The 504,600-nt window shown below is 43.0% G+C and overlaps 1 long non-coding RNA gene across 1 annotated transcript; it reads left to right on the top strand.

Moving 5' to 3' along the window:
• Positions 1 to 35,085: 35,085 nt before the first annotated feature.
• LOC120908942 lies at positions 35,086 to 290,829 on the top strand. The gene is made up of 7 exons (XR_005741193.1): positions 35,086 to 35,148; positions 260,324 to 260,475; positions 261,276 to 261,337; positions 262,941 to 263,818; positions 287,497 to 287,646; positions 288,825 to 288,877; positions 290,547 to 290,829. It is a non-coding gene; the product is annotated as an uncharacterized LOC120908942 (long non-coding RNA).
• Positions 290,830 to 504,600: the final 213,771 nt, after the last annotated feature.

The following is a 504,600-nucleotide window of genomic DNA, read 5'->3' as shown; positions in this document are numbered from 1 at the left end:
CGCCCACAAGATCTACTTGTCATACACAATTTATATATCAAAACGTAGGTATGCTTGTCTGGTTTCAGGCAATGTGATCGGTTTTGCGATAGGCATTTGACTTTTAGTTCCAGGAGCTTCTAAAGGACAAGTGCCTTAAACGCCCTCCCATTGACCGTCATGTTAAAAAGCCTAAAAAAAATTCCTGCAAAACACACAAAGACGCTCTTTTCTAAATCGCTGGCATGGCCACATTTTTAAGTTTATCAACATAAATTTCATATCGATGCGTTCACAAGGGCCGTGTCTTTCAAACGGTGAAGTCGCTGTATCGATCGCATGTACGGTTGTGGATTTATTACGTTTTGTTTGAAGGCGTAATTCATGTATTGGTCTGTGAATTAAAAGGCGTTTGTAATGGAATTTCTTTCCATAAATAGCTTTCTACCTCAGTGCAATATTCCTCCTCACTGACCTGGGGGGAGGGGAAACCTCCTGAGGGGGGAGGGGCGACCAGGAAGTCAGCATACTCTCTACTTTGCAGATAGAGAAAGGAGCTGTGTGTCCTAAAGATAGTGTAGTGGTTATGGTGAATGGCTTTGGTGCGGGCTCAGCTATTCAGCATTCCCACTCGCATTTTCCTCAGGGAATGCATTTTCTAGTTATTAGTGGGAATGCTTTAATAAGCATTCCCAGTATTGATATTCGTTTTTTATTATTAGTGGGAATGCTTTAATAAGCATTCCCAGTATTGATATTCGTTTTTTATTATTCTTCTTCTTAATTTTAATTTTAATTTTAATTTTAATTTTATTCCGTACGTTTTTTGGCTCTGCGTAACTTCTGCATACTTTCAGCTATTGAGACCATTTAACTTTTAAAATGTTCGTCTCATTCAGCTAACGATGGGACTTCTTCAAGTTTTTTTGTACTATTTATACTTTTTAAAATATTAAGCTTTTAGACACTTTTTTTTAACATTGAAGTCAATGAGAACATCCTTTTTCCTGCTTCAAAACACACGTTCTGCCAAAAGTTTCAGCTCCTTCATACTTTCACTTACAGACACCAAACAAACTTTAAAGCGGTCACAAAATATTCAGCTATCCAAACATGACTTTTTAGATTGATATCTTATACGGTTTTTGTGAAAACGCAATTTACGTTTAGTGATTTTTTTATCGGTTATAATGTAATCCTATGGAGCAGTTTTAGAGTGTGTCATGTGACCTTTAGAGTGGAGATCTTTGAAAACCAAAATTATCTTTAAAAAAAGGGCGAACAAATTGCTCTCACGCCCACAAGATCTACTTGTCATACACAATTTATATATCAAAACGTAGGTATGCTTGTCTGGTTTCAGGCAATGTGATCAGTTTTGCGATAGGCATTTGACTTTTAGTTCCAGGAGCTTCTAAAGGACAAGTGCCTCAAACGCCCTCCCATTGACCGTCATGTTAAAAAGTCTAAAAAAAAATCCTGCAAAACACACAAAGACGCTCTTTTCTAAATCGCTGACATGGCCACATTTTTAAGTTTATCAACATAAATTTCATATCGATGCGTTCACAAGGGCCGTGTCTTTCAAACGGTGAAGTCGCTGTATCGATCGCATGTACGGTTGTGGATTTATTACATTTTGTTTGAAGGCGTAATTCATGTATTGGTCTGTGAATTAAAAAGCGTTTGTAATGGAATTTCTTTCCATAAATAGCTTTCCTTACCTCAGTGCAATATTCCTCCTCACTGACCTGGGGGGGAGGGGGGGAAACCTCTTGAGGGGGGAGGGGCGACCAGGAAGTCAGCATACTCTCTACTTTGCAGATAGAGAAAGGAGCTGTGTGTCCTAAAGATAGTGTAGTGGTTATGGTGAATGGCATTGGTGCGGGCTCAGCAATTCAGCATTCCCACTCGCATTTTCCTCAGGAAATGCATTTTCTAGTTCTTAATTTTAATTTTAATTTTATTATTCCGTACGTTTTTTGGCTCTGCGTAACTTCTGCATACTTTCAGCTATTGAGACCATTCAACTTTTAAAATGTTCATCTCGTTCAGCTAACGATGGGACTTCTTCAAGTTTTTTTGTACTATTTATACTTTTTAAAATATTAAGCTTTTAGACACTTTTTTTTAACATTGAAGTCAATGAGAACATCCTTTTTCCTGCTTCAAAACACACGTTCTGCCAAAAGTTTCAGCTCCTTCATACTTTCACTTACAGACACCAAACAAACTTTAAAGCGGTCACAAAATATTCAGCTATCCAAACATGACTTTTTAGATTGATATCTTATACGGTTTTTGTGAAAACGCAATTTACGTTTAGTGATTTTTTTATCGGTTATAATGTAATCCTATGGAGCAGGTTTAGAGTGTGTCATGTGACCTTTAGAGTGCAGATCATCCACAAAAAATATTATCTTTAAAAAAAGGGGGAACAAATTGCTCTCACGCCCACAAGATCTACTTGTCATACACAATTTATATATCAAAACGTAGGTATGCTTGTCTGGTTTCAGGCAATGTGATCAGTTTTGTGATACGTATTTTAGTTTTAGTTCCAGGAGCTTCTAAAGGACAAGAGTCATGTTAAAAAGTCTAAAAAATGTTTCTGCAAAACACACAAAGACGCTCTTTTCTAAATCGCTGGCATGGCCACAATTTTAAGTTTATCAACATAAATTTCATATCGATGCGTTCACAAGGGCCGTGTCTTTCAAACGGTGAAGTTGCTGTATCGATCGCATGTACGGTTGTGGATTTATTACGTTTTGTTTGAAGGCGTAATTCATGTATTGGTCTGTGAATTAAAAGGCGTTTGTAATGGAATTTCTTTCCATAAATAGCTTTCCTTACCTCAGTGCAATATTCCTCCTCACTGACCTGGGGGGAGGGGAAACCTCTTGAGGGGGGAGGGGCGACCAGGAAGTCGGCATACTCTCTACTTTGCAGATAGAGAAAGGAGCTGTGTGTCCTAAAGATAGTGTAGTGGTTATGGTGAATGGCTTTGGCGCGGGCTCAGCAATTCAGCATTCCCACTCCCATTTTCCTCAGGGAATGCATTTTCTAGTTCTTCTTTTTAATTTTAATTTTAATTTTATTCCGTACGTTTTTTGGCTCTGCGTAACTTCTGCATACTTTCAGCTATTGAGACCATTTAACTTTTAAAATGTTCGTCTCATTCAGCTAACGATGGGACTTCTTCAAGTTTTTTTGTACTATTTATACTTTTTAAAATATTAAGCTTTTAGACACTTTTTTTTAACATTGAAGTCAATGAGAACATCCTTTTTCCTGCTTCAAAACACACGTTCTGCCAAAAGTTTCAGCTCCTTCATACTTTCACTTACAGACACCAAACAAACTTTAAAGCGGTCACAAAATATTCAGCTATCCAAACATGACTTTTTAGATTGATATCTTATATGGTTTTTGTGAAAACGCAATTTACGTTTAGTGATTTTTTTATCGGTTATAATGTAATCCTATGGAGCAGGTTTAGAGTGTGTCATGTGACCTTTAGAGTGGAGATCTTTGAAAACAAAAATTATCTTTAAAAAAAGGGCGAACAAATTGCTCTCACGCCCACAAGATCTACTTGTCATACACAATTTATATATCAAAACGTAGGTATGCTTGTCTGGTTTCAGGCAATGTGATCAGTTTTGCGATAGGCATTTGACTTTTAGTTCCAGGAGCTTCTAAAGGACAAGTGCCTCAAACGCCCTCCCATTGACCGTCATGTTAAAAAGTCTAAAAAAAATTCCTGCAAACACACAAAGACGCTCTTTTCTAAATCGCTGGCATGGCCACAATTTTAAGTTTATCAACATAAATTTCATATCGATGCGTTCACAAGGGCCGTGTCTTTCAAACGGTGAAGTCGCTGTATCGATCGCATGTACGGTTGTGGATTTATTACGTTTTGTTTGGAGGCGTAATTAATGTATTGGTCTGTGAATTAAAAGGCGTTTGTAATGGAATTTCTTTCCATAAATAGCTTTCTACCTCAGTGCAATATTCCTCCACACTGACCTGGGGGGAGGAGAAACCTCTTGAGGGGGGAGGGGCGACCAGGAAGTCAGGATACTCTCTACTTTGCAGATAGAGAAAGGAGCTGTGTGTCCTAAAGATAGTGTAGTGGTTATGGTGAATGGCTTTGGTGCGGGCTCAGCAATTCAGCATTCCCACTCGCATTTTCCTCAGGGAATGCATTTTCTAGTTAGTGGGAATGCTTTAATAAGCATTCCCAGTATTGATATTCGTTTTTTATTATTAGTGGGAATGCTTTAATAAGCATTCCCAGTATTGATATTCGTTTTTTATTATTCTTCTTAATTTTAATTTTAATTTTATTCCGTACGTTTTTTGGCTCTGCGTAACTTCTGCATACTTTCAGCTATTGAGACCATTTAACTTTTAAAATGTTCGTCTCATTCAGCTAACGATGGGACTTCTTCAAGTTTTTTTGTACTATTTATACTTTTTAAAATATTAAGCTTTTAGACACTTTTTTTTAACATTGAAGTCAATGAGAACATCCTTTTTCCTGCTTCAAAACACACGTTCTGCCAAAAGTTTCAGCTCCTTCATACTTTCACTTACAGACACCAAACAAACTTTAAAGCGGTCACAAAATATTCAGCTATCCAAACATGACTTTTCAGATTGATATCTTTTACGGTTTTTGTGAAAACGCAATTTACGTTTAGCGATTTTTTCAGAAAATGGAATCGGTTATAATGTAACCCTATGGAGCAGGTTTAGAGTGTGTCATGTGACCTTTACAGTGGAGATCTTTGAAAACAAAAATTATCTTTAAAAAAAGGGCGAACAAATTGCTCTCACGCCCACAAGATCTACTTGTCATACACAATTTATATATCAAAACGTAGGTATGCTTGTCTGGTTTCAGGCAATGTGATCAGTTTTGCGATAGGCATTTGACTTTTAGTTCCAGGAGCTTCTAAAGGACAAGTGCCTCAAACGCCCTCCCATTGACCGTCATGTTAAAAAGTCTAAAAAAAAATCCTGCAAACACACAAAGACGCTCTTTTCTAAATCGCTGGCATGGCCACAATTTTAAGTTTATCAACATAAATTTCATATCGATGCGTTCACAAGGGCCGTGTCTTTCAAACGGTGAAGTCGCTGTATCGATCGCATGTACGGTTGTGGATTTATTACGTTTTGTTTGGAGGTGTAATTAATGTATTGGTCTGTGAATTAAAAGGCGTTTGTAATGGAATTTCTTTCCATAAATAGCTTTCTACCTCAGTGCAATATTCCTCCTCACTGACCTGGGGGGAGGAGAAACCTCTTGAGGGGGGAGGGGCGACCAGGAAGTCAGGATATTCTCTACTTTGCAGATAGAGAAAGGAGCTGTGTGTCCTAAAGATAGTGTAGTGGTTATGGTGAATGGCTTTGGTGCGGGCTCAGCAATTCAGCATTCCCACTCGCATTTTCCTCAGGGAATGCATTTTCTAGTTCTTAATTTTAATTTTAATTTTATTATTCCGTACGTTTTTTGGCTCTGCGTAACTTCTGCATACTTTCAGCTATTGAGACCATTCAACTTTTAAAATGTTCATCTCGTTCAGCTAACGATGGGACTTCTTCAAGTTTTTTTGTACTATTTATACTTTTTAAAATATTAAGCTTTTAGACACTTTTTTTTAACATTGAAGTCAATGAGAACATCCTTTTTCCTGCTTCAAAACACACGTTCTGCCAAAAGTTTCAGCTCCTTCATACTTTCACTTACAGACACCAAACAAACTTTAAAGCGGTCACAAAATATTCAGCTATCCAAACATGACTTTTTAGATTGATATCTCATACGGTTTTTGTGAAAACGCAATTTACGTTTAGTGATTTTTTTATCGGTTATAATGTAATCCTATGGAGCAGGTTTAGAGTGTGTCATGTGACCTTTAGAGTGGAGATCTTTGAAAACAAAAATTATCTTTAAAAAAAGGGGGAACAAATTGCTCTCACGCCCACAAGATCTACTTGTCATACACAATTTATATATCAAAACGTAGGTATGCTTGTCTGGTTTCAGGCAATGTGATCAGTTTTGCGATAGGCATTTGACTTTTAGTTCCAGGAGCTTCTAAAGGACAAGTGCCTCAAACGCCCTCCCATTGACCGTCATGTTAAAAAGTCTAAAAAAAATTCCTGCAAAACACACAAAGACGCTCTTTTCTAAATCGCTGACATGGCCACATTTTTAAGTTTATCAACATAAATTTCATATCGATGCGTTCACAAAAGCCTTGTGTTTCAAATGGTGTAGTCGCTGTATCGATCGCATGTACGGTTGTGGATTTATTACGTTTTGTTTGAAGGCGTAATTCATGTATTGGTCTGTGAATTAAAAGGCGTTTGTAATGGAATTTCTTTCCATAAATAGCTTTCTACCTCAGTGCAATATTCCTCCTCACTGACCTGGGGGGGAGGGGAAACCTCTTGAGGGGGGAGGGGCGACCAGGAAGTCAGCATACTCTCTACTTTGCAGATAGAGAAAGGAGCTGTGTGTCCTAAAGATAGTGTAGTGGTTATGGTGAATGGCTTTGGTGCGGGCTCAGCTATTCAGCATTCCCACTCGCATTTTCCTCAGGAAATGCATTTTCTAGTTAGTGGGAATGCTTTAATAAGCATTCCCAGTATTGATATTCGTTTTTTATTATTCTTCTTCTTAATTTTATTCCGTACGTTTTTTGGCTCTGCGTAACTTCTGCATACTTTCAGCTATTGAGACCATTTAACTTTTAAAATGTTCGTCTCATTCAGCTAACGATGGGACTTCTTCAAGTTTTTTTGTACTATTTATACTTTTTAAAATATTAAGCTTTTAGACACTTTTTTTTAACATTGAAGTCAATGAGAACATCCTTTTTCCTGCTTCAAAACACACGTTCTGCCAAAAGTTTCAGCTCCTTCATACTTTCACTTACAGACACCAAACAAACTTTAAAGCGGTCACAAAATATTCAGCTATCCAAACATGACTTTTTAGATTGATATCTTATACGGTTTTTGTGAAAACGCAATTTACGTTTAGTGATTTTTTTATCGGTTATAATGTAATCCTATGGAGCAGGTTTAGAGTGTGTCATGTGACCTTTAGAGTGGAGATCTTTGAAAACAAAAATTATCTTTAAAAAAAGGGCGAACAAATTGCTCTCACGCCCACAAGATCTACTTGTCATACACAATTTATATATCAAAACGTAGGTATGCTTGTCTGGTTTCAGGCAATGTGATCAGTTTTGTGATACGTATTTTAGTTTTAGTTCCAGGAGCTTCTAAAGGACAAGAGTGACAAAACCACTCTCATTGACCGTCCATGTTAAAAATTTTAAAAATTTTCCTGCAAAACACACAAAGACGCTCTTTTCTAAATCGCTGGCATGGCCACAATTTTAAGTTTATCAACATAAATTTCATATCGATGCGTTCACAAGGGCCGCGTCTTTCAAACGGTGAAGTCGCTGTATCGATCGCATGTACGGTTGTGGATTTATTACGTTTTGTTTGGAGGCGTAATTAATGTATTGGTCTGTGAATTAAAAGGCGTTTGTAATGGAATTTCTTTCCATAAATAGCTTTCTACCTCAGTGCAATATTCCTCCTCACTGACCTGGGGGAGGGGAAACCTCTTGAGGGGGGAGGGGCGACCAGGAAGTCAGCATACTCTCTACTTTGCAGATAGAGAAAGGAGCTGTGTGTCCTAAAGATAGTGTAGTGGTTATGGTGAATGGCTTTGGCGCGGGCTCAGCAATTCAGCATTCCCACTCGCATTTTCCTCAGGGAATGCATTTTCTAGTTCTTAATTTTAATTTTAATTTTATTCCGTACGTTTTTTGGCTCTGCGTAACTTCTGCATACTTTCAGCTATTGAGACCATTTAACTTTTAAAATGTTCGTCTCATTCAGCTAACGATGGGACTTCTTCAAGTTTTTTTGTACCATTTATACTTTTTAAAATATTAAGCTTTTAGACACTTTTTTTTAACATTGAAGTCAATGAGAAACCCTTTTTCCTGCTTCAAAACACACGTTCTGCCAAAAGTTTCAGCTCCTTCATACTTTCACTTACAGACACCAAACAAACTTTAAAGCGGTCACAAAATATTCAGCTATCCAAACATGACTTTTCAGATTGATATCTTTTACGGTTTTTGTGAAAACGCAATTTACGTTTAGTGATATTTTATCGGTTATAATGTAATCCTATGGAGCAGGTTTAGAGTGTGTCATGTGACCTTTAGAGTGCAGATCATCCACAAAAAATATTATCTTTAAAAAAAGGGGGAACAAATTGCTCTCACGCCCACAAGATCTACTTGTCATACACAATTTATATATCAAAACGTAGGTATGCTTGTCTGGTTTCAGGCAATGTGATCAGTTTTGTGATACGTATTTTAGTTTTAGTTCCAGGAGCTTCTAAAGGACAAGAGTCATGTTAAAAAGTCTAAAAAATGTTTCTGCAAAACACACAAAGACGCTCTTTTCTAAATCGCTGACATGGCCACATTTTTAAGTTTATCAACATAAATTTCATATCGATGCGTTCACAAGGGCCGTGTCTTTCAAACGGTGAAGTCGCTGTATCGATCGCATGTACGGTTGTGGATTTATTACGTTTTGTTTGAAGGCTTCGATAACTGATTTTGTGTGTGATTGAAAGCGTTTCTAATGGTATTTTGATTCCCTAAATAGCTTTCCTTACCTCAGTGCAGTCCTCCTCCCCCACCTCATGTGGAGAAAGCCTCTTGAGGGGGGAGGGGCGACCAGTCAAGTCAGGACACTCTCTATATTGCAGATAGAGAAAGGAGCTGTGTTATATTAGGCTTTATAAGTACTGAAGGAACACTGCTTGTATGTCCTAAAGATAGTGTAGTGGTTATGGTGAATGGCTTTTGTGCGGGCTCAGCAATTCAGCTATTCAGCATTCCCACTCGCATTTTCCTCAGGAAATGCATTGTCTAGTTATAATACAACACGCCCACTACCAGCCTACTTTGAATTACGCGGGCTGACGCCGGCCCATTTACGCTACGCCGCCGTAACTTAGGGAGCAAGTGCTTTGTGAATACTGTACTTGTCTCTCTATGTTACGTTGGCGTAGCGCATATGAGATGCGCTACGCCCGCACAGAGATACGCCGATCTCTATGAATCTGGCCCATAATATATATATATATATATATATATATATATATATATATATATATATAAAAAACTTCACCTTTAAATAGTCACACACATTAAAATGTTTGTTACACCAGCATTTCAAATTCCTGATATGTGTCTGCTGCATTATGTACTTGTATCCTGTTCTCTTTTTTTTTGCCTCTTTTGTGTGAAATCCCTGTTGATCCTGCCAGTCCCTCTGCTTTCCTTTTAAAAACTGATCACACTAAGCATTGATCAGTTCCCTAGCTGGGCTGCTCTCCTCCAATGATCAGACTTGTTCTGACACGTCCCCTGAACAACCTTTCACTTGGAAGATCAGTGTGCTGTTGCTTCTCCTCCCCCCAGCTCTTATGCAGCTGAGAACAGAGGGAACCGAGGGAATACGATTACTTCTAACAAGGGAAAAAAAGTTATTTATAATGTTTATTTTCTATATCTCTACACAAATGTGTTTCATTTAAATTTTAAACTGGATGGGTTGTTTTACAAGGTGATCGTTTACAATTACTTTAAATTAGCGTGATAAAGATTTGGCAGTACAACAAAATATGTAGTTTTTGGCTTTTTCTCATGTATTAATGTATTATGCTCCATAGCAACCACATTGTATTTGTCCTACATGAGGAAGTTTTTATGTCCAGACCAGTTTTGTTGCTTATACATACTCTGATAAGAGTCTAAATACAATAACTGGTCATTATCCACAAGGAAACACCTGTTTTTATCATCAGCTCCCAATACTAGTGTTATTGCAGTGAAAAACAAATCATAGGTATATTTGTGTCACTGGATTTTGGAAATCAGCTCAATTTCTGTAAATGTGTCTTTTAATGAATACATTGAAACACTGTACAGTGTTGAAGTAAAGACCCGTGTTGGAAATGTCTGCATTTAATTCTAGTATTTCTGGTGACTTAATGTTGCTCCTAATTTATTTATACTGTGTAGCACCTGTGTACTTTATGTAATGGTGCTAGTTAAATTTAGAGGTAGATCAGAGTGTAGTTAAACTCTGATCCAGATTGTTAAGTACAAAACAGGGTCTCTGTCTCAGCTGCACTGGGGTGTTCTTCCAACCCCGGTGCTGCAGGTGGCGGCAGTGGAGTCAAGGTTTGGGTGCTCTTTCCCAGCAGCCAATCAGGAGGGTTTGACCTCGCTGTGCATGCTGGGGAGGGGTATTTATGAGACAGACGCCATTGGTTCTGGGTCTTCTTCTTCGAGTGTGGCGCCCACCTTTAGGGTGACCACATCACGGCGCCCCGGCGTTATGGCCTACCTGGCTGGGGCATGCGTGCCATGTGGTGTTCCTGGTTCTGGGACCATGTTGGTCCGGAGCATCTGAACAGCGACGGGGACCCAATGAGTGACTGGGTTCTCACCTTTGAGGATCCCAAGCTGTATTGCTGTTTGGTGGGGAGTCCGTCTGAGGAGCCCCATTGAGAGGCTGGCTATCCAAAAGGGCCTCGACAAACCACGGGGGATCGAGGTAGCCGGACACTGAGGGATTGATCACCTGTGAGTCGGTACCTGGCGACAAGTTGAAGGAGATCCAATGAGGGATAACTCCGTTAATACAATCCAGAGAGGGCCTGTGGCAGAGTATCCTTTCTGAGGCTCACCAAGGGGGGTCGGTGGCAGAGACTTTTCCTCAAGTTCAAGTTCACCAAGGAGGGTCTGTGGCAGGGACTTATCCTACAATTGTCCGAGTGATACTCCGGCTGCCAGGTCAGTGAGAGAGGCCTGTCTGGGTACACTAGACCCAATCAGGCAGGAGTGGCGCAGAGAAAGTGTTACGCTTGGGAGCAAGACTGTTTCCCTATCAGCACGCCTGAATCTTCTCTTCTTCAACTTGACTTTCCTCACCACAAGTTTATTGTTTTGACCCGGCTGGGTAATAAAGAGCACAGCAAAGAACACCTGTTGCGGACATTCCTTTACTTCTACCAAATGCAATACCCATCATTCACCCCTAGGAATTCGGGGGAGCCATGAGGTAAATGTGCCACCCAAACAACCAGCAGCTCCTTCGGGGGTAATGCTAAACTGTGATGGGGTGGGTATTACAGCGCTTACCACAAGAGTGGGGGGGAAGGGAAAAGGAAGGGGTACAGCTGCTGCACTAAATAGTGTATCAAACCAGGAACAAATGAAGACCAAAGGGGTAGTGCTGCGCTGTGAATAGGGAGTAGGATAACGTGCAGAGGAAGTGTAGCTGCTATGTTTATAGTTATCTGCTGCATGGACATTTAACCTAGTTTTACAGTCACTGGTGTGCTTTGCACGCTGTACACCTTATTGTGTATCAGTACGTTTGTTATTATTTATTTCACTATATGAAACCAGCACTGTCACTCTGTATTATTTCACAATTTTTCAGCTAGCTTTGGCTGCATTGTAGCACGTTTAATTTTATTTTGATGATATTTATTTGTATGGTATACCAGTATCATTTTTCATTATTGCCACTCATGATTAGTAGCCAGACTATATTTTCCATATTTTTCCATATATAAGGATTGGCTACACTTCCTCTGCACGTTATCCTACTCCCTATTCACAGCGCAGCACTACCCCTTTATTCTTAATGCTAAACTGTATTGTGCTATATCGTAACTTTAATGTTACCTTGTGTGCCAGGAGTGGTGAAACGCATCAAGAAAGGTTGGGAGACACTGTTATAAGCAGTCAGCTTATTGACTATTTATAAATATGGTAAGAAGAGTGGAGTGTGTCTACTACTACTACTATAGGACAACCAGTCAGCAGGAGATCGACACTCTCAAAAGTGTTGGTTTTTCAGCAGATCTTGAGTTCCCATGACAGAGTGGTGTATGGAGGTGCTGAAACTGGGATGGGAGAGTGTGTACACTGTCAGGTGCCAGCTTGGATCAATGTAACTCTGCATATACCATATCTGACCTTAGCTCCCAATTGTCCCTGATTTTGAGGGACTGTCTCTGATTTGGAACAAAGTCCCCCTGTACTTCGCATTTGTTCCTCATTTTGGTCTGATCTATATAGTTCTATATAAAAAGTGTTTCTCAGTGCTTAACCCTTCATTCAATTTCTAAATTGCTGCGTTTGTAAATTTCAAAAGCTGGTAGAAGGGAATAGTTGTGGTTAAAAAAAGCACTTGTGGGTTTAACTAATATTGTTTTGATATAATTCTCCTTTAAAGGTGTTGTAAACCCTTGTTTAAAAAAAAAACATGTCATACTTGCCTTCACTTTGAATTTTGTTTTGCACAGAGTCACCCCGATCCACCTCTTCTAGGGTCCCCCGGCGGCGCTATCAGTGGCCACCAGGAAGGCAACCAGAAACCAGGGTGGAACTGTATACTGCAGGAAGGACTCCACAAGCACTGTGGGGGGGGGGACTTGTGGTGGGGCACAGCATAATGTTGGGGGGGTCAGGGCCCCCTCTACCCCCCCCTAGGGACGCCATTGTTCATACCCCAGTGTGTTTCAGCTGACCTAACTGTAAACTATGTGTGCCGACCACTTGCATTACACTGCTTTAGTAACTTCAGTCAAGGCTAATGCAAAGTTTTAAAAGCTTAACTGAAATAACTTAAGTAAGACAGTCAAAGAAAGGCAACAGTCTTTCCCTAAAATAATCCCTAACTCGGGCTTGTGGCTGCTCCAGCATACCTGCACAGGCAAGAGTCCATACAAGGCAGATCTCCAGTACCGGTGTCTTCAGGGAGGACTGCAGGTCCCAGCAATCCCCCTACAATGGTGGATGTGACCGCAGGCAGGCTTGCTCTTCATGGTGGAAATGCTCCCCCTTCTCTCTGTAAGCAGCTGGAGATTACATGCTGTGGCTTGTCTGTTTCTTCTTTCCCATGCAGCAGACTGTCTGTCGAGGGCACAGCCCTCCCCCCTTTTATTTCCATCACAAAGTGCAGGAAACCAGGTTAACCGTTTCCCTCCCGGCTGGGGCAGAAGATCTCAAACTATCCAGAATTTTAACCTTCTCAAGTCTGAACCACGGAGGCCCTACTTTGCAACCTAAAGGACCTGCTACTGATGGCATAGTGCCAGATACCAAAGCATACCTTCAGAGTTGTAGTAGTGTCAATGCCTCAACCAATCAGAGCTGTTTTAGGGTGCAAAAGTGTGACCTATTCTGTGTTATGTGGGTGATCATAAAGATATGACTGATTGGTCTACAGAAAGTGCAAGAGGCTGATAGTAGGTCAAATTTAGAGACTAACACCACTTTTATTAAAAAAAATTTTTTTTTATTGAATAATGTAATAAAGTTGAAGTTTAATCTGCTTATATTTTGCCCTCCCCAGTCCCTCCTTTTCCCCCAATCTCCCAAAATATTTCCATCTTCATTATAGGCCTTTTTTTAGAAGCAGTGATGCCCCCATTTGGTCTCTGTGCTTCACTATGCAATGCAGAAAGATCATGGCTGATGGGAGGGGTGGAGAGGGTGCTGTATATTGCTTGCTGTAAACATGACAGCTTAAATGATGCTTTTCAGATCTAATGTCACCACAGGCTAAAAAGATATATTGTAGCAAACTAGCTTTCTGAAACCGCCTCACTATCGCCACCTGCTGACTGCAATTGTTTTCCTAATAAATGGTAACTATAATGAATGGTAAATAAGCTGGCTAATGGTAAATAAGAATATTAGAGAGAAAAACGGTTTCATTACTTTCACATTTTCAAAGGAAAGGATAGATACAATGTTTGCACAAGATACTAATTTACCAAACAATACAGCAAAACAACAGACATTTTTTTGCGCCATATAAACTCTAATAACATATCTAGCCTAAAGTGTATAAACAACTACTTTAACAGAGAAAGACTACACACTAAGCAAGCATCATTGGTGACGGCATACAGATCTCTGCCAATAATAAATACATACACAACTATACTAAAATGCAAGGGAGATGCAGTGATGCAATACTACTAAAAAAATCACAGCAACATAACATACAGGAAAACTAATAATAAATTAACTATTAAGCAAGATCACCCAGCTGCTGCTGCTGCTGCTGCTGCTGCTGCGAAGATACTCCAATTTGATCCCAAGTGTCATTTATTAGTTGAAGGTTGCGTTGCATTTTCTGAGACGGAGAAATTATGGTAACATTGAGATGTGGTTAATATTGTATTACTCATCTACAAGCTGATAACATAATTTCCATTCTCGTTGGATATACTGTATTTACTGTATATGAAAAAGACTGCCACCTCATCCCTTTGAGCCCTGTCTCTTGCACTGCAGCTGGAAGTACTGATTACATAAGTAGAATAGCTTCCAGGCGGCAGTTTTTTTTTTTTTTTTTTACATTAACCTCAAGCTATATTTCAGTTGCACCATTTAAAAATGCATTTAAAGGACCCAAAAATAAATTTTGCTTGTGTTTTCCATGCAGCCATTGATCCTTTCCAAAATCCAATAACGTTGCCCAACTTTGCTCACTGGGATTCCCACAGCAATTTCAAGTTTCAAATCAGTTTGTAGACCTGATAGACACAAACACCAACAGGGTGATAATTATTACTATCTATTATTAAATAATGCAGGAATACGAAAGAAGGTTTGGACAGCCGCACTCCAAAAAATGTTCTTTTTATTGTAAAACTAGCTGAATACCCTGCGTTGCCCGGTCTTCCTATCTTAACCTTTTGGGGAGGAAAATCATAGTAATATAAATATACCCATCTTTTATATAAGGGTGTAGGTAAGGGTTAATTTAACTGTCATATATTTTTATTTGGCATATAAGTAATATGTGTACCAGGTATTATTGAAATATCTCCAGGCGTACAGAAGTTATGTGGGAACATACATTTCCCATAGATTTGCATGGGACTTTAAACAAAAACCCCGACCCTCACAAATGGGGGTAGTTAAGGGATAAATTAACTATCCTATAGTTTAAGTGGACATATAAGTAACATGTGACCAAGTGTTATCGAAATATCTACAGCCGTTTGGAAGTTATGAAGTAACATGTATTTCCCATAGAGTTGAATGGGACTTTAAAGAAAAACCCAGACCATGGCAAATGGGGGTGGGTAAGGGTTAAACCACCTATCCTATGTTTGTTGCTGACATATAAGTAACATGTGTGCCAAGTTTCATGTTAATATCTTTAGCCGTTTGGACGTGATGCTGGAACATACATACATACACACATTGAGTTTTATATATATAGATCAAATCACAAAAATACATGCCACAGCAAAAAAAAAAACAGATAAACGCTGACGCGTTTCACACTGCAACTCAGTGCTTAATCTTTGATTAAGCACTGAGTTACAGTGTGAAACGCGTCAGCTTGTATCAGGCTTTTTTTTGCTGTGGCATGTATTTTTGTAATTCGATTTTACAATAAAAGGAACATTTTTTTGAGTGCGGCTGTCCAAACCCTCTTTCGTATTCCTGCATTATCATTTGCATTGCCAGCACTCGTGGTTTCGGATCCAGTGAGGAGGTTCATCTACTACACCCGAGCGGTTACTCCCTTCTCCTATTATTACACATGTTGACCACACAGTAATCAGAATTATTTTTCTTTGTCCTAGTATTTTAATATTAGCTAAAGCATTACATTTTAGGAACCTGGTTAATGGTTAATCTAAAACGGTTTGCTAAAGGGACGTTTAAGTTCCAATGTTAGGGTGCAAGTTGAAATGGAACTTAAAGCGATTCTAAAAGTTGTCATTTAAAAAAAAAAATAACAAACATGTTATACTTACTTGCTCTGTGCAATGGTTTCGCACAGAGCAAACCGAATCCTCTTTTTTTGTGTCCGCCGCCAGAAGCCCTTGCTCCTCCACCCTGATGATTGCATCAAAATTCAAGCTTGCTATGGAGGCACTTGAGTAGGCTCGCTCCCGAGCCATGCTCCTGTGAATAGACATTGTCCATTTACACACATAGAGTGTGGCTCAGCCCCACCCCCTGCTCTCTCCTCATTGACAGCAGCAGGAACCAATGGCTCCTGCTGCTGTGTGACCCAATGAGGAGAAAGAAATCCAGGAGAGCTTCTGCTCTCATGCACATCACTGGATTGAGATGGGGCTTGGGTAAGTATAATGTGGGCTGAGGAGGAGCCCCTCCTCCCCTCCTCCAGATGAAAGAAAAAAATGCAATGAAAACTCCTGGGAAGTGTGACATAATTTTGGCTTAGGATCAAAATAGTTAAAGTGTTTGTTCACCCATATATAAAAAACACTGCCAGCCCCTCTATTAGAGCTAGGCATAACACACTGTACATTTATAAAAACGAGACATGTAAATACTTTTTAGAGCGATCTTCATGCCGGTCACGTGATATGGGGGCCGCTTTACATCTCCCATACATGGCTTATGTAGGAGGGGGAGACCTCCCTCAGACGTCAGCCGGAGAGGTCACATGGCCATTCAGCCCCTCCTGAAGTAGCCCTGGAAACCGGCAGAGAGTCACGTGACCGGCCCAAAGATCGCTCTAAAAAGATATTTACTTGTTTTTATAAAAGACTAGTACAGTGTGGTATGCCTGACTATAATAGGGGGGCTAACAGTAACCATATATCATTTTTTATTTGTAATAATGGCGGTGGGGGTAGGGGGGTGGAGACAGAGACACAGAACACAGAGCTGACAGGCGGGGGGGGGGGTTGGGTGAGGGGGATAATGGAGAGTAGGGAGCAGGGCTGCGGATGACGAAGGGACGCATGCTGACTACAGTGGTCAGGGCTCAGCAGCCCTGATTATCACAGTCAGCGCAGACAGGGGGATACAGGAAGTGGCAGGATCAGCCAGGTTTTTTACAGTTTAGAAAGGGGCAGATTACACAGCAGAAGCTATGTGCTGTTTAATCTACTTTAAGGGACCAGGATCTCTATTTTTTGGGGGGTTAACAAACACTTTAATGTTGATTGAGAGTTTAGTTACACTTTAATTATGCTTTTTAGAGATATTGGGATGGATTTACTGAAGGCAAATAGACTGAGCACTTTTCAAGAGCAGTTGCTCCAGAGCCTAGTAAATGAGCAGAAGCTCTGCTGTCTTCCATCATCCAATCTTGTGCAAGCAAAAATACTGTTTTTTTTCCTTGCATGTGATTGGGTATTCTTTGCAAAGTGAACCTTTGCCTCATTTACTAAGCTCTGGAGCAACTGCACTTACAAAGTGCAACTTCACTTTGCAAACTGCACAGTCTATTTGCCTTTAGAAAATCAACCCCAAATGCCTCGTACACACGTACGGGATTTCCGACGGGAAAAGTCCCCATCGGAAATCCAGAGGGGAAAGCCGAGAACCTGCTCGGTTCAGTCTTTCCCCTACACACGGCCAGTTTCCCCAACAGGAAAACTGTGATGGAATTTCAACCGTGTGTATGCTCCATCGCAGTTTTTCCCATAGGAAAACTGCCAAAAACCACCGGTCAAAAGACCGCCGGCAGGAAAAAAAAATGGTTCTCTTTTTTTGTCCGGCGGTTTTTGGGCAGTTTTCCCGTCGGAAAAACAGCGATGGAGCATACACACGGCCGGGATTGCGGGCCAAAAGCTCTCCTTACATTTTTTCACTTTAGAGCACATCTTTTGAAAAAAAAAATGCACATATATTTGCAGAAAAAAGTTGCACCTTTATTTTTTGCAAATAAGCCTGCAAAGCATTGCGACTGCAATCCGTGGATCACAGGTGCTGTTCCAGGCTCCTGCAGACTCTTCATCCAGCACTATTCCATATCAAGGTACACTATTGACTTTCAGTTAGGTTACATTCACACGGGTGTTTTTCCACAGTGTAACTGGCAGTGGCAAGAATCTACTGACTCTACTGACTGTGTTTGACAGATGTGCACATCCAGCTGAAATCACCGCAGACAATTCATGGCTTTGGAAGCCACAAATAACAGCGGCTGTCGACAACCTGTCACTCAAGTGTACAGGCTCAGCAGTTGCAGCTAGCAAGCCACTTACACCTGTCAAACACAGTAGCAGGAATCAATGCATCCCTGCTGTTGCCATTCACACCAGATGGTACAATGCCCATGTGAATGTAGCCTCAGAGAGCTAGAAGAAGTGTCAATGGATTTTGAGTGCCACTAGGGACATCTTTATAAGAGAGAAGTTTCCTTACTTCTGACAGATTTCCTCTCACTTCCTGTTGTGTCTACTTGACAGAAAGTGAAGAAAAATCTCACACTGCAAATGCCAAGCAAATAGCGATCGGGAGCTTTTCGTTAGCCGCTGGTAACTGTGCCCTGCACGCTCTTGGCACAGCTGTATTGACACAATGAATGCAAATATGCGGCCGCTTGACTGAAGCGAAGGCCCACCAGTCGAGAGGTTGCATGTTTGCATGTGGCTGGTGTTCTGTCGAAATAGCCAACTTGTCAAAATCTCCATGTCACTTCCGGTGACTCGCCAGCAGCAGATTTTGACAAGTCTTGAAATGTCGAAATCTCCAACTACATCACTTCCTGTGTACTCGAGTTTACTCTACTGACCATGCTCACGCGTGCAACTGACAGAATAACGGAAACTCCCCTCAGCTGTTGGAAGACTTGACAAGTTTTTAAAAAAGGTCAGTGACGTACGTTGCGTATGGGCACTGCAGCGATTAGTAGATCCAAAGTAAACACGTTGAGTTCTCCAACAGTTGTTGGGGGTTTCTGTTATTCTGTCGGGTGCATGGCCAGTAGAGCAAACTCGTCGAAATCTGCTGCTGAAGAGTCACAGGAAGTGATGTAGTTGGAGATTTCGACATTTCGAGATTTTGACAGAACACTGGCCCCAAGGGGTTAAATTCAAATAAAAATAAACTAACATGTAGTATTCAATGTCTAAATCCTGGAGAAGCTAAAAGCTGCAAGCAAATAAATGGTCGTGTAGAGTTGCTGGGAAAAATGCAACATATGGTTTCAAAGAAAGGAATATTACTCAATTTTATGTATCAATTTTGTTACAGGGTTGTTATTACTGCATTATTGTCAATTTGTGCACAAGAAAATAATGTGGCTTCCTATACATTTTACTATATTGTAACTAACCCAAAACATTTGGTTTTGTCTTCTTATGGTGATATTGTCCATAATCATGTCAACAATATCTCAGTTGTTTTGTGACAAGTTGACAACTACAAAGGTAACTACATTTTCTTCACACTAAATTACGAAGCACAAACTGTTTGACACTTATCTTCTCCAAAGGTTAGCAAAACTTATTTTACATTTCGGAAGACTCTTTTGCACATTCAACAGCTCCAGTCACAGCTGTGTCGTTTGCCGTCATCCACTTTAGCGTCCAACAGACAAGGAAGCCCTTTTTTCCCTTAATGACAAAATTATTACTGTGCCTTCCTATTTCTCATGGGCTCATAGCCCGATGTGTGTTTAATGTTTTAATTCTTTCAACAGCCCTTCATTTAAAACCAAGCTGCTTAGGATCTGGCTTTTCCCCAGCGTAAAGAATATATATTCAATAGGCACTTCACCATGTTTTCTAAGGAATATAAATTATGCCACTTAGCTGAATGATGTTTCCTGTAGCTGCTAGCTCATGCTCATGAAAGGTAAAATGTATTAAATGTGCCTAAATTAATTTTGCACGCATGGAACAAAAAAATAAAAAAAACTATATATTTTTTTCATTGCACATTTAAAATGCTCGGGCATTTAATGTAATAAAAACAGTCCCGGTGCATGCATGTTTGTTGTAATCTATCTATTTATCTATCTACAGTGCCTTGAAAAAGTATTCATACCCCTTGAAATTGTCCACATTGTCATGTTACAATCAAAAACGTAATTGTGTTTTATTGGGATTTTATGTGATAGACCAACACAAAGTGGCACATAATTGTGAAGAGGAAGGAAAATAATAGATGATTTTCAATTTTGTTTACAAATAAATATCTGAAAAGTGTGGCGTGCATTTTTGTATTCAGCCCCCTTGAAGCCTCTCAGGTCTCGTACACACAACCGAGGAACTCGTCGTAAATGAAACATCGTTTTCCTCGATGAGTTCCTTGTTAGGCTTGTTGAGAATCTTGACAAGCTTTCTTTGCGTACACACTGTCAAGACAAAATCTTGTCGTTCTCAAACGCGGTGGCGTAAAACACATACGACGGCACTATAAAGGGGAAGTTTGATTCCACTGGCGCCACCCTTCTGAGCATGTGCGGGTTTCTAAGCATACACACGAACGTGTTTCTTGTCGAAAACCAGCCCGACGAGGAACACGACCAGGAAATTGAGACTCCCGACGAGGAAAAAGAGAACTTGTTCTCTTTTTTTCTCATCGAGTTCCATAACAGTTTTCTCAATGAAAAACATACAAACGACCATTTTCCTTGGCAAAAAAGCTCTGCCACCAAGTTTCTTGATGGATTCTGTCGAGGAAAACGGTTGTGTGTATGAGACCATACACATGACCAGTTTTCCCGGCAGGAAAACTGCCACTAGAGCTTTTGGCCGGGAATCTCGGCCGTGTGTATGCTCCCTAGCTCCCTTTCCCGTCAGGAAAACAGACCGGAACCCTGCTCTCTATTTTCTCGTCGGGTTTCCCGGGAGAGTGTTTCCTGCCGAGAAAAACAGTCATCTGTATGCTGTGAAAAAACGTGCATGTTCGATAACACTTCAACGAATGCGCGGTAGCATACAGGGTTAGTGTGGGGTGTAGCAAGATGGCGGCGACAGCATCGAATGTGAAAGGGCCTAAAGCCTAGTACGCACTAGCCGAATGTTGGGTGACATCAGCTGGTTCAATAGAAACTGGCTGACATTTGGCCCATGTGTACTGCAGCCGGGCCAACGGAAGCCGGCTTCTGTCGAAGGGGCATGACCAAAAAAGGTCTGCCGATCGGCTCCAGATCCGCACTCTCAGCCATTGACTGAGAGCGCTGACCAGAGTGTTCTGGCCGGGGGGGGGGGGGGCGACCCCCCTGTCAAAGCACAATAGCACAGCAGAGGAGATCGCTGTCCTGACATTGGATAGTTAGTACAGAAGCTCCACCCTGCTGGGTTGAATGAAAAAAATTATAATAGTGTCTTTCAATTGTGACACATTGATCAAGGCATATTTTGTGAACAAAAGAACTGTGGTATATGTGTGGACTGCATGCAGAAAGGTAACAGCTTGTATAATTATGCTGATTATATAGAACATGTAATGTTAACATTTCTGCATAAACCTAATCGTGAATAATTCTTGAAAGATATAGCTAGTAGTTTTAAAATGATCCCAGAAGTTAAATATGTTTTTTTATTTTTTTCGCTATAAAGAAAAAAAGACTGAAGATTTTGTAAAAAAAAAATTGTTTCTGTTATAAACTTTTGCAAATTAGTAATTTTTCTTCATACATTTTGCCCAAAATTTATACTGCTACATATCTTTGGTAAAAATAACCCAAATTGGTGTATATTATTTGGTCCTTGTGAAAGTTAAAGCGTCCACAAGCTATGGTGCCAATCTCTGAAAATTGATCACACCTGAAGTACTGACGGCCTATCTAATTTCTTGAGACCCTAACATGCCAGGACAGTACAAAAACCCCACAAAAGGACCCCTTTTTGGAAATTAGACATGCCAAGGTATTTAGAAAGAGGCATGGTGAGGTTTTTTAAGTTATCATTTTTTCCCACAATTCTTTGCAAAATCAAGATTTTTTTTCTTTTTTCTTTTCACAAAATTGTCATATTAGCAGGTTATTTCTCTCACACTGCATATACATACCACAAATTACACCCTCATGAAAACACATGCTGCTGTTCCTCCCAAGTATGGAGATACCACATGTGTAAAGCCTCGTACACACGACCAGTTTCTCGACAAAAACCAGCAAGAAAACTGCTTCTTGCCGAGATTCCCGTTCGTGTGTACTCAGGTTTCTCGTCTGGAAATCTGGCCAGAATCTCGACGAGAAAAAAAGAGAACCTGCTCTCTTTTTTCTCGTCGAGATTCTTGTCGGTCTGTTTCCTGACGAGAAACCCAAGAGTGTGTATACTTACCTGTCGCTGTGGAAACCCGCGCATGCTTGAAATGACTTTGACGCATGTGCAGTAGCTTCTGCGGCATAGGTAGGGTGAAGCAAGATGGCGGCGACGGCATCGGATGTGACGAGCGCATGCTCATCATACACGATGACGTCACTGCGTTCTTTACTTTCAAGAGAACCGCGGTTCTTTTGAAATGAAAGTCTGTACACTCGGGCGGCAAGAGTTTCTTGCCAAGAGTCTCATCAGGGAAAATGTGTACGAGGCCTGAGACTTTTACACAGCGTGACCACATACAGAGGCCCAACATGCAGGGAGCATCTTCAGGCGTTCTGGAGCATAAATTACACATCTAATTTCCTGACTACTTCTTACACTTTTGAAGGCCCCGGAGCACCAGGACACTGCAAACCCCCTATTTTGGAAAGAAAATACCCCAATGTATAATCTATGAGGCATATTGAGTCTTTTGAACATGTTATTTTTTTCTACACATTTTTGGAAAATGTGGAAAGAAAATGAAAACGCATCTTTTAACACAAAGTTGTCCATTTATACAACATTTCTAACACAGCATACCAAAAATTGCACCCCAAAATAGATTCTCCTACTCCTCCTGAGTATGGCGATACCACATGTGGGAGACTTTTCCACAGCCTGGCCACATACTTGGCCGAATACGGCCAAGTATGGCTGAGCATGGCTGATTATAGCTGGGTATGGCTGAGTATGGCTGGGTATGGCTGAGCTTGGCTGGGTATGGCTCGGTATGGCAGAGTATGGCTGGGATACGGCTGAGTATGGCTGGGTGCGGCTGGGTACGTCTGAGTATGGCTGGGTACGACTGAGTATGGCTGGGTACGGCTGAGTATGGCTGGGTATCGCCGAATATGGCTGAGCATGGCTGGGTGCGGCTCGGTATGGCTGAGTATGGTTGGGTACGGCTGAGTATGGCTGGGTGCAGCTGAGTATGGCTGGGTATCGCAGAGTATGGCTGGGTACGGTTGAGTATGGCTGGGGGTGGATGGGATGGCTGAGCATGGATGGATGGATGAATATTGCTGAGTATGGATGGCTGAGCATGGATGGGTGGATAAGTATGACAGAGGGATGGCTGAGAATGGATGGGTGAGAATGGATGGATGAGTAAGGATGGCGGGATGGCTGAGTGTGGATGGCGGGATAACTGAGTGTGGATGGCGGGATGGCTGAGCATGGATGGTGGGATGGCTGAGCTCTGAGCTTTGATGGTGGGATGGCTGAGCGTGGATGGCTGAGCGTGGATGGCGGGATGGCTGAGCGTGGATGGCGGGATGGATGAGTGTGGATGGCTAATACAGAGGGATGGATGGGATGAGTGCTGCACTACACATCCAGCCCACATCGCTGCTGCATCCGATCTTTCCCCTCTCCTCTTACACTGTACGGAGAGGGGAGAGAGGAACCGGACATGACGCAGGTTTGTTTACATGTGATCGCTCTGTCATTTGACGGAACGATAATGTGGTAAATGGCCGCTGTCAGCGGCCGTTTACTGTGATCCGTGATGCGCCGGGTCCTCTGGATACTCCCGTGTGCACACCCCAGCGGGTGCGCAGGAGTGCGATTCTGGGAGGATGTAAATGTACACCCTCCCAAAGTTATCAAGCCGTCTGTAGCCGTCATTCGCTATAGTGCGGTCGGCAAGTGGTTAAATATCAATTCTCTTAGTTTATATTAGGTGTTTCTGTCATGTCTCAGGTTGTCAGTAAAACATGTGCTCTGTCAGTAAATTGTTCATGGTTTGTAAAAAAAAAAGTCATGGAGGGTTGTAACCCTGCAGGCAGCCAATATATAGACAGTAGAAGACCAAATGTTCCCCAAGTGTACAATACGTTGTTACGGGACATGGGGGAAGGGGATAAGAAGTACACAAGTTAGGTGTTGGTAGGAGATATGATAGCAGATCAAGGGTCACTGACCCTCCTGTTCTAATCTGTTTCAAATGTTCACTGGCCTAGGGCTAAAGACTGTTGTCTGAAGGAAATAAACATACTTGTTCTGACTAGCTAGAAAGTAATTGAATTACATGTACAGTAAACCATTTATGCTGACTGAAATGGAGAACAACACACTACAGAAGCATAACAGTCATGGCGTTAGGTTGAAAGTTTGTCAATTGCCAAGAGCAAAAAAGACTATCTGAAATAGTAGAAATTATGGGGTAGATTCAGATAGAAGATACAACGGCGTATCTCCAGATACGCCGTCGTATCTCTGAGTCCGGCCGGTCGTATCTATGCGCCTGATTCATAGAATCATTTACGCATAGATTTCCCTAAGTTTCGACTGGCGTAAGTGTTTTACACCGTCATATCTTAGGCTGCATATTTACGCTGGCCGCTAGGTAGCGCTTCCATATTTTTATGTGAGGAATATGCAAATGAGCTAGATACGCCGATTCAGAAACGTACGTCCGGCCGGCGCATTTTTTTACGTTGTTTGCGTTAGGCTTTTTTCGGTGTATAGTTACCCCTGCTATAAGAGGCGTATCTTATATTATGTATGGCCGCCGTTCCCACGTGGAGTTTTGAAAATTTTACGTCGTTTGCGTAAGTCATTCGCGAATAGGGCTGGACATAATTTACGTTCACGTCGAAAGTAATGCCGATTTGCCAGCGGAATTTCGAGTATGCGCACTGGGATTTTTTCACAAACGGCGCATGCGCCGTTCGTAAAAAAACTTCAAATACGCGGGGTCACAGTTAATATACATAAAACACGCCCACATCATCCACATTTGAATTAGGCGGGCTTACGCCGACACAGATACGTTACGCCGCCGTAACTAAGGGCGCAAGTTGTTTCTGAATACAGAACTTGCACCCTAAATTACAGCGGCGTAACGTATCTGAGATACGTTACCCCGGGCGGACAGATAGATCATTCTATCTGAATCTACCCCTATGTCTCCCCCCAACTCAATGGACAACTGAAAAGTGATGCAGATTATACATCATCTTCAAACTCTCACATCATCTTCAAACTCCTGGTCCTATCATACGATAGGACCAGGATAGGACCAGAACCATAGGAATCAGGTTACACAAAATAGTAACTCGCCTGCCCTCCTTCACTTTATGTACCACAGAATCTAAGACCTGTTGGAGATGCGAGCAGGGGGAACCAATTTACTGCACATATTCTAGTCCTATCCATCTCTTAATAATTTTTGGACATAGGTTCACGAAATTACCCCAAAAACTTCCCAATCTGGAACTCCCTAAAACACCCAAATTTTTCCTCCTGCAATACAACTCGATTCTGACATCATCCTACAAACATCCTTTTGAGGCTACTGCTGCTGCTGTCAGTCAAATCCCATGAGGAGGTAGCAGGGGGCATGGGCGAGTTACGCTGTGTGTGTCTATTAGACATGTGTGGTTTGTTTCCTTCCGGATTAAAATTCGGACATATGCAAATTTCTCAATTAGAAAAGTACCGAATTTAAACTAATCCGAAATAACGAAATTCTAATTCTAAATTTATTTGAGAACTTTTCGAATCGATTCGAAAATGAATAAACTAAATGAATCCCAAAAACGAATTATGCAAATTAAACAAATTTATCGAAACAACTTTATGTAAATAACGAATCGAAATGAAACAAAACAATATTTTTTTCATTAGGCACATGATAGAAGCACACATCCCAGCTTAGAAGCTCTCTCAGCACACAGCTTGCTGAAGGGGCATTCAGAGAAGAGGACAACCATAGAGCGTCGATGGGAGACTCAAGGAGAGGAGGTAAAAGACCTCTCTGTGCAATACCATTTTTATTTTATTTTTTAACCACTTCCGTACTGTAGGACGTCATATGACGTCCTGTACTTTAGTCGGGGATATCTGAATAATGCCTTCAGCTACAAGCATCATTCAGATATCCTTCTCTTCAGGCGGCGATTCTGCGCACCATAAGAATGATCATATTGGCACTTCCCCCCCTCCCGCCGCCATCCCGGGCTTCTCCAGGCTCTCCCGTGCCATCGGAGGCTCGGAGAACAAATCAGCCGCCACCGAATGATGACGATATGATGATCTCTATGACGATAGAGATGACCGGTGACCAGATGGCCTCATGCCATGGTACCCGGAAGTAAACAAAGCCGCAATCGCGGCTGAAAGCATGAGATCAGTGAATTTTTTTCCCGATCTCATGCTTTGTAGCCTGGAGGAAAGATGTGGTGTCTTATTGACCCCGCATCTCTCCATAAAGAGGACCTGACACACACTATTCCAATTACAAGGGATGTTTACATTCCTTGTAATAGGATTACAAGGGATGTTTACATTCATTGTAATAGGAATAAAAGTGATCAAAAAATAAATTAAAAATAAATAATATTAAAAAAAATTAAAATGCCCCTGTCCCCAGTAGCTCGCGCTCAGAAGCGAATGCGTACATAAGTCCCACCCACATATGTAAAGTAAATGCCCTTCAAATCACACATGTGAGGTATCACCGTGTGCGTTAGAGCAAGAGCAACAATTCTAGCACTAGACCTCCTCTGTAACTCTAAACTGGTAACCTGTAAAAAAAATTAAAGCGTCGCCTATGGAGATTTTTAAGTACCGAAGTTTGGCACCATTCCATGAGTTAGGTATCTATTTACTCTACGTAAAAAATAATCTTTCATATTATACAAAAAAATTGGGCTAACTTTACTGTTTTGTTATTTTTTAATGAATGAAACCGTTCTCTTTCCAAAGAGGCATTTGAAAAATTATTGCGCAAATACCGTGCATGATAAAAAGTTGCAATGACTGCCAATTTATTCCCTAGGGTGTCTGCTAAAAAAAAATTGGGGGTTCTGAGTAATTTTCTAGCAAAAAAATTATGATTTTTACATGAAGGAGAGAAGTGCCAGAATAGGCCGGGTATGGAAGTGATTAAATTGACTCTACAACCATCTTAACCACTTTACAACCAGAGGCCGTCTTTTTACATCCTCGGCTTTGTCCGGCCTTGTGCGGTGATATCTGAATGATGCCTGCAGCTACAGGCATCATTCAGATATCACCGTCTTCAGCCGCCTATTATGTGCACTATAAGAATGATCAAAGCAGCAGTTCCGCCGCTTGATCGTTCACATAGGCGGCGGGCAGGGACGTCCCCCCCTCCCGCCGCCATCCGGTGCTTCCCCGGGCTCTCCTGTGCCATCGGGGGCCCGGAGAGCGAATCAGCTGGCGCTGTCTGGGAAGCATAGAGATGACTGGTGACCAGATGGTCACCTGAAGGAGACTGAAGTAAGCCTGAAGGAGACATGTGGGGTCTTATTGACCCCACATCTCTCCATAAAGAGGACCTGTCACACTGATTCCTATTACAAGGTATGTTTACATTTCTTGTAATAGGAATAAAAGTGATCAAAAAAAAAAAAAGTATAAAAAAGGGTAAAAATAAAAAAATTAAGTAAAATAAAAATATATATATATATTTTAAACGCCACTGTCCCCAGTAGCTCTCGCGCAGAAGCGAACACGCATGTAAGTCCCGCCCACATATGTAAACGCTGTTCAAACCCCACATGTGAGGTATTGTCCCGTGCGTTAGAGCGTGTGCAACAGTTCTAGCACTAGACCTCCTCTGTAACTCGAAAATAGTAACCTGTAAAAAAATTGAAAGCGTCGCCTATGGAGATTTTTAAGTACCGAAGTTTGGCGCCATTCCATGAGTGTGCGCAATTTTGAAGTGTGACATGTTAGGTATCTATTTACTCGGCGTAACATCATCTTTCACATTATACAAAAAAATTGGGCTAAATTTACTGTTTTATTATTTTTTAATTCATGAAACAGTTTTTTCCCTAAAAAACGGCGTTTGAAAAATGATTGCTCAAATACCGTGTGAGAAAAAAAGTTGCAATGACCGCCATTTTATTCCCTAGGGTGTCTGCTAAAAAAATATATATATATAATGTTTGGGGGTTCTGATTCATTTTCTAGCAAAAAAATTGTGATTTTTTACATGAAGGAGAGTGCCAAAGGAAGTGCCAAAATAGGCCCGGTTGTCAAGTGGTTAAGGTGGTCTAAAAGGACCTATTAAGATTTTTCCACTCAGCTGCTAGGAGACTGATAGTCTGCTTTCATCAAGTACAGAAGTCTGGATCTCTGAACTAAATCTCATCATGAGAATGGAAGAACAGACAGCTAGACTACACAATAGGTATACCAACTTTACTAACACCTGGAACCCCTGGATTGCATTCACTACCTCTGCTTTTGTTATTGAAACTGACTAAAGGAAGTCTAACTGCTTCCCGACTGGCTCACGCAGATATACTGCGGTAGAATGGCTCCCCTGGGTGAAATCCCGTATGGGTACGTCCTTCCCTTTTTTGGCCACAAGAGGGTGCGCCTGCTGCACGGTGGGGGACCCGATGCGAGTGGCCAGCGGGCACGATCGTCGCCGACTACGCGCGATCGCCAGAACGGGAATTTGTACGTTTAAACACACAAATCCCCGTGCTGTCAGGGAAGAGGAGCCATATCGTTTGTTCCTACTAAGTAGGAAAAACGATATGTCTCCTCTCCTAGTCACTCCCATCCCCATACAATTAGAGCACACTGAGGGAACACACAATTAACCCCTTAATCCCCCCCTAGTGTTAATCCCTTCCCTGCCAGTGACATTTACACAGTAGTCAGTGCATTTTCATAGCACTTATTGCAGTATACAGTGAGGAAAATAAGTATTTGAACACCCTGCTATTTTGAAAGTTCTCCCACTTGGAAATCATGGAGGGGTCTGAAATTGTTATCGTAGGTGCATGTCCACTGTGAGAGACATAATCAAAAAAAAAATCCAGAAATCACAATGTATGATTTTTTTTTAACTATTTATTTGTATGATACAGCTGCAAATAAGTATTTGAACACCTGAGAAAATCAATGTTAATATTTGGTACAGTAGGCTTTCTTTGCAATTACAGCGGTCAAACGTTTCTTGTAGTTTTTCACCAGGTTTGCACACACTGGAGGAGGGATTTTGGCCCACTCCTCCACACAGATCTTCTCTAGATCAGTCAGGTTTCTGGGCTGTCGCTGAGAAACAAGGAGTTTGAGCTCCCTCCAAAGATTCTCTATTGGGTTTAGGTCTGGAGACTGGCTAGGCCTCGCCAGAACCTTGATATGCTTCTTACAGACTCCTTGGTTATCCTGGCTGTGTGCTTCGGGTCATTGTCATGTTGGAAGACCCAGCCTCGACCCATCTTCAAAGCTCTAACTCAGGGAAGGAGGTTGTTGCCCAAAATCTTGCAATACATGGCCCCGGTCATCCTCTCCTTAATACAGTGCAGTCGCCCTGTCCCATGTGCATAAAAACACCCCGAAAAGCATGATGCTACCACCCCCATGCTTCACAGTAGGGATGGTGTTCTTGGGATGGTACTCATCATTCTTCTTCCTCCGGTTAGTGGAATTATGACCAAAAAGTTCTATTTTGGTCTCATCTGACCACATGACTTTCTCCCATGACTCCTCTGGATCATCCAAATGGTCATTGGCAAACTTAAGACGGGCCTTGACATGTGCTGGTTTAAGCAGGGGAACCTTCCGTGCCATGCATGATTTCAAACCATGACGTCTTAGTGTATTACCAACAGTAACCTTGGAAATGGTGGTCCCAGCTCTTTTCAGGTCATTGACCAGCTCCTCCCGTGTAGTCCTGGGCTGATTTCTCACCTTTCTTAGGATCATTGAGACCCCACAAGGTGAGATTTTGCATGGAGCCCCAGTCCGAGGGAGATTGACAGTCATGTTTAGCTTCTTCCATTTTCTAATGATTGCTCCAACAGTGGACCTTTTTTCACCAAGCTGCTTGGCAATTTCCCCGTAGCCCTTTCCAGCCTTGTGGAGGTGTACAATTTTGTCTCTAGTGTCTTTGGACAGCTCTTTGGTCTTGGCCATGTTAGTAGTTCGATTCTTACTGATTGTATGGGGTGGACAGGTGTCTTTATGCAGCTAATGACCTCAAACAGGTGCATCTAATTTAGGATAATAAATGGAGTGGAGGTGGACATTTTAAAGGCAGACTAACAGGTCTTTGAGGGTCAGAATTCTAGCTGATAGACAGGTGTTCAAATACTTATTTGCAGCTGTATCATACAAATAAATAGTTAAAAAATCATAAATTGTGATTTCTGGAATTATTTTTTTTTGATTATGTCTCTCACAGTGGACATGCACCTACGATTACAATTTCAGACCCCTCCATGATTTCCAAGTGGGAGAACTTGCAAAATAGCAGGGTGTTCAAATACTTATTTTCCTCACTGTAAATGCCAAAGATCTCAAAAAAGTGACAAAAGTCTCCGATCTGTACGTCGTAATGTTGCAGTGCCGCTAAAAAACGCAGCTTACCGTCATTACTAGTAATTTTTTTTTAATAAAAATGGCAGAAATCTTTCCCATAGTTTGGCCCGGATTCACATACATTGGCGCATATTTATCCCGCTGTGGCGTATCTCTTTTACACTACGCCGGCGCAGCGCACAGAGGCAAGCACTGGATTCACAAAGCACTCGCCCCCATATTGCTCTTAAAGATACGCTGGGTTTCCTCTGCGTAAGCCAGCGTAGGTGTAAGTGGGCGTGAGCCATGCTAATGAGGCGTGAACCCATGTAAATGATGGATTGAGCGTCATAAAGATACAAATAACGTACGGCGCATGCGCCGTCCCGTGGACGCATCCCAGTGCGTGTGCACAGAAGAATCACGTTGGAAATACTCCCACTTACTCTATCAAAAATGTTGCCTATAGTTCTACTTTAAGTACAAATTTCTGATAATTTGATTGAGAGGACTAAGAAGATATAACCATGCCAATGGAGCAGCAGAAAACATTTAACATAGTGAGGAAGGTTTGTGGTCCAGGATGATAGGACGGTCAAAATTAGAAGCAGCGCCCCCCCCCCCCCCCCCAGTTGCGGAATGGCGGCCACCCGCATACCGTAAGCAGTGCGGCCGCTTTATGGGGGCCCTAGACTAATTTGCTTCCCAGCCCAGTCTGCCCCATAAGACTGGAACTACACTAACAGTGTAGCTCAAGCCGGCGGGGACACTTTCTGTGCTGCCCCCCTGCAAAGTGTTGCCCTAGGCCTGGGCCTTGTTGACCTAGGCCAGGATACAGCGTTGAATATAAATGCCATATACATATAATGCATGTGCACAGTAGAAAGAAAAGCATACCAGCTGAATCTTTTTGTATAGGATGCATGCATAACCAGTGGCCGCTACAGCTCAAGATTTCCTAATGACTTCCTGTTGAAGAGCTTAAGCATTCTGAGAGCCTTAAGTACCACATTCCACAAAAAGTAGTGTTGGTCAGTACAATTCTTCTCTACTAAGAGGAGGACAACAAGAAAATCCTGGGAACTCATAATTCAGGTAGTTTGCTTCTATTGCAGCCCTGTTATCTAAGTAATATGTACGCAAGTCAGGAGCCACTAGCACCTGACATTGTAGGACCCTACATTTTTTTAAACAATGAAACACATATAGATATTAAAGGATTTTGCCATTTTCTTATGTTGATTCGACCTATACATCTATATATATATCTTTCTATTTTTATATTTTTACTTTATATCTACTTTCATTATTATTGTATCACTACTCTCATTTCATTTTTTTTTCAAAAAGTCTTTATTGGGTGAATAATAAAGCATAATACATTGTATATTTACAGAAGCACAATAACAGTGAAGGATTGTATACATAAAAAAAAATGAACAATCATAAAGAGGTTGCAAATAGTAAGTTTCATATAGGCATACATGTAGCAACACTGCCTTCATTTTAGAACTAAGATGAGAGAATGTATGTGCTTGGTCAAGCAAATTTGTGAAGAGGGGGGGGGGAGTGGGGAAAGGAGGGGGAGGGGGAGGGAAAGAAGAAAATAAATAAATAAAATAAATAAAAAATAAATCAGAAGTCCTGAAATATTTCAATATCTAGTCCACTCTATAGCTCTATTTTCTAATAGATTTGTAGTGTTGAGAGGCCTTGAAGGATGACCAGTTAGACCAGGTTGCATAGAATCTAGTAATTCTTTCTTGGGAAATACTAATGAGTTCCTCAACTTTTTCCATGCTATTTATTCTCCTAAACCATTCAGCTTTCGTTGAAGTATTAGAAGACCGCCAATGAGAAGGGATACAGTGCCGTGCTGCATTGATCATGAACATGGGGAGTGATTTCAAATACTGATTTTTAGGCAAACAACCGAAATGTAATAGGTATTGGGCCGGGGTAAAACTTAAGTTTGACGATGTAACTAATTTAACTGTTTCATGTACCGATACCCAGAAGGACTGGAATAGAGGACATGACCACCAGGCGTGTAGCATAGAGATATAAAAAAGAAGGATGAGCAAAGACTCCTCTACCACACTGTGTTAAGGTTATAAGTGTCCCAGTTTTTTACACGTTATCACTTCCTCTAGTTAGGGGAACACCGCCGTAGCCAATAACAGGCATATACAAAAGAAAGGTTGTTGCCCCGACAGGGAGACCAAGAGGTGGTGACCCCTGGGACAACCGAGAGGCTACTAAGGCAGTGACGGACAGTCTGTGTAGTAAAAATATTTAGTTTAATAAATAGTAACAGGTTACATGGTATAATTAATACACCTGGGACAGTAGTACAAGTATAACACTATAGGAGCTAGAATAGCTTTAGTGACAACCTGTAATAATTGGCCGGCCAAAAAAAATGCACGTATGAAACTAGTTCATATAACGTGCAACAAACAGCACATAAAGGACACAGACAATGACAAACATACAGGACAAAAAATGACTGTGGCAGTCCGGACGCCAGATGGATAGCTTTTGCTGTCAATTCTAGTCGGAAATCCGATATAATATGTATGGTGGTTAGCCTAGTATGAAGATGGAGAGAATTGGCAGCAAGAGTACCCCTGCAGTGGTTAACTGAGGTTAACGGATCTGAATTTAATAAGAGTCTTGGTCTTGCATATATGAACCTGATGGCAAGATCAAGTAAGGTTCATATATTTTTAGGCTTGGGCATGCACTTTGAATAAATTACAAAATGAAAAAAAGTTTTGAAAAAAATAACTTGTGTGGGCTGCCCTGCCTGCAAGGAGGGTATATAGTGCCGTTCCTATTAGGACTCCAGAGATTCCGATGTGTGAAGCGGTTAGATGCAAGATTTGGTGAGAGCATAGAGCCCTCCTCTCTTTTACATCTCCAACATCTGTCAGATACAAGGGGTGAAATTTTATGAAGAGTTGTAGGGGTTCTATACCATCTGGTGATGATCTTGAAGCCACTTTCTTGTGTGGCCACATTTAGTGATCCTTTGTGTGCGTAAAGATAAATTGTCTCCCAGTCATCTTCAGTCAATTCTATGTCTAGATCTCTTTCCCATGCTTTACAGGATGAGCTGGAGAAGTCAGTGTCGTCTTCAAATAGCGAGTTGTAAACCGTCGAGATCAAGGGCCAGATCCACAAAGAGCCGGCGTAACGTAAAAATTCGCATTTAAGTTACACTGCCTTAAAATTTCTACCTAAGTGCCCGATCCACAAAGCACTTACCTAGAAATTTTCGGCTGTGTAACTTAAATTCCGCCGGCGCAAGGCGTTTCTCTTCAAATGGGGGCGATTCCCATTTAAATTAGGCGCGCTCCCGCGCCGGCTGTACTGCGCATGCTCGTGACGTCATTTTCCTGACGTGCATAGCGCGAAATTACGTTACGCCGAGCTTTGTGGATCGCGCCGGGTCAATAAAGTTGCGTCGGGAAAAAAAAAAGATACGGCGAAAAAAAAAAAATTTAAAACAAAAAAAAAAAAACGCGTCGCTGGACAGAAGGGTCTGCTTTTACAAGGTGTAAACAGTTTACACTTTGTAAAAGCAGCCCTAATTTTACGATTGCAAACTAAAACTTACGGAGAAAAAACGAAGCTGAAAAGCTTTGTGGATCTCCGTAAGTGCTAATTTGCATACCCGAGGCGGCATTTTGACGCGAAATGCCCCCAGCGGCGGATGCGGTACTGCATCCTAAGATCCGGCATTGTAAGTCCCTTACACATGTCGGATCTTCTGTCTATCTCTTGGAAACTGATTCTGTGGATCAGTTCCAAAGATAGAAACAGGGATACGACGGCGTATCAGTAGATACGCCGGCGTATCCCTTTTGAGGATCTGGCCCAATATGTCTGTGTGGGGATGTTTTAGTGCAAAGAATTTCTAGCGATGCGAGGGGCCTTTTCCAGTGATGGGCGTTATCATTATTGGTTAAAAAGTGTCTAATTTGGGTATAGTTCCATTGAGATAGGAGGGACGGCTTGATGTCTTTTAATATGTCCTCTCTAGAGACGAATTTCCCATTTTTAACAAAGTGTTTTGCCAGGAGCTCTTTATATGGCCACTGATGTGTTGGAAACAATTTTTCCATGCCTGGGGGAAAGTCAGGGTTATGTTGTAGCGGTGTAAGAGGGCTGAGCCATGGAGACTGATTTTTTACTTTAAAAGTATTACGGAAGCTTTCGAGTGTAGGTCCAATAAGGGGGTGTGTTTTTATGAAGTTTGGGTGATACTTAGGATTGATCCATGGTAGAGTTTTTAACTTATGAGGGTCATTTCATTTTATTGTATCTCATTCATCCTAGTTCTCTGTTTTGTACATATATGTATGGACTCCTTTACAATTTTTTTTGCCAAATGCAAGCACCCTATTATTGTTTCGGCTAAACAGATTTGTGCACGATTCACATTTTGGAACTAGCGCTGGCCTGCTGCACTTTGCAATTCCTGGCACTGCCCCTTCCCCTCCCCTTTCTCTGCATACATTGTGCCGATGATGGCCGAATCACATGCCTGACGAAAGGGCACGCATGCTCCGGAGCGGCCGGGGAGTGATCCATCACTGCCGCCCAGCTGGAGCTGAGGTAACATCCCAGACAGCTGACAGAACATGCCTGATTCCCACTGCTCAAATGTGAGTGTATTTAAAAAAAAAAAAAAAAAGCTTTTTTATTAGGCTTGGAGCGGCACTGCTCTCCCTTCCTTTCTCTCAAAGCAGTTCTGCCACACCTGTTTTTGTTGCACCTGAAGGTCACATGGAATTTAGACAGTTTCTAGTATAAAGCTAGTGTTTTTCTTCTGCATCCGTAAGGAGAATACGGCTACAATCATGCTGTCATTTGATGTTTTTTTGAAGTGCTGAAACTTTGATTTGCTTTGCGGATGTAATAGTTGTCAGTGCTGATTATGAGCACTACACAAAATACAAGATACTGAAGAGGCTGAGCATCACTGCTTACAAGGTATATATATATATATATATATATATATATATATATATATACAACTAAGCTAGCCATACACAAGTAGAATTTTGTTTAAAAATGTTTGTTTTTAAAATGTTCTGTTGATTTTCTATTGGTTACTGCGCACAAATCAACAATCGTTTTTGACAGTATTGAGGTGAACATTCAAAGGAGGAAGATGGACTTTTAATTCTTGTATGAATTAAATTCTAACTGTGAATGTGGTTTGACAGTGCGGTGACCTGTTACAGTGTGGGAAGGGTTAAATGTCACACAGGGTTTTCATGCAGAGGAGTTGAGGGGCTCCAGGGTGCCTGTGTCATACAGAGGAAACTGGATTTTCTTTGGTGAAAATTGGGCCTGGAGGCTTCCAGAGACCTGGGAGGGATGACATCTCTAACCCTGGGTCCAGGTTTTGCATACAACCAACCAGAACACTGATTGTGCAGGTGTGCACAGCCATTTTAGTATAGAGGCTACATATGGTTCAGGGCTCCTCCTGGAAACAAACTGCTGCAGAAGCAGGGTGTCTGTTCTGGCCTCAAGGAGAGGCAATCTGACCAGGCCCTCACCTGAGAGAGAGAGACAGTGTTTGATTACGCAGAAACCTGTACAGCCTCAAGTTGGGGAGTCTGGTAACCACAAGGCAGAGCAATGAGTCGGGATCTGGGACTACACAGTCCAGATAGTCAAGAGGCTGGAAAATGTATATTTGTTTAATTGTGATGCTGAAAATCCCTGCCATTCTAACCTGCAGGGCCGGCCCTACCATGGGACCCGATGGTACCATTGTACCAGGCAGCACTTTCAGGGGGGCAGCAAATTTCCTGCCTGCATGCCATCCCATTCCACCAGCTCCACTCCCCACTCCACTGTGGGGCTAATTGCCGCCCGACCGCTCCTCCCGTTCCGCTCTCCGCTCCACTGTGGGGTTAATTGCATGAATAGAGCCATAGCAGGTCCTGTTTATACTCCTATATACATGTATAGAGCCATGATAGGTTCCCTTTAGTAATCATGATATAAAATAATGGCTGTGGGGGCATTTCGGTGGGCGAATTTTTTTTTTGGGGGGGACAGCATTTCATTCTTGGTACCAGGCAGCACAATGTATTGGGCCGGCACTGCTAACCTGTCATCTGATTGTGACATTTTCTGTTGAATAAAAGTGGGGAAAAGAAAGCCCTTAAAGTGATTCTAAAGGCTAAAGGTTTTTTACCTTCATGCATGATGGTAAAAAAAACTTCAGTATGCAGCTCTCCCCCTCCAGCCCCACTAATACTTGCCTGATCCAGCAATGTGTAACGAAAGCAGCTGCTCTTCTGGCTCTTTCCCTCCTAATTCAAAGACAGAAGCGGGAGCCAGTGTCCCCGTAGCAGGTATCTTGCTTGCTCAGCAGAGGGGAGGGGCCAGGAACGGGACACAAGAATAAGAGTATCGGGACTGCTCTGTGCAAAACCATTGCACAGAGCAGGTAAGTATGACATGTTTGGGTTTTGTTTGTTTTTTTATTTACCTTTAGTATCACTTTAAGCGAAAATTGGCAAGTAGACTGTGTCCTTGAAAGCACTACACTTGAGCTGAACCCCAACAGTAGTTTTCATTCTGGAAAAAGCATACATATTGTAATAAAAAAAAAAAAAGAGGAATTCCCAGCTCAACTTACCAACCAGCATGCAACCAACTGAAAAACAGGGATATATTGTAACATGCATGTTCTAGGCACATAAGAAACCTTTTTAATATGTCTGGGATTCTATTCAAGTAGCAGGTCTGGACATATTTTTTCAGGACTTTTAGTTGACTCCATGATGGCAAGATCTAATGCTCTGATGAACATCTTTTCGGCTTTAGCTTTGTGCTTCACTTTACTGATATGTCTTGTTTCTTTATTAGCAGCGTAGAATCAAGTAAGTAGCTGCAAAGCAGTGTAGCGCTACCCCCTCAGGAGCCGCTGGTTGATTTGGGATCGGCGTATTAAGTTACCTCTAATCATCTAGGGGTGATAGTAGTGAGTAGAGCAGTAAACGAATGTCCAATCAGTGAAATATGTTTTCTGAATGCTTTATTTTTCGGCCCAACACGACCAACATCAACATGAGGTAGGACAGGAAAGGTTGATGAAGTAGAGAACTTTGCGGTATCAGGCTTGGATGAAGAAGAAAGCAATCCTGCTTTCAGTAATAGTAGTACAGTTCGTCGCCACTCCAGCTGGAGTGGGTGAAGTGCCCTCGGACAGACCCCTGCCACAGGCCTGGCAGCCGAAGTGTCACTTTAAGGATGCTGGGAGGAGCAGGTCTCTGCCACAGACCTGGCTCTGATGAGGCCTCTGCCACAGGCCTAGAACTTGGATGAGCTAAATAGTTGAGCTTATCCTCCCAATAAATGTGCGCTAGGGTCACCGGTTGACAGTGGAAGTGTACCTGTCAATGTCCCGGTCACGAGATCCCCGATGGTTCATTCAAGTCCTTTTGGAAAACATGCCTCCGGGTTCTCCTCAAGCCGACCCCCCACACAACGGCATACAGCCTGGGATCTCCTCAGTAGAAGGGGGACCCAGTCAGTCACTGGGGACCCTTTGTGGCATCAGTTACTCTAGGCCAGGAGGGCCCAGAGTCCGGAACTCTGCGTTGCGCACGACCCCAGGCCAGGTAGGCCATAGTAGTGGGGCCCGCGATGTGCATACACCCTAAAGGTGGGTGCCGCACCTGGAACCAGGAACCTGTGAAGAACCAAGAACAACCGCTTCCACCACAGAAATACTCTTCCCCGGCATGCCCCGCGAGGGAAAGCTCCTCCGATTGGCTGCTAGGGAAAAGCGGCTCCGCCTGGACCTCTCTGGCGCCACCTGCCGCCCAGGGACGGCACCACATCCCTAGAACGCAGTCTGACCCACAGAACAATCCATAATACATAATTCGAAATGAGAGCAAATTATCTCTCTCATTCCCCACCAACTCTAGCGTAGTGCCTTTACTGAAAGCAAGGGGGTGCTACAGCAGTTTTGCCAAAGTACTTGCAATGTATATAAATGGAAAGGCAATGATGGTCTTTGTTTACTGAAAACTCTCATTATACTGGGGCATACATTTTAAGAAAGAGCTATATTTTAAAAGTAGTCATGATGTGAATTTTCCAAACCTGTGCAATTATATTACAATTAATAACTGCTCACAGTAATGCTAATAATATTGTACTATATATTGTAAAAGGAGCTGTTATTTTTAACTAATTATCATAATTAAATAGAGGTGTCAAAAAGACACAAATAAAATCCTTGCAAGCAGTTATTCCAGTTGTGTAATGACAGTTTAGGTAAATTATGTATAATGATAAGTTCGGGAGTTGGACTTCAGCCATGAGACAAAAGCCACAGGGACAAATTGATGTACAGCTATAGTCAATTATCAAACAAACATGATAATGGAAGAGGATCCATTACATGGGTGAGTGCTTTTTCTTTTGTGAAGCTAAACTTCAATTATACTTTGAAAAAAGCAAACTGAAGACTGAGCTTGTCACTTGTAATACAGCAAATGGGTTTGAAAAGCTTTAATTATCCCAGATTTGGCAGTTAGAGTGAAACATTCCACACAGACAGAGCTGAAAAACTATTTCTTACTTTCTATCCAGGCCTTTAATGATAAAAAAAGATGATTGCACATTAATTTTATTTTTAAGCCTTTATATCGCAATATTTTCTAGCCTTTATATTGTATCAACATTTTTAATGGTTCTGCACAATAATAAAATCACAGAAGTATTCTGGCCTCTATTGCAATAGATAGTACAGATTAAAGGGGAGTTCCAGCCAATTTGTATGTTTATTAAAAGTCAGCAGCTACAAAAAGTGTAGCTGCTGGCTTTTAATAAACAGACACTTACCTGCTCCAGCGTTCCAGCGACGTGCCGGCCGGGGCTCCGCTCCTCTCCCCCCCTCCCCGGCCGGCGTCTTCATTCTCAGTGTGGGCACCCGGCCGTGACGGCTTTCGGCTTCACGGCCGGGCACCCACTGCGCATGCGCGAGCGGCACTGCGCATGCGCGAGCGGCGTGGCGCGGCCCGGCGCTGCCCCGTGTAATTGGCCAGGAGATCGCCTAGGACCTGTGACGTGTCCTAGGCGATCGCCTACAGCAGCCCCTTCCTGTAGGCGATTAAGCTTAGTCGCCTACAGGAAGGAGGAAGTGGGACAGGAAGTCCCACTCTTCCTGAAGCCCCCACTCCCCCCCCAAAAAAATGACATGCCAAATGTGGCATGTAAGGGGGAGAGGAGTGGGTTAAGAGGAAGTTCCAAATTTGGGTGGAACTCCTCTTTAACCACTTAAGCCCCGGACCAATATGCAGCCTAAAGACCCAAGGGGTTTTTACAGTTCGGGACTGCGTCGCTTTAACAGACAATTGCGCGGTCGTGCGACGTGGCTCCCAAACAAAATTGGCGTCCTTTTTTCCCCACAAATAGAGCTTTCTTTTGGTGGTATTTGATCACATCTGCGGTTTTTAGTTTTTGCGCTATAAACAAAAATAGAGCAACAATTTTGAAAAAAAAGCAATATTTTTTACTTTTTGCTGTAATAAATATCCCCCAAAAACATATATAAAAACATTTTTTTTCCTCAGTTTAGGCCGATACGTATTCTTCTACCTATTTTTAGTAAAAAAAATCGCAATAAGCGTTTATCGATTGGTTTGCGCAAAATTTATAGTGTTTACAAAATAGGGGATAGTTTTATTGCATTTTTATTTTTTTTTATTTTTTTACTACTAATGGCGGCGATCAGCAATTTTTTTCGTGACTGCGACATTATGGCGGACACTTCGGACAATTTTGACACATTTTTGGGACCATTGTCATTTTCACAGCAAAAAATGCATTTAAATTGCATTCTTTATTGTGAAAATGACAGTTGCAGTTTGGGAGTTAACCACAGGCGGCGCTGTAGGAGTTAGGGATCACTGTGTATGTGTTTACAACTGTTTGGGGGTGTGGCTGTAGGAATGACGTCATCGATCGTGTCTTCCCTATAAAGGGAATGACGCGATCGATGCGCCGCCATAGTGAAGGACGGGGAAGCCGTGTTTACACACGGCTCTCCTCGTTCTTCAGCTCCGGGGAGCGATCGCGACGGAGCGGCTATAAACAAATAGCCGCGCCGTGGTCCCGGATCGCTCCCCGAGCGGACCCGACCTCCGCATGTAGCGGGGGGGGTCCCGATCGGACCCCCCACCCGCTAATAGGGGAGGACGTACCCATACGCCCATGTGCCTGTACGTGCCATATTGTGGACGTATATGTACATGGGCTGGTCCTTAAGTGGTTAATTTGCCGTTTCCAGGCATAGCAAAGCTGGCCATAGATATTTATTCACAAATGATCAACAAAATATACACCACTCCCCTAATTGACTCACATACTGGAAAAAGCTCTAACCCTTTGTCTCTCTGCAAGAAATGAGAACTTATCTATGGCTGCTAAGCTGGAGAGTGCTTTTTCGTTCTGTCAGGTTAGCAATCAGGGCCGGTGCTACCACTAGGCAAACTAGGCAGCCACCTAGGGTGCACTGCTGCCTAGGGCACCCGGCCACTGGTGTTCCTACTCTCTGCAGCAAGCAACTAAGAATCAGCAGGCAGCCGCCACTCTATTCGCACAGTGTCTGAGGCACAGCGGCAGCGGAGGACTGTGTCTGTGTTCTGACTACAGAATGAATGAAAACATTCATTGATGAGCACTGGTAGGCAGGATTGATGGGTGCTGGTGAGGCTGCATTGATGAGCGTTGGTAAGGCTGCATTGATGGGCGCTGGTAGGCTGTATTTGATGGGCGCTGGTGAGGCTGCATTTGATGGGCGCTGGTGATGCTGCATTTGATGGGCACTGTTGGGCTGCATTTGATGGGCACTACATTAAAAAGGTGGGGTATACATGGGCAAGGCAAAGGGGGTGGAGCCAGGGTGGCAACAAAATTAGGTTTTGCCTAGGGTGTCAAAAATCCTTGCACCAACCCTGTTAGCAATGTAGAGGAGGTCACTTACATACTTTCTTAGTTGGGAAGTAAATTAAGCAGTAAGTAGACTTATGTTGTTTACATTTGCTCCTAGGTAGGGATGAGCCAAAATCAGGTTTCTGAGAGGACTGAATGTATAGTGAGGTTGGAGATCCCAGCTGATGTAGGTCAGGTAGGTCACTGGTCAGTGTATGTAGCTCAGGCAGGTCAGTGGTCAGTGTGTGTTGGTCAGGCAGGTCACTGGTCAGTGTGTGTAGGTCAGGCAGGTCAGTGGTCAGTGTGTGTAGGTCAGGCAGGTCAGTGGTCAGTGTATGTATGTCAGGCAGGTCAGTGGCCAGTGTATGTAGGTCAGGCAGGTTAGTCTATGTAGGTCAGGCAGGTCAGTGGCTGTGTATGTAGGTCAGTGTGTGTAGGTCAGGCAGGTCACTGATCAGTGTATGTAGGGCAGGTAGGTCACTGGTCAGTGTATGTAAGTCAAGCAGATCACTGGTCAGTATATGTAGGTCAGGCAGGTCAGTGGTTAGTGTATGTAGGTCAGGCAGGTCAGTGGTCAGTGTGTGTAGGTCAGGTAGGTCAGTGGTCAGTGTGTGTTGGTCAGGCAGGTCACTGGTCAGTGTATGTATGTCAGGCAGGTCAGTGGCTGTGTATGTAGGTCAGTATGTGTAGGTCAGGCAGGTCAGTGGCCAGTGTATGTAGGTCAGGCAGGTCAGTGGCTGTGTATGTAGGTCAGTGTGTGTAGGTCAGGCAGGTCACTGGTCAGTGTATGTAGGTCAGGTAGGTCACTGGTCAGTGTATGTAGGTCAGGCAGATCACTGGTCAGTATATGTAGGTCAGGCAGGTCAGTGGTTAGTGTATGTAGGTCAGGCAGGTCAGTGGCCAGTGTATTACGGTCAGGGAGGTCAGTGGCTGTGTATGTAGGTCAGTGTGTGTTGGTCAGGCAGGTCACGGGTCAGTGTATGTATGTCAGGCAGGTCAGTGGCTGTGTATGTAGGTCAGTGTGTGTAGGTCAGGCAGGTCACTGGTCAGTGTATGTAGGTCAGGTAGGTCAGTGTGTGTAGGTCAGACAGGTCAGTGGTCAGTTTATGTAGGTCAGGCAGGTCAGTGTGTAGGTCAGGCAGGTCAGTGTGTGTAGGCCAGGCAGGTCAGTGTGTGTAGGTCAGGCAGGTCAGTGGTCAGTTTATGTAGGTCAGGCAGGTCAGTGTAATGGTCAGTGTCAGGCAGGTGTGTCTACTGGTCATTGATGGGCAGACAACCCCACGCCTAGCCCAAAAAAAAACCCCTGAAGCCCCAGGTCTTTTTGCCACCTAGCAACGCCCCTGGTTGCAGTAGTGTTTTTTATGTAGCTAGAGCTAATGCTTGCACCTTACATTTTAGTAAAATTAGTAAATTTGTATCTTCGTACAATAGCCTATATATCACAGGATTGCCTCACATATTGTTACTGTCATTTATTACATAGTGTTTAGAAACAAGCTATGAATAGAATAATGAGCAGATATATAAAACATATTTTTACTCACCGTGGACATACTTGTTTCATTTTTGTGCCCTAGTGCATATCCAGAAATAATCACTTGTAAACTGTGTTGCAATGTGGCTTTCCCACAGTTCAAAAAATATATTTCAGTTATCTACAAAGAAACACTTCAATGTAGTGTATTGTTCAGCTTTACAAGCCTTCTACTTGTTTAGTTTTATTCATTAGCAGAAGAAGGGAAAATCCACCTTTCTTTGTTACATTTCAGGAAATGAGGACCCCCCCATATTTAATTGCCTTTGCCCAAATTTGAAAGCAACCAACATTTCAGGCCATTGAAAACATATAACCTAAAACCTCTTCGAAACTAAGTTGATTATACATAGGCAGAACATCTGGAAAGGTTTTTTTTTTTTTTGAAGACACAATACAATACAAGGTTCTCCATGTACAAAGTTGTGTGACAGGTCTGAGAGGGGATTTTTCAAGCCCAGACAACAGCAGCACTAATTATGGGATCTTTTCAACTGCCTGTTCTAAGACATTTTTTCCCCTAAAAAAAAATATTTTAAACAGAAGTTTAAGTAGTTATTCTTTTTTTTCATTGATTCTGGAAAAAACTATATATATATTGGTTCTGAAATAAAAATAAGGGCAAAGAAGCTCCAATATTATTTAATTAGATAAAGTGAAAACAAATGTGTATGTATAAAAATGTAAAATAAATACACATATTTCTCAAATTATTTCTAGTTTTTAGACTAAGTAAGTCTAAAGATATTAGATTAAAATGCTAGAGCGGTCAAACGCATCTCCTCAGAGCAACTAAACCAAAAAAAATTCTCGTAAGACTCTGGTGTGTGCCTGTCATTTAGCGGTAAGTAAAGTAAGCAATCCTTCACAGTATCCAGTGTTTGTAACAAGTCACATTGTTATAAAGAATGACATCTTCAAGGCATAAAGTATAAATCTGCCTAGTAACAAAACAAGGCACATAAATGTCTTGAACTTGTGATATAGTCCATACTTAGCAGAAACTTTGCTACATACGATATTTCATGTATCAGGTCCAGGTTTCTGCTAAGATGTATCTCTATAGCCCTAGACCTATAATATTTAATATGTTTCTACATCAGGACTAACCAGAACAATGGTAGTCTCAAAGTGACAGGCTGATTCAAGTATAGAGCTTTCAACATACACTATATTACCAAAAGTATTGGGACACCTGCCTTTACACGCATGTGAACTTTAAAGTGGGAGTTCCCCCCCAAAAAAACATTTTAACCTTAGATTGGGCCTAATTACGGGAAGCAGAATCGGGTGTTTTGGTTAAAATCAATGCAGTACTTACCATTTTTGAGATAGATGTTCCCCCTCCGCTTCCGGGTATGGTCTTTGGGACTGGGCGTTCCTATTTGATTGACAGCCTTCCGACGGTTGCATACAGAGCGTCACGAGTTGCCGAACGTCGGTGCGGCTATATACGGTGCCTGCACACCGACGTTCGGCTACTTTCGGAAACTGGTGACGCGCTGTATGCGACGGTCGGAAGGCTGTCAATCAAGTAGGAACGCCCAGTCCCGCAGCCCATACCCGGAAGCGGCAGGAGAACATCTATCTCAAAAAAGGTAAGTACTGCATTGATTTTAACCAAAACACCCGATTCTGCTTCCCGTAATTAGGCCCAATCTAAGGTTAAAAATTGAGTTTTTGGGTGAACCTCCACTTTAATGGAATACCAGTCTTAGTCTGTAGGATTCAATATTGAGTTGGCCCACCCTTTTCAGCTATTACAGCTTCAACTCTTCTGGGAAAGCTGTCCACAAGGTTTAGGAGTGTGTCTATGGGAATGTTTGACCATTCTTCCAGAAACACATTTGTGAGGTCAGGCACTGATGTGGACATAAGGCCTGGATTGCAGTCTCCGCTCTAATTCATCCCAAAGGTGTTCTATTGGGTTGAGGTCAGGACTGTGTGCAGGCCAGTCAAGTTCCTCCACCCCAAACTCTCTCCTCGATGTCTTTATGGACCTATTATTATTGTGGGAGTGTCACTGAGTAAAGGATAAGTAGGGGGAGTAGGGGAAAAGAGAACAAGTAAGAGGGATATAGAGAGTATTGAAAGCAGGGAGTATGAATAAGATGTTCCGTCTGGGTTCATTCCAGGGCTTTTTTTCAGGGGGAACTTGGTGGAACTCAGTTCCACCACCTCTGGCTCAGACCCTTTGATGCCCGCTCACCACAATCACTTGTAAACACAGAAGTCTGGTTTCTGTGTTTACAAGTGACAGCTCTGAACTCTGTATGTAATGCAATCCTGGTATTTAATGCCCCTTTAAGACCCTCCTACTGTTTTCGTGAAATTTGACTGACTACACCCACTATTTGATGTGATTTGGAGGGTGTGTATAGGGGAGGGGTTTCTGGGGCCGTGGTTAAGTTCCAGCACCTATTTTTTGAGAAAAAAAGCCCTGGTTCATTCTATGGGTGCATAGGGGACGTCTCTGGGGTTTGGGAGAAAAAAGAGACAGAATAATTTCTGATGGATCTTCCTGAAGATGCCACTGCTTCCAGACTTTTGTGCAAAAGTCTTATGAAGGCAATAAGGTTCTCCATAAGTTTACCATCTTTAATTCTAGCATATAGTTTTGTAAGAGAAAGTGATGCTACTATTTTCCAATTAAGGGCTATCAAGCATCTACCTGCAGTAGATATATGTAAAAGGATTATTTTTGGCTAGTTTGGAAACATTTGGCAGGGGGTATGCCCGAAAGCTTTGTTTTGAGATCGAAGGGAATAGGCGTGTTCAAAATTTGCTGGATTAAATAATGAACAGATACATTTCCCAGAATATTATGCGTACCACAAATCTATGCATTTGTGTGGGCAACATGAAATCTTTCTTGTGACACACTTCTTGAAGATAAATTCACTCCACCTTTTAGCTTACTGCAGTAATAGGGTCATGTACAATTCTGCAGATAAAGGAAAATAGGCTTTGCAAGGGAAACTCATCCACTTCTGTGTTCTACACACTCTTTTAACCGGTTAGGTAGCCCATTATATTGTTGGGACAATCAGAACGTATGGGGGCAAAAGGGAACAAGTATGTTCTAACACTACCAGGAGTTACTTAAAGGGGTTGTAAAGGATTTTTTTCCCCCCAAATAGCTCCCTTAAAGAGGAGTTCCACCCAAATTTGGAACTTCCTCTTATCCCACTCCTCTCCCCCTTACATGCCACATTTGGCATGTAATTTTTTTGGGGGGGGAGTGGGGGCTTCAGCACGAGTGGGACTTCCTGTCCCACTTCCTCCTTCCTGTAGGCGACTAAGCTTAATCGCCTTCAGGAAGTGGCTGCTGTAGGCGATCGCCTAGGACACGTCACAGGTCCTAGGCGATCTCCTGGCCAATTACACGGCGCGGCGCCGGGCTGCGCCGCTCGCGCATGCGCAGTGCCGCGCCGCTCGCGCTCGCGCATGCGCAGTGGGTGCCCGGCCGTGAAGCCGAAAGCTGTCACGGCCGGGTGCCCACACTGAAGATGAAGACGCCGGCCGGGGAGGGGGGGAGAGGAGCGGAGCCCCGGCCGGCGCGTCGCTGGAGCAGGTAAGTGCCTGTTTATTAAAAGCCAGCAGCTACACTTTTTGTTGCTGCTGACTTTTAATAAACATACAAATGGCTGGAACTCCCCTTTAACCTTAGTGCAGTCCTCCTTCACTTACCTCATCCTTCCATTTTGCTTTTAAATGTCCTTCTGAGAAATCCTTACTTCCTATTCTTCTGTCTGTAATTACACGCAGTAATGCAAGGCTTTCTCCCTGGTGTGGAGAAAGGCTCTTGAGGAGGGAGGGGGCAAGCAGGCAAGTCAGGATACTCTCTACTTTGCAGATAGAGAAAGGATCTGTGTGTTAGTGGGTGTTCTGACACTCCTGCTCGCCCCCTCCCCCCTCAAGAGGCATTCTCCACACCAGGAAGAAAGTCTTGCATTACGGTGGTGAGTTACAGACAGAAGAACAGAAAGTGAGCATTTCTCAGAAGAAATAAGGACATTTAAAAGCAAAATGGAAGGATGAGGTAAGTGAAGGAGGACTGCACTAAGGTAAAGGAAGCTATTTAGGGGAAAAAAAAATTCCTTTACAACTCCTTTAACCACTTGCCGACCGCGCACCGTCGTTATACGTCCACAAGGTGGCTCTGCTGGGCGAGAGCACGTAATATGACGTCCTCTCTCCCGCTCGCCCCCGACTCCCGTGCGTGTGCCCGGCGGGCGCGATCGCCGCCGGGCACATGCAATCGCTCGTTACAGAGCGGGGACCGGGAGCTGTGTGTGTAAACACACAGCTCCCGGTCCTGTCAGCAGGGGAAATGCTGATCTTCGGTTCATACAATGTATGAACCGAGGATCAGTGTTTCCCCTAGTGAGGCCACCCCCCCCACAGTAAGAACACACCCAGGCATACTTAACCCCTTCCCCGCCCCCTAGTGTTAACCCCTTCACTGCCAGTGGCATTTTTATAGTAATCCAATGCATTTTTATAGCACTGATCGCTATAAAAATGCCAATGGTCCCAAAAATGTGTCAAAAGTGTCCGAAGTGTCCGCCATAATGTCGCAATACCGAAAAAAAAATCGCTGATCGCCGCCATTACTAGTAAAAAAAATATAATAAAAATGACATAAAAATACCCCCTATTTTGTAAACGCTATAACTTTTGCGCAAACCAATCAATAAACGCTTATTGCAATTTTTTTTTACGAAAAATATGTAGAAGAAAACGTATCGGCCTAAACTGAGGAAAAAAAATGTTTTTTTTATATATTTTTGGGGGATATTTATTATAGCAAAATGTAAAAAATATTCATTTTTTTCAAAATTGGCTCTCTATTTTTGTTTATAGCGCAAAAACTAAAAACCGCAGAGGTGATCAAATACCACCAAAAGTAAGCTCTATTTGTGGGAAAAAAAGGACGCCAATTTTGTTTGGGAGCCACGTCGCACGACCGCGCAATTGTCTGTTAAAGCGACGCAGTCCCGAATCGCAAAAAGTACTCTGGTCTTTGGGCAGCAATATGGTCCGGGGGGTAAGTGGTTAAGTTTGTCTGATCAGAAAGGCCAAGTATTTGGGTGGAGCAAGGGACTGAAAGCTACTGCAGGTAGCTTTCTATTAAATTATCTAACGATATATATTCAATTAAACTACACAGACAAGAAAAGATTGAAGTAAACCTGCATACATTGCTCAACACTATAGTTGGAGACACAGCATTTTCATTCAAACACATTTACAGCCTACAATCTTTAAATAAAATTGTAGTCAACGACTTGCAAGATGAATTCGACTGCAGAGCAAATGTAAAGATAACCATATTTAAATAAATAACTGTGATTATTACTAGAAATGCATACCAAAAGTATTTTTTGCATTTACAGACCTCATACCAGAAGAGAAAATAACAAATCCATAAAAATAAAATATACAATATAATATATATTTTTTTAAATTGTTGTGGTTTTGATCATGCACAAATGCACCAAGTGCATTTTACTGTGGCTCTGTAGGACTAACTGATGATCAAACAGATTTCTAGGATCATACATAACAACAAGATCAATATTGTTAAACTGTTTTAGTAGATGTGAAGGGTAATGAGGACAGATCATAATTTGTTAACAGCGGCAAAAAAAGCAACTACCTGCTAACAAGAAGTTTTCTAAAATGCTTTACAAGTTTGCGGAATTAACTTGTTTCAAGAAGTACTTGTATCACCTCGAATGCGGCAGTTGCTATATAAGCATCTGCATCTGTATTAAATAAATTTACCAGCTCACTTACCAGCCGGTTTGCAACAAATTTAATTGACCCTGTGTAACAGTTCACTTTAAAAACAAAGAGTTTAATTTGCAAATATATGCGTAAGCTGCAGTGGCCATGTCACGGCACCCCAGTGTACTGCAGTCCTAACTCTGTCATTTTCAGAGTCTCCCAACTTGGTGCACATATATAATAATGGATTGATTGAGGGAAGGTATGTCTGGACGGTTCATTCCTCCTTAACAGGGCCCGGCCCCATCAGCTGTGCAGTGGGGCCCAGGCAGCATTATAGATCATTGCTGTATTAAATAAAAAAAATCAAGCTTGGTAGACTTCTCCCCCGCTCCTACTTGTTTATGGTGCGGGGCTATACTATTTTCCTGGGCCCCATCAGGTCAACAGAGGGGCCCAGGTGCGCACAGAGAAAGGAATATTTCTTCATTTTGTACTTAATGCTGTCCTGCTACTCAATTAGTCCCAGCCGGCGGAGTGATACTATGATTTTCAGCCTGGCGACCGCTTACAGTCCATACTACTACTACTAGGCTATACTATTTTCCTGGGCCCCATCAGGTCAACAGAGGGGCCCAGGTACGCACAGAGAAAGGAATATTTCTTCATTTTGTACTTAATGCTGTCCTGCTACTCAATTAGTCCCAGCCGGCTAGGTGATACTATGATTTTCAGCCTGGCGACCGCTTACAGTCCTCGGGTGCTGAAATGAGGGGAGGCTGACAGGGAACAGGAAGGACAGTGTGGCTGTAATGGACACAGTGAGTAAATAATAGAGCATAGAATCCTCACTGTGTCCTTTTATATAACTCCCAGCACTAAAGTTAGCCCAATTTTTTTGTATAATGTGAAAGATGATGTTACGCCGTAAGAATCCTGAGAAAATTGCCATTCTCATTTTATCCAGAATCGTGCAGCTATAATATAAACCAAAAATATGACTCAAGTGGTTAAGAGGATGTGAAGAACTGATGTAAAGAACTGATGTAAAAATTGATGAAGACCTGATGAAGACCTGATGAAGACCTGATGAAAAACTGATGAAAAAACTGATGAAAAACTGACGAAAAACGGATCCACTTTTTCTTTGAAAACACATGACTGAGCTAATGAAACAAACTGAAGGCATGCGTGAAAGGGACCTTAACGTAAACCTGTCAGTATGCTGTCAGTAGTACTAAAGGTACTGAATAGATAGGATAAGTTCCACTGTCTTCATCACAGCTGTGGGGGCTCATTTTCTGCAGCTGCTAAAAGGCGGTCAGCTTGCTCCTGTTCTTGAAAACAGCATTGGCCTACTGTATCTGTAGGTCTCAACAAATCTAATGGCAGAACAAATTTCAGTTATAATGACAGAGGAAAAAAATTGAGCATGGTTTCCAAATTTGACAGACAGAAAGTTTTCACAGGTTTAAAGGGCAAGCAAAATAATACTCCCTCAATTCAGCCATTGTAATTTTGTCATCTAACACAACAATCCAAAACACTATTTTTATTTTGACACAGTGGACACAAAATAGTACATGGATATAGTGCTAAAATCCCTTTCTGGCATATGCTTAAATCTCCACTCTGATGGCCATATTTGTTTAGGTAATGTTGGCCCACTACAACATTTTGTTCTCAATGGTGGGTCCTTACACACTTTCAGCCTATTCTGTTGAAATCATGAATGTAGGCAACAATTTCGTTCTTCATGTAAGTTTCCTGTACATGACTTATGAACTGTGTATAATAGTCTTTTCCATCTGTGGAAATATAGCCTGCAGGAAAAAGATGACATTTTACAATATGATAATTAATGACCTATGTGGGATTATGTCACTGGATGGTTGCACATTCTCCAGGCACACTTAAGAGTGTTAATAGCTGTGAGTTACTGAGCTCTACCCAAGCATTAATAATCATTTACTTAGTTGTCCTTAGTTTTCCTTGGTTAACCATTAAATGAATACAGCACACACAAACACTAGACTGACTTATCAGTGCCAGCTACATCTAGAGTTAATGGTGATATTTGGAGGGGTTCCATAAAACAACAGCTAAGGCCCCATGTACACGGGACGCTGCTAAACGTACATTCAGAGACAGTTGGATGCTTTTTTCAACTGCCCCTGAACTCATTCAATGTTATCCTATGTGACCATGTACACAGTCTCGTTTATTGTCATTTTTAGGCAGTTGCGTTTAACAGCGTTTCTTTGAAAGAAAAAAAATGGAGAAGATTTCCACATTTCAGACACCAAACACGACTAAATGGCGCTAAACATGGTGACCCGCGTTTAAGAGCGTTTCGTTTATACATTTTAAACGCTTCTAAACGCAAACGCAGCAAAATGCAGCTAAAAGCGGCATGTAAACGCAGGAAAACGGACGTTTTAAATTTGGGTTACTATATGTCAAGTTTAATCATTTAGGAGCAGTTGTAAAAGCGTCCTGTGTACATGGAGCCTAAATTATTTGTTTGAGTCTTGACAACATATAAATTGAAAAAATATACAATTCTTACACAAACTACAAAATGATAATTATTAACACTTCTACCAAAACCAACAAGCAAACATGCAGGGTGAATGATAGACCGTTGGAATCACACCATTCAAAGGATGCGCAAAAGCTCAATACTTAATGTGGCTTTAAAGGCATAAAGTTTTCACCTTAATGCATTTTCTGCATTAACCGCTTGCCACCCGCCGCACGCAGATATACGTCTGCAGCATGGCACGGGCAGGCAAATGGGCGTACCTGTACGTTGCCTTTAAGAAGCGGTTGTTGCGTCTGTGCGGGTCCCGTGGACTCGATTGCCGTGGGCATACCCGCGATCGTCTTACAGAGACATAGAACGGGGAGATGTTAGTGTAAACACAACATCTCCCCGTTCTGCCTAGCTGACACTGACACTGTCATCGGGAACACGATCAGTGACGTGTCACAGCCAGCCACACCCCCTTATGTAAGAATCACACCTTAGGGAACACTTAACCCCTACAGCGCCACCTAGTGGTTAACCCCTTCACTGACAGTGTCATTTTCACAGTAACCAGTGCTTTTCTTTTAGCACTGAACGCTGTAAAAATCACAACGGTCCCAAAAATGTGTCAAAAGTGTCCGACGTGTCCGCCATAATGTCGCAGTCATAATAAAAATCGCAGATTGCCGCCATTACTAGTAAAAAAAAAATATTTTTAATAAAAATGCTATAAAACTATCCCATATTTTGTAGATGCTATAACTTTTGCGCAAACCGATCAATAAACGTTTATTGCGATTTTTTTTTTACAAAATATGTAGAAGAATACTTATCGGCCTAACCTGAGGAAAAAAATGTTTTTTATATATTTTTGGGGGATATTTATTATAGCAAAAAGTTAAAAATATAGCATTTGTTTCAAAATTGACACTCTATTTTTGTTTATAGCGCAAAAAATAAAAACCACAGAGGCGATCAAATACCATCAAAAGAAAGCTCTATTTGTGGTAAAAAAAGGACGCCAATTGTCAGTTAAATTGACGCAGTGCCGAATCGCAAAAAGTGGCCTTTAGCTACAAAATGGTCCGGGGCTTAAAGCGGTGGTTCCCCTAAAAATAAAGTTTTGACATTGCATTTGCTATAATAATTACAGTTAGAATCGGCTGGTTTTATGTAAAAAATACCTCCGTACATAGCGTTTGTATTATTCGTTCCCACCGCCACTTCCGGGTACGATGCTGGCGGTGGGCGTTCCTTATTGATGGACAGGCATCCGACCGACGCATCCATCGCGTCACGAGATGCCGAAAGAAGCCGAACGTCGGTGCGGCTCTATACGGCGCATGCGCAACGACGTTCGGCTTCTTTCGGCATCTCGTGACGCGATGGATGCGTCGGTCGGATGCCTGTCCATCAATAAGGAACGCCCACCGCCAGCATCGTACCCGGAAGTGGCGGTGGGAACGAATAATACAAACGCTACGTACGGAGGTATTTTTTACATAAAACCAGCCGATTCTAACTGTAATTATTATAGCAAATGCAATGTCAAAACTTTATTTTTAGGGGAACCACCCCTTTAAGTGGTTAAGATAAACAACCTACTGTGTTCATCTCCCCTTCAGTCCCCCTTATACTTAGCTGAGCCCGATCTATATCCAACACTGTGCCCAAGAGCAGCGGCACTCTCCTCTTCTTACTGACCATGGAGGCAGCAGCAAGAATCATTGGCTCCTGCTGCTGTCAATCACAGCCAGGGAGAAAGGATCGGGGGGCTGGGCAAAGCCAGGCTCTGTTTGTCAATGGATACGCAGAGCTCGGGTTGGGATCAAGTGCCCTGATAGCAAGCTGCATGCTTTGGGGACACTTGAAAGCGAGAAGGAGCCAGGAGCACTGACAGGGGACACCAGAAGAGAAGGATCATGGCTGCTCTATGCAAAACCATTGCACAGAGCAGGTAAGTATAACATGTTTGTTATTTTAATTTAAAAAAAATCCCTTTATGATCACTTTAAACTTTGAACCACAAACATCAATAATTCAACACAATGAGGTTGAATTCTGAAAGGCAAAAAGGCTTACCAAGGGAACTTAGCTTAGTGAATGTTTGCCAAGAATAACCAATCACGTGCAAGGGAAATAAAAAAAGCACATGATTGGATGATAGACGTCAGAAGATTTTCACCTTATTCACTAAGCTAAGAAAAAATACCTTGCAAGTTAAAAATTCTGTTGCAAAGTGAAAAACCTATTTGCCTATTCAAAAGTATACTTTTTTACTATATGTGATATGAGAGAAAAAATACCTGCCAGACTCCAGTAATATTTAATAAATCAAAATATAAAAGCAAATGAAGAAATTAGAGTCAGAAAAACTTTAAAATGTCCATCATCTTTAAATTTCTACTACTTTAACTCTGAAAGATAACTTTATTGTTACATATCATAAGCAATATTAAAACAGCATGGATAATGTTTGGTTTTTATTATAGCAATTAGCAATTTTGCAATTCTCTACAGAGCACCATTTTAATGTTTATCAAAATTGGTCCCTCTTAAATTGTCACTACTAAATTCATGTAGCTCATTATTTAACCAGCAGGAAAGGAGCAATTGCTGTCTAACTAGGAGTTTTACACAGGCACAGCCCTAAAAACTAAAGTTACTGTGGAACTGTTAAGCCGTGTACACACGATCAGTTTGTCCAAAGAAAAAAGTCAGATGGGCTTTTTTCATCGAACAAACCGATCGTGTGTGGGCCTGATCGGTCTTTTTTCCATCGATGTAAAAAAATAGAACGTTTTAAAATTTTCCTATGGATAAAAGAAAAACGATAGGAAATTCTGATTGTCTGTGTGGAACTTCATTTTTCTCGGCTTGTAGTAGTGTTTACGTCACCGTGGTTTGGCACGGTCGGAATTTATTCTGATAGTGTGTATGCAAAACTGATGAAAGTCAGCTTCATCGGATTTCTGATGAAAAAATCCATCAGATTTTATTCCATCAGAAATCCGATTGTGTGTATGCAGCATAACAGTCATCAACTAGAGGATGCCCAGGGGATATAGATTAAAAGAGAGAGTCTGGGAATATTTGGGATTGTGGTAAGTATAGTTTGAGCTATACAACAGGCCGGCTGGAAAACTACACTTCCCAAGACAGAGAGATTAAAGGGGAGGAACAGTAGTGATTTTTCCCTGTGGATGGAGGAAAAAAGGCTCTTTTTCTGCAGGGAGACCAGCGCTGATATAGACCATAACCCATCTGTGTACAGTCAGGCCTCGTACACACGACCGAGGAACTCGTCGTAAATGAAACATCGTTTTCCTCGACGAGTTCCTTGTTAGGCTTGTCGAGAAACTTGACAAGCTTTCTTTGCGTACACACTGTCAAGACCAAATCTCGTCGTTCTCAAACGCGGTGACGTTCAACACGTACGACGGCACTATAAAGTATATAAGTACGATTCCATTGGCGTCACCCTTGGGGCTGCTTTTGCTAATCTCGTGTTGACACGTGTTAGTAAAAGTTTGGTGAGTGACGATTCGCACTTTTCAGTCTTCGTGCTTTCAGATAGTTTTCTGCCGTTCAGTTTGTGCTTGTGGGTTTGTATCTTGTCTTTCAGGGCGTGTGGTCAGGTCGTATTTGTTTTACAGTGCGTTCCTGTCCACTCGTTTCTGGTTTTCAGGTCGTTCTTCATAGGACTTGCTGTTCTTCAGTGCTTTCTGTTTAGTGCGTTCATCTGATTAGTCGTTCATTTCTAGCCATGTTGCAGGCACCTGCTCGTCATCGAGTTCGTATTATGCAGTCGGTGTGTGTTGGTCTTATTGTTTTAGACCTAGACGAGTCCATGAACAGGGTGAGGCGTTCATGGACCAAGAATTGGTTGCTCGGTAGGAACCAATTTTCCCATATGCCTCTGCTGCGGGAGATCCAGGAGAATAATCCTGATGATTACAGGAATTTCCTTAGGATGTCTGATCCCGTATTCCAGCACCTCTTGGCTTTGGTGTCACCATATATCACCAGGCAGGACACCATTATGCGGGAAGCCATCAGTGTTGACCAGAGGCTAGTTGCCACGTTACGCTATCTGGCAACTGGGAGAAGCCTTCAGGACTTGAAGTTCACGACGGGCATCTCCCCCCTCTGGGCCTCATCATTCCAGATACCTGTTCTGCTATAATACAGGTTCTACAGGAGGGTAAGTTTTCTCCTTTAATATCACATTTAATGTATTTAATGTATGCTAATGTATTGTATTTATTTCCTCCTTCCATAATTACCATGTTTGTAATATTCTGTGAATGTCCCCTTTGTCCCCATGCATGATGTAAGCTGTTAATGCCCCTTTTTTGGCCTACATGCATATTTCCCTTCACTTACCTCCCCAGCATTCTAACCTGGGCCCAAACACACCTAGCCTAGTCACTTCCCAATGTATTTTTTAAGATCCATTGTAGTGCTTTTATCCCCCCCCCCTAAAATGTGTTGTAAAGTATAGCTTCACCCTTTTTTTTTTTTTTAGAGGTCCCAAACTTATCTAGCCCCCCCCTAAAATGTTTACAATCAGAGGGGTGAGGAATGTGATAATTGGGTCTTATATTTTGGTGTAAAATGCTCCTTAAAATAAATGTTTGAATGATATTGGCCAATAATGTTTTTGTATAACCTGCTTGCAATGTTATGTGCAAAAGTACATTTTTTTTGGTTTGATTCCACAGCTTCCATCCACGCCACAGGAATGGCAGACTGTGGCATCGGAGTTTGCTACGCGGTGGAACTTCCCCAACCGCATCGTGCCACCGCCCCGTTCTGGTTCCCAATTCTACAACTACAAGGGGTTTAATAGCATTGTGCTGATGGTGGTGGTGTCAGCACAGTACGAATTCCTACAATGTGGATGTGGGGAAGAACGGCTGGATGTCGGATGGGGGAGCCTTCAGGCAGACAGAGTTTGCTCTTCATCTCCAGAGTGATGACCTTGCTTCAAGGTGGTCTGACAGAAGGCAGCCTGCTGTAGTACCACAACCTTGGGACATATATCTGACCTGCTGCTGTTCCTGACCTCTGGGAGTCCAGGACCAGATTGGGCTCCCTCCTGTATGTGCCTCTCAATGTCCCAATTTTAGTGTCCACACACAAGTGCACAAATGGCAGCAGGTTCTTCAGTGCTGCCTTGTATTTATTTTATTTATAGACTTTACCAGAATAAAAGGTAATTTTTTTGTTTACAGTTCATACATGTCTATGTGTTTTTAATCAAACCAAAAATGTAGCTTAAAAAAAAACTACAAAAGGTCTAATTATAAAGGGACAGATCAGATAAGACCAAACACTAATGTTAAAAAAAAAACATGGAGATTACTAGAAATTATATAATAATTAAATAAGAATAACAAATAAAGATCTGTATTTGAAAATCTAAATATTTTCGGGGGTATATAAATTATTCCAAAATATTCATGAGATCAGCATGAAAATTTTTAGAAAAAGATAGTCAGAGCTCTGTGTGAATATCAGCTGCAAAAGAAGATCATTATTTTTCATTTTTGTCCCATTCTAAAGATGATTTGAATGCGCAGCATTTAAATGATGCCATAATTTTTGCAGCGTGATGAATGTGCTATCTCCATTACGAATGCTACTGTAGCGCCCCCTTACTTTCAGTATGGGCACTACGCTAAAGTTAGTGGGGAATGGGAGAGTAACTTTGCTCCCATTCACAATTTATTTAAATTGGGACTTCTGTCATTCCAGAAATGTCCACGGGGTCAATCTGTACTCCAGGGATGCAGTACCATCCCTGGCTGGCAGTTGGCGCTGGTGGGGTTCTGGCAGAGCAAGTTTTCCTCAGCAGCCAATTAGAGGAGTTTTTCCCTCGCAAGGCATGCTGGGGAAGGGTATATCTGTGACAGGTGTCATGTGTTCTAAAATCTTTACGGGGCCCCGTTCCAGGTGCGGCATCCACCTTCAGAGTGCGCGCATCCATGGACCCCCCCAGCACGGCCCATCTGGCCGAAATTGCAGGCTACACAAACCCTCATCCGGAGGTAAAAGGGGACCCCAGTGACTTACTGGGTTCCCAGTTCTATTGAGAGGATCCCAGGCTGGGTGGCGTTCGATTGGGGGGTCGGCTGAGGTGAACCCGGAGATCTGGTGACCGGAATGCTGACAGGTACGCTTTGCTGTCATCCGGTGACCTATGTTAAAAATCTACTGGGAGGATTCGCTCTGCTCATTCATTAGTTCATTAAAAGTAATTGGCCTGTGGCAGAGGCCCTAGAGCCAGGTCTGTGAGAGAGACCTGTTCCTCCCAGAAAATCCTAAGTGACACTTCGGCTGCCAGGCCTGTGAGAGGAGTCTGTCCGGGGGCACTTTACCCACTTCAGCTAAGAGTGGTGACAAGTAATATTTTGGTACTCTATTGAGCAAGGACTGCTCAATTAATATCCAGGCCTGATACCGCAAGGTTCTTCCTTTCTCTTCATCAGCCTTTCTTTTCCTAATTGATGTTGGCCGTGTTGGCCTGGAAATAAAGCATTGGAAAATCCTTTATTCACTGTCTAAACATTCGCTCACTGTTTTGGCATCATTCAGATATCCCTGCACAAAGTCAAGGACATCAAATGACGGCCGGTGGGCAGGAAGTGGTTAAAACACATTTTTTTTTTCAGAGTATTTTCCGGGCATTGCAGAGTATTGGCCGGGTATTGCAGAGTATTGGCTCGAGTATTGCAGAGTATTGTGCGGGGGTATTGCAGAGTATTCTGCAGGGGTATTGCAGAGTATTGTGCGGGGGTATTGCAGAGTATTGCGCGGGGGTATTGCAGAGTATTGTGTGGGGGTATTGCAGAGTACTGGCAGGGGTATTGCAGAGTATTGTGCGGGGGTATTGCAGAGTATTGTGCGGGGGTATTGCAGAGTATTGTGCGGGGGTATTGCAGAGTATTGTCCGGGGTATTGCAGAGTACTGGCAGGGGTATTGCAGAGTATTGCACAGGGGGTATTGCAGAGTATTGCACAGGGGGTATTGCAGAGTATTGCACAGGGGGTATTGCAGAGTATTGCGCAGGGGTATTGCAGAGTACTGGCTGGGGTATTGCAGAGTATTGGCTCGAGTATTGCAGAGTATTGTGCGGGGGTATTGCAGAGTATTCTGCAGGGGTATTGCAGAGTATTGTGCGGGGGTATTGCAGAGTATTGCGCGGGGGTATTGCAGAGTATTGTGTGGGGGTATTGCAGAGTACTGGCAGGGGTATTGCAGAGTATTGTGCGGGGGTATTGCAGAGTATTGTGCGGGGGTATTGCAGAGTATTGTGCGGGGGTATTGCAGAGTATTGTCCGGGGTATTGCAGAGTACTGGCAGGGGTATTGCAGAGTATTGCGCAGGGGGTATTGCAGAGTATTGCACAGGGGGTATTGCAGAGTATTGCACAGGGGGTATTGCAGAGTATTGCACAGGGGGTATTGCAGAGTATTGCGCAGGGGTATTGCAGAGTACTGGCTGGGGTATTGCAGAGTATTGCGCAGGGGTATTGCAGAGCATTGCGCGGGGGTATTGCAGAGTATTGCACAGGGGTATTGCAGAGTATTGCGCAGGGGTATTGCAGAGTATTGCGCAGGGGTATTGCAGAGTATTGCGCAGGGGGTATTGCAGAGTATTGCGCAGAGGTATTGCAGAGTATTGCGCAGGGGTATTGCAGAGTATTGCGCAAGGGGTATTGCAGAGTATTGCGCAGGGGGTATTGCAGAGTATTGCGCAGGGGGTATTGCAGAGTATTGCGCGGGGGTATTGCAGAGTATTGCGCAGGGGTATTGCAGAGTATTGCGCAGGGGTATTGCAGAGTATTGCACAGGGGGTATTGCAGAGTATTGCACAGGGGGTATTGCAGAGTATTGCGCGGGGGTATTGCAGAGTACTGGCTGGGGTATTGCAGAGTATTGCGCAGGGGTATTGCAGAGCATTGCGCGGGGGTATTGCAGAGTATTGCACAGGGGTATTGCAGAGTATTGCGCAGGGGTATTGCAGAGTATTGCGCAGGGGTATTGCAGAGTATTGCGCAGGGGGTATTGCAGAGTATTGCGCAGAGGTATTGCAGAGTATTGCGCAGGGGTATTGCAGAGTATTGCGCAAGGGGTATTGCAGAGTATTGCGCAGGGGGTATTGCAGAGTATTGCGCAGGGGGTATTGCAGAGTATTGCGCAGGGGGTATTGCAGAGTATTGCGTGGGGGTATTGCAGAGTATTGCGCAGGGGTATTGCAGAGTATTGTGCAGGGTATTGCAGGGATAGCTGAGCAGGGATGGCTGGATCCGTGACTGCAATAGTCACAGATCCAGCCCACAGCACTGCTGACACCCGCTCTCTCCTCTCACACTGTACCGATCGGTACAGTGTGGAGCGCGATTCTGGGAGGACATCAATGTACGCCCTCCCAGAGTTAACAAACCGCCCTGTAGACGTATTTTGTCTATGAGCGGGTCGTTAAGTGGCTCATGCAAAGTGGTACTTTGGATTGCATCCTCTCCTGATGCGACCTTTTTCTTTATAGTTGTCTCTTCATGCCACAGAGCCCCATTTATATATCAGGTGAGTGGATAAGCTATGAATGGTATTTAGATACCTATATTGATCTCATGTTCCAATACATCAATTATATGGTTTACCCCTTCTCTGGGTAATAAGATGTGCACATCCTCTGTTTTCTCTACCATGAGTCATGGGCGTCCGCAGAACCTTTTTCAGGGGGAGGGGGCTTCGGCAGTGGCTATACACAGTCGCATTTAACCCTTTCTTCGACCACTAGCGTGGGCTAAAAGCGCCCCACTAGCGGCCGAATAGCGCTGCTAAAACGATGATAAAGCACCGCTAAAACTAGTGGCACTTTACCGATAACACGGCCAGATGGCAGTGTGAAATAGCTCTTGAGATAATTCAGCTTCACTTTGTATTGGAAGTTATTCAGGCCAGGCATACCAGTCCATGCACATATGAATATAGCCTAGAGAATGTACGTCTTTCTATATTGCAATACAGTATAGGTTGTTTTCATCAAGATCAAAATATGGCCACAACAGATGTATTGCAACATAGAAATATGTACATTCTCTAGGCCAGTGATGGAGAACCTTGGCACCCAAGATGTTTTAAAAAACTAAATTTCCCACGATGCTCATGCACTCTGCAGTGTAGTTGAGCATCATGGGAAATGTAGTTCTAAAACATTTGGGGTGCCATCATTGCTCAAGGCTATATTTATATGGGCATGGTATACCTGAGACTGAGTAACTTCCATACAAAGTTAAGAAGATTATATAACACACAAATATCTTTTCCAGCAAAAGCTCAGCTGTCCAACTTTCCAAGCAATATACATATCTAAATTCTCCTCCTAACTGGCACTGCTGTTACCTGTGGTTCTTCAGGATTTCCTCCTGTGATGCGATAGGCCCAGGCACTGTCAGCGTATTCTCAGCCACTTACTGATTTCAGGCACCTGTGGGAGGAGCCGGCACCACGCCAGGCGGATCTTCATAGCGACATACATACACAGGCAGGCAGCCAACCACGAAACACCAAAATGTCAAGCAGAGGCCCAAGCGGCAGAGCCAATCCGATGATTGGGCTGGGGGTGAGGGAGAGAGGGAGGGATGTCTGTATCTGTGATAAGTCGGAAAAGAGAGCAGCCCCAGGCCAGCAGACTCAGAAAAAAGTCCATAGCGGCCGCGACAGCCATTGCAACACAGGGCAACTGTCTTGAACACCTTCTTACGATTCCAGGGGGGGGGCAATTTCCCCCCTTGCCCTATGCTGCGGACACCCATGCCATGAGTGCCTCAGATTTGAAGCATATGCACTCACAAAAATAGCAGATAATTAATCAACTACCCAATATCAACATTAAAAATAGGTTTTGAGTTTTCCTTTACTATATTCTATGTAGTTTGTCTTTTCTATTACTCGCACTGAAAGTGGAAAGAGGCTTGAGTTGATATTAACCAAGTAATTGCAGCTTTCTGGCCACATGCACACAATTTTTACACATACTGTAGAAGAAATGTTTATTTTGGGATAATAATGTTCAATTATCAAGATGAGACATTTCAGGATTTTTTATTGCCTGGATTTTTCAAAGGAGAAGATTTTTGGGGGTTATTTAGGAAAAAAAACACTGCATGCAAATGATGAGTAGGGGGCAAATTGGTATGTAATGAGATGTAATAAATGCATTAATCACATGGAATTGCTTCTGTGATGCATTTTCCTATATGTCTCAGTTTAATGCTCCCTGCTAGCCATGTCTGTAGAGGTAGAAAGGGATTTCATGTGTGATTCATTCCTCTAACAGGTTATTGAAGTGCTAATGTCCCCTCACTATTCTAAACGTTAATTGATCTATTGTGTTGTGTGAAGAAGATCTGTGTTTACCCTTAAAAGATGTGTATTGTATCATCAGGCTAAATGATTAGAGAAGTGGTATGTTAATTATTCTGATTGCTTCAGTGTGGTAATTAACTCCACTGATGTCTTTATCTAAAGAAATGTGTCTGCATGGTCGGCTCCGACTTGTCTCCTATAATCTGTATGGGAAACCCCACTGTGTGAGGGGGGGGCGTTCCTAACAGGTTATAACCACATATAAGCTGAGTTTTTGTGTCATTAAAGTCTCTTGTTCCAGCATTAAGCCTTGGCATGTGTGGCTTATTATGGCGATTCCAGGAGGGGATGTTCTTGTATGGGGAGAAGGGAATGCTTGACGCGGATATCATTTTAATACCGTCACAAATGGTTGGCAGCAGTGGGATTTTCCCTTCTATTCCCCTTTACATCCGGATTCCAAGCAGACACTGGAAGAACTACTGGAAGTTCGTGGAAGGATTGCTAGCAACAAAACCAAGCGGGTCATCATAGCAGAATTAATGGAGATGGACCAGGAGAACGGGATTGCAGCAACGCCAGCAGTACAAGAGATGGAGACACCAGTGATTCAGGAAGAGGAATCACCAGCCAACAAGCTAATGAGAGAGAAGCTAGCATGGTTCGGGCCGAACCCAACGCCGGATATGGTGCTGAAAGTGATGGACCTGTTAGCGAAGGAGGCTAAACAAATAAGAGACGCAGAGCTACAGTTAAAACTGGCAGCAGTCCAACAAGCAGCCGCACATTCTCCGAACAGTGAGTACAGCACAGCAGACGCAAGGAAGATTCCGTTTAGCGCTTTTAGAACTTTTGATGAAAAGGACTGTGAGATTGATAACTACCTGGCAGATTTTGAGCGACAATGTAACCTGCACCGAATAGCTAGAGTAGAGTGGGTTGCAATATTGTCAGGCAAACTGTCAGGCAAAGCTTCTGATGCTTTCCGGACCGTGCCAGATCAGGATATCCATAGCTACGCCCGGGTTAAAGAAGCGCTCCTGGCTCGTTATGCAGTAACCCCAGAGTCCCACCGACAGAAGTTCAGGGACTCACGCAAAACCACGAAAGACTCTTATGCGGAATGGGCATGCCAGTTGTCCCGGTCGGCCTCTAACTGGGCTAACAGCAGCCAGGCCACCACCGCAGAGGACATTTTGCAACTAATGCTCCTGGAGCAATTTTACAATCACATCCAGACGGACGTCAAAGACTGGGTGAGAGCCCATGACTCTACCAGAGGCCGCTAAGTTGGCGGATGAATATGCAGATACTCACAAGACGAACCAGGTCACACCACAGGAACAACCTCCACCACAAACGGTGCCCTCACACCCACCAACCGCTAGATACCAACCTCCTAACAGACCTGTGACATCTAGCCCTCGCTATCCACCCCAGGAGGGCAACGAACAACGCTGCTTCCGGTGCAAACAGCTGGGTCACTTCAAGCAGAATTGCCCCATGAATGACAACACCAGGTCAAATTGGTCTCAACCTGGGTACCGCCCACCAGCAGCAGCCCATTGTGTAGACTCGGCTTGGGATCCCCAGGAGCTGGGTCGGGAAGAACCATTGGGCACCCCTTACGAAGCCCTCATGGTACAATCTGTTATTACGGACAACAGGGAACACCATTGTCAGCTGGTCATGGGCGCCAGCCCTGAGCCGGAGGGGCCCTGGAGGGAGCTGGGCAGAAAGAGGCACCGCCGGCTACCCCCCAAGAAGAAGAGGTCCTGGAAGCCGTATAACAAGCTGACCTGGGAGGAGAAGAAGCGACTGGAGGAGAGGGAGTCGCAGCGGGCGTCCCAGATGCAGGCCGAGATGTTCGCCAAGGGCCCACCGGTGGCCCCTTACACCACCACCCAGTTCCTGATGATGAAGGACCACGTGGAGAGCCTGCAGGACATGAGCAAGCAGGAGCTGATCTGTGAGTACATGGAGCTGGAGGAGTGCATAAGCCGCATGGAGGAGGAAAACAACCACCTGAGGTCACAGCAGGCTGACCCCCCCAGGCTCCATGAACTGGAGATGGAGCTGGAGAAGCTCAAAGAGGAGAACCGGCGGCTGCGGAGGGAGCAGAGGGTGGCTGACCCTATGGGGCACTGATCCCCCCCCCCCGGACTCTGAGCACCAGTGCTACAGCATTTCAACAAATGTAACTTTTTCTTTTTATGAATCTCCTGTGATTGTCACTTCAGAGCCATAACCTGCCCCCTCCCATAGCGGGACACCTAGATGGCGGCGCACAGACCCATTCGCCGTCTTCACACTGACTTCTGGTGACTCTGCAGATCGCACAAAGACTTGGGGACTGACCGGCGTGTGATCTGACGACCCGGTGGCATACCTGAGTCGGAAGCAGTTGCCAAGGGAGGTCAGTCACGCCAAACGGAGTTAACCTCGGACTGAAAGCTCTGAACCCGTCAACCCTACTGGACCAGGAGAGGTCCAACCGGGTTTGCCGGAGCAGGGAGAAAAAGGGGGGCCATTGTGATGCATTTGCCTATATGTCTCAGTTTAATGCTCCCTGCTAGCCATGTCTGTAGAGGTAGAAAGGAATTTCATGTGTGATTCATTCCTCTAACAGGTTATTGAAGTGCTAATGTCCCCTCACTATTCTAAACGTTAATTGATCTATTGTGTTGTGTGAAGAAGATCTCTGTTTACCCTTAAAAGATGTGTATTGTATCATCAGGCTAAATGATTAGAGAAGTGGTATGTTAATTATTCTGATTGCTTCAGTGTGGTAATTAACTCCACTGATGTCTTTATCTAAAGAAATGTGTCTGCATGGTCGGCTCCGACTTGTCTCCTATAATCTGTATGGGAAACCCCACTGTGTGAGGGGGGGCGTTCCTAACAGGTTGTAACCACATATAAGCTGAGTTTTTGTATCATTAAAGTCTCTTGTTCCAGCATTAAGCCTTGGCATGTGTGGCTTATTATGGCGATTCCAGGAGGGGATGTTCTTGTATGGGGAGAAGGGAATGCTTGACGGGGATATCATTTTAATACCGTCACAGCTTCCTTTTTTGAGTTCTGATATATTATTTCCAAGGTTTTGCAATTTGAAGCTCTGTATTTCAACCGTAGCACTGTGAAGAGGAGTTCACACATGCAGTATAGAATACTTTGTCCACTCCTAAAGTCCTATTTTTCTTACTCATTTAAACTTTATTGTTAAAATGCTACAAGACAATTTTGGTAACTGAGCAGTAGTATTCAGAAAGTTTCCTAGTTATCTTTCACTTTGGTACTTCTCTGGAATACAAATCTTATGGTTGGAATTTTGAGTTTCCATGTAAAGTCCCTTGAAGCCATTTCGAGCAAAGGTTTATGTCTGGTTATTGAAAGTGCTGAGAAATGCTCTGAGAAACTCATAAACTATCACTGCTGGACAACAGTACTGTCATTTAGCCAGTCCCATCATAAGTTGATATATGGGAAGTGGATGTGCAGAACAGAAGGAGGGTGTAGAGTATGACAGCAGTCACTGGAACACACATGTATGGGAACCTTTTGGGTTTACCATAGAGGGCCATTACTTGATCTCCAGGGAAAATACTTTTCCCTTACTGGTTTAGTTATGCCTAGACTACTTACTGTTAAATGATCTGCCTCTAATATCTTCTAACATCACAGGAAAAACTGTAGACTCCAGATGTGTCAATGTTTTCCATAATACAGTAATTCCTAGTCTGGATCTATGTTCAAGAGACAGGATTTATTTTCCTAGTACACAAAAATAAAAATAAATAATGATTCTTTCTAGGTCTTTACAGTTGTTTGCTGTATATTCACACTTAAAGCGGAGTTCCTCCCCCCAGTAGAAAATTAAAAGTCAGCAGCTACACATACTGTAGCTGCTGACTTTTAATATAGGACACTTATCTGTCCTGGAATCCAGGACAGATATCGGCACACCAACTGATGTTTCCATCGGCTCTCGAGTGCTGCTGCCACCATTGTCTGTAAGAGAAACTCGGCAGTGAAGCCTTGTGGTCTTGAGATCTCTCAGAAGTGGGTACCCGCTCCACCCGAAAGATGCCTAATGTGGCATCGGAGGGGGGGAGGAGGCAGATAAGTGGAGCTTCCACTTTGGGTGGAACTCCGCTTTAACATACATTTCTCTCAGTTCTCTGCATTTGTTTATGTAGCACCCTCCTAGATAGGTGCTAGAATGTAGTTAGTGTATATAGTGTGGTCTCCTGCTTAACAGCTCCTTGCTAGGTAAGTCATAGCAGCTTTTCTACTTAACAGGAAAGTTACAATTGCTTAGTGAAGGTATCCTGTGTGACTCACAGGGCTGCTGTGATTGGCTTCTCTTGGAAGGTTTTGGGTGGACAGGAGTGACCCATGCAGAGCAGTAGCATGAAGATGAATGCCTTGTCAGCCAATTACAGGGAGTGGTGCCCCTGAGCATGCTGTGTGCTGGTATTTATATTTAGTGAACACATGGGTCTGGGTCTTCCTCCATAGAGGAGAGGTCCAGTTGGGGAGGGGTCTGTTTGGGGGGAGGCCTCACGCAATTTTTTTTTTCTTGGGGTTCCCCCTTCAAGATTCTCAGCACATTATTCGCACCACAAGTCAGATCATCTTGATCCAACTTCTGGTGCAACTTCTATTCAAATCATTGGGCTCCCATAGGGAATCATTGATTTTGAATAGAGACAGAGAAGCGTGGCTGAGCCAGCGTGGCTAAATGTGCATTGAATTCAATGCAAAATGTGGATAAAATAGAGTTTTTAACGCCGCGTTTTCCTGGCATCTGTACTAGCTTTACAGCCCGTTTTTTTTTTCTTTTTTTTTTAAAAGTGTATTTTGTGCGTGTACTCGAGAGAGGAGCCGGACTGCAGGAGTTGGGAGTAGGCAGACCTCCCCCAGAGGCAATCTGCCACCTTTCTCCATGCCCCGGGTGGCAATGGCGGGTGTGTGAGGGGGTCCTCCTACACAGCCCGCCCTACCTGCTCCGCTTTGAAGCCCAACGGGGCAGAGGGACTCCCTATAAGGGAGTGAGAGGATTAGCCCGCTCAACCAGCCCCGTTAGTCCTTCGCCTCTCTTTTTAGAGACCGCGTGGTCAAAGTGCGTGATGTTAACCCAATTTCGAGTGCGTGTAAGTGTGGTGGTTTTTGTGGGAGGGGGGTGGACGTACTAAGCGCAGGCTTACCTCGCATAGCACACCCACCGGGAGCCGGGCTGAGACCACCAAACTCAATTCACATGTAGCCGAGACCGGGATCCGAACCCCTAGCTGCAGAGGTGAATGGCTTGTCAGCGCAGTGCCAATCGCGTTGAGCCACCGCAGCTCCTACAGCCCGTTTTTTTTAAATGTCCGTGGGCATGAGGCTGTTAATCCATTGCCTAAAAAAAGAAAATTAATGCAGACACTATCTTTAAATGTAACATTTGTGGTGTTATGTTTTACTTTCAAGGTAATTTATTTTCAAGAAATAAGAAATAATATAAAGACAATAAATCACAATACATCTAAGGCCTCGTACACACGGACGGACTGTCCGATGAAAACGGCCCGCCGGACCGTTTTCATCGGACATGTCCGCTCGGAGATTTCTGTCTGATGGTTGTACACACCATCAAACAGAAATCCGCGCAGACACGATAACATCGGAGATACAAGAATATTGGTTAGGGTAGCTTAAGCATTAAATAAGAGGCTAGACTATGCCTAAGAGGCCCCTGAAATACTAGCAATATGAGGAACGGATATCCCTATCTCTCCGCGGCACCCCTATAGGGATCAAGCTGTGCCAGAAAAGAGAGGACCTCCAATCCCCCACATGAACTTAAATTATAGTCTTTCTAGACTCTATTAACCTGCCTGGCGGTGTTCCCGAGTCTGACTCGGGGTTAGATTTTCCTGCTGCGAGCGGTAACTCCGAGTCAGACTCGGGCTTGCCTCGCTAGATCCACAGGCAAAGTTACTTACCTTGTCCCTGGATCCAGCGATGCCACCGCGCTGTGTGAGCGAGCAGGACCTCGCTCGATTCACACAGTGCCTCCGCGTGACGCCGATCTCCGTTCCCTGCGACGTTACGACGCACGGGGACGGAGAACGGCGCCAAATTCAAAAAAGTAAACAAACACTATACATACAGTATACTGTAATCTTATAGATTACAGTACTGTATGTAAAAAAAACACACCCCCCTTGTCCCTAGTGGTCTGTCCTGTGTCATGCATGTCATTTTATATAATAAAAACGTTTCTTTCTCCCTGCAAACTGTAGATTGTCCATAGCAACCAAAAGTGTCCCTTTATGTCAAAAATAGTTTTAGATCAGCTAAAAAACAGCGATAATAAATTATAATCACTTGCAGAATTGTGCGATAGCGATTTGTGGGGAAATTCGTCATAAAAAAAAAAAAATAATGACAGCAACAATTCTGCAACTTAGCAAATTTCAGTGATTTTGATTTGATTACATTATTGAATAATTTTTATTATAATTATATTATTATTTGTTATAATTATTTATAATTATTTATTATATTATAATTTATAATTTTGTTTTTAAAAAAATGTCATACCCGGGATGCCTATTAGAAGCTTGTTTGGTCAGATTTAAGTGAGTTATTTCTAAAAATGACAGACCTACAATATAAAACGCCAAATTTCCTTGCAAATAATGGTACCGCTTTCAGCATGTTTTTTCTGAAAGAATCATACCGCCAGGGAGGTTAAGTAACAGAAAAATATCCAATATAACTAATCTGTAATTCTCCAAAAATATTGCTTATAAATATAATAAAACTAAAGGATAAACCTGTAAATAGGATCCTTAAACACGTCCCTGGGAGACTTATAAAAGAGTACTAATAGAAAAAAGGTAAAGAAAAGCAAGAAGGGAAAGAGAGAAATAGGAAGAGCAGAGAGTACATGCCTCGCTCTATAAAGATGAGTCTAGAGAGAATTTAGATACGTCTCAACTAAGTGATATTCCAATATAATTAGCCCATGGTTCCCATATTTTTCCAAATTTTGCGGTGGTGTTATTTAGAATACTGGCCAGTTTCTCTTGAGTCATTATCCATGAGACTTTCCGAATGACATCAGAAAGGAAGGGTTTTGTTTTTTTCTATGCCTTGGCAACAGTTATTTTGGCCCCTATAAGGATAAAACGAATAAGGATTTGGGTAAACTTAGGTATATGGGGTATATGGGCGTTTAGGAGAGCAACACACAGAGATCTGGGAGCCTGGCACCCAGTTACCCTGAAGATCAAGCTAAAGACTTTTTTCCAAAAGGAACGGATCCTCGGTCATTCTCACCAGATGTGGGCCATCAAACCTGAAAGATGGCACCCTCTAAAGCAAGAAGGAAGGGTATATGGCGGCCAGTTTAGTGGGAGTAAGATACCATCTAGTTACTACCTTGATATTAGTTTCCGATAAATATATGTTTATAATACCTTTGAAGGATTTAGAGCATACTCCTTGCCAGGCTTCCAGGCCTCAGCTGAACTGAAAATCTGTTTCCCAAGCTGTCATAAAGGAGGATTTCGTCATAGAGTGAGTAAGGGACGAATAAATTATAGAAATGCCTCCCCTTGGCTCCGTATTTTGACCACACCACAGTTCATATTTAGTAAATTGGAGAGGTAGAGATTTGTTCTTCCATAGAGAATTTCGGAGTCTGGGAGTTTTTTGGTGCAGTAATTGAAAGTTATAGGACTCTCAGAAACAGCGGAGTTTCCAATGTGGTATAAACCTCTGTCTGTCCACCATTTGAATTCTTCCACATTTAATCCCGGAGGAAAATCCGGGTTATTAAATAAAGAAATTAGAGGATAGCCTGTGGAAATAAGAGCCTGATGACACCTGAATCTGTCCCATGGAGCAAAGGATTGTGACAGGATAAGAGACATTATGGGTGGTCGTTTCTTGGGTGACCTCCATAGAAGATAATCAAGGGAGTAGTAGGGTACTGCTTGATTCTCCATCTTGATCCAATCCAGTTTCTCAGACCTTGAGTATATCGAGGAGAGTTGTGCTAGTCTTGCTGCTATAAAATATTTGTGTAAGTCTGGAAGACTCAGACCTCAGACCTCCATCACATCTATGACGATAAAGTGTGTTCTGTGATATAAGAAACCCTGAAGTACCCCAGATATATTTGAGGATTTTGCTCTGAAGAGATTTTAAGTGACATTTTTTTTCTTGGAATGGGGAGTGATCTGAAATAGTAGAGAATTCTCGGGATTAAGGTAATTCATATTGAGTTTATTCTTCCTAACCAGGATAATTCATGCTTAGACCAGTTTTTAAGATCATCTTCCAATTTCTTATATAGTAATGGGTAGTTGTGATCATAAAGAGTGTTTCTATATGGGCTGTCAGTGTGATGCCTGAATAACTGATAGAGGAGTCTTGCCATTCAAAGTTAAATGCTTGTTTTAGAGAAGAGACACTAGAGGGGGGAGCGAGACGTTCAGGGCCTGCGATTTAGAATAGTTAACTTTCAAATCAGATATCTTAGAGAATTTGTTCAAGACCTTGCAAATGTTTGGTAATGAAATCAAAGGGGATGTGACAAATTAGAGAATGGTCAAACAAACCACATTTATGTATTTGATCTCCACAGGAGACCCCTTGAATGTTTGGGTTTTGGCGTATAGCAATAGCTAAAGTTTCAATGGCTATCGCAAAGATTATAGGGGAAAGGGGGCACCCTTGTCTAGTTCTTCTAGCTATGTTGAATGGTTTGAAATAATCCCCCTGTAGGCGAATTTGCACTTTGGGATAAGAGTAAAGGGAGCATAAAAGACCCAAGAAACGATCCCCAAAGGCCTATCGTTCCATAAGGGTGAATAAATAAGGCCAGGAAACCGAGTCGAAAGAGATCCAAGGCATAAAGAAGCCCCTTTTGTCTTGTACCCCCCTCTCAGTTAGACTGGAGTATAGAGATTACATCTATGGCTCTTCTAATTTGGTCAGGGCCTTGCCTACCTGGGATAAAGCCCACTTGGTCCCTATGTATATATGTTTTGATAAAAGAAGCTAAGCGGTTGGCCATAATTTTTGTCATGATCTTGATATCATTATTTATTAAAGAGATTGGACGATAATTGGGATTTTCTTCAGGATTTTTATCAGGTTTAGGAATAATTGTTATATACACTGTATTGAGGTGTATATCCAATGGTTCTCCCGATGTTTTAGCGTTAAAAAATGTTGTTAGTTGTGGAGCCAAAATATCAGCAAAGGCCTTGTAATACGGGATGGACAAACCATCAGGACCCGGTGCTGAACCTGATTTGAGATTCTTAATGATTTCCGTGACCTCCTCCACGATGAAAGCTGTTTCTAGTAGATCTCTGTGTGAGGTGTGAAGTGTCGGGATGGGAAGATCATCTAGAAACCTAGAAATTGAGTCCTTATCAAATTGAATGGGAGAATTGTAAAGATTAGAAAAGAAGTCATGGAAAGCTTCAAGAATTTTCACTGGGTTCGCTGTGGGGGGTTGGCCCAAAATTCTTATTTTGGGTATAGAATTGACCCTTATTCGGGGAGAGAGTTTAATGGCTAGCAGCGGCCCTATTTTATTAGCTTGTAAATAAAATGTGTTACTTGACCATCGGATTGCTTTTTCCGCTTGTGTGGTAAGGATCAGGTTAAGCTCTAATTTAGTTTTATCTATAAGGGTGATAGATACCTTGGAGGGATCTTTTTTGTGTATGGCTCTGAGGTAAGCGTATTCCTTCTCCAAACGTTCAATGTTAGCCTTGCGTTCCCTTTTAATTTGCGTTGCTAACTGAATAAATTTACTTCAAATGAATGCTTTGTGAGCAGCCCAAAGCTTTTCAACTGAAGTGTATTCATTGTTAAGAGAGAAATAATCTTGTAGGGCTTCATTAATCGCCTCAACTTTAAATGGGTCAAAAAAGGATTGTGGTGTTATGTTTTAATACTGATTTAAATAGGTTCGAAATGCACAAGGTTTTTTATCTTAATGTATTCTAAGCATTAAGATAAAAAACCTTCTCTGTGCAGCAGCTCCTCTAATACTTACCTGAGCCCATCTCGATCCAGCTATGTTGCACAAGAGCCTTGGCTGTCCAGGACTCTCCCTCCTCATTGGCTAAGATAGCAGTAGGCGCCATTGGCTCCCACTGCTGTCAATCAAAGTCAGTGAACCAATGAGGAGAGAGGGGGCAAAGCCATAATTCCATGTCTGAATGGTCACACAGAGCGAGGGCTCGGCTCGGGTGCCCCCTATAGCAAGCTGCTTTCTGTGAGGGCACTCAGCAGGAAGGAGGGCAATGAGTGCTGGCGTGGAACCTGGGATGAAGAGGATTAGGCCCGCTCTGTGCAATACTACTACACAGAGCAGGTAAGTATAACATGTTTGTTATTTTTAAACAAAAAACTTCATCCCTTTAAACCCGAACACTTGAATTACACATGTTCTGAGGATAATTTAATGCAGATAAGGCACCAAGTGAGTTTAATTACCACCTTAATCAGCCACAGAACATGTGTAATTAATATGTTTTCAGTTTTAATCACTTCAGCTTAAGAAGGTTTTACCCACTTCCTTACCAGGCCATTTCAATAAAGGGCTTTTATACGCCCTTCCTTACCAGACCAATTTTTAGCTCTCAGCGCTCTCACACTTTGAATGACAATTACTCAGTCATACTCCACTGTACCCAAACCAAATTTTCTACAGAGTCTACAAGCTATGGTGCAAATCATTGAAAAATGATCACATCTGATCAAACCTGAAGTACTGAAGGCCTATCTCATTTCTTGAGACCCTAACAAGCCAGGAAAGTACAAATACCCCCCAAATTACCCCTTTTTGGGAAGCAGAAATTCCAAGGTATTTAGTAAGAGGCATGGTGAGTTTTTTGAAGTTGTAATTTTTACCACAATTTTGGGGATTTTTTCCCACAATTTTTTTCCACAATTCTTTTTTTTTATTTTGCACAGACTTGTCATAATAACAAGTTATTTCTCTCACATAGCACATGCATACTTGCAATGACACCCCAAAATACATTCTGCTACTCCTCCTGAGTAAAGTGATACCACATGTGTGAGACTTTTACACATTATAGTGGTCTAACTTCCAAGTAGCACCGTCATGCATTCTACGAGCATAAATTGCATATTGAGGATGAGGTGACAACACTACTTTAGGGATGCCATCTGGCTGGCTGAACATCGCATGAACTTCTTTGTGGCATTAAATTTGTTGGCTCAATAAGTGGCTCAGCCCCCTGTTTTTACCAACCCAAACCACAAGAGTAAACAAACCCTAAGGGTGACAATTCTGCAGTGATTTCCTTATAGAAGGGAGAGGGTTGTCACCATTTTAAAGCAATGCCTATCCAATGGTTCTACGGCTAGGATCATGAGTTACAAAATGTAGATATATTGCAATTTCAATACAGTATCTCTAATTTAAACGATAGCTATAAATGGGTGCAAATATCTGTGTTTCCTGGACAGATAGGGCCAAATTCAGAAAGGAGTTACGTCGGCGTATCTCCAGATATGCCGTTGTAACTCCGAAAGAGGGCCGTCGCATCTCGGCGCCTGATTCATAGAATCAGATACGCCTCACTGTTGCCTAGATACGAGTGGCGTAAGTCTCCTACGCCGTTGTATCTTAGGGTGCATATTTACGCTGGCCACTAGGGGCGCTTCCGTAGATTTACGCGTAGAATATGCAAATGAGCTAGATACGCCGATTTAGAAACGTACGTCCGCCCGGCGCATTGATTTACGTTGTTTACGTAAGGCTTTTTCCGGCGTAAAGTAACCCCTGCTATATGAGGCGTAGCCAATGTTAAGTATGGACATCGGGCCAGCGTCGAATTTTGCGTTGTTTACGTAATTTGCGTAAGTCGTACGCGAATCGGGCTGTGCGTAAGTTACGTTCACGTCTAAAGCATTGACTATTTGCGGCGTAATTTGGAGCATGCGCACTAGGATACTTTCACGGACGGCGCATGCGCTGTTCATTAGTAGCGTCAATTACATGGGGCCACGATTAATTAGCATACAACACGCCCCCTACCAGCCTATTTTGAATTATACCCATATACGCTACACCGCCGTAACTTCGGGTGCAAGTTCTTTCTGAATACGGGACTTGCCTCTCAAAGTTACGGCGGCGTAGCGTATATGAGATACGCTACGCCCGCCTAAAGATAGGCATTTGTTTCTGAATCTGGAGCATAGTGTATGTTTGAATTTTAAATACCCGCCCCATTTGAATTGAGCGGGCTTGCGCCGGACGTGTTTACGATACACCGCCGCAAGTTTACAGGTAAGTGCTTTGTGGATCGGGCACTAACACTGAAAACTTGCGGTGGTGTAACGTAAACGGGTTAGGTTACACGGCCGCAATTCTATGTGAATCTGGCCCATTGTCACTAGTTTCTTGCTAAATACACCATATTAAAAAAGTATGCAACTGTTAATAAACCCTTCCAGTTGACCAATAGGTCTATTTCTGTAAAGCTTCAGAGATCACTCACTATTCCTTAACCCAAATCAGGTTAAAACAATTCCAGAGCTTGATCATTTATTTGACCCTTTGTAACTTTTCTGTCGCTAACAATGTAAGGCATGGCTACATATAATCACAATACTTGCTGTCTAAAATCTCCACGATTCAGAATTGTATTAGGAGATGGAAGTTAAAGAAATTTTAAGGTCAAGACAAGATCTAGAAGATCAAGAAAATGCTTAACAGAGCTAATAATAGTACAAAGCAAACCCCTAGATAACTGCAAAGGACCTGCAGGAAAGTTTAGCTTGCAAGGAGGTCCTAATGTCCCAGTCTATGGTGGAGTGTGGCCTGCACTAACATGATCTATATGGAAGAGTCATCACATGGCCACGTTAACTGCAATGTCATCACATATGTCAACATATGAAGAAAGAAACTCAACACAGACAAAATTCAGAGGCTTTTTGGAGCCAAGTACTGTGGTCTGGTGAAAACAATACTGGACTGTTTGACTACAATTACCAATAGTACATCTAAGGAAAAAAATGTTTGAAGAAAAAAAACACACCTTCCCAAGTGTTATTACTAGGGTTGAATGCACTGCACAGCTAGGTTGTATGACAACCAATAGCACAAGTAAAAAAATAAAAAATAGAATAATGGATTCTATTTAGGATCAAAACTCTTGTAAGTTAACCACTTCATGTTTGGACACTTTCAGTCTTATCCAGTCCAGGTAAATTTTCAGCTTTCAGCTCTGTCACACTTTTGCCGCGTACACACGATCGGTAATTCCGATCGTGTGTAGGCTCCATCGGACATTTTCTTTCGAAATTTCCGACAACAAAAATTTGAGAGCTGGTTCTCAAATTTTCCGACAACAAGTTTTGTTGTCGAAAATTCCGGTCGTGTGTACAAAATTCCGACGCACAAAATGTTACGCATGCTCGGAATCAAGCAGCTGCACTGCCTATTGAACTTCATTTTTCGCGACTCGTCATACATTTTGTGCGTCACCGCGTTCTTGACGTTCGGAATTTCCGACAACATTGGTGTGACCGTGTGTTTGCAAGACAAGTTTAAGCCAACATCCATCAGAAAAAAAAATCCACAGTTTTGTTGTCGGAACGTCCGATCGTCTGTAAGCGGCATTAGACTGACAATTACTCAGGCATGCAGCACTGTACCCACATAAAATTTTATAATTTTTTTGACAATTTTTTTTAGACAAAGAGAGATTTCTTTATTTAATTGCCACTGGGTTTTTCATTTTTTGCTATATAAACAAAAAAATACTGTAAAAAGAAAAAAAAAAACACTTTTGCTATAAAATTTTGCAAATAAATAATCTTTATAAGTGGTGCAAAATTCCAAGCGCAGTTTGATTATCATGAAAATGAGAAGCATTATAATTTGGTGAGTGTGTACTCCTGCGAAGAGTGGCATTCACAAAATCACGAGCTGGAGTGTGAAGAAGAATTTAATGCATGAAGAGTTGCTTTAATTCAGTTATTTTTGGACATCATTGATTACCATACAGTAAATAACGTGTGGACATTGGGTGTCATTATTTCTCTTTTTGCATGATATTTGTTTGAACATTAATGTTCTAGAATTACCTTACCTAAAAGTGCAATTGTTTTTGAGTTTATTCTTTATGATTTCATACTATTTATGGTAGCAGCAATAACTTAAATATTTAAACACTTTGGGCCAGATTCACGTACAAGAGCGCCGGTGTAACGTAACCTGTTTACGATACACCGCCGCAAGTTTCCAGTTTTAGTGCCCGATCCACAAAGCACTTACCTGGAAACTTGCGGCGGTGTATCGTAAAGACGTCCGGCGCAAGGCGGGCCAATTCAAATGGGCGTGTGCCATTTAAATTAGGCGCGCTCCCGCGCCGGACCTACTGCGCATGCTCCGTTTCTTAACTCCTGCCGTGCTTTGCGCGAAGTGACGTAATTTTTTCGAACGGCGACGCGCGTAGCGTACTTCCGTATTCCCGGACGTGTTACGCAAATGACGTTAAATTTTACATTTCGACGCAGGAACGACGGCCATACTTTAGACAGCAATACGATTGCTGACTAAAGTTAAGGCACCCAAAACGACGACTAACTTTGCGACGGAAACTAGACTAGCAGCGACGTAGCGAACGCGAAAATCCGTCGTGGATCGCCGTAACTCCTTATTTGCATACCCGACGCTGGTTTACGACGCAAACTCCCCCCAGCGGCGGCCGCGGTACTGCATCCTAAGATCCGACAGTGTAAAACAATTACACCTGTCGGATCTTAGGGATATCTATGCGTAACTGATTCTATGAATCAGTCGCATAGATAGAAACAGAAATACGACGGCGTATCTGGAGATACGCCGTCGTATCTCTTTTGTGAATCTGGCCCTTTAATATTGATTATTGGATAATCCTGGTATTCTCCAGGGTGTGGAGTTAAAATGTGTTGGGTATAAGTTGTATACCTTTTTAAAACTCTTTCTACTCTTTCAGTAGGTCTTTATACTTATTTTTATGGCTTTTTGTTGTTCATTTAAACTTCATTTAATGGCTTTTTGTACAATCTTCATGACTAAATTTAGTCTTTTCGCAAACACCTTTGTGTGCCTTTAGGTATTGACAGCCACTGTTTGATCTTTGTGATTTCTCTAGTGCTAGAGGAAGACAGAATGTCAGACCAAGCCACAGACCCTCAGGCTGCTACTATCAAGGAAACAGGTATCAAATGTAAGTTCTCCACAACCATAGAAGACAGAAGTGGCACATGGTAGGTCTTTCTGACATTTAGACACTTTCATGTTTTTTAATATAGACGTGTGTCTTATTGAAAAAAATATATATATTTCAGCAGTAATTATGAAACATCTAGCCTCCTATATACAGTAGACCGATATCTAAGCTTAAAGTGACATTAATCTCTCCATTTTTAGGCACTTTCAGCAACTTATTTAACTACTTACTGAGTATGCAAATTCATTACCTTTTAATTCTTGCCTATGTTTGAGTTTAAGCTGGTGCTATGATTACTGCCTCAGGGTTTTTTTTCAGGATGGCTTCTTTGACTGTTGCAAGTCCTATGAAGCCACTTTTGTATGCAGGGATTAGAGCTGTGTCTCCCTACACTGCGTGCTTCAATAGAAACATACAGCCTAGGATGCAGTGGCGGCTGGTGCTCAAATTTTTTTGGGGGGGCACAAACGGAAAAAAAAATTGCAGCCTCACTGTGCCCATCAATTGTCACCACTCTGACATGCCATCAAACGCAGCCACTGTGCCATCAATTGTCACCACTGTTCCATGCCATCAAACGCAGCCACTGTGCCATCAATTTGCACCACTGTGCCATGCCATCAAATGCAGTCACTATGCCATGCCATCAAACGCAGCCACTGTGCCATGAATTGTCACCACTGTTCCATGCCATCAAATGCAGTAACTATGCCATGCCATCAAACGCAGCCACTGTGCCATGAATTGTCACCACTGTTCCATGCCATCAAATGCAGTCACTAGGCCATGCCATCAAACGCAGCCACTGTGCCATCAATTGTCACCACGGTGCCATGCCATTAAACGCAGCCACTGTGCCATGCCATCAAACGCAGCCACTGTGCCATGCCATCCATCAAACACAGCCACTGTGCCATCAATTGTTGCCACTGTGCCAATTGTCACCACTGTGCCCTTTAATTGTCGCCACTGTGCCCATTGATGTCACTGTGCCCTTTAATTGTCGCCACTGTGCCCATTCATGCCGCTGTGCCAATTGTCCCCAGTGTGCCTATTGTCGTCCTACTCGTCACTGTGCCCTTTAATTGTTTGCCGCTGTGCCTGCCAATTGTCCCCATTGATGTCACTGTGCCCTTCATCGCCTCAATGTCTTCTCCCGTCCTCGATGACGCTTCAGCCAATCAGAACTGGCCAACCTGATTGGCTAAGACGCCTGTCAGCCTTATCCAAGGAGCGCACATACCGTGCGTTCCGAGGATAAGCTTCAGGGGACCTGAGGGCTGTACTCGGAAAGTCTATCAGAGCCGCTGGCTCTGATAGTTACTTCTGTACAGCCAACCAGCTGCCGTTATTCAGCTGGCTGGCGCTCAACATCCGGCCAGCTGAATAGTGGGCAGCGGCGGGACAATAACATAGATTCGTGCAATGCATGAATCTATGTTATTAGACTCAGTGGCGGTGGGAGCCAGAGGGGGCGGCACTCCAGCACCCTCTATGGATGAACTGCCATTGCTAGGATGGCTGTAGACTGCGTTGCCTCCTGTAAACTCATTCCTGTGAAGACCAGGAGTTCAGGGAAGCAGCATTCAGAGAGCAGGAGCAAGGAACTTATAAAGTTGTAAGTACTTGGGTAAGAATTTTAGCAAATAATTTACTGTAAAACTTTTATTTTATTGCGCTCAATAAGTTAAGTTAAAAAATAAAAAAAACCTCACAGGGATTACTACTTTAAGTTTAACTGCTTCTGGACCGCCCACCGCACATTTACTGTGGCAGGGCGGCACGGCTGCACAAACAACTTACCTGTACGTTGACGTTGTCTCTTCTTCATCTCCTGCTGTGATTGGACCAACCGTTCTGTCAGAGAAGAAACACATATCTGTTTACCTCCAGTCAAGCCATCCCCCACACAGTTAGAAATCACTCCCTAGAAGCACACTTAACCCTTTGATCGCCCCTGATTTTATCCCCTTCCCTGCCAGTGTCATTAGTACAATGAGAGTGATTTTTTTAGCACTGATCACTGTATTAGGCTACTTTCACACTGAGGCGCTTTGCAGGCTCTATAGCGCTAAAAATAGCGCCTGCAAAGCGCCTTGAAAGAGCCTCTCCTCTCACTCCAATGTGAAAGCCCACTGGAGTAGTGCGCTGGCAGGACAGTAAAAAAAGTCCTGCTAGATGCATCTTTGTGTGCCCTGCACATTGAAATCAATGGGGAGTGCCGCCGCCGACCCGGCCAAACCACCGGCAAGGCGCTGCTGCAATGGCTGAATAGCACTGCAAAAATGAGGGTAAAGAGCAGCTAAAAATATTTTTTTGTGGCACTTTACCGTCGATGCCCCCAGCGCCCCAATGTGAAAGTAGCCTTAGTGTCACTGGTCCCCAAAAGGTGTCACTTAGTGTCCGATTTGTCCGGCACAATGTCGCAGTCCTGCTAAAAATTGCTGATCGCCGCCATTACTAGTAAAAATAAAGACAGATAGGTAGATTCAGGTAGAGTTAGGCCGACTTATCAGTAGATAAGTTGACCTAACTCAGAATCTAAGCCGACTTATGTTTAAGCGTATGCTCAAACAGAGATACGCTTAAAAATATCTAAGATACGACGGCTTGCGCCGTCCTATCTTAGATTGCAATATTTTGGATGGCCGCTAGGTGGCGCTTCCATTGCGGTCGGCGTAGAATATGTAAATGAGTTGATACGCCGATTCACGAACGTACGCCCGGCTGCCGCAGTCGATTTACACCGTTTCCGTAAGGTATTAGCAGGCCTAAAGTTATTCCACCTATTAGATGGAATAACAATGTTAAAGTATGGCCGCCGTTCCCGCCACGAGATTCAAATTTTTTACGTCGTTTGCGTAAGTCGTCCGCGAATCGGTATTTACGTCATTTACGTCCACGTCGAAATCAATAGGCCCGTGCGGCGTACGTAGCCACAATGCACACTGGGAGATGTAGGCGCCTGGCGCATGCACAGTTAAAAAAAACGTAGAAAACGTAAGGTCAAGCCTTATTGGCATTAAACATGCCCCCCTTCCACACATTTGAATTAGGCACCCTTACGCCCGCCCGCTTTAGGCTACGCCGCCGTATATTAGCAGGCAAGTATATTGAGAATCATTACTAGCCTAGCTAATTTATGGCGGCGTAGCCTAAACATGCTAAGCTACGCCGCCATAACTTTAATCCAATGTACCTGAATCTACCTAAGAAATGCCATCAAAATATCCCATAGTTTGTAGACACGATAACTTTTGCGTAAACCAATCAATATAGGCTTATTGGGATTTTTTTTTTACCAAAAAAATGTATCAGAATACATACAGTGCCTTGCAAAAGTATTCACCCCCTTGGCTTTTTACCTATTTTGTTACATTACAGCCTTTAGTTCAATGTTTTTTTAATCTGAATTATATGTGATGGATCAGAACACAATAGTTGGTGAAGTAAAATTAGAAAAATATATACCGTATTTATCGGGGTATTGCGCGCTCCGGCGTATAGCGCACACCCCTAAAGTAGACCCGAAATTCCTGTAAAAAAATGTTTTATTACTTACAGTTTTGGTGTCTTGCCCGGTGTCCATCGGCAGCCTTGTCCGGTCCGGCGTCCATCTGCGGCCTCGGTGGTGTCCTCCCAGCTTCTCCCGCGATGTCTCCGAGTCGAATCCCTGCTTCCTGCGCTCAGTTTGAACGCCTCCGCTGACACATACAGAGCGCAGTACACTCTGGCACGTTCGGCCATGCTCGGCTTCTCACGCATAAACGTCACAGAGCGTGACCACGAGCGAAGCCGAGCCTGGCCGAATGTACCCGAGTGTATGTTGGCGGAGGCGTTCAAACTGAGCGCGAGAAGCGGGTATATCGTGCACCCACGATTTTCCCCTTATTTTAAGGGGAAAAAAGTGCGCGGTACATAAAACTATTTTTCATGAATAAAAAAATGAAAATTGGCATGTGCGTATGTATTCACCCCCTTTGTTATAAAGCCCATAAAAAGCTCTGGTGCAACCAATTACCTTCAGAAGTCACATAATTAGTGAAATGATGTCTACCTGTGTGCAATCTAAGTGTCACATGATCTGTCATTACATATACACACACCTTTTTGAAAGGCCCCAGAGGCTGCAACACCTAAGCAAAAGGCAACACTAACCAAACACTGCCATGAAGACCAAGGAACTCTCCAAACAAGTAAGGGACAATGTTGTTGAGAAGTACAAGTCAGGGTTAGGTTATAAAAAAATATTCAAATCTTTGATGATTCCTAGGAGCACCATCAAATCTATCATAACCAAATGGAAAGAACATGACACAACAGTAAACCTGCCATGAGATGGCCACACACCAAAACTTATGGACTGGGCAAGGAGGGTATTAATCAGAGAGGCAACACAGAGACCTAAGGTAACCCTGGAGGAGCTGCAGAGTTCCACAGCAGAGACTGGAGTATCTGTACATAGGACGACAATAAGCTGTACGCTCCATAGAGTTGGGATTTATGGCAGAGTGGCCAGAAGAAAGCCATTACTTTCAGCAAAAAAACAAAATGGACCTTTTGTTCATCAAGGAAAATGCTATGTCTGGCGCAAACCCCACACATCACCCAAAGAACACCCAACGCTGTTTTTCAGCAGCCGGGACTGGGAAACTGGTCAGAATTGAGGGAAAGATGGATGGTGCTAAATCCAGGGATATTCTTAAGCAATAATCTGTACAACTCTGTTTGTGATTTAAGGCTAGGATGGACGTTCACCTTCCAGCAGGTGAAAGCAACACTTGAGTGGTTTAAGGGGAAACATGCAAATGTATTGGAATGGCCTAGTCAAAGCCCAGACCTCAATCCAATAGAAAATCTGTGGTCAGACTTAAAGATTGCTGTTCACAATCGCAAACCATCCAACTTGAAGGACCTGGAGCATTTTTTTTAGGAGGAATGGGCAAAGAAAAAGAAAATCATGTGGTCTCAATACTTCTCTAAAGAGCCCTCAGTCCTGATGCCAGCACTGGGCTGGCTCTTGGGAGAAGTTATGCAAATGTCAGTTATGGGGAGTGGACATTCCTAGGTACGCTGCATTTTCACACAGACTGCCCTTGATAATGCCCACATGTGATGCTGAGCCCCCATGACTGAACAAACTGAAAACCAATTAATGAAGTTGAAGAACCAGTGTGCTTCCCCAATGGGGCATAACATTTATATATAGTTTCTCTGAACCATTTTGTATAGACGTTGGGGCAGATCCTCAAAGAAATTATGCCGGCGTATCTCTTGATACGCTGCGTAATTTCAAATTTTATGCGTCTTATCTTTGTTTTGGTATCCAAAAAACAAGATACGACGGCATCTGTGTTAGATCCGACAGGCGTACGTCTTCGTAGGCCGTCGGATCTTAGATACAATTTTTCAGCTTCCGCTAGGTGGCGTTCCCATCGTAATCCGCGTCGAGTATGCAAATTAGCAATTTTCCGACGATCCACGAACGTACGACCGCCCGTCGCATTTTTTTACGCCGTTTCCGTTCGGCTTTTTCCGGCGTATAGTTAGCCCTGCTATATGGTGGCGTACTCAATGTTAAGTATGGCCGTCGTTCCCGCGTCTAATTTTAAAAATTTTATGTCATTTGCGTAAGTCGTCCGTGAATGGGGCTGGACGCCATTTACGTTCACGTTGAAAACAATGACGTCCTTGCGACGTCATTTGGAGCAATGCACCCTGGGAGTTTTTACGGACGGCGCATGCGCAGTTCGTTCGGCGCAGGGACGCGCTTCATTTAAATGAAACACGCCCCCTACCCGCCCAATTTGAATTCCGTGCCCTTACGCCGCGAGAGATACACTACGCCGCCGTAACTTACGGCGCAAATTCGTTGAGGATTCAAACCAAAGCCACGTAAGTTACAGCGGCGTAGCGTATCTTACATCTGCGCCGGGCGCAGCGTATGTATGTGGATCTGCCCTGTTATGTTTAGTTCACATTCTGCCATCTAGTGACCTTTTGTGGTAATGCACCTATTTTCCATGTTTCTTTTGTCTGATTTATGACACACTTCCTTTCTATGTAATGCTCCACCCTTCTTCCTGAGTTTTGTACTTCCTGTGTAATGGAGACAGCTAACAGGCCACATTTAACATGGGCACATGTAATCTGCATAGTAAGCTACACACAATATCATCTTTTGACCGCATAAGTACCACAACCTATTCATCTGTTTTATCCTGTCATCTGCAGTAACCCTGATGTTTCTGATTAGAGCACCTCTGAGAATAGAATCAGTACTTGGTGAGTTCAAGCTATCTGATGGGGATTGTCCTCAGTGATTATATCTGCTTATACAGACCAGGCATAGAGGTCTCACAAGGGATAGATCGCTTCACAACAATCAGAGTCAGAATAACCAGGAACAGTAAGACTGGGGAGGAAAGATCTAGATGATGCAGGAAGCATACCTCCAAACTTTCTGAGATGGGAATGAGGGACACCTATCACCAAAAGTATGCAGGCATAGGACACACCCCTTGCCACGCCCCCTTAAAGAAGAAGGAGAAGATTGGTTAAACCCACAAGTACTTTTTTACCACTACTATTTCTTTATATTGGCTTTTGGAATTTACAAATGCAGCAATTTAGAAATCAGATGAAAGGTTTAGCACTGGGAAACACTTTTTGATAGATAAAAAGTGCATTTTATTTACAACTATATAGATCAGACCAAAATGAGGGACAAATGAGGAGAATGAGGGACAGAGGGACATTGCTCCAAATCAGGGACAGTCCCTCGAAATCAGGGACAGTTGGGTGGTATGAGGAAGTCCTCCATTCAGGAAAATAGGTGGGATTTATCTGACTTGCTAAAGCTTCTAATGAACACTGAGAAGCTCACAGTGTGTTGTTTAGTAACTAACAACAATCAAACTTTTTATAGATAATATATAACTGAACTTATGGAAATGTACTGAACATTGCTGCTAAGCATAAATTCTTTTTCATTTTGTTTTTCCTCAATTGTGACTCGCTGCCTGGAAAAAATGGATACTGGTTTCCTAGAAGCACACGTTACAGATGTTCTTACATTGTGCTTTGCAGCAAAGACTCTTGCCTACACATAATTCCACTTTCTAACCCATTCTTTCCAATGATTCAAATTTCAGCAGCTAGGATGTTGGAGATGGGAAATGTGGGTAAAGTGGAAATGTAATCATTTTTATGTCCACCTGCAAAAAGAAAAATAACTTCCAAGTTGCAATTCTATAACCATGTAACTGACATTAGGAAGAGGGACAGCTTTGCTGTCTATATTAAGAGGTAATTTACAAGATAGATTTTTCCCATCTGGGTTCAGACATAAAAGAAAATGTAGGAACTGCAGAACTACATATGTTTTACAGTATACAGGCAGGTCAGTTGGGAACAGACCACAAATCATAATGATAAATATTTTCGCACTGGGTAGGTTTTCTCCTTCATTGCTAGACAAGTGAATCGGGCTCAAGGTGTCTGCATTCTGAACACATTTATACAGTATATGGATAATGATACTGCCTGGTGCACCTGATTAATATTTGTCAGGAATATAATGATATAAGGCTAACAAAAGCACTGAATGCAACACTTTGCTGCATAAAGATGGTGAAAACAACAGATAATAATGGTAGCTTGCAAATCCCAAAATTACATTCCTTATATGAACCAACATTATATTAACTACTTCAGGTCCGACCGGGGAGCAGTTTTACTGCTACAAGACAGCACCTGTGTGCCGGATCACGTACAGTGCCTTGCAGTCGTGCATTTAGGATTTGTGCTGCCCTAAGCCTCACTAAACTCATGCACCACCTAATTTAAATATGACCCGCCCATTTCTGTCAAGGCCACACCCCTTTATGTTTAAGACCCACCCGTCATCTCTCAACCACACCCCTTTTTCTTTAGGCTCTACCTTTTCCTCTTAGAGCTCCACCTTTTCCTTTCTGTACATTAAAAGTTGGAACCAAGTGCCTACTTGTAAGCTCCTTGAGGGCAAGGACCGATATGAATGTACAATGCAGGCCACAAAATTAAAATTTATGAGCCACTAGACAGGCCTTAAAAGTTTCTCACCACCGCTTGCCCCATCCAACCCCTACCCTGCACCTAAACATGCTCTTGTAAATTATCTTATGAGACGACACTGTAAGGCCCCTTTCACATGGGGTCGATCCATTTTGACAGACTCCGCTATCTCAGCGGGGCTCGTACCATTGATCTCCACTGAGCAGGCGAATGACAGGTCCGCCTCTGCTCACTGTGCAGAGACTGACCTGTCAGAGCCCCGCTCTCCTTTATGGGGAGATTGGATGTCACCTGGTGTGGTAAAACATGGTGTCACCCCCCAGTCCCTGGGATCAGTAATGCATAATGGCCAACAAGCCCTCTTACCAGACCCAGCGAAACAGCAGCAGTGATTCCTCCGGCTGGATGTTCGCTCACCCTGTGTTGTGTAGCGCTCCCTCTGGTGGTAATGGGCAGTGTGGTGCTCTCTCTGGTGGTTCTGGGCAATGTGGCGCTCTCTCTGGTGGTTCTGGGCAGTGTGGCGCTCTCTCTGCTGTTGATGGGCAGCATGGTGCTGTCTCTGCTGGTGATGGGCAGCATGGCGTTCTCTCTGCTGTTGATGGGCAGCGTGGTGTTCTCTCTGATGGTGATGGGCAGTGTGGCATTATCTGCTGGTGCTGGGCAGAGTAGCACTCTCTGTGCTGGTGCTGGGCAGCGTGGCGCTCTCTCTGCTGGTGCTGGGCGGTGTATCGCTCTCTCTGCTGGTGTTGAGCAGCGTGGCATTCTCTGCTGGTGCTAGGCAGCGTGGCTCTCTCTCTGTTGGTGATGGGCAGCATGACACTCTCTCTGCTGGTGATGGGCAGCGAGGCGTTCACTGGTGGTGATGGGCAGCGTGGCATTCTCTCTGGCTTCTCCCAGCACAGTCCTTTTGTTTTCCTGTCTCCTGTAACTGGCTGCTCTCACTTTCTCAGCTTGTTCCTGAGAAAGTGCATGCTGGGGGGTGTAGACGGCTCCCTCTGGAGAACAACAGGGCTGCCAATTTTCTGAGACTACATGTCCCATGATGCTCCCCTAGTCTCTTTTGCTATGGCCAAAGAGGAGGGGGAAAAAACTAGCTGGAAGCTAGGTGGGGAATCTGAAAAGAGCCCTCTCTCTTATCCTGTGCGGCTGACAGGAAAAGAGGGGGTAGGGTGAGCAGGGGAAACCCAACAGCCCGCCACTCCCCACAGTCACAGTGCCAGTACCTGTCTTTAGCTGAGAAGCAGAGCGCTATCACCACTTCACAGCTGGGGTGCTCGACAGCACCCGCCACTACAGCTGCTTCCTGGAGGGTGTCACCGGGTGCCTTCCGCCCTACACCCCCACGTCCTCCTCACGCTCCTCCTCTGGATACAGACACACCCTGCCCCCCTGTTAGGAGTTCGAAACGTGAAAGAATGCCAGTGGAGGGTAGGCTGACAATTAACCTCTGCCTCTGCCAGTTGCATAGCAGTCACCTCCCCCCCACCTGGCCAAGTACGCTCCATACACGCATACTGCCCATAACAAGTGCCAAGATACAGCTAAGCTGGGGATTGTATATGGGCGGGAGGCAGTATTTACTAATCAATCTTGTAAAAGCCCTTTAAAAAGAACACTTTTAGGCCGTGTACACATGGTCGTTCCAAACCGATGACAATGGTCTGACGGGCCATTTCCATTGGTTCACCGCTGAAGTGGCCTGATGGTCTGATGTGCGTACACACCATCGTTCCAAAAACCAATCTGGTTAGAACGCGGTGACGTCAAACACACGACGTGCTGGATAAAACTATATTTAATGCTTCCAAGCATGCATCGACTTGATTCTGAGCATGCACGGGTTTTGAACCGATGCTTTCTGTACTAACCATCGGTTTGGACCAATCGGGCAGCGGGCCATCGGTTCGATTTAAAACATGTTTTAAAACTTTGGACCGAAGGACAACAGACCGATGGGCTATACACACGAACCTCGGTCCATTCTCATCGGTTTTGTCCGACCATGTGTACGCGGCCTAAAAAGGAAGTAAACCCTCATTCAGTTTAAAAAAAAAAAAAACCCTGCAAGAGAAAGTCATAATAAGCTAGTATGCATAGCATACTAGCTCATTATGATTGACTTACCTGAAATCGAAGCCCCCAAAGTTTTCCTCCGTGCCCTCCGCCGCCGCCACCATGTCTCCTGCGATCTTCTTCCTTGCGCTGTGACTGGCCGGAGCGGCGATGACGTCACTCCTGCGCATGCAAGCGGGACCGGCAGATCACCGCACATGCGCGGGATTATGGCATTAACCTCGCATTAGCCCAATCGCAAAAACAGCACGCTCAGTGCGCCTGCGCCATAGACAATGGTGCAGTCCTTACTGCAAATATCTCCTTAACCGTGTAAGTTAAGGAGATATTTCTTGCACCTACAGGTAAGCCTTAATCTAGGCTTACCTCTAGGTGCAAGTTGTAATGAGGGGTTTACAACCACTTTATGAAAGCCAGAGACTGATACAAAATCTGCAGCAGGTTTTTGCACGTCCAGCTATGCCAGGATGCTGGTCCATTCTCAGAAGTGCTGAAACTCACCTGCCCCATCTTGTACATTCTTGTTGGCCAGTGAGGCAGACCATCAAAATGATGGGCCCCAAAAAAATAAAGGGCATAATATCTTACCGTATACAGTTGCTAAACAAAAATTGTTTGTGATTTTTTATTTTTTTTTGCAAAGTTTCTTATCTGAAGATCCTTCAAGTTCTAACCGACTGTCTAGCAAATAATGTTGGTCTAGAAGTGCAGAAAGTATAAGTGCAGACTTGAAGAGGTAGAAAAAAGAAAATTCCGCTATATTATAGCAGGATAGAAATATTTGTGTGGGACTGTTAGCACGGCAGATCTCCTTCCTCATTGTGGTTATAAAAATACAACTTTACTATTTTCTTTATCTGGTGACAAAAATATTTAAAAGGGTCATTGCTGTAGATGAAAAAGTAAAAAAAAAAAAGTCCACACCTCTTGTCTTTCCACAACCTGAGGTCCTAGGGACACATGCTACTAAATTTATATAGAAAAAAGTAAATGTAGTCGAAACAGTATTGCCTTCCTCCAATGCCGGGACAAGGTCATCCAGCGCCCAGGGCAAAGATGCTAAACTGCGCCCCTCCTTTCCCTTAGGGTTAGGGTCAGGGTGCCCCCCATTCCTGCAATAAACCATTGCACCAGGGGCAGCCGCTCCTCCTGCCCACCCCTTGTCCCAGCCCTGCCTTCTTCCAATCCTGAGGTCCTAGGGACACATGCTACTTCTTAATGGACTAATGCAGATTAATTAAAGCAGATCACAGTCAAGGCTTCATGTTATTTTGTTTATCTCGGTCTTAGGCCATATTCACTATGAAGAATTTTGTACTTTCTCTGGGGATGGTTGATATGGTTCCCACTTTATGCAACTTGTTAATTTGGTTGTTCTGAATAAAATGCCTAAATATAAGAATTTACAAAAATTCAAGAACTCCCACTACCATGCGCCACTCTTTGATTCTATGAATGACAATCCACATTTTCTCAACCTTTTTACCCAAGAGGAACCCCTTGCAATAATTTTCAGGTCTCAGAGAACCTCTGCCAAAAACAATACATTGAGGTCAGCACAAAAAATGCCCAATTTTGGACAGTGGGGAAAAAAACACTTCCCTTCAAGTTGTGGTCAGAATGCCCCACTTCCAGACAACTAAAAAGATCATTGATGAACTTTTTTCATCGGACAAACCGATCGTGTGTGGGCCCCATCAGTCTTTTTTTCATCTGTGTAAATTTTTTTCTATGGATATAAAACCGATAGTGAATTCCGATCATCTGTGTGAAACTCCATCAGAGAAAAATCCATGCATTCTCAGAATCAAGTCAACGCATGCTCGGAAGCATTGAACTCGTAGTGTTTTACGTCACCGCGTTTTGGCACGGTCGAAATTTAGTCTGATAGTGTGTATGCAAGACTGATGAAAGTCAGCTTCATCAGATTTCCGACGAAAAAATCCATCGGCTTTTATTCCATCAGAAATCCGATCGTGTGTAGACGGCGTTAGGGTTCCACAGAACACTGGTTGAGAATGACTGACTGATTCAGAGCAAAAATATTAGATCAAATTATAAATGTGTTAAGATGCTGTTTTTGTATCCCGTTAAAACAATGACATTAAAGTTAAATAATACACAACTAGTTATATAACGATATGCAGTTGTATTGATGCATGACTTCTCCTTTAGCTTCCGCTACTGTTCCCAAGCTTGGCTCATGGTATGATAAACAGCTTTCATTTTGGTCAGGCTAGCAGCTGAGCAGGTGTTATTGGCATCAGCCATCATTATATTTCCAAGTGTATTTAGTTCACATCAAGTTCAGCCTTTTAGATTTTTATTCTTGCTGGCAGAAACTCCTATATCTGAAAGACAGCATGTGACCAAATTTGTAGAGAAAGTTAAAAAAAGCCACACAAAAAATGTCTTAGTACTGTGTGAAAAAGCATGACTTACAGCTAGCTTGTGTATATGAGATGTTTAAAATAGTAGTCTTAAGATTGTCTTTTCTGGAGAAGAATAAGCAGACTATAAAGCATGCTGATTGTGTTCAGTGCTTACGAGTAGGTGATTGTAAGTGTTTCCCAGAGCTTTTTTTGTAGATAAAGGTCAAAAATAAACTATCTAGTGCAGTGTCCTCAGGGCCCACTAACAGGCCAGGTTTGCAAGATAACTGAAATGCATCACAGGTGATATAATTTGCTGCTCAGTGATTGTGGTATTCTAGTCTGCATCTCCCCAAGGTAATACATAAAATCTGGCCTGTTAGTGGACCCCAAGGACAGGGTTGATGACCACTGATCTGGTGTACACATAACTAATTATTTTCTTTCATTGCTTCATCTCATTCTTCAATAACAGGGGGTTATTGACTATGTTATTTAAGAATTAACTGGTCTTCACCATAGCTCCTGATGGTGGATATGGGTTTTGCTGCATGCTAGTGCTAGGTCGTGGCCCTTAGCATTGCCCCACCAGGAGGTGAGCAAACCAGCGGCCAGTGGCAAATGGAGCCGGTAGAAATCAAGCAGCAGAGTAGTCAGTAAACAAGCCAAAGGTCAGTAAAAAACGGATGTGAAGTTACGGTTGGCAGCAGGAGTGAAAGGAGTAATATATTGGCTGGAGAGGAACACAAAAATCTGGCAAACAGGAAGTATAAACAGATGGCTTAAATCAGGAAGTTCATGGGAGTAAAAGGTTCAAGTATAGGTGTGTGCACAGGGTGTGCATGGAAACACCCTAATAGCTCCATACATCATGGCCGGATCTAGGGGGTGCTGGGAGGGCTGCACTCCCCCAAAGACCCCACCACCCCTGATTCTGTGACATCTGTCTCCGTTTCCTGCATGGTACACAGCCTACACAGCACACACTGAGGCTAAAATCCAATTCTATTAAGCCCATCATAGATGGATTGAATCTCGGCCAGGCTGATTGTACCAAAGTCGATCCATCAATCGACTTGTGTACAACCAGCATGTTGGACTTCTAGCATCCGATTATTGCGTTCTCCCGATAGCTCTCCACACACCTTCTGCTAGGAGGACAAAATAGGGAGGGATTCCTCCAATGTTCTTGAGGAAATCAAGTGATTTTTTTTTCTAAAACAATGGTCGGGGGGGGGGCTGGCAACTAGGGATGAGCTTTGAGTTCGAGTCAAACTCATGTTTGACTCGAACATTGCCTGTTTGCCGAACAGCAAACTATTTGGGGTGTTTGCGGCTAATTTGAAAAGCCGCAGAACACCCTGGAAAAGTCTATGGGAGAAATCTAAAGTGCTCATTTTAATGGCTTATATGCAAGTCATTGTCATGCCCCAGGGACATGTATCAATGCAAAAAAAGTTTTAAAACAAACGGACGTTTTTTCGGGAGCAGTGATTTTAATAATGCTTAAAGTGAAACAATAAAAGTGAAATATTCCTTTAAATGTCGTACCTAGGGTGTGTGTAAAGTATGCCTGTAAAGCAGCGCTTGTTTCCCGTGCTTAGAACTGTCCCTGCACAAAGTGTCATTTCTGAAGGATAAAAAGTCATTTAAAATCACTTTCTTTTGCATTGATACATGTCCCCAGGGGCAGGACCCGGGTCCCCAAATCCTTTTTAGGACAATAACTTGCATATTACCCTTTAAAATTAGCACTTTAGATTTCAAACGTTCGAGTCCCATAGATTTTAATGGGGTTCTAAAGTTAACACAAACTTTTGGTCTGCTCGCAGGTTCTGGTGCGAACCGAACAGGGGGGTGTTAGGCTCATCCCTACTGGCAACATCTACCTGCTGAAAATACCAGTCTCTGGAAATGTAAAACTGCTGAACTGCATACTTGCTCCAGCTTAGCTTGATACCTGTGCTAAACGTGGATCCTTTATCCATTTTAAAATAACAAGATTTCAGTGTACAAAGATTCATAAGCACCCATGAGACTTTAGGATCCAATACAAAGAGAAAAGTTCAAGAGCATTTTAGACTTCCGCTTACAAAGAAAAAGTTAATTCCATTTCATTAAAACTACCTGGAAAACACGGGGCGCTTTCACTCCTATGGTTGCATAATGAGCATTCCAAACGTTATTTTATAAAGCAGCGAGAATTGTTGCGAAGCGGCTGAGATTCTGTAGGCACTGGGACATTATGAAAAGAAAAGCCGTATATCAAAAATATTTCACTGGCTGCCACCTTAATGAGGAAAGCCTCCTCTGTGCTTGAATAATTAAAGGCAATTCTAACAACAATTAGAACTTTTTTAAATATGGGTCACAAGGTCAAAGAAATTAGGTCTCCCTAATTATAGCATATTTTCAGCATGCAAAATGTCTTGTTGAATGGACTGGCCTCTATAATAATGATTAACATTGAGACTTTTAAAGACAGTCATATTTTCCTCTCCGTGGTTTATTCAGACTCTGGGATGCACAAACACAAGCTAAGAGCTTTGTAAACACTGTCTACATTCTCATGCAATCATTCTGTGCATATTCGGTGAGAATTTCTAGTGTCTGCTCTGAGAAAAGAAAAATCACAATGCCATCATTAAACTGACATTAAAACAGAATATTAAGTAAACAATATATAACGTCTGTCATCTCCATTATTTACCTTAATTTTGCTACCTAATTTTTACTCACCACGTGACGTTACAATAGTTTATTGTCACGTTTTAGGGATTTTTCAATTTGTTTCTGTTGTTCTTACTATAGTGAGATAACAAACAGCCTGAAACTACAAAAATCTTAGTGCAAATTATTAACATAACTATAACGGTCTTTATTTTCTGCTTTGTGAAGCTTTGTTTATATCTAATTATCCTTTTTGTCCCGGCGAGCTAGCCTTTTTTGAATTGAGCCCAATGGAAGCATGTTTGTGATCAGATAATAATATTTTTAATATTGCTTGTGTAGCACCCCCCGTGTACATCGTGTTGGAAAATGTAGTTTGGCTCTACTGTAGTCAGTGGAGCCAGGGTTAATTGTTTGTTGTTAGTTGCTGTCAGGCTTTGAGGGTTGAGTCTCTGTCACCTCCTCCTGGCTTCTGGAAGCTTCCAGAATATTCCAGTAGGGGCAGAGGAATGGAGACAGAAGCCTAAATATTTATGGGAGCTCTACCAATCCCTGGGGGAGGACAACCCAGAAGGTGGGGATCTGGCCCATAAATGCTCAGGAGCCTGGCCATGTGGAGAAAAAGTCCAGGATCCAGAGGCTTGGAGGGGACACCTGTGCTTGGGGGCTCTGCCCCTAGGCAGAAGGTGCCAGTGAGACAGTGTGCTGGGGGAGAGAAGAGAGAAAGGAAGTTGAGAGAGGGCACCTCAACCACTTTATTCTTAGCCAGGCTTGGCCAAGACACCGTGGAAACAATTGGGACCAGATCAGCAGGAAGTCTGGACAGAAGTGTCACCTATTAAAGGGACTGAGTGAGTAAGTCTACCTATCCACCCCAAAGGTTATAGGGGAGAGGCAGCCAGGTGCAATACCAAGTTAGCCATCTAGGAGGGATAGCTACAGCCAAACGTCACCTGTGCTTGGAAAGATTCTGTGTTAAAGTCTGAAATCAATGATGGAAATGTTTGCTAGTCTGTCAGAAGTAGTTTTGGTTTGTGCTTAGAAGACAGAATAAGTTACAGTTGTCCTCCAAGTTATATTTTGACTTAGTTCTGGGTATCCCATACCACCCTAACCCCGTCCAAGTTGTTTCCATCAATAAACAACAAAAACAAAGGCCTTTAGACTAGTTTTCTGACTACTGTGTGTCTGCTGATAATGCTTGTTGCCTGGCTGTGCAGAAGAAGAGGGGACCCAAAATCCAGCAGCTCCTTAGGGGGTAGCACTCCACTTGTATGGTATTGAACCTGCAGTACTCCACCATTTACTGCTTTTTCTCCCCAAATATAGCTCTACCAATCCCTGGGGGAGGACAACCCAGAAGATGGGGATCTGGCCCATAAATGCTCAGGAGCCTGGCCATGTGGAGAAAAAGTCCAGGAACCAGAGGCTTGGAGGGGACACCTGTGCTTGGGGGCTCTGCCCCTAGGCAGAAGGTGCCAGTGAGACAGTGTGCTGGGGGAGAGAAGAGAGAAAGGAAGTTGAGAGAGGGCACCTCAACCACTTTATTCTTAGCCAGGCTTGGCCAAGACACCCTGGAAACTATTGGGACCTGGTCAGCAGGAAGTCTGGACAGAAGTGTCACCTATTAAAGGGACTGAGTGAGTAAGTCTACCTATCCACCCCAAAGGTTATAGGGGAGAGGCAGCCAGGTGCAATACCAAGTTAGCCATCTAGGAGGGATAGCTACAGCCAAACGTCACCTGTGCTTGGAAAGATTCTGTGTTAAAGTCTGAGATCAATGATGGAAATGTTTGCTAGTCTGTCAGAAGTAGTTTTGGTTTGTGCTTAGAAGACAGAATAAGTTACAGTTGTCCTCCAAGTTATATTTTGACTTAGTTCTGGGTATCCCATACCACCCTAACCCCATCCAAGTTGTTTCCATCAATAAACAACAAAAACAAAGGCCTTTAGACTAGTTTTCTGACTACTGTGTGTCTGCTGATAATGCTTGTTGCCTGGCTGTGCAGAAGAAGGGGGGACCCAAAATCCAGCAGCTCCTTAGGGGGTAGCGCTCCACTTGTATGGTATTGAATCTGCAGTACTCCACCATTTACTGCTTTTTCTCCCCAAATGTACCCTGGGGATGATCAGTCCAATAGAAGATGAAAAATTATATAATGAACTGGTGCAGCGAATAAATGTGGAATGCTAAGCACTCCACTAAAAATAATGGGCGTTGCTGCATTATGCAAAATATTGATGAGGCTTAGAGGAGTTGTCATGGTCCTTGATAAGAAAAGGCATGTAACTCCGGTCGTTGCTCTTAAAAATTAGTAGTGTTTATTAACAAGCCACAGTGGACAAACGCAAATAGGAATGGTTGACTCATTTCAGCCTATAAGGCCTTAGTCATAACCACATTACAGACATGAAACTTTGAAATAAATAGTAGATCTAAAGATCACTGACTCCATCCATTAATTGTCTAAATTGACTTCAGGCAATTATCCCAAAAAGGAAATCAGCTGCAGTGCATATTGGGGGATCCATGTGTTTGTCACTATTTTTCACACACATTGTAGTGATAATATGTACATGTGTGCACACATTTGTGCATGCATCCATACACATATACATGATTAAGACACCTCATGAAATACAAAAAACAAGATAAAAATGATAATCCAGGTATGTGAAAAAAAGACACCAGAGGAGGAAAAGAAAGAAAGAGAGGGGAGGCTATGGGAAGAGGCATTCTTAATGTAAGTGCAAGTCCAGATCCCACCTCAGGTTTAACCCCTGAGGCGATCTAGTTTTTAATCTAAAAATCCACCATGCTTCTCTCCCCAATAGTCTTCTCTCCCTATCACCATAACACCCTCTAAAAGGAAAAGCGAGAGATCGCCCTGATGACATTCCCTAAAGTGGCGTGTTGCATTCAAAATATTTCTAGCGTTTGAATTATTTGTGTCACAATAGTGTTCCCCTATAAGGGCTCTCAAAGGATGTGTGGTACAGCCTACATATTGGAGGCTGCATGAAATGCAGGTGATTAGGTAAATTACATAGTTTGTGCCACAGTTGATATATTGCTGTATAGTGAACTTTTCATCTGTAGCTGTGGCAACAAATGTTTTACCCAGACCACACAAATTACAGTACCTACAGGTTTTTATATTACAGGGGGTAACTTCCAACATAGGAGAGCCAGGTGGGGTGGCATTGTTTGGATGAGAATAGACTAGGTGATAGTTTAGTCCCTATTGTGGGTGCACGTCGGCTAGAAAAAAAGGCAGCATGCTTGCAAAATCTCATTTAAATCTTTATCTGTATGCAATATTGGCGGATTCTTTTTTATTATTCTGATGACATGACCGTGACGAATACGTGTCGAGACACCAGAGGCACTGGAGGTGACATGTGTGAGCATGCTGCTTGTTTTATGCTGATTTTTATGCACTTTATTGTGAGTACACTGATTTGTGTTTTTTATCAATAAATATTTTAAACTACTACACCATGTGAGGATCACTGCTGATATATCAGACGGGCCCCCACAGGGAGACTCTGTTTAGAGACCTAGGTTAAACAGTATCAAGAGACGCTTCACCAGGAAACGGCTGGAGCCTATGCCGCTCGTACCTAGAAAGATCTTTATATGCTCTTACTTTACAGCACTACTCACAAGGGGAAAATGAGCACTTTCCTATTTGATATCCACGTTGGCAACTTGACAACAGCACTGGCACTTTATGTTGTTGCTGTTTGCACATGAATACTGAAGTTTATACATTGTTGCAATATTGAAGATTTTTGAATACAACATTCTATTTGAGGACTTTTTTCGTTATGCATGTTTTTTGCACAATTGCACTTTATCTTTTTAAGGTTCATTTATTTTGGCTTTATATTTGTTTGAGTGTTACATATGTTTCATTTCTTTTAACATATGTCTTACATGTTTTACATTTGATTGACTGATCACTATTTCTTAATACTAGTTATATTCACTTAGTCCCTTTCCCACTCACCCTATACAGCACAGCATTACCGCCTTTTTTTTACTATTTTTGGTTTGATACACTTTCAGTGCTGCAGCCATATCCCCCTCCCCCTTTCCCACACCTTGGTAGCGTTGGCATACTCCATTTATCCATGTAGAGATTCACCATGGACGGTGAGAATCTAGCACCCATCGATGCCCCACAGCGCTGGACATAATATACGCCATCAAATAAAAAATAATTATGCTTTAATAAAAGCTCAGCGCTTAACAAAATAAACTCCTGTATCTCCTGAGAATAGGAACTATAGCGTTGAAGATGATATTGGATGGCCTGCAATCCAGCGCTGAATTAAGTGCCCTCACGTCCAGTGTAGCCCACACATAGGTGGATGTCCATTTGACAGATGTGATATGGGATAGGACTGTGTTCATATCTCTGATGTAGCCGGGCAATCTGTGTACCAAAGGCTGTAGGTGCCGGTCTACCCATTCTCCCAAACGATCCAATAAGAAGCCAATTCCAGCCATGATTGGTCGTCCCTGTATGGGACAATCAAATTTATGAATTTTAGGGAGATGATGGAAGACCGGCACCACATATTTATCCACATAGAGATACTCAGCAGTTTTGGATGACAGAACTCTCATACTGAAGCCCAGCTGTAAATGTTTTAAGATAGTTGATTGAAAAACAGTAGTGGGATTATTAGACAGGGGTCGATTTGTATCATTGTCACTGAACTGTCTAATAGCTTCAGATCTATATTGTATGAAGGCATGTACAATAGAGAAGGGTTATTACCCCTTTAACTGTGACCCCCTTCCAGTGAGAGGGATGATGAGGTAACAGAAAGAGACTTGAGTGTGCTCTCCCCTTTGGGGGAGTGAGCTAAGACCAAGACAGGAATAGAGAATATGGGCTAAGAGGTTTTAATGTGGGTATTGCAATGTTCCCTTTCTCCACTGCAAAATGTGAACTTGTTTTATTATCTCCTATTATTTGGAATACTTTACACCAGTTGAAATTAATGTTCTTTTACCTTTAACAAGTAAAGAAGTTATGTTCACAGCTAGTAGCCTCTATGTGTTCTACTACTTGAAGAATAGAAGCACAGTATATTTCAATGCATATGGCCAATGCCTGGGAAGAAGAAGTATGGCCCCGTACACACGTCCGAGGAACTCGACGTGCCAAACACATCGAGTTCCTCGTCGAGTTCAGTGTTGAAGCCGCCGAGGATCTCAGGGGGCCGACTTTCCTCATTGAACAATGAGGAAATAGAGAACATGTTCTCTATTTGGCCCGACAAGTTCCTCGTCGGCTTCCTCGCTGAAAAGTGTACACACGACCGAGTTTCTCGGCAGAGTCCAGCTCCGATCGAGTTTCTGGCTGAATTCTGCCGAGAAACTCGGTCGTGTGTACGGGGCCTAAATGTGCAAATCTGGTTGACTCAGGAGTGAATGGTTATTAGGGGAAAGGTGTCACCCTCCTGACGGTAACGAAGACTCCCTCATAGAAGACATGACAGGTGACTCGGGTTCCCATGTACCATGGGACCCAGGTGTTCAGTTGAACTCCTGGAGCCCTAGTCAGGACCATGAGAAGAGAAGGAATTCTCCAGGCATTGAGGCATTAGGGTCTACATCTGTGCACATGAACAGGGCGTGGGCATAGAATGCTGTGAGCAGCCCTGAAGGCTCTGTATACAGATGGGGCCCAGCTGCACATGTTGGCCACATGTAAGGATGATGGGCAGCCTGCTTATAGGCAGATAGGCCTTGGCATCAGTGGTTAGTGGTTGGAAGAATCACTGGGGAGAGGTCAATTGGAGGAAAACTGCACCTGTGTTGGTGATTCTCAAAATTAAACCTTAAGATGCATACAGGGAACATGACCTACCTGCTTAGTAGTTCAATTTCCCATCCAGGTATTGCTCTATTACAACAATCCACCTCTCAGTGCTGGGCTCAGCCCTCCCTTCTCTGTGTTCAGCTGTCGGTCGCACTTATCGTTCCACAGTGCCTCACCTGGTGATCATTTCCTGCAAGCCCCTTCTGGCTATTTAAACGGCCTGGTTCATTTCTCCCATGCCTTTGCCTTGGTCAACATAGCTGAAGATTCTCTGCTGTGTTCCTGTTAAAGACTTGCCTGGCTGACATCCCTTCTGGTTACTGATCCTGTTTTCTGTCTCCGACTACGCTGCTCTCTGGCTTCCTGATTTACTGGCTTACACTGACTACCTGCTTTGATTACTGAACCCGGGCTATTTTTTTACTACGTTTATTATTTGTACCATTATATTAAAAGATGTGATTTTTACTGCATTTTTTTTGTCTCTGTCTGATTCATGGTTCCTGACACCACCCCAGTTACTTTTGTTTTAAATCTTATGGTCCTGGAACACACATGCTGGTAATGCTGTAAGATCCCCCCATACAAGCTGCCCCATACAAGCAAGTCTGAAGCCAATACTAAGAAATGTATCACAGCCACTATTTTGCTGACTGGTTATAAAGGAAGCAGAGAGAGAGAACTCTGTATTGCACCATTTCAGGATGTACCATCCTGTTATACTCCTACTGATACTATATGTGCTATGTGTATTCTGCAGGGAATTACACTGAACTCAGTTTAAAGTACACCAAATATAATTCTGACTTTAGTGCTGTTATTTTTACCAGGAATCATTAGTAGCACATGGGATGATTTCACTTGTTTTTTTTTTACTTGTCCTTGTCCAATAGGAAATGATCTTCCTTAGAACTAATTTTCTTATTAGCTGCAAAGGTTTGCTACACAACATGTCAGATCACGGCACAAGATAAGTCTGTCATCTGAAGTAACATGAACTACAAATCTGTGACTTGTAAATATTTGCAAAGTTACACTGAATTATTATTGTAACTGGCTATGACCATTTAATCAGGAGTTGCTTTGATTGGTTCCTGTCCATCAGACTGAAGACTTAGCTGCCCAGTGGCAAACAATACCAGCAAGAGCACGCTTGGAAATGTGCGCGAAATATCTCATTATAGCCAGGTGCTTGGCTAAGAATAGAGAGGAAGAAAAACACTGGCTGAAGCTGGTTAACAACTATATCAGCTATATCAGCGGTGCTGAGCTGGCTAACAGATATATCTGAAAAAGGAGGGAGCTACAAAACCTCTTTTGTTCTCAGAAAGAGTTCAATGGACTGAGTCAGGCAGCACTGTTTGCACCATTACTGCTGCATATTGGTGGCCTGAGTGGGATCCAGAACGCTTAGTATGGGAGTGCTGAAAGCCATAGTCACCTGGGTGCAGAGCAGAGCAGAGAGTGGACTAATCCCTGCGTGTGACTGGAAGGTGAGCTGCAGTATCACTGGGACTGATGAGCCTTGCTGTTGGGATTTACTGTCTGCTGCTAGAAAGACTTAGCCCTTTAGGAACCGACCATGCAGCCATCTAGTAGCATTATTGCTGCCTGCGAGCTTAACTGGGACTATTCTTGTATGCACCAATGGTAGAACTGGGCCCCAATGCTAGCCATCTGAAGAATTAGGAATAAAGACTGTCCCTTTACAGATGCTACACAGAGACCTGTATTTATTGCTTATAACAAAATGTGCTTCTTAGGGGACATTGCACTATATCCTAGCCATTATTCTAGAGTGCACTTTAAGCTAGTTTTAGTACTATTATTTACATTGCAGTTAAGGATTATATGCACTGTTTATTGCTGACTTTGCTAATTCATAAGTTAATTTCACTATAGTGGTACAAAACTCTATTCTAAATTACCTTGGCATAAAGATTATACTATCTAGTGGCCTGTGTCTGAACATACCTTCTGTGTGCTCATTTATGTTCAATTCATTATGTTCTTATAAGTGCTTGCAGTAAATTTCATTCAACCAGGTGTGTCAGAGGGGCTGACGGTATTCATGGAGTCAAGGCACAGAACAGAGAACCAAAATTACCAAGCGGTTCCTCAAGGGGTAGCAATACCTCATATAGATGTCCCGGATAAGGGACACTGGGATGTTTAAACACATAAATACTGTAGTAAATAAAAGATGAATGTGCCTAGAACAGCATTTACTGTACATTCAGCTCTGCTGTAGAGGCTAGTTCAGACACTTCAGCTTGAATGACAGCTCATCATTCAGTAGGCTAATGTGTTCTTCTGTGGCAGCCAACGCCTGTGTTCTGAAATATTTCCTAATCAACAGGGATTTCATAAACCTGATAATAAATCTAATGTTGAATAGTAAATGAAAAAAAAAAAAACTTTACCCCAGAACCCCAACCTATTGTGGCATGGAGTAGGTTGGGGTTCAGCCATTGATAGGAACTGGACTTCCTGCTGACAAAAGAATGATCCATCAGTAAACCTATAGCCTGACCTATTGTGTTTCTAACATTTGCTGGTCTTTACATCAGTTGATTATATGCCTTAATTTCCACATAATACTTCTTAAAAAGATACTGGTGTCTATAGCAAAAATACAATATATCCATCTAATCAGAACAAGAGAGGTTCTGTAGCTAGAAGCAGGGCTGGATTGAGACACACATTTGGCCCTGGACTTTATGTAGACCGGCCCACTTTAATTTTGCAAATACGCCCAAAAACACACACAAACATATATAAAAACATTCCACTGAAAGTATAAACTGCTTTTTTTTTACTTTTTTTTTTAGAGAAAAAGATGCATTCCAACATTACAGACGCCTTTAAAATGACATGTGTAAGTTGTATAAAATGTATTGGGCATAGGACAGAACATATATCTGTCCTACAAGTTTTACAGCATTTATTTTTCTGAATGAAAATATGTTAACTGAAAATATGCTCTAACTCCGTCCTCACTCAACTCTTTTATTATAAAGGCATCCATCTACACAAGTCCCCTATGCTTGAAAAAGGAGCGCACCTAGTTACCTACGGCGCATGCTCCGAAACGTCGCCTCTCTGTCGCTGCCCGTGACGTAATCGCGCTTCCATGCTGTTTGTGTCTGTGTCTCAAGCCTCATTCTTGGTGTACACATCGCCCGGACTTCCTGGTTTTCCAGCTGACGAAGATCCAGAGGATGGCGTAACATCACAGCCTACATCTGCAGAGGATGATCGCCACCTATGGGCCAGCAAGGACTTGTATGCCAAATTCTCCCATTTTAAATGTAAGTGGATAATGCACCTATTGTAAAATTAAAATTACATTGTTCCTGACCTGGTGGCGCCTTCTTTCTTTTGTTTTTCTTTCATTATTTCACTTATTCTCCTCTGTATTTTTCTCCACCTTCCTTCTCACATCACTGCGTGAAGTGGAAGGGCTAACGTAATGCATGAACATTGCTATAGCCTCATTGGCTGGAATTTCATAAACTGGAATTGCTGCACAGCCATTGGCTGCCTTTCAGCAATGCAGCGGCACTGAGGCTGAGCCGGGTTGCACACTATGAAGTGAGGTGATGGGCAGTCCAGATAACAGGTCTCTCCTATACCTGCTGGCAGGACAAATCCATCAATCTAGAGCCCCTCAGTCTGTGCCCATCAATGCTGACTCTGAGCCCCTCAGTCTGTGCCCAATGCAGCCTCACCAGTGCCTGGTTCACACAGTGGGTATCTCCTGCTGTGTCATGGAGCTTATGTCTGAATTCTTCTGTGGCGCTGTAGCAGGGTCCCGCCTCCTACACCAGCTAGACAGAACTTCCGTGTATCACAGGAGGAGCCGTGTAGGAGGAGGGACTCTGTTACAGTGCCACCGAAGAATTCAAATGCAAGCTCTGTGACATGTCTGTGTCATACACAAGAGAAGGAGGAGGGAGTGGACTCAGGGAGGACTCTGCAATCTGCACTTGGATCGACTGCGGATACTGCAAGGACCACTTACGGACACCAGTGTCCGTGTACGGACACCTTGCCGATCCCTGGTGGTGCTCAAATTAATGGCTGCATGAGCCGTGCAGCCATTACTTTGACAGGCTATCACTAAAACCGGTCCACTGAGCCATCGGCCCACTGGGAAACTCCTGATATTCTAGATGGCCAGTACATTGCTGTAGAAGTATGAACACTGTGAACAGGAAGAAAACCCAAAGGAAGACAACATGCAAGTGTGAGGAAATGAAAACTGCAAGCCCTGCAGTAAGGCACCATAAAAAACTGAGGGCAAAATAAATCATGTGTCTCCTAATTAAATAAGGTACTTCTCTGTACTCTTCCAAATGAACAATTATGACCTGGAGATAATACATTTTGTTAATGATCAGATACATAAAACAGTTGAAAACAAGAAAACCTTTCATATGCCAATAGTCACACAACCCAAGGTCTTCATAGACTTTCTCCACTAATTATCTTGCAGGCGTCTGTTTTTTGGATTCTTAACATCTGTGTCTTTCCTTACAGAAAGGTAGTCTGGTTATTTTAAAATGCTGCCAGAATAGACACTGAGATGCCAGGCCTGTTCCCAGCATTCCCTGCAGAACTGAAAAAAACATGTAGCATTAGCTGTCACTTACATTGTTATGTATTCTTAGTATATACAGTATTTAGTTGGGGTTGTATTTAGATTGCAAGCATTTTTGCATCAATAGGTTCAGCACAATTTTACATTTATTTCACAAAAAAGAAAATAGAATTACCCTGACATCGGTATGTAGGGTCATGCTGAACTGCCCATATTTTGAAGTTGAAGAATACAAAAGCAAGGAATGTTTGGTCAAGGAATGGGTCATGTGATCTTTAATCAGAAAAACCTTCAAATTAATCAGAAAAATGTTAAATACGAATCAATAGTGATGGGCGAATCTGCCTGGGGTTGGTTCACTGCGGGTTCGGTGAATCCCAGTCTATGGGAGGGAGTTCTGCTATTAAATTCTGGCAATTTTTGGGGTTAATAGGGAAATCATTGTCATAAAGAGAATGGGGAGTTGAACACTGCTATGTAGGACATATAACAAACCACAAAGATTGTTTTTAAAATACCACACAGGGAGAAGGTCCTTTTAGAGTGGTTTTCTAGAGCAACATGGAAAAAGCACCAGTTATGTTTGGGAGATGCCTTCAAGTTGTATGTGATGTTTCAGAGTAGTATGATTTTCACAGACAGCATCAGCGACATTGCTTATTTTGAATTTATGAATATTTTTTACTGTACATTTAGCTTGGTGTGAATACAGTAGCAGCACCCCAGTTTGATTCATTTCAACTATAAAAAGAAAGGCTTCTTTAAGGTACCGTAGTTTCGGTTGCATCATCTGTTTTTTTTTTTTACCAAGCTGTAATAGGTATAGATTGACAGGTGGAAGTAACCCCCACAACAAATTTAAGCTAAAGAAAAGTTTCCTAATAATAAGGCTTTCAGTTTTGTTCAAAATAGCCAGTGGGACAACAGTATAATAGTGTAGTTTGTGAACTTCCTTTTTCATTGTAACACAATGCATTGTTTAAAAAATGTATAAATTGTCAAAACAGAGTGCAAAAAAAGCATTTTAAAACCATATACCCAATTATTCCAAAATGTTCTAAATCAGGCAGGTACTTATTATTGGCCTGCTGCTGCAGAGGCAGCCTTTGCAGCATGACCAGCGTTGAATTCCATATTGTAGGGGTGTCACCGATGAGGCTTTTGGCAGATGAATGGTGTTGGTTCTGCATTTCTGCTAGGTGAGCCATAGCTGGGTATGACCACCTAAAGTGAACACAAACCCTTCCACCTGATGCCCCCTGTCTGCCGTGGTCTGAGCCCTCCTCTTTCTCTATTATCATGTTGTTATCTTACTCATTCTTAGTATCTTAAAGGAGGAGTGTTTGTATGACCAAGATAATCCTCCTACAGCAACTCAGTGATAAGTCTTTAAATGATTTGGCTGACTCCTCATATCCAATTTATGGGCTATGGCAAGTATAGCAGATGTGAAGTCATAATAGGGGGCGCTGTGGTCGGATGGATGCCGCGGTATGTCCAGCTCGTGCTGGGAATCGGCGTGTGTTCTACCGCGAAACCGGAAGCTGGGACCCTGGAAGTGACGTGACCAGAAGGTGCCTCGACATACGTTTCATATCGCTACGTCATCAGAAAGTGTTCCATGTATATTTAAACTGCTTGACTACCATATACTGTAAATATTCTGTGGCAAGGCGGCTCTCCTGCACATATGCCACCAGCGAACTGCTCCCGCTGTGATTAGATACAGTGGGAGCTGATTGGCGGGTACAGCAGACTCGATGTATGCCGGCACCCGCCGATGCTTCTGTACACTCTCAATGTCATCGAGGAAGATCGCCGTTCTGTCACTACAGAAGACATGGATCCTGTGTTTCTGCTAATCAGGGGCACCGATCCTGTGTTTTGCTAATCAGGGGCACCGATCCTGTGTTTCTGCTATTCAGGGGCACCGATCCATGCCTTCTTGTAGTACAAGCACCTCTACCAAAGCACTGGTCAGGCACACATTTAACCCTTTGATCACCCCTAATGTTAATCTCTTCCCTGCCAGTGTCATTAGTACAGTGACAGTGCATATTTTTTTAGCACTGATCACTATATTAATGTCACTGGTCCTCAAAGTGTCAAAAGTGTCAGTTAGTGTCAGAATGTCTGCCGCAATATCACAGTCCCACTATAAGTTGCTGATCGCCACCATTACTAGTAAAGAAAATTAAACATATGTATAAATATCAATATAAATACAGTTTGTAGACACTATGAGCTAGATTCAGCATAGGTTTACGTTGGCGTATCTATAGATACGCCGCGTAAGTAGAAAGATGCGCCATCGTATCTAGGCGTGCCTTTCTGGTAGCTAGATTCGCCTGAATTATTGCTTCCTCCGACCGACGTAAGTGTTAGTACGCCCTCGTATCTAGGGTGCATATTTACGCTGGCCGCTAGGGGCGCTTCCGTAGATTTAAGCGTAGAATATGTAAATGACCTAGATACGCAGATTCACGAATGTACTTGCGCCCGCTACGCCGTTTACGTAAGGCTTACGTCCGGCATAACATTACCCCTGCTATATGAGGCGCAGCCAATGTTAAAGTATGGACGTCGGAACAGCCGTCGAATTTTACGTTGTTTACGTAAGTGGTACGTGAATGGGGCTGTGCGTAGGTTACGTTCACGTCGAAAGCATTGAGCCAACGTATCTTAGGGAGTATATGCGATGTGACTCTGAGCATGCACGCACGTGCGCCGGTCGTTCGTGAAAAAATGTACATGGGGTCATGGCTACTTTGTATACAACACGCCCACTACCTTACACATTTAAATTAGGTGGACTTACGCCTGCCTATTTACCCTACGCCGGTGCAACGTACGGCGCCAGATCTTGCTGAATACCGTTCTGGGCTCCCAGATTTACGCGGGCGTAGCGCATATGAGATGTGCTACGCTGGACAAAAGGTACGCCGAGCTACGTGAATCTAGCTCTATAATTTATGCATAAACCAAACCATATATGCTTATTTTGTTACCAAAAATATGTAGCAAAATACATATTGGCCTAAACTGATAAAGAAATTGGATTTTTTTTTTACAAATATTGGATATGTTTTATAACAGAAAATAAAAAATATTGACAGTCTTTTAATAAAATAAAACTCTCAGGCCCCGTACACACGAGAGGATTTATCCGCAGATACGGTCCAGCGGACCGTTTCCACGGATAAATCCTCTCAAAGATTTCCGCTGATTTCGATGGGATGGAGTGTACACACCATCGCATTGAAATCCGCGCGGAAATCCTCTGCCGATGACGTGTCGCGCCGTCGCCGCGATTATGACGCGGCGACGGGCGCGACGCTGTCATATAAGGAATTCCACGCATGCGTCAATTCATTACGACGCGTGCGGGGAATCCCTTTGGACGAATGGATCCGGTAAGTCTGTACAGACGAGCGGATCCATCCGTTGGAATGGATTCCAGCAGATGGATTTGTTGTGCAGCACAGCAAATATCCGATCTGCTGGAATCCATCCCAGAGGAGATTTCTCCGCGGAAACAGATCCGCTGGCGTGTACACACCATAGGATCTATCCGCAGAAACCCATTTGCTGGGATTTATCTGCGGATGGATTCTATCGTGTGTACGGGGCCTCAGAGGAGATCAAATACCATCAAAAGAAAGCTCTATTTGTGTGAAAAAAGGACATACATTTTGTTTAGGTACAGCGTTGCACAGTTAATGTAACGCAGTGCCGTATCGCAAAAAATGGCATGGTCATGAAGGGGGTAAACCTTCTGGAGCTGAAGTGGTTAAAAAAGGCTAGCCATGAATGAAAGTACTATTAAAAAGAGATATAATTCTTGTTTAAAACTATAGCTCCAACTGTGGGCTAATAACCTTGAATGTCAACACCAGGTTTACTCAAAGGGCCAGCATGTCAATCAGTAAAATGTTATTCTAACCATTGAATGATTTTGACCCATCTGCTCACTCTTGAGATTTACAAGCACTTGGGGAGACACTTGAAAGCTACAAAAGTCGTATGGTTCATCATTACAAAATAAAGAGAAAAGAACAGCTAAAAAGATACACTCTTTGGCAGTGTCAAAAACATCACTGACAATGCTGAAGTGTAAGCCAGATGCTGTAACATCAGTCATTCATAATCTAAACATCACAAAGAAAACATTTGATACTAGAAGTCAGAACAAATTCTGCACTAATTTACTTCCTTCATTAGTGCTTAGCTCTCACTTAAGCCTAAAGGGGAACAATGACTGGATTCAGATTTTTCCTGCAGCAGCTGAAATTAAACTTAGATGTGGCTTTCTCTTACCGCTCATTTGTACCGCTTTTAATCAGACTTCCTTATTGGATAATAGCCAAGTTAGTTTTTACATGTCTTTAACTTGAGGTTAAAGTTTCATGTTTTATGACTGCTGATAACCAAATGAACTGTGCAATTCAACAATGGACAACTTGCTGCTATTATTTGACATTGTCCAGCATACTTCTTGGAGGTAGAAGACAGAAAGTGCTCTATTTAGCTGTTTATTTGGTAACGTGACCTTGTTTCCTCCTGCTGCATGGGTGGCACTTTCGCAGGATAAGTGGGATTACTTTTCTATAGAATTAGACTAACAGGACCCAGAGTAGAGAAATCCTGCCACTATTAACTATACATTTCTGTAGAGGTTTCCTCTGCACCCCAGGCTATGCAGCATTTAAGAAATTAATTAAAAAAAATATGTATAGAAAGTGTCTATATTTATTTAAATATACATCCATAAGGTCTGGTACCTAGAAAGAAATCAGACATCAGAACATAAGTTGCACTGATACTTGTCTGCATCTGTACATCTTATTTTTGTCAATATAAAGCGACTCAAGATTACATACACAAATTGAGTGCTTATCGATGGTCATACACAAAAGAGTCTTACTATCAATTTCTAAACAATCAGGCTTAAGGGAACAGGGTTCCTTAATACAGTAGGCTGTGGCACAGGCCTGCTAGGGGTAGAATACAGCTACACGCCATACTGCAGGGGATGCAGTCAAGGTAGGAGTCTCTCCTGCCTCTACAATAGCATTGTGCAAGTCTGAAAAGAATTAGCCTGACACATCTCACCTTGCTGCACAGTTCTTCTCACACCTTATCCTGCTCCTCCACTCTGCCCTGGTACCACTCATCCCCATTCAGACTCTCAAGTGACTGGGAGTTAGAGGTTGGGAAATGGCTAGGGAAAAATGGTGGTAGTGAGTAGTGTTGATCGCTGGTCCCCATCATATGACTGTACTGAGGGCCCTTGTAGTGCTTTGCACTATGGGTCCCCATATCTCATCATTTTATGGGTTCCCATACCCTCTAACTATACGGTGAGGCCCTTGTACTGTTTTGGACTATGAATCCCTAAATCATCCGACTCCACTGTGGGGCTTCTGTACTGATTTGTACTACGGGTCCTCATATTATCGGTCTCCATTTCACCTGACAATACAGTGAGGCCCCTGTACTGCTTTGCACCTTGGATCCCCAAATTATTGATATACTATGAATTTCCTCATCATCTGATTGTATTGTGGGATTCATGTTTGCCATCTTTCCTATATGGCTACTCTTGTCTGCATTATGGGGCACCTGTATTGCTGTCAGAACAACATGTTTCCTTTCACCTTGCACCTTCTTCTCTTAACATGTGTCTAAATCACTAGCACCCCCATATTTCAATGCTTTCCCTCTACAGATCACCCTCTTTTGCAATATTGTCCCCTCTCCTGTCATCCCCATCATTCCCTTCCAACTGTACCCAATTATTTCCTACGATTCTGCAACCTTTCTCTCAGCCCACTATCCTCTTAGCCTGTCCCCCATCACCCTGCACTGTCTCAAACTGAAGATGTTTATAAGAGTGGGTAAGTGACTGACACCTTTAATGCAATGCGTGGGTTAGGTTGCAGTTAAAATTGGAATTCTAGTTAACCCATTCTGTATCTATATTTTTATCTGTTTGAATACAAATCTTGAAATATATATTTTTTTTGGTTATTTATAGTGCTTCATTAATAAGGTGGGGTGGATCATTGTCTTAGGTGCCAGTGGACCTTGTAGTGGCACTGGAAGCAGGAAACAGGAAATCTGGATAACAATGTAACTGCATAAGGAGGGTGTGAGGTAATACACATTTAAAGTGATCATGTCGAGTTACATAGTTCAAAAGCATAGGAAGTGAAATGAGATGTAATTTTCAGTGTACATAGATACCAAAGGAAGTATTTCTGGCCCTGTTTTGAGGAAGTTGTTAGTGTGGCTTGGGGTAATCTTCAAGAGAATGTATGGTTAAGTAGAGAAAGGGGAGGATGAGAGTAAGTAAGGAAAGAAAGGGAAAGATGCAGACAGATAAATAGGATAGACAAATGTAAAGCCCATATGTAATCATCCAAAGATAAAAGTCTGGGACAGCTGCACTCATATGCCTTTATTGAAGAAAATGCACTGGACACATTACATCACGGGGAGAAAAGCAAGAGATATCTCTTGCTTTTCTTGCTCAGTGATGTAATGTGTCCAGTGCATTTTCTTCAATTATTATTATTGTTATACAGGATTTATATAGCACCAACAGTTTACGCAGTGCTTTACAACTTGTGGGTAGACAGTACAAATACCATATAGCAAAAATAAAAGGACGAAAGCTGGACAGCCGCACTCCAAAATTTCTTAAAAAAGAGATGTCTTTTATTTTCAACTGTGCGTACAGTCACTGCAAACCCACAACAAACAGTATGTCCAACGCGTTTCGCACTGGCAGTCAGTGCTAAGCCATGACTAAGCACTGACTGCCAGTGCGAAACGCGTTGGCCATACTGTTTGTTGTGGGTTTGCAGTGACTATATGCACAGTTGAAAATAAAAGACATCTCTTTTTTAAGAAATTTTGGAGTGCGGCTGTCCAGCTTTCGTCCTTTTATTTTTGCTATCATCAGCATTGCCAGCACCCTGGTGGTTCAACAGCCCTTGATTGTCTACGAGGCTCACCTGGAGCGGTGAGAATTTTGTCTGTACAAATACCATATACTTTAATACGGTAGGAATCAGAGGGCCCTGCTCCTTAGAGTTTACAATCTAAGATAAAAGCACATGAGGAGTGCAGTTGTCCCAGCCTTTTCTATTTGGATGATTAACAGCTGATGAGTTGAGTGGGCACCCTCAGATTGGATTAACAGAGCAGTAGACAGAGAACATGGGAAATTCACCTGGAGCGGTATGTGTTTTGTTAGTTTAAAACCCATCTAATGTAGGCTTTATTCAGGAGGCTAAAAGATCCTAGAGCAGAGCAAATCTCAGAAGATGACTTAGGTACTCCATGTGGCTAGGTAAATTGAGTATCTGTCATAGAGGGATGCCGAGGCATAGGATTATGGTCCATACTGCTCATAAGAAAAAACTGTGGAGACTTTCTATGGCTTTGGAAATAGGTCCTGGAATTATGGAGAAATCTCTAGGAAAATGTCAGAGCTCAAGTTAAGATAAAAATAATAATGATTCATCATATATATGCTGTAGAGACTCTATGGTTGAAGATCTTAATACAAAGTGCTGCAGTGCAGGCGGCCCAAAGGAGTATGGCCTGTCCCAGAGGACCTGGGAGCCTTTCACACAGAAAAGAGCACCAATAATGGTCTAATTGAAAAAAAGGGAATCCAATCAGAAAAGATGTCTTGCCAGAATTGTTAATAACAAGGTAATAGATAACAACAACAAGCATGCATACCAAAATCTTGGCTGGATCACGGGGACTCGAAAATCCCAGTAAAGTAATTCTTTATAAGATTTTTGAGAATCTGTAGAGAAGTATACATGGGTAAATGGATATCTAGCTAATCCATGCATCTAAATACACAGTTCGTAATTTTAAAAGATGGGGAAGTGAGCCCCTATATGCTGCATCTTATGCCGTAAGTAGTTTGCATCAATACGTACACACATACTGTAAGCGTATGCTGTGTGCAAACGTTTTTGAGAGATATGTCTAAAACCAAGAAAAAGGGGGAAACAAATATATGTATATTGATGAGTTTTCAATGCTTTATTCCAAGGCCCAACATGGCCAACATCAACATGGCACACAATAGAGAAAGGTTGATGAGCATAGAGGAACTTTGGTATCAGGCCTTGGATATAGAAACAGAGCAAGTGTAACTCAGTTCGTCGCTAACTCCAATCAGGGTGGGTAAAGTGCCCCCGGACAGGTGGCTATCACAGGCCTGGCAGCCGGATGGGGCCAATTAAAGATCACTGGGAGGAACAGACCTCTACTACCGGCCTGACTCAGAGCCTCTGATACAGGCTTTGTCAATTTGAGGTATGTGAGATCAGGATGAGTGAATACTCCCAGTAAATTCAGATTTGTGTCACCAACTGACAGCTTAAGCATACCTGTCATGCAGTGTGGTGACCGGATCCCCGATGGTTCGTTCAGGCCTCCCGGGCAACCTCTAGTTCTAGGTTCCCCCCGAGCCTATCCCCCATCGCACAGCTCCCAGCTTAGGATCCTCTCAGCAGAAGGTTGGGACCCAGCCAGTCGCTGGGGCCCCTCTCAATGTTAGGTTGAGGCTCCGCATGGTGAGCAACCTCATTGAAGCAGGCCACGGTGGCGGGGCCCATGGATGCGCGTACCCTGAAGGTGAATACTGCACCTGGAACTCGGGCCCCGCACAGAACAGAGACCAATGGCAGTTGCCACAGATATATCCCCCCCAGCATGCCCAACGAGGGCAGAACTCCTCTGGTTGGCTGCTGGGGAAAGTGGGTCTGTCAGAACCCCTCTAGCGCCAACTGCCGCCCAGGGGTGATAACGCACCCCTGGAGCGCAGACTGACCTACAGGACAAATTCTGAAATTGGCAACAACCCAAATTTCCACAAATTGTAAATGGGAGTAAACTAACCCTCCCATTCCCCATTAACTTTGGCAAGGCGCCCATACTGAAAGTAAGACTAGTATAGGAAGAGATGTCTAGACTAGTATAGGAAGAGATGTCTTACCTTCCAAAAGGCTAAAAATTGGTGCTGTATAAATGGGATGTGAAGGAGATGTACGATTACATTAATACGTGTTAATATGAGCAAAAGGTGACCCCCTACAATAAAATAAAGGTTGAGAGATCCATGAGGCCTTCCATAGAAAAGTTAAGGTACATGAGTCAGGTATAATAGCAAAAAACTGCGTCTGACTTCACCGGGCCCGGACCCAGAGTGCGCATGCGTCAGATCGGCGCATGCGCAATGCCAAAAAACGTCTCTCACACACTGCAGATGGAGTCTGCAAGTGTGGAGCCATACATGCAGTGAGACAGGAAACACGTGTTCCCGCCCCCTCCAGGGCCACAAACACGCTGGGAAAAGCCTGGCTGCCCCACAGAACACGTCATGATGGATAAGGGCAGGCCTCTGGACAGATGTCAGCCAATGAAGGCCCCCTAGTGGATCAAGATGGAACTGCGCTCCATTTGCGCTCCAATAGATCCTAAAGAGGAGGAAATCCACACTCACATAAGGTCTCCACAGCAGACAATAATAATTAAACCATCAATCAAAACAGCAGTAACATACATCAAATTGAGTACATGAAATACATATCATAAATAACTGCTCAATAGTGTCTATATAGTTACTAGCTTATATCTAGATTCTCCACATCATTAATGAAACAAAATAAAATAAGAGGAAAGATAGAAAAGTGAGAAACAGAGACAGACATAGGAAAAAGTAAAGAAATAGAACCACCGAGGATTACAGCTTGCATAGAACAGCCGAAAGATTCCTTAAATATTATAAGAAAGGTTTATATGGGTTGACCTCATTGAGACCAGGGGGAGTCATAGCATTAAGACACTCTATCCAGAGAGTCTCACGTTGGAGGATACGTTTATCCCAATTACCCCCCCTGGGGTTCACTGGAACAACTTCAAGGACAAAAAACAATATCATATCAGTCTCATACTTGTGATATAAGCCAATATGTCTTGTGAGGGGAGTGATAATCTTGCCTCCGTCTGAGTAATAGACATGATCACCAATTCTCTGCCCAAATTTGCGTTTAGTTACTGATGTAGAATGCTCCACACTGGCAGTACATAATATAAATGACTCCCTGTGTGGAGCAATCCACAAAGGTTTTAGATTTGTGCTATTGGCCATTGGGTAGTTGAACGCTCGGGCCTTCCTTGACCCAGGGACATCGTGGACAATTTCCACAACAGTACGTGCCTTGTAATGTTGGCTTAGCCTCTTTGTGTGGCATGTAGTGACTAGCAGTAAGTTTTCTCTTAAAGTAGTGGCTCGTCTAAAGATCAATTGGCGTGTCTCTTACATATTTATAGACCGTATAGTCCTTATTAAGGAAATGCCAGTTTTTTGCAATCAACAAACTTAGTTGTGGTTCATTTGCAGAGAACTTGGTGACTAAGCCCACAGATTGGAGACTGTTTTTTGATGGAATGTTATAAAGTAAGGACCTCCTCATCTTTATCCAGGCCCTATTATAAGAGTGTCTCAAAAGTGTACATGAATATCCTCTTGCTAGCAACCTCTGGTGTAATGTGTCTGCCTGTTTTTTTAAATCTATCTCAGAAGTGCAATTCCTCTGCAAGCGGAGGTACTAGGCATAGGGAAATCTCCATATACACTTATTTATCTGAATGTCAACTGAAGCAGAAATTGCTGTTAATGTTGAACATATGTTCTGTTTCTGCATATGTGGTGTGACCGACAGCCCCTGTAAGTAATAGATGGAGTGTATCTGCCACACAGGATCTTGAGGTTCTTAAGATAAATGAGTGACAGTGAGAGGTCTGTAGGCAGTAAGGTGTTAAGCACTGGCCACAACTTGCTCCCCCACCTGCGGTATCATTTTGACTTACCTAAGTGTAATCAGTGGTGGTTCTGAGAGAGGAGATTCAGTCTGTGAGGGAACATGCCTGCAGGATTGAAGCAGACTCAGTCAGGTCTATCTGTTAGCCAGGAGTCTTATATTAATTTAATGGACTTTTATTTTAGAACTATGTTTTTCCACCCCTGCGAGGGAAGCCTTTCTGTTTTCTTTATTTGCTGACCAAATAAACATGGGCAGGAAGTCCTTAACCTTGCATATGGCTGGATTATTTGTCTGAAAACATTTCACTTGGAGCTAATCGCCCACAGTTGGTAGAAGGGTTAAAAGCAGATACTTTTTTTGTTTAGGAAAGGTAACCTATAAAGTATTGGTAACAAAACTGAGAATGGCATGACAGGTTTAACCAGGTAAGGCCCTTGGTTGTACAAGTTATGCCCTAAAAATCGTCTTTAGGAATGAGCTTAGTATTTGGTACAAACTGGGGTCTCCCAATTTTCTAAACAAAGAGCCAGTTTACTGTCCTTCAAATTTAGCCTGTAGCCACTGGGAGTTAAAAAGGTCCCAACGTCAGTGGAATCATAGAAAGCCCTATTTTTGGTGTCAGTGGGAGGAATAATTCCCCATCGCTGGTGTCATTAGAAGGAACTGTGCCTCATCTTTGGTGTCATTGGGAGAAATTGTGCCCCATCATTGGTGTCTTTGGGAGGCAATGTGCCCCATTGTTGGAGTCATTGGGACGAATTCTGCCCCTTCATTGATGTCAGTAGGGGGAATTATGCCTGATTGTTGTTATTAGTGGATGAAAATAATGCCTCCAAGGGCCAGATAAAAGCAATATGGCTCCCGGCCGCAGTTTGGAGACTACTGGTTCAGACCAAACACTGGCTGTCCAGATGTTCATCTGAAAGCCAAATGTTTAGGGTGTTTGAAATGGACAAACATGATAGTTTCGGGCTGTCACTGGTTGCCAAGGAAGCACCTGCTGTGTCCTTACCAACTGCTGATGTCACCCTGCCCTTTTATTTACATGAGCTGGGAATCCCTGGCCATGTAAGCAAATGGGCAAGGAATGGAGCAAGTTACATCATTGTCTAAATATGGCCACATGATGGTCAATGGTTGTTAAGGAAGTTGACATCACTGACATCACCTGACCCATTCACTTACATGGCCAAGTGGCCAGTGACAGGGTATGGAGCCTTACATTATTGACTAAATTTGACCACATGGCTATATTTGGGCAATTATGTCACCACTAACCCCGCCCCTTGCTTTATATAGGTTGGGGAGCTATAATTTGGCTAGTGTTACCATCGGGATTGGTCATGTGTGGTGGGTCATCTTTTTTTTCCAACAAGTTAACAATGTAAGGCAAGGATTGTGATAGATGATGAATTAACAAATAAGGGACTTTTTGGGGGATTTTAAAAAAAATCTGAAAAGATTTGTTAAACATATCTTTATTTCTAGATGCCAAGATGCCATTTTGTTTTGTGGATGAGTATGGGGTAATATGTACCCCAACTCATTCACAAGGGGGAGAGGCTGATATCTGGGGCATTTTTATTTGCCAGCACACCACAGATCTTCAGAAGTTTTTTATTTAAAAACAATCACATCACAAACAGAAGAGTGCAACATTTCGGAGCAGCACACATGGTCTGGTATAGATTTTCTGGGGGACCTCACAATTTATTTATTTTTGCAAGAGGTACCCCCTAAAATAGCAAACACAAAATAATATAGCATATACAACTGGTACACAATTTTATGTTAAGAAAAATCACTTTTGATACTTTTAGTTCTTTTTTTTTTTTATATGTAGCCACTATAATTATCTGGAAAATTCAATGCAATATGGCAACTTGGCAACTTGAGGACATTCTTTACATCGTTGGTGTACGGAACACCCACATAATCAGTCTGCAAAGAACATGCACAGGAGTAAAAGCTTCATCCCTCCCAAAGCTCTTTGAAGCCTCTGGACTCCAGAGCCAGTACAGGAAGTCCCCGAGTTACGAACATCCAACTTGCAAACGACTCCTACTTACGAACGGGAGGCTGCGCCGCCACTTTTCAGCTATGGGCGCATTCGACGGAACCTTTTCAACAGTGGGCACATTCGATGGGACCTTTTCGACAGTGGGCACATTTGACTGAACCTTTTCGACGACGGGAACATTCGACGGAACATCAGAAAACAACGTATCTGCCGTTCTGCGCATGATGTTCCGAACATATTCGACTTGAGAACAAACCTACAGTCCCTAACGTTCGTAACTCGGGGGCTGCCCGTACTGGGAATACTCAGAGAAAACTGAAAACCTAGTTGTTTCTGTTCAGAAACAATACTCTGGGGCCCCTTACACTACATACATGAGAATCTTGTGTTGTCTTCAGTCTTCAGAGCCTCACACTGTTCAACCTTAATTTTTAAATAACCTTACCATGCTTTGTACCAGAAATGTTGTTTTAATATCATTATAAATGGTAACATTTATAGTATAACATTTTACCACAGAAAACAACCAACAATTAAACAAAAAAATAAATGTTTTTTTTCTTTTTTTTTTTTGTCTGTAGATGACACAACTAATCAACTAATGTTTTAATGCTTACAAGCCAATATTACAAAAAATATATGTATTACAGTATTATAGGTAACGACTAGGTCTGGAAATGTAAAAATGACTCTCGTTCATGAGGGGTGTGACGATGCAGGCACTGAAAAGGACATTTCTGGCATGTGGCATTGTACCAAGAAAACTTTACCAAAGATTATAGGTATGGTAAAAGCAGAAAAGCACTGCAGTCAAAAGTCTTTATCCACACAAGGTCTTGAAATAGAAGTATCAGAAAACTCCCTTATGGCAAGTATTTACTAAATGTCATGGGCTTGTCAGCTAAGACAGTTTTATCAGGTACATAGTAATTTCTCCATTTCCTAGCCTTGGTTGAGGAGATATATTCACCACAAACCATTCCTCATATCCCTTACCACAAAACATAAATATAAATGAATACCACATACAGTACGTCTTTATCCATCAGGTGGCTTACCCTTTGAAAAAAAAAAAAACAAGATGAAAGGGAGGCCCGGAATAAAAGCCAAAAATAAATGATGGAGGGCTAGGCATGACAGGGAAGAGAGGAGACAGGAAGGTAAGGGTTAACAGCTGGGGAAGCTGGAAGAAGGGAGGAGGCAGGAGTTTGGAGGGAAGAGGGGAGGAGCCCTTTATATAGTGGAGGGGGCAGGAACGGAGGAGCACATTTTACAAGCTGAGTGCAGTGAGAGGAAGTTTTTCCCACCCACCCTCCCTGTGTTTATGTTATGCAGTGAGTGAGTGAGTGAGTGAAAAACTTATATAGCGCAACACATGCAAACTGAATCGCCTCTGCAGTGCGGTTTGTGTGTTTTTGTCGTTGTTTTTTCTTCTATTGCAGGACACATGGACCTGGTCGTCATAGCAGCTGTGGAATGGGGGTGTCTTTGGTCATTGACGGTGGCAAAACAGAGGTGATGGAATTGGTGGGGGGCTCATCGGTGGTATGGGCCCCTATGGTGTATTTTCAGTGGAACGGTGTCCGCGGGAATACGGTAATGGTTACACTGCAGGAAGGGGTTGTTTCCGAGCTGGTTACGGCTGGAGGCCTGCTATGAGAAATTATGGCCCCGCAGTGTAAGGTAAAAGTGGAAAAAGTTTGGGGTGCTGTCAGAGACCAACAGACTGGGTGATATATAAAACGGTTGTTAAAATGGTTTAGAGGTTAATGGAAATGTTATTTTATTAAAAGTATTTAATATTTGGAGTTATTTATTTATTTGTTAATAAAGAAGGCTGTTATGGCCAGTTATACTCCAACTCTGGTGTGGTCTATTAATATTTAATAAAGGGAAAGGTATCGAGGTGGTTAAGGTATGGGACTTGGTGGTAAGGGTTGGTATGTATAGTTGGGGGATTTTCTCACTGGTCATGTTTTGAAGGTATTGTGAAACACGAGTGATGGGTTTGTAGAAGGTCAGCCAAAGGATATTAGACATCTTTCTATAATTATAAGTTAGATACAAGCAAACAGTAAACAGGATGACTATTGAGAATCACTGTTGGCCTGTGTGAAATTAATAGGATGAAATTCATTTTTACATATGACATTTAATGTAAGATTCTAACTTTTGGAAACAGCACAAGGCAAATAAAAAAAAACAGAATCTTTCTTTAACAGAAGCTCAGGTCTCTCTATTTACTGCTGGTGGAAACCTAGTTTTTCTTGGCACACTACAAGTTAATGTAAAAGCCAGTTCAGAAGCAAATGGAGTGTAGTCAGGTTTAATTAATGTCAGACAACCTGAAATGATGCTTAAGACCACAAAAGAAGAGACAAAGTTCCTCTTTGGTAGTTGGCCAAATCAAACATGATCACAGGGACAAAGAAAGCATTAAGACTTTTAATGCAGGGACAGTTTTACCGGCAATTATTTTATTTACACAGTATGTTATTTGTAGTGTCTTTGATCACCCCTGGCAAAACAATGATTTACTTTACATCTGACAATACGCTAGACTGTTTATCTGAAACTAAGAGTACAGTACAGACTCTTAAAACTAACTACATCATCATCAAAATTTGGAAAAAGACCTTAGTTTTTGGCAGGATTACAGCATTGAAAACATATGTAGCAAGATACAAAAATAGAATACATACAATGGATGAGTAAAATTAAGTTTTAACCTTGCCTGTTAAATTAGGGTGGTTATTAGGAGTGCAAAGGGTTAGGGAAGTTTTACAAACCTGGACTTTTTCGTAGGCCAAAAAAATTGCTCCTCGTTATCAATATGATATTATGTTTTAACAGGATACTACCTTCTTTATGAAAAGTATTTCTTTCTAGGTGCACATCTAAAGAAATACATTGGCAGCTGTAATTGACCTGGCTTTGCTCTTCAGCAAAGTGAGCGCTGACATGAACTAAGCCATTGCCTAAGGGGACGCGCTACAGGTGAGTCTCTTAAACAATAGAATTGGTTTAGGTAGAATAACCATAAAGTCTGCAGACAGAGGCAAAAATTCTAAAGTATCCATGCTAAAACTTGTTAACCAATCAGACTTCTGTTTACTATTAGTTACGACATATGCTACCACATCGTATATCACATTGTAGGTTAAAAGACCTGCTTGTGCTTCAGGAAATTCCCTTTACTTGCTCCTAAAAAAGAGGCTCTAATACTTTTTTTTAAGATATATGTTTGAATGAGATCGGTATGTATTATTGTGACATGAGGCAAAGTTTGCAGTACTCGCTGAGTCAGGCCTTGTACTGACGAGCAGACATGTCCAATGAAAACGGTCCGCGGACCGTTTTCATCGGACATGTCTGCTGGGAGGTTTTGGTCTGATGGTGTGTACACACTAAAATCAGACCAAAATCCCCGCGGACAGAGAACGCGGTGACGTAGACGACACAGACGTTCTCTGACACGGAAGGTCAATGCTTCCACGCATGCGCTAGGCCGGGAAACTGTCCGGTAGGCCCTACACACGGTCGGACATGTCCGCGGAAACTGGTCCGACGGACCAGTTTCAGCGGACATGTTCGGTCGTGTGTACAAGGCCTCATAATACACTGCATACTGTGATGAGTGAGTCACTGCATATAACAGAGAGGCATGCAGCACTGCAGTAGTAGAGAGCTGTGAGCATAGCTCCCAACTCTCCTTGATTTCAAGGGGCTATCCCTGATTTCAAACAAAGTCCCTCTGTCCCTCTTTCTTTTCAATTATTTTTATTTATTTTCGATATAAGAAAAATTTACAATAGTAGCATTGCAAAGTATAATAGACAAAATTGATATAACACAGGAATAAATTACATACCTGTCTTTCTATCAGTTGGAGGGACCATGCATCCTACTTCACAGTGTGGATGCCAAGGATCCCTGAAGAGGTTATGTACAGGTGGGGGTTATATATTTTATCAGAATAAAGTAAACATATTACTCGTCTATTGTAGGCAAGCCACTATATAGTGAACTCTGTCCCTCTTCCATCCTCATTTGTCCCTCATTTGTGTCTGATCTATATAGTTGTATAGAAAATTCACAATTTTTATATTTCAAAAAGTGTTTCCCAGTGCTAAACCTTTCATCCAATTTCTAAATTGCTGCATTTGTATATTGCTGCATTTCACATATAAAGTAAAAAACATACTTTAAAGTGGAACTTTACCCATAACAACTCTTATATAGCTAGGGCCAGTCTGAAGTGCTTGAAGTGAACTTAATTTTCAGACTAAAGTTCCACTTTATGGTCCTGCCTGTAAGTAGTATCGCTACCAAGGACAGCAATCTATCTCTAATGAAGATCGTGGGTCCCACATGTGGCGTATTCAGCCACATGCTCCCTACATTTTATCAAATTTATGTTGGCAGCCCATTTTGATTTTCAAGTTAGTTTCTCTTAACGCAGATTGGAGTTAACTTCCTTGTGCCATTGTTCCATTGTAGGAGGTGTGGGGGGGCAACCATTTAATAGCTATTAGTTTCTTCACTATGAAGAAGAGGCAACTAATAGACATGGTGAAGGACAGCGTATTCCTTTAAATTCTCTAACCAACCCAATACACATGTTAAAAGATTAGGGGAGATGCGTAAGTCAAATAACAAGCTAACTACCGGTACTTCTACCACCTCTTTCCAATATCTAAATAGTTTGTGGGAGAGCCAAAGATATGCATCAAATCCCCGGTATTCTTGGGACACCTAGGACATAAGGAGGACTCTTTGCACCCATACTTGTATAACCACTCTGTTGTCCTGAACGACCTGTGTATGAGATAAAGTTGTGACAAACATTTGGAGAGAGTGGGCACTGGTTGCAATCTATAGTGCCATTGTTACTCTGAAGTTGCACCCAAGTCCCTAACCCATTTGCCATTGCTTATGGGTTATTAGAATTTTTTTGTACAGGTATCTTGGAAATGAGGAGACCTAAATAAACATATAAAACATTGCCCATTTTAACCGTTTGAAGCACCATGTTCAGAAAAATCAACTTGAACAGATTATAACGTTTTAAAGGAATTTTCTCAAGATATATTAATGTACATTTTCTATCACAATGCTGTGAAATAAAAACTCTTCACGTGTTAATGTCATCTTAGCAGGATAACAATACTTGGGTAATGCAGGTAATTCAACTGCAATCTCCACTGGAATTAACTTCTGTGCTAGATTAATGTCTGTTTTTTACATATATGACATATTGCACTAGCAGTGTTTGTTAATATCCCACAATTAGGATTTCTGAACTTAGACTTGAAGCAGTTTTGCAAAATAATAAATTTGATTCCAGAACAATGACGTGTCACTGCATTCAGTGTGCTCTGCTGGGTACAATACTTAAGACAAAGTAGATGGTAATGAGTAATGAAAAAACAGTGGGCCAGATTCACAGAATAAGTACGCCAGAGTATCTGCTGATACTCCGGCGTACTTTCAAATTTGCCGCGTCGTATCTTTATTTTGAATTCACAAACAAAGATACGACGGCATTTGGCTAAGATCCGACAGGCGTACGGCTTCGTACGCCTTCGGATCTTAGGATGCAATACTTCGGCGCCCGCTGGGTGGAGATCGCATCGTTTTCCACGTCGGGTATGCTAATTAGCTGTTTACGGCAATCCACGAAGGTACGCGCGTTCGTCGCATTCTCTTACGTCGTCGCTAGTCAGCTTTTCCCGTCGCAAAGTTACGGCTGCTATTTAGGTGGTGTAAAAATAGACAGCCCATGTTAAAGTATGGCCGTCGTTCCCGCGTCGAATTTCAATTTTTTTTTTGCGTAAGTCGTCCGGGAATACGAAAGGACGTAACGCACGTCGCCGTTCAAAACATTACGTCGGGGCGACGTCATTTCGCGCAAAGCACGGCGGGAAATTTCAAAACGGAGCATGCGCAGTACGTTCGGCGCGGGAACGTGCCTAATTTAAATGGTCCCCGCCCCATTTGCATTTGCACCGAACGGCTTTATGCTACGCCGCCACAAGTTTACAGGCAAGTGCTTTGTGAATCAAGCACTTACGCTGAAAACTTGCGGCGGTGTAACGTAAATGGGATACGTTACGCCGCCGTAATTGTTCATGAATCTGGCCCTCTGTACCTGTGGTGACTTGGAGAGCTACACTCAAGTTAGCATTTATAATCACTAAGCTTTGTACAGTTTCCAAAAATGTTAATCTACTTTCAATTAAACATAGTGGTTCCCGATTATTAAAAGTAATGTATGTGTTTGTTAACTTTTATACTGAGGACTTTTTATGGCAAACATTTTATATACCGGTATTACGTGTTTTTGGTTTCATTGATGCAGCTTATAGGAAAAAAGAACAGATGCCTGATTTTTTTCTATATAAATCCATGCCATATGGTAAAGTTTTATTTTTATATGTATACCACATTTATGTAATACACTAAGAGAATCTGATTTGTCTTCATATACAGTAATATACTAAAATGTGGAACTCCTTGTCTTGAGTGCTTATGCTTAGGAAGAGAGTTTTAGAGATTTTCTTTTAGGCAATTTGGAGTACAATAGTATAACATCTATGGAACAGATGCAATTGCAGTATTGAATCAATGAGAGAGTAAGCTATCTGATATGGAATGGCTACTATACAGTATATTTAACATTGCATACTAAAAAGCTTGCAGTTGGATAAAAATTTCAGCCAAAGGAAGGCATTAGTGCTAGACTGGTGAAAATAATGAGATATCAAAATAGGTGTAAGAAGAGGAGGTAAAAGAAGGTAACCTAATATAGCATTGCAGGGTGCATATACAGTTTTAACACTTGCACATGTACTTGTCATAAAATGATAAAAAAAAAAAAGCAATATATTTTTTTCCAGGAATTATTTCCTTGCTGCACAGCTTTTAGCATAAGACATGTGTTTCAATAACTGTGTGGGTTTATAAGTCTAGAATGTTAAGCATTTTGGGCAATTATATTTCATAACTTCCAGGTCCAATCAGTGCAGGAAATGGTTTGCAATATAAATAACCTGACCAGGTTTGTAGGTGCAAATGGAGTGCAAGACACTTATGAAAATGTAATAACTGAGATGATGAAAAAAAAGAGTTAGTAAATTAAAACCTGTTGAGACCACATAAGCGATAACAAAAAGAGAGTACTATAAAACAAACAAAAAAAAATTATAAAGATGCATAGGAGGATGGAGATGGTGTAAGTGTGTAAGTGATTCGACTAGGGAATCTTGTAAAAAAAATGTATGAACACAACTGAAGCCTTATACCGCGTACACACGATCATTTTTCGGGTTGTAAAAAATGTAGTTTTTTAAAAATGTAATTTAAAATGATCGTGTGTGGGCTTCAGAGCATTTTTTCGACAACATTTTTTTTCTCGAACATGCTCTATTTTTTAACAACGTTTTATACTATGTAGTTATTCGGGTTGTAAAAATGATCATGTGTGCGCTTTAACGACGTGAAAAACCCGCACATGCTCAGAAGCATGTTATGAGACTGGAGCGCTCGTTCTGGTAAAACTACCGTTCGTAATGGAGTAAGCACATTCATCACGCTGTAACAGACAGAAAAGCGCGACTCGTCTTTTACAAACACAAAATCAGCAAAAGCAGCCCCAAGGGTGGCGTCATCCGCATTTAACTTCCCTTTTATAGTGCCGTCGTACGTGTTGTACGTCACCACGCTTTGCTAGAGCATTTTTTTTCACGATCGTATGTGGGCAACGTCGTTTTAATGATGAAGTTGAAAAAACTTTGTTTTTTCTAGAGGCTGAAAAACGTTGTGTTTTCTAGAGGCTGAAAAACTTAGTTTTTTCACCCATTTTTCTACCCCTCCCTTCCGAAGCCTAATTTTGGGTTGGGTTCAAGCAGGGTTTAAGATCCTGAACACCATTAAAAACAATGGGAGCTGAATCTGTCAAAGAAATAATGCTTATGCTCTAAGGGAATTGGGGGGGGGGGGGTAACTGCTCTGGGAAACCAACATGTACCAATGCAAATAAATGTTTTAACCACTTGAAAACCAGGCCTTTTCTGACACTTCTTTTCTCCATGTAAAATCAGTACAAAATACATACCAGACCTTTTGAGTTTGGTAGGGGTTTTAAGGGGGATACCATACAAAAAATAAGACAAAAGAAAAAAATTGTGAGGCTCCCATAAAAATCAACACCAGGCCTATATTCTGAATGTGCAGCATGGCTGGCCAGGAAAGGGGGCAAGGGTGAGCATGCACACCCCTTCTTAACCATACCAGGTCACATGACCTCAATATGGGGGGTGCTATACAATAGACATGTGCATTCATTTTTGTTAGAATGCATTTTCGTTATCGTTTTAACAAACGATAACGAAAGTGCAAGAAACGAAAACCGAAAGATCCGACATAAAAAATGCTTTATTTTCGTTTTTGTTGCGGTAAAAATTCGATATAGAAAGATTCGACATTATAGGGAAAAGATTCGACATCATAGAGAAAAGATTCGACATTATAGAGAAAAGATTCAACGCTATAGAAATAATAGATTAGACATTACAGAGAATAGATTTCGATTTATGAGAAAATAGATTCGACATTATAGAGAATAGATTCGACATTATTACTAGTCATACAACATTAGAATTCTTGTAGGCGGAATATTCGAACGGAAATGTACGATTTGACGTACAGATTCGACATTCCGTCGAATATTTTTTTGACCATTGGACAGAAACAAACAAAGATTTGACGTTCCGACGAATATTCTTTTGACCATTCGACAGAAACCAAGTATTATTGGATTTTCGGACGAAAGCTATTCCCCAACGAAAAACGAAATAAATCAAAACGATTTTCGGGAGTAACTAAATACATTTATTTTCCAAACGAAAACGAAAAAACGAAACGAAATATTCCAGTCTGCACATGTCTACTATCCAATGGGGCACACACAACTGATCCCAATGGTACCCATAGCCAAATGACAGCTCCCCAAACTGTCATCAGCTATATAAAGGAAAGGGGGTTCTGGGGATATCATTGACCAAATATGGCCATAGTTATCCCCACCCCTTTGTTGACTGGCTGGTATCCCAGTGATGTCAGTGGTTCCTAGGGACATACACCCACTACTTCTTTAGGAAGTTCCACTTTTACTGTACATATGATTTTTGTCTCCCTCTGAACAGGGGGCCAAACAGGCAAAAGTTTGGCCATTCGTTTGAATACCCTGAACAGCCAAATAGTGTTTCCTTTTACTACCTATTAATGCAGAGTAGCAGCAAGTGGCAAGCAGGGATGAGCTGATGCTTACTTCTGAATCTAGGTTTAGACTGAACCATTAGCTCATCCCCACTTAACACCTGCTGCTACTACTGTATGCATTAATAAGCAGGAAAATTAAATGCTATGTATGTTGCAGCTGTTTACTGTACATGCTGCATCAATGGGCAGGCTTTCCAGGTGACGTCATCGGATGGTCACGCCCCATGGCAGCCACAGAAGAAGAGCATCTTTTTTTTTTTGCAGGTAACTGGCGGCGAGGAAGAAGACAGCAGTGGCAAAAGACAGCACCTGGAGAAGACATGAGAGGGAGAAGACGGCACTGGGAGAAGACGGCACAGAAAGAAGACAGCTTGGAGCTGTTTTTTTAAATAAAGGGTCATGTCAAAAACTGTTTCTTGTTTTTTTAACATTTCACTGCTTTTTGGGGTGAATGGGTAGGTGTATGATGTACTCAATACCCATTCACTTAGGGGGTGGAATCTTCCAGATTCTGATAAGCCCCAGCCCGCAGACCCCAACAACCACCGGCCAGAGTTGTCAGGAAGAGGCCCTTGTCCCCATCAACATGGGGGCAAGGTGCACCTAACCCCCATGTTGAGAGCATGCAGCCTGGTATGGTTCAGGAGGGGAGCCGACCGATAGAGCCAGAACTAAATCCGACTGCAGGAGACCTAGAGTATCTAAAACTTCTAGATCACCACATGATCTGTCAGCAGCAGACATGTATTGAACAACTTTGACCATATTCTCCTGTCAACTTTGTCTGTGTTCATTCTTCTAGTATTCAAGAGAGCAGAGATGACTCTGGAAGAATAGCCAAGGACCTCCAATCTCAAGAACCAGACTGTCAGACACAACCGTGCCAGACATGGATGTAGAATTGTACTCAGTAACAGAAGGCCTGGCCTGGGGAGAAGGTGAACTGGGTTTCAGAAGCTGACCTGTGCTGGCAAGGGGAACTATGACCTAATTGCCCGATAAGGCATCACTGCCACTAACAACACAACCCCTGTTCGGAGTCTTCGTAGAAAACCTGAGGTTGACCAGGACTGGAAGAAATGCATAGGTCCTACTGCATTTCCAATGATCCATCAGGGCATCTGCACCTGAAAACCTCCACATGTAGAGACCATTCATTGTGGACTCTGGAACATACGCAGCTGAGCTGACGGCTCACATTTTCTGAGCCCAAGACATAATTGGCTCCGCTTCCTGTAATAGAAAACAGGCCCAAGTCTGTCTTTTAATGTAGGAGAACACACCTTAGTGGGAGAACACACCGCAATGGCTGTTGAACTTGGTGTGTGGCTTGTATTCCACTCTTTAAGGTATTTTTGCACCATGTACCTCACTAGGGATTCCATTTGCTGGAAAACACCAACTGGGCTTAGCAAGGCTCACACAGAGACACCCTCGGAGTCCCGCATCCCCAGCTGGCTCCCTCCTTGGAGCTGCTGACATAGCAATGGGTGCATTCAGGAGGATTCATAGCTTCTGCTATGAAGGCTGGACCTTGATGGTGACCTATGCCAAATACATTTGTGTATTGTCAATCTGACCTAGAAAGACCCACAAAAGCAAAATAGGATAGAAAGGAAATTGTTAAAGAACCCAAAAAGTGTACCCAGGTCAGCAAGGAAAGTAAAGGGTTAAGCCCACCCTCTCATACCTTCTACACAAGGGCTGGCCACACAGGGGAGCAGTGATACATCCACAAGGTGAACTGCACAGACAGACAGACAACCTGCACAGGTGATAAAAATCATAGCAGAAACACACAGAGGCAGCATACTAGGGTGTTAATGCAGAGCATATACCTTTGATGATTGCACACAGCATTTAGGAAAACTGCTGCAAGCTGCCCATAGATAAATCTCATTATCAACAGTACTGGCCGCTGATTGAATTTCTCCACTGAAATGGCACCCAGTAACCCAGGGACTCCTGGCCGGAAGAGAAAGCAGTGGCTTGGAACGCAAATGCGCTCCAGCTGCCATAGACTGGAAGAGATTAGAGCCAGAGAAGAAACAGACAAATAGAAACACACAAACTGCTGCTATGGACAATGTAATATAAAAGTATACATCACCGCACACGCAACTTCAATCCTACTTCCACGATCAGACCGGGCCAGGTAGATTGATCACAACCAACTTGGGGCACATAGGGCCACACGATAACAGCTGGGCTATCTGGCCACTCCATACCCTGCTAACAGCCAATGCTTATCTCCTGTTTAGCTTGCTCCATACCCTGCTAATAGCCAGGGCTTATTGGAATATCGTGACCGGTCTTCCCAGTGCTCACCGCTGGCCGGTCTTGATCGTGGAGAGAAAAAATTTCAGGTAGACGAATAACCAAACCGGTCCTTAGGAGGAGGACAAAATACGAACACGGCCGCTGGCTTGGAGCAAAGATTTATGGGAGAGAGGTCCTATAGGGGAGGAGTGGAGGCGGGGTTAACCCACACGTATGCTGCCATGGAGTCTGTCAGGTAAATACTATTTTGTGTGTGTGCAAATTAACTATTCTTGGTCGCAATCAATGGCCCGTATTCGTGGGAGTATTTTGTAGTATTGTGTCCCATAGAAAATGTTGATTCTTAAAGGACAAATCTGTTGGGGTGTACTCATTTATGCTAAGCACTGTAATACCTACTATAGTCATTTCCAGATTCCACAGGGATCCCACAGGTATAGTACATATATAACTACATTGATTCAAACATTAGTCTATCTATCATATGTCATAATTAAATAAGCCAATAATAATATTATATAAATATACTGTTAATATAATTAGCAGCTCTAACAGATGTTATATATGCAACTCTATTATGTGAGACATTGAAGCCTCTCAATATCCATGTGCATGGGGCTTTATTGTGTTTACACAAATTTACCGCTGCAGTTCCTTGTATCTCTTTCTTGAAAACAATTCTAATTCTTTCCATTTTTCACACAGCTCAGTAAATTAAAAATTAAAGCTGATTGTCTGTGCTCCAGTTGCAAAAACGTTTGTCTCAGGCACTTATTAATAATACCCCCCACACTCCTTAAAGGGGTTGTAAACCTTTGTGTTTTTTCACCTTAATGCAACCTATGCATTAAGGTAACAAAACACCTTGCTGTGTCGAGCCCCCCCGTTTTACTCATCTGAGCCCCGAATTTCCATGGGTGCGATCCTGCGTCACTCTCCCCACGGCTTCTCGGTTCTTCATTGGATAGATTAATAGCAGAGCAGCCATTGGCTCCCGCTGCCGTAAATCAAATCCAATGACGCGGGCGCCGGGGGGGGGGGGGGCGGGGCCGGGTCATATACTCGTTCGGCTCCTCTTTCACGTCCGTGGCGCTGCAGTGACGTTAGACGCTGCCGCGTCAGTTCAGGACTTAAACAGCAATGCTCGCCGCTACTCTCTGTCAGAAACATGAAGGAGAGGGATGAGACCATATGGCATAATAAAACCTTTTTTATAGACGGTATTACACTATGGGAGTATTTTTCTTCTATATGTGGGAGGCATGAAGGATCGCACACTAGGAATATAAGCAAGCCGTGGATCTTCATACTGCTGCACAGTGGCAAATACTGTGAATGGGCAATACCCCTGTGAGGAGTGAAGATTTCCGGTGAATGCATTTCCTATAGGGGCACTGTAAGGAGCACTAGCATAAATGACTGAAGAGCACTTGTCTCTTTTTGGAACATTGTGATATATGGATAAAGAGCCCCTGTCACTTTTTGGATTGTTTTAACACATTGGAGGACTGCATATATATATGAATATTTTCAAGGACTGAATTTTTCTGTTAAGTATATACAGTATTTATTTTAAGTATTGAAGTAACATATGAATGAAGAGCACTTGTCACCTTGATTTTTATATTATTATATTTTTTTGTTGAGTAACAATTACCTTCAGCACTAGTCACTTTTCCATGCGAGTAATGTATGCACACGTAGCTGTCAGAAACCATGAATCAGACCGAGACAGAAGTACAGTTAAATCACACTTGTTTAATAATAATAAAAAAGGTAAGCAGAGTAAGCGTAGTCAAAACATAGCCAGAGTTCAGTAACCAGATCGGGTAGTCGGCCAAGCCAATGTCAGAGGGCCAGAGATAAACTTTGTAGTACAACAAGCAGGATCAGTAGCCAGAAGGAACGCCAGCCGAGCAAGTCCACAACAGGAGCGCAGGAGAAAGTCTCTGTGATGTTGACAAAGGCGAAGGCAGAGATTAAGTGAGCTGGAAGGCTTTAAGTAGACAGGACTGACAAGCAGATCATCAACAGGTGAGTCACTGTGGAGAGAAAGGAGCTGGCAATTAGCTGACAGCTGAGTGGCCAGCTCAGAGAAGGGAGGGTTGAGCCCAGCCCTGACAGTAGCATTGTAAATGCACTCAAGTTTGTTCACATATTTCAAGCAGTGACTAGCAGGTGAGTTGGGAGCGCACACACACTTTAGAACAGCGCCACACCAATACCTCTTGGAACCACAAAATCATATAACAGCACTTTCAGATGATCTCAGTGCTATCAGTAAATATGTCTTTACCAACATGAAGGCATAAAAAAATGAGTACGCCGGGTCTGCTGTAATTATAAGACACATCAGCAAACAGGACTAAGACCTATGGTAATCAACATGCCAGCTCTTCTAGAAGCTTTATAATAAAGAGGCAGACAACAAGCTAATAAGCATAAAACATTTGTACCTCAAGATAGAAACCCAATCTGTGTATTGAGAAGTCAGTGCTAGATTAGTGAACACAGGATTAGTGTTTTTATTACCGATTGGAGAAAAAGGGGTGCAAAAAAAAAAGGCTTCCTTCCATCCCATCTCTGTGTAGGCTATCAGAAGCATTATAATCTTTCAAACACCCATGCCTACCTAAAACAAAAGTGCCTAATATACATTAGATGATAGCTAAGTCAACTACCACTATGATCAGCGGTTCTTTAGGCTGCTTTTCATTAAAAAAGTAAATAAATACATAAATAAAATAATCCTTTTAAAATAACAGGAAACATGTACTGTTTTTTTTATCCATGCAGAAATATTCATTCTTAGATTGAAATACACCCTTAACACATTGATAGAATTCATGCTAGTTTACAATCTGGCTTGGATTATTTTATAAGCAAGTGATCCATAAGGAATAAGAATATCTCCACCTTTCCCGTATCATGACCTCTCAGCTATTCAAGAGCATTTGGTAAAATTGATATGATCTGGAGGAACATTTAAATAAAAAATCTTGTGTGTAGAGGCAGCCAAATAGCTTACATAATGATAAAGAAACCCTATTGTGTCCTTTGCAAAAGGAATGTGTGAATGGAAGCGGATATTCATTGATGTCTCAGCGGTTTACATTTTCACATTATATAAGAAATCATGGATCACAGAACTACAAATAAAAAGTAAAATAAAAATATGGTTAAGAATGAAAAGGTTAGTTTATAATGTCAGATTTTCTGGCTGCGACCTACTCATTTTTTCCAGGGAACTCGATGTAGTCGGCCATAATTTATTTAAAAATAAATATATTGGGCCAAATTCTCAAAACCATGTGTAAATTTAGGATTATCTAACTTATGTCATTTAAGTTACGGCGCCCTAAGTTGGTGTCGTAACTACCGTATTCTCAGTGCATTTGCGCTCAAAACTGCGCCATCCTTAACTTAAGTTTCAATGCGTAAGGCGTGGTTATGGCAAGTGGGAATGAAGTGGGCGTGCTTCATTGTAATGAGCCGTGACCCCATGCAAATGAAGTGCCGGCCGTACTGCGCATGCGCGCACGAATCTGGACCTCAATGCGCATGTGCAGAACTTTGGTCAGCGCAATCAGTGAGATAGGTAAAAGGCCAAGCGTACTTAGTTTGAAGATCGCCCTGTGTTTAAATAGCCCCAGTCAAACAGACTTCAATTGCAAAAGTATTTCCCTGTGTTCCCTTCCTAAAGCAAGTTGCTTCTGCTTTGAACGTTTGTCAGTGTTTGTTGGTAAGATTGTTTTGTGAGAAAAGTGTTTGTGGAGTTGGAGGGTATAGTTGGTGTTTGTTTTTGCTAATTTGTTTTTTGTTTTGATTGTTTGCCTGTTTGTTTTTCATAATATTTTTTTTGGGGTTTTGTTTATATTTTTTGTTTTCCTTTTTTGCCTGTTTGTTTTCGAATTAATAGTAGCTGTCTGTCTATTTTTTATTTTGGCTTGTTTGTATTTTCTTTGGTGTGTGTGTGTATTGTTGTTTGTTTTTTGGGTGAGTTCCCTGTTGCTGGGTGTTGTCTGTCATGGCTCCCAAGCGCAGGAAGCTAAATTTTACACCGGCAGAGAAGCATATACTTGCTCAGGGCGTCATTAAATTTGGGCGATTTCTCCATGGCCCTGAGAGCCACACCACCACCCCGGCCAGGAGGAAGGAGATCCTTCAAAAGATCACCGATCGGATCAATGCGGCGGGGGGGGGGGGAGACCAGGACCATCGCTGGAGTTCAAAAAAAAATAAATGACTTGAGGAGCGTGTCCCGGAACAAGCTGGCAACGCTGCATGCCCATACCAGGGGCACTGGAGGAGGGGGACCCTGCCCAGTCAGGATGAGTGAGGAGGAATGGGCAGTGGCCCAGTGTTTCCACCCACAGCAGGTGGTGGGCCTGCCTGGCTTTGACAATGATCCTCTTATGAGGACAGGTAATTTTTTGTAATTTCTATCTGGTGATTAGCATGTGTGGGTGGGGGAAGGGAAGATGTGCCAAGTGTATGGATCCAACAACCTGTGATTGTTTTGTGTCCTCCCCAGATGGCCAGGAGGTTGCAGCCCCATCAGCCCAGGAGGTGGCAGCCCCATCAGCCCAGGAGGTGGCAGCCCCATCAGCCCAGGAGGTGGCAGCCCCATCAGCCCAGGAGGTGGCAGCCCCATCAGGTCAGGAGGTTGCTGGCCCATCAGGTCAGGAGGTTGCAGGCCCATCAGGGCAGGCTGCTGCACCACCCCCAAGACAGGCTCATGCAGAGTCCCAAGAAGGGCAGGATTCGCCATGGGAGGGGAGTGCCCACAACTCCCCTAATTTGGATGTTGAGTGGGAGGAGGATGAGGGGGAGGAAGATGACAATATTTTGATTGGGCAGGAAATAATGATGGGCCAAGATATGACCTTTGAATCATCCCCTGAGGGAACCCCACAGGCGCCCAGAAGTCAGGCCACCATCATGGGTCGCCCCTTCCAACCCTCCTCCAACATGCAGCAGCACCCATGGCTCACTCCAACTCCTCCTCCAAGGCCACAAGCCTCAGGGGCAAGTAGGATGCCGACCCCTGAAAACAGGGGGGGGTTGGTGCGTCTGCCGGTCAGTCTGTTGAGGGACAATGTCCGGCAGACCCGCAGTCTGTCTGCAATGCAAAAAACTATGAGCAAGGTGGAGCGCAGCCTGGGTGCAATGAGGGAGTCACTGGGTGACGTGGCCACCAACTCCGTGGGGGTCATCACCTGTTTGTGGGACCTGAGGAACGCCACAACAGGTGTGGCCCAGGAGGTGACTGCCCTCACCCAGGCTGTGCAGGCCAATACCCGGGCTGTGCAGGCCAATACGGCTGACATAACTTCCTGTCTGACAAGGATAGCCGTTGCCTTGGAGGGAAGGCCAGCAGGAGGACAGACACCAGGGGAGGCTGCTTCCTCCCCTGTACAGTCCCCCCGCCCTGAAAATACTCCCTCCCCTGCACAGTCCCCCCCCCTGAAAATACTCCCTCCCCTGCACAGACCCCCCCCCCGTGAAGATCCCCCAGTCGGCCGTGGCCGTCCCCGTGGCCATCCCCGTGCCCGTCCCCGTGCCCGTGCCCGTGGGCAGCCCAGAAGGAGCACTCGGCAACATCCCTAATTTGCAGGGGTACTTTTTTTTTTTTTTTTTTACACTGTACTTATGATTTGGTATATGTGTGTGAATGATGTGTGAATGTGGGGGGATGGCATTCCTGAAAACATAAGGGTGTCACCCTCAGTTTTGGTGGAGTAGGGATCCCCAGGACCAGGGAGAAGTCATCCTAGGTTCCTGAATGGTGTATGAATGCACAGTGACATAATTGGAGCCGTGGCGGGGCGTTACTGCTCCCAAGTACCAAAGGGGGGGGGGTACTTGGATCTAATCCAATTCGATGTGCATGTGATGTGTCTGTGCTAGGGACCACAGTGACGTGCATTCATGCATTCTCATTGTGAGATAATTAATGTGCGTTTTGTAAATAAAAATAAACATTCTCTTTGGCATATAAGTAATGTGCATTTATTTAGCAAAATAAAGATTTAAAGGTCACATAATCTCTGTGATTTGGTCTTGGCAAATCAAAAACAAAAATATAATTAGGATGCATTTACTGGGCAAAGATGCCTTCAGCAAGTTGTCTCCTGATTGCCTGGCCCTCAGCAGACCGGGTAGAGGGGTTTGGGGGGGGGGGGATTGCCTGGGTGGGGGGTTAGGTCAGGAGATATCTCCACATGCATGCCCCTTCTTAATGCAAAATTGTGCAGTATGCAACATGCCCCAATAATTTTGCATACAAAGTCTGGGGAATACAATAGTGTACCCCCAGTCTTGTCCAGGCATCTGAATCTTGACTTTAGCATGCCAAAAGTCCGCTCTACTATAGCCCGGGTCTGGCTGTGCACCTCATTGAATTTTCGTTCTCCGGGTGTTTGGGGGTTCCTAAAGGGGGTCATCAGGTGGGGTCCCAATGCATATCCTGAGTCACCTGTAAGGGAAAAGACAGGAGGATATTAGTCATGCATGTGCCCCTTGTGATGTCTGCATCATGGGGGGGGCATACCTGACGCCAATGTCACTCACCAATCAGCCAGCTGTCTCCATACACGTTCATCTCAAAGTCTCTGTAGATCTTGGTCTGCCTTAGGATGAAACTATCATGGCACGAGCCGGGAAACTTGGCACAAACGTGCCAGATGAGGCCATGTGCATCTACGATCATCTGGACATTGATCGAATGCCAGCCTTTCCTGTTTCTGAACAGGTGTTCAGTATCATGGGGGGGCTGGAGTGCCACATGGGTGCAGTCAATCGCCCCGATGATCTTAGGAAAGCCAGCAATATTGTAAAAGTCTGTCATTGCTTGCACACGCTGGTCCTCCTGGGTGGGCATGACAAACTGGTGGCTCATGCGCCGCAGTATGGCAGGGACCACCTGATGTAGACATTTACTCATGGTTGACTGCACCATCCCAGCCACACCTCCAGATGCTCGCTGGAATGAGCCACTCGATAAAAAATGGAGGGTTGCCATAACTTTTTCAAGAGGTGTCAGGGCATGGGAACGTAGGGTTGGGGCGATTAGATCCTCATGAAGGAGTTGGGTGATCTCCAGGATGGCCTCCCTATCAAATCGGTAGTTGCCGATGACCTCATAAGCTGGCATTTGCCAAATATCACGGCGTGGCCGATAAACACGCGCCTGTGCCCTCATCCTCCTCCTCTGTGCCCTCCTCCTCCTTTGTGCCTGTAAGGCAGCAAGTGCCGTCAAAATCATTGCTGGTCCTGGCATTTTTAAACAACAACCTTCACAACTAGAGCTGTAACCTCTAGTCACTTCCTTCTGCAAACCCTTCCACAGCATGTGTAAAATTAGGGCTGGTTTTATAATGTGGAAATTTAGTCAGAAAAACTAACAGGTGCGCACAGGGCGGAAAATACGGCACACACACTTAATTCTGAGAATCGCCCTAACTCCCTCATTTGCATCTTTGCCTATCAAAAACAGCGGCGAGCCTAGCGTAATTTGCGCCCGGGAATGCGCAGGTGTAACTAATTTAAGTACGGCTGAAAATACGGAAATCTTTGCTTAAGTCGTTTTGACGATCGCGCGCAAATATACGCGCCGTGTAAAATTAGAAAAATGGAGTTAAGTCTGCGTATCTCTTTTGAGAATTTGGCCCATAGTGTACTTTTATTTTAGTAGGAAAGAAATTATATTTTTTTTTATGGAAGTTTTGTAAAAGGTTAATACAAACTCAATTCAAGTGGTTCAACATATACACATGAGGCCTGATTTTATCTGCTGCAGTTAAATAACATCTTGTCCCTCCCCCCCAGCTTGAGACCCGACTGGACAGTGAAAGTGGAGCAGCAGATTGATTAGCTCATCCCCCCATCACTTTGCTTACCCCTTTTATTAGCATGTCAGCACTTGAACACTGCACAATGGGCATAATATGCACATGGGCACAAAAAGGTTGACACTACCTAGCAATGGGCATCTTAGTGTGGTGATTTTACTTCTTCCTTAGTTTTTTATCTTTTAATTATTAAGGGACACACCTGCACTCAAGAACCAGCCATTTATATTGTCACCTGCAGGAGAGGAAAGCCAAGTGCAACACAAAAGCAACCTAAAGGCCTGGCACCACCTAGTGGTTATACCCCACCGCTGGAAGGAAGCTCAGTTTTATCCTAGCTACCTAGTGTTCATTCTTCATCACTGGGATTTTCTGGTATGCATCAATTCCATGTACCGTTCTTCTACTTCGGTTTGCAGCGGGGGAAAGTAAATTTGTGGTCCTATCATTTCTACTGGCTTTGTCCCCCCTGAGTGTTCACCAAAGTGTTCTTGCTGGCTCTGGCTCTCTTATATTTGACTGGCCCTGGGGAGTGTGATATGTAGACTTAGTTTGTCTAATAGCATATGCACGTTTTGTCTAATAGCATACGCACTTTTTACAATAAAGGGTAAATCAAGGCCTACCATTATGTAATATCTATGGATAGTGTGACGGTATCGGTATGATATCCCCGCCAAGCATTCCCTCCTCTCCATACAAGAACATCACAGGATTCCCCACACATGAGTCAAGACTGGATGCTGGAACCAAGACACTTTATTGACACAAAAACTCAGCTTATATGTGGTTACAGCCTGTTAGGAACGCCCCCCTCACACAGTGGGGTTTCCCATACAGATTATAGGAGACAAGTCGGAGCCGACCATGCAGACACGTTTCTTTAGATAAAGACATCAGTGGAGTTAATTACTACACTGAAGCAATCAGAATAATTAACATACTACTTCTCTAATCATTTAGCCTGATGATACAATACACATCTTTTAAGGGTAAACACAGATCTCCTTCACACAACACAATAGATCAATTAACCTTTAGAATAGTGAGGGGACATTAGCACGTCAATAACCTGTCAGAGCAATGAATCACACATGAAATTCCTTTCTACCTCTAACCCATATGGCTAGCAGGGAGCAGTACACTGAGACATATAGGCAAATGTATCACAGATAGGATAGCCAAAAAATCTATAATGCTCTACAGCTCGAGTTCATCTTTAGGAGATTGCATTTATTGTTTGCATGTGGTCAGTTCCTTTACAATTTATCTGAATGCTACCTCTTTCTTTTGGAAGAATAATTCTCAGTTTATCATCACAGAAGGTCTCCAGAATAGTATGGCAGGTTTGGAATCCACTATTTACAGACTAATGCATCAGGTTATTTACTAGGTCTAGTTGTTCAAACAAAAAGAGCTGTGTTTTTCTGTGACTGTCCATTCTATTGAAGCAGTTGGTGCATCTGGCCTTATCTTCATTAACCATCCGTGTCTCAGGTGGCAACCTGGTCATCCATGCATATATTTACCAAATTTTATAAGATTGATATAGCTGCTTTGGTTGGCATAGGTGTGATTTACCCTGTTTTGTTTTTGGTGTTTTTTTGCCTGCCCCTCATGGGTACTGCTGGTGGAAGCCCCACTGTTTCTCGCATGCAATTGTTTCCATCAATGAACAACAGAAAATAATTGTAAGGTAAGTACAAAAATGTTTATTTTATTTGTGTTCATTAAGAGACACAGCTCCAACACCTCTTATTTTGTAGCTGTTTTTTTTACCTATAAAGAGTGTTGTAAATAGAAGACTTCACTGTGCTTGAGTTTTTGACAAAGAACAGCAGCTAGCATTAATTATGGGTAACGATCATCAAGGCAAATAATAACAGCACTTATTAAATGTCCATTCAGGTAAAGTACACAATTCCTAGGGAGCACCCAGAGTGTACGAAAGGAGCAAATCTGCAGGTGAAATGACAATCCTCCACCAACACCACAGCAAACTGGGCCTCTTACCCTTGGGCCCCGTACACACGGTCGGTTTGGACCGATGAGAATGAACCAGGTTCATTTTTATCGGACCAAACCGACCGTGTGTATAGGCTATCGGTCTGTTTTCCTTCGGTCCAAAATGTTAAAACATGCTTCAAAACCGAACCGATGGACCGCTGCCCCATCGGACCAAACCGATGGTTAGTACAGAAAAGCATCGGTTCAAAACCTGCGCATGCTCAGAATCAAGTTGACACATGCTTGGAAGCATTGAACTTTGTTTTATTCAGCTTGTCGTGTGTTTGACGTCACCGCGTTCTGACCCGATCGGATTTTGGACTGACGGTGTGTACACATATCAGGCCGTACGGCCACATCAGAGGTGAACCGATGAAAACGGTCCGTCGGACCATTCTCATCGGTTTTGTCCGACCGTGTGTACGGGGCCTTAGAAGTTGACAACTAGACTATAGGTGGTCTGACAGTGCTCAAACACCCATCAGGCTTGCTCCTGTTTGCCATAAATTGCACAAAATAATCAAGGGGAAAACAGAAATTTATTATTTTCTGTTTCAATGTATTTATTGGTTTTAGTATTTCAGTGTAAAGGATGTAGTGCAAACATATAAATCGCCCATGCAGGGGCTAAAGATTGATCAAATAGAACAGAAGATTCCATTAAAAAATTACAAACATTGCAACCATCGAAAAACAATTCTATACTATGAAGATTGTATCAAAGAAAGAAAAAAACTCAGAATCTGAAGTTTTGCCAGTGACAGTCAGATAAGCCCCGAACAAGCCAGTTGAAGAGAGGAAAATTCATATGAAATCCATGGTTCTCAGATCTTGAGATTTGGAATGGGAATAATTTACAATACTGGACATCTGTTAATGGAGCATTAGAGCGGTCATACATGACTTTTCCCCTTGGAAGGCAATGCGTGGGGTCTTCCAGGCTTGTGCTATGGTCCATTTGGCAGAGATAAATAGTTAAGTGGCCAGCTTCTGCTGGGGCACTTATAATCCAGGTATCGGGCAATGCAAAAAGGGCCACCTTGGCATCTCTGTGGACCTGGTCCGGAGCAGGCCGAAGACCCTGAACCAAAACCCCACCAGTCTGGGACAGGACTACCAGGTATGGAGCACATCCCTCCTTTGTCCACAGTTGCGAAAGCATCTGTCACCACTTCCCAGGAGAATTTGATTCTTTTGTGCAGTCTATGGTGAACAGGAACAAGCCTTATGGGTGATTGAGCACTGTTAGACCACCTATAATCTAGTATTCATCTTCTGAGTGTAAGAGGCCCAGTTTGCTGTAGTGTTGGTGGAGGATTGTCATTTCACCTGCAGATTTTCTTCTGTTACACACTCTGGGTGCTCATTAGGAATTGTGGACTTTACCTGAATGGACTTTTATTAAGCGGTGCATCTTTTTTGAATATAAAGCTTGCTACTTACTGAATTTCAAAGTAGAAATAGAAAGACACTTGTGATTATAAGGTAAAAAAAATGCAAAAAAATCTGGATTCTCTGAATCTCTCATTATTCTTTAGATTATTTCAATGATCTTTATGGATGAATTAACCCTTAATAGCTCTGAAGGTTGGCGTGTTATCTCACGTAATGGTGTCTGAGACTGCCTGACTCTTTTTTTTCTAATATCCTGCTTGCCTGCCTCCCCCCCCCCCCCCCCACCACTTACCTTAGTCTGTATTCCGTTTTTTTCTTCTCTGCCATTCTCTATTCTTATTTTTTTCTGTCTCTATGGTATACATCTTATTCACCTAGAACAGGATAGTGGGGCAATCCCCTGGCAGGGGCTTCACAATCTTTATATATACTGTGTTTGGACTCCTCTAATGTCAGACTCCCAGTGTGAATTGGTCTACATTGTGCCACCTCTCTATAAATACATCTGCCACATCCGTCCAGGTGGATACTTCTGATCTCTCCCCTGAGTAGGCATATGACAGGTCCATGTCCGCTGTGTCCACAGGCACAGCCCACTGTTCTCTATAGGGCGGTCGGATGAAAGCGAATTGCCTAACTCTTTCCATTCAATTGTCACCCGATCCAGTTATGTGGAGCCCTTTTTTTCTTTTTCTTTATTTGCTTATTCACAGCATCCATCTGTAATCCTTTTTAACATGGAGGGGAATCACTGCTGTGTGTGGACGCTATCTAAATTTCCGTGACTGGAAAGTGTGTATCTACTGGCCCAGGAATTTTTGGAAGAAAGATTGATGCCAGCCCATGATGGACATCTGAGGAAGCTGTGATAGCGACACTCTTGCCATACGCTGTTTTGACTCACCATCTTTGGTGTGTGGGTCCACACCTCACGGTTAGGCTGCGTACACACGGTCGAACCATCCGATGAGAATGGTCCGACGGACCGTTTTCATCGATTCACCGCTGAAGCGGCCTGATGGTCTGATGTGTGTACACACCATCAGTTCAAAATCCGATCGGGTCAGAACGCTGTGACGTAAAACACACGACGTGCTGAAAAAAACGAAGTTCAATGCTTCCAAGCATGCGTCGACTTGATTCTGAGCATGCGTGGGTTGTGAACCGATGCTTTTGTGTACTAACCATCGGTTTGGACCTATCGGTCAGCGGTCCAGCAAGTTCTCAAATTTTTGTCCAAAGGACAAAAGACCAATGGGACGGTTTGGACCGATTAAACTGAACTACGGTCCGTTTTAATCGGTTTGGACCGATGGTGTGTACGCGGCCTAAGAGTACCGACCCCTATCCCATGGTGGTGGAATCACTACCCTTCTATCCGGTGTTTTCACTTTTGTGACATTAAGACGGATGTTCCCTTACTGCTCACTTGCACCATTGCACTTTGGACAACATTTACTACAGTGTTTGGGATTTGCTTCTACCAGTTTTTAAGGGACTTGTGTTTATTGTTTTATGTTTATGCATTTTATTTGAACATAAGCACTTTTGAAACATTCAATGTTTTCAGACTTTGCTCCACCCACTTGATACCATACACTTTCACCCTTTAGTGGGGAGTGTACCTACTGTCCGCTTGTGATGCAGCTTTTCGTGTTTGTAATTGGTTACAATACTTATGTTCTAATGTGATTTGTTGTGGTACACATATTCACATCACTTACATTTCATTTATCCTTTTTTTATGATTGGTTTAACACATTCACCCTTTTCAGCGCTGCACATTTTATCCATCATTACTTTTTTCCTTTATTTACACAAAATCTTTTAATTAAAAGAGTACTAACAGGTAGAGAGAAAAAACTAATGCCCTGTACACACAATTGGTTCGTCTGATGAAAATGGACCGTTTTCATCGGACGAACCGATCGTGTGTGGGCCCCATCGGTTTGTTTTCCATCGGTGAAAAAAAATAGAACCTGTTTTAAAATTCTCTTATGGTTAAAAAACTGATAGAAAAAAACGATCGTCTGTGGGGAAATCCATCGGAAGCATTGAACTTCAATTTTCTCAGCATGTCGTTGTGTTTTACGTCACCGCATTGGACACGATCGGATTTTTAACCGATGGTGTGTAGGCAAGACTGATGAAAGTCAGCTTCATCGGATAAATCGAAAAAATCCATCGGTCCGTTTTCATCCGATGAACCGATCGTGTGTACAGGGCATAAGGGTTACTGGCCTCTTGGGTTGCTTTTATTTTACTCCTAGCCTAGTATCCTCCTCCTGCAGGTGTCACATGTAAACCACTGTTTGTTGAATGCAGTTGCATCCCTCATTAAATAATTTTATGGTGTACAAAAAAAATCATTTTTTTTGGAGTTTTGCATAACTATGCAAAGCTCATGAAAAAAAGTTGTAGCTATAGATATACGTTGGTGTATCTAGTATGTCAAATAATACTGTGGTGGCATTACATAAAACCTCTAAAAAATTCATGGGGCAATATTATCAGAAATTGTAACCTGTGCAGAAATAATGGTCTCCCTGATCTGCATTTAAAAGGAGCATTTATGCTCTAGTGGCATTAGACTCTAGTTGCTTTTTTTCTTATCCTTGTATTTACAATATATGCTTACACATTAAACTTAGCTATAGCCATAAATGGAAATTCTAAATATTTTTGCTAAATAACTTGGTGCAGCACCAAGTTGAAATTAAAAACTAATTGAACATCCGCAATGTAGAATATATTAAAACATTCCTGCATGACGCATTATACAGGTGCAATACCATACTTAGGGGACGCAGTAAAATAGAGTGTTGACAAATGTTTTTTTTGTTGCTTATGTGTACAACACTGAGGCAAGAAAGCTAATATAGACATGCCCAGCATGAAATAAATTGGTGAGAAGTGTAGCACTGCTGGAAACAGCAGTAATACATTTTCTGTGCATTGTGGGTATAAAAGAGACACTTTTTAAGAAGAAAAGTATGACTGGATCCCATGTGCTTTGTGTTAAATGGTCTTAGGTTGGGTTTTAGGGGAAGCAGCCCCTAACTAATGTTCCATGCACTAGTTCTGGGGTTATGGAGCTAGTTGTTGTCATGAAACCTCTTTGGTATGTGTGCTAGGGAATAGCTGCTTACATGAGAACCTGATTGCACCGGTGTTTTACTTTGAGTCCCTTTAAAGTACACCTGTTATTAAAGAAATACTTGGCAATATCTCCTTTTTCTCCCACGCTTAGAAGATTGGACTGGATGGACTATTGTCTTTACCAACTATTAAACTCCTTATGTCTCTAAGCCAAGAAGTAGAAGCTGAACATACAGTACATAAAAAGCTACATAGCTTAAAGCAGACCTGGGCAAACTGCAGCCCCAGGGCCACATCCGGCTCTTTAGTTGTCCCTATCTGGCCCTCAATGCCTCAACTGTCATCAAGTCTCTCCGAGCCTGTTAGCTTGCTCACATCAATACACCGGGGAGGCTCGTTTCTGGTGGGAGATCATTTCCTAAGAGATGTCCTGATGCTCTCCTGCCAACCTGCTACCTAGCCAACCTTTTCCTGTGTTAGGGCCTGCATCCTGTAAACCCCAGGAGCCATGCACTTGTCCTTCACTTCAGGTCAGGATCTGCAAAAATCCCTGCTGTGGCGATCTCCAGTCACAGTGCTTTTCAGAAGAAATTTTTCAGGTAGTGAGAAATTGTTGTATCACCCCCTCACTGCCTTATTTACCTTTATGATGCTGCACTATCACAATGTAACCGTGTGCATTGCACATGGTTGCAATGCGGGTCCATTGAATTCAATGGGCCAATCTGAACAGCAGTGACGCTTGTCAAACTCTGCAGCCCAATCTAAAAATGCTGTGGCTGGGAAGCAAACCATCGCAGCTGCAGCATGTGAACAGCCCTGTCCAGCTGGTATTTAAAGGGGTTGTAAACCCTTGTGTTTTTTCACCTTAAAGCATCCTAAACTTCTGACAGTGATCCACCTCCTAGCCCCCCCCATTTTACTCACCTGAGCCCTTCAATCCCTCAGCAGAGATGCATTTTAGCTCTTCTCCAGGGTTCCCAGCTCTTGATTGGATAGATTGTTAGCAGCCCAGCCATTGGCTCCCACTGCTGTCAATCAAATCCAATGATGCAGGCGCTGGGGGGGGGGGGGCGGCACCAAATCTGGTATGCTGTGTCTATAGACGCAAATACTGGACTTGGGAGCATGCCTGCAAGGTAACCCCCCGGGAGAGCGCTTCTCCCAGGGGATTAACCGATGTGAGGAGGAGTCACGAGAGCCACCGGGGGACCACAGAAGATGGTGATCTGGGCCATACTGCACAGTGAAGGTAAGTATGAAATGTTTATTATTTAAAAAAAAACTAGGGTTTACAAACCCTTTACCAGTTCAGGTGGGTGGCCAGGGGGTAGGTAAAACCGTGGATCAGTGGCCCATTTGTACAACCCCCGACACCCTTCTGAAAAAGACCTTTTTCATGAGCAGTTGTACCTATTATTCCTATCTGCTGGTGTTTGTTTTCTATACGTTAACATACCTGTGGACCTTCCCATGTCCCAAATTAATATTGAGAAAAATTAAGCTAGGTGCTCCACAACAGTCCCAGTTTCTTATGTGGCCTCTTGGGAAAAATAATTGCCAACCCCTGGATTGAAAAAATAACTTCACTCTTGTAAAAAAAAAAAATATAGCAAGGAAAAAATAAGAATATAGCATATACAATTGCTAGACAAACCATGTTGTTATTTATAGTCAATCAACTCTACTGTATCTCCTCCACGTTTCATTCTCAAGGAATACCGGTACTCGTTCAGGTTTCAGTCAACCTCTCAATCATCCAAATACAAAGAAAAAATGGTCTCTGTTCTTCTCTGCTCTCATAGCTGTGAGTAAGACCACATTGTCCGAAACATGTTAGCACCTCTGCTATGCCTTGTATGTAAGAAGAAGTAAAGATATATGGAAGAACAGAGACTGTGTTTGCTTGTCGATATTTAATATTATGAAAAATTTACTGTTCTTTTCAATCTGTAGCCGCTGTAATTTTCTGCAAGGGTCTGATCACATTTGCCCGCACACTAAACCATTTTGGGCTGAAGTTCTGTTCGACAGGCGGAGTGATGCATTTTTTTTCTAACTTTATGTGAAGTGCAGAAAGTGACAATTCATTCATGTCACTGTGTTCTAGTGTTAACGTGACACACAGAAAACTACTATTTTCTGTGTGTCATTGTAGTTACCTGCGTTTATCCATGAGACAAAAAATGCAGGTAACTGCATAGAGTGTCAATGAGCCTCTAAATTGATATGCAATATCACAACCTGGATGTGTTCTTTACACTGGTTTCTTGCTTGTGTGATTAGGCTCACTGATTTTCCCAGAAATCTGCACTAAGATGCAAATCAAATTATGGGCACCCCCTGCAATAGGAATTTTAACTTTGTAAGATACTCCCCAAGGGTTAAATACTTCTATGGTATGAAGACACTGCCACTTTTCTCATCAGAACACTTATGCCGCATACACACGATCAGAATTTCAGACAAAAAAAATTCGATGTGAGCTTTTGGTCGGATATTGCGACCGTGTGTATGCTCCATCGGACATTTGCTGTCAGAATTTTCGACAACAAATATTTGAGAGCTGGTTCTCAATTTTCCCGACAACAAAAGTTCTTGGTGGAAATTCCGATCATCTGTATGCAATTCCGACCCACAAAAATCCTACGCATGCTCAGAATCATTTGATTCATGCTCGGAATCATTGAACTTCTTTTTTCTCGGCTCGTCATGGTGTTGTACGTGACCGCATTCTTGACGTTCGGAATTTCCCACAAAATTTGTGTGACTGTGTGTATGCAACACAAGGTTGAGCCAACATTCCATCTGAAAAAAATGCACGGTTTTGTTGTCAGAATGTCCGATTGTGTGTACGTGTAAGAGTGTACCAGGTGATTATAATGAACAAGACCCTCCCATTCAGATAGTCTGCAAAGGACATGGTGAAACAAAAAGCCCATTCTTCAGAGCAAAAAAAAACAACTACTGTACAACTACAAGGTAGTTTTAGCTGTAAACAGCTACAACATTTTTTTTAAATCCCTGCAATGTTCATTGATCATTCATAGAAGATTGTATTTGTTAAAAGTGGCGTTATACTTTAAACCTATTAATGAGAACTAGAGGCTATTACTGCAAATAGCAGTACCTGGTACTCATATAGGAACATTTTCATGAGAAAAAATGCAGGCTTACAATGCTTCTCCTAAATATGCAAGTTTCCTGGCTGTTAAACTAATCCTTTGATGCCAGTACTTTTTGAGCCACTGGCCTGGAACAAGTGTAATAATAAGGAATACTGACTTTTCTGTGCCTGTCATTTGCTGCATCATTGCTTGGAGTCTGTGACTCAAAAGATTTAAGACCGGAGACAGCAGGCCAATAATGACCCCCCATATCCCATCTACTATATAATTACTTACCCAAACTCCAGCCAAAATGTGTTTTGTTTTTAGTTTTATTCTGGATAGAGTGGTAAAGGATTTTAATGATGGTATACTGTTTGGGATATTTTTCATAAATTTCTGTCAATCTGATGGTTGTCATACAAAAAAGGAAAGTAAGGTAACATTTCACCATCAGGGACACATAAAAGCAATTGTTCTAGTAGAGTTGTTAATGTTTAGAATCTCAGGCTTTTTATGCTGTCTTTATCTCAATTAGGAAGATTTTCCTTTACTTCCTGCCTAGGTGATGGCTGCCTGATAGAACAGGAGGAAAAGGGGAAATCTCCTCAATGGGTCACAACCAGACAGTGGTCCTAACCTTTCGCCACTCTGCATTTTTTTTATAGCCCAGGCAATTTTTTTTTATACAGTTTTTGTTTTCTGACAGGAGAATAAATATGCTTAGGTGAAAATAAGAGTCCATCAGGTGGGGAAAATGTACAGGTAGCTCAACAATGTAACACTAGAAAAACTATGTTAAATGAGGTAAGTAAATTAAGAGACAGATGGGACAAGTGCTCAACTCCAACTAGAAAGGTCAAACCTTTAGTGGGCAAGTACCAGACAGCAACCTTGTTTTTTTCTAACAAACTCCTTATATATTTTGTAATGGGACCATGTTGTAGGATGTGGTACTGCACTAGGTTTCCTAATCTTCTTGCAGGATGTGCTCTGCACTGAACTTCATGGTGCATTTTAACACCCCGGAGCATGAACGAGGATAGAAAACAAGACTTCTTTCTACCTTTGACATCTCAAATTTGTCCACCAAGCTTTAGTCCTCCTTCACACCTGTGTTTGGGTCTGACTATGATTTCCTGCAAAACAACGAGAGGCTGACAGTGCCCACAGCCATTAGCATGTAATTAAACATTCTGCGATTACCTGTGGATAAACAGTCACTACAGGAAATCCTTGTGAGTCTCCCACAGAACATCGTAGTTGTCCCCAAATGCAGGTATGAATGAAGCCTTACAGAGAAATAGGCAAAGGACCCAACAGTTTGGAAAGGCCTAGTCTTTCTCTAGAATTATACATGTACGTTAGGTTCTCCCTAAGCCGATGCTTAATTATGGCAGTATTCATCTCATAAAGTTGTTTTAAGGGCTGAAGGTTTTTTACCATTATACATTTAAAAAAAACATTCTGTGTACTGCTCCCTCACAGCCCCCCTAATACTCACCTGAGCCCCCTCTCGATCCGACAATGTACACAAGAGCCTCAGCTGTCAAGGGACACCCTCTCCTCATTGGCTGAGACAGCAGCAGGAGTGGAAGTCAATTACAGTCAGTGAGCCAAAGAGAGCAGAGCGGGGGCGGGGTTGAGCTGCTCTTTTTGTCTTATAGACTGTAGAGGGTCAGCCTGGGGAAGAGTTAAGAAGGGATTATTTGAAGAGGCCAGGTACTTTTCCTTCAGACCTGCTTATTGCCAGCTGAGCTGAAAAATGTCAGAGAGGAGCAGTGCGCTTGGAGAGAGAGAGACACAGCAGCATGCTATGTGAGAGGATCCTTTGCTGTATTCTGTATGTGCTGGGGTGAGCAAAACCGTATCAGAGACTGTAGCTCTGGTTAGTGCCATGTACTTTGTCTATATATCAGCCTGTTGGCTAGAGAGACTGAACTTTTCCTATATCTGCACATGTGTAACCAGACAAGCCTGTCATTTCTGTTTGTTTTGCTGAATAAAGCCATTTTTATTTTACCGAACTGTCTGAGCTGACTTTTCACCCCTCTGATCCCCTACAGGACACAGTGCAGGACTCAGGAGTGACTAGTGCCGCCATATCAAGTGGCTTGCTATTGGGAGCATTGATAAAGGAGAAGAAGCCAGAAGTGACCGTCAGGGGACCCGAGATGAAGAGGATCATGGCTGCTCTGTGCAAAACCACTGCACAGAGCAAATAAGCAAGACACCGTCTATTTTTATTTTCTTAAAGCCGAACCTTTAATAATGCTTTAACTTGGTCTTTGCAGGAGTAAACAGTGTGGTGAATGTATGCCAAATGACTCCACCCTTTTCTGAAAGGATTTGATACTGGGGGTTATTTACTAAAGGCAAATCCACTTTGCAAGTGCAGTCACTATAGATCTGAGGGGGACATGCAAAATAAAAAACAGCATTTTTGCTTACACATGATTGGATGAAAAAATCAGCAGAGCTTCCCCTCATTTCAGAGCTTCCCCTCAGATCTACAGCGATCTACAGCGACTGCACTTTCAGTGCAATTTCAAGTGCACTTGTAGCGCAATGTGGATTTGCCTTTAGTAAATCAACCCCAATGTGAAAGTTTCACAATATGGGGTTAAATAAAGATTTACCCACTTTCAATATTCTATGTAAGTAGCAGATGAGATGGACATACAGGAAGAGATAAAGTAACAGATACTAGTTTTACTATTTATTCTATCTGTCTGTAATTTAGTTCATATGAAAAATGAAATCTGTGATATGTGATATTGTGCAATAATATGAGATATTTCAATATCAGTAAAGTATCAACATGGGAAATATCACTTACCTCTTCAGTTGTATAGGATTTGATACGGATTACATTTGTATGTAAAAAGTACATTTTCAATACAGAAGCAAGCTGGTTTTAGATGAAAAATATTAAATAATATGTAGTTCTATAAGTGGTTGGATAAAGTTCATTATTCATATAAATTGACTGAGCTACAGAAATACGACAACAGTTTGGGGTGTTCTTCTTACACTGAGCAGTGTTCTGTGTATTGTTTATTGCACCGTAGTTATAACTTATTTTTATGTAGATTCTTGTAAAAAGCCTTTATGAGTAAATTAAGCAAATAATTGTCTTCTCCCTATATCTAGCATCTGGATTTCTAAATTAAAATTTTCAGGGAATCTAAATATATACTTCTTTTTTTCGTAGAGTGGCTGCTACATGTCACTTGACAAATATTTAACAAAGGCTTTAAAACTGCCTCGCTTTTTTTAGCAAATTTTACTCAGATCCATATTTGGGAATAACATGTTCCTGGGTACTAAGGAAAGCAGGCACATTCCAAATTAGTACTAAACGGATTAGAGATTTACATTCCATAAACAGACATGAATGAAGAGCACATAAAATATACCTACCAGCATATAACACAGTTTGCAGAAAGTCTGTTAGCAGCTTTTAAGCAAGGCCTTTGGAATACCATATCTCTCAACTATTGAACTTTTTGAGAAGATGAGGACCTACGGCGCAAAAAGTTGGTCATTGCAACAAGTAGGCGTGGATAAATTACACTAAAATATGGGACATGGCTTAATAGAATTGCAGTATTCACCACAAACGTGTTCTTAAATCCCTTAACTCACATAATCCTCTATCAAACAGATCCCCAAGTTCATATCGTTAGGCTCCTTTCACACTGGGGCGGGGGTGACGTCGGCGGTAAAGTGCCACTATTTTTTTTTTTTAAATCAGAAATAAGTTTATTGTATAAAAAATAGAAATTCAATAACATAGACATACACAGGCAGATCAACAATGGGTGCAGTTACAGGATAAAGAAACAGGGTGCAGCTACGGACTGGTATACACCAATTTTCCACACAATACATACATACATAATAGACAAACGAACCTTCAGTCACTTATTAAGGCATAAAGGAGAAGATGTCATAGCACAAAGTACTGCATTTTATAGATCATTGCCTAACAGATGGGATCTGACTGTGTACCATCAACCATTAACCTCAGGATATAGAGGAATTAATAAACTAAAAGTGGAGAGAAAAAGAGGTAAAATAACAAAACAAGAGAAAAAAAAAAGGAAAAAAAGAGAGAGATGAAAGGAATAAGAGAATCATTCCTAAAGCCGTGGTCCACCAATGTAGTCACAACCCCCCCCCCCAGTTCCATAGGGAAATATTGCATCACACCTCACCCCCAGCGCCCCACCATCAGCATCAGTCACAACTCTGCATTTTTGTCTTCTACCCCTTTTATTTTTTGAGAACTCTATCCCTGTAATAATCTGTCCCTCACCAATTGGAGAGGACCCAATCCCGGAATGTCTAACCAAGGTTGCCACATTGAATAGAACTTCTTTAAAACATTGCGGTGCTGGTACGTTAGTTTTTCACGAATCAGTAGACTATTAACCTGCTTCACCCACTGTTCACCCATTGGTACTCTTGGGGTAATCCACAGTTTTGCTATCTCTTTGCGTGAAAGATAAAGCGAGCGGAGCACAGCAATATGACCATTTGGCGACAAGTCGGGCAGCTCCAGGGCACCAAGGAGGCACACAACTGGGTCATTAATAACTGGTATCTGAAATACTTGGGCTATAGTGTCAAGGACAAATTTCCAATACCTAAAAAGCTTTGGACACTTCCACAACATGTGCAGAAGATCACCAGCATGTGCATTACATTTTGGACACAAAGGGGTGTCTCTAAGGCCCCACTTGTGCAACCGGGCCGGTGTTCTGTATACCCTGTGTAGTAGGTATAAATGGGATAGCCTCTGTGATGCAGAAACGGACACCAAGGGGGCAGACGTCAGGCACAGCTCCCAAGTATCCCCGTCAATAGGCCCCAGATCACGTTCTCACCCTTTTTTACAGGAGAGTTTGCTTGCGTCATGCGTAGACTGGAGTAATCTGGCATAGACTCTCGATATCATGCCCGCCCTGTCATCCGTAGAGAGCACATCCCTCATCAAAGGGTGCACCGTCAGAGCAAATGGGGACAGTCTTTCTTCGCATTGCACAGCATGCCTTAATTGTAGGTATTGATAAAATTTGGAGTTCTGTAAACCAAATTCTTCTCTCATAACTGTAAAGGATTTAAATACTGTGCCGGAGTACAACTGGGTGATATAGTAGATTCCCATTGCTTCCCATGGGCCGAAACCCCTTAGTTTAAAGAGTTCCTTAAAATATCTATTCCTCCATATTGGAGTAAACTGGCAGATCGTTTTAACTTTAAAAATGGATCTCACATATTCCCATAATTTATTCAGTAGACTAACGGTAGGAAGTGTAGTAGGGAATTGAGTGAGGCCTGCCTCTAGATACACCAGAGCTGGAAGATCCGAATCTACAGGGACTATCAGGGACCTAATCGGGTCAGAGTCGTCCACAACCCCCCAATTACCTAGGTGTTGGAGCTGCGACGCTATGAAATAAAACCGAGAATGTGGAACCGCCGTACCCCCCTGATCCTTTGCGAGTTGCAGAGGGTACAAACTGACACGAGCTAACCCACCACCCCAAATCAATTCCCTGAACTGGGGGTCTATTCGGGTAAACCATCTGTGGGTAATCCAAATTGGGGAGTTGTGAAAAATATATAGAAGTTGAGGCGCCCATATCATCTTAATTAAGTTAACTCTTCCGGTGACGGATAGAGGCAGTTTCCTCCAAGCTGAGCATTTCAGCCGGAGCTTTTGTAACATTGGGGACAGGTTCTTGTCAAGGTACTGAGCAGGGTCCGGTGTAACCTGTATACCTAAGTAACGGAACTCATCAACTACGGCATTGTCTCTCGCACAGTCAGGCAGAGGACCCGGCAGGGGGTCCAGGGGCATAAGAACTGACTTGTTCCAGTTAATGCTAAAACCCGACAGCCGACCGAAGTCCGCGATCAGGCCCATCACGTTCTGCAAGGAACCACCCATATCTCCCAGGTATATCAATGTGTCATCCGCATAAAGGGAAACCACATCCTTTCTAGGCCCCCTCTGGAACCCCACTATGTCCTGCGATTTTCTAATATGTATGGCCAATGGTTCAAGAGCCAGGGCAAACAACAGGGGCGATAAAGGACACCCCTGCCGAGTGCCCCTAGCAAGACGGAAGGAGTCCTATACTTCACCATTGATACGCATTCTCGCCGTCGGGGAGCTGTATAGTAACTGGACCCATTTCAAAAATGAGCGACCTACCCCAAACCGAGCCAGGACCTCCCAGAGATAGGGCCATTCCACACTATCGAACGCCTTAGCGGCGTCCAAAGATAGAATCGCTCTATTGCCTATATTATCCGAAGGGATCTGCAGGTTCAGGAAAAGTCTGTGCAAATTCTGAGAGGTAGATCTCATGGGAATAAACCCAGACTGGTCCTTATGTATCACTTTTTGTATACAGTTAGCCAACCTGTTAGCCAGAATCCTGGCCAACAGCTTGACATCGCATGTAAGCAGTGAAATCGGTCTATAAGAGTCTGGTGACAGGGGATCCTTGCCGGGCTTCAACAGAACCACGACAAGGGCCTCATTCATGGAGGAGGGGAGAAACCCTGTTTCAAATGAAAGTGCCACTATTTCTGGTAAATTTTGCGGCACTATTCAGCCGCTAGCGGCTGAGAAAGGGTTAAAATCCACGATTTGCCGGCGGTAAAGCCGTGGTGCCCCATTGATTTCAATGGGCAGGAGTGGTGGAGGAGCGGTATACACACCGCCCCTTCACCGCTCCAAAGATGCTGCTAGCAGGACTTTTTTTACTGTCCTGCTAGCGCTCTGCTCTGCTGGAGAGAGCGCAGCGGCTGTTTCAAGTCAGTTTGCAGGTGCTGTTTTTAGCGTTATAGCACCTGCAAACTGACCCAGTGTGAAGGGGGTCTAATGGTCAGAAGCCATATTAGCTAAAAGAGTCACTGATAACTCTGTGGAGTCATGGTTACCCCACACAGGTAAACAGTTTAACCACTTGACACCCGCCCGCCGTCAAATGACGGCGGGCGGAATGCTCTATTGTTCTGACAGGACGTCATATGACGTCCTGTCATTTAAAGCCTCTAGGGCGCGCGTGCCGGCGGCGGCACGCGCGCGCACCCGTCGCATCACTGGGAACACAGTGCGCATGCCTGGCAGCCGCGATGGCCGCCGGGCACCCGCGATTGTCCAGTAACTGAGCAGGGACGTGGAGCTCTGTGTGTAAACACGGAGCTCAACGTCCTGTCAGGGAGAGAGGAGACCGATCTGTGTCTCTTGTACATAGGGACACAGATCGGTCACCTCCCCCAGTCACCCCCCTCCCCCTACATTTAGAACACACCCAGGATACACATTTACCCCCTTCCTCGCCCCCTAGTGGTTAACCCCTTCCCTGCCAGTCACATTTATACAGTAATCAATGCATATTTATAGCACTGTTCACTGTATTAATGTGAATGGTCCCAAAAATGTGTCAAAAGTGTCCGATGTGTCCGCTATAATGTCGCAGTCCTGAAAAAAACGCAGATCGCCGCCATTACTAGTAAAAAAAAAATCATTATGTCCCCTATTTTGTAGGCAATATAACTTTTGCGCAAACCAGGTTATTGCGATTTTTTTTTTTTTTTACCAAAAATATGTAGAATAATACATATCGGCCTAAACTGAGAAAAAAATATATATTTTTAAAAAAAATTGGATATTTATTATAGCAAAAAGTAAAAGATATTGTGTTTTTTTTCAAAATTGACGCTCTTTTTTTGTTTATAGCCCAAAAAATAAAAACCGCACAGGCGATAAAATACCACCAAAAGAAAGCTCTATTTGTGGGGAAAAAAAGGACATCAATTTTGTTTGGGAGCCACGTCGCACAACCGCGCAATTGTGAGTTAAAGCGACGCAGTGCCGGAAGCTAAAATCTCGTCTGGGCAGGAAGGGGGTATATGTGCACAGTAGGCAAGTGGTTAAAGTCTTTTATTTTTTTTACTTAATTACTTTTTATCGCTGTTTCAAACACAAATACAAAAAGAACTATATATATATATATATATATATATATATATATATATATATATATATATATATATATATATATATAAAATCAGGCATTTAAGCTCTTACAGAAAGAAAAAGAGACAACTCAAACAAACAGAAAATATATTATTTAACCAGTTAGCAACCGCCCTATAGACGAAATACGTCTACAAGGCGGTTGCTTAACTCTGGGAGGGCGTCAATGTACGTCCTCCCAGAATCGCGCTCCCGCGCGCCCTGTGGGGCGCGCACACGGGAGTCTCCGTGACCGCCGGGTCCTCCGGACCCGGCTGATCACGGATCACGGTAAATCGCCGCTGATAGCGGCGGTTTACCACGATCCGTCCAATGACGGAGCAATCACTAGTAAACAAACCGGCGTCATGTGATGACGCCGGTTCCTCCCTCTCCTCTCTGTACCGGGCTGGATCTGTGACACATGCAGTCACAGATCCAGCCATCCATCCCTCCCTGTGCAATACTCTGCAATGCCCCCATACTCTGCAATGCCCCCATACTCTGCCATACTCTGCAATGCCCCCATACTCTGCAATGCCCCAAAATACTCTGCAATGCCCCCATACTCCGCAATGCCCCCATACTCTGCAATACTCCGCAATGCCCCGCAATGCCCCGCAATACTCCGCAATGCCCCACAATACCCCGCAATACCCCTCAATAGTCCGCAATACTCCGCAATACCCCGCAATACTCTGCAATACCCAGCAATACCCCGCAATACCCCACAATACCCCGCAATATTCCGCAATACCCCGCAATACCCCACAATACCCCGCAATACTCCGCAATACCCTGCAATACCCCACAATACTCCGCAATACCCCACAATACTCCGCAATACCCCACAATACTCCGCAATACCCCACAATACCCTGCAACGTGGTCTATGGGGATTTTTAAGTAGCGAAGTTTGGCGCCATTCCACGAGCGTGTGCAATTTTGAAGGGTGACATGTTGGGTATCTATTTACTCGGCGTAACTTCATCTTTCACATTTATGCAAAAGAATGAAGAAAAAATACTAAATTTGCAAAATTTTATAACAGAAACAAAGAAAAATTATTTTTTTTTACAGAATTTTCAGTCTTTTTTCTCTTATAGCGCAAAAAATAAAAAACCCAACGGTGATTAAATACCCCCAAAAGAAAGCTCTATTTGTGTGAAAAAAAGGACGGAAATTTCATTTGGGTACAGTGTTGTATGACTGAGTAATTGTCATTCAAATTGTGAGAGCACCGAAAGCTGAAAATTGGTCTGGTTATTAAGGGGGTTAAGGTGCCCAGTGGTCAAGTGGTTAAATATTAATATCTCTGCTTTTACCAAAACAAAAGCAAAAACAAAAAGATGAAGGGGAGGAAGAAGCAAGGAGGGGAAGAGGATAAAAAAAAGAGGGATAAATGTCAATGCACGCGTTCTATTCCAGACCTGGGATTATAAATAACCAGAGTATTAAACTTCTATTGCACCATATCTATCCAAGTATTATATATTATATCTGTGATACATTTGCCTCTGCTCCCTGCTAGCCAGGTTATTGATGTGCTAATGTCCCCTCACTATTTCTAAAGGTTAATTGATCTATTGTGTTGTGTGAAGGAGAGCTGGGTTTAAGTGGCTTGTGTTAATTATTCTGATTGCTTCATTGTGGTAATTATCTCTCTATATGCGGGGTCGAGCGGTCTGGTTGATGTATTCAGTACAGCTAGTGCTCAGCGTCATTGATGTCATTGTCTAAAGAAAATGTGTTTCAGCATCGGCCCCGTCGTGTCTACCTATAATCTGTATGGAAGCCCCAGTGTGAGGGGGGCGGAGATTTGTCATTGTAACAGTTTTGGAAATGACATATAAGCTGTGTGTTATAACATTAAAGTCTGTGTTGTTCAAGCAGTAAGCTGGTCTCATGTGTGGCTTTCTGGGCGATTCCAGGGATATCCCTCCTCGTGGAATATTGGGGTGATTTTCGTTATGGGAAGAAGGGAACGTTGACGGGGATATCATACCGATACCGTCACAATTGGTTGGTAGCAGTGGGATTTTTCCCTTCTATTCCCCTTCACACCCGGATTCCAAGCAGACACTGGAAGAACTACTGGAAGTTCGTGGAAGGATTGCTAGCAACAAAACCAAGCGGGTCATCATAGCAGAATCAATGGAGCTAGACCAGGAGGACGGGATTGCAGCAACGCCAGCAGTACAAGAGATGGAGACACCAGTGATTCAGGAGGAGGAATCGCCAGCCAACAAGCTAATGAGAGAGAAGCTAGCGTGGTTCGGCCCGAACCCAACGCCAGATGTGGTACTGAAAGTGATGGACATGTTAGTAAATGCAGAGCTACAGAAGGATAAACAAATAAGAGACGCAGAGCTACAGGAGGATAAACAAATAAGGGACGCAGAACTACAGAAGGATAAACAAATAAGGGACGCAGAGCTACAGTTAAAACTGGCAGCAGTCCAACAAGCAGCCGCACCTTCTACGAACAGTGAGTACAGCACAGCAGACGCAAGGAAGATTCCGTTTAGCGCTTTTAAAGCTTTTGATGAAAAGGACTGTGAGATTGATAACTTCCTGGCGGATTTTGAGCGACAATGTAACCTGCACCGAATAGCTAGAGGAGACTGGGTTTCAATATTGTCAGGCAAACTGTCAGGCAAAGCTTCTGATGCTTTCCGGACCGTGCCAGATCAGGATATCCATAGCTACGCCCGGGTTAAAGAAGTGCTCCTGGCTCGTTATGCAGTAACCCCAGAGTCCCACCGACAGAAGTTCAGGGACTCACGCAAAACCACGAAAGACTCTTATGCGGAATGGGCATGCCAATTGTCCCGGTCGGCCTCTAACTGGGCTAACAGCAGCCAGGCCACCACCGCAGAGGACATTTTGCAACTAATGCTCCTGGAGCAATTTTACAATCACATCCAGACGGACGTCAAGGATTGGGTGAGAGATCGCAGGCCCATGACTCTACCAGAGGCCGCGAAGTTGGCGGATGAATATGCAGATACTCGCAAGATGAACCAGGTCACACCACAGGAACAACCTCCACCACAAACGGTGCCCTCACACCCACCAACCGCTAGATACCAACCTCCTAACAGACCGGTGACATCTAGCCCTCGCTATCATCGCCAGGAGGGCAACGAACAACGCTGCTTCCGGTGCAAACAGCTGGGTCACTTCAAGCAGAATTGCCCCATGAATGACAACACCAGGTCAAATTGGTCTCAACCTGGGTACCGCCCACCAGCAGCAGCCCATTGTGTAGACTCGGCTTGGGATCCAAAGGAGCTGGGTCAGGAAGAACCATTGGGCACCCCTTACGAAGCCCTCATGGTACAATCTGTTATTACGGACAACAGGGAACACCATTGTCAGCTGGTCATGGGCGACAGCCCTGAGCCGGAGGGGCCCTGGAGGGAGCTGGGCAGAAAGAGGCACCGCCGGCCACCCTTCAAGAAGAAGAGGTCCTGGAAGCCGTATAACAAGCTGACCTGGGAGGAGAAGAAGCGACTGGAGGAGAGGGAGTCGCAGCGGGCGTCCCAGATGCGTGCCGAGATGTTCGCCAAGGGCCCACCGGTGGTCCCTTACACCACCACCCAGTTCCTGATGATGAAGGACCACGTGGAGAGCCTGCAGGACATGAGCAAGCAGGAGCTGATCCGTGAGTACATAGAGCTGGAGGAGTGCATAAGCCGCATGGAGGAGGAGAACAACCACCTGAGGTCACAGCAGGCTGACCCCCCCAGGCTCCATGAACTGGAGATGGAGCTGGAGAAGCTCCAAGAGGAGAACCGGCGGCTGCGGAGGGAGCAGGGGGTGGCTGACCTTATGGGGCTCTGAGTCCCCTCCCCCCCCCCCCCCCCCGGACTCTGAGCACCATTGCTACAACAAATATAACTTTTTCTTTTTATGAATCTCCTGGGATTGTCACTTCAGAGCCATAACCTGCCCCCTCCCATAGCGGGACACCTAGACGGCGGCGCACAGACCCATTCGCTGTCTTCACACTGACTTCTGGTGACTTTGCAGATCGCACAAAGACTTGGGGACTGACCGGCGTGTGATCTGACGACCCGGTGACATACCTGAGTCTGAAGCAGTTGCCAAGGGAGGTCAGTCATGCCAAACGGAGTTAACCTCTGACTAATAGCTCTGAACCCGTCAACCCTACTGGACCAGGGAAGGTCCAACCGGGTTTGCCGGAGCAGGGAGCAAAAGGGGGGCCATTGTGATACATTTGCCTCTGCTCCCTGCTAGCCAGGTTATTGATGTGCTAATGTCCCCTCACTATTTCTAAAGGTTAATTGATCTATTGTGTTGTGTGAAGGAGAGCTGGGTTTAAGTGGCTTGTGTTAATTATTCTGATTGCTTCATTGTGGTAATTATCTCTCTATATGCGGGGTCGAGCGGTCTGGTTGATGTATTCAGTACAGCTAGTGCTCAGCGTCATTGATGTCATTGTCTAAAGAAAATGTGTTTCAGCATCGGCCCCGTCGTGTCTACCTATAATCTGTATGGAAGCCCCAGTGTGAGGGGGGCGGAGATTTGTCATTGTAACAGTTTTGGAAATGACATATAAGCTGTGTGTTATAACATTAAAGTCTGTGTTGTTCAAGCAGTAAGCTGGTCTCATGTGTGGCTTTCTGGGCGATTCCAGGGATATCCCTCCTCGTGGAATATTGGGGTGATTTTCGTTATGGGAAGAAGGGAACGTTGACGGGGATATCATACCGATACCGTCACAATATCATCTGACAACTTTATGTCATTGGAATACTATAATATCAGGGATCTGATATCGTATTATATCGAAGTAGTTTTAAAATCAAACCAACATGCCCATATCTTTAAGCGTTTGTCAACCATGCCCTTGGTATTGTACCTAAATTCTTCTTCACGACATATATCATCAATTTTTAGTAACAATCGAGTTAAGTTTGGTATCGACTTTTGCTTCCAGTACATCGGTATTAAGAATTTTGCCGTGTTTAGCAGATGCAGCGTTATTAAGTTTTTTTATCTAGATATTGATTGTGAAGTATGGTGAAATATAACAACCCAAGGATCAAACTGAATTATATATTTTTGTATTAAAGACGCCATATTAATAACTGTCTGCCAATATTTTTGAATAAAAGGGCATGACCACCAGATATGACCATGAGTAGCACGGCTTACACATTCTCTCCAGCATAGCGGAGAGTTAGAACAGTTTAAAGTTAATAATGCAATATTATAAAACACACCCTGTTGGCTTACAGTACTGCAATACCCTGCTCATCCACAACTCCATTGATCCCCTACTGAAAGAAGTCATTAAAGATTGGGCTATAGTCAAAGTAAAGGGTCCTTCAGTAATGTAATGTAAATGCTGAGCTATGTGACCACTACCGCTCTGAATCAGAGGGAAGCTAAGCTGTGATTAACAGTTAAAATACAGTATATAATATTAGAAATCTAGATGAGACATTTTTTTGTCCACTGTAGTTAGAGAGAGGATTTTAAAATGTTTTCAATACATTTTTGTAGTTTATTTTTTATTTATTTTTTAAACCAGAAAGTTTGTGAATAGAGGTATCATCACTGAAGGATATCTTCATTGAAGCACAAATTCTTTGCATATGGTTCATATGTGATGGTCAATTTGAGGGTATCACAGGGTTTCACACTTTTCTGCCCTTTTGAAGGGGGTGTAGGGTAAAGAAGACTGCAGATAAACCAGTAAAACCTATGTAGGAGGATTTTTTTAATTTATGTGTATCATCTGAGGCTGTTCACTTCACTGGGTATATGTGAGGGTTGAAAACCACTTTGATATCCTTGTGTGGACAGTAGGAGCATTATTTTATTTTGTTTCTGTGGAATATGTTAATGCTATATAAATGCTAATGCTAAATACATGCTAAATAAAATAAAAATGTCATGAGTGTCATTACTATCCTCGATGTGATCAGGAAGTTTGGTTTGACCTCCCTTTTCTCTCAACAAGCCTTAGTTCTTTGGGGCATGTATTCTGCATTTCACACATTTTCTCATGAAATTTTGTTTCATGTCGCTCTGATTGCAATTTCTTCAAATGTTGTGGAGCCCATCTAGGGTGACTTCACACTGCCTTGATGCACCTTTGCTTTTTGCAGGGAAACTGCACTGTGGTTTCTAGCGTGTGGGGGTACCATTAGCATTGATGGAACCCCCACGCATCACTTAAACGGCAGCGTGTTTTTGCCTACGGGTGGTTGCGGGTACAGGAACAAGTCTGATTTTTCAGCGGCAACCACCTGTACAAGTGGAAAACTACCCTTAGTGTATATTCACATTTTGGCCCACTGAAGTATAAATAGTAACAGTCATTGACATTTAAGAACAATGTGGGTGATGGAATTAAAACCAGATCTGTATGTTTATACCAAATACATGTTGAAACACACAGGCACCTCATGAGAAAGTAATAGGATTTTACCCTGCTGCTTTTGAACCTACAGAATTAACCAGAATCACATCTGATTCTTGTTTACTTGCTTTTGATTATGAATATTACAAAACTCTGGTTAATTTAAAGGAAATTAAATTCCTCCCATATTTATCTTCCCAGGTTAGGAAAGGAGCCTGGTCCTCAGTAAGAAATATTTGCAATTTTCCATTCTGTTTTTTACCAGAACACAAACTAGAAATGCACATACTGAAGCCTATTAAGGGTCTATGGGACATGTGGTAAACGTATGTTAAAGTTGTCGTGGAAACTACATTTGAGGAAATATTTTTTGGTAACCTAATAGATAAAGCAGGTGATAATTACCCTACATCAGCACACCCACATGCTCTATTGTGGACTGGTTACAAATGGCTTTTATGTAACATCCAAGATTCCGTGGAGGACATTTATTGAACTCTAAAGGGCCTCTTCATGTGTTACCAGTGCAGACGTTTCTCTTAGATTTCTTGGCTTGTGTGTTTAATTGAGAAACTGGAAAGGCAATCCCTGAAAAAGGGATATGTATGTATTTATTCGTGAAATAAAAAGGAAACCAAAAGGTTGTTAAATTCGATCTGTTTTCCACTTCAACTGCTACTCAGACCTTGCAAGCTGGCAGTGAGCCGAGGAATAAGAATCACAGAGCAATAGAGGATAAAATAACTTAACCACAACAACAGTTGCCGTTTATTGTGATAGTTTGTGATCCAGAGCCATGTTTAAATATGAAAAAAGGGGGTTGCTTGACTTGTTTGGGAGTGATGCGGAAATCAAAGGAGGAACATATGCATGACATTAGGAATACAGCGACGTTGTTGCTTTAGTTAGCCTTATAAAAAATACAGCTGTTCTTGACATGCATGTTGCCCGCTTTGTAACATTGTGAACACCTTTGCAAGACCAAGCTGGCTTTCTCTCTTTTTCAATAAATCACTTATTTCCTTTCTCTCCCTCATAGGAAATCAGTCTGTGGTGTACACCAGGTCTACATAGTCTTCAGGTGCTTATTCATGCCTGTGCAATAATAATGCTTAGAAAATGACTGTATCATCTCTATGAATTACTATTGATATGATTGCCTGGAAAAGTAATTTAAAGTGCATGGTCAGCCATTAAACATTCATAAAACTTTGTGAAGGTAATATGAGAATGGTCTACATATATTCAATAAAATTGGGTTTGTCAAAGAATTTTAAATATGTAAGATTCACCAAAGTTTCCTTTACTGCATTGCCATTTGGCTTATACTTGTTTCTTTACAATATGGCTTAAATACAGTGCCTGCTCGGATATACTCTGTTAGCACTAGTGTTTATACAGCTAACTTTATAGCCCCTTGCATATTAGCTTTCACTAATATGAAGTAGGTAACATTTTGAATTGTATGTACCAATACAAATAGTTTTTATATTTCAAATTTATGTGTGTCCCATTTGTGGAAACAACAATTTTCAGCTATTCTATCACTGATCAGAATCCACCCACCATTATCAATTTTAATACAGTAAAACCTTGGCTTGAGAGTAACTTGGTTTGAGAGCGTTTTGCAAGAGAAGCAACATTCTTAAATACATTTTGACTTGATGTATAAGCAATGTCTTGATATACATCTCCCCTTTGAGACAGTGAAAGGGACTAAGGACACAGATTCCCCAGTCCCTTTCTCTGCAACCTCAGCTAAAATGAATGGAGAGAAGCTCCTCTCCATTCATAAACTGAAGCATCGTAAACACAGGTTACGTTGCTCAGTTATGTGCATGGACAGAGTCAGTGATCACTGACTCTGTTCATTCTGAAAAGGTAGGAGCCGGATTTAGCAGCTCCTACCTCCGCTCTCCATCCTGACAGATCGAGGGGGTGGAGGAGGACATTGAGGGGGACATGGAGCACGGAGGGGGAGAGCAGCAGGAGGGGGACACGGAGCACGGATAGCAGCACGGAGGGGGAGAGTAGCATGGAGGGGGACACACAGCATGGAAGGGGACACGGAGCACGGACTGCAGCAAGGAGGGGGTCAAGGACCCCGGAGGGGGACACACAGCATGGAGGGGGACACGGAGCACGGACTGCAGCAAGGAGGGGGACAAGGACCCGACGGGGGACACACAGCATGGAATGACGAACAGTGGGGAGTTTGGGTGAAAAGGTGAGCAAAGTAGGGGTTCTGAATTAAACAGGGTGTATCTTTTGGAAGTAAAGGTGAGCAAGGGGGTTGGGATGCAGAGGTATAAAAAGGAGGTGGTGCACAGATATACAGAGAAGAAAGTAACATCTGGGGTGCAAAGGTGAGCAAAGAGGGTTTGTGTGATTGGTAAGGAAAGGTTGGGGCGAAAATATGAGCAAGAGCATTGGTGCGCAAAGGGAAAATGTGTAGAGGAGATGGGGTGCAAAGGTGAGCAGAGGGGGCAAATAGAAGTAACCGGGGGGGGGGTGGAGTGCAGGGGTTTGATGGGGATTTAGGAAAACTGAGAGGGGATGTATAAGGACGCAGCGATTAACAGAGCAGTGATAAAGAGGGGTCACTGTAAATATCCCTTTTACATCGTTGGTCAATGTAAATGTTTCAGTTACGCTGGTGGTTAGTGCAAATACACCTATTATGTTGAGTCCGTGTAAATCTTTCCATTACAGTGTAGAATTCCTTCATTATACCAGTGGTCAGTGTGAATGCCTCCCTTACATTAATGATTAGTGTTGATCTTCCCTCACAGTGATGGTCATTGTAGAAAGCCTCCTTTACATTGGTAGTCAGTATAAAATCCCCCTTTACAATGGAGTTCAGGGTAAATTCCCTATTACAAACGTTGCGTGTAAATTCTGGCTTACATTGGTGATAAGTGTAAATTCCTCACTACATTGGTGGTCAGTGCTGGTATAAAACTCCCCATTACTTGGTGGTCAGTGTAAATTCCGCATTACATTGGTGGTCAGTGTAAATTCCCCATCACATTGGTTTGTCAGTGTAAATTCCCCATCTCATTGATTGTCAGTATATATTTTCCATCCCATTGGTGGTCAGTGTACAATCCCCAACAACACAATTCAGAATTTGCCACGGTATTATGCCTTCTGGCTAGTTTTATTACACAGAATTTGTGCCACCTATAGTACAAAACCAACCTATCAGCTATCACACAAGGTGTCGCTGTAAAAGCTAAATATAATTAATGTTAATTGTGTTTGCAGTGCAATTAATGTTTATCACTGTATTCTCTGCAACAGCTGTTGGATCGCAGTACTTTAACCACTTCTATACCGGGCCAATTCTGGCACCCTTCTCTTAGGCCTCGTACACACGACCGAGTTTCTCGGCAAAAAACAGCAAGAAACTAGCTGGGAGATATTTTTTTGCCGAGGAAACCGGTCGTGTGAACATTTTCGTCGCGGAAACTGTCGAGAAACTCGACGAGCCAAAAAGAGAGCATGTTCTCTATTTCCTTGACAGGAATGGAGAAAATTGGCTTGTCGAGTTCCTCGACAGCCTAACAAGGAACTCGACTAGGAAAACGATGTGTTTCGCCCGTCGAGTTCCTCGGTCGTGTGTACGAGGCTTAACATGTAAAAATCATCATTTCTTTTAAAGAAAATTACCCAGAACCCCCAAACATTATATATGATTTTTTTGCAGAGACCCTAGGGAATATGTCTTTGCAACTTTTTATGTCACACAGTATTTGCACAGCATTTTTTCAAATGCGTAAATTGTAAACTTTAAGGCTAGCCATACATGTGAAAATTTCTCTTGCCCAGCCCCAAATGAGAGAAATCACTTGATTGAAACAGTGTGGATGGGGCAATTACATATGGTGGCTATTGTATTCAGACAGCCGTAGCCATCTGATTACCCAAACAGTGGCTGCATATGATTGGATGACAAATCTGAGAGGATGCAATTATGATTCGGCCAATCATTTTTCATTGAGGTCATTTGATTTTGAAGCCAGCTTCACAGGGAAACTCATGGCTCTTTTAGCGATTCGACATGAGCCATGTATGGTGAGCTTAAAAGTTGTAGCTAGCTAAAGAAGTACAATGCCCACAAGCAAAATGACAATGGTGTGGACATAGTTTTATAAACTATCTTTTTTGAATAACTATGCGGTGCGGTGGCGGATTGTCAAATAGTAAGTGACCGGATTTATATTATAAAAACGCTTGATGAAAGGACATACATTTAAAAAATGCTAATTGTGGTTGGAACCCCGCTTTAAGGCAAATCGCACAACACTGACAAAGTCCCACCCAGGATGTAACGCTTAAGGGAAGGAGCTACATATAACGTCACCCGCGGCTATCTTTCACTTTGTGTTGTATCATTTGAGCGCTCGACATTTGAACTTATGATAAGTGCTGGACTTGTAAATGATCTACTTTTTTTATAATAAAGCCAATTTTAGCAGAGAGCACTGTATTTCTCTATCTGTTTTATATATCGATACCACCACAGAGGAATCATCACTCCAGATTCATATTAGCTGCAAAAAGATCCATAGACCCCTTTCAGGGAATGTTTTGTTTGACCGTCCTGTTTAATCAGGGGTTTATATATATGAGGTAAGTGGCTTTAAGTGTATTTGGTGAAGGTGACACACGGATTTTGACTCCTGTATGTCGTTAGTAGACATGTGCACAGCAAAAAATTTTGTTTATTTCTGTTTCGTTTCTGTTCGTTTATCGTGATTCGTAACGAGTCGTAATTTCGTAAGACGTTAGTTATCGTATTCGTACTCTTTAGTATTTTCGTAACACTCTTTTTTTCCGTTTCCGTTTTTTTCTGTTAGTTTATTTTTCGTTGAATCGAGATTCGTATTTTCGTTATATTTTGTATTCTGCCGCGTTCGTATTTTTAAAATGATTTTATTTGTTTCTTCGTTTTTACGTTAGTTTAATTTTCGTTGTTTTGCTATTCGTATTTACATTATATTTTCCATCATGCCGCATTCGTATTTTCGGAAGAAATATATTTTCGTTGCTTTATGATCATTCGTATTTTCGTGTCTAATTTCCTTTGATTGTAAAAACGTACTTTTGTAGATTTTATTGCATTCGTAATTCTGTTAGAATACATTTTACGTGTATTCGACACACTACTCGTCATAATTTTGTGATTCGTACTTTACTGTGATTGACTTGACTGTCTTAGTTAGCACACACACCCTGTCTAGAATGAAGTCTGACGTAGAAGAAAACTAAAATATGTCAGATATTACAAATACAAATCTAGAAATTAGATGCACTGCAGTCTAACACAGAAAAAGACACAAGGAGCCAGGAGGTAATGAGAAAGAAGCTCATTGGGGGAAGGAACAAACCTCTTCAGAGGAAAGGGACAGCGCTCAGTGGCTATTGGTCAATGTCCAGAAATATTTCAGTACTAACGAAAGCTAATTTACATTATTTTGTATTTTCGTTGTTTTCATTTCCGTTTTCCGAAAATTCGTAATTTATTTTTCGTTAGTTTTGATTTTCGTTTTTTATTCTTTGTTCGGCATTTCGGTTGTTTTCTTTTCGGTCTTCGAATATTAGTAAGTTTGCATTTTCGTTCATTTTGTTTTTCGTAATTATTATTTTTTGGGTTCGGTATTTTTGTTGTTTCTATGTTTTCGTTTCTTTCATCTTTCGTATCTTCGTTGTTTTTCATATTCGTTATTTTGAAAATATCGTTATTCGTTATTAATTGCTCTAAACCGTTCGTTCATTCGTATGTTAACGAATCAACTAAAATAACGAAAATTTACGGAAAACGTATTCGTAACTTAAAAAATTGCACATGCCTAGTAGTTAGGATGCACAGCTTTACACCATCTGGGCCCTCTATTTCCAACATATCTACTATACTTTCTCTTGTTGAAGATTTGGCATTGACTAATATATTGTACTGCATTATTATATTGGACAATTTCAATATTCACTTTTTGACTTTCTTCTTCCCAGTGACACAAACTCTCTTTTTTAGTATTTGTTACTACAAAGAAAAGAGAAAGTCGAATTTCCATTTTCAGTGCCTCCTGCTTTACAATGTAATTTTTGTAATGTTGTCTTCACAGTACATATATTTAAAATGTCCTGGACTGTAGACTTTTTATGTTGAGACTGCTTGCTTGCTGCTACAATTAACATCAGATGTTGTATACTTGTATACTCTAATTATTTGGAGGATTTCAACATGATGTCATGGTTATTTTTGTAAAAGCTTTCAATAACTGTTTATTAAAAAAAAAAAAAACTGTACTATTTCAGAATGTTTCCCTTGGCTCAGCCGGTAGGACAGAGTAACAGTGTCCCCAATGATAATCCCAGGTCCTCACGATGGGATGAAGATTGGAGTTTGTAAACCTTCCAAATCCAGGCCATCTGATGATATCCCTGTGCTACACAAAGTGACATAGTGTTTTTTTTTATTATTGTGGCTAGACTTCCTCTCCATTTTACTGTGTGCTGCAGACCCATTATTTAGCATTTATACTCTATTTGGGACATATAAAATATATATTAATTTTGTTTATACAGCATTTGCAATATGTGTTTTTTTTCCCTTTCTCCAGGCATCAATATGCATTCTGTAAAATTAGAAGTACAGGGTTAGTTGTTACCTTGTAACAGAAAAAACATATGTAAACATGCTACAATGTAGTTGACACCTGCTGAAGTTCAGTTCACAGATTTTGCAGAGGTGCTGAGGATTTGTTTTGTATCTTGGCCGAGAATGTGCTATTGTGAGTTACGGACCTGTTGCATTAGCATTTTTTTTTAAACGCTACAACATGGGTTTTATTGTGAAGTTGCTGCTTTTTTTGCAATGAATTTACAGTCAAAATGTAATTCAACCTATGGCAAGTAGAAAACACCTGATCTTTTTTTTTTTTTTTGCAAATATTTTTATTTGGATTTTCATCTTACAGATAGGAAGGGTAAAAACAACCCAAAAACAGTAGTCAATATGCAGTATACCAGAGCAGTACAACATAAACAAACATAAGTGATGACTTATACAGTAGCAATAAAGAGAAAAAAAAAAAAAAACACAAAAGTAAAAGTAAAACCCTCAGGAGTAGAAGCATGAAGCAAATACCCAACACTGAATGTTATACAGTATGTATCAGCCTAACCACATCCATAGCTAGCATAGCTATGGGACTTAATGGCTGTAGGTATAAAAGAGTCATGGAAGTCAAGGAGCTCCAAAAAGCCATGGTCGTATTACGGTGTTCAGGAAGTAGAGGGGTCAGATAGATCAGAGACCTTAAGGTGGCCTAACGAGTTGGTGAGGTCTCTTTTCAAGTACCAGTCGGTATAGCGAAATGGTCGCATGACTTCTTGTAAGACTGTCCGAGTTAATGTGGCCACAATATAGGTACGCCATCTCGCAAAAAAGCGGGAAGTAGAGCGAAAGTTTAGCGTAATCGTGTCCAGCCTCTCCAAGTAAAAGAGTGAGAGCATGGTCCTTTTCACTGCTTCCAGCGAGGGTGGTGTTGGTGAAATCCAATGGGACATAATAGTCCTGCGAGCCACTAGGAGGCAGAGATGAGCCCATTGCGGAATAACGAGGGGCGCCAGTGCCGTTGTAGAGGATGCTAGTGGCGTGTAGTCAAACAGGCATAATAACCGATCCTTCGGGATCCTAGTATCATGGACTGTGCATATGTGGGCAATGACAGAGTCCCAGAATTTGGAGATGGCTGTACAGTCCCAAAGACGGTGTATCAACGTGGGGCGAGGTTGGGAGCACCAGGAGCACTGCGCTTGAGTTGGGTCCGCTTTATTAAAGCGAAACGGGAAATACGCTCTGTGTATAATCTTAAATTGTGTTTCACGCCATGTTTCCGATATAGTTAGTTTGCGAACATGTCTGTATCCCTCAAGGATTTTTTCCGGTAGATCGTCATCGTCAAATAGGGTGGACCATTTTCGGAATGGCGCAAGGTGGTATTTCTCCGTTTGGTGTTGAATAAGGTAGGAGTAAAGACTGGAGATGGAATAGTCGTTTCTCTTTAGTACAACATCAATGAAGGACTGCTGGAAAGGATCAGATTTAGGTCCATGACAAGACCTCAGATAGTCAATTAGTTGATGGTAAAAGAAGGAGTGCGACGGTGGTAATGAGAATTCACTCGACAGGGCCCCGAAGGACTTAAACTTAGCAGGTTCACCATGGTAGACAGAGGTTATTTTCGTTAGCCCTTTGATTTGCCAGTGATCAAATGCTTTGTGAAGAGTGGACGGAAGAAACATAGGGTTGCCCTGGATTGGTAGATAGCGTGAGATACTAGATGGAAGGCCCAACAATTTCCGTAAAACACCTGATCTTTATTGATCTACTTTGTGGTAAACACATTTCTTGATCCTGCAAGTTGTAACGCTATTAGCGTTAATTTATGTACTAGGAGCGCAGCTTTACCTAATATGACAGCTGCGCTCCATTCACAAAGACATCCGCGTCACTTCCGGTACGCGGACGTCTGCGCTCCACGCTGGAACGCGGAAGTGCGTTCCAGTGTGCGGCGCTCGGCGTGCATGGGAGACCGGGCTATTTAAACCTCCAGCACTGGCGACAGGTTGTTGGAATATTCCTGTTGGACCCTGTCGCCACCTGGAGACCCTCCACCAACTCACACCAACCTTGAACTTCACTTTTGGGATACTTGGATCCTGATCTTAGTTGCTATACTAGATAGAAGGACCACCAGCGTTACACCTGTGCTTATTTTCCCAGTCTGGACTACCTCCTAACCGCAAGTATATAGAGTATATTACTGCATATTGGGATTACCATCTACTCCTGTGCAAACAGACCTGGTCCACACTACTTCTTAAACTGCATAAGGATATATAGCATATTACTGCATAAAGGGATTACCATCTACTCCTGTGCAAACAGACCTGGTCCACACTACTTCTTAAACTGCATAAGGATATATAGCATATTACTGCATAAAGGGATTACCATCTACTCCTGTGCAAACAGACCTGGTTCACACTACTTCTTAAACTGCATAAGGATATATAGCATATTACTGCATAAAGGGATTACCATCTTCTCCTGTGCAAACAGACCTGGTTCACACTACTTCTTAAACTGCATAAGGATATATAGCATATTACTGCATAAAGGGATTACCATCTACTCCTGTGCAAACAGACCTGGTTCACACTACTTCTTAAACTGCATAATTATATAGAGCATATTATTGCACATTGGGATTACCATCTACTACTATGCAAACTGACCTGGTCCACACTACCTCTTTAACTGCTTGTGTTTAAAGACTATTTTGCCATATAGTTAGTGTTGTTGCCCATAGTCTGGACTACCTCCTTCTCTCTCTTTCAGAAATACATATTAACTATTGAGATACTTGCTCTAAATATATTGAGGTTTTGCTTCTATATGTTATATCAGGAGTGCTAATTTCCTACATGACTCAAGTTCAGTACCTATATATTCAAAAAGCACTTACTAAAGACTTATCCTTGTCATTGCTCTAGACAAAGGTTATTATATAGTTTAACAAGTATTAAACTATTACTACATGTTTTGCTCCAATCAGAGGATATGATGATATAGACCCCATACTCTTATAGTTCAGTGAGAGTGAGCTGGTGGTTAATTCTGATAGGCCTCTACAGCTGGAGTCTAAACTTGAGACAGAGTGTTCTCAGAATCAGGGTCGTAACATAATATTCCAACCACTTTAAAAAAAAAAAAAAAAAAAAAAAAAAAGGGAAACATTCAAGATGGATCCAGCTGAACTTGCAAATCATTTAGTTACACTCTCCCAAAGAGTGGATAACCTGACTGCTAACATGAATGAATTGCGTGTTCAGAATGATACCTTACGCAATCTCAATCATGCACAAGCTAGAGACAGACCTGAAGCTAAGGTCTGCCCACCAGAACTTTTTTCTGGTGAAAGGAAGAATTATAAACAATTTATTAGTTCATGTCGTTTGATGTACGAATTACGTCCGCGCACTTATTACTCTGATAGAATAAAGATCCTCACTTTAGTTACCTATCTCAGAGGTGAACCCAGAGTGTGGGCTGATACATACATAGAAGAACATGGAGATCTTTTGGGAGCTTTTGATACTTTCATTAATGAGATGTCTCTCTTATATGAAGATCCTAACAAACAGCTAACAGCTGAAAATTCAATCAGAACCCTCAAACAGGGTAAGAGGCCTGTGGAGGACTTTATTTCAGAATTTAAATGCTGGAGCAGGGAGACCCAATGGTCAGAGATTGCTCTTAGAAATCAATTTCGTTTGGGTTTATCAGAGGCTATGAAGGATGAGCTTGCTCGCGTCGTGCTCCCTGATACTCTAGAAGACCTCATGCACCTATCAGTGACTATCGATCGCCGTCTGCGTGAGAGAAAGGCAGAACGTGCAAATACATACCCAGTCACTTCCTTCAGGAGATTCAGATCGCCTTCAAAAGAGTCTCCAATGGAACTTGGAACTATAAGAGGACCTTTGACTCCAGCAGAAAAGCAACGCCGTAGAGCCAATAATCTATGTCTTTATTGTTCAGCTCCAGACCACATTGTGTCTACCTGTCCTCTACTTAAGAAAAACTCTGAAGGTAAATTTTCCCACATTAATAAATTAGACTCATCCCTTTCCACGTCTAATCGATATATCTTTATCCTTCTTACTCTACAGTGGGATCAAGAAGAGATTTCCATTGAAGCAATGGTCGACAGCGGAGCCTGCGGCAACTTTATAGATTCAAGTATTGTAGAATCAAATAAAATTCCCTGTGTGTTTAAGCAAAATCCAGTGTCACTCACTTTTATTGATGGGTCCAGTTCAACTCATGGTCCTGTTATATCTCAGACATCTCCCCTAAAGGTTACATGTGCCACTGGTCATTCTGAGACCCTCAAATTTGATATTATTTCCTCACCTGTCTTTCCCATTGTTCTAGGCCTCCCATGGTTACTTCTTCATCAGCCTATTTTCTTATGGTCCACCAAATCAATTTCTTTACAGTCTGATTATTGTAAACAGTTCTGTTATTCCCCATGCATCATCTCTTTCTCTGACGCCATTCCACATGACCTACCTGAATATTTACATGATTTCCTTGATGTATTCAGTAAGACTAATGCAGATAAACTTCCTCCACATAGAATTTACGACTGTCCCATAGACCTTATTCCCGACAGTCCTATTCCTACTGCTCGAATCTACCCCCTCTCTCAACCAGAGCTTGTACATTTAAAAGAGTACCTCGATGAGAATCTAAAAAAGGGGTTTATTAGGAACTCCACCTCTTCAGCAAGTGCAGCTCTCTTTTTTGTAAAAAATAAAGATGGTTCACTCCGACCAATCATTGATTATCGTTCCCTCAATAATATCACTGTAAAAAATAGATACCCATTACCACTCATTCCGGAACTCATTGAGCGTCTACAGAACGCCAAGATCTATACAAAACTGGACCTCAGAGGTGCATATAATCTGATCAGAATCCGTTCGGGTGACGAATGGAAAACTGCCTTCAAAACCCGATATGGCCTTTTTGAGTATTGTGTAATGCCTTTTGGTTTGTGTAACGCTCCAGCAACTTTTCAGTGGTTCATTAATGATATTTTTCATGATCTACTTGATATTTGCGTTGTAATTTATTTGGACGACATCTTAATTTATTCTGAGAATCAGGATGAACATCACAAACATGTGCGCTGGGTTCTGGCTAGGCTTAGGACACACTCTTTGTATGCAAAACTTGAAAAGTGTGTATTCAATCAAACTACTATTTCCTTCTTGGGTTACCAAATTACTCCTAGTGGAGTTCAGATGGATCGATCTAAGGTAGATTGTATTCTGTCCTGGCCTGCACCACAAACTAGGAAAGCTCTTCAGAGATTTCTCGGTTTTTCAAATTACTACAGAAAGTTCATAAAGAACTTTTCAGCTATTGTGAGACCATTAACCAGCTTAACCAGTTCAAAGATACCTTTTGTTTGGAATGATGATGCACAGAAATCTTTTGACACACTCAAGAATAGTTACACTTCTGCTCCTATTCTTCAATTGCCAAATCCATCATACCATTTTACATTAGAAGTAGATGCTTCGCATTTTGCTCTTGGCGCTGTACTCTCCCAACAACCTACATTATCGGAACCACTACATCCAGTTGCCTTTTTTTCCAGGACACTCTCCTCAGCGGAAAAAAATTATCCTATTGGCGAGAAAGAATTACTAGCAATAAGAGATGCTCTCTCTAACTGGAGACATTTGCTGGAGGGTTCAACACATACTATCACCATCCTCACTGATCATCGAAATTTACAACACTTAAAATCTTGCAAAACTCTCTCTGCCCGTCAAGTCAGATGGAGTCTATTTTTCGATAGATTCAATTTTGTTATTTCCTACCTTCCTGGCACTCAAAATACTAAAGCAGACTCTTTGTCTCGTATGCATGAAGAACAAACATTGGAGATTCCACCATTTTCAATTATTCCATCCAATAGGATTCTGGGTACTACTATGACCTTCAATAAATTGCTTATTCAAACCCTCACTAAAGAGAGATCTCATTTACCTATGGGTTTACAACAAGAGTCTAACGGACTATTAACTTTTAACAACAAGATATATGTTCCACCAAAATTGCAACTTATGTTACTAAAACAACTTCATGATGCTCCACTTGCAGGACATCCTGGCATTACTAAGACCCTTCATCTAGTCAAGAGAAATTACTGGTGGCCAAATCTCACAAAGACAGTTCAGGACTATGTTAATTCTTGTCAGACCTGTGCCACCAACAAACATTCTAGAAAACCTCCCTATGGTCTATTAACTTCTATCCCAGTACCAAATAGACCTTGGGACGTTATTTCTATGGATTTCATAGTTGACCTCCCAAGGTCAAATGGAACAAACACCATCATGGTCACAGTTGATGTTTTAACAAAGATGGCCCATTTTGTACCTTTGAAGAGGTTACCAACCTCTCAAGAGACGGCAAAGGCTTTCATATCCAATATTCTTAAACTTCATGGCTTACCATCTCAGATCATTTCAGATAGAGGCTCACAATTCATTTCCAGATTCTGGAAAGCTCTCTGTCAAACGCTACAAATAGATCATCGCATGTCTACCGCCTATCACCCCCAAACTAATGGGCAAACAGAACGGGTAAATCAAACACTGGAACAATATCTGCGCTGTTACTGCACCCACCTCCAAGACGACTGGTTTCATTTACTTCCACATGCAGAATTTGCTTACAACAACGCCTCCAGTTCATCCTCCCAGTTTTCACCTTTTTACGCAAATTATGGTTTTCATCCTAATAATTTACCGTCTACTTTTCCTTCAACTAATGTCCCTGCTGTTCAGAATCTTTTATCAACCATAAAGGATACTCTAGATACTCTCCGTTCTAATCTTGAAGATGCGCAGATTAGACAAAAGAAGTACTACGATTCTCATAGAACAAAACCCCCATCTTATAAGATTGGAGATTTGGTATGGTTATCTACTAGGAATTTACGACTCAAGATTCCTTCTAAGAAACTTGGCCGTCAGTACACGGGACCTTTTCCAATTTCCCACATCATTAACAATAATGCTGTCAGATTAATTCTACCCTCCGATTGGAAGATTCATCCATCCTTCCATGTTTCATTAATTAAACCTTTCAAACCAAACCCTTTTCCAAACAGAGATCCACAACCTCCTCCACCAGTTCAAGTTTTTGGTGAGACTGAATATCAAGTAGAGAAAATTTTGGATTCTAGGAGGAGAGGTTCTTCCATTCAATACTTGATTCGTTGGAAAGGCTATTCTCCCACAGATGATTCCTGGGAATGCTCATCAGATATTCATGCTCCTAGACTTATTAAGCAGTTCCATCACAAATATCCTGATAAACCATCTCCTATTAGGCGCCCCGGATGGGCCCCCTTGAGGAGGGGAGTATGTAACGCTATTAGCGTTAATTTATGTACTAGGAGCGCAGCTTTACCTAATATGACAGCTGCGCTCCATTCACAAAGACATCCGCGTCACTTCCGGTACGCGGACGTCTGCGCTCCACGCTGGAACGCGGAAGTGCGTTCCAGTGTGCGGCGCTCGGCGTGCATGGGAGACCGGGCTATTTAAACCTCCAGCACTGGCGACAGGTTGTTGGAATATTCCTGTTGGACCCTGTCGCCACCTGGAGACCCTCCACCAACTCACACCAACCTTGAACTTCACTTTTGGGATACTTGGATCCTGATCTTAGTTGCTATACTAGATAGAAGGACCACCAGCGTTACACCTGTGCTTATTTTCCCAGTCTGGACTACCTCCTAACCGCAAGTATATAGAGTATATTACTGCATATTGGGATTACCATCTACTCCTGTGCAAACAGACCTGGTCCACACTACTTCTTAAACTGCATAAGGATATATAGCATATTACTGCATAAAGGGATTACCATCTACTCCTGTGCAAACAGACCTGGTCCACACTACTTCTTAAACTGCATAAGGATATATAGCATATTACTGCATAAAGGGATTACCATCTACTCCTGTGCAAACAGACCTGGTTCACACTACTTCTTAAACTGCATAAGGATATATAGCATATTACTGCATAAAGGGATTACCATCTACTCCTGTGCAAACAGACCTGGTTCACACTACTTCTTAAACTGCATAAGGATATATAGCATATTACTGCATAAAGGGATTACCATCTACTCCTGTGCAAACAGACCTGGTTCACACTACTTCTTAAACTGCATAATTATATAGAGCATATTATTGCACATTGGGATTACCATCTACTACTATGCAAACTGACCTGGTCCACACTACCTCTTTAACTGCTTGTGTTTAAAGACTATTTTGCCATATAGTTAGTGTTGTTGCCCATAGTCTGGACTACCTCCTTCTCTCTCTTTCAGAAATACATATTAACTATTGAGATACTTGCTCTAAATATATTGAGGTTTTGCTTCTATATGTTATATCAGGAGTGCTAATTTCCTACATGACTCAAGTTCAGTACCTATATATTCAAAAAGCACTTACTAAAGACTTATCCTTGTCATTGCTCTAGACAAAGGTTATTATATAGTTTAACAAGTATTAAACTATTACTACATGTTTTGCTCCAATCAGAGGATATGATGATATAGACCCCATACTCTTATAGTTCAGTGAGAGTGAGCTGGTGGTTAATTCTGATAGGCCTCTACAGCTGGAGTCTAAACTTGAGACAGAGTGTTCTCAGAATCAGGGTCGTAACACAAGTGTGCAGACCTTGCTTCCCGTTGATGGGAGACAATGCTGTATGCAGTACTTTTCATGCCATCTAGCATTGTCACCCGTTGCCCAGTGATGCAACCTGACGATTACAGGGCTGTGAAAAATTGTACTAAGTGAGCATAGGGTGGTAGTTGTTAGTGCCACCTAAACCCTTAATTGGTCACTCAGAAAAAGCAGGTTGATTGGACTGTGTTAGCTGCGAGTACAGCCTCTGGGCCATATTCTCATACATTTCAGGCGGCGGAACGTATGTACTTTACGTTACGCCGCCGCAAGTTTAAGTGGCAAGTGCCGGATTCCCAAACCACTTACCTGTGAACTTGCGGCGGCATCGCGTAAAGTCCACCCGTGTAAGCCATCCTAATTCAAATGATCCAGGCAGGGGGCGTGGATCATTTAAATTAGGCGCGCTCCCGCGCCGATCGTAATGCGCATGCTCCGTCGGGTAAATTACCCGACTTGCATCGCGCTAAATGACGTCTCACGGACGTCATTTGTTTTGACTGTAACGTAAATGGCGTCCAGCGCCATTCACGGACGACTTACGTAAACGACGTTCAATTTTGAAATTTCGACGCGGGATCGACGGCCATACTTAACATTGAGTACGCCACCTAGGGGGCATCTTTATCTTTACGCCGCGTATCGCTTACGGAAACGACGTTAAAACACTACGGCGGGCAAGCGTACGTTCGAGAATCGGCGTGAGTAGTCATTTGCATATTCTACGCTGACCGCCACCTAGCGGTCAGCGTAAATATTGCAGTCTAAGATACAACGGCGCAGGCTGGTGTATCTTAGGCATGTTTAAGTGTATCTCATTTTGAGAATACACTTAAACATAGGAAAGGGACTTACGTAGGCGTATCTGTTGATACGCCTACGTAACTTGTTTAAGAATATGGCCCTCTGCTCTCAATCTTACCGAGTTGTCACCTTGGAGGAAGATGCTGGTCGCTCACAGAATGTTTTATTTTAATATTATTGGCAAATTATTTTTCTAATAATAATTGACACTTAATTTAGTATTTTTTCTGAATTTGGGTTTACATCTGATTTAGAGTATACAAATCTCTCTCTCTCTCTCTTTTTTCCTTTTTTTAAGCTCTTTATACCTTTAGGGTTGGTTCACACTGGGGCGACAAGCAACTCAACTTCAAGAGCACAAGTCGCATGAGAGCCATCCTAATTGGTTTGACTTGTGTCGGTCCAACTTTGGAAAAGGTTTCTGTACTACTGTGGCCAGACTTCCAATTTCAGCCCATTGAATTGAATGCAAGTCGCATCCAAGTCGGATCAACATCTTAATTGATACGATTTGTGACATGCAACTTGTGCTCAGAAGCAATATTAGAAATGCAAAATGTATTGAAAATTATTATTTTTTAAATGGCGTGGGCCCCACCCCACCCCCCAAAATCCATGCCAGACCCCTATCCGAGCATGCAGCCGGGCAAGCCAGGAAAGTGGGGAGGGGATGACTGAGCGCCCTCCCCCCTCTTGGACCATAGCAGGCCACATGCCCTCAACATGGGGGGTGCTTTGCCTCCTACCCCAAAGCACCTTGTTCCCATGTTGATGGGGACAAGGGTCTCTTCCCCACAACTCTGGGCTGTGGTTGTAGGGGGTTTGCGGATGGAGGGCTTATCGGAATCTGGAAGCCCCCTTTAACAAGGGGGCCCCCAGATCCAAGCTCCCCTTCATGTGAATGAGTATGAGGTACATAGTACCACTACCCATTCACCAAAAAAAAAACAGTGTAGTGTAATAAAAACATGAGATGGTTTTTGACAAGTCCTTTATTAAAAAATACTACTGTCCCCCGTGGAAGCGCCAACGTCAATTATGATGTCTTCCTCCGCCGCTGCCTCCATAGAGCCGTTGAAAAAAAACGCTACTCTTCCGTTTATGCAAATGTTCACAATACATTTTTATTATTTCCTTTAAGTCTGTTAATAAACAGAGACACCACTTCCAGAAGTAACGTCTCTGTGTATCATGCATCGCTGATCTCCGTCCCAGCTTTCCATGAATTTTGTGAAGCATCAGTGTGGCTGGCTCACGGGCATCCACACCGGCTACCTACAGCAAGCAACACCAGGAATGACTCCGGGACAGTGCGGATGATCCTTATACATTATGCTGGAAAAAAATGCTTGCTTGTGAGTGCTTCCATAACAATTTTTATTGATTAAATGTTTTATTGCTACACTTAGAAGGCATTGTTTTTTGTCTTACAACCATAAACGTAAATGTATTTTACTGGGATTTTATGTGATAGACCAACACAAAGTGGCACATAATTGTTTTCAGAATTTTGTACACATCAATATGTGAAAAGTTTGGCGTGCATTTGTATTCCACCCCCCTGAATCAATACTTTGAGGAACCACCTTTCGCTGCCATTAATAGGATTTAGATATGACCTTTTACTGGGTCATTCTCAAGCCTCGTACACACTGCAAAAATCAGCAAGAAGCTTGCTAGGTTTTTTTTTCCCGAGGAAACCGGTTGTGTGTACACTTTTCGACGAGGAAACTGTCGAGGATCTCATCGGGCCAAAAAGAGAACATGTTCTCTATTTCCTTGTCGGGAATGGGAAAATTTGGCTCGCCGAGATCCTAGGCGGCTTCACAAGGAACTCGACGAGCAAAACGATGTGTTTCGCCCGTCGAGTTCCTCGGACATGTGTACGAGGCTTAACACATGAATATGCTTTGATTGATACCATTCCATTGTAGCTCTGGCTGAATGTTTAGGGTTGTTGTCCTGCCAATAAAATGCATTAATGTTTTTGATTGTAACATAACAAAATGTGGGAAATTTTAAGTGGTATAAATACTTTTTCCAAGGCACTGTACATGACCTGCATTTTTCTTACACTTTTCTTTAGTTAAGGCCCGTATACACAATCAGAAAAGTGTATGAAAAATACCCCTTTTTAAGTGATCATACAATAATCTGATCGTTACTACACAGCTTTCGAGAGCCGATCACAACAATTCATGCAAAATTATCCGCTGGGACAAGCACAGAAATTGTTCTCGTATACCAGATTGTCCGATTTTTATTTAATCAGCACAGTTGTCATTCCAAAATATAATACAAATACATTACAACACATTACATCACTTCCGAATTTTTATTCTGTCGTACGAGAATTTTCGTAACTTTAGTAAACTTGTCATTTTCGATTTGAGACTAGCATGCAAAAATAAAACTACCAGTCACTCATCCGATCTCATCATGTGTACCAGGCATTAGGAAATCATCAAATGTCTGTTATCACAGCCCTGTCATGTGTTTATTGTTGTCTATGCTTCTTTTAAGCAAATCTATCCTCTAGATTTGTCCTGGAAAACAATTGTCACTGGAAAGAAAAAATTATGGAAATGCAAAATTGTGCAACTAAAACCAGATCAGGAATAGAGGACAACTCTTGACTTCATATATACTGTGCTTTCATCTGTGCATAACATTGGTGTAAGACCAAGATTCTCATCTTAAATGGCGCCTGCCACAAAAATAGAAGATCAGACTGGCTTCATAAGCATATAGAATTTTGTCCAGCGGAGTGATATTTTATACAACTGAAAACATCCAGATCTTTTTAAATTTAGTTTGGTAAATAACACATAAAGATCTCCTAGTAGTAATATCCTCCCCGGAGATAAAGGCGCCATGTGTACTGGGTGCTTCCTCTTGAAAACGGGGCCAGCTAAGAGACAGAGTGTGTATTAACTATGCCTATAAATCTCTATTACTAAATAAACTTGGAGTTTTTAAACAGTGTCTGCATGTCACTCAGTACTACATTAAAAATATACACTTACTAAATTAGAGACTCACTGTCTGTGACAGAGATTTGATTTGTGCTCACATCCTAACATAAATAATTGCAAACATATAAATAATCTGGAACCCATAAAAAGGGCTAGGCAATAAATATGCATATTTTCTACCATGTGAAGATAAATTAGTAGCGGATGCCCTGTGAAATCTACACTTCCTCCCATGAACTGCTGATTTTCCATTGGTCTCTGTAACATTTGCACTGTAAACATTGCAGATGCAGATTTAAATGTCTAAACTCGTGTTTGCGTTCTGCATTAATAAATAATTATGGCTGTTTCTTGCTAATCAAATATTTTTTGGAATATGTTGGCCCCTCCAGTTATTTATAAGTCCCATAAATAAGAACATGAATTTAAATATTGTTTTGATTTAGCGTTTACAGCAGGTTTATGTTCAGGTTCTGCATTTTATGTGCCTGTGAATACCTTGGTTTTTACATTAATAAATATACAGGAAAAGAGTCTTTGTTGAATGGTGGGAAGCTTCTGCGGTGTCAAAGTAAATAAAAAAAAGCACAGTGAGTATGCTCTGTATCCACTAGAAAACGTGCCTACTGATTGGATGATAAAAATATTTAAAGGGAGGAGTGGGTAAGTGTCAGTCAGCCTACATTTGGCAGCATAATGTAGCGCTACCCCAATAGGCATTGCTTGGTAGATTGGGTTCTCTGTTCTTCTGCCTCAATGCTGAGAACAACCTCAACCACACTGACACAGCAGGTTAAGCAAATATATACTGCACTGCTACTGGGAGCACACATATAGATACACTGCACATAAACTAAGGTTCAGTATGAAAAAGCAAACATCAGACTGGTTGGTGATAAATTAGTTCAATATAATGCCATGGGCTAAAGTAAACAGAAATGTGAACATAAATGAATAAGTAAAGGATTAGATCAATCACAGTTGACTTGACAATATGTTCAATAGGCCATACCAGCATTAAATGGAGTTCTATGCAGCTAAATTAGAAAAAGCCTGGTAATCCATAATGGCATTATAAAACAATAACAGCAATGATAATCAATATTGTGATCACTCCTCTCTAAACAATAGGCCATATGCGCTCTAGAGTGCACTCTATATGAATGGCAGCAATGAAATTTTTAATTACCTGAAGAGGTACTATGGGCCAAATCCACAAAGCAGATGCGCCGACTTAACTCGAGATTTCTAATTTTACTCGCGTATCTTTGTGCCCGATCCTCAAAACGAGTTACGCATTAAAATCCGGATTTTCCGTCCTACCTAAAATTATTACACCGGCGCATCCTCGGACGCAAATTACGATAGTCACGCCGCTGTTTTTGATAGGCAAAGATGCAAATGAGGGAGATCCACATAATTAAGTGTGTGCGCCGTAGATTACGCCCTGTGCGCACCTGTTAGTTTCCCTGCGCACATTTACACGTTATAAAAGCAGCCCTAATTTTACACATGCTGTGTAAAGGTCTGCTGAAGCAACAGCATTGAGGAAAAGCTGAGAACACATATTTGCTGGACTTCAAACTGTCTGCCAACATGCCCCTGGCCATCCATGATCCTAGCAGCACTCGCTACTTTAGAGGCACAAAGAAGGAGGAGGGCACAGAGGAGGAGGAGGAGGGCACAGGAGAGGGTATACCGCCCACGCCGAGATCTCTTTGGCATGCCTGCTTCTGAGGTCTATGGCAACTTCCGTTTTAACCGGGAAGCCATCCTGGAATTAACCAGAATCCTGCAGGATGATCTCACCACCCCAACCCAATGATCCCATGCCCTGCCACCTCTCATCAAAGTAATGGCAACACTCCATTTCCTTGCCACTGGGTCTTTCCAACGCACATGTGGAGGTCTGTCTGGGATGGCACAATCCTCCATGAGCAGGTGTGTCCAATTAAGTAGTCCCTGCAATACTGAGACGCATGGCCAATCAATTTAAAAAACCCACCCAGGAGGACCAGCGGTTGCAAACCATGACGGACTTTTACAACATTGCCCGATTCCCACGGACCATCGGGGCCATTGATTGTACCCATGTGGCACTACAGCCCCCCCATGAGACAGAGAACCTGTTCCGGAATCGGAAGCACTGGCATTCCATAAATGTCCAGGTAATCGTGGATGCCCATGGCCTCATCTGGCACGTCTGTGCAAAATTCCCGGGATCCTGCCATGACAGCTATATATTCCGGCAGACCAAAATCTCCAGAGATTTGGAACAGAACATGTATGGAGACAGCTGGCTGATTGGTGAGTGACATGGGTGTCAGGTATGTCCCCCCCCATGATGCAGACATCACGAGGGGCACATGCATGACTAACATCCCTATGTCTTTTCCCTTCCAGGTGACTCTGGATATGCCCTGGGACCACATATGATGACCCCATTCAGGAACCCCCAAACCCCAGGAGAGCAACGCTACAACGAGGCTCACATTCGCACCCGGGCTGCGGCAGTTGTGGAGCGCACATTTGGGCTGCTGAAGTCCCGCTTCAGATGCCTGGATAAGTCTGGGGGTACATTGTTGTATTCCCCAGACTTTGTGTGCCAGATCATCGGTGCATGTTGCGTGCTGCACAACTTTGCCATGAGAAGGGGACTGCAGATTGACATACGTGCTGACCTGACCCCCCACCCAGGCAATCCCCCCTAACCCACTCTACCCGGTCTGCTGAGGGCACAGCAGCCAGGAGACGCCTCGCAGAAGGCATTTTTTCCCAGTAAACGCACATGAATAATGTCACAATGAGAATGTTTCTTTTCACAGTAAACGCACATGAATAATGTCACAATGATAATATTTGTTTTCACAGTAAACGCACATGAATAATGTCACATTGAGAATGTTTTTTATTCATAGTAAACACAGATTAATTATGTCACAATGAGAATGCATGAATGCACACCACTGTGGTCCCTAGCACAGACACATCACATGCACATCGAATTGGATTAGATCCAAGTACCCCCCCCCCTTTGGTACTTGGGAGCAGTAACGCCATGCCACGCCACGGCTCCAATTATGTCACTGTGCATTCATACACCATTCAGGAACCTGGGATCACTTCTCCCTGGTCCTGGGGATCCCTTCTCCACCAAAACTGAGGGTGACACCCTTATTTTATCAGGAATGCCACCCCCCCCACATTCACACATCATTCACACACATAAACCAAATCATAAGTACAGTATAATAAACTAAATCATAAAAAAAAATAAAACAAAAAAAATCAAAAGTACCCCTGCTAATTAATTCCTGCGGGGAGTGCTCCGTCTGGGCTGCCCAAGGGCACGGGCACGGCCACGTGCACGACCAACTGGAGGATCTTCACGGGGGGGGTGTGAGCAGGGGAGGGAGTATCTTCATGGGGGGGTGAGTGAGCAGGGGAAGAAGGAGCCTCCCCTGGTGTCTGTCCTCCTGCTGGCCTGCCCTCCAAGGCCACTGCTATTCTGTTCAGACAGCCAGTGATGGCAGCCGTATTGGTCTGGCCAGCCCGGGTATTGTCATGCACAGCCCGGGTATTGTCCTGCACAGCCTGGGTCAGGGCAGTCACCTCCTGGGCCATGCCTGTTGTGGCAGTCTTCAGGTCCCACAAACAGGTGATGACCCCCAAAGAGTTTGTGGCCACATCACCGAGTGACTCCCTCATTGCACCCAGGCTGTGCTCCATCTTGTTAATACTTTTTTGTATCTCACCCAGACTGCGGGTCTGCCGGGCATTGTCCTTCTGCAGACTGGCCGACAGACGCTCAAACACCCCCCTGGTCTCCTGCCTGCCCCTGAGGCTTGTGGCTCTGGAGGAGGGGAGAGAGTGACCCTTGTGGGTTGCAGCCTGTTGGGGGAGGAGTGGGAGGGGATACCCCTGATGGTGGCCTGACTGCTGCCAGCCTCTGGGGTAGCCTCTGGGGTAGCCTCAAGGGTATCCTCAAATGTCATTAGCTCAGAGGCCAGAAGGATTTCCCTGCCAAGCTGCAGGTTTTCTTCTTCCTCCCCCTCATCCTCCTCCCCCTCCCCCTCATCCTCCTCCCCCTCATCCTCCTCATGAGGGGATGTTTGGCCACTCCCCTCCCCTGGGGAATCCTCAGCAGCCTCCTGTCCTTGGGGTGGTGCAGCAGCCTGGCCTGATGGCCCAGCATCCTCCTGGGCTGATGGGCCAGCATCCTCCTGGCCTGATGGGCCAGCAATCTCCTGGTCATCTGTGGAGGACACCAAACAATCACAGGTCTGAGGATCCACACACTTGGCACATCTTCCCTTCCCCCACCCACACATGCTAATCACCAGATAGAAAAAACAAAACTTACCTGGCCCCACAGGAACATCAGAGTCAAAGCCACACAGGCCCACCACCTGCTCTGGCTGGAAACACCGGGCCACTGCCCATTCCTCCTCAGTCAGCCGGATGGGGCATGGTCCCCCTCCTCCAGTGCCCCTCCTATGGGCAGTGAGCTTGGCCACCTTATTGCGGACCACGCTCCTCAGATCACTGATCTTTTTCTGTATGCCAGCGGGGGTCCTCGTCTCCCCCCCCCCGCCGCATTTATCTGATCTGTAATTTGTTGATAGATCTTCTTCCTTTGGGCCGGGGAGGTGTTCCGGCTCTCACCACTCAGCAACAAGAAAACTCACAGGACAAACAAACAAAAAACTTGCAAAAAACTTGCTCTAGGAAGGGTAACACAGGGAAATACTTTTGCAAGGGAAGTGTGTTTGACTGGGGCTATTTACACACAGGGCGATCCTCAAACTAAGTATGCTTGGCCTTTTACCTATCTCACTGATTGCGCTGAGCAAAGTTCTGCACATGCCCAGTGAGAAGCAGATTCGTGCGCGCATGCGCAGTACGGCCGGCCCTTCATTTGCATGGGGTCACGGCTCATTACAATGAAGCACGCCCACTTCCTTCCCACTTGCAATAACCCCGCCTTACGCCTCGGAATTTAAGTTACGTAAGCGCAATTTTGTGCGCAAATGCGCTGTGGATACGGCACTTACGAGACCAACTTAGGGCGCCGTAACTTAAATGACATAAGTTTTGAAAAACTTAATTTCCGCCGCTGGCTGTGGATTTGGCCCTATGGACAAAAAGCACAGTTCTTGCAAAGCAGCTATTTGAGTGAACAATCTTTAACCCTAGTTCTTCAGCAGGCTAGTGTTGTGGCCCAGTTTTTACAGTGGTGCAGTATGAGTCCCAGTAAAGTCTGCATGCAGTACATAATGATTCTAGTTGTATGGACAGTCCCTATTTGCTCATTCTCAGCTAGCAGCAACAAGTTAATGGCAGAAATGTCCTCTCATCTCTCACTAGTCCCAGCAATACAGCAACAGGTGTCTCTGTTCAGACATCAGCTCACTTCTGGATCTGCCTGGAGTGACTCCAGTCCTCAGTACATGGTTGCAGGTAGTCAATGTGCACACAGGTGCAGCGTAATGCACACCTTGGTCTCCTCGCAAAAAAGAAAGAGCAATCTCTTAGTATTCAGTCTTTAAAAATATAGCTCTTCCTCTTTTTTATCTGTCTCACATTGGGAATTGCAGTCCATTAACTCCCATAGTAGAATTTATTTTCTGAACTTCATCTCTCGTGATTTAATGCTGCCTTCTGCTTGTCAACTGATGGATGGAGGTGTGGTAATGTTAACCCATTCAGCTGAAGTACATTGGAAGACACAGAAAGCATTGCAACACAGTGCCCAAAATCATGTTCTGTATCTAGCCAAGCAAGTGGCTAGAATTATATAGTATGTTGATTTCTCAAACAGCACCATCTTCATATATTTGAGGACATAGACATTACTCACTATGTCAGAGTGAGTCAGAATAATTCTAGGCAAAGCTATATTATACACAGCTCCACTGATCCAGCCAGGCTGCATGCTTGGAGAAGGTTCTGGTATAGTATTTATGGTATTTGGGGGGATCTCAAGCCATATTTTTACAAAAACATTTTGTGGGGTTCCCCTTAAAAGCAATACCAGACCTATAGGGAATTCCCAGCTACCAGTTGAATGTGTGCCAGGCAGGGATGAGTCTGTGGTAGGGTTTCGTCTGAACACTGGCTATTAGAACATTTATCTGAAAGCCACATTTTTAAAATGTTTGACATGGGTTAATGTGACAGCTTCCAGCTGTCATTTGTTGCTAAGGAAGAAATGGGTGCTTGCACCCCAGTGTTCTTACAACCACTGACTTCAGCCCATTCGCTTATATTGGTGGGAACCCCAACCACATAAACAAATCATCATGGCCATTTTTACCATATGGTGTACCGGGTCATCTGTTTTTTCTTTTGGCAGGTGGCTAGCATGGCGATTGATATGATTTTTCAGGGATTTTTTTTTAATAAATGACTTGTCAAAAGTTTTTGTGCCTTTATTAGTAGGTGACTTTTTTATGTGACTGAGTAGTGGTACTACCCATGTTTCCCCGAAAATAAGCCCGGGTCTTATATTAATTATGCCAACAAAAGACACAGTAAGGCTTATTTTCAGTGTAGGTCTTACCATGTAATGTGCTGTCTTCTCTCCCCCTCTCCCTCCCTGCCTGTCAGGAATCCCCAGTGTGAACTGAGTTAAAATGCTTGTACAATCCTATAATCCACTCTATTACAGTAGTATATAATGTACAATGTGTGCGTTTCTGTAATATAATTGTGCCAAATACATTTGTTATAGCGCCGTTCTGCACTTCCGTTACCCGCCGCAGCTCTCTTCCCCGCAATTATATTACAGAAACACACACATTGTACATTATAAACTACTGTAATATAGTGGATTATAGGATTTTACAAGCATTTTTAACTAGGGCTTATTTTCGGGGTAGGGCTTATATTGCAGCCCTCCTGGAAAATAGCACTAGGTCTTATTTTTGGGGAAACAGGGTATGTAGCCCATACTCACTCATGTGGTAAAGTTGGGGCAATATCTGGGGGCCCCATATTATTAAAGGGGCTTCTAGTTTCAGATAAGCCCATTCTGCAGACCCTTACAACCACTGGCCTTGGTTATGGGGAAGATGCCCTTGTCCCCATCAACATGGGGGCAAGGTGCTTTGCCAGGGATGGGGCCCTGGCAAGGCTCCCCTTCATATTGAGAACATGTACGCCGTAGGAAACTGGCAGCAAAAGGATTAAAGGAGCTGGGCATTTTAATGTTTCACTTTAATCATTAAAAAGAAAAAGAAAACTGATTTGAGTTTGATTTGATTTCCTCCTCGTCTCTACTGTGCCCTCATAGCAAGCTGAGGGCAAGGGAGCACCCATGTGGGCACACTCCTGAGTCAGGCTGTGTGCATCCATAAACACACACACAGGGTAGGTATGCCCCCGCTCCCTACTCAAAAGATGTTGATTGACAGCAGAAGGAGCCTATGACTCCCACTGTCCTCAGCGTCTTCTGTGAAACAATGAAGTGAAGGGAGCTGTGCTGCTGGATAGGTGAGAGGAGTCAGGTATGTTTTAGGCATAGGAGGGAGGAGGAACAGGTAGTGGGGTGTTTTTTACTTTAATGCAGAGAATGTATTAAGGCTTAAAAAATGTTAGACTTTAGGACCACTTTAACCCCTTTAGAGCTAGCGTCTTTCAGGGGTTTAGAATGCCGGGGGGCAGGGTGGGGCTTATGGTCATGTGACCACTGTGATTGATGGACACGTGATCGGAAAGCTCCAGATCTCAAGCAGCAAATGGGAGTTTTCCTGTGCTGGGAGCACAGGTCAAAAACAAGTACCCATTTCCCCCTCCCCCTGAACGGTGACAAATGTGGCACCTGAGGGGGGAAGGAAGCAGATAAGCAGAGGTTCCACTTTGGTATACAATATAGTGATATCCCAGAGACATGAGAATGTCTCCTGATAAAACTGAAAAAAAAGCCTCTGTCACATTCTCTAAATACAATTCATCCGTGCTAAATATTAGTGTCTATCTACTCTTCCTGTTGCTGCTATTCAAAATATTGCATCATAGACCACAGCACAAACAGTGACATAATAAAGTGCAAATTCAAAAGTGCAAATAGCAAAATATTAACCAATCTTTTTAAATTAATAACATGAACCCCTTTCAAAGTCCAATATCAGCCAATAAGCATGTGGCTAGTGGAAGTCCATAAGGTGAAATACATTTCTTCCAAAAGTTCGCCTGTGCAAACAGATAATTAAGGTGCAGTAGTGCTCTAACACAACACAGCAATCCGCACACCCCTTGGAGTATTCACTCACCAGATGGCATGGACCCCTTAGGAATACTGCATGTGGGTCAATCAGGCTTAAGCTGGTGAGCAGGGAGATGACACTTCCTCTAAGTCTTCACATATGCTTGCAACTCGTGCATAGAGGAGAGAGAATCCACATGGTATAGTCTTGTTTATTTAAAGAAAAAAGTGAAAAAACTCTTACAATGTTCCAAAATTAAAAAAACGCATTATCACAAATCCTAGGCAATAACTTTAGGGCAGTCAGCTCACTCCGGGAACTAGCTAGGCTCTCTCACAACTTGGCGTGTGTTCCACTGCTCGCGGGACGTGAAGTCCCTGGGGAAGCAAAATCTACATCAACATGTTTCACCTCTCCAGGGCGTTTTCAAAGACTCCATGATTCCTAGTTAGTTAAATAGCCACATGATCATGATGTCATATCCTATTGGGTGCACTCAACTTCAAATACACCTTGATGTTTACTTCCTATTTTCCCTACACCTATTTCTCGGATCATATCCTATGGAGTATATGGTGTTTATAGATAGATATGCTTTCTATTTACACCAATTATTTTAAATACGAAACGTCTAAAATATCTAAAATATTCTCTGACAGACAATCCGATATCTTAATAAATGTGTTTTATTATGTTGTTGTAAATAATAGGATGTAACATATAAGTGGACTTGAAGCAAAAAAATTATCTAAAACAGACAATTAAATAAAATTAAAAAACACAAAATATATAATTTTAAAAAATGTACATTTGTGAGTGAGGCAGAGGGTCTTAAATGTAACCCGACCCGATAGCCAGTGGAGGGTCCTCAGGAATGGGGAGATTGATTCCCAGGGTTTTTTCCCAGTTACCAGTCTGCTTGCTGTGTTCTGCATAACGTGTAGATGTGAAATTTGGTATTTAAGAAGTACTAGGTAGAGTGAGTTTGTGTAGTCGAGTCGGGAATTGATGATTGTTCCAACTACTACTGCTGTGTCTCCTTCCGGGATGAAGAGGATGAGTCTACACAACAGGCGAAGGTGGTGAGATCCGCTGACCACTGATCCTATTTGTGCATCCATTGTCATGTCTGAGTCAAAGATGACTCCGAGACTTTTGACTTTAGTGCTGGGGGTGATGGTTTGTCCAAGGATGGTGGGTGGTGTGCACATCGTGGTAGGATGTTTGTTTCAGTTTGCTCGGAGAAAGAGAAGTTCTTTTGGATCCATTAAATTTGAGGGAGCTATCCGTCATCCAATCATCGATCATTGAGATGCAGTTTACCAGTGCGTAGTATTGGTCTTTTTTATTAGTGATGCGTTTTGCACTTTAGTGAATCTCCACTATCAGATTTTGTCTAAATAGCAGGAGCCCTTAATCTTTTCAATCACTAGATTTAGCGCTGCACTATACCATTTTTACCCCAGTGACGTTGTGCCCGGCAAGCGATGTAATGCACGCTAGGTTGTGAGAGAGCCTAGCTAGTTCCTGGAGCAAGCTCACTGCCCTAAAGGAATTGCCTAGGATTTGTGATAATGCGATTTTAACTCTTGAACATTGCAAGTGTGTTTTCACTTTTTTATTTAAATAAACAAGGCGTACTGTACCATGTGGATTCTCGCATGAGTCGCAAGCATATGTGAAAACTTAGAGGAAGTATAATTTCCCTGCTTACCAGCTTAAGCCTAATTGACCCACATGCAGTATTGCTAAGGGGTCCATACCATCTGGTGAGTGAATACTCAAAGAGGGTGTAAAGAGCACGATCACTGTGCTGTGTTGGAAAACTTTAATTATTTGCTTTCACAGGTGCACTTCTGGAAGAAATGTTGGGACAAAGATTTATATCACCTTATGGACTTTCACTAGCCACATGCTTATTGGCTGATATTGGAAAGGGTTCATGTCATTAATTAAAAAAAAGATTGGTTAATATTTTGCTATTTGCACTTTATTATGTCACTGTTAGCACTGTGGTTTATGGTGTAATATCTGTGTTACATTCTGTTTGTCGTTTTTATAGTTTTAAAGTGTTATTTATGGTTGAGCAATCTACGTTAATAAATTAAAAAAATGTTTATTCGTCTTGTTGACCCTGTAATATCTGTCCTAGCCTAGGCACAGGCATACACTCTGACTGCCTACTTTTACTTACCCTTTTAGGTCAATGGAGTTATATAGATTTTTTTGTCACTAGCTTTAATATTTCCTGCAGGTTGGATGGATACATTAATTTGCTTCAAAAATAGACAGAAATAATTCTGTGTTTTCCTCCCCCATTGTCTACATTCAGAGGTGTAAAATGTGTGCAATACAGTGACGTAGCAAACACGTGGATGTCCAGCTGTGAGTAGACATTGGTTTCTATCTCTGTCACCTGCATTGACACTAAAGATTGCTTGTACCTGGTTCTGGAGAAAACCCAATACTGTGCTACCGTTCACTCTGCTAATGATGAAGTGCAGCTACAAGAACACATGTTTCTGCCTGTCAGGGATTGGGAGATCCGATTTCTGACAGAACAGAACAATGAATTCTTGGATAAAAAGCTTTACCTCACCTTGACTTCCTCTTTAGTCCCAACAGTAATGTAGTATGTGTTTACAACTGGTTACAAATACAAAACCCTGTCTGAAATGACTGTCATTGTAGCCAGGATATGAATAACACTTCATGGATAGGGGGAAAATGGAAATGTGCATGGCTTACTGTTACATAGACGATGGTGCTGCAAAGCCTTGAAAACATTTACAGAGATATTTTGGACAGATGACAAAGATATGCTGAGAAATACTTGCCAATTCACAGAACATTACTAAATTGGGTAATTGTGTTTGCTAATGGTATTCATTCAGAGACAGGTTTTATAAGAAACTTTTTTTTTAAGGGTATAGACTGTTTGTCTGTCATTCAAATTCTATCTTCACTATCCAACATGACACTGACCTGGAACTAGCAAAATGCAAATATACAATCACAAAAAATGGCATTGACAAAAAGACAAATATTTGATATTTACTTTATTAATTGGCTTAAATCAGAGGTCTCAAACGGGTGGCCCTCCAGCTGTTGCAAAACTACAAGTCCTATGAGGCATTGCAAAACTGACAGTTACATGCATGACGGAACATGTTGGAGGGCCGCCAGGTTGAGACCCCTGGCTTAAATAAAGCAGCAACACCACCCCAATCTGATACATTAGAACTTGAAAAATTTGCCTTTTTAGGTAGTTTTGGCTGAAACACATGATTTTTGCATCCTACGGTAAAAGGCCTGAACTGATCGGTGGAAGCAGCACCCACAACAGCTCTAAAAGCTATAGCAAAGTTTAATCTTAGAAAAATTAAGCCAATAAATTTGTACCAATTGGCCAGTGACATTACACTTTAATAGTATAGTCTGTGAATGTATTATTTTGCTGTACAATACTTCAATGTCTAAAATGTTTATTAAAGTGTCAAAATAGAGTATACAAAACCTTTAAAAACACAACAACTCACATTCCCCTTCCAATCCCTGTATCCTCAATTATTTGCACAATATTCAAAATATAAGTTCTAGGTATGTGTTTGGTTGAAACTGGCTAGTGTCAGAGTAAAGAGGATTGGTCCCAGGACAGAACCCTGGGGGACCCCACTTTCCACCCCTGACTACTCTGAGTACTCCCCATGTATCACTACCCTCTGAACTCGCCCTTGTATGTGTGCTCCCAGAATGGAACACGTTCGTAAGTAGGGGACTTACTGTATTCGCAAGTTTATAAACTGATTAGTGCTGTAGCTGCCCTGCACTCCAGAATGGCATACGTAAGACCTTGAGTTTTCACCCCCCCCCAAATATATTCCTTCTTTAATGATATTCTTAATAAATACTGCTAATATTAATGAACATACACCATTCTAGTTACAGGATTTTTTTTAGGAGGTTATTATGAAACCATCTTCTATTACTATTTTTCTTCATACGACTTTGAAGAGTACTTACATATTGCGATTTACGTCAAGCTGTCAAGAAAAAAAAAAACTGTGTGTTCTTTGAAAGACAAACAAGGCTTAAGGCACCAACTGGAAAAAAGTGCCTTTTTATCCTCTTAATCATTGCTATAAATACCTTCACTTTTTTTCTAGAAATAAAGTTATGTTCTGCTTTGCTGAACAATGTGTAAAGACGGAGGTCTTCTGAATAATTTTGCTCTGTTGTACTTCAATGAATTTTCTTGTTAGACAAGGTGAATCTTGGCATGAGAAAAAAATGGGATGAGAGACTTTGATTTTACATGGGTGTCTAATGAACTGCTGACATGGGAGCAACGAAGCAAATCAAAGTGAAGGTTTTGTAACACCTAGTCAGTTGCCATCGTAGGGAGGAAAGTGTTTTCTTCCTGTTTATGGAAATGTAGTTTAGTCTGTAATTATTTTTACAAGTATGCCTAGGAGGTGCAACAAGTTGCTTTTGGCACAATGGAAACACATTTACTCACACATATTCAGGCCTTGCATATTAGCTTCTGTAGCTATTTGCTGTGCTATGATTTGAAGAGCAATAAAATTGTATGCATTTATTTAGATACAGGTACATATATAGCACAGACAAATTACGCAGCACTTTACATATACTGTATATAATGTACATTCATATCAGTCCCTGCCAGGGGTCAAGTCCTGGGGAAAAAAGTGTGGGAACTCCCACCCAAGATCCACTCCCCCACCAAAAAAAAAAAAAAAAAATTATACCCTCATATGCATAATTACTAAAACGCATGTTTTTTTTTTTTAAGCAAGTTCTTTCTAAATCCCCCGATAACTCGCGGCAGATCTCCGCAAAGTCTCCTGGGAACAATAACAAAAGCTCCCAGGAGACATTGCGGCATCGAGGAAGTGACGGAATACCCGCACACTACCCGATGAATCCATATACAGGAAGCGGCCAGTAACATAAAGGATTACGAAGGTTCGCCTGCCCCTGACAGTGACTTGAGCTGGGCATCGCCGCTTCGTGAAGGATTGGCTCGGGTGGCTCGGCTGCTCTCGGCTGCTCTAGTCCTGCAAAGGGAACTGCGTTCCTACTGTGAAAAAAGTGCAGGAACTCCGTTCCCACGCGTTCCCGCAGGACTTGAGCCCTGGTCCCTGCCCTCAAGGAGCTTACAATCTAAGGTCTCTAACTCACTAATATATTCAGGCCTAATTAATTAGTAAATGTAAATGAGTTGCTTTTGCTAATGGCTTAACTGGACATTATATAGAACATTATACTAGGAAATAGCACCATGACCGTAAACTATCAGTCCTAGTACAAAATAGAAAGTTGAGTTGAGTTGAGTTTTAATGGTAAGTAATAATACAATAAAACAAGCAGATACAATGCCTACAGTAAACATTGCTAATGATGCAATAGGTATACCACTAAAAAACAGTGAAACATTGAGAAAATTTCCAGTTAACAAAATGGTACACCCGACATACAGTGCATCCGGAAAGTATTCACAGCACTTCACTTTTTCCACATTTTGTTATATTACAGCCTTATTCCGAAATAAGTTAAATTCATTATTTTTCTCCAAATTCTGCAAATAATTCCCAATAATGACAATGTGAAAGTTTGTTCAAAATCTTTGCAAATGTATTAAAAAATGAAACAAATCACATAAGCATTCACAGTTTTTGCTCAATACTTTGTTGAAGCACCTTTGGCACCAATTACAGTCTTTTTTAGTATGATGCTACAAGCTTGGCACCTATTTTCGGGCAGTTTCTCACATTCTTTTTTGCAGGACCTCTCAAGCTCCACCAGGTTGGATGGGGAGCGTTGGTGCACAGCCATTTTCAGATCTCTCCAGAGATGTTTAATCGAGTTCAAGTCTGGGCTACTCAAGGACATTCACAGAGTTTTCCCGTAGCCACTCCTTTGTTATCTTTACTGTGTGCTTATGGTCGTTGTCTTGTTGGAAGATGAACTTTCGCCCGTCTGAGGTCCAAAGTGCTCTGGAGCAGGTTTTCATCAAGAATGTCTCTGTACATTGCTGCATTCATCTTTCCATTTTTCCAGAATAGTGGCCCAGTCCTTGCCACTGAAAAACATCCCCACAGCATGATGCTTCCACCACCATGCTTCACTGTAGGCATGGTATTGACCAGGTGATGATCGGTACCTGGTTTTCTCCAGCCATGGCGCTTGCCATTCAGGCCAAAGAATTCGATCTTTGTTTTATCAGACCAGAGAATTTTATTTCTCATAGTCTGAGAGTCCTTCAAGTGCCTTTTGGCTGTCATGTGCCTTTTACTGAACAGTGGCTTCCATCTGGCAACTATACTATACAGGCCTGATTGGCGGAGTGCTGCAGAGATGGATGTTCTATTGGAAGGTTCTCCTTTCTCCACAGTTAAATTCTGGAGCTCAGTCAGAGTGACCATCGGGTTCTTGGTCACCTCCCTGACTAAGGCCTTTCTCCCCTAATCACTCAGTTTGGCCAGGTGGCCCACTCTAGGGGGAGCCCTGGTGGATGCAATCTTCTTCCATTTACATATGATGGAGGCCACTGTGCTCATTGGGACCTTCAATGCTACAGAAATGTTTCTGTATCCTTATTCGGATCTGTACCCTTCCTCAGATACAATCCTGTCTCAGAGGTCTACCGACAATCTAGCTTGGCCATACATTATACAATTTTCTGTACAATTTTCTTTAGATTTACCTTCAACTATGTAATGCAAGGGCCTGCCTAATTGGATACAATTGAAGGTTTTGTTTAGATTTGCCCTTATATTATATGTTTTTTGGTAAATCTAAAGGAAAAGAAAACTGAACATGTATGGCCAGGACTCCGATCAATTTGTAGAAACATCTTAAGGATGATTAGTGGAAACAGGATGTACCTGAGCTCAATTTTGAGTGGCATGGCAAAGGCTGTGTATACTTACTGTATGTACATGTGACATTTTCGTTTTTTATTTTTAATAAATTTGAAAAGATTTCAAACAAACTTCTTTCACATTGTCATTATGTGGTATTGTTTGTAGGAAAATAATTAATTTAATACATTCTAGAATAAGGCTGTAACATAACAAAAAGGGAAGAGCTGTGAACACTTTCCGGATGCACTGTAATATAAAAATGGAAGCACATACACATTGGGGGAGATTTACTAAAACTGGTGCAAACAGAATCTGGTGCAGCTGTGCCTAGTAGCCAATCAGCTTCTAGTTTGTATTGTCAAAGCTTAATTGAACAAGCTGAGGTTAGAAGTTGATTGGTTACTATGCACAGCTGCACCAGATTCTGTGTGCACCAATTTTAGTACATGTCTCCTATTGGGTTCTCTTCTGTCCACTAAGTGTACATCAGAAGTCCACGCAAATAGAGCCATTAAAATAGTAATCATGCAGAATATAAGACATTTCCAGAAAGATACACATGGGATTAGTGTAAGTAGAGTGAATTGAGTAATTACAAATACCAATGTATAACATACATCTCCAAAGTTACCAGTGTCACCATTATGTAAGAAAAAGATAATAAGTAGTCAGGTCTGGGATAAGTCACCCAAACCTATCAAATTTGAACAAATGTTTAACAATAAAACCTTATTATAGGATTCACACAATGATAGCACAGGTTACCAGACCAGAATAATTAACAAGGTACATACACAGGACTGTCAAAGAAAGATGGCATAAGGCCATAGGAAGAGGTCCCCATTGGTTCCAAGCCTGATTAAAAAAATTCAAATGTTCCATTGTGTGGCCGTAAAATATTCCATTCTCCTAACATCTAATATAATGTCTAAGAGCTGTACTTGAGATGGGGAGTAAAAAGTAATAGGCTTCTTGATGTGTACATGACTGGATGGTTACCACCATAGGCCTCATTAAAACTTGAAATGCTGTGTATTCTCCATTTAATTTGTCTAAATCATACACTAGTGGATGCATGTGGGGAAAAGTGCCAAAACAAAGCATAGGGCAAGATTCTGTTCTACAGTACACCATTAACTTCAAATACTTATATAGAACATATTTTTGGCTGCTTCAACTTGAGGAGCAATCAGTAGATGCTAGTTAGTAACTATCAGCTGAAGTTGTCCATCTGGTCTTCACTGTTTTGGCTGAAAGGAAGCTCACATTGTAAAGTGTGAATGGTTTCCATTTAGGTACACCTATAATGTGGGGGTTACTGCCAGACTACCTGAGACCAATGCATCTGAATCCAAACATTACCTGTGTAAAGTTAAGCAAAAAGCTTTCATCTGCTCTTATTCCATGTATAGCATAAAACGCTTAACGATTTACCCCTATGAGTAAAGTGTTATAAGATATATAGGGAGCACATTGGAATTACTTGAACCGTTTAGTTGATCTAAATTGTAATATATACTAGTGACAGCAGGAACTCAAGCCAGGCCAGAAATATCCAGAATACATATTCTGTTACCTGTTTGAGTTCAAGTATTTGTACTGAAGGTTAAAAATCAGATCTTGATTAGTGTTTCAGATTTGTAATCACACCTTCTAGGTGTTACAGCTGTTATATCAAGTTGCATTGTGTGAGATAGCTAACTCTCCATTATTCACACAAAAAATATGGTGTTAGTGCAAGGTTTTTGGAGCTGCTACAGTCTAGGAACTGTCTTGAAACATGACTATTTGTCTGCCGACTATTACATCCAAAAACAATAAGCAGAGATAGCTAAAAAGCCATTTATGATGGTTTTGTCTTTCCTTTTGTCTAGAGTTCTCAGTCTAGTTTATTTTCCTTTCTGTACTCACATTACAGAAATACAGCATTATGAAACATCCCATGATCATGTTGTGTTTATTAAAGATTTTTACATTTTTAAATCATTGGTGCAAAATACCTGCCATAATAATTATTTTCCAAGTATATAGAAGTGTAACTAAATAACTGCATGATAAAAAAAAGGAATATAATAAATGCATTTACTGTATGTTCTAGGCAGTTGTGCTTAAATGTAGACAATTAAAGATCGTATCACCACAGAGTGGTACTGTGGATACGAAAAATAAATAAAATTGCCACGTCCTGATAAATTGGATTTTCGAAGATAAGTTGGTGGACTTTATAGGCATAACACAATTATGTATTTAAAATATTTATTACAAAAATCAAACAAAACAGGTAGCATTAAAATTCATTGTCTATTAATAAATGTGTCTAAAGACAAAAATAACACATCACCTAGGTATCATATATAGTATACTTAGGATGAGGGACCAAAAGGTCACTTTCCAGTGGTTGATACAATGACATACAGTCATTGTATGTCTTGGCTTACAGTCACCGCTATCACGATCAGAGATTGTCAATCAAAGCGGAGATGTGCAGGACACTGTCTATTTGGGCCGATGTCTGCTGGGAACCAATTTATAAATAGTGGAGACATATTAATAGTGGGGGATTCCCTGACTGTTCCAGGTGTTCTTTGCCAGTTACCCACCAGCAACTCTCACTGGTCCTATAAGTTATTACCAATGTAATTTGGTCCCTATGTGAGTGTGTTTTACAGATTGGCATAGAAGCTACAAAAGGATTTATCTCTACATATCCAGCCATACAGTTGTCCCTGCTCTCCATGCATTTTTCTACCTTTATATTTTAAAACTAATATGTCATAAGCTCCTGAAGAAGCGTTTTGTGACTACGCGCAACATGTCGAGCTGAGCTGCATATGACACACCGCCTCTTTCATAATTTTTTATGTCATTGTATCAACCACTGGAAAGTGACCCTTTGTTCCTTCATCCTAAGTATACTATATATGATATCTAGGTAGTGTGTTATTTTTGTCTTTAGGCACATTTATGAATAGCTAATGAATTTGAATGCTACCTGTTTTGTTTGATTTTTGTAAAATGTATATGTCTTAAATACATATCTCTGTTATGCCTATAAAGTCCATCATTCTTCAACTTATCTTCTGTGCCTAAATGTAGGCACAAATAAATGTACACAGACACACAGGGGTATCCACAAGAAAAAAGAAAAGAGGGAAGATAGGAGAGCCCTTATGGTGTAGAATTTGCATTAACACAGGTGGCATTAGGCACATGTAATAGATGTAGTATAATATAACAAATAAAAAACAAGTTTATAATTATACTTTTATACATATCATTGTAGCTTTGTTATCCCACTTACTACCTAATGAAAATGTGTTTGCTTTAGAATTTGTGTTATACCTATAATATGAGGAAGTGACTACTAGTCACAAAATGTGCCATTGGTGTTTAAATAAGTATTTCCATTATCAAGCAAACTACTATTCATCCGATATTTTCTTCCTATTACATTATGATGTTTACCAGTATCTAAAGCCTGGTACACACTGTGAGTTTTTCCAGTTGAACGAAAAGAAAAAACATGTCAGCTTCAGTCGGAATCGCTGTACTAACGATCTGACGTTAGTACAGCGATCTCCCCCCACTTAGCTGTTGTGTTCTGACCCCCGCCAGAACACTCTGATCAGTGCTTCCTGCCATTGGCTGAGAGCACTGATCAGGAGCTGGTCGGGTGCTGGTTTTTCAGCATGCTTGTCCAACAGTTTGGCCAGCTTCTGCCAGTCCAGCAGATGTTGCCCGGCGTTCAGCCCATGTGTATGGGGCTTAAGCTTTCATTAAATAATCTTTGGGAGAGGACTTTGCGAACATTTTAAGTTTTAAGGTTGAATTTGTAAAGTTACCTATCCCTTGCTGGAGGATGATAACTACTAATTCAGATCGTAGTCTCTCACACCCATCTTCATACCTCACCAACAGGACATGCTTTGTCCCTTCCTGGAATCCAGGTATACTCATGAATGGCTGAATGATGTACCTACATTTGCACATGCTTGTATGAATAGATTCACAGAGCATGCACTTTTGTTCAGTCATGAGCTCAAGTTTGAATGAAAGGTATACTGTAATTTTCTATTTTAAGTTATGTATTTTATGCTAATTAAAGCTAAACTCCAGGGAAATTAAAAAAAGATACCCTTGAATTGGGGGCTCCCTTGCATTGCAGGGGTTAATTCCTTTTTTTGCCTATCATATCATTAAAGTTTAGCCCATAGCAATCCTCACTACAAACTGTTAAAATCATGTAAATGTCATCTTACTAGCTCAGTTTGCTTGTAATCTGTCTTGATGTTTCTGCTGACGTCACCGGCGTATGCGCATATTTAAATTGATTCATGGCAAGCTCTCCGTGCTGTCAGTTCATAATGATATGTGCCGTTTCCTTCATACCAGCAGGAAGGGTGGAAGTAAATTGCTAAACGGACTCGGAAGACAACAGTTAAAGTGGTTGTAAACCCTTTACAACCACTTTAGCCTACAGGTAAGCCTAGATTAAGGCTTACCTGTAGGTGCTGGAAATATCTCCCAGACCTGCACGGTCTAGGAGATATTTGCAAATCGCCGTACAGCAATTTATTATGCGCATGTGCCAGAGTTAGAAAGGGCACGCTGTGCTGTTTCTAACTCGGGTAATGTCGTGAGTGGAGGCTCCCACGCGCATGCACGTGAATGACGTGACACGCGACTACTGCCACTCACAGAGCTGGAATTTGCAGCTCCGGAAGGAAGATGGGTGAAGAATGGCCTCTAGCTACTCAGGAGGAAGACGGGACATCGCAGGCTTCTCCTGCAGGTAAGTGTCACACAATGGGCTACTATGCGATGCATAGTAGCCCATTATGCTTTACCTTTGCAGGGAAACAAAGAGGAAGTTACACCCATCAGGGTTTAATTCCTCTTTAAAATGGTGCTGCCTTTTCCCAGGAAGGAGAATTTTTTAAACAGCTGCAAAACAGTAAGTGACACACGATTGGGGGATATTATTAACGTGGAATGTGTTAGAATACATTGCCATACTAGCTTATTTAAAAAAGAGCGTCATAAGGAGAGAGTTTACTTCCTCTTTAAAAAGTACTTTTACCGATCTTATTCCTGCTGGTCCTGCATTGTACAGGATGACATCTGAGTCTGACTGACAGATGGAGCACCAAAGAGAAGTGGCTTTGGGGACTTTAAGAATTTAACCCTTGCAGTGCAAGGGAGTCCCCTGTGCAAGGGTAGTTTTTATTTACCCAAAGTTCAGTTTTAAATCATTAACCACTTGCTTACTGGGCACTTAAACCACCTTCGTTCCCGGAGCAATTTTCAGCTTTCAGCACTCTCACACTTTGAATGTTAATTACTCAGTCATACAACATTGTATCCAAATGAATTTTTTGTCCTTTTTTTCATAGAAACAGAGCTTTCTTTTGGTGGTATTTGATCACCTCTGGACTTTTTATTTTTTGCGCTATAAATGAAAAAAGGCGAAAAATTTTGAAAAAAAATGAATTTTTCTTAGTTTATGCGATAAAATTTAGCAAAATATTAATTTTTCTTCATAAATTTTGGCCACAATTTATACTGCTACATGTCTTTGGTAAAAATAACCCAAATTAGTGGATATTATTTGCTCTTTGTGAAAGTTAGAGAGTCTACAAGCTATGGTGCAAATCATAAAAAAAATATCACATCTGTTGTACCGGTGCCTATCTCATTTCTTGGGGCCCTGAACACGCCAGGAAAGTACAAATACCCCCCAAATGACCCCTTTTTAGAAAGTAGACATTCCAAGGTATTTAGTAAGATGCATGATGAGGTTTTTGATGTTGTAATTTTTTCCCACAATTCTTTGCAAAATGAATATTTTTTTTATTTTTTTTTTCCCCCTCACAAAATTGTCATTGTAATAGGTTATTTCTCTCACATGGCATGTGTATACCACAAATGACACCCAAAAATACATTCTGCTACTCCTCCTGAGTATGGCGATACCACATGTGTGAGACTTTTTTACAGCCTGACCACATACAGAGCCCCAATATGCAGGGAGCACCATCAGGTGTTCTAGGAGCATAAATTACACATCTAACTTGTTGACTACCTATTACACTTTTGAAGGCCCTGGAGCACCTGGACAATGGAAATGCCCACAAAGTGACCCCATTTTGGAAAGCTAACACCCCAACGTATAATCTATGAGGCATAATGAGTCTTTTGAACGATTCATTTTTTTCCAAACGTTTTTGGAAAATGTGGGAAAAAAATGAAAACGCATTTTTTTTACGCAAAGTTGTCCATTTATAAGATATTGCCAACACATAGCCTGTACATAGCAAAAATTACACCCCAAAATACATTCTGCTACTCCTCCTGAGTATGGCGATACCACATGTGTGGGACTTTTTCACAGCCTGGCCACATACAGAGCCCCAATATGCAGGGAGCACCATCAGGTGTTCTAGGAGCATAAATTACACATCTAACTTGTTGACTACCTATTACACTTTTGAAGGCCCTAGAGCACCTGGACAATGGAAATGCCCACAAAGTGACCCCATTTTGGAAAGCTAACACCCCAACATATAATCTATGAGGCATAATGAGTCTTTTGAACGATTCATTTTTTTCCAAACGTTTCTGGAAAATGTGGAAAAAAAATGAAAACGCAATTTTTTTATGCAAAGTTGTCCATTTATAAGATATTGCCAACACATAGCCTATACATAACAAAAATTACACCCCAAAATACATTCTGCTACTCCTCCTGAGTATGGCGATACCACATGTGTGGGACTTTTTCACAGCCTGACCACATACAGAGCCCCAATATGCAGGGAGCACCATCAGGTGTTCTAGGAGCATAAATTACACATCTAACATGTTGACTACCTATTACACTTTTGAAGGCCCTGGAGCACCTGGACAATGGAAATGCCCACAAAGTGACCCCATTTTGGAAAGCTAACACCCCAATGTATAATCTATGAGGCATAATGAGTCTTTTGAACGATTCGTTTTTTTCCAAACGTTTTTGGAAAATGTGGAAAAAAAATGAAAACGCAATTTTTTTATGCAAAGTTGTCCATTTATAAGATATCGCCAACACATAGCCTGTACATAGCAAAAATTACACCCCAAAATACATTCTGCTGCTCCTCCTGAGTATGGCGATACCACATGTGTGGGACTTTTTCACAGCCTGACCACATACAGAGGCCCAACATGCAAGGAAGACCAACCGGTGTTCTAGGGACACATAGCATACACATGACAAGAATTACACCCCAAAATACATTATGCTAAGCAAAGGGTAAACAAAAAATGTACCTGTGGTTTTAGTAGCGCAGTTGTCCACGGGACGATAGCACTGGTCCAGGCAGCAGGCAGGGACTTGGTCAGCAAAAGAAAATGCAATTGTCCAGGCAACAGGCATGATGGCATAGGTCCTACAGGCAGCAGGCAGAAGTAGGGCCTCGTTCAGGACAGAATGGGGACAGGGGTAGAGGCTTCTCCCACCCAAATCTCTTTGAAGCCTCCGGGCAACCAGACCCTAATCTAGAATGAGAAAACAAAAACAATAGTTTTCTTCATCCAGAAAAACAATTCTGGAGCCCCTCACATGTGAGACCCCTGTGCTTTGAATCCCACTAGTCCACTGGCAGGGTAAAAGATCAGTCCAAGAGGCAGGCAAAAAGAATGGTCAAACGGTCCAGGGTCAGTTCCAGATCAGGCAGAGGTATAAACAGAATCGGTAGGCATAAGCGTGGTCAAATAACAGTCCAGGGTCAGTTCCATATCAGGCAGAGGTATAAACAGAATCGGTAGGCAAAAGCGTGGTCAAATAACAGTCCAGGGTCAGTTCCATATCAGGCAGAGGTATAAACAAAATCGGAAGGCAGAATCGTGGTCAAATAACAAGCCAGGGTCAAATACAGAGCAAGCAGAGGCATAAGGGGTGTAAAGGTAAATGGCAGGAAGTGACTAATAATTTAGTAAGGAATGATAACGGCGGAAACAGCCAACTATGCAGAGGCCTGGTTGGGAAGGGCATTGGGCACAATAAAAACGGGTGTCTCTTCTCACTCCATCTTTGGAGCACACCCGGCATTTTTTTTGGGAATTTCGGCCTGTTGGTCCGGGAGGGATTTTATCTGGGAAGTGGCGCTCGTAGAGTCGGCTTACCACATCGGATCGAATGGTTGCTGGTGGGTTGCTGGTGTATAAAAGGGCAGTGGTGATTTCCTCCTGGAAGTAAAGGTAGGATTTGGGTCTTGGAGTGGATTTTCGATATAATACGTAGGTGTTGTATATGGCCAAATTGAATAAGTAAATTGAAACTTTTTTATACCACTGGTATGATCGTCTTGTGGAAAGGTAGGGCTCGATCATTTGATCATTGAAATCGACACCCCCCATGAACTTATTGTATTCGTGGATACATTTAGGTTTCTGGATTTGCCCATTCCTCCTTCTGATGGTAACGCATGTATTGTTGTGGATGGTAGAAAGCACGTACACATCCCTTTTGTCCCTCCATTTCACAGCCAGAACTTCCTCATTGCGTGCACTCGCCGTCTCCCCTTTTCTTAGCTTCTTGGTGACGAGGCTTTGAGGAAAGCCCTTCCGGTTCGACCGTACGGTGCCGCATGCGGGTGTCTTCTTTCTATACAGGTTTCGGAAAAGGGGCAAACTTGTGTAGAAATTGTCCACATACAAGTGGTAGCCTTTCTCCATGAGCGGGTTTAGGAGTTGCCAAACAATTTTCCCGCTGGTTCCTATGTAGTCTGGGCAATTAGGGGGGTGTAGCTGGCTGTCCTTTCCTTCATATATGTTGAAGGCATAGGTATATCCGGTGGCACGGTCACATAATTTGTAGAGCTTCACTCCATAGCGGGCCCTTTTGGAGGGCATAAATTGCTTTATGCCGAGCCTGCCAGAAAATTTTACAAGGGACTCGTCAACACAGATGTTTTGGTCAGGGGTAAACAACTGGGGGAAAATTTGGGAAAAATAATCTAGTAGTGGCCGAATTTTATAAAGTTTGTCAAAATTTGGGTCATCTCGGGGAGGGCACTGGGTATTGTCACTATAGTGTAGGAATCGCATGATCATTTGATATCTGGACCTGGGCATTTTTGAGGAAAAGACGGGCATGTGGTATATGGGGCGTTTTGACCAATATGAACGTACTTCGTTTTTGTGGTTTAGTCCCATACAGAATACGAGGCCCAAAATTTTTTTAAACTCTTCCACTGTAAGGGGTCTCCATTGGAAGGGACGGGCATAATAGGATGTGGGGTGACTGGAAATAAATTGTTGGGCATAGAGATTGGACTGGGAAACAATTGAGGAAAGCAAGTCCTCAGTAAAAATTAAATTGAAAAAATCTATTGGGGCAAAATTTTCTGTGTCCACTTGGACTCCTGGCTGGGCAGTGAAAGGGGGAATGTTGGCTTCTCCTGAATTAGGAGGAAGCCACAAGGGGTACTGAAGGGAATAGGGAAGGCTGGCATGGGACCTACTGGTACGTGACCTTGCTTGACGAGGTGTTGCGGTTCTGGTGGATGGCACAGCGGTGCTGGTGGATGGCACAGCGGTGCTGGTGGATGGCACAGCAGTGCTGGTGGATGGCACAGCAGTGCTGGTGGATGGCACTGCCTCCTTAGCAATACGCCTTCGTCTGGCGGGCGGACCCTCTTCCTCCTCTTCTTCCTCCTCTTCTTCCTCTTCCTCCTCTTCTTCCTCTTCTTCCTCTTCCTCCTCTTCTTCCTCCTCTTCCTCCTCTTCCTCCTCTTCCTCTTCCTCTTCACTGCTAACTACTGGCTCATAGTCAACATCAGATCCGGCGTCTGACCTTGCGGAGGAATCCGAATCGCAGAGCTCCCCGTTGCTCTCATCGGCCGCAATAATTTCGTATGCCTCCGTAAGTGAAAAAGATCTTTTAGCCATGACAAAAGATGGCACGTGGCACTGATGACACTGACAGGTGGCACTGACGGCAAATGGGACTGGCAGATGGCACGGGCAGATGGCACTGATGGCAGGTAGCACTGATGGCAGGTGGCACTGATGGCAGGTGGCACTGATGGCACTGATGGCTGACGGCACTGATGGCACGGGCAGATGGCACGGGCAGGTGGCACTGGCGGCAGGTGGCACTGATGGCAGGTGGCACTGATGGCACTGATGGCTGACGGCACTGATGGCACGGGCAGATGGCACGGGCAGGTGGCTCTGATGGCAGGTGGCACTGATGGCACTGATGGCACGGGCAGATGGCACGGGCAGGTGGCACGGGCAGGTGGCACGGGCAGGTGGCACTGGCAGGTGGCACTGATGGCAGATTGCACTTATGGCAGATTGCACTTTTGGCAGATTTCACTTATGGCAGATGGCACGAGCAGGCGGCACTGGCAGGTGGCACTGATGGCAGGGGCAGGTGGCACTGATGGCAGGGGCAGGTGGCACTGATGGCAGGGGCAGGTGGCACTGATGGCAGGGGCAGGTGGCTCTGATGAAAATGCACTGGCTGGTGGCACTGGCTGATGGCACTGGAAGGTGGCACTGGAAGGTGGCACTGGCAGGGACTGTGTGTGGTGTTTGTGTCACTCACTTTTTTTTTTTTTTGACTGTAACGAACGGAACGATGCACTGTAAAACTCTTTCTCTCCTCACACGCGGTCTGTGTGTAAGGAGAGAAAGCCGGCGATGAGAGATGATCTCATTTGTTTACATTCGAGATCATCTCTCATTGGACGGCTAGATCGAATGCTGAATGGCCGCTGTGATTGGCCATTCAGCACGATCTGTGATTGGCTGTGTCCGAGGGACACGGCCAACACAGTTTTCTGCAGAAGCGCGCTCGCGGGGACGCGCTTCCAGCAGAGAAACGGCAGGCCGTTTAAACACGGCCACTTGGCACTTCAGGTCCGCGCTGCAGACGTATTTTTACTATAGCGCGGATCTGAAGTGGTTAAATAACTCCTTAAATCTAACGGTTTAATTATTTAGGAAGAGGTTTCTTTCTGCACTGGTGACATGTGCCTGGGTAAGAAAGTAAAGGAAAAGTCTCCCCAAAATAAACAAAAACTATTGGAAAAGAGTTATGCCCCGTACACACGATCGGATTTCCGTCAGAAAAATCTTGGATGGTTTTTCCGACGCTCAAGCCTGGCTGCATACACACGGTCACACAAAAGTTCTCAGAACTTTCGACCGTCAAGAACGTGGTGACGTACAACACTACGACAAGCCGAGGAAATGAAGTTCAATGCTTTCGAGCATGCGTCAAATTGTTTCCGAGCATGCAAATTTTTTCCGTCGGAAAATTAGAGAACCAGTTCTTAATATTTTGCTGGCGGAAATTCCAACAGCAAAAGTCCAATGGAGCATACACACGGTCGGAATTTCTGTTCAAAAGCTCACATCGGACTTTTGCTGTCTGTATTTCCGATTGTGTGTACTGGGCATAAGAAGTTCCAGTTCTTCACAATAATAAAAAAAAAAAAGTTGTATCTCTGTGTGCATCCTTATTAGAGAATCTTTCCTTCAGTTTCTGTTTGACTACCAAATCCAGTAGGAAAAGAAGTAAGGAGATACCACCCCAACTGCAATGGGGACATAGAGAGCTGTAGAAACCTAACAGATGTTTTATGTTTTTCCTGTTCTATCCAAACTAAAAATAAAAGCTGAAGCTCAACTTTATCATGATTTGGCTGACCATGGGAGTAACAAACCCATGTATAAGTGTTCTATCTCTCTATTAGTATATAGAAATGAAATTATAGCTATACATATAGCTCACATGTCTCTATCCAGTCTTAAAATCTGGTAAATTAAAATATCAGATGCTGACAATTAAACATTTCTCTAAACTTTTTCGGTCAAAGGTTGTCTGCTGGGGACAGTCATGAGTCATTGTCAGATTTGCCAAAAATGATTATGCCGCGTACACACGATCGGTCAAACTGATGAGACCGGTCTGATTGGCCGTTTTCATCGGACCAAACCGATCGTGTGTGGGACCCATCGGTTATTTATAGATTTAAAAAAAGCCAACTTGTTTTAAATTTAACCGATGGATACCTAATCGATAGAAAAAAAACGATCGTTAGTACGCACAACCATCGGTTAAAAATCCACGCATGCTCAGAATCAAGTCGACGTATGCTTGGAAGCATTGAACTTCATTTTTTTCAGCACGTCGTTTTTTTTTTACGTCACCGCGTTCTGACACGATCGTTTTTTCAACCGATGGTGTGTAGGCACGACTGACCATCAGTCAGCTTCATCGGGTTAACCTATGAAAACGGTCCATCAGACAGTTTTCATCGGATGGACCGATTGTGTGTACGCGGCATTACATTTCTGTGAGTGTCTTGACAAATCTCATAATCTTTTTTTTTTTTTTTCAATGAAGGCAACACAAGCAGCTCCCTTTCCACCATACAACTAGGTCAATGCTATGTCAAGATGTCATCATCTAGTCTGTGGCTGAGCCAGGCAGACTGAATTCAAAATAATAAAGACAATGGTCACCTCTTCTCTAAATGCATGAAAACATGTCCAATTTAACAATAATGATAAATTATAATAAATGAGAGCATGATCAAACTAGATTGAAGGTCCTCCTGTGTAAGCATTACCATACCTTCAAACACTTTTTCTTTCCATTGTGTTATTATTATTATGCCTGTTTACATAATACCATGGCTAAAAGTGTTTGGGCAATTTTTAGCTCTTGATGTTATCTATAAGAAAGCCACATCACTCAGCTCCCTACTCCTATCCACACTTAAGAGGCCATGCCCAGAGCTACAGGTGCTGAACTTGTCAGAACAGTGATGATGTACACTCAGCTGAAGTCGCCAATGCACCTGCATGCTTAACCATTTTCTGTACTTGTATTTCAGACCAAGATTCAATCAGTTGTCACTAATGTATAGTACACACTTGCTTTTTAGAGACCTTTTACATTATTTTATTTTTTTAAGTTAAATGCTAAAAAAAAAAAAAAGTATGGACACAAAACTATGTGCACATTTACTGAGCATTTTGTTAAAAATTCTTAATTCATTAAATAATCAGTGATAAGCATATTGGCCCAGATTCACAACCGAGATACGACGGCGTATCTCCAGATACGCCGTTGTATCTCTGCGTTTCGCCGTCGTATCTATGCGACTGATTCTTAGAATCAGTTACACATAGATATCCATTAGATCCGACAGGCGTAAGTCTCTTACGCCGTCGGATCTAAACTGCATTTTTTTTTGACCGCTAGGTGGCGCTTCCGTCGAATTCCGCGTAGAGTATGCAAATTAGCTAGATACGCGAATTCCCGAACGTACGCGCGGCCGATGCAGTAAAGTTTTGACGTTTACGTTAGGCTTTTCCCGGCGTAAAGTTGCCCCTGCTATATGAGGCGCAGACAATGTTAAGTATGGCCGTCGTTCCCGCGTCGAAATTTGAAAAAGTTACGTCGTTTGCGTAAGTCGTCCGTGAACGGGGCTGGACGTCATTTACGTTCACGTCGAAACTAATGACATCCTTGCGACGTCATTTGAAGCAATGCACACTGGGATATTTTACGGACGGCGCATGCGCAGTTCGTTCGGCGCGGGGACGCGCTTGATTTAAATGATACACGCCCCCTACCCGCCGAATTTGAATTCCGCCGGGTGATTTACGCTACGCCGCCGCAACTTACGGAGCAAGTGCTTTGAGAATACAGCACTTGCCCGTGTAAGTTGCGGAGGCGTAACGTAAATCAGATACGTTACGCCCGCACAATTTTGCGCAGCTGTAGGTGAATCTGCCCCTTAAACTACAGCATTAGGTAGTTGACTTGAAATGAAGGGCATCTGCAATAGACATTTCCTTAAAAAAATGCATATATATATATATATATATATATGCATATACAGTACATGTGTATGTATATACAGTATCTTACAAATGTGGGTGCACCCCTCACAGTTTTGTAAATATTTTTGTAAATATTTTATTCTATCTTTTCATGTGACAACACTGAATAAATTACACTTTGCTACAATGTAAAGTAGTGAGTGTACAGTTTGTATAACCGTGTAAATTTGCTGTCCCCTCAAAATAACTCAACACACAGCCATTGATGTCTAACCCTCTTGGGCACGAAGTTTACCAGAGCTTCACAGGTTGCCACTGGAGTCCTCTTCCACTCCTCCATGACGACATCACGTCATAATAATAATCCCACGACAAATCCAATATGTTGTGAAGTAAAAGCAAAAAAATCGGATCTATAGAAAACACAGTACTGGGCACACAAACAGTACAGTCATTTGCTGCAGATGAAGCCTGCCAAATCCACAAGTCCCAAATGTATCCAGTGTTCCGCAACAGAATCCTGTGTTTTAATATGCAGACAGCCTGTTAACTAAGAGGACGATATGCTTAGTTTCATTTCTGTGCACTGACCAGTTGACAAGTGAATCATTTTGTATTAGATCAGTGGCAGACTGCAGCACTATACAGCATTACTGCTATTGCTTATTAGGCCCCATTCAGATATCACATTCCTGCTCACAATTTTTTGTGTCATTTACACGTTCCCGTGTGTAACAAATAGGCTGCCCCATGCTCTTGTTCCTTTTTTGAGCTCCATGAAATTTTTAATGTTGTGTTTTGCTGCAATTTCTGCACAATTTTGTCTTGTGACAATTGTGGCAAAATCACACCATGTTTGAGGTGCCATTAAGAATTATGACACCCCAAACGTGCGTCGCACATTTTACAGCAATTTGACCGCAATGGCAGAATTGCGATTCCAAATTGCCAAGTGTGAATGGAGCCTCAGGGAATGATGAGCAGACTAGTCAGCATGAATGGCAGTGACAGACGAGGTATATGATTTCACCCAGCAGAAGAGAAGAAAACAGACTTCAACTAATTCATACTCTTGCTTCCAAGCAACGCAGTGGCAGATTGATATGACACCCTGTGCCGATATAGGCATTTAATAACACAAATTTCACAATATTGATGTCTTTCCCGGTTATGAGTGAAGTTAAATTAAAGCATTGTGTGTCATCGAAGTCTCCTCTAGTATAAGGTGACCAGATTTTAAAAATTAAATCCGGGGACATTTTTTTATTTTGGGCAAATTTACGATTTAACAAACATATTTTCCTCAAATGATATATGCAGTGTATGTGGTATGTGTTTATGGAATGATTGTATGATATAGTTAGAGATAGAGTTCATTTCTCACATTTCACCCGTGAGATAAAAAAAAGATACTTCTTAGAAATTAGGATGGATGGTGTGGGGGGGGGGGGGGGGGCGGCTGTATGGATGGATGGTGTATGGGGGGGGGGGGGTGAGAACTGTATATGTGGATGATGTATGGGGGGATGAGAACTGTATATGTTGATGGTGTATGGGGGGAGGTGAGAACCTTTTGTTGAATTCCTGACATACACAACCCCTCAGCGCAATCCCTGCACAGTTTTTAAGAGAGCAGCAGGTAATATGGAGGCTCTACCTAAAAACCCCACCTCTGTATGCCTCCTGCAGCCAGCCAGAGCCCAAAGCAAGATGGAGGCTCCACCTCCGTGTCCCACCTGTAGCACACTGAGTGGATGGAGCTGCCGCGTGCAGGGAGTAGATGGGGAGGGAGAAGGTTTGGCCGGCAGGAGCAGATATCACTGCAGACATGGCGGCACAGTGAGCCACAAGTGGGTCAGGTGAGGCACTGTCTGGTTAGAGGCAGGCAGAGACACAGACACATGTCTCAAAAAACAGACAGGCAGCAACCCTAAGTCCGCCCCTGCAACCTGGGGACAAAACCAGGGACAGTCTTGGACCGGGGACAGTGTCCTCAATCTGGGAACTGTCCCCTGAAACCAGGGATGTCTGATCACCCTAGTCTAGTATATGGCTGCACACTGTGTGTCCCATAGAGTGTCTGCTGGGACATAAGACTAAGATCATGCCAGTAACTATCATTGTTCTTTTATGCTGGCCATGCAATGCTAAATTCTAAGGACATGCTTTTGCAATATAGGCATAGTTAGCACACTCACGGAACCAGTATCCTTCCCAGTTATCAGCAGAATGGAAGTAAAACCTTACTGCCGTGTACACACGATCGGTCAAACCGATGAGAATGGTCTGATGGACCGTTTTCATCGGACCAAACCGATCGTGTGTAGGACCCATCGGTTATTTATCCATAGGTTAAAAAAAGCAATCTTGTTTTAAATTTAACCGATAGAAAAAAAACGATCGTTTGTAGGCACGTCCATCGGTTAAAAATCCATGCATGCTCAGAATCAAGTCGACGCATGCTTGGAAGCATTGAACTTCATTTTTTTCAGCACGTTGTTGTGTTTTACGTCACCGCGTTCTGACACGATCGTTTTTTTAACTGATGGTGTGTAGGCACAACTGACCATCAGTCAGCTTCATCGGTTAACCGATGGACCAATCGTGTGTACAGGGCATTAAACAGCATGTCATCTTGGCATCCTCTAATGAGCAGTTACATTGTGTATCCCAAAGACATATCTGCTAGATCAGGAAGCTAAGACCATGTTGGTTCCTGTCATCAGCCTGGGACGCTGCCAGGTATGAGTTCCATGTGATCACCAGGAGAGAACATAAACCAGCATGTTTGGTGCACCGCCATGTGGAATTTGTCTGTTATCATTTTGCTTAGCATCATTGTTCATTTGGCAGCAAGTTACCTTTGAGTGCTTGATGCTTTATGATCTCTCCTTGCGTTGGATTTTCATTGTGTTTCATTTTGACCATGTCTTTGAGTATTTTCAGACGTTTTGGGCTTCATGGAAATTTCCAAGGGGTGTTGTCGTAATTTTAACTACATAATGGGATTTCTTTAGGCTGAGGGCGTCTTGCACATAAGGTTTTTTAATTATTATTATTATTATATATTATGTGCTTCAATACATTTTGGATAATTATATATCTATTCCTGATTACAATTCCTTATTATTTTTTACAAAATGTTTTTTTCTTTTGCTTACGATTGTTGGCTTGTATCTCAGAAACAAAAGACTGACTTTTACATGTTATCAACTCAGTGCTATACCTAGTAGATTCATGAAATTATGCATTTTAAATTCCTTATGCCTCTGAGGACTTTTTAAATTTTTACTAGATATACATGACAATTAGTTCAAATGTAATCCTCAAATATATGGTACAAGCAGGGGAGGACTGACCAGTCGGTCAGTTCGGCCATGGTCCGAGGGCCTGGCCACTGAAGGGGGCCCACCAGCACCACCTACTGGAACTCTAAGGGCCCCAGCGCTGCCTTGGAGGGTGAGGGAGTAGTGCGAGCGCCGCCAAATCAAACAGAGCTGCAATCTCCCGCTTACCCAGTGGAGGAAACCTGTTGCGACAATGCCTCAGCCCTTACATTTTTAGTACCGGGTAAGAACAAGACTATGTAATTAAAACTTGACAGAAAAAGAGCCCATCGTGCCCTTCTGGGAGATAAACTTTTTGCCTCAGACAAGAATGGGAGATTCTTGTGGTCAGTTAATATGAGAACCGGTACAGTGGTACCTTCGAGGAGATGCCTCCATTCTTTAAGAGCTAAAATGATCACTTACAGGCCTCTGTCCCCAATCTTGTAATTGCATTCCACAGGAGACAATTTATTAGAAAAGTAGCCACAAGGATTCATAACGCTCTCAGAGGTAGGATGTTGAGACAGAAGGGCACCATCTCCAGTTTCAGATTTATCAACCTCAAGAATGAAGGGTACCATGGGATCAGGATGTGCCAACACAGGAGCTGAAACAAAAGCAGCCTTGAGAGACTCAAAGGCTTTAATGGAGTCTGCAGACCAATTCTGTGAGATAAGCCCTGTACACACAGGCCAGAATCTCGTCAGGAAAAAACTATTGTGATCTCTTGCCGCCCGAGTGTACAGACAAGAACGCGGTGAAGTCATTGCGTACGACGAGCATGCGCTTGTCACATTCAATGCCGTCGCCGCCATCTTTCTGCACCCTAGCTATGCCAAGGAAGCTACCGCCCATGCGTCAAAGTCATTTCAAGCATGCGCAGGTTTCCTCGGCGACAGGTAAGTATACGCACTCTCTGGTTTCTCAGCAGGAAAACACTGCCGAGAATCGCAACAAGAAAATAGAGCAGGTTCTCTATTTTTCTCGTTGAGATTTTAGGCAGTTTTCTTGACGAGAAACCTGAAAGCCTCGTACACACGCATGGTATACTCGGCAAGAAAGCTCTGCCAGCAGTTTTCTTGCTGGTTCTTGCCAAGTAAACCGAGCGTGTGTACGAGGCTTGATTGTCCTTTCTGGTCATATCAGTCAGAGGTTTGACCAGTGAAGAGAAGTTACGAATAACCTTCTAATAGTTGACAAAGCCAAGAAAACATTGTAGCGGACATAGACCTATGGGTCAAGGTCACTATAGAACTGCAGATAGTTTCTCTGGCTCTATTGAAAAACTAGCAGTAGAAATGACATAACCTGGAAATATAACCTGTTCACGATGGAACTCGCACTTTCCAACTTGCAATACAGGTTATCTCTCAGCCCCTGTAGCACATAGGAGACATCTGTGTGGTGGCTTTCTAGGAAATTAGAATATATAAGAATGTCCTTGAAATAAACCAACACACATTGCTTCAACATATTCCAGAGGACATTGTTGAGGAATTCCTGAAAAACTGCAGGAGCGTTGCAAAGACCAAACGGCATTACGAGGTATTCTTAATGTCCTGTCCTAGTATTAAACACAGCTTGCTATTCGTTGTTCTCCTTGATCCTCTCTGATCGAGCTTTGTGAAAACCGTTGATTCTTTGAGGCAGTCAAATAATTCCGGTAAGCAACGGATTCGGAAACATGTTCTTAATCATGATGTGATTGAGACCCTTACAATTGATACAAGGTCTCAGTTATCCGCTCTTCTTTTTCACAAAGAAGAAGCCAGCACCAGCAGTAGACGAAGATTTGCGGATGAACCCTCAAAAAAGTGTGTTGGCAACATAGTCCTCCATGGCTTTATCCACCGAGACAGACAAAGGGTAAACCCGGCCACGAGGAGGCAGATTGAAGGTCAATTGTGCAATCATATGACCGGTGTGGAAGCAAACTATCGGCTTGTCAAAACATATATGTGTATTGTACAGGACGCTGTGGCTGGGTCCTGGAAGGACGCTATTTTTCCCCTCTATTTGGACTGTGGTCCCTTTAAGGGAAAAGAAAGGGTTAACGCACCTGTCCAAGGAAGTGGCTTAAAGCAAGACAGGAAGTTGTAGGTGGGTGTGGAGGAGTATAGTGGAGACTGTGCATGGTGAATGGTGGACAAGGAAAAGCTGTGAAAGCTCTGAAAGCTGTGGAAAGCTGTGAAAGCACTTGGCAGTGTCCTGCCTGGAAGCCTGCTAGCTGGGGAACTTACCTGCAAGGACTGTTTAACTGCTATAGCAGTTCTGAGCTCTACAAGTCGGTGAGACTGTTATTTCTATTGTTTTTACTGCTGTGAAGCCATTTAAGTTTAAACCTCAGTTTTGATTTAAAAGCCTGTGTCCTGTGATCTAGCTGGTTCCCCGAACTTTACACTGGTGGAGAATGCGGGCAGGATAGAATAACAGGCATAAGAAGAATTTTTTTTTTGCATTGGACTTAACATTTGAACTGACATTTAAAGAGACAGCACATTGGATTTATGTCCTGGGTTAAAGCCCAGCAAGCGACTCAGCAAGGGGTTATGCAGATTCAGATGACTGCTTTAAAGGAAGCAGTGCAGCAGCTGTCTCAGGTTTGGGAACAAGCGGCTGTTGCCCCTGACAACCAGGTGACTGTGAGGGCAAGCCATTTTCTGCAGAAATTGTCCCAGAGCGATGATGTAGAGGCATTTCTTGCCGGCACAGAGAGAAGGGTGGCCTCAGGACCAGTGGGCTGGCCTCATTGCTCCTTTTCTCACCGGAGATCCTCAAAAAGCCTACTTCGACCTGCCACCAGATGATGCTAAAGATTATCAAAAGCTAAAGGCAGAAATTCTGGCTCGTCTGGGGGTGACTATGGCTGTTCGGGCCCAACGTGTACACCAATGGAAATATCGTCCAGATCGGCCACCCCGGGTCTTAAATGCATGACCTGGTGCAACTAGTAAAAAAATGACTGCAGCCTGAGGTGTTGTCTGGCCCCCAAATCGTGGAGCAGGTCATGCTGGACCGATACCTGAGGTCCCTGCCAGATGACCTTCAACGGTGGGTTAGCCATGGAGACCCCAAAACAGCAAACCTCCTTGTTGAGATGGTGGAACGATATACAGCGGTGGAGGACCTGCTCGGACCTACCAAGCGCATAGGGCCCAGTCTGCCACGGCCTGTTCGACCAACTACTGCCCTTCGAAAGGATGTTCCAAGGAGCCCTGGAACAAACACCCCGGAAGGCCAAGAGTCACTCCCGGTACCGCCTCAGCGTTCTGTTCCTGTTCGGAGAGGAGGGGATGTACAATGTTGGCGATGTCATTCCTAGGGTCATACCCGGGCACACTGCCCACTGCAAGAGGAGCCCATGAATTGCAGGGTTCTTCGGAGAGGGTCTTTCTATGCCCATAAAGTATGCACCACACATCTGGACCTGGGTGAGGAAAAATTTGAGTGTAAAGTCCAAGTGAACCACCTCCCTGCCCGGGCTTTGTTGGACTCTAGAAGCATGGTAACCCTTGTTCACCCTAGAGTAATTGGGAAGATCGGTCCGGTAAGCAAAACTTTACGGGTGGTGTGCATTCACGGGGACACTAGAGAGTACCCTCTCATCACAGTGTCTATCTCCTCAGCATGTGGCACTGGTACTCAAGAGGTGGGGGTGGTAAAGAACTTGGTACATGATGTTATAACAGGACGAGACTGTCCATTGTTTACAAAACTGTGGGAACAAGGAGAACGGTTCAGAGACTGGGGAGAAACTAGCCCCCCTGTTCCTGCTGCTGAGAAGAGTAACCCTGAACTGCCAAATGTTCTTAATGTGGATCCAGATGAGGAAAATTCTAATGATTTGGTTAATTGTGATGAAAGTAGTGTTGATACTGTTGAGAATGTCAAGATATGTGGTCCACAGACCTACCAAAACACTAAGGGGGAGGAGCCTTCCCCACTTCAGGTAATGCTGGGGGAAGAGGATGAGGAAGTGGCCTCTACCCCTGCCCTGCCAGATTTGGGTGTTCCCCAGGGGGCATTTGGTACTGCTCAGATGCAGGACCCCACTTTGACCCGTGCACGGGAACAAGTTGTAGTAGTAAATGGGGTTCCCCAAGAGCCAGGTGCGAATGAGAGGTGGCCACACTTTGCAATATATAATGAATTGCTGTATCAGGTTACCAAAGAGAGAGAAAATGTGGTAGAACAATTGTTGGTACCCCAACAATATAGACGAAAGGTTCTGGACCTGGCCCATGACGATGTGTTAGGGGGACACCTGGGAGTTGAGAAGACAGAGGCACGGATCACCGCCGGTTTTACTGGCCAGGTCTGAAAGCAGAGATAAAGCAATACTGTACCTCCTGTCCCACCTGTCAGTTGACCGCTCCCACCTGTCAGCCTTTTGGTCCCTCTGCCCATAATTAAGGACCCGTTCGAGAGTATAGCCATGGATATTGTGGGTTCCTTGGTAAAGTCAGCTCGAGGTCACTCCTACATATTGGTGATTCTTGACTATGCCACCCGATATCCTGAGGCGCTACCCCTGCAGAATACCTCCTCAAAGGCCATTGCCCGGGAATTATCCTAGTTGTTTACACGGACTGGTATCCCCAAGGAAATACTCACAGACCAGGGCACCCCGTTTATGTTGAGGATTATGGCCGATGTGTGCAAGCTGTTCCGGATTAAACAGCTGCGCACATCGGTCTACCATCCCCAAATGGACGGGTTGGTGGAACGCTTTAATAAGACCCTTAAGTCTATGCTCAAGAAAGTGGTACAAAGGGATGGGAAAGATTGGGACTGCCTGTTACCAGCTCTCCTGTTTGCTATCCGGGAAGTGCCCCAGGCCTCCACTGGGTTTTCGCCCTTTGAGTTGGTATATGGGCAGAGACCTCGCGGACTACTTGACTTTATTAAAGAGGGATTGGAAACGTGAACCTGTTCAGCATAAGAGTGTCCTGAAATATGTCTCCCAAATGCAGGAAAGGATCCAAACCGTGATGCCACTAGTCAAAGAGCATTTGCAAAAGGCCCAGGAGGCTCAACGACGGGTCTATAACAGGGCTGCTAAAATAAGGCACTTCCAAGTGGGGGATCGAGTAGCGGTGCTAATTCCCACTGTGGAAAGTAAATTCTTGGTCAGATGGCAAGGTCCCTTTGAAGTTGTGGAAAAAGTGGGAGATGATTAAATTATAGAGTCCACCAGCCAGGCAAGAGGAAACCGTATCAGATATATCATGTCAACTTGTTAAAGCCCTGGACAGACAGGGAACCGGTGGCCTCCCTGGCTAGTGCAAGACTTGAGCCTCAGGTTGGGGTGGAGAGTGTCCAAGTAGCAAGTACCCTATCTAAAATCCAAAGTCAGCAGGCAAAGGAGTTCTTGCAGAGAAATAAAGAAAAGTTTTCAGACTTGCCAGGGCTAACTAGTGTCATAGAGCATGATTTTATCACAGAACCTGGAGTCAAAGGGCCAGATCCACAGCCCGGCAGCGCAATGTAACTTTTTAGATTTAAGTTACACTGCCGCAAATTTCCTAAGTTAGGTACCGATCCACAAAACACTTACCTGGAAATTTGCGGCGGTGTAACTCAAATCCGTCCGGCGCAAGGCGGGCTAATTCAAATGGGGTGAGTCCCATTTAAATTAGGCGCGCTCCCGCGCCGGACGTACTGCGCATGCTCCCGACGCTTTTTTCCCGACGTGCATTGCGCGACGTGACATAATTTTTTGAACGGCGCGTAGCGTATTTCCGTATTCCCGTACGGCTTACGCAAACGACGTAAAATTTAAAAATTCGACGCGGGAAGGACAGCCATACTTTACACAGCAGTACGCCTGCTGTGTAAAAGTAGGGCTGCCTCACAAAAGTGTAACTAAGCGACGGGAAACTAACGTAGCGGCGACGTAGCGAAAAAGCGAAAAAGCTTTGAGGATCGACGTAACTCCTCATTACCCCCAGCGGCGGCCGAGGTACTGCATCCTAAGATCCGGCAGTGTAAAACAATTACACCTGCCGGATCTTAGGAATATCTATGCGTAACTGATTCTGTGAATCAGTCGCATAGATAGAAACAGGGATACGACGGCGTATCAGTAGATACGCCGGCGTATCCCTTTTGTGGATCTGGCCCAAAGTTTTTGTCCGGCCCTACCGCATCCCAGAGGCTCAAATAAAGGTTGTTTCAGAGGAAGTGAAGAAGATGCTAGACCTGGGGATCATTGAAGAATCGCAGAGTGAGTGGTCAAGCCCGATTGTGTTGGTACCAAAGTCACCACTGTGATTCTGCAATGATTTTAGGAAACTTAATGAGGTTTCACGGTTTGATGCCTACCCCATGCCCCGTGTAGATGAACTTATTGAGAGACTAGGTCCAGCCAGGTATATCTCAACATTAGACCTTACCAAGGGGTATTGGAAATCCCATTAACTAAGGCTGCTAGAGAGAAAACTGCTTTTTCTACCCCAGAGGGGAGTTTTAAGTACAAACGAATGCCTTTTGGACTGCAAACTGCTCCAGCCACATTCCAGCGAGCAATGGATAGGATTTTATGACCTCATCGAGAGTATGCTTCAGTGTACTTGGACGACATAGTCGTTTTTAGCAGAGATTGGGAATCACACTTGCCCAAAGTCCAGGCAGTACTGGACTCTCTTTGGAAGGAGGGGTTTACAATAAACCCTGAAAAATGTGCTTTGGGAATGGAGGAGGGGAAATGCCTGGGCTATATCATGGGTAGAGGGGTGGTGAAACCTCAGATGAGCAAGGTAGAGGCTATAAAGAATTGGCCCCGCCCCCTCACAAAAAAGCAGGTACATGCATTCCTGGGCATGGTGGGATACTACAGGAGATTCGTACCCAACTTTGCCACATTGGCGGCTCCATTGACCGATCTGACTAAGGGTCGGAAATCGGTCATGGTGGAGTGGAATGCAGAAGCTGAAAAGGCTTTTTTGGAGCTCAAGTCAGCACTGTGCCAACACCCTGTCCTGATAGCAACTAATTTTTCAAAAGAGTTCATTGTCCAAACTGATGCTTCCGGTGTAGGATTGGGAGCTGTGTTGTCACAGGTTGTTCATGGTGAGGAGCACCCAGTAGTCTTCCTCAGTAGGAAGTTGACACCAGCAGAGAAAAACTGCGCTATAAGAGAGTGTATGGCCATTAAGTGGGCTCTGGAGTCCCTCAGATATTACCTCTTGGGGAGGAAGTTTAGGCTGATTTCTGATCACGCCACTTTAACATGGATGAGGCAAGGTAAAGGGACTAATGCCAGGATTACTCGTTGGTTCCTGGCGCTCCAGGAATTTAAATTTGTAGTGGAGCATAGGCCTGGGAGACTGCATCAAAATGCAGATGCCCTCTCCCGAGTCCATTGTTTGAGCTCCACTGTTGCCTCCACCTCCTTGGCATTGAGGCACAGGGAGGGGATATGTACAGGACGCCGTGGCTGGGTCCTGGAAGGACGCTATATTTCCCCTCTGTTTGGACTGTGGTCCCTTTAAGAGAACAGGAAGGGTTAACGCACCTGTCCAAGGAAGTGGCTTAAAGCAAGACAGGAAGTTGTAGGTGGGTGTGGAGGAGTATAGTGGAGACTGTGCATGGTAAATGGTGGACAAGGAAAAGCTGTGAAAGCTGTGGAAAGCTGTAGAAAGCTGTGAAAGCACTTGAGAGTGTCCTGCCTGGAAGCCTGCTAGCTGGGGAACTTACCTGCAAGGACTGTTTAACTGCAATAGCAGTTCTGAGCTCTACAAGTTGGTGAGACTGTTATTTCTTTTGTTTTTGCTGTTGTGAAGCCATTTAAGTTTAATAAACCTCAGTTTTGATTTAAAAGCCTGTGTCCTGCGATCTAACTGGTTCCCGGAACTTTACAGTATATACATAATAAAGTGCAAATGTGACAACGAAAAAATCTCAATGTCAACCAATCTTAATCAAAATTAAATGCACATATTAAATATAATAAGTTCATGTAAATAGATGTGACTTATAGGTTGAGGACAGTTCTGAGATGATGAGAATGAACAGTCTGCATCCGTGAAGGGAAACCACCCTGGAAAGAGTGCACCATCAACTGTGCAACCACCAAACAAGATGATTAGGTATTCTTACCAAATCGTGTGAGCCCCCAGCCAGCGGCAGGGAGTGAATCAAACGTAGAAACTAGAAAATAAGTCACTTCACAGGAACCAGCACGAGGTATGAACAGCAACTCCGTCTCAATACCAATAAGCATTAGGCTCCACCAGTCATGATGCCCCATAGCATAATATCCTTAAGCAATACCATGGTGAAAAGACACAGAGCCAAACGTACAGGAGGCTTCCGTAAGCGTTCCTTAAAGGAAGCTCTCTGAGTCTGGAGTCAATCAGAATGGCAAATGTGATCAACTTCTTCAGATCTGTAGGTATGACTCGGGCTGCTATCTCATCTTTGATGTTAGCTGAGAGAACATAGGAAAAAGTAGCCATGAGGACCTCATTGTTACAAGCGACTTCTGCTGCCAGAGTACATAATTCAATGGCGTAATTAGAAAAATTTCTCGTACTCTCATGACATGAGGCTCTTAGCAGCAGAAGTGGAGCGAGCAGGAACGTCAAATACCCTTTTGAAGGAAGCCACAAACTCTGGGTAACTCATGACAATGGGTTTTGCATCTCTCATAGGGTTTTCCCAAGCCAAGGTTCTATCAGAAAGCAAATAAATGATGAGGCCTACTTTGCTTCTGTTCATAGGGAACGCCTGGGGCAGCATCTCAAAGTATATACCAACCTGGTTGAAAAACCCTCTGCATTGAACTGGATCGCCCCAAATTGTTGAGGAAGCAGAGCGGAACCAGACATACCTCTTATAGAGGTAATATTCGAGGCGGGTGCCTGCACAGAGACTGGAGCAGCAGCAGGGACAGCCTGCCCGAACATGTTGTACCAAAACAGCCACAGTGTAAGGATTCAGGTGAGCACTGTGAATCAGGAGTTCCTGTAACGCTATGGAAAACTGATCCATGTGCTGATCCTGCTCATTCAATCTGGAAAAAATAGTACCACTTGGTGGATTGCCTGCATCTTCTGAATTCTTGTCCTTCACCTAATGTTAAGAACCATGAATCAGATGGAGACAGAAAATGCAGTAAAAATCACACCTTTTAATATAGTGGTAAAATTGGTACAAATAGTAAACATAGTAAAAACATAGCCAGGGTTCGGTAATCAAAGCGGATAGTCAGTGCAAGCCAGTAAATCAGGAAGACAGAGATCAGCATAGTCCGAGACAGCAAACAGGATCAGGAACCAAAAGGGAAATCAGCCAAGCAAGTCTTTAATTGTAACACAGCAGAAAATCTATAGATATGTTGAGCAAGGCAAAGTCATGGGTGAAATGAACCAGGCAGTTTAAATAGACAGAAGGGGCTGGCTGATAAGCAGTAAATGATCACCAGGTGAGGCATTGTAGAACCAAGAGTGCTGGCAAGCAACTGACAGCTGAGCACTGAGAAGGGAGGGCTGAGCAACTCTGACCAGATTCCCTGTCCCTGCTGAAAAAAAGCATCCCCACAACATGATGCTTCCTCCAACATGTTTCATGGTGTTTTCACGGTGATGTGCAGTGTTAGTTTTTCACCACAGAAAGCGGTTTGCTTTCAGGCCAAAGAGTTCAATTTTGGTCTCATCTGACCAGAGCACCTTATTCCATATGTTTGCTGTGTCCCCCACATGGCTTCTTGCAAATTGCAAATGGGACTTCTTATGGCTTTCTTTCAACAATAGATTTCTTCTTGCCACTCTTCCATAAGGGCCAGATTTGTGGGGTACTAGAATAATAGTTGTCTTGTGGACAGATTCTCCCACCTGAGCTGTGGATCTCTGCAGCTCATCCAGAGTTATCATGGACCTCTTGGCTCCTTCTCTGATTAATGCTCTCCTTGTCTGGCCTGTCAGTTTAGGTGGACAGCCATGTCTTGGTAGGTTTGAAGTTGTGCCATACTCTTCATTTTCGGGTTTGATGGATTGAGCAGTGCTCTGTGATATGTTCAAAGCTTAGGATATTTTTTTATACCCTAACCCTGTTTTAAACTTCTCCACAACTTTATCCCTGACCTGTCTGGTGTGTTCCTTGGCCTTCATGATGCTGTTTGTTCACTAAGGTTCTCTAACAAACCTCTGAGGGCTTCACAGAACAGCTGTATTTATACTGAGATTAAATTACACACGGGTGGTTTCTATTAACTAATTTGGTGACTTCTGATGGCAATTGGTTCCACTATAATTTAGTTAGGGGTATCAGAGTAAAGCAGGCTGAATACAAATGCATGCCACACTTTTCACAATTTGTATTTGTAAAAAAAAAAATTAATCATTTACCATTTTCATTCCACTTCACAATTATATGCTACTTTATGTTGGTCTATCACATAGAATCCCAATAAAATACATTTACGTTTTTGGTTATAACATGACAAAATGTGGAACATTTCAACGGGTATGAATACTTTTTCAAGGCACTGTAATAATTTATCAATGTTACCTGACCTTTTGATTTTTTTACATTCAGTACTATTGGGTTTCTGTTTTAAACTATGACCCAGAGGTGAGGATATTATACTGATATTGTATTGATATGAAGATATTCTTATGTTTGTTTGTTTGTTAGCACTGATGAAGTGGGTGGTTTTTGACCCCTAAACACATTTGATACTGTTTTGACCGTCCATCTGACCTTTACTGGAATAAAGTTGCATCTGGACTTCTTAGCAGTAGTGTGGCACTTAAGTTTACACTTTTGTAGTCTAGAAAAAAAGATGGTTTGCTGGAAGGGAACTTTTTTGGCAAATAGTCTTCCCACAATATTTGAGTATCACTAGTCCAGTGTCATCTACTATTCACATGTATGTGCCATTCCTATGTGTAGCCAAAAAATGGCTGCTCTCATGTTACCTTTAAAGTCGGTTCACACAGGGGCAACATGACGTCCAGCACGACTTTGGGAGGCAACTTGGACACGACTTGAGTATAAATCATCAGGCAACTTACAAGGCAACTTCAAGTTGCCTCCAGGACAGTACAAGGCAACTTCAAGTCGCCTCCAGGACAGGAGGCTTTCCAGTGGCCAATCAAACAACAATCAGCTCTGTGGGAGGGAGGGGTTTGCCTGAGAAATGTATGTTATATTCCTGTATTGTTGCTTCAGTTAAGACAGTGATCAGACTTCTGAGGCAACTTCCATTGAAATCTATGGGTACAAGTTGCCTACAAGTCGGATTGAAGTAGTACAGGAACCTTTTCTGAAGTCGGAACGACTTCAATAGTGTACATTAAGACGGCTCCCATTCACTTTAATTAATTTTCTCAACTTCGCGACTTGGGATGACTTGGGGAGACTTCAAGTCGGATCCCAGGTCGCCCCTGTGTGAACCGGCTCTTTAACATTAGATAACCTTTGCACAATCCTGTTTGTTTTGTGAGGATCTACCAATAATAATGATGTCCATGAATTTGCTCAGACTTTAGGAGATACTATGACTGTTATACCTTGGGGGTAAAATTCAGTTCGATAAGATTACCCCCCCTGGCGGTATTCCCGAGTCTGACTCGGGGTGAGATTTTCAGACCAAAAGCGGTAACCCCGAGTCAGACTCGGGCTTGCCTCGCTGCAGCAGCAGACAAAGTTACTTACCCTGTCCCTGGATCCAACGATGCCACCGCGCTGTGTGAGTGAGCGGGACCTCGCTTGATTCACACAGTGTCCTCCTGTGCCGCCGATCTCCGTTCCCTGTGACGTTACGACGCACGGGGGGCGGAGAACGGCACCAAATTCAAAAACGTAAACAAACACATTACATACAGTATACTGTAATCTTATAGATTACAGTACTGTATGTAAAAAATCCACACCCCCCTTGTCCCTAGTGGTCTGCCCAGTGCCCTACATGTTATTTTATATAATAAAAACGGTTCTTTCTCCCTGCAAACTGTAGATTGTCCATAGCAACCAAAAGTGTCACTTTATGTCAAAAATGGTTTTAGAGCAGCTAGAAAACAGCGATAATAAATTATAATCACTTGCAGAATTGTGCGATAGCGATTTGTGGGGAAATTTGTCATAAAAAAATAAAAGTAATGACAGCGACAATTCTGCAACTGAGCAAATTTCAGTGATTTTGAGTTGATTACATTATTGAATAATTTTTATTATAATTATATTATTACTTGTTATAATTATTTATAATTATTTATTATATTATAATTTATAATTTTGTTTTTAAAAAAATATGTCATACCCGGGATGCCTACTAGTCTCTCTTGTTGGGTCAGATTTAAGTGAGTTATTCCTAAAAATTACAGACCTACAGTATAAAACGCCAAATTTCCTTGCAAATAATTGTACCGCTTTCAGCACCTTTTTTCTGAAATAATCATACCGCCAGGGAGGTTAAATGAATGGAATGTCCAAACATAAGCAGAGTACAGGTTATTACTATGCCTATTGTGCTGAGAAATTCAATAAGCAATATAGTTTTACATGCGGCTTATAAAAGTTGAGCATAAAAACAAAGTCTGCAAACAAAGTTGATTGCCAACAAATAACAAAAATATATTACCCATACTGTCCTATGCAAGAAGAAATCAAAGAAAACAACAGTGAGATATAAGCAATTTTGTGTTCTTTTCAAGTTAGGACAGTGCATGCGAACTGTAGTAATCTGGGCAACACATAATACAGGACATGATGTGAGCCAAGTGCGTGTATATTGGGCAAAAGTCACAGGATGTGGCACAGATGCAGCCATGTAAAGCTTGGTGTTTCTCTCTTTGCTATGTGGTTTTACAGTGAGTGAGTATTGCTTTGCTAAATATAGGATTAAGGTTGACAGCTGATGGCAGGACAAAGGAGGATTCGTATCCAGGAATTTAAGCAGTTGACAGGCGGTGGATCAGTTTTTCTTTGTAATACATGGAGTCTCTGAAGCTCCAGGCAGTTTTAAAATCATTGTAATGGAGTCCTTTATCAGTCATATGAATAAAACAAGTCTCCAGGATGTTCATTTTGCCATAGATGCCTAACAGCAGAACATTTAAATAGTACAGAACAATGTGAACAGTATAAATGGGACACGTAGCTGACCTATTTTACAAAGAAATTACCGAACTGTATGACCTCATAGAAAAAAATGTGTGTGTTTTTGAAAATTATACACCAACTCTGCTCATTTGATGTGGGAAGTTAATTTTTTAGCAGTACCTGGGACTTCCAGACAAAGAAGGAAGACTATTGCTTTCACAAAATGTATAAATAATAGTGAAATATACATTTTGGTGTAAAATTATTATAGTAGCACACTTGAAGAGTATTTGACACAAACCTGTAGCTGAGATGCACTTAGGCTATATCTGAGAAAATTAAACATACTTAAGGTTTTAAAGGATATGAAACAAAACATTCAGCCTGTCAGCTTTTATCTTTTCTAGGCACCAGCTGAAAATCTGTTTGTCTTCAATGTCACTTCTTTGCCCAGTTGACAAGTTATTACTTTTTTTTTATCAAATTAAAAAGCAAGTGCTACTGACCAGATTACAGTGGACAATAGGAACTTTGCTGTGTTTGAAAATGAAAAGCCAGCAGGTACAAATACTGTAGCTGCTGACTTTTGGAAAACCGGTACTTATCAGCCCATGGAATCCATTGATGTCTGCCCCACAGCCGAATCTTCTCAGGGATGCTGATCTGCAGTACCACCATCCTGGATTTGGGATCCGGCCAGCTCCCAACTTTGCACACGCAATGCCTTCCTTCCTAGGTGACAACTGAGAAAGTTACTTGTCAAAAAAGGTACTTGGTCCCACCAAAAAAAAAATGTGATTTAGATAGCAGCTAGGGAAGGAAGACAATAAGACAATAAGACCAACCTTGATTTTTTAATTCTTTTCAACAAAATCAGGAAGAACAGTGGATCAGTGGCATAGATAACAGTATCTTGATCAGGATCAAGAGTTTGCATAATTAGACTGCATAAGGAGTATTCATGCTTGGACTGCAGAGACATATTAAAGATGAAGATGGACGTTCGTGAATAGTAGAACTGTCATGATTTTGCTGCATTGCTTCTCCTAGTCCTCTGATTCCTTTCACGTGTGTTGTTTGGCTTCTGTGCTCACCTATGGGCATCACCTGCTACTTTGTCGGTTTATTTTTCCTTTCCCTTTCATCACTTTCTGTCCTGCTTCCCAGTTTGCTTCCCTATATAACACATGCTTAGTGTAGCCCACATTGTCTGAGCAACTTCCTAGTTCTCTGAGCTCCTGTTTGCCTAGTGTTTTATGTATTCAGTGTACTGACCTTGGCTTTGTATTCCATTTGTGCTTGTCTGCCACATGTCCTCACCTGGGCTTGTTTACAGAATCCTCTTCTGTTTCTTGCCATCTGTACTTGCCATCAAGCGTGTCAAGATCCTACGGGGTAAATGACCGCACCAGCCAGGAAGACACTGGCTGCAAAAAGCACCTAGAGGTGATTCAGTTTGCATGTGTAGCGCTATACAAGTCATTCATTCATTCATTCATTCATATATGTACTCTGCCTATCCCCACCCCCAGGGGCCCTGGTGAAGAAGATTCAGATTCAAAATACTTTTAATATTCCCATTGGGAAATTATTGCGATACAGGTATAGTATCTCGCAAAAGCAGTACATTCCTCACATTTTTGTAAACATTTTATTATATCTTTTAATGTGACAATACTGAAGAAATGACACTTAGCTATAGTGTAAAGTAGTACTTGTACAGCTTGTATAAAAGTGTAAATTTTCTGTGCCTCAAAATAACTCCAAATTGGGCCCAATTAGCCATTTTCCCTCCCTGGTGTCATCTGATTCCTTAGTGTTATAAGGTCTCCGGTGTGAATGGGGAGCAGATGTGTTAAATTTGGTGTTATCACTCTCACTCTCTCATACTGGTTACTGGAAGTTAAACATGGCACCTCATGGCAAATAACTCTCTGAGGATCTGAAAAAAAGCATTGTTTCTCTACATAAAGATGGCCTAGGCTATAAGAGGATTGCCAAACACACCTCCAAGGTGACTACTGACTTGCTAAAGAAGCTGAGGGTAAAGTTGATGGACTGGCCAAGCATGTCTCCAGACCTAAACCCTATTGAGCATCTGTGGGGCATCCTCAAATAGAAGGTGGAGGAGCGCAAGGTCTCTAACATCCACCAGCTCCGTGATGTCATCATGGAAGAGTGGAAAAGGACTCCAGTGGCAACTTGTGAATCTCATGTTAACTCCATACTCAAGAGGGTTAAGGCAGTGCTGGAAAATGTTGGTGGCCAAACAAAATATTGACACATTGGGCTCAATTTGGACATTTTTACTTAGGGGTGTACTCTCTTTTGTTGCCATCGGTTTAGACATTAATGGCTGTGTGTTGAGTTATTTTGAGGGGACAGCAAATTTACACTGTTTAACAAGCTGTACACTCACTACTTTACATTGTAGCAAAGCATAATTTCTTCAGTGTTGTCATGTGAAAAGATAAAATAAAATACAGTAAAACCTTGGATTGTGAGCATAATTTGTTCCAGAAACATGCTTGTAATCCAAAGCACTTGTAAATCAAAGCAAATTTCTCCATAAGAAATAATGGAAACTCAAATGATTCGTTCCACAACCATTTATTCATAGGTCCTTCAGTTTATAGTCCTTATAAAAAGATTATAGCAATGTGATCGATTTGTGTAACCATAAAATGTCCATCCATAAATGGCAGCCTCCACAAGGGTATTAGAAGCAAAATCCAGCAGGGGTAATACAGCTAAAGCTGAAATGTCCATGTGCTGGTAATTGCTGCTTACAGTAGAAACCTGGATGAGTTAAAACTTTCATTCATCAACCTGTCCTCCAATTATGGAATGCTTTGCATTGTGGAAATCTATAATATGAGTGCTATGAATCGATCACTGGATCGCAAAGAGTGAGCATAGTTTGCACTTTTGGTGAGTACATGATACAGACACAGCTGCTAATAATAATCCATGCAGGTCCAGAAGATCACTGCTGTGGGGGTGCTTAAAAAATACAACAAATCTCTACTTAATAAAATTGGAAAGAAGAAACATGATGATGTAATGGAGTGCTCATTTACTCACCTCCCTCAGTCTCTTGTGGATACACCTATGGAAGGTTTATTTTCTTCCCTCTCTCAGCAGCTCAAAGAGGCCACACTTGTTGAAGCAGAGGTAGCTGGGAAAGTGATCTTACATAGGTACATAGGTTAAAGTGTTACTAAGCCCACTACAGTAAAATCAGTCTGTATTTGCAGTAAAGCATGCTTATTATACTCACTATGGAACCTAAGGGGTTAATACTACACATTGTGTAAAAAGGCTGTTTGAACTTGTCTTCTCTGATCCTCCCCTCCTTCCACTGACCCCTAATCATTTTCTGATAACAAAGAGTCTATGGAGTTAGGCTGCACATGCTTAGTTTGGTGTTTATTGCTAGAGAGTTTTTTCTTTTTTTTCTTAGGAGGATGCATGTGATCAGCACAGGGCCAATCAGCACTGTTCAGACAGAGGCTCAGGGGTCTCGCACTCTCGTAGGGCAGTCAGAAAACTCCTCCTACAAGCTTTAACCAGTGCTTGGCTGGACACTGATAGAAGTTACAAGATTTGTATATACTTGTCACGTGCCTGATGGTTGTGAGCCTGAATTGCAGAGGACAGCCTGCCTTACGGCTCACACTCGTTGCTCCCTGATAGGGTAACAATAGGCACAGGAGAAAGGAGTGGCACGGGTGCCTGACAGGATCAACAAGAAGAGGAAGTGAATGAGTTCAGCAGAAGCTTCCTTGCAGGAACTGGAATACCGGAACTGGATCAGCTCAGCAGACTGGATAGGCTCTGCAGGCTGGATCAGCTTAGCAGACTGGATAGGCTCAGCAGGCTGGATCAGCTGGACTGGAACTAGGAACAGATTGGAATCGTTCAGCTGGACCGGAACTAGGAACAGACTGGAATCGTTCAGCTGGACTGGAACTAGGAACAGACTGGAATCTTTCAGCTGAACTGGAACTAGGAACAGACTGGAATCATTTAGCTGGACTGGAACTAGGAACAGACTGGAACCGTTCAGCAGACTGGAGCAGACTGGATGGTCAGACAGGCCGGGTTGGTTATTGAGCGGACAGCGAGGTACAGAGGTGCAGACAGAAGGGTAGTCAGAACAGGCCAAGGATCAGGTGCAGGCGGATGGCTGGAATAGTCACAGGTATACCGGGGTCTTTCACAGGTTAAGTCTTAGATCAGGTTTCAGATACACAACGCTGTAGAGCAGACAGCAGGAATGGTGTGAAAGGCCGGCTTAAATACCCCGCCTGGCTCCAACAGAGGTGTGCATACGTGCACGCACACGCATGCTCGGTTGCAGCCGCGATCGGGAACCGCAAAGTCTGAGTCGCCTGTTTCTGGCAGGATCTTCATGACAATACTGCTGATGAGAAAAGGTATTTAACAGTTTATATTTACTAAAATAATTGCATTTCCATGTTCTGTGTACTGTGGGAGACTAGATATAGTGAATTCAGGGTCCTGAGTTCAGTAACTCTTAAAAAAAAGCCCATCATGTTCAAGTACATCAATAGAAAACTTCCATATACACAATCCAATACCCACAGTTGATCCAGAGAAAGGCAAAAAAACAGACAAAGCATGATCCAATTTTTTCCGGTGGGAAAAAAAATCCTTCCAGATCCCCAGGAGGTAATTTGATCAACTACTATTATTACTTATAAATGTTAGTATCCAGTTATATTTTGTGCATTTAGGAATGCATGTACTTGTTTTCTTAAACAACCTACTGAGCTAGCCAGAACTAGTTCTTGAGAGATTATTTTCTACCTTTTTACAGCTCATACTGTGAAGAAGCCTTTCATATCCCCCCCCCCCCCAACATAAAGAGTGTCCCCTTGTCCTCTGCAATGACTTGAAAATGAATAACTCAACACCAAGTTCACTATATTAACCACTTATGTATTTATATATGGCAATGATATCCCCCTTACTCACCTCTTTTCAAGAGAGAATAATTTATTTTAGCCAGCCTTTCATAGCTGAGATCCTCCATAACTCCTCCATGCCCTTTATCAGTTTGGTTGCCCTTCTCTACACTTTCCCCAGTTCTCCAATATCCCTTTTGTTAACTGGTGCTCAAAACTGAAATGCATATTCCAGGTGAGGTCTTATTAATGTTATGTACAGGGTCACTCACTCTTTGGAGTCCATACCTCTTTAAATTGGAAGTATTGTGTTCTCTAGAAACTGCAGCTTGGCATTGTGTGTTATTATTACGTTTATGGTCTACCAGCATACCCAGATTTATCTCATCCTTTGACTCCCCTAGCTGTTCTCCTCCTAGAATGTATGATGCATGCATTTTTAGCTCCCAAGTGCAAAACTTTACATTAAACCTAATTTTCCACATAGTTGCGCAATTAAATAGTGCATTGAGGTCGGCTTGTAAGTTGGAGACATCCGGTAAGTACATAATTCCACTGCATTGCTTGGTGTCATCTTCAGACATTGAAATGGTATTTTTAATCCCAAACCTGATATATTTATAAATATTTAAAAAAGTAAGGGTCCCGAAACTGAACCTTGGGGTGCACCACTAATAACCTTTATTCAGAGTATGGATCATGAATCACTACTCTCTGAATATGGTCTTTTAGCCAGTTTTCTATTTACAGTATTTACAAACTGAATTTTTTAAGATTTTAACTTACACCTAAGGCCTTGTACACACGGGCAAACATGTACGATGAAAACGGTCCGCCGGACCGTTTTCAGCGTACATGTCTGCCCGGGGATTTCTGTATGATGGCTGTACTCACCATCATACAGAAATCCGCGCGTACTCGATACGCGGCGATGAGGCCGTGCCGTCGCCGCGACGATGACGCGGCAACGTGCGCGGCCCTGCCAGTTCAATGCTTCCACGCATGCGTCAAAGTCATTCGACGCATTCGAGGGATGGCGGCCGCTCGGACATGTACAGTAGGTCTGTACAGACGACCGAACATGTCCGAGCGAACAGGATTCCAGCGGCTGTTTCTAAACAAGTTTGGAAATATTTGCCCGCTGGAAAAAGGCCTGGCGGGCAAATGTATGCTGGAATCCTGTCCGCTCGGCTGTACAGACGACCGAACATGTCTGCTGAAACTGGTCCGCGGACCTGTTTCAGCAGACATGTTCGGTCGTCTGTATGGGGCCTTAGCCGTATGTGCGGAACTGTCAAACTGTCTGCAAAATCCAAGTACGCTATAACCACAGCAACTCCTTTGTCTAAGTTTTTGCTTATCTCCTCAAAAAAAGACATCAGGTATGTTTGACAAATTTGGCCTTTTGTGAATCCATGCTAACTATTGCTTAACATATTATTTTATATCAAAAACTCTTCTACGTGGTCTTTTATTAAACTCTTCACTATATTCCCAACTATATAAGTTAAACTAACAATTTTAGAGTTATTGGTGAAGACTGATTACTTTAAAAAAAAAAAGGCACCACATTGGCCTTACGCCAATCCAATGGTACTACTCCAGTCATTAAAGAATGTCCAAAAATTTGAAAAAATGGCTTAGAAATAATAAAGCTCAACTCTTTAAAGGACCCTTGGGTGTAAGCTATCTGGTCAATGTGGTTTATTCACCTTTATTCGCCTTTACCTAAGTGTTTCTGGACCATATAAATTTTGAGTCATTGTGGAGTATTGTGTCAATACTAACCCTATAAGGACTTGAGTTCCCCCATTTTCCTTAGTGTACAGAAAGAAGGTATTTAATAAATTTGCCTTCTCTTTGTCCCCAGCCACCAACTCAATATTATCTTGAAAAAGGCCTACATGCGCAGACCTAACCTTTTTACCTTTAATATATTAGAATACTTTTTGGGGGTTTATACTACTCTCTTTTGCAACCTAGCATTCATTTAAAATTTTGTGGCCTTGATTTCCTTTTTACATATTGTGTAATATTCTTTGTAGCTTGTGAATGATGATAGTTTTCCCTCATTTATATATATTTTTAAAGGCTCTCTTCTTATTATTTTTAGCTATTTTAACTTTGTACATGAGGCACATCGATTTTTCTTTTTAGCCTTTTAAACGTATTGCCCATAGGAATATACTTTGCAGTGTGTTTGCATACAGTTGATTTGCCATCTATCAGTTATAGCACGGGCGGGGAGTTGTTAATGACAGAATTACTCTAAATCATGGACAGTAGCCCTTTCCAATATTTGTGCTTGTTGTTTACAGCTAACATTAAATTAAATCATGTGATGGTTTGCAGGCACATGAGACGTTCTCTACTGTCAGAACCGGTATGTGAGCAGCCGAGCCAGAGCCTAATAGTTTGTAGCTTCTCTGGAAAAGCCAAGTTTTATGGGGGGCACTTTCCCAATTGCTACAGAGTACCATAGTTCCAATAGGTTGGCTCCCTGTGTGCTTGTGCCTGTTTGCCTGTTGTACCAGAGCTGTCTGGGATTTCACTGAGAGGAATGTTGTTTATGAGAATAATTGCAAGGAGCTTTATGTCTGAACTGTTTCACAAAAGTAGTGAGACTCACTGTTGTTTTAGAGCAGTGGTTCTCAACCTGGGGGTTGGGACCCCCTCAGGGGTCAAATGACAATTTGCCAGGGGTCACAGAATCCTGTGCTGTTCCTGAAGCCTGCACCGCTCTCCCAGCCTTTTTGCGGCTGCCCAACAGCCCTGTCTCTGGAGCCTGTGGCTACCCACTCGGCCTCTTCGCAGCCACCCATTCAGTTCATGGCATGGCTGTGGGTTAGAGACTAGAGATCAGCTGACTGGTGAGGATTGTGAGGTGGGAGGGGCTGGAGGAGAACCTATCTCCTGATTTCAGCATAGGTGTCACTGCTACGAGACACCACAAAGTCAGACATAGTGGGTAACATTACCTGTTATTATAGTTGCCATTAAGTCCCCACTACAGTTCTCAGATCAGCAGATGACCTTGATTTAAGAGCACCCAAGTTGGCTGATCATAACTCCACTACTCTTCCCATTCTCCCACCAAGGAGTAAGAGAAGGAATAAAATTTAGAGAATACATGGAAGGGAGAGGAAAAGAGGGGGAGGAAGAAAGAAAAAGGTGAGGAACGAATAAGAAAAAACAAGAAAAATGCCTAGAGAGAGGGATGGGGGTAGAAGAAATTAGGATAGCGAGAGATATAATAGAAAGGAGAACAAAGAGTGGTACATCCTAAAATGTACCATATGAGGTTTAAATACTGCATGAGTGGAGGAGACTCGGGGACCGCAAAATTTCCATGGGTTAGGGGCGCAAATTACTTGTCTTGCCTTGGGTGCTGCCAACCCACGCTATGAAAATAATTTTACTGTTGGGGGTCCCCACAACTTGGGAAATTTTATCAAGGGGTCACGGCACTAAAAGGTTGAGAACCACTGTTATAGAGTCTTATAGAGACTATGCTTTGCAGCCACATGTTATCATGATTGAGTCACAGAGACATTGCTGTAAAAAGTCCATGCTTTCATAATCTGTTTTGTATTATTCTGCAGTGCATACATGATCTTTGCCATTCTGACCCTGTTTTGTGATATTTCTTCTAACATTGCAACTGTGTAGTAAACTACTCTGTCTGATCATTCAGCTGATTACCCATCCTGTTGCAATTATAATGCCTAAAGTACATTTCCATCTGTTTTAAACAGAAACATTTACAAAATAAATCTGAAATCTGAGTGGTTGCTACAAACTGAGTGGTTGCCAAGGACAAGTGCTGCTTTCCCTTTGATGTGCTTCTTGCAAAAAAAAATCCTTGTACTCTATTATGACGATTGTGTTAAGAGGAGGAACTGTTGGACTTGTGGACGTTTCTGGTGCCATCTGCTTAGGTTCACCGGGTTACAGGGCATGCACTGGAATGTAAGGTCCGCTAACACTTCTCTGCTAATGCTAGAAGCCTTCAGACACTCATCACCATCTTGTGTCAACTTATCAAGAAAGATAAATGTCTCCTCCTTATAAACTCTTCAAACAATGGAGGTTCAAGCCACCCTTAGCTTATTTTCTGGATATTCTCCAGCTACAGAGATAACTAATGAAATGTCACTAAGTTGCATTGCAACAGTTCTTTGTTGCCACTATGTTCATTAAATAACCTGTACAAATATCTTAGTTCAATTGTTTCAAATGTACAGTATATTGTGATGTGTGTTTTTAAATGCCTGTGTTTTAAATTTTGTCTATGAAGATGTAGACTGTTTAATTTCTGCAACCTCTATGTGTATATGCTTATATATAACTAATATTTTATAGCACAGTTTTTGACTTTGTTTAACCAATTGACCTCCGGAAGGTATTACCCCATTCAAGACCAGTGCATTTTTTGCTATTCAGCACTGTGCTACTGTAACTGGCAATTCCACAGCCACGCAATACTACGCAAATTAAATGTATATAGAGCTTTCTTTTTGTGCTATTTAATCACCATTGGGTTTATTTTTTATTTATTTCTTATATAAATGAAAAAGGACAACACAAATTCTACTTTCTGTTACAAAACATATCCAATAATAAAAAATCAAAAAAATCAAATTTCTTCATAAATGTAGGTCAAAATGTATTCTGTTGCATGTATTTGGTATAAAAAATTCCAATAAGTGTATATTGATTGGTTTGTGTAAAGTTATAGTGTCTTCAAACTATGGCAAATGTATTGTAATTTATAGACACTAGACTGTAATGGGTGGTGATCAGCGACCTATAGTGTGACTGTAATAGGGTGACAAACAATCTGCCGCTAACAGACACTGGCTGGGAGGGTCACTTACTGACAAGGTTGTCGCTAGTGGCAGTAATACAGGGATAATATTGTATTATAGTACACTGACACTATCAATCACGAATTACAAATTGTATCAATCTTCTGTTTGAAGTGATTGCCGATCTCCTGGGCAGTGAGTGAGTTAGTGGGTGGAGGCAGTGGGGGACGAAGTAGAGAGTTGAAGGTAGAGAAGAGTTGACTGGGACAGGATGAAAAGATTTTAATGAGGGTGATGAAATAGGTCTGCTTGGCAGTGAGGAGGCTGGAATTGTATTTTTGGAGGGCAGATTTATACTGGTCAAAATCTTTCTGGGACTTTGTCTTACGCCACAGGCACTCGAGAGCATGGCTGTTTTTTTCAGACTTCTAGTATCATGTGTTTGCCAGAGTTGAAGGGGAAGGGGCCTTATTCTGTGTGTAGTGAGGGGGGCCAGTCTGTCCAGTGATGCTAAAAGTGAAGTGTTGTAGACAGAAGTAGCTAGGTGGGTGCAGGACAGGGGTGCGATTTTGTCACAGAGTTGGTCAGTCGCAGAGTATAGAAGAGAAGGGTTGATATGGCGAAGGTTTCTAGCGTTTGGGTGGAGAGGAGGCGGAGGAGAAGGAGAGAGTGAAGTTAATAAGATAGTGATCAGAGAGAGGGTAAGGATAGATGGAGAGGTTGCATGGAGTGCATAGGTGGGAAAAGACAAGGTCAAGGGTATTGCCTACGGAGTGAGTAGGAGCATGTATCCATTGCTTCAAGTCAAAGGAGGAGGTTAGACTGAGAAGTTTGGAAGTTGCAGGAGTGTTAGCATTAGTAGGGATCTTGAAGTCCCCAAGAATGATTGTGGGTATTTCAGAAGAGAGAAAGTAGGGTAGCCAGGCAGAGAAGTCATCAAGAAAGGAGGATACTGGACCGGGGGGCCGGTAGATCACAGCTATCCTTAGAGAAACTGGGGAGAAGAGACGAATGCAGTGTGCCTCAAATGAGGAGAGTGCAAGAGAGGGAGGTGGGTGAAGTACTTGAAAGGTGCTATGTGGGGGCTAAAATAATTCCAACACCCCCTTTGTTGCATCCACTGGGTCTAGGGGAGTGAGTCCAAAGAAGACCACCGTGGGATAGAGCAGCAGTATTGGGGCGTGTAAATTTAAAATTAGCCAGAGTAGGTGAGCGCAGAAATAAGGGGAGGACAGAAGTGAGGGTGATATATACAAGGTGTGGAGTGGAGAAGAGGAATGAATGAAAGACAGTTTAAGGATTAAAGACACAGCTGTCAGAAGGAGTAGCAGACAGTGCATTTTAGAAGGGGGAGGAAGAGCAGAAAGTGTGAACAAGGTTACCTGTGTTACAAATTTCAAGGTTTTTTGTGTTCCTTGGCAAGGAGTCAGAAGTGCTTCCACTTATATAAATACCCCCACTTTGAGAAAGAACCCCATCTGCAAACGTGCCACCCCTTGGCAAATGTGCCTTTCCCTAAGAGATGCTTAGATATATATGTTAATTACATTTTATTGCTTATTTTAGATCAATAAAAGCAGTGTGCCAGGCACAGTAAAGGTGGTGAGGAAAGAGCTAGATAATGCTTAAAATCCTCCAGGTAGGAAATCTGACGTTCTGCAGCTTCTAAAGCACTTAGAAGCTCACAGTGTGCAGAAAATTCAGAATAAGCAATTTCAGTAAAGGAAATGGGGCTGTACAACTGTGCAAGACTGAAGGAAAGGGGCAAAAATATTGTATGTGAGGCCTCGTACACACGATAGATTAACCAGAGGACAACGATCTGATGGACCGTTTTCATCGGTCAAAATCGATCGTGTGTGAGCCCCATAGGTTATTTAACCATCGGTTAAAAAAAAGCCAACTTTCTTTAAATTTAACCAATGAATTCCTAACCGATAGGTCAAAACCGATCATTAGTAGGCACAACCATCGGTTAAAAATCCACGCATGCTCAGAATCAAGTCGACGCATGCTTGGAAGCATTGAACTTCGTTTTTTTCAGCACGTCGTTGTGTTTTACGTCACCGCGTTCTGACACGATCGTTTTTTTACCCGATGGTGTGTAGGCGCGACGGACCATCAGTCAGCTTCATCGGTTAACCGATGACAACGGTCCTTCAGACCGTTCTCATCGGATGGACTGATCGTGTGTACGAGGCTTAAGTTTAAATAGCACAACTAATTTATCTCTGGATGAAAAGAAAGAGATTTATACTGAAAGATAAGTTATAATTTGTGTTTTGTAACATGCTGACATTTAATCAGGAGTAATTATACTATACATTTGCAATTGCTTGTCTATCTAAGGGAAAAAAAAAGCTTGAAGGGCTGAAGGCATACATAGGTTCTGTAAGGCGGTCGTCGATGCATAGGACAGATTGAGCTCCGGTAGGCTTCAACTGCCAAGAATTTTTGCACAAGAGGTGAGAACTACTTGCAAAGCCAGCTGGCATCTGATCATACATGATCAGATATCGAATGAACGGGGAGGGATGTGGTTCCGTTATGGCCTGTCAGTGCCTGTCTTTGTATAACTGCTTTTATTTTCCTGGTGACCAAATATATAGGTAAATATGTCCAGTAAAAACTGAAATAACGACTACACATTTAGCTATAAATCACAAAATAACTTCTCAGTAGAAATCCTAGTCCCAGGTCTTTTAACGAAACATTATATTAAACATTATATAGTGCGATAAGACAAACTTTTGAAGTGCATTTTTTTCCAATAGCATATTCTGACTGTAAACTAATGATACTTTCACGATTTTGGCAAAATCTTCATTATAACTCTGCAACATACTTTTATATGGGAGTAGAATTTCCAGGGCCAGTATTGAATAATGTACTTACACAAGGTAACAAAAGGCAGCAGGACATCCAATATCCAATGCTCTTTATTTACAACTTCAGCATACAATCAGTAATATTGGAAAATGCATTTTGGACTATAATCGGGGCATTTTAATAAGGCAGTAGCAACACGTTTCTGATGATGTGTATGTAGTCAGAAGTCTTGAGCCAAATTCATGAAAACACTACAACACCCTACAAGGTGAAAATCCTCAATCTGAGTCTGGATAAGTGGCAAATCTGCACATAGAAGGACCCCTGTAATAAGAGATCAATATATACCTATGTGGAGTAAATCTACTATTTTAGTTTGTACGTCAAGGCTTAACAAGAATATCCAGAGGCTGTTCACCAACTCCAAATTCCCTAAGGGCAATTATGTCCTCTAAAATGACCATACAAAAAAAAAAAAAAAAAATCCTGCTTTAATGTACTGACCATATAGAACGTTCAACTTGCAAACTTTCAAATATGCGAACATATGTTTGACCATTTTTTTTTTTTTTTTTCGTTCAACCCAAAGGACTGAATGAAAAAAAAAACTGACGGATCATCGTACCAACACAAACAATGTTGGTACAGCGATCTCCCCTGCAGTGCTATTGTGTTCTGACAGGGGGACTCCCCCCACCAGAACACACTGATTAATGCTTGCAGCCTTTGGGGTAGATTCAGAGAGAAGATACGATGGCATATCTCCGGATACGCCGTCGTATCTCTGAGTGTGCGGGGTCGTAACTATGCGACTGATTCATAGAATCAGTTACGCATAGATTTCCCTAAGATCCGACCAGCATAATTGTCTTACACCATCGTATCTTAGGCTGCATATTTACGCTGGCCGCTAGGTGGCGCTTCCGTATATTTACGCGAGGAATATGCAAATGAGCTAGATACGCCGATTCAGAAATGTACTTCCGGCCGGCGCATATTTTTACATCATTTACGTTAGGCTTTTTTCGGCGTATAGTTACCCCTGCTATATGAGGCGTATCCTATGTTAAGTATGGCCGTCGTTCCCGCGTCGAGTTTTGAAAATTTTACGTTGTTTGCATAAGTCGTTCGCGAATAGGGCTGGACGTAATTTACGTTCATGTCGAAAACAATGACAATTTGCGGGGGAATTTCAAGTATGCGCACTGGGATTTTTTGACGAACGGCGCATGCGCCGCTCGTAAAAAACGTCAAATACCCGGGGTCACAGTTAATACATATAAAACACGCCCACATCATCCACATTTGAATTAGGCGGGCTTACGCTGACACAGATACGTTATGCTGCCGTAACTAAGGGCGTAAGTTGTTTCTGAATACAGAACTTGCGCCCTAAATTACGGCGGCATAACGTATCTGAGATACGTTACGCCGGGCGGATAGATAGACCATTCTATCTGAATCTAGCCCTTTGTCTGCAAACACTGGTCAGTGTTGGACTAACTGAACAAGCTCCCGGAATGGAAATTACTGTAAATAAATAGTGGCCCCAGAAAACATATTTTAAGACAAAACATGCATAGGGATGAGCTTATGGGTTGTGATGTTTTCAAATGAAAATTTTTATTGATATGCTTAGTGCCTCTAGCATTTTTTTTTTATTGTACAGTCATGTTATTACATTTTATAATAGGCACTAGAGGGAGCTTACTAAAAAAAAACACTCCAGCATTGTCCAACAGAGGGTGAAGCCATGATGGAAGGAGAAGCTAGGTGGCTCTGTGATACTATTAGTCAGTGGCGGCCCGTCCATAGGGGGCGCCTGGGCGCCGCCCCCCCCCCCCCACCCCAAAGCCATTAACTAAAGAAAATTAAAAAAAAAAATGAAAAAAAATTTTTTTTTTTTTTTGGCCCTTTAAGAAAAAAAAGGTCCTTTAAAGTGTTCGGGGCGGGCTCTGGGCGCCGGGAACAGTGGGATATTAAGGCATAGGCATCATTGAAACGTCCTGCCAATGCTGCAGCAGGACGTTTCATTTGCAAGTTTTTTTTTTAAGCTCTGTGGCTATGTGCAGGACGCCACTCCAGCCAATCACATCGGTCCTGTGTCTCTCCAGCCCCTCACATTGGTTCCTTCTGCACTGCTAGGAAATGAGCAGTGCTTTTCCCGGGCGGGCGGCTGTGTCACTTTCAGTTTCAGTTCTCTGGCTCCAGGACATGGAGGTAAGTAAAATATTCTTATTAAAACCCTTTATTTATTCTTTTAACCCAGTGTCTGTCCAGTGTCCACTCCTTCCACACTTCCTTGCTGGATGTATTGTCAGCTTGTGATGGAGAGTGGAGGGGGGGCCATGCTTCACCCGATCTGTGCTGGAGCCTTCATTACACACATCTCCTGTGTGTGAGGGAGGGCTCCCTGCTCTGCGACCTACAGCCATGCTTTACAAGTCTCTTATATCTGTCTCTTATATCTCTCTTATATCTGTCTCTCTCTGTCCCTCTGTCTCTATCTATCTATCTATCTATCTATCTATCTATCTATCTGATTATCTATCTATCTATCTATCTATCTATCTCTATCTAATTATCTGCCTGATTATCTATCTATCTATCTATCTATCTATCTATCTATCTATCTATCTATCTATCTATCTCTATCTAATTATCTGTCTGATTATCTATCTAATTATCTGTCTGATTATCTATCTATCTATCTATCTGTCTGTCTGTATGTCTTATCTATCTATCTATCTATCTATCTATCTATCTATCTATCTATCTATCTATCTATCTATCTATCTATCTGTCTGTCTGTCTGTCTGTCTTATCTATCTATCTATCTATCTCTATCTAATTATCTGTCTGATTATCTATCTATCTATCTATCTATCTATCTATCTATCTATCTGTCTGTCTGTCTGTCTTATCTATCTATCTATCTATCTATCTATCTATCTATCTATCTATCTATCTATCTATCTGTCTGTCTGTCTGTCTGTCTTATCTATCTATCTATCTATCTATCTATCTATCTATCTATCTATCTATCTATCTCTATCTAATTATCTGTCTGATTATCTATCTATCTATCTATCTATCTATCTATCTATCTATCTATCTATCTATCTATCTATCTATCTCTATCTAATTATCTGTCTGATTATCTATCTAATTATCTGTCTGATTATCTATCTATCTATCTATCTGTCTGTCTGTCTGTCTTATCTATCTATCTATCTATCTATCTATCTATCTATCTATCTATCTATCTATCTATCTATCTATCTATCTGTCTGTCTGTCTGTCTGTCTTATCTATCTATCTCTCTATCTATCTATCTCTATCTAATTATCTGTCTGATTATCTATCTATCTATCTATCTATCTATCTATCTATCTATCTATCTATCTATCTATCTATCTATCTATCTATCTATCTATCTGATTATCTGTCTTATCTATCTATCTATCTATCTATCTATCTATCTATCTATCTATCTATCTATCTATCTATCTATCTATCTCTATCTAATTATCTGTCTGATTATCTATCTATCTATCTATCTATCTATCTATCTATCTATCTATCTATCTATCTCTATCTAATTATATGTCTGATTATCTATCTATCTATCTATCTATCTATCTATCTATCTATCTATCTATCTATCTATCTATCTCTATCTAATTATATGTCTGATTATCTATCTATCTATCTATCTATCTATCTATCTATCTATCTATCTATCTATCTATCTATCTATCTATCTATCTATCTATCTATCTATCTATCTAATTATCTATCTATCTGTCCTATCCAATCTATCCCTCTGTCTAAATGCAGGTCACATTGTCTGTGAGTGACATTGGGGGGGGGGGGGGGTTTGGTTGGGGTTTTGTTTGCGCCCCCCCAAAAAAATGGAGCACCAGCCGCCACTGCTATTAGTTCATCAAAAGCTGAACAATCCCAATGTTGCAAATGTGTTTTCGTTTTAGATAAAGTGGAGACATTTTAAAAATACCTTAAAATCTTTTGTTTCTGTCTGTGACCCTATTGGGAGATTTTCCCTCAGTTCCTGTCCTAGTGGCACCTATGAAAGCAACCAAACAGCACTAAAAGCATTGTCACAAGTGCTAGTCCATCTCCTCTCTACCAAAACAAGTACCAGTATTTTGTTTTTTGTGATTGTGCCTGTTGGATAGATACAGTAGAAACTTACAAAGTAATAAAAACCTGGCAGAGCATCTAACTCTAACACTCTACCCCTATATCCAAAACAAAATAAATGTTTTGTCTGAGGCTGACTGAGGTTGGGATTTAAAGCTAAAGTTTAGAAATGGCATTTTTTTTTACATCCAACATGTGCCATGCCTGTGGGATCCCCATGAAAGCTGGAAATCACTGTAGAAGGAAATCACTGTTACTACAATGACTGCCACTAGCCTCAGGATCCCGTGCAGAATGCCCAAAATTGCCATATCTAAACTCCAGCTTTATGCTCGTCACACACACATCAATGGCAGATTTTATGGGATTTAACAACAACTTGTTAGTCCTTCCTTTTGACTTGCTACATGTGTGTTTGTTGGGTTCCTTTAATCTTCTTCAAGTCATGATCATAATTACGTGATCTTTTTTCTAAATGCTGTTAAAGATTAAATTGAAGGAAAAAATCATTTAATATACCGTACACTCCATAACCATATGGAAAATAATGGAAACATTTTCAGCGTGTCTGATTACTTCCCTTTTAATTAGACACCAGGATACTTGATTAAAAGTGATTAAATGTGCACATATGGTTCCACTTTCTACATATATGAACAGAATGCAAAGTGTGAGGACACCTTTACTTGAATATAAATTCTCGGTTCCTTTAAGGAGAGGAGGCAATAGTTTGTGGGATGGGAAATGGGAGCTAATGTGAAGGGCAGGAGCTAATTGTGGTGGGGGATTTGCATCTGATGGTGTGGGGTAATAGAGATTTGGTGGTGAATTAATGGAGCAGATATGTTTGTTATCTAGGAGGACACAGTGCTAGGGGTACATGTGTAATGAAGAATGGGGTGAGATGATTAATGGAAGATGGACACATAGGGGATTTTAAAAAGACCTTGAAAAAGGAGAGTGTCAGGTCACCTGTGGCCATGTGACAAGTGCACCCCGTTTGGGGTCAGGGATGCACCACATGGTAGTGAACCCTATGGCCGACTGCTGCGATCAGAGAGGGAGCGTGATCCCAAGATTCCCCAGGGCGCTGAGTCTAAGACCCAGCTTTGAGTTCACCAGAGCCTCTGGTGGTGAGGATGGCCTTCGCCGCAGCTGGATCCAGGTCGCGACCCCTGGGGTCCACAAGGTCATGCTCCGCAGGGAGAGAGAGGAAGAAGCAACCAGGACAAGCGATAGTGATGGGTAAGCCAAGGTCAGGGCAACTGGCAGACAAGGGTAAACAAGGAACAGGCCAAGGCTCAGGGAAACAGGCAAACAGGAGAAGTCAGAGACGAGCCAAGGTTGGTACACAGGAAGGTAAACGTAACACACTGCAGACAGGAACAAGCTACAAACAAAGGTTGAACAGCACTGCAGACCTGTAGTGCAACAGACTTCCTGGGATAGCCTGGGTGGGGCCATACAGGGAGGAAGGTGATAAAAGACAGCCAGAAAGAGGGTCAGGCCTCTAATGGACACATGAGACAGGTAAGCTGCCAGACTTTATGCATAACCATGACAGAGAGAGTTATTTAAATGCAGGAGAGAAGTGAGTGGATGAGGAATCAGAGAGGTCATAGAAATAGGCATATGAAGAGAAGAGGAGTGGGAGAGCTTAGAGTGTATGAGCGTATGTTTGCAGAACAGTGGACTGAAGGTAGAAGAGGGGACGGGATAAAGAAGAAAGTGGAAGCACATCATGGCTGGGAAGGGTAAGAGAGGAGGCACAGGGAGCAGGGGAAGGAAGGCTAAGGCACGGGGAACTTATAAAAAGGGAAAGCATAAAACACCAGTTTACATTATGCTGGAAAATCTCTTTTACAATTTTGGAGTTATTTGTGCGGTATCATGCACTTCACAGTTTTTGCAGGCTATGCTTACATGAATTGAATTGTTTGGGAAATAGTCAGCCAGGGAAATTGACTTCCTGGGGTCTTCGGTAGACAGAAGCTCACAATCTGCACCATCTGACTCATACTCCAAGACCATGACTTATAATTACATTACCCCTTTATGATCCTTTAGGACCACATAACAACTATATGCTACGTACACACGATCAGACATTGCGACAACAAAACCGTGGATTTTTTTCCGACGGAATGTTGGCTCAAACTTGTCTTGCATACACACGGTCACACAACTGTTGTCGCAAATTCCGAACGTCAAGAACGCGGTGATGTACAACACTACGACGAGCTGAGAAAAAGTTCAAAGTTTCCGAGCATGCGTCAAATTGATTTTGAGCATGCGTAGGATTCTTGTGCGTCAAAATTGGCTACAGACGATCGGAATTTCTGACAAGAACTTTTGTTGTCGGAAAAATTGAGAACCAGCTCTCAAACATTTGTTGTCGGAAATTCCGACAGTAAATATCCGATGGAGCCTATACATGGTCGGAATATCCGACCAAAAGCTCACAGCAAACATTTGTTGTCTGAAATTCCAACCATGTGTACGAGGCAATACACTATATTACCAAAAGTATTGGGACACTCGCCTTTACACCTTTGAGGAAATTAGCGTGGAGACTGCGAGCCAGGCCCTCTCGTCCAACATCAGTTACTGACCTCACAAATTTGCTTCTGGAAGAATAGTCAAACATTCCCATAGACACACTCCTGAACCTTGTGAATAGGGATGAGCCTGAACACCCCCCCATTCGGTTCGCACAAGAACCTACGAACAGACCAAAAGTTTGTGTGAACTTTAGAACCACTTTAAAGTCTATGGGACTCGAATGTTTGAAATCTAAAGTGCTAATTTTAAAGGCTAATATGCAAGTTATTGTCCTAAAAAGAGTTTGGGGACACGGGTCCTGACCCAGGGGACATGTATCATTGCAAAAAAAGTTTTGAAAACTGCATTTTTTTCAGGAGCAGTGATTTTAATTAATGCTTAAAGTGAAACAATAAAAGTGAAATATTCCTTTAAATTTCGTACCTGGGGGGTGCATAGTATGCCTGTGAAGTAGCGCCCGTACTTAGAACTGTCCCTGCACAAAGTGTAATTTCTGAAGGAAAAAAGGTCATTTAAAACCACTCACGGCTTTAATGAATTGTCGGCTCCTGGCAATACAGAGAAAAGTTATTGACAAAAAAAATGCGTGAGGGTCCCTCCAAATTCAATTACCAGGCCCTTCAGGTCTGGTATGGATATTAAGGGGAACCCTGCGTCAAATTTAAAAAAAATGACATGGGGTTCCCCCCAAATATCCATACCAGACCCTTTATCCGAGCACACAACCTGGCAGGCCGCAGGAAAAAAGGGGGGACGAGAGAGCGCCCCCTTCTGAACTGTACCAGGCCACATGCCCTCAACATTGGGAGGATGCTTTGGGGGTCTGTGAGATTTCCAGTGACCAGATGGTCACCAGTCATCTCTATGACGTTATGGCGTCACGTCAGGGTTCCCGGAAGTAAACAAAGCCGCAATTGTGGCTGTCAGCATGAGATCAGTGAAGTTTTTTTCCCGATCTCATGCTTTCCAGCCTGGAGGAGAGATGTGGGGTCTTATTGACCTCTGATCTCTCCATAAAAAGGACCTGTCACTAACAATTCCTATTACAAGGGATGTTTACATTCCTTGTAATAGGAATAAAAGTGATAAAAAAATGTAATAAAAAGTGTAAAAATAACCTGTACAAACCTGTAACCTGTACAAAATATTTAAGTGTCGCCTATGGAGATTTTTAAGTACCAGAGTTTGGCGCCATTCCATGAGTGTGCGCAATTTTAAAGTGTGACATGTTAGGTATCTATTTACTCGGCATAACCTAATCTTTCACATTATACAAAAGATTGGGCTAACTTTACTGTTTTGTTATTTTTTAATTCATGGAACTGTTTCTTTTTTTCCAAAAAAAGGTGTTTGAAAAATTATTGCACAAATACCGTGTGAGATAAAAAGATGCAATGACCGCCATTTTATTCCCTAGGGTGTCCGCTAAAATAAACATATATAATGTTTGGGGGTTCTAAATAATTTTCTAGCAATGTAGGAGAGTGCCAGAATAGGCATGGAAGTGGTTAAAAACAATTTGGGCATGGGGGTCCCCTACAAAATCCACCCCAGACCCGAAGAGCCTGGGATGGATTTGGGAAGACCCCACGCAATTTAAAAAAAAATGTATTTGCCGGCAGTGGGAACCCTACGGACAGCTGGTGACTCAGTAGTTGTTAAAGGTTCGGTGGCTGCTCCTTAACAGCCAGTACACATTCCATAAATACTGCATGCCTCAATCACTACTTAAAGTCAGAAGTTGTTTTATCTTACTGCATTCTATGCAGTAAGATAAAAAGCCTTCGGTGTGTAGCAGCCCCCCTCAGCCCCCTAATACTTACGGGAGGCTCATCTCTGTCCATCGATGTCCACGAGTGTCTCGGCCTCCTGATTGGCTGAGACACAGCAGCGGTGCCATTGGCTCCAGCTGCTGTCAATCAAAGTAATTTAACCAATTAGGAGTGAGAGGGGTGGGGCAGAACCACAGCTCTGTGTCTAAATGGAAACACGGAGCTGCAGCTCGGCTTGGGTGCCCCCAAAGCAAGCTACTTGCTGTGGGGGCATTCAAAAGAAGAAAGGGGCCAGAAACACAGAAGAGGAACCCGAGAAGAGGAAGAGCTGGGCTGCTCTGTGCAAATCCACTACAACAGAGCAGGTAAGTATAACATGGTTATTAATTTTATTGAAAAGAAACTGAGACTTTCAATCACTTTATTTACCTCATGCATTTAATCATTTATTTCCTTCTTTGAATTGCGCTTAACTCCTGTTCATGCTGTATTTACCAAGCGTTTTTAGCATTAAATACCGTCGAACCATATAGTGAATTGACAGTTACAGGATCGCATGCAATATTTAGGCAAAATGTGTACGGACACCTAAATATCGCATGCGAGTTCCTTTTGTGAATGGAGCCCAGTGTGTCAGCTAGTGTCAGTAGTGTTGGTGTGTCAGTACCAGTTAATGGCAGTGCAACTGTAGGTTAGTGGCAGTGTTAGTGGCGGTGTGTTTTTGGTAAGAATTTTTTTTTTTTATATTTAGTGTCAGTGTGAGTGTTAATGTCAGTGTAGGCAGAACCAAAAAAATAGAAAACAAAATGCATACTATTGTTTTTTGGCCGTACTACAGGTACAAAGAACAAATATTGCACACATATGTGGTATCACTGGAGAAATTGGTTTGCATTTTTTCTGGTGGTGGGTCATGGCATGGCATAAAAATATAAGATGAAAGTTTAAAAAACTATGTTTTAACAATATTTTCGGCCAGTTTTCCTTTTATAATAAAAATAAATAAAAATCAACCGATACTCATTAATATATGCTGTCAAATGAAAGCCCAATTTGTCCTGAAAAAAAAGTATAATCCAGCTAGACACACTAAGTATTTGCAATGATATGTAGGGTTTTACTTACACATGTCAAAGTTGCAAAATTGGGTCTGATTGTTAATGTGGTTCTGAAGCCTAAACATTTTTATTTATTAACATTATATATAAAAAAAAAATATTTTCTAAATAAGTTCCTTTAAGCTAGTGCATTGTTGGTTCACTTACCTTTTCCTTCGATTTCCTTTCTAAATATCTGTTTTCTTTGTCTGAATTTCTGACTTACTGTTTCCCCTCAGTAAGCTTGCCCCCATGTTCTGGCTGGGGGTTAGTATTGATGTTGTGACCATCCAACAGAAAAAGACCTCCACCGAAAGAGCACACCGATCTGCTTACCAGATCTCGTTGGTCCCTTATTACAGGGGACCCCAGATCGCATGTAGGTAATACAAACATCTGGACTCAGCGGGATATGGGCAGCCTTAAATGGGTCATCTCCACCATCCAAATCTCCAATGATGACGATCACATATAAATGGAAAGCGACAAGGGAATGCCTCGATAGTGTAAAACCTTTTTAAAAATGTATTATAGAGTATTCATATGTATAAAAAACTCACACTTTTGCAGTAAAAAAGAAGCATTGAGTCCGCTGTACCGGCCAGATACAGACAGACAGACCCATCAGTTGGGAAATTGTTTAAACGGTCCAGGGGGTGATGCCAGTGTGCCGGTACAGCGGACTCAAGGCTTCTTTTTTACCTCAAAAGTGTATGTTTTTTATACATATGAATACTCTATAATACATTTTTAAAAAGGTTTTACACTATCGAAGCATTCCCTTGTCTCTTTCCATTTATATGTGATCGTCATCATTGGAGATTTGGATGGTGGAGATGACCCATTTCAGGCTGCCCATATCCCGCTGAGTCCAGCTGTTTGTATTACCTACATGCAATCTGGGGTCCCCTGTAATAAGGGACCAACGAGATCTGGTAAGCAGATCGGTGTGCTCTTTCGGTGGAGGTCTTTTTCTGTTGGATGGTCACTCAACATCAATACCATATATGTACATCACTCAAGATTACACCATTTAAGATTTTTTCTCACATGGGTGGAGGAGAATTATTTTTCTTCCTCTTTTTCTACAGACAATTTTGTTTCATTCTACTTTTTTGCGTTTTGTGTTTTCATTGTTTGATTCATGGGCCCTCTTTTGTTGTAAAGTGTCTGGCTTTGCATTTATGAGGACTCGTGTAATATCATACAACATTACATCACGTGACACAAGGACTTCTATATGTTTTTGGGAATTTATCACTGTTTATTCCAGAATTAATATATGAATGTTTATTTGTCAATTATCACACTATTCATGCACAGTGTTTTATGAGTTTTAGCGCGATTCTTTATTTTTCTCTATTTGTTCACTGTTTGTATTAGGCAGCGAAACGCAGGTTTAACATCTTTGCATCACAGCAAACGTTCACTTATCTGTTTTTACGGTTTTGTTTTATTAGCGCAGTTTACATCACAATTTTTTCCATGTTAAAACCTATAGGATGCTTACACAAATGTGGTTATATCATCCATTTTGTTTTTCTACTTCATTGTTTCTATATAGACAGATGCAAACTGTTGATATTTCCTTTTTCCAATATGAAACCTTAATTATTGTTTTATTTGTACCAAAAGTTCTTCTTCTATTGTTAAAATTCAAAACAAAATATTTGAAATAAAAAATGACAAAGCTAAATACCTTCTTTCACACCGCAGCTGTGTGGTCACGTGATCCCCCTCCGCTCTCCTTCCCAGATCTATGGAGAGCAGCAGGAGAAGCTGAGAGTCCCTTGTGATGTCAGCCGGACAACAGGGGGAAGTTACATGTCCACACAGCGGTGGTGTGAAAAAAGGTATTTAGCCTTGTCATTTAAAAAGAACACATACATTGCATAGTCCAGTTGGGATACAAGTATTTTTGCTGCATATTGCAGAATTGCAGAATAGCAGTGGGAGGGGCGGGGAGGAGATTAGCTCTCACGCTGACAGGCAGGAAGGGTGGGGGAGAGACTCACAGCAGAGAGTAAACTGACCACTGTATCATGGATCAGCAGCCGTGATTATCGTGGTCAGCACACACAGGGAAACACAGGAACTTGAAGGATTAACCAGGTATATTACAACATAGAAAGGGACAAATTACACGGCACAGGTACTGTGCTATAGATAATGCCTTAAAGGAACAGGATCTTTTTTTTTATTATCACTTTAATGATTACACTTGGTCAGCTAGTGCTGACATTTCTAAACATGCCAACTGCACTACTTGCTGCTTAGGTTATGCCACTTTTCTGAGGGGGTCTGAATAAATCACAGTTTGCCTTTAAGAATAGCAGATGCCTCAAATCAAAATACTATAATGAAAGTAGATTATGCTTCCCTTCCTTATGATATTAATGTTGTTAGAAAGTAATCCTTTAAATATAAAAATCTAATGCTTAATTGCTCACAAATTCACAATATATCAGTTGCTAGTTGCTTTTATTTCCTATAAAAATAATTCCACAAAACTGCTTGTGGCACCAACACAGTTCAAACTGTCAGCAACTCTTTATTGCCCTGAGGTCCTGTTGAAAGTCAATAATAAGCTGTCCCTTGCATTTAGCATCAAATTGTCCTTGTTGAGCAAAAATATATTCTGCCAAGTAACCTGATCATGCAGACTCCTTAAGCTACTGAAATGCTGACTCCCATCATCTCTGTGGAACTGCCCAGCAGGATGCACCTTTGTAAATTCTACTTCCTCACAGAGTGTGTCATGAGTGACATGCAAAAGCATTGTGAGAGACAACAGGTCAGAGGTCATGGCAACAATACTCATCAGGATTTGGAACTAGGGTCAGTAGAAAGGGTGACATTTTTTCATAGTTCTGGTTTATCTGAAGGAACTGTTGAGAAATAAATTCCTCTCTTTGTGGTCCTCTCAGATATCATCTATGCAGTTATATCTAAACCCATCTATACCATTGTGTATGTTGGTTTACAGCAAACTTGCAGCAGTAATGTCTAGCGACATTGAGTTTTTACGTATTGCTGACCTAGTTAAGAGCTACTGTGTGACAACTGCTGATCCAGTACAACAACTTTAACAGGAAAAGGGTCAATGAACTGACAGAGAGGGATTAGATGGAGGACCTTTTTTTTCTTAGCATGGCTAAACCAGATATCTGACCCCAAAAACGAACTTGAAATTTAAATATACTTCTGTCAATTACGGTCAACTTAATTTAACATTTCTGTAGTTGGCGTATGTATTGCAGCAAATAATGGCATGGCATATAATGACAGTTTTAAAAAAAAGAAAAGTAGAAGCCCTCTAGAACAAAATCCTAAAGCTGTAAATCTAACTTTTCATTAGTTCCCTAAACACTTTGGGCCAGATTCACAGAAAAAGTAAGCCGGAGTATCTGCTGATACTCCGGCGTACTTTCAAATTTGCCGCGTCGTATCTTTATTTGTAATTCACAAACAAAGATACGACGGCTTTTGGCTAAGATCCGACAGGCGTACGGCTTCGTACGCCTTCGGATCTTAGGATGCAATACTTCAGCGACCGCTGGGTGGAGTTCGCGTCGTTTTCCGAGTCGGGTATGCAAATTAGCTGTTTACGGCGATCCACGAAGGTACGCGCGTTCGTCGCATTCTCTTACGTCGTCGCTAGTCGGTTTTTCCCGTCGCAAACTTAAGCCTGCTATTTCATGGCTTAGATTTAGACCAGCCATGTTAAAGTATGGCCGTCGTTCCCGCGTCAAATTTCAATTTATTTCTTTTTTTGCGTAAGACGTCCGGGAATACGAAAGGACGTAACGCACGTCGCCGTTCAAAAAACACGTCGGGGCGCGTAATTTCGCGCAAAGCACGGAGGGAAATTTCCTAACGGAGCATGCGCAGAACGTTCGGCGCGGGAACGTGCCTAAATTTAAATGGTACACGCCCCATTTGAAGTAGGCGGGCTTGCGCCGGATGGCTTTACGCTACGCCGCCGCAAGTTTACACGCAAGTGCTTTGTGAATCAAGCACTTACGGCGAAAACTTGCGGCGGAGTAACGTAAAGGGGATACGTTACGCCGCCGTAATTGTTCGTGAATCTGGCCCTTTGGATTTAGCACAATTAGTAAATTGACTTGATAAAATAAAAAAAGGATTTCGAAAAGTATTTGGAAAAAAACACTGCGCTAAACTATAAAAAATTAGAAAATTACTATTATTGAGCAAATGCTGCCAGTGCCAAAAATTGGAGATACAAATTTAGAAAATGTGTTAAAATATAAAGTACAGCGCAAAAAACAATATTTAAATGGTTAATGATAACACCAAAAGTAGATAACACCTAAAAAAACTCCAATGAAGAGCTAAAAAATGTAAAGATGTGTTTATAAAGGGGTGAATAGGATGTGAATACCAAATCTCCATAAACAAACATACTAGAATGAATAAACTAATAGTTAAATAGATGATTGTGAAAGTCCATCCAAATATAATAGTGAACAAGTCCCATAAAACACAAGTGAGTGTGTATGAATCCAGAAACCACTTCTCATAGATGGGTGACTATCAAAAAGCACACTTCCTTCCACCAAAAAGAACACCCGACTGAAGATGTAGTCTCCTTACCCGCTGATGTGACCACAAACACAGCGGACAAATAGAGCCCATGGTGTTTAAAGTCTCCCAGAAAGACTTGTGGCTAAAGTTGGTTGTGTACAGTAGTTTGAGCACTTTTTCTCAAAGAAAAAAACAGAAGAATCCCATAGTATAGACTGCGATTAAAGGGTTTAATAAAAGCTGGTATTGCACTTACAGAGGTAGATGAATGCGCGCGGTGTACATATTCGAATACGGTATCTCTTGGCATCTATTCCTGTATACTCCGCTGAGCTAGTCTGCCGTTCTGCTAAGCGTGATGTCGTCGGGACGCAGGCCACACCCTACGCGTTTTGTCACAAGCGGACGTCGTCTGGGATTGGCTGCTTCACATTATCTATTTAACTATTAGTTTATTCATTCTAGTATGTTTGTTTATGGAGATTTGGTATTCACATACTATCTCTCCCTTTATATACACATCTTTAATTTGTGTTAGCTCTTCATTGGAGTTTTTTTAGGTTTTATCTACTTTTGGTGTTATCATTAACCATTTAAATATTGTTTTTTTGCGCTGTACTTTATATTTTAACACAGTAAATTGACTTGACCAGTTGTAATGTCATAACTTGTGACCTGTTTGTCTTATGATATGCTCATAAAATAGAGGCAGAGGACATCCATTGTTAGGGCCACTAATGTCTGATTGAATGGAGGATATTTTTCAAGACTTTAGTGGCACCAAATCCTAATTAACAACATGCATGTAATAGAAGATATTCTTGCATATAATCACCAGTATCCAATCAATTATCCCTGTATGCTATAGTAAATTCAATGTGAGGGTCTTGGGGGGGTTAGTTAGTTTAAAAAAACACTGCATTACCTATACTGTATGTTATTCAAAGAGCATTGGAGTTGCTTCTGATCCTGTAAGAGGTGAACATTCACATAATATATTGCATGAAGATTCTTAAAGCGGAGGTTCACCCAAAAGTGAACCCCCCCCCCCCTCCGGTGTCACATTTGACACCTTTCAGGGGGGAGGGGGTGAAGATACCTGTATAAAACAGGTATCTGCACCACTTCTGGGTATAGACTCCCGCGTCACCCCCCCGTTGGGTTCTGGGAAACACTCGGCTCCCAGAACACAACGGGGACCAGTGGAACTGCACAGCGCCACTCGCGCATGCGCAGTGGGGAACCGGGCAGTGAAGCCGCAGCGATTCACTTCCCAATTCCCTTACCGAGGATGGCGGTGGGGGAAGCCGAGAGCCGAGCTACCGCTCGGCTTCAGCGGACGCGCTGGACAGGTAAGTGTTAATTTTTTAAAAGTCAGCAGCTGCTGTATTTGTAGCTGCTGGCTTTTTTTAAAAAAAAATTTGCAGGTGAACCCCCACTTTAAATCATTTTGAAAATCAGCTACATTGTCTTGTTTGAAAGAGTGGCTTATATACATTGTAGGATGGAACAAAGCATAAAAAAGTTAATTCTCTAGAAATACAAATAAAGTAATAAGCCCTACTGCCTAAATTTTTATTATCAATTCAGTAAATGTATCTGTATCTCATATAGAAACCAGATCTTAAAAACATTAATTCAGTATTGTTACATTATGTGTATATCAGACTTAAAGCGGAGGTCCACCCTAAAAAAAAAAAAATTACATAAACACGTTCTTTATTTATTTTTTTAAAACATAAAAAAATACTTACCCAAAATGCCTGTTGCTAGGCAGTCTTCCTAATCTGCCACTTCCTATACCGCAGCAGTCTTCTCCCTCGTCCTCCACGCGTTGTCTTCTGGGGAATGGGGTGCGCTGTCTTCTGCGACCTGTGTGTGTCCCAGAAGACACTTGCCCATTCACAAAGCGCCACGCGACTCATGCATGTGCAGTAGGAAACAAGCAGTGAAGCCGCAAGGCTTCACTGCCTGTTTCCCTTAGTGAGGATGGCGGCGTCAGCACATGATCCGAAGGACGGATCGGCCTCGGGGGGCCGACATCGCTGGCGCCCAGGACAGGTAAGTGTCCTTATTAAAAGTCAACAGCTACAGTGTTTAGTCAGCTGCTGACTTTAAAAAAAAAAAATTGCGGCTGGAACACCGCTTTAAGCAAGTGTAGATACAACATAATTATTTAACTGATAGTGTAGGTGTAAAGTAAGTCTTATCTGTTTTACCAGTTTCTGGAAAAAAATGAAATAAAATAATGTTCATGGTGAGTAGATAGTAATGACTTTGAACAGAAATGCAATTAAAATATTTAAAAATACCACGTTTTTAAAAGACTACTGTACCCATCAATTGCTGCCAGTGTGCTCATCAATTGCCACCACTGTGTCCATCGATTGCCGCCACTGTGCTCATCAATTGCTGCCAGTGTGCCCATCAATTGCCGCCGGTGTGCCCCATCAACTGCCGCTACTGTGCTCCATCAATTGCTGCTACTGTGCCCCATCAAATGCTGCCAGTGTGCATCCCCCGCCCGGAACGTACTTGTCTTGGCGCTGTCCTCTCCCATCCTCTGCTATGATTGGATGCCTGATAGTGCCTGTCACTGCAGCCAATCAGGTGAAAGGGTAACCAGACCGAGCACCTGATTGGCTGAGAGGCAGGTCAGTGTTAGGAAAGTGATTTATTTGCTTCCCTAACACAACACAGAGTAAACAGTCAACGCTCAGCATTGCGCCCGCTGTTTACCAATTCGGAAGCCAATTAGAACCTACTAATCAGGACTCCTATTAGAGCCCATGGCTCTAATCAGGTGCTTCAGGAAAAAAAAACGCTGCTGTAATTTAGATGCCCGGTGCCAGACAAGGGGCTGGACACCTGAATAGGGGGATGCGACAATAGATAGATTCATGCAATGCATGAATCTATCTATTATAGGTGATAGACAGGTGCAGGAGAAAAGGGGCGGTGCTCCTGCGCCCTTAAGGCCCCATGCACACGAGACACTGCTAAACTCGAGTTTAGAGGCATTTGGGCATTTTTTTCAACTGCCCCTGAACACATTTAATGTTATCCTATGTGTCCATGCACACAATCAAGTTTTTTGGCGTTTTAAAGCAGTTGGGTTTATGTCCGTTTTTTCAGACGCAAAAATTTGGGTTCAGAAGCATTTTATTTTTGCGTTTTAAACTTTGGGAGGGTCTACAATGTCTTTGAGATAAGCGCTGACAGTCGCAAATGCGGTAAAATGCCGCTAATCGCGGCAAAACGGCGCGCAATTCGCGGCAAAAACGGGCATTTTAAACGCCGGTTTTTGCCTTTGAAAACGTGAGTTTAGAGGTGTTTGTAATTGCTTCTCGTGTGCATGGGGCCTTATGGACGCAAAAAAAATCTGCAAATGTGTGGAAAGAGTTAGCTTTCTGCTAATGACAGTGATGGCTAGCAGTTCCTTTAAAAATGTTTTTTTTAATACTTATGCACACAAAAAAAGCCCCACTTCATACTAATGAAATGTGGTATGCATCTGCCTCCATGCTGCCTTGCACAACAATATAAGTCACATTATTCTATATTGATATCTCTATGATCATATCAACATAGTGCAGTGCAAACTTTGTAAAGGTGCTTCTTTTAGTGCTACACAGTGTATTTGTGGCTCCAAAGACTTTGATAGGAGTGCATGAAAAATGCATGCACATGCGTTTTTACCATGTTTTCTGGTAGAGTTTTGTGCTTAACATTCAGCCACTTCCTCTTAGCAACAGCAGATATTGGTAGTTACTGGCCAAAGCAAAAAAGACTTGAAATGTGAATATTGTTATTTCACAGATTGTATTTTGCTTTTAGCATTATCTCAAATTTTTTCAGTTTATTTTTTTAAGAATATTTCTGTGGCGCGGTGGTGAATGGGTGTTTTCACATTCATGTTAGATCGCTTAATATTTGCTTTTAATTGAGATATAAAATCTCATGAAAACGCTAAAGTTTGCAATGATTATACAGCAGCAGCAATCGTGTGAACCTAGACTAATGCCCTGTACACACAATCGGTCCATCCGATGAAAACGGTCTGATGGGCCGTTTTCATCGGTTAACCTATGAAGCTGACTGATGGTCAGTCGTGCCCACACACCATCGGTTAAAAAAACAATCGTGTCAGAACGCGGTGACGTAAAACACAACGACGTGCTGAAAAAAACTAAGTTCAATGCTTCCAAGCATGCGTCAACTTGATTCTGAGCATGCGTGGATTTTTAACCGATGGACGTGCCTACAAACGATTGTTTTTTTCTATCGGTTAGGTATCCATCGGTTAAATTTAAAACAAGATTGCTTTTTTTTTAACCTATGGATAAAAAACCGATGGGGCCTACACACAATTGGTTTGGTCCAATGAAAACAGTCCATCAGACCGTTCTCATCGGTTTGACCGATCGTGTGTACGCGGCATAAGAGCCCATAGAGTTGTGACTTTAGGTGAATGGTCTGTGGATCAACAGTGGACAGAATTAGGATGTTTGTTCATTTCTACTGCCAAATAACAGATTGATTACACCATTTAATGACACTGAAAACATTTTCCTAATAAAATCTCCATTAGGCCATATGTAATAAAATAAAAGGTAAAATCTGATGATCTAGTCTTAAATATTCTCTAGTAATACTTTAAAATGGTTAATATATTTCTAGCAGTAGTATGAAGTTTTGGTAACGTGTTTTACCCAAGAAAAAGCTGTTACTACATTGTTTCAGATAATCCTATTGTAATCAGACTGACTTGATTAGTAATCAAAAACATCTGTTGTTGCTAACAATCCCCAGCACCAGAGAATAAAGAACACTGTGAACACAAAGTCTGAAAAAGTATTTTCCATGAAGTGTCACAACAATGACAATTTATGAGTAATTGTGTTGCATGCATTTTGGGACTCACTGAAATGAATTGCTTTTGCTGGAAACGTATCCAGCTGTGCCCACCAAACAGCTGAAGGAAAGCACCGATTATAAGTACACATGAGCCCTTCTAAATCCTTTAGGCAACTTTGAAAGTAAGCCCAGTGTAATATAGAAAAATTGAGACGCATTCTGAATCTGCTACTGCTGCATAAGGAATGCATTCACGTGTCAAAGATTTTCTGGTAAAATAATGTATGAGTGAAATTCTTTAAATATTTCCAAAAAAGTGGGGTCTTTCATGGAGAATTGTAGATTTATGTTTAGTAATATTCAAATCAGAATTACTCATTTGGGATGGATAAATCTTCCTGGGTTAAATTTGCTCGGGGGTCTGCCAAATCCTGTTTGAAAGTCGCAAAACCTAAACTTGGAAGTGAATTCCATGGCAATCTATGGGAATGAACCCTGTTGGTAGATGCTGGCCATTTTTAGGAATAATAGACAAACTACTGACATGGGAGGCTGGGCACTGCCATGGGAAACCTGTGCAAAATCCAAAAACTAAAAAAAAAAAGTTAGTGGGGACAAGGCCTTTTTAATGTGGTTTTGAGTGAGACATAAAAAAAAACATATTTTTCAAACAGGTCTTAAAGGGGTTGTAAACCCTCTTGTTTCTTCTAGTGGCCGGCCCCTAGCCCTCCCCATTTTATTAACCTGAGCCCTGGAATTTCTCACGCTCTTCCTCTGCCTGGGGTTCTCGGGTCTTGATTGGATAGATTGATAGCAGCACAGCCATTGGCTTCCGCTGCTGTCAATCAAATCCAATAAGGCGGGTGTTGGGGGTGGGGCCGAGTCCTACATTCAACGTCTTCTCCTAGGGGGTTAAATGATGTGGGTAGGAGCCACAAGAGCCGCCGAGGGACCCCAGAAGTCGAGCATCAGGGCCACTCTGTACAAAACTAACTGGACAGTGTAGGTATGACATGTTTGTTATTTAAAAAAAAAAAAAAGCCTTACAATCACTTTAAAGCGGTAGTTCACCCTCCTTCACCTCATTATTCCATTACTTTCGGCATCGTAGCGCGAGCTACGGTATGCCGGTCTTAAATTTTTAATCCCCGTACTCACAGTGCTATCGATGATTGAAGAATCCGACTCCCGCGGGAAATGGGCGTGCCTATGGAGAGGGAGGATGATTGACGGCCGGCTCTGGCACGTCACGCTCCCCGAAGACAGCCGGAGTAGGTCTCGGCTATTCACAGCGCCTGCGCACAGGCTATGCGCAGGCGCCGTGAATAGCCAAGCCTATTTCGGCTATTTCCGGAGAAGCGTGACGTGCCAGGGCCGGCCGTCAATCACCTTCTCTCACCATAGGAACGCCCATTCCCCGGATTCTTCAATCATCGATAGCACAGTGAGTACGGGGATTAAAAATTTAAGACCGGCATACCGTAGCTCGCGCTACGATGCCGAAAGTAATGGTCTAATAAAAAAAAACATTTTTTTTTTTTTTTTAACAGGGTGAACCCCCGCTTTAAGTATGCTTTATAGCTTTATGTTGTATTTTAGAACCAGCATGGCCTTAAGGGACATTTTGGCCACAATGTGCTTTGGCAGCATATTTTGCCAGGAAGGAATCTGGAGGAATTACAGAGTAAAGCAGCAACCAAACCTATTTTCATTTGATTACTATCAAATAAAAAAGGTACTTCTTTTAATTATCTATTGAAGGTCTCAGAAATTCACATAAAGTTCCTGCACTGCGTGATCTCACCACCATTTATTTATTAGAGGTATTAGAGGTCAATTTACACAGTGCTTTACATATATATATTGGCAGAAGAAAGGGATGGGATTTTTAGGGTGCCCAAGAAAAAGTAGTACTATATATCAAATATATATATAACAAAATATTGAATTTATTAATACAAAAAAAATCACAGTATCATCATACGGTAACCATAATATGAGTAACCAGCAGTGACTTCTTGCTCTGCAATGGCTTCCTCAGGAGACTTTCAATAAGCACTGCATAACTATAGGTGAAAGACAATATATTAGAAAATCAATAATCACTAATCAAAACACATTTAAACATATCAAAACTAAATAACTAAATAACATTGTATTCGCACCTGAACTATGTAATGTGTCCTATGGAGGTCATGACCCTGATGTCTGAAGGACATTGAAAGATTCAGAGAAATATGGTGTATCACTGAGAAGGACATACAGGCCCCAAGAAGTAGCGTGTTATCTAAAAAGGGATTCATTGTAAGCTCAAGCTCAAAAATTGGCAGAAAATGACCAAGGGAGAATAGACATGTTCTGACCTCAGGATCCAGATTTCGGGACTAGTGAGTCAGTGGTGGATGATATCTTAGCAAATGGTACTCCCAGATGGTTAACAAATTTGAAGGCAAACTTTCCCAGAAAGAACTTCCAAGCAGTCACATATCCTAATCAATAACCAACAAACGGGAGAAAAAAACATTTAAACCAATTTGCTAACTTCAATACGAAAAATCTGTACCATAATCTGAATCTTTTTACCTTTCAAGGACTCTGAGCATCACATACCACTTGACCCAAGACTCCACCATTGCAATGTTTGCAGAAAGGGAGATCCTTTTATGTCCCCTCCACTTCCTTGGTGTCCAATTGTGCCCAAGTAGGTGAAGCGCCGGAAATAACATCACACGCAGGCGCAATGATCATATGGCACCATGATACGATGCCGAAAATGATAGTACGCGCAGGTGCGATAATTACATGGCGCCATGTTGGAAAGTCTGCCCATAACTAGGTGTGGCCTCTGGCTGACAAAGCCAATGGTCGCCCACTCAACGCCCATTACCCCAAACCATAGGGTTAGTAGGTGGGTATCGCAATGCACAAGTGGCCAGTGGCGTCAGCCCCACAAACCCATATTTGAGAAATCTTCCTATATGGTTGGTGGAGAGGACACCCTGGATGTCCTTATGATCGCCTATCTCCATCTTAATGCACTTAAGGGTAACTAAATTAGATCAAATATTGACATATTATGGCCAACTATAGAAAAAAACATCCCAGGCCTATAAATATAATAAAATCAATAGAGAAATAAATATCTCTCCTCATAGAAAAAAGGAAAGAGAAAATGAGGTACACGTAAAATACACAGTTTGGGGGGGGGGGGTGGGTTCACGGTCCCTCAGACTGTTGGGGGGCCGGACTATAGTTTGAAAAAAAGTTTAAACAAATACCTTTGCACACTGCAAATATTTTTTTTGTAGTGCACAAAAAACAGTTAATCAATATAAACCTATTAGTATTTCACATAATCCCTTCACCAGAGTCCCCTCATATCACAGCAGAGCCCCTCATGTCACAGCAGAGTCCCCTCATATCACAGCAGAGTCCCCTCGTATCACAGCAGCGTCCCCCATATCACAGCAGATTCCCCCATGAAACAGCAGATTCCCCCATGAAACAGCAGATTCCCCCATATCACAGCAGATTCCCCCATATCACAGCAGATTCCCTCATATCACAGCAGACTCCCCCATATCACAGCAGATTCCCTCATATCACAGCAGACTCCCCCATATCACAGCAGATTCTCCCATATCACAGCAGATTCCCTCATATCACAGCATATTCCCCCATATCACAGCAGATTCCCTCATATCACAGCAGATTCCCCCATATCACAGCAGATTCCCCCACATCACAGCACAGCACATCAAATTCCCCCACATCACAGCACAGCATTGCAACCCCCCCCCATCATTACAAGCCCCCCTTACCATTGCAGCCTTACTGTGCCCAACAATGTCTCACCAGCCAGTGTGTGCATCGGGATCTCCTACTCCTGCCTGTGTCAGAAGCTCACTGAAAAGTTTGGGCGCGCTGTGAAAGTAGTCCTGCCCTCCTCCTAGACTAGATAGACAGAACACTGCATCTATCACACGACCTGGTCTAAGAGGAGGGCGGGACTTTTATCACAGAGCGCCTAAACTTTTAAGTGAGCTCCAGATACAGCAGTCTACCGGCCCTGCATGCAGTGGGCCGGATAAAGGTCCTCGGCGGGCCGCATTCGGCCCGCGGGCCGTAGTTTGTGGACCCCTGCCCTAAATGAAGGGTTTATAGCTAATGGACTCGTTCAGTCCGGGATGTTTAGTGACAAACAAGGTGTGGATCCATTTTGTTTCACACTGTAAAAGTAGTTTGTCCACATCACCCCCTCTTTCATGTATTTGTATATGCTCCAAAGCAAAAAACTTCATTTTGGACAATAAAAAATGATTATAGAGTCCCATATGTCGGCTGACCGGGGACCCAATTTTTTTCTTAGAGACCCTGTCCCTATGAAAAAATGTTCAGTTAGTTTTGCCCTGCATTCGTATTCCATGAAATACACAACACCGATATTCTGGCAATCAGCATAGAAATTAGGTCTATACTGCTCTCCAGTGGGTAGCAATATCTGAGAAGCACTCATCAGGTATCTACAGAAATTAAAATTCATGCAGGGCCTCGTACTTGTGGTTTTACGAACACTTTTAGGTGTGGTAGTTAAATGACTGTGTACAAGGTGATCTCTGATTGATTGAGATATCCTGTAAGTGATTTGAGGATATGGGCTTACATATTTTGAGACAACATCGTCAGCCACCAATAGATGCCAATACTTTTGAATGATATCTCGTATCTGACGATGCTGTCCAGAAATTCTAGTTATTAATCAAACCTTTTGGTCTTTGAACTTTTTTTGCTTTACATATATATTGTACATTCACAATAACAGTTTACAACCTAAGGTCCCTAACTCATATTTATACATACACATACTAGGGCCAATTGAGACAGGTGCCAATTAACCTACAAGCATGTCGTTGGAGTGTGGGAGGAAACCAGAGTACCCAGATGAAGCCCATTCAGCCGCAGTGAGAACATGCAAACTCTATGCATGTAGTGCCATGGCTGGCATTTAAACTGACAATCCATCGCATTTTTTTTTTTTCATTTTTTAAAAATTGTTTTCTCTTGTAGGGCCTTGTAAACTTGTGTTTGCAGACAATTACAGAGGAATGTTTCCCCTGTAGTTTCTTCCATGGCAAGAAAAGAGAATAGTGCCCTATAATTGTTAAACACAGTAGTGAAAACAGCCCCCGTCCTCCAGTTCCTTGCCTAGGCAGTCTCACATTAACATATTTCTACTTGCCATCGTAATTTTATATGTATTGTATTTTTATGTTTATTAAAAATTATTGGGAAGCAATGCATAGGTAAAAATACTGGCAGCTATAGGTAAAAATACTGGCAGCTGGGATGCATTGATACATAGGGGACATTGGTGTTCATGGGGCTGCCACATTTGGTGGGAGACTAATTTCAATTTTCTCCTTCTAGGATGTGAAGCATCTCACCCGAGGCATATGTAAAGCCCTTATGGTTGAATGGAAGGTTTTAGGTGGGCGGTTGGGATCCGGTAAAAAACTTGAACACAGCTGAAATAAAGGAAACATGTTTGATTATCTTGGGACAGTGCATCTCAATGAAAGGTAATATAGCAGTTTGAGAACATTGTGTTTTGTTCTGTACATATTCAGTACCTTAAGTGTTGTCAGCATAGACATCTTAATATATACTTGAATTCTCTGAGTGTTATTTTACCTGTATTTTTCTTTCACTACACTTGCAGAAGGTGATAAACTGACTGAAGAATGTTTCCTATGATAAATCCCAGAGTAATATTTAAGTTTAATGTATGCTATTGATACTTTTTGCTTAAAACAATGCATAAACTGTGTTGCTTTGTGAGAAAATTGATATTCCAGCTGTTCCTTATTTTATGAATGCATCTTTCACCTTGTCCTAGATTAGCAACATTATATGGGATTATTTTTTCACTAAAAAGTATTCAGTCTTCATGCAGAAGATATTCCTGAAATGATACCTTTCTGCTTCTCCCTGCAGAATTCAGCTCTATGCACACATTCATGCTGTCTGTTTTGTGCTTATTTCACTTGTAGAGGTTTAGGACACAGGATGGAAATGTTAAATATTAATTTAAATAAAATTAAAGGCTCAACGTAATAACTGGATGCTCCATATTTTAAAGAGAATTTCACTGGGCCAAATAGCTTCATAGCAATATAACAGGAAAGTCATAACCTTTCAGTACATAAAAAAATTCTAGCTTTTTCGTTCATCTTACTATCATTTACAGGTAGAGAGACTGAAATCACTGTTTCTGTGTATAGGTCTGCAGTCAAGAAACAACAACAACAAAAAAAAAAACAATGATGAAATGGAAATTAACTTATTAAATTAAAAAGATCACTTTTTTCTTTTTTTTTAGTAAAGACACAGGATGCATCTGAAATGCGTCAATTAAGCATCTATGCTTTTTAAAAGCATCCTGTAAGTGCATTTCTGAATCTATATATATATAAAACTCAAGTGTGTGTATGTATGTATGTATGTTCCAGCATCACGTCCAAACGGCTAAAGATATTAACATGAAACTTGGCACACATGTTACTTATATGTCAGCAACAAACATAGGATAGGTGGTTTAACCCTTACCCACCCCCATTTGCCATGGTCGGGGTTTTCCTTTAAAGTCCCATTCAACTCTATGGGAAATACATGTTTCTTCATGTTCCAGCATCACGTCCAAACGGCTAAAGATATTAACATGAAACTTGGCACACATGTTACTTATATGTCAGCAACAAACATAGGATAGGTGGTTTAACCCTTACCCACCCCCATTTGCCATGGTCGGGGTTTTCCTTTAAAGTCCCATTCAACTCTATGGGAAATACATGTTACTTCATAACTTCCAAACGGCTGTAGATATTTCGATAACACTTGGTCACATGTTACTTATATGTCCACTTAAACTATAGGATAGTTAATTTATCCCTTAACTACCCCCATTTGTGAGGGTTGGGGTTTTTGTTTAAAGTCCCATGCAAATCAATGGGAAATGTATGTTCCCACATAACTTCTGTACGCCTGGAGATATTTCAATAATACCTGGTACACATATTACTTATATGCCAAATAAAAATATATGACAGTTAAATTAACCCTTACCTACACCCTTATATAAAAGATGGGTATATTTATATTACTATGATTTTCCTCCTCAAAAGGTTAAGATAGGAAGACCGGGCAACGCCGGGTATTCAGCTAGTAAATATATATTTTGTATATACATTACACAAGGCACCTCTTGCATGCAGACAGAATGTGGCTTCAGAGAGGGTGCAGGAGATCAGCAGTACTGAGGTGCAATATAGGGCTAAAAGGATGACGCATGGTTCTCTAGCAAACTGAATTATGTTAAGCTTGCTGTCCCCTCTGTTTAAACCTGTGCTTGTCAAGCAAGTTTCTGGTATGTCTTATGCCGCGTACACACAATCATTTTTCGGGTTGTAAAAAATTACGTTTTTTTTTTATGTCATTAAAAACGATCGTGTGTGGGCTTCAGAGCATTTTTCGGGTTCTGAAAAACGGGCAAAAAAAATTTGAACATGCTCTATTTTTTAACGACGTTTTTAACGTTGTCGTTTTTCGGGTTGTAAAAAATGTTCGTGTGTGGACTTTAACGACGTGAAAAATCCGCGCATGCTCAGAAGCAAGTTATGAGACGGGAGCGCTCGTTCTGGTAAAACTACCGTTCGTAGTGGAGTAAGCATATTCATCACGCTGTAACAGACAGAAAAGCGTCTTTTACTAACACGAAATCAGCTAAAGCAGCCCAAAAGGGTGGCGTCATCCGAATGGAACTTTCCCTTTATAGTGTCGTTGTACGTGTTGTACGTCACCGTGCTTTGCTAGAGCATTTTTTTTCACAATCGTGTGTAGGCAAGGCTGTTTTAATGATCGGGTTGAAAAAAAAAATTGTTTTTTCTAGACCCTTAAAAACATTGTTTTTTTTTACAACCCGAAAAATGATCATGTGTACGCGGCATTAGTTTTATTGCTTCACTGCTTGGTAATTTTGCCGTTTCAGATAATTTAAAAAAATGAAGCTTACATGAAGATGAAGATGATTGGAGAACGATCACGCCAGAGAGGAGCTCAAAAATGGAAAATACAGAGCTTTCTTATATATTCTTTTCAGTATGCTAGAAATAAGCAATACACCATGGAAAACATACTGTACTATTTAAATTATTCAACATAATTTTGAACTGCAGTTTATGCCAGATGTGCAATAAATAATTATATTACAGTATATGATACTACGTGCATACATATTTATTTATTAGTGCTACGATTGACCTAATCTCTATAAATTGTTCAAAAGTTAGAAATCGCCCCCAACCAGTTTGCTATTCAGTACCTTGCCATGACATTATAGCCAAAAGGGATTCCGAATGTGGAAATCAGTTAGCGTTACCCGTCTGATTTACATTTAAAATCAATTACATTTATAACAGATGTTTTCTGGCTGAATGTTTATTACTGAACTTGGATACAATCTACATAATACACACAATCTCAATTTAAACTCTGATTTCTGATTGGGTAGTGTTCTGTAGATAAGCAAACACATATTGTATGTATGATGGATTGAGCAGTGTGATTATGTTAATGATACTTTTCAGGGATCAGGACACATTCCATGACATATTTACTGCTATGGCTCTGTCAAACAACGCAGCAGTATAGGTGGTTAAAACCAAGCCCTTGCTTCAAACAAAGCCAGGTCCCAATGCATTATGTAACCATAAATTAACAGTCTATATGAGTTTTTTATTTTATGCAGCTGTTGTTTCTTTCTCAAGTTACAAAAAAGAATCGGTGTACAAAGAGGCATGACGTGGAGAGTAGATGAGTCCCATCAAAGCTTGTGCTATGTTTTCAGGTCGAGGACTCAATAGTGTGGTAAGTATGCTTAAATATTACCCACTTTAAGACCGGGCTTATTTTTCAAACTTGTTTACAAGTTAAAATACTTTTTTTTGCTAGAAAATTACTTAGAACCCCCAAACATTATGGGCCAGATTCACAAAAGGGATACGACGGCGTTTCTCCTGATACGCCGTCGTATCCCTGTTTCTATCTATGTGACTGATTTAGAGAATCAGTTACGCATAGATATCCCTAAGATCCGACAGGTGTAATAGTTTTACACTGTCGGATCTTAGGATGCCGCCGCTGGGGGGAGTTCGCGTCGTAAACCAGCGTCGGTTATGCAAATTAGGAGTTACGGCGATCCACAAAGCTTTTTCCCGTCGTTACGTCGCCGCGAGTGTTAGTTTGCCGTCGCAAAGATAGGGCACCTTTTACAAAGTGGAAAATTACTCCACCATGTAAAGGTATACCCGTCTTTCCCGCGTCGCTTTTACATTTTTTTGAATTTTTTTCTTTTTCCCGGCGCAAGTCTTTTTTTCACGTCGCGATTCACAAAACGTCGGCGCGTCGTAATTTCGCGCAAAGCACGTCGGGAAATTTGCGTCGGGAGATACCCGCCCCGTATCCTTGCGCCGGACGGATTTACGATACACCGCCGCAAATTTCCAGGTAAGTGCTTTGTGGATCGGGCACAGAAAATTTGCGGCGGTGTAACGTAAATCGGTTACGTTGCGCTGCGCCCGGGCTATGTGAATCTGGCCCTATATATCTTTTTCTAACACCGAAGAGAATAAAATGGCGGTCGTTACAATATTTTTTGTCACACTGTATTTGCAAAGCGGTCTTACAAGTGCACTTTTTTTGGAAAAAATTGACTCTTTTTTATTAAAAAATATAACAGTAAAGTTAGTTAGTTAATTTTTTTTTATATTGTGAAAGATAATATTACGCTGAGTAAATTGATACCAACATGTCACGCTTCAAAGTTGCACCCACTCGTGGAATGACGACAAACTTTTACCCTTAAAAATCTCCATATGTGACATTTAAAAAATTCCCGTCGTTACGTCGCCGCGAGTGTTAGTTTGCCGTCGCAAAGATAGGGCACCTTTTACAAAGTGGAAAATTACTCCACCATGTAAAAGTATACCCGTCTTTCCCGCGTCGCTTTTGAATTTTTTTTTCTTTTTTTCTTTTTCCCGGTACAAGTCTTTTTTTCACGTCGCGATTCACAAAACGTCGGCGCAACGTAATTTCGCGCAAAGCACATCGGGAAATTTGCGTCAGGAGGTACCCGCCCCGTTTGAATTGGCCCTCCTTGCGCCGGACGGATTTACGATACACCGCCGCAAATTTCCAGGTAAGTGCTTTTATTAAAAAATATAACAGTAAAGTTAGTTAGTTAATTTTTTTTTATATTGTGAAAGATAATATTACGCTGAGTAAATTGATACCAACATGTCACGCTTCAAAGTTGCACCCACTCGTGGAATGACGACAAACTTTTACCCTTAAAAATCTCCATATGTGACATTTAAAAAAATTCTGCAGGTTGCATATTTTGAGTTACAGAGAGGGTCTAGAAATATAATTATTGCTCTTGCTCTAACAATCGTGGTGATACTTCCCATGTGTGGTTTGAACACCGTTTTCATATGCAGGCGCTACTTCATATGCATTCGCTTCTGCACGCGGCGGGACAGGGCACATTTAAAAAATGTATTTATTTTTTCTTTATTTATTTTACCTTTTAGTAATTTTTTTACACTGTTCTTATTAATAAAAACAATTTGTCACTTTTATTCCTATTACAAGAAATGTAAACATCTGTTATAATAGAAAAAATCATGACAGGACTTCCTAAATATGAGATCTGTGGTCAAAAAGACCTCAGATCTCATATTTACACAAAAATGCAATAAAAAAAAGTGAATGTATGTCCAATTGCAATAGTGTGCCATTAAGCTTCTGGGGCCTAGCACAGCTATCCATAATATAAACATATAAACCCTTCAGAGGTAATGTTATGTGCAAAAACATAAAGAAATTGGATTATTTTTCATAAAAAACATTCCGATTGAAATGAAATGAAAACATAAAAAATGTGTTTTTCATGGCCAACAGCTTTAGTGATGAAATGACCCTACTGAAGCCAACTACAAACACAGATTTTACTTACACCCAATTTGATAGATCAACAAAATGTTCAACTATGTTGTCTGATGGCTTTCCTCATTGGACATAAATTGAATGGATTGTTTACAGTAGGTCAGGGATCCTCAAACTACGGCCCTCCAGCTGTTGCGGAACTACACATCCCATGAGGCATTGTAAAACTCTGACATTCACAGACATGACTATGCATGATGGGAATTGTAGTTCCTAAACAACTGGAGGGCCGTAGTTTGAAGACCCATGGTTTAGGTAGACCATCATGAAATAGATAAAAAGCAGCTATAACAGGGCAGCCTGTGAGCATTTAACTGCAGCAAAGAAAGACACATCTTTGGGCGGGGCTTAAGCTGTTCTAGCGGGGACACTATGTAACTGCACTAGCTAATGCCTAAACCATAGGCAGGAGCTGCGGTCAAGTGAAATCAGCATGAAGATGGTACTCCAGACTTAAAAGTGAGCAGGCAATTTACACAGTTAACACTTTGTAATCCATGGCTATACTTCTTATACTGTTGACACTAATGCACTTCAGACACATCTTCTACTAGAGATCACCTCTCCCTCTAGGTGTGCAGCTTTGCTGAGCGAGTAGTACAGAGCGTGTACCGGTCTCCACCAACTCACCAGTGCCACCGCCTCACTCTCAGTGACAATGTTCCGTATGTTACTAATGGATACAGAAAACACACTTCTCTATATCTCCATACTTGTTCTCCTCCTAGGGCCTCCTCTACATCTCTATACATGACTCTAGGCTAGGTCCTTACCTCGGTGCCACAAAGTTGGTCTCAGTATATGGGGAACTAGTCGCTAATGAAGTCGCTAATGAAGGGACCAAGCATCTGTCACCCTTGTCTTGTCACCAGTTTAAGGTTTGCTTAAACATGTGACACAACTACCGTAGTTATTAGCAACAGCAATAAAACATCCTTAGGACAGCTTCTCTGGTCATTAGACTTCTGTACTGCATCTTCTGTAATCTTTCCAGTTCCCTGTTGTAAGCTCTTTTCTTTTGATATGACTTACAGGCACCCCTTTAGAGACTTCAGACCAGACAAATTAAAGGAGCAATAAAAATCTTTTGCTTAAGTAGTTGAGGTAGCAAAGGAACAGTTATCAAAGACATCTTCCACACACATTCCTGTACAAAGTTCTCTACTCTAAATGCCCCAAAGTAACGCCCCGTGAGGTAGTCATACATGTATAAAGCAGCAGGTCCATAAGAGAGTCATTTTCAGTGTGAATCCATAACTGGCAGGAATCCACATTCAGCAGCAATAATCCATAAGCATATTTAGTTAAGGTAGCACAAATCCATATAAATCCACAGGCCCCATACCCCACTGTAAACACTGACTGTCACCCACCCAGGGGTGGTACCTCCAGACAGCCTAACACCTACATCTTGCCAATCTTTCCCCGATTTCCCCCTCCATGGGCACTAATGAGGCCCTAGTTAAGCCTTCCTTCCCAGGACCCACCAACTCAACCAGTCAACCAAGGGCACAGTGCAAAAAAATTACAATGTAACAATTTACGTTCCCATATAACCACAGTTGAAATAATCAAACCAGAGCATATTACACAGCAGAAGATAACCTGATGACACACAGAACCTTTTGGAAGCACCAGAACTGAGATACAGGAGATTCCTCTTTTGCATTTCACAATTGCCTGTCTTCCTTCTTTTCTAACTTTACCTGCAGCTAGAGTACAGATGCAGACAGGTTGAATGTCATCAAACAACCAGTAATGGCAATGGCAAAAGCACAGGGAGAACAATGCAAGGGTAAGAGGTTATAGTCACACAGCTTCTTCGTATCCCTGGATATATTTAAAAAGCTAATAGTTTTGAAAAGTACAGCAGATTCTGTTTTATGCCAGAATCCACTTGGTCACATTGAGATGAATAAAATCACATTTTTCTTTTACATCCACTCCAAGCAGTGTGCATGGAACTAATGTATGGCAATAATGAAAAGAGGAATTTAATCTTTGGATTAACTTGAGAACTGATATTTCAATTTACCTGATGATAGTTTAATCAGTATGACTTTTATAAAATATATATACATGGCTTTGCAAAAACACCCAAGCATGCAAAAATGCTGTATTACAAAATATGTGCATGTGTAAAACCAAACAGCAATAAACAGTAACGTAATTTTAGACAAGAAATCACCCACAGTTCTAAATGGTTTACAACATACATGTAAATAGTGTATTATTTTAATTGTAATAGATGACCATTACTACATTTGCAAGGAGCTTTAAACATAACTAAACAATGCAAAGAGGAAAAGATAGAAGGTAAATTCTCCCCCAAAAATTGTTTTGGTAGACAATAGTAAGATGAAAGAAGAACTCCAGGTATGGATATTTTATACTTTGGTCCAATTTGGACCAATGTAACTAAGCATTTATCATACATGGCCGACCCCCCTGGAAGCTGAAAATCATTGAAGTAAACACCACTTCTCCAGTGCTCTCCACTTGCTTCTGGGTACCGTGCCGAGAGGCTGCACTGCTGCGCTCTGAACACAGGAAGATGGTCACTCAGCAACAGTGCCATCCAGAGAATGCCCTGCATTTACTGAACGGATGCAAATTATTCTGTGATTGGAAAGGATGAATAGTGTGGCCTCTCCACCTCATCTAACCAGAGAATGCTTTTCACTTCTACTCCTCAATGGAACATTCTGTTCTTACAGGGGTGGATTAAATAATTTTTAGAACCATATATTTTTTAACTGGTTCGATAGGTTTGCAGTGTATTTACCACATCTCTAAAATACTTATTTGTATTAATTGGAAGGATTATTTTTCATCCTTTCAACCCTGATGTTCTTGTATGCCAGTTTGCATTAGGATTTGTCCTCATCCCTGCCTACCCTTTTGTACAGGTGTTGTTGATCACCCCATCCTCTGCATAGCTTCACTTTTTTTTACTGCTAATGATTTATTCTCTTCTTGCCATTTACATTTTATGCTATGAGGTTGGATATCACTTCAAGAAATTAGATGTCTATCACATACCATCCTGTCATTTCTTAGACTTCTTTCTCCCTGAGGTCAAGGGTTAGGAACATTTAACTTAACAGCTGTTGTCTGGTTGGTCTTTACCCTGGAAATATTCTATCTGTCCAAGCCTCTTTCCCTGAAATCAGTGGTTAGGTATGCTAGGTTTTAGTATTTTCTATAGCTGTCTAAATGTCTTTTCCACTATTGGACAAAGTATGCCTGCTTTTACTCTGGTACTTGGCCCAGTAAACATAATGTTTTATTGATCACCTTAGTTGTTCATCTAGTGTTTTTTCTTCTGTTCATGTGGTAAGTGGTTTCTTTTTTTTATGGTGGATGGTCCTCCATTTTGCTGAGTGAGAACCATGGTAACACTTTCTTCCCCTTATGCTTCGTACACACGGTCGGACTTTCCTAGAAAAAAAGTCAGACAGGCTTTTTTTCTCGGAAAGTCCAGCCGTGTGTAGCCTCAATCGGGCTTTTTTTGTTGGAAGCTTGACGGACCTTAGATAGAGAACTTGTTCTCTTTCTTTCCGTTGGACTTCCGATGGACTTACAGCGGACTTTTGCACGGTCAAAAGTCTGACCGTGTGTGAGGCATAAGTGGTGTTTACCTGTCCTGCTTTGCATCACCTGTTTGAGCATAGGTTCTCTCTCCTTGGCCATGGCAATTTTCCAGATTGATGGGCCCTTCTTTCAGGCACTGATTCTTTGATATACTCCTTTAGTATAATCTCCACTTTTTTGAATTCCTAAGTGGCTTTTGTCCATGCCTCAGTTGGACTTCTTTTGAACTTCTCAACTGTCTAATCATTTCTACAATCTCTGTGTACTTTAATGGATGATAAAGAAAATTATATTTTTGTACCTACCATAAAATCTTTCTTTCTTGATGTCCATTGAGGGACACGCGTCAAACACTTGTGTGTTATTGATCTTATATACTGCTTGCTCATAAAACAACCTGGGGTCAGTGTTCAGTACATTTTGAAAGGTGGTAAATGAATGCATTACAATTTGTGTGTACATGTAATTAAAACAAAAACAGAGACCCTTAGGCCTACAATACCTGTCGCCGAGAATTTGTTTCCAGCACAACGGCATTGCGCTGATTCTCTGCGACATGGTGCCGACATCTCGCACTCGCTGGAATAGAAAAAGCACATTCCAGCGAGCGCGTCATAGAAGCGACGGAGAACCGACTTGGATTCCTGCCAATTCTAGCTACGACGTTTGGTATGAATCATGAGGGGGAACTCAACGCCAAATTTTAAATAAAAAAACGGCATGGGTTCCCCCCCAGGGGCATACCAGGCCCTTAGGTCTGGTATGGATTGTAAGGAGAACCCCCTATGCTGAAAAACGGCGTGGGGGTCCCCCCACAATCCATACCAGACCCGTATCCAAGCACGCCGCCCGGCTGGTCAGTCAAGGAGTGGGGACGAGCAAGCTCCCCCCCTCCTGAGCTGTACCAGGCCGCATGCCCTCAACATGGGGGGTTGGGTGCTCTGGGGCAGGGGGGCGCTCGCTGGAATGTGCTTTTTCTATTCCAGCGAGTGCGAGATGTCGGCACCATGTTGCCGAGAATCAGCGCAATGCCGTCGTGCTGGAAACACATTTGGCGGGAATCCAAGTCGGATCCCCGTCGCTTCTATGACAGCTTCTATGACAGCTTTTTCCCCATCGCGGCGAAGGTGGTGGTCAATCTCACTGAGAAAGGGAGCGAGATTGACACAATATCGCGGTCACCTACAGTATATGTACAAATATATACATATATATATATTGTACAGGACGCCAGGGTTGGGTCCTGGACGGGTGCTATACAGCACCACTATTTGGGCTATGGTCCCTTTAAATAGCTGTGAGAGTGTTCAGGGGGTCATCCAAAATTGGTGAGGGATTCCAGGCGTAAGAGTTAATCCAGAGAGGACTGGCTCGCAGTCCTCTCTGTCTTGGTAGATTAATTTGGGGCCTGGAATTTTGGAGGCTCTAAAGTGCTATTCGGGTGGGAAAGAGCCTCCACCCCTGACCACTGGGAGTCAGCACACACAGAGTTAACACTTCCAGAGAACAGCTCATAAAACAGGAAGTGGTGCTAGAGGTGTGTGAAGGAGTATGGGGTTTGCACCTGTGAAGATGAGCTGGGAGTCTGCTGGGAGCTGTTAAGAATACAGTGAGGACTTTTGAAATCCGGGGCGAAGACTCATCTACAAACAAACTGTATGTGTTTTTGTTTTGACTTATTTTTGTGCCGAAGACAAGCAGACTTTTATTTGATGCTGAAGCTAAGCAGACTTTTGTGTTATAGTTTTCCCTGTGTGCTGAGCAAAGCCTTATTGTAGTTTGTCTGTAAATAAAAGCCTCCCCCCCCCCCAAATGGTTTATGCACTTAATCCCGCTGAGCTATAGCCCCCAAGCTTTACAATATATATATATATATATATATATATATATATATATATATATATATATATATATATATACATACACACACACACACACACACACACACACACACACACACACACACACGCACATACATACCCTGTATATACAGATAATTATGCAATGATTAAGTGTGAATTTTAGCTATTTAAAACAGAGAAAGAACTCCATCTTAACCTACAAGTTGTTGGAGTCTAGAACATCCATTGTGGGGAGTTTTTAGTAGTTCTGTCAGGTTGTACTGTGCTGCACCTCCCCTCAGACCTCCCCCCCCCTAACTGGAATCTTCACCTTAACGTAATACTATTCTCTGGAAAACTTTCTATAGTTCATTTTGTTTAACTTCTTCCTTTGGGAAATAATTTGAATGGATCAAAAGATCAATATAAATTCCCCTGTGCACACTTTCCATTCATTCCCTAAACTCTCTCCCCCCCCCCTCCTCAAAAAAAAAAATCTCCAAACTAACCAGAAAACTGAATAATCTGACGTACTATAAGAATCACATTGAGATATTGTTCTTTTGTTGATGACATCTTGATGTTGTGGAATGGGATTGTGGCAGAGGCTAATTTGATACATGGGAACTATCAACATTATAACTGAGTGTTCCAATTAACAGGGTCATTTGGATGTAGCAGTCTGAAAGGATTTGTTCTGTGAGACATTGGGGGGTGAAGTAATTTACTCTATTCTGACAGATTTCATGTCCACAGGATGAAAAAAGTGATGCCCATAGGACAATACTTCATGGCCTGTAGGGTCATTTATTCACACACAAGTTAAGGCATTAAACTGATAAAATATGTGTGAATTGCTCAAAGTCAAGAGTGTTATGCAAAAAATGCTTAATAACGAGCAATTGCTCATCTAGCAGAAGGTGAAAAAAACATGCAGGCATACATTTTAGGACAGACTATTATTATAGGCTTTCTAATATATACACTATGGACCAGATTCATAAAGATCCGCGGCGGCGTAACATATCGTCTTTACGTTACACAGCCGCAAGTTTTCCTCATAAGTGCTTGATTCACAAAGCACTTGAGTGTAAACTTGCGGTGGAGTAACGTAAAGACGTCCGGCGCAAGCCCGCCTAATTCAAATGGGGCGGGGACCATTTAAATTAGGCGCGTTCCCGCACCGAACGTACTGCGCATGCTCCGTTTTGAAATTTGCCGCCGTGCTTTGCGCGAAATGACATCGAAGTAATGTTTTGAATGGCGACATGCGTAACGTGCGTAACGTACTTTCGTATTCCCGGACGACTTACACAAAAAAATAAAAATTTGAAATTCGACGCGGGAACGACGGCCATACTTTAACATGGGCTGTCTATTGTTACACCACCTCAATAGCAGCCGTAACTTTGCGACGCGAAAAACTGACTAGCGACAACGTAACGAACGCCGTAAAAGCTAATTTGCATACCCGACGCTGGAAAACGACGCAAACTCCACCCAGCGGCGGCCGAAGTATTGCATCCTATGATCTGACGGTGTAAGTCAATTACACCTGTCGGATCTTAGGGCTATCTATGCGTAACTGATTCTATGAATCAGCCACATAGATACTCTCAGAGATACGACGGCGTATCAGGAGATACGCCGTCATATCTCTTTTGTGAATCTGGCCCCATATTACTAAAAATATTGGGACGCTTGCCTTTACACGCACATGAACTTTAATGGCATCCCAGTCTAATGCCGCGTACAAACGATCGGTCAAACCGATGTGAGCGGTCTGATGAAATTCAGCTAAAGCAGCCCCAAGGGTGGCGCCATTGGATTTGAACTTCCCCTTTATAGTGCTGTCGTACGTGGTTTACGTGACCGCGTTCTGACACGATTGGTTTTTTAACCGATGGTGTGTAGGCACGACTGACCATCAGTCAGCTTCATTGGTTAACCGATGAAAACGGTCCATCAGACCGGTTTCATCGGATGGACCGATCGTGTGTACAGGGCATTAGTCCGTAAGGTACAATATTGAGTTGGCCCACCCTTTGCAGCTAAAATAGCTTCAACTCTTCTGGTAAGGTTGTCCACAAGGTTTAGGAGTGTGTATATGGGAATGTTTGACCATTCTTCCAGGAGCGTATTTGTGAGGTCAGGCACTGATGTAGATGAGAAGACCTGGCTCACAGTCTCCAAGGGTGTTTTATTGGGTTTATTGGGTACTCTGTGCAAGCCAGTCAAGTTCCACCACCTCAAACTCACTCATCCATGTCTTTATGGACCTTGCTTTGTCCACTGGCACAGACATGTTGGAACAGGAAGGGGCTATCACAAACTGTTCTTACAAAGTTGGGAGCAAGAATTTGTCCAAAATATCTTGGTATGCTAAACCCCTCAGTGTTACCTTTACTGGAACTAAGGGGCCAACCCCAACCCCTGAAAAACAACCCCACACCATAATCCCCCCTCCACCAAATGATTTGGACCAGTGCACAAAGTAAGGTCCATAAATACATGGATGAGCGAGTTTGGGGTGGAGGAACTTGACTAGATTTAACCCGATAGAACTGATCTTAACCCAATAGAACACCTTTGGGGTGAATTAGAGTGGAGACTGCATGCCAGGCCTTTTAGTCTACATCAGTTCTAGACCTCACAGATGCGCTACTTAAAGAATGGTCAAACATTCCCATAGACACACTTCTAAACCTTCCCAGAAGAGATGAAGCTGTTAGACCTGCAAAGTTTGGGCCAACTTAATATTGAGCTCTACGGGCTAAGACAGGGATGCCATTAAAGTTCATGTGCATGTAAAGGCAGGTGTCCCAATACTTTTGGTAATATAGGCCGGATTCACAAAGCACTTGCGCCGACGTATCTCCAGATACGCCGCGTAAGTGAAAATATGCGCCATCGTACACACAGTAGGGCACATCATGGAGTACACAGAAAAGCACATCACAGGGCATGGGGCACATCACAAGGCAAGGCACACAGAAGGGCACATCACAGCGCACACAGTAGGGCACATCATGGGGCACAGGGCACATCAAGTGGTACACAGCAGGGCATGGGGCACATCACAGGGCATGGAGCACACAGTAGAGCACAGAGCAAATCACAGGGCATGGGTCACACAGTAGGGCACATCAGGCGGTACACAGCAGGGCATGGGGCACACGGTAGGGCACAAAGCAAAACACAGGGCACACAGCATAGTACATTCCTGCTGCAGTGTGCCAGCACTGAGATCCTCCAGTGCTTGGACACCCCGGGTCTGACCACCAACATTCCCCAGGGCCCACCCACTGGCCATCGGTGTACACATCCTGCAGCAGGAATTATACACCTTGTTACACTTACCAGGTGTAGCCTGCCAAGCATGACCCATTCATGTGAATGGGGCCTCTCTGCAAACACCCTGCAACTGTGTGTAATGCATGGAGTTTCAGCATGCTAGTTTTGAATCCAAGGGGTTAGAGCAGGTTGTGAAAAGGTGATAAAATGCCTCCTCACTGCCTGCTTTAGTCCCTTGGTTGCTGTGCTGCACAATGTTACAAGATGTTTGCAGAGTGGCCCCATTTATTTGAATGGCAGGCGATATACCTGTTAAGTGTGAGCGTGTATAATTTCTGTTGCAACATGTGTACACAGGGGACGTCGTGGGGGGAGCAGGAGGACACAGAAGGATGCCATGTGGGGAGGACTTAGGTCCACTGTGGCAGGCGGCATCTCTTTGATTTGGGGGGTAAGAGGATTTGTCCTGGGGGGTGCTTCGGGAGGTGAGAGGACCTGAAATCCCTCCACCCCACAGCATAAATACTCTGCCCCCTCTCCCATTACTCCTCTATGTGTTCTGTGCACACGTTACCTGTCCCCCTCCTCTGTATCCATCCATAAACAGTGGCAGAACTCACATCATCAGCAGCAGTTCAATGTCCCCCCTCCCCCTCCTGTCTATAAGAACAATGGAGCCGAGGAGGGGAGGATCCTCAGTAGGGGATACTGCTGAGTACGGAAGCCTGGGTGAGATTCGGGAAAGGTGTCCTTGGAGCCCACGCTAGTGCGCCCCCATCAGGCCAGCAAGTTACTGGAACTTGCTCAAGAATTCACTACCAATACGTCAGAACAGAGGTACCAGGAGAGTCTCATGGGGCCTCCTGCGGTCCTGTTGAAGACTGTGGCCCCCTACATCTGTACTGGCTTGCCCCGCCCCCCCCCATGGCAGCGCTGTTATCTCTAGACTGCTGTAAAAATAAAAAAGTGCACAACCTCAACCGATGTCTGCAATAATAATACCTCTCATGTATCGCTCTGCTCCCTTCTGGCCCCTCCTCTCTTATCGTCCGTCCCAGGTGATTTCATGTCATGTACAGGTACCTGCGGTGGATAGAAAGGAAGAAGGGGCTGGTGGGGAGCAGAGTGCAGTGAGAGGTATTATTAGAGCCGCTTCCCATGCTATTCCTTTTTTAGCGGAGCCACTCATGGCCGCCTAATGGCCTCGGGCAGTGCCAGAGCGCCCAATGGGTCAGTCCACCCCTGATATCCACACAAAGCATTAAAAAAATGATGTCAATGCACATGAACACAAACACTGATATGCATCAGTGCAAGCTGTTGTCAGCTGAACAGTACTGTTTGGGCACTGTGACAGCTGGAGGTGTATGCAGTAGGATTCACAATTGTACTATTAGTATGGATGGAGGAGTCTGTTAAATTTCTTTTATTTAGCCTGCAGGCTGAATTTTCCAGCACAGGAAATATCCTTATAACATTCATTTTTGACCCATTCACACAGAACAAATGCACGTGCACATTCACTGGGTGAACTGCTATGCAAATTTTTCATAACAACACCTCTATGTCTGGGGCTTTAGCTTGCCAGACATCTTCATGTGTATTTATTTATACAAATAACTAGCTTTAATTAGACTGTCAGGGTATGAATGTAAACTCCATAAGAATGTGCTTTCAAACTGAGAAAATTGCATTTGTATTTCATGTTATACTGTATGTCTGCTATTGCTGCTATAGAAATAAAATGTTTACCATAGCTGAAGCATACATTTCGTAAAGTTGATCGTTTCCATTAAAGGTGTCAGTGTTTTATTGGACCATCAAAACTTCTTTACATATCTGCAAATTTGAGAACAATTTGCAATATATCCTGCATGCATATACTGTACTCCTAATTAGGCCTCATAACTATGGCTTCTGAGAATCCAGGACCAAAAAAAAAGAATTCTACATAAAATTCTTGTGTTAATATCTGGGTAAAACCTTTGTGGCTGGTGAAAATAAATTTTAATTAGAAAAGGATCTGCCAAGGCGAAAATGTGTGAAACAAGGTCATTAGTGGGGGTTCATTAAATGAATAGTAGTAATCACATTCAGCTGGACTTGCTCAGTAATGTTGAGGATGTTATTTAGCTTGTCCAAGCCACTTTTTCAGCACTTTTAAAAATACGCTGGTTTATAAAAGGTTAGGTCCAATGAGGTGTATGCCCTTTATTTACTATTTACATTTTTTACTGAGTTCCTGAGACTATAGCTATCTCTTTTTCCCAGTGCTCCCATGGAAAAGATGCACTAAACAGCAGCTGCTGTGCCCACCCCTCTCCTTCACTGTTCATTCACAGAATACTTTGTATACATTGGCCCGGATTCACAAAGCACTTACGCCGACGTATCTCAAGATACGCCGTCGTAAGTACAAATGTGCGCCGTCGTATCTTTGCGCCGACCCACAAACTAAGATACGCCTAAAAATAGGCTTCATCCGACCGATGTAACTTGCCTACGCCGGCGTATCGTGGGCGCATATTTACGCCGGACGCATGTGGCGCTCCCATTGATTTTCTATTTACATATGCAAATGAGGGAGATATGCTGATTCACGAACGTATGTCTGTCCGACGCAGGCTACGACTTGTGCGCATAAGTCGTACGTCCGGCGTAAAGTTATGCCCCATATATGAGGCGCAACCCATGCAAACCTATGGACCAGGGAACACAAGCCGTCGTATTTTACGTTGTTTACGTTGTACGTGAATATGGCTGGGCGTAGGTTACGTTCACGCCGTAGGCAGTGATCCATCGTATCTTAGGCATTAGTTCCGACGTGATTCTGAGCATGCGCACTGGGATGCGTCAACGGGACGGCGCATGCGCCATTCGTTATTCGTATCTATCTGGCGCTCGGCCCATCATTTGCATGGGGTCACGCCTCATTAGCGTGACTCACGCCCACTTCCACTTACGACGACTTACGCCTAAGAAACCCAGCACAGATTTGGCAGCACTGGCTTTGTGAATCCAATGCTTGCCTCTCTGCGCTGCGTAGCGTAAAAAAGATAAATATGCGCCGATGTATGTGAATCCGGGCCTTTGAGTTCACATAATACAAACCCTTTCATGATCGGGTAAAAGGTGAGGAGGCATGAGCAGAGTGGCTGCAAACAATTCAGTATTGGTAGATCCAGTGCCAGAGTACCAGAATTATAGCGACAGCATTACTCCCAATTCTCAGTAAAAATGTGAATAGTAAATAATTAGATGGCAAGCACCTCGCTGATCTTAACCCCCTTATAAAACCAGCACATTTTTGAAAGTATTGCAATTTTGGGCAAAATTAATCATGAAGTCACTCTGCTCTTCCTTCAGATACTTAAAAAAATTAGACCCTTTTTTTTAAACCACAAGACATGAAAAACAAAACACATGTATTTATACATTACTGCAATACGTGTGTATACTAAGGGCCAGATCCACAAAGCTAGTTAGTGCCCGATCCACAAAGCACTTACCTTGAAATTTGCGGCGGTGTATCCTAAATCCGGCCGGCGCAGGGCGGGCCAATTCAAATGGGGCGAGTCCCATTTAAATTAGGCGCGCTCCCGCGCCGGACGTACTGCTCCGTTTCCGAACTCCCGCCGTGCTTTGCGCGCCGTGACATCATTTTTTCGAAAGGCAACGCGCGTAGCGTAATTTTGTATTCCCGGACGGCTTACGCAAACGACGTTGATTTTTAAATTTCGACGCGGGAACGACGGCCATACTTTAGACAGCAATACACTTGCTGACTAAAGTTAGGGCAGCAAATAAAAAGTGTAAATTTGCGACGGGAAACTATACTAGCGGCGACGTAGCGAACGCGAAAAACCGTAGTGGATCGCCGTAACTCCTAATTTGCATACCCGTCGCTGGTTTACGACGCAAACTCCCCCCAGCGGCAGCGTAAAACAATTACACCTGTCGGATCTTAGGGATATCTATGCGTAACTGATTCTATGAATCAGCCGCATAGATAGAAACAGGGTTACAACGGCGTATCAGCAGATACGCCTGCGTATCCCTTTTGTGGATCTGGCCCTATGTTCCTACCTTCTTCTTTGATATGACAACACAGTGTATTTTTTGCGCTAAATTAAAAAAGCATGTAGTGTCAGCCCTGCCTCCAATATTTCTGATAAATTATAATGATCACCGCCTCCTAGTCACTCACCTCCTATCCTAGTGTCATAGTTGGTGAGGTTGAATAAAAACACCAGTGTATTTGATTCAACCTGTGTGTGTGTGTTTATGTCACTCCTTATTAACATTGCGTTCTCTAATGAACATATCTAAAAGTTTTTTTTAATTGATCTACACTCCCCGCTGACACCACCAACTGTGAAAGGGAGTTCCACATCCTTATCACTAACAGTAAAGAACTTCTTACACAGTTTAAGGCTAAACCACTTCTCATCCAACTTCATTTAGTGGCCACATGTCGTCTTAAGAGTCTGAAGACTGAATCGTTTTTAGAAATGTGCACTGCCGAAAAATATGTTTGTTTTAATTTCATATAGCCAGATTCACGTACGGCGGCTTAAAGTTATGCGGGCGTAGCGTATGTAATTTACGTTACCCCGCCGCAAGTTAGAGAGGCAAGTGCTGTATTCAAAAAGCACTTGCGTCCTAAGTTACGGCGGCGTAGCATAAATGTGCTGGCGTAAGCGCGCCTAATTCAAATTGTAAAGAGGTGGGCATGTTTTATGTAAATAAAGCATGACCCCACGTAAATGATGTTTTGAACGAACGGCGCATGCGCCGTCTGTGGACGTTTCCCAGTGCTCATGCTCCAAATTACGCCGCAAAGACTCATTGGTTTCGACGTGAACGTAAATTATGCCCAGCCCCATTGCCGGACGACTTACCCAAACAACGTAAAAAAATAGAAAAATTTTACGCGGTTCCGATGTCCATACTTAACATTGGCTGTGCCATCTTTTTGGTGGTTTATCTTTTCGCCTGAAAACGCCTTACGTAAACGGCGTATCTTTACTGCGACGGCAGGCGTACGTTCGTGAATAGGCGTATCTCGCTGATCTACATATTCTAGGCGTAAATCAGCGTACACGCCCCTAGCGGCCAGCGTAAATAGACAGCTAAGATACGACGGCGTAGGAAGTCTTCCTATGCCGTCGTATCTTAGCAACATTTAAGCGTATCTCAGTTTGAGAATACACTTAAATATACGATGGCGCAGATTCGGAGTTACGACGGCGTATCTACTGATATGCCGTCGTATCTCTACCTGAATCTGGCTAATACTTTTATTTTTTCGGGGCATTCATTATAATTGAAATTTGTTATTTTGAATAAATTCGTAAATTTGGAAAAATTATAATTTGTTATGTTTCATTCATTTAAATGCGGTATTTGTAAATCCGAAAATCTGAAATAATAAATAACTAAAAATAACTAACTAATAAATTATAGGTATTGGAATTTCCTTTGGAATTTGGATCTTTATGAAAGTAATGAATGCAAATTTAAGTTACAAATTATCCAAAATAACGAATGCGGCATCTAAATAAATGGGACTTAACAAATTAATAATAATAAATAAAAATAAAACATTTTTTTATTACTAATATTATTATTTATTATTAATTATTAGTTATGTTCCATTCGTTTTGATGCGGCATTGGTTATTTCAGATAATTCATAACGTTGGATACATTTGTATTTGTTATGGGCCGTACACACGACCGAACATGTCTGCTGAAACTGGTCCACGGACCAGTTTCAGCAGACATGTTCGGTCGTGTGTAGGCTCGAGCGGACAGGATTCCAGCATACATTTGCCCGCCGGGCCTTTTTCCAGCGGGCAAATATTTCTGGACTTGTTTTAAAACAGCCCGCTGAAATCCTGCCCGCTTGGACATGTTCGGTCGTCTGTACAGACCTACCGTACATGTCCGAGCGCCCGCCATCCCTCGCATGCGTCGAATGACTTTGACACATGCGTGGAAGCATTGAACTGGCGACGCGGCGACGGCGCGGACACGCCCCGCGTATTGTTTACGCGCGGATTTCTGTATGATGGTGAGTACAGCCACCATACAGAAATCCCCGGGCAGACATGTACGGTGAAAACGGTCCGGCGGACCGGTTTCATCGTACATGTATGCTCGTCTGTACGCGGCCTTACGTTCACTAACAGCCAAATTTGAAAGAAAATGTCAATACCTATAATTTAATTGTTAGTAATAGTTGTTATTATTAGTTATATATTGCATGACCGTGCAATTGTTATTCAAAGTGTAACAACACTGTTGAAAATTGGCCTGGCAAATCATCACACTTTAGTTTATTGCTAGTGTCCTAGGAGGTTGGATGCATATGCCTTTGCTCTGTTGAATTAAAACTATATTTTTTCTAGACTTTTTATTCTTATGTTTTTTTCCCAGTCAAGGTACTAGGTAAACTATATTTATTTTCTTTGGTGACTTCTTTCAAGACTTTGAAAGCGCTGTTGAGCTAGCCTTAACACAGCAGCTATCTGGATCAGCATAACCTCAGCACTAGAAGATGGTGGGGCTAGTCTGGAATGTGACCTTCAGACACTTGTCTCTACATTGTGGTGCTTTTAATAACTCTGTTTACTGTGTTACTTATTCACAGAGCACTTTCTATGTCCAGATCAATGGCACAGGCTCTAGTGCACTGCGGACTCTAAAGATTTGTGTAGTGCGTAGCACTCTGGATGTGGTGAGGCTAGCTTGGAAGTTCACCTTCTGGTACTGGGATCTGCATTGTGTACTTAGCAAGCTGCAAAGTGCTCTTCAGGTTCGGAGCCATGGTAAAGCCTCTGGTGTGGTATGTCTCTAAAGACTCAAATAGCAAGTAAGGCTGGTCATGCTAAAGCACTGGGATCTACCCCACAGTTAATACCATTGGACAACATTTTTAAAATCCCTGCCACTGCTATCTTTGCGGTAATGGTTAACTCTGAGAGAACTGAGTGTTGACGCCATCCACTAGGTGGATGTTGCATGTGCATGCTCCCTGTTCTTTCTCCTATAATACAGTCTAGAGGAAGCACTGCTGCTTTTACTTCTGAAGCACCTCATGTATCCAGTCTCCTTCCACTGCCTGCTACCTCTGACCCTCCTTCCACTGCCTGATACCTGTGACCCTCATCAGCTCAGGTGCTTGAGTTCTGCTATGTTGTGTAATGTAGCGCCTGGCTACTTTCATAGCCGGTGCTGTTGTAAATTTAGAGGGTGGCCAGAGAATTAGTTGCCTCTGACTGTGTTTATTTTGCTAAATTCAGGGCTTATGTTCCAGCTTTGGCTGTACTGTGTGTGTACACTGTCATTGTCTGGAGAGTTGGTTCCATCCCAGACCAACAGGTGGCAGCAGTAGAGTCAGGGTAGTGTGGATGTTTCTCCTCGGCAGCCAATCAGGAGGGTTGATCGCCTCACTGTGCATGCTGGAGAGGGGTATTTAGGGGGTGGACTCCATGAGTTCAGGGTCGTCTTCGCCGCCGTCTGCCTGGGCAGTCTTCCCACCACCCCGTATGTGGGCCTCATGGCTGGGGTGTGTGCTTCAGTCTTCCTGGCTCCAGGACCACGTTGGTCCAGAGCAAAGAATCTACCTGGCAGGCTCAGTGTGTAGACTGAGTCTGCGGCTGCAGAGTTGTCCTGTGCTGTCCGTCCCGAAGGAGGAAGCCGATCGATGGAGAACCTGTCTGGGAAATACCGAGCACAAGGCTGGTATCTCAAGAGAGGCCTACTGCTTCATCGAAGGACACTTAGTTTCTGAGAGGCTGGACGATGGTCGCCTATCAGTACTGAGATTACTAAACGTTGTTCAAGGGAGATCCGGGTGCTTAATCCAGTGTTGAGAAGGATTTTGGACTGAGAATATCTCCACCTTTGGAAAGGTCTGTGGCAGAGACTTTGCGAAATTTTCGAGTAACACTCTGGCTGCTAGTCCGGTGAGAGCAGCCTATCCAGATGCACTATACCCACTCTGTCTAGAGTGGCGATGCAAGATGTCGTTGGAAGCAGGACTGAATCCATTATCGCCTGAATCCATTATCTAACACTTCTTCTATCATCTCACCTCCTACTACTTTTACCATTTTTACCCTGTTGGGTAATAAAGCACAGAAAAAGACACCTACAGTGTGGACATTGACTTTCTTACAGCTCTCATCCAGTACCCTAGACGGCGGAGAAAATAGAGGTAACATGCCACCCAAATCAAATCAGCAGCTCCTTCAAGGGTAATGCTACAGTAACATGTCTTTTTAAAGAGGTATGCAGGAAGTCGCATTCCAATGATTTCAGGTCACATCCAACATTATTAAACCCTGATTAGCACACTGCAGCCTTGCCAGTGGCATCAATTGGGTTGGTGTGACCTGGTGAGGTAAAACATGGTGTCACCCCCAATAATTTTTGCAACCTGCTTTTGGGGTGTCGTTAATTTTGCACTGACACCCACAGCAGATCACAAGGGCAGTGCAACTGAAATCTGGTGTGGGAAGCTGCACAGGAACATGGATTTCTCTCACTGCATTCTAGTGTGAAATACCCTAAAACCATGAAGCAGTCCCATGCAGCCGGGGATAGTGAAAGCAAGAGAAGTCTTTCAGGACCTGTTAACATCAGTATTCGGTTCAGGAAACCCATGTTGCCTGCATGTTTCCAGCACTGCATTTCAAATGCACTGCCCTTGCGATCTGCAGCGGCTGTCAATGCAACAATCAGGACACCCCAAATGTAGGTCACAACTGCAGTGCGTTTGCCCCAACAGAATTGTATGCTGTAAAACTCCCCTTTTGTAATGGAATACTGGGTCATCCAATTCCCCTCCATTATTGGATACTCTGAAGCTACTGACAATGGTCCAAGGCTGCCCAGAGAATTATAGACAAGTACCAACATTCACCAAGTGTGAACTTATCCTAAATTCACCAGGTCAAAAAATATGTGAATCATGGAAAATGTCACCACATTGAGTGGGTTTGAATCACATTATTACTAACAGATTCATGAACAATAAATTCATATTTATAATTTTCTTTGTAAGCAGAGATGCTAGTGTAGACATGTATACATATTTTTTGGATAGTTTTCAAATAAACGTAATGGTAGCGATTCACCAGCCCAACCACAAATCACTTCAAGAGACACTGTCAAGTATCGAAGATTCAGAAAGAATGTGGTCTCCTTTAACTCTTCCGAGCACATATACTCATTACCCTAATTCTCTTCTTTTGTAATAATTTACCAAAGTCTGACAAATAATTCAACCCCCTAAGACCCTTTAAGCATCTGCTGTCTCCTACTTTAAACATTTTGGTCAATGTAAATAAAAGGTTTTAGTCCTGGCGTATATTGTATCCTTAGGTATGTATTTAGGACAGCCGTGCTTGGATATCGCTTTACAATACAGTATGTATGCTATGTTCCCGTAATGGACTTATATGGGAACTAGAATGGTTTTACCAGAAATATACCAAGAAGGTAAAAGAAAACAAATATTTGCACAAGGTTGCAATTTTAGTTCATCTTGCAAGTATCCTGGTAGTCATTGAGCTTTAGCATTGCTTGCTGAATCTAGGACGCGCAAAGATATAAATACTTCTAGAGAAAATACAGTGCCACTTTATGGCAAGTTCTTTGTGAGAGGACACAGATGCATTTTCTTAAAGGGAATGTTTAGTCTTTTTAATTTGTAAGGACTGGCATAGACAAGCTTCAATGCAATTGACATTGCTTTGATTGGCTTTTAACCATTTCAGTACCGGAAGGATTTACCCTCTTTATGAAAGGGCCATTTTTTGCGATATGGTCGATTTAACCGACAATTGTGCGGTAAATTACCTGTACAGTTAAGTTATTCCCATATTTAATTATGATATTATGAAAATATACCTTACCTCAGAGATCCCTTCCCTTTCATTTCCCTTCTTCTCTCCTCTTTTCTTCCTTTTTTAACCCTTTAGCTACTTTACCTTCCTTTTTCTTTTCCTATACTTCTTTCCCTTCGTCAGGTTCACATAGTGTTACTTTTAATTGTATTTCTTGTTCTTACAATGTTACAAAATATTGGAACTTGCTCCTACTGGAAATATGAGAGCAATAATCTCTAAACGCTTCCTTTATTAAGAACTATAGAAATTCTCAAATTATAAATATTTTGAGACTCTATTATTTTTTCATAGTCTATGTTTAGAAATTTTTGCTCTCTTCACACTATAGGAAATTGTCTCTCTGAGTTATCAATCTCTTGATTAAAGTATGGGACAACTTTATTTTTAGTCATATTAGAAGTTATACTGTACCTTACTATTGTATATTCCTGTATTGCTTTTGAACTTGTTTCCTGACTTTTAAAATTTCAATAAACAAATTTGACGAGAAAAAAAATAAAACATAAAAGACATACAATGAGGCCATAACATAACGCAAAATCACATATGTGAAGTAATATCTGTATACTACACAGTAAGAAATTGGATCATCATCCCTTGCAAGATTGGGTGATGACACGCATGCTGTGATTTCTGACACAGTTACGCTTTGCGGGACTTAGCCTATTTCTTCATGAAAGTAAGCTATAGTCAAGCATCTAAACCACAGTCAGTGGTTTCAATGTATGTGCTGTAGAATAAAAATAAAAGGTTAAATAAATAATAAAAAAAAATATATAAACGCGCCTGTCCTGCCGAGCTCGCGCACAGAAGCAAATGCATACGTGAGTAGGGCCCGCATATGAAAACGGTGTTCAAACCACACATGTGAGGTATCGTCGCGATCGGTAGAAGGGGAGCAATAATTCTAGCACTAAAGGGTAAAAGTTTGTCGCCATTCCACGAGCAAACGCAATTTTGAAGCGTGATATGTTGGCTATCAATTTACTTGGCGTAACATTATCTTTCACAATATAAAAAAAATGGGCTAACTTTACTATTGTCTTATTTTTTTTTATTTTTTTTAAGTGTATTTTTTCACAAAAAAAACTGTGCTTGTTAGACCGTTGTGCAAATACTGTGTGACAGAAAGTATTGCAACGACCACCATTTTATTCTCTAGGGTGTTAGACAAAATATTGATTAAGAAAGCAGAATAGCTGATCCAATAGATGATGTATAACCAGGAGACAATATTAATGTGCAAATCAGAACTGAATTGAATTCACAGTGATCACTGACTTAAATATATTAAACTCTGTGAAACTACAAGCAACAGCAGAACAATGGATGGTATAGATGTCTGTGTATAGTGTTTATGATATGCTAAATCATGTCCCAGCTTTGGCTGCAGCATACAGGTAGTGCTTCTCTGTGGCCAGCTACACGCTGGCCAGCGACTGACTGCTAAAAGTTTAATGTCATTATGTTGCTGTAGGGGTGTAAGTCGGCCCTGAACCTCTCTGGCCGGTCCCTTTGGGCTGCTCGGGTTCCTTACAAGTGTATTGGCTGTCCCCCCTGATGGTGGCCCTGGAGGTGTGTCCTAAGTGTGTCCTAAGTCTACTTACTTTTGATAATAGGTTTTTCCTTGTTCCCATCTCAAAATGTTGGGAGGTATGCTGTACTGTGTGGCAAAGCTGTGTAAATTTTAGAACTGCATGGCAGAAACACGGCAGAAACACAAATCCTTTAATAAGTAAAGTCTCATATGAAATATTTATATAAGTATTTAGCTTTAAAGGAGTTGTAAAGTCTCATGGTTTTTCACTTTAGACCCCTATCACACTGAGACAGTTTTAGTGCTAAAAATAGCGCCTGTAAAGCGCCTGAAAACTGTCTCTCAAGCTTTCCCGGTGTGAAAAACTGAGTGCTTTCACACTGTTATGATGCGCTTGCAGGACAAAAAAAAAAGTCCTGCAAGCAGCATCTTTGGGGCGGTGTAGGAGCACTGTATACAGTGCTCCTACTTTATCCCTGCCCATTGGAATGAATCAGCAGCGCTTCCAAAGCGCCACAACAGCTATTAAGAGTTAAAAGCGCCCTGCTAGTGTCCAAAAAGCGCTGCTAAAACAATGGTAAAGCATCGTTTGAGAACCTGAGACATCGCCTGGAGCCAATGGGCTTGTGTTCATCGCGATCGGGTTTAGATAAGAAAAATGGGGGGGGGGGGGGCCTGGGGCTAGCTGAAGCAAAGAAGAATTTTCACCTTAATGCATAGAAGCCATGGCCACGTTGGCGGTAAAGCGAGGCTAAAACGAGCGGCGTTAAGGTAAAAATCCTCCTGTGCTGCAGCTTCCCCCAGCCCCCTTTTTTTTCTTACCTAAACCCAATCGTTCCAGCGATGAACACGAGCCCAGCAGCCCCAGTCGCTGTCTCGGATCCTCATTGGATAGATTGATAGAAGCAGGAGCCATTGGCTCCCGCTGCTGTCAATCAAATCGAGTGACATGGGAGCCGGGGGCAGAGCTGAGTCCTGCTGTCTGTTTTAAAGGACACAACAGCAGGACTCGAGAACGCGCCTGCACGGGTGCCCCCAGGAAAAGGGCTCTCCTTGGAGGCCCTAGAAAAGGAGGATCAGGGCTGTTCTGTGCAGAGAACAGGTAAGTATGACATGTTTTTATTAAAAATATAAACAAAAAAAAAACCTTTACAATCACTTTAAAGTAAAGGGTTTAGGGGGATCTTTGTGGATTTTTGGGGTATATTTTTTTATAACAGAGTGCTGCACTGACAAACCGAGCGGTTATAGTCCTGCAGGTTATTTAGTATATGTTTATGGCAGTCAACACGGTGTGTGGCACTGCAGTGTTACAATAAACAGAGTGACAAAAGATAAACACTTGATGTTACAGATGGCGGCTTCCTTGGGGGCGAAAAATAACAGTGAAGAGGATTCACACAAGAAATAGCTCAAAAGTGAACTTGGGAAGATTGAGAATTCCATCCATCCTCATCCAGAATGTTAATGACAGGGAACTGGCCTGTCACTTCATTTATAAATGGTATATTCCTAAGGCTGACTTCTGTTTATCAAAAACCTTAATTCAGTCCTCTGGTCCTAAAAATATATATTTCAAAGAAAATCTGTGCTGAAGGAAAGATTAAAGCTGCCATTGAAAATATAATTAGTTATCGAGAGTGCATGTATGTTCATCATGTGCAAATGGACCAAAAATAAATGGTATTAGGCTGTTTCAATGTGTTGATTAATAGCCGGATTCAGTAAGACTTACGACGGCGTAGCAGTAGATACGCCGTCGTAAGTCCGAATGCGCGCCGTCGTATATTTAAGCGTATTCTGGAAACCAGATACACCTAAATTTGGCCAAGATACAACCGGCGTAAGTCTCCTACGCCGTCGTATCTTGGCTGCATATTTACGCTGGCCGCTAGGGGCGAGTACGTGGATTTACGCGTCGAATATGCAAATGACCTAGATACGCCGATTCACGAACGGACTTGCGCCCGATACGCTGTTTACGTAAGGCGTTTTTCCGGCGTAAAGATAAGCCACCAAAAAGATGGCGCAGCCCATGCAAGGTATGGACGACGGAACAACCGTCGTATTTTACGTTGTTTGCGTAAGCGTACGTGAATGGGGCTGGGCGTAGGTTACGTTCACGTCGAAAGCAATGAGTATTTGTGACGTGATTCTGAGCATGTGCGCGTATGCGCCGTACCAACGGCCCTCATTTACATGGGGTCGCGGTTAATTTAAATGAAGCCTGCCCACTACATGCCTACTTTGAATTAGGTGGGGTTACACGGGCCATTTGCGCTACGCCAACGTAACTTAGGGATCAAGTGCTTTGTGAATACAGTACTTGCCTCACTATGTTACGTCGGCGTAGTGCAAATGGGATGCGCTACGCCGGCATAAAGATACGCCGCCATACGTGAATCTGGCTATAAATGTTTTATTTTTTTAAGGGAAAACACTGCATTTGGCCACTAGATGGTGCTAAGTATCATAAGAGATTCCTATGATTTTTAGTAACATCTAGTGACCAAATGCAGTATGGACGGTTCTAAATCAATGAAAAACCAGCATGGGAAACAGGCTAACAACATTTTTTTTTGTTTTGCTCCGTTTGCACATAATGAATGTACATGTAATTTTATATTGAGTAAGTATTCAACAAGATTACATGTCAAAATTCAGTATTTTCTTTTCCTTTAGGCAACAATCATGAGCAAGCATCACAGAGGACCGTGCTGTGTTTTCAAAAAAAGGTGTGTACTTTGCAACTTTTGTGTAAAATGCATCAAGATCATCAGATTTTTAGCATGCGATCAGGTTTGTTCTGGATTTGCATTTTGACAGTCAAGCAAAGCTTTTTTTTCTTACAGCACGCTGTCAGGTGGCTTAAAACTCTCCATCATGTCATCCTATGTGTCCATGCACACATAGGCTGTTATCAGCAGTTTTGGGCAGTGGCGTTTTTGAGCAGTAAAAAAAACCCCAAAACTAGTGGGTTCTAAAGAGACGTTTTTCAGCTGTAAAAACGCTCTAATGCTGATAAACGCCGATAAACGGTCAAAAACGTCACTCACCAGCGTTTTTTAATGTTTTTGATCCATTGAAAAAAAAATGTATTCAACAAAAAAACGCCCTTAGGCCTCAAGCACACTGGATGTTAAAATAACGTTTTAAAAACGCCAGTAGCTTTGCAGTGAGTTTTTCAACTTTTTTCAGCTTTTTTCAACGTTTTTTCAATAGGGTTTTTTAGCGTTTATTAGCGTTCTTTAGCGTTTTTCTGCGTTAGTGTTTTTTTGCGCTTCTTTGTTGAAGAAAATATTTTTTTTTTCAATTGATCAAAAACGTTAAACGCTGGTAAGTGACGTTTTTGAGCGTATATCTGCGTTTATCGACGTTTATCAGCGTTAGAGCGTTTTTACAGCTGAAAAACGTCTCTCAAAACCCACTAGTTGTTTTTTTTATGTCTAGCTACAGCTGATGTATCATCATTGTACACCATCATTAATTACTATGAAGCCCTACAGGCTACAAAGTGGACTCTAAGAACATTTAGTGAATTAAAGATGTGTCCAAAGATGTTTCATACTTAAAGGGGTTATAAAGGATTTTTTTTTTCCCTAAATGGCTTCATATACCGTAGTGCAGTCCTCCTACACTTACCTCATCCTTCGATTTTGCTTTTAAATGTCCTTATTTCTTCTGAGAAATCCTCACTTCCTGTTCTTCTGTCTGTAACTCCACACAGTAATGCAAGGCTTTCTCCCTGGTGTGGAGTGTCGTGCTCACCCCATCCCTTGGACTACAGGAGAGTCGGGACGCTCTCTACGTTGCAGATAGAGAAAGGAGCTGTGTGTTAGTAGGCAACCTGACTCTCCTGTAGTCCAGGGGAGGGGCGAGCAAGACACTCCACACCAGGGAGAAAGCCTTGCATTACTGTGTGGAGTTACAGACAAAAGAACAGGAAGTGAGGATTTCTCAGAAGAAATAAGGACATTTAAAAGCAAAGTCGAAGGATGAGGTAAGTGAAGGAGGACTGCACTGAGGTAAAGGAAGCTATTTAGGGAAAACATTTTTTTTCCTTTACAACTCCTTTAAGTGTCTTTCCTATAATTATTTTTGGCATGACCAAGTACTCTATAGACAGACGCAAGGCATAGCAGTGGGTGCTAAAAATGTTTGTGCTCATCATATTATACCTAGTTAGCCACCGTCAGCGGATGTTGCTATTAGCCAGTTGTGTTCATCATGGTTTTATTTTTATTTTTTTATATATTAAAAAATGTTGTCATATAATGATGCCTTTGAGATATTTAATAGTTGTCGACTGCCTGGAACAATGCTATGATCAATATTTATTTTAGTAGAAATTTTAAATGCCCGCTATCAGGCTGCTATGACAATAAGAGGTGTATTTATTTCCAGCTACGTATACCCAACTCTAGCCCTTGAGAAAGTCATGTGATCTGTGACGCAACACGTCGGGAAACGCCTGGTGACGTTCTACTTCCGATTGTGGCCGAGATCAGTAGTCCCTGTGTTTATCTTTGCTGAATACTGTGATTTCTAGATGATATTGAAGATTGTGGATCCTTTTTCACTATTTCACATGCACTGTTGTTCACTTTTAGACTATTTATGCATTTGTTGTTTATTGATTTTGTTACTTGATATTTTTGCACTATACACTTTTTTGTACCTACTGAGTTAGCGCTACATTTATTATTTTAAATTTTTTGCAAAATGTTTGCTCTTTTTTTGTGTATAGTTTAAAAAATAAATAAACGCAGAGGTGGTCAAATATCACCAAAAGAAAGCTCCATTTGTGGGGAAAAAAGGACGCCAATTTTGTTTTTTGTACAGCGTTGCATGGCCGCGCAATTGTCAGTTAGAGCGACGCAGTTCCGTATCACAAAAAATGACCTGGTTGTTAAGGGGGTAAATCCTTCTGGGCCTGGAGTGGTTAAACAGGAAGAGTAAATCTAACACAATCTGAACTTTCTAAACAGTATATAAAGCTGAAGACAGCAGGTATACATGTAAAACTCCTGTAGGGAGATTTGTTTCATCCCTGTGTGTCACCTGAGGCTACTCAATTTACTGGGTATATGTGAGGGTGTACATCCACTTTAAGTAAGGTATTTATACTGTTTGAAATATAAACACAACATTTAAGGGTGCCCACAGAGCTTAATTAATGTATTAATTTATATCTCCCTGGAGTTCTGCTCTAAACTAAATCTGTCATGAGGGAAATATAGAAGCTGTCATTTCTTATCTTGACTAAAAATAATTGCAACCCAAAGGATTAAGGGGAGGGTGAGGGGACTTTTTTCTGTCTTTCTCAATCTGAGTTATTAAAGTATTGTAGCTAGTGGGTAATGTAATATCCAGACAGCTAGCATTTTTAGAAAGAGGTCGACAACAGCCTTTTAGGGATGAGCCGAACACCCCCCGGTTCGGTTTGCATCAGAACTAGTGAACAGACAAAAAATTTGTGCGAACATGTAAACACCGTTAAAGTCTATGGGACACAAAGGTGAAAAATCAAAAGTGCTAATTTTAAAGGCTTACATGCAAATTATTGCCATAAAAAAAGTGTTTGGGAACCCGGGTCCTTCCCCAGGGGACATGTATCAATGCAAAAAAAAGTTTTTTAAAATGGCCGGTTTTTTAATAGCAGTGATTTTAAAACAATAAAAATGAAATATTCCTTTAAATAGGAAGGTCAGGTGCATGCTTTGGCGCAATCATCAGACACTAATGTACTGCGATCTTACAGTGCATTATGGCGTGTTCCGCGGCGCCCGAATGTCCCACGAATGCCCCATATTGTTCGCTGTTCAGCGAAGGGGCGAACACCTGATGTTCGAGTTGAACTTACGTTTGATTTAAACATCAAGCCCATCCCTACAGCCTTTGTACTGCTCTCATGGTAGGTTAGGAGGAGAAACAGATTTAAAGTCTTCACTGTTAACAAAATAAATAAAAGGTACATTGTATAGTACTTCAGCATAATGATTCAGTGAGATAGTAACTTATAGGTAAGTGATATTAAAACGGAACTCGAGGGAAAATTAAAAGTTACCTATGCGGTGGGGCTACCACCTCACCACTTAGATCAACTGTTTATTTTTGTCTAATGGAAACAGAAAAGACAGTTTTACTTACCTTATCCTTCGCTTCCCAGGAAACTGGCACTCGTCTTCACTCTCCAAAGCTGTAGGTTGTGGGCTGGCTCTTTGGCATCCATGCTTACAATGCACGACTACTGGTCCTGCATTATTTGGGATGCTCTCAGACTGCCTGCAACTAATGGCACTGCAAATTGGACTGCTGGTCCAGTCCGTGATCTGACCAGGTAATCCAACAACGAAAGAGAATGACTGCACTCCAGGATACAAGGAAAATGCTTTATTCCATAAAATCATCCAACATCAAAGAATAATTTCACAATAGCATCATGATACACATGGAGGATAGCATGGTAGACACGTTTCACAAATTTCATTGCTTAGTCATAACCCTCTTAGTTATGACTTAGCGAAGAACTTAATAAAAAGCATCAACCATGCTCTCCTCCAAGTGTGTCATGATGCTATTGGGAAATTATTCTATGATGTTGGATGATTTTATGGAATAAAGCATTTTCCTTGTATCCTGGAGTGCGGTCATTATTTTATGTTACATAGTAACATAGTAGGTGAGGTTGAAAAGACACAAGTCCATCAAGTCTAACCTGTATGTGTGGTTTTATGTTAGTATTACATTGTATATCCCTGTATTTTGTAGTCGTATTTAATAGTTTTTTGAAATTAACGATGCTCCCCGCTGAAACCACTGCCTGTGGAAGAGAATTCCACATCCTTATCACTCTTACAGTAAAGATTCCTCTACGCAGTTAAAGGTTAAACCACTTCTCTTCTAATTTTAGTGAATGGCCACGTGACTTTATGAATGCCCTTTTGTGGAAAAGATTTATATCTATTGTGGGGTCACTAGTACGATATTTGTACATTGAAATGTTATCCCCTTTCAAGCATCTCTTCTCCAGAGAGAATTAGTTCAGTGCTCGTAACTTTTTCTCATAACTAATATCCTCCAGTCCTTTTTTTTAGCTTTGTTGCCCTTCTCTAGACTCTCTCCAGTTCCAGCACATCCTTCTTGAGGACTGGTGCCCAGAACTGGACGGCATACTCCAAGTGCGGCCAGACCAGAGTCTTGTAGAGTGGGAGAATTATCGTTTTATCTCTGGAGTTAATCCCCTTTTTAATGCATGCCAATATTATGTTTGCTTTGCTTGCAGCAACCTGACATTGCATGCCACTGCCGAGCCTATCGTCTAATAGCACCCCCAGGTCCTTTTCGATCCTTGATTCCCCCAGAGATTCTCCCCCTAGTGAGTAGATTGCATTCATATTTTTGCCACCCAAATGCATTTTATTACATTTTTCTACATTAAACCTAATTTGCCATGTAGTTGCCCACCACATTAATTTGTTCAAACCTTCTTGCAAGGTTTCCACATCATGTGGAGAAATTATTGCTTAGCTTAGTATCATCTGCAAATACTGAGTTTGAGCTGTTTATTCCATCCTCCAGGTCGTTTATGAATACATTAAATATGATTGGTCCCAGGACAGAACCTGGGGGAATCCGCTTTCCACACCGGACCATTTTGAGCACTCCCCATTTATCACTACCCTCTGAACTCGCCCCTGTAGCCAGTTTTCAATCCATGTACTCACCCTATGGTCCATGCTGAAAGACATTACTTTGTACAGTAAAGATTTTAAGGGAACTGTATCAAACGCTTTTACAAAATTCAGATTCACCACATCTACGGGCCTTCCTTTATCTAGATAGCAGCTCATCTCCTCATAGAAGGGTAATAGGTTAGTTTGACAAGAACGATTCTTCATGAATCTATGCTGATTACTGCTTATTAGACATGTGCATTCGTTTTCGTCCGAATACATTTTTGTCCTAATTTCGCGTATTTTCGTTATTGTTTTAACAAACAAACGAAAACAAACGTGCAAAATCAGAAATCCGAAAGATCCGACATAGAAAAAATGCTTTATTTTCATTTTTGTTGCTACAACAGTTCGATATAGATAGGAGATTCAACATCATGCTGACAATAGCAATATGTGTCTATCGAATCTGCGGTCGAATGTGCCTAACCTTAAGGCTGCGTACGCCGCGTATTTTGCCACGATTCGTGTAACTTTTTTTTTTTTTTAACAAATCTTTCCCATTGCTTTCTATGGCCGAACGCCAATGCCGCCTGAAAAAAAGGGTCCGGGACTTGTTTTCAGGCGGCAGGCGTACGGCGTCTATGAGATGTGAACCATCTCATAGACAGCAATGGGAATTCTCCCCTCCAGCGGCACGAGCGTCCGGAGTCGGGCGTTTTGTCGCGGAGGTGTGAATTCAGCCTAACTCTATTAGATTATTCTACATAGAGAGGAAAGATTGGACATAGATAGAAAAGATTTAACATTATAGAGACAGTGTTGGGGTAGACTATTCGACAAAGCAGCGAAAAACAAACAAACGTTGAATCTGTCATTGAAGGCTTATGGGGCCAGATTCACAGAAACAGTACGCCGGAGTATCTGCTGATAGGTACGCGCGTTCGTCGCATTCTCTTACGTTGTCGCTAGTCGGCTTTTCCCGTCGCAAAGTTACGGCTGCTATTTAGGTGGTGTAAAAATAGACAGCCCATGTTAAAGTATGGCCGTCGTTCCCGTGTCAAATTTAAATTTTTTTTTTGCGTAAGTCGTCCGGGAATACGAAAGTACGTAACGCACGTCTCCGTTCAAAACATTACGTCGGGGCGACGTCATTTCGCGCAAAGCACGGCGGGAAATTTCAAAACGGAGCATGCGCAGTACGTTCGGCGCGGGAACGCGCCTAATTTAAATGATACACGCCCCATTTGAATTAGGCGGGCTTGCGCCGGACGGCTTTACGCTACGCCGCCGCAAGTTTACAGGCAAGTGCTTTGTAAATCAAGCACTTACGCTGAAAACTTGCGGCGGTGTAACGTAAATGGGATATGTTACGCCGCCGGATTTAAACATGAATCTGTCCCTTGGTGTCTGTTGAAAATTCAAAGAAGATTCGACAAGCAGCTAAACTGTACGCCGCCGCAATCGTACATTTCTGGTCAAATGCTCGGCCCATAGGCTATAGAATAATTTGAATGCTGGTTGACTAGTAATAATAATTTATAAATATAATTATTACTAGCGTCATACAACATTAGAATTCTTCTATAGCTTGTAGGCAGAACGATTGTACGATTGCGGGGGTCGTACAGTTTAGCTGCTATTTTCGAATCTTCTTAGAACATTCGACAGACACCATGAGCCTTCAATGACAGATTCGACCTTAATTAATATGGATTTTCGGACTAATGCATTTTTTAATGAAACAAAATAAATAAAAACTAATTTCGGGAGTAACAAAATATTTCAGTGTGCACATGTCTACTGCTAATGATACTGTTTTAATTACTAAAATCTTGTATATAGTCCCTTATCATCCCCTCCAAGAGCTTGCATACTATTGAGGTTAGACTAACTGGAGTGTAATTCCCAGGGAGGTATCTTGGCCCTTTTTTAAATATTGGAGCTACATTAGTTTTTCTCCAATCTGCTGGTACCATTCCAGTGAGTAGACTGTTAGTAAAAATTAGAGTGGTCTGGCAATTACTTGACTGAGTTCCTTAAGGACCCTTGGGTGCAAGCCATCTGGTCCCGGTGACTTATTAATGTTAAGTTTTTCAAGTCTATTTCTAATTCTATCCCCTGTTAGCCATGAGGGTGCTTCCTGTGACGTGTCATGAGGATAAACATTGCAGTTTTGGTTACTGAATCCCCCCGGTTCCCTTGTGAAGACTGAGAAGAAGAAGAAATTCAATACCTTCGCCATCTCTCCATCCTTAGCAACCAGATTCCCTTCATCATTCTTTATGGGACCAATATCATCTAACTACCCTTTATTACTATTTATATACTTAAAGAATTTCTTTTGATTTGTTTTACTCTTCTCCGCTATGTGCCTTTCGTGTTCTATCTTAGTCAACCTGATTGCGCCCTTACATTTCTTGTTGCATTCTTTGTAAAGTTGGAATGCTGATGATGATCCTTCAGCCTTGTATTTTTTGAAGGCCCTCTCCTTTGCTTTTATATGCATTTTTCATTGGAGTTAAGCCACCCAGGACTTTTATTAGCTCTTTTAAATTTATTTACCATTGGGATGCAAATATGCTCTGAAAGCATACCCATTTTTCCTACGTGTTCTTTGTTCCTAAGATTGTATCCCATTTAGTATCTTCTAGCAAGGATCATAGTTTAAGGAATTAGGCTCTTTTGAAAATGTCTTTGTATTCCCCTTATGTTTCCTATTTGTGTAATTTATACTGAAACTAATTGACCTGTGATCGCTGTTTCCTAAATTGCCCCATATTACCACATCCGTGATCAGGTCTGTATTGTTGGTAATCAGTAGATTTAGTAACGCTTTGTTTCTTGTTGGTGTATTTTCCATCTGACCCATGAAATTGTTCTGCAAGACATTTAGGAAATGGCAAGCTTTAGATAAATGCGCAGTTCCTTCCGCCCAGTCTATGTCTGGATATTTAAAATCTCCAATTATAATGACACTTCCCATTCTTGCCGCTAATCCAAATTGTAATAGGAGGTCCCTCTGATTAGGGGGCCTATAGCAAATGTCCAATATTACTTTTCCCCTAGTTTCTTCCCCTTTTAGCTCTACCCATAAGGATTCCACCTCCTCCCTTCCTACATTAGTGATGTAGCCTCTCACATTCACTTGTACATAATTTTTGATATACAGGCATACACCTCCCCATTTTTTACCCTCTCTATCCCTGTGTTATAGGGAATATCCTTGAATAGTTGCCAGCCAATCATGAGAGCTGTTGAAGTATCTGAAATTCTTACAAAATCAAAATCCTCCATGTACAACAGTAGATCTAGTTCCAATGTAAGAATATCCAGTCGCAATATATTTTGCAGTGATGCTGTGAACGTTCACAGCCTCTCCCCGCAGGTATGTAGTCCCAAGGGAGAGGGCGAGTACACTGACTAACCCCCAGCCGGAACAGCTCGAATGAGGAACAGGAAGTGAGAAATTCAGACAAAGAAAAAAACATTTAGAAGGGAAATCGAAGGAAAAGGTAAGTGAACCAACAATGCACTAGCTTAAAGGAACCTATTTAGAAAATAAAAAACAAACCTTTACAACCCTTTTAAGACATATTTAAATATACAGGTGCTTTTGTTTGACCTTTCAACACTAGGTGCAATGATAGTTCAATTCTGTATTTTTTTAAATGTAGCATATTTGATCTACATAAAATAAAAAATCATAAATAAAAGGAAGCAAGGGATACGGTTATTAAAACTGCTTTCTCTGTTACCTCTAGACAAAAAATAGCATTTAACCCTTGCAGTGTGGGGAAATCCTCTCTGCAAAGATAACTTTTTTTATTTTACTGGAGTACAACTTTAATACCAATCCTCATTTCCTTTTACTCATATACATTCAAGTCATTTTTTTAAATTAGTTCTAGCGACACTGATAATTTTTTTTTGTATCTGGAATGTTCCCTTTATTTCTTAATTTACATTATTTGCATTAAGGATGAAAGTGAGTCTGTATATTTTAACATTTTCATATATTCAGGATGGAAAATGAGGTGTTACATATCAGCATCCACAAGGAACTGGCATATGCCATCTGTTAAGTAAATCTTAGATTTTTTTTGCACCTGTTTGTATAATCATTTTTCAGAGTTTCAGGAAATAATTTAAGCTACACATGACTTTACCTTTTTTTAGAGACTGGTCTTTAGATTTAAATTCAAGGAAACTGGTTGGAAATGAACTGTGCTCACAGGCTTAAGCCACCACCATCTTAGATTTGACAGGACATCTTATTACATCAAATAGCTTAAAGAATTGCCTTCCTGTTAGAGATTGAGCAATGATTCAAAACACATGGAAGACACAAACGCTCCCCCACATCTCTTATTTAAATAAATCATAAATATAGTGGAGCTTGTTTCATGGTTCATGGTACTTGTTCAGCTGACATTATATTAAAATATTGTTAAAGAAGAACTCTAGTCAAATGTTGTTGTTGCATTTTGTATAGCATGAAGAAGGGTTAGAATCCGTCAGGTCTATATTATGCCTCATACACACATTTGAAATTTTCCGATGAAAAAAGTCAGACGGAATTTTTTCATTGGATATTCCGACCGTGTATATGCCCCATCTGACTTTTTCCGTCGGAAATTCCGACGGAATTAGAAAGAGAACTTCTTGTTCATCTGTATGGAACACGCATGCTCGGAAACAAGTCAATGTATGCTCGAAAGCATTGAACTTCATTTTTCTTTGCTCATCGCAGTGTTGTACGTCGCCGCGTTTTGGACGGTCGGAATTTGGTGTGGCCTTTTTTTATGCAAGACAGCTTGAGTGGAATTCCGTCGGAAAAACCCATCTGAGTTTATTCCGATGGAAAAAACAATTGTGTGTACAGGGCATAACTGTTTGTGTGGCCAGAGGGAGGTCACATAGGAGATCTAACCAGTGGCGGTGCGTCCATAGAGGGCGCCGGAGCGCGCCCCCTCTGGCTCCCGCACCGCCACTGATACAATACATAGATTCATGCATTGCATGAATCTATGTATTGTTGCCGCTGCCGCCGACTATTCAGATGGCCGGCCCCCTGGCGAGCGCCGGCCATCTGAATAACGGCAGCTGGTTGGCTGTGCAAGAGGCTCTGATAGGCTTTCGGATTACAGCCCTCAGGCTGTAAAAGGCTTCCAAAGCTTATCCAAGGGACTGACAGGCATCTCAGCTAATCAGGTTCACCGGTTCTGGGTACCGGTAACCTGATTGGCTGAAGCGTCATTGAGGGCGGGAGAAGACATCGAGGGATGGAAGAAGCAGGATGACTGACCCCAGAAAGGTAAGTGCCAGGTGGGGGGGGGCATTTTACAGGGCACAGTGGCAGCATTTTACAGGGCACAGTGGCTATAATTGATGGGCACAGTGGCAACAATTGATGGGCACAGTGGCGACAATTGCTGGGCACAGTGGCGACAATTGCTGGGCACAGTGGCGACAATTGCTGGGCACAGAGTTAACAATTGATGGCACAGTGGTAACAATTGATGGCACAGTGGTAACAATTGATGGCACAGTGGCTGCGTTTGATGGCATGGCACAGTGGCTGCGTTTTGGCATGGCACAGTGGTGACAATTGATGGGCACAGTGGCGACAATTGATGGCACAGTGGTGACAATTGATGGCACAGTGGCTGCGTTTGATGGCATGGCATAGTGGTGACAATTGCTGGGCACAGTGGTGACAATTGATGGCACAGTGGTAACAATTGATGGCACAGTGGTAACAATTGATGGCACAGTGGCTGCGTTTGATGGCACAGTAGCTGCGTTTAATGGCATGGCACAGTGGCTGCGTTTGATGGCATCGTGGCTGCATTTGGCATGGCACAGTAGTGACAATTGATGGGCACAGTGGTGACAATTGATGGGCACAGTGGTGACAATTGATGGGCACAGTGGCGACAATTGATGGCACAGTGGTGACAATGGGCACAGTGGTGACAATTGATGGCACAGTGGCTGCGTTTGATGGCATGGCACAGTGGTGGAAATTGATGGGCACGGTAGTGCTAAATGATGGCACAGTGGCTGTGTTTGATGGCATGGCACAGTGGCGACAATTGATGGCACAGTGGTGACAATTGATGGCACAGTGGTGACAATTGACGGCACAGTGGCTGCATTTGATGGGCACAGTGGCTGCATTTGATGGGCACAGTAGCTGCGTTTGATGGACACAGTAAGGCTGAAATTGTTTTTTTTTTTTTCTTTTGTTTGCGCCCCCCCAAAAATTTTGAGTACCAGCTGCCACTGGATTTAACCCTTGAAGACATAAAAAAAAAGCTTTTTAACCCTGTACCTCCAACTTGTAAATGTTCCCCTTCATGATTCTCCGGTCTCGGCTGCCACTACCAGCATTGGTTCATCTAGCAATCGGGAACAAATCAGAGTAGTTCCCAATCATAGGATTACTACTGTATATCAGCTATAACATAATGATGACAGGCAGGTTGGAATCTTTATTCACAAGCAAACAGCTCTGCAGATATCATTGTACCCTGAAGATAGCAGTGTCTGTTTAATACTGTAATAGTCAGATATAGTTACACTATTTAAAAAAAATTATTATTAAAAAAATATACAGTATTTTTAATAATATGTGCATTTTTAGCATACAATAAAAAAGAGTAGCGTTTTATTAAAACACTTATATTCCGGTAAAAAAATGCATTTACATTATTTTGGTATGCAAATTAGTCATAGAATTATAACAAGTAAACTGACACATGCCGCTACTCTAGTTGTAAAAGGGTCAACATTGTCTCCCTGTGGTTTTATGATCACAAGTTATATACATTGCAGTGCAATAGGTTTCTGATACCCCAACTGCAAAAACATGTTTTCAAATACTGTACATGTTTTTACAAGCTAATCATGTACTTTCATATTCAACAGAAAGAGCAGTAATGAATTCACATGCAGTAAAGACAGGGGCATTATCTGACACCCATGGCTCTGGTACAGCTCTAATATTTTTTGCAGAGTGTTTTATATCCTGTTAGCCTTAATAACACTGTGGTATTTACACAGCAGGAGTCCTTGGACATCATGCCTTCATTTGGAAAAAAAAAAGTCCAGTTGTTGCATATGCCAACTCTAAACAAAAATATTCAACAAGTATTGAACAAGGAGGTATATAATATTTAAGAATCAGACAGCTTCCTCTTGTCATTTTTACATCTCGGGTCTGCTTACAAAGCAAATAATTAAATTATTATGCATTGCAAGATATTAAAAGCATGGGGACCAACCAACATAAAAAATGCAGAGGTGGTAGATCACTCCAATTGGCTGATTATATGGAACACCACCTTGGGCCAGATTCACAAAGGTTAGCGGATCTTTAGATCCGTGTAACCTATGTGTTTTAGGATCCGCCCTCGCAAGTTTGTAAGGAAAGTGTCAAATTCACAACACACTTACCTCCAAACTTGCGACGGCGGATCCTAACTCCCCCGGCGGAATTCTAATTCCGCGGCTGGGGGAGTGTACTATTTAAATCAGGCGCGCTCCCGCGCCGATTTAAATACGCATGCGCCGTCCGGGGAATTTCCCGGCGTGCATTGCTCCCACTGACGTCAATAGGACGTCAGTGGTTGCGACGTGAGCGGGACTTGCGACGCGCGTGTTCGTGAATCGGCGTACGCAAACGACGTAGGAAATTTCAAATTCGACGCGGGAACGACGGCCATACTTAACAATACTTACCCCTGCTTTTAGCAGGGGTAAGTATACGACGGGTACCGCGCTACGGAAACGACGTAAGAACACAGCGTCGGGTCCGCGTACGTTCGTGAATTTCGCGTATCTCGCTGATTTACATATTATTCAGTGTAAATCAGCGGGAACGCCCCCGGCGCCATTTTTAAATCCAAAAAAAGATCCGACAGTGTAACACAGTGTGACACTGTCGGATCTCAGCCCTATCTATGCGTAACTGGTTCTATGAATCAGGTGCATAGATAGGACCAGTAAAAATCAGAGATACGATGGTGTATCTGTAGATACACCGTCGTATCTCTTTGTGAATCTGGCCCCTTGTATCTATCCAACACTGCAACACTGTAACTGGGTGCAGCTGCTTTTCTTTTCTTTTTTTCTAATAATGGCTTTTTAATAACGTTTATAACATACATCTACTACAAGTTTGAAACGCTGCTTCTTCTGATTTTGACTGTAGCCCCTCGGGGGCTCTGTCTGAATGTTTAATTTTGTGAAGCATTATACTATGACAAGTCTTTGTTCAGGTTAGATGAAAAGGTAGAGGAACATGGAAGCTATACAGGAAATCATGGACTCTGGCAAAATTGCATTTCCCACATCTCTCACTTGATTTATGTATGTTGGACTGGTGCCATGGATCAATACAGTGGATGAACTGGTGTTCAATTCAAATGTTCAGTTCATTTCAGTCCAAAGCTGGATGTTTAGTCCAAAGTTTAGATGTTTTTTAAAATGTTTGCTAGGAAAGCGGTGGGTGCCTGCACCCGCTGCATCTTTAGCAACCATTGATCTCCCCAGGCCCATTTACTTACATGGCTGGGAATCTCCTCAGCAACCACTGATGTCACCTGCCAGAATGGGGGAGATATGGCCATATTTGGGCAATAAGGTTACCAAACATGGCCATAGCCATATTTGAGCAATGATGTCACCAGGGGCAGACTGGCAACTTATGGGGTCCAAGGGGCAAAAGGAGCTTACACCCACACAACAGCCCCACTTACAGATTACACTACCCACATTACATGCGTTTTTCACAGAATTTCTCTACACTATAAAGTAAATGTTTAATGTCACCACCTATATAAACAGCATAACAACACCACATAGACAGTATATTAAAACCACCTCTAAATGTAATTATTATCAAAAAGCATCATAAATAATTAAAATAAAGCATTTTTATACTTTTTTCCTTACTATGCCTTTAAACAAAAGCTTAATGCTGCGTATACAGAACCGTTTTTCATGACGTGAAAAATGCAATTTTTTTTAAATGTCATTAAAAACGATCATGTGTGAGCTCCAGAGCATTTTTCTTGAAGTGAAAAATGGGCATTAAAAATTTAGAATATGCTCTAAATTTTCGCGTCGTTTTTCACGTTGTCGTTTTTCACATCATGAAAAAGGATCGTGTGTGGGCTTTAACAATGGCAATCAGGCTGAAAGTGGACAATTTTATAAACCAGTGGTTTCCTATTGCATTGTACACTGCTGTCACCTTACAATGCTCAAAATAAACCTGTGGGCATTTTAGACCCGTGAATCTGTTACTTCATTAAAGAGCAAGTATCTGCAGGTTTCTGTACCCAATCCCACTGTCTCAGAAAGCTGTTCTGGTCCCCTTAAAACCATGGGTGCTCTAGTTTGGTAATACAGCAATCAGCTTCCTAGTAATGGGTGAGGCCTCGGGCCTATCTATGAGGCTATTGAAAATGGAGGTGAGGGTGGGTTTGATCTTGTCAGGGGCGATGGATTCAGGGACCCCCCTCACCCTAATATTGTTTCTGCGTCCCCTATTGTCCAAATCTTCTAACTGCCTGTTCATGGTAATGAGATGAGTGGAGTGAGCTGTTGCGATGTCATCCAACCTGACTAAGGCCCGATCTCTCCGCTTGCCCGCTCATCTGCTCTGAGAGTCTTATCAGTTCAGACTTAATGTCTGTAATGGCCGCCGCAAACAAGTTTTTAATGTCCGCTGCGATGTCGGTCATAATGGCATAGTTCAGCGGGTGGTCGTTGGGTATGTTACCTCTAGATGAGCCCTCAGAGGCTGGGAGGGAAATCTCGTCGTCCTCCATGTCGTCTCCACGCTCCGGGCTCCGTGTCGGCGCCATCTTGGGACTCTTGCCGCCTCCACCAAAGCTGAATCTTACCAGGTTTGCCTGGGTGAGTTTGCATTTTGGAGTGCCCTTCGAGCGTAGGGAACGATTGTGAGGTCCCTTCTTTGTGAGATTGGACATTTTCAGCCGAAAAGAGCGGGTTGTAATAAGGCTTTTTTCTCCCTGGAACACGGCGCTCCTCTAGCATGCAACCATCCACATCGTGCGCCAAGCCACGCCCCCCCATCATTCATGTCATTCAGCACCCAGGGCAAAAATCACTGCACAGCTCTTTACATTTTAAAGGTTGCTATTAGGACTTTTTAAATAATCAAATAAGCAACATTTTGTGAGGGTATATTCACACCAGGTGTCAGTGTCACCACAAGACCAGATAAAATGCTATGTCGGGCCAATTCTCACACCATTGCATTTTTGATGTCATCATGTTACCGGCCATTCGTGTGGTTTGTGCAGATGAGCAATTTTACTTCCAGCAAGATGGCGCACTGCCCCACTACCACCGAGACATGAGAGCCTCACTGACATTCTGCCAGGATGTTGGCTAAAACATAGAGGTTCTCCTCCACGTGCTCCGGACTTAACACCCCTTGTTTTCTATCTGTGGGAAGCACTAAAGGATGTAGTGTACCATAGAAAACCACCTACACTGACTACATTATAAGAAGAAATTGAAACATCATGCAGAGCAATTCCTGTGGACACTCTAGTCAATGTTGTTCATGCAGTACAACAGGAAGTGAGGATTTCTCAGAAGGAATAATGACATTTAAAAGCAAAATGGAAGGATGAGGTAAGTGAAGGAGGACTGCACTAAGGTAAAGGAAGCTATTTAGGGAAAACATTTTTTACCTTTACAACCCCTTTAACATTTTTGTCTTCAATAATGTTTGAAATTAAACAGGATAAACTCTAGTTGTGGAACCTAAATTATGGTATTCAACAACATAAAATATCTAGCAAATGTTTTGTCCCTATACATAATACATAAAAAAAATTGTTGCTGTAAAACAATACTACTTGCACCTGTACAGTACACCGTCCTGTAATTCACTGTAGTAGAATCAGTTTTCATTGTCCTCAATCAGTAACACATGAACACGAAGGAGCCTTAAGTAATGTGGAGGATGCACAGTGCAGACATGATCTAGCTAAATTTGTGTCTTGGCTTTAGACTGATGGGCGCTTTGAGAAATTCAGGATAGTAGATAAGTCACTGAAGCTATGTGTGTGCTAACTAAATTAACACCATGTGCTGCCAAAGAGTATTACTAACATTGCAGGCCAAGGTAACCCGACATTCACACATATGTTATAGGAATCCTTGTAAAATATCTTAATAAGCTGTGCTATGAATTTATCCATTTAAGTGAATACCTCCTGTGGAAAATGACATGGTCTGATGCATATGTAGAAGAATCCAGTTCCTGGTATAAGCTATTTATGCGGACATTTGTGTCACTGCTTGTGAGCACCAAGATATTAATATTATCCTTTCAAACTACTGTGTTGTCATAGTGGAGAAACAGGTGCAGGGCGCACTACTTCAGCCAAGAATGTCCCTGGAATAAAGCAGACTGGCACTTGCTGCATAGCTAGAGCGTCCTATGTCACAGCTACTGAACTAACACAAATGACCAGCGTGGACTTTAGTACACAAAGGCTTCATGGAATCGCAGGGACACTTTGACTGGCTTGTGGTTGCGGAGCAGGGAACAAAGATTAAAGAGACAGCTGTTTAAAGAGCCATTTAAGGAAGCCTTCTGGTTTCAAACATCGCCTGTGTAAAATCGTACAAGTGTCATGTTAAGTATTACTAAGGCGGAACTCCAAGCAGTGGAGTTTTTTTTTTTTTCATTTCGGGTGTTTAAACAAAAGTTTTTATCACTCATATATCCTAAAAATCGATTTATCTATCATCTCTAAAAATAAAAGAGAATTTTTTAATTATAAAGAATTCAAAAATGTAATAGCAACATAATCCAGCCTCATTAATATAACAAAAGTCCAGTGACTATAATCAATGAAAATGGTGAAAAACAACACCTGAATGTCTTCAATATTAATTCACAGTTCTGTGCACATCTGTCACCAGGTGAAAAACCTGCTCACCTCAAAGGAATAAGAAACACACAGTGGGGCAGATCCACGTACCTTTGCGCCGGGCGCAGCGTATCTAAGATACGCTACGCCGCCGTAACTTTTTTTTCGAATCCTCAAAGAATTTGCGTCGTAAGTTACGTCGGCGTAGTGTATCTCTGGCGGCGTAAGGGCGCGGAATTCAAATGGATGTAATGGGGGCGTATTTTATATAAATACGTCGTGACCCGACGTAAACAACATTTTTTTTTTAACTGCGCATGCGGCGTCCGTGGGGGTATCCCAGTGCGCATGCTCGAAACTAAACCGGAACCAGCCAATGTTTACGACGGTGACGTCATTCTACGCAGATTCCTATTCACGAACGACTTATGCAAACAACGTAAAAATTTCAAAATTCTACGCGGGAACGACGGCCATACTTAACATTGAGTACGCCTCAGAATAGCAGGTTTAACTATACGCCTGAAAAAAACGAACGCAAACGACGTGAAACCAATGCGCCGGACGTACGTTCGTGGATCGCCGTAACTAGCTAATTTGCATACTCGACGCGGAATTCGAAGGAAACACCACCTAGCGGCCGCCGAAAAATTGCAGCTTAGATCCGATGGCGTACTAAGACGTACGCCTGTCGGATCTAGTCGTATCTTGTTTTGTGGATACCAAAACAAAGATACGACGCGCAAAATTTGAAATTACGCGGCGTATCAAGAGATACGCCGGCGTAATTTCTTTGTGTATCTGCCCCATATGCTCTATATTCCCCAAAGCTTTGAATCCATAGAGACAAGCTCCTTAACCGCTTGTCGACTGCCCCATAGCAGAATTACTGCTACAGGGCGGCCGTACTGCGCAGAATCACATACAGTATATATATGGCTTCCGGGTAGTGAATCCCGCGGGACTAGGCGTTCCTATTCGAGACTTAGGGCCAGATTCACGTAGAGCGGCGCATATTTAGTTTGGCGTAACGCATGTCAGTTACGTTACGGCGGCTGAATTTTGTGACGTAAGTGCCGTATCCACAGAGTATTTGCGCCCAAATGTGCGCCAGCGTAACGTAAATACCGAGGCGTAAGGCAGGGTAATTGCAAGTGGGAAGGAAGTGGGCGTGCTCCATTGAAATGATCCGTGACCCCATGCAAATGAAGGGCCGACCGTACTGCGCATGCGCGCATGAATATGCACCTCACTGGGCATGCTCAGAACTCGGCCCGGCGCAATCAGTGAGATAGGAAATAGGCCAAGCATACTTAGTGAGATACGCCCTGTGTATAAATAGCCCCACACAAACGCCCTTCCATTGCAAAAGTACATCCATGTGTTCCCCTTCCTAAAGTAAGGTGCTTTTGTTCTGTTGTCTGTGGCTGTTTTTTGGTTAGTGTAGTATTGTTGGATTAAAGATTTATTGTAGTAGGAGGTTGAAGTAGCTGTGTTTTTTTTCTTAGTGTTTTTTGTGTCTGTTTTTTCTGTGTTTGTTTTTGATTTTGTATTAGCTGTCTGTTTGTGTTGTTTGATTTTGCTGTCTGATTTTTGTGTTTGTTTGTTCTGTGTCTTTTTGTGTTTGTTTGTTCTGTTAGATTTTTGTGTCTGTTTGGTGCTGAGTGTTGGGTGAGATGGCACCAAAGAGAAGAAAGCTGAACTTCTCGGTGCGTGAGAAGCAAATACTTGCAAGGGCCATCACCCGATTTGGGCGATATTTACATGGCCCTGAGAGCCGGGACACCACCCCGGCCAGGAAGAAGGCGATCATCCAGCAGATTACGGATGAGATCAATGCGGAGGGGGGGGAGACAAGGACCCCCAGTGGGATCTCTAAGAAGATCAATGACCTGAGGAGCCTGGTCCGTGACAAGCTGGCCAAGATAAATGCCCATGCCAGGGGCACTGAAGGAGGCCCACCCTGCACCCTAAGGTGGACTGAGGAGGAGCGTGCAGTGAGCTAGTGCTTCCATAGCCAGCAAGTGGTGGGCCTGCCTGGCTTTGACTCCGAGGAGGCCGTGAGGACAGGTAAGTGGTTTTTTTTCTATCTGGTGAGTAGCATGTGTGGGGGGGAAGGGAATATGTGCCAAGTGTGTGGATCCTCCAACCTGTGTATGTTTTGTGTCATCCACAGATGGCCAGGAGGTTGCTGTGCCATCAGGCCAGTCTGCACCATCCCCCGGACTTCAGGCTGCTGAAGAGCCCCAAGAAAGCCAGGAGTCCCCAGGGCAGGGAAGTGGACACACCTCACCTCATGAGGAGGTTGAGGGGGAGAAGGATGAGGGGGGGGGAGGTTGTGGATGATCGGATGGACCTTGCCAGGGAAATTCTTGTGTGTTTGCAGGAGGATCCCCTTGTGGCTGCCCCTGTGGCTGCCAGCAGTCAGGCCTCCATCAGGGGTAGCCCCTCCCACTCCTCCACCAACAGGGCTCCCCCCCAGGGGGCTCCCCTCCTCCCAGGCCACAAGCCTCATCTGGAGGCAGTCAGGCCTCCATCAGGGGTAGCACCTCCCACTCCTCCCCCAACATGGCTCCCCCCCCAGGGGGCTCCCCTCCTCCCAGGCCACAAGACTCATCTGGAGGCAGGAAGGCCACCCAGAAGACCAGGGGGTGGCCGAGTTCCTGCCTGCAAATCTGCAGAGGGACAAGGCCCGTCAGACCCACCATCTGGGTCAGGTCACCCGGACTTTGGCCCAGATGGAGGACAGCCTGGTCTCCATTAAGGAGTTGCTCAGTGATGTGAGCACAAACTCATTGGCGGTAATAACGTGCTTTTGTGAGCTGCAGTCCGCCACAGCAGGCGTGGCCCTGGAGGTGAGTGCCCTGACCCAGGCTGTCAACGCCAATACCCAGGCTGTCCAGGCCAATACGGCAGCCCTCACTGTGGGCCTGAACAGGATAGCCGTGGCCTTGGAGGGCAGGCCAGCAGGTGGGCAGAGCCCAGGGGAGGCTCCTCCTTCCCCTGCTTCCCCCCCCATGAGTCTCCCCTGAGGGGCCGTGGCCGTGGCCGGCCCAGGCGTAGCTCACGCCGCCGTTAGGGATGTGCTTTTGATTTCCTTTTTTTTTTTTGTTTTTGTTTTTTACTGTGATTATGATTTGTTCTCTTTATGGTGAATGATGTATGAATGTGGGGGTGACATTCCTGTTGAAAAAGGGTGTCACCCTCAGTTTTGGTGGAGTAGGGATCCCCAGGACCAAGGAGAAGTGATCCCAGGTCCATGTGAATGGTGTATGAATTCACAGTGACATAATTGGAGCCTTGGCGTGGCGTTGCTGCTCCCTAATACTGTGTGGTTTACTTGGGTCTAATCCAATTCGATGTGGATGTGGGGTGTGTGTGCTAAGGACCACAGTGGGTGTGCATGCATGCATTCTCATTGTGCCATGTTTAATGTGTGTGTTTACTGTGCAAAGATGCCTTCTGCGAGGCGTCTCCTGACTGCTGTTCCCTCAGCAGACCAGGTAGAGTTGGTTAGGGGGGGAATGTCTGGTTGGGGGGTCAGGTCATCACGTATGTCAATCTCCAGGCCCCTTCTCACGGCGAAGTTGTGCAGCATGCAACATGCACCAATGATCTGGCACACAAAGTTTGGGGAATACAACAGGGTACCCCCAGACTTATCCAGGCATCGGAAAACGGGACTTCAGGAGGCCAAATGTGCGTTCCACCACTCCACGGGTACGTATGTGTGCAGCATTGTAGTTTTCCTCTCCTGGGGTTTGGGGGTTCCGGAATGGAGTCATGAGATGGGGTCCCAGTGCATATGCAGAGTCACCTGGAAGGGAAAAGACAGGAGGATGTTAGTCATGCATGTGCCCCTCGTGATGTCTGCATCATGGGGGGGGACAGTCATACCTGACACCCATGTCACTCACCAACCAGCCAGCTGTCCCCATACATGTTCTGTTCAAATTGTCTTGGGATGTCGCTTTGACGGTATATGTAGCTGTCATGGCTTGATCCTGGGTGTTTGGCACGGACGTGCCATATGAGGTATTGGGCATCAGCTATCACCTGTACATTGATTGAATGCCAGTGCTTCCGATTGCGGTACATGTGCTCTGTCTCATGGGGGGGCTGTAGTGCCACATGTGTGCAATCAATGGCCCCCACGGTGCGTGGGAATCTGGCAATTTTGTAGAAATCTGTCATTGTCTTCTTCCGCAGGTCCTCCTGGGTGGGTTTGATGATTTGGTTGGCCATGCGTCTCAGGATTGCAGGGACAACCTGGTGCACACATCTGCTCATGGAGGATTGTGACATCCCAGCCACTGCTCCACTTGTGCACTGAAAAGAGCCAGTGGCAAGGAAATGGAGTGTAGCCAGGACCTTGATCAGTGGCTCCACTGCATGTGAGCGTTGGGCTGGTGATGTCATCCTGCAGGGTTGTGGTTATTTCCATGATGGCTTCACAGTTGAATCTGAAGTTTCGATACACCTCAGAAGCAGCCATGCCAAAGACATCAAGGCGTCTGCGGTATATCCTCTCCTGTGCCCTCCTCCTCCTCCTCCGTTACCTCCTCCTTCTGTGCGCTAGTCACTAGTATAGCTATGAGCATGGATGCCCCAGGCATGTTGGCATACAGATTGTTGTCCTGCAAGTGTGTGTGCTCAGCTCTTCCTTAATGGTGTTGCTTTAGCTGACCTTTACACGGCTGGTGCAAAGTTAGGGCACCTTTTATAAGGTGTAAATTTCCGCCGGCAAACTAGCAGATGCGCACAGGGCGTAGCCTATGCCGCACATGCGTACTTTTGTGGATCGCCGTATCTCCCTCATTTGCATCTTTGCCTAGCAAAACAATGGTGTGTCTAGCGTATTTTGCGCTCAAAGATGCGCCGGTGTAATTGTTTTACATCAGACGGAAAAAAGTGGTTTTCAGGCGTATCTCGTTTTGAGGATACGGCGCATAAATATTTTCAATTACGCCGCGCATCTCTAGATACATCGGCGTAAGTGCTTTGTGAATCTGGGCCTAAGAGATTAAGGTGATGACAAAAGCTTCCCACCGGCGCATAATGTGCGTCACCAGTTTCCGAAAAAACCTGAACGTTTTTTCGCAGCAGGCGCTGTATAGCACCGACTCGCAGTTCGGCTTCTTTCGGCAACTCGTGACACGCATTATGCGCCATAGAAAGCTTTTGTCATCACGTCAATCACTTAGTCTCGAATAGGAACACCCAGTCCCGCGGGATTCACTACCCGGAAGCCGGGGGAAGAAATACCTATACTACGGTATGTAAAGCGAAAAAAAAAAAAAACAGCATACTGTACGTGTCGGCAGTATGCTGAATTGAATGGTAAATACTTGTTTTTAGGGTGAACCTCCACTTTAAACAAGGCAAATTCTGTCAGTACAAAAGTCATGGATCCTGTGTTTCTGTAAAGCAGGAACACAGATTTATGCCTTTCTCTATTAAAAGCACCTTGCCCACTACACTGAAACATTACCTAGGCTCAAAAGTTAACCCTTTGATCACCCTTGATGTTAATCCCTTCTTTGCCAGTGTCATTAGTACAGTGACAGTGCATATTTTTAGCACTGATCACTGTAATAATGTCACTGGTCACCAAAAAGTGTCAAAAGTGTCAGTAATGTCGCGTACACACGATCGGTTTGTCTGATGAAAACGGTCTGATGGACCGATTTCATTAGACAAACCGATCGTGTGTGGGCCCCATCAGTTTTTTTCCCATCGGTGAAAAAACGTAGAACCTGTTTTAAAATTATCTGATGGTTAAAAACCGATAGAAAAAAAACGATCGTCTGTGGGGAAATCCAATGGTTAAAAATCAACGCATGCTCAGAATCAAGTCGACGCATGCTCGGAAGCATTGAACTTCATTTTTCTCAGCACGTTGTTGTGTTTTACGTCACCGCGTTCGGACACGATTGTTTTTTTAACTGATAGTGTATAGGCAAGACTGATGAAAGTCAGCTTCATCGGATATCTGATGAAAAAATCCTTCAGACCGTTTTCATCGGATGAACTAATCGTGTGTACAGGGCATTAGGTGTCCAATTTGTCTACAGTCCCACTATAAGTGGCTTTTTGCCACCATTATTAGTAAAAATATATACATAATATATATATATATTATATATATATATATATATATATATATATATATATGTAGCACTGCCCCCAAAGGAGCTGCTGGTTTAGATTTGGGCTTGCCGTTACCTTACTGTTCCATACGCTCGTTTCAGGGAGTTCTCCATGAAGAGTTGTCCAAAAGAATGTATGCACCAAACACAAAGTCTCTTTCAAGGTTTTTATTAAGCAAAGTTCTCCAACAGAGGGGTAGAGGGACAGGGAAAGACTCAGGTACTTTTGCTTTACGGATCACGGGTACAACTTAGATCCAGAGGATTAACTCAGCTCCACACTGGATTTCAGCAACCACCAGATAGGCCTACTCTCACTGGCCTAGCAGCTGGTGCGAAGCTTGTCAAAGTCTCTGCCACAGACTTGATACGTGTCGTCAGGCCGTCCCACGATCTTCTGCCACAAGATCATGTAACCAACTGCACACTTGATATAGTTCCAACAAAAGTTACACGACTCACAGTGCCAAGAATCTTTCAGCCGGACCGGCAGCACAGTGAGGCAAATCTGCCAGGGTACGTCCATCAATTGAAACCCACTGGTTCAGCTTCCTTCCATAGATAAGGTAGCGAAGGACCATCCCTGGATCAGTAGGCCCCATAAACTTCTGGGCCTACTCTCAGTTGCTAGGCCTCGGGCCAGCCAGCCCCGAGGCTACGAAACAGCTCAACATTCCTGAGGCCAGGAGGGCCATCAGGTCGGGACCGGAAGATGAACCCCGCCAAACGGCGTCTGTCTCTTAAGTACCCCTTCCCAGAATGCACAGCGGGTTGACAACACCCCCGGAGCCACTTCTGAGAGAGAGATACCCAATACATCCTTTTTATTCCTTTTTATTCCTTTTTATTCCTCATAGTAGTTAGTCATTTGTTATTATATTTTCAGTTTGTAAAGATATCACTGTTTTGTCATATACCGATTGCTTTTGTTGTACCTCCGTATTGAGCTGACCTTCCTTGTTTGTGTGTCAACCAATCAGCTCCGTCTGAGCTGTATTTCTGTCCCTCATCCAAAATGGCCCCCATAGAGCCTGATGAAGAGGCACGCATGCCTCGAACGCGTGCACCACCCCGTGACCTGACCTAAACCCGTAAGTGACGCCCCGCCGCTTGCGCTCCACGGCTGCGTTCCATCACGCCGGTACACAGCGTCTCTGTACACCCCAGCTCCACCAGCGTTGGTTAACCACCTAGGGATCCCCTACAGACGCTGCACCGTGCAACAGCCGTTGGACCATCCACCGTGTCTCCCCCTAAGTGAGGTCTGAGCCAGTGTTGATCGAGTGATTCCTACATCAGCGGAGTCCCTGTATCCCGGAAGTCAGCCACGGATGACACTCTATTATCGATTTGCCTGTACCCCCCGCAGTCTTGTGAGTACCCCCTCATAAGAATTTATGTTGATTTTGTGTATCCATTAAACGTTATACTACGCTTAGAGGGCGCCGCTTTTTGTTCTTTTGTTTGTTTCAGAAATTGCTTCTTCTTGACAGCTGGCAGCCTCATCAGCAAGAGTATCTATAGTATACATTATATGAACTTGATCCTATGGACTGAACTTTTTCATATCACCTTCTTTTACATTTTTTATATGGTTTATAATTCCCATATAATTTAAAAAAAATAAAAGACAGTTGCCATTCATCTTTTTTCCCACCTTGTCCCAATATCCAGTTTACTGCCACCGTATAACTTGCCTTTATATCTATATATTCCTTATCTTCTACATTTCATCTGGAGAGCGCTTGATTTTATTGTTTGTCCAATACATCCAGCCTGTTGCCTTTCCAACCTTGACCTGCGGTGACAGCGACACCCACCGTCAGGGGGAAACTTGTGCAACCCAGCTGAACTGAACAGAACCAACAATTTAGAATAATTATTCTGAGCCAAACTACTGCTCAGACAACTAAAATTAGCACCTACTCAATGGGAGCATGGCGCTACACACATATATATATATATATATATATATATATATATATATATATATATTTTTTTTAAATCCCATATTTTGTAGATACTATAACTTTTGGGCAAACCCATTAGTTCACGCTTATTGGGATTTCTTTTTTTTTAAATGTAGCAGGATGCATATTGGCCTAAATTGATGAAGAAATTAGATGTTTTACTTTTTTTTATTGGATGTGTTTTATAGCAGAAAGTAAAAAATGTACTTTTTTTTTTACTTGTCAGGCCCTGTACACACAATCAGTCCAAACTGATGAAAACGGACTGAAGTTCAGTTTCATCAGTCCATTCCTACCGTGTGTATGGCCCATCAGACTTTTGTCCTTCAGACCAAAGTTTTGTAACTTGCTTTAAAATCGGACTGATGGACTGATGACCGATCGGTCAAAACCGATGGTTAGTACGCAAAAGCATTGGTTCAAAACCTGCGCATGCTCAGAATCAAGTCGACGCATGCTTGGAAGCATTGAACTTCGTTTTTTTTAGCTTATCGTTGTGTTTTACGTCACCGCGTTAGACTCGATCGGATTTTGAACTGATGGTGTGTAGGCACATCAGACCATCAGACCATCAGTCCATCAGACTTCAGCCTTTAGTCCATTTTCATCAGTTTGGACTGAATGGCCCAGATTCAGGTACGACTTGCGCGGGAGCAAGTGTGATTTGCGCCGCGCAAGTACGGATTTGCTCCCAGGCAAATTTGCGGGTGACCCAGAAAGCAAGCTAAGCCTGAAATGTGCCATTTTTGCACGGAGGCAGTTTCTCTGCCCCGGCGCAATTAAGGGGCAATTTTGCTCAGGGAGCAACTTGCGCTCTCATGGTTTTCCCTCAGCAAATATGCAAATGAGGAACTGCCACTGATTCATAAACTTGCGCGTGTGAGGAGCATTTTGCTCCCAAAGCGCGCAAGCTGTTTGGCCGGGGCAAATTTGCACTTTATAAAAGCAGGGGCAAGTTAGCAACAGATGGCCACAGGTCAGCTGGAGAGCAACTACAGCAGCACCAAGACAGACGAGCTGAACAAGCAGAGCACCCACACTTTCTGGATCTCACATCTGTGTGCCAACATGCCAGGGGCAGCTACAAAATAAAAAAAAGCTCATAATCTGAGCATCAATAAAAAAAAAAAAAAAAAAATCTGAGCATAACCAAAAAACAAGCTCATAATCTGAGCCACCAAAAAAAAAAAATGGTCATAAATTATTTTTTTCTTTTGGACATCCTTGGCCCAAGGGTGCCCCGGCTCTGGCTCCTCAGATGCCGTGGTGGAGCATGGGGTGGGGGCATCAACCCCTACTTCATCTCTCCTGGCAGGTGGTGGCGTTGGCCAGGCGGTTGAGGACGGTGTTGGTCTGTCCCAACATCCTCATCTGCCATGTGGTGGTTATCCTCAACTGCCGTCAGGTAAGTCTCCCCTCCTCCCGCACAGCAACAGTGTTGGCCTCCACCGCACCTGCCAACCTGCTCACCTCCGAAGTTAATAATGCAGTGGCATCCTGCTGTTCAACCAGACAGGTCACAATGGCTGCGCAGTTGCCACTAACATCCTCCAGGGTCTCATTCTGTCGGTCCCCCCGGTCAGCATGGTGGGTGAGGGCCTGCTGGACAGAGGAGGAGGAGGATGCCAGGCTGTCCGCCACCCACCTCAGGTCTCCCACCATCTCCCCTATATGGTGGGTCTGCCGGGCCTGCTCCTCCTGCAGACCCTCACGGAAAGAGCCTTCCTTGGAGGAGAGGCTGGGGCACGAACTGAGGGAGCAGAAGGGGAGGGGGTCACACAGGAGGGAGTGACACTGGAGGGGGGGACACTAGAGGGAGGGACACTGGAGGGAGGGACACTGGAGGGGGATGATGTTATGGTCGGGGGGTGGTGGGTCGGTCAGGGATGGTGGGATCCATCCTCCTGGAGGGACACTGCTTCCTCCAGATTGAGGATAACGGCCTCCTCCACCACTTCCTCCTCCCTAGATGGACTCTGGCCGATATCCTCCTCCACCAACATGCCCAGGATCTGCAGAGGGCCTGACTGCACCCCATGATGTTCTGGGGATGGCGTGGGTCGCCCTACAGCCGACGACAGCCCAGCCTCATCATCAACATCTGTGGATGACACAAAACAAAAATGTTGCTGGAGCAACACACTTATCATATGTTCCCTTCTACCCCCTCCCATGATACACAGCAGATATGAGAAACAAAAACTTGTTACATGTTCCCTTCTACCCCCTCATATGTTCACTTCTACCCCCTCCCATGATACACAGCAGATATGAGAAACAAAAACTTGTTACATGTTCCCTTCTACCCCCTCATATGTTCACTTCTACCCCCTCCCATGATACACAGCAGATATGAGAAACAAAAACTTGTTACATGTTCCCTTCTACCCCCTCATATGTTCACTTCTACCCCCTCCCATGATACACAGCAAATATGAGAAACAAAAACTTGTTACATGTTCCCTTCTACCCCCTCATATGTTCACTTCTACCCCCTCCCATGATACACAGCAGATATGAGGAACAAAAAACTTACCAGTCCCCAAGTCCCCAACAGTGGAGTCATAGCCTGGCAGTCCCTCCACCTGCTCCAGCGCTAGACTCTGAGAGATGACCTCCTCCTCCGGATTGAGTCGCACAGAACAGGCTGGTCCTCCTCCGGTGCCCCTGCTGTGCTTTTTAATGAGGACAATTTTGTCCCGGACGCGACGCCGCATGTCCGTGAACTTTTTCTGGATGTCCATCCAAGTCCGGTCCTCAAAGCCCAGGGCATTGATGTCTAAGGTTATCGCCTCAAATATTGCCCTCCTTTGGGCTACGGTAGTATTTTGGCATTCAGCGCCATACAGAACAGCAGTATGGCGCGTCAGTGTCTCCAGCATGATCTCCATCTCCGCTGCCACAAAATTAGCCTTCCTCTTTTTTTTTGTTGGCCGGGAGGTGCCATCTTGCAGCAAAGGGCAAAATTACCTTGCTCAGGGGGGGGGGGGGGGGGGGGTGGGAAAAGCAGGATGTAATTTTGCACAGGACCTGCGCAGGTCTGCCCCTATTTATTTGCTCAGTGCAAGCAGCTGGGCAGAATTTGCCCTGAAAATAGGCGCAAACCACTGCTGAGTGGAAAAAAGATCATTTGCATAGGGCACACCCACTTTCACTTGCGCTGCCTTAGGCCCTGATTTTTGCCTTACAAAGGAGCAAGTTAGCAGACAAAAGGAATCCTGAATCAGGTGGCAATTTTTCCAATTTGCCCCAGCGCAGAGCAAATCAGCTGCTCTTCACAGGTGTAACTAAAGGGCAAATCTACCTGAATCTGGGCCATTGTGTGTACAAGGCCTGAGATTTTCTTTGCTTATAGCCAGGGGTCAAGTCCTGGGGAAAAAAGTGTGGGAACTCCCACCCAAGACCCCCTCCCCCACCAAAAAAATTAACAATTATGGGGGTGGGTGGTATGTAGATGAGAGGGGTGCGGAGTGTATGGGGTGGGTAGTATCAAATGCACCACTGGCCACTGATGCATTGGTGACCAGTGGCAGGTAATTAACCCTTTTGTGCTGCATTAGTGACACCAGTGACAGTGTTTATGAACCCTTTCATGCTGCACCAAATAGGGGTAATAAACACTGACGCTGGTGTCACTAATGCAGCACAAAGGGGTTAATTACCTGCCACTGGTCACCAATGCATCAGTGGAAGTACATTAACCCCCTCATTGCTGAATACCATTGTAAATTACCCCCCCCCCCCCAAGAAGCAAAAACGTCAGACAGTTAACATAGCTAAGCCACTGTGATACAAAACTGTCTTAGGTAGGTTAGGTCTCCACAACTGCACCTCTGGACCCCTTTACATTACACAGCACCCTGCACCTCTGGGCCCCTTTACATTACACAGCACCCTGCACCTCTGGACCCCTTTACATTACACAGCACCCTGCACCTCTGGGCCCCTTTACATTACACAGCACCCTGCACCTCTGGACCCCTTTACATTACACAGCACCCTGCACCTCTGGGCCCCTTTACATTACACAGCACCCTGCACCTCTGGACCCCTTTACATTACACAGCATCCTGCACCTCTGGGCCCCTTTACATTACACAGCACCCTGCACCTTTGGACCCCTTTACATTACACAGCACCCTGCACCTCTGGGCCCCTTTACATTACACAGCACCCTGCATCACTGGCCCCCTTTACATTACACAGCACCCTGCACCTCTGGACCCCTTTACATTACACAGCACCCTGCACCTCTGGGCCCCTTTACATTACACAGCACCCTGCACCTCTGGACCCCTTTTACATTACACAGCACCCTGCACCTTTGGACCCCTTTACATTACACAGCACCCTGCACCTCTGGGCCCCTTTACATTACACAGCACCCTGCACCTCTGGACCCCTTTACATTACACAGCACCCTGCACCTCTGGGCCCCTTTACATTATACATCATCCTGCACCTCTGGACCCCTTTACATTACACAGCACCTTGCACCTCTGGACCCTTTTACATTACACAGCACCCTGCACCTCTGGGCCCCTTTACATTACACAGCACCTTGCACCTCTGGACCCTTTTACATTACACAGCACCCTGCACCTCTGGGCCCCTTTACATTACACAGCACCTTGCACCTCTGGACCCTTTTACATTACACAGCACCCTGCACCTCTGGGCCCCTTTACATTACACAGCACCCTGCACCTCTGGACCCCTTTACATTACCCTGCACCTCTGGGCCCCTTTACATTACACAGCACCTTGCACCTCTGGACCCCTTTTACATTACCCTGCACCTCTGGGCCCCTTTACATTACACAGCACCCTGCACCTCAGGGCCCCTTTACATTACACAGCACCCTGCACCTCTGGGCCCTTTTACATTACACAGCACCCTGCACCTCTGCACCCCTTTACATTACACAGCACCCTGCACCCCTTTACATTACACAGCACCCTGCACCTCTGCACCCTTTTACATTACACAGCACCCTGCACCTCTGGGCCCCTTTACATTACATAGCACCCTGCACCCCTGGACCCTTTTACATTACACAGCACCCTGCACCTCTGGACCCCTTTACATTACACAGCACCCTACACCTCTGGGCCCTTTTACATTACACAGCACCTTGCACCTCTGGGCCCCTTTTACATTACACAGCACCCTGCACCCCTTTACATACATTACACAGCACCTTGCACCTCTGGACCCCTTTACATTACATAGCACCACACCTCTGGGCCCTTTTACATTACACAGCACCCTGCACCTCTGGGCCTCTTTACATACATTACACAGCACCCTGCACCTCTGGACCCCTTTACATTACACAGCACCACACCTCTGGACCCCTTTACATTACACAGCAACACACCTCTGGACCCCTTTACATTACACAGCACCACACCTCTGGACCCCTTTACATTACACAGCACCCTGCACATCTGGACTCCTTTACATTACACAGCACCCTGCACCTCTGGACTCCTTTACATTACACAGCACTCTGGACCCCATTACATTACACAGCCCTGGACGCCTGTATGCTACACAGACACCCCCCCCTAACAGTTATGGACCCCCTGCATGTTACACAGACCCCCTACAGTGAAGACACTCCCCATTCAGTACAGACCCACCCCTGTATAGTAGAATCCCCCCCATTCAGTACACATTCCCCCCCATTCAGTACACATTCCCCCCCCCCCCATTCAGTACAGATCCCCCCCCATTCAGTACACATTCCCCCCCATTCAGTACACATTCCCCCCCCATTCAGTACACATTCCCCCCCCCCATTCAGTACACATTCCCCCCCCCATTCAGTACACATTCCCCCCCCCCATTCAGTACACATTCCCCCCCCCCATTCAGTACACATTCCCCCCCCCCCATTCAGTACACATTCCCCCCCCCCATTCAGTACAGATTCCCCCCCTCCCCTTCAGTACAGATTCCCCCCCATTCAGTACAGATTCCCCCCCATTCAGTACACATTCCCCCCCCATTCAGTACAGATTCCACCCCCCCCCCCTTCAGTACAGATTCCCCCCCATTCAGTACACATTCCCCCCCCCCATTCAGTACACATTCCCCCCCCCCCCCATTCAGTACAGATTCCCCCCCATTCAGTACACATTCCCCCCCCCATTCAGTACAGATTCCCCCCCCCCTTCAGTACAGATTCCCCCCCATTCAGTACAGATCCCCCCCCCCTTCAGTACAGATTCCCCCCATTCAGTACAGATCCCCCCCCCATTCAGTACACATTCCCCCCCCCCCATTCAGTACACATTCCCCCCCCCATTCAGTACACATTCCCCCCCCCATTCAGTACACATTCCCCCCCCCCATTCAGTACACATTCCCCCCCCCCCATTCAGTACACATTCCCCCCCCCATTCAGTACAGATTCCCCCCCTCCCCTTCAGTACAGATTCCCCCCCATTCAGTACAGATTCCCCCCCATTCAGTACACATTCCCCCCCCATTCAGTACAGATTCCACCCCCCCCCCTTCAGTACAGATTCCCCCCCATTCAGTACACATTCCCCCCCCCCCCATTCAGTACACATTCCCCCCCCCCCCCATTCAGTACAGATTCCCCCCATTCAGTACACATTCCCCCCCCCATTCAGTACAGATTCCCCCCCCCCTTCAGTACAGATTCCCCCCCATTCAGTACAGATCCCCCCCCATTCAGTACAGATCCCCCCCCCCATTTAGTACAGATTCTCCCCCCCCCCCATTCAGAACAGATTCTCCCCCCCCTTCCGTACAGATTCCCCCCCCCCCATTCAGTACATACCCCCCCCCCCCATTAAGTACAGATTCCCCCCATTCAGTAACCCTTATGTACCTCAGATGATCGGGACATGCCAGACAGCACTCATGGACTTGTCGGATCCCCTCCCCCTGTGTAAACATACAGGAGGAGGGGGAGGCGGGCCGCTTCACTCGGCTGTGCCGAGACTGATCAGAGCACGGAGAGCAGGGAGGGATCTGACGGCCGGGTGTCACTACAGTGCGGTTCGCACCCCCGCAAAGCCACACTACCTCAGGCTCCTCTCTCCGCGTACTTTCTAAAAAATGCGCGCCGCTGCCTAATCCCGCCCGCTCAGCCTTGCTGTCTCTTCAGTCGCGCGGGGGGTGGGCGCCTGCCGCTCCGCTGCTTAACCTGCCTGCAGTCTCCGCTTCAGTCGGAGGGGGGGCACCGGCCTGACACCCCCCAGTGGGTGCCCCCCCGCCCCTCACTTAGTAAACGCTGCATTCCCGACTATTCTCTGCTCGAGTCCTGCAGGGGGAACGTGCGTTCCTGCTGTGAAAAAAGTGCAGGGACGCCGTTCCCACGCGTTCCCGCAGGACTCGAGCCCTGCTTATAGCTCAAAAAATAAAAAGAAAGCTCTATTTGTGATAATTTTTTTTAATTTGAGTACAGTGTCGCACGATTGTGCAATTGTCAGTTAAAGTAATGCAGTGCCAGATCGCAATACATGGCCTGAAGGAGCTAAAGTGGTTAATGCTTTTCAGTCTGTTTGGAATGAAGCCTCCTCTGATTTCTCCAAAATTCTTAGGCCTCGTACAGACGACCGGATCTATCCGCTGGGATTTATCCGCGGATCAGTTCCAGCAGATAGATCCGGTCGTCTGTACATCCGAGCGGACATTTCCCGGCGGATAAAAATCCAGCCGACGGATTCCCAGCGGATAAAAATTTTGTAGCATGCTACAAAATCTATCCGCTGGAATCCAGTCCAGCGGACTGATCCGGTCGTCTGTACAGACTCACCGGATCAGTCCGTCCGCTCCCCTCCCTCGCATGTGTCGTATTGATTCGACGCATTCGTGGAAGTATTTACCTTCCAGCGTTGCGCACGTCGTCACGTCATCGTCGCGGCGACGGCGCGACACGTGACCGCGGCTGTTTTCCGTGCGGATTTTGATCTGATGGTGTGTACAAGCCATCGGATCAAAATTCGGAGGAGGAATGTCCGCTGGAAACGGTCCGGCGGACCGTTTCCAGCGGATAACCCCTCGTCTGTACGAGGCCTTACACATCCACACACGAATTATAAAAAATATAAGGCATGGGCTTGGCTCCTCCCTCCTAGATGCGTTGCGCCCCATGATTGGGCTTTTTCTATATTATTATATTATTTATAACCAAAATATTCACTTTATTTTTAGAGTTGATAGATAAATAGATTTTCAGGATAAACAGTATGAGCCTTGTGCTACACTATTTTTCTATTTTAGTTATCCATATTGGTGGGGTGAAATCACTGTTTTAATGTCTTAGCAGGCAACACGTGCTATTAGTATATGGAACTTAAGAATTATTTTGTGGTAGTCACTAATTGCACTGATTGCTACATACCACTATAGAACATGGTGGTTCTATAGTGTAGTGGTTCTGGTGCTTCTATAGTGTAGTGGTTCTCAGGTCTGATTTACATGTTGGTGGTCCTGGGTTCATGACCATAGTTTTAAAATGGTATTAAACCCAAAAGCAAATATTTTTTTCATTGCAGCTTATCATTTCCTAGATTTTAGGTTTGTTGTTTTCCAAGAGAACAAGCTCTCCAGCAGAATGTATCAGTTACAGAGATGAAACAAACCATTTAACACCGGCAGGGGTGCTTACAATGATCAGCTTATGTAAAACTGTTTGCTTTAACTGCTTATAAAATGTTAGCTGGAGTTTGGCTTAAATTGTTTAGTGTATTTAAATCTGCTAATACATCTTATTCCGCGTACACAGGACCGGTTTTCCAGTCTAAAAAAAAAAAATGTTGCTTTTCCTGACGGAATTCCGCTCAAGTTTGTCTTGCGTACACACCGTCACACCAAATTCCGCCCGAGGAGGAGTTCATTGATGAAGAATTGGTTTCTCCAGCGTGACCAATTCTGTCACCTGCCTTTGCTGCAGGAGATCCATGAGAATAATCCTGATGACTTCAGGAATTTTCTCCGGATGACGGACCCCGTTTTTCACCGTCTGTTGGCTTTGCTGTCCCCTTATATCACTAAGCAGGACACTTGCATGCGGCAAGCCATCACTGCTGAGTAGAGGCTAGTTGCCACGTAGCGGTACTTGGCGACAGGGAGAAGTCTGCAGGACGTCAAGTTTACGACAGGCATCTCCCCCCCAGGCTCTGGGGATCATTATCCCAGAGACCTGTTCTGCCATAATACAAGTCATGCAGAAGGACTATATTAAGGTAAGTTTTCTCCTTTAACATCACATTCTATGTATTTAATGTATGCTAATGTATGCATTTCTTTCATTATTCTCTAATTACCATGATTATAATATGCTGTGAATGTCCCCTTTGTCCTCATGCATGCTGTAAGCTTGTAATGCTTATTTTATGGCCTACATGCTTATTTGCCCTCTTTCTATCCTTGGACAATACACACCAATAGCCTAGTCAATTAAGAATGTATTTTGTCAGCTCCATTGTAGTGCTTTACCCTAAACATCCCCGAAAATGTGTACAAATGTTATTGTTGTCATTAAATTCAGGCAGAGTGGCAGAGTTTTTTTTTTTGAGGGCTCAAACTCATCAAGAACCCCCCCCCCCCCCCAAAAAAAATGTGTACAAATGTTATTGTTGTCATTACATTCAGGCAGAGTCTTTTTTTGAGGGCTCAATATCCCCCCCCCCAAAAAATGTGTACATTTTCTTTTTTTTGGGGTCCCAAAGTCATCTAGAACCCCCCCCCCTAAAATGTTTTACAATGGGCCATGAGAGGGGGTGAGGAATCTGACAAGTGGGCCTTATATTTTTGTCTTTAAATACTCCTTAAAATAAATGTTATACTGATGTTGGCCAAGAGTGTTTTTGTATAATCCGTTTGCAATGTAAGGTGCAAAAGTACTAATATTTTTTTTTCTGGTTTGACTACACAGATTCCTTCAATGCCACAGAAATGGCAGACTGTGGCATCCCAGTTTGCCCACAGGTGGGACTTTCCCAACTGTGGAGGTGCAATAGATGGGAAGCACGTCCACACCCTGCCACCACCCCATTCGGGGTCATACTATTTTAACTATAAGGGGTTTCATAGTATAGCGTTGATGGCGGTGGTGTCAGCACACTATGAGTTTCTGTATGTGGACGTGGGGAAGAATGGCTGGATGTCAGATGGTGAAGTCTTCGCCCAGACAGCGTTTTCTGACGTCTCCAGAGGGGTGGCCTACAATTGCCACCTGATGAAGACAACATGGAAGGACTACCATTTGTGTTCATCGCAGATGAAGCATTCAGTCTGGGAGAACATCTTATGAGGTCATTCCCCCAGAGGACCCTCACCCCGGAGAGGAGGGTTTTTAACTACCGGCTGGCCAGAGCCAGAAGAATGGTGGAGAATGTGTTTGGCATAATGGCCAGCCGGTTCCGCCTGTTGCGGACAGCTATTAATATGGTGGAGCATAAACTCAACCACATTGTGCTTGCATGTATGTTTTGCATGTACGCAAAAAAGCACTAAATTATGTGGCCTCAGTTGGGCCTGAGGCATTAATTCCTGAACGTACCACCTCTCCTTCCTCCACATCTTCATCTTGGGGTTCTCTCTGGTCCGCTTCTTTAGGAAGTGTGGGGTTCCTGGTGTCCTCAGATGTCCCGAGTCTTTGTTCCCCTATGAGAATGAAACAAAAGGTATACTTAGCACACAGATATTTCACGCCAGAAATAGGAATATGAAACATTGCTTGAAAGTGGGGTACAATTGTGTGTTTCGCCAGAGTTCAAAGCTGATGACATGATTTTTTTCCATTACCAAATCTGGAATACTTACCTTTTTGGGCCAATTGGGGTGCCAAATGTAGACACCCCAATTATTCACTGGATCACCTGTGTGGGACACCCTAAAAAGGTTGTTCTGGTGTCCCACACTAGTGCTCCTGAGTCCAGATGTGAAAACAGCTGCTGAGTGTCCTCTCCTTTACACTGAATCAAATTTGCATTTCATTCTAGTTACAAACACATCTAGACAACAATGTCATAAACTTCTTTTTCTACAAATAGGCATGACCAAATGTAGTTAACCCTGTATCTGCCAAAAACATTGTATTTAGTGGGCGAACGATGTTTCCTACGACCGATTACTGTGCCCAGTAACCTGAAAGTTGCCATTTTAAACTGCCCAACATAAAAAAAGCACATGGAGCAACATGCAAGTAATAATAATAATAGGAACACAGGACAAATACATACTTTTTTTAAGCATTTTCTTGTTCTTTCTGTACTGGTCATGCTCCCTCAATTTCAAGTCTGACCAGCGTTTCCTCAATTGGATCGTCGTTCCCTGAAATTCCTGTGCAGACTTCTCACAACTTTAGACATGATCTTGGATTTTCTCACATTAGGGTTCTTGTACGGTCCATGCTTCCCATCATAGTCTGTCCTCCTCAAGATGTCCACCATCTTCACCATCTCTGCAAAGGACATATTTGAGGCCTTATATCACCTCCTGGATCAGGACGATTCTTGCTCTGGGCTTTCCTCACCTGCTGTGTCTCCGCCATGTCTCTTCCACTGCACGCCGAATGAGAAGGGGCGGGGAATATACTAGAAAGAACATCAGGGGCAGGCGACGTGTGCGGAGTTTAACGCATGTGCAGTGTAAATAAAGCTAACCCACATGTGTCGTAACTACGTTCTGTGTGTGGAGTAAGGAGTAAGCGCCGAACGTGAGACCAAAGGTAACATTTTAACTTGGGTCATCGGTGGTCTATACTGCTTTGAGATTGAGGACTATATTGGGATAAGATTAGGACAGTTTATAATAATGTACTGCCGAGACAGTGCCACATATGCCGCCAATGCCATAATGTACTGCAGACAGTGCCACCCATACCATGCCGCCAATGCCATATTGTGCTGCAGACAGTGCCACCCATGCCGCCAATGACATAATGCCATTGGCAGCATGGGTGGCACTGTCTGCAGCACATTACAGCATTGGCGGCATGGGTGGCACTGTCTGCAGCACCATACAGCATTGGCGGCATGGGTGGCACTGTCTGCAGCACATTACGGTATTGGCAGCATGGGTGGCACTGTCTCTGCAGGCAGCACATGTGTTATGGGCCATAATGCATGTGCTACCTACAGACAGTGCCACCCATGCCGCCAATGCCATACTGTGCTGCAGACAGTGCCATCCATGACGCTAATGCCATAATGCATGTGCTACCTGCTGACAGTGCCACCCATGCCGCCAATGCCATATTGTGCTGCAGACACTGTCACCCATGCCGCCAATGGCATAATGCCATTGGCTGCATGGGTAGGCACAGTCTCTGCAGGCAGCACATGCGTTATGGCATTAGCATCATGGGTGGCACTGTCTGCAGCACATTACGGCATTGCATGGGTGGCACTGTCTCTGCAGGCAGCACATGCGTTATGGGCAGACAGAGCCACCCATGCCGATGCCATAATGTATACACGCTGCTGCTGCAGTAGTAGTAGGAGATCTTGAATCCCCCTCCTCCCCCCAGCACACACCTGTGTCATTTTAGCTGCCTGGGTCCGAGTCACTTCTTTCCTGATGGCTGCTGCTGCTGCCTGGACTTGAAGGTTAGTTAAATGGGAACCTCTGCCGCCGCTGCTCGCCTGACCCCACTGCTACTTCACACGCAGAGCGGCAGAGAGACTCACTCCGTCCGAAGGAATCACTCCGCGGCGCCAGGAGGACGGCACTACGTGCTGGCCGGGACTTGAGCCAGCACAAGGAGCGGGTGCGGAAGAGGTATTCTTCCGCGCCCAAAATACAGAAAAAAGTCCCTTCCCTGCCGATACCGAATAGTTCAATTAGCGAGCATAAAGGAAAAACAAAAAACGTAAAATCTAAACATGGCGGGTGAGGGGGGGTGGGTGGGGCTGGGGCGTGCGGGGGATGATGTTGGGATTTTTTTTTTATATTACATTTTTTATCTGATCAGGTTGCCGGGCCCCCTTGCTGGCCGGGCCCAGTACAACAGGGCCAGCTGTACTGGCCTATCAGCGGCCCTGGGTACAGGTATCTGCCTGTTTTGTGGGAAACCAAAAATCCCCTCAGTAAAATTAAAACATCAAGGAAGGCAGCGCTGGAGAAACTGCTGCAATTTGTAAAAACGGAGCACCCCACCGCAACCATCGAGTTTGTGGAAAAGAAAATTGGAAACTTGAGGGGCACATACAGGAAGGAGCGTAATAAGGTCCTGGAATCACAGAGGTCAGGAGCAGCAGCAGAGGATGTTTATGTACCCAGTCTGTGGTACTTCAATAAGTGCGCTTTCTGGATGACCATCTTGAAGTGAGGCCATCACTCTCTACCCTTCCCTCCACCCTTCCCTCCAGCCTTACCTCCACCCTTCCCTCCAGCCTTCCCTCTACCCTTCCCTCCACCCCAGCTGAGGTTTCCGGGGACCAACCTGAGCCTTCCATCCTGGAAGAAGTGGAAGCGCCCAGCTGGAGCCAGGTATAGTATTTTACAAAATATTAATTGTACTAAAATTAATGATGTAAAATAGATGTTAATATTGATAACAAATTAATGTTTGAACAAAAAGTGATTTACATATCAATAGACAGTAGTGGCCAAAAATGATTGGGACAAGAATGAAAACTGATGGGGCCAGAATGATAGTCTTTTCTAATTTTTAACATTCAATTTGCAACAGTCATGAGCTGAAAATTGTGTGTGATTGATGAACCAAAAACTAAAACTATGTTCCGTTTTTATACACAGGATGAGCTCAGCCAGGATGAGGGTGTGGAAAGTGGCAGGCAGGAAGAGGCAGGGGTCAGTGTCAGACAGGAGGTGGACGAGCCCAGTGTCAGCCAGGAGGTGGCCGGGCCCAATGTCAGCCAGGTGGTGGCTGGGCCCAGAGGAAGCACCCAATCCCAGGTCGCTCCCCCCTGCCTTCAAACAAAAAGGCCCAAGAGGGGTAGGAACCTGGATGAGGCAGCACTTTCCCTCATTCGGGATGCACATTCAACACTCAAAGACCCCCCCCACCGCTCAAGAGGGCTATGCCTGCCTAGTCGCAGCCAAAATGCAGGAAATGGAGAGGGGGCCAACGCCTCCTCTGTGAGACCCTGATTTTTCAAGGCCCTTAATAAGGGGTTGATGGGCGAACTAACACCAAATACTGATCATTATGAGTTTGCCCATCCTCCTAAACCTCCTCCTCCACCACCTCCTCCTTCTCCTCCTCCTGCCACAAATCCACTTCCGGAGCCACAGGCTCCAAGGAAGCATGGAGTGAAGGCTGCAGAGAAGGCTGGAGGAAAGGCTGCAGGGAAGGCTGCAGATAAGGCTGCAAAGAAGACAAGTAAGTGATGGCCTGGGTTCAGTCTGGTCTGACAGAAGACGCAGGCTGTTGTAGTACCACAGACTGGGGACATATATGTCATCTGCTGCTGTTCCTGATCTCTGGGTGTCCAGGACCAGATTGTGCTCTCTATTGTATGTACTTCTCAATACTTGATGCCTTCCCTGGGGTCCAAAGGCTTTGTAAATTGCAGCAGTTTCTCCAGCGTTGCCTTCCTCTTTCTTTTATTATGAGCCAGAATAAATTTAATTTATTTTTACAGTAAATACTTGCCTATGTGATTTGATTAAAAAAGGACAGTTTGTTTGTGAGTAGGCAGAAACCATTCAAAAATACAATATCAAATTAACAAGGGACACCAACCAATCTCCTTGAGGTTACAAAATACAAGATAATAATGTTATTGTGGTAACTTGACATACCAAAATAAACAAAAAAATATGGAGATCATTAGTTTTAAAATAATCACCAAAAAATTGAGATCTTGATTAAAATTTTTACAAAAAAAGATAATAAAAAATAATTCTAAACATTATTATAGCTTGAAAAAACGAAAAAAAAAAAAATATTCAAGAGATCACGAGAAATAATAAAGAAACACGTTTGTCAGAACTCTGTGTGAATTTCAGCAGCAAAACAACTTCATTTTTGTAGCATTATAAAGAAGAAAATAATGCGCTGCATTAGATGATGCAATAATTTGCAGCGTCACAAATGTGCTATCTCCATTAGGAGCGCTAGTTTTACCAGAACGAGCGCTCTCTTCTCATTCTTGATTCTGAGCATGCACGTTTTTTTGCCCGTTGAAATTACATACAGACGACCGGTTTTCCCGCTAGGATTTTTTCCTGACAGGAAAAAAGAGATCCTGCTCTTTTTTTTATGGCAGTTTTCCTGTGGGTAAAAGTCAGATGGAGCATACACACGGTCAGGATTCCCAGCCAAAAGCTCTCATCTGAGAGTGTGTACGGGGCATCACACTTCCTTCTGACCAGATTGATAATGCTGCTGTCCAAATGTGCCCCTGTGCTTCTTTGTCCAGAGTAGGGGCACTCTAATACAGGAGGTGTGTTACTGGTGAGATCACCAGGTTTCTCCACATCTGATTCACATGACAGTAAAGTATGACTGTCTCTCAATGGAGGCAATTCATGCAGCTTAGGGGCAGCCGCAGCCCACAATTACAAAGGGTCCTGTGCATCTTTAGTTTCGATTCAGGTGTGAATTTAGGCAAAAATGTGCACCTGATTCGCACCTGAACTGGTGAACAGGGACGCACCGGACCTTATGCCATGAACCGCAGCATATGTGAACCCAGCCTTAAGCCTAGTACACACTGCTAGTTTTTTTTGTTTAACCCAGCGGGCTGAACAAAAAAAACTGACAGCTCAGGTCGGAGCTGCTGTACTAACAATCCAATGTTATTAAAGCGATCTCCCCTGCAGTTCTATTGTGTTCTGACTCTGGTCAGCTGACCTTTTCAGGCATGCCCCTTCAATAGAACAGTCAGCTTCAGTTGGACCAGCTACAGTACACACGGGTCGAATGATGACTGGTTTCTTTTCAACCAGCCAATACCGTCTGACATTTAGCCCGTGTGTACGGGGCTTAAGAAATGAAAACTGATGCAGCTATAACATTTAATGATTGGCAAGCTGCAATATATTACATTTTTTGTTTTGAGTATAATATTGCTTTAAGTGTGGCCATAAGGGACCTATAGACCAGTCCTCAAAATTTGCACTCGCACGCTCGCATTTTGCGAGTAAATTTTGAGGGCTGGCGAGTGTGGGGCGGGCTGCCTGGGAGCAGGGGGGCGAGCAAGGAGAGGAGCCGTCGACTGGTTGTTCAAAGCACGGGGAATATGACAGCTTTCAATTAAATAGCTGTGTTCCCCGCGGCGAGCGTTATATACAGCCCCTCCCCTTGTCCGGGCACTTTGATAGACAGATCACCCATCCCAGGATTGGACGGGTGATCTGTCTATCAAAGTTTCCCGGACAAGGGGGAGGGGCTGTATATGGCGGCTCGCGGCGGGAAACACAGCTATTGAATTGAAAGCTGTCATGTTCCCCGCGCTTCGAACAACCAGGCTGCGGCGGCGGCGGCTCCGGCTCCGGCTCTGGCTCCTCTCCTCCTCTCACTCAGCACAGGTAGGCTGCAATGGGGACACTGGCTGCTATGGGGACACTGGCTGCAATGGGAACACTGGCTGCAATGGGGACATTTTGCTGCATTGGGGACACTGACTGCAATGGGGACACTGGCTGCAATGGGGACACTGGCTGGTATGGGGACACTGGCTGCAATGGGGACACTGGCTGCAATGGGGACACTGGCTGCTATGGGGACAGTGGCTGCAATTGGGGCACTGGCTGCTATGGGGACACTGGCTGCTATGGGGACACTGGCTGCAATGGGAACACTGGCTGCTATGGGGACACTGTCTGCTATGGGGACACTGGCTGCTATGGGGACACTGGCTGCAATGGGGACACTGGCTGCTTTGGGGACACTGGCTGCAATGGGGAAACTGGCTGCAATGGGGACACTGGCTGCTATGGGGACACTGGCTGCTATGGGGACACTGGCTGCAATGGGGACACTGGCTGCTATGGGGACACTGGCTGCAATGGGGACACTGGCTGCTATGGGGACACTGGATTCTATTGGGACACTGGCTGCACTGGGGACACTGGCTGCAATGGGGACACTGGCTGCAATGGGGAAACTGTCTGCTATGGGGACACTGTCTGCTATGGGGACACTGTCTGCAATGGGGACACTGGCTGTGATGAGGACACTGGTTGCAATGGGGGCACTGGTTGCTATGGGGACACTGGCTGCAATGGGGACACTGTCTGCTATGGGAACACTGGCTGCAATGGGGACACTGGCTGCAATAGGGACACTGGCTGCTATGGGGACACTGGCTGCAATGGGGACACTGGCTCCTATGGGGACACTGGCTGCAATGGGGACACTGGCTGCTATGGGGACACTGGCTGCAATGGGGACACTGGCTGCTATGGGGACACTGGCTGCTATGGGGACACTGGCTGCAATGGGGACACTGGCTGCAATGGGGACACTGTCTGCTATGGGAACACTGGCTGCAATGGGGACACTGGCTGCTATGGGGACACTGGCTGCAATGGGGACACTGGCTGCTATGGGGACACTGGCTCCTATGGGGACACTGGCTGCAATGGGGACACTGGCTGCTATGGGGACACTGGCTGCAATGGGGACACTGGCTGCTATGGGGACACTGGCTGCAATGGGGACACTGGCTGCAATGGGGACATTTTGCTGCATTGGGGACACTGGCTGCAATGGGGACACTGGCTGCTATGGGGACACTGGCTGCAATGGGGACACTGGCTGCTATGGGTACACTGGCTGCTATGGGGACACTGGCTGCAATGGTGACACTGACTGCAACAGGGACATTTTGCTGCATTGGGGACACTGACTGCAATGGGGACACTGGCTGCAATGGGGACACTGACTGCAATGGGGACATTGGCTGCACTGGGGACACTGGCTGCAATGGGGACACTGGCTGCACTGGGTACACGTGGCTGCATTGGGGACAGGTGGCTGCACTAGGGACACGTGCTGCATTGGTAGACATGGGCAGGCTGCATTTTTGGGCACGGATAAAGTTGTTATTAATATTTATTTTTATAACTTAATTCTGTATAAAACATTTAAGTGTCATTTCATGAGATAATTTATGAGGGCGTGTCTGGGGGCTGGACATGGCAGGGGTTGGGGGCGGCAACTGGTGGTGAGTACGCCTTGAGGCCTGGCTAGTAGCTCAGCACTTGAAATTGCTATAGACCACCATATAATGCAATGAGGTGTCTACAGCCCACAATAAAAAGCACAGATCCTGAGCACTCTGGGAATTACCCCAAAGCTGCAATTGTTGAAAGTAAAAAAGAGGTTCAGCAAGGACCATCCAAAGTTTCATCCTTGTGTGGCCACACAACAGAAGTCTATTTGTTTGAAATGTTTTCTCGATCAGGCGCTGCTGTCAGAATACTTCTCATTTGAGAGGATTCCTTGATTGTGTGAATGGAGGAACCTATTCATTTTTTTCCATTCAGCCAGCGGGTCCATTTTAGGCCATCTTGATGCAATAGATGCAATAGAAAAAAATCCACGGTTTTGTTGTCGGAATTTCCGATCGTGTGTACGCGGCATTAGAATACTTTTTCCAGTTCTGGTCACCTCACTTACAAAAAAAAAGTGATAGGATAGAACAAATCAAGAGAAGGACAACAGAAATGGTAGAAGATCTGGGGATAGACCATATCAGAAGGAACTTAATATGTACAGTCTTCAGGAAAAGGGGTGAAATGTTTAAAACCTTTAAATAAATTAAAGGTGTAATAAGGTTCAGAAAGGCAGTATTTTTTATTATGAACATAAGATCAAAAACAAGAGAACATGTCCTCAAACTAGCAGAAGTAAAGTTCAAAATTAATATTGGAAAGTATTGTTTTATCAAAAGAGTAGTGGTTCTTGGAATAGACTTCCAGCAGAAGTAGAAGTGGATGCAAATGTGCTTGGGACAAACATATATCTATAAAAAAAGTAAAAAATAAATAAAAAAATGGGCACACTTTTTAGGCTGGGTTCACACCTATGTGAATTGGATGCGGCTTACATCACATTCAGTTTGCAGAACATTTTAAAATCTGTCCTTTCCAATGTGTCTGGTTCACATATGTGCATTGTATCCACACTACGCATTGCCAAAAAACGTGTGCGTTTTCTAGGCATTGCGATGCGAATTGCAGGCACATTATCTTCTATGGGAATTCATCTAATTCGCAGATGCATTCCGTTCTGAACACAAATTCTCTACCAGCTCACTACATCTCTTTCCCCTGCCAGGTCAGCTGATCCACAGCTACAACGGAGAGGAACCGCTGAACAGCTGTTTTTTTCTCTTTACAGGGAAAATGGAGCTGGAATTCGCACCGCGCATGTGTGAATCCAGCCTTATGCTGCGTACACACGAGAAAAATTGAATTTTTTAAATAGGTCATTAAAAAAAGTGTGGAGGCTCCAGAGCATTTTTCTCTATGAGAAAAATGGGCATTAAAAATTTAGAACCTGCTCTATTTTTTCTCGTCTTTTTTCACGTCGTCGTTTTTCTCATCATGAAAAACGGTTGTGAGTAGGCTTTAACGACGTAGAAAAAAACGCGCATGCTCAGAAGCAAGTTATGAGAAGGGAAATTTGCATAATCAGCCCAAAGGGTGGCGCCATTCGAATGGAACTTCCCTTTTATAGTGCCGTCGTACATGTTGTACGTCACTGCGCTTTGCTCAAGCATTTTTTTTTTCACGATCGTGTGTATGCAAGGCAGGCTTGACAAGAATCATGTCGAGAAAAACGTTGTTTTTTTTCATGACATGAAAAACGGTTGAGTGTACGCGGCATTATAGTGAGGCTTTTGATATTCTAACATTGTCCAATTTGTAGGAGATTTTTTACTTAAAACCACAGTGCCCACAGCAAATTAATTACAGGTACATAGTTGCTGAATCATCCAATGAACAGCAGGATGATTGGCGGGTAACATAAAAAAAAATAAAGTTTGACATCATTTCATGCAACAGTTCCACTTTTGTTCTTGTTTTCTATTCTGCTGATTCTGCCTACCAGGTTTGCAGTAGGATTTTTTTCTTATATATACTGATAGACACTGGGCAGAACTTCTTAGGCGGCTGGCAGGTATGATATGGTACAGTAAATGACAAAGAGAAAACTGTAAGCAAAAAACTTGCGTACATGTAGAAATATAGCAAGCAGTGTATGAACAATAAAAGTTCATCAGTCCATAAAAAGTAACAGTTCTTAAAGAGAGGTGGTAGGCAGCAGTTGTCCTCATTAGAAAGCCAGCTCTGTAAACAAAATGAAAGAGGGGAAACACAGGAAGCACCACCTGAGTTTAGTATGTTAAGTACAGTTTATTAGCATGGTAAGTAATGCACTTACAGGAAACAAGGTAAAATCAGGCTCATCTGTATGGGCATATAATGTACAGTAGATGTGGTCTGGAATCCGAGACGAGCTTCCACGATTATGGCAGATGTTTGAGGGAGCCGCAATCTGTCCTGTGGCCACCAGGAAGTCGGCCTGGGCCCGGTGTGGAATGCAGGGAAATTACATCACCGGAAGCAGAGAAACATCGGGGGAAGAAAGTCTGGATGAACAAGGCTACAGAGTGGGGTATCACCAGTATGGTGAAGTTCAATATTACAATAGCCCGGGCTATTTTAATCACTTGTAACTAGGAGATTTAAAGGAGGTATGGTCACAGCATACATTTTATAAGACCATCATTGCAATAACAATACAAGCAATAGTTATTTTTTACTACCCAATATAAGCTTACTTGAAAATATTCCTTTCATGTTTTGAGTGCTACAGTAGGTGTTTGTGATATTGTGTTTTTAGCACGACAGCATCGCGCTGATTCTCGGCGACATGGTGCCGAGATCTCGCCGACATCTCGCACTCACTGGAATAGTGACAGCACATCCCAGCAAGCGCGTCATAGAAGCGACGGGAGATCCGACTTGGATTCCCGCCAATTCTACACGTGTGCTCTCCGCTGTTGACTCGGCGCACCCGGTTCTTCCTCTCGCTGTCCGGTGCCTTCTTCCGTGCTGTACGTCTTCTTCTCCTTCCGTGCTGTGAGTTCTTCTTCCGTGCTGTGACGTCATGTTCTTCACTTCTCTCCTTCTCCCGATGTTGACACGTCGCCTTTCCTCGCTGCAATGACAAGTGCGTGGCTTGCATCGGATTTATATAGACCTCACAATCCCATCATGCTCTGGTACCTACCCATGTGATACCTACCCACGTGGGTAGGTATCACATGGGTAGGTACAGAGCATGATGGGACTGTGAGGCCTATATAGGTCCGATGCAAGCCGCGCACACGTCATTGCAGCGAGGAAAGGCGACGTGTCAACATCGGGAGAAGGAGAGAAGTGAAGAACATGACGTCACAGCACGGAAGAAGAACTCACAGCACGGAAGGAGAAGAAGACGTACAGCACGGAAGAAGAAGGCACCGGACAGCGAGAGGAAGAACCGGGGTGCGCCGAGTCAACAGCGGAGAGCGGCAAACATAGAAGGAGACCCCCGGAGAGTTGAGAAGACCCCCCGGATAGCGGAGAAGACCCGTCGGGATAGCGGAAGAAGAAGCCACCCGCCGAAGACGCCGGAGGAAACCCGCCGGGGGGTGGGGGCTTTTTTAAAAGCGACCCCCCCCGGCGGTGGAAGAGAACCAGACGGTGGCCCCCACCCACCCGAAGACGTCAAAGAAGAAGCTCCCCCTGGTAAAAGAGCTAATAAAGAAGACAGGGGGAGCCTCCGGAGCAGAAAAATAAATTATTTTAAAAACCCTTGTGTGGTGTGTTTATTAACTTTGACATTTTTCCTACAGGTGAATGGTTAGGGGTATGATGTACCCCATATCCATTCACTTAGGGTGGGGGGCCGGTATCTGGGGGCCCCCTTATTAAAGGGGGCTCCCAGATTCCGATAAGCCTCCCGCCCGCATACCCCGACAACCAACGGCCAGGGTTGTCGGGAAGGGGCCCTGTCCTCATCAACATGGGGACAGGGTGCTCTGAGGTGGGGGGGCCGCAGTGCGCCCCCCTGCCCCAGAGCACCCAACCCCCCCATGTTGAGGGCATGCAGCCTGGTACGGCTCAGGAGGGGGGGGGGCGCTCGCTCGTCCCCACTCCCTTCCTGGCCGGCCGAGTAGCGTGCTTTGGATACGGGTCTGGTATGGATTGTAGGGGGACCCCCTACGCCGTTTTTTTCGGCGTAGGGGGGCTCTCCTTACAACCCATAACAGACCTAAGGGCTCGGTATGCTCCTGAGGGGGGAACCCATGCCGGATTTTTATTTAAAATCCGGCGGGGACTTCCCCCTCAGGATTCATAACAAACGCTGCACACGTGTAGAATTGGCGGGAATCCAAGTCGGATCTCCCGTCGCTTCTATGACGGCTCTGTCTCCATCGCGGCAAGTCAGCTCGGCGCTGGCTCCCGCGATGGGGCTCGTAGGTGGTCAATCTCGCCGAGAAAGGGAGCGAGATTGACACAATATCGCGTTCACCTACTGTACCTGTCTACTGACCATCTCTTTCCACAACTTCCTGAATTCTCTGCCTGCTTTGCAGCATCTCATCTGTTGTTTACTTTCAAATTCCAAGGACTACACATCCCATGGTACCTTGCTGCCTGAAAGCAGTGATTCCTGAATTGACTCCGTCTCCTGGAACTCCTCCTCTCAGCATCTCTGTAGATCAGAAGGCAGGCTCTGTGAAATGCGTGAATTCAAGGGAGTAAACGCATGGGGATCTTCACAAAGTAAGTTTACAAACCTTCACATAAAAAGGCCACACTCACAACAATGGCACTCTACAGGTGACAGAACTGCTAACTTTATGTTCTGGTAAACCAAACATAGATACAATTGTACTCTTTACAGGTTAAAAGTCCCATAAAAAGTCACCAAATCTTCAAGCCATGCCTTTGGTATTAATTTTGAGTTATCTCCTTATCTCCTGATCAGTTCCTTAATTCACTGTGAATTAAAGTGACAAGTGCTTTTGCGCTACAATGGATCCTAAATGAGTGAATCCACCAAAAATATATAGTGCAGCAAAACCTAATTATGTTTACATGACATAAAACAGGAATATAAATAAATGGTGATTCTGCGCAACATATCACACTAATGGAATAGTGATATCACATGAGCAAGATAAATGTAAGAGCTGACAAATAATCAGCATATAGTATTAAATGCAAAGAGAATAGTGAGTCCAAATATAAATATATATATACTCAAATAGTGAATAGTGAGTTCAAAATATATAATACTCATAAGGCGAATGTGCAAAAATATATAAAGAATATTGTGCAAAAAAACCGGAATGGAAGCTCAATCCCAATAGTAAACACAAATCAGCTGTCAGGGCAGATATTCTGAATGCACTGGATGAAGGTGAGCACCAGCTCTATGGTGTGAGTGCACGGCCGTGCGATAGAAGATAAACCAGATCCCTGGCTGAGCTCCCGGGACTCTTACCTCTCAGCCCTCCTAAATGGGCATTGATGTACAGGTCACTCGCAGCCTTCTATGGGTGGTCCCTGATGTTTCCTCTCTTGATCTGATGGATCCTTCCTTAATTGGGACAGATGCTCCTCAAAACCAGATGGATGATGTGGGTTATAAGAGAGAGAGAGAGGGGACTCCCATAGTGAGGTAACGTTTGGTGCAGGTAAAATATGTTTATTGAGGAAAAACCTGCACTTACATTAAAAGAAAAATAAAAGTGCAACGAGGAAACAAACAAGCGGCGTTTGAATCGCCAGCTTACGTCACTCCGGGTGTACGTCCTCCAATTCCCACACTGTGAATTGTCATTGTCTTTTCTCTCTTAACCTTCATCTTCTTACTTCCTGCCACTCCCCTCCCTCCCTCCTTAACAAAAAAAAAAAAATGTTAAAAATTTAGAAAAAGAAAAGGGGAGGGACACATCAGACTCCCTCCACTTCCCCTCCTCCTTCTCCTCCTCCTCCTCCTCCCATCTGGTCTAATTACATTTTCTACCCTTATCCCCTCCCTGTATTCCAGGCATGGGGCCCATGTCGTCCGGTACCTCTCATCTTGTTCTTTCATTGTCATAGTAAGATTCTCCATCTGTTGGTTTTCTGCGATTCTGGCGAACCACTGTGTGCTAGTCGGAGGGCTCTCCATCTTCCACAGGGCAGGGACACACGCCCTAGCGGCTATGATAAGATGTTTCAGCAGGGAGTTTTTATATTTTTCCCTTGATATAGGGATATCAAGTAATAGAATAGTTGTCGGTCTGTCTTCTAGAGACACTCCTGTTATTGTTTTCATAATTTCTATCACCGTTTTCTCTAGAACTCCTTAATTTTGTCACACTCCCAGAAAATATGTATTAGCGTACCTTCTGCCGAATGGCACCTCCAACAAACATCTGACGTCTGAGGGTAAATTCGGTGTAATAAAGATGGTGTTCTATATACCATCTAGTTAGAATTTTGTACCCTTCCTCTTGGTACCTACTCGCTACTGATGCCTTCTGGTTAAATATCAGAATCCTATGTTTCTGTCTTGTGATAATGGTATCCCCAGATCTCTTTCCCATGCCTGTAAGAACGTCAGTTCTTGTGGTGTTTCTAAGTGAATTAGTATCCTGTAGAAATATTTTGAGTTCTGTCTTTGTACAGTTTGACAGTGCGTGGTGAGCGGCATTTGGGCCATACATTTTTTCTTAAACTAAGCCTGGGCTTAAAGCATTTGTAATTTTTTGATTTTTGCTTGAACCCTAAAATATGCCAAAGAATAACACTCTATTTGGGTTCTTGCATTTGCACATATATGAGTTTCCATGCCAAGAAAGACGTTCAATGATCAATTCTAGGCAAATTCAGTCTAATGTGGGAGATAACTGACCAATGTGCGCACGTCTTGGGCTAACAGTACCAATGTCTATACATTATGGTGTAGTGCGCTAAAATGTAACGGCACTGATTTAAAAAAAAAAGAAAAAAAATATCCTGCTCCAAAAAAAAAAAAAAAATATATAGCTGCTTTTGAACTTTCAATATACATTCCTTTGTAGAGATAATGATACATTATTATGATATGCAGTTGATGAGTACAGTAACTAAAGGCATTAAAAAAATAAAACTCAAGTGCATTGTAGATAAAATGTATGTGTTAGTGGAAAAAGTGAAGGTTGGGGCGCCAGAGGTCATTATCTCCTACTGGTTTTGTGCTGAGCATTTGCATTTGGTCATCATAGAACAAGACTCAGGGGCTCTTGCCAAATCTTTAATTACGAAGTCCTTATCAGACAATGGTATGCACTGCGAGGACAACCATCTTCATAGATGACTAATGGGTGTGCTTTGAACCTTTGAGGTTTCAGATATCAAAGCTTCACAGCTGCACAGCTATTGAAAACAGCACCAGAATTTTCATTAAGCATTTTATGGAATTAAAATAAATTCATTAAGTGTAATTTCTGCTTTAATAGTGATTGTACAATGACAATGCTATATTAAATATGCTTACTTCAACAGCTAACAGCTGCAGAGATTTTTACACAGAGACTCTTAAGTGCAATGAAACTAAATCTTCTCACAGAGAATTAACATTACTGTGAATGACACCACTTCCAAATATAGACATCCTGGTCCACGCCAAGGTCACAAGAAATGGAGGTTACAAATGAAGCGTTGTTAACAGAGGCCCTTGCCACTAGGGTTACAACTGTGTCTGTCATTTTTAGGGGACGTGTATAAGGGTTTGTCTCCATTGGGATTAAAACTTCACAGCTTGCAAACACTTTGAATACATGCATTATATTTGCACGTGTCTAATCCTTCCATTTTGCTTTTAAATGTCCTTGTTTCTTCTGAGAAATGCTCACTTCCTGTTCTTCTGTCTGTAACTACACACAGTAATGCAAGGCGTTCTCCCTGGTGTGGAGAAAGCCTCTTGAGGGGGAGAGGGCGAGCAGATAGAGAAAGGAGCTGTGTGTTAGTGGGTGTCCTGACCCTCCTGCTCGCCCTGTCCCCCCTCAAGAGGCTTTCTCCACTAAGGTAAAGGAAGCTGTTTAGGGGGAAAAAAATGACCTTTACAACCCTTTTAAGCATTATTAAGCTGTTAATGCTCATTTTTAAATGATTGCAACCGCCCTTTGGTTGGGATGATGACAATGATGTAAGATATATTATACAGTGCCAACAGATTGTGCAGCGTTTTACAAAATGAAGGCAGATATTATAGTTACAATTAGGGTTGTCCCGATACCGATACCAGTATCGGTATCGGGACCGATACTGAGCATTTGTGCAAGTACTTGTACTCGCACAAATGCTCCCGATGCCTGAGCCGATACCCGGAAGTCGGCGGACGGAGAGGGGGCGGAGCCAGTGGGGTAGCGTGGGAAGCAACACCGGGTGCAACATTCAGGGGGACGCCAGTCAGTGTGTGTCACTGCCGGATCTGTCCCCCTGTTTACTTCCTGTGGCTGGTGCCTTGTGAATGGTCAGGTACGGCGGCAGGGCGGGGCTATTACAGCGTTGCTGGCAACAAGATAAAACTGTGCAGAGCGAGTGCTGGAAATTTAAATGTTTTGCCGCTCGCCGGGAACGTTATCACAGCGTGAGACCAGCAATCAGCCGGCAGAAGCCAGGTGTGCCCGATACAATGGACTGAGCCATTTACAGCCCGCGCCAGAAAATAGTCTGTCTGTCTGCTGTCACTTCGCTTAAGATCTTTCTGCTTCAAGAAGTGTCATTTTATTCCAGACCCCTGACAGCTCAGCACTACCTCTTCCCCCCTCCTCTGGACACCCTCTCTTCACCTCCTCCAGGCTGATGGAAGACATAAGCTGCAGGTAAGTCTAAGTCAGCCAGAGAGAGAGATTAGAGAGTTTAGACAAGTCAGTATTGGTCAGTATAGTCAGTATATAGTATAGTGTAGTGGACAGAGCAGTGGTCAGTTGTGCCATCCATCCGTCAGTGCTCCCTATCAGTGCCATCCATCCGTCACTGCTCCCTGTCAGTGCCATCTATCCGTCAGTGCCATCCATCCGTCAGTGCTCCCTGTCAGTGCCATCCATCTGTCAGTGCCATCCATCTGTCAGTGCTCCCTGTCAGTGCCATCCATCCGTCAGTGCCCCCTGTCAGTGCCATCCATCCGTCAGTGCCCCCTGTCAGTGCCATCCATCCATCAGTGCCCCCTGTCAGTGCCATCCATCCGTCAGTGCTCACTGTCAGTGCCATCCATCCTTAGGTTTTCACTGTCAGTGCCATCCATCCGTCAGTACTCCCTGTCAGGGCCATCCATCCATCAGTGCCCCCTGTCAGTGCCATCCATCAGTGCTCCCTGTAAGTGCCATCCATCCATCAGTGCCCCCCATCCGTCAGTGCCCATTATTCAATTTGTCACACGACATTAAAAAAAGTATCGGTATTCGGTATCAGCGAGTACTTGAAAAAAAGTATCAGTACTTGTACTCGGTCTTAAAAAAGTGGTATCGGGACAACCCTAGTTACAATACAATTTGAGTAGAAGAGGAATCAGAGGGCCCTGCTTGTTAGAGCTTACAATCTAAGAGGGAGGGTCAAGTGATACAAAAGGTAATAACTGTAGAAGATGAGATGATGGATGAAGAAAAAACTGTGTATTAATTAGAAGCAGGATAGGCTTCTTTAAAGGAAAGGTTTTTCAGGGATCGTCTAAAGATGGATAATTTAGGAAATAGTTGGACAGATTGTGGTAAGGAGTTCATTAGAAGTCCTGGAAGAGAGCATGGGAGGAGATGACTAGGGAACTACTGAGCAGGAGGGCATGGGGGGACTGAAGAGAGCTGTTTGGTTGATATTTTGAGACCAGGTTAGTGATGCAGCTGGGAGTAGAGTTGTGGATGGCTTTGTAAGTTGTTATTAGTACTTGTATTCAAAGCCAGTGGAGGAATTGGCAGAGAGGGGAGCCAGACACTGAGAGGTTGGTAAGGTGGATGAGTCTGGCAGCAGCATTCAATTATTTTGGACTAAAGGGGGGATAGCCTGCGTAAAGGTAATCCAATGAGGAGGGAGTTGAGGTTGTTGAGGTGAGAGATAACCAGGGAGTGAATTAGAAGCTTTGTGGTGTTAAAAAGGGGTGTATTCTGGAAATGTTGCAGAGATTGAGGCCACAAGATTTGGATGTGGGCCTGAAATGACAGTTCAGAGTCCAGAGTTACCCTTAGCACCCTGGCATGTAGGGATGGACTGGTAGTTGTGACATTGATCTTGACAGAGAAGTCAGGGGAAGAGGTACGTGGGGGAGGATATCCAAGCCAAAGAGAGGATGATTTTGGTTATTATAAATAGGTGAGAACAGTCACAATGGCTTTGTCTACACAGAGAGGAGCTATGAAAAAGAGTTTTTACAATCAGATTTTTTTTCCTAAAAATTTCCAATTATGCATGGGAAAGATGGAAACAGAGTTTATGCCTGTAGCAGATTGGGTTCATCCACTGCTGTCCTGCCATCTTTCTAAAGGGCCTTATGCCCAAAAAAAATTCCTATACACGTCTGTTCAGACCTTTGAAATTTCTGCTGTCAACTTCATTCAGAGGCAGGAGACACATTTAAAGCGGCCCATCTAAGCTGAGGGAAGGCCTTTCGTTATCATAAAGTTAGTCATTTTTATTATTAGGATGTCTTTGGCTTGGGTGTTTGAACATGTGACTCATTTTTTAACTATGTCAAAAAAGGCAAGGTAGGCGACTATGAAGTGCTGATTTGTGGAGGAGATAATTCTGTAGGTATTGTACTGTGTCATGCATCGTTATGTTCTCAATATAGTATCCTATATGGCTGGAACAAAGGGGCAGCCAATGTAAAAGTTTACATGATTTACTTGCATGCATGGCTCATTAAAGAGGCTACCATAATTGCTTATTTACTCCTTGCATTGAAGAATCACCACAGTACTTTTGTTCTCATATATATTGTAGTCATAGATACAATTTCCTTAATTTGTATTATTGTATTCACAGATATCTGGCTTCACTGCAGTTTTAGTTTCTGCTAAAAAATATACAAAAAATGTGCATGTGACTTGTCAACTCATTTGGAATATGTTGAGCATGGAGTTTATACTACTGCCACTGAGGAAATGTGGAAATAAATCAGCCAAGGGTTTCTGCAAAACTGTAATTTCCCTAATTGAATTGGTGCCCTGGATGGCAAACATACAGTATATGTATCCAGATGCCTCCTAAACGTGGATCAAAGTCTGTCAGCTACAAAAGTAGTTTTCAACAGGTCTAATGGCAGTCCTGGATAAAAACTACAGCTTCATTGCCTTGGGTGTTGGTGTGTATGGTGAAGTCAGGGCCGATCCTAGGGTCACAGACGCTCGGGTGCAGAAATATTGCTGGTGCCCCTACATGGGTGCCCCTTTACAAATGTGTCCCCCATCAGAGCCCCCACAGCAGTCGTCCCCCATCAGAGCCCCCCACAGCAGGTGTCCCCCATCAGAGCCCCCTAGCAGGTGTCCCCCATCAGAGCCCCCCAGCAGGTGTCCCCCATCAGAGCCTCCTTACAGCAGGTGTCCCCATCAGAGCCCCCCACATCAGGTGTCCCCATAGATCAGTACCTGTCCAATAGATCCCTGTAGCTCAGGCACGCTGGGAGCAGAAGCACATTATGGGGGGGTCTTTGGTTACTAGGAGGGTGGCACTATGAGAGCATTTCTGGGAGTGCACGGGATGATTGGCAGCAACTACGGCCAACCCAGAAGCCTCTCATCACACGGCCTATGGGAGAAGAGCCGACACACGCAGAGGGGGCGGGGAAGACAGGAGACCGCTCCATGCGCACTGGACAGAATTTATTGGTGGAGCCTAGTACCGAATTCCGGGGACAGCGGAAGGTATGCGCTCTTGTCAGTTGCCAGTGGAAAAAGCAAGCGGGATGGGGAACCGCAGCATCTGCTACAGGCGCTCCGCCTCTGTCCAGTCCTTGACCTGTTTCAGCTGCCGGTGAGCCCTTATGCTTTATCTTGGTTGGAATGAGACATTTTTTTTGTTTACCAACATCAGAAAATAACTAATTTGTTAAATTGTAATTGTCTCTAGGAAAACAGGTTTCATTTGTTCAAACAAAAACTGAAGCATAATGTAAACAATGGTGAAAAAGAAAGCACTGCCCAAGCATATTGTCTCAATGGCCAATTGCTTTAAAGAAACTAAGCAATATTCTGGCTCTTAAAGCATTCCATAAAAATTTGATTCTTGTAGCAGGACTTATAGGGATGAGCTTAAGGTGGGTCCAAACCTTGCCTGTTCAGGCAAACGCCTAAACACTTACTATCTGGCAAGGAGAATAAAAGTTTCCAGACCAGTTTTGTTTTTTTGAGTGGGGTTCCCATTATAAGACCTTGTGCACAATGGACATTTTTCCAACTCTTCTAGATGCCTTTCCTTCTGGCAGCAGCAGAAAAAATGCTTGCCGCTTGTAAATGTATGTAATACACAATGGTCAACACAGTCCAAGTGTGATGAAAGAACTTATTGAAATAATGCAACAACAGTTCAAAATAAATGCAGTGGGAAGGCAGCTCAACCGGGAACATTCACGGGTCCAACAACATGCAGAGAGCATGTTTCAGCCAAACTGTCAGCGCCTGTTAGGAGAGGCAGAGTGCGCTCTGGCTATCTCGTACCCAAGTGGAAAGATGTCCAGAGAAGTTGCAAGCCCTATGCTTTCCCTCCTCATCAGAAACGTTTCCCTGTCACTAGTACTGTCCTTAACAAGTGGGGTACTGTACCTGTTTCTACTCACTCGCAAAATGTTGTTCCAAGCCTGGGAGCAAGAATCTACAAATAGAAGAGAGCAACCCCCTTGGAGAATGGGAGTTTAAAAGTGACTGAGAAAACCAGTCCCATTCTCCAAGGGGGTTGCTCTCTTCTATCCAACAGTGATGTGGTGACTGTGAAACTATTTTCTGTGAATTTGGGAATTTCTTTCAGAATCTACAAATAGGCTCTACTTGACCCAAGATGGCTGCTAGAATCACACGGGGTGGCAGCATCCAACTGGATAGCTTCCCCAGTGACCCAGGAAACCATAAAGGAACCATGTTCCTCTAGACTACCTCTCCAACTGCAGTGCCACTGCGGGAGAGAACCATCTGCAGTGGAGAAAGTAGACTTAATGCACTTGGGCATTAATTCATTTCATTGGCCAGAATAATAATTTATTCTTTTTTTTGTAATGAATTAATGCTCAAGTGCTAAACATGCCTAGTATTAAAGCACGTTTAGACGTGCTTACATGTGTCAAGTGTTTTTTTACTGTCTCTACATGCCCCTGTCTTTTAACTCCTCTAAATGTCTATTAGCATGAAATCGTACAATCCATATCAGACTGAAATGGGCTGGTAAAATTTTTTGGAGGACCTCAGGCTGTGTTTGTTTTAAGGGGGGCCCTCCTTAAAATTCATACCAGGCCTACAGGGCCTAGTATAAATTAGAGCAGGAACCTCATGTCACACGTTACATGCAAGGGGATCCTACATCAATCCATTTTTATATCTGCTTTAAATAAGAATTATTCTATTTCACATAGAAATTTTCAGCCATCTGAAACTTTTATTGTGCTGATGCGAGTGAGGTGGCACTCTGGAATGAGGGTGGCACTTTTTCTCTGGTCACCTTCTTTCCATAATCTTATAAGAGATTTGCTTTTCGGTTAAAATTCAATTAACACTGACCTCTGAGCTCTCTATAACTTCCTAAGTAAAAAAACACTAGAGAGAACTTGATAGAATACTTCAGTCCTTTGTATAGGCTCTTGCACAAGGGCACCACAAATGCTGCATCTGAATGCAACCTATTGCTTTAAGTAGGCCTGTGTACAAACAGCATAAATATAACTAAACTAGCACCATGTTTAAAGGGGTTGTAAAGGTACAATTTGTTTTCCTAAATAGCTTCCTTTATCTTAGTGCAGTCCTCATTCACTTACCTCATCCTTCGATTTTGCTTTTAAATGTCCTTATTTCTTCTGAGAAATGCTCACTTCCTGTTCTTCTGTCTGTAACTCCACACAGTAATGTGAGGCTTTCTCCCTGGTGTGGAGTGTCGTGCTCGCCCCCTCCCTTGGACTACGGAAGAGTCAGGACGCTCTCTACGTTGAAGATAGAGAAAGAAGCTGTGTGTTAGTGGGTGTCCTGACTCTCCTGTAGTCCAAGGGAGGGGGCAAGCATGACACTCCACACCAGGGAGAAAGCCTTGCATTACTGTGTGGAGTTACAGACAGAAGAACAGGAAGTGAGGATTTCTCAGAAGAAATAAGGACATTTAAAAGCAAAATCGAAGGATGAGGTAAGTGATTAAGGAGGACTGCACTAAGGTAAAGGAAGCCATTTAGGGGAAAAAATTGTACCTTTACAACCCCTTTAAATCGGCATTTAGCCTGTGTACACACAAATGCATGCAAGTACATGCATTCATGACAACTTCTTCCTTAAATAGTAGATTATATTATTTGAATAACTGGAATTCTGGGAGCTAGAAGCTAGAGGACTATGCCAATAGTATGTTTGTTTGTAAACATGCACTCTATACAGACCATGTTTTTCGTGCAGGAACCTTATGCCTTGAAAATTTGGGCCCGGATTCACGTAGGAGATACGACGGCGTCACATCTTGGCGCCTGATTCAAAGAATCAGATACGCCAGAATTAGTATAAGATACGACCAGCGTAAGTCTCCTACCCTGTCGTATCTTAACTGAATATTTACGCTGGCCGCTAGAGGCGTGTACGCTGATTTACGCCTAGAAATATGTAAATCAGCTAGATACGCCAATTCACGAACGTACACCCGGCCGTCGCATAACAGATACGCCGTTTATGTTAGGCTTTTTCCGGCGTAAAGTTACCCCTGCTATATGAGGCGTATATGAGGCGTACCAATGTTAAGTATAGGCGTCGGGCCAGCGTCAAATTTTCCGTCGTTTGCGTAAGTCGTTCGCGAATAGGGCTGTGCGTAATTTACATTCACGTCGAAAGCATTGGCTTCTTGCGGGTTAATTTGGAGCATGCACACTGGGATACTTTCACGGACGGCGCATGCGCCATTGGTAAAAAGCGTCATTTACGTGGGGTCACAATAAATTTACATAACACACGCCCACATCTTCCACATTTGAATTAGGCGGGCTTACGCCGGCCTATTTACGCTACGCCGCCGCAACTTTGGTTTGTGAATACTGCACTTGCCTGTCAAAGTTGCGGAGGCATAACGTAAATAGGATACGTTACGCCCGCACAAAGATGTGCTCTCCTACGTGAATCCGGGCCTTGGTGTTCATACATCAGTACTGTGTGCGAGGACCCTATAAGTAAAGTCAAGACTGTTATGCTACAAATGTGACAGACAAGTAATGAAGACCTAGATAGAAGACCATGAGCTCCACCCCACGTCATTCCAAATATAGACATCCAGTTACGGTGGAGTATTTCTCAATATGAAAGCAGAAATCTCAAAGCAGTCTAACTTGCCATGAAACAGACACATCAATCAGTTCAAATCACTATTTTAGCCATCTGTAAACCAACACCAAATAGCTGTGAAGTCTTTCTCAAGCTTAATTTGCAATAATGCTGCAATCTACTGCAGAGTTCTTTTTTTTCATTTGGAAATCCTTTACTTTAGAACACACTTATCTAATCCATTACTTGATGAAAGGAGGGCTGATCAAAACGAAAACCATTTAAATCACTGGGAAACATTCCCATATTTTCCAGCGACTGTAAATGGCCCTATTATCCATTAAAAAAGGCCTTGCTTGAGTCTTGAGATAAGAAGTCTCCAAACTTCACTTGATAAATGTTCTTCCAATAGCTTTCTGACAAAAGAAAAGTAAGATAACATCCCTTCCCTCCAGAACTTCTGGTTTATTAAGCATAAACAGAACGGCTCCTTTTTAAGTTTTGTCAGTTTGAGCATATAAAGTTAAAGCTGCTGAACATCAAGTACAGTGTGGTTTATGCTAAAAAAAAATATATAGTAATGAATATATACAGTACTAGAACAAGTCAAGACTAAAAATCTAGGGCCAGATTCACAGACATTTGCACTTGCGCTGCGTATCAGTGATACGCTACGCCGCCGTATCTTACCTGGCGGAATTTCGAATCCTCAGCGATTTTGCGCCATAAGTTACGGCGGCGTAGTGCTTTTCTGGCGGCGTATTTGAAATTGGGCGGGTTGGGGACGTGATTCATTTAAATGAAGCGCGTCCCCGCGCCGAATGAACTGCGCATGCTCCGTTTTGAAATTTCGCGCCGTGCTTTGCGCGAAACGACGTCGCACCGACGTAATTTTTTGAACTTAGACGTGAGTTACGTCCTTTCCTATTCACGGACGACTTACGCAAAAAAAAGTAGATATAAAAGTAGATAGTAGATATAAAATCAGTAGATACGTCGGCGTACTTGCTCTGTGAATCTGGCCCTAGGACTTTATGAATTAGGACTTTGGAGCTGAATGTCTTTATTTCTGCTATCAGACATTTTTCCTTGATTTAGCATGGTCCTCTCTGCACCATTTAGTAGTGATGTTACATTTTCTATAGAGATTCAACAGTAGATTTCCACATATTTGCTGAAGAACGTATTTTACATTCTTGATTTTTTTAAAAGCTAGATTGGTACTTTTTTGCCATTTTCATGAACAGTAATATTAAGTACCATTTGATTTGCTACCCCAGCATAAAAAAAAAAAAAATATTAATTATCATTGAAGCAAACCTGTACTTTGTCTATCTGAGAAGTGACCTCAAAGCGAGTGTGAAAGAGAACCTAGTTGATGGAGAGTGTGATGATGGGTGTACCATATGTACTGCATGTACTCATGGCTCATGGCCAACGTAAAAAAAAAAGCTATAAATAATAAGAAAAGAGCTTTTAAAAGCATAAAAATGAAGGAACACTATTATTGTTTAAATCAGGGATAAGCAATTAGCGGACCTCCAGCTGTTGCAAAACTACAAGTCCCAGCATGCCTCGGCCTCTGGGTGTCATGCTTGTGACTGTCAGAGTCTTGTTATGCCTCATGGGACTTGTAGTTCTGCAACAGCTGGAGGTCCGCTAATTGCATATCCCTGGTTTAAATGTTACAAAGAATATAACAGAATATGTAAAAAGGAAATCAAGGACGCAAAAATCAGAGAAACAGCCAAGGTGACTCTGGAGTAAAGAAGGGGGTGGGTGCCAACTGAGTGTAGTATTATAGTAGGTTTTAATAGAACAAGTTGAAGAAACACTTACAGGAAGAATAGTTAAAAAGTGCTCATAATAAGGTAGGTCTGCCTGGGGTGTAGTGCCATCCTGCAGGCTCCGCTGGCTAGGTCCAGATCGCTGGCAGTAGAACTGTTATTGGGACCCAGCTGTCAGAGCCTGTGGGACGGCACGGCATCCCGGGCAGAATATCTTACTATAAGCACTTTTTAACCCTTCGTCCTGTGTTTCTTTACCTTATGTTAGTAAAACCTACTATAATACTACACTCAGTTGACGCCCAGGCCCGTCGCTACAAGGCAGGCAAACCAAGCAATTGCTTGGGGCCCCGAGCTTCCCTGGGGCCCTTGCCGCACTTCCTACAGCTGCCTGAGCGCTCTATAGAGAGCCTGCAGCACTGCTGCCTCAAGTCGTCACTTCCCTTTCTCTGTAGCGTGGCCGAGCTCCTTTTCCTTCCTACTGTCAGTCCGGACTCTGGCCGGGTACCGCGCGTTACAGCATTACTGGAGATTCAGTTTCCTGTTCCCGGCCAGACCGACAGGAAGTGCACACTGAGTGCTCACTTCCTGTTAGTCCGGCCGGGAACAGGAAACTGAATCTCCTGCCACGCGGTACGGACCCGGTAGGGATGGGGGAGTAAAAAGAACATAGGGAGGGGGAGGGGGGGAGTAAAAAAAACATTGGGGAGAGTAAAAAGAACGTGTGGGGGGTTGGGCGGCCTCCATGTCCATTTTGCTTGGGGCCCCAAAATTCCTTCAAACTGCCCTGTTGATGCCTGCCCACCCTCCTTCCCTTTCTTATGTATTTTCAGAGTTGGAAACACTCTTAGGATGGCTGCCACTGCCACATTAATAACTCTTTAAGGAAAATGTAACGGTACTATTTTTTATGGACTCTTTGGACTAAGTTTCCCTTTTAATTTAATTATATCCCCCAGAGACTATCTTTGATTTTGGACACACACACTCTATGCGCCAGAACTTTACGTTTTTCCTTCTGTAACTCTAGAGGAGCTGCAGCGATCCACAGCTCAAGTGGGGAATCTGTCCACAGGACAACTCTGGCCTTTATGGAAGAGTGGCAAGAAAAAAGCCATTGTTGAAAGAAAGCCATATACTGAGTTTAAATTACACACAGTTGGACTCTATTTACTATTTAGGTAAATTCTGAATGCAATTGGTTCCATTAGATTTTAGTTAGGGATATCAGAGTAAAGGGAGCTAAATATAAATGCACACCACACTTTTCAGATATTTATTTGTAAAAAATAATTGGAAAACCATTTATAATTTTTCTTCCACTTCACAATTATGTGCCACTTTGTGTTGGTCTTTTTTAAGGGTAGGCAACCTTCAAGAGATGGAGATCTACTTGAACAACACTAATGAAGTCAAATATCACCCCCCCCCCCCGCCCCAAAGAAAAGGTGAAATAAAATAAGTATTACAAGAGTGCAGGGTTTAGGAGTATGTTATGCAGAGAATGTAGGGTTTACCAGTGCTTTATGCTCAGAATGCAGTGATCATTAGTGCGTTGCGCTCAGAATGCATGCAGGGTTAAGGAGTGTATTTTACTCTCAAAATCTAGGCATCATGAGTGCGTTTTACGCTCAGAATACAGGGTTCAGGAGTACGTTTTACGCTCAGAATGCAGGGTTCAGTAGTGCATTTTACACTCAGAATGCAGGGTCTAGGAGTGCATTTTACGCTAATTTTACACTCAGAATGCAGACTTCAGGAGTGCATTTTATGCTCAGAATGCAGGAATCAGGAGTGCAGCATTGCGCTCAGAATTCAGGGTTAAGGAGTATATACGGCTCAAAATGCAGGGTTCGGGGGGGGGGGGCGCAGGGTGATGTGAAGGGTGGTAGACGGCACTGCTATGGGGGTGACCCTGCCCATAACAGTGTCCTTTGCCCCCTTCACATCACCTTCCTGCCCCCACACACACAGTGGTGTCCTCTACCCCCCTCTCCCCCTTCCCCAATAGCAGTAACCTCTGGCCCCCCTTTGCTCCCATAGCAGTGTCTTAACTTTTTCCACAGCGGAGAACGGGAAGCAGCACGGTTCTTGACAGAGGTCGGGAGCTGACAAAGTAAATTTTCATATTAGCAAGCTAGGCTTTTTATCTTGTCTACTATCCAGCAAACTTGTAACTTTGCCTTGCAATAGAGGAGCATGCTTACTTACTATAGTCAGCGCCATTTAGTGACCATAATGTGGTATGGCCACTAAATGGCACAGAATAGCATAGGAAAGACGGGGATGACGTGGTGCACGTGAGGCACGCACGCCGAGGGAGGAGCAGCCCGCGCCCGCGCCACGGATCGGACCTGACCTGTCCCGCTCACGGGGGATGGATGAAGCCGGAAGACCCGAGGACGTATCAGCGGCGGCAGTCACGACGCAGAGTGGGAGTCTGCTGAGCTGCTAGACCGCCGACCGTCCGAACTGCTCTCCCCCGCTGCCCAGCTGAGACCCCCCCCCTCTCCTGTCCCCTCGGTTCCCTCGAGGGTGACGCCAGAACGCCAGAACGAGCGGTGCAGGGAGGAGGGAGCAGGAGCTGCAAATTGAGGTGGGCGCTCCTGGTCCTTGGCCCCCCTGCTGACCTCAACGCCCCTCCCGGCTGCCATAAGCCCTGATCAGCACTCAGGTAATACCTTTCCTTTAGCATTCAATGCATCGCAGATGTAGCCTGAAAATGCCAGTAAACTGAGTAAGAGGTCAACATTGAAACGGAGGGATCGGTAAGATCGGCAGTATATTTACAGCATATCACCCCTTTTTTTTTTTTTGTTCCTCATACCAGAATGCCATATGTGACTGTAAGAATATAGAATAAGCCTCTAATTACTCAAGTATTAAGTCGATAACTGTTGGAGCTAAGTTACAACCTTTCTCTACAATGAATTTCTCTGTCATATCAATGGCCAGCTGACTACAGGGAATCTGGCTACAATTTTAGACGGTCCTGCACAGTGAGGGGTGGGATTGCCAGGTGTAATATACCTTGGGATCTGTTGTCTGACCCCCCCTCAAGTTTCTTATGCGCAGTCTAAATCAGCGAGGCATTTATTTCTAGAGTTGCATGTCTTGTCTTTCCCTGAGAAATCACAGCGGGATAGGGTCAGACCATCCAAGGTTGGACGCCACGAGGATTACCTCACCTACCCTAGGTCACCTCATATAGACCCCTCACCTGGCCCGAGGGGTGACGGAGTCGGATGGATTGATGGCGGGGTAAGAGATGCGGTTAGAGGAGAGAGCGGTGATATTGGGGCCGTCCCTGCTGGTGCAAATCTTTGAAAGACACGTAAACTTACGCACCTACCCACGTACATACAAATCACTACCGACTCATTTCCAACTATTGTAAACAGCCACCGAAGCCCCCCTTAGTTCCTTTAACCCGGGCGGATACCCGGGTGATCACCAACGTCAAAAGGGGCATTGCTGACCTCCCAGAGCCGAGGTCAAGGGGCAACGGAACTAAGTCCGCTAGGCTATTCTCAGCAGAGTGCTTTCTCCTGATGGGGATACAAAACCCAAGAGTGAGAAGACAGTATAAATAACCCCAAGGGGTGGCACTCTTTTATTAGTGGGTTTTTCCGGAGACTGGGTTCCAGAGCTACCTTGGTACCCCGGGGGCCATATTTAGAAGGCTCAGACAGATAGCATTATGAAAACAGTGTGTGGGTGAACTTCCCCCTTTACCTTTACTTACTACCGGTTACACAGATGTCCCCTGGACCCCCTAGAACCCTAGTGTAAAACCTGTTGAAGGGGAAATCTACACCCCTAAGACTCGCTTTCCCTCCCTAAAAAGCAAACCCATCATCAACAAAAAAAAAAAAAAAAAAAGGGGGAGGGGTAGTGACTACCCGCTGCTCAAACTGGGGAAGCGTATTAGAGGGTTTAAAAAACACAACATGAACAGATCCACAAGGGGGGCCACCCCGAAAATCCCTAAAGATAACCCCCCCACTAGTACAATCAGACATTACATGACGCCCGACGGGAGCTCCAAAAGCCCAGGGCTGTCAAAAAAAGCGGAAAAAACCGGGACAACTAAGAAGGGAGCAGGGGGGGCGGTCACCCCAATTGCGGACTCATCAATAGAATGTGAGTATGAAATCAGTCAAACGGATGACCCCAGACCGGACACTCATATCCCTACAAAGGGGGAATTAGATGGGATGCTAAAGAGACTGGAAAATGTGATAAGAGAAGAGATTAGCTCGTTGAGAAAGGACTTATTCCATATGTTGGAACGGGTTGAGGAAGTGGAAAAAAGAATGGAAAAGCAGGATCTAGAATTAAATGATCTAAAAAAACAACATCAGACTATGAAACAAAACCAGAGGTGGTTGCAATACCGCTTAGAGGACCAGGAGAACCGGGATAGAAGACAGAATCTAAGAATACGAAACATCAAGGAGGAGAAAGGCGAAGATTTGAGAAAAATTCTCAATGACCTGTTTCTCCCCCTTCTAGATAATGGCATGGAGGGCCCCCTCAAAATTGAACGGGTACACCGCGTAGGAAAGATCAGGGAGGGAGGAGGCAAATGGTACAGGGATATCATCGTGAGGTTCAGATATTTCGAAGACAAAGATGAGATCTGGACAAAACTGAGAAGAAAGCCCCCTTTATGCTACGACGGAACTGAAATCCAGATTTTTACTGACCTAGCTTGGGAGACCCTGGCCAGAAGAAGGACCCTGAAACCCCTTTTGGAACAGATGCGCCTGCTCAATATAAATTATCAATGGGGGTTCCCGGCATGCCTGGTAGGCCGCAAAGAGGGGGTCTCGGCTAAGCTGATATTCCCTGAGGACTTGGAAGGGTTTTGTTGCAAATTAAATATGCCTGTGCTGGAGATCCCCGGCTGGGCTGAATAGTCATATGGCATTAACGGGTTCTTCTAGCAGCTTAAGAGAAGTTAGACTTGGGGCGTCTGGGGGGGTTGGGAGGGGGAAGGGGGGGGGGACTGGAAAGGGGAACAAGGAGGCAGATCCGTAACTCTACCCATAGAAGATCAACCCCCAGAATACTACCCTGGGGGGAACATGGGAGGGCGGGGTGTCGGGAGGCCCACCTCATTTAGGAGAACCGACGAGTAGGGGAGACCGAGGATCTCTACGGTTCTGAGGCGATGCTCAAGCCTAGGTGGGGGGGGGGGGAGGGAGGGGGAAGGGGGGAGGGAAGGGAGGGAATAGGAAATCTGGCTCTCAGGGGATCTCCCAGAAAGATGGAGGAGGTGTCACAGGAATAGGATATGGCAGAAGTAAAATTTTTATCTTACAATGTGAAGGGATTAAACTCAGCCGTTAAAAGATTGAAGATCTTAGCAGAGATTGAACAATATAGGGCGGACATAGTGTATATTCAGGAAACTCACTTGACCTTAGACTCAAACATCAAGTTATACTCCCCAAGATACCCAATCTGGTTTTATGGAGACGCCATCTCTAAACGGTCAAGGGGAGTAGCAATTGGGTTCACAAGAGAGCTTGGTTTTATTTTGGAGGCAAGGATGACAGACCCCGAAGGGAGATTCTTGTTTTTAAAAGGAAAACTAGATAACACGGTCTATACGCTTGCAAACATTTATGCCCCAAACATACACTCAACCCAATATTTAGGAAAAATCCTGGGGAAGTTGAAAAATTTCTCAGAAGGTTATATAGTTTTGATGGGAGACTTGAATTTTGCTATGAATCCGAAGGAAGATAGTACGTTCCGGGGGAGGGAGACAATTAATGCCCACCTACAAAAAATAAAGCATAAGATTCACGATAGTCAATTAGTAGATGCTTGGAGGATTTTCCATCCTAATGTACAAAATTATACATTTTTCTCTCCCCCCCACGGAACGTACTCCAGAATTGACTACATCTTGGTTGATCATAGGTTGCTGGATTCTATCATAGAGACGGACATTGGAATTATGACCGTCTCAGACCATGCCCCAATAACTATGAAAATCAAATCATCTATACAAAAGAGCCAACGGCCTGAGTGGCGACTAGACGACAACTTGATTCGGGACGAAGGCGGGGCAAGTAGGGTAGAAGCCGAACTCAAACAATTTTTTCTCTTTAATGATACAGAGGGAGTCTCTAGTGCCACCCTTTGGGAGACACACAAAGCATATATAAGAGGAATCCTGATTGCTGAGGCTGCAAAAAAAAAAAAAGAGAGAAAATGCAAAACTAATGCTTTGATAAAAGACATAGAGACCTTAGAACGGAAACATAAAGCTCAGGGCTCCAAAGAGACTCACCATAACCTAATTGTAAAGAGAGATGCACTCAAGGAGATTATGGAGCAAGAAGCTAGGAATAAACTTAACTGTATTGCGAGAGAGAGGTATATCTGGGGTAATAAACCCAGTAAGCCCCTAGCTAAAATGGCCCAAAAAAAGAAAACCAGAAATTACATTGAAAAAATCAAAAGGAAAGATGGGAATTTTGCTTATTCAACCAGAGAAATCGCGGATACATTTAAAAATTATTACGAAGAATTATATACAATAAAACACCCAGCCTGGCAGGCAGGGGAAAGAGATGCTAAGACCCGAGACTTCTTGGACAAAGCAGGATTACCCAGAATAGAGGAGATAGAAAGTCTCAATATGGACCGTCCTATAACTGAAGAAGAAATAAAAAACTCGTTGAAAAACACGTTGGGCGGGAAGAGTCCCGGCCCGGACGGTTTTTCCGTCATGTACTATAAAAGATTTAGCGACATTCTGATACCGAGGATGTGCAAATATTTCAACGGGCTTGGGTCCGAATTCGAAACTAGCAAGGAAGCAATAGCCGCCACGGTCGCAATAATTTTGAAAGAGGGGAAGGATCGTTCAATCTGCTCGGGATATAGACCTATCTCCCTGCTGAACACTGACATTAAGCTTTTTGCTAAAATTCTGGCGGAACGCCTGAAAGGGGTTATGCACCTGTTAGTGCACCCTGATCAGGTAGGTTTTGTCCCCAATAGAGAGGGCAAAGATAACAGCCTAAGAGCAATCCTCCTGCTCCAGATCATAAGGCAGAATGCGCCCCCAGGTCTATTCCTGTCGGTTGATGCTGAAAAAGCGTTCGACAGGGTAGACTGGGGGCTCATGATGAAGACCCTTTCCACCATGGGGATAGGGAACAGGATGGCCCGCTGGATCAAAACACTCTACCACCACCCCACCGCAAAAATCAAAATTAACGGTATGTTATCGGAGTCTTTCGAGATGAAAAATGGGACAAGACAGGGGTGCCCCCTGTCCCCCCTCCTTTTCATTCTATCCTTAGAACCTTTATTGGCTACTATTCGAAAAGACCCAGATATCAATGGGGTCAGAGTAGAAGAGGAAGAACACAAATTGTCGGCCTTTGCTGACGATGTGTTATTTTACGTAACCAACCCGGTTAAATCCATCCCAAAGCTCTCCAAAGTATTGCAACAATATGGCGCTATTTCAAACTTCAAAATCAATGTAACTAAATCAGAAATCTTGAACATCAACCTAAACAAAAGGGAGGTAGGTCTGGTCAAGGGAATCTGTGCGTTCCCCTGGACTAAAGAACTAAAGTATCTAGGTATTAAACTGGCCAACACGGTGCAGAAGATGTACAGAATAAATTTTGTACCTCTATTAAATGAGATTAAAAATGAACTAAAAAAAACGGTAAACAAACCCATATCATGGATTGGGCGCATCAATATGCTGAAGATGGTAATAGTCCCAAAAATACTATACAAATTTTTATTAATCCCAATAGCTCTCCCTCAGCAATTTCTTAGAATTCTGAACTCCCTCCTATTAAATTATGTTTGGAAAAATAAAAAGCATAGAATATCCCTCTCTATCCTTAAACAAAGAAAGCCACTCGGCGGCTTGGCAGTCCCGGACATTAAAAGCTACCATAAGGCGGCGGTTCTGTCTCGAGCTGTAGAATGGGCCCGGGGTAGGCCTGACAAAAGATGGGTACAAATTGAACAAGCTCTAATAAGCAAACACTTGAATAATATTATTTGGATCCCTGCACACTATAGAGCACTTGATCACAAAGTACACGATATAACACGATATACCTTACGAATGTGGGACAGGACGCAGTCACAATTAGACGGGAAATTTAACTCCCCTCTAATGAATTTGAAAGAAAATCCCTATTTTGCACCAGGGGAATACAAAACTGGGGGAAAATGGATTAGGGGTGACACTGTACACTTGGGCGATATAGTAAAAGAAGGAGAGATAATGTCCTATGACGATTTGAAATCCAGAACGGATTACTGGAATCTTGATAGGTGGCATTATTCACAGCTGCACCACTTTGCACGGCACCTCCACCACCCATTACGGACGAAGGAGGAGTTAACTCCACTTGAGAAGATATGTATAAAAAAAAACTCAAAGGGCACTATCACTAAATTATACGGTATACTGGTTAAGATAGGATCACGAGGAGAAGCACCCTATCTGGAAAAATGGGAAAGGGAGCTTGGAATTCCGAGAGGGACAAACACTTTCCAGAGGATCATGCAATTAACCCATTCATCAGCAATAGACATACGAACCGCCGAAGCAAACTATAAGTGTATATCTGGGTGGTATATCACCCCGGATAAAGAAAACAAATATAAAGCAGAACAGACGGCAGAGTGTTGGCGGGGCTGCCGAGAAAGAGGTACGATGGCCCATCTATGGTGGCTATGCCCGAAAATTCAAACTTATTGGGAGGTAATATTAAGTCAAATAAAGATCATCACTGGTGACGAACTAAAGAAGGACCCCTGGGTAGTGCTCTTTCACTGCAGCCAAGGGGGGGTGAGAAACTATAAGCAGTCCTTACTCCCCCACTTGTTAAATGCAGCCAAGAGACTCATACCTAAAAAGTGGCAGGAGACTGAAAGTCCTCAGGTCTGGAATTGGATAGACGCAGTAGAGGAAACATTTAGGTTAGAAGAGTTAAAGGAAAGCCTCTCAGAGACACACAGGGAGTTTGGGGAGAAATGGGAAAAATGGAAGGAATATAAAAAAACATGGAGCTATGCGGAGAAGGTCAGGGGGCACTAGAGTTAGCGTATAACCAAGCAGAATGAAATAACACCCATCACTCCGATAGTCATCGCCAGGTCCTGCTCGTGTGGTATTTACCTCTTTCCAAAAACCTAAAACTATATTCTCTTAGGTAAAGAGAGCGAGATCCCCGGGAGCCATGATGGGAGCCATGAGGGGAGTGGGGAGGGGGGTGGGGATAAAAGTTGTAACTGGTCACTAGCGAACCCTAGCGGGAAAGCGACACTTATATTTTGTTTTCTAGCGCACATGACCACTGTCCAAAAAAAAAAAAGCCCAGAGAATATATACCACACATGATGCAACCCACAAACAGAGACGTAAGAAGCACCAAATCATGAGCTGGTCTCTTGAACTTGGCACTAGCTGAGGTGGTAAAAAAAAAAAAAAGAAAAAAAAAAGAAAAAAAAAAAAAAGAATAGCATAGGAAATAAATATGCTCCTTATGCTGTGTACACACGGTCGTTTTTTTTTTTGTCTTGTAAAAAAAAATATTTTTTTCTCATGAAAAAAAACAAAGTTTTTCAAACTTCATTTTAAAAAACACACCATCGTTTTTTCAAAATGCTCTAGCAAAGCACGGTTACGTTCAGCACGTACGGCGGCACTCTGTTCCATTCAAGCTCCCGTCATAACTTGCTTCTGAGCATGCGCAGGTTTAAAAACGTTGTTTTAAACGTCGTTTTAGCCCACACGCGATCATTTTTTATGACACAAAAAACAAAGTTTTGAAAAACGACATAAAAAATTGAAGCATGTTCGAATTTTTTTTTTGTCATCTTTCAGAAGACATAAAACAAAGTTTCCCCCCCACACGGTCATTTTAACCACTTCAGACCCGCGCTATTGACAAAAGACGTCAACAGCGCGGCTCTCAAGTGCCAAGTGGACGTCTTTGGACGTCTTTTTAAAAGCATTACCCGCGCGCGCCACTGGGTGGAGCGCAGCAGGTAAACACTGTCCCGGCGCATCGCTGAAGAGCCGATGCGTGTACCTGGCGGCAGCGATGTCTGCCGGGTACACGCGATCGGCGGTGACACAGCAGGTGACAGCAGGGACGTTGAGCTCTGTGTTGTCAGAGGAGAGGAGACCGATCTGTGTCCCTTGTAGATACGGACACAGCATCGGTCACCTCCCCCAGTCACCCCCCACACAGTTAGAACACACCCAGGGAATACATTTAACCCCTTCCTCACCCCCTAGTGTTAACCCCTTCCCTGCCAGTCACATTTATACAGTAATTACTGCATTTTTATAGCACTGATCGCTGTATAAATGGGAATGGTCCCAAATTTGTGTCAAAAGTGTCCGATATGTCCGCCACAATATCGCAGTCCCAATAAAAATCGCAGATCGCCGCCATTACTAGTAAAAAAAATATAATTAAAAAAATCATAATTCTGTCCCCTATTTTGTAGGCGCTATAACCTTTGCGCAAACCAGTCGCTTATCGCGATTTTTTTTTTTTTTTACAAAAATACGTAGAAAAATACGTATCGGCCTTAACTGAGAAAAAAAATAGTTATTTTTTAAAAAAAAATGGGATATTTATTATAGCAACAAGTAAAAAATATATATATTTTTTTTAAATTGTCGCTCTTTTTTTGTTTATAGCGCAAAAAATAAAAACCGCAGAAGTGATCAAATACCACTAAAATAAAGCTCTATTTGTGGGGGAAAAAGGACGTCAATTTTGTTTGGGAGCTACGTCGCACGACCGCGCAAATGTCAGTTAAAGCGACGCAGTGCCGGAAGCTGAAATTTCGCCTGGGCATGAAGGGGGTTTATGTGCCCAGTAAGCAAGTGGTTAAATTACTTTTTTAAAAAATTGCGTTTTTTTTTTCAGCACAAAAAAGACAGTGTACGCGGCATCAGCCAGAACATTAAATTTTGACCCATTCACACAGAATGAATTTACATGTAGTTTTAATTTCTTTTAAAATGTATTTAAAAAAATACACCCCTTAATGTCCCTTTAATTTTTCGTTTAAATATACAACCAAGAACAACTATAAATACATATTTCTTTGAAGCAGTATTCCTTTAGTTTTTGTCTATTAAAATGGCTTGTTACATAATACCAGAGTCTGCCAGCTATGAAGCAGTATAAACATTATGCCAGTCATGGTATGCATGAACATTTTTTCCACTACTTTAAATCAGGGTCATCTGGATGGAAGGCGGTTTTGTCAGAGGAATCTTGGGTCATAAGTTAAAAGGCATTACTAAATTATTTCTTAATTATTATTAGCTCCGAACACACTGTGCTGTCAGAGGTAGCCTGTTCAGAGGTTGTACAGCTGAACTGATCTTTACAAAGTCTATAGGAAAATTGCAATTAGTTCTCCTTTCATTCATACATTTTTCTTGGTTATTGGCAGTTCTTGTGAGTTGAATTTAGAATTTACAACTGCCATTTAATAGCAGACAGACCAGGTTTGCTTCTGTTATAAATAATAGTAGTTTTAAAAGGGTAGAATTTGAAGCCAAACTCAGCTTTAAAATAGTTTGTTTGGACCAACCTGGTCCAAATGTACTTATACCTTCACATACACTAACTATACAGTACTATAGTTCTGGGATTTCCCGTCCCACTCCCAGAATAAAATTTAGTTGGGTTGAGTGCTGCTTAGCCATTTACAGGAACATTTGTATTTTCTGATTGAGTCCAAGGCTTTCTTTTATTGGATGCAGTAGAGAGGGGGTGGATGACATCACAGTCTCCACCCCAGTCAGTCAGCGGAAACCTTTTTTTCATACAGAAAATCCAAAGCTTCATTTGAACTGCTAAATAGCAAATCTATCCTTCATTACCATACAATGAATAAGGCATACTTCTAAATCTTTAATCCTTTGTTAGGGCAGACAGTGCTCTCATCTATTTTACAAATTATAGCACAGTACAGACAGGGTTCAGTATGGAAAACATAGCTCCCCAGTTCTCTCATTACCAAAAAGAACTAAGTAGGATTTTGCAATACTGGGTTGTCAAATAGGACCCTGCTGTAGCCCTTTATGGAAACATGGTTAACCTTTGATTTTCCGATCGTGTGAAGCCCCATCTGAGTTTTTTTCATCAGAAATTTCAATGAATTCCATCAGAGTTTAGATATAGAACATGTTCTATTTTTTTCCGATGGAACTCCATCGGAATTCCGATGTGATTTGGCCGGGCAAAAGCCTGATCGTGTGTATGCGGCATTAGGTGTTCTTGATTCTTGTTCCTGCTAGAAATGTAAGCACCTCTGTTGGGCTTCCCCTTCAGAAGAAAGCAACCAATATTCCTATTAGCAAGAACATTGATTCTATAAGTGAGGACACTATAGGTGGGTATAGAAATGCATAGAGCTAACGATGTCAGATGGAACCATGATGCTATTGACTGTTATAGGCTGCCATAAAGTATTAAAAGACATGCTCTACGGACTTTTTGATGTCTGTTGTACCAGAAAAGCAAAGTTCCCACAAGAAGAAGACTGAGCCTTGTCGTTCCACTGAATTATACCTGGAAAATGTGAGTGAAAAAAGTATAGCAGGCGATGATCTGAAAACAAAAGTCTTGGAAGTGTAGGGGTCAGATAGGTTCCATAGATGCACACGCTGGGATATTTTGGCTATTGTTAGCCTAGAGGTCAGGCCTGAAACCACTAAGAATGTAAGGCCTTACAATGTCTAAGCACGCCTGCCCTCTATCTATCCATAATAATGCATGTTCTTCCACTGTGTAGGCTCTCAAAATTTAGAGTTAGGATTAAAAAAAATACAGGGGTGCCTTGATTTGACTTACGCATACATCCCCACCAACACAAGTGGTCGTTAGTAAGAACCTAGCTATGCGGAAAGGGGTCAGATACCATTGTGAATGACCTTTTCATGGAGTTGCTTGTAGTGTTCATTTGTTTTAATGGTGCAAGTTATCCCGCAATGCTGACTAGCCAAGAGTTGAACCTTGAAACCTTCACTACACACAGGTGATCTTAAGCATTTTGCATGTTGTGATGTGATGTTTGATGTGTTTTGCGTGTTTTATTTTTTATTTTTCTGTCTAAATCGCTGTATATAGCTGGCGGCTGGCTTCCCAGCGCACTCCTTAGCGACCAGCTATATACAGTGTATTTACAGCGTATTTAAAGAGAAAAAAATAAAAACGTAAAACAGAAAATGCATGAAAACTGCATGCAAAAAAACTATAACAAAATAGGGTTTAAAAAATGCTAAACACACTGCAAAACATGCCTGAAAAATGCATCAAGTGCAGCCGCATAGATGTGAACCTAGCCTGAGTGATGATTCTGGTTCGTCGTATTGAAGCAAATCTAAATCCTAAGGCCTTGTTCAAACTTGCTTTTGGCGTGTGGTAAAAACAGGCAATGTTTGCAATGGCTGAAATGGTTTGCATATTGACACTGCAAAAATTATTCCCCCGGTCACATTTGTTGTGCAGTACTGCAATGCACATTGCTGATGTGTGGTGTTGCAGGCTTTTGGGGGTTAAAGCAGTTGGGGAGGAAGCGATAAAATGCCTCCTCACCAACTGTCAGACCCTTTATGAGAAGTGTTTTACAGTGGATTGCTCTTCAGAGGCCTAACAAATGTGTAAATGAGCCCTAACTGAGTGACCAATTATTATAGTATAGAAAACTGTCATAAATCCCCACCAAGCCAGCACTGGTGTATAGGATATGAACTGTCAGCAGACAGCTTACATTGCTCTGTTTGCTCATACAGCTCTTTGAAGACTGAAATAGTAAAAAAAAAACAAAGGGGTGCAGCTCTACATTACCAACAGTTATTATGCGCAAACCAAATGTACTCGCTGGATAGAATGGGTCGTCTTGTTCATGGCCTTGACCTATTTAGAAACCTCAACCTCTCTGACTTACCTGGTTAGGTGGAGACCTGTACTGCACCACAAAACCCACTGGGGCAATGCCTGACACCCAGTAATGATGTTCTTCAGAGAGACAAACATCATTCAGATAGTAAAAGGTAACTCAATGTACTGTACTATGAAAATATGTAAGTCAATAGGTACCCAGTGGGTAACCAGTGTGGGGACACATTGGATATCTCCACCTGCCCTTGTGCTTTTTCTGACTGTCCCATGTGTCCCTGTTCCTTTAAGGAGGGTTAGGCTTCCTCCAGGCACACTTGCCCTCAATTTATGCACTGCTATATGTACTCCAACTTGGGAGACTCTGAAAATCATTAGTCAGGACCACAGTACACAGAGGAGCTTTGACATAGAAACATACAGTACTGGGACAAGGCCATTTGGTGCCCAGGGTGAAGATGGCAAACCCCCCCCCCCCCCCTTTACATCAGGTGTCCCGCCCACCCCTTGTACTGGCTCTGGGTACATATACTTTAATGTGAATTGTGAGACAGGGTGAATTCAGTCCAAAACTCTTGACTTTCAGACCTGAGATTAGTCCTAAACCCTTTACCTTAAGTCCTCAGGCCAGTACCAGACTCTACATCCTCAGACCTCAGATCTGCTTCAAATCCTTCAACTTCAGACCTCAAAAAATGTACCAACAGACGCCAAATCAGCCCCAAAAATTTCACATCTGACCTAAGATCAGCCCCAAGCTCTGTAATTTTAGAAATGCAGGGGTTTTATAAATCTGCTGCAGTGTTCAAACAAGCGGAGGAAGAGTGTATGCGTCAGTGCATTGTGAGCCACCAGTGGAAAATTGCTTTCCCACTAGAGCAGAATGGAGCAGAGGAGCATTTTGCATTGATGAAACAAAGGGGGCAGTCATAACAGTGAAGCGTTTGAGCTAAGACAGATGCACTGTATCAGTGAAAGGATGCGGTGTGAGCAAAGTGAGCAAAAAGTTGAGATGGGAGGGGGGAACTATAATCTTGGAGGAGGTGGGGGAAGCTCTGTGACTAGAAGAAGAGAACATGAGGTGTGTAAAGGGGGAGTGGTATAATAAAATGGCAGGGAGTAACTGTGATTTGGCAGATAAGAAAGAGGGGGGGGTTGGATGTCAGTGAGGCATTGTAACGAGATGGGATAGCAGGGAGTTGATGTGACCAGATGGTCTCACCAATATTGTGATTGATTTCCACCAGAGAAAATATTTAGCAATAGAGGCATATTCTGCTCACCTTACACCTAACTCTGAAGCCTCGTACACATGGCCGGGTTTCCTGACGGGAAAACTGCAAAGAGAGCTTTGGCCGGGAATCCGACGGGAAAAACTGCGATGGAGCATACACACGGTCAGGATTCCCGACCAAAGCTCTCATCTGAGTTTTCCCGATGGGAAAAACCCTTGTGTGTACGGGGGAAAAGTTACCATGCAGGTTCTCGGTTTTCCCCCCGGGATTTCTGACTGATCTTTTCCCGTTGGGAATCCCGGTTGTGTGTACGAGGCATGAGAGTCTGTCTGACAGCCTGCTGCCTGTAATATCACTCCTTGCACAGTGATTGAAGTATGGGATAGGCACTCTGTATACTGTATATGAAGATGTTTAGTTTCTGGAGCTGTTGACTATGTGCTGCAAGCTGCCTGAACTGAGGTGTGCTGACACGATCGCAGAGCAAGCAACAGGCTCCAGCAACTAAGCAGTGTTTGGCACAAATAAGCACTATCCCACACATCAGCAGCACAGTGTAGGGCAGAGAGTAATTGTATGACACTGCAGGTAACAGCAGCACAGTGTAGGGCAGAGAGTAATTGTATGGCACTGCAGGTAACATGCTGTAGGATGGGGACAGGGCAGGCTCTGACCTGTAGTTCTGATTAAAACTGCAACTGCAAGGGAGGGTGGTAGCTTTGCTCTGTGATGAGAAAGGTCAGCAGCATCATATCCGGGGTGCGGAACACTGGTCTTGGGTTTTCCCCCTGCTGGTGCTGCTGATGCGGTACACCATATGGTGAGATGAAGAGGGAAACAGCGCACTATGTGGCACCCCACAGCTGCCCCTCCTGACCCCCATCACATGTCTGAAAAGACGAATGATTTCTTATTTACAATGTTAGAAAAAAAGGCATCTTCAACTATTGAGTTATATACTTGTACTAATGACACAAATAAATCTGAATAACCAATTATTGAATTGTGTTGACTTCACTGACTGGAGAAAAATGATGAGGCAATACAGAGGATCTGGAAGCTAGACAAGCTGATTGTAGGAACTGTAAGTGATAACATATCAGCCCTCAGATCCTGGAGTGGTTGGACATAGACACACAATTTTCAGGACACATCCTTTGAACTATAATCTCACCACTCAGCTGCTGGCAGCTGCAAAGTGATGTATCTGTCCGGAAACAAACTTATATCTTTTGATCATGAATTCTTATGAAAACAAGCCAAATAACTAGTTGTAGAGTTGCTTTTACTTCCTGCATACATAATGAGCTCACCATGCCCAGCGCTTCCTATACCACCCACATCAGTCACCACCAATGTACTGTGCAGTTATTATCAATGACTCCTACCTGACTTCAAAAGATACTTCCCTGTATACAAGTATTTATTTGCTTATGGACAGTACATAATGAAACTACTTTCTGACATTTGTTATATATTATTTAAAGGAAGAATGTTTGGGAATTCTGTTAAGTTGGCCAATGATGGGCAGATGTTTTCCTGAGAACAATACGGGCAGGGAGACATCTATCCAGCCTATATAGACTTGCTACTAGTAAATGATTGAAGCTGCACACTTCTACTTCTATTATTTCCATCTCTCGTCTGGTTGTAAAATGGCAATGATCTGCCAGGTCACGTAAAGACTTTCCGTAGTACACATTGTTTACAAACAAAATAGTCAACCATTCTGACTCAAACTAATCATCCAGACATGTCCAACCACCCTCATAGACCTGTAGGCACCCAAATGCTGTCTTATGGCCCGATAAATCACTCCTGTTTTTCTATCATTCTCATTTTTCTCAGTGTTCTTTGTTTCTAGAATTTGATCCCATTTAATGTCATGTAGTATGGAGCCAGTTTAGTAAGGTTGGCTCTTTTGAAATGTAGTGTTCTTGTCCTATCGTCGTGTCTCCTTTTCCTATAATTTACGATGAACATAATTACTCTGTGATCACTGTTTCCTAAGTTATCCCTTACTACAACATCTGCAGTCATCTCTGTGTTGTTTCTAATAAGTAGGTCCAGCAGAGCATTATTTTTGGTTGGGGTATCCACACATGAAATTGTTCTGCAGGACATTTGAGAAATTATGAGCCTTAGATGAGTGAGTAGTTCCATTTGCCCAGTCATTATCAGGATCGCCCCCCATTATACCTCATCCTTCAGGTTAGGGGGTCTGTAGCAATTGATCACTATTACTTTTGTTTCTTCCCTGTGAAACTGCAGCCATAAGGATTCCATCCCCTCACTTGCCCCGTTAGCAATGCTATAGCTCATATTCACTAGCAAATTGCCCTGCCCTTTGACTGTCCTATCATCTTGGACCACAAACCTTCCTCACTGTGTTATGTTTTCCGCTGCACCATTGGCATGGTTATATCTTCTTAGTCCTCTCCATAAAATTATCAGAAATTTGTGCTTAAAGTAGAACTATAGGCAACACTTTTTTTTTCATTTTGGCTAGAGTAAGGGTGGGTTATAGCCCCTGTCAGTTTATTTTATTACCATCCCTGTCCCATTGCAGAGATTTCCCTTCACTTCCTGCCCCATAGCCAACCAGGAAGTGTGAGGAAATCTATGAAAATTAAGGGAATTCATTGCCCCCCCCAGACCCTCAGAACCCCCCACTCAAAAATTTCAGGGCGGGTCCTAAACAGTAAGCAGTGTGGCCTTGACAGAAAGGTGGGTCATATTTAAATTAAGGGGTGCACGAGTTTAGTCAGACCTAGGGCAGCACAAAACCTAAATACACTACTGGATTCCTCACCGTCACCACCCATGTTTAAAGTTCCTCCAACTGTCTAGCCATCTCCTCCCCTAACAGAGCTGCATCCTCCCCATTTAGTTGCACTCTGTCTCTGCTATAGAGCCAGTAACTAACCAAGAAGTCAGGCCAGTTCTCCATGAACCCAAAACCCTCCTTCCTGCACCAGTTCCTTGGCTACTTCTTAAGTTCTCTAAGCGCCGGCTTCCTGTTCAGTGTGGCTCTTGGTACAGGTCCTTATAGCATCTAGATCCCTGAAATATTTATTATCTTCCTCTAACACTGTCAGTTGTACCAATATGTACCATGACAGCCAGGTCTTCCCCAGCCTCACCCAACAATCTGTCCATCTGATTTGTGATGTGCCGAACTAAAGCTAGGCAAATACGGTTTGTGTGACAGATTACCCTATCTGTCCTAATAATTGAGATTTCACATGAAGTTGAACAAAAAAAAAGAAAAAAGGAAGGTAAGCAGTACAATGCACTGAAATGTGCATTGCACAGCTCCCTGCCTGAAGTCATCAGCTGTCAACATATATAGTTCAAAAGAACCATGCTAATTTTTCTTTAACTCATGCTCACTTTTTAATCACACTCACTGTTTGACCTTTTAACTGCAAAGTCAGGTAGTGCATGTGTTGTTGGTATTGTTATTTATTTTTATTTTTTTCAAATTGTTTATACTGCTTAACCACTTAACCCCCGGACCATATGCTGGTCAAAGACCAGGCCACTTTTTGCGATTCGGCACTGCGTCGCTTTAACTGACAATTGTGCGACTGACAAAAGTGCGACGTGGCTCCCAAACAAAATTGGCGTCCTTTTTTTCCTACGAATAGAGCTTTCTCTTGGTGGTATTTGATCACCTCTGCGGTTTTTAGTTTTTGCGCTATAAACAAAAATAGAGCGACAATTTTGAAAAAAATGAATATTTTTTACTTTTTGCTATAATAAATATCGCCCAAAAATATATAAAAAAACATTTTTTTTTCCTCAGTTTAGGCCGATACATATTCGTCTACATATTTTTTGTAAAAAAAATCGCAATAAGTGTTTATTGATTGGTTTGCGCAAAAGTTATAGCGTTTGGAAAATAGGGGATAGTTTTATGGCATTTTTCTTAATTACTGCGACATTATGGCGGACACTTCGGACACTTTTGACACATTTTTGGGACCATTGGCATTTTTATAGCGATCAGTGCTATAAAAATGCATTGATTACTATAAAAATGCCACTGGCAGTGAAGTGTAGCACTACCCCCCGCAGGAGCTGCTGAGTATTTTGGGTGGCATGTTACCTCTATTTCCTCGCCGTCCAGGGTAGTAGAAGAGAGAGAGATTTATTTGCAGAACTTGGTAAGAAAGAAGAAGTGGTTGAAGGAGGTGGAAGGGTAATAGGTAGATAGGTAGGTTCAGGTGCATGTTCTCAATTAGGAAACATCCTGCTTCCAGCAAACAGTTCTCGTCGCCACTCGAGCCAGAGTGGATATTGCTCACCCGGATAGGTCCCTCTCACTGGCCTAGCAGCCGGAATGGCGCACAGAATAAAGTACTGTAAAGTCTCTGTCACAGACCTTCTTTTATGAGGAGACACTTTTGGTCCAGAATCCCCTAACACAGGATTCAGCACCCATAACTCTCTTCCATAGGTGTGTGCAGAACATGGCATTAGGGTGTGCACCCAAAGCTCAAACACACATGAGTGTGTGTGTGTGTGTGTGTATGTGTGTATATATATATATATATATATATATATCAGTAGAGCAGTGGACAGTGTCAGTAGGGAAGAGATTGATGTCAGTAGTTTATTTTTATTATTTTTTTATCATAATTTTTTTTTTTAATTTTTCTATTTTTTACAATTGTATTTAATAATAATATATTATTATTATTATTTATTTTTTATCATACCTTTTTTACATTTTTCTATTTTTTACAATTTTATTTATTAATAATAATAATAATAATAATAATATTATTATTATTATTATTTATTTATTTTTTATCATAACTTTTTTTAAATTTTTCTAATTTTTACAATTTTATTTAATAATAATATATATTTATTATTATTCATTATCATAACTTTTTTTTTACAATTTTTCTATTTTTTTACAATTTTATTTAATAATATATTATTATTATTATTATTATAATTTTTTTTTTTTTTATTTCATACATTTTTAGGAGCTCCATTAGGGGGGCTTTGGTGAGATATCAGAGGTCTAAACAGGCCCCTGATATTTCACTTTTAAGACAGAGATTCCCAAGTCCCTACTTCTGCAGCCAAACAGCAGGGGGAATCTGTGCAACACAGTGGGATTAGGGTGTGCCCAGGCACACCTGGCACTACCTGTGCGCACGCCTATGCTAGCTTCTGTAGAACTCAGATCTGACAAGTGATCACCATCAAGCCTCTCAGTGTATGGTGCATCCTTCAATTAAGTTTTCAGGCCTTTCTTCAAGATACCAGCCTCTTGCCAGGTCCTCTCCAGGATAGGTCCTCCCCTGGCTTCCTTCATCAAGGGGCTTTTTCCCTCCAGGACAGACAGCACAGGATCACCTTGAAAATGCAGGCCCCAGTCTGACTACTGGGCCTACTTAGATAAACCACAACCCCAGGCCAACATGGTCCGGGATTCAGGAGCACGCACCCCCGGCCAGGCGGGCCATTAGGTGGTGGGACGACAAACCGACCACCCTGGTACAATGGCGTCTGTCCCTTAAGTACCCCTACCAGCATGCACACCGGGACGATCACTCCTACTGCTTCGCTGCCAAGGGGGACACCCAATATGCCCTGACTTTGCTGCTGCCACCCTTGGCCTGGGGTGGTAATAACACCCCCAGGCGAACAATGGTGGTTACTCCCAGCACAGCCATGGCTGGAACAGGGGCTAAATTGCCCACAATCATATTAACGTCAATTAACAACTCAGACCCCCTCTAAATTTAAAGCAGCGCCCGCCTAACAGGAGCAGGCCACTAAACACACTACCCCCGCTAAACTAGACACTGTCCCCAGTGTCTAGAACCATGGCGTCTCAAGCCTGAGCGCCAACACCTGAACCCAAAAATAAGGAGGATGGGGAGGGAAAGAAAGAAATAGAAACACAACAGGTATTATCACATCATTACAATCTACAAATTTTCATTATGATTCCTGTCTATCTAGCTCGCCCCATTCCCCGGCAGTCTTAAAAATAGATCAACTGGATCTGAAAAACAAAACAAAAACACATGCACAACAATCCTATGCCTAAAGTCATATACCGTTTCAAGGCAGAGCAAAACTTTCCTTTTCCTCCCAAAGGAAACTACTTGAGGATGTGATGGCTAGGTTTTATGTTCCTCCCCCCAGAGTTCAAAACCCCCAGCAGCAAAGGAAAGGAAAAAAAAAATGTTGTTCCTTGTCAAACTTCTCAGAGAAAGGTAAAACCCCTCAAACAAGTTCTGCCAGCTCTTTTCACAAATAGAACCGAGGATCTGGCAAAGTTAGGGATCTTCCCTGGTCATCAACAGTGGTGATAAAATAGACTCTTTAATCTTTCCCAGGCCTCCGGTTAACCACCCGATCTGAATAGATATGTCAGCCATAGCTCCAGGACTGCCGACATCCCTCAAAGCCGTGAGCCATAATAAAAGAAAAACTTAAGTTTCGGGACGGCTTAGGTACCTTGAGATAGTCCCAAATGGCTTCCTCATACCATTTCTCACAGCTCTCCTCGATCTCCTTCATGGTAGCTTCTGGCACATAAGGGAACTTCCACACATAGTCAAGAGCTACCCTTTTCTTTTTTTTTTCCCCACAAGAAAACCTATAAGGGATTAAAGCCTTTATATTTCCGATAAAGGACATCCTGGTAGTTAACCTTCTATACCCACACAATTCTAAATATTACCTACTAAAATCCCTCATCCCCCCCCCCGCTCCCCCCTCCCCCCCCCCCCATCCTCATTTTTCCTACTCTTCTCTTTTGGTAGATTTTACTTTTCCCCCTGCTTTTTACTCATTCACAGTACTCTTAATTTTTCTGCCTTGTGTTTCAACTCCTGCAGTGTCATGATTTTTCCTATTATATCTCTTAATTGTGCTCTATCCTTTTTTATCTAATTCCCTCCCACTATTTTTTTTCCGGGTGCAAAATAATAGTTTTCTTTTAATTCTATAAGGAGTGAATTATAATCCCTATCTACAGTATTTGTTTATGAAGCCTATCCCATATCCTTATTGCGTTTCGTGTCAAGACGTGTGTTGTCATCCAGTGCTCTATACTGCGGGGGGATCCATATTATACTTCCCAATTGTGTCTTAGAGAGTACATATTCAATTTTTACCCATCTTTTTTTCGTCTAAGAGAGGGATATAATTTATTTTGTATATTTTTTAAATTGAATTAGCCAGTTTTATATCCAAATACTTAAGTTCCTTCTGCCATGGGAAATTAAACTCGTCTCTCAGGAGCTGTTCTTCTCCTTCACTGATGTTAACATTTAAAATTTCAGTCTTTGTTACATTGATTTTAAAATTTGATATCTCGCCGTACTGTTTCAGAGTTTTAAGCAGGTTCGGTAAAGTGATCCTGGGGTTTATAATAAAGAATAATATATCGTCAGCAAAGGCTGATAGTTTATGTTCTTCCTCATCCACCTTGACACCCTTGATATCCGGGTTATTCCGGACCATAGCCAGGAGAGGCTCAAGGGACAGCACAAACAAGAGAGGGGACAGGGGGCAACCCTGTCTCGTTCCGTTCTTCATATCAAAAGCTCGGGATAGCGAACCATTTATTTTGATCCTAGCAGTAGGGTGATGGTATAAGGTTTTTATCCACTGGATCATCCTAGGTCCAATTCCCATGGTTTGCAGTGTTTGTATCATGAGTCCCCAGTCTACCCTGTCAAAGTTTTTTCTGCGTCTATTGACAGGAGTAGACCTGGGGACCCGTTCTCTTTTATTTTCTGGAGGAGGAGTAGGGCTCTCACCCCATTATCCTTCCCCTCCCTTCCTGGAGTAAATCCAACCTGGTCCGGATGGACCAGGGTGGTCATCACGCTTTTCAATCTTTCTGCCAGAACTTTCGCGAACAGTTTTATATCTGCGTTAAGCAGAGATATAGGCCTATATCCAGAGCAAAGTGTCCCATATTTCCCATCTTTCGGGATTTCCGTTATAGTAGCCACTAAGGCTTCCCTGTTCATTTCGAATTCCGATCCCAACCCATTCATAAATTGACACAGGCTGGGAATCAGAATCTCCCTAAATTTTTTAAAATAAAATGTTGTAAACCCATCGGGCCCGGGGCTTTTTCCTGATGATGAGTTCCTTAGTGCTCTACTGATTTCTTCCTCCGTTATTGGGACGTTTAGGATTGATTTTTCCATCTCCTCGATTTTCGGAACTCTAGCTTCTTCTAAAAATATGATTATTTTTTCCTTTTTCTCTTCTGCCTGCCATTCCTTTTATTCCACTGCGTACAACTCCTCGTAGTAATTTTTAAAGGCTTCTGCTATATCCTTTGTAGCATACACCGTATCCCCATTCTTTTTTTTTATTTTTTCTATGTAGTTCCTGGTTTTCTTCTTTTGTACCATTTTTGCTAAATGCTTACTCGATTTATTGCCCCAAATACACCTTTCTCTGGCGATGATATTTAATGATTTTTTTATCTCTTCTTCCATAAGTTCTTTAAGCTCGTCCCTTTTTAATACTATTTTGTGATATAACTCTTGTTGTTGTCTCTTGTTCAGCTTTAAATATTTCAGAGTATTCAATTTTTTACTTCTTTCTTTTTTCCTCCTTGCTCCCTCCGAGATCAAAATCCCCCTAATGTAGGCTTTATGTGCCTCCCATAGGATGGCTCCTGAGATCCCTTTGGTGTCATTTATCGAGAAATATTGTTCTAATTCCTTGTTCACCCTTTCTAATCCCTCCTCGTCTCGGAGCAATTCTTCGTTGAGTAGCCGGGTATAAGGTTGTTTTTGGTATCCTTGCTCTCTTTGAGATTGTATCTCCATAGTACCATACTGGGAACTTAGGGGAGTATAGTCTGACATTTGATTCCAGCGTCAGGTGGGTCTCCTGTAGGAAGACAACATGTGCTCTGTACTTTTTCATCTCCTTTACTATCTTATGTCTCTTAACGGGAGTATTTAAACCTCTCACATTATAGGACATACATTTTATTTCTGTCATTTAATCTCTTTCTTTTTTTTTGCTGATCACTTTTAGTCTGTCTTTTAGTCTGCCTACCATAGACATGTTCCTTTCTTTCTTGAGGAATCGATCACCTCATGAATGGATGAATCAGTCAAACACCTGTCCAATATAAATATTTATAGATGGTGGTAAAGCCATATCAATTGGAAATATATGAACGTGGTATCTTTAGATAGTCATCCAAGCAGGGGATAGCAGATGAGAGCAGGCAGCATACAATCGATAGTCGGCAATAACAGATGTTATTCGGCAGATGATGTATTTGGCTTCACAATGGAAAGCAAATGCACAATGCATAGGCGGAGTAGAGGTAATATGAGGCGTATGTTACTCACAAATCAGACGGCAACACAACAGTCTATGCCACAGGTGGCAAACACAAGGACCACAGGCCGAATCTGGCCCTCCAGGCCATTTCATGTGGCCCTCGCACCTCTCCTGCAGCTTCAGGAGAGCTCCAGCCCTCCTCTGGTCCTCCTCCAGACCCTTACTTCCTGCTTTTAAGCAATGTATCCAGCTTCTTCCCAGCAGCAGCATAAGAAAAGGGGGTACACAACTTCTGATGGTGGGGTGGCTCTTGACGTCTAATATATGGGGAGGGGATGTGCTGGACATCTAATCTTACAGATACAACTAGCCCTTTTGAGGGCAATCATAATGCAGATGCGACCCACAATGAAAGTGAGTTTGACACCCCTGATCTATGCCAATCTTAAACGTCTCTAAGCTTCATGAGCATACTGCTCATTGATGCAAAGGATACACATCCATTCCAAACTTGATACTTGCTTGTTCTTCACTGATCCAAGTGTACTTCTCAGTGTAGTACTTGGCTTGATAAAAAAATAATAATGACTTATTTGTTCAAATACAATTAAATAAACCATTTTTCTTTTAAGTTTTGGATAGAGTGGAGATGTATTAGAACACCTGTCAGTTTTTATTGCTGTCCGTGACCCCCCCCCCCCCCTCGTTAGGGAGATTCATACTCTCTATTTATTTTGTTTACCATTATTATAGAAAGTGAAAATAAAAAAGAAGATCCCACATTTTGGGTTGTCCCCAGAAAAGTAATAGAGGGGAAATCTTTCAATGGGGGGGGGGTCTCCAGAAAATCATTAAATTTGCAGGCATTTCCTCTCACTTCATGTTTGCTTATGGGACACAGATGGTGAAAAAAATAGAGGTTATAGCTTTCCCTTGCTGAATCCAAAATGTAAACAAAAGAGTTTTGTCTAAAGTTCTCCTTTAAGTCTTCCCACACTGATTACTGGATCCCCCTTACGGCAAAAAGCTACAGTAATCACCCATTAGGCTTAGGGAGAACCTACAGAGCCCTTAAAAGTTAAATACCAGCTCATGCTGGTTACAGCCAAGCAGCAACTTATTCTAGAACAGCCTTTGGGTGCCTTCTGGGCTCTTCAGGGGTTCCTTGGCAAAATGCCTAAAAACTGCCACAAGTTGCCCAAAAATTGTGAACAAGCCAGCAAGTGGATGAAGACTGCATTTTTGTTACACACAACCACAGGATTTTATTGTACATCATTAAAACCTTGGACCCTGTAGATTTTTGCACAGCAATAAACAGGCACAGCACCAGATGATGATTTTGGATTTAACATAAAAACCACACCACAGCTTAAAGTATATTATAGTAAATAGATTTAACATTACTCACAGTTACAGACAGCTTTTTATGATGTTCACTGAAAACAAGCCCATTTATACAGTATGTATGCAGTTGGCCCAAGAAATGCCACTTAACCCATTTTTAGGCTGCTAAAAAACTGTTAGAAATGTTTTAATGTAAGTGTTCATTTAATGTGTGTTCTCACATACCTCCCAACTTGTATACTTCAGAATGGGAGACACTTAAGGAAGCGACTCAAATGTATCAGACTTGATTTTCCAGCACATCCCACAAATGCTTGATTGGGTTGAAATCTGGAGAATTTGGAGATCAAATGAACATCTTAAACTTGTTGTTGTTTCCTCAAACCATTTGTAGTGGGTGTCTTACTCTATAACCCGTGACCCTGCCAAGAAATCCACGTGATGTACACAGAGGCTTTCCAGCCTGAAGGAGGGAAAGAGCTGCCTGTCATGTCTGCATGGGCTTTTTAACCCCCCTTCTTCTCCCTGTTTCACTGACTCACTGAGGTTAATGTAAGGCCCCTTTCACACTGCCGGATCGTTCAGGTCTGCCTGTCAGTTTTTTCGGCGGACCTGAACGACCGCTCCATGTCTCTCTATGGAGTGTCGGATGACATCCAATCCACTAAAATCAGACGGATGGTGATATGTCGCCATCCGTCCATTGCGGATCGGATCGGGTGAGATCTGATTAAACCGGACATGCTGTCCATTTTTGTCCGATCTCTCCATAGGAGACACTGGCGCTTGACAAGCCCCTCCCCGCTCAGTGAGCAGAGAGGGAACTGTCATCCGCCGGCTTAGTGAAGATCAACAGAGAGATCTCCCGGTGAGCTGGCGGACCACTGCAAGCGGATCCGCCCTGTGTGGAAGGGACCTAATGTGAGTTGACTCAAACAGGCTTTTCTGCTCCTCTCTTTGGTCCTATTGGCAAGAGGAAGAAAACCAATTAAAGGAGCAGTTACAGGTACCAATCAGGGCTTTAACAAGCAGCTGATGCAAAGGATTGTGGAATGCGTAGCCATTATCTAAAACAGGCCCCATAGCTTTCTATGGGGACAGAAATACAAGAGCCAGCATGCTCTAGGAGGCAGGAAACAAAAGACTCCATCTTGCTTATCTGAGGACATACACAGTGTCCATGAGGCAGTGAAGGAGATCAGACCTGAAGGAGAGATGCTATCTCTCAGATGATCCTCCCATGCAATTCAGGCCTCCACCACCAGTCGGGACATCCAGCCTGAGAGAGGTGGATTCCAGGTGCATATCAAGGCACACCTGCACTGACGATAAGGCGTTCAAGTCTGAGATGATTAGTTGGGTCACCAAGAAAGCCTGCTATTCCAGGACATTTGTTTGGGCCTTAACCATAGGATTTGGTGAGAGAGCATTTTGCCCATCTGCAGGGAACAGAGACACTGCACCATAGGAGGAGTATGGACACTGTATACAGACATCATTCCTGGTAGTCATCTTGCTGACACTTGTAGTACCACAGGGATAAGGGATAAGGCTAGCCATTTCTGGGACACTGTATAGAGACATCACTGTCCTCTCACCTTGTTGAAGATGATTCTGCCTGTTTCACTTGATAAGCTGGCCCAGTTGTGCTGTTTGGGCCTGCTATACGGGAGTTTAAATGCACAAACGAGAGTGGCTAGCTGAAGACTTCAAATCTTATCTTTTCTTCAAAAGGACTGAAGCTACTAGTGCCATATAGATCTGCACACACATATTCTGTGTGTTCACACTTGTTGACTTGAATAAGTGTTTAAAGTTGAGCCTGTGGTGTCAGGGGACAGAAGAGAGATGCCTGACACAAAGGGGGTCATTCGTCTGCTCACTCCTGTCTGAACCCATAGAGCCAAGTAAAGGTAACCAATACAATTTAAAATGTTATATTGTGCTTTTTTTACCATTAAAGTGTGCCTCTGCTCTTGAGGACATTCTCAGGTTTGGAATCCCCTGAAAGCAGCTTGAATATAGGATTGAGAGTGTAAATCTAAGTTATTGCTCTCTAGTTGATTGCTTGATTATATATTATTACTGTCTGTTATTCTTACACATAAATATTACAGTAACGACTATTTCTGTGTTTTATCATAATGTGTTAGTTTCTCAATGGTCATTACACTTACTCTATTGCCAGGTGTGCCAGAGGTGGCTAAGGCTGTTATTGGGGTTGAGGGGCAGAGTAACAGACTGAACTAACTAAAGCAGCTCCTGCGGGTGTATCGCTTCGCCTTTTTTGTTAGTGTGGCCACTGCTATCAGGAAATACTGTTTCTAAGAAGGGGATGACTTAGCCAGCACAAATGTTTAGAGAGGTGGTACAGCTCAAAGTAACATTCACATGAATTGCAGGACCCAAGGTTTCCCAACAGAACATTGCCCAAAGCATCACACTGCCTCTTCCGGCTTGCATTCCTCCCTTGCTGCATCCTGGTGCCATCTCTTCCCCAGGTAAGAGACGCACATATACCTAGCCATCTACATGATGTAAAAGAAACTGTGATTTGTCAGACCAAGCCTCATTTTTCCATTGCTGCGTGATTCAGTTCTGATGTGTATGTGCTCATTGTAGGTGCTATTGCCTGTGGATACGGGTCAGCATGGGCACCCTGTACAGTCTGCAGCTGTATAGCCTCATACACAACAAACTGCAATGCACATTGTTTCTGCTTACAACACAACACACTTTGTGTGGGGCATTTTTACAACACACAGCTAATGAACAGTAAACTAATAATTTGGTGCATTGGTTCAGTCCACAGAACTAAAGCCTTCATTTAGGGTTAGATTCCCATAACATATTTAGGCAGATGAGGGTAAGTTTTTCATACTTTTACCCTGTCTTGGGGATAAAACATATGAGAAAGGACTGTCGTGCCTCACATGTATATAACATTAGAGCAATGATTGCCATTCAACCCCATGCTGAGCTCATCTTTTTTTCAACTCAGCAAGGGACAAGTACTCCAAAAGTTTCTGACATCAGACTACATTGTTTGTGGTTTGTGTGACCATAGGCATTTTTTATATGTATTTGTTGGATCTTATTCATGTGCAGCTTTGTCCTGTCCATGACCTCATACTAACAGCAAATTATATGGATTGTCATAAGACGGTATGCATGTATATGCCTAGAAAGTTTATCCGCTGTAGATATACATAAATAAAAATGAGTGCACAATAATAATTTATTTTTATTTTTTTATGATGACTTATGATGTATTTTGTGAACATCAACTATTTAAAAAAACACATACTTCATATTACAAGCTTTAGAAACGTTATGTAAACATATATGAAATACTCAATGGGGGACCCAGTTACAACATGTGGCCACCAATAATGCGATGTCCTAAAGCCAGATTCGAAAGGTGAACAATTAACTTTACTAATTGCCTAAAATTGGATACAGAAGCCATCTCCTGAGGGGGGAAGACCACATCTGGCTGTAAAATCTGCATAGCAGGGAAATCCTGGGTAAGGATGGGGAGAAATATACTTCCAAAGGTCCAAAGGTTCATACCATCCAAATAAAACAGTTCTTGTTTGCATAATCTGTAGCCTTTGCTGAATCATTAATTGCACTTTTCCCATCTCCAAACTCTGCCTCCACAATTATTATCATTTAACGATTTGGCCTTATGAAATCATCATTCCATAATGACAGTATAGCACATAAACACTGACAAGCTGCACACATAACTGATAGAATATGAGTAGTCATACTATTCATCAATGTGCAGATTGAGATCATTACCCCCCCCCCCCAACTGAGATAATTGCAAAGTCCACATATGCCTTGACCTAGGGTGAGTAAGGATACAGGGAAACATACTACCATATCCTAATAATGTTTACCTTAAAATGTTAAATGGTTTCCTTATCCTAAATGTCATATCATAAGACAATGTTCTCTTCAGTTTTTATGCAAACATTAAACAAAAGATAATGTGGTTACTATTATGTGCATCATATATTAATGCAGATTACACATTACTTATCTTTGGATCCCTTACCTTTTCATTTATACTATTAGTTACTATTTAGTCCGCCAGTTGTACCAGCATAACATTGTGTTTCTTCAATGAGAGTTAAGGGACAAAAGGTCCTATGAGTCGCAGATCACTGCAAGACCCTGTTGATATGTTAAATTACAGCCTCAGCCCTGGCTCCACACCCCTAACATGTTCCCAATGATAAAGCTCTGCGGGCGGAATGAATACATTGGGGGGAGTGGCTTGGCTGGAGCCCGGGTTGAGGCAGTCATTTCACATATCCACAGTCTTGCAGTGATATGCAGTGCATAGGACCTTTTTTGTCTTTTGCGTCATTGGAGCTAGGATGAGCTCTGTCCTTGCCAGCACTCCCAGCAGTGTACTACAGGACAGGTCCCGGCTGGAGCCTTGGGCAGCACCCAATCATGGAAACCAATCAGCTTCCAGAATTTTGTCAAAGCTTTATTAAACAAGTTAAAGTTAGAAGCTGATTGGCTACCATGCACAGCTGCACTAGATTTGTACTCTACAGTTTTAGTAAATCAACCCCTATGTGTTGGTATTACCTTTCCGAAAATTACTTGAATGCACAGTTATTTGTATTTATTTAAGTAGTACTGTATTATCTTAGGTTACTTATTTGATGTGGGCGATATAGAAGTGATCAAAGACTGCAACAGCAGTAAATATTAGCACCGCTGTCTACTTCACCTTGGCTCCTACATGTTTTGGTCCATTGGCCATGCATTTAACAGTTGGCAGATCGCTCATACTTGGGCTGTAAATCCAACTTCCATAAGTGGTCATGCATTGGCTGCACGCAGTTATGCACCTGGGTTTGTGTAAAACACCTGCATGTACAGTGACATATGCTCTGAAAGTAATGTATTTATGAGGGTGCAATATGCAAACCCCAGCGCACAATCATGTACAGCTGCCTTTTCTAATGTATCACAGTGGGCAGCTTTAAACAGCGGCAGCGGGTTCTGGGAATGTCACTACTCAGGCTCTGCACTAGGGATGAGCCGAACACCCCCCTGTTCGGTTCGCACCAGTGGGCAGCTTTAAACAGCGGCAGTGGGTCCTGGGAATGTCACTACTCAGGCTCTGCACTAGGGATGAGCCGAACACCCCCCTGTTCGGTTCGCACTTTTTTCTACGGTGTGTGCATGTGTTTTTTACAACTATTTACACTTCCTTCGTGAAATGGTAGGGGTACAATGTACCCCATTACCAATTCACATAGGGGGGGCAGGATCTGGGGGTCCCCTTTGTTAAAGGGGTCTTCCAGATTCTGATAAGCCCCCCGCCCGCAGACCACGACAACCACCGGGCAAGGGTTGTGGGGATGAAGCCCTTGTCCCCATCAACATGGGGACATCCTCCCCATGTTGAGGGCGTGTGGCCTGGTACGCCATTTTTAAAAAAAAATTGGGGTGGAGTTCTCCTTAAAATCCACACCAGACCTGAAGGGCCTGGTAATTGAATTTGGGGGGACCCCCACTCTTTTTTTTTATGAATGAATCCTCTCTGAAGTGCCGGGAGCCAACAATTCATTATAGCCGCAAGACCGGTTTTAAATGACTTTTTTTCTTTCAGAAATGACACTTTGTGCAGTGACAGTTCTAAGTACTGAAAACATGCGCTATTTCACATGCTAACTTTACACCCCCCCCAGGTCCGAAATTTAAAGGAATATTTCACTTTTATTGTTTCACTCTAAGCATTATTAAATTCACTGCTCCCGAAAAAACTGTCTTTTTTAAAACTTTTTTTTTTCATTAATACATGTCCCCTGGGACAGGACCCAGGTCCCCAAACACTTTTTAGGACAATAACTTGCATATTAGCCTTTAAAATTAGTACTTTAGATTTCTCCCATAGACTTTAACAGGGTGTTCCGCGGCTTTTCGAATTTGCCGCGAACACCTCAAATTGTTCGTTGTTCGCCAAACAGGCAAACAGGCAATGTTTGAGTCGAACATGAGTTCGACTCGAACTCGAAGCTCATCTCTACTCTGCACACTATATTGCCATGTGCATGTAGTATAACAGCAATTAGTTCAGATACACACAGTACATTATCACTAAAGATAAAACCCACCGTATTGCTGCTGCTGTTTCCTTGTGATTTCTTCACCTTCACGAACAAGCACTCTCAGCTTACTGACAAAAGGTTGACTTAAGCCTCGTACACACGATCAGTCCATCCGATGAAACGGTCTGAAGGACAGTTGTCCTAGGTTAACCGATGAAGCTGACTGATGGTCCGTCGTGCCTACACACCATCGGTTAAATAACCAATCGTGTCAGAACGCGGACACGTAAACCACGTACGACGGCACTATAAAGGGGAAGGCCAAAGCCTTTGGTGCCACCCTTGCCTCTGTTTTTGCTGATTCCGTGTTACCGCGTGTTAGTGAAAGTTTGGTTAGAGACAATTCACACTTTTCAGTCTCCGTGCTTTGCAGATCGTATTCTCGGGTTCAGTTTGTTCTTGTGGGTTCGTATTTGGCATTCAGTGCTTGCACTCAGGTCGTTTCTGTTTTGCAGAGCCTTCCTGTCCGCTCGTTTTTTCAAGTTTGTTCTTTACAGGTCTTTCTGTCTTTGGGGTGCTTTCTGTTTCAAGTGCGTTCTGACCAGCCGACCGGTTTGAAGCCATGTTGGAGGTGCGTTCTTATGCTCGAGTTCGTGCTGCGTATGGGCTGTCTTCTGCAGTTCATATTGTAGCTAGATCTGTGGGCGTGAACAGGGCAAGGAGGAATTTATGGGCCAAGAATTGGTTGCGCCAGCGTGACCAATTCTCTCATATGCCTCTGCTTAGGGAAATCCAGGAGAATAATCCTGAGGACTTCAGGAACTTTCTCCGTATGACGGACCCCATTTTCCACTGTCTATTGGATCTTCTGTCCCCCTTTATAATGAGGCAGGACACTGTGATGCGCCAAGCCATCACGGCCAAGCAGAGGCTTATTGCCATGTTGCGGTACCTGGCAACTGGGAGGAGCCTGCAGGACCTCAAGTTCTCGACAGGCATCTCCCCCAAGGCGCTTGGGATCATCATACCGGAGACGTGTTCTGCCATCATACAAGTGATGCAGGAGGAGTATATTAAGGTAAGTTTCCTCCTTAACATCACAATATATGTCTTTAACCACTTTAGCCCCGGGCCTGTTTTTCAGAGTCGGTGTTTACGAGACAAAACCATTTTTTTTTGCTAGAAAATTACTTAAAACCCCCAAACATTATATTTTTTTTTTTCTAACACCCTAGAGAATAAAATGGAAGTCATTGCAATACTTTTTGTCACACCGTATTTGCGCAGCGGTCTTACAAGCGCACTTTTTTTGGAAAAAATTCACTTTTTTAAATGAAAAAATAAGACAACAATAAATTTGGCCCAATTTTTTAATATATTGTGAAAGATAATGTTACGCCGAGTAAAATGATACCCAACATGTCACGCTTAAAAATTTCGCCCGCTCGTGGCATGGCGTCAAACTTTTACCCTTAAAAATCTTGATAGGCGACGTTTAAAAAATTCTACAGGTTGCATTTTTTGAGTTACAGAGTAGGCCTAGGGCTAAAATTAATGCTCTCGCTCTAACGATCGCGGCGATACCTCACTTGTGTGGTTTGAATACCGTTTTCATATGTCGGCGCTACTCGCGTATACGTTCGCTTCTACGCGCGAGCTCGTCGGGACGGGGCGCTTTAAAAAAAAATTTTTTTGCTTTTCGCATTTATTTTTATTTATTTTACAATTTTTAACACTGAAAAAAAAAAAAAAAAAATTATCACTTTTATTCCTATTACAAGGAATGTAAACATCCCTTGTAATAGAAAAAAGCATGACAGGTCCTCTTAAATATGGGATCTGGGGTCAAAAAGACCTCAGATCTCATATTTAGGCTTAAATGCAAAAAAAAAAAAAAAATTTGGAAATGTCATTTTTTCAAATGACAAAAAAAAAAAATGTTTCTTTAAGACGCTGGGCGGGACTGACGTTTTGACGTCACTTCCGCCCAGCGGAGCTATGGGGACGGGCGAAGGAGATTTTTCCTTCAGTCTCGTCCCCGCTCAGCTGCCGGATGGTCGCGATCTCCTCCGCCGCTACCGACGGCTCCGGTAAGCGGCGGAGGGCGCGGAACAGCGGCGGGAGGGGGGGGGCCCCTCTCCCGCCACCGATAACGGCGATCTCGCGGCGGATTCGCCGCGGAGACCGCCATTATCGTTAACACGGCCGCCCACAGAAGAGATGAATATCTCGATTGTGGCAGCAGCTGCTACCGTTACCGAGATATTCATCTCTAAAGTGATGACGTATAACGGCGGTGGGCGGTCGGCAAGTAGTTAATGTATGCTAATGTCTTTTATTTCTTGCATTATTCCCTAATTACCATGATTGTAATATGCTGTGAATGTCCCCTTTGTCCCCATGCATGTTGTAAGCTTTGAATGGTCCTTTTTTGGCCTACATGCATCTTTCCCTTCACTAACCTGTCCAGCATGCTATCCTAGGCCCAAACACACCTAGCCTAGTCTGTTTCCAACCTGATTTTTGTTTGCTCCATTACAGTTCTGTCCCCCCCCCCCCCCTAAAATGTGTTAAAATTGATTTTTTCTCATTCTATTTAGGCAGAGTGCTACGGGTTTTTTTTTTTTGTGGGCCTAAATTCAGCTAGAACCCCCCCCCCCCCGAAAAAGGTTTAATGGCCCATCAGAGGGGTGAGGAGTCTGGAAAGTGGGCCTTTATTTTTGCCATGAAATACTCACTCCAATAATAAATGTTATACTGATGTTGGACAAGGATGTCTTTTGTATTGTGATTGCAATGTTTATGTGCCAAAGTAATATTTTTTTTTTCCTTTGATCCCACAGTTTCCCTCCACGCCACAGGAATGGCAGACTGTGGCTTCCCAATTTGCCCAGCGGTGGGACTTCCCGAACTGCGGAGGGGCAATAGACGGGAAACATGTCCGCATAGTGCCGCCACCCCGTTGGGGGTCGTACTATTTCAACTACAATGGTTTTCATAGTATCGTGTTGATGGCGGTGGTGTCGGCACAGTATGAATTTTTGTATGTGGATGTGGGGAAGAACGGCCGGCTGTCTGATGGGGGAGTGTTCGCGCAGACGGAGTTTTCCAAGCGTCTACAGACTGGTGGTCTTGCACTGCCATCGGATGAAGACAATTTGGATAGACTCCCGTTTGTTTTTCTCGCGGATGAAGCTTTCGGGCTTGGACCTCACCTCATGCGGCCGTTTCCCCAGAGAGCCCTAACCCAGGAGAGGAGGGTTTTCAATTTTTGGCTGGCCAGAGCCTGGAGGGTAGTCGAGAATGCCTTCGGGATACTGGCCAGCCGGTTCCGCCTGTTCCAGACAGCCATACACATGGCGGAATATAAACTGAACACTATTGTTTTTGTCTGTTGCATTTTGCACAATTTTTTACGCAGGCACTCACAGACATACCTAACCAACATTGGGCCTGAGGCAGGACTACCCTCAGATACCTTTGTTGGCCTGGACACTGGTCGAACTGGCTTGGCCCACCAATCAGCTTGTGAGGCACGCAACAAATCTGTTGAGTACTTCGTGGGTAGGGGGGCCATTGCTATGCCAGACCATATTTCTTTCTAATTCGGAAAAGAAATAATAAATAATTTGACCATTGGAATTATACAGTTGTTTGTCATTCTTGCTTGGGTTTATTTTATCTGTCTCCCTGGTTCTCCAACTAGTACACTTGTAGTGCCAAGTGTATTTTTCTGTTTTAGTAAATAACCACAATTGTCACAGTGATCACTCACTTTTTCAAATGTCCAAACTGGTATTGAGCATAGAAAGAAGAAGCCACACAAATGTTTTTTTGGTTTGGGGTTTTATTCTGTGCACAACTTGTGAGTTTTTGTAATTTTCAGGTATCCCATATTTTTCTTTTCTGTGCACAACTTGTGTGTTTTTTTTTTTTTACGAAAACCAGGCTTTTTTCATACAAGCAAATATCTACAAACAATGGAACTTACAAAGTTCAACCTTATTAGAAACACATGTGATGGGGTGATGTCACCCCGGAACAAGCCAAAATTTGAACATGCACACATTTTGAGAAGCAAAATGGGGATTTCTATCCTGATCTAATGCCAAATGTCAACATGTGCTATCTGCCATCATGGGTGATCAATGGATGTGTTTTGGGGGTGCAAAACCTTCCTCTATCCTACTTGAGTAGCGAGGAAGGGGTTGCACCCACAAAGCACAAACAATCGATATCCTGTGATGGCAGATAGCACATGTTGGCACACTGTGTGCATCTTCAAATTTTGGCTTGTGGATTATCCAATGCAAATTGGTGTGCAAAACATAACATAGAAAAATGTTTGGGGGGGGGGGGAATAAACTATACGGACCATCATGTCAAGGATGTTCTTGAATTTTTGCTCAATGACATTCATCCTATCCCTCATAATGTCCATTTCAGAACTACATTCCATTATTTCTTGGATCACGATTTGGGCACTAGCACTGGAGAAAGGTGTACTAGCAGATGCTGTGATACCACCATGTTAATCCCCTAAAAAAATACAAAAGGGTTTATTAGAAATGTGCAGGCCTACCTACATCTCTTTATCCCTGTGAAGCTGGGGTGACAGACACTGACCTGTTGTGCTGATAATCTCCACCTCCCCATCTTCCACACCTTCTTCTTCCACCTCTCTTTCTTCCACCTCTCTTTCTTCCACACCTGAGGTTGGTGGGGTTTTTTCTGTCTGTGGCTCCTTGTCTCCTCCGAATGGTGTCCTCTTCTTTCCCCTAATAAAATGAAACAAAAGGTATACTCAACTCACAGATATTGGAGGGCAGAAGTAAACATTGATTGGAAGTGGGGTACAATTGTCTGTTTGGGATCATTCCTAAAAACATCACTTTTGTTTTTCTGGGTTACCCCAAGCTGGAATACTGACATTTTTTTGCAAAGTAACACACATGGAGGCACCCCAAAAGTATCATTTGTGGTAGACCCTAATAAAAAGGTTAGTTATGGGGGACACACAGGTGCTTATGAGTCCAGATGTGTAACCAGCTGCTTATTATCACTGTGTGAATGAATCCGGTTTGCCTGTCACATTCTAGTAAGGTTGAACAAACACATCATCTTGCCAACAATGTTTATAAACGTTGTTTTACACCAAATATGCATGCCCACGTGTGGTTTTCCAGGATCTGTGGAAAACATCGGATTTTGACGGAATGATGATTACTATGAACGGAAAATACTACACTTTGTCAACTTATAACCTGAAAGTAGGCATGTTCAAAAGTACAACCAGGCCAAACAAGCACATGGAGAAAAACATGTAAAAAAAAAAGATAATTGCAACAAACACATGAAAAATACCTACTTTTGTTAATCATTTTCTTGATCTTCCTATATTGCTCTGGCTCCTGCAATTTCAAGTCAGACCACCTTTTACGGAGCTGCTCCTTGGACCTCCTGACCCCATAATTCTCATAAAGTCTCCTTGCCACTTTGTCCATTATTTGGGCCTTCCTTCCGATTAGGGGTGTGGTATGGGCCATGATCGCCATCATAATCTTTTCTCCGCAGTATCTCCACCATCTCCACCATCTCCACCATCTCTTCAAGTGACATATTTGTCACTTTGTATCGTCTGGGCCTGGATCGTGACGTTCCCGCCTCCGGGCTTTCCTCGTTGGGACGGGGATACCACGCACCTGTGACACCGCCATATTGTCGTTTCACACTGATTAGGGGCGTGGAATAGAGGAAAAGGTCCGTCATGGGCGGAAGAAGAGGGCAGTGTTCCACGCATGTGTGAGGTTTATAAGGAGAACGACGTGACTACGTTGGTTATGTGGAGTCTGGACGAGCGGAAGTGACGATCGTCAGAAACAAAGGTACAACTGAAAATGGGGCCAGCACAGGCCTATTTTAGACTTGAGTCATGGGATGGGGGGTTTATATGTTGATTGGACCCTTGAGTAATTTAATCTTGGGGCCCCCCATGCCATTTGGCTCTCCATCTGCTCGGAGACATCTCCAATATATATATGTGAGACTGCAAAACATCTTTATTTTACTGTGTATCAGATCAGGCAATGATTGTGATTGTTGGACAGAGGTAATTAAGCAGTGGATCATCTCATCAATGCTGAGGGACATGATATCTACACATAAATGGTGCCTTGATGAATGCTTTCATTACTTTTGCATAATTTTATGCCACTTATTTATTTTAATGTAAACACCGGGTCTGCAGTTAATTCATCATTACACAACAATGGGGTAGAGCTGGGCAGCATTTTAGTGGCAGCAGGAGACACTGGGCCAGATTCAGGTAGATCCGCGCAATATTTGCGCGGGCAAAGGGCAACGATTTTTGCTCTGCGCCCACGCAAATATTTTGATATGCCCGCGATTCACGGAGCAGTAGCTCCGTAAATTGCGCGGGCGGTATGCTAAATAGCCCGGCGTAAGGGCGCCTAATGTAAATGATCCCGCCGGGGGCGGGAATCATTTAAATTAGGCGCGCTCCCGCGCCGAGCGAACAGCGCATGCTCCGTCGGGAAACTTTCCCGACGTGCATTGCGGCAAATGACGTCGCAACGACGTCATTTGCTTCTAAGTGAACGTGAATGGCGTCCAGCGCCATTCACGAATCACTTACGTAAATGACGTGAAATTTAAATTTCACGAGCGGGAAGGGCGGCTATACTTTAGCATTGGCTGCCCCTGCTATAGCAGGAGCAACCTTGCGCTAAAGTCGCCGTACGGAAACTCCGTACCTTGCGTGCGCAGGGCCCGCGCAACTTTTGTGAATCGGTGTTAGTATGCAATTTGCATACTATACACAGATCACAATGGCCGCGCCCCCTAGCGGCCAACGCAAGAATGCAGCCAAAGATATGAAGGCATAAGGAGGCTTATGCCTGTCATATCTTAGGCTGCAGTCGGTGTAACGAGGTTCCTGAATCAGGAGCACTCGTTACACCGGAGCAAGTAAGCACTTGCGCCGCGCAACCTATGGTTGCGCGGGCGCAAGTGCTTCTTGAATCTGGGCCACTGTGTTTAAAGGTCAAAAGATTGTGCTAAAAGATTCTGTCAATGTAAAAGCTGAGCCTAGTGTTTATATGTTTTTGGTTTTCTCTTCTAGAAATATATTTCAAAGATGGATAAATTAAACCTAGCAGACAACTTGATGAGATTCATACACAAATATAGGGCGCTCGAGTGCCTATGGGACATCAGAAACCCAAATTATCCCAATAAAAACATCCGAAGGGCAACAATTGCCCAATTCGCCACTTATATGCGGACCTGGATACCAGAGGTCACTTCCACCATGATCAGCACCAAAATCAATAACATCAGGAATGCTTACAGGAAGCGTTTGAATAAAATCCGTAATGCTCAGAGGTCAGGAGCAGCAGCAGGTGAAGGAAAGGAGCCCAAGCTGTGGTACTTTAAACACCTCAGTTTTTTGAAGGATCAGTTCGAGGGCCGGGATTCACTATCCAGTCTTCCTTCCACCCTTCCTTCCAGCGTTCCCTCTAGTGTTCCTTCCAATGTTCCCCCACCCCTGCAGAGTGTGCCGAGGAGCTGGCCGAGATTGAGGAGCCAGATCTGCTCATCTTCAGTCAGGTATAGTAGTTTACAACATATTTCTTGGCTGCAAATTATTGTTGGTTTAACGAGATGATTTTTGAACCAAAATGGAAGCTTGGAAACACAAACAAAAGTCCTGTGCAGAAATAATTGTGTCAGGGATGCCAACTGCAGGGGTCAGAATGAGAGTCTGTTAAATTTTGCAGAAAAATAACAAAAAAAAAACAGTTTTTTTAAAAGCTTGAAAATGTGTGTGATTGATGAAGGCAAAAATAAAACCATGTTCCTTTTTTCTACACAGGAAGAGAACAGCCAGGGGGAGGACGAGGCTCCAGAATGTGTCAGCCAGGAGGAGGCTGGGCCGAGTGGCAGTCAGCAGGTGCCCAGGCCCAGCACTGTATCACAGGTGCGTCCCCTCCAGATGCGCCCCCCCAGAAAAACCAGGCGCATGACCCAGCTGGAGGAGGAGTTACTGCAGGTCATTCGGGAGGCAGCTTCCATCATGACGGCCCCCCTTAACCCTGCTGAGAGCTTCGCCTCATATATATCAAGTGAACTCCAGCAAATTGACCAGCAACAACGGGGCCTGGCCCAGGACATGATTGGTGATGTGATACAGAGGGGAAGAAGGGACCTGCTGACTGACACCACACCATTCGGTCACCCCGCCCAGTCTCCTCCTCCTGCTGGCACATGTTCCCCACCTGCAAGGAGCCATGGAAGGAGCCGTGGAAGGAACGCTGCAGGGAAGCCTGGAAGGAAGGCTGCAAGGAAGACCAGAAAGTGATTCCCTGGCTTCAAGCAGATTTGGCATAAAACTGAGGTTGTTGTAGTACCACAGCTTGGGGTCATGTATGACATCTGCTGCTGCTTCTGATTTCTGGGATTTGGGGAGCACATTGGGGCCCAGATTAGAGGGACTCCTGATGTTATTGATGTTGTTGTTGATCATGGTGGAATGTGCCTTTGGTGTCCTAAGTTGGCATATATTTGGCTGATTGGGCAATTGTTGCCCTTCATGTTGCTTTTTTTTTATGATGAATAAATAGTGATTTAATTTAAGTTAAATACTTGTCTATTGTGTTTTTCTGGTGAATAGCCATCAAACATTTCCGAAATACAATGTGTAATTAACAAAGGACACAACCTCCTTGAGGGAGGGGGGGGGGACATTGTTGTGATAACTTGAGAAAAAACAAAAAATTTAAGTTCTCCAAAAAATATATATATGTGTGGAGTACAAAAAAATATTTTGGAGATCTGGCTTTGTAAAAAAAATAGGATTAAAATGAGATCACAAGCAAAAAATAAAAGAAGTGAGTATGGGAGAAATCTGTCTAAATAGCATCAGCAAAACAACGTGTTTATTCTAGCAATAGAACGAAGAAAAAAATGCGCTGCAATAAACGAGGAACTAATTTTAAAAATGTAGAATGTGCCATCTCCAAAACGAACGCGAGTTTTACAAGAACGAGCGCTCCTGTCCCCTAATTTAGTCTGAGCATGCGCAGGTTTTTAACCGATGGTTTTGCATACTAACGATCGGTTCTGACCTATCGGTTAGCAATCCATCGGTTAAATTTTAAAGCAAGTTTGCTTTTTTTAAACCGAAGGTTAAATAACCTATGGCGCCCACACACGATCGGTTTGGACCGATGGAAACGGTCCATCAGACCGTTTTCATCGGTTTAACCTATCGTGTGTACGAGGCTTAAGTAGACTAAATGCACTATAGCAATGCCTAGGTAAAAAACTGAAGTACTAAGCTGGTAGACTAATTGAAAGTACGTCCATTTGAGAAAGAATTAAATCAACCAAGAGCAGCATAATACATTTTACTATATTTATATTTATTAAATGTTTTCTTGTAGAAAAGGAAGATATTATTTTCTTCCACCATGAGTCTGTTTACTTATTATAACAAGAGGTTAGGTTCGGGACTTTAAATGAGGCGTGTGATGGAACCAACACACGCCTCCATCCCTGATAATTGATAAAAGGTGAGGGGTGGGGGACTTTGAATGAGATTTGTGTTTGTACAATTGAAAATTATTGCACAATGTTATATATATATATATATATATATATATATGTTATACATAATGAGGAAACTTACTATGAGTTGAAATGTAGATGAATAAGAAACTGTATTTCAAAGCTTGACGGGTTCCATGGATACAATTCCACTTCTTCAGAAGCAAATGCAGGATGCATATGTACAAAAACCTATGAAAGATATTACTTATGATTACTTATGTAGCGCCTATGTACTTTATAGTACTGGTGCTAGTCAAATTTAAGCATAGATCAGAGTATAGTTAGACTCTGATTCTGATTGTTAGATGTGAGAATAGGGCCTCTGTCTCAGCTTGGCTGTGCTGTGGGTCATTCTGCTGTGTCGGGGTGTTCTTCCAGCCCCAGTATTGCAGGTGACAGCAGTGAAATCGAGGTTTGGGTGCTCTTCCCAGCAGCCAATCACGAGGGTTTGTCCTCGCTGTGCATGCTGGGAGGGGTATTTATGGGACAGACGCCATTTGTTATGGGTTCTTCTTCGTCGAGTGTGGCACCCACCTTTAGGGTGGCCACATCACGGCGCCCCGGCACTATGGCCTAACTGGCCGTGGCGTGCGTGCCACGCGGTGTTCCTGGTTCTGGGACCATGTTGGCCCGGAGCATCTGAACCAGAGATGGGGATCCATTGAGCGACTGGGTTCCCTCTTTTGAAGATGCCAAGCTGTGTGCTGTTCGGTGGGGAGTCAGTCTGAGGAGCACCATTGAGAGGCTAGCGGTCCAATAGGGCTTGGACGAAACCACCGGGGATCACAGGTAGCCAGACACTGCGGGACTGATCAACGTTCTGTATCTAGCAAGCAGCTGCGAGCAAGCTCCGAGCCAGGCTTTGACAAGCAAGTGCCTCCGCCAATCCGGTCACTAGATACAGAACGTTGTATGTGTTATTTTTTTTTTACCTCACTGGGTGAAAATTTAGTTACATTGTACCCGAGAGAGAAGAGAGAGGAGAGGAAGACAACAAGAGGGGCTCCTCTACTCCGCCTCATCACTGTCTATAGAGTGGTGGGGGGACCCAGGAGAACAACACTCCCCTCCAGGAGATCACAGGGGATAACAGATACCACCTCAGACATTCCATAGAGGGTCCGGAGGGAGACCTAAAATCCCCATGTTTGCTGAGACCGCTGTAACGGTGGTCATACATTTAGGGTAAGGAGACTGCATTACAACTTCTGGGTGCCTTCCCGGTAGATGAAGTTTGCTCTATTTTTCAACCTTTCTTTTGGACGCTTATTTGGATTAACCCCATAAGGACTGTTTTTTCTTATGTTTCTTCATCCATTCAATGTAGTGGGACTCTCTTTTTTCACACATGATTCTTTGTGTCACTTATACTGTTTTTTCACTAGAATTTGTTACCCTGAGAACTAATTCTTATTATTCACCTGTTATTACTGTTATATCTAAGATCAATGTATTTTAGATTTTCTTCACTTTTTTTCAAGCGCATCCAAACCAACTTACCTAATCATAGGAAGTTTACTCATTATGTGCAATAATGGAATTCCAATGGCTGTTATCATGTACATCAGCTTGTCATTAATGCAATGTATCATGTTCCATCTGTAATATATAAATACATTTTTATATATTTTTTATTTAACATTGTGTAATAATTTTCAATTGTACAAACACAAATCTCATAAAGTCTCCCACCCCTCTCCTTTTATGAGGCTATTTTCTTAACCAAGACATGGCTAAAAATCTGGGAAATGGAAATTCAGTTCTGTTTTGTTCATCACTAACAAATCTGGGAGGCATTTGTGGAACAAAAGAAGTGTATGTGGTAAAAGGGATATTAAGCAAGAATTTGAAATATCTGTTCGATCTATAGTGAATGTAAGAGGTATATTGTATTTACTGCAGTGATGTGAAACTGTTTAAAGGAAAAATTACATCTGGCAATAGTTTATTATTGTGTTTGTAATATAAAATAATATCCAATTAGGTCACAGTACCATTTTGCAATTTTGACTGTGTTACACAATTTAGTTGTAATATATAACGAGCACTTGAATCACATGACCAATTTTCTTTGGGTACCCCTTTTCTGAATACTTAAAGGTGACTTTGCATTTCTGAGTTACATTTAATAGCAGAATCACTCACCACAACGTGCAATGCAGTAACCTGACCCTCTGCTGAGAGTGGGTTTAGTTGTTTCCTTTTATTTGGTTTACTCCCTTCTGTTCACTACAACCCTGTATATAAATAAGTGACAAACGCAGCTTAGCACATTTTGTAGTGCTAAGCAAATGAACCACTAGCAAAAGCCTTAAAAAATTAATTGACCTGCGGAGGTTAATAGACCCAAGTAGTACAGAAAATGTTCACACAAACTTGATTTGTGACTATGCTTGGTAGGGGATTGATGTGACTTACCCAAACAGCACAGTGGCTTTTGGAGGGGACTAGGGGCTAGCCTCTTACCCACTGATTATGGCCAATGGAGGAGACTGGGGATTTTGTCTGCTTCTCCCAGTCAGAACATGGAAAAATGTTCTGACTGGAAGAAGTTAGTTCCGTCCCTGATCCCATAGAGAGAACAGACCTGTCACGTACCTGATAGGAGACTGAATGGACGAGATTGGCCTTTCTTATATCTCCCACCCTGGCCCCACTGAGGATGAGACAGAGGGTGCCAAGGGACAGGATTACCCGTGGGTTTTGATTGCGAAACCTGTAGCAGGGAATGTGACTCCAAGGAGACTGTGGAACCAGAGGAGTAGGAACAGCTATAGTGTTCAGGGGACTGGTCCAGACTAAAGGGACACTCTGCTTACGCTGATAGTTCTGGATAGGCAACTTGTCAGGAATTTGGAGGCTGGAACGAACATAAAGCGGTGTATAGAGCAGGTGCAGCAGACAGCCAAGCAAGCAAGTATCAGAGGCAGAAGCAGGGTCTCAAGAATAGCCGGGGTCTTCAACAGGTGGGCAATGAGGTAGAAAAATCATGAGCAGAGCTGAAGTCAGGAATGGAGCCAGGTCAAAGGTAGACAGAATCAAAATCCAGGATCAGGTCAAGAACACGCCAGGTCAGTAACAGGGAGAACATACATGATCAATCAAGACACAGGGCACAGCTGAAGATCAGTCAGCAAAGGATATGGGAACGATCTCCCTTTAAATAGCCCATTTTGTGCCAACTGGGATTGTGCCTGTGCACATGCGTGTTTGTGAATTCCCACGTGTGCGGTTATTAGCTGTTCTTCGGGAAATACAATGCGCATATCTATGCACTAGACATCTTGCAGGGATTTCCAGACATTGCCCCCCCCCCCAGGGGCAGTCTCCAGATACCCACTAGAGACTGCTTTTCAGGGTAAAGTTAAAATTATGATCTGATTTTTTTTTTGCATATTTGTTACACTTAAATGATCATCAAACTAAATTATTATAACACAAAGATAACCAGATTAAATTTAAAAATGCAGTTTTTAAATAATGGTTTCATTTATTAGGGCAAAAAAGCTGTCCAAACCTGCCTGGCTTTATGTGAAAAAGTAATTGCCCCCTAAATATAATAAATTGTTGTGCCACTCTTGGCGTTGACAACTGCAATCAAGTGTTTGCGATAACTGGCAATGAGTCTTTCACATTGCTGTGGAACAATTATGGCCCACTCTTCTTTGCAGAATTGTTTTAATTTAGCCACATTGGAGGGGTTTCCAGCATGAACGGCCTGTGTAAGGTCATGATACAGCATATCAACTGGATTTAAGTATGGGCTTTGACTAGGCCACTCCAAAACCTAAATTTTGCTTTGTTTGAACCATTTGGAGGTGGACTTGCTGTTGTGTTTTGGATCATTGTCCTGCTGCATAATCCAAGTGCACTTGAGGTCACAAACTGGCCAGACATTCTCCTTAAGGATTTTCTGAATGTATGGTTCCATCAATTATGGTAAATTGTCCAGGTTCTGAAGCTGCAAAGCAGCCCCAGACCATCACGCTACCACCACCATGTCTGACCATTGGTATGATGTTCTTTTTCTGAAATGCTGTATTCATTTTATGCCAGATGTAACGGGACACACACCTTCCAAAAAGTAAAATTTTTGTCTCATCAGTCCACAGAATATTTGCCTAAAAGACTTGGGGATACTAAAGATGTTTTTTGGTAAATTGTGTTCTTTTTTGTCAGCAGTGGCTTTGGCCTTGGAACTCTCCCATGGATGCCATTTTTGCCCAGTCTCTTTATTATATTTCAATCATGAACACTGATCTTACCTGAGGCAAGTGAGGCCTGCAGTTCTTTAGATGTTGTTCTGGGTTCTTTTATGACCTCCTGGATGAGTCATTGTCATGCTCTTGGAGAAATTTTTGTAGGTCGACATCTCCTGGGAAGGTTCACCACTATTCCAAGTTATCTCCTTATCTATCCTTTTCCATCTTTGTAAAGTTTCATTACCTTGTTACGCAGGTCTTTTGACTGTTCTTTTCCACCTCCTCATGGCTCAGTGTCTTGCCTACTTAGTGCATCCATGTCAGAGCTAACAAACTCATTGACTATTTATACACAGACGCTAATTGTGATTTATAACACAACACATGTGGGAAATTAACCTTTAATTGCCACGTTAACCTGTGTGTGCCACCTTCTGTGCCTGTACCAAAGAGAAACATTCCAGGGTATGTAAACTTTTTATTTAGGTGATTTCTGTTACCATTATGATTTAAAAAGAATAAAAAAAAATGATGTAATAATAAATGGCTTCATGTGATTGCTATCCTTAATTAAAAGACAGTTTTTTGGCATGATCGGTCATATTTACAATATTAATGCCACATTGTCACAATATTTTCCAGGGTATGAAAACTTTTGAGCACAACTGTGTATATATATATATATATATATATATATATATATATATATATATATATATATATATATATATATATATATATATACAGTAAAGACCAAAAGTTTGGACACACCTTCTCATTCAAAGAGTTTTCTTTATTTTCATGACTATGAAAATTGTAGATTCACACTGAAGGCATCAAAACTATGAATTAACACATGTGGAATTATACATAACAAAAAAGTGTGAAACAACTGAAAATATATTTCATATTCTAGGTTCTTCAAAGTAGCCACCTTTTGCAGCAGACACATCTCTAGAACTGTTAAGAGGAGACTGTGTGAATCAGGCCTTCATGGTAGAATATCTGCTAGGAAACCACTGCTAAAGAAAGGCAACAATGGACATTAGACCAGTGGAAATCTGTGCTTTGGTCTGATGAGTCCAAACTTGAGATTTTTGGTTCCAACCCCCGTGTCTTTGTGTGACGCAGAAAAGGTGAACGGATGGACTCTACACGCCTGGTTCCCACCGTGAAGCATGGAGGAGGAGGTGTGATGGTGTGGGGGTGCTTTGCTGGTGACACTGTTGGGGATTTATTCAACATTGAAGGCATACTGAACCAGCATGGCTACCACAGCATCTTGCAGCGGGATGCTATTCCATACGGTTTGCGTTTAGTTGGACCATCATTTATTTTTCAACAGGACAATGACCCCAAACACACCTCCAGGCTGTGTAAGGGCTATTTGACCAAGAAGGAGAGTGATGGGGTGCTGCGCCAGGTGACTACCTCTTGAAGCTCATCAAGAGAATGCCAAGAGTGTGCCAAGCAGTAATCAAAGCAAAAGGTGGTTACTTTGAAGAACCTAGAATATGAAATATATTTTCAGTTGTTTCACACTTTTTTGTTATGTATAATTCCACATGTGTTCATTCATAGTTTTGATGCCTTCAGTGTGAATCTACAATTTTCATAGTCATGAAAATAATGAAAACTCTTTGAATGAGAAGATGTGTCCAAACTTTTGGTCTGTACTGTGTATATATATATATATATATATATATATATATATATATATATATATATATAATATATATTCATATATATAGTATATATGTTACGTACTGTATTTATCGGCGTATACCGCGCACTTTTTTGCCCTGAAATTCAGGGCAAAATCGTGGGTGCACGATATATGCCGATACCAGCTTCCCTCACCGAGTTTGAACTACTGCGCCGGCATATACAGAGCACAGTACACTTGTGTATAGTTGGGCAGGCTCGGGTTCTCTCGCAGTCACGTCCTGGACGTACAGGACGCACAGGACGTGACCGCGAGAGGAGCCGAGCCTGCCCAATTATACACGAGTGTACTGCGCTCGGAATATGCCGGCGCAGTAGTTCAAACTCAGCGTGGGAAGCGGGGATCGAGCGGAGAGGACACCGCAGAAGGACGCCGGACCCAACGAGGAGGACATCACCGAAGCCGCAGACGGACGCCGGACCCGACGAGGCTGCCGATGGACGCTGCGCAAGACACCAAAACTGTAAGTACTAAAATCTTTTTTTTACAGGAATGCGGGTCCACTTTAGGGGTGCGCGCTATACGCCAGAGCGCGCAATACCCCGATAAATACTGTAACTATCTTTGCAGTGCTTCATCCTAAATATTAAAATGTCATATGGTGACTGCCATTCTTCTCTTTTGTTTTTCAGGCAGCAATGAACTTGTAAAGGTAAAAAGCCATTTTATTGTGTCTTCATGACATGGCTGCACATTTTGCCAGAGCTATTTTTGTCAGTGCAATGATTCATTGTCTTACATTTTCAGACATGCACTATGATGTCTGTTCAGAATATCTGCTTCTCGTTGAATCTGGCCAGTATTCAGTTTTGACTGCACCTCTAATCAGGCAGTTCCCTTTGGGTGTTGATGCGTAGCACTACTAATAAATCTCTGGCTTTTGACTGTCTTTTAAAGATCTGGAAATTTCGTAACAGAGAATGATCATGCCATATGAGATTTTTTTATTTATTTAAAATTTGCAGCTTTAATCCTTGACAACAGCAATTTGTTTTTGCCTCCATGAATATAACGTAGATGATGTATTAACCATTTTATTTTCTTGGAAACACTTGGCATACTGTTGCACATGTTGCTTGTGTACAATACTAATTGTGTCTAAATATTTTTACATATACATTTTTTTGCCTTTTTATGAATACTTGAATACGCACAAATCATTATTTCCCCCAGCCACTCCGTATTTGTCTGTTAAAGGGAAAAGACAGATTGTAAATGATTGCACATTCTTCTTTTTTTTATGTCCAAAGTTTTGCAGCCAGAAAATAAGCTGTGCTATAGCTCCCTATTGTGCTACCTAACAGAGCTTGATTTTTAAAACAGGGAAGTGGGATTAAATGTGAAGAGGCATTAAATGTAAACTATCATGCTAAAAAATGGGATGTGCCTTTTCTGACTAAAATTTGTGCGTCCATGCCCCATGTTTGAAGTTTTGTTGCACATCCACCGGAATAACATTGGTGATACCTCTGGCACCCAAAAATGATGAAATATGGTTAGAGTCTGGATCCAACGCCCCCGGAGAGGATAGCTCGATTCACCCATGAGGCAACCCAAGATGGCGCCTGGCTGCCAAAGGTACAGTCTAGATCTCCTGTCTCTAATGACCACCCGTGGACTGAGGGGGATACAGACTGGGTGGAAGCATCTGATCCCTTGGCATCTTCCCTGCCCTCTCCCTTGGCTGAGCCGGGGGAGGGAGGTTCCAGTTAAGAGAACCAATGCTGCTGCAGATCATGGACACTATTAAGAGCTGCCATGCTTCACTCTCTACACAAATAGAAACCATTAGATTTGACTTTGCTTTACTGAAAGATGACGTGCACAAAATCAGGGTCACTTATGCTGAACAGTGCATTAGCGCGGTAGAGGATGATATAAACCCACTGCAGGGTTTCGGGATGTGGCAACGAGCAACAAGTCCCAAGAAGTCAAATTGGGAGATATCGGGGTCCTGCTCCGCCGCAATATTCTCAATTTTCTGGGATTTCCAGAAGGGTCAGAAGGCAAACGCCCTGAGGAATTCCTGCTCTCATGGCTTAAGCAAACCATTGGAGATGATAGCTTCTCCCACCTGTTTGCTGTTAAACAGGCTCATGGTGCTCGCCGGAAGAGGAGCGGGTGGAGGTTAGTTGGAGGCTTACTTGGCCCCCCTCTGCTTGTTCCGGTGTCGGCGAGTGACAGGGTGAGGGGAATATCCAGTCATGTTTGCTGATGATGGGCCCATGGGAGCACTATTTTGTACACCATACAATGATGCCAAGTTCTCAACTGTTCACGTGGAGTACAGATTCACTCTCTGTTTCTTTTGATTGATGTCCTGTGATTACTTTTATTGTCTTTCTTAATAAAAATATATTTTGCAAAAAAAACAGGCTCATGGAGTCCCACTGAGGGCTCCTCCACTGAGTAGATATCCCAGACCTCCACTGGCCTGTTTTCTGTATTTCAGCGATAAAGAAACTATTCTGCATGAAGCTTGCAACCTATCTGAATTGCTTTACAACATTAATCATATTACCATCTTTCTGGATTCCTCTGCGGCCACACAGAAACAATGTGCAGCCTTTCAAAGTGTAAAACAACGCCTAAGAGAACACCGCTTGACATCCAGTATGCTTTACCCTGCAAGATTGAGAGTGGTGCATAAGAACAAAGCACAATTATTTTCTTCTCCTAAGGAAGCAAAAAACTGGCTAGAGTCGTTGGTAAGTACCTAATCTGCTTTCTTTATTTTCCGTTGCGTTATAATACCTGGGCTATACTACCTGGGGTGTCTCCTGGCATTTGATCTACAAGGAGATGGATGTTCTCTGTGCTTTATTCCTGGATATGTGGATTCTTCCACCGTTGAAGTTCTAGCCGGCTGTTATAGATTAGTCTATATTCAGTGTGGTCCACTACAAGCTTTGCTGGCTATTATAAACCCACCCTTGATCTTCCTATCTGGCTGGACTGGGAAGAATACCCCCCATTTGGGGGTACGCCTCAAGAGCTTAATGGTGGCCTGTTTCCCTTTCCTTGTGGATCTGACTCCTGGACCTGAGCCCAATATGTGTAAAGGCCCCTTTAAGGTACCAGACCTCCATGCCAGCAACCGAAAGTAATGCTTGAATATAAGGACAAAAATTGTAAGTAGTGCAGTACCTTCTAATAAATTAAATGCACTCATATTCTGTAAAACCTTCCAGATAGTGTAAATACCAAACATAAGGGATATAAACTGTTCTCACCACACTTTCTTTTTTTACCATCAAAGTCCAGAATGTATACACCTTATTTAAAAGAGCAGTTGTCCTACGTGGCAAACAATGACTCTGGGTAAATATGTACCAATCTCCAAGGCTGTCTTTATCCAGTTTTCACCGTTCCAGTGAGGCTGAACACATAAAAAAGAGAAAGACTGATTTAGTCTCATAAACGCATATCGCTACATTTTTGTAAGCCTGACGTGGCGTTTCGTGTATATAGAAAACACTCCTCAGGGGCGGATGTAATGGGATTTCTGAAATAACAGAATAAATAATGATCAGAGTATTGGACTTGATTCCACCAGAGAAGACAGTAAGTCTATTCTGGTTACTTAAAAGGTGTGCCACAATTGTGATGTAATTGCGACTTGGGCCGGAAAACTGCCCGTCCCGGGAACTGAGGTGGCAGAAAGTCAGACAACCAGCAGGGCGCTGAGGCATCTTCCCCAGGCAGCAGGTCACCATAGATGTCATTAAGTGAAATGTTCCCTCATGGTGCAAAGTAGGTATCTGTAATGGATAGGTAAGTCCATCAGAAATGGATGTACAACGTGAAAGGAGTAATGGAGTAGGGGGCTACATGAGGGATGACAGTTGTTACCTTGTAAGTATGCTGGAGGGCAACAGCTGCAAACAAATGGCCACAAGCTAAATGACTGGGGAGACGCCTATATTGCTTCCGGCACGTGCGTGAGACTGCCCCCAACGTTACGCTAGCTTGACAATGCAGGAGGCAGGACCCACAGCCAGGCGGCACGAATGCCCGCCCTGAAGTGACACCGCACACACCAACTAGGTCGGCTAAGATGGATGATGTACACTCAAAAGCGTGACGCCCACAGGGACGTCACCCAGATGGGTGACGCGTGACGCCGATGCACTGTCAGAATCCGCCCAAACCCCCCATGGGTGCCCCGCCCCTTGGTGGGCGGAGACAGGGGGAAAGGGAGAGCACCATGAGTGCATCACAGTCCTGGGTAGCGGACAGGAAATGGCCCAGAGGATTCACAATAATACATCAAAACTCAGTGGTGTGCTCAGTAACCCAGTGGAAAAATAAAACATTTTTAAAATGTCCCGTTTGTGTGAACCAATGGTTCACAACTCAAACGGACAACCCCATATAAAAGGCTGGCAGGGGAACACTGACAGCTATAGAACACTGTTTCCATCCCTGGTACAAGTAGAAAAAGAAGAGGGGACGCCGGTTGGCGTTTCGGGACTTTAAATTAGATTACATCTGTAATGTATCTCCATCCCGTATTAAAAGAATAAAGCAAAGGAAGTTAGGACTTTATAAAAATGTAGCGATATGCGTTTATGAAACTTTATTCTGATCAACCAGTATTTTCTATGACTCATTTACATTTCATATTTTATTTTTATTTGTTGTGTGCTGCTCAGTCTCTATGTGGTTACATACGCTCTCATTGATTGGTTTCTACTATTTATTGCCATGTATTTTTACATCAACTATTGTATTATGGATGAAATGTTGGTTATGTTATGTGCTTTTGTACAAGCTACCTGTTTTTACCGTACATCTTTTACTCTTTCAATACATGTATGTAACATTCAATGGTCTATCTCATTTTTTATCCCCATTAGCCCACTGTTTCATTTAAAGTCCCAACTTCCTTTGCTTTATTCTTTGAATACGGGATGGAGATACATATAAGACACTTATAAGACTGACAAGTGTGTTCCCCAATTAGATCTGATGAAGAAGCAGTAGCTTTGAAATGCATTATCTCTTTTACTAAGTCAGCAAACCAAGAACTTCCTTCCTGTGACGTCACATCCGACCAGATGCCATCTTGTGGTCCACACTGGTTATGACGGTGATCAGCTCTGATCAGCTGGGCTCTGCTCTGAACGGCTGCTTTTTAGAAACATCTTGACACAATCAGCATCCAAAGCCTTATGCCCGTACACACGGTCGCTTTATGTGATGTAAAAAAACAACGTTTTTAAAAATGTCATTTAAAATGACCGTGTGTGGGGAAAACGTTGTTTTATGTCTTCTGAAAAAAACGACAAAATTTTTTTTCGAGCATGCTTCAATTTTTTGTGTCGTTTTTCAAAACGTCGTTTTTTGTGTCACAAAAAATCACCGTGTGTAGCTAAAACAACGTTTTTAAACCCGGCATGCTCAGAAGCGAGCTTCAATGGAAAAGAGTGCTGAACGTAACCGCGCTTTGCTAGAGCATTTTGAAAAAACGATGGTGTGTAGGCAACGTCGTTTTGGAAAATTAAGTTTCAAAAACATTGTTTTTTTACTTCACAAAAAAAAACTTTTTTTTTCATAAAAAGAAAACGACCATCTGTATGCGGCATTAGTAGTGACCAGGACTGTTATGAGAGACTCTGTGCCTGACGATCCTTATGCCTGTAACAACTGTCTACCTTGTGAGTTACTAAACTTCTTTTAACCGTAAATCACTTTTAATGCTGCACTCAGCCTGGCACCCCTTTTGTTCCTGTTCATGCAATGAGTTATTCACTTCACTCCAAGGGTGCAGCCTGCCAGTGCTAATGGATCAAATCCTATTGACTTTTTATTGATGTTACATATTATAAGTTTTTATTTGTCCTTTATTTCCAGAGTACATTTTATACCATGCAGCTTTCTAGCGCCACTGTGTGTTTTTTTTAACCATTCTGGATATCTGTGGTGTGCTAGTGACATACTTTCATGCACACTAAAGACCTCTGTTTGGCTTGTGTCAATAGCGTCAATTTGAAATCTTCTGATCTGCATTTGACTTGCTTCAAGCCTATTTTGCATTCCCATTGTCTTCTAAGGGAGTGCAAAAGCTTTCTGACATGGGTCCTAAAAGAGATTTACTGGTTCTTCACATTTTTGCACAATAACCTATTGGATGAACAGACATGATTCATAAAACTAAAAGCTTTTTATGATGGGGTAAAAAAACAAGGATCTCCTAAATAATGTAAAACCATGTTGAGAGTAGGCCAACTCAATAGTGTACCCTACAGACTAAGGCTTGGATGCCATTAAAGGTTCTGTGCGTGTAAAGGCAGGCTTCCCAATACTTTTGGTTATATATGATACGATTTAAGAAGCAAAAGTAATCCACTTTCAGTACTGTTAATGCTGAACTCCAGAAATTATTTGTATTGCAGCATTACATTGGTCCAGCTTGGCACAATATAAGCATGCATGTTTCTACTGAACAGGGGAGGCACCTCCACCATTTATAGAATGCCTTGTATTTTTTTTTCAATGAATATAAAACCATCTCTGATTGGATGAGCTGGAGATCTTGACAACACTGCCCCTCCTCTCCACCTCAGCCAATCAGCGAATGCCTTGTATTCAATAAAAAAAATGCAATTAATTCTATAAACAGTGGCTGTCTAAAGCAATTTTAAGCTTTCTCAGTGGTTCATCAGGCATGAGAAATGCATACAGGTGTATCTCAAAAAAATTGAATATCATCATAAAATGTATTTATTTCAGTAATTCAATTAAAAAACTGAAACTCATATATTATATAGATTCATTAAACTCAGAGTGATATATTTCAAGCATCTTTTTATTTTCTTTTTGATGATTATGGCTTACAGCTAGTGAAAACTCAGAATTCTGTATCTCAGAAAATTATAATATTGTGAAAAAGTTCAATATTGTAGACACATGGAGGTTATTTACGAAAGGCAAATCCACTTTCCACTACAAGTGCAAACTACAAGTGCAAAGTGCACTTGAAATTGCACTGAAAGTGCACTTGGAAGTGCAGTCGCTTTAAATCTGAGAGGTAGATTTGAAATGAGGGGAAGCTCTGCTGATTTAATCATCCAATCATGTGCAAGATAAAATGCTGTTATTCTTTTCCTTGCATGTCCCCCTTGGATCTACAGCGACTGCACTTCCAAGTGCGCTTTCAGTGCAATTTCAAGTGCACTTTGCACTTGAAGTTTGCACTTGCAGTGCAAAGTGGATTTGCCTTTCGTAAATAACCCCCATGGTGTCACACTCTAATCAGCTAATTAACTCAAAACATCTGTAAAGGTTTCCTGAGCCTTTAAATGGTCTCCCAGTCTGGTTCAGTAGGTTACACAATCATGGGGAAGACTGCTGACTTGACAGTTGTCCAGAAGACAGTCATTGACACCCTCCACAAGGACATCACACGCCTGACGAAGGGGCCCTGCGCAGCTCCAAAGCGTTGCAATTTGTGATGTGATCTCACTCAATAAAAGAGACGTTTGGACGGAAGATTTGATCCATGATGTGCTGGCGAATATGTACACTTGCTTGATGTTTCCATGACCCAACTGGTAGTCGTGACAGCACCCACCATTTTAAGAGCCATACCTTCCAGAAACGTGTGTGATAAAAATATTGAAAAGACTGTAACAAGTAGCATTCTGTTCAATTACATTTTTTTATGTAAGATTTTTTAGCTACACTGCTGCATAGCATTATGGTTATTAAAGTGTTTGTTGAGCCATTTATTTAGGTCTATGCCAGACCCTCTATCAGTGCCTGGCATAGCACACAGTATAAGTCTTTAAAAAAAATAAGCCTTATAAATACCTGTTTAGAGCTGTCTTCAGGCCAGTCACATGACTTGCGGCCACTGTACGGCTCCAATGGATGGATACTGCAGGAGAGACCAAGATCTCCCTCTGGCATCAGCTGGGGAGACCACATGGCCACTCAGCCCCTCCTGCAATAGCGTCCGAGAGTCACGTGAGTGGCCTGAAGATAACTCTAAATGGGTATTTACACGCCTCGTTTTTAATAAAGAATTACACAGTGTGGTAGACCAGGCTCTAATAGAGGATCGTTCGTGTGGGCCCCATAGGTTATTTAACCATAGGTTAAAAAAAAGCCAACTTGCTTAAAATTTAACCTATGGATACCTAACCGATGGGAAAAAACGATCATTAGTAGGCACAACTATCAGTTAAAAATCCACGCATTCTCAGAATCAAGTCGACGCATGCTTGGAAGCATTGAACTTTTTCAGCACGTCGTTGTGTTTTACGTCACTGCGTTCTGACACAATCGTTTTTTTAACTGATGGTGTGTAGGCACGACGGACCATCAGTCAGCTTCATCTGTTAACCTATGACAACGGTCCATCAGACCGTTGTTCTCTGGTTAACCTATCGTGTGTACGAGGCCTAAGAGTTTCTGAGACTGAACAAGAGACATCACTTTTTTTACCCATGCATACTGAATAGTGTGGATGGCTGTATCTGCAGAATTTCAGCATTGTATTTTAATTCAGAATATCCTAACAGATTTGATGCCCTGTGGGCAACTTCAAGCTGGAAGTTGCCCACAGGGCCACCTACAAAATACATTTTAGCAGGAATTGGCTGAAATTCAGTTTGTGCATGGCCATCTTTAAAGAGTGTTTTTGCAAGCATAGATGGCACAGGAGCATTAAATATTTACTTGACCGCTATCCTCACATCAGGAATTAACACCTTATTTTTTTTATTTCTTATGAAAGTGAGACATGGAGATGCCATCTGTTTCAAGAAGGCACTACTACTACTACTACTGTGCTTTTTGGTTCACCGGAGGTAGTTTTGGTTCCAATTAGCTCACTCCACTTTCTCAATGGCAGTCAGAAAGTTCTGACCTTTCAGATGTGGCAAGCTTCTGGAGTTTGCTGCACTAATTAGATATATGAATCTGATATATTAGTAATGGAGAATTTGTGTTGACTTGGTCAAGGCTCATTGCTGTAATTAGTCAGTTGCTTATACTTACCACCCACACATATGCCTTATTTATGGTTAAGCTGTAATTAATCATTATACTGTTAAGTGGCCTATTTTATAATCGGTAATGACCATGGCAGTTCTCAGTGATTATGAATTGCACAAAAAAAAAAAATAAGTCCAATTAATTGGCCAGACAATAAATCTAGTTCTCCATAGTTCTCAAGCCAGCCATTGTTTGCCTAATGTCAGATGGTGACAAGCTTGATGAAGTTTATTCTGAAAGTCCCCTGCTATGTGAAATTCCTTGAAGTTATCTTTAAATTGGAAACGACTTATTATGTGAGGACATTATAAGATGTATACTTGTTCCAGTGGCACTGGTGCAGCTGGTAGGCATTCATTCATACTGCCGCCCTTTTTTTTGATAGCCAATGGGGTTTTTCAGTGGTTATACCGCACACAAACCTGCGCTTGTAGTAAAATATAACTTATTGATCCCAAGCAGCTGGAAAAAAAAATCCCTATCCCCCAGATAAGAAAAACACATTTATATACCAGCATGTGACTACACACTATATAAAAATTATCACATACCACCCAATATAATTTCATACCAATCCGTGCATAGAACCACTAAAAACTGTGCAGCATACAGTAAAATTTGCATACATAAACAAAAATCCCACATCCACATATAAGTGCATGAACTCATATACAGTATATTGAAACATAAACATAAAAAAATTCCATGCTCAGGTTTCTCCAACCTAAAACGTGACAAAGCAGCTAGCACAAATTTCTCTGATATTAAACTTATACACATAATAAAACCCAAGAGCACAGCACTGAGTTGTAAGACATGATTCCATAAAAGTCCTTGCTTTGGGGATGACTTTTAAAATTATCTTAGATCTTTTGGGATAAAACAGTTTTTTTTTTTTTTGCTTGTCGTAGATGTCAATTTTGTAAACTTATTGATAATCAAGTGAGGGGTCTGACTATCTTTAAGTCCAGTGCTAATAATAAGGAATTTAAGATATCTGAGTTTATCACATGTGATACAACGCATGTGGTTTATGTATTAGAATGCACTTGCGGGTTAATGTATGTAGGAAGAACTAAAAGACCCCCTAAAAAAAGAATTGCTAAACATTCAGGGCCGGATTCAGATACTTTGGAGTATCTTTAGGTACGGCGTAACGTATCTCAGATACGTTACGCCGCCGTAAATTAGGGCGCAAGTTCTGTATTCAGAAAGAACTTGCGCCCTTAGTTACGGCGGCGTAACGTATGTTGTCCGGCGTAAGCCCACCTAATTCAAATGGGGATGATGTGGGCGTAGTTTATTTAAATGAATGGTGACCCCGCGTATTTGACGTATTTTACGAATGGCGCATGCGTCGTTCGTGAAAAAATCCCAGTGCGCATGCTCGAAATTACGCTGCAAATCATTCTTTAGATGTGAACGTAACTTACGTACAGCCCTATTCGCGAACAACTTACGCAAACTACGAAAAATGTTCAAAACTCGTCGTCCATACTTAACATTGGCTACGCCTCATATAGCAGGGGTAACTTTACGCCGGAAAAAGCCTAACGTAAACGACGTAAAAAAAATGCGCCGGCCGGATGTACGTTTCTGAATCGGCGTATTTACCTAATTAGCATATTCATTGCGTAACTATACGGAAGCGCCACCTGGCGGCCAGCGTAAATATGCAGCCTAAGATACGACAGTGTAAGACACTTACGCCGGTCGGATCTTAGGGAAATCTATGCGTAACTGATTCTCTGAATCAGTCGCATAGTTACGACCACGCACACTCAGAGATACGATGGCGTATCCGGAGATACGCCGTCGTATCTCCTTTCTGAATCCAGGCCTCACTGTATATAATATCTTGATTGGTTATACTGTAGCATCATAGTGTTTCTCTACACTTACATGGAAGGGACCCTTCGGGTTAAAATTTGGAGGGGCAGACAGAATTCACCCCTCATCAGGGTCAAATTTTGTAAGAGATTTATCAAAAAGAGAAAATAAATGTATTTGAATGCTGGATACATTATCACCAAAAGGATTGAACATAGGACTAGACATTAAGGCCCGGATTCACATACATCGGTGCAGATTTATGCGGGCGTAGCGTATCTAATATACGCTACGCCGACGCAGCGCACAGAGGCAAGCACTGGATTCACCAGGCACTTGCTCCCACTCGCTCTTAAAGATACGCTGGGTTTCCTTGGCGTAAGCCAGCGTAGGTGGAAGTGGGCGTGAACCATGCTAATGAGGCGTGACCCCATGCAAATGATGGGGCAGGCACCATAGAAGTACTTAAAATGAACGGCGCATGCGCCGTCCCGTGGACGCATTCCTGTGCGCATGCTCAGAATCACGTTGGAACTACTTCCTAAGATACGACGGATCACTGCCTACGACGTGAACGTAACCTACGCCCAGCCCTATTCACATACAACGTAAACGACAAAAGATACGACGGCTTGTGTTCCCTGGTCCATACCTTTGCATGAGTTGCGCCTCCTATATGGGGAATAACTTTACGCCGGACGTACGACTTACGCAAACCACGTATATTATGCGCCGGGCGCAAGTACGTTCGTGAATGGGCGTATCTCCCTCATTTGCATATGTGCATAGAAAATCTATGGGAGCGGCAAATGCTCCCAGTGTAAATATGCGCCCACGATACGCCGGCGTAGGAAAGTTACGTCGGTCGGATGAAGCCTATTTTCAGGCGTATCTCAGTTTATGGGCACGGCGCATAGATACGACGGAGCATACTTACACTTACGCGGCGTATCTCGAGATATGTCGGCGTAAGTGCTTTGTGAATCCGGGCCTAGCTGTTTAATTAGTGATTATTAGTAGGTTTTAGATGAGATGAAGTATGATAAAATGGGAATATTATGGGCTATATACTAGGCTTAATATTTTCTGAAGTCTTCACATTTTTTAGGAGATTACAGTTATTTAGATTAATATTACATTTTTTAATAGTAATCATATGATTAGGATTGTTTGTATTTTAATTTCTTCCCACAAATAGAGCTTTCTTTTGGTGGTATTTGATCACCTCTGTAGTTCTTATTTTTTGCACTATAAACAAAAAAAAAAGTTTTAGCCATTGCAAGTATAACATTATATTACATGTTATTTAAATTAACCACTTCAAGACCACAATATGTACTGTATATATACGTAATGGTTTTCCTGGGTTTTGGCTGAAGCTGTCAGTCATAACCCCAGTATTTTTTTTTTCAGCCAGCGATAGCCACTGGGTGACTTTAAGAAGCAGTGGGAAATTCTAGCGCTAGACATGTTGGGTATTTACAAAAGCGTGACATGTTGGGTATCTATTTACTCAGCAAAATATCATATTTTATACTTTACCACAAAATAGGGTTATATATTGTGTTTTTTTGCATTATAATTCATTAAAGTGTATTTCTTCCAAAAAAAGCTGTGCAAATACGATTGCCAATTTATTCTCTAGGGTCTCTGATAAAAAAATATATATATAATGTTTGGAGGTTCAAAGTAATTTTCTAGAAACAAATAAAGGTTTTTACTTGTAAACAAAAAGGCCTGGTCTTAAAGTGGTTGAAACAAAAATACCTTTACAAATGCTTTCAGTAAAGGCCAAGATATTTTCAGTTTCTCTGCTCCTCGCACCAGTTTAGGCACCCCAGATATAATAAAACACGTGATATCCATAGTGTAATGTTTTTAAAATGGCACTTTAATATTGTTAAAAGCATTGCACTCACATATAAACATTTAAGTGTACAAGAGGCAGCTGTACAAAGCACCCCACTTAGAAAAGTAGTTAAAAGTACACCTGTAGTCACAGAGAACCCATGTGAAGATAGGGGGTGCTGCATGGTGAGTTTATGCTAATATGACTGCAGGAACTCATTACAGGAGCAGTGACAGTGAACTCCCTACAGGAGTAGTGACAGCAGCAGGGAATAAGAGAGAGCCAGGAGGAGGTGTGGGCTGTGCTCCCTCCTCGCTGTTCCCTCTTGGATACAGGAGTTAACACAGGAATACTGTCAGATTGGGACAGTAAAAGGTATTCTAACCCCCCCCCCCCCACCCCCATCTCCTACCTAGACGGGCCCTGTCCCAGCAGAAGAAAATGTGGATAGGGGATCGGCAAGCAAACCCTACAAAGTCCTATGACAGCCTAAAGTCAGTCCTACTGACAACCTGTGGAATTGCTAGCCTGGGGCACCCAGGGCATGTGCTCTGCATCTCCTGGGTCCTCATCACCACAAACAACAGATATTTTTGACAATACAATGTAAGCTTACAGTACTTGTAAAATTTCATGCTGTGAGCGTGACCTGTCACCTGGCCATCTCTTTCCACAACTTCCTTGTTTCCATACAATCTTTGCAGCCTCTCTTTTGTTCATACAGTTGGTTTACTTTTGATTTCTAAGGACCAAATATCTCATGGTACCTTGCTGCCTGCAAGATGTGGTTCCTCTAATGATTCCAGCTCCTAAAACTCCTCCTCTTAGCAGTACAGTGGAGCCTCAGATTGCGAATAACGTGGTTAACAAGCGTTTCGCAATACGAGCACTGTATTCTGAAAAATCCTGACTTGCGAGTGTTGTCTCACAAAACGAGCAGGATTCAAGCCAAAGAAGTGTGCAGTACCGCATTTGGCCTGAGGTAGGGGGGGCGCTGGAGCCGAGCGGAGCCACTCTGAGCCGCTTGGAAATGCTCGGAAAACCATGGAAATACTTCAATCCCGAGCCTTTCCGAGTTTTTCCAGGTGTTTCCGAGGCTCTCTAGCGCCCCTCCACCTCTGGTCACATGCAGTATTGCATGCCATTGAAGTCAATGCGGGAGGAATTATTTTTGTTTCTATTGACTTCTATGGGGAAATTCGCTTTGATATGCGAGTACGTTGGATTACAAGCATTCTCCTGGAACAGAATATGCTTGTAATCCGAGGTTCCACAGTAGTTTAAAAGGCAGGCTCTTTGAAATGTGACACAGCAGTGCCTACTCAGAGGGCATAGTGAGTACTGTTCACTGAATTCAAGGAGGTACATGTGTGGGGATCTTCACAAAGTGAGTTTACAAACTTCAGATTAATAGGAATATGTTAATAATAATAATAATAATAATAATAATAATAATAATAATAATAATAATAATAATAAATAATTATAATTAATAATAAATAATTGAAAAGCAATGTGGGAATGAAAATATAATTTCAGACACACTTATTTTTAAAGTCTAGTAAATATGTGAAAAGTATCTGAAAGTGCCATCTGCCTTCTGGATATGTAAATATGAAATGTGCATAATTATATATTTATTTAGAAAATATATAAATATTAGTGTACTATTTTAGTCTTAATATACTTGATAAAGAATATTAAAATAACATTTCAGATCCATTGGTGAAACTCTGCTGCTTTTCTGAGCTTGATCAAAGAGCAGCTTATATGAACGTGCTTGCTTAGATTCTAGGAAAAAAAATTGAAGGATTGTTTGGATAGCCTTAGTATATATGATGCATATATAAAGTGCCTTGAAAAAGTATTTATACCCCTTGAAATTTTCCACATTTTGTCATGTTACAACCAAAAGCGTAAATGTATTTTATTGGGATTTTATGTGATAGACCAACACAAAGTGACACATAATTATAAAGTGGAAGGAAAATTATAAATGTTTTTACATTTTTCTTACATGCAGACTGGCGGGTGTTTCAAGGCATTCAGAGGCGCCTGCAATTCAGATTCCAGGGAGCTGCAGCGTGGCATTTTACAGAGCAAAGACAGAGAGAGAGAGTTCTGGCTAGAGTCTTCTCATCATCTGCACTGTGATCTATTCATCTGATATTCGGAGTGGTGAATGGGCATACCCCTTGTCATAGTTAGGAACACTGCTGTTAAACAACACCCACTCAGATTGGCTGGTGGTACTTGTAGTCCCACATAAGTTAAACTCTCTGTTATACAGGCCACAGCTAGTAGATGCCTAAGCTCAGTAAACATTAATGTTTCCAATAGCCACATCAGACGACATCTTTGGGATTATAAGAAAAAAGGAAGCTATACAATTACCAGGATAAATCACATCTTTGCTAATTTTGTCACATCTTACCTTTTTGCATTACATTATTTACAACTAAAGAAAGAGGCTAGCTGAAGACATCTGGATTTCAAGCAGTACCCATTTTGCACGCTCTTTATGACTTTTTTTCCCCATCTGCTCAAATTGCATTGAACTGCTACAGGGAGCCATCCTATCAAATATAATATTGTTTACTAGACAAGTTTAAGATAAAGGGCGGTGTATACATGAGTGCTTTTATTATTGACCAAAGCTGATATACTTATGTATCTTGTGTTTTTATACTACAGTATAAATATTTGAACTGTTTCTTTAATATTGTGTGAGTCTCTATTACTAGCACAGCTGGTGAGATGATGGAACCCAGGGTCTCAGAGGTAAGAGAGGATTTGCAGATTCGAGGTAATCAGTACGGCACAGAGTCTATTAGCAGCCCTTATGGTGGTTCCGCTACACACATTATATACAGTACAGACCAAAAGTTTGGACACACCTTCTCATTCAAAGAGTTTTCTTTATTTTCATGACTATGAAAATTGTAGATTCACACTGAAGGCGTCAAAACTATGAATTAACACATGTGGAATTATACATAACAAAAAAGTGTGAAACAACTGAAAATATATTTCATATTCTAGGTTCTTCAAAGTAGCCACCTCTTGCTTTGATTACTGCTTGGCACACTCTTGGCATTCTCTTGATTAGCTTCAAGAGGTAGTCACCTGGCGCAGCACCCCATCACTCTCCTTATTGGTCAAATAGCCCTTACACAGCCTGGAGGTGTGTTTGGGGTCATTGTCCTGTTGAAAAATAAATGATGGTCCAACTAAACGCAAACCGGATGGAATAGCATGCCGCTGCAAGATGCTGTGGTAGCCATGCTGGTTCAGTATGCCTTCAATTTTGAATAAATCCCCAACAGTGTCACCAGCAAAGCACCCCCACACATCACACCTCCTCCTCCATGCTTCACGGTGGGAACCAGGCATGTAGAGTCTATCCTTTCACCTTTTCTGCGTCGCACAAAGACACGGGGGTTGGAACCAAAGATCTCAAGTTTGGACTCATTAGACCAAAGCGCAGATTTCCACTGGTCTAATGTCCATTCCTTGTGTTATTTAGCCCAAACAAGTCTCTTCTGCTTGTTGCCTTTCTTTAGCAGTGGTTTCCTAGCAGATATTCTACCATGAAGGCCTGATTCACACAGTCTCCTCTTACCAGTTCTAGAGATGTGTCTGCTGCAAAAGGTGGCTACTTTGAAGAACCTAGAATATGAAATATATTTTCAGTTGTTTCACACTTTTTTGTTATGTATAATTCCACATGTGTTAATTCATAGTTTTGATGCCTTCAGTGTGAATCTACAATTTTCATAGTCATGAAAATAAAGAAAACTCTTTGAATGAGAAGATATGTCTAAACTTTTGGTCTGTACTGTAATACATTCTTGTAGAATATGTATTCTTAGATAAGACATAAGAGTTGATTTACTAAAGGCAAACTTTACATTACAAGGGAATTTGCACTTTGCATGGGAATTCGTACCAGAGCTTAGTGAATACGCTTTCTTGCACGTGTTTGGGTATTCTTTACCATGTGACATTTCACAATATTCACTAAGCTCTGGTGTAAATTCCTTTGCAAAGTAAACAGTCTTTTCACCTTTAGAAAATCAACCTTTTAGTGACATGGCATATGCCATATGTTACTACTGTTACAGTTAGCATAATATTAAAACGTTATGATTTAAATATCATCAGCAGTAGCAAAATAAATTTTTTAAACAGCATCTAAAACTAAAGCTGGCCATACACTAGTAGATTTTTTAACAAGGGGTGTATTAACATTGGTACGAACAAAGATTTTTGTATAAAGATTCTTACTATATCTCCATGACTTTACAAATGTCGCTTGAAAGTAATTCAAAAGTTTGCATTTAATAGAAACAAAAAAAAAAACATAAATTTTGACCTCATTAATGATTAGAAAATTCAACTAACACTGTAAAATTAAAAACTCATTTAAAAATGTTACTAGTGTATGGTCAGCTTTAGTATTCCTTACAAAGTAACAAGTCTATCACATGCTGGGAGATAAGTTGCACCTGGCTGGTGAGTAGAATTGTATATCATAGTTGGTGGAAAATGTGTCAGTACTAGTCAGTCTCCAGCCTGTGAAGCAGACATGGGGAAGCTACTGGATTTACTGCTCTTATTAGTAGGATCTTGACCTTCCCATCAAAGGATGCTGTTCTTGAAAGAAATTACCTTTTTATGGGGATTTGGATGATTTTTCCAGCTGCTATTGCAGACCTGTTTATTTGTCTAACACATGTTTTGACATAAGGAAGACCTGTCACACAATGTCACTGTAGCAGACACAAAAAGATGTGCCTCGAATTGTGCAGATCCGGGAAACTTGCTTTTTTGATGGGACAGTAAAAGATTTATGAGTATTTTCGTTTAAAGGACTTTCACATATGGATATCTGTCTTCCTATTTGTAATCCCTTACGAGTAGGTTGTAAGCGGAACTGGGGCCTCCTGACTAGCTCCATTGAAGGTAAAAAAGGATGGGAAAATGGTAATCCAAAATTTGGAAACCAGCATTGAAGCAGGTGGTGCTACTGTGTTTATTCCCTGAGGATTTGGCATGGAAAATATGACTAAGTAACTGGCCTTGCCATACAAAATGTGTTAATAATACAGTAATACTATAGTTATTCAATTTTTTTACTAATTCTTACTGTTTATGTATTGTGTAAAGGTTAAAAACACTCATATGGCCAAAAGTATTTCGACACCCTTTTACTTGAAAGAATTCAGGTGCACAACGCCAGGTCTATAAAGACATGGGGGTTGATTTACTAAGGGCAAATAGGCTGTACACCAGGTGTGCCCAATCAGTGGCCCGTGGAGCCCTCTGATGTGGCCCCCAGACCTCCTGCTCTGGGATGGAATAAAATAGAATTGAATACTGTTATTAAAGGTAAGTTTATTACTAAAATCACAGTGTATATATTGGCATATATGGGCATATCTGTTCTGCAGTGGTTACTGGACTGCTTTCAAACTGATCCACAGGTGCACCTGTGGGTTACCTGCACTGAGCCATAGACTTCTATTACCTGCAAGTTTGGTGGGCTGAGAGTAGAGTGAGTAGAGTAGAGTGAGCTCTATAGAGCCGAGTGGGCTGCCATCCACCGCGACCAGTTACCAATTTGCTTAAGTGGCCCCTGCTGTTCCAAAGGTTGGGCACCCCTGCTATACACCATGGGTGCTTAACCTGTGGCCTTCCAGCTGTTGCAGAACTACAAGTCTCATGACGCATTGCAATGCTGACAGTTACAAGCATGACTCCCAAAGGCAGACCATGATGAGACTTGTAGTTTAGCAACAGCTGGAGGACAACAGGTTGAGCACCCATGCTGTACACTTTGCAAGGAAAGCTGCACTTCGCAAGAAAAATTTCCTCAGAGCTTCGTGAAGAGACAAAGCTGTGCTGACGTCCACCATCCAATCATGTGCAAGCAAAAATTCTTATTTTTTTAAAATTTCCTTGGATGTGATTGGGTATTCCTTTTAAAACAGTTGTATACTCTCATGGCATACTTGCACCTACAGGTAAGCCTACATTAAGGCTTACCTGTAGGTGCTTGCAATATCTCCTTAACCTACATGGTTAAGGAGATATTTGCAGAAAAGCGGGCGTCAATGTCTACAGCGCGTGCGCGCCGTAGACAACGGGGCAGGCGCACAGAGCACGGCGGCTCTTGAATGGGAGCCTGCCGGAAAGTGCCGGAAATGTTTGCATGAGTGAGGATCGCACCTTTCCGCGCGCATGCGTGGGAGTGACATCATCACCACTCCGGCAAGTCACAGCGGCGGCGAGGGAGGATGTGTCCGAGGACCACTGCGGGGGCTTCGATCTAAGGTAAGTAATTGATTAGGGTTGTCCCGATACCAATACTAGTATCGGTATCGGGACCGATACAGAGCATTTGCGCGAGTAATTGTACTCGCGCAAATGCTCCCGATGCTTCCCCGATACTTTTTTTTTTATGTAGAGTGCCCGGAGAGGAGTCAGTGTCTGGGGAAGGCAGGAGAGGGCGGGGGAGTGCAGGCGGAGATTGGCTGTAGAGGGGGCGGGCAGCACACGCTGGGGGGGGTGTCGGGCCGGTGATCCCCTTCCGTGACTGAAGAGGACAGCGTGGAGACAGCGGGCGGCATGTCGGTGACAAGGAAGGCAGTGACACACAGGCAGCCTGGCTTTGCGGGGGGGGCCATCCTTCGCACAGCACTTGTAGTATACACAGAGGAGGGGGAGGCGGCTGCGGTCTGCTCGGCTGTGTGAGCAGCCGAAAAATTTTCAGAGCCGCGGCTGGGTCCCGGGTGTGACAACGGACCCCCCCCCGCAAAGCCAGGCTTCAGTCTGTGTGTCACTGCCTTCCTGTTACCACCATGCCGCCCGCTGGTCATCTGAGCAGCCGAGGTGCACAGCATTACAGGTCTGAAGTGGGGGATCTGTATTGTAGGAGGGGGGGTGTCTTTATTGTAGGGGGGTGTCTATTGTAGGGGGGGTCTATATTGTAAGGGGGAGGTCTGTATTGTAGGGGGAGAGGGGTCTGCACTGTAGGGGGAGGGGTCTGTGTAACATGTCAGCGGCTGAACGTCCCTACACTCATCTTGGTACACCCTGCACTCCGCTACAGTAAGAAGCAGCAGACATCTTGTTACACCCTGCCTGAGCTATATGGGCAGGGTGTAACAAGATGTCTTCTGCTGCTTGCTGCAGCGGAGTGCAGGGTGTACCAAGATAGGCGTTGCAGCATTTATTTCTTTTTTTTATAAATTCAGTGCCATTTTTCACAGCATTTTAGTGCCAGCTACCTGTCAGTGCAATCAGTGCCCACAAGTGCCACCTATCAGTGCAATTAGTGCCATCTATCAGTGCCCACAAGTGCCACCTATCAGTGCAATTAGTGCCATCTATCAGTGCCCCACAAGTGCCACCTATCAGTGCAATTAGTGCCATCTATCAGTGCCCACAAGTGCCACCTATCCATGCAATTAGTGCCATCTATCAGTGCCCACAAGTGCCACCTATCAGTGCAATTAGTGCCATCTATCAGTGCCCACAAGTGCCACCTATCAGTGCAATTAGTGCCATCTATCAGTGCCCCACAAGTGCCATCTATCAGTGCAATTAGTGCCATCTATTAGTGCCCACAAGTGCCACCTATCCGTGCAATTAGTGCCATCTATCAGTGCCCACAAGTGCCACCTATCAGTGCCAGCCACCTATTAGTGCCCATCAGTGCCAGTCACCAGTCAGTGCCCATAAGTGCCGCCTATCAGTGCCAGCCACCTGTCAGTGCCACCTATGAGTCTCCATCTGTCAAACTGCCACATGACATTGAAAAAAAAGTATCGGTATTCGGTATCGGCGAGTACTTGGAAAAAAGTATCGGTACTTGTACTCGGTCTTAAAAAAGTGGTATCGGGACAACCCTATAATGATAATGAGCTAGTATGCTAGTCATACTAGTTTCATTATGCCTTTGCCTTGCAGGTTTTTTTTAAGGGTATACAACCGCTTTAAGGTGAAATTTCATGAATATATTTATTTTCAAAATAAATGCAGATTATCCACCAGCCTGCATGAGCTTTATTAACCATAGTATGCTTAACCCTATATTGTATTTAGGAGCCCATAGTATTTTGTTCTAATTTATTGCAACAAGGCTTACCAGCAGTCATGTAGAACCCAATAAATTATGCCTCGAACACACGACCGGGATTCCTGATGGGAAAAGATCCGCCGGAAATCCTAGGGGGGAACTTTTCCCCCATACACACGATAGGTTTTCCCGATGGGAAAACTCAGATGAGAGCTTTGTCGGGAATCCCGACCTTGTGTATGCTCCATCGCAGTTTTTCCCAACTGCCAAAAACCTCCTGGAAAAAGTTCACCGGAAATCCCGTTGGGGAAAAAAGAGAGCAGGTACTCTTTTTTTTGTCCGGCGGTTTTTGTGCAGTTTTCCTGTTGGAAAAACTGCAAGGAGCATACACACACCCGGGATTCCCAGCCAAAAGCTCTCCTCGCAGTTTTCCCAGCAGGAAACCCGGGCCGTGTGTATGAGGCTTTAGGCTTTCTGACAGATACTACAGCTACATTATATGATCCTCTGTTCATACATTGTTCAGCATTTCCCCCCCTGACATAACCGAGAGATGTGTGTTTACACACACAGCTCCCGTTCCCCGCTCTGTAACGAGCAATCGCGGGTGCCCGGCGGCGATCGTGCCCGCCGGGCACACGCACTAGTGGCCGCTCTAAGAGCCGACGTTATACTACAGGCTCTCGCCCACGAGAGCCGACCTGCCGCCATAGAATAGCTTACTAGCTCATTATGAATTACTTACCTTACATTGAAGCCCCCGCAGCGGTCTTCGTTCCCCCCCTCCAGCGGCAACATCTCTCCCGGAAGAGATGCTTCAGTTTGATTCAGTGCACATGTGCTGATGACATCGGCACATGCAGGGGACAGGGGATATCTCCTAAACCATACAGGTTTAAGAGATATCCTGGGTAGCTACAGGTAAGCCTTATTATAGGCGTACCTGTAGCATAAACTGATTGTAAAGGGTTTACAACCACTTTAAGTTGTCTTTAGTAAATTAAACCAAAGTTTTTGGCCCAGTCTACACTGATATGGACAGTTTAAAAATGGGTAGGTAAAGTTTGTAGGGCAATCATTTAATGGCTTCTAGGAAAAATTAACTGTTGTGGTGTCTCCAGGATATATGCCAAGTGTGTTTCTGAGTTAGGGGGAATTTCAGGGAAGCCCCATATCAAACAAATGTTTCCGTTGTCAGTCTAATTAGTATAAGTACAGATCCAGCAAAGCCATTCCTGTTTCCATTTTGAGCCTTTTTAGTGTGACTAGTTTCAATTTAGAATGGTAGTACCCTAAGGAAGAAAATTGTTCCTTTCCTTAAAATAGGATTTTAGGACTATTATTGTCATATTGGTTAGTATGCCAATGCTAATGACAGGGGAAACCATACTTACAATGTATCCTTTATACTTTGTAGTAGAGTGGCAATATTCTCGGGGATGTCCTGTGATGGGTCTCCTGTTATTACAATCCTTAGATGTTAATAGGATAATGCAAATATAAGGGGAGATTGAGACAAAATGGAGGACATAGATACTAAGGCTAGTGACATAAGTACTGTCTACTTTCAGTTCAGGCCAGAGTATTAACTTCAATAATATAGAATGACAAGAATAAGGAGGGCATATATCCTAAATAATAATAAATCATTGGCATATGAGTCTGTGTTTAGTTTTCTGTCTGAGAGTAATGCCACTGAAAGTCTCTAATTGCTAAGTGTTAATAGCTAGGGCCTCTATTGGGCAAAGGGCAGCCCTGCATTGCGGAGGATACAGAACAGGGAGAAGATATCATTGACCAAAATAAGATTGTGAGTGTGCATAGATTATATTCATCTCTTTTCAAAAATGTGGGCTTTGACCAAAAGAGTCAAGACTAGCATGACCATCCAATAGAGTCAAAGTATTTCAGAATAGCATATTCAAAGATGTGCTGGGAACTCTTTGACTTGAAGGAAAACTTCAAACAAGCTTAATAGCTCTGGCATGAGGATTCCCACACAGAAAGGTTGCCCTCGATGGGCATCCAACAGTAACTCCATAGAAATAAAGAAAGGGGCTCCAGACTAAAGTCAGATAAAGAGTCCAAAATCATTTTTCGTTGTAGTTTTATATGACTTTTTTTTATTAACAATAAAATCTATCTTGGACTTTTTTGATCAGATTTTGGTCTGGCACTCCTTCTGTTTTTCTAGAGTGTCAAATGTCTGAAAAAGCCAAAACATGTCTCTGGAGTATAGCTCGCCACAGCTTGGGCCCTATGGATATTAATTGTAGTTGATTTCTCAGGCATGAAACTAATTTAGTCATCATGGATAAGGAAAAGAATACCAGAGTACAATCTTAATCTTATGATTTTGCCACAATTCGGCTGAGATTTTTTGGCCGTTACTTTGATGCGATATTGATGCGATTTCAGGGATTGACTTTGTAAACTTAAGGTCTATGGACCTCAACTAGCATCAAGGTCAGACCAAAGTAGTACAGGGGCTACTTTAAAGTCGGTGCGACATGAAGCCACACAGATATGAATGGTTATCATTGGGAATCATGGGATACGACTTGTCATACGACTCTGATGTCCAAAGTCACAGGAAAAGTCACACAAGTGAGAAAGGGGCCTTACCATGAATTAGAATTTAAATTTGCCTGTACTACCAATAGCAACACACTAAACAAAAATCCAAAAAATGCAGTGCTGGGAAATGAATAGTGAAAAGACAGTGATGTCTATGTTAAACATACACAAGTATGAATGTAAGTGAGTGAATCCATAAATAAATTAGTCATAAAATTGAAGATAATGCTAAATGTTGTGGTGGAGACACTGTAGACCTTATTATAAAAGTCAATATCTGTGAACATATGAGTCCATGAAAATAAACGTGGAAATGTGAGTCCATAAAAATAAACGTGGAAAAAGTTGAAATCATCAATCAGAAATTGCAGTGACAAAACACCCACGGTGATTCTAGTTGGAATATAATAGTGGTGATAACGCCCGCCACCATGAGAGGAGGCTTACCGGATGCGATGGACCCAAGTGAGCTTATACCCAAAGGGTCAGTTAGGCTTGTAAATGGTAAAGATGAGATGATATACAGGAACACACCAAAACAAACGACCAGCAAATAACGGTGAAGTCTTCGCTTAGTATCGGGTGGAAGGGATAACCCCAGCTGGGAGATGGCTCATAAGAATTGAAGAGCTTGCCCAAGTTATGTGGAGGAAAACGAAAGGCACATAGCGTGATACCGTAAAAACAGGAACGTTTATTATCGGTTAAAAACACTTACAGTTTAGTAGATAAAAAAGGACATCAATGTTGTAAAGTGCATGGTAGCAGTAGAGTCCCGACGCGTTTCGCTACAACTAGCATCGTCTGGGGTGATTTATTTATTTTTTAATTTTTTAATAGCAACACACTAGAGGGTGCTACATCTGTCTTAGTCCCCTTTCACACTGGGGCGCTTTTCAGTCATTTCAGCACTAAAAATAGCACCTGTAAAGCGCTTTTGCCTTTCACACTGGGATGGTGCTTTTGCTGGACGGGAAAAAAAATCATGCAAGCAGCATCTTTGGGGGCGGTGCGGGAGCAGTGTCATTGAAATGCGTGACACAGGCGATATTAACCCTTTCTTTGGCAGATAGCAGGGGTTAAAAGCAGTGCCATAACAGCATTAAAGCGCCGCAAAAACTAGCGGCGCTTTACCGCTAATGCCCGCACTGCCCCAGTGTGAAAGGGGCCTTAGAGGTCGCAGAGACAGATACGGCATTGGACCAATGCTGCATCCAGCTAGGTGAGTATGTATATATATATATATATATATATATATATATATATATATATATATATATATATATATATATATTTTAAGCCTGCACATCTCTTTTAGTAAGGGGGGTAGATTGTTGGGGCTAGCTTGGACAAAACAAACTATTTAAAGTAAAAGGAGTGGTTGAGGTTTTAAAGAATAATTTTTAATGTGTGTTTGATGTCCATGATTGATGCTTACTTTCTCCAGATGCAGAATGCTTGATTTACAATAGTCAATCTTGTGTCAAGCAGAGCTTTCATCAGAATGGAAAACACGGTGCAGGCTTTTTCTCAGATTATCAGGACAATATACATGTGTTATTGCATACGTAGATAGAAAACAGCTGAAAACTGCTAATTTCCTGTCCTGGTGAATATACAAAAAGTGCAGGTAGTCTCTGAAACTGGGATACAGGCAGCAATAAATTCTAGATTGTTGCTCTATCCCTTCCCCACAAATCTAAAAAAGTGCCTTTAATCCTGCATTTGTCTCTGTTACTTCCTGTCTTGAGATCATGAAGGCTGACCAGCCTGCTGCTTATCGCAAGGCAGTGACAATGCTAAGCCTCAGGATAAGAAACTTTGCAACAAATTCACAAAAAAAAATTCATTAAGAAAACAGTATACAGTGAGACATGATGCCAAACATGCTGAACAAAAGTGGATTTAGGTTTTAAATCCACTTTAAGCTAGTGATTATGTGAATAGTATAAAAGAAAACTAAGAACAAGTCTTTTTCTTTTCAACTGGTGACCTTGCCAGGTACCAACTTCCTGTCTTAGGCTGTCTGCACTCTGAATTGAGGAGCTATGGAGGCACTATTAAAAGGCAGCATTATCAGCCTGGGGAGAGGGTAGAATAACTAGAGACTTTAAAGGGGTTGTAAAGGTTTGTTTTTTATTTTCTAAATAGGTTTCTTTAAGCTAGTGCATTGTAAATGTTCACAGCATCTCCCCATAAGGATGTAGTCCCAAGGGAGGGGGCTAGCACGCTGACTAACCCCCAGCCAGAACAGCTCGGATGATGGGGACAAGCTTACTGAGGAGGAACAGGAAGTGAGAAATTCAGACAAAGAAAAAAAACATTTAGAAGGGAAATCGAAGGAAAAGGTAAGTGAACCAACAATGCACTAGCTTAAAGGAACCTATATAGAAAATAAAAAACAAACCTTTACAACCCCTTTAATGCACCTATGCCACATCGATAGTGCATTCAGGTTAACTGGTGCTGTCGTTAAGTGCACCAACGCTCTAAAAAGACCCCAACAATAGTCAGCAGAACAAGATCTCAAAGGACTGTCATGACTCTGCAGTAATGTTTTATGCCCTGTCTGTCTGCTTACCTCTGGTCTGTGTATCAGCTTAGGGACTGCCCTCTTACACCTGCATGTTTAAGTAATCTTCTTTCAACATGACTCCACCCAAGCCTCTAAGAGGAAACACTATTTAACACCGTGCACTGCAAGCCAGCAATAGTGTGTTTAGGCTCCCCTGTGTGTTTCTTGCCGTGTGCTCTATATTTGATTCCGTGTACCGACTTTGGCTTGTTCTCCTGACTATACCTGTTTGCTTGTTACCCTGACTTTGGCTTGTTCTCCTGACTATCCCTGTATGCTTGTTACCCCAACATTTGGCATGTTCCCCTGACCATCCGTGTTTGATGGTTCCCCCGACCCTTGGCTTGTCCTTCTGACTATTCCGTGTTGCCCTGCAATGCTGCTTCCTCTCCATCCACCAGAGCCTGCTGTGAGCTTTAGCTGGGAGACCCAGGGGGCTGCAACTTGGGGTTAGCTGAAGCAAAGTCCATCCTCACCATCAGAAGCTCTAGTGAAAACCTGGTGGCTCTTAGACTCCCCGCTCTGGGGAATCTTATACTCTATCTCCCTGCTCGATCCATGTTGGTGCTCAGATGGAGCTTCTTTCCTGAACCACCCAGAGCTCTATCCGCAGCACTCAGTCGAAGGATCCACAATCTTAGCAAGGTGCTCCTGACCTCAGCGGTGTGCATCTGTCACCTGGCCTCTGGTGACCCGACAGACTGCCCTTCCCATAGTAATTATTCTGCAAGCCCCTTTTGTTACCATGTCCCCTCCACTATCATCCTACTTTTTCTTTTGAACAGTGCATACCCAGTCAGTCTAGGACTAGAATCGCTGATTTAAATGCACTGGCAGTATATGTGATCGACTGCTTGACAGCCTGCCTGGGTGCTTCCGCCAAACAGTGCCAAACTGTGCCCCCCGCCCGCCAAACTCTTCTAGCAGACCAGGAGCTAATACCAGCACTTTACCCTATGCATCACAGACAAAATGTTGAGATAAAAACCAAAGGAATGACTCTTTATTAAAACTCAGGCACAAACTTTATACCCCATTGGAGGACATTATTAGCATGACAATGCAAACTTTAAACAGCTAAAAACTAACAGTGATCTTAATTAAACAGTAAGCTAATTACCAACTAGTCACCTAGAAAATGCTTTATCTGATGGAATTACTCCGATTGGGGCATACAAAAGGTCAGAAATTCCGATCGTGTGTATGGGGCTTAAGGGAGATTGTTGATAAATGTGTCTGCCCCAAATGGAGGAGCTCCTCCAACCTAATCTGCAGAAGGGCTGCCATATTTCCTCTGACCATTAACCTGCACAAGATTGATATTACACCTTTCCATCCAATCCAGTAGCAAAGCTATATTGTCCTTATTCAGAGAATTAATCTGAGGCCTCGTACACATGACCGAGAAACTCGTAAAAGGAACATCGTTTTCCTTGACGAGTTCCTTGTCAGGCTTGTTGAGAATCTTGTCAAGCTTTCCTTGCATGCACACTGTCAAGACAAAATCTTGTCGTTCTCAAACGCAGTGACGTACAACACATACGACGGCACTATAAAGGGGAAGTTTGATTCCACTGGCGCCACCCTTGGGGCTGTTTTTACTAATCTCATGTTACTGCGTGTTAAGTAAAAGTTTGGTGAGAGACGATTCCTGCTTTTCAGTCTGTTACAGCGTGACGAATGTACTATCTCCATTACGAACGCTACTTTTACCGAAGGTGCGCTCCTGTCTCATACTTTATTCTGAGCATGCACAGGTTTCTAAGCATACACACAAACATGTTTCTCGTCGTAAACCAGCCCGACGAGAAACACGACGAGGAAATTGAGACTCCCGACGAGAAAAAAGAGAGCTTGTTCTCTTTTTTTCTCGTCAAGATCCACAACAGTTTTCTCAACGAAAAACATACACACGACCGTTTTCCTCGGCAAAAAAGCTCTGCCACCAAGTTTCTTGATGAATTTTGTCGAGGAAAACGGTCGTGTGTACGAGGCCTAAGCCTCACTCTCAGGCCCCGTACTCACGACCAAACATGTCTGCTGAAACTGGTCCGCAGACCAGTTTCAGCAGACATGTTTGGCCGTGTGTTGGCCCGAGCGGACCATTTTGGGACGGATCAGACAGGTTTCCAGCGGACAACTGTTTCCCGGACTTGTTTTAAAACAGTCCGCTGGAAACCTGTCCGCCCGGACATGTACGGTCGTCTGTACAGACCTACCGTACATGTCCTGCCGCCCGCATCCCTCGCATGCGTCGAATGACTTCGACGCATGCGTGGAAGCATTTTTAAGGCGGCCCGCCCACGTCGCCGCGTCATTGTCGCGGCGACACCGCGGACACGCCCCGCGTAATGTTTACGCGCGGGCTTCTGTTCGATGGTGTGTATAGCCATCGAACAGAAGTCCCCGGGCAGTCCCCGGCCAGACATGTCCGATGGAAACGGTCTGCAGACCGTTTTCATCGGACATGTCCTGCCGTGAGTACTCGGCCTCAGCGTTCATCATGTTGTTGTCTATCAAAAGAGAATGATCTGCTCTGTTCGTGGGATCAGAGACTAAAATGAGATCTTCTCCATACTCTGACAGGAGAAGCAGACAAGATCCACGGTCTCCTCCATGGGCCATAATCAGTCTGTAGAAGGCTACCCCCTATTCCCCTCCTAAAATCCCTTTCCTGGTTGGGTCTCTCACAGTATAGTTCCAGCTCACTGCTGCACTTGATGTGGTCTTTCTACTGTTTATGCTGATCTGGATGCCAAATGTCATCTTATGCCTAGTCCCTACTGTTAATCACTTTTTATGCTAAATGATGTTATTACCAATGTTAAGCCATTTTATGTTTGCCTACCTACCAACCATATTAGGTGACAATATATTAAGTTTGCCTTCACTACTTGGTTTGGTGCCTGTTTTCTTTGAGATAGCGTGACTATTGGGTACAAAGTATTACCTTCAGTAATTTCCTGTGATATTGTGTGTTTGTACACTCAACCTTTTGTGTTAGAGGGGCCGAGGTTTTTAGGAAAAGGTCAAGGCAAAGAATAGAGGACCCAATCTAATCAGTGGTTCCTACGGGTGTAGCGCTACACCTGCATCCACACCGAATATGTGGAGGGAGGAATCTGGTCAGTTTTCTCATTCAGCCTGCTGGTTGATCTAAAAACATTTTTTTAAAGCGGTGTTTCACCCTAAAAAACAAGTTTCTAGCATGCCATCAAGCATACTAGCGCGAGCTGCAGTATGCCTTTCTTTTTTTTTTGCGCCGTACTCACAGTTTAATCCTGTAGTGAAGTTTCAGACTCCCCGCGGGGAATGGGCGTTCCTATGCAGAGGGAAGATGATTGACGGCCTGCTATGGCGCGTCACGCTTCCCGAAGATAGCCGAAATAGGACTTGCCTCTTCACGGCGCTATACGGTGCCTGTGCACAGACTTCGGAGCTGACTGCGCAGGCGCTGTAAAGAGGCAAGTCCTATTTCGGCTATCTTCGGGAAGCGTGATGCGCCATAGCCGGCCGTCAATCATCTTCCCTCTGCATAGGAACGGCCATTCCCCACGGGGAGTCTGAAACTTCACTACGGCAGTAAACTGTGAGTACGGCGCCAAAAAATAAAATAAAGGCGTACTGTAGATCGCGCTAGTATGCTTGATGGCATGCTAGAAAAAAAAATGTTTTTTTTTAGGGTGAACCCCCGCTTTAAGCAGTACGGTATGCATTTTTTTCCCTTTTTGAATAAAAGCTGACTATTGTAAGCACCCCTGTCAGTGGTACATGGTTTGTCTCAACCCTCTAACTGATAATGTTGCTGGGCAGCCTGGACTGTACAAGGAAGTTAAAAGATAACAGACTTACTGGCAGGTTCAACAGGCAAAAATTAGGGTAAAAAAACTTAACAAAGAAAACTAATGCAGCCACCACATCTAAGAAATGGTAAGCTGCAATATAATACATTTTTGTTTTTGGGTTTAATACCACTTTAAGGTCTTCATTTCTTTCCATCTAGTGTTTTCTAAATTGCACATTCCATTGCAATCTAATCACGGAGCCTTGCAACTAGAGGATAATCTTTTTCAAACATTAAATAAAGTGCTTACCAAGTGATTAAATGTTACAGTTCTAGCAACATTTGCAAAAGGGATGAGAATAATACATTGATGACAGAATAAACAGGGATGCTTTCCTGACCTTGCTCTTTGAAGTATACAAGCTCTTTCCTTTTTCTTTGCAGGTGAATCATGTTCTTGTAAACTTGTCCTTTCTCTGACCTCTAACAGTTCACGTAATCTTCTTTCCAGTAGGCAAACAAAGTTACACAGATATAGTAAATGTGTCAAGTCTGGAAAAGACAATACAGCCAGGTGATGGTCGACAACTATACATTTTTTTTAGCCATTTTTCCCGCCCAAAGGATCATTCAATGGAATGTATGGTAAGCAAACACAACATGCATTTTCTTAAACAGTTGTAATACACAGAATAAAGGAATCACGTGTGTGTACTTGTCCACGGCAAAAAAGATGCCGCCTTTCAAAAAGAATTAAAATATTACCAAGATATTTTACAAGCATACTTTATTTATGCAAAAAAGTGCAGTGCTGATACAACTAGTGAAAATGAAATATTGGAAATATTGTAACACAAGTTCAGGTGGAAATCTATACCACAAATGCACAGAGAAAAATACTGTATATGATACAATTCAAGTGAAAACAACACTAAAGGAATAAAATATACAGTGTAAAGAACATGTGTGCATAGGATCACCTTAACTCTCCAGGTATGGCATTGAAAGAATGTGAATATAAAGCACAAGGACAAACGCTTCCAATAGGCCAATTTATTAAAATAATAAAAAAAAACTCACATTATATCACATTATACTGTAGGTAGTGTTCAATATAGCAGGGATTTAGCTCCATCATACTGCTTGTGCAGGCTAAAAAAACAAGATGACGTCCGTGCATCCTAGCTCCGCCCTACACATTTTGTCAGCTCCGCCCTACACATTTTGTCATACTTGACGTCATCAGGGTCAAGGATACACACCGCCATCCCACCCCATTAAGCCCTGGAGAAGGGCAGACCTACCTGATCTTCCATGCATCACCTTCAGGCAGTTCAATTGCTATCAGCTGGGACACATCTGCGACAGGGATACAGCCACTGTGTCCCAATATGACATCTGTTTGGGTGCGGGTGTGTGCTGTTGCATGTCCGAACACAGACAGAATGAGTTTGGGGGGACGCACACATACCCACACCCACACCCGCTGTAGCCACTGTGTCCCAATTGACAGCAATGGGATAGCCTGCACAGTGATGCACAGAACACTTGCACATCCCCTTGTGGGTAAACACAGCCCTGCACGGGTGTATGGCATAGTACAACCTGTGTGAACGAGGCCAAAATAGAATGGCACTGCACCACAATTTATATTTTAAATGGACATGCACCATTTCTTTACAACCCAGTGGATCACAACAAACAGATGGCTCACATCTGAGTGTCGTGGTGTATTAAAATGCCAATGGATTGTGAATGACATCTCTATGCACTGATGTAATTTTGTGCGTTGTCATAACACACATTACCATAACACACAGATCTAATGTAAATGGCTCCGAATTCTCTGTGTATGTGTTTATCTGCTCATCCTTTGCTATACCCCAAACTCTCTTATTGCTCATAGTATATGTAACAGGGGTCAGACATCGAACATTCTCCCAACTTCCAGTCAATATGAAAAGAGAAGTAGCACCCTACTTGTCCCAGTACTGGTTAGGTAATAAAGGAAGATTATTCTTACTGCCCCATTCCAGTTAAGCATAAATCAGGATGGTTAAAATATCATGAAGAATGCTTCTCACAAATCACCTGCTCTAAAAGTGAGCAGTGCCCAGGTCAATATCAAAGTAGGGTTTCCCAATACCTGACTGACCCATTTCAAGTATAAATTGGCCTCCGTATTCTGGAAGTCCTTTGTTCAGCTGCACAGTTTCCTCAAATTGGCCTGCCCCTGTGTATTTGCCAGTTCTCTCTGATTTCACTAACGTTAAAATAAAAATAACCATGAAAATGTTTTAACGTGTTACATTTTTTTAAATGTGTTGAATTATGTTGGCTTCTTGAAATATGAATAAACAGTAAGCACTTAAACTCCCTGGCGGTACAATTTTTTGCATGGAAATTTGTCGTTTTATAATGTAGGCTTGCAATTCTTAGGAATAACTAATTTAAATCTGTCCAAACAAGAGTCTAGTAGACATTCCGGGTATGATAAAGTTTGAAACACAAAATCATAAATGATAATATAATAAATAACTATAAATAATTATAACAAATAATAATGTAATTATAATAAAAATTATTCAATAATATAATCAAATCAAAAACACTGAAATTTGCTCAGTTGCAGAATTGTCGTTATCATTATTTTTATTGTTTGATGATGAATTTCCCCACAAATCGCTATCGCTCAATTCTGCAAGTGATTCTGATTTATTATCGCTGTTTTCTAGCTGGTCTAAAAGCACTTTTTTGATGTAAAGTGACACTTTTTGGTTGCTATGGACAATCTACAGTTTCCAGGCAGAAAGAACAGTTTTTATCATATAAAACTGCATGCAGAACACTGGGCAGACCACTAGGGACAAGGGGGGTGTGTATTTATTTCATACAGTACTGTAAGATTACAGTATACTGCATGTGTATTGTGTTTTTCACTTTTTGAATTTGGCGCCGAACTCCGTCCCCGTGCGACGTAACGTCGCAGGGAACGGAGCTCGGCGGCACTGTGAATCGAGCAAGGAGACACAGCGGAGGAGACCGCACACACAGCGGGGACACATCGCAGGATCCAGGGACAAGGTAAGTAACTTCCCCCTGTATCCTGCAATGCAATCCAGAGTCTGTTCCTGTTTCATATTATGATTGCTGTTAAGATTTATTTTTTCACTATAACAAAAAAATATTTAGGATGCCTCAAGAAGGTATGTGGAAGGGTTGTATGGTAAACAGCTTACAAAAGCCTTTTTTTAATTCTTCATTTATAAATGAAATAACATTATTGCTATATCACCACAGAGTTGTCAAACAACCAAGTTATTTGCAAACAGCAATACACCATCTAGGTAAAAAAAGATAGAAAAATATAGACATATTGCTAATATAAGTCAAGCTTACACAATTGTTAAAATTTAAGACGCTTATTCCTTATTTCCTTTTATTAAGAAAAAACACCTAAAAACACATATAAAAAAATAACAAAGAGAAAAGAAAGAAAGAAAGGTAGGAAAAAAAACCCTCCAACCCCCCCCCCCCCCCCCCCCCTCTCGCCTGTCATCCGTCTCAAGTCTTAGAAAACCGCACACAGACTCCTAGGAATAAACCTTCTAACATGAGAGAAGACGCGCATCAGACGGGAGAAACCCAACGAATAAATACGTCAAATTGAGGATCATTAAATCCCGATTGAAAAGACGGATTACCCAAAATTGGGGTTAAAGGGCTAGAAAAGGGTGAACCGTCAGTATGTTTAAAAAACAATATGACAGCCCTAAGGGTAGCTCCAGCCAAAGGATGTTGAGTGACCTCTGTCGGTGTGACATCCCCTAAATCCAAGGGAGTCTGGCTAACGGTATACCCATGGTTGCCTGTTCCAAGTGTACCCATTGTTTTTTTATCTCTTTAGGCGCACCAGTCAAGTAGGCTAGATAAGTGCACTGCCTTGTGGTATTTTAGTGGATCTGGAAGACCAATACCACATTTTTTCTTTGGGAGTGTCAAAATAGATATAGGCACCCTCTCTGGTCCTTTAAAAAGCCCTGGGGTAATTTAATTGGTAGTGACTATAACAGATATATTAATCGGGGCATAACATTCATTTTAATATTGCTAGTGCAATCAAACCAGGTAAGCAATTCCTTGTCCCATCTCCAAAGGTCTAATTTAGGAGTACAGACCAATGGGGAAAAATGTATTTCATAAAATTTACGCAGATTGTTCGAAATATTTGTACCTAAATAATGAATATGAGAGTCCATACATTTGAAGTTAAATTGAGAATATATATGATAATTGGCTATTGCATTTATGCTCACTCCCATCGCTTCTGATTTTGAGTAATTCACTTTGAAGTTCGAGAGAGCACCATACCTACGCAGTTCTACGAAATGCAAGGGTAAAGAGGTCAGTGGGGAAGTCAAAAAGAAAGTCGTCAGCATACAGTATGCGACTAGTTTATGTACCATCCTCTTTCATCTGGATACCCCTTGTATCCCGGTGGGCCCTAACGATTGGCAAGTGGAATAATGAATTGAGTTAAGCACTCATTGTATGTTAACCCGTACCTTCTCTCCCCATCAACCCCCACCAGTACTTCTAATCAGTGTCCACCTGAGTTATAGGAGGAATCCTTTTAGTTCTCCCATAAAGAGGAGTGTATTTCTCCCATTGCTGAGAAGTGGGATCTTTCATTCTATGATTAGTGTAGGACCCACTGAAAATGGGGTATTTTGATGCAGTAGTGGGCTTAAGCACTGTATGACCATATGGTGTGACCAAATTCCTGTATTTACTTATTTCCGTATTATGTTATGGTGCTTTAAAGTGGGAGTTCACCCGAAAAACAATTTTTTAACATTAGATTGAGGCTCGTTTTGTGAAGGGGAATCGGGTGTTTTTTTTTAAATCGAAGCAGTACTTACCGTTTTAGAGATAGATCTTCTCCGCCGCTTCCAGGTATGGTCTTAGGGACTAGGCGTTCCTATTTGATCGACAGGCTTCCGACGGTCGCATACATCGGGTCACGAGTAGCCGAAAGAAGCCGAACATCTGTGCGGCTCTTTACGGCGCCTGCGCACCGACGTTTGGCTACTTTCGGAAAATCGTGACGCGCTGTATGCGACCGTCAGAAGCCTGTCGGAAGCCTGTCAATCAAATAGGAATGCCCAGTACCGCAGCCCATACCCGGAAGCGGCGGAGAAGATCTATCTCTAAAACGGTAAGTACTGCTTCGATTTAAAAAAAAAAACACCCGATTCCCCTTCACAAAACGAGCCTCTATCTAATGTTAAAAATTGAGTTTTTGGGTGAACCTCCACTTTAAATGGCCTTGTAGGATTTTAATGACATTTTTGTATGTGTGCGCTGTTTTTTTGGTTCTGTTTGTATGGTCTTATAGCAATACCATCTTTAATCTGATGCATAATTAGGGTGTGCCCTCCAAGTCTTTGTCTGACTGGAAGGAAAATACGCCAGGAAGGATCTGTTTCTACCTACAGTGAGCACGGATCTGTGTCATGGGTCCTGTCCAGTGAGGGCCACCCCTTCCACTAGTGGACAGGTGTCAGTGGACGGGTGTCAGTCAAAGGGGATGCTGGTGAGTGTCCTGAAGATAAACAGTTTCATCAAGTCTGATGCCAGAACAAGCAAAGGACTAAGTCTGTTACAACATTTAACCTGTGAGGCCGAGTAAGAGTTGTCCTCATCTGTAATTAGTTCCAGTGGTATTTCCTTCTCCTATCCAAGTTCCAACAATAAATCCCATAAAAAAACAAACCCTTTGATTGATTATTGGAAACGAGCGGATGGGAGAGTGGACGGTTGTGTAAAAACCCCTAGTAACTGGCTGCAAGATAAGAAAAGAAAAAGCCCAGGGAATTCTACACACAGCAACACCTGTGGGGGCAGTGCTACATTTAAAAAAAATTAACTGCCAGGTAAGTATAAGGGGTGCTGTGGGGGAGCTGCACACTGGAGGTTTTTTGCCTTCATGCATAGAATGCATGAAGGTAAAACATGTTCTGCCTTTGGAACCACTTTAAGACTTACATAAAATGTCTTCTTACTAGGAAATGCTAATTCTTTGTTGTCTGGCCAGTCTTTGAAATTTTGCCCCCACCTCCCTGTTTGTGGGTGTCTCCTTTAGCTAGCCAACTGCTAAGGAGACATTCATGTGTGCACACTCCCAGTTGGGTTTGTGTGCGTCCATTCAAACCCTTGCTCCATCCCCCAAGCTAATTGACAGGCAGCTGCAGGAGCCAATCGCTCCTCTATCCTCGCCTCTGCTCTACTACCCAGGAGGTTTATGGAAACAGGGCAGATCATCCCAAACGTGGAGGCAGTCACCAGGACAGGAGGTAAATGTTTGGGGACCAGAGGGGTTGTAAACGTACTGGAATGTTCTTTACCCTAATGCTGTAAATGTATCAGGGTAAAAACACTTTAATTTTTTCATCTTCTCCGATGAAGTATCGGCCCTACTCAACTCTTAATCTAGCAAGGGGATACAGCCGTGATGGCTGTTGCCACTAGAGACAAGTTTACAACCGTGGGTCAACCCCCTTTCCCTTCCCTCCCCATCCCCTCTTCTCCCTCCTCCCCCTACCCCCCATTGTCTGTTTCTTTTTCTCCTATCTATCTTTTTATATCTTTTTAATTAAGATGTTACGAGTATTGGACGGCTGGTAGACGAGACAGGGTGACACCCCCAACTTGACGACTCTAGAGTGATGCGAAAACACCTGAGGGGGCCACTGAACAGATGGCTGGGAGCCATGTTGAGTTATCTACACCAACTAAACGTCCAGCTGTGTCTGAGGTGAATATGTGTGAACTTCGTATGTTACATTCTAATAGTACGGTAATGTTTTAATTGTATGTATGTTTCTATAAAAATAAAAAAATAACACTTTAATTTTAAGGATATACTTTTGTGTTATTTGTATATATATACAAAAAAAACTACCAAAAAATGAATAAAATAACCTTCTTGCTTCTCTTGTTTGTTTTTGAACAGTCAGTAAAAAAACAAGCACGCAACCCTCTTAAAACTGTATAGCTTATTTTCGGAAGATGAGCATGTGAAATGGATGTGCCTGTCAAAATATTAGCCAAAGAGCCAGAAGAAAATGTATAATCATCTTGTTTTTTTTGTTCATACATTTAAATGTTTTTCTTTTACAATATTGTAGGATTTATACAGTTTTCCTCTCTCATGAGACTTACTTTACAATTAACCAGTTGAAGTTTTTAAATAACTTGACCTAATTTACTGGAACATTAATGCAAATGTTTTGGTCTTTTTTTTTTTTGTCACCAGAAACTTAATGTAATAAACTACAAATTACACTGCAAAGCTATAGTAAAAAAAATATATACAAAATCATATTGAATGCTGGCATGTTGTCCACATATGTTAATCATAGGCTTATAGCTAGAAAATAAACTGAAAGTAAATGCTGTATGTTAGTTCCTGGGAAGTATCAACTACATTATCTTTATAAAATTTGGGAGAACAGGTAATGCGGAATATCACATAACAGGAAAAGGAAATGCCACACATTTCAGCAGGTTGTATCCAAGCCAAACATAAATGCCACCCCTAAAAATATAGTCTGGAACGTGGACGTTAATGCACTCTAACAAACTGTCCTCCCTGCCATAGTTTATTTTTGACTGGGGACAGTGTGCAAACGTAACTTGAGAACAGTGGGGAAGTCAGTGCTTCTCTTTTATGTCGCCGCTCCAAAATGTTGTTGGTTGGCTGCAGGATTACATGAGCTAGTTTGTGGAGATATCGTCATAGCATATATCCTGAATACCTTAAACCCCCTATTACAGTGGCTGCTGTGACACAGAAACAGCATACAGCAATAAAATACCTTCTCATATTTTCAGGTTGTGCTCTTGTTTGTCTCCTGTTTGACTTTACGTTTGTACAATAATAATCACATCAAGGAATATCTGTTGTTACAGAATCTCTGTGTGAAGTTTTTTTTAACTGCATTCTGCACTTGCATATGTTTTTTTATTTTATTTCATCAAAGGAGAAAATAGATGATTAATGATTCATCACCAAGCGCTGGAAATATGCAAAGTTAAAGTGGAACTAAACTGTATCTGAGCGCCACTAGCCAAAAACACAATTTAATTCATTTTTATTTTTCAAAATAAACTCACCTGTCCATCCACATCTCCATTCTTTATTTTGTTAAATAATCATTTTGAAAAATACCCCTTAAAGCGGAGTTCCACCCTAAAAATAAACGTAATATTAAGGCCTCGTACACACGACCGGATCTGTCCGTTGGGATTTATCCGCGGATCAGTTCCTAGCGGACATTTTTCGGCGGAGATTTCTCCAGCCGACGGTTTTCAAGCGGATAAAAATTTCTTAGCATGCTAAGAAATCTATCCGCTGGAAACCTGTCCTTTGGACTGATCCGGTCGTCTGTACAGACTCACCAGATAAGTCCAAGCGATCCCCATCCCTCGCATGCGTCAAAGTGATTCGACGCATGCGTGGAAGTATTTACCTTCCAGGGTCGCGCATGTCGCCGCGGATGTTTTCCGCGGGGATTTTGATCTGATGGTGTGTACAGCCCATCAGACCAAAATCGGGAGCAGAAATGTCCGCTGGAAATGGTCCCCTTTAATAAAAAAAAAAAAAAGATTTTGTAAAAAAAAAATTTTTATTTACCTGCAAATAGTGTTACTAGGCAGATTTCCTAATTATTATTATTATTATTATTATTATTATTATTATTATTATTATTATTATACAGGATTTATATAGCGCCAACAGTTTGCACATCGCTTTACATCAGGGAAGACAGTACAGTCACAATACAAATCAATACAGGAGGGATCAGAGCCCCTGCTCGTTAGAGCTTACAATCTAGAAGGGAGGGTCAGGTGGAACAAAGGGTAGTTAGCTGTGGGGGATGATCAGATAGACTCAAATGAAAATACAGTTGTTAGGTGTGGGTAGGGTAGGCTTTTCTGAAGAGGAAGGTTTTTGGGGATCCTCTAAAAGCTAATAGAGAAGGAGATAGATGGAGAGATTGGGGTAAGGAATTCCATAGGCTTGGAGAGGCTCTAGAAAAGTCCTGGAGACGAGCATGGGTGCAGGTGATGAGAGAGCTAGAGAGCAGGAGGTCTGAGAAGAACGAAGAGAACGATTAGGTTGGTATTTAGAGACTAGGTCATTGATGTAACTGGGGGCTGCCTAGTTCCTAGTCCGCGGTGGCTCTACTTCCTTTCCGAACCCGCCTTGCCTCCTGGGAAATGAGTGTCATCATTTCCCAGGAGTCTGTGGGTATTGCAGTGCTAGCGCCATTTAACTGCGCATGCGCGAAAGCTTCGTTGTCATAACAACGGGGCGGGACGTTCCTCTTTCACCGCCCGTTGTCATAGCAACAATGCACATGCATGAGATTGAGAGGTGCATGCTTGTTACCCAGCATGCACCTCTCTAGGGAGAACCAGGAAGACACATGAACTGGGCTTCACATGCCCACAGCTATCATGGAAACGGCCACATGATCGCTGAGAAGATATCAGATTTATGCACCGATCGTGATTTATTGATATGTTTTAAATAATATTCAATGTAATTAATTTGAGATGGCAAAAAAAAAAAAAACAGTATTTAATTTTTAATATTCATAAACTCACCCGTCCATCTATGTTTCCATTCTTTATTTTGTTAAATAATCATTTTGAAAAATACCACTTGACATTTCTGGCTGTGGCCATTTTAAGAAAGGGCAGATGATTCATGTATCATTACTTCATGGAATCAATCTGCCCTTAGCTTAGGCATGCAGGCAGGAGGGTGTGCTTAGCTGAGAAAACCTATTCTCCCCTTCTGTCCTTCTGAGGGCTCCTGAGGTGTATGACATCATTTGCCTAGGCCTAGAAACCAGAAAGTAGTTAAAGAAATAAAAAAAAAAAGTTTAAAACAAGTAAATATATTATAAAAAAATGCTGTATGCAGCACTAGTAGCATAAAATTAAAAGTAAGAGTCCATAGTGTTAAAGTCCTTGTTCAAGAAAGGAAGCTGGAATCACCCACGGTGTAAACAAAGACACAATCAGGTGAGCATGAAATTATCCTCTACCGAACATCAACACACCGGGCCTCTTACCAAAGAAAACGGATCGCCGAATTACAGGTTGTCAAACAAGCATGATATGTCCACAAAACCACTTCAATTGTATCATAGATGGCTGGGTCTTGTAGTCTCCTCAAATGGAAGATCATTGGTGTATACATCAAATACAAGAAAAGCAACTTCTCATGGTGTAGTATTAAAACCAGGCAATTTTTTTCTAAAAAACAGCCAGGGTACTCACATTTTGTCAGATAAAAACGGGCGTATCAAAGGCTGCAGTCTGTCATGAATAGCATTTGTTTCCAACCACAAAGATGTCTGAAGTCGACACATGACAGTGGCGTGATGTTAGAGCTCCACCCTACGCAGCGTTTCGTCCAATGGAACATCGTCAGTATAGTATACTTTCCTGGCTATGTAATAATGCTAGCAGGGTAAGGATTTAAAATAGTCAATGTTGATTGAAACATTGATGTTCCACTGAAGGGGCACCCAAGGTGCACACAGAATTCAACAAAATAATTTTAAAATATGTTTTGTACCCTGTAGGGGGGTTTCCAGGGTTGACCGAATGTTCTGTAAATCTTTGGTTCCCCTGAAATAGATCTACCACATGGGTATAACTTTAATTTATCAAGTGGAGTCCATTTTACGAGAACTTTTTTCGCCATTCATCCAAATTGGATTGTTTTTGCCATTGCTAGTAGAAAATAGTAACTGTATATTTAGAGATGTAAGAGGTCTAAAAGTGGTTTTAAATGTATAATTTGTTTTCCTAAAATAAAAAACATGTTATACTTGCCTGCTCTGTACAATTGTATTGCACATAGCTGCCCTAAACCTTCTCTTCTGTGGTCCCCCACCAACGCTCTCAGCTTCTTCTCTTCTTTGTGTGTCATCACCACAGGAAGCCACTTCCTATGTTGGCATATGTGTGGGCTCAATCCCAAGCCACACAGCGTGGCTCGGCCTCACCCCTCACTCTCTGCTCACAGGAATTGACTGACAGTGGCAGAAGCTAATGGCTCCCGCTGCTCTCAGCCAAGTTTGTGAAAGTGGGGAGACAGGACAGAAAACCTGAAGATGGGTACAGTGCTAAATCGATACCGGTAAATATTTGGGGATGAGGTAAGACAATGGCATACTGTGCTAGTATGCATCGCTGTGGTGAAATGAAAAAATCCCATCATGCCTCTGCCTCTAAGGCCCCGTACACACGATAGAATCCATCCGCAGATAAATCCCAGCAAATGGGTTTCTGCGGATAGATCCTATGGTGTGTACACGCCAGCGGATCTGTTTCCGCGGAGAAATCTCCTCTGGGATGGATTCCAGCAGATCGGATATTTGCTGTGATGCACAACAAATCCATCTGCTGGAATCCATTCCAACGGATGGATCCGCTCGTCTGTACAGACTTACCGGATCCATTCGTCCAAAGGGATTCCCCGCACGCGTCGTAATGATTTGACGCATGCGTGGAATTCCTTATATGACAGCGTCGCGCCCGTCGCCGCGTCATAATCGCGGCGACGGCGCGACACGTCATCGCCAGAGGATTTCCGCGCGGATTTCAATGCGATGGTGTGTACACTCCATCGCATCGAAATCTGCGGAAATCTTTGAGAGGATTTATCCGTGGAAACGGTCCGCTGGACCGTATCCGCGGATAAATTCTCTCGTGTGTATGGGGCCTAAGAGTCATGCCTCTGATTGTCAGGGTCTGCCATGTCTCATGGGACATGTAGTTTCACCACAGCTGGAGGGCCGAGGTTGCCCTAAGCCTTGTGGGATAGGAGTTGTGAGAATACATCTAAGTCCTTGATATGTACAAGCCAGAAATAAACCATGTACAAAATATTATGTTTTGGTATAAAAACCCAGAAGACTTGCATTTTTATAATCCATTTATCCTCAATGAATGTTGGTGATGCAAACATGAGATTGATAAATTTCATCACACGTTTTTTGGCAGTGACCATACCGACCTATTCTGTCACTCCTCTCCTACATGTAAAAATCATTTTTTCTTTGCTAGAAAATTACTCAGAACACCCAAACATTATATATGTTTTTTTAGCAGACACCCTAGGGAATAAAATGGCGGTCATTGCAACTTTTCATCTCACACAGTATTTGAGCAATACATTTTCAAATGCCTTTTTTGGAAAATAATAAAATAACAAAACAGTAAGGTTAGCCCAATTTTTTTGTATAACGTGAAAGATGATTGCGCAGAGTAAATAGATACCCAACATGTCACACGTTAAAATTGCGCACACTCATGGAATGGTGCCAATCTTTGGTACCTAAAAATCTTCATAGGTGATGCCTACATATTTTTATTTTTATGTTACCAGTTTAGAGTTACAGAGGAGTGCTAGAATTGTTGCTTGTGCTCTAACGCATGTGGTGATACCTCACATGTGTGGTTTGAACAGCGTTTACATATGTGTTTTTGTGTGTGTTCGCTTCTGACTGGAGCGTCTTACATTTTTTTTTTTACTTTTTTTTTTTTTTACACTTTCTTTTACATTTAATTTTTTTATCGCTTTTATTCCTATTACAAGGAATGTAAACATCCCTTGTAATAGGAATCTATCATGACAGGTCCTCTTTATGGAGAGATGCAGGGTCAATAAGACCCCACATCTCGTCCAGGCTGGAAAGCACGAGATCGAAAAAAAATCACTGATTTAATGCTGACAGCCGCGATCGTGGCTTTGTTTACATCCGCGGCCCAGACGTGGTGTCATACCGTCGCACCCGGGCCTCCGGTCATAGAGATACCTGGTGACCAGTTTGTCACCGAAAAGCTCTATGGTCGTCATTTGGCGGCGGCCGATTCTTTCTCCGTGTCCCCGATGGCACGGGAGAGCCCGGAGAAGCACCGAATGGCAGCGGGAGGGGGGATGTCCCCTCCCGTCGCCTGTAAGAATGATCAAGCGGTGGAACTGCTGCTATGATCGTTCTTTTGGTGCACAGAATCACCCAAGAAAAGAATGATATATGAATGTAGCTGCAGGCATCATTCAGATATCCCCCCTGAAAGTCAAGGACGTCATATGACGTACTGCGGTAGGGAAGTGGTTAAGGGTAAAAGTGTCCTCCGAACAGAAATAATATGGCAAATCATACAACAAGTCGATATCCCTCACATTGGAAAGATATCATCTCACTCCCTGTAAAGAGTACAGGACAGAAAGTAAAAGAAAATCAGTGCTTTTAACCCTCCCCTGCTCTATACAAAATGAAAAAAAAAATATTTGGGGCTTTAGATCTTTAGATATACTCTAAATATGGTGACTGTAACGGGAGGGCCCGTGGAACCCAGAAGCTCTTGAAAAGTATGAGATACTCTTGTTTCAGCTTCCCCGAAACCCTCTTATGTCTAAAATCATCCTATGTCCACTAGGGGCATAGGATGACTGAGAAATTATCCACAATATATTCCCGGATATCTGTAAAGGACTAATTACCATTTGTTGATTCTGAACTCAACAGGTTAATTGAAAGATGTTAATGTCATCACCTCTAGCTACCTGGCTGCCTGTGTAATGTAAATTGAATCCAGACTAACTTCTAAAGATCTTCTCTTTGTGGATTGGGCTAATTGACCCTGCAATTGTGTGAAGGTGTATTTACTGTATGATAATGTGTATTGTAAGTTAGGAGTCGGCCAGTCTAGGGAACTCAAAGATCAGGTCTCGGAGTCATTTTGTCTGCTAGGGGATGTATGGACACTCAGAATAATGTGTATTGGGGGCTCGTTAGGTAACCATTGTGTGATGTTGTGGGTGGATCCGGGTCATTGTTCAGTATTCTCAAGTGTATAAAAAGGAACTATTTCCTTCCAATAAAGTGTCATTCCTGCTTGAACCTCATACAGAGCGTTGTCTCGTATCTGGGGGAGAATTATTCTTATGGTTCTTGTTCGCCTGACTGTGGGTGTCGGTAGCTGCCTTGTGTTCGGAAAGGGAATATCCTAATCGGCTTTAACCCCTTTCGTATTTGGGGTGCCGTTAAAGTGACCTAAATCTCTGAGAGCTTTTTTACTTGCCATTTTGTGTTCATATCGGTAATAAACACATAACTACATGAACTGGTTTTACATGTGTAGCGCCTGGTTACTTCAAAGTACCGGTGCTATTTAAATTTAGTGGGGGATCAGAGTGTAGTTAAAGTCTGATCTGGTTAAAATGTTTAAATTGGGTCTCTGTCTCAGCTTGCCTGTGCTGTGGGCTCATTCTGTTGTGCTGGGGTGTTCTTCCCACCCCAGTGCAATACATGGCAGCAGTGGAGTCAAGGTTCAGGTGCTTTTCCCCAGCAGCCAATCAGGAGGGTTGAGCCTCGCTGTGTATGCTGGGGGAGGGTATTTATGGGGCAGACGCCATTGGTTCTGGGTCTTCTTCATCCAGTGTGGCACCTACCTTTAGGATGACCACATCACGGCGCCCCGGTGTTATGGCCTACCTGGCCGGGGCGTGCGTGCCACGCGGTGTTCCTGGTTCCGGGACAATGTTGGTCCAGAACATTTAAGCAGTGACGGGGACCCAGTGATCGACTGGTTTCCCACCTCTGAGGATCCTAAGCAGTATAGCTGTTCGGTGGGGAGTCCGTCTGAGGAGTGCCAATGAGAGGCTGGCGGTCCAAAAGGATTTCGACAAACCATTGGGGATCAAGGTAGCCGGACACTGAAGGATTGATCACCTGTCAGTCGGTACCTGGGCGACGTTAAAGGGGTTGTAAAGGTTTGTTTTTTATTTTCTAAATAGGTTCCTTTAAGCTAGTGCATTGTCGGTTCACTTCCATTTTCCTTCCATTTCCCTTCTAAATGTTTTTTTCTTTGTTTTCTTTGTCTGAATTTCTCACTTCCTGTTTCTCCTCAGTAAGGTGTTCAGTAAGCTGTTCTAAATGACTTTCCACCGCTCGGATGATGGTGGAAAGCTTACTGAGGAGAAACGCAAAGTGAGAAATTCAAACAAAGAAAAAAAACATTTAGAAGGTAAATCGAAGGAAAAGGTAAGTGAACCAACAATGCACCAACTTAAAGGAACCAATTTAGAAAATAAAAGACGAACCTTTACAACCCAGGGGCTGTACAAGGAGATCCAGGCGTAATTCACCTAAGGAGGATTGCCTCCGTAACTATCAGAGAGGGCCTGTGGCAAAGGTGTCTCCCTGACGTTCATTTCAAGGAGGGCCTGTGGCAGAGACTTTTCCTCAAAGGTTCGAGCGATACTCTGGCTGCCAGGTCAGTGAGAGCGGCCTGACCAGGTACCCTATTCCCACTCAAGCAGGAGTGGCGCAGAGAAGTGTTACACTTGGGAGCAGGACTGTTTCCCTATTGCTACGCCTGAATTTGCTATTCTCCTGTAACAGCACTGGTGAACGGAGTGAAACACAACTGCGGTTAGCAGGGATTTTAATGCGCTTCTTTATGTGAGAACTCAGTATTGGGGCCCAGGCGTCACTCCACACAAACAGGAGTTTGGGGGATCTCTACATCATCTCTCTCTCACATAAAGAAAGGCGTTGAGCTACTAAGGATGGACGCATTACAACATGCGACCAGAGCTTAGCGTTTAAAATGATATTATTTACTTTAAAGATAAAGATTCCAATAAACCTCTATATGCAAGTGATTATCAGTATGGGACCCCAGGCGTCACTCCACACAAACAGGAGTTTGGGGGTTCTCTACATCATATCACTTTGAACATATAGGGATGTATTAGGCCACTAAGGAAGTTGGTATGAAATGCCATCAACCCTTAGCATAGAAAGTTAGAGCGAACATATTCAATAACTTAGGACAAGGCCTATAAGCGATTTGTACTTATGTCAAGCATGTAGTAAATAGGAGTTGTAGTGACAACTAGTAGTTGCGTATGAGAGGCAATATAGCTCAGGTAATAGTAGTTGCATATAAGAGGCAATATAGCTTAGGTAATTATAGTTGCATATGAGAGGCAAATATAGCTCAGGTAATTTGGAGGTAGATGGCCCTTTAAGGTATTCGTTAGCAAACAGTCCTTAGCACAATAATATATCCCGAATAGTATGTTGATATCCACAAGGCATAATAAGTAAAAGCAATAGTATTAGATGGAACACAAGCAGCAGATTTTCCTATGGCACTATAAGTGACACAATAGTTACTTATCTGTTTGCAGGATTCAGTGTAGTGAGCAAGGATTCCGTGGTGTAAGGTGTTCAGCAAGGAAGGCCTCAAGGTTGTCCCCAGCAATTGCTCTCTGTTGCAATAGATGTAACAGCATTAAAGTAGTAGTTGCAGGCTGGAGTGGTGTTGCAGCATGGGGAGCGATGGCACCATATTGGTAGCGTGGCCGAGCTATGGCTGACAATAATAGAACAGGGCTTGACTGTAGCCTGAATGCCTTTATAGGCCGGTAACAGCTGCAGTGCATCAGCACTGAGTTCAAGAGAACCGCCGTGAGTAGCGGCGCACTTACGCATTCCAAGCTAGAGCGCACCACCGCGCCGGGCAATGACGTTGTCGCGCGAGCGTGGTATGCGTTCCAGCACGGAATACATTGCGGCGCTGAAAGCGCCTGCTATTACATAGAACAGGCGGCGCGACGGCGCCTGTTACATCTCCTTCCTTTCTTCAACTCTACTTTCCTCACCACACGTTTATTTGTTTTTACCCGGCTGGGTAATAAAGAGCACAGAAAAGACACTTGTTGCGGACATTCCTTTACTATTGCTATATGCAGCATTCACCCCTAGGAATTCGGAAGAGCCACGAGGTAAATGTGCCACCCAAAACAAACCAGCAGCTCCTCCGGGGGTAGTGCTACACGTGCCTCCTAGAGTTCAGCTTTAAGGTAGAACTGATGAATTGTTTTAAACCTATAAAACATATTTTCAGTGTGAAGCTTGGATTTTGAGGTGGTTTCCATTTCAGTACTACCAAAAGTCCCTGTACTGCAAAATCCTGAGCTAAACAGCTGAAAACACCAAAAATAATATTTTTAAACCTGATAACATAGAAACTTCAAGTAACAGAGAACTAGGTTTTTCTGACAAAGGTGTACACCCATATCTATTAGACATTGCAAGTAAACACAAAGCTATAGACCATGAATTGGATGACAGAATAAATAGTGTCTACAAACTGCACAATATACTGTACATACTTAAGGTTCTTGTTTAACATGAACTGGATAATTTAATTTTCTATTCCATATTTCCAGGAAAGTCTCCGACATTGGCTGTTATTCTCTGGAAACAGAATTAAATGAGCTGTAAACCCTCCTGTTTTTTTTAACTTAATGCATCCTATGCATTAACCACTTCAGCCCGGACCATTTTGCTGGTCAATGACCGGGCCACTTTTTGCGATTTGGCACTGCATCGCTTTAACTGACAATTGCACGGTCATGCGACGTGGCTCCCAAACAAAAATTGCGTCCTTTTTTCCCCACAAAAAGAGCTTTCTTTTGATCACCTCTGCATTTTTTATTTTTTGCGCTATAGACAAAAATAAAAATAAATAGAGCGAAAATTTTGAAAAAAAAAATGAATATTTTTTACTTTTTGCTATAATAAATATCCCCAAAAATATATATAAAAAAAATGTCCCTCATTTTAGGCCGATACATATTCTTCTACATATTTTTCGTAAAAAAAAAATCGCAATAAGCGTTTATTGATTGGTTATAGCGTCTACAAAATAGGGGATAGTTTTATGGCATTTTTATTAATAATTTTTTTTTACTAGTAATGGCGGCAATCTGCGATATTTATCGGTACTGCGACCTTATGGCGGACACTTCAGACACTTTTGACACATTTTTTGGACCATTGGCATTTTTATATCAGTGCTATAAAAATGCATTGATTACTGTAAAAATGTCACTGGCAGGGAAGGGGTTAACACTACGGGGCGATCAAGGAGTTAATTATGTTCTCTCATTGTGTTCTAACTGAAGGGGGGTGGGACTGACTAGGGGAAATGAAAGATCGCTGTTCATACATTGTATGAACATGCGATCAGTCATTTCTCCCCCTGAAAGAACCGGGAGCTGTGTGTTTAAACACACAGCTCCCGGTTCTCGCTCTGTAACGAGCAATCACGGGTGCCTGGCGGTGATCACGCCCGCCAGGCACTCGCATCGGGACAAGGACATCGCTGCTGTCAATCAAATGAAATGACGCGGGCTCCGGGGGGGCGGGGCCGAGTCCTGCATTTGGCAGCTATGGGTGACAAGACAAGCAAAGTCCCCCCTCTCTGACGGTTGCTAGGGGCGACGGCTAGCAGGTTTATTGTGAAGGTGGATCTTGGTGGGACCTCCAAGTGTAGCGGTGTGTTGCTACGAGTTACTAATATCCACGCATATTCACCCTGCTGCCAGACATCCATTTGCCACACTTGTAGACAATTGAACTTGGTTGGGGGAAGGCATATGGGATGCCCATAGAACAAATTGGTATTTGCCATGTTAGAGCGGATCCAGCTTTACATTGACAAATGGTTTACTCATTACCCTTGCAAATGTTATAGCGGTTATGCTTCCTATCTTTGCATTACAGGGCCGCCATCAGGAATTATGGGGCCCCTTACACAGCTTCAGGCATGGGCCCTCCTGGAGCATAGAACCAACCGGGGGGGGGGGGGGGGGCTGCCACCTGAAATTGAGGAGCGGGGGGGCTGCCGCGAATTGAGAAAAATATATATAAAAAAAGGGGAGTAGCCATCCGGGGCCCTGGGTACCTCTGGGCCCTTTAATTAAAATAAAAAAATAAAATATATATATTTTTTGTTTTTTTTAAAAAGGGGGGTTTCCATCTGGGGCCCTGTGGACCTCTGGGTCCTTTAATAATAAATATATATATATATATATACACACACACATTTTTTTTTATTTTTTTTTTATAAAAAGAAATTACAAAAAAAGGGGGGTTGCCATCCAGGACCTCTGGGCCCTTTCATTAAAAAAAAATAAAAATAAACCTCTGGGCCCTTTACTAAAAAATAAATAAAACAAATATATATATAAAAAAAAAACATTTATAAAAAAAAAATAAAAAAAAGGGGGTTGCCATCCAGGGCCCTTTAATAAAAAAAATAAAAAAAATAAACATTTATAAAAAAAAGGGGGGGGGGTTTGTCACATGGGGCCCTGGGGACCTCTGAGACCTTTAATAAAAATATATATATACATATATAAAAAAATAAAAATAAAAAAAAATAATATCATTTTTTTTTTTTTTTTATAAAAAAAAGGGGGGTTGCCATCCGGGGCCCTGGGGACCTCTGGGCCCTTTAATAATAATAATAATTATAATAATAATAATAATAAAAAAATATATACTGTATATATACATTTATGTATATATTAAAAAAAAAAAAAGGGGGTTGCCATCTGGGGCCCTGTTGGCCTCCAGGCCCCTGGGAACCTCCGGACCCCTTACAGGTGTACTGCCTGTACCCCCCTGATGGCGGCCCTGTTGCATTATCTTGAATAGAGCAGAAATGGTGGACTCTAATCTTGACAGCGTTACTTCAGACCATTCTCCTCCCCTGCACTCTTCCTGCAGACTTCTGTCTCCAGGACACTTCTCCTGCACAACACTTTCCTGTCACAGCATTAGACATCCTGTCCCACCAACTTGAGCTAACAAGGCCTCACTCTGAATAATGCCGCGTACACACCATCACTTTATGTGATGAAAAAATATGAAGTTTTTGTGAAGTAAAAAACAACGTTTTTGAAACTTCAATTTTCAAAAACGACGTTGCCTACACACCATCGTTTTTTCACAATGCTCTAGCAAAGCGCGGTTACGTTCACCACTTTTTTCCATTGAAGCTCGCTTCATAACTAGCTTCTGAGCATGCGCGGGTTTAAAAACGTCGTTTTAAACATCGTTTTTGCTACACACGGTCATTTTTTGTGAAACAGAAAACAACGTTTTGAAAAACAACACAAAAAATTGAAGCATGCTTCAATTTTTTTTTGTCGTTTTTCACAAGACATAAAACAACGTTTTCCCCCCACACACGGTCATTTAAATTGACATTTTTAAAAACGTTGTTTTTTTTCATCACATAAAGTGATGGTGTGTACGCGGCATCAGTCCTAGAAATAGTTCCACTTGAATCTTTATGGGCCAGGGGCCTGCAGTACCCCTTCTTGGCGGCCCTGAACATTTAGTTGTAAAAGATATCTGATGATGGACTACTGTTCCCATCAAGCCCGACATGCAAATCCTGCGCCCTCAGGCTGCAATGATTTGGCACAAAACCCCACAGTCTCTCCTTTGCACCCAGCTCCCCTGGCATGCCCCTTCCAGATCTCCACTGTGCTTCACTCACCGACTCCTTCCTGAAGGATTTACCGTGAAGACCAACTGCTTCTCCAGCTCCTGTTCCATGACTGTATGAAGAGACTCCCACCCAGCTCCCAAACTCCTCTGTTGGATCCACACCCCCCAGTTTCCCCTGCACGCAGTCCAGCACTCCATCCTTTAGTTCACCCAGCCGACAACTCCTCCCCCAGCAGGCTGACCATGAGTATATGTAGGAGGTCTGCCTCCTGCCAATCCAAGTTGGGAATTGGTCAGGGCTAGGGTGCCCATGTGTCCCGGATTGCCCGGGATTATCCCGTAATTGACATCTTTGTCCCTGGTCCCGGGCACCTTCGTTCCGGGACAATACAGTGTCCCAGAATTGCCCCCTTGGCCAATCTGATGCCCCCTAAAAATTGCCACCGCATTGCCGCTGTCCCTCTCTGCCCGCTGAGCTAGTTCTGTCCTAGATTGCTTAATTTCCCCCCAGACGCGCTGCCTGGCTCACTGCCAAAACAACTGGTTGCTAGGCATGGCCCGACTGGCGTCTAACAACCAGTGACGTCACGACGCGGAGGAGAGTGGAGCCCCAGCATTCCGAGCGAGCCGGTGGAGGATTCCGCCTCGCGTCTAAGCTCCGCCCCCGACTCCGCCCCCGATTTCGCCCAAGACTCCGCCTCTTCCCTGATGGCTGTTCCTGTGCTGGAAAAAAAGGTAAGCGAAATGCTTCCTGCACTGCCCTGACTCTGAGACTGAGTAGCTCATGGTCACTCTGCTCCCTCCCATACACTGCACCCCTCCAGACATGGTGTACATTATACTGCACTCCACTACCAACCCCTCCTGTCCCAACATACTGCCCTCCACTGCCACCCCTCCTATTATATTGCCCTCTACTGCCACCTCTCCTATTATACTGCCCTCCACTGCCACCCCTCCTTTTATACTGCCCTCCACTGCCACCCCTCCTATTATACTGCCCTCCACTGCCACCTCTCCTATTATACTGCCCTCCACTGCCACCTCTCCTATTATACTACCCTCCACTGCCACCCCTCCTATTATACTGCCCTCAACTGCCACCTCTCCTATTATACTGCCCTCCACTGCCACCCCTCCTATTATACTGCCCTCCGCTGCCACGCCTCCTATTATACTGCTCTTCACTGCCACCCCTCCTATTATACTGCCCTTCACTGCCACCCCTCATATTATACTGCCCTCCACTGCCACCTCTCCTATTATGCTGCCCTCCACTGCCACCCCTCCTATTATACTGCCCTCCACTGCCACCCCTCCTATTATACTGCCCTCCACTGCCACCCCTCCTATTATACTGCCCTCCACTGCCACCCCTCCCATTATACTGCCCTCCACTGCCCCCCTCCCATCATACTGCCCTCTGCTACCACCCCCTTTCATAATACTGCCCCCTACCAAATATACTGCCCTCCACTGCCACCCCTCCCAATTTACATTATACTGCCCCCTCCCATTATACTGCCCTCCACTGCCACCCCTCCCATTTACATTATACTGCCCTCCACTACCACCCCTCCCATTATACTGCCCTCCACTACCACCCATTCCATTTACATTATACTGCCCTCCACTACCACCCCTCCCATTATACTGCCCTCCACTACCACCCATTCCATTTACATTATACTGCCCTCCACTGCCCCCCCCATTATACTGCCTTCCACTACCACCCCATCCCATCATACTTCCCCCTCCCATTATACTGCCCTTGACTGCCCCCTCCAATTTTACTGTCCTCCACTGCCACTCCTCTTATTATAATGCCCTGTACTGCCACCCCTCCTATTATACTACCCTCCACTAACCCCCCCATTATACTGCCCTCAACTACCAGTAGTACTAAGGGAGCACTCTGGAGGAGGATGTAAGGGTGCACTCCAGAGGATGTAAGTAGGCACTAAGGGGGCACCCCCCGGAGGATGTTAGGGGGTTCTGACTAAGTATCGCCAGAGTGCCCCCTTTCATCCCCCCTTACAACCTCCAGGGTGCCCCCTTAGTGCCCCTTTACTTCCTCCAGAGTGCCCCCTAACATCCTTCGGAGTGCCCCACCACCAAGGTGGTATAGCAGTGGCTTAAAGACTATCAGGAGGTGGTATTGCACTCTTCTTCCTCCTCTCTCCACTACTATCCCCGCCATACACTCTGCACTCCTCTCCTGTACATATTACCCCCTGCCATACACGCCGCACTCCTCTCCTGTACATATTACCCACCGCCATACATGCCGCACTCCTCTCCTGTACATATTACCCACCGCCATACATTCCGCACTCCTCTCCTGTACCTATTACCCACCTCCATACACTCCGCACTCCTCTCCTGTACATACTACTCACCACCATACACTCTGCATTCCCTATTTAACATTGGCACATTCTGCACTATATAAGTCATCTCAGATTCTCTTTAACAACACCCCCTTTAAGCCAATATTTAGCACACAGGCACGCTGATTTCATGATACGCCCCTGCCCCAAAAATCTGCAAAAACATATGTAAAAAAATCATCTTTTCGGGGCGGGGGGCTTGTCCCTGAATGGCAGTTTGGAAATGTGGTCACCCTAGTCAGGGCTCCTCACATGTACTCCATGCCAGTCCAACTCTCAGCCCTGACCCTTTTCCAGAACATTCCCACTGAAAGCAGGGGAGGGCCCAAAAGCTGAAGTACATGTCAGTCACACCCACTGCTACACTAACCACCCCCTGCCCCCAGACCAAAAACAAACAGGCCTAGCTTGCAGCATAGGCCTGCTTAAATTTACCTGCACTGGCAGTACCTACAAAACACTACACTTCTAGCACCTACCTATGGTAGAGGGTGCTACAAATAATTATTTCAAGTTGGTTATAAGTCTTGTTTCCCATTATATTACAGCTTGTGTCTCTTTACAACATTGAATACAGATCAGGAATACAGACCATATTTAAATAAGGGCAGTTTTGATAAAGTCACTTGATGCTAATTGTAAACCAAGAAGCTTTGCAATGCATGTAAGGCTATATTATCTTTTATTAGTAATTAAGGCTAGCCTAAATATTTTTGGCTAATAGAACCATAAATCTCAGCACTGCAGGAGATCTAGGTAACAATAAGGTAGTAATTATGAAAACAGTGAAAATGATAACCACATGAGTGCATGTTATAATGAACCTAACTTGTGGGATGCATGCAATAAACATCTCTTGCACTCAATTGCCTTCAACAAAATTGTCTAAGCCTTACACATCATCACATCAGCAAAATTAATCTTTACCCTTCACCTCCTAAACATTCTACAAATCTGCTAAAAACACCTCTTCAACAGCACAGTGGTACCGTGCAAAGTCTCAGAACTTGAGTCAATGCCAAACCAGATGAGATTTTTCCATGAATTTGCGGGGAGCTATTTAACAAGGCCTGTATTACTGAGTGTTTTCATGAGATGTGCAGAACATATACATTTTGTATACATTTCAAAGCCTGGATATTATACTATAATTCTCATTTTTTGTATTTTGTTTGTAAAAAGTAGAAGTGAGACAAATTTTAAATGATCAGGGTTATTTAATTCAGGAAATGTGCATGTCTTGCAGAGAATGTGTAGCTTGTTCTGGTTTAACCATAAAAAATGAGCATCCAGAAATGTACACACAATTACTTATTTAGGAGTGTTTCTAGATGTGCATACATATGTATTACACGATTTAGGAAATATGCTGTATTGTGGTATGTTTGTTGGATGGTTCTAGCAAAGTTTGGTCAGAGTCTGGGTTGTAAAAGCTGAAACTTCCTTTACATTGTTGGAATATTTCTAAAAATGTTTTTCATAAAAATTCCCAGTTAAAGCGTAAAAACAAGCACACAGATCCATAAGGATTGTTACTTCAGCAATAAAAAGAAGCCATGGTTGTTTAGTTTAAAGCAGTAATAAACTGAAAAAAAAAAAGGTAAAATATATTGCAGCTTGCGATGTGGTGGCTGCGTTCTTTTTTTTTAACCTAGTGATCTGGACAGTAGGGATGAGCTTCGAGTTCGGGTCGAAATCATGTTCGATTCGAACATTGCCTGCTCGCCTGTTCGGCGAACAGCGAACAATTTGGGATGTTCGTGACAAATTCGAAAAGCCGCGGAAACACCCTGTTAAAGTCTATACGCCAGAGTATCTACTGATACTCCGGCGTATTTTCAAATTTGCCGCGTCGTATCTTTAGTTTGAATCCTCAAACCAAGATACGACGGCTTTTGGCTTTGGCTTTGATCCGACAGGCGTACGGCTTCGTACGCCTTCGGATCGTTGGTGTAATACTTCGCGTCGTTTTCCGCGTCGGGTATGCTAATTAGCTGTTTACAGCGATCCACGAAGGTACGCGCGGTCGTCGCATTCTCTTACGTCGTCGCTAGTCGGCTTTTCCCGGCGTAAAGTTACAGCTGCTTTTTTTTGGCTTATATTTAGACTTGCCATGTTAAAGTATGGCCGTCGTTCCCGCATCGAATTTTAATAATTTTTTCTTTGCGCAAGTCATCCGTGAATAGGAAAGGACGTAGCTCACGTCGACGTTCAAAAATTCGCGCAAAGCACGGCGGGAATTTCAAAACGGAGCATGCGCAGTCGGTTCGGCGTGGGAACGCGCCTAATTTAAATGATCCACGCCCCATTTGAATAAGGCGGACTTGCGCCGGATGGATTTACGCTACGCCGCCGCAAGTTTACAGGCAAGTGCTTTGTGAATCAAGCACTTGCCCGTAAAACTTGCGGCATGTGTAACGTAAATGCAATACGTTACGCCGCCGGAATTCTACCTGAATCTGGCCCTATGGGAGAAATCTAAAGTGCTAATTTTAAAGGTTAATATGCAAGTCATTGTCATAAAAAGTGTTTGGGGACCCGGGCCCTGCCACAGGGGACATGTATCAATGCAAAAAAAAAGTTTTAAAAACTACAGTTTTTTCAGGAGCAGTGATTTTAAAAATGCTTAAAGTGAAACAATAAAAGTTAAAAAATCCCTTTAAATTTCGTACCTTGGGGGGTGTATAGTATGCCTGAGAAGTGGCGCACATTTCCCGTGCTTAGAACTGTCTCTGCACAAAGTGTCATTTCTGAAGGAAAAAAGTCATTTATGAATTGTCGGCTCCCGGCAAATTCAGAGAAAAGTCATTCATAAAAATAAAAAAAAAGCGTGGGGGCCCCCCAAATTCAATTACCAGGCCCTTCAGGTCTGGTATGGATATTAAGGGGAACCCCGCCGTTAATTTAAAAATAAAATGACGTGGGGTTCCCCCCAAATATCAATTTCAGACCCATCAGGTTTGGTGTGGATTTTAAGGGGAACTCCACCCCAAATAAAAAAAATGGGGTGGAGTTCCCCCAAAAATCCACATCAGACTCCTTATCCGAGCACGCAACCTGGCCGGCCACAGAAAAGAGGGGGGACGAGAGAGCACCCTCCCACCCTCTTGAACCGTACCAGGCCACATGCCCTCAACATTGGGAGGATGCTTTTGGGGTCTGTGACCTCTCAAAGCACCATGTCCCCATGTTGATGGGGACAGGTGCCTCATCCCCACAACCCTTGCCCGGTGGTTGTGGGGGTCTGCGGGCGGGGGGCTTATCAGAATCTGGAAGACCCCTTTAACAAAGGGGACCCCCAGATCCCACTCCCCATGTGAATTGGTAATAGGGTACATTGTACCCCTACCATTTCACTAAGAAAGTGTAAAGAATTTTAAAAATAAAACACACACACACCGTGGAAAAAAGTCCTTTATTAAAAAAATAAAATAAATCCAGCGGTGGTAATCCACTCTTGCTCCCCGCTCCAACGTTGTCGGTATCCTGCGACAGGTGATCTCCTCTCCGCCGGGGTCCAGCGATGAAAAAATCTCTTCATCCAGGTCTGGGATCCAGAGCGCCCGCATCACCGGCCGCCTGCCTCCACCGGAGACATAGCCCGGCGAATAATGTGGCTTGAGCCAGTGACAGCTCTTATATATTTGAGGCGGGGTCACCCGTCACGTGACCCCTTCCCCCTCTGACGCACCCTCTGACTACGTCCCTGGGGAAGCCCAGGCTCTCCCTTGCGTCAGAGGGGGATGGGGGTCACATGACGGGGACTTTTTTCCACGGTGTGTGTGTTCTAATTTAAAAATTCTTTACACTTTACCAATTCACATAAGGGGGGATCTGGGGGTCTCCTTTGTTAAAGGGGTCTTCCAGATTCCGATAAGCCCCCCACCCGCAGACCCCCACAACCACCGGGCAAGGGTTGAGGGGATGAGGCCCTTGTCCCCATCAACATGGGGACATGGTGCTTTGAGGGGTCACAGACCCCAAAGCATCCTCCCAATGTTAAGGGGAATGTGTCCTGGTACGGTTCAGGAGGGGGGGGCGCTCTCTCGTCCCCCCTCCTCTTTTCTGCAGCCGGCCAGGTTGCATGCTCAGATAAGGGGTCTGGTGTGGATTTTTGGGGGGAAACCATGCCATTTTTTTACTTAAATTTGGGGTGGAGTTCCCCTTAAAATCCACACCAGACCTGATGGGTCTGGAATGGATAATTGGGGGGAACCCCACGTAATTTTTTTAATTGACGGCGGGGTTCCCCTTTAATATTCATACCAGACCTGAAGGGCCTGGTAATTGAATTTGGGGGGACCCCCACCCTTTTTTTTTTTATGAATGACTTTTCTCTGAATTGCTGGGAGCCGACAATTCATTATAGTCGCGAGTGATTTTAAATGACTTTTTTTCCTTCAGAAATGTCACTTTGTGCAGAGACAGTTCAAAGCACGGGAAACATGCGCCACTTCAGAGGCATACTTTACACCCCCCCCTAGGTACAAAATTTAAAGGAATATTTCACTTTTATTGTTTCACTTTAAGCATTATTAAAATCACTGATCCCGAAAAAAACTGCCTTTTAAAAACTTTTTTTTGCATTGATACATGTCCCCTGGGGCAGGACCCAGGTCCCCAATCACTTTTTAGGACAATAACTTGCATATTAGCCTTTAAAATTAGCACTTTAGATTTCAAACGTTCGAGTCCCATAGACTTTAACAGGGTTCTAAAGTTCACACAAACTTTTGGTCTGTTCGCAGGTTCTGGTGCGAACCGAACGGGGAGGTGTTCGGCTCATCCCTACTGGACAATAACACACTTTGGGGTTGATTTACTAAAACTGGAGAGTGCAAATCTGGTGCAGCTGTGCATAGAAACCAATCAGCTTCTAACTTCAGCTTGTTCAATGCTTTGACAAAAAATCTGGAATTGGTTTCTATGCAGAGCGGCACCAGATTTTGCACTCTCCAGTTTTAGTAAATCAACCCCTTTCTGTCTTAGGGCCGGCTCACACTGGTGCGCTGTGCAAGATCGCATGTGATTCGCACTGCAGTACATACAGATAGTATGGCTGATATCGCACAGTATTCGGACCAAACATGCATGGGCCCTTTTTTTTGTCGCACCAGAATCAGATCACATGGCTGTTCACACCTATGCGATCCAATTCATGTCCAAACTGTCAGTTCACAGTGCGATATGCAAGCTGAAATGGGGGTGTCGTTAACATTGTATGACACTCTCCAGAAGTTCGCATATGGCAGTGTGAACTGCCGTGCGAGTTAGGTGTGATTCGCAGGGTTCCCGCATCGAAGCAGTGTGAACCAGCCCTTAAAGTGCATGTAAACCCTCACATATACCCAGCGAAGTGAACAGCCTCAGTTGATACACAGGGATGAAACAAATCTCCCTACATAAGTTTTAGAGACCATTCAAAGGCTCAGGAACACTCTGCAGGTGTTATGGCTTAATAGCTGATTAGAGTGGGACACTTTGGGCCAGATTCACAAAAGAGATACGACGGCATATCTCCTGATACGTCGTCGTATCTCTGTTTTAGGGCCGTTCTAACTATGCAACTGATTCATAGAATCTGTTACGCATAGCTAGCCCTAAGATCCGACAGGTGTAATTGAATTACACCGTCGGATCCTAGGATGCAATACTTCGGCCGCCGCTGGGGGGAGTTCGCGTCGTAAACTAGCGTTTGGTATGCAAATTAGCAGTTATGGCGATACACAAAGGTTTTTCCCGTCGTTACGTCGGCGCAAGTCTTAGATTCCCGTCGCAAAGATAGGGCTGCTATTAACATGGTGTAAAATTACTCCACCATGTTAAAGTATGCCCATCTTTCCCGCGTCGCTTTTGAATTTTTTTGTTTTCCCGGCGTAAGTACATTACGCACGTCGCGATTCTCAACACGTCGGCGCGTCGTAATTTTGCGCAAAGCACGTCGGTAAACTTGCGAACGGAGCATGCGCAGTACGTCCGGCGTGGGAGCGCGCCTAATTTAAATGGTACCCGCCCCATTTGAATTGGGCCACCTTGCGCCGGACGTGTTTACGATACACCGCCGCAAGTTTCCAGGTAAGTGCTTTGTGGATCGGGCACTTAGACTGAAAACTTGCGGCGGTGTAATGTAAACGGGTTACGTTACGCTGCGCCGCAGGTACGAGAATCTGGCCCTTTGAGCCTAGAATATTGCACCTTTTCACAATATTCTAATTTTCTGAGATTCTGGATTTGGGTTTTTTTTATGAGCTGTAAGCCATAATCATCACAAATTACAGCTTGAACTATCTTGCTTGCATGTAATGAGTCTATCTCATATATTAGTTTCACCTTTTAAGTTGCATTAGTGAAATTAATGAACTTTTGCACGATATTCAAATTTTTCGAGTTTCACCTGTATGTACATGGGAGGAGCCTGTAATACTTATGTACATGGGAGGAGCCTGTGATACTTATGTACATGGGAGGAGCCTGTGATGCTTATGTAAATGAGAGGAGTCTGTGATTCTTATGCACATGGGAGGAGCCTGCAATACTTATGTACATGGGAGGAGCCTGTGATGGGAGTAGTCTGTGATACTTATGTACATGGGAGGAGCCTGTGATACTTATGTACATGGGAGGAGCCTGTGATACTTATGTACATGGGAGGAGCCTGTGATACTTATGTACATGGGAGGAGCATGTGATACTTATGTACATGGGAGGAGTCTGTGATTCTTATGTACATGGGAGGAGTCTGTGATCCTTATGTACATCGGAGGAGCCTGTGATACTTATGTGTATGGGAGGAGCCTGTGATGGGGGGAGTCTGTGATACTTATGTACATGGGAGGAGCCTGCTATACTTATGCACATGGCAGGAGCCTGTGATACTTATGTACATGGGAGGTGTCTGTGATACTTATGTACATGGGAGGAGCCTGTAAAACGTATGTACATGGGAGGAGCCTGTGATTCTTATGTACATGGTAAGGAGTCTGTGATTCTTATGTACATGGGAGGAGCCTGTGATTCTTATGTACATGGTAAGGAGTCTGTGATTCTTATGTACATGGGAGGAGCCTGTGATACTTATGTACATGGGAGGAGCCTGTGATGGGAGAAGTCTGTGATACTTATATTCATGGGAATTTTTCCTTTTTTATTTTTAATACATTTGCAAAGATTTCAAACAAACTTCTCTCTGTCATTATGGGGGATTGTTTGTAGAGTTTTGAGGAAAATAATGAATTTAATCCATTTTGGAAGAGGGCTGTAACAACAAAATGTGGAAAAAGTGAAGCGGTGTGAATACTTTCGGGATGCGTTGTATGTGTAAGCTGCAGTGGCCACTTTAAGGCACCCCAGGTTATGGCTCTTCTTGTGCCCCTGCTGGGTGTCCTGGGCATCCCTGTACATTTAAGGAGGGGAAGGCTCCCTCCAGACATACCTGCGTGAGCTCATTTGGCTTCTCTTATGGATCACAGGAGTGAAATTCAATACAATAAAGTCGGGATCCTCCAGGTGTCTGGACTGACACCTGTCTCAGCCTATCAGTGAGTTGCTGAGAGTCTGAGATGGTTGCTCCCTGCCCCGCCACAGCTCAGCGCTCCAATGAGCACAGAGGAGCAGAGTGGAGAGCTGATGATTGACAGTCAGCAGCTCTCTGCTCGGGGAGGTGTGAGAACTTAGTCATCGGTGGTGTTCGATCGCTCAGTTCTCATTGTAAAGGCTACGGGGGACCGATGCTGCATCCACCTAGGTAAGTATGAATATGGAAAAACAAAAAACCTTTACTTCTTTTTTAATCAGCACAAGGGACGGTGCTTCCATTCAGTGAGAAGTGTCCCTTGTGCTGGTGTCTGCTGTCTTTATGGAAATCTTCCATCCTCTGCTCTCCAGCCACTGGACCCACCATAATCCCTCCTCAGGACTGCCACCCCTTCCCTCCTCCTCCATTCATAAAAGGGCTACCATAGCTTCCATCAATGAAAATTCTCTATGAATTGAGGAGGTAGATCTTCATTTCTTCATCCTTCCCTTCCATTCATAGAGTGCTTTTCATTCATGGAATCTATAGTACAGCTTCTATGATTGGAGGAGGGGGGTGTGAGGAAGGGCAAGCATAGTCTGCACTCTTGATGAGGGCTTATGATAGGTCCAGTGGCTTTATTAATCCCCGCAACACTGCTCTGCACTGATAATTTGCTGCACCTTGGACAGCCTAGGCATGGTTTTGGGGTCTCCATATCCAGATAGAACCTGCGCGTCTGGAGCACGCCGAACTGGGTACGCCGCAATAGTATTAGGTCTGCAATCAAACTTTGTTGTTTCTGCCTGCTTGGAAGGGACCACTTGAGAGACCCAGTGCTCCCAGCAGCTCTCTTCAAAAGATTAGTAATGCATACTGATGGAGTTGCATTGGCAGACAGCTCAATTTTTACACTGGCAGTAGTAGTAACGGGAACTTCATCCTCCTCTTCATCACACTTTTCTTCCTAGTCACTGTCACTCCACTTCCTTGTCCAGGATAAAGTGTCCGAAAACAGTTCAGATAATCCATCAGAGGGGATGTCTGAATTGGTTATGGTAGAGCACTCCTTGGCCGGGAGGTAGTTGTGCTTGGTACTGGTTTTAACCGGCACAACCGTGTTGTCTTCCTTAATGGCCACAGGTATCACCTCCCCTACAGGCACACTGCTCTCACCCCTTGCAGGCATACCCGACTCTAGCGTCTGCTTCCCTGGTAGCTTCAATATCAAAGCGAGCAGATGGGCCCGACCATGGCATCAAGGGGCGACTTGAGCACTGGGCTCTGGTAGAGTCATTCAGACAGGGATAGCATCTTCCTGTACGACTCAGGTGATGGCAGGTGGACACTTAATATCACATACAGCCGGGATTGCGATGTTCTTGTCCCAATCCGCCTGCAGTATCTGCGGAGGTTGAGCTGGTGGGACAACTTCAAGCCGGTGTTCCCTGCAATGTCCGCGAACAATCCAAGGCCTCAGATGCCTGGCCAGACTGGAACACTTCTTACAGATTAGTCCCAAGGCCTCATAGCCTACAGCCGTATACAGTGCAAGATTACCCTTCGGTATGTACCGCGCTCCGGAGTCAGTCAGAACAGGTTTGGACTCACTTAGACCAAAGCCAACATTCGGAGCATACTTTCTCCAATTCGCCATCTCGCTTCCAAACTACACCATCTTCTTCAACCCACAACACCCAGACAGCTATCCAGGTGGCACAGAACACTTACCTTAAAATGTTTGTATGACTGACTTTGTATTAAGAAAGGGGGTGGAACTTTTCTTTCTACAATATGTCACTATGGCTATTACGCTATGCAATACATTAGAACAGTGTCACTAGGTTGATAGGTTATGTGAAATCGATGTCTGTTCTTTCCATTTTCTCCATCATACTGGCTCGCTTGTTGGTTTCCATAGTAACCCTTGTGGTTCCATCATATGAACTGAGTGTAAATACAAAAATTATCATGAACAGAGTTACAGAACGTTCCCCAATACAAATGTGCTGATGATGGCTTTCAGTCCATTTACCTACATGCACTGCTTTACAAGGAGGAGAAATAATTTTTTAAACAGATGGCATTAAGCCATAACATACGGAAACATTTTAGATCCTTTTGTAGACCACAAATGTTTCAAAATTTCAGACTCCTGCCCGGTGAACAAGAACCAACAAACCATGGGAAGAAATTAAAATATAGAGGTTTTTACAGGAAGAACGGTTTTCATTTAGAGATCTACAGTGTCAAGAGTACACACATCCTTTTCATATTTCTTTCCCACTGACTTTTATTTGCTGTGAAAAATGCTATATCCCAATTCCCTGAAATACCATTATTCTGCTCAGGTGAGGCGATCTGGCAAAACATTGCTCAGGTGATCCAGAACTCTGCAAGAATCCTGCAGTCCCAAGCTCATAGATTGTAACCCTGCCTGTTAATAGCAGGATTCTTACTCAGATTTTGTATCAGTTGTATTAGTCCAGCAAAGACCTCAGTCATTTTAAATCTTCTAGAATTGTAAAAAACAATTAATGTCTGCAGACCAGAGACAATGGGGGTTATTTACGAAAGGCAAATCCATATTGCACTACAAGTGCAAAGTGCACTTGAAATTGAACTTCGAAGTGCAGTCGTTGTAGATCCGAGGGGAACATGCAAGGGAAAAAAAAAACGCATTTTAGCGTGCACATGATTTGATAATAAAATCAGCAGAGCTTCCCCTCATTTCAGATCTATCCCTCAGATTTACAGCGACTGCACTTCCACTTTCAGTGCAATTTCAAGTGCACTTTGCACTTGGAGAGAGAGAGCGCAACTATGTCATTAAATAAAGAAAATCAGAGGCTAAAGGCAAAGAGCAGATCAGAATGGCTCTATACCTTGTACTTACTGTGACATCCAGTCACAGTAATTACAGATGTAAACAGTACTGCTGTTTACAATTTACAGTTTTCCCCTTCATCTCACAAGATAAGAAGGGGTAGATGGATTGGTGTGTTATCACAAGACCAGGGAAGAGAAAGGCAGCAGAGGGGAGGCTGCGATGCAAGGTGAGTGGGAAGAGGGCAGGTTAAAGTGTATTTTCCCACTCACATCTTATTTGATCTATTATTTAAGTACATTATTAACCGTTCATTGCCTGGTGTTATCCTTGGCTTCTACCCTCACCGCTTCCAAAAATAAGCCAATTGATTGCGTGTTTCTCTTTATGCTGCTAATGTAAGGTAGGTGAATAACCAATAGGCAGGAGAAACAATTGTAATAATCAAGGCTGGTAAATGGAGATGGAAACTTGAGGGCTGGGATCTTGCCCCTGTATTCCATAGAAAAACATCCATTAATTCCACAGGATGGCACCCATGCAAAACCAAAATACCATAACAGGAACCCCCTGAACATAGGCCTTCAATTATTTTAATTAAAGTTGCAGGTTTTATAAGATTAAAAACAACTTTTAAAATGGCATTAACATGTTAAAGCCTTGAGTCTAGATCTACTTTCATCTTGCAGGAGATCTATATGTACCGTATTTATCGGCATATAACACACACTTTTTACCCCTGAAAACAGAGGGTAAACCATTCCTTGCGTGTTATACATCGATATTTTTTTACTTTACCAAGGGGGCGGGGATTGGGCCGTCCACCCTGGGTGCCACCCATTGGGAGAGGGTCGGGATGGCCCCCCTGCCTCTTCTGGCCCTGGGACAGCTCTGCCATACTTAAAAAGAAAATAACACTGCCTGTCAGCCCCCTCCCACACACCACCCCCCCAATGTAAATGGTTGCCTGCAATACCTCAATCCACGCCGCTCGTTCTGGCCATTCTCATTCTCCCGCTCCGCCTTCTCCTCTAGTGTAGATTATGATAGGAGGAGGAGAGCAGTCATGTGACCATCAATGAAAGAGGAGAGTCACATGACTGTGTCCACGAGAGAGCGGCATCAATTGAGGCACACAGAATCCCCCATCCACAATGAAAGTGACACAGGAGGAGCGGCGCACGAGAAAGGGTGGTCGGCAATACCTTCTCAACCACTTATGTATTCTGGCAGCACTGTCCCGAGAGACTGGGGGTCCATGTGCTGTGCAGGGGGTCTGTGTGCTGTGCAGGGGGTCTGTGTGCTGTGCAGGCGGCCCGTGTGCTGTGCAGGGGGTCCATGTGCTGTGGAAAGTTTTTTTCCCTGAAACTTCTCTCTTAAAATCAGGGTGCGTGTTATACGCCGATAAATACAGTATATTAGAAGGCATATTTCCATTGGTGTTAAGATTATCCTTGGTGCCTAGCATGATTGTATAACTTGTATTGTTCTCAACAGAAGTGCATAGTGCCCCTTGATTTCTAGACTGGGTTAAATTCTGACTACAGTACTACATTCATTTTGCAGCATGAAAGTAAGTACAAAAGTATTACAAATTCAGTGGATTGTGGACATTTCTACTGATACAAAGTTACAACATGGCTTTCAGTACAAAACTTTCTTTGTTCAAAAATATTTCAATTCCCTTTCTCATAAATATGGATCATGTCTCCCTTTTCCCAGTGTCTTGTCCTATCCAGGATAGAATATTATTTGACACTCCCATAGTCTGTAACATATGGTTTCAATTATCTCTGTATTTATATAATTATAAGATGAGGAATGCTGATGAAAATATATTCACCAACACCCACTCTTGGTCTGAATACTATCTATTTTACTTAATACAGGAGTAGTAGTATGTTATGCACAGCAGATGGAACATAGCCATGCAGTCTCTGCTTATGATTTCGGAGAGAGGTTACATACATTTAAAATTATTCACACCCATAAGGGGAGCATAAATAAACAGAGTAAAATACGCCATGAGCAACATGTTAAATTCTTGTTTGATGATAATATAAAGCTTTGGCGATAGAGTTAAGTGGTAATCGTAACATTACATTTATTTAATTGCCCAAATGAATCAATTCGATCTGTAACATGTATTTAAGCTTCTTAATTGTTATGTTGTACTTGGCATAGCAGAACATTTTCAGCCTTACACTGCTATTAGGTAATCATTTATGAAAGCATTAATATAACCAATCTTTGTAAATCCTAATATAGGGCTTATAAATAAAGGGGTTCATACACATGAGATGCAGGACCTTGTTTGGATGTAAAAAAGGTTATCATTCACTACCAGATTTTAACCTCTATTACATTGCGTCCCAACTATCCCAATTGTTTCACATTGACAAAACAGATAGCACACGTTTTAGACTCCTACTTTGTCCCGGGGGGCCCGGTGCACTGTAGACCCACTTTATGCTACAGTATATTGGCGGGCTCCAGGAGCGTTGAGTCGTGTGGAGGTATGAAGTCATTGTTGTTTCACTACAGGCGCATTTGGGACCTTACTTCTCTCAGGTTGTGAATACCTCAGACTACAGACTACACACCCTTGTGGCACAACAGAGATCTACCTGAATTCCTTCTTGTCCAAGGTTCTGAGCTATGGGCCACACAGGGTGTCTATTACCTACATCACCTGTTCTCAAATGGACACCTGAGAACCTACCAAACAATTATAGAGGAATTTTCACTACACAATCATATGTATTTCAGATTTTTGCAAGTAAGACACGCGGTCCACGCGCAGTTCCCGCACATCCTTCCACAACCCACCCCACACCCCATTGTGGCAATAGCTAAAAGTACTGACCCGCGTGGACTTATATCTGAGTTTTATCACATTCTCGCGACCCCTACTTCCACTAAGCTAGCATTTAACCTGAAACCCCGATGGGAGAGGGAGGTGGGGCCCCTGGAGGATGAGGAGTGGGAGGAGGCGCTGGAGACATGCAAGGCGGTATTCCCCAGACTCTCAGATCGACTGTCTCAGATTTATATTACTCATAGGTCATACCTAACCCCCATCCGTGTGGCTAGATACAAGCGCAACCAATCCGCCCTGTGCCCAATGTGTGGTCAGGAAACGGGATCGTTCATTCATCTTCTCTGGGCTTGTTCGAAAATTCAAGACCTCTGGAGACAAATTGTAACTTTCCTTCATGATGTCATGGGCTCTCCCGTAGCTCTTGACCCGAAACAATGCATTCTCTGGATATTTCCTGAGGGTTTGTACAAATATACCAAGGTATTCCTACACGAAACTCTTTTCTCAGTTAGAAAAGTCATTGCCAGAAGATGGATGAGATCTGTACCTCCTAGCTTCTTGGAATGGCGGGCTGAAGTGAATGGATCCTTACCTTTCAAAAAATGTATATATGTAAATAGAGGCTGCCCAGCCAAGTATGGTAAAATCTGGGACCGCTGGTTGAGGGAGCTTGACACCTGTAGCTGATGATGGATTGGTTCTGAGTTGCTGGGGTGCGGGCCCCTCAGGGAGTATGCCCTCCTCTCTACCTTCCATTTTGTATACTTATAGCCCCGCCTGAGTTGTATGATTACTCACACTATGCTGTAACCATTGTGAATGTATTGATTGATTGTATGTGACTGATACGTTAACCCTGTATGCGCCCTTTTTTTACTCAATAAAAACCTTTGTTCAATGAAAAAGAGGTTATCATTTAATATCCCTGTTTAGTGGGAATGGCGAAGCAGGCAGCCTGCTAGTTATTTCTGTAGCGTTTAGGTTTATTAATTCCTCTTTATATATATATATATATATATATATATATATATATATATATATATATATATACACTGATCAAATAAATTAAAGGAACACTGTGAAAACATATCAGATCTCTACGGACAAAAATCTCATGCTGGATATCTATACTGATATGGACTCGGTAATGTGTTAGGACTGAAAGAATGGCACATCATTTGATGGAAATTAAAATTATCCACCACCAGAGGGCTGAATTCAAAGACACCCTGAAAATCAAAGTGAAAGAATTATGCAGCAAGCTAGTCCATTTTGCTGAAATTTCATTACAACTACTTAAAATGGTCCTCAGTAGTTTGTTTGGCTCTCAAGTGCTTGTATTCATGCCTGACAACATCAGGGCATGCTCTTGCTCCTAATGAGATGACGGATGGTGTCCTGGGGTATTTCCTCCCAGATCTGGACCAGAGCATCACTGAGCTCCCGAACAGACTGAGGTGCAACCTGGCGGCACCAGATAGAACGAAACATGATGTCCCAGAAGTGTTCTTTTGGATTTAGGTCAGGTGAGCATGGGGGCCATTTGATGGTATCAACTTCTTCATCCTCCAGGAACTGGCTGCATGCTCTCGCCACATGAGGCCGGGCATTGTCATGCACCAGGAGGAACCCAGGTGAAGCAGAGCATGATTCCCTCCCTTTGGAGACCGCAGGGCAGTATTCCAACATGATAACGACCCCAAACACACCTCCAAGACGACCACTGCCTTGCTAAAGTAGCTGTTTGTAAAAGTGATGGTCAAGCATGTCTCCAGACCTAAACCCTATTGAGAATCCGTGAGGCTTCCTCAAATGGAAGGTGAAGGAGTGCAAGGTCTCATTCACCAGCTCCGTGATGTCATCATGGAGGAGTGGAAGAGGACTCCAGTGGCAACCTGTGAAGCTCTGGTGAACTCCATGCCCAAGGGGGTTAAGGCAGTGCTAGAAAATAATGGTGGCCACACACAATATTGACACTTTGGGCCCAATTTGTAAATTTTCACTTAGGGGTGTACTCACTTTTGTTGCCAGAGGTTTGGACATTAATGGTTGTGTGTTGAGTTATTTTAAGGGGACAGCAAATTGACACTGTTATATAAGCTGTACACTCACTACTTTACATTGTAGCAAAGTGTCATTTCATCAGCGTTGTCACATGAAAAGATATAACAAAATATTTACAAAAATGTGAGAGGTGTACTCACTTTTGTGAGATACTGTATGTATATATATATATATATATATATATATATATATATATATATATATATATATATACCCTCACCAGCACACTCTGCTAGTACCAGGTTGGGCCCCCTTTTGCCTTCAGAACTGTGTTAATTCTTTGCGGCATAGATTCAACAAGGTGTTGGAAATATTCCTCAGAGATTTTGGATAGCATCATGCTGTTGCTGCAGTTTTGTCAGCTTCACATCCATGATGCGAATCTTGCATTTCACCACATCCCAAAGGTGCTCTATCGTACTGAGATCTGGTGACTGTGGAGGGCATTGGAGTACTGAGAACTCATTGTCATGTTCAATAAACCAGTGGTGAGATGATCTGAATGTTGCAGCTGACATTAAGACTCATCAGACCAGGCAACATTTTTCCAATCTTTCATTGTCCAATTTTGGTAAACCTGTGTGAATTGTAGTCTCATTTTTCAGTTCTTAGCTAACTAACAGGAGTGAGTGTCAGCCGGTGTGGTCTTCTGCTGCTGTAGCCCATCTGCTTCAAGGTTCAATGTGTTGTGCATTCAGAGATGGTATTCTGCATACATCGGGCGTAAAGAGTGGTTATTTGAGTTACTGTTACCTTTCTATCATCTCTCTCGAACCAGTCTACCCATTCTCCTCTGACATCAACAATGCATTTTCGTCCACACATCTGCCACTCCCTGGATATTTGTTTGCTTGTAATTAGTGAGTGTGTATAAAAGGTCAATGAGTTTATGGACTCCTGACTGACCCTTGCATCTTCCATCCAGTGCTGCACTGATGTTTCTGGATTCTGAGTCATGGGGAAAGCAAAAGAATTGTTAAAGGATCTGTGGGAAAAGGTAGTTGAAGCTAAAACAGGAAGGGGATATAAAAATATATCTAATGAATTTAGAATGGTAATCAGCCGTGTTCAAACTCTAATCAAGAAGTGGAAAATGAGGGGTTCTGTTGAAACCAAACCACGGTCAGGTAAACCAACTAAAACTGCATCCACAACTGCCAGCAAAATTGTTCGGGATGCAAAGAAAACCCCACAAATAACTTCAAGTGAAATACAGGACTCTCTGAAAACATGTGGTGTGGCTGTTTCAAGATGCACAATAAGGAGGCACTCGAAGAAAGATGGGCTGCATGGTCGAGTCGCCAGAAGAAAGCCATTACTATGCAAATGCCACAAAGTAACCCGATTACAATTTGGGCGTGCGTGGCTGACGCAAACCGGAAGTGGCCGGAACTCATGTGAGAAGGCTGTTTTTCATTGTTTTGCACATCACTCATCTTTCATATGTAAGAGTCCAGCTTTTAGCATTCAATAAATGTTTACATTTTAACAATACTGCACCATTGGAGGCCTCTTCTTCCCCTCTTTTTTTCCTATCCATATGTCCCCCCTTTTGGAACGTTTTATTAACAGAGACACTGGGTGACCCACGGGTGAGGAAGGAGGTAACGGTTATATTCCTATATACCATTGGAGAAGAAAGAGGAGAGAAATGAGAGAGAGTAACATTCGAGGCTGATGTATATGGTCACTAATATATGCTTAGAATAGAGGTTAGAGTTCTGAGAGACTAGTCGGAGGATTCTGTATATTTTCATTATCTTTCTCTCCTTTATCCATCATCTCCATTAGAACATCCCCAGGGGAACCAGATAGATAGCCATCCACGTTATAGAACTGTCTGTCTATATTCATTATAAGTGGACTTTCATCATCCATTTTCATTGATGTTTTTTATGCACCAACACTTTATATTTGGTCATTTATTGCTCACCTGTTCACTTATTTCATCTTACGGTCACTTTTTGTGCTTTATTTATTAGGGTGGTTTTAGAGTGTTGTTATCTTTAGCGCAAGATCACTTTTATTTTCAACCTGCTTACAATACACCAAACAGCAGAAAGACAAGTCTCAAGAATTGGGGTATGTAAACTCTTGATCAGGGCACTTTGGGTAGTTTCTGTTGTGATTATGATTCTCTGAAAAATGGGCAAGAAATCATAAATTCTGCCAGGGTATGTAAACTTATGAGCACAACTGTGTGTGTGTATATATATATATATATATATATATATATATATATATATTTATGGTCGTTACCCTCTGACCGAGAGAGATGTGGATCACATAAACACGCGACAAGACTTACAACATAAATAGACCTGAAGTGTGCCTTGGTGGTCTGGTCAGTATGCCAAGAAAAGGGGGCATACCCAAGGTAAGTAATGGGTAGTTAATTGAAGAAGGATATGCTGAGAAGTGCCCTGAAAAAGGGAAGGGCGGGAGGGTGTCAAATGCGAGTGAATGCGCAGACTCACGGACATGAGGTGAGCTGGAAAGAGTCGGCCCAGTGACGTGTAGTACCGCACACTGAACCGACAAAGAGCATGTGTGAGTGGGCTGCTTAAATACCCTCCGGGCTCCTCCCATAAACTCAGGCCACCATACTGGCCTTCTTATATATATATATATATATATGTATATATATATATATATATATATATATATATATATATATATATATATATATATATATATATATATATATATTTATATATAAATGTAATTATTACTTTTCAATGTTTCTCAGGGGGAGGTGTCATTGTGGACTGCAATGTTGTTTGAACAGTATTAGGCCCCACATACACTTTAATGCCGCTTACACACGATCATTTTTTGGCATGAAAGAAAACGTAGTTTTTAAAAAGGTCATTTAAAATGATTGTGTGTGGGCTGCACATCGTTTTTCAGTTTCTGAAAAACGACAAAAAATAAATTCGAACATGCTGCATTTTTTAATGTCGTGTTAAAAAATTACGTTTTTCGGGTTGTAAAAAATGATCGTGTGTGGGCTAAAACAACATTTTAAACCCGCACATTCTCAGAAGCAAGTTATGAGACAGGAGCGCGCTCGTTCTGGTAAAACTACCGTTCATAATCGAGTAAGCACATTCATCACGCTGTAACAGCCAAAACAGCGCAAATCGTCTTTTACTAACACGGAATCAGCTAAAGCAGCCCAAAGGCGAATAGAACTTCCCCTTTAGAGTGCCGTTGTACATTTTGTACGTCACCGCGCTTTGTTCATCATTTTTGAAAAGCGATGGTGTGTGGGCAACGTCGTTTTTAATGATGAAATTGGAAAAACTTCGTTTTTTGGACATGCTGAAAAACAAAGTTTTCTTTCATGCCCAAAAATGATCGTGTGTACGCGGCATAAGACTTTCTGCAGATTTTTGTCTTCAGATTTATCAAAACAATATAATATGAGGTCACTTTCACACTGGGGGGGTTAGCAGTAAAGCACCGCTATTGTTAGCTGCACTTTACAGTCATTTTAGCAGCGCTTTTTGGCCGCTAGCGGGGTGCTTTTATGAAGGTGTTAATAGCGCCCGCAAAGCCAAAGCGATTTGCTGGCTCTTCGACGGTGCTGCCCATTAATTTCAATGGGTAAGGGGATTTAGGAGCGGTGTATACACTGCTCCTAAAGCGCCCCAAAGATGCTGCTTGCGGAGCGCACCATTCAGAGTCACAGGAGAGGCGCTTTGCTATTCTTAGCGCTAAAATGTCTGCCTAAAGCACCTCAGTGTGAAAGTAGCCTAAAGTCTCGTACACACGATCGGACTTCCATCTGACTTTTCCGTGGATTTTTGTACGAAGGGGCATTGGCCATGAACTTGTTCTGCATACACACGGCAGAACATTTTCAGCCAACAATCACCAAATCACGTGTTTTTTCAGCTCTTTACCCTCCACCCTTTGGGCAACTTCTGCTATTGTTGTCTGATGTTTTGCATTGGTTCTGAGCATGCGTGTTTGTACTTTGGATTTTAGTTCAATGGACTTGTGTACACACAAGCGTATGATCCGAAGTAACACATTTGTTCTCGGAAAGTTTGAGAGCATGCACAGTGAACAATTGTCCTTGGAAATTCCGACAACAATTGTCCGATGGAGTATACAGACGGTCAGATTCCATACCTCAATATATATATATTTTTTATTCTCTTTTCCACATGTTTGCAACCTGATATCATGCATGCACATGTATGTACCATTATATTGTTTTGTTCAATATGTGTATTATATATCATTAATGTTTGTTTGTTTTCTGTCTTATTCACACCAAAAGCTGTATAATCATTGTTTCTACAAATATAACAAAAGTGGCGTTTGCGTCCAGTCCTGTGCCATATAATTTATTATCAATATTATGCTGGTTTCTGCTTCCATTGACCAAATATAAAATAGGTGTTATACCAATTTGGCTGAAAATACACTTTAAAGTGGTATTAAACCCAACAATGTAATATATTGCAGCTCCCAATCATTAGATGTGGTGGCTGCATTTGTTTTTGTGGTCACCCGGTGATCTGGCCAGTAACACACCTCCCGTATTAGAGTGTCCCCAACAGACAGCAACATTGTCAGTCTAGGGGGGAGGGGAGTGTTAAATATACTTGCAGATTTAAATACACTAACAAATTAAAGCCAAACTCTAGCTACCACTTTCTAAGCTGTTTTGCATGAATAAATAAAAAAGCTGATCACTCCAAGCACCCCTGTCAGTGGTAAATGGCTTGTCTCATCCCTGTATACTGATATATCTGGAAAAAAATGTGTTCTTTTAAAAAAAAAAGACTTACTGACTGGATTACCATATAAAACTAGACAAAAAAAAAAGCTTACACAAATAAAACAGTATTGGTAAGCTGAATATAATAAATGTTTGCTTTTGGGTTTAACACTGCTTTCAGGCTCCCTTCTATATGCCACGCTGCCATTTTGTCACTGATCTGACAGCAGACACTTTACCTAGAGCAATGCTGTGTTAATTAGTTTGGATAGATTTAATCATATATGCCTCAAGCAGGCCAGGGAAGTGTTGTTCTATTTATGCATGTTCTATCTAGATCCCAGGGTGCCAAAGCAAATAATGACAGTTTGTCCTGTTGCCATCTCGGCAAGTGTGCTATGCTTGATTTTGTTACGACAGCTTTGCTACTGTGTCATAGCAACCTAATAGCTATTCCACAGAAGGACAGCAGGAGGGCATTACAAGCTGTAGAGGACAGGGAACACAAATGGCAGAGCTCAATATGCAATGTAGATTACAGCTGCTAGACATGTTTCCATTCTATGCCATAAAGTTAAATACAAATAATTGACTACTTAGTATCCTTGAAAAGTCAAAGCTAAAAACATGGTAAGATTACAGGTACAGTAGACCATCAGAATTCTCCAATACATCCAGTTAGGGCCAAGGGTGGATCCAGAGTCTAGTCTCGGGAGGGGCACTGCCAGAAAATAAGGTGTTGCTTACAGAACTCAATTAGGTGTCCTGGGTGTCCGCTGCAATGTTGCAGTACCGCTAAAAAAATAATAATCAATAATCGCCACCATTACTAGTAAAAAATATTTAAATATAAATGCCATAAATCTATCCCATAGTTTGTAGACGATTGTCAGGGACTGCAGACATGGTACAAGAGATGGTCAGAGACTGCAGACATGATACAGAAGATGGTCAGAGACTGCAGACATGGTACAAGGGATGGTAAGAGACTGCAGACGGGGTACAAGGGATGGTCAGAGACTGCAAACATGGTGCAAAACATGTCTTCCATGGGTAGTATCCTTTTTCATTGAAGAATGTGAAGCCTTTCTTTTCAGGAGGGTCCAATACATTTTTTGCAATTAAATCTCTTAGAGTGGGAGCCCTCCTGTATGTAAAAAACGTTTTTTCTGGGAGTATAGATGCCAAATGGCGATCTGCTTTCACAATGTGCCAGTACTTCCTACAGATTGTTTCAACTTGTTTATGTTGCACACTATAGTCCATTATCAAAAGCACTCCCCCAGCTAAGGTATTATTTCTTATGGAGTCCTGAATTAACTTATCTTTATCCAGAGCAGCAACATCTTGTATTTTTTTCTCTATAAAGTCCTGTTTGTAGCCCTTCTCCACAAACCTCCTACCGATAAAATCTGCCTGTTTCAGAAATGCATCAGTCTTAGTACAATTTCTTCTCAATCTTAAAAGCTGACCTTTTGGTATGTTATCCAGCCAGGGGGAATGGTGACAGCTATCCAGAGGTAGATAACTATTTCTATCCACGGTTTTGAAATGCGTCTGTGTTATCAATTTTGTTCCTTCTTTAGTAATTTCCAAATCAAGAAAGTAATTTTTTTCATCACTTATCTCCCAAGTGAGTTTAATATTTTTTTCATTTGTGTTCAAATAAAAACCAAAATCAATCAAACTCTCCCTATCTCCTGACCAAATAATTAAAATATCATCAATAAAACGCTTGTATAAAAGTAATTGTTGTGGTTTCCTATTGTATAGAACATCTGCTTCCCATTCTGCCATATATAAGTTGGCCACACTAGGCGCATATTTTGCGCCCATTACTATGCCACAGATTTGCTTATAATAGTCATTTCCATACCAAAAATAATTGTGATCAAGACTATATTCTAGGCAATTAGCAATGAACTTTTTTTTGTGTATTCTTGAGGTCACTAAGGCCATTCAGTGCCCAACTTGTTGCTTGTATGGCTTCCTTATGGTTAATAATTGTATATAAAGATGAGACGTCAGCTGTAGCCATGTACATTGAGCTGCTGTCCAATACAATGGTATCCAGTAACTGTATTAGATGCTTCGTATCCCTCAGGTATGATTCGGTCTTTTTGTACTAGGGGCTCGAGAAACCAATCTATGTACTCTCCGATTCTGGCCCCCACTGAATTTATTCCATTAACAATTGGCCTCCCCGGAGGCTCTTCCCTAGATTTATGGATTTTCGGGAGAGTGTATATGACCGGAATCCTACACCCCAATGGTTGTAAATATTTTTCTTCCTTCTTATTCAGAAGGCCTTTTTTAGTTCCCTTTTTTTACGAGGCTTGCCAAATCATCCTTATAGCGGACTATAGGGTTCCCAGGCAGTTTTAGATAGGTGGTGCAGTCACTCAGTTGGCGTTCAATCTCCTTCTTATATGCCACCTTTGATTGAATGACGATGCCCCCCCCCCCTTATCTGCCTGTCTCACCACTACATCTTTCCTCTCTTCTAATTTACGGATCCCGCTTTGATGTCTCCTGGGTCATGCATTTTCTTTATCTTCATATCATGTAGATCCTTCAGTACCATTCGTCTAAATGCTGAATACAGATTTGTTTCTTAAATTGCTATATAGAACGTCACTTTCTATAGTTTTATTTATAACTACACCTTCACCTGGTTTATTCAACATATACTTTTTGATATGAAGACTTCTAGAAAATTTGTTAATATCAACATAAGCATCGAATTTGTTGAAATTTTTCTTTGGGGCAAACTTAAGGCCTTTATCCAATACTTTTAGTTCCTATTGAGTGAGTTCTACTCCACTAATATTAATCACCCCTTCTCCTATTATTCTCTTTTTCTTCTGTTTCTTTGCTCCCGCCCTACATCCTCTCCTTGATTTCCGTTTCTTTCAGATCGATTTTCTTGAGTCCTTCCTGGTGTTCTTGTTGTTCTTGCTTCCCTGTCTCGATTCCTCTGAGGATCCTGGTTCCTGGGACCTTCTCTCCTCATTTCTCCTGATCTGTGTTCCGGGCTCCAATTCCTTGACCTCTGCACCCCATATTCGTGATGAAGCCTCTGGGATTCTTGCCGTCTCTGCTCTAAAAAACGTCTTGGTGATCCATTTCTATTATCTATTCCATAAGAAAAATGCTGATTCGGTGTTCTCATATTTTCATAATGTCTTGGCGTTCTCCCCCTCCCCCACCATCATCCCTTCTTAGATGGTCGTAATGATTATATACGGGGACATTATATACGTTTTCATATCCTCTTATACATTCCGGTTGATAATAATGGTCATCCCGTCTTTGGTTTTCATAATAACCATTTCCATTTTGGTTAGTCTGATTTCTCCACATTTATTTTGTTCAGTACCACTTGGATATTTTCTGCTGGACCTTGTGGTTCCACCCACTTAGGGAATTATTCTATTTCCCCTTTTTTTCACTTAATTTAACCATGTTTGGATGTCTTTTTACACTTCATTCTGGAAGGTTATTATCTGATTGATAATATATTTTTTTATATATACTTTGTATCTCATTAATATCACTTGTTTTATCCCCCTCATCATTGTTATTGATGCCTGGTGGGACAATAAGGATTAAGGAGTAATACATTATCACGTATTTACCTGCTTATATTTGTCAATATATTTGTGTGTTATTATTGAGCACTCTGTTTTAATTGGATAGATTATTATTGTTTATTAATGTTTATTAGCAAGCGCCATTACACCCCCCATTCTCTACTTGTTATCAGTGTGTGAGCACTATTCAGTTGTGGCTGCTGCTCAGTTTTATTTTATTTTTTATTTTAATTTTATTTACAATTAATTATTGTAGGTTTTAGTGCCCTGGTCAGTGTGGTTTTGCACATTAGTTCCCCCCCTTTTACATAAACAATATAAGTTTATTGCGATTTTTTTACCAAAAATATGTACAAGAATACATATCAGCCCAAACTGAGGAAAATTTATTAATTTTTTTTGGATATTTATTATAGCAAAAAGTAAGATATTGTGTTTTTTTTTCAAAATGTACGCTTTCGTTTATAGCACAAACATTAAAAACTGCAGAGGTGATCAAATACCACCAAAAGAAAGCTCTATTTGTGGGAAAAAAAGGACATCAATTTTGTTTGGGTAAAGCGTTGCACAACCGCACAATTGTCTAGTAAAGCGACACAGTGCAGTATCGCAAGAAATGGCCTGGTCATTGAGCAGCTAAATCTTCCGGGGCTGAAGTGGTTAATCTAGCAACTGGGTCACTTTAAAAAATATATCTTCTAGCTCCAAGACTGTATTCATTAATTCCTGAATTTTAGATTATTTTGTCCACATTAAATCTTGTAAAAGCAGATGTGAATGCATTTTTTTTTTGTAAGTCTATTTCAGTATGTGAGAAGTAGATGCATTCTTTTTCCATAATTTTACTTGCCCCTATAGACACAAGGGCTTGAACTCTTGCTAGGGCTAATGAGACAGAGTGGGCTGACTGTAATAGCTTTCTCTCCGCAAACCTTCCTGTGGTTTGATGGCAACAATAAATGTCAATGTTTTTTTAAGTTTCTGTAATGTGATAACACAGCTACTGTAGTTATTGCAAGTGCTGCAGAGACTACATCTCCTTCAAGGCTTTTCGATTGGTTTAGTTCTGTAACACATCAGTATGTCAATGCAAACATGTCTTCATAAATCATGATACCTAAACTGTAGCCCAGATGTTCAGACATTTATACATCACTGAGCATGGCTTCATTTCTATAGGCCTTTATTTCTACCCTCCCACCAGTTTGCTGCATCTAACTGTACTAGCTGTGGGCAGACTGGTATGCAAGTCTTATGCCGTGTACACACGATCGGTCAAACCAATGAGAACGATCTGATGGACCGTTTTCATCGGACCAAACCGATCATGTGTGGGCCCCATCTGTTATTTATCAATAGGTTAAAAAGAAGCAATCTTGTTTTAAATTTAACCGATGGATACCTAACCGATAGAAAAAAATATGATCGTTAGTAGGCACAACCATCGGTTAAAAATCCACGCATGCTCAGAATCAAGTCGAAGCATGCTTGGAAGCATTGAACTTCGTTTTTTTCAGCACGTTGTCGTGTTTTACGTCACCGCGTTCTGACACAATGGTTTTTTTCACTGATGGTGTGTAGGCACGACTGACCATCAGTCAGCTTCATCGGTTAACCGATGAAAACGGTTCATCAGACCGTTCTCATCAGATGGACCGATCGTGTGTATGCGGCATTAGTATTTCTAACTTTCTGACTAGCAGACGCGTAAACAGGTATTTAACAGTGTTTGGGCTTGTTTACATGGCACAGTTGAGCCATGTATTTACCACTGACTGAATAGTTGCCAAAATTATAAAAAAAATGCGGGACACTTTTTTGCATGAAGGTGGAGCCTTGCTATAAATAGGGGCGGGGCATTAGTTTGTAGGCATTTTGTAGGCATGTCATCCCCAAAAAGAAAAATGTGGCACGCGACCTACCTGTCCACTACACTGAACATTTAGCACATAATTTACTTTGAATACATTTGCCTCTTGTTGTTATTCACGTTTTTTTGCGTATATTTTTATATGCACAATCATTACTGATTTGACTATTTCACATAGGGATTTCTATAATGACACTTTATTGAAATTTTGGTTGCGCGCTTGTTTATAATTTATTATATCTATTTATATGTCTACTACACTGACCTACCTGTCCACTACACTGATCTACCCGATTCCTATACTGACCAGTACATTGGCCTACTTGTCCACTACACACTGTCCACTACACTACACTGATTACCACACTACACTACATTGATTACCACAATACACTGCACTACACCAATTACCACAGTACACTACACTGATTACCACACCGATTACCAACTACACTGATTACCACACTGATTACCACACTACACTACACTGATCACCACACTACACTATGCACTACACAGCCCATACACTACACTACACTACTATACCCAGCAGAGCCATGTCCACAAGATAGTACCTGTGGTGCGCATGCGTGAGGATGTGGGGCCGACCTAGGCCAAGCTGGGGGTTTTCCAAACGGAGCCTTGTGAAAGGGGTGAGCCAGGACCATCAGTGTTGCCCCCAGCCAGTGGACCCCCCCCCCCCCCGGCTCATTGGACACATGGGGCGGAGGGTTGGCGGCGGCAGCGGGTAGAGGCTGATCACTTCCTGCTTGTGTTCAGTGGAGAGCGAGGAGGGGTCACCAATCCCTGCAGCCAATAGGCTTCAGTGTACAATAGAATTTTCTATTTGTACACTGAAGAGAGAAGCCAATTGACTACCCCTCTCCTCTGCACTGAACACAAGGGAAATAACACTCGTGGCGGCGGCTGCCATTTTTGTGTAGCCGCTGCCGTTTTTAGCCAAAAACATTCCCCATTTTCCCGGGACAAAAGCGAAATCCCAGGAAAATAATGGTGACAAGCTAAAATCGGGACAAGGTTCACAAAATCAGATTTGTACCGGGAAAATCGGGATTGTTGGCTATGTGACTGCCACCCTTAAGCTGCATAGGCAGCCAGATAGGGTAATAGACATGTCTTTGAATGTAAGCTGAAGTCGATAATCAGGTGAGTAAATATAAAATCACACAAAATAGGAGCTAACCCCCACACGTTTCAGCCTACAAAGGCCTTATTCATAGTTGTATAAAGTAAAACTATGAATAAGACCTTTGTAGGCTGAAAGGCATCAGTGTTGGCTCTTATATGGAATGATTGTACTCTTTTGATGCAACAAATAATGATTTTATACTTACTCGCCCGGTTGCCGACTTACACCTTACATTGAAAGACTTTTCTGTTGCGGATTGGATTTGTCAGACATGGTGAGTGCACTAGATCAGCTCTAGCCTATTCTATCATGTAATTGGGTTGTAGTACCACAACTTTTGATGTTTAAAGGGTTGTAGACATGCCATGGCAAAAATTACTCCCCTGTTGTGTTCGTCGGGCAGTGCCGCTGCCAAACATGACCCATTCAAGTGACTGGAAAAGTGCTCTGACTGCCCTGGTTGTGGTGTGGTGGTGCAGCATGTACAGGGTTAAAATTGGCAGTGAGGAGGTGACATATTCCTACAGAGGAAGGGATAAGGGGTGGAGAGGAAGAATCGTCCTCGAGAGAGTGAAGGTCGGCTTTAAAGTGTCACTAATGGCGAAACTTTTTTTTTTTCATATTGGATAGAGTAAAGGAGGGTTATAACTCCAGATATATATATATATTTTTTTTTTGCTATCTGTGTCCCATTGGGGAGATTTCCCTGCACTTCCTGTCCCATAGCCAGAACAGGAAGTGAGAAGAAATCACTCCAAAGTGAAGAAATACCAGTGTGTCACCAGGGTTACCAGAACTATTGCCCCAATTGGAAGATGTTCCCTCTATTACTGTTCTGATGTCATCCCAAAATTTGGGATTTTCTTTTACTTTCATTTTTGACGATAATAGGGAACAGGACAGATACTGTAGAGGGTGAATCTCTCTAACAGGGACACAAACAGCAATAAAACCTGACAATAGTTCTAAACCCTCTCCACTCAATCCAAAACTAAAAATAAAGGTTTTGCTTTAGTGACACTTTAAGCACATCTCTTGGCTGTATCTGAGGCTCTCCATGATGAAATGAGTAAATGCCATTAGAAGAAAGTATTCTCATAAAGAAATTACAAGAAACAAGAGAACACAGGCTGATTATTCTTGGCTAGACATTACATCCACCTGCCCAGACAGAACAGACCAACAACTTGCTTAAATTGCAATATTTTCTGTGCCCCGCACAAATTCCTTATCTGTTTAATTGATTATCCAGAAGGCTAAGGAAATGGTATTGAAAGCATATGATTATTTGTGAATACAGGAAAGCCATGTAAAACAGCTTTACTATGTGTAAGTCTTGTGTACCAAGATTGATTCTGCTTGCAAAGGGGAAGTATATAAAAACTGGATTTTTACTATGATGTATAAAACTAAATCTATACATATATTTATTATGCGCTAAAGCTGACCTGGAGATTTAATATGGAACTGCTGATGCTAGTATAATAAAATAGCACTAGAATATTTGGCATTACTGTGGCTATGGCTTAATCGTGTATGATCCTTATATATTTTAATGGTGTCCCCACAGAATTTCTAAGCCATTTTAAGTGTGATGGGCATGAGCCCAAAAAATGAACAAAAACAATATATATCCTTAAACAGACTATGTCACATTGCCTATTCTTTTAAAAGAACACCCCCTTTCACCCTCTGACACCATGACCATGTTGCCCTGCCACTTGCCTTGTGTAAGTGTTGGAACTTACTCAGGGTTAATTAATTCTTCAGCCCTGTACACACGACCGGGATTCCCGGCGGTATAAAGTCTGCCGGGAATCCAGACGGGAAATACGAGAACCTGCACAATAAGTTTCCCTGTGTATACACGAGAGGTTTTCCCGTCAGGAAAACTGCGGGGAGAGCTTTGGCCCGGGAATCCGGTCCGTGTGTATGCTCCTTGGCAGTGTTCCCCCATAGAAAAACTGCTGGGTTTAAGACCGCTGGGAATTCCGGCGGGAAAATAGAGAGAAGGTTCTCTATTTTCTTGTTTTCGGTTGGGAAAACTGTGAGGAAGCATACACACGGCCGGTTTTCCCGGCCAAAAGCTCTCCCCGTAGTTTTTCTGGCATTAAAACCGGTCGTGTGTACGAGGCTTTTCTCTTTATCATATGTCAGTATCTGTGTCCGGTGCACAGGGCAAAGGACCGCATCCTTGGAAGAGACTAAGTGTCCCCCATACCTAGAAGAAACTGGTATTTTTCCTCTGGCTCCTGAACAGAAGTGAATATCATTAGGTTGGGACTTTTATTTCAAGGGTCTCTAAAGTGTGCTGGCGTGTAAAAAGTATAAAAGGCTGCAACTTGCCTTCAATAGTACCTACCTTCAGTTGCTGGTATCTTTTATATCTGATTTACTATAGATTACCCCTGGAGTTTTGAATATGGTGAACTGAACAAATTGTCACCCACCTGTGTATGGGGCCACCCAATTACTCCAGAAGCACCCACTTCTCACTCCATGGGGCTCACCCAGCACACAGGGCTCATTCTGGTTCACTCACCGGACATGAGTAACAACTAAAGCTCTCTCAGATTAACGTGTTTGCTCGCCATTCGCATGCATGGTGTACTAGGGATATGAGGCCGAACTCTAAAGCCAACTGTTCTCTCTTGACTAAAGTATGTCTTTGTGCCGGGAATACCAGGTCCATAAGGCCTAAAGGGCTATTGTGGTTCCAGAATCATGCCTCTCTCTGCCTATCTGCAGCAGTAAGTGGGAGTTTCTAAGGGATGTGCCGTCTAACTTAGCCTCCTTGGCACTCAGCAGCGAGATTGCTGGAATCCACTTTAGACACATGAAGCATCCAGAGACTCATTTCAGGGCAATTTTATTATAACAATCACAGTTCCACTAAAATAGTTAACATCTACCCAGCCCTCCATGCTTTGCCTCTCTCCAGGGGAAAGAATAAGGAGGGTAAATCTCAGTGCCTAGATGATGCTCTTTCCCATGCCTTCCTGAACCTCCCAGAGTAGCATCCGCAGCAGTCAGTTGTAGGGTCCACTACCTTAGCAGTGCACTCCTGACTCGAATGGTGTGCATCTGTCAACTGGCCTTAGATGACCTGACACCATGGCTCTTTTTACCTATAGCCTGCAACAACACTGAGCTAAACTTCACCCCAGCTATTTAAGAGATCATCTGTTAAATCAGTGGTTCTCAACCGGGGGGTTGTGACCCCATTGGGAGTCAAATGATGATTTTCCAGGGGTCACCAATTCCTGGGCTGTTCCTGAAGCCCGCACCTCTCTTTCACCACTTTTTGGGGTCACAAAGCAGGGCTGTCCCTGGAGCCTGTGGCCCCCACTCAGCCTTTTTGCAGCCGCCCATTCAGTTCACGGCATGGCTGGGGGGCAAAGACTAGAGGTCAGCTGACTGGTGAGGAATGTAAAGTGGGAGGGGTTGGAGGAGACCCTATCTCCAGATTTCTGTAGAGGTGTCACTGCTACGAGACACCACAAAGTCACTAGTAATGGCGGCGATCTGCGATTTTTATCATGACTGCGACATTATGGCGGACACATCGGACACTTTTGATGCTATTTTGGGACCATTGTCATTTATACAGCGATCAGTGCTATAAAAATGCACTGATTACTGTGTAAATTACACTGGCAGGGAAGGGGTTAACCCCTAGGGGGCAAGGAAGGGGTTAAGTGTGTCCTAGGGAGTGATTCTAACTGTGTGAGGGCTGGGCTACAAGTGATACAGGGAGCAGTAGATCAGTGTCCTGTCACATGGCAGAACGGGAAGATGCCTTGTTTACACTGGCATCTCCCCAATCTGCAGCTCCGTGACACGATCGCGGGAAACACGGACGGACATCGAGTCCTCGGGTCACACGGACACGGTCACGGAGCTCATGGCAGGGGAACGCGCGTGCCAGCACAGCGGGCAATTCAAAGCAGTGTACCTGTACGTTGCTTTGCACAGCCATGCCATTCTGCCAATGTATATGTACAGGACGCGGTCGGCAAGTGGTTAACAAATAGTTTACTGTGGGATGTTAATTTTTATGTGCTCAATGTGTTAAGCTAAAAAACGCTGAGGGTTTAATACTACTTGACATAATAGATTTTCTAAATATAAAAATCAGTGACAGCACAGTTCAAAGAAAGTCATATCTCTAAATATATATTAAATTCAACTATATGCCTGCTAAGCAACCATCAAATGACATTAAAAAAACAAAGAAAATACAAAGCTGTCAATGAAACGGCTTTGCGATTGATGACTTTTCTATTGAAGTTAACGTGTATTTATTCTTGCTTTCCTATACAGCACCAATCAGAAGAGAGGGACATTTCTCAGAAGACTCTGTATGAAGCATGAATGGTGCATGATGAGATGAAAGTGAACCGCAGCTATAGGATGAACAGCACAGCAGGCATGTAAGGAATCCAACTTCCATGTACCAGTTCTATGCTTGTATGAGGACATCATTAATATATTCTCTTTACAGAAAGGACGACGCAGAGCCTGAAAATCATTTATGGCCATATCGTTTTCTCAATCCTCTGTCTGAAACTGTCAGGGGCTAAGCAGACAATGCTTTTCCATGGTTTTCTATGCTGTCATACTAAGCATTTGTATTGGCACGCATTTTCCTTTGGGCTTTGCCTGATGTTCACTTACCTATAAATATTACTTCAGTGAATCCCTTCTAGTACTTCACCTGTTGTGCAAAATGCAGAATGTTGAAGAGGATCAATAAGTCTAAACAGTACTGTGTTTGGTTGAGTCGGCAGAGCTGACAGTGCTTACCCTGTATTGTTTCTTGCACATTGCCACTGGTATTTTCATATACATTATTATATACTGTGGGCCAGATTCTCAGAGGAGATACGACGGCGTATCTCCAGATACGCCGTCGTATCTCTGATGCCGCGTACACACCATCGCTTTATGTAATGAAAAAAAACGTCATTTTTAAAAACGTCAATTTAAATGACCGTGTGTGGGGGAAAACGCAGTTTTATGTCTTGTGAAAAACGACAAAAAAAAATTGAAGCATGCTTCAATTTTTTGTGTCGTTTTTCAAAACGTCGTTTTTTGTTTCACAAAAATTGACCGTGTGTAGCAAAAAACGACATTTAAAACGAGGTTTTTCAACCAGCGCATGCCCAGAAGCTAGTTATGAAGCGAGCTTCAATGGAAAAAAGTGATGAACGTAACCTCACTTTGCTAGAGCATTGTGAAAAAACGATGGTGTGTAGGCAACGTCGTTTTTGAAAATTGAAGTTTCAAAAACGTCGTTTTTTACTTCACAGAAAATTTCATTTTTTTCCATCACATAAAGTGATGGTGTGTACGCGGCATGAGTCCGGGTGGTCGTATCTATGCGCCTGATTCATAGAATCAGTTACGCATAGATTTCTATTAGATCCAACCGGCGTAAGTCTCTTACGCCGTCGGATCTTAACTGCATATTTACGCTGGCCGCTAGGGGCGTGTACGCTGATTTACGCCTAGAAATATGTAAATCAGCTAGATACGCAAATTCACGAATGTACACCCGGCCGACGCAGTACAGTTACGCCATTTACGTTAGGCTTTTCCCAGGGTAAAGTTACCCCTGCTATATGGTGGCGTACATGCGCGTTACAATATTAAGTATGGACGTCGTTCCCGTGTCAAATTTTGAATATTTTACGTCATTTGCGTAAGTCGTCTGTGAATGGGGCTGGACGTCATTTACGCTCATGTCGAAACCAATACGTCCTTGCGGCGTACTTTGGAGCAATGCACACTGGGATATTCCACGGACAGCGCATGCGCCGTCTGTGAAAAACGTCAATCACGTCGGGTCACAAGTTATTAACATAAAACACGCCCCCCTGTTCCAAATTTGACTTAGGCGGGCTTACGCCGGCCTTTTTACGCTACGCCGCTGCAACTTACGGAGCAAGTGCTTTGAGACTACAGCACTTGCCCGTCTAAGTTGCGGAGGCGTAACGTAAATCGGATACGTTACGCCCGCGCAAAGATACGCAGAACTACGAGAATCTGGCCCTGTGTATTCAATTTTATACATATATAAAAATATAATACACAGTATATACTAAAGTATATGAAAATACCAGTGGCAATGTGCAAGAAACAATACAGGGTAAGCACTATATATATTTACATTTTAACTAGTTCCTGTCCATACTATAGCTAGATGTCATCTACAGCGCAGCTCTCCAGTTCTGGGAGGATGTCCATGGATGGGCATCGGGCATGCTCTGTGACTGCTGTGTCCTTTGGACACGGTAAAGGAACAATCACAGTGGCCCTTTACTATGATAGCAGCTGTGTTCAATCACAGCTGGTCCCATGTAAACAGACTTGCTGGTTATTGGCACTCCTTTCCTCGCATGCTATCTCTGTGTGAGGAAAGGAGAACCGATAACAGCCAAGTCTGACAGGGCACAGTAAGTACATTGTTTACACTGATAATCAGGGCACTGGTCATAGGTGTAGCCCCATCAATGCCAATCAGTGCCCATCAGTGTTGCCTCATCAGTGCAGCCTCATCAGTGCCCATCAGGGCAGCCTCATTGGTGCCCATCAGTGCAGCCTCATTGGTGCCCATCAGTGCAGCCTTATCGGTGCCCATCAGTGCAGCTTCATCGGCGCTCATCAGTGTAGCCTCATCGGTGCCCATCAGTGCACATCATTGAAGAAGAAAAATTACTTGTTTTCAAAATTTTATAGCAGAAACTTTGAAAACATCTTTTTTTTTCAAACCATTTGATAATTTTTCATTTGTTTAGCAAAACATAATAATCCAGTGATGATTAAATACCACCAAAAAAAGCTCTATCTGTCTCCAAAAAATGATAAAAATGTCATATGGGTACAATGTTGCATGCCTGTGTAATTGTCATTCAAAGTGCGACAGCACTAAAAGCTGAAAATTGCCCATTTGCTCACTTGCCCACTTGCTCATTTACATATTCAATGCTTAAATCAACGGAAGCGCCCCTAGCGGCCAGCGTAAATATACACCCAAGATACGACGGCGTAGGAGACTTGCGTCAGTCATATCTTGGCAACATTCAGGCGTAGCTCATTTTAAGAATGAGCGCATAGATACGACGGCGCATTTTCAGACTTACGACGGCGTATCTTCTGATACATCGGCGTAAGTCTCTATGAATCTGACCCAAAATATATATATATATATTTTAAGATGATTTTCTTTCCACAATTTCTGTATGTTTTGGGTAATTCACCAGTATATGTCACTACATTTCTTCCCGTGACAAGGTAATACAGACCAAACTGTTGGTACCTCTTTAACTGGACTCTTTGTGAGTGACGAATGCGCGCAAGAGTCCAGTTAAAGGGGTACCGGATGTGATGTCAGCGAGTCCGCCACTCGTTTATATGCTTACCTTTGTGAGTACCTAGTGTATAAGCTGTTTTTATACTATTAAATTGCTCCTACATTATTACACTATTGGTGCTCTCCTTCATCTTCCCGTGTGAGGATCATTGCCACTTCCAACGGCCTGAATTTCGTTGCTGTACTAGGGTCACAGGCGCCTGGGTGCAGAAATATTTTTGGCGCACCCACATGGGCGTTGTCATTTTACTAACTCCTCCCCTTTACACATGTTTCTATGGCAATGACTCAACCACAGAGATGCTCCCCCACAAAGTCTTCATTAACCTGGGATCCTTACATGATCTCTTAACAATAAACAAAATACAGGAAGAGAATCAGAGTACTTTATTGGGACCTGAAGGGGGGGCTCGGTGATGGACACAGAAAGGGTTTCTGTTAGAGAGTCTGTTAGATGTTTGGCGCCCCCCACCGCTGCAGGCGCCTGGGTGCAATGCACCCTGTGCACCCTGCCTAGGATCGGCACTGCTTACAGCAGTAAGGTAAGGGGACATCTGCACTACCTTTAATGGAAATTGGAACCCTTCCCCGACAAGCACTATATGTTTGAACACCTGGCACCAGCACCAGCACTTTATTACATGCGTTCCAGTAGCGTCCAGTTCGCTGCTCCTGCATGAACACATATGTTGTTTTCACTGTTTATGTTTTGCTATCACCCTTGTGTATAGTTTTGTAGCCCTGCAGCTTTAGCAGCGACAGCTTATTCACCTAGCACATATTGGTTTCACTTTGGATTTGTTATTATGTATCACTGAAGTTGTATATTGCATTATTGTTGAGATTTTTATCTAGCACTGTACTTACGAGATTTATTTAATTCCCTATCCCTACAGCGCAGCACTATTTTTTTATTCAAAAATTTAAATTGCTTGAAAATAGATTCAGAAGCAAAACAAATCGGAGTATTTAGGGGATATTTGGAGTAGTTTGTCTTACATATACGCCTGCACATATTCCACATCATTAGGGGAAGCCTGTACTTAATGTCATTTTATTTCCTGTCTCTTAACTCTTTAGATGGTCAAATATTAATTTCAAGGCATGAATGGGCATTCTGCTTATGTCACTGTTTCAGAGACTTGATCGACATTAAATCACTTTCCTTTAAAAGGGAATTATGTTAGCAAGCAATCACTATACATACAGTAAATTCCTAAATATACAATTTCTTGTAATTCTCAACATCTGTTACAAGTAGATAATATATTCCACAAAGGTTTTACAACCTCTGTCATTGAAGCAAAAAGCTAACTTTTTACAATTTTAAGCTGATAATTCTATGGATTTATGGTGAGTGAAACTAGATAGTTGTATCAACTTGAACAAATGTGACACAGTCATGTATTCCTGAAAAGATGGAAGCTGTCTAGTCTGCAATGTCCAGTGCTAAAACATGACATTTCATTAACTCTGACCACTAACTTCCTTTTTTTTAACATCCATAGGAGACCAAGGAATACAAATAAATATTTATTCATAGTTTAAATGGCACATTTTCTCAAAACTGATAATTCTGCCTTTCGTGGATTCTAAAAGAGTGATCAAAAAGATCTCAGCTCTCCATCGTCGTAATAAGCAAACCTGTTTTTGTTCACGTATGTGGGGAAGGATTGTGGTCATGCAGCTTCTGATAGATTCTCAGAAAGAATAACACAATTACATTTTTGTCACAGTAGTAGGAAAACGTGCACACTGTAGATTATAAGATGCTATCACGACAAAAAAAATATTGTGTGTCCACCTTGATCTATGATTGTGGAGAGCACAGGGCTCTAGTCCTGCGGGAAAGCGTGGGAACGGAGTTCCTGCACTTTTTTCACAGCAGGCAGTTCCCTTTGCAGGACTAGAGCAGCCGAGAGCAGCCGAGCCGCCCGAGCCAATCTTTCACTAAGCAGCGATGCCCAGCTCAAGTCACTGTCAGGGGCAGGCAAACCTTAGTAATCCTTTATGTTACTGGCCGCTTCCTGTATATGGATTCATCAGGTAGTGTGCGGGTATTCCGTCACTTCCTCGATGCCGCAATGTCTCCTGGGAGCTTTTGTCATTGTTCCCAGGAGACATTCCGGAGGTCTGCCGCGAGTTATCGCGGGATTTAGAAAGAACTTGCTTAAAAAAACATACGGTTTAGTAATTATGCATATGAGCGTATCATTTTTTTTTTTGGTGGGGGAGTGGATCTTGGGTGGGAGTTCCCACACTTTTTTCCCCAGGACTTGACCCCTGGGAGAGCAGTTTAATGTATCATTATCATTGGATGGTGATAGGTTATATTGCAAATGGCCCTGACCACTGGCCCATTTCAACCACCAACTAAGCCAGTTGCAGATTTCTGATGTATATGAACTCTGTTGGCAGACATGTTCCTATATAGTATATGGAGAAACCAGGAAGGGCAGCAAAATTGTCTGACAGGAGTACTCTGCAAAGTGTTACATCTTTTAGTTTGTCAAAGCAAAGTAGACTAGATGGACTAGATGTTCAGGAAGATAGTTAGCTGACATTTGCCACAAATCCTGTATTTTCCGCAGTGACTCTTCCATATAGGGGTTGTAAAAAGTAATGGCTAGAGTTTAGTACAACATTTTAATTATGGCAGGAAAATATAAATTCCTTCTACCAGTTTACGGGTATAGTATTATGGGCCTGATTTACTAAGCTATGTGCGCTGCGCTGGTTCATGCATTAATTAGTACTCCGGGTGGAGGCTTAATCAGGCGCATGAACCAGCGTAGCAGCCGGCGCATTGAAACTAATATGTAAAGCCGCGCTGAACTCCCTATAGAAGTCTATGGGAGAAATCAAAAGTGTTCATTTTAAAGGCTAATCTGCAAGTTTAGTCCTAAAAAGTGTTTGGGGACCTCAGTCCTGTCCCAGGGAACATGTATCAATGCTTTTTTTATTTTTTAAAACGGCCGTTTTTTCGGGAGCAGTGAAATTAATAATTCTTAAAGTGAAACAATAAAAGTGAAATATTCCTTTAAATTTCGTACCTAGGGGGGGTGTAATGTCAGCATGTGAAATAGCGCATTTTTCCCGCACTTAGAACTCCCCCTGCACAAAGTGACATTCTGAAGGAAAAAAGTCATTTAAAAATTCACACGCGGCTATAATGAATTGTCGGCTCTGACAATTCTAAAGGGATTCATTCATAAAACAAACAAAAAAATGTGTAGGGGTTCCCCCAAATTAAATTACCAGGCCCTTCAGGTCTGGAATGGATATTAAGGGGAACCCCGCCGTAAAAAACAAAAAAAAAAAAAGACGTGCGGTTCCCGGCAAATATCCATTCCAGACCCTTCAGGTCTGGTGTGGATTTTAAGGGGAACTCCACCCCAAATTGAAAAAAAAAATGGCGTGGAGTCCCCCTAAAAATCCACACCAGACCCTTATCCGAGCACGTTGACCTGGCCGGCCGCAGAAAAGAGGGGGGGACAGAGTGCGGCCCCCCCCCCTCTCCTGAACCGCACCAGGCCACATGCCCTCAACATGGGGAGGATGTCCCCATGTTGATGGGGACAAGGGTCTCACCCCCACAACCCTTGCCCGGTGGTTGTGGGGGTATGCGGGCGGGAGGTTTATCAGAATCTGGAAGACCCCTTTAACAAAGGGGACCCCCAGATCCTGACCCCCCCCCCTGTGTGAAATGGTAATGGGGTACATTGTACCTCTACCATTTCACCCCAAAAAAAATGTCAAAGTGATAAAAATGACAGTAGCCGGTTTTTGACAAATCTTTTAATAAAATCTTCTTTTCTTCTTTCCTTCGGGGTTCTTCCGCTGCCTCTTTCTTCTAGTCCACATCTTGCCCGACGTCTTCTTCTATCTTCTCCGTCCGTCCTTCCGCCTTCTGGTCCCGCATCTTGCCCGTTGTCTTCTCCGCCAGCCTCCTCGTCCGCATCTTGGGTCTTCTGCGGTCTTCTTCTCGGTCCGCCGCCTTCTCGTCCCCTGCCTTTGAATTGTAATTGGCCGCCGTTTTCCCGCTCCTGGGACCCGCCCCCCTCTGACGCCACAAGTAAACTCCTTAGAAGGTCATGTGCGTCAGAGGGGGGCGGGGTCGCAGAGCGTCACACAGCGGGGGAATTCAATTTCAATCGTGCCGCCCGGAGAAGAAGTTCCCGCCATGTCACACTCATGTGACCCCGCCCCCCTCTGACGCACATGACCTTCTAAGGAGTTTACTTGTGGCGTCAGAGGGGGGCGGGTCCCAGGAGCGGGAAAACGGCGGCCAATTACAATTCAAACGCAGGGGACGAGAAGGCGGCGGACCGAGAAGAAGACCGCAGAAGACCCAAGATGCGGACGAGGAGGCTGGCGGAGAAGACAACGGGCAAGATGCGGGACCAGAAGGCGGAAGGACGGACGGAGAAGATAGAAGAAGACGTCGGGCAAGATGTGGACTAGAAGAAAGAGGCAGCGGAAGAACCCCGAAGGAAAGAAGAAAAGAAGATTTTATTAAAAGATTTGTCAAAAACCGGCTACTGTCATTTTTATCACTTTGACATTTTTTTTGGGGTGAAATGGTAGAGGTACAATGTACCCCATTACCATTTCACACAGGGGGGGGGTCAGGATCTGGGGGTCCCCTTTGTTAAAGGGGTCTTCCAGATTCTGATAAACCTCCCGCCCGCATACCCCCACAACCACCGGGCAAGGGTTGTGGGGATGAGACCCTTGTCCCCATCAACATGGGGACATCCTCCCCATGTTGAGGGCATGTGGCCTGGTGCGGTTCAGGAGAGAGGGGGGGCCGCACTCTGTCCCCCCCTCTTTTCTGCGGCCGGCCAGGTCAACGTGCTCGGATAAGGGTCTGGTGTGGATTTTTAGGGGGACTCCACGCCATTTTTTTTTTCAATTTGGGGTGGAGTTCCCCTTAAAATCCACACCAGACCTGAAGGGTCTGGAATGGATATTTGCCGGGAACCGCACGTCTTTTTTTTTTGGGGTTTTTACGGCGGGGTTCCCCTTAATATCCATTCCAGACCTGAAGGGCCTGGTAATTTAATTTGGAGGGACCCCCTTTTTTTTTTTTTTTTTTTTAATGAGCAATGACTCTATTCTTTATAGCCATGAGTACTTTAACCACTTGCCCACCGGGTTAATTCTGGCACTTCTCTCCTTCATGTGAAAATCACAATTTTTTGGCTAGAAAATTAATCAGAACCCCCAAACATTATATATTTTTTTTTAGCAGACATCCTAGGGAATAAAATGGCAGTCATTGCAATACTTTTTGTCACACCGTATTTGCGCAGCGGTCTTACAAGCGCACTTTTTTTGGATAAAAATCACTTTTTTGAATTAAAAAATAAGACAACAATACATTTTGCCCAATTTTTTTCTATATTGTGAAAGATAATGTTACGCCGAGTAAAATGATACCCAACATGTCACGCTTAAAAATTGCGCCCGCTCGTGGCATGGCGTCAAACTTTTACCCTTTAAAAAACTCGATAGGCGACGTTTAAAAAATTCTACAGGTTGCATTTTTTGAGTTGCAGAGTAGGTCTAGGGCTAGAATTATTGCTCTCACTCTAACGATCGCGGCGATACCTCACTTGTGTGGTTTGAATACTGTTTTCATATGCGGGCGCTACTCGCGTATGCGTTTGCTTCTGTGCGCGAGCTCGTCGCGACGGGGCGCTTTAAAAATTTTTTTGGGGGTTTTCTTATTTATTTTTATTTAGTTTTATAATGTTTTACACTGAAATAAAAAAATAAAAAAAAAATGATCAGTTTTCTTCCTATTACAAGGAATGTAAACATCCCTTGTAATAGGACTAGTGTGTGACAGGTCCTCTTTATGGAGAGAGGCGGGGTCAATAAGGCTGGAAAGCATGGTATTGAAAAAAAAAAAAAAAGATCTCATGCTTTCAGCTGCAATCATGTTCGTTCACCACAGTGGTGTAGTGTATAGCACTTTGACCTAGCAGCAAAAGAGTCGTTGGTTCGAATCCCGCCCGTGACAGCATCTGCATGGAGTTTGCATGTTCTCCCTGTGCCTGCGTGGGTTTCCTCCCACAATATAAAAACACGCTGTAAATCGGTTCCGGTCTAAATAAGCCCTAATATGCAGTAGTATATTAAGGTTTGGTTCTGCCCTAGGCCTGACTACATATCTGCACCTCCTAATAGAAAAATGACCCACCCCTTCCTGTCAAGGTCACACCCTGTTTTTGTATAACCCCGCCCAGTAATTTTCAGGGGACCCACACACTAGTTCTGGGGGGGCACTGGATTCCCTTAACCACTTCCATACCAGGCACTTACGCACCTTCCCGCCCAAGCCAATTTTCAGCTTTCAACACTGTCGCACTTTAAATGGCAATTGCGCGGTCATACAACACTGTACCCAAACAAAATTGGCGTCCTTTTTTCCCCACAAATAGAGCTTTCTTTTGTTGTTATTTGATCACCTCTGCGTTTTTTTTTTTGCGCAACAACTAAAAAAAGACTGCAAATTTTGAAACAAAAAAACCTTTCTTTTTTTAGGTTAATTTTTTTGTAAATAAGTTTTTCTCTTTCAATTACGGGCACTGATATGGCGGCACTGATGGGCCCCGATGAGATGGCACTGATGGACATCGATGAGGTAGTACTGACGGCACAGATGAGGTGGCATTGATTGGCGGCGCTGCTATGCGGCACTGATGGGCACTCATAGGCGGCACTGATGGGCACTCATGGGCGGCACAGATGGGCGGCACTTATGGGTGGCACTGATGGATACTTATGGGCGGCACTTATGGGTGGCACTGATGGATACTTATGGGTGGCACAGGTGGGCACTGTGCATGGATGGGCACTGTGGGGTGGCACTGATTTTCCCAGTCAGTGCCCATTTGTGGGCACTGATTGGCATCTTTTTTCTTATTTTTTAATGCTTTTTGTTTTTTTGTTCTATATTTTTTTTGTTTTTGCACACCCTGGTGGTCCAGGGTGGGCATCCCTGGTGGTCCAGTGTGGTGATCCGAGGGGGGGCTGCGCTGATAAACAATCAGCGCGAACGCCCCCTGTCAGGAGAGCCGCCGATCGGCTCTCCTATACTCGCGTCTGTAAGACGCGAGTGAGGAAGAGCCATCGATGGCTCTTCCTGTTTACATCGTGATCAGCCGTGATTGGACACGGCTGATCACGTGGTAAAGAGTCTCCGTCTCCGTGAGAGACTCTTTACCGAGATCGGAGATGCAGGGTGTCAGACTGACACCCCGCATCACCGATCGCCGCGCTGCGTGCCCCCACAGGCGCGTGCGGCATGAAATCCTGCAGGACGTCCTGTCAGGATTGTGTAACCACTTCCCGGACGTAAATCGGCCATAGGCTGGGCGGGAAGTGGTTAATTTGCATAGTTTTTCTCTCACTTCCTGTTTGGCTATGGGGCAGGAAGTGAAGGCAAATCTCCCCAATTGGACACAGATAATACAAAATAAACTGACAGGGCCTATAACCCTCCCTCACTCTATCCAAAATGAAAGAAAATAAAACTTGTTGATTATAGTTCTTGTCAGGGGCGGACTGACCATTGAGTCACTCGGGCACTGCCCGAGGGCCCCATGCCACTAGGGGGCCCCATCCGGGTTGCCAGGCTCAGTAAAACCAGGGACAGTATGTAAAAATCTGTGTTTTTTTTGATCTGTCCCCGATATGTCCGAAAATGACAAGCTTTTAATGTGAATATCCCAAGATTTTAGCTGCCCGCCTCTGCACTACCTCCTGGCGTGGTGGTCATCTGTAAGCCAGAGGGGCCCCATAATCTTCTATTGCCCAGGGGCCCCATGAGTTGTCAGTCCGCCCCTGGTTCTAGTTTAAGCACAAATTTCATAGAGTTTTATTGAGAGCCCTAAGAAAATATAACCATGCCAATAGGCCAGGATAGAGCGTTGCTAATATGTAGGAATGTGTGTGTTAGAGCACCCCACCCAATGTTAACTAAAAAATTATTAATTTGCAAATAAGTATTATCTGCTCATTTTTTTGGGGATGTCTGCACCCCTGATAGTGACAACATTTGTGAGGTGTCTTCACCCTTTCTAATTCATTCACTTCCTGTCACATAGCCAAACAGGAAGTGAGGGTAAAACCTTACTAATATATTTTCTTGTGGACACAGAGATCAAGCTAAATAGTTTCCCATTATGTAAATTGCACTCTAGCATTTTGCTGTGTACACCCCAAATTATTAGGGATCTTGGACTTTGGGGTCCATTTACTAAAGGCAAATCCACTCCTGCAAGTGCAAAGCAAGGAAGAAAACAAAACAACTTTGCTTCTACAGGATTGGATGTTAAAACCATCAGTGCTTCCTCTCTGATTTTCAGCAATTATGCTTGTACTGCAGAGTGGCTTTGCCTTTACTAAACCCCAAACTAAATAATCATTTGGGGCAGGGATCCTCAAACTACGGCCCTCCAGCTGTTGTAGAACTACACATCCCATGAGGCCTTGTAATGCACTGACATTCACAGACATGACTAGGCATGATGGGAATTGTAGTTCCTGAACAACTGGAGGGCCGTAGTTTGAAGACCCATGATTTGGGGTGTACACAGCAGTGCTGGAGTGCAATTTGCTTAATGGGGACACTAGTTAGATTGACCGGTGTCCCCAAGAAATGACACTGGTAGGGTTTTAACCTCACTTCCTGTTCAGCTGTGTGACAGGAAGTGAAGCCAATTTTAAGAAAAGGGACACAAAGCTCAACACAAAAATAAAAAAACACAAAGCAGGGGTTCTAACACTCACTTGGCTTCCCTCAAACACCCACAATTTGAATAGGATTGCCTTGCGCTAGATTTAAGCACAGTGCTGTAAATCAGCACGTCAAGCCTGTCCACCAATAGCAAACCCCCCCCCCCCCCACAGGCCATGTTTGCAGGTTATCCTTCATCTTGCACATGTGCTTTAAAATAGTCTGGACAGCAATTCTTGATAAGAGAAATCCCCAAAACATGTCCTGTCGGGGGTACTTGAGGGCTGAGGACCACTGCAGAATAAATAAAATACTTACCAGTTTTTGTCTTTAAAGTCAGGGAGAATAAACATGGCAAACATTTCATGATTACACACCAGGAAAGAAGCTTAGACAAAAATCACACATAATTTGTTAGGCCCAAACCTAGTTCAGCTGCAGCTGTCAACATATGTAGCATGAAAAAGTAACAAAAGACAAACTTAACAATTTTAAAGTAATTTTTATTGGTCAACAAAACAAGGAAAGCAAAAAAAGACAAACAAACAAAAATACATTTCAAAATTCTAATTAACCATAGCTTTACACATTTTTCATAAAATAAGGCCACATAGACAAATACATCAAAGTGAACATCATTTAAAAATAAACCAAAACCATTGGCAAAATAAAACAAAACCCATGCAACAAACCACATTTGTGTTTAGCAACAGCATTTCTGCCAGCCTGCCCCAGCTGAGGACTGATCGATCCAAGCTTTTTATAACAGTGCTAGTAATGAAGCAATTAAAATCACATGACCAAATTGCAGTCTCTAGTTTGGGTGAGCTTGTAATTGGGCACACCTGCAATTAATCCAAACCACGCTCTATGAGCATCCAATGAGTGTTTTTCACCTTTTAAAAAGAAAGGATATTTTTTTTCTAAGTGTTTGAGCATGCTCAGTTCATCACACATGTAGGAACCAAGCTGCAATGGAATGAGAGCTTTTTTTTTTTGGTTTCCCCTGATCTGATGCTTTCCAGCCTGAAGGGGAGGTGTTAAAGACAGAAGTAAACACGCACATTTAATAATCTATTTGTGTGAAAAAAAAGGTTGCCAATTTTGTTTGGGAGCCACGTCGCACGACTGCGCAATTGTCAGTTAAAGCGACGCCGCGCCGAATCACAAAAACTTGCCCGGTCATTGACCAGAAATATGGTCCGGGCTCAAGTGGTTAAAAATTAACAAAACACAAAAGTGAGCCCAATTTTTGGGGATAATGTGAAAGATGATGTTACACTGAGTAAATAGATACCTTACATGTCACGCTTTACTATTGGAAACACTCCTGCAATGGGGCCAAAATGAATTCCGTGAATATCCCCATAGGCGACCTTTTTCTTTTTTTTCCAGGTTACCAGTTTATAGTTACAAAGAAGGTCTAGTGGTAAAAGTATTGCTCTCGCTCTAACGCACGCGTCAATACCTCACATGTGTGGTTTGAACGATGTTTATATATGTGGGCGGGACTTGCGTAAGTCCCGCCCACATATGTAAAAATTATTTTTACTTTTTGCTATAATAAATATCCCCAAAAATATATATTCAAAAAACTAAAAAACCCCTCAGTTTAGGCCGATACGTATTCTACATCTTTTTGGTTCCAAAAAATCGCAAATAGCGTTTAGTGTTTGGTTTTTGCAAAAGTTATAGCGTCTACAAATTTTTTTTTTTTGTTGTTTTAACTAGTTATTGGGGCGATCAGCGATTTTTATCGGTACTGCGACATTATGGTGGACACATCGAACAGTTTTTTGGAACCATTGGCATTTTTCTAGCGATCAGTGCTGTAAAAAATGCATTGCTTACTCAAAAAATGCCACTGGCAGGGAAGGGGTCAACACTAGGTGCGAGGGAGGGGTTAAATATGTTCCCTGGGTGTGTTCTAACTGTAGGGGGGGGGGGTGGGACTGACATGTGTAAATGACAGATCGCTGTTCATGAAGGGGAACTCCAGACCCCCCCCCAAAAAAAATAAGGTGGGTTCCCTCCAGGTGCATACCAGGCTCTTAGGCTTGGTCTGGAACATAAGGGGTTAAACCGGGGCCCAAAAAAATAGCGTGGGGTCCCCCCCAAGATCCAAACCAAGCCCTTATCCCAGGCACGCAGTCTGGTCAGACAGGAATGGGGGTGGGGACGAGCGAGCGCCCCCCTCCCTCCTGAGCCATACCAGACCACATGCCCTCAACATGGGGGAGTGTGTGCTGTGGGGGAGGGGGGCACTGCCCCCCCACCCCAAAGCACTCTTGCCCCCATGTCGATAGGGACAAGAGCCTCTTCCCGACAACCCTGGCCGTTGGTTGTCGGGGTATGCGGGCGGAGAGCTTATCAGAATCTGAGAGACCCCTTTAATAAAGGGGTCCCCAGATTCCGGCCCCCCACCCTATGTGAATGAGTATGGGGTACATCGTACCTCTACCCATTCACATGGGGGAAATGTAAAGTAAAAAAAAAACACCACACAGAATAAAATATTTTATTAATCTGCTCCGGAGCCCCCCCTTTCTTCTTTAGCTCTCTTAGAAGGGGGGGGTTTCTTCTCTCCCGATGGGACCCTGGGCTTCGGTGATTTCTGCCGGGGGAGGGCGCCATCCCTCGGTCCTCTCCGGAGCCTTCCGCCGGATGCCCCCACCCCATTTAAGCTCTTTTTCATTAGGGAGGGGCATCCGGACTTCGGGGTCTTCTGCCGGGGGATGGCGCCTATCCCCCGGTCTTTCCGGTGCCTTCCGTCAGGGTTCCGGTCTTCCTGGTCTTCTGCCGGGGGTGCGCCAACTCCCCGGTCTTTTCTCTTCTGTCTTCTCTGCTCCCTCTTCTGCCTGGCTCCCCCGCGGAGCCAGGGCTTTCTTCCGTCTTCTTTCTTCTCTCTTCCTTCTTCTGCCTGTCTCCTCCGGGAGCCCAGGGCTTGTCTCCGCTGTCTTCTCCCTTCTCTTCCATTCGATGTTGACACGACGAGGTTCCGCGCTGACATGCCGTGTCAGCGGCGGGCATGGACTTATATAGGGTAATGCCACCATGTGACCTCAACCCATGTGACATCACATTCCCTGGGCATGATGGGAATGTGATGTCACATGGGTTGAGGTCACATGGTGGCATTACCCTATATAAGTCCATGCCCGCCGCTGACACGGCATGTCAGCGCGGAACCTCGTCGTGTCAACATCGAATGGAAGAGAAGGAAGAAGACAGCGGAGACAAGCCCTGGGCTCCCGGAGGAGACAGGCAGAAGAAGGAAGAGAGAAGAAAGAAGACGGAAGAAAGCCCTGGCTCCGCGGGGGAGCCAGGCAGAAGAGGGAGCAGAGAAAACAGAAGAGAAAAGACCGGGGAGTTGGCGCACCCCCGGCAGAAGACCGGAACCCTGGCGGAAGGCACCGGAAAGACCGGGGGATAGGCGCCATCCCCCGGCAGAAGACCCCGAAGTCCGGATGCCCCTCCCTAATGAAAAAGAGCTTAAATGGGGTGGGGGCATCCGGCGGAAGGCTCCGGAGAGGACCGAGGGATGGCGCCCTCCCCCGGCAGAAATCACCGAAGCCCAGGGTCCCGGCAGAAGATCGGGAGAGAAGAAACCCCCCCTTCTAAGAGAGCTAAAGAAGAAAGGGGGGGCTCCGGAGCAGATTAATAAAATATTTTATTCTGTGTGGTGTGTTTTTTTTACTTTACATTTCCCCCATGTGAATGGGTAGAGGTACGATGTACCCCATACTCATTCACATAGGGTGGGGGGCCGGCATCTGGGGGCCCCCTTATTAAAGGGAGCTCGCAGATTCCGATTAGCCCCGCCCGCATACCTCGACAACCAATGGCAAGGGTTGTCGGGAAGAGGCTCTTGTCCCTATCGACATGGGGGCAAGAGTGCTGTGGGGTGGGGGGGCAGTGCCCCCCTCCCCCACAGCACACACTCCCCCATGTTGAGGGCATGCGGTCTGGTACGGCTCAGGAGGGGGGGGGCCGCTCGCTCGTCCCCTCACCCATTCCTGTCCGGGCCAGACTGCATGCTTGGGATGAGGGCTTGGTTTGGATCTGGGGGGGACCCCCGCGCCGAATCGGCGCGGGTTTAACCCCTCACGTTCCGGACCGAGCCTAATGTAGCCCTGAAGGGGGACCCGCGCCGATTTCAAGTTTGAAATTTGGCGCCGAGTTCCCCTTCAGGGCTGAAAACAGCTCGGAGATTCCCGTGCGCCGCGTCACGCAGTGCAATCACGGGTACGCCGCTTGGTATTTACCAAGATTCTCACGGCGTACTGACAAGGCGCACGGGAATCCCTGACTTTTCTCTCTGCGCATGCCCAGTATGCAAATGAACCTCCCGAGGTTCAGGCGCACTGTGCAAGCGTACGGGGATCTGTTTTCAAAAAACACTTTCACTTTCAATTCGGCCCGCCAAACACTTTAAAACACATGTCACTTCACTTCCCCTGCATCCCCCCACCTCCCCCCCTAATAAACTCCCGCCCAAACCCCCGCAATTTACAGTTCAATGTGCCGTGCGCCAGGTCTGTACTGGTGCACAATGCACCCTCTCCTGGGCGCACGGAGCACATTAGTAACTAGGGAAATACACTGCACTAGCAGCGTATTTCTTTAGTAAATGGCCAAACGGCTGCTACTCCTGCTTTTACTCCATGAGTCATGGAGTAAAGGCTTGGTAAATCAGGCCCCATGTGTCATAGCAGAGACTAGTACTTTATTGATAGAAATATACAAATAGATGCTTGTACTTCTTAGGGGTTTCGTTACAAATTAATAAATAAATAACATAAATTATTAATATGATATATGTTTGCTAGCCAGTTACCGATTTGCAACTCACGGGGGAAGTTTACTTAAACTTCTGCACACAGAATCTGGTGCAGCTGTGCGCAGTAACCAATCAGCTTCTAACTTCAGCTTGTTTAACCACTTTCCGTCCGCGCTATAGCCGAATCATGGCTACAGCGCAGACCTTAATTGACAGGAGGCCGTCATATGACATCCTCCCGTGCATGAGCTGCCTGCGCACTCCCTGTGGGGCGCGTGTAGCGCGCTCTGTAATCAGTGAGTCAATGAGATCTACCAGTGTCAACCTGTGCCACCTATCAGTGCACATCATTGCCTCATCATCAGTGCTGCCTATCAGTGTCACATAGCAGTGCCCATCAGTGCCCTTCAGTGCCACCTATCATAAGGTGACCCGATTTTTTTAAATGTCCAGGGACATATTTATTTTTTTACTTGTAATGGTGGCAATCGGCAACTCTCTGCCCGTCGCTGCTGCCGCCCACCTCACAGCCTGTCAAGTCTCACTCTCCGGACCCCAGCTACTCCTGGGTGGGAAGCAGAGGAAGATCACTCCGCCGGGGAAGTCAAGGAGATAATCAGGCAGGTGGCTGGCCGGGACTTGAGCCAAGGCAGAAGAACATGCGAGCGGAGCTGGATGGGCATGCACCCGAAACTGAAGAAATATTCCCTTCGCTCCGACCAGCACATGATCATCAGAAAGGGGCACAGATAATGGAAAAAAATATACTCCCCAACTAGCTAGTAAGGAGGTGTGCAATTCAGATTTTAATTTTTTTGTATTTTGCAGTGACTGTCATTGAAATTGCTCCAGCCCCTGTTCAAATCCAATCCGGGGACAAAACCGGGGACAGACTTGGTCCGGGGACAGTGTCCTCAATCCGGGGACTGTCCCCTGAAACCGGGGATGTCTGGTCACCCTAACCTATCAGTGCCCTTCAGTGCCACCTATCAGTGCCCTTCAGTGCCACCTATTAGTGCCCACCAGTGCTACCTATCAGTGTACATCAGTGCAGCCTATCAGTGCCCATCAGTGCAGCCTCATCAGCGCAAATCAATGAAGGAGAAAAATTACCTGTTCGCTAAATTTTATAAAAATCTATAAAAGTGTTTTTTGTTTTGCTTTTTTTAAAATTTTCAAACTTGAAAACCCAGCAGTGATTAACCACTTAAGGACCGGACCAATATGCTGCCTAAAGACCCAAGGTGTTTTTACAGTTCGGGACTGCGTCGCTTTAACAGACAATTTCACGGTCGTGCGACGTGGGTCCCAAACAAAATTGCCGTCTTTTTTTCCCCACAAATAGAGCTTTCTTTTGGTGGTATTTGATTACATCTGCGGTTTTTAGTTTTTGCGCTATAAACAAAAATAGAGCGACAATTTTGAAAAACATTTTTTTTACTTTTTGCTATAATAAATATCCCCCAAAAACATATATACATTTTTTTCCTCAGTTTAGGCCGATACGTATTCTTCTACCTATTTTTGGTAAAAAAAAATCGCAATAATCGTTTATCGGTTGGTTTGCGCAAAATTTATAGCGTTTACAAAATAGGGGATAGTTTTATTGCATTTTTATTTTTTTTATTTTTTTTACTACTAATGGCGGCGATCAGCGATTTTTTTCGTGACTGCGACATTATGGCGGACACTTTGGACAATTTTGACACATTTTTGGGACCATTGTCATTTTCACAGCAAAAAATGCATTTAAATTGCATTGTTTATTGTGAAAATTACAGTTGCAGTTTGGGAGTTAAACACAGGGGGCGCTGTAACATTTAGGGTTCACCTAGTGTGTGTTTATAACTGTAGGGGGGTGTGGCTGTAAGACTGACATCATCGATCGAGTCTCCCTAATAAAAGGGATCACTCGATCGATGCGCCGCCACAGTGAAGCACGGGGAAGCCGTGTTTACATACGGCTCTCGCCGTTCTTCAGCTCCGGGGCGGCTATAAACGAATAGCCACGCCGTCGTCCCGGATCGCTCCCCGAGGGAACCCGACCGCCGCATGTACCGGGGGGTCCCGATCGGACCCCCGACCCACGTCAAGCAGAGCACGTACAGGTACGTACATGTGCCTGTCCGTGCCATTCTGCTGACGTATATGTACATGAGGAGGTCGGCAAGTGGTTAAATACCACCAAAAGAGAGCTCTATTTGTGGGGAAAAAATATAAAAATGTGATTTGGGTACAGGGTTGCATGACCGTGCAATTGTCATTCAAAGAGTGACAGTGCTGAAAGCTGAATTGGCCTGGGCAGGAAGGGGGTTTAAGTGCCCAGCAAGCAAGTACCGTATTTATCGGCGTATACCGCGCACTATTTTGCCCTGAAAATCAGGGCAAAATCGTGGGTGCGCGGTATACGCCGATACCTGCTTTCCCACGCCGAGTTTTGAATACTGCGCCGACATATACGGAGCGCAGTACACTCGGGTATAGTCGGCCAGTCTCGGCTCCTTCCGTGCTCACGTCCTGGACGTACAGGACGTGAGCGCGAGTGTTGCCGAGCCTGCCCGACAATACACGAGTGTACTGCGCTCTGTATATGTCGGCGCAGTATTCAAACTCGGCGCGGGAAACAAGCGGGGAGGACGCGAGGACGCCGCAGAAGGATGCCGGACCCGACGAAGAGGACACCCGAAGCCCGCAGACGGACCCCAGACCCGACGAAGAGGACACCCGAAGCCCGCAGACGGACCCCGGACCCGACGAAGAGGACACCCGAAGCCACAGACGGACGAAGGAACCCGACGAGGCCGCCGCGCAAGACACCAAAACTGTAAGTACAAAAAAAACTTTTTTCCACAGGATTCAGGGCCACTTTAGGGGTGCGCGGTATACGTGGGAGCGCGTTATATCGCGATAAATACGGTAGTTAATTAAGCTTTGACAACAGGCCCGGTTCATACCCAAAGAGGCTTTGAAATCGCGCTTCTTCAGCCGGTCAGTGTGATTTCATGTGCAGCTTGCCAACATCTGTGCAACTTCATGCACAGATGTCGATGCAAGTAGCACATCAAATCGACAAAAATAGTGCAGAAACCTTTTCAAAATTGGTGTCAGTCTGAGTCACACTGATATAAGCAGATATATAGCCAGAGATAAGGTGCAACCAGTCATGTGACTTTGATCTGTCAAAACGCATGAAAAGTCGCGCCGGTGTGAATGGGGGCTAAAACCTTGAAGCTGATTGGTTACTATGCACAGCTGCACCAGATTCTGCGTGCTCCAGTTTTAGCAAATCCTCCCCAGTGAGTTGCAAATAGGCAACTGGTTAGCAAACTTATATCATCATAATAATATTTTAGTAAGTTTTAGTAAATCTCCCTCATTGGCTTTTAGATGAGATCCTAAAACTACACACTGTATACTTGTTTTTTGTGGCATGCTAGTCTCATTTCGAAAGCGAGGTTACTCACAATATGAACATTTTCATACGACAAAATACAACGTCAGAAGTGACTTAAAGTGGAGGTTCACCCTAAAACAATTATCTAACATTACATCCAGCATACTGCCGACATGTACAGTATGCTGGTATTTTTATTTTTTCGCCGTACATACCATTATATTGTTATTTTCCCCCTGGCTTCCGTGTTCTGATTCCCACGGGACTGGGCGTTCCTATTGAGAGGTTAGATGATTTACGTCTGGTGAAAAACGTCCCATGGTGCATAAAGCGCGTCACCAGTTTTCCGTAAATAGCCGACCTGTGAGTCGGCTCTATATGGCGCCTGCACAGTCAGCTCTACACAGCGGGCGCAGGCGCCGTATAGCGCCGTATAGAGCCGACTCGTAGGTCGGCTATTTACGGAAAACTGGTGACGTGCCTTATGCGCCATGGGACGTTTTTCACCAGACGTCAATCATCTAACCTCTCAATAGGAACGCCCAGTCCCGCAGGAATGAGAACCCGGAAGCCGGGGGAGAAATAACTATATAACGGTATCTACGGCAAAACAAAAACAGCATACTGTACATGTCAGTAGTATGTTGGATGTAATGTTAGATAATTGTTTTAGGGTGAACCTCCACTTTAATGGGAGTTATTTGTGAAAGGCAAATCCACTTTGCACTAAAAGTGCACTTTCAAGCGCAGTCCCTGTAGATCCAAGGGGGACATGCAAGGAAAATATAAAACAGCATTTCAGCTTCCCCTCATTTCAGATCTTCCCCTCAGATCTACAGTGAATGCACTTCCAAGAGCACTTGTAGTGTAAAGTGGATTTGCCTTTCGTAAATAACCTCCAATGTGTTGAATAGTTTTGTATGCATTCTTTTGTTTCTGAGCATGCGTAGCCTTGCTCTTATGATTTTTTTTTTACGAAAACCGTACTAATGAAACTAAAATCGTACGTTGAGTGCACATCCAACAAAAATTTCATGGACTGCACATCCAGCTTTTGTCTGACGAAAAAGTGAAATTGGCTGTCGAAAGCCCTGTACTAACGATCCGAAAATCGTCAGGCAGCTCGTCGTACAAATTTTTCTATCGTGTTTTTAAAATAAAGTCATGAATGGAAACGTATTTTTTTTTTTTTAGATAAAATTATTAAAGCTGGTCATACATTATACATTTTTCTTGTTCAATTTCATTTTAGATTTACCCTCAACTATGTAGTGCAAGGACATACCTGATTGCATACAAATTCATAGTGTTTAGGTTTGACCTCATATTATATGTTTTTTGTAAATATAAAGTACAATTGTGTATTGTATTGCCAGCCTCAGGCCCCATACACACGAGAGGATTTATCCGCAGATACGGTCCAGCGGACCGTTTCCACGGATAAATCCTCTCAAAGATTTCCGCAGATTTCTATGCGATGGAGTGTACACACCATCGCATTGAAATCCGCGCGGAAATCCTCTGGCGATGACGTGTCGCGCCGTCGCCGCGATTATGACGCGGCGACGGGTGCGACGCTGTCATATAAGGAATTCCACGCATGCGTCAAATCATTACGACGCGTGCGGGGAATCCCTTTGGACGAATGGATCCGGTAAGTCTGTACAGACGAGCGGATCCATCCGTTGGAATGGATTCCAGCAGATGGATATGTTGTGCATCACAGCAAATATCCAATCTGCTGGAATCCATCCCAGAGGAGATTTCTCCGCGGAAACAGATCCGCTGGCGTGTACACACCATAGGATCTATCCGCAGAAACCCATTTGCTGGGATTTATCTGCGGATGGATTCTATCGTGTGTACGGGGCCTCAGCCTTAGATCCTCTGTCTGCTTTTTATTAATGTCTGTCTATTACTGTCTATTTCCCAATTGGGGATCACCCTCACTATTGGTCATGGTGACTGTTGTCTCTAGTCAAACCGTAATGGCAAATCTAAATTTTTGGAACTCAACAAAAGGTGAAGGGACACTTCCAGTGGAGAAACCTGTTCTGGTGACAATTGTATAAGAGGATATTTTCCTTTACTTCAAGGGTGCATTCAAACCTGTGAATGCACTCTGCATCCAATTAGATTGGAGAACCCAAGCGGGGGTTCTCATGATTTGTTGCGAGAGGCAGAAATAAAGACTGCGTGCATCCAGGGTTGGTCACTCGCATGAGAGATTACATGATAAGGGCCACGATTAGGCTTGGAAGCTGGTAGCCTCCCATTGCTTTCAATTGGGCTGCCTCACACAGCTCTCACATCTAATCAGAGTCAAAGCACATTCACGGTTATGAATACACCCTAAAACTCATTTCTGGACAAAACTTACCTTTTACTGATGTTTGGGACCTAAACAGAGGAATCTTTCCACTCCCGGCATAGCCGTGGGGGGTTAATCTCGATTGTCCAGCCAATTAAATTACCTGTGAGTAAAATGTATTTTAAAAATAAGTGTTTAATGAAGGTAGCTAAAACCTGAATCATTCAAAACATCATAGGTAGAGACTCAGTTTAGACACAAATTGCTTTTCTACTTCATCATTTTAAAATTGTTCTCTGAATAATTAACCTGTTTTCTTGCCATGATTGTAATAAAATATAAATGAGCACAGTTCCCTTTAATTTATCTCTTGAGTCACTGTTGACTTTGAGTTGCTAGTCAAGCGTCACATCTGGCCCCTTGGTTACATGTAATGGGAAATGACATAGACAGTAATCACTTGTTTGAGTGATGAGAGTGAAGGAGTGTCTATGACAAGCAATATAAAATTGCTGTGCCTTCCATATAGCACTGTAAGATGGATATTGTGCTCCTATCTATAATGGCCAGTGTATCAGGAAACTTGTCTCATTACAAGCTTCCCCCCAGACAAACTCTGTAGGTGGATGTCTCGGTGTGATGGTTTTTCCATGCATTAATCTTGGGGTGCTAAAAGAAACTTTTGTTTCATCCAGAGTTTTTTTTCTGTTGGCCACATATTTTTATTTTAGCAGTTCATGGAAACCAGTCTGTACAATTTACATTTGAAGTCTCAGCATATTCATCATTTTCTAGTAGTTAAATAGACATTACAAAAACTTTTTAAAACTTTGGTTAAGTAATTTAGCAAGATGTTTTGTTTTAGATCTGACTAATTACCAAGGTAATTGTGTAATGGCTTTAAAGACTGAAAATGAATTATACTTGTTAAGCACATGTCTGTTTTGTACTTATATTTTATTGTTGTACATACTGCCGAAGCAGATCAAAAAAGACAAGGAGGCCAACCTATGAAGCATAGAGAAAGCTGTTCAGATAACCTGATATGTAGGGCATGCCTTAATAATTTTATGGGCCCTTTTAGACCAGTTCTTAGTAGGGATAGTTAATGCTTCAAACATTTTATTATAGAACTGGGGCCTTGTTGTAGAAAATCACAGTAGATGATGACAAAGGTGCCACCAAGGGTGAATTTAAATACTCATCAAGCAGTATACAATAAAGCAGGGGTGCCCAACCTTTTGAAGAGAGCGGGCCACTTAAGCGACTTGGTAACGGGTCGAGGGCCACAATGAGCAGAGCAGGCGGATGGCAGGTCTGTGTCTGCTCTGCATATGCAGAGCGGACACAGACACAGCCCACTATATCTTTTGTGGATTGGATTGGATTGGAGGTAGGACCAGGGCCGTCTTTACCGCAGGGCAAATGGGGCAGGTGCCCTGGGCCCTGTCACTGTTGGGGGCCCAAAGCAACCCCTTTAAAAAAAAAAAATTTTTTTTTTTTTTTTTTTTTTTTTTTTTAGGGGTTCGGAGGCCCCCAGGGGCCCGGAGGTCCCCAGGGCCCCAGATGGCAACCCCCCTTTTTTTATTTATTTTTAAATAAAAAAAATATATTTTTTTTAATATATTTTTATTTTTTATTAAAGGGACAATTTTTTTTAGGGGTTTATTTTATTTTTTATTAAAGGGCCATTTTTTTTAGAGGTCTGGGGGTCCCCAGGGGCCCGTAGTTCCCCAGGGTCCCGGATGACAACCCCCCTTTTTTTTATAATTTTTTTTTTTATATATTTCTTTATTTCTTTTATATATATATATATATATATATATATATATATATATATATATATATATATATATATATATATTATATAAATGTTATTATTATTATTATTATTATTATTATTATTATTATTAAAGGACCCAGAGGTCCCCAGGGCCCCGGATGGCAATGCCCCTTTTTTTTATTATATTATTATTATTATTATTATTATTATTATTATTATCATTATTATTATTATTATTAAAGGGCTAAGAGGTCCCCAGGGCCCCATGTGGCAAACACACTTTATTTTTTTTATAAATGTTTATTTTTTTATTTTTGTTTATATATATTTTTTTATTTTATTTTTATTAAAGGGCCCAGAGGTCCCCAGGGCCCTGAATGGCAACCCCCCCCCTTTTTTTTATAAATGTTTCTTTTTTATATATATTTTTTTTATTTTTTATTAAAGGGCCCAGAGGTCCCAGATGGCAACCCCCTTTTTTTTGTAATTTATTTTTATTAAAAAAACAATTAAAGGGCCCAGAGGTCCCCAGGGCCCCAGATGGCAACCCCCTTTTTAAAATATATTTTTTATATATTTTTTTATTTCTTTTTTTGTAAAGG

This window comes from Rana temporaria, chromosome 8 (genome assembly GCF_905171775.1).
Source record: "Rana temporaria chromosome 8, aRanTem1.1, whole genome shotgun sequence".
Taxonomy (NCBI): Eukaryota; Metazoa; Chordata; class Amphibia; order Anura; family Ranidae; genus Rana; species Rana temporaria.
The sequence above is the reverse complement of the archived record's forward strand: the minus strand, read 5'-3'. Positions and strand labels throughout refer to the sequence as shown.